Genomic DNA, 576,716 nt, shown 5'->3' on the forward strand with positions numbered 1-576,716 from the left:
CCAAAGTAGTATTACTGGGTCTTGAGGAAGGTTGTTTCCTAATTTTCTGAGAAATCACCACACTGATATCCAAAGGGGCTGTACCAGCTTGCATTCCCATCAGCAATGCAGAAGTGTTCCCTTTTCCCCAAAACCTCTTCAGTATAAGTTGTCATCAGTGTTTTTGATCTTGGCCATTCTTATAGGTGTAAGATGGAATCTCAGAGTTGTTTTGATTTGCATTTCTCTGATGACTAAGGATGTTGAACATTTCCTTAAGTGTCTTTTAGCCATTTTAGAGTTCTCTGTTGAGAGTTCTCTGTTTAGGTCTGTACTCCACTTTTTTTTTATTGGATTATTTGTTCTTTTGATGACCAATTTCTTGAGTTCTTTGTATATTTTGGAGATCAGACCTCTGTCTGATGTGGGGTTAGTGAAGATCTTTTCCCATTCTGTAGCCTGTGGTTTTGTCTTGTTGACCATGTCCTTTGCTTTACATAAGCTTTTCAGTTTCAGGAGGTCCCATTTATTAATTGTTTCTCTCAGTGTCTGTGTTGCTAGGGCTATATTTAGGAAGTGGTTCCCTGTGCCAATGAGTTCAAGTGTACTTCCCACTTTCTCTTCTATAAGGTTCAGTGTTGCTGGCTTTATGTTGAGGTCTCTGATCCATTTGGACTTGAGTTTTGTGCATGGTGATAGATATGGGTCTATTTTCATTTTTTTACATGTTGATATCCAGTTATGCCAGCACCACTTGTTAAATATGCTTTCTTTTTTCATTTGATATTTTTTGCATCTTTGTCAAAAATCAGGTGTTCATAGGTGTGTGAACTGATATCTGAGTCCTCTATTTGTTTCTATTGGTCCTCCTGTCTGTTTTTATACCAATACCAGGATGTTTTCAGTACTGTAGATCTGTAGTAGAGTTTGAAGTCAAGGAATTGTGATGCCTCCAGAAGTTCTTTTATTGTACTGGATTGTTTTGGCTATCCTGGGTTTTTTTGCTTTTTCATATGAAGTTGAGTACCATTCTTTCAAGGTCTGTGAAGAATTTTTCTGGGATTTTGATAGGCATTTCATTGAATCTGTAGATTGGTTTTGGTAATATTGCCATTTTAACTACGTTAGTTCTACCTACTGAAAAGCATGGGAGATCTTTCCACTTTCTGGTGTCTTCTTCAATCTGTTTCTTCAAAGAGTTAAAGTTCTTGTCATACAAGTCTTCAACTTGTTTGGTTAGAATTTCTCCTAGATATTTTATGCTATTTGTGGCTATTGTGAAAGGTGATGTTTCTCTGTTTTCTTTCTCAGCCCATTTATCATCTGAGTACAGGAGGGCTACCAATTTTTTTGAGTTAATCTTGCATTAACTCAAGTATTACATTACTGAAAGTGTTTATGAGTTGTAGAAGTCCCCTGGTAGAATTTTTGGGGTAGTTTATGCAAACTATTATATCATCAGCAAATAGTGAGAGTTTAACTTCTTCTCCTATTTGTATCCCCTTGATCTCCTTTTGGTGTCTTATTGCTCTAGCTAGGACCTCAAGAACTATACTGAATAGATATGGAGAGAGTGGACAACCTTATCTTGTTCCTGATTTCAGTGGGATCGATGTGAGTTTCTCTCCATTTAGTTTGATGTTGGCTGTTGGTTTGCTGTATATTTCCTTTATTATGTTTAGTTATATTCCTTGTATACCTGCTCTCCAAGACCTTTATCATGAAGGGATGTTGTATTTTGTTGAAAGCTTTTTTGGCATCTAATGGTAATATAGTTCATATAGTTTTTATTTTTCAGTTTGTTTATATGGTGGATTACATTGACAGATTTTTATATGTTAAACCATCGCTGCATCTCTGGGATGAAGCCGATTTGATCATGGTGGATGATGGTTCTGATGTGTTCTTGGATTCGATTTTGCCATTTTATTGAATATTTTTGCATCAATGTTCATGAGTGATATTGGTTTGTAATTCTCTTTCTTAGCAATGTCTTTCTGTGGTTTGAGTCTGATGGGGAATCTTTGTCAGTTAATGCTCTTTAAGAGGCAGGACCAGGTAAGGGTGTGACCTTTTGGGAACTCGGAGAAAAACGCTGGATGGTCCAGGGTTTGCTCTCTTTCTGTGGTTCTCAAGCTACATGGCTGAGCTTGGACTTCTCATGCCTGTTTCATGAATTTGCCCCTTATAATAAAAAAGAGTATAATTGGTTTTGTCTTAGTATTAGCCTGGTATTTTTGATCCATGTTAATTCAACAGTTGGCGCCCAATGTAGGGCACCAATTTATTATAGGAGGGTCATTTGTTTGTTCCTGGCTAGAAGAAGGCAGATTCAGGAGAAGTCATATAGCCCCACCACAGACAGACTCTGGAACTTTACCTGGTAAGCCACAGCCTCATGGCAATACACAGATTAAAGGAGATGGGTTAATTTAAGATATGAATTAGTGAGAAATGCGCGTAAGCTATTGGCCAAACAGTATTGCAAATAATATGGTTTCTGTGTGATTATTTGATTCTGGGCTGCAGGGAACAAACAAGCAGCCCTGCTACAACAAATCTCACCTCAGCGTGAGTGATGACTCACAAAAGCTGCATCCTGGGAGCTGCCTGCCCAACCTGTAGGCAGTTCTACTGAAGAGGCTCCTGTCTCCAACAACTGTTTACTTTATATATAGCCCTGGGAATTTGTTGTGGAACTTGCCTTCCTAAGTTTTATTAACCTGTGTATTTAATTTCTTCTGCATATTTATAAACTTTCTCCTTTCTCTAGGAGAGAGTGCTAAAGTTGAGAGAGAACAGCTACACAATAGTTCAACAATAGTTCATCATTTCAATGGATGCATCACTGTGGGTGTGCTGGATGTATTATGTACTTGACTTGTGAGGGGAAATGTCCTGGTGGCTTTGTCAGTTGCTTTTCTGAAGCACTTTGGAGCTTGTGTTAGGTGGGATGCTCTGGGCTACAAGTCAAGTCCAGCTACTGGGGAATCTGGCAGAAACCATCCAGGCTGGATCTGGAATCTTCCTGTTTCTTCTTGGCTACCCTCTATACCCAGATGTATATGACAACAGGTTACCTGACTTAAAGAAGAACAGAAAGAATAGCTAAGGTCCTTTTCTAGGGTTGTCTTGACAAAGCCAACTTGAGATTCAGAATGGGAGCCAGCTGGAGTTAATAATGTCTCCGTGCTGCCATGAGTGCTGATGGCTTTGAGAATGCTTCTCCAGAAGGAGAGCTTGACATAAGGACAAGGGTTCATGTTGCTTATAGGATGGATCCCAGGAAATAGCAGTCAGGGAATGCAGAGCAAAGCCAGGGCAGATGTGACGCTGCTGCTGGTCAGTCTCACAGGCAACCAGGGCTTGGCCCTCTGGAGACTTCTGAGGCCACTGAGTCGTATGAGGGATAAAGAGCTAGCAGGCTATGTGGCAGAGCCTACCAGATCTGATGCCTGTATCTGCTCCCCACACATGTATAGATTGAGCAAATTGGACAGCGCCCTTAAGAGGGCTCTGTGTGTGTGTGTGTGTGTGTGTGTGTGTGTGTGTGTGTGTGAGAGAGACAGTGTTGTGGGCAGAGCCTGACAGCAGCTGCACTTCCTCCAGCTGAGGCAGGTGCTCCTTCACATGAGCATCAGGGCTTTCTCTTGCCATCTTGCACACACCTGTCATGCTACTGAGACAGGTTTATTGTTGTGCGCCACAAGCCCATGTGTTTTGTTATTGTTATTCACTTATTTTGCATTCCAACTGCAGTTTCCCCTCCCTCCTCTCTTTCCAGTCCTGCCCCCTACCTCGCCTCTGTCCCCTAAGTCCACTCCTCCTCCATTTTTATTCAGAAAAGGGCTCCCACGGATATCAACAAAACATAGCACATCGAGTTGCAGTAAGACTAAACACCTCTGCTTGTATGAAGGCAATATGAGGAATAGGGTTCCGAAAGCCAGCAAAAGAGTCTGAGACTGCCCTGCTCTCACTAATAGGAGTTCAGTCTCTGTGAGCTCCTTGTGAGCCCAGATTAGTTGTTTTTGTGGTTTTTCTTGTGGTGTCCTTGATCCCTCTGACTGATAAAATTCTTCCTCCCATTCTTCAGCAAGATTCCCTGAACTCTGCCTAATGTTTGGCTGTGGGTCTGCATCTGTTTTCATCAGTTGCTGGATGAAGCCTCTCTGATGACAATGGCTAGGCACCAACCTGAGTATAGCAGAATGTTGCTAGACTGTATTACATTAACATATGTTTTCTCCAGTTGTGTTTGGTTTTATCCTAGGCCCCTGGGCCATCCAGCCTCTGGGTCCTGGTGCTCCAGCAGTGTCAGTGTCAGGGGTGGCCTACTATAATGGCATGGGTCTCAGGATAGATCAGTCATCAGTGGGCCACTCTGCAGTCTCTACACCACCCTTACCCCAGTACATCCCATAGGCAGGACAGACTGTAGGTCCGTGGTCATGTGGCTGGGTTGGTGTCCTAATCTCTCCACTGGTAGTCTGGTCACAGGAGACGTCCTGTTCAGGCTGCTGACCCTATTGCTAGGAGTCTTAGCTGGAGTCATCCTTGTAGATTCCTGGAAGTTTCCCTTGCGCCAGGTTTCTATCTCACCCTGAAAAGCACCCCCTTTCTAGTTGTCTCTTTCAGTGTTATTCTCCCTCCATTCTCCCAAACTGATCCTCATGTTCCCATCCCCACCTGCCCCCAATCCACCTATGAAATACTTTCTACTTCCCTTCCCAGGGAGATCCGAGCAGCCCCCTCCCCGTTGAACTCTTTCTGTTATCTAGTCTCTCTGTGTCTGTAGATTGTATCATGGCTGTCCTTTACTTTACAGCTAATATCCACTTATGAGTGAGTATAAACCATGTTTGTCTTTCTGGGTCTGAGTTACCTCACTCAGGATGTTTTTTCTAGTTTCATCCATTTGCCTTCAAATATCCTGATGTTATTGTTTTTAACGGCTAAATAATACTTCATTGTGTAAATGTATCACATTTACACAATCTACATTTGAGGGACATCTAAGTTGCTTCCAGGTTCCGACTATTATGAATAAAACGGTTATGATCATAATTGAGCAAGTGTCCTTGTGGTAGGATTGAGCATTCTTTGGGTATATGCCCAAGAGTGGTACTGGTGAGGATTTAGAGCAAGGGGAACACTCCTCCACTGTGGGTGGGAGAGCAAACTTGTACAGCCACTAAGGAAATCAATATGGCAGTTTCTCAGAAATTGGGAATCAATCTACCACAAGACTAAGCCCATGTGTTTTTTTTCTTTACTTTTATTTAGATTCTGCTTCAATTCCCAGGGCCCAAAGCCACAGATTTCCATGGGGAAGAACATATTTGCTTGTTTATACTTGCTTTGTCTGTGTTTCCTCCATGGGGGTGGCATGTATAATGACAAGCCTGTGGGCTTAGGGACTGTGGGAAGGGCTCTGACTCTGGTCTGTGTGACTTTTGTAGCTATTGACACCTTTCTCAGCCTGGGTTTCCTCATGGTAAACTGGAGATTGAATATCCACTGCAGAGGAGCAGAAGGGAGGAGTAAATAAGACTTCAGACATTAGCATCCAACTCACTTCATGGCAGCTCAGAGCAATACTGTGGATGAATGGGTTTGCATAGTGCCTAGTACAACACCTCCTTCATAAATAGTAACTGTAATTCAGAAGTGGCAAGCTATTCCCTCCCTCCCTTCTATCCCTTTTCCTTGCCTTCCTTTCTATCTCTTTCTCTTTCCTTCCCTCCTTCTTTTCCTTGTTCCTTTCTTCCCTGTCTACTTTGTCTTTCTTTTGTGGTATAAGGGACTGAACCAGTAGGCAAGTGCTGTAACATTGAATTATGTCCCAAACCTTTTTTTTAAAAAAAAAAAAACAAATCCCATGATGAATACTCTTCTATAATTTCATATGTGTATATTGAATTTTCTTCATTTTTAGCCACTATTGCTATCTCCCATCTGCTTTCTTTTTCAGGCTGAATTCCTTTTTTTTTTTTTTCTAGCAAGTCTTCCCCTCCTTCCATGTCCTTCTGTATATGACCTATTGAGTTTAATTAACGGTGCCTGCAGGAGCATGGGTGGGGGCTAGTTCCCAGGGCATGGACAATGGTCAGTGGCCACACCATGGGAAAGTGACATCCTTTCCCTAGCCATCATTAACTGCCAATCATTCTTCAGGGAAGGGTGGAGCCTCGTGAGCTCCTCCCTCATTTGTGCTGTTTTATTTTGAGGCAGCATTTTACTAAGGTGCTCAGCTGTGTGGCCCTGGCAGCCAGTGAACTTGGAATCCTACAGGTTTTTAGCCTTTACTGAACTCAAGAGTCTGAGGGGCTCACTAGTACTGTGCTCAGGGACAAGTGTAGGGGCAGAGCCAGTTCAGGGACTAACTTTACCCGACAGAAAAAATACAATAACATGAAAATGTGTCATTAAACAGACCGTGTGAGCTGAAGCAAGGAAATGGAACTCTGCCATGTTTAAGGTGAGCTGGAAATGTGTGCATTGAGTGACACCTTTTTTTTTTTTATATTTTGCCCAACATATGCGAATGATGGCAGAAGGGCTGCGATATTGATCTTGATGTCATAAATAAATTTTAACATGTAGGCAAATTTACAAATATGGGCTCTGTAAACAATGAGGATCAATTGCATTTTCTCAACTGAGATCAGTAAATCAAATACTGAATGAGTATTTGTTATAGAATATGAACATGTAAGGCTTACTTCACGACTTTGCATGGGATAGCTGCCTTTGTTCTTGTAACATGAGGGGGCCTTGGCGCCCATCATGGTTAACTAATGCCGCATAAAACCTGAGAGAGCTTAATTTTAAACACAGAAAACAAAACAAAACAAAACAAAACAGAGTTTAACACAGCTTTTTGCTGTCTGCTGGGGCGTGCTGCAGAGAGATTTCCTAACTCGGCAATAACAGTAGAAATAAAGCTGCGCCATTTTAAAACAAGGCTTCCTGGGCCTGCTGCCGGCACAAACTTCAGCTATGGAGCACTTGTGGGCCCGGATGTTCTGTGCCTACTCGAATCAGAAAGAAAGTACTCTGAGACCATGCTGTGACTCAGCGCTCCCTGCCGGGGCAGGCAGCGGGATCAGGTATACTAGGAGTGCACAAGCAGAAGAACATGGCGGATTTCTGTCGCCATACAGAGATGTTTCCAGGCTGCACAGTGCTCTGTGTGGTAGATTCGGCTGTAACTCAGAAAGAAAGAGTTTATGTACTACACGCTCAGTCTCAGAGTTAAAGAGTTGAGTGTGGCTCCTACCTAGTGGCCCCAGAACTAGCAGAAAAGGTATGTTCACCATTTTGAAATTGGACAGAGGTGGAGCCAACATCCAGAGCAACTCCACCATGCTAGCGGTACAGTGCGCATGGCTCAGAGGCACAAGTGGCTACGCCATGTTGGACTGGGCAGGGCAAGCAGGCAGTACCTGTATTTGACCTGAGATTGTCGCAGCTTAGATTCTTAAGAGCTTAGCATTTTAAAAACTCTTCAAGACAGTAGAGAATTAAAGACAATGCAATAGGACAGATTCAGACATAAAAGACCTCTAAATGGGTCGTAGTGTTAGGTAGACATACATAGGCTTGGGAGAGAGAAGAAAAAAGTATTGAAAAGTCATAAAGTAAAGTTAATGATTTTTAAAAAAAAGAAAGGGTAAAGTCTTTTAAGAGACAGAGTACAGATCATCCTAGATTAAAAGAAGTAAAGAGAAATAAGCAACGTAAAAATGGAAAATTCACCGAGAGTCTGGATTATATGTATTATTGTCTTTTCTTTAATTTTTTTTTTGACTGTGAAGAAGCTAAGCACAGAGAGACATCTCATTATATGGGCTGCCAAGCTAAACCAGAATGGATATTATAAAGGTATTATGACTTCAGAATTTGGGTCTAAGGATATGATGCTTTGGAAAAGAGGGTCTTCTTTTGTTTTCACAGAGGATGAGACCCTGTGGATTGCTTCTATACCAATATGGTATGATAGACCACGGCCTCCTGAAAGGTTGTTGTGAACACCTTCAGAAAATTATTTCACTCAACTGGTGACTGAGATGAACCTAGCACACAGGTTATGCCATGAAAGACCTGATTAACAGCACCCGCATTCAGCATGAAGCAGTTTGGAGAGAAAAAACTGTGCCCATACTCCCAAATATTGTTTATAAATGTTCTTTTACATTTAAAGGGGGAGATGATATAGATATGGATAATTTACATTGGTATAAATTTTGCTTTATTGATATAAACTTAAGGTCAATTTTGTTATATGTATATGTATTTCTAATCTTGATTAAGGTATTTTAATTACATAGTTCATTTAAAAATGTAATGTTTAATTAGGAAATATAGGTTGTTAATGGATAATCATCAATAATAGTCAAGCTTGTAGTCATGTTAGTTAGATTTTCTAGATATATAGAGATATATTTCAGTTAGATAGGCATTCTTCATATCTTTCAAAGACTACAGAATATGGTATTTAAAATGTTTTAATAACTTAGAGCTTTTCATGACAATGAGACATGTCTGCTCCTGACACCACCAATCTACTTCAAGAGGAAGATGGGCATGGAAGAGGACTTCCTTATGGAGTTGGTTAGCCATTTGGGCAAGAAACTGCTCTTTCCTGGACTGTTGCATAAACTGGACATAAAGTACCCACAGACAGAGAACTGCTAAACTTGCCTAAAGGTGAGATGATCCTTCAGGGTTCCTGATTCATGAAAGAGTCTGCAAGACATTCTGCAGGACACAAAAGAAAGTGACTGAAATGTCTTTGGAATTTCCTGCTTCATGGAAATGTCTGCTGGATACTTTGGGTCTAAAGGCTGAAGATGGATGCTCCAACGGTACAAAAGAACTTTGGGTGACTGTCCAGACAGCAAGATGTCTCTGTCATTTCTAGAGTTTTGGAAGTTGCTTACTTCTTGTTTACTTAGGTAATATTATATCCTTCTGGAGTCTTTGATGGAGTTGAAAAATAGATAGATATAGTTTTCCATTGTTATGATAAAAGATAAAATGTATCTAATTATTGTAACTGTAATTCTTGCTTGATAACTGTTTTGTTATATGTAATTTTACTATGTTAAAGTGAAAGCCTTTCTTTTTTGTTTAAACAGAAAAAGGGGAAATGGTGTAGGAGGTTTTTCTTTCTATGTGTTACTTTCATTGGTTTAATAAAGAAAACTACCTTGGCCTTTTGATAGGGCAGCCCTTAGGTGGGCAGACTAGACAGAACAGAATGCTGGGAAGAAGGGAAGGGTGGCAGATGCCATGATTCTCCTGCTTGAGATGGATGGATGCTGGTTAGACTCATGCCGGTAAGCCACAGTCAAGTGGCGATACACATTAATAGAAATGGGTTAATCAAGATGTGAGAGTTAGCCAATAAAAAACTAGAGCTAATGGGCCAGGTAGTGTTTAAATGAATACAGTTTCTGTGTTATTATTTCGGGGGTTAAGCTAGCTGGGTGGCAGTACGCAGCCTGCCACTCCTCACTAAAGTTCTTATCTTATCTTAATGTTTTTTAAATTAACTCTTTAATTGTTCAACTATGAATACACACTGAATAGAAAACATGAAAATGACACAGTTATAAATGATAAAGAGCAAAAAGGATTCTTCACAATTCCTCTACCTTGGATCTGTTTTTCTCTAGAGGAAACCAGACAATAGTTCTTGTGGTTTATTGAGATTTAAACAAAATGTGTTTATGCCTCTAAGAACTATTAAAAAAAAACAACAAATGGGCCATACTAAAACTTATATGCAGAGTTTTATTGTGGCTTTATTCATAGTAGTAAAACATGAAGCAATAAAGTTTGAAGTTTGCATCTTCATTCAGTAGGATAAATGACCACAGTAGGGTAAATGAATTATGATGTCAGCTGCCACTGGAATATTGTAGCAGCAGGCCACTTGTTTGTCCCAGCCACTTAGCTCCAAAATAATCACACAGAAACTGTATGAATTAAATCATTGCTTGGCCCATTAGCTCTAGCTTCTTATTGGTTAGCTCTTACATATTAATTTAACCCATTTCTATGAATCTGTGTATTGCCATGTGGCAATGGCTTACTGGCTAAAGTTCCCTGTGTCTGTCTCCAGTAGGGTTACACGGCTTCTCTCTGACTCTGCCTCTTTTCTCCCAGCATTCAGCCTAGCTTTCCCTGTCTATCTATAGGTCCAAAGCTGTAACATGAGGGCTGGGCTGGTTTCTGTTCTCCCACCAGGCCACAGCTGGTAACCCCAAAGAAATCACACAGAGATTCTGCATTACTTATAAACTGATTGGCCCATTATCTCAGGCTTCTTGCTAATTCTTATAGCTTATATCAACCCATTATTCTTATCTATGTTAGTCACATAACTTGGTACCTTTCTCAGTGGGGCAAGTCACATCTTGCTTCTTCAGTGATCTGGGCAGGAATGGTAAGGGAGCTTCCTACTTCCCAGAAGACTCCAATTCTTATTGTGCCACCTGTCTGGTTTTCCTGCCTATACTTCCTGCCTGGCTATTGGCCAATCAGTGTTTATTTAAAATATGATTGACAGAATATAGACAATTCTCTCGCACCACTTCTCCCTCATTTTTTTTTAACAAAGGAAAATATCCAAAGTTTATTTTCTGGGAATGTGGGCATAGTATTCCAGGCTACTTCTGGCTGGTTGGGGGTGCTGACAATCTTATGGGGACCTAAAGAAAATTTAGAGTTATGATTAAGTCCTGACTGGAGTATCCTGTGAGGCTTGATCATCTCAGGCAGCATCTTGAATCTGTTCTGGATGTAGAACTCAGATATCCGGGCCATCTGTTCCTACTGGTGGTCTTCTTTGATCAAACCTGATTTTTCTTAACTCAGAATGAATCTACAGTCTCTCATTTCCTGTGGAAACAAAAGCAAAATCTCTTTTCCAAAGTAACATACCTTTTGACTTCAATTTTGAAGTCAAGGTATTTTTAAAATACCTTCTTGGATTAGTTCAACAGCATTTATAAGCAAATATCTTTTTAGCAGCTGTTGCTCCTTCCTTAGCATTCAAACAATTCAAAGAGAGCATAATAACATACAGTATCAAGATTTTTTTTGTGTATTTTCCATCTTTATGTGGCTTTATTTTAACCTCTATTTTATTTTTATTTTTAACTTTTGGCTTTTTGAGACAGGTTCTCTGTTATCTTTGTCCTGGAACTCCCTCTGTAGACCAGGCTATCCTTGAACTCACAGAGATCCATCTGTCTGAGCCTCCCCAGTGCTGGGATTAAAGGTGTGTGCTACCACACCTTGAACTCACAGAGATATGGCCGTCTCTGCCTCTCGGTCATTGGGATTACAGGTGTGTGCTACCACACTTTGAAGTCACAGAGCTCAATCTACCTCTGCCTCCCAAGTGTTGGGATTAAAGGTGTGTACAACCACACCCAACTACTCTCTTTCTTTCTTTTTTTACTGTAAGAACTTTAACCTTTAGCCTGCACATATTTTTTTTAAACACAATGTAAACCATTTAGAGGTTTTTTTTGTCTTTGAATCTCTCTTTACTGTATATATATATATATATATATCTTTTTCAGACTATGTGAGTCTTTAATATGCTAAGCAATATGGGTAGGATTAAAGCCGTGGCTTTGATGGCTGAATTCAGCCCATTTCTTAGCTTTCTGAGATATCAGCCTCATGGCAGAGGTACTAGCTGTAGCCATGTTTATTGCCACAACTCTATGGCATTTCAAGCTCCCTGCCAGCAAGCAAGCTTCAACATTCTGCTCACAGACCACATTCAAATGATTTATAGTCGGACTGACTGCCTGAAAGAGTCAGAGTTTTCCCTCACAGGTTGACCCAGAAAGTTGGCATTTTAAAACAGTGCAGTTTTTTTTCCTGCTACGACTAAAAACCGAGAAGCATGTAGTCAGCTTTTCATCAACACCATTTAAGTGTTTTATAGTAAGACCTCTTAAAGAGCTGCAAGGTTTTGAAAAAAGAAAAAGAGAGAGAGAGAGAAATTGTCTGTATTCTGTCAACCATATTTTTATAAATGCTGATTGGCCAATAGCCAGGCAGGAAGTATAGGTGGGTCAACCAGACAGGAAGTAGAGATGGGGTAATGAGAACAGAAGAATTCTAGGAAGGAGGAAACCCATCTCTCACCAGTCCAGCCCAGATCACCAAAGAAGCAGGATGTGACCTGCCCAGCTGAAAAAGATACCGAGCCATGTGGCTAACATAGATAAGAATAATGGGCTATATAAATTATAAGAGCTAATATGAAGCCTGAGCTAATGGGCCAATCAGTTTATAATTTATGGAGACCTCTGTGTGATTTTCTTTGGGGCTTACCAGCTATGGGGTACCAGGCGGGACAGAAACCCCAACAAGCCGGCCCTCATGTTACACAAAGCAATTTCTTTATTCGTTAATGGTAATCAGAGCACACAGAGGGGACTCCCACATCAGAATATTATTCAGCTCTAAAGAGAAATGAGCTAATGAGCAATGAGAAAATGTGGAGGAAGCAATACATGATCAGTGGTGGTCAGGAGTTGGAGCAGGGAGGGTTGGCTAGGTGAAGCACAGAGGGCTATTAGGGTGGTGAGACTATTCTGTATGATATTATACAAGTGGATGAACCCTCATGCAAACTGTGGACTTGGGGTAATTACAATATAATATAGGTGTTAAATAATAATAATAATAATAATAATAATAATAATACAACAGTGGTTGGTCCATGAAAGAGAAGGAAGTTAACACATCATTTTCTTCAGAAAATGAGGTTCATTAGAAGTGGCTTTGGGAGTATGGTTGGACCTTAAGGTGGTAAGAATTGGAAAAAAATTACAATATATTAAAGCAACATAGCAAGGCTTGGAGATGAACAGAGGAGAGAGAGAGAGGGAGAGAGAGAGAGAGAGAGAGAGAGAGAGAGAGAGAGAGAGAGAGAGAGAATAAGACAGGGGTGGGGCTGGAAGGCCAGAGAAACCTCATCAGAGAAAACTTCCAAATCATCTCCAGAATAAAGGAATTATCAGTCTCTTTTACGTTTCAGAGGCTTGGTGGGAAGTTCCACATCACGTGCTTTAATTCAGTGTGGTTAGTGACAAAGAGCACGGAAGAGCACCAGGTACCATAAAGAAAGAGTGCTCAGGTCACAGCACAGATTGCCTCTTGAGTCTGTGCAGGGAGACGCACCTAGGTGTGGCCTACACTCTTCAGGCTGAGATCCAACCTTGTAAGAAGGACCGCTGTTTCAGAGGGTCAATTCATGCCATCGTCACAGCTCTGTGAAGGAAACCTTTGGTTTGAGGAGAATGCTGCTCTTCAAGCCACCCCAGTGGCCTCCACCTACTCTAACACATTCCTTTAACACTTGGCCATGCTCATTTGTCATGCCATCCCTCCCCTTCCACGAAGACTATCTCTCTAGAACCATGAACTAGCACGAGGCCTTCCTCCCTTGAGTTGCCTAAGGTTATGCCATTTTAGCGTGACAACAGAAAAGCGCTTGCTATCTAAGTGGGTTCCAGGAAAGCGAGGTGTTGCTGGGGAGAATGCAAACATGTTGGGTTTTTGGAGACATGTGGAAGACTTTGGAAATTTCCGTCAGGAAAGCAATTGAATGCTGTAAGCAGAGTTTTCTAGTAGGTGCCCGGAGGGCAGAAGTGCTGAGCGTAATGTGGAGGGCAGAAGTCAGAAGTCCTGAGCGTAATGCAGGCTTAGCAACAGAAACCCTACTAAGGTATGTGCGGTATCTGAGCCCTGCTCCTGCTGCCACGCCTTTCACACCAGTGCCGGCTCTTCCCCTGGAACCAGACGCGGTAAGAAACTAGTTTATTTTTGTTTTTGTTTTTTAAAAAACAAAACAAAACAACAAAAACCACAGGATTTTATTTCCATCCCATTGGGCAGGGCTTGACAGGGCAGGGAGCAGGCTCTCATGGAAGGAAGAGGCCTCTACTTTACTTGTCGGCGATGAGCAGGTTCCGTAGCACTATAATGACTGAGTCCCCACGCAGGAACATCTTGGAGATGTAGCGGTCCTTGTTGACAGGCTTGAACTTCTTCTTGCCCTTGCCGCTTTTGGGGACCTCAGTCTACATCTCCTTCACATTCTCCAGCACCGTGTTGCAGTGCAAAGGCCTTCACCCACCCCAGGAGCTTCTTGTTGTTGCGACAGTTAATGAGCACTTGTGTGTTGTCCTTGACTGACTGTGTGAGCACTGAGAGGGGGCCTGTGTTGAATTCCTTCTCCTCCCGCTTCGGCAGCTCCTCTGGGGTCATCTTACTCTTGGGTTCATTGAGGAGACTCGTGGTGGAGGTTTCGCTTGCAGATTGCGCCCGCCGCCGCCGCCGCGTTGCTCAGGTCTCCGGAATACCAAGAAACTAGTTTTAAGTTGCCTTTGGCTGTGACATTTTATCACAGCAGTAGAAGAGGAGCTAATATAAAAGTTTGTGCATATTAATAAGGGAAAACACATGTTGCATCAGGCACATTGTGAGTCTGATTAGGTTGAAGTCAGAGTTAAGAAAGGAATGATGGCGGATGTGCTTCTGGGCATGCCCAGTTCAAGGTCATAAGACCACTTGTTCAAACAGGAAAGATGGCAGAAGTGAACACTACTGGGCACTCGTCACCTGTGAGTCAGAGGAACCCAAGAACCTTGGATGCTTCCTTATAAGTTTCTCCAAAGAATTTGAACCAGAACAAAAAGGAAGAACAATGTTGAAGGTATGTGTATGTGGGACTTGCACCCAATAGGTGCCTGCCTTCCTTAGCACCAACACTGTACCCATTTATGCTTTCAAGAGTCATATACAAGAGTTCTAGATGATTTGCTCTTTTTAAAAATAGTGCAGAATTTTATTATTTTTCATACATGAAAGAATATAAGTTTATATATTATAGAATAGCATGGTATCAGTGTGCAGTGTAATGTAATGTAAAAAATAGCAATATCTAATGTAAAGAAATAGCAATATCTATGAGAACGAATATCCTGCAACAAAATGGGAACAATTGAAATGTATAAAAGAAAAAAGATTTAAAAATGCAGAGTATAAACTAGCTGAAGAAAAATAAATATGCATAACTGTTTAATATACCTTGATGTTATTCTTCTATTGAAGAAATAAAAATAAACAAAGAAATTGAAGTTTCAACATTCTAATAAAGAAAGAAGGAACGTTTCTCAATTGAGAATGTAATTAAAGATTTGTGGGAACAGGCACTCCACAGACAGGGAGCAGGCGAATGCAGAGCTACAGCCTTTTTAGGATGAAACGAAGAACAAAAAAGGGGTTGTTTTATTGCATCTGAAAATATGCAAAGACATAACTCTTCTACCCTAAGATGTTTCTAATTATAAAGAAATATACAACTCTCGAAGACTTCTAAAGACAATAAATGTCAGCTTCAGAGGTGACACGCTAATCTTAGCTCTCAAACAGCGTTTGCGCTCTGTTTACACTGCAAGTGGCTTTCTTCTGACCACCATGTTTGTTATGTGTTAGCACAATGTGGCTACAGTCATGACTAACGTCCTCCGGAGTACGTTCCTCATAGCTTTTGCTTTCTCTCAGGGGCTTTCTCTGCTGTCTAGGGTCACATGGCCTGCCCTCCTGACCTGTCTTATTCACTCATAGTGTTGCTTGTCTCTTAGCCATGGCAAGGTTGAACCTGTCCTCTTCCAAAGAGGAATTCTGAGATCCAGCTTCATTCCAGGTCCTAGGCACATTCAGGGCCTGGGGTGGGCGAGGTGTTGTAGGAAGACTCTGACTACCTGAATGGCTGTGAGAGACAAGGCTTGCAGCATGTGACATAGAGCCTCCGGAGCTCTTGTTTCTTATGCCTCCATGGGAGCAGGGATTGCGTGTCCTGAACCTGCACCTGTGCTGCCTCGTCATGACTTGCCTCAGACACAGCCCACGGAGAGGACAATCAACCTCTACAGAGTGGTGCCAAGGTAAGTCCCTAGCGCCAGTGTCTGGGCTCACGCTGTTCTCCTCCCTGGCGCACAGGGCTCGTCTTTGACAGACACAATGGTTTTCTCAATCCTCTCCCCCTTGATCAGTGTGAGTAGGCTTGTGTGGTTTTTTTTTCTAACTGGATCTGGGTTCATTTCCTGGAGAGTTCCCTCCTCTGTCTTCACTGGTGACTTTTGAACCGTCTCTCAAGGATTTCCCTCAGTTGAGCTGTCCTTGGCTCTTACGTGAAAGCAGCTCTTGCTGGAAGGCGAAGAAACTTTTGTTATTTTTTCCTTTCAATTGCTTCTCCTAATTCGACCTCATTGGCAATAGACCTTGAAATTCAGGCCCCGTGGTAGTGTTTACAGTAACACGAAGAGTTTCTCTCTTCTCTGGCCCACTTATACTGTTGCTTTATTTTGAGTTATTAAAATTGGTTAAGTTGTGGGCTATTAAAAGACGAATTTCTGGTCTAATTCTTTGTTTCAACACACAAGAGCCTGGAAACCTCAACAGGGGACCTCTGGACTCTCGGCCACAGCTCTAACATTGTCACTGGCACCCAGGGAATCACTGGACCACAAAGGTGTGTGTGTGTTGTGGGACCCAGCCATGACAAACTCAATGGAGGCCTGAGTCTCAGGTGATACCTGGTTCCAAGAAAGACCACAAACTGAGACCACGCAGGCACCAACCGGGAATAGACCATCCTAAGAAAATTTCTAATGTTCCAACCATTGTCGATAGGATCACTGGCCAGCACACACCCATCCCCTTTCATCAGGACATCCCTAGACAAATGTCAGCCAATCAGGAGTCTGGAACCTTAGAAATCAGTCACCTCTACCTTTGCTGCTATAAAAACCCAACACTAACTGTGCTTGGGGCTCTCTGACCACTCCAAATACGTTGGATGCACGGGAGAGTCCGAGTTTGCAAACTTGTATAAGAATAAATGCTTTTACAAACAGGACTCGGCCTCCTAGTTGGTTTTGGGGGAACTCCATGATCTGGGTATAACATATTTTATGCTCACTGTGTTCATTGACCCTCATCTGACCTTCAGAACACCCAAATGAATGCTTTTTCGATCTCCGTTCCTAGAAACAGCCATCCAGACTACCAGTCTTCCTATATTCTTGCCCAAACTGCCTCCCATCAGCCAGTTTCATTCTGCTAATTTGATAGGCTCATTTTTATTTACGACTGAAACTCTTAGAGCTCGATTCTGTCATAAAAACGAGTGCCTCTGGACCCCTGAGAAGGCAGTGGGTGGGGGCAGACAGGAGCCAACCATTACTCTACCTCTCTGATTAGCTGCATACACATTTAGGCTCTTGCGAAGATTAACAAGTATCTATCGGGGTAATTCTGAAAAGAAACGAGGGCAGAGATTCTCAAACAGCACTTAATGGTTTCTGAGTGGGGACTTGATGTGATTGGCTACAAGACCCCCTTTGACAGATGCCAGCGAATTAAAGACATTCATCCAGCTGAAAGCAAGTCATTCAGGTGCGTGGGCAACACAGGCAGCCAGAACCCAGTGTGCTTGGCTCAGGTTGGTGAAATAAATAGGACTTAATTCATATTTTAAAGTTTTTTATCTCTCCTTAAGCCCTTGTGCTTCACTGAAATGGAATTTGATGGAGGTAGGAGGCAGAGGAGAATGAGAATTTAATAATGCATAGTGTCGTGTCTCAACTTTGCCTTTTTTTTCTTAAGGTTTATTTGGGGGTTGATATTTCCCTCTACCTCCCCCATGACTCTTGAGTCTTCTCCCTCTTAAGTCATATCACCTCTGCTGGTTTCACCTGAGACTGGAAGACTTGACACCCACTTTGACCAATGAGGGCCTTCTGGGGCAAGCTGGGTCTCCTACCCTTCTCTCCATGAGCAATTGTCTGCCAGTCAGCTGCCATATTGGTGAGATTAGCTGGTAATTAACAGCCCAACCCAGCCAAGCAGAGGAAAGGACTCAATTAGCAAAATGTCACCGCATCTAATTTACTTTGCTTATCAGGGATTTAGTCTCTAATGACGACAGGGAAGAGCGCATGGCACCTTCAGTCCCAGTGATCTGAGGTTTTAAAAGCTTAAATGTGGTCTCACCTCACTGTCTGCTGGTTTGTCTGGCAAGGAGGAGGCCAATGAGGCCAATTTGTGAACTATTGAGTTGATCTGTGAACCTCAAGCCTGAGGGGGGGAAAAGAGCAAATGGTTCTGTTATTTAAATTCCTCACTGCCCGGTTCCATGATGAGATAAGTGTGCTATTATATTTACTTGATGAGAAAGCTCCTCCCACGAACTATTCAAATAAGGAGTTGGCAAACTATTTCTTAAGGGTCACACAGTTTTTAAAAAATGCTGTTTGTTTAGCTTTGGAAATGAGGCAGTGTCTGTTTTAATTGTCCATCTGTGACTCAGGAAAGTAGTTATGTGTGAATAACTAGGTATAACTCTGTTTCAATAAGACTTTATTTACAAAAGCAGTCTGTTACCCAAGGCCAACTAACACCTGCTGTGATCCATCATTGAATCGATGCGTGGTTGCAAAGCAAATCAATTTTAAAGGCCCAAAGTAAACCCAAGTAAAATTAAAAGCGTGTCAGTATATTGCATTTAGCATAGATAATGACGGTTCTGTGTAATTTCAACTTCTCATGTGTGTAATGTACATGCACATAGATATGCCTACATAAGTATGTATGCCACTGCCATGTGTGTGCTGGGTTCGGATATATAGTGTAAATCTTACTGTGAATTATGGTCACAAAACTTTGAGAAAACACTGTTCTTAAACAGCCCCCCAAAAAACCCAAACCCAAAAGCCCAGAAAGCAAGTCCCATTGTTTCTTGCATTTTGCAGGTGCAGGAACAGAGACCTTAAATAATTGTTGAAAAATCACACAACCGGACCCCAAATGCTTCATCTCTCCTCCTTAGGCCCCCAGAGATGGAGGGCAGAATCTAAGACACGTAGCTGAACACGAAGGCATTTTACCCATCACACAGAAAGCCTTTAAGATATGGCTTCTCCCTTGCTCACTGTGCAAATATTAACCCGGGGTGAGATGGTTAAATTCCTTGCAGCAGCAGGAAAATAAAGGCACGCAGGTGACAGGTCTATTGCCCACCCCGAACTGAGTGCCTCTCTGCAGAAGCCAGCAAACGTCTCCTTTTCCCTCTTGGTGCTTTTATTACAATTGTTATTTATCACAGTGTATTTTCCCCCCAACACATTTTCAGAAAGTCAGTTGGAATTGATTTGAGACTCTAAACAGTCTCTTGAATGGAAAACCAAAGCGCAGCCCATTCAAACAGTGCCTCTTCCTTAATCTAGTAACACAGGCGATGCAATTTAAATGATAATGCTAACAAAATTCGGGGATGCAAGGCTGAGGTAGTAGTACCTTTGACTTTTTTTTTTTAAACCCTCACAGAAAGACAAATGGCTGAGACATTTATATCTGCGGCAGTTATTAAGGGGGAAATGCTCAACCCATTAATTCTGGTGCTGCTGTGGTTCTATGAGCAAGAAGGAGTGCTGGATGCTGAGGGCTCCAGCAGTTCACACAAGATGGCGGCCAGGAGAGCCTATGCCGTTGCCACACCCTGAAGCTCCCATGTTTCACCCTTCAGCCTTCACCTGAGCTCTACTGAACTCGTGGCTTTGTGAGCCAGACTCCTCCGAACTTGTTCTTTTAAATTCAGGCTTTGGATCACTTGGTAAATCTGTGTCTTTACATCCACCCCTCAATAAGTTGCTTGTTGATCATTTAAAGACAGGTCTCCTTGGCAACCATATTTTACTCGGTGTGTGGATCGTGCATGCAGAGCGCAGGAGGTGGGGTCACCAGTAATATGATGTGTACCGGCTAAGTTTCAGTGAAAAATAGTAAAAAAAAAAAAAAATCAAAGAAAACATGTTTAAATTACAAACTGCATATCTCAGAACTGTGGAAAGAAAATAGATTGTGTGTGGTCTTGGAATTTGAGTTCTAGGGCAAAAGCCTGGGGACTGTGGCAGACTGAATTCCGGCACCCATCCTGATATGCCAGAGAGGAGTAGTCCTGAAAACCAGAGAGTTAACCAGCAATGTGGTCATGTTGGGAAGAGCAGAACAGGTTCAGCCACCCCAAGTCTGTCTTCAGGATATTCACACAAGCTTTAAGTTTAAACAGAGGAAGTCTCGGGTAAGGTGCAAGAGGCAGGCCTGATGAAGCTGCCCTGGGCAGGTGTGCTATGTTCACCACGTTTCCTGTTTCTGCAGGATGGGGATGGGGATGGCGACAGGGGTGGAGTGAGGGGTCAGAAGAAGTCCTTAGTGCTTGAGAGCAGCTGCTTCTCAGCCTGATGACTTCTGCCCCAGCTAGCCATATCGGCCTCATAGAAATCCACATTCATCCAGGAGGTGATCTGTCCTGTGGGGCTCCGCTACCCGAAAACCCAAGGTAACTGCAACTTTCAGACGGTGGCTGAGACTTGTAGGAACCTTGGGAGGGTCTGGAACAGGACCCCATTAAACAACAGTAGAAGGATGCTTCCGTTATCTTGACCTTTGAGCTTTCAAGCCTCGAAAGGGTGGGCAGACACACCCTGAGTGGTTAGCACCCATGTAGACTTAAGCAGGAATCTGACACGAGGTTAAGGAGATAGACACGGAACGAATGTGGAGATGCCAGGCTGTCATCTGGCTTTCTGTTACCCTGTGGACGCCAGGAAGGAGCCATTGCCTTTTATCTAGAGCAGCTTGTGGCCACCTGCTACAGTCCCGCTACTTAACAAGACCGCTGTCACGATTTTGTTGCTGTTCTTAAAGGAAGCCTCACAGTCCTCCCTGATTAAATCTTAGAAGGGGAAGCAGAAACACAAGATGGAAAATGTACCTGTCAGCCTCTTAGGGCTCTGAAGTCTGGGACTTGTGTTCAACAAACAGCCAGAGATGCTTAGACAAGGCGTCCGAGCTAACTCTACCTTGCCCCTCCTTCACAGCCTGGAGGGCATTGAATTCGTGCCAGAAACGCACTGCACAGGACTTAGGGGTTCCTACATACCAAGGCTTTTAATGTCAAGAGACCTAGGGTGCAGACACTCTTGCCTACGGTATGCAACAAACAATGCCCCAAAGCGCCAGAGCGAAATAACTACTTCTCATTATCCAACTAGAATCATCCCCCAGCAGCACCTCCGCCATCAAACATGGCGCAGGGAAGTTCAATAGTTGCCCATTGATCGGCAGTTTCACAAGCCTACTCTGAAGACGTACATTTCTATCAGGAAGCTACCAGTTTGCCTTCCAGGAGTTGGAAGATCTGGGAGAGCACAAACCTACAGAACTCTTTCTTCCAAGCCAGGAAAATCAGCTCTTCTTGTGTTGTGCAGACATATAGCTTGGTTTTACACACACACACACACACACACACACACACACACACACACACACACACACACACATTCTTTTCCCAAGGAAAAAAGCTCCAATTTTTAAAACTGCAGATACTTTGTGCTCCCCAAGCACACGTGTGTCTGACCCCCCCCCCCCCCATTGTCTGTCCCCTGGGGACATGTAGCTTGCCAGTTAAATGGCTTACCCATGGTCACACACGGATCCATGGCAGGGTCAGATGAGGAGGAAGGGGAAGGGTCTTTGTTTACCTGTGTATTTACTGAACTCTATGGTAGAAGCCCCTAAGCAAATGATCTTCGCTTGCTTGGCATGATCAGGAAGAAGCTAATTTCTTGGGAAGGGAAAGGTTGGGCTTGCCTTCAGAGGCTGTTTGAACAAAGCCACTGTAGTTCAGCTGAGGGAAGATCCGTGTTGGGAAGCAGCACTTCGGAAGCCCATCGTTTCTCAGCCCGGGGCTGACATCTACAGAACGGTTGCCTTTTGTGCAGGTAGCAGATCAGACCATGGAGGGCTGAGTGTGCTTGCTGTGCAGTGGTGACAAGTCTGGAGGACGGGAGTTAGCACTGGATCACTGCTGCTTCCCTTGGTGTGGCCTCTGCTGAGCTTCGCCTCCTCTCTTTGTCCTCTCTAAATACATTAAGTTGGTATTTGTGTCTAAAGAAGGCTGAGCTGTTGGTGCTCATGTACATCTCGCAAAGACCAGAAAGCGCCAGGATGGCCTCGAACCCCACAATTAGAAGGCATTGTTTTAAGGGAACAAGGATCAGGGTTTCCCACTTCAGAGTCAGAGAGGACCTGTGACTGATTTCCTCCAGCCTCTTCCTTATCAGTATGAAAGGCAATCAAAAAAAGTAATCAAGAAAAAATCAAATTGTCTTAAGTGCTTGAAGTAATAATGGGGATAGCAATCAGCAAACAACAGCCAGGGCTGTGTTTTAGTGATGCATTTTAAGCGTGCCCGCGCCAGACTCCGCAAAAGCGCTTTGGGTCTAGGAAACACCGTGAGGGGAGCAGTGATTTCAGCGGAACTGTCTGTAGAGGTTTGCTGAAGGCCAGAGGTCAGTGTCCACTGTTGTTCCTCGGTCACCCTCCACCCTATTTTTTGAGACAGGGTCTCCCGCTGGTCCTGGAGTTCACTAGCTGACCAGCAAGCACATCCCAGAGATTCTCCTGTCTCCTCAAATGCAACAATGACATTCTAAGCACATACTCCTGCACCTGGCTTTCAAGCTTTAACATGAGGCTGAGGATCCAAATTCAGATCCTTATCAGCCCTGTGCAAGAAGCCCAGATTTATGTAGCTGGTGTGGCTACATAAATACCAGGCACACCAGGCATCTTCACAGCAATGCTCTATTGCTTATTTATTTTTATTTTGGATGATTGGTTGACTGATTGATTGATTGATTTTGAGATAGAGTCCTATGTTTCCCAACTTGATCTCAACTCACTAAATAACAGAGATAAACCTGGCTCTACCTTCCCAGTGCTGAGACTACCCTGTTTATAGTGTGCTGGGCTAGGAAGTTTTACAGTTACCACATTATCCATGTCTAGCTTCCAGCACTCGAGCAACTGAGCCCCACCCCTAGGTTGCCCCATCTTCTTCTCTACGTCTTCTTTACTGCCAATTGTCATGTTACATATGAAGCAGGGGTTTAAGCTTTCTCTTCTTGCCATTGGGAAAAGTCATTAGCTTTCTTCTTAACAAAATATGCTAAAATATATGCAGGTTTTTTTTTCTAGACAGGGTTTCTCTGTAGCTTTGGAGCCTCTTGTAGAACAGGCTGGCCTCAAACTCACAGAGATCCTCCTGCCTCTGCCTCCCGAGTACTGGGATTAAAGGCATGTGTCACCACCACCTGACTGCAAAAATTACTATTAATATTTTAACTTTTTAAGATAGGGTCTTGAGGTGTAGCCTAGGCAGGCCTCAGCTCCAGAGGACTCAGGTGAAAGGTGTGACCCACCATGTTCAGTTCAGAATATACGCCATCATGAGTGAGGTGGGACAGCATCAGATGCGTTCATAATGCTGTACAGTTGCCACACCCCCATTGCTGGAGCCTCTTTCCTCCCACACAGAAGCCCTATACCCATTAACATAGCTCTCCTTTATTCTCTTACCCCAGCCTCTGGTAACTTCTTGTGTCCTCCTGGCTTTGTGCATTTGCCTGCTCTAGGGACCTCAAATAAATAGACCCACACTATCTTCATCCTTTTGTGTCTGACTTCTTTCATTTAACACACGACCCCGAGGCTCATTTATCCAAAATTGCATTTATCCAAACCCCAACCTTTAAAAAGATGAACAAAATTCCTTTTTCGATCACATTACATTTTTGTTTACTCTTCAATCTGTGAATGAGATGTTTGGGTTGTTTTTGCCTTTGGATGTCTCTGCCTTCCAACTGTTGACAATAAAGTTTCTATGAACACCGATTTATGAGTGTTGGCCAGAGCCTCTGGATCCATTATCATTATCACCACCATCATCATAGCCAACATCATCACCATCATCATTGTCATAACCATCATCATCATAACCATCATCATGATCATCTGAACCCTGATGTGCAAGTATCTGTCTGGGCCTCTGATTTCATCATCATCATCATCATCATCTTTATCATTTTGTATATGTTTGCAAACAGACTTGATGGAATGTACAGAAGTTCTGTTTAAATTCTGCGGAAGAGCTTACCTGTCTTCCACAGTGGCTCTGTAATTTACAACACTACCAGCAACATACAGATGTTGTCATTTCTCTGTGCTATCCGTCACATATTTTCTTATTTTTATGATAGGCATCCTGATGCCTGTGCAGTAGTATCTCATTGTGATTTTAATTTGCATTTCTAAAATAACTGACGTGTTCAGCATCCTTTTCTACCTGTATTGCTATTCCGTGGATCTTCTGCGAAATGTCTCCTCAGATCGCTTTTCTGCTTACAGCTGGGTTGTTCTGCTTCGGCGGTTGTGTGGTAGCAGTTCTTCACAAAGTCTGCATATTTACCCCTTGCTAAACACATGGTTTGCAATTAAGCTTATCATTCTGGGGGTGTCTTTGATGAAGACCTCTGATGAGGTCTAAGCCCTGTACTTTCCTGTTGTTGCCTGTACTTTTGATGTTAAATGCACATCATTGCCAAAGTCAGTGGTGTAGAGACTCCGGTATTTTCTTTTAAGAGGTTAATAGTTTTTATCTCTTACATTTTTATCTTTTCTTTTGTGGTGCTGGGCACAGAACCCAGGGCCTAACATATGCTTTGGGATCACTCTATACTCAGCCACACCTTCAGTCTTCATTTTCATCCATTTGGTTATATTTATATATGACTTAAATAGGGATCTAACTTTGTGTCTCAGCATGTAGCTATCGGAGTTTCCAGCAGACTCCCAAGAGAACTTCCCTTTACTCTTGGCTGGAGTTGGAACTGTTCGCATTGCTTCTTTCATAACTGTGACCTTACCTGGCAAGGGGCTATTCAGAGGAGAAAGAACTTATTTGCTTCCTGGTTTAAGAAAGAATTCTGTCTATCATGGTAGGGAAGCCTTGGTGGTAGGAGTATGAGGTCATTGGTTACCCTGAATCTATAATCAGGAAGTAGAGAGCAGACAGGAAATGGGGGTAGGCTATGAATCCTTAAATCAAACTTCAGTGACACTTCCCTAGACAAGGCTTCATTTCTTAAAAGTTACACAAAAATCAGTGCCACCAGCTTGGGACATAAACCCATGGGGAACACCTTTCACTCAAACTGCAATGACATCCTCATCAGAAAGCTCTTGGCCTTGGATTGTTCCTGAAGCCTCGGAGCTGTCGTAGTGGCACACACGCCTGACCTAATGACAATGCCATACTGTATTGGCTACTGTATTCTTGTGAATATTATTTTAAGATGTGTGACACTTGTTTATGCTGGGGAACATTTGTTTCAATGGTGCAAAGATGTGTTACTCTCTTCTATGCTGCATTTGTTTAACTCTGTGAAGCTGTGATTCTTTGTCTGTCTAGACATCTGATGGTCTAATTAAGAACTGAATGGCCAATAGCGAGGCAGGAGAAAGGATAGGTGGGACTGGCAGGCAGAGAGGATAAATAGGAGGAGAGCTCAAGGACAAGAAAAGAGGAGGTTAGCCACCCAACCATCCAGCCAACCACAGAAAAAGAGTGAAAGTCAGATTGCAGAAGAAAAGGGAAAATCCCAGAGGCAGAAGGTAGATGGGATAATTTAATTAAGGAAAGCTGGCTAGAAACAAGCCAAGCTAAGACTGGGCATTTATACGAAAGAATGAGACTCTGTGGGTGATTTATTTGGGAGCTGGGTTGTGGCCCCCCTGCCAAAAAAGCCAAAAGACCAAAGAATAAAGAGTAAAAAAACAACAATAACATGTTGGCTTTCCAACGTGGGGCTAGAGGAAAAGAAAATCCGACAACAGTTGGTGTACCAACATGGGCCCATATTTCCATGTAGGGCCTGAGAAAGCTGGGGAAAACAAAGGGAAAGAAAAGAAAAAGGCATGGCTCATTTAAGAGGTGTTACTGTTCAGTCAGCAGGCTAAACAGAAACTAAAAGCATCAAGCTAGGTAAAAACTGCTTGTGGCAAAGCAGGCACTGCATTCCTACAACTAGAAAGGCTGAATGTAGTTCCTGGTCATGCACCTGCAAGCTTTAGGCTTTAGCTTTAGGCTTGGCTCTCATGAACCTAGAAGCAGGCAGAGCTAGCTGAGACCATGCGAAGGATTCAGGGGTAGTTTAACAGTTTAAAGTTTTCTTACACAGTCAAAAAAGACTAGAGAAAAGCAGTAAAGACAGATTCAGATGGGAAAAATATCTCTAAACAGGTTCCAGTGTGTTTTACAATGTATGTAGGCTTAAAAAAAGGAAAAAATGGGTATAGACAGTCATAGAAAGAAATAGTTAAAATTAATAAAGTTTTTAAAAGCGAACATAAAAGTAATCTGAAAGAATAAAGCCATGTAAGGTGTGAAATTCACAGAGACCTAGTGTTACTGTGTTGATTTTGAATTTTTTGAATGTTGATGAGCAAAAAGACAGCTGCTAAGAGAGATGGGATTGAGAGAGTGATTGTTGAAATAAACCAGCCTATGTACTTTAAGAATGCCTTTATTTTTTTAAAAAATCTATTTGTCAAATGGAAGTCAAAAATGCTTCAGAGAAGAGGTTTTGCTTTTGTTTCCATAGGAAACAAGGAATTGTGGATTTTTTTCCAGGTTAATATGGATCAGGTTTGATTAAGAGAGAACTCCTGAAACTTATAGGTGATATCTATCAACAAAGGTTATAGCTTCCTAGGACTTGGCTACTATCTTAAATTTTCTCAGGAATCCTAAAGATGTGTCCACCTACATTTAGCAGGAAGCAGTCTAGGGAACATAATGTCCACATTCCCAAGAGGGGTGTGGGAAGCTTTTGGTTATTTGGTGGGCTATGGATGTTTGTTAACATTTAGGGGAATATAATATGTTGATACAAATTTAAGGTTATTTTTGCTACACTATATATATATATATATATATATATATATATATATATATATATATATGCTTCTATTCTTGTTTAAAGTATTATACCGATGAAGCTCATTTAAAAATATAAGATAAGGTTCTAGTTTTTGAAAGCTACTATTATAAACTATTTAGGATGATCAAGAAACATAGGTTAGTAGTTAGTCATCTATAAATCAAATTTGTAGATATGTTAGGTGTGCTTTCAATGTCATATAGAGATATATTTAGATAGTCTTCAAACATGTCAAAGACCTATAAAATATGGAATTTAAAATGTTTTGTTAATATAAGATTTTTTCATGACAATGAGACACATCAACCCCAATTATATCATAAATTGGCAATACCAATTTACTTCATAAAAGGATGATAGACATTGGAGAAACTCCATAGGAGTTTGCTTTCATTGTGGCAAGTTTAGTCATTTGGGCAAGAAACTGCTTTTACCTTGACTACTTGGCACACAGGACCCACAGGAAAATGACTGTTGCACTTTGCCAGAAAAGGCAGGACAGTCCTTCAGAGTTCCTGCTTCATGGAAGAGTCTGCCAGACATTCTGCTGGACACAAAAGAAAGTGACTGACAAACTTTGCCAGTACAAGGTGGCACAGTCCTTCAAATTTCCAGCTTTACAAAAAAAATGTACCAGATATTCTAGGCCTGTAGGCTAAAAATGGATGCCCCAATATTGCAGAGAAACTTTGGGTGACTGTCCAGGCAGTCAGATGTCTCTTCTATTTCTAAAGTTTTGGAAGCTGCTTGTAATGTACTTCCTGTTCACTCAAGTAATATTATATCCTTCCAGGGTCTTTGGAGTTAAAGACTAGATAGTTATAGTTGCAGTTTTCCTTAGTTGTGATAGAAAATAAATTAAGTGTAAAACTTTGAATTTACTAAGAGAATAAATAATGCATTATTTTCTTTGAATATGCTAGCTACAAGTGGACAGAATGTTATAAATATAATTGTTACTTGATAATTCCTTTTGTTGTGTTTAGTTTTATTATATTAAAGTTAGAATCTTTTTTATATTTAGACAAACGGGAGAATGTGAAATATTATTTTAGGATGTGTTACATTTGTTTACGCTGGGGGAACATTTGTTTTAATGATACAAAGATATGTTGCGTTTTTTTATGTTGAATTTGTTTAACTCTGTGAAGCTGTGATTCTTTGCCTGTCTAAAACACCTGATGGTCTAATAAAGAATTAAATGGCCAAAAGCAAGGAAATAGAAAGGATAGGTGGGGCTGGCAGGCAGAGAGAATAAATAGGAGGAGAGATCAAGAAGCAAGAAAAGGCACTGGGTGGTGGTGGCACACACCTTTAGTCCCAGCAGTTTGGAGGCAGAGACATTTTGAGGCCAGCCTGGTCTACAAGATCTAGTTCCAGGACAGGCTCCAGAGTTACAGTGAAGCTCTATCTTAAAGAAAGAAAGAAAGAAAGAAAGAAAGAAAGAAAGAAAGAAAGAAAGAAAGAGGAGGAGGGGGAGGGGAGGAAGGAAAGAAAGAAGGAAGGAAGGAAGGAAGGAAAGAAGGGACCCAGCCAGCCACAGAGAAAGTGTCAAAGTCAGATTATAGAAGTAAGAAAAGGAAAAAGCCCAGAGGCAAAGGTAGATGGGATAGTTTAAGTTAAGAAAAGTTGGCTAGAAACAAGTCAAGCTAAGACTGGATATTTATAAGAAAGAATAAGACTCCATGTGTGATTTGTTTCAGAGCTGGTTGGAGCCCACTCCCCACCAAATTCAAAAGACCAAAGAGTAAAGATTGAAAAACCAACAACATTTTGACATTCCAATGTGGGGCTAATAAAGAGCTGAATGGCCAATAGTGAGGCAGGAGAAAGGATAGGCGGGGCTGGCAGGCAGAAAGAATAAATAAGAGAGATCTGGGAAGAGAGGAAGGAGCAAGAGAGAATGAGGAGAGGACACCGCTAGGGGCCAGTCACTTCCATGGAGTAAGAATGGAGGTAAGCTATACAGAAGTAAGAAAAGGAGAAAGTCTAGAGGCCAAAGGTATGTGGGATAATTTAAGGAAAGCCGTCTGGAAACAAGCCGAACTAAGGCTGGGCATTTATGATTAAGAATAAGCCTCCGTGTATGGTTTATTTGGAAGCTGGGTGGTGGGCTCCTCAAAGAGCAAAAAGCCAAAAGAATAAAAAGAGTAAAACAACCAAACAGCAACACTGTACCTTGGCAGGGAAGTTTGAAATCAGGAAATGTGAGGAAGGCTCATTCCACTTCACGCAATGAAGATGGAAATGCAGGTAAGACTTAAAGCAGTTGGTGCAGTGGGGGGCAGCAGTAGGTCATTTTGAAAACCAAAGCTTCTGCTGGGTCCATCCATGTTCTAGGCTTCCTTGGGGCTCATGTCCCAGCCCCTGCTTATTTAGTCTCACAAACAGAGGAATGACAGGGATAAAGACTAAAGGCAATGCTGCTTGATCATAATCAACCAGGGCTGCTGCTTTTGGAGGACATTTTGGAATAAGAATCATAGCCATAAGATGCTCCAACCTTTGACCTAGCTCCAGATAGAACATGAATAGACATATGCAAAATTTTTCTTGCAAAGATGTTCCATCCAGCATTATTATGTTACTATAGCAATAAACAGCAAAAAGAATTTGAGTGGCATTGGTTAAATTATAGGGCAGCCATACAAGAGGGTGCCAGGTGGCTATTTGAAATGCGTTGTTGGGGAATATTTGTAGACATGAAAAGATGGTGATGATAAGTATTTAAAAAATTTAAAGCCTGTGATATATACTATACAATTTCATAGTTGTCAGATTTGAGCATCATAAAAGACACATATGAACACACACAAAAAAATATAGGCACCATTATCCACAGCAATTGTGCCATGCTTGACTCTCCAAGTTAAGCCTGAGACCAGAACTGGTGTGAAAATACTTACTTTAGGGAATTAGAAATGATCAAGAAAGCAGGGCAAAAACAGGGCAGGGGAAAAAGCCAAATTGTAATTAGGGCCAGTGTTGAACAGTGCTTGGTCTCAGCCTACCCCCATAGAGAAACTCATGGGTGTAGATTACACCTAAGATTTTTTTCTAATCAAACACAGGGAAGAAAATTGGATCTTCAAAGTCCGTTACCCAGTGGTCACTGGTAAAGGCCATCCCAAAGGAATAAAAACTCCCCCAAACTCTGGATGAAGCTGAGAACAGCCACTGAGGCACAGACATGAGTAGTCAGGGATTCAGAAGCATACTGATGCTAAAGTAAAGGTGGGTGAAAGTGGTGCAAGATGCTAGAGGACTCGGCATAGTGGCTAACACTTACGAGTCCAGCATCCAAGAGGCAGGGCTAGCCTTGGGCTACATAGTGAGTTCAGGCTAGCCTGGTCTGTGAGATACTGTCTCAGAACAAAGTAAAATAAAAAGGATTTCAAGGCATTTAAGATAGAGGGTCCCATTTAGCATTCTACAAATTTTTATAGACAAGGGCTGAGTTAATTTGTAGTAACATGGAATTTAAAATCATATATGGAAACAAATACCTGTCAGGGCCCTCTTCACTCTCATGTCCATTTCACGGAATTGTGCTCATTATTATGTGAGGAAAGAAAGCAATTTCACACCACGCAGTACAGACTGGTCTGGAAATACCTTAATGAAGCTACTCAGCTCTGTAGTGCACATTTCAGATACTGATCTATTAATATAAATATAATAGAAACAACGAAGAAAGCAGCTGTGCTTTGCCATTAATGGTAACCATGGCAGGTGGTGGACTGGCCTGTGACCGAGGGGCAGTGCTCGTGATGCTATTCATAAAACCCTCCCAGCGGTCCTGTGAGTTAGGAACTAGGACTAAGTTCTTTTTCTGGATGGGAAAGCCTAAGTCACTTGCTCCAGTAAAACAGCAAGAAGCACAGCTTTGTCTCTGCCAAGGTCTGCCCAGTACCTTGTTCTCAGGAGTCTGCACTGAGACGATCCCGACCCATGTTTTTCTGGCCAGGATCTCGTCAGTCAAGTATGTCTTTGATTCTCTACATGGTAGCAGGCTCCTGCTTGTTGCTTGCGATCCTAAGAATATCTTCAGCGGCTTTTCCCAGTCTTGTTGAACAAACCATTTCAGCTTCATTCTGTTCACATTCTCTTGAGGGTATTTGCAATTTTATGAGCAAAACCCCATCATTGTTCCCTAAAGAAGACCTGCCCTGGTGCGTGCCGGGGTTGAACATAGAATAATATTCACGCTTCCATCGTTGCCTTCCCCACATGACATCTTTCTGGATTGAAGCTTTGCTTTTGGTCTGTTGCAATATGTGGTAAAAGCGGCCGGAGGCCAGGAGGTGAATGGGAGCTGAGAAAAGCATTTTGGAAGGCAGGTCAATGAGGTGATCGTTTTAGAAATTGCCAAGTGAGATAAGCGGGTGGCTTCTCCTGCTTTGCCGGTCTCTTCCCGTCATGGACTTGACACTAAACTCCTGACAGAACATGACGCAAGCTGGCTGGACCCGTGCTCATGGTTTAACTCAGGTGGAGAGCACACGGTTGACTTTCATGCGTAGACGTTCAATCCAAAGATTAATTTGCTTCCGCCACACTCAGAACTTTCCGGATTTGTTTGCTTACATATGAGGTTGTAGCAGGGGGGATAGAAACTCAGTCGGGCTGAATCTAACAATTAGTAAATTACTTAGACATCCATTATTAAATATCTTCCATTCCTTTTGGATGTGAGGTCGGTTTAGTGTCCTGTGATAGTAACTTTGTGCCCGACTGGCGGCTGCTGATTTTAGTAGCAGTACATGAATGTCTGTCACAAATTGAACAGCCACACAAGCTGCAGAACCCACCACCCCATTCTCAAATGTAGGTTGTTTTGAAATACAGTCTAAAAAGGTTTTATTGTGTTCGGAATGGGAAACCTATCCGTTTTGAGCTTGTTCTGGTTCCATGATGCAAGAGAGAAAAAGCGTAGTCAAGAAAAGGGAGGAAGCTGGAGAGCGCTGAGCATCTCATGCCCCCAAATGGGTGCACAGGACAGACCTAGCATCTGCAGAAGAAGAAAGCTGGCACTTAGAAATGGGGTAGAGGGAAATTACAGCACCCAGAGGCTGTTAAACTGCTCAAGGAAATTGGCTGGGAAACTGACAGTGTCAATCAAGAGATGGTGGCAAGTGAGGGCCTGCGTGGAGCCCCAGCAGACAGACTGGCAGGAAGCCTTAGGGTGCCAAGCCACAATGTCATGCTGGGAAAATGAGCACTTAAAATGTGCTCAGGGCTAAATGGATTTGGGAGTTCTCACCTCTCCTCCTGGGATGCTTGCTCTTGGGGCATCTTGGAGACCAGAGAGCTGTTGGTTCTCTTCCTGTATGTTTTCTTCCCCAGGTAAACAAGCTGAGACTTAGAGTGCATGAAGATTTGGGTGGTAGTTCAATGTCATGTTTATGCAAATATGATCAAATTCTGAATCTGCTCTTTGTCATACTGCTGATTTGAGCAGATTTCAATTTCCTCTAAGGTTCCACCACTTTCATGAAGCAGAATATTGGTGACGTGACTTGCGCTGTCAAGATTAACCGGCATGGTGTGTGTAAAATACAGTTGAGTAAACTCCTCTGAGCACTCACTATACCCCAGGTAACGTCCGAGGTGCTTCACAACCTTGTTTTTTTGCCTCGGGGTGACAGCTGTAGCTATAAGTGACAGTGGCTGGCCTTTACTGAGTATTCTGAGTCAAGTGACTTGACACACATCTTATTTATTTTGGACAACCCAAAGACACAGGTGCATCTTCTACCTCCATCGTGAAGGGGCTAAAGAGAATCTTGAGCAATGTGTCCAAACTCACATATCTGGTAGATGGTGGATCCAGAAGCATTCAATTGTGTTTTTTTCCCCTAAATATTTACTAATCACACACTGTGCTAGAGCCAGGGACCACGAGGAGAAAAGTGGATCACGTCTCCATGCTGATGGAGTGTGCATATTCTGTGCAATGAAAATTGAGTGCTGATGGTGACAAGGAAGAAGGACATGAGTGTCTGACCTGGGTTAGAGAATGACACGTGGGATGTGAATAAGTCCTCAGCCGAAGCCCATTCTCACAGTAGATTTGGCGTTAATGCCTGCCCAACAGTCCATTAACAAACAGAGGGGCTTCGGTCCTTCTAGGCAATCTTCATCCTGCATTTTGCCAGCTTTTCTGAGAGCCCTTGTCCCTGACAGATGTGTTTTCTCTAAAGAAGGCATTTGGCATCATTTCCTCTTTGACCAAAGTTTGTGGTTGTCCCCATAGCCAATTGCAAAAAAAAAAAGGCAGTATGCATGCATGCGTGCATGTGTGTGTGTGTGTGTATGTGTGTGTGCATGCATGTGGGGGGGGAGTGAGGGGTGGGTGCGCGTGCGCAGTGACTGTGAAAGACATCACTTTCAATTACATTTCCCGAGTTACACCCAGTTCTCAATCTTTGTTCTATGGACTGGGATTGGAGTGGGCTGTTCTAAGAGACAAGAAGTGAAGCTGTTGGGTTTCTCTGGAAGAGAAGCATGCTCACCCTCTCCTCCTCTTAACCATAGTCAGAGAAAGCCATTCAAGGTCAGGGATAAGGGCTAACTAAGGGGTTGGGCACATCCGGGAGAATTCACAAGGCCCCTTTTGGGAAAAGGAAGGACAAGGCACATCCTCAGACCCGAAGGACTTTAAATAAACAAAGAGAAGTACAGGAATTCTTTCTTCATTATCCTTCCACTTGGTGCAGTTAATCTTTTTGCGACCCTGGGTTTGAAACTAGAGACACAAAAGAACCTGTTCTGGGCTGGAGAGGGCATGAGCCCTTGCTGTGCAGGTGTGGAGACCTGAACTCAAATCCTCAAGCACTAATGTGAAGGCTGGTATGGCCACAAATGCTTGTAACCCCAGCAGAGAGAGGAGGAGGATTCCTGGGGCTTCCTGGCTGCTGGCTAAAACTATGCACTTCGGGTTCTGTGGAAGACCTTGTCTCAAAAGAAAGAAGGCATAGAGCAATAGAAGAAGATTCCCAATGTTCTCTGATCTCAGGTGTATGTACTCGCACACACATGTGCCTGCACACACACATGCACACCATACACACAGCAATGGCATAAAAATAACAGTTTCAGTAAATCAGAAAACACCCATTCCCCATCTCTTTTCTCACCAGGGCTTTTACTCCAGTGTGAGAAAAACGTTCGTAACTGTAAGGTTGAGTAAATTATTTTGCTAGTCAGTACAGTGTCTACCCTGTGTTAATCAGAGTCCCATAGAGAAGCAGCACAAACCTATCTGTCTGTCTATCTATCTATCTATCTATCTATCTATCTATCTATCTATCTATCTATCTATCTAATCTATCTAATCTACCTACCTATCTATCCATCTATTACATATTGTTCATCTATATATCTATTACATGTCTATCAATCATCTATCTGCCTATTTATGTATCCATCATCAGTTGGTGCATCTATCACTCCATCATTTATCATATATTATTTATCTATCTACATATTCATCATCTATTGCCTATCCATCCCTATTTGTTTATCAATCTATCAGCTAATGTATCCACTTACTTATCTTCTATTGGTCTATTGATCACCTGCCAATGTGTTTATTCAGAAGCAAAAACTCCCGTGATTACAGAAGCTGAGAAGCCCCACAATTGCAGTCTGAAAGTTGAAGAACAGGAAAGAAGGCAGGATAGTTCCAGTCCAACCCCAAAGGCCAGAAACATAGGGGAGCTAATAGTGCTTTCTTAACCCAAATCTTAAGGCCCCCAAACTGGGAGCACTGACGTCTGAAGACAGGAGACATCAGAGGCCCTGGTCAAGCAGTGAGAGCAAATGTCCCCTTTCCTCATCTTTCTACTTTATTCAGGCCCTCCATGGGTCAAGTGACGCCTGCTGCACTGGGGAGGGTAGGTCTTCTTTACTTAGTGCATGGACTCAAAACAATCTCTTCTAGACATGCCCTTGTGGTTTTATTCAGAAGAGATGTTTTTATCAACTGCTATTGGCTCTGCTAATCCAGGTCACGCTGACATTTGCAATTAAACCATAGGTACCTGTGGACTGTTGAGGGCATGCATAAATGAATGAATGACTGGTTGAATTAATGACTAGAGGTGCATGAGAAAGCACAAAACCTGTGTGCTCTTGGTGAAGTGTATTGTTAAGGGCTGCACTGAAAATAGGGGTGTTGATGTATGTAATGTTTTGCTTTTTTATTTTTATTACACTTTATTATATATATATATTTTTTGATAGATGAATAGATAGGCAATAGATAGGGAGAGAGAACTACAGAGACAACTTGGACAGCTTTTTTACTTTATTACATTTTATTATATATATCGTAAACTGGAGTTTACGATATATACAATATATAGCATCTAATATATAAATTTTATATAAATATACTTATATATCTTATGAATTTTTATAAATTAATATTTATTCAAATATTCATCACATTCATATTTACATATAAATGTGTTTGTATATTTACATACAAATATACAAAAATACATAAATAAATACTTAAAGTTAATAAACAAATATTTGCATTATATTTATTAAATATTATTATGTTTATTTAAATATTTATATTATATAATTTTATATAAATTATGTAAATCTATTATATATAAAAATATATAAATATAAAGTATGTAATATATAAACTCCAGTTTACTTATATATAGAGAACTCCAGAAGACAACTTTTATGAGTCAGTTCGCTCTACCATGTGGGTCCTGAGGATCCAACTCAATAATTGGACGTGATGGCAAGTGTCATTACCCTCTGAACCATCTTACCAGATCCCAAATTAGTGTTAACTAGCTCAACTGTTACTGTGATAAAACATTTCTTATAAACAACTTACCAGGAAGAAAGATTTGTTTTGCTTGCTTGTGGTTTCAGAAAGTTCGGTCCAGTGTCGGGGGAGTCTGTGGCAGAGAAGCTCACAGCATGGTGCCTAGGAAGCTGCCTAGGGAGCAGCAACAGAAAAGAGGCCAGGATAAGGATGCGCTCTCTCCAGGGACCTGCTTCCTCTGACCAGGCCCTACCCTCCTTGAGCTCACTATCTATTCAGTCTATTCAAATTTGGACCCATCAACAAATGGAAACATCACGCAGACACCCAGAGGTGGGCTCCACTAATTTATGAGTATCTAAATCCCAGCAAACTGACAATCAGATGAACCCTCACATACTTGATTGGGTTACGTAAATGAAAGACAAAAAGGAGAACTAGGGAGTCATAGCAAACCTGAAGATCTGGATTCAGGGACCTGACCTTAGACTTGACTGTCACTACTTGCTTCAGAAAAGTGTGTAAGATAGGTGTGTGGGTGACATTATGCATCAACACTCAAGTCTGAGCACACATTGTGGTCATCTGGGGCACTTCTCCCAGCCCAGATCTACAGACCCAGCCACACAGCTCCTGACTCACTAGATGCAAGGATTTGGACACCTGACTGTTCTCCATGGGATGCTGATGCCACTAGCCTGGGTACCACACGTGAGGACCACTGCTTAGAACAAGACTCTGGATTGAAGCCACGTGAGTTTTTTAGTTGCTAGATAAAATGTGCTCCAGCTTGAATGCCACATAAAGAGCGTGTATTCATTTATTCATGCATCTTTTGTGTGTGTCTGGTCTTTTCACCTGTTGCATCTGGCAACGTTGTTGGAGTTACCTTTCAGCATTGGCCATTCTGAAGCCCTGCTATTCAAAGCAAGCCACTTAAGTTCTGTTTGGGCTTTCGGAGCCCCAGTACAAATGGGGGCTGTAACAATGCCTCTCATCTCAAGTCATCACACAGATGGAATAACCCATGGAGTACCTAGCCCAGAGTGATGTTAATGGCGGGTACTTGGTAAATGTCAACCATTTTATTCACCATTAGCATCAGGTGAGTAAAGATTCTGGAGAAAAAAAAAACATTATGCAGCGGGTGTTTTGTAAAAAGATTTTATGATTCGGCTTTTAAAATTTAAGCTAGGGAATATTTCTCTCGTTTGGAAAGGTTCTTTTAGCTGCTCCCTTCCTATTTATTTAATAGTTGGTGACGAAAAAAGAAACAGATCGACTGATTGTGTTGAAACTCTCTTTAAACAAGTCTTACCTTGACCCAAAGCAGGATCACACTGTCCTCTCTGTGCTGTGTTTGAGTGTTCCTGTGCTGAGGAACTATCAAAGGTGGTCCCCCAGGAGGAGGGCTGGAACCTGCCTGAGAACGTAGGTCCAGCCCCCTTCCTACTGCTGGCTATTAATAGCAACTGGGAGCTTGACAGGCAATGATGAGCCAGTATAAGCCTTGGAGAAAGGGAGACAGCGAAGAGAAAGAGGCACGGGAGGGAGGAAGCAAGCCTTTGTAATATCTGGGGTTTGCTGCAGTTATCAGAATTAAACTTTTCCTTCATTATTTCAAGCCCACATTCATCTTGATAATGGAGCGTGGTTTCCTGTGCACCATAGACGTATGGGGAGCTGGGGAGGCAGTCAGGGTTAGAGTTCACGAGGAGGCTGCCTGCTGGGAGGAAGTATTGAACTGAAATGTCAGGGCATTTCTTTGCCCTTTGGTAAAACAAAGAAGACTAGATCAGTATTGTTCAACCTGAAGGTTGTGACCTGTAAGCGAGTCATGAAATCAATTTAAAGGGTCATAACCAGGTTGGCTCTCCCCTCCACCCCCAGGAAAGAAATAGAAAATACAACGGCTTGAATGTACAGAGTGTGGTGCCTCACACATAGCAAGGGTGAATGCTGCATTGTTAAGCCCTGGATACATTGTGTGTACATGATAAAGACGAACCATACATGCGTTTACACGTTAGACCAGACTCCTAACTTTGTGATGTGGGGTTGCTGAGACTGAACTTTAGCCATTGGAAAGTCTGCCTCCCAAGGGAGGTTTGGCGATGTCTGGAGACCTGATGGCATCTCATGGGTTGAATCCAGGGTTCTGACTCACCTTTCCGTGCGGTGTGATGAAACACCCTGACCTTAGGAAGGAAGGGCTTACTTCAGCTCAGTTTCCGGTCACAGACCATCACAGTAAAGAAATCCCGGCGCCAGGAGCTTGAGGCAGATGGTCACCTTATACCCAGTCAAGAAGTGAGAGCAACAAATTCGTGTGTTCAGCTCACTTTCTGCTTGTTCAGAATCCCACCCCACGGGGTGGTGCTACCCTCAGTGGGTAGGTCTTCCCCTTAATTAACTTAACTAGAGTAATGCCCACAGGCCCATCTCCTAGGTGACTATAGCTCTCACTACACTGAAAACCAAAGCTAACCATCACCCTAGATGTGTCCAGACATTCTATATAGGACGGTCTGGTCCCTGGTCCCTGATGTCAACAGCATGGACACCGAGAATTGTGTCTGAAGAATACGTGTAGATAGAACTCCAGGCCAGGGTAGCCTTGTTAATCCCAACTAATTACTGAATGCTACCCAAGGAGCAGGAGATAAATCCCATTCTTTTCCTCCTTCTGGTTGAGACATGGGTTGGTCAAGGATACTCCAAGGTCACAGAGGTCGCAGATCTTGGATTCCAATTCAGGAATTCTGGTTCTAGGTCTCTCGAATGAGTAGCTTCTGTTTTCTATTTAGGAAGCATTTTGGGGGCCCCTACCACAACATTCCAGTGAGCACCCACCCACGCTGATGGCCACTGCAATCGCAACACTGTTTTTTAACCACACTAAGCAGAATCTTTCTCTGCACGGCACTCATTCCACATTCTCAGCCCCCGGTGACCTCCAATCTCTTTTCCTGTCTCGATGAATTTGCTTATTTGAGCTGCTTCTGTAATGCAATCCAATCTTATCTGAGCTTTTGTGTCTGGCCGCCTTTACTTAGCAGACTGTTGCCGAGCTTCAAATACGTGGTAGGACGTGTCAGAATTTTATTTCTTTTTATGGTTGATTAATATTCTGCTGTGTGGCTACATCGCACTCTGTTTACCCATGTGTCTCTTGATGGCTGTGAGGGCTGCTTTCCTCTCTGAGCCGTTGTGAGCAATGCTGACAGGAAACCAATGCGTTTGTGTACTGAGAGCGAAGAGGGTTTGTGCCACCAGAAGAGAAGGGAATTAAATTTTGCGCATGGTTCTGGACCTGGCCACCCGTCAGCTCGCCTGTGTTATTCCGCCAGATCTTCACAGCTACACAAAACTCCTCTGCTTTGGGGGTGTCTCCGGCCCAGGGTCACCCAGCTAATGAAGGCACGTCATTCCTCATCGTGGGGAAGAGCCTTGCCGCTGCTTCAGAACCCGGCATAGCAGCTGAGAGCAGATCCGGAGCTGCACTTCTTTCTCATGTGCATGAAGATTTCAGTAGGCAAAGCCCCATACAAAGCATGGCTTCTGGGTGCTATGCTTAGGCCTCTGTGAAGGTGTCTCAAGAGGGAATAAAGAGCAAGTTCATTTTGCAAGAAGAAAACATTTTTTTTCTCCCGAGATTCAACACCTGGACGTCATTCTCTATGGAATGGCATTTCTCTCACAGTTCACTCCCTCAACCCTCACCAGTAGACCAGCTACCATGCCAGGTGATGCTTCGGGCACCAGTATGGTCATGAGAAGAATGGAGCGAGTCCCTGCCCATGTGGAGTGGCCGTTTAACTGGGCTAGTGAGGTGGCAAGTCAGGCAAGTTGGTGAATAAGTGCATGGGCTGTTCAGACAGCAGAGAGAAGCAAAGCTGTACCTTGACTTCTGAATTCCAGGATACTAATGAGATGAAGATTCTGATCAATAGGCAGGAAGGGAAACCCAAGTTCAGACACAGTGCCTTGCTTCCCATGAATTGAGTATGACAACATTGTCCTGTGACCCTTGGTGAGTCCATGTTGAGTGGAAGACTCCTGTCTTCACACTCTGCTTCTCCCACGGGAACATCTCAGAAGGTAGTTGAGACGGCCGCTCAGCACTCCCAGTGCGACTTTGTTTGAAGTCATCATGGAAACATCACTGGGCATGTAGGGAGGGACTTTCCAAAGAGGTGAATCTGAGAGCAAACCCAGCCTGAATGTGGGCGGCCCCATCCCGTGAGCTGGGGTTCTGAGCTGAATAACACAGGAGCGAGGAGACCGGAAAGCAAGTAGCAGCGTCCATCTCTCAGCTTCCAGTGGATGCGGTGAGACCAGCTGTCCCCCACTCCTGTTGCTACAGCTAGAGGCATGCTCCCCACCACACCTTCCTCACCCATAGTGAGCTCCTCAGACTGGGAGTTTGAAAACACCTCCCCTTCCTTGTAAAGGCTTGGCCACAGTAGCTAGACAGCAAGGAGTAGAGTAGCCTCTGAGGAAAACACTCAAAGGGGTCTAGCCTGGTCTCTTCACGGAAACCAGCAGACTTCCTGTACAGAAGCAGATATAATGGCTAAGTTTTTAAATATTTAATTCATTATTTTTTATTTGCAATGCTGTTTGGCCAATAACTTAAGTATATTTCTGGCCAACTCATATCTTAAATTAACCCATTTCTATTAATCTGTGTGTTGACATGAGGCTGTGGTCCACTTAAAAAAGTTCCAGTGTCTGTCTCCGATGAGGCTACATGGCTTCTCACTGACTTCACCTTTTTTCTCCCAGCATTCAGTTTAGTAGCCCCCACCTCCACCCCTACCCCGCCCCCCCCCCCCCCGCCACCTAGCTCTACTCTGCCTTATCAGGCCAAGCCAGTTTCTTTCTTTTTTCTAATTTTTCCATTCAATTATTTACACTTCTTTCCCTCCTCCCAATCCCCTCCCGCTTCCCCATACCCCTTCCTCCCTCTCCCACCCTGCTTGAGAGAGGGCAAGGAACCCTGCCCTGTGAGAAGTCCAAGGCCCTCCCCTCTACATCCAGGGCAGTTTCTTTAATAACCAATGTATTCACAGAATACAGAGGGGAATCTCACATCAAGACTATTTACAGGACTCTTGCAATATTTCATTATTTTTTATGTGTGTGTGTGTGAGCAAATGGGACAATTGGTTGTGAGTCACATGATATGGGCACTGAGGGCCAAACTCTGGTCCTCTGAAAGGACACAGTGCCCCTTCTGCAGCCCAGTAGTTTAGTGTTTGTGTCATTGAGTCTCTGTGCAACACCTTGGCACCATGATCACAATGCCACACTAGCCACAAATAATCCATAAACGTGTTGATGTGGTTGAACCCTAGCAAATCATCATCCATGATCTCTGGCAATAAATTTCATGGAGTTTTTATAACAGAAGACAGTTTTTAATTTTTTAAAAATATTTTAAAATGTAAAAAGTGTGTGTGTGTGTGTGTGTGTGTGTGTGTGAGGGGGTGATGGCTCAGTAGGTAGGGACCCCTGCTTTGCAAGCATGAGGGCCTGAGTTTGAATACCCAGAACCTACTACCACCAGACCAAGCAGTGTGCATCTGTGAATCTGTGAGCCAAGGATTTCTACAGTGAGATGATGGGAGAAACCCCAGAAGCTTGTGGACTGGTCAGTCTGGAGCATGCAGTCATAAGCTGTAAGAGACTTTGTGTCAAACAAGGTGGAAGGTGAGGACTAACACACAAGGTTGCCCTCTGACCTCCACAGAGACACTGTGTAGTACACATGCATCTGCTCATATACATGAGCACACACACACCCTTCTGGGTTAGGGATGTGCCTCAGGGGCAGAGTTCTTACCTAGCACATTCAGGGCCCTGAGTCCCATCCCCAGCATCATAAAACAAAGCAGCATGACATGAACTACACATTAGTTATGGGATTAATATCTAACTTCTGTAGGACCACACCTAGATTGGGCAATGATCAGCAAGTGGCCAATCTTGCTTCATCTCCACTGTCTATTCCTCCCAGCGTAGATTCTGTTTTTACAATTTATGGTGTGTGTGTGTGTGTGCCTCCATGTATGTGAGCACATATCACAGCATACATGTAGAGGTCAGAGAACAACCTTGGGTGTCTATCATTTCTTTTCACCTTGCCTGACACAGGGTCTTGCTTGTTCTCTGCCACATATACTGGCTAGCTGGCCCAGGACTTTTGGAGATTCTTCTGCCTTTACCTCCTATTTCAGTGTTGAAGCAGCGATGACAGTCCCATGCTGATGACCTCAGCTTTTATGTGGGTTCTGGGGTGAACTCAAGTCCTCCTACATAAGTGGTAAGCATTTTAGCCACGGAGCCATCTCCCCAGGCCCAGTGCATTAATCTTTTTCAAAGCATATCTCCAACATCATATCCACTAGCTCATGCTCCGGTACCCGTTTCTGAGAGAGAAAGTCCGAATTTTCTACTATGATTAAAGGATTAACATCCGTCCCTTAATCTCATTAATAACCAGTCACTGTCCAAACTTTCCTTGCTCTCTTTCATAGTTGATTTCTTTAAATCTAGATGGAATAGATTTCATCAACGACCTTAGTATTACTCTTAAGCTTTTTTTTTTAAGTAACAGGCATACTGAAGTATAATTGCCATTCAACAAATTGCACATATTCAAGTGGCAGGTTTTATTGGATGTACATAGCCTTGAAACCTTTGTCACATATGTGCATATTTGTCAGCCTGAAAGTGACTCTGTAGCCCTTGTTAATTTCTTCCCTCCTGATCTCACCCACTAACAACCTTCTGTCATCCTAGATCACCTTGCCTTTTACAGAGTTTACATGAATGAATCATAAATTACAGCAGTACTGATTTTTACCTGGCCTCCTTTCGTATTCATAATTATTTTGAGGTTAATTCTTGTTGGGTGTATAAATAGCTTATTCTTTTAATTGTTGAGTAGATTCCGTTGGGTAGGTATATCACAACTCATTTGTCTATTCATCTATTGATGAATGGTTGGATTGCTCACTGCATCGGGCTGTTATAAATAAGACTATTAAAGAACGAAAATAGTAAGCCATGGACTGGGAGGAAATGTTCTCAAAGCATAGTGCAACCAAAGATAATTCAGAGTATATAAAAAGATGCTCAAATGCCAGTGATAAGAAAACTAACAACCTGATTAAAAACAGGCCAATGCTTTCAGTAGATACTATCTTAATTATTTTTCTCCTTTCTCTGATAAAATATTTTGACAAAGCCAACTTAAGGGAAAAAGGTTTGCTATGGCTGACAGTTCACTGTATGTCATCATGGGAAAGGGGAAGTCATTGTAGAGGGGAAGTCAAGGCAGCAAGTGCTTGAAACAGCTGACTGCCTCGGATCCACAGTCAGGAAGAAAACAATGAATGCTTCTTAGTGTTCAGTTCAGGTTCTCTGTTTTATACACCCCAGGCCCCCCCTCGAGGGAATGATCCCACCCACTGTCAAGAGAGCCTCCCACATCAGTTAACACAATCAGCCCCCACAGGCATGCTGAGAGGCCAATCTCCTGGGTTATTCTAGATTCAAGTTGATGATGAACGCTATCACAACAATGCTACCAAGGGGATACTTAGTTGGCAAACAAGCATAAGAAAAGATACCCAGCACCTTTTCTTAAATACAAGACAGCAGAAATAAGGTCTACTGGGCCCCTGCTGGAAGGGCTGAAGTTGTTAAATCTGACCAAACTTGATATTGGTGAAGACCTGGAATCACACATGTGAGCAGGGACGTAAGACTTCAGAGCATCTTTGGAAAACAGTTAAGTACAATAGTTGTCAGGATAATGTGACTCCCTCAAGATGCCCGCATGCTGGTCCTTGGTTACTTTGCAAAGTGCTACTTACTTTTTTTGTGGCTGTGACTAAATACACTAATGAAGCATCTCAAGGGTGGAAGTGGCTCATGGTCTGAGGTATACAGTCCACTACGGCATAGAAGTCATGTCTATGGGGACATGAAGAAGCTGGTCATATTGCATCCACAGTCAGGAAGCAGAGGGTGATGGTTGCCGCTGCTCAGTCTGGGGCCTCAGCTCATGGGATGGTGCCACCCACATTTAGGGTACATCTTCTCTCTCAGTTAAACCGTTTTGGAAAAACCCTTTAGGGCATGTGCAGAAGTGTGACTTCTAGGTGATTCCTAGGTTCAGTCAAGTTGACAATGAAGGTTGCACAGAGCAAAGAGATTCAGCCAAGGCAGTTTTCTGGACAGGAGATGCTATCTTGGTTCCTTCTTATGGTCATATATAATGACAAGAGTCTTTTAAAGAGGGAGATGGGTTGGTCATGGTGGCCCACATCCTTAAGCCAGCACTTGGGAGATGGAGACAGGTGGATCTCTATGAATCTCATAGTAAATTCTGAGTCAGACAGGGTTAGGTAGCATGAGATGCTGTCTCAAGGAGAAAGACAGAGGCAGAGAAAGACAGAGGGAGGTTAGGGAGACGATATTACACTGTTGGTTTTGAAGAACTTAAGAGTATATGGAAGCTTCCAGATGTTTGAAGAGCATATATCTTCCCAGGAATCTCCACTATGAATATGACTCTCTAATACCTTGATTTTATTTCGATAAAATATATGCTAAACTTCTTACCTCAGAAACAATAGGATAGGAAATCTATATTGTTTTACCTGCTAAGCTTGTATTAATTTGCTACAGCACCGCCATCAAGATAATTCATATGCCCAGAAGCAATTTAAGCGATGAAGGATTTCTAGTGGTTCATATTTTAGGGAGGTATAGTCTGTTGTGGTGGAGAAGGCATGACCGAGTTCATGGTGGCATCTGGGGCTTCTCGCATTTTCATGGGGCAGTAAGCAGAGAGAGCTTCAGACAGATGCAGGGCGGGGTTATAGCCTTCAATGCCCCTCCCCGGGCCTGCTTCATCTAGCTTGTTCCTACTCCTGAAGTTCCATAACCTTGCTACACAGCTGAAGACCAAGTGTTCAAATACGTGTGCATATGAGAAATACTTCAGATTCAGAGGGCCTCATCGCCCCCCCAACACACACACCAGGTTCTGATCAGTAGAAACTGTGAGATGATAGGTGCTGATTTCAGTTATTATAGTTTTGGTGTAGTGTGTTACCCAGCAATAGGTAACTACTACACAGTGTCCATGCGCTGTCATGCTGAGGTTAGTAAAAATTTGCCTCCCTTTTCCAGTGGATGAGTGGGGCAGATACCATTTTATCCATCCCATTTCTAGTTATTTATCCAGAAGAAAAAAAGAACACACACACACACACACACACACACACACACACATATTTGAATTCAAATATCACCAAATCTCTTTTAATCTGCAAGAATTTCTCTTCCTGGATTTCTGCCATTTATAACAAATCTCTATTGATTTTCCACACATCCTGATCCTCCTCTTGGAGATGCGCCGTAACTACGAGTGTTTATTTTGCTTTATGAGATGCACGATTCCATACCCTGGAGTTCCCTCTCTGACTGCTTGATTAAAGAAGCCAGGCTCTTCCAAACAACTTTCACGTGCACATAAGATAATCTTTTAAGGGATGGGTCTAGGATCCTTCAAATTCCTAGGGTAAAGATGCTCCTATTTTAATGTAGGGCACCAATCCCAACTCCCTGCTCGTCTCCTGCATAGGGAGTGGCTGACATTCATTTGATAAATATTATGGATTGAGGCCTTGAGACAGGTAAATCCCTGCCTTTAGGGGGGGTTGCATTATGGTGTGTGGGAAAATGTATTAAGAAGATGAGGCGATGCCACAAAATGATGAAAGTACACAGGGCAACAGGCTTATGGGTACTAGTAGGAGGGCACACTGATGCACTTCGGGGAAAGAGGATGTTTTGAAAGAATTGCATTTAAGTGGACACTGGACTAGAGAATTGATTGCTTTCTCTGCCCTCTTTTGGATAATCTTGGTGGTCTATAGTAAGGTACCAGGTGGTGGAGTTTCTAACTTCCTTCTGTACATTTGCTGAGTTCCCTCTCACTAACCTGGAATGACCCAAAGGGCAGATACCACTGGATCCAGGCAGTGTTCTTAGTTTTACTCAGTAGCTATCTCAGGGACACCTACTATGTCCTTTCACGATTTTTCACATTGGATCATAATTCTAAATTGTGCATCTAGGGGAACATCTCTACTACAAGAATGTGTATCCAAAAGGAAACCTGAATTTGTATGTATGATTTTGTGGGTATGCATGTGAATGTGAGCATGCACATGTGTGAGCTTGTTGGCACACACACACTTATGGTAGACACATATGGTCAGGCCTGGCTTAATACATAGGTGCCAGGGCTCTGAACTTGGGTCTTCATGGTTGCACAGTAAGCACTTTGCCCACTGAGCTGTCAACCTGGCACCTACTGTGACTCTTGACTGTCCTTGGGGACTGGATCTCTCTACAGCTACTCCATTTTTTTTTTTAGTGTCTCTTAACTCTTTGACATGGTGTTTGTTGTCCATGTCTTGCAGTCTAAGTTTGTCAGGCCTCCTATATATATTCTGGATGTCTCTTATTCTTTCTTTTTCTAAGCTTCTCCCAGAAGATTGATCTTTTCTCTTTTGTATCTTAAGACACTGTCTTCACCATGCATGTCTACGTGTGCCTTGTAAGCCAAGCTCCTCTCAGTCAAAGGTTTTGTACAATTATCAGCTTAAAGGATTATGTCACAATAAGTTTCTCTTTAAACGAATAAAATAAAATCTCATCACAAAAAGTTTTAAAGTTCGACATGTGACCTGAGAATCTCCAGGGGTCTCCGTGACTCAGGATTACCACGGAGAGGCATTTCAAGCACAGACTCCTATCACTCGAGCGGCTGAAGCTGAGGCTTCTTTGGCGTAGATAATGTTGCTCTGCTGTGGTTATGTGGTGTACCTGCACAAGGAGGGCTGCATTTCTTTGAAGGAGTGTGAAAATTTCTGCCCCCACCCCAGAGCAGCTTTGTCTGAATTGAGATGCAAAAGAGAAGCCAGGAAAAAAAAAGCACTTCCAATAAAATCTTTTTGACTCATTCTCCCATAATGTCATCCAAGGCTGATGTGGTCTTGATGTATTCAGCACTTTAAAGGGTATGTCAACACAATAAATTTTATGCCCTCCATAAAACTTGTGAGTGAGCTCAGTGAGAAATTCCAAGGTCTGGGAAGGCAATTAACGTTTGAAATATATATTGAGTTGTTTACTGTGACATTTTATGTGGCCATAGAGCTGTACCCTGGTATGTCACTAGGGAAGAATTTCCCTAGAAAATGCAAGGTTTGCTTTTCAAATCACATTGGCATGTTGGATTCCTCCCCTAGAGCAGAGGAACCAAGAAAAAGTCAAGGAGCGTTGCTCTTTACATTGAGGTTACCCTCCTTGGTTTCTGCTGTGACTAGCAGTGTCCTCCTGAGGGAATCTCTTCAGTGTAATTTCTCTGGAGCACCTTTATCAATGTAGATGTAGAGAATTTGACTTGAGTTTCAATCCCCAGCTCTACCTCTGAGTCAATGCAGAGCTTTCCATTTGTCATGTTATCTGGTCTTTGTTTTCATACTGAGAAATTATTGATGTAGCAAACTATTTGATGTTCTCTTCCGTATAGTGTGTTTATAGTTAAAGAAATTATTATTGATCCTCTGTGGGGCACAAGGAATCTCTGAAGCATGTGCTGATGCACAGAATGTGAGCAGGTACTGAAGCATCTGTAACAATGTAATAGTCAGTTATTCTTGTACCAGTGCTGCTTGACAAATAGTACCAACAACTCATTATTTTTACAACAGTGTTTATTAACTGTATTTTACTTCTGCAATATAAATTTACTAATGTGTTTATTTTGGGATAATGGATCTATGAGTTGGATCTGTTTCAGGTCATAGCTGGATTTAGATATTCTGTATTTTAACCTTCTGGGATATAGCATTTCATAGGCGGTGACATCATACTCACTCTACATTTGCCTATACTATGTTGACCAAAACCAGTCACATTGCCAAACTCATGTCCTGGGCCTGGGAAGTATAATTAAGTAGTGGAGATTAATGACAAAAGGAGATTTGGGGAAAGCAATATTCAGGATCAAACACTGTTTATATAAGTAAAAGAAAGCAATAAGTCAAAGGCCACAATATTATATATATTACACACACACACACACACCCCTAAGGAGTGCATGATTTTCTCCATCATCCAAATTAGTCTACCCTCCAAATAAAATGTGAGTTCTTTCTTTTCTTGTATTTGGTGCAACTGTGGATCTGCCCTAGCAGTGGCTCATTTCCTTCTAACAGAGGTGTGTTTAGAGTTCTAGGCATCCAGAAACTCCTGGGCTGACCATGGGATGCCTCTTCATTGAATCACCGTGAGTTGTCAGTGATCAGTCAAGATATCAATAGTGAAAGACCTTAGTGTTTATTCATCTGATCAAATTGAGGAAGACTACGGCGCGGATGCCAGTGGGCTGCAGGAAGAAGTCCAAGGTCCTTCTAGTTTACATCCTGCCTTTCAGTGTGCTTGGGCCAGGAGTGTTCTCTGGGGATAACTTACAGAACAGAGTTGGATGCTCTGGGGGAAGTCAGTTAATAATAGTTATAATTCCCCATCACCTCTCAGTGCGGAAGTCATTGTCTAAATAAGCATTCCCTTCCAGATGCAGCCTAGTGATTTCGTCTACAAGTTGGCAGATGTGACTGGCCTCAGGGTGAAGAACAATTTGCAGAAGATGGTTTCAAATGTAGTCTTTAAAAAAATGAAAACAATTATGCAGTTTCTTTAAAGTTTGCACGTCAATTTCAACGGGTTTTACTCTTTACATATTTGTGTTCCTCATTGTTGATCTGGTAAATTTTCTTCTGAGAAAATAATCAGAGATGAGGAAAAGTTTATGTACGGAATGTTCGCCAGGGCACTCTCAAAAGCATTTAAGATAAACAATTGGACAGAACTTAAATGTCCAATAATAGAGGACTAATTGGGAAAGATACTCTAATTCTCCTTAAAGAATAATCACCCAGATGTTAAAGTAATGTTAATGATCTTACTGATTATGACGACTTGAGAGTGTTTTCATGGTATAATATTTGATGAAATATATCAAACAAGAAAATCATCTGCTTTGTAGTCATCAGTTCTGCAAAAACGATAGACAGGAGTGAACTTGAGAAAATCTGAACGTCTGAGGCTGGTTAATTCAGGACTGTGAATCAGTAGGGTTTTTGTGTTTCTTTCTTCACATGTTTCTCTGTTTCCTGCCTTTGATAACATATTATTACATTTTATTTTATAGTAAAATAGTATACATATTATGAAAAAATAAGATGAAAAAAATCTTTTCCAGCTATGGTGAAGTGGAGCCCAGTAGCCTCTGTTGACGTCTCGCGCTGTGGACTGAACTCCTCGTCTTTTTTAATTCAGCCCTTATTTTGCTGCTCCCTTTCATATGCTCCCAATAACTTAAACACTTACTTTTTTTTTTCTTTTGAAAATTACCTCTTAGCTTTTGATCAGGAAGCGAAGGGTTCACCTCTTTTCATCAACTTGAAGGAACGACTCTCTTAAAATCAGCTTCCCTGGTTTCTCTTCCCATTGTTTACTGTCTCCATCCAGTCTTCCCAGTTGAACGATATCAAAATTCTTGTCTAAGTTACTGATAATATTCCTGTCCTGATGAATGTACATATTGACCATCACGGACCTGTGTTAGGTTTTCCTGCATGCATTTATTTTTCAGTTTCTCTAACATCATGTTCTGGGGGGAGAGAAAGTCATGACTTTGAAAAGTCATGGATAGACAAGTTAGATTCTGTACATGTCCATTTTCTTCAAAAAATGCCTTAATAATTTTCTAAATGTATGGGCATAACCCCAAACATCCTTTAGATTCCAATCTTCCTTCCTTCCTTTTTTCCTTTCTTCCTTCCTCCCTTCCTTCTTTCCTTCCTTCCTTTCTTCCTTTTTTTTTTTAATGTAATATCAACTCCCTGACCACTTTTTCTGGTCAATTCACTTTAAGCTCAATATTGTTCTGAGACTTAACATTACTGATCCGCCGTATTAGATTTCTCAGATCCTGTGTGCTTCTCTTTTTTTCACTCCCTTATTTTTGATGGCATCCACTCATTCTTTCACCTGTCTATCCACACACCCATCCATCCCTTTATCCACTCACTTATCCGCACACCCATCCTTCCATCCACACATCTATCTACCCACCCAATAGCTTCCCAGGAATCATACACGGGAGTAAAATAGTCACACTGTTGTATGCTTTTGAATATCCTGATTTAGATTGCCATTTGAGGGAGGGTTTGATTGAACGTAGACCTGTCCCAAGAAATCTTAAGATTGTCCTGCTCCTAGTACATCTTGTTGCTGCTCATAAGCTATGAGCAACGGGTCCTGACCTATCCATCAGCATACAGGTTAAATATAAGATAAGGAGCTTGAACCATAGTCAGGATAGAAGGAAGATAATGGGGGATGTTGGAGAAACATAAAGGACCATCAGTCACAGGTATCAAATTCCAGCTGATTGTAGGGAGTGCTAAAAAATAGCTCTGCAAAGGAACTTAAGAAATCAGCTCTGGTGGGGCTGGAGAGATGGCTCAGAGGTTAAGAGAACTGACTGCTGTTCCGGAGGTCCTGAGTTCAATTCCCAGCAACCACACGGTGACTCACACCCATCTATAATGAGATCTGGTGCCCAGAATAGTATATACTATATATAAATAAATAAATAAAAAATTAAAAAAAAAAAGAAATCAGCTCTGGTATGCCCCACAGTTTCCGCATGCCGGGTTCCTGGGTGGAAGTAGGGATAACAGGGAACAAGGCAGCTGAGACAGCCCCTCTTCTGAACAGGGGTCTGGGCTAGTTGTCTGCTTTGTGCCAGACACAGGTTTACACTGTGCAGCCTCAGGCCACTCCCAATGGCAGTAAGAGAGGCTTTTGGTGGAGCTGCTGTGCTTCTGCTTGAGCAGAGAGTAGAGACCTGAAGGCAGGTCCAGATCTGGGTGCTGAAAAAACCACTGCATCTCACTCTTACCCTCCAGAGTTAGTTCTACTGGAGAGAGACAAAGCCAAACAAAACCACTGTCTGGAGATCTAAGCTCCTTTCTTTTCTTTGTTGGTGGGTGCATGTGTGCTTGTGTGTGCATATATGTGCATGTGTGGTCACGCACGTGGACGTTGGATGGCAATGTTGGGTGTCATTCCTTAGGCATACATATTTTTTAATTGGCACATTTATTTATTGAATTGGGAAGTGCATATATCATGGCCCACGTACAGGGATCAGAGAACAGCTTTATGGGGTCAGTTGTTTCCTTTTACCACGTAGGTCCCAGGAATCCAGCTTACATCATCATGTTTGGTGGCAAGTGCATTTAACCACTCTCTCCAATCTACCTTCCCATGAGGCAGAGTTTTTCACTGTTTCAGAACTCATCAAGGAGACTAGGCTGGCTAGCCACTGAGCTCCAGGATCTGCCTGTCTCTGCCTCCCCAGTGCTGGGATTTTAAGTATGTTCCACCACAAACCACTGGTTCTCACACGGGATCTAGAGCTTGAATTCATGTCCCTCATGCCTGTGTGACAGTTGCTAGCTCTCCAATCCTGGTCCAGATTTTCTTATACGAATTCTCCACGATTTGCCACTGGGGTGGACTCAGAGAGCTTTGCACCGTTCCCTGGTGGCAAAGGTTATACACACCTTGAAGTCACAATCTCCAATTTCCATGCCTGTGAATCCAGTGGTCTCCCCAGGATCCATAAACCAGCCCAGTGTGCAGTGACACAGGAGAGAACAGGCTTGGGTCTGAGGCCATGTGATTTTCTTCCAGAAAGGGGAGTGATTTGGGTGGACTAGAAACAGCTTCAACTCACCGTTGTCTTCTTGTCTTCAAAGGGCTTCAACAGAGCCTGCAGGAAGTACAAGGCCCCCTTTTCAAACACTGACCTGCTTTCAAATTAGCTTCCCCAGAAGTTTGAACAAGGAATCAATGGGAAAAGAAAATGATTCCGGAGCGCAATTGAAAGGCTAGCGATTCTCCAGTGTTTTATTGTCTTGAAGAGTCGCTACGCTTGGCTGGAGTCCGCAGCTGTCTGCAGCCAGGACCTCAAGTGCGGGAAGTCAGCACTTCTGTCTTACTGGGGCTCGTTCTGTTCCATCACTCATAGCGCCGCCAAGGTCGCGGTCACCATTCGGAGAATGATGAGGGGGTACAGTGCTAAAAGCTCCCCTGTACATAAGCAACCATAGAGGGATTGTTTTTGGTGTACAGCTCAACGAGATAAGCCCAGGCTTCTGAGCATTAGGGTAGGTGCTTTAAGGTCATACACTTTAATTCCCAGTCTCTGGTGTGTACTAATTACCTAGCAGGTCTGTGGTTCCTGCTAGACAATGGTCTTGATAGACAGCAACGGCTTCCTACCCAGTGCATATAGAAGCCAATACTTCCTTTTAAATTTATTATTTGAATTACACATATTTGTTTGTGAGGTAGGGTAGTATGTATGCTATAGCATGTATATGGGCACCAGAAGACAACTTGTGGGAGTCAGTTCTCTCCTCTACTATGTAGGCCCTGTGGACCACACTTGGGTTGTCATGCTTGACAGCCAGAGTCTTTGCCTGGTGAGCCACAGCCCCAGTCCTGGGTTTTACTGTGGACTTAGTTGACAAGGAAACCAGAAGCCACAGGCTCAGATCTGTTCCCAGGATGGGTCTGCAGCAGGAGAATTGACAGTTCTCCTGGATGGGAGAGGGAAGGTGCCTTTTGCCTGGGTGGAAGAAGGCAGGGTATCAGTTTTTGCAGGGTGAACAGTTACTATACTGTTCTTCCTCAATAGTTTCATGTTTCTTTGAGAGAGGAGTCGTCATGTTCCATGCAGGTCATCCGGGGCTTGTGTTATGAGCAGGTCATGCATGAGCTGGCTTCTCCCAAGCACGTCAGTTTTTAAAATGATGCACACGTGTTAGTGGTTGTTACTAATGCGTGTATATACTGAATTACCATACTGTATTCTACATATATATTTATTTGTTGGTTTTAAAAAACAACAGCAGCAATGGAAAGATGGCTTCAAACCATGCTTGCATGCCTTCCGAAGGCTGTTCCTAGAAGACAGCGTGTACTTTGCTATCTAAGGAATTCTGCTCTGCTGTGTCCAGGACGTGTGAGCTGATTTGCAGATCCTAGCAGCTGGCCCGTGATAGTGCAAAGCTAGAAGAAGGTGCTGGGAGGGGTTGCTGGGACTGTCACCACCACTACAGCTGTTACTACTAATCTTTTCCTCCTTGTACTACTGAGCATAGATTATAACAAAGTTGTGTAACTTAGGGCTGGGGTCCAGCTTGGTGGCACAGCTCTTGTTTGGTATGGAGAAACCCTGCTAGTCCTTTCATTTTGCCAGTGAGAAATAGTGCTGACTAAAGGGTGGCAGGGAGCACCACCACTACCCAGCCTTAAATGTAAAGTACCACATGAAAGCTTTGCTGTAAATTAGAGAAAAGGTGAGGGGGAAGCAACCCATTAAGGGAATGCTATCTCCTCCTGGTAAAGTGTGGCCATTTTTATAACTTCATTGTTTTTCTCTCTTGTTTTAATACTTTTAACCTGCTCTGTTATGTGGTAACTGGTCCATAGAATAGGATGCAAGCTGAAGTTCTGGCCGTGGGTGGAGACATGGCGTGCTGAACTGTCCAAAAGATCACAAGATTGCTGTCAAGCAGGAGGCTTTGTAGTAAAGAACAAAGACATTCCATTGTTCTCTCCTGTAAAAGTCAGTCCAATGGGACTGTCAATCACTGGACAGAAAAACGCCTCTCAGGAAGGCTGTCTATTTCACAGACTTTAGAAATAGCATAAAGCCTACCTGAATACATAAGGTGGCACACACACTCTGGCCACCGAGAATGTTCTCCATACTGTCCTTTGGCCCTTACCTTGAGATCACCTTACTTTCTGTCCTTGTACTCAGCCTGTCTTCTATGGTGTGCTCCGTGTCTTCTTTTTATCCTTTTGATGAAGATCACATGGACTGGAGAGCTAATGGGAAATGAGAGCGGGGTCTTGGCAACATCTCTCCCTAATGTTTCCTGTAAGACTGGCTTCTCTCTGCTCATTTTGATTGCCTCTGGGCACTACCCACTGTGAGAACACAATGTCCCTCAATATAAAATCAATCACTGTGGGGAATCTTGGCTCCATTCTTTAGATGAGGACCTTGAGACTGATAGAGATTAAGGGAGCTCATTCAGGATTACCCAGAATGAGCAGCAGACATGGAGTTTGAAGTCAGATTTCATTGACTATATTCTTCAAGAGAAGCCTGGGTTGAGCACACATGCACAAACATGTATACAAATACACAGACACAAACACAAATGTACAGGCACACAAACACACATGGACAGACACAGACTTACCTACACCTACACACACGTACATGCACAGACATACACATGAACACATAGACACACAGAGACTCACCTACATATACACATGTGCATACACACACATACATACATACACACACAAGCACACATGTATACACATAGACACACATGTATATACACACATTCATGTCCACACACAAACACACATATAGACACACAGATACATACATACACATACAGATACACACATGTATACACACAGGCACACACACACAAACACAGACACACATGTACACACGTACAAATCACACACATATACACACATATGCATGTGTATACACACAGACCCCCCCACATATACACACACACATGCACATACACATTCATACACAAATGTACACACATACACAGCAGAAGATCCATCTTCCTAATGATTGTAATTTCCACATGAGAAGACGTGAAGTGCGCACAACTAGCTCCCTCACTGTCTTCCTCCCTCTTTCCTCTCCCTTCCTTTTTCTATCCCCACATCTCTCCTTTTCTGTCTCTCTCTTTCCCTCCCTCATTCTCTCTGTTCTGTTTCCCCTTCCCTCCCCTTCTTCCCTCTTCTTCACCCTTTCCTCTTTTGGTGCCCCCATCACAAACACACACAGAGTACCTTTGATTGAGCACACAGTTCCTCTTACCTGACCCATTTTGTTTTAAAAGGGACACAAGCTCATGCCCTAGATTTGGGGGAAGACAGAGAAGCCCCTATTTGTCTTCCTATGCGTTGTTCTTATTCTAAGCCCCAAACTCAAGCTGACAGTTTTTCTTCTTAATGGCCGTGGCGAAGGAAACCTGCAGGCGTCCATCTGCCTTTCTCCCTCCCCCCTGTCCTCTTAACACTTCACATAATCCATTTACTGCCAAGCAGCGCCCATAAAGAGGATGCCCGTTAATGATTCTGTTTGATAAATATGCCAAATGTGTCTAATAATACCAGCTCAGACTGTGTCGTACGGCAGACTAGACTCTTTGCACTCACAATGCCACCCATCCCTGCAGCTGCCTATAGGACAACATCACTACCATGTGAGAGAAGCCAGACCGTGAAACCTCAGGTTAAGTCACTAATCTGGTGTCATAAGCATTTAAACAACAGAGTTAGGATATGACTGTCTTGTGCAGAAAGACAATGGTGAACATACAGATGAACGAGGCTCAGTGTTTTGCATCAAAGATGCTCAACACCTGGCTGCAGATGGGAACCAAAAATGGGACAGAAGAAGACAAAGGGTCAAGGTTCAGGCAGGAAAGAGAATAGACAGGTAGTCTGGCCTAAGAAGAGACTAGTGCACTCTGGGGCCAGAGGGCTGTCTCTGCTCTGGGGACAGGTAGGTTAGGTAACTGTATGAAGTCTGTAACTCTTGGTCTGGCCCTGGAGGCAGATTCCCTCCACAAGAAGGAAGTGTTTCTTGTTCCTCATAAACAAAGATGTTCCAGGAAAATGGCTCCTTGTCCTTGTCAAAGGGTCTTAACCATGGGAAAAGACAGTCTCTGGGAGCAGATGGTGTCAATCATCTTTCTGTCACTATAATTCAATACGTGAGGTGAGGAACATGAGAGAAAAAAGTTCTTGTAGGAGGTGACACTCGAAGTCTGAGATGCTTTCAACCTCTAGCACGGTGGCACATTATGGAAGAAGCAGGAAGCAGACTGGGATCCCACAATCCTCAAGGGCGTATTCCCAGTGACCCCACTTCTTCCCTTGTGGCCCCACCTCCCAAGTGTCCTGCTCCCTCTCAATAATACCGCCCTGTCAATGAAGCCTTCCACATGAGAACTTTAGGGGGACAAAGGAGACTCAAATACAGACCATGTGAGCCATGTCGTGTGCGCGCGCACACACACACACACACACATCTGACTTTCTTGCTTTATAAGAGCTAACTTAGTCAAGAGAGAGAGTCACGCCTGGTGGATGCATACATAGGAATTGCATCTTTTGTTTCCTCCTCCTATGCCTGCCTGATCTGTGACCCGCTTCTTCACCGTTCTTTGAGGAAACAGGTGCTAATTGCTGCTAACTGTCCAGTCAGGGCAGACGCGTGTTTACTAATTGTGGAGACAGTGACATTAGACGCTCACCCCCAGTCCCTGAAGAAGTTTCTCTTCCCTCGCATTCTCTCCCATGTTTTCGGACCTAAAATCACAACAGGGATTTTCTCACAACTGACTAATTGTGAGAAACAAAGTATGTGAGGAAACTTGCAATCCTGTAGAAAGTGAGGACAATTCTACTTCTGGGGCTGGGTCTAGGTGGAAAGGTGGGGCCCTTAGACCTATGCACTGAGACACAGACGTGTCAGAGCTTTGCCTTGTCAACACTAGGCCTAGGGACAGGCAGCTTGTCTCTCTTTGTTAGATGCTCTATCAGCGTCTAGGGACATTGGCATGACTCTGTCTTCTGTGACTGTAAGGTTTAAACTTTGAGACTAGGTCTCTCACTGGCCTGGAGCTCTTTGAGTAAGCTGGCCAGTGAGCTGTAGGAATCCTCCTGCCTCGGCCTCCCCAGGACTGGGATTTTTAAGAGCATGCCACAATGCTTGACTGTTTTTCAAGGATTCTGGGAATCAAATTCAGGTTCTCACACTTGCATGGCAATCACTTTACCATCTAAGCACTCTCTTCTGCTCCTAGAACTTCTTGAAAGTTTCAGTTTCTAATGGTTGCCGAGTGTTAGGTTTTCTACAATCATTTCTTCACTTGGTGCTGTGTTCTGGTCCCAATGTCTCCAGACTCATCCAGTGGCTGTTTTAAACAGGATTGGAATTTACACATAAGCCCCTGAGCACTAAGCTAATTTCTTATTTCTGACTATGTAGCCCAGGCTGGCATCAGACTTGCAATTCCCCTGCCTCAGTGTTCTGAGTGTTGAGGTGACAGCTAAGCACCACCATGTGCACCTTGTACTGAAATTTGTGCACTCTGCTGGTGACAGATACCAATGTGACTGGGTACCCTGAATTGTGAGAGTCAGAGAGAAAGGCAGGACGCTCCATTTGGGTGGTTCTTGGATGGTCTGTATCTAACAATACATTCTGGGATATTGCTCTCCTCCCGGAGTCTTTGTCCCTTTCAGGATTGTCATCAACGGTTGCCTCCTCTGGGAGACAACACTGAGACCCTTTTCTTCTTCCTCTTCTTCAAAAATTAAATCTGGAAAGACTTCCTACCTGCCCTGGGGATGACACCATCCATTTGAAGGACTCTGCCTTAGGTCCCATCCATACACACACGGAGACACTGTGAGACCTCTGAGGTGAATTTGTTTTGTGCAAGCCAAGTGTGACACGGTGACGGCCGTGAAAAGTGACAGTTCTACAGTCTGGAAAAGGCGGTGTAGTGGAAAGACAGACTGCAGATGCTCAGCCTTTCACGCCCTGCCACTCCTGTCGCAGAGATTTTGCCGCTGGACCTTGGTCGGGACTGACTAAGACTAATGAAAACCCTTCATAGGGCTCTCGTTCCAAGACATGCTGTAGAACATTTTAATGACTAAACAAAATTATGCTGCAATCTCACTTGATTAAAGCCAAAAACCTGTGCAATTTCCAGTATGCCTGTTAAGATAAAGGCTTAGAAACATCTCAAAGAATCCAGAGCCTAGATCCTGCTGGAAGGAGAGAAGCATTGACAATGGGTATGGGGGCAGTGTTCGTGGCATTAATCAGTTTCCTGTCACTGTAATGAAACGCCCAAGATAAAGAACTTCAAAGGAGGCGAGGTGACCTGGCCATGAGCGTGCGCTCAAGAAATCCCAGCATTTGGGAGGATCGGGACTTCAAGGTCACCTTGAGCTCTGAAGTGAGATGGGGAGGCCCTGTCTCAAAGGAGAAGAAAGAATGGTATGTTTAGGCTCACAGGTTCAGAGTGTCATCCCATGGCAGCTTGGCTCATGATTTTAGAACATCATGGCAGAAACATGTGACAGACAGACATATGTGTTCATGTCATAGCAGCCAGAAAGAAAGAAAAAAAAAAGAGGAGAGGGAGTGGAGAGAGCTAGTTATTGCTCCTTCAAGAGCATGCCTCCCTCCCCCTGAGTGACTAACTTCCCTTAACTAGTCCCATCCCTAAATTTCTACTAAATCTCAAGAATAGAATTGACTAAGGACTGGACCTTCAAATGATTAGCTCCACCCAGATAGCTCTATCCCAAAATTTCCACTCATCACAAGAATAGCACTGGCTATGACCCAGAACTTCAACAGAGACCCGGAACTTCAACAGAGAATCCCACTCACAACCTTTGTAGAATTCTTCCTGTGGATCAGGGCTTCCTGTGCGGTTTTGGGGTCTTCAGTCCCCCCTCCATTCCCTGGCTTCATTTAATGCTTTTAATTGTTTCCAGCGTAGAATGGAAGCACCACACACCATACCCGTCGTAGGCAGCACTGCTATAGACACTAGTGCTGTATTTCTAGCTGCTGTCAGGCCTTCCCTATGTACAGACTTGTTATGTTTGTCTGCCGTTTCCTGCCTCGGATTCCACTTAGGGATCCAGGAAAAAGTTCCTCCCAACATCTCAACACAACTCATGGATAAGACCAAAAGGTATGATGGCTTGCCACATGCCTTAGTTCCTTTCCTAGTGCTCTGAGAAAATACCCCACAAAGGCAACTGAAGGGAGAAAGGGTTTACGTGGCTCTCAGTTCTAGCCTGCTGTCCACGTCACACCTCCAGTCAAGAGCAGAGAGCAGTGAGTTAATGAGTGTGTGTTTGCGTTCTGTTTTCTTTCTCTGCTCGGGATCCCCTACCCGCAGAATGGTGCCACCCACAGTGAGCAGAATTTCCCACCCCAGTTCCTGTACTCAAAATAATCCCCCTAAAACATGCGCAAAGGTCAATTTAACGAGAACCATCCCTCACTGAGACTGTCCACAGGTGACTCTAGATGCTATCAAGTTGACGGTTAAAAGAAACTGTAGTGGTCTGAATAAGAATGACTCCCATAGACTCATAGATTTGAATGCTTGGTCACCAGGAGTGGCACTATTAGAAGATGTGACTTTATTGAAGCAGGTATATCCTTGTTGGAGAAAGTGTATCATTGGGAGTGAACTTCGAGGTTACAAATGCTCAAGCCAGGCCCAGTATCTCTTCCTGCTGCCTGCAGATCCCGGTGTAGAGCTCTCAACAACGTCTCCAACACCATGTCTGCCTACATGCTATCATGTTTCCCACCATGACAATAATGGACTAAACTTCTGAATGTGAGCAAGACACAATTAAATTCTTTCTTTTATAAGAGTTGTTAGGGTCATAGCGTCCCTTCACAGTAATAGAACACTGACCAAGGCAGCAATCACCACACTATGTAAAGAACCCCACTTTGTAATAATTCTGTCTTAAAAAGGCAGTTTGATTTAATCAGGATTCTCTAAAGCTGGACATTGATTAGGATTAGATAAGGATCTCAGTGTGATGGTCTAGAACTGGGGACACACCAGTGGGTGGACTTTTGAGGAAAGACATCAAAAGTTGTTTGTTAAACTATGTTTTTTTCAAGGAACAGATGTGTCTTTTGTGAGTTCTGGTAATGAGCATTGCATTAGCTTGTCTGCCCTGCTGAGTATTGGACAAAGACTGCCATGCCAATGGAGAAGGTGGGGTATAACACAAGGTCATGATCACGGCAAAGGGGAGCTTTAGTTCTCAGTGCCCAAGCTGAATGCGGGAAACATGGTTTCCCTTCTTTTCCTGGATATAGCCAGGAGGGTAAACCTTGCAAATCAACTAGATTTTTGCCTCCTATTCTATAGTATTCTCCCTCTCTTTCAGCTTGCATCTTGCAGTCCAGAGCCACTGGCCTGCTTGTTCGTTCCTCAATATCACTCTAGGGCCTTTCCACACACAGTGTTCTCTGCCTGCATTCCCTGTCTGCTGTAAGTTGTCTAGTTGATACTATTTATGAGGCTCAGAGTCTCCCCTTCAGGGAAGCCCTACCCAGTATAAGTGTAATTGCCTTAATCTGCCCTGCGTGTTATCACTTTTCAGTACTCCTTACGTCTTCTTCTGAGTACCGATCACAACAGTAATGAAATAGTTTTGGAATTAGCCATTTTACTGCTTGCCACAAAGCCTAAAAGAGTGACATTTAGGTAGATACTAGAGACTCAGTGTCTACTGAAGGATAAATGTCAGCAAACGTGGCATGTATCACCTTCAGTTTAATAGCAATCTGGTGGCTTTATTAAGATTGCATCTGGACTGAGATGTATCTCAGTTATAGAGTGCTTGCCTAGCTGGGACAGTGTGCTCTCTGGCCCAACTGTTAGGAGTTGAAAAATCTTACATGTGGAAGTCTTAACACTCAACGTGTCAGAGCATGACTGCATTTTGAGACAATCTTTGAAAGGTGATTAAGCTAAAATGAAGTTTTTACAGTTGATGTGAATCCAGTATGGCCAACATCCTTTTTGAGAAGGTACATCAGATGTGTTTACACGCAGACGAGAGGTCGGAGAACACTGCTGGAGAGATGCTATTCCCAAGCCTAGGAGAGAGGCCTCAGAAGAAACTGCTGTCAGCAACACTTCAATTTTGACTTCTTATCTCCGGGACTGAGAGAAGTGAAGTTTTGTTTGCTTGAGTTTGTGCTGCTTTGTCATGAACGTTCCAAAAGATGGATATAACCAGTTTAAACTGGCTAAGGTGCCTCTTCTTGGGGAAATGGGCTGGTGCTGCTCCCAACCTGGGCTGTCTGCATTGTCACGGAACCCCTCCTATCTTAAGGAGAGATGAAACTCCCTCACCTGTGCCTGGGATGTAGGAAGGAGAGAGAGAGAGAGAGAGAGAGAGAGAGAGAGAGAGAGAGAGAGAGAGAGACGGCTGCATGGAAGAATTCAGAAGTCTGACTTGGAGGCTGAGTCAACCCTTGGCAACACTGCTGTACCAGACTGTACCACACATTTGCCCGTTGTTTATACCACACATGACACATGTTGGAGACCTAGATTCTGTATGCAGAGTATATTTAAAAGTCCCCATTCCTCACTGAGCCCATATCATGCTGGAGTTGCAGCGATATAATGCAAGGGAGATGAGCAAGCTTATGCAACAGTCCTGTCTAGCACATGACAGAAGGCTCTGACTTTAGGGGAGAAGTTTAAAGTTGTCTCAAAAACTTGTAAAAATTAAGATAAATACTTTTTAATTGGTGGGGATTGGACCCAGGATTCTAACTTTCTAGGCAAGTACTCTTGCCCAAGCACATTATACCCTTAAATCAAGATAAATAACCCTTTAATACAGCCATAGATAAGTGATAAAAAGAAATAAATGAAAGTAATAGTGGGGCCAGGGTATTTGGAGGAGCTGGGAATAGAGGTTTTAGCTAGAGAAGCCTCAGGAAGGGTCTGTAGGGAAAAACCCAGAGCAAGGGGTGAGAGATCTGTGCAAACATCTGGTGAAAGACTTTCGCCAGAGGTCGTGTCAGTGGAAAGGCCCTGGGGCAGGAGATGCCTGGAGAGAACCTAGTGTAAAGGAGGGACGAGTGAGGAGGAGCAGAGGAGAAGACAGGGCTAGACAAAGATGGACAAGCGGCCAATGGCCAGACGTGGAGATTTTGTCATTCTTCAGCATCGTCTCATTTGCTTATGGCTCAAAACACAAAGACACTGAAGAAGCTTCTCTGACTCTCCTGTGAGCTCAGAATGCTCTTCTCTTGGCTTGAGACCATCACACGTTCTTTCTCCTACTTACTTTCAAAGTATTTGGGATTCATCATATGAAAACTGATATTACTGTTTTCTTCTTTCTGACTCTTTAAACCTGTCTCTAAATTTTTAAATTTTTTTGAAAATTTCACACATGCATAAACCATATATTTTTTTTAATCATAGTCACTCCTTACTCTCCCCCCTAACTCCTTCCAGCACAATTCCCAATCTCCCTACATCCCCTTTAACTTCATGTCCTCCCCTCCCTTTTATTAACCTGGAGTCCATTTCATGCTACCCATATAGTCATGGATATGGGACCATTCACTGGCAGAGCATAGTTGACTTACCAGGGGTCTCTCTTTAAAGAAACTTTCTTCTTCTCTCAGAAACCACCAACTGTCGGTAGCTCCTCAAGTAGGGGCAGATGGTGCTCACGAGCCTCTCCCTGATGGAATATTGATTGACAGACTTGTTCTGTGCAGGCCTTGTACAGGCAACCATGGCTCCAGTTCACTAGTGCAGTGGTCCTTTTATATCAAAGACACTGTTTTGATCTGGTCGTTGTTGATCTCTGACTGTCACCATCTCTCTGCCCCCTCTTCTGCAATGGTCTTCGGACCTTAGTGGTTAGCACTTCACAGATACTTATTCTCTCCACTTGGACCACCTGTGAGTTTTTGCATCAACTATCTGATGTGGGGTTCCTCTCTGTATGCTGTGAATGCCATTGGTTACTAAAGAAGCTGCTTTGGACCTATTGCAGTGCAGAATAGGGCAAGGTGGGAATTCCAAGCAGATAGAGGAGTAGGCGTAGGCGGAAAGAGTAGGCAGAGTCAAAGAGACGCCATGTAGCCGCCACAGGAGACAGACACTGAGTGGAACCTTACTGGTAGGCCACAGTCACGTTGTGACACACAGATGAATAGAAATGGGTTAATTTACAATGTAAGAGCTAGCTAGAAATACGCTTAAGCTATCAGCCAAACAGTATTGTAATTAATAGAGTTTCTGTGTGATTATTTTGGATCTGGGCAGATGAGAAACAAGCAGTCTCTGCCTACAACAGCCATGTGCAAAAAAATCCTTCTCTCGTGAGGCCTGTGAGCTGCCCTAATCTACAGGCAAGAGAGAAACGGATTTACAAGACAGTTTGATACTAAGTCCATTTAACAAAATAATAGTAGTAGGTTCACTTCTGGGCCTGTGAACTCCCTAAATATGGGTTCTAGACCCAATATGCAACACCAGTCAGATCTTTCTATCTGTGGAGCAGGCCTTAAATCCAATCAGAAAGTGGTTAGTTTCCACCATAACACGTATGCTACTTTGTACCCAGAGACGAATCTTGCCATGCTTGTTGTTATTGTAGCTTACAGGGTTCAAAACTGGGTAACACTATTGATAAATTTTCTCATGCAGCATCCTGCATACCACCTTCTGGTACTATGACAGATAGCCAGCAGAGAGGCAGCTTCCTGGGCAGTATATTGGATTTCTCCATATCCTGTGACCAAAGTATATTGTGTTTTCAGCAATAGGGTCTTTTTTTAAAATTGATTTTTATTAAGCTCTACATTTTTCTCTGCTCCCCTCCCTGCCTCTTCCCTCCCCACTTCAACCCTCTCCCAAGGTCCCCATGCTCCCAATTTACTCAGGAGATCTTGTCTTTTTCTACTTCCCATGTAGATTAGATCTATGTAAGTCTCTCTTAGTGTCCTCATTGTTGTCTAAGTTCTCTGGGATTGTGATTTGTGGGCTGGTTTCCTTTGCTTTATGTTTAAAAACAACCTATGAGTGAGTACAAGTGATAATTGTCTTTCTTTGTCTGTGTTACCTCACGCAAAATAATGTTTTCTAGCTCCATTCATTTTTCTGCAAAATTCAATATGTCGTTATTTTTTTCTGCTGTGTAGTACTTCATTGTGTAAATGTACTACATTTTCCTTATCCATTCTTTGGTCAAGGGGCAACTAGGATGTTTCCAGGTTCTGTCTCTGACAAACAAAGCTGCTATGAACATAGTTGAGCACATGTCCTTGTGGCACGATTGAGCATCCTTTGGATATATACCCAAAAGTGGTCTTGAGGAAGGTTGTTTCCCAATTTTCTGAGAAATCACCACACTGACATCCAAAGGGGTTGTATCAGCTTGCATTCCCACCAACAATGCAGAAGTGTTCCCTTTCCCCCACAACCTTCTCCAGTTGTCATCAGTGTTTTTGATCTTGGCCATTCTTACAGGTGTAAGATGGAATCTCAGAGTTGGTTTGATTTGCATTTCTCTGATGACTAAGAATGTTGATCATTTCCTTAAGTGTCTTTCAGCCATTTTAGATTCCTCTGTTGAGAGTTCTCTGTTTGGGTGTGCACCCCAATTTTTTATTTGATTATTTGGTATTCTTGAATATAAATTTCTTGATATTCTTTGTCTATTTTGGAGATCAGACCTCTGTCTGATGTGGGGTTGGAGAAGACCTTTTCCCATTCTGTAGGCTGCCATTTTGTCTTGTTGACCATGTTCTTTGCTTTACAGAGCTTTTCAGTTTCAGGCGGTCCCATTTATTAATTGTTTCTCTCAGTGTCTGTGCTGCTGGAGTTATATTTAGGAAGTGGTCTCCAGTGCCAATGTGTTCAAGTTTATTTCCCACTTTCTCTTCTATAAGGTTCAGTGTGGCTGGCTATATGTTAAGGTCTTTGATCCATTTGGACTCAGCAATATGGTCTTAACATTAACTTTAGTTATTGCAGAGATCAGTAGCAATTGCCTGTATTGTTTAAGGAGGTTTTCAAGACACCCTTGACCAATAACACAAGGGGTAATATCCTATTTCAGACACTGGGCATTTAATTTGGTGACCTATAGATTCCTGAAAAGAAGCATTATCTCCTGGGTACGGTAACAACCATTAAACTAATATCTATATTTATCTGTAAATACATATATCAAATCTTAATATATGTCTTATAACCAGTAGGTAGGTAGATTTCTATATGACTTTTCCAAACTTTCTTAGTGTTATCTCTCCTCCAATCCTCTCCTCGCCTCTCCCCTGTCCTACCATCTCTCCCCACTTAACCCTTCCTCCCCGCGGCTCCACTTTTCTCCTTCATGTCATCTGGGTTCCACTAACCCCCTTTTCCCTTAAGATCTTTCTCCTTCCTCCTCAACAATGGTTTCTTCCTAGTTTCCTGGATTATCCAAGTTAAACACACAAATCTACTGATTTGCTGCTGAGATCCATATACGGGTGAAAATGTGTAACGTTTGTCTTTCCGGATCTGGGTGACCTTACTCAGCTCCATGTTTTCCAGTGGAATTAAATATATAAGCAATATTACTTAATTTTTACAGGTAGTTCACTAATATGAAAAAAATTAAACGCTGCATAGGTTAAAGCCAGTAGTTCACTGCCAGAGGTGAGATTGCTCATTAGAGGACATTGGGAGAGGTACCTCTGTCATCTGATAGATGCCATCTTGTCTAAAGCAAGGACACGACTAGAATCCTGCCATGCCCGGGGCAGATCTACTTCCCAGACCCCACAACATACTCTGATCACAATGCTCATATCATTTACCTAAGAAACATGGTATGCACTGAATATAGTTCTGAATGGAATCTGTTGACGTTGGCAATTACAGAAAAGGAGAAGATGGGCTGGAGGCCCCAGTCTGCCCCCTTTCCTCCATGCCTCTCCAAATGCTACCCATGACTTTTATGCTCCACACAACTGGTTTTCCACCACACACCCTATGCTTTTCCTCAATAGGGAGTCACCACCCATTGCCCCATTTCCATGTGTGTAACCATCCCGCAGCAAAGATGCCCTGGGTCCACAGAGGCAGACGGAGATCTCATTGTAAGGCTATTACTTGAGTGTGGAGTGCCTTCCTCTTCCGCCTGTGAGCTGCACACTAAGGCAGGTGTTCCTTCAGCTTGATAGGTGTCTAGCTTGGCCCGCTGAGCCTTGCCTATGGAGTACCATTTCCCATTCTAAATGGAATAACGCATTGACAGGCACCCATCCGTTCCATAATATACTCATAGTTGATAATAAGAATCACATTTCAACCGCCTCTTCCTCCTTAAAGTGGTTGGAAAAGTAAGTAGATTTGAATTGAATTTTGTTGTTTAGCCTGTGTACTTCCAGAACAACGAACTTTTGGGCCAATGCAATAGAACACCATAAGCTCAAAAAGCCTACAAAGGCTAGCAGACAAGGGGGAGGCAAAGCTAGGTAGTAGGAAGTGCTGGCTACTGTCTAATGGAGAGGACCACGATGTGCCAGGGCACCTGCTAAAGGTGCAGCCAGGACTGAGGCATTCTGGCTGTCAGTGAAGCAAGACCTTTCACACTCAAACTAGAAACCTGGATCCTGAAGTAAATATCTCTCTTTTTCCCTTTGGTGAGTGTGTGTATTTGTGTGTGTGTGTGGGGGGGTGGAGCTCACATAACACCTATGTGCAAATGCAGAGGGAGGTCAACATTGGGTATTGGACATCAGTCTAGCATGTTGCGCAAATGCATACGGAGACTGACCTGGATATGGAGGTCAGTCTTGCGTGTTGTTCTCAGGAGCGATCAGCCCCCTTTTGAGATGGGGTCTCTCCTTGAACCTGGAGTTCGGTAGGTAAGCAAGGCTGACTGCATGGGGAGCTCAGGGATTTGTCTGTCTCCACTCCCTAGTTACTTGGATTATGCATGCATGGCTTCATGTAAATGCTAGGGATTGAACCTTTGTGTTCGCATGACATGCACTTTGCCAATTAAGCCATCTCCCCTGTCCTTAATTGCACCGATTTTAATAGACCACACAGAATTTCTCTAAAGCTAATCCTGTTCCCTAGATGGAGTGTGTGAGTTGTCAACACTGGTCTCTATCCCTTTGATTCATTCAGTGCCCCAAACCAAAAGTGGACCAACAAAGCTCTGGGAAGACCAGTTTTGCCAAAGGAGACTGCTTGGTTCTAGATGCTTAAGGGCACACACCTGTAGTTGTTCCTATTGTGACACTGGCAGAAGCAACTTAAGGGAGAAAAGTTCTCTTTGGGCTTCAGTCCCTCACGGAAGGAAAACTGTGGTCGGTTCCTGGCGGTGGGGATATGTTGTGGAGGCTTTTCACATCGCTGTGGGTCAGGAAGGAGAGAGAGAAGGACTTGGACTCAGGGCTAGGTTATAATGTCTATAGGCCTGAACCCACTGACTCCCTTCTTCCAGAAAAGCCCCACTTCCTACTAGCTCCACAACCTTCCCAAAAAGTACCACCACCAGGGGAACAAGCATTCAAGAGCTTGTGTGGGAAATTTCAGATTCAGATCACAGCAGTACCTGCACCAGCTTAGAAAGAATTTTATGACAGATAACAAGAATATATACAGAGCAGAACAAGAAGTGTGAGAGAGACTAGGGGGCTATGATCCCTTCTAAGAGCACACCTCACTGGGCCCCAACTCGTAAAGCTTCAATCACTTCTTAACCCTGTCACCCTGGGAACCGAACTCCTAACACATGACTTTTGCAGGACAAAAGTCATGCACATGGCAACCAAGTTAAAAAGGAGGGATAGGTTCATGATCTCCCCTATTGAAGTATCTTTATATCCCCAAAGCAAGCGCTCTTCCGGCTCCTCTGTGTCACAGTGGCTATTTATGGGTGAAGTCCTAGCAGGCTTATAAAGAACTTTGTCCTGGGTCATCCTGGGGTTTCTCACAGCATCCCAGAAACCCAGGTCGCAGCGATGATGGGACTGAGCCTCGCCTCTCGAGGATTGGAGATGGGTCACAGACTGAGTTTTCATCATTTTATCTTCAGTAGACCATGGGTATGGTTTGGAGAAATTTATCTTATTAAGCGGATGACTCAAGAAGGCTTTAGGATGATGTTGTTTTAATTTGACAGTGGTATTGTGGAGTTTTGAGCATATTAATTTCGAGGGACTGGAGCAAAGCTGACTGAAAGGCCAGGCAAATGTTCTAGACTCCTGGAAGGCAAGGTGGCAGCAGGAACAAAGTCGACCCATTTGTAATTTTCTTGGGCATCATGCTGAAAGGAGCTGTTGTGTGAGTACCCCAGTTCTCTTACTTCCCTTAGGAGCTTATTCTACACTATCCCAGGACCAGGCCCCTTACCTCCATCCTAGCCTACAATGCACTTTTTCTGGGGTCCCAGTAGGACTGAGTCTCAACTGAAAAAGTAACGACACTGTGTCAGTTCATGGTGGCTCTGACAAAGACACACAGGAAAAAGCATTAAAAGAATAAAGACTTATTTGGTTCATGACTTCAGAGGTTGCAATCCACGATTGTCTGACCCCATTGTTGAGGGCGTCTCCCTGGTGAGGCAGAGAATTCTGACAGGGAACTTGCAGTAGAACACAGCTTCTTCCTTTACAATGATGGTCAGGAACAAAATGGGGAGAGGGAGAAGAGAGAGGAGAAAGAGAGTGAGAGGGAACGGAAACAGGGTCCCAGTATCTTCTTCAAGGGCACACCTCCAGTGACCTAATGTCCTCCAAGTGGGCTCTGCCTCCTAAAGCTTCCACTGCCCGGAGGAGCAGCATCCCAAGAACTACACACTGGACACAGTAGCGTTTGGAGGACGCTTAAGAGCTAAAGCAAACAGTTTGCGCTGGCCTCTTCCCCTCCCACACACTCCCCTCGTCTTATTCATTCTCCTCTCAGCTTTGCAGTCTTGAATCCCTGTTTCAGGCTCTGCTTTTAGGAGAACGGAACCCTAAGGTCTTTGGCTTTTCCCAACTTGGATTATTCTCGATTCCATTTGAACATGGTCCTGTCACCAAACTGAAGACATCTGCATTTTTTTTTCCCAAATAGATTTTATTCTTATTTCTTTCCAGTACTTCTGTGGGTTGAAGCTGGAGTCTTGTCCACGTTGGGTAAGTGCCTGACCACTGAGCTACTTCCCTGGATCTTTCGCGTGTTCATTTGTTTGTTTGAGATACAGTCTCACTCTCCAGACCAGTCTTGCCTTGAATTTGGGGTCCTCCCGCCTCTCGCAACCACTGTGATTATAGGTATGTGCCACCGTGCACAGCGGCCCGCCTCTACCAATTATCCAAACTTCCCCAGGTCATTGCTTAGACAGAGTGTAAGAGACATCTGCAGTAGTTTTAACTCATAATCAGTAAGAGAACTACACAGAACAACTCAGTGCCCCCCCTCCCTCACACACACACAACAAGAGAGGGTAGACATAAAGAAGATCGGTCAAAGAGACGCGGCTCACATCCTGCCGCTTCCTAGGACTGCTCTGCGCGCTGACGCCTGACTGGCGGTGGCCTCACCACACTGACAGAGCACTTTCCTTTCATCTTCTTGCTTAATTTTCTTCCTAATGACTTTAAAGGAAGAAGTCTTGGCCCTGGAAATTACTTCGGTTTGTAACAAGAAAAGATCCAGGACCTTTTCCTTTCCATTTCTTTTAATAGTCATTCAGGGGGACAGAGTATAATTGAATTAAGACACTTCCAGGGGGTGAATTATAGGATAATAATTCAGACCTTCCCATTTAATAGGAGCTGCCCGGTGGCCTTGGGTCCACCCAATCTGAAGGGTGAGTTACTGCTCCATTACTCACTAGCTCCCATTTTTTTAAAAAAAGACCCTGGCTAGAGAGAATTACCATCAACATGCCAAGAAGGAAGAGACAACCTGACAGACATCTGAGAACGAGGGACACTGGGAAGTAGGGAGCACAGGAATGGATGTGGAAGCAGAGATTCTTGCTCCAACGAAGTCACATATCAGAGAAAAATATCTGTCCCAAAGTCAAAGTGCAAGGCCTCTCAGCTCATCAGAGCTCTGGGTGTTTGTCACCCAATCTGTATGTGATGTACATATACAGAAACCTCACCCATTCCACCTGTAAGATCTGATGGGCTAGCTAATCGCTCTGTAGATGTAGACAGGGTACAATCCAGGAATGAGTCAGGATGAGCAATGATATCGGAAGCAGCCAGAGGTCCCCTTTCCTCAATGATTGTCACCATTTGAAGTTCAACCTTGGGTGGACCATTGACCTTCTGTTTCCTCCTTCCTATAGAGGAAGTGGCGCTGCCCATGAGCTAAATGCTGTGGCCCTGAACCCATAGGCAGACATAGGTTCAACTCTAAACTCCCCAGCTGTGCTGTCATGGGGTATTAACCCTCTCTGGGCTTTAGTCTTCTTATCTGTAAAATGGGGATCCTACAAATACCAACTTCTTGGGGCTGCCGCGTAGATTAAAGAGTAATGTTACGGTGTAAACAAGAGCTGTCCCTTACAGGCGTGGGGAATGCTTGGTGCCCAGCTGTTGGTGTCACTTGAGAGATGTGGTCTTCCTGGAGAAAGCAGGTCGCTGAGGGTTGCCTTTCAAGGTTGTACTGGGCTCCAGTTTGTGCCTCTGCAGCTGCCTCCTATCTGCCATGAGGTGAACAGATCTTCAGCTGCCACGATGGTCTGACTGAGTACACGGAGCCAAGCACGCACGGGCAGAACCCGTCTGAAACTTTGAATCAGAAGACATTTCCCTCCCTTAAACTGGGCCGCCAGATATTTTGTCACAGGGATGGGGAAAGTAACTAAAGCTGTGGAATTTAGCCAAGTGCCTACTTCAAGTAAGACACCACTGAAGAATAAACATTAGCACTGACAATACCCAGAGAGCCAGGTGGGCGCCAGGAGCTGCATAGTTGGCCGTGTTTTTCTTTTGGAGTCTAGAATATGAATGTTCAAAAAAAATATAATTAATTCAGTCTGATTCACATATATCTGTTTCTAATACGGCACTAATGGGTAGTTTGCAGCCCCTGAGAGGACCCAGCTTTTGTGGATTCCTGTAAACCTGAGGTCATCTACCTTGACTCTGAACGCACTCATCAAGCGTGGGTCAATACCACTAAGAAGAAAGTTCTCAGTTTTGATTTCTCTCAGACCCCTTGCCCATCCGCTGCCAACCTTCTCCTATCTGTGCCAAACTTTCACCTAAAGATAAAAAGAAAATACTTTTAATTCATTACAGTTCATTAAAATGAAAATAAAATTTATTTTGCATCAAAATGAAAAAAAATACAGCTCATTTATTATTAGCATATAAATGGCATTTTTTAATGTCACTGGGCCTCCAAAATCACTTACATTTTGCAGTGATGAGAGCACACGGAATTAATTTTTGATAGCCTTTTGTGATTTGCTGAAAATTCTTAATTTCGTTTTGTGTTTTAAACAGCAAACTGTATCTCCTGCTATTCGTAGAAAATTTTAGATAATGAAGCAATTAAAAATACATGGATTTGAAGATCTTATCTCATTTTTCCTTTGGCCTATTTCTGCTTCATTATTCATGAAGGGGTATGTTTAATTCAGAGTTCGTAATTGCAGATATAGCCAGTATAAATTGTACCTCACACTCTTTACCCATTTCAATTTATTTTAGCAAATAGATCTCTATTTAGGAAAAAAACGTGGTGGAGAGAGAGGACGATCTGAGAGAATTGCAGCTATCTGTGTGTATTTGTGAGTATTGGATTGGAATACCCAAATAAGATCACAAAAGTGTTAGTAAGTACAATTCCAGGGACTTCTAAGAGCCAGAGATGGAGCTGAGTTCTGTATATGATGTTTCATTTAATACTCAGAGTAACCTCAGAAGGAAGTGACTAGTTATAGGTCCCTGTCTCAGAGAACTTGCAAAAGGGCGATGCCATCCTTTAGAGAAGACATAGATCCATGACTGGAACGTGGCTCTCTGCTCTGGAGCCTGGGCATTGAGTCATTCCTTTCGCGTGTCTGGGTCCCAGGACGAAACATCTTAGTCCCTCAAGCAGATTTGCCAAAGGCTATTAATATCACAGCACTGTTTCACGCCCACCTAAGAGCACTGCTCATGCAGAATGGAGCTGGTCCAGAGATCCTGGGACGTAATCGCTTTGTGTGAATCCTACATAGATTTTAGAAGTATACATCTAAAACAGACAACAGAACGAGAACACAGAGATTCCAAGAGTTCTATGTACCAGTAGAAAACAGCAAAGGAAATAAAAAGGGGGGGGGGATGCAAAAAAAAAGAAAATAAACAAAGCAAAGCAAATAGCCTTTTAAAATGTCCAGCTGCAGGCTGGCGAAATCCTGATGCATTTATTCAGTATTACAATACGGAGGTGTCAAAATGATGGACGAGAATTTCAGTTTACTGATATGTGAAAAATATTTAAAGTAAATTATTTCACAAAATAGCAGGCTTATAAAACAATATGTATAGCCTCCTTCTATTTTAATAACAACAGCAGCAGCATGAATAATAATGTTTGGGAGCAAGAGAAAGTAGACAGAGAAGCTTGACTCAATAGAAATAAAATATAAGTCACACATCATTTAAAATTTCTAATAAATTTTAAAATAAAATTAATTTTAGTAACATATGGCACTTATCACTAAATATTCAAAGATTGTCTTCTCAGCCTGTGACCAATCTAAAAATGATGAAGTTTCCCTGTTCCGTACTGAGGCTTTGGAATCTGGGTGTCTCTTAAACCCTTACAGCAAATCATAGGAGTGGCCATACCTGCCTTATTCAGTGCCCAGCACCAGTGCCCAGTTCCCAACACCCAGCGCCCAACACTCAGCACCTAGCACCCAGTGCCCAGTAAGTAACTACGACAGGCTTGTGAATATGCACCAATGCTCTGACCCCGGGGCCCAGTCTTGGGCTAATGTGATTATGACGCACTCATCCTTCCTTCGGCATATTCTTCCAGGTTTTCCGATGTTTTAACATAGCTGAAACATAAAGTATAAAGCTATTTCCTAATGGGAGACAGAGAGCTCTCTGGAACAGATCAATCACTTATCCAGGTCACACAGCTAGAAATTAGTGTGATGAGAATTTGATTCAAGAATGCCCCATCTTGTCCTCACCTCTCCCACCTCACCTTCTTTATGTCTTTTCACATCATTCCTCTTGTGTGTGCATGCTTGCCTGTGTGTGTGCATGCTTGCCTGTGTGTGTGCATGCTTGCCTGTGTGTGTGCACGTGAAAGCCAGTCCTTGGTGTTGAGCATCTGTCTCCCTCTATCACTCTTCACCTTACTGTTTGAGGCAGGGTCTCTCACTGCACCAGAGAGCCGCCTTCCCCTCCCTCAGCACTGGGATTGCAGGCGTGCTTTTGACACAGAGACTGAACTCACTGACTGAGCCAGCTCCCCAGCCCCAGGAGAATTGCATTTTAATTTGGTTCATTTTCAGTGAATGTTTCCAGTTGCTTACATCTGATTTTCAAACTGTTTGTAAAGCTACACTCCGAGATGATTGTGCCGTGCACAGCACACTCTTCTTCCCAAACGGCCTTTCTCAAGTAGTGAATTTCCTGGTCACACATGACACGGATTGTGAGCTGGAAGAGAGCTTGGCTTACAAACCCTTCCTGAGGCCACATAGATGCAGAATCAAGGGTTGGTGGCTCTGCAGCCCCCCTCCCACATGCTAGTGGCCATTCCTGCAGGTCTGTGTGACTTACACTTCTAAGCTTGCAGACAGCACAGGGCCCAGTAAATAGGTAGGGTTTTCTTTGTCAGTTGTCTACACTGCCAGCAAGCAGTGCCATCTGGATTCTATCCAGTGACCTCCTGCCTTCTCCTTGAGTAGGATCTCCGTTGCCTGAGTAAACATTATGGCACAGTTACAGGGTTCCAGTCCTGTCCGGTCACGGACTCAGTTGAGAAATCTATCATAAAGCCTCAGGTCCCAGTTTCCTCTCCCCGAAAAAGGTAACAATTAGAACGAGGGTAAATAGGACTGGGGTGAGAATCAAGCAAGTGTTTAGCAGAATACCTACACGGTGGTAAATTCTTAATAAAGGTTGGTAAGGGTTCATGAGAACCGTGGGGTGTCGGTAGGCAGCTACCTGTACTTTGTTTTATCTACTCCTTTCACCGCTTTCCTAGAGAAAAAGGACAGGGATCCACTTTCTAAGAAATTGTGCTGTATTCAATGACTTCTTGTCAAGGGCGGCAGTGTTCCATTGCCTACTGTTCGTAAGTATCAAATAGGTTCGTGTCAGACAAGTCATGGCTTTTAATCTCCCTTTATTCGCCGTGTCACCTGTCAGTGACCTTGACTGTCGCTGGCTGCCTCCTGTTCTGCAGTTTCCTGATAAGTGTGTTTACAACTTTTGAAGCCACATCTGCCAAAAAAAAGAAAAAAAGAATCCCACATCTGGTTCACTACGGCCTTAACAGACCCAATGGACCACAAAGCCCTCATTCAGCAGAGCTCACAATCCGGGTCCATTTCCCAGAAGAGCCAGATGGAGGAAGTCAGAGGAGGTGCTTCTCCTACTAGTGATGGTGCTGGGGAGGAGGGGTAAGAACCTGCTGCGACCAGAGCCTTCCCGGAACTGACAGAACACTGGGATCTCAGACTCGGGGTAGCAGAGTGAGCGCGGCTCCGGGACGGCTGCAATGCTATAGCCACATCAAGACCCACGTGTTGATTTCTTAGATGAAGCAACAAGGTTGAAGGTTTGGCTCGGTGGTTGAGTGCTTGCCTAGCATGCACAAAGTCCTTGGTTTGATTTCCAGAATTTCATAAAATTAAGAGTGGTGGCACATGCCTGTAATCCCAGCACTCAGAATGTAAAGGTAGGAGGGTCAAACACCCGAAGTTGTTATAGAAGAGTGTGAGGCCATCCTGAGCTACATAGGACCCTGTATAAAAAAACAAGCAAATACATAGATGATAACAACACTCCCCAGAATCAAGTGTGGTAACAGTCCCCAACTTAGGGGTCTCCAGTAGTAAACACCATGGGAATCCAGATGTCAGAGGAATTTATTACATGAGAGAAGAGACATTTAATACCACCAGTATGAATGGGAACATTGTTGTCTAAGATCAAATAGAACATTGGTCACCGTTTATAAGGATGTATCATATGCTAGGCATTTGCCTCCTGTGTTTTTCTTCCTGGATTTCGTAATTTTTCCCCCAGTGGCTACATATATGGATATTAAAACAACTTGTCTAAAGATGGGCAGTCTTTAGAACTTAGGTTTCTCAAATGTTTTAACAACTATATATATGTGTGTGTGTGTCGTTTGTGTTGGGCACATGTCCTGCCTTCCTGGGCTGCGCATATGTATGCAGTGGTAGAATGTTGCCGATCCATTTCCAAAGCTGTTAGACTGGTGCATCCCAAGGTTTCCAGGCCCAGGAATCTCTTTTCCCTGCTCCCCGTGTTCTTTCTGTGTTGCCTTTCAAAGGTTATTATAGCAAAATGCCGCACACTTGGTGGATTTAAGCAACAGACAGGGATTTGTTTGGGAAACTCTGCCGTGTTTAAAAAAACTTCAATCAGAAGCTGAGAGATGGTTCAGTTGGTAAATTGTGGTGCAAACATGAACAACAGACTTCTGATCCCTAGCACCCATGTAACAAATCCAGGTGCCTGCAACAATTGCCTGTGACCCCAGCACTGGGGAGGTGGAGACTGGCAGATCCCTGGAGCTCACTGGCCTCTCAGCCTAGCTGAATCAAATGAATCAAACCAGTAAGACCTTGTCTCAAAATATAAGGTGGAAAGGGCCAGTAAGATAGCTCAGAAATGGGCCAGTAAGATTGCTCAACATTGGTTGTGCAAACTATAGAACAGGAACAGCCATAGACCCCCATAAAGGTAGGAGAGAACCGGCTCTACAGGGCTGTCGTCCGACTACTGTGCATGCGCTATGGCATGCGAGCACACTACGTGTGCACACTATACCTCTCTCACACCATACACACGCACACACACACACACACATTTGCACACATACTTTCTTGGACTGTGATTATGAGCATATCACACTCACCCTACCCTTGAGAAAGAGAGCAGAATGAAAACGGCTAACCAGAGGGAACTTGAATGTTTCCCGTTATATTTTGCTTAATTAAAGGAATATAAAGTAAACACACTGAAAGCTTCGGTGGGTTTTAAGGCAGAGCCCATTTTCACCACTGATAATAATGTTATTTTTAAATCTCTGATCGTTTAAAATGAGTCCCCACCAAAATCTCTTCAAAAACAAACAAACCAAAAACAAAAAAACATTTTTGCTGTAATTAAGTTAACCACATGGGTGTCCCTGGAAGCTTCTGGCCATCTCTAGGCATCCATAGCTGTGCTGTCCCCCACTCCAGTCCCGCTGGGACATCGTCTTCTCTTTCTCTCCAGGTGTTTCCCGTGTATCCTCTGAACTTCATCTCTGAGTTAATACTGGATGACGAGACATCTGCTATGATTTGAATTAAAAGCATCCACCATAGAACGGTGTTTTAAATGCTTGGTCCTGCTTGGGGACAGAGGTCACTGAGGTGGGTCTTAGAGCCTTGCTGGCTCCATCCCATGCTCTCTGCCCAGTTCTGCTCTCTGTGAAGAGACCAATCACATACCTTCACTACAGCAGTTCCAGCTGCTGCAGGGCTGCCATGCCATCCCCGCAAAGACAGACAAAACTCACTGAAATGTCAGCCACGATAAACCTTTCCTCTCATAAGCTTTTCTGTCAGGCATTTTACGACAACGACGAGGAAGGGGTTAACATGAAATTTATGTAAGTACTTAAACAGGGATGAAATGTAGAATTCGACCTATCAGATTCCAAACACAGAGCCCCAAACATAGCCATTTTCAAAGCTGCTTAAATTACAAAAGTATAAAGCTTGTAAAACTGAAATTTTAAACCTTATTTTTTTCTTCCCTTGTACCCTAGAGGCAAATAATTTGAATAAAGATTTAAATATCTTAAAGTCAAACTACAATGTACCAAAATAAACAACGGGAGAACACATTTAAAAATCCAAAAATAGGGAAAGATTTCCTAAACATAGTTTAAGGCAAGCAAGTATCTATCTATCTGTCTATCTGTCTGTCTGTCTATCTATCTATCTATCTATCTATCTATCTATCTATCTATCATCTATCTATTTATCTTGCTTATTTTATATACTCCCATGGGCATCAACAAAGCCTGGCATATCAAGTTGCAGTGAAACTAAGCACCTCTCTTTGTAGTAAGGCTGGACAAGGCAACCCAGTATGAGGAATAGGTTCCCAGGAGTCAGGCAAAGAATTAGTGACAGCCCTGCTCCCACTGTTAGGAGTCCCACAAGTGGACTAAGTCACACAACTGTAACATAGACATAGAGGGCCTAGGTTAACCCCATGCAGTTTTCCTGTCTGTTGGTTCAGACTCTGTGAGTTCCTATGATCCAAATTAGTTGTTTCTGTGGGTTTTCTTGTAATGTCCTTAACTCCTCTGACTCCTGCAATCCTTCATCCCCCTCTTTAATGGAATACCCTGAGTTTGGGCTAATGTTTGGCTGTGGGTCTCTGCATTTGTTTCGACTACCAGTTACTGGATGAAGACTTTCTGATGACAACTGGGATCATCACCAATCTGATCATAGGAGATGGCCATTTCAGGCTACATATCCACTATTGCGAGGAGTCTTAGCTGGGGTCATCCTTGTAGATTTCTGGGAGTTTTCCTTGCATCAGGTTTCTACCTGACCCTCTCCACCCACCCCAACCCAATCCCTCAAGTTCCCATCCCCACCCACCCCCAATCCACCCAGGAGCTCTCTTCAACTTCCCCTTCCATGGGAGATCCATGTGTTCCCCCTTGGGCCTTCCTTGTTACCTACTCAAGGCAAGCATTTTAAAGCAAAGGGACTGATTTCTTGTGGGAGAAAATGTTTTCATTGGCTGGGGAGATGGTTCAGTGGGTAAAGCGCTTGCTGTACAGGCATGAAGACCTAAGTTCAGTCCCATGTGAAAAGGTCAAATGTGATGGCACATGCTCTGTATCTCAGCACTGGGGAGGCAGAGTCAGGAAGACCCCTGGGTGGTGCTGGCCAGGCAGCCTATCCAAATTGGTGAGCCCCAGGTGCCAGTGAGAAACTCTATCTCAGAAACCAAGGTCGGCTTCTGAGGCGCAGCCCTCAAGGTTGACTTGTGGCACCCACATACATGCACACACGCATATATTCCCCACATGGACATGCACACTCCCCGTGTAGACACAAACATGAATAAACTTTAAAATCCTATGCAGATAAAAGACTAAGAAAATACTTGCAACAAATACAATAAACTAGAATGACTACCCTTAATTTATACAGATATTTCAAAGTAATACAGAAAGAAACGATAATAGAGGCAATTTTGAAAAGCAAAGTAAGTGTACTTGATACAAAGAAATGAATATATATGTATATATATATATATATCAATGGGTAGAAAGTATGAAATAAATTGACATGTTAATTAATGCTGGCAAAGAACATCTGGGGGGAAAATCCGTGTTTTAAATGCCTTTAAACAGATAAATGACTTTTGGTGGAGGGCAGGTTGGAAGAATGTTAGAGATGGTAACATAAACTAAGACGATGAGAAAACCACTGGAAACCTGCTAATTCATAAGCTTATTAAAATACAATTTTCAAAATGACCTGGAATGGAGGTAGCCACATGGGTTGATGAAACTCTTCCTAGAAGCCATAGGTATAAGATGTTGGATACGTCTTTATGAGCCGCTGGTCTGGAAGGCCCTAGAAGCCCCCAAAAGAATACAGTTTATTGTCATCCCTTTTGTTTGCCCCCAGAACTTGAAAGTAAGGCCTTATTGCTAAAAGTGTTGGCACTGTGGGTGGACACTATGGTTGACCATACACTTTGGGAGCAGAATGGAGAGAAGTCAAGCCGGAACTTTCCATGCAGGTCAGTTTTCTCAGTGTTGGACGGTGTTAGGCAAGCTTTAGGGAGAAGGGCCATCGAGTCTTCCCAACCGTGAACCCTGAGAGAGACAGCAGCGCTACTGACCTGTCGGGCCAGATGCGCTCACTGGTGCAATAGTGGCACAGCTGTCATGCAGCACCCAACTGCTTTCTGATTGGATTTGAGGTCTGTTATGCAGGTGGGAAGCCACGGCTGGTACTGTAAACCTGGCCAAGAGCCCTGGCTGGGGAGGCCAGGAGCCTAGAGCAAAACTCTTCATTTGTGTTTTGCTGGGCGCACATGTTAAACTACCCGCAACACTCATTCGTATGTCCATGGATTAATGCTGCTCTCAGCGCTTGTCAGAGAAGCTTCTTGTGGGGTGGTGGCGAATGCAGATCCTAACAACTAGTCCAAGTGCTAACAGCAAGCGATGGCACTCATCTCGCAATAAAACATCCATGCCACTACCCTGAGACTCAGGGAACACTGAGGAAGAGGGGGCAGAAAAAAATTTAAGAGCTGTAGGGTAAGGTAGTCTGCCTCAAAATGATGTCCCTTGGATGTAACATGGCCATTACACTCCTGCGACACCGCAGCTGTGGTTACCTCACAAGACATGCGCACGATTGGACCTGTTAGCCTTTCATCATGGATGGGAGAGGGATTCTTGATGCTAGACCTCTCCCCAGGGAAGGGCTACTGTCACTTAATGTTTGCTAAGGGACGAAAGTATCATTTTGTCAGGGGTCTGGTCACTGAAAAGTCACATCTGGTTCAGTAAGTAATCCCCGGCCTGCACTTTATGCAAACAAACCTTAAATTCAGTAGGGCGTACCCAACACACACAAGGCATGCAAGCTGGAGGGAGGCATTCTAAGAAGGGTTTGGGCAAGAAGTGGGGGGTGAGAAAGGATTATGGAGATGAAAAGTTCGTGTGTGTGTGTGTGTGTGTGTGAAACCATCAAAGAATAAATAAATTATAAAGCAGATATGTGACTTTGATCAATGATTCAACTCCTAGGAATCCATATTGAAAAAATTATGAATACATGCGCATGTGCAAAACACAAGCTATGAACACCTTCATCACAAACTTGTAAATGGTAGCAAATAAAATTATACATAAATGTCTAGAGTCTTCATTAAACGTATCATGGTATATTCATTCAATAGAGTAGTATGCAGATTATTTAAATGATTTAATTTTATAGGAGGATGGTCATAAAATGAACAGTGAAAATGAACAGTTTAAAAACAATGTCTAGGTAGAAGCAGGCAGATTTCTATGAGTAGAATGAAGGTCAGTCTGGTCTACAGAGCCTGTTCTGGAAGCTACTGAGAAACCTTACCTCAAAAAACCAAAGAAAGAACGGAAAAAAGAAAGAAAGAAAGAAAAGAAGAGAAGAGGCTCTCCTGAATCCCGTCCCAGTCTTTATCCAGGTACACCTTCCTCTCATCCCCCCCCTCCCCTCTGGAGACACAAGATATCCCCAGAGCTGCTCCCTTGCACGCTGGGCCTGGACTGTGGGCTCAGTTCGGCAGGGGCAGTTCCGGTGCTTTGAGAGCCTGCCTGAGGACAGGCAAGCCCTGTCTCAGCTCAATCACATTCCTGGCCAGCAAGAGAGAGTGAACTTCTAGCAGACTTCCATTGGAGGAGGGGTGAGTTTTCTCCTGGCCAGAGGGCTTCCACTAGGAGGAATTCAGTCTTTCCCCGCCCCCCTCGACAATCTGGTCACCAGGCAGAGGTGACTCCTCCCTGCGGAGCTCTACCGAATCCCGTCCCAGCCTTTATCCAGGTACACCTTCCTCTCTTCCCCCCTTCCCACTGGGGCCACAAGATCTCCCCAGAGCAACTCCCTTGCTCGCTGGGCCTGGGTTGTGAGTGCAACCCGGTAGTAGGGAGTGCCTGTGTTTCAATAGACTGCCTGAGGAAAGGTAGGCCTTCTGTCAGTGAATTCCCTGCCCAACAAGGGAACCTGACCTGGTACTAGAAGATCCAGTAGAGAGCATTTGAAGGAAGAGATGGACAGACGCCAAGGCAAGAACTCCTCCAACAATCTAAAAAACAACATGAAAACACCAGAACCCAATGACCCTACAATAGAAGGACTTGAACCTCTTAATTCAGAAGAAGCGGGAAAAAATGCCATTATGAAATCAATAGAGTCCCTTAAACAGGATATGAATAACTCCCTTAAAGAACTGGATGAGAAGTATAACAAAAAGATTGAAGAAATGAGTAAAGAAATGGATGAAAAATATAAAAAAAACATCGAAGAAATGAGTAAATCCATGAATGATATACTGGGAAACCAAGAAAAAACAATCAAACAGGTAATGGAAACAGTTCAAGAATTGAAAACTGAAATGGAGGCAATGAAGAAAACACAAAACGAGGACCGGCTGGATATGGAAAATCTAGGTAAACGAACAGAGACTACAGAATCAAGCATAACCAATAGGATACAAGAGATGGAAGAACGAATCTCAGAGTCTGAAGATACCATAGAGAAAATAAATGCTCTGATCAAAGAAAACAGCAAATCGAACTAATTCTCATCACAAAACATTCAAGAAATCTGGGACACAATAAAAAAACCAAATCTAAGAATAATAGGGATTGAAGAAGGAGAAGAACTGCAGATCAAAGGACCAGAAAATATATTCAACAAAATTATAGAAGAAAACTTTCCCAATCTAAAGAATGATATTCCTATGAAGGTTCAAGAAGCATACAGAACACCGAATAGGCTTGATCAAAAAAAAAATCCCCTCGCCATATAATAATCAAAACACAAAACATACAGATTAAAGAAAGAATATTAAGAGCTGCAAAGGAAAAAGGGCAAGTAACTTATAAAGGTAAACCTATCAGACTTACACCGGACTTCTCTATGGAAACCATGAAAGCCAGAAGGTCCTGGATAGAGGTACTGCAGAAACTAAGAGACCATGGATGCAAGCCCAGACTAATATACCCAGCCAAGCTATCATTCACTATCAATGGAGAAAACAAAATATTCCAGGATAAGAACAAATTTAAACAATTCGCATCCACAAACCCAGCCTTACAGAAAGTAATAGAAGGAAAATCGCAACCCAAGGAGTCCAACATTGCCAGCACTGCTTATAATAACTCAGACATCTAGCGACCCTTCACGAGCTTAACTCAAAGAAGGGACACATACAAACTCTATTAATCAAACAAACAAAAAATAATAATAACCGGAGTCAACAACCACTGGTCATTAATATCACTTAATATTAATGGACTCAATTCACCTATAAAAAGGCACAGACTAAGAGACTGGATACGAAAACAGGATCCAACATTCTGCTGTTTACAAGAAACACACCTCAACCACAAAGACAGACATTTACTCAGAGTAAAGGGTTGGGAAAAGGTTTTTCAAGCAAACGAACCTAAGAAACAAGCAGGCGTGGCCATTCTAATCTCCAACAAAATTGACTTCAAACTAAAATCAATCAGAAGAGATGGAGATGGACATTTTATACTCATAACAGGAACAATTCATCAGGAGGAAGTCTCAATCCTGAATATCTACGCCCCTAATATAAAGCCTCCTACTTATGTAAAAGAAACACTTCTAGAACTCAAGGCAGTCATCAAACCACACACACTAATAGTAGGAGACTTCAACACTCCTCTCTCACCAATGGACAGGTCAATCAGACAGAAACCTAACAGAGAATTAAGAGAATTATTGGAGGTATTGAATCAAATGGACTTAACAGACATCTATAGAACATTCCACCCAAATAGGAAAGAATATACCTTCTTCTCTGCAGCTCATGGAACCTTCTTGAAAATTGACCACATACTGGGTAACAAAGCAAACTTCCACAGATACAAAAAAATATTAGTAACCACCTGTGTCTTGTCAGACCACCATGGATTAAAGTTAGAATTCAAGAACAGTGCTACCCCCAGGAAGCCAACAAGTTCATGGAAATTGAACAGTCAACTACTGAATCACCCCTGGGTCAAGGAAGAAATAAAGAAAGAAATTAAAGTCTTCCTTGAATTTAATGAAAATAAAGACACAACATACTCAAACCTATGGGACACTATGAAAGCAGTGCTAAGAGGAAAGTTCATAGCACTAAGTGCCCAATTAAAGAAAACGGAGAAAGCACACATTGGAGACTTAACAGCACACTTGAAAGCTCTCGAAAAAAAAGAAGCTGATTCACCCAGGAGGAGTAGAAGACTGGAAATAATCAAACTGAGGGCTGAAATCAACAAAATAGAAACACAGAAAACAATCCAAAGAATCAATGAATCAAAAAACTGGTTCTTGGAGAAAATCAACAAGATCGACAAACCCCTATCCAAATTAATCAAACGGCAGAGAGAGAACATGCAAATTAATAAGATCAGAAATGAAAAGGGGGACATAACCACAGACACAGAGGAAATTCAGAGAATCATTAGATCTTACTACGAAAATTTATATGCCACAAAGTTGGAAAATGTAAAAGAAATGGACATTTTTTTAGATAAGTACCATATACCAAAGTTGAACCAAGAACAGGTGAACAATCTAAATAGACCTGTCAGTCGTGAAGAATTAGAAGCTGTTATTAAAAATCTCCCTACCAAAAAAAGCCCAGGACCAGATGGTTTCAATGCAGAATTCTACCGGAACTTCCAGGAAGAGCTAATACCTATACTCCTTAATGTATTTCACAATATAGAAACAGAAGAATCACTGCCAAACTCTTTTTATGAAGCTACAGTTACCCTGATACCAAAACCACAGAAAGATACAACCAGGAAAGAGAATTACAGACCAATATCACTCATGAACATTGACGCAAAAATACTCAATAAAATGCTGGCAAACCGAATCCAAGAATACATTAGAAAAATTATCCATTATGATGAAGTGGGCTTCATCCCAGAGATGCAGGGTTGGTTCAACATACGCAAATCTATCAATGTAATCCATCATATAAATAAACTGAAAGATAAAAACCATATGATCATTGCATTGGATGCTGAAAAAGCATTTGACAAAATTCAACACCCATTTATGATAAAGGTGTTGGAGAGACTGGGGATACAAGGATCATACCTAAATATAATAAAAGCAATATACAGCAAGCCGTCAGCTAACATCAAACTGAATGGAGAGAAACTCAAAGCCATTCCACTAAAATCAGGAACACGACAAGGCTGTCCACTCTCTCCATACCTCTTCAATATAGTGCTTGAAGTTCTAGCAATAGCAATAAGATAACATAAGGGGATCAAGGGGATTCGAATTGGAAAAGATGAAGTTAAACTTTAGTTATTTGCAGACGATATGATAGTGTACATCAGCGACCCCAAAAACTCTACCAAAGAACTCCTACAGCTGATAAACACCTTTAGTAACGTGGCAGGATACAAGATCAACTCCAAAAAATCGGTAGCCCTCCTATACACAAAGGATAAAGAAGCAGAGAGGGAAATCAGAGAAACATCACCTTTCATGATAGCCACAAATAGCATAAAATATCTTGGGGTAACTCTAACCAAGAAAGTGAAAGACCTATTTGACAAGAACTTTAAGTCTTTGAAGAAAGAAATTGAGGAGGATACCAGAAAATGGAAAGACCTTCCCTGCTCTTGGATTGGGAGAATCAACATAGTAAAAATGGCAATTCTACCAAAAGCAATCTATAGATTCAATGCAATTCCCATCAAAATCCCATCAAACTTCTTCACAGACCTTGAGAAAACAATAATCAAGTTTATTTGGAAAAACAAAAAACCCAGGATAGCCAAAACAATCTTATACAATAAAGGAACTTCAGGAGGCATTACCATCCCTGACTTCAAACTCTATTACAGAGCTACAGTATTGAAAACAGCTTGGTATTGGCATAAGAACAGAGAAATCGACCTTTGGAATCGAATAGAAGACCCGGATATTAACCCACAAACCTATGAGCACCTAATTTTTGACAAGGGAGCTAAAGGTATACAATGGAAGAAGGAAAGCATCTTTAACAAATGGTGCTGGCATAACTGGATGTCAACCTGTAGAAGGATGAAAGTAGATCCATAACTATCACCATGCACAAAACTCAGGTCCAAATGGATTAAAGACATCAACATTAATCCGTCCACTTTGAACCTGATAGAAGAGAAAGTGGGAAGTAGTCTACAAGATATAGGCACAGGAGGCCTCTTCCTAAGTAGGACCCCAGCAGCACAGACAATAAGAGAAACAATGAATAAATGGGATCTACTGAAACTGAGAAGCTTCTGTAAAGCAAAGGACACTGCCAGTAAGACAAAAAGGCTGCCTTCTGACTGGGAGAAGATCTTCACCAACCCCTCATCAGACAAAGGTCTGATCTCCAAAATATACAAAGAACTCAAGAAACTAGGCACTAAATCTCTAATTAACCCAATTAAAAAATGGGGTACTGAACTGAACAGAGAATTCACAACAGATGAACTTCGAATGGCCAGAAGACACTTAAGGTCATGCTCAACCTCCTTAGCGATCAGGGAAATGCAAATCAAAACCACTTTGAGATACCATCTTACACCTGTCAGAATAGCTAAAGTCAAAAACACCAATGATAGCCTATGCTGGAGAGGATGTGGGGTGAGGGGAACACTCATCCATTGTTGGTGGGAATGCAAACTTGTGCAGCCACTGTGGAAATCAGTGTGGCGGTTTCTCAGGAAACTGGGAGTCAACCTCCCTCAGGACCCAGCAATTCCACTCTTGGGAATATACCCTAGAGATTCCCTAGCATACTACAAAAGCATTTGTTCAACTATGTTCATAGCACCACTATTTGTAATAGCCAGAACCTGGAAACAGCCTAGGTGCCCCTCAATAGAAGAATGGTTAAAAAAGGTGCGGAACATATACACATTAGAGTTTTACTCAGCGGTAAAAAATAATGACATCTTGAATTTTGCATGCAAATGGATGGACATAGAAAACGCTTTACTGAGTGAGGTAAGCCAGACCCAAAAAGAGGAATATGGTATGTATTCACTCATAAGTGGATTCTAACCATAATTTAAAGGTCTTTGAGCCTATTATTCGTGATTCTAGAGAAGCTAAATAAGAAGACGAACCTGATGAAGATTATTTAGCTATCCGCCAGGAGGTAGGAAATAGTCAAGAGTCCCAGGTAACCTTGGGTGCATGGGGGGGTGGGAGGGTTGTTGGAAGGGGAGAGGGTTAGAGAGATGGGAGTAGGGGAGGAATGGAGAAAGCTCGGTTGACCGGGATGGGGGGAAGGGAGGAAGGATGAATATGGGATCAGGGAAGAATATATTTCAACTAAGGGAGTCATTTTAGGGTTTATAGGAAACTTGATTATATATGGGATCCCAGGTCCAAAGAGAGATCCCCAGATTGTTCTCTGGACAGAGGAGAGGGTGCCTGAACCGGCCTTGGCTCATAACCATACTGATGAATATTTTGCTTATCACCATAGATCCTTCATCTGGCGATGGATGGCGATACAGACGGAGATCCACATTGGAGCACCGGACTGAGCCCCCCAAGGTCCAAATGAGGAGCAGAAGGACGAAGAAAATGACGAAGGACTGCGAGGGATGCTATCACCCACTGATACAAGGGGTCGGATCTAATGAGAGTTTACCAAGGGCAGTTGGACTGCGACTGAACGAGCACGTGATCCAACCAGATTCTCTGAATGTGGCCGGATTCTCTGAATGTGGCTGGCCCGGAGTCTTTCTGAGAAGCCATGGACAATGACACTGGGACTAGTTTCCTCTGCATATACTGGATTTTTGGGATCCAGTCTGTTTGGGTACTCACCTTCCTGGACCTGGAGGGAGGGGGGACGAACTTGAACTTCCCACAGGGCTGGAAACCCTGACTGCCCTTAGGGACAAAGAGGGAGGAGGAGGGGGGGGGGAGTGGAGGGTGTTAGGAAGAGGGGCGTAAATGGAAACTTTTATAATTTAAAAAAAATAAAATTAAAAAAAATAAATAAATAAAAACAATGTCTACTCTACGATCTGCCTTTCGGTAGAAGTTAGAGCTACATGTATATCAGTCAGAAGACTGAAAGGCTATAACATGATGTGTGCCTATGTTCTTGTGGATGTGTGCAATTTCTTTCAGAGCCCTCCCCTTTATTTGAACTTTCACTTTTGATAGTTTCAGCCGTCTATGACCGACCATAATCTGAAGATGTTGAAATAGAAAACTCCAGAAACAATCTGTTTTGCATTGTGCTTTTTCTGCACAGTGTGATGAAATCTGTGCTGAACCGCTCCGCTCCCGTTCCCTCCTGTCAGAGATATGAACCATCCCTTTACTCAGCGTTTCCACAGTGTATTCCCGTTAGGCTCTCACCCACCGCTGTGGTTAGCAGGCTGGCTGCTGTGGCATCAGTGTGGGGCTATAATTAGTCTATTCCCGGTTGTTATTATTATCAATTTCTTACTGTGCTTAATCGTCACATTTTAATCCTGGGTCCGTGTCGATAGGATACACATAGAAGATCCACAGTTTCAAGTACATGGTACAGGGTAGGGCTGTTCCCTAGACTCATTTTAAGGTGGATGAAAATGATACTACAGTAGAGGGGTCAAGGTAATTTTCATTTTCTGTTTACTTGTCTATATGTTTACAGTGAGGAAAACGTTAGAACAGGTTTTGTTGGAGCACACTGTCCTCAGGGGAGTCTTCCTGTTTCCAGTTGCTGTGGATGCTCTCCCCACGCTTCTGAGCTATGCTTGTCTTGAGAGATGGGTAGGCTGATCTAAGCCTCATTCCTCTTGTTGGAATGAAAATTCCTTGGGGGAAAAGACAGACCACACTTCCTCCATCTAATCTCTATTTTCACCTCTAAAGATGTTTGTGGCACAGTGCATTAGGAAACCTTATAATCTGGCCTTTTAAATAACAATTTGCCAGCTTCTAGTTACTGAATTAAGACTTTAAAAAAAGTCACAGGAGATCTAAGCTGAGGTGAGTTGTTTCTTCCAACTCTGAATTTGCAGGTAGACGAGCAGAAAAAACGCTGAAGTGAGGACCAGCGTCTCATACCAAGCAGGCTCGGGACAGCCTGGACTCTACCCTGTCTCATTAGTTTCCTTTGAGGGCTTTTGTCACCCTGGATTGCTGCGTGGGCCTCCTGATTGCCCTTTGTTATCCGAAGACATATGACACAGGAGTTTGGAAGGAAGATTGATGTCTCTGTTTAGGGCAGGAATGAGGCATTGAGCAAGAAGGAAATTTGGGTGTCAACGAGAGAGACAAGCTTCAAAGCTAGATTTTCTACTGCTGCGTGTGTGCTTATTGGGAATGAGACACATGCACTTTGGGTGCACAGTGAATTCAACCTTGGAGCACCCACCCTCAGAAGCTGGCCCCGAGTCCACTACTTTCTTTTCTCCTAATGTACCCCCCTGGTCTCCTCCACACCTCCTGGGCTTGCTGGGTCATTGAACCTCTATTTCCACCTGGCTTCATCTGAATACCCACCACACCAGCAAGTGAAGGCAGGCTCCCAGCTGGGGGTGCTCGGAGTTTATTTCTGAAAAAGGACCTGTCTTCACACTTAATCTCCTCTCTGGGTACGCAGCCTCTGAACAAACAGCTGGGAAATGAGTTGAGTCAGCTGAGTGGTTGGTCCCTACAGAGCTTTCTACACCTCATGTATTTTCTTACTTAGCATACAGTCAGCTATAGGAAGTGAGAATGCCTAGTCCCATTTTACAGGTGGAAACACCGATCCTCAGAGCATAAAGGTGATATGTCCAGGGTGACACAGAAGTGTGTGTCTGAGGCTGGCTGGGAAGCTTAGTGGTCTGGCTACCAGGAAGATAAATTTCTCCTCTCCTTGCTGGTCGGCATCGAACAGTGAGATGGTGGAGTTGAATATCCGTGTTTGGTGTGCACAACACTTAGGAGAATGCAATTGAAAATGCTCTTGGCATGTTGGGATGTAGGAGGTGTTTAGAAACAAAGCAAGACCTAGCTTGGAGTTTTCTAAGGATCCCAATATTGATTATGCTTCTTGGGCTGTGTCATCGTGCTGTGGGGGAGAGGACAGTGTGTCTCGTTCTGGTTGACTCAGAGGTTCTTCTCAGGCTGGCTCCTTGGACCACAGACTCCGCCACTCTGATGCTCTTGAGGCCTAGCCTGAGTGTTCACAGTGCTGTTAATTACCACATGGCTTGCCATTCACTGCACAATCCTTGCTCCTAGACTGATAGGTGAGCCCCTGCCCCAGCACTGGTATGTTGTCCTTTGGATTTGAATGTCTCCTCAAGGTTTATGTGTGGAAGACTCAGTCCTTAGCTGGGTCCACATTAAGGAAATTAAGGAATGTGCAAACTTGTAGGTGGGACTTTTTGGGAGGAGGCAAGGGGGAACATGTCTTTGAAGGGTATAAGGAAACCCAGAACCCCTCCCCATGGCTGCTACAAGCTGAGCAGCTTTTCTTCACCACACTCCTACTCCCCACCCTACTCCACTGCCTCACTGCAGACCAGAAATGGAGCTCTGTAACTACAGACACACCCAAACGAGGAGCCAAATCAACCTTCCCTCTGTAGGCATTTTGTCACAGCAGAGGGGAATGATTAACATCACAAGAGCATTAGCTCTCCCTTAGAACTCTAGAATAAAACCTCCGCTACCTGCTGTGTGACAACTTTCCCTGGGGAGACAGCACTCACAGCTACTCACACCACCCAGGGAGCCCACTACAGTCCACATCCACAGACCACTAAAGTCCATTGTAAAGAACCGCGAGTTTGATCGAGGTTACTTAAGGAGCATTGGTAAAGCGTTGCTTACGCGAGCAGAAAGGACTCAAAGACAGTTCCATCACCAAACCCGTGAGAACTTGGATGACAGCTCTCAAAAGCTGGAAACATGGAGCACCCTGCACAGCCAGAAGGCAGCTCTGTTGTCAGGAATGTCCATTCCAAGAGGCTCAGTTGTTTTAAACCTCTCCTGGATAGCTTCTTCGGGGTGACTGTTCTGATCTCAGAATCTTCTTTGCAACTTGGGTTAGCTGAGGTACTCACCTTGGCCTTCCTTTATTTACTCTTTACTGGAGAGGCCTGAAGAATCTGGTCAGTTTCAGGGACTTCCTGAAGCTATTGTGAATCATTTACTTCTCTGTTTAAAGAGCTTTCCCCAGGCTGGAGTGTCTCAGTCTCCACAGAAACAGTTACACAAAGCTTGGAAAACCATCCAAATCTCCAGGATGCCAGAGTAGCCCTGATCACTCTGGACTAGTGGCTAAAATTTGTTTCTCATACTCCTCAAATTTCAAAAATTGTTATCATTGTATATTTGAAGTATAGTTTACATAACATAAAATGCAATTTTTAAAAAATGATATTGTCACTAACCCTCTATGAATTTCTTATAATGTATTTTGATCGTATTTATTCTTCCTCTCTAACCTAACTCCTCCCAAATCCACCACCTGCCTCCTAACTCCCTCCTAACAGTAATTATTAATGACATTAATAACTTTCCATTGCTGTAATAAAATAACTGGGAAAATCAACATAAAGTAAAAACAGGTTTATTTTATTGAGTGGGGGGGGGCCTTTCACAAGTCACTCAGCGATCTAGGACAGGGAGACATCCCCTGACACCAGATGACATGAATGCTGCTGTGGAGGGAAAAGTCAGGTTTTTAGCGGTTTCTTCAACAAATGTACGCTGAACAGTTCTGCAGAAACTACAGAGAAAAGGAAACCAAAGACAGTGTGGCTGCTTCCAGGTGCTCACACTCAATAATCCAACAGCAACAGCCCCAGCAGCAAAGCTTCAGCCCCACGGTCGACCTTACTGCCGCTTTTGGTGTTCCGATCCGTGTTCCAGTCGGTATTCTGCAGAGTCAGTTCACACTCCCCGCATCCCAGCACAGAATGCATTCGGCTGCCGGTTTCTTGTCACCCCTTTCGTGATTTCCTCCTGAAGCTCAAGAGCTCCCACCTGCTTCCCCAACACCATAAGACTCTTAGCAGAATCTGCGAGGCTGCCTGCACCCGTGCAGCTGCCTTCGCCCACACAATCCTCTCAGCCAGTTTTCCTCTGGTCGCCTTGTTACACCAGCAGCTTCCATAGAAGGCATGGGATGAGAAGGTCCTCCTGTCTGGAATCACACCAAATTCTTCAATGGGTCCTTCCTCATGCTGGGCCCTGTTTATTCTGTTCGCATAGGGTCAACCTGCGCAACCCCGGTGTTCTGATCCAAACCAGAACAAAACAGAATCTCTCTGTAAGAACTTGGCCCATTCGTGGTCTAGGTGTGAGTGGAAAATAATCAGTACTGTTGGCAGTATGGGCGGTCACTGTGCAAGCCCAGGAACAACTCTTCAGCAAAGCCCTGAAGCTCGAGCCAGCGTGAATTAGGATTCCATGTCCATGTTCGTCAGGGAGGCTGATCAGTTATTGGCACTGAGAAGACTCACACTTTGATTAGAGCTGCCGATGCTAGGACTAAATTAAGCATGTCTGCGCCTCACCAGTAAGTTTGAATTTCAAGTTCCCTGAAAGTCTAGTGTGACGAAAACGGGAAGTTGTCTCATATGCAGATGGAAAGAGCTAGAACAGTTGGTTGATCTCAAAGTTCCCTTCTAGTCAATGGAGTCTCCTCTTCCACCCCAGGAAGCTAAACAGAATCTTAATTCATCTCTCTATGACTTAATTCTTCTGCATCAAGAGCGAGCAACAGCCCGTTCTTAGTATTTAAGAAATATATGTGTTTATAATTCATCTATAGGCAGTCATATATAATAAATGCGGGTCCAAAGGATACCTTCATTAACAAGCAAGTGAGGATTTATGGGCTTCCTCTTATCCACATTACTGCCATTATTTATCTCCTATTAACGGCCTTTCTGCCCAGCAGACAGCTCTATGCCTATTAGTCTCTGTTTAAACGGCATCTTTAGGGTTTGGGGTGAGTCACTGGCCTCCAAGCACATTTGCATTTTTTCATTGCTTATGAAAGCTTGATTTATGTCAGAGCCAGGATGGCTCATTCGGAGTCATATTTAGATTCCTACTTGTAGCCAATGCATCTGAGGATGTCTTGTGAATTCATCGAGCACCTTTGTGAATGAATTGATTTTCATGATGGAGATAGGATTATACAGAGCCATGAGGATGGTGGTTTGTGAAAGAGTATGGCTGGGCACAGACATTCCATGCCGCCTTACTATTTGTACCAGTTACTTGAACATTTGAGGGCTTGCTTTTGTCTGACTGCAGAATGAGTTGACCTTAGGAATCTTTTGATGGTTCTAAGGGTTTGACATAGTTGTGTGTGTGAAGAGCTGAGCATTCTGTCCTGCCAGAGGAGGTGTTCAACATGTCTTATTTCCAATATAATGGACTATACCATACCTGAACCTTCCAACAAGGAGGACTACAGAGAGAAGAAAAAGGAGTAGTTTTCATGAGAGATTATGTGCGCTGTCGAGGCCGGTTCTGAATTCCCGGAGTTTATGTTTGAAACCAAGAGCCAGGGGAATATGAGTGAGGGCTTGTAACTTCATTTGTCTTTGGACAGAAGACGTTTAGGGGAAGCTGGAGTATGCTGCATTTACTTGACCTTGTGTCCTGGTGTTTCTCACCTCAGTAGAGCCACCAATGGCTAGGAGCTGTCTCTGCACACACTTCTACACAGCTGGCTAACACTCCTGACGACGTCCCATGTGTCAGATGCAGTCCGTGTTTGCACTCAATCCTCACAATCATCCTTCCGTTGTCACTTTATACATGAGGAATTAGAGGCCCAGGAAGGTCATCATTGACCCAATGCATAAGGGGAGACCTGAAACTTGTATACCCAAACATAAGCACCCCATTTCTAACAGGGTCTCACAATCCCCAGAGCTTTTGACTTTCTTTCAGCTAGTTCTGGTCAGTGAATTGACTCCTCTCACAGTGGATGTTTGAGTTTCAACAGTCCAAAGGTTGTGTTGACATAGACCAGGGCACTGCCATAATCCACACACCTGCGTCCAACTGCTGTGCCAGGGGATCGCACTTGTCAGTTCTCCTGCTTCCCTTGTTCACCAGCTCTGAGCATCGTGTGAGTAAGGACTTGGGAGTGATGCTTGCGTGTGTCAGCTGGCTCTCCTTGGTACTCAGGGCAACTTTCCTGCTACCCAGATTTGGCGCCTCATTCTGGTGTCCAGATCAAAGGTGTCAGGCTCTCCGTGCCCAGAGAGAAAGTTTCTGGTGAAGAATGCAGTTCTCCCAGAGCCCAGATGGTGATGGATTACCACAAAAATGCTTTTCCTTCCCCTACATGGGACGGATTCTCCTCTCCTGCCGGAGGGAAGGATGGCAATCTGTGCATGCACTGATGATGTATAATTACGGTTGCTCTAAGCCTCCTGCACATCTGGACTAGTGGCTCCAGGTTCCACGATGATCCTTATATTTTACCCAGTTCTGTACTTGCATGGTCCCATTCTGCCCCTGGCAGTTGTAACAGCTGGCTTCCAGGTAGCTTTAACCATCCTGGCTTGACACAGCTGCTTTATCACGTGTGAAGACGACAGTGATCACCATGGCTGCTTCAGTCACAGCTGTACTCCCGGGGAGATGTTCTCATTCCGGGGTTTCATTAGGTTTTGTTAAAACTTGAGTCCTCTTAAAAAACCCCACATGACAGAAATATTAACTTTAGAAATGTATGAGCAATGGGACCCAAGGTCAGGATGAAGGAAGAGGTAGTCAAATCCTGCCTTGCTTGTCATAGCAGAGCGGAGCTTTGGGAATTGTTAAGCAGGTAACAGGGAAATCAAAGGAGAAAATGCTCTTTCCACTGAGGTAAATGCATTTTGGACTCCATGTGGGGTGATTTTTCTCATTTTCCATGTAAGAGATACAGGTTTAGGTATGAAAGAAATGCCAGTTGTTTTCGGGCCGGGATTGTTGCTCAGTGGTGCAATACTTGCCTAGCTTGCAAGAGATCCTAGGTCACACACACACACATATGCAGATGCATGTGCACCTGTACATACCACACACACACACACACACACACGACAGCCAACAATATCATTCTTTGTATTCCTTATTTCAACTTCAACTTAACCCCAAGTTCCCAAAAAACTAAGTTGTTTTAAGTAATTTTCCACCCTGAGCTGGCGAGGTGGCTCAGCAGGGTGCTTGCCATTGAGCTGACCACCTGAATTGGATGTGTGGAACCCACATGGTGGATGGAGAGAACCAGTTTCTCCAAGCTGTCTCTGCCTCCACATGTGTACTGTGGCGTACTCACGTGTGCGGGCACACGCGCACACACACACACACACACACACACACACACTAAGAAAGGAGGAAAGAATTTAAATATCCATCAATAATGAGAATTTCTTATTCCTACAATAGCTTAACATGTATTAGCTGAATGTCCCAGTGGAAACTTTTATTGTGAAACACGGGGTCTGGGAGTAGGCAAATCTTTCATTCCAAACTGGGAGCCCAAGGCCCTTTGGTGAGGGGGGTGTTCTTTAAGTATGAGCCCTACCCTTCACAGGGTGCCTGTCCTCAGATCTGATGTTCCTGAAGGACCAGGAAAACCAGCGTTTCTAGCTTTTAGAAGATCCACCACCCTCAGGTCCCTAGGCGATTCCTACTTCTTTTCTTTTTCCCCTTCCTGAGCCCAACTGGTAAACACAATCGATATCTCTCTTTGGCTCAGAAGCCTGCTCCAGGCAAAGAAAATCTACAAGATCTCTTTGGGATGAAGAAACCAAACATACAGCTAAGAAAACAGATTAATAATTCAAAAAGTTATCTGCCACAGGTAGAAAAAAAATAAAACCAAACCATTAATTTCCCTCTCTACTTTTTCTCTCAGCAGTGACTCTACGGGGCTTGGGTTCTGTGGTAATTGAAGGCTCTGAGAGCTGACTTCCATTTTTTAATTGGGTCATTAGTGTTCCTTCAACCATCTTATCTCATGGGTTTCCACCCTACTTTTTATAGTTGGGGTGGGTTTTTTTTCTCCCCCTCTTAGATCTTAATTTTGCAAATAAGGATCGAGAAGTGGCATTAAGATCAGCCTCATTATCACACTGCCGTTCGGCACAGTATTCCTCTCTCCGTCTTTATTAGCAGAGCCTCTGATTTTTAAGCTCATTTGCATAATTCCTAGCATCCTGGGTTTATTCAGGGGGCCTTTTGAAGAAGGCAAGAAGGTCTCTTTTCTACCGAAGGGCTCTTCATTAGGAGTGCAGAGAAACAGCAGCCGAGAATGCAGTCTCTGGAGCTGAACGCTGCTTAGCCACCTCCCGACAAGTTGGCCAACTTTGGGGCCTTAGTTTCTCTATATGTAAAACTGAAGGACGGGGCTCCCGCCAGATACCAAGTTAAATCCATTTAGAAAAAACACAGTCTGTATGTATAGTCAGATGCTGTTATCATGCCTCTATTAGGGAAGAATTACAGACGTGCAGAATACAGGAGAGGGCTCAAAGGGCTCAAAGAAGAGTTTGAGGGGTTTGCAGACAGTCGTCTGAGAACCGAACCCGGATCAGCAAACCAAGCCCGAGCAGCGCTCCAAGACCTCGCTTGCCGCCTGTCCTGCCACTCACCTTGTTCCCCGGGGGCTACCCACTCTCCTGGCTTCTAACACTGCAGGTTAATTTTTATCTATTTTTTAACTGTCTATAAATGGAGTCAGACAGGATGCTCTATATTTGTCTTATTTCTTTCGCTTAATGTTTTAGCATAAGGTGCTCTCTATTTCAGTGGCAAGAATTCCTTTCCCTTTGCTACACTGTACAGATCCATTGGAGGATATGCTGCAATTTGTTTTTCTTGTCCACTTTTGGTGGGCATTTGCATTGCTTCTGGCTTCCCACTATGAAGAAGAGCAAAGGTATATGATTCATCCTGAGCCACGATCCTTGGAGACTTTACAGGTGAGCACATTTTATAGGAATGTGTTCTGTAAGGCATTACTGGTCATTCGGAAGCGCTAGAGTAGACACCACCATGGGGTCCTTCCACATGGCTGTAACAAGTGACTCTCTTTCCAGCCATGAACATGAACCCCAGTCACCGGACGGTCTCACTCAGGCTCCTGGTGTACAGTCATATCAATTTGCCCAACGAATACCAGACACTTCATTGTTTTAACTCTTCATTTTGAAGTAGTTTCATACTTAGAGATACAGTCAAGCCTAGTACAAGATTAAAAAATTTTACCCATATTTACCAATTATTTTGTATTTGACTTATACATATACATGTTACTTTCTTAAAATATGAGCATTTCAGATATTATGTCCCATTAAACATTAAACACATCAGCGTGTTTGCCAAGAATTACTTCTTAAATAAGCACAACAGAATAATCAAAATAATAAAATCGATATTTCTGAAATGTAGTTGCATAATCTGCAGTCATTCTTCAGAAGTTCCAAGTATCCCTATAATGTCTCTGAAAGCTTTATTTTCCCAGGTTAGAATTCAGTCCAAGATCACACCTTGCTTGTATTTAACCTTCACAGTATCATTTAATCTAAAACATTCCTTTTACAGTCTTCTTTTTTCTTTCAGGATAATGGCATGTTTTGATGAGGGTAGGAATATGTAACTGACCATGGTGGCAAATGCCTATGATACAGCCTTCAGTGGGTTGAGGCAGGAAGATTGTGAGTCGGAGGTCATTCAAGCTACATAGCAAGTTCCAGATGAGCCAGAATTTCACAGAAAGATTCTCTCACAGCAAATAAACAAGAAACAACAAAAAGCTCATAATTTTGCTTTATACATGTCTCCTGGTGAGACTCCAGTTTCACAGTTTTGCTACAGTATTTCATGGGCGACATTGTAAGCGTCTCCTGGCTTCACTCAGAAGTGTAGGTATTGGTGGGCTGTCTTGCTGTTGATGCTGTCTTTGATGCTTGACTGGAGAGTGGTTTGTACACGATGGTTCTCATTACAAAATGACTTTTTTTTTGGTTTGTAAGTGGTGAGTAATCTTAAGAGATAGATCCAAAGCCATGTGACTATCCGGTATCTCATCAAACTTCTGCCCACTCATTTTAGTGTCTAGAAATGATTCTTGACTCGATTTCTTATTATTCTTTTGTTAAGGATGATTTTCTAGTTCTGTGATTTCTTCATCCATTTGCTGGGATTCATTCTGTAGTGCGTTTCCATCTCTGCAGTAGTTAAATAATCATCACAATGGACAAATAAGGACATTGAAATATCAAGAGATATCAACACTACAATATGCTGGGTAGTGGGCTTAGCATCCCAAAGAGGCAGCATTGGATGATGAAAAGTGAGGTAATCAATAAGGGGCTAGAAAGAGGGAGGTGGTAAGAAAGCTGGGCAGAGGCTGGGTTGAAAGAAAAGTTCAACAGAGTTGGGGAAGCAGGAGATGGTGGGGTGAGTGACTGTGTAAGAATCCTAGGCACCCCAGTTTAAATCTCATTCATAGGGTTTCCCTTCCTGGGAAGATTTTCCCCTGCAGTGTTTCTCCTATCAGATATACCCAGGAACTTCCAAACACAGAGCCTAAAATAACAAATTAGCATCTTCAAGCCTGTGTGGTTAGGCAGGAGGCCAGGTTCAGCAGGATGGTTTTTCTACTCCTTGTGGTATTGACTGACATCTGTCACTCATTCATCTTCTTGTTGGCTGGGATTGGGACCAAAAGTCCAGGAAGAAATGTGGATTTCCAGGAACTTGGCACTAATTTTTTTCCCTTCTTCCTTGAATGTTTCACCATTCAGCATTCAAGCCACACATTTTTTTGGCACAGTAAATGCTTTTGAGAAGAAGGGGGTGACGTCTGGGATTCGCAGAGCTTTGTTCTAGGACTTGCCATTCCCATCGAGTCCTTCTGATAACTAAGGAGATCAGCTGGATCTCGCTGGAAGGAGACATGGGTTTCCTCTGTTGATGGAGAAAGAAACTTCCCTGGCAGTCATATTAAGGGACCTTCAGGTCACTTCCTTCAAGAATTCTGCCTCAATTTCTCTAGGCCCCTTTCCTAGCTACTTGTAACAATTATTGTTTTCTACTGATTTTTTTTCATTTGTGTATAAAATAATGGATTTCATTACAGTAGCTTGTGCATGCCTATAATGTATTTATTAATATCAACTCATTTTATACAGTGCTTTATGTTACAGTTATTTACAAGTGTCAATATTTTAGTTTCCATGGTCATCAAAACTAAGCCCACATTTATTTATGTGGAGTAATTAACTAATAGACAGTTCTGGTAACAGATTGGTTGACACACATTGAAAATGTGGAAAACTTATGAAAGATAATATACAAATCTCTTCTAGTTTTTTTTTTGCTTGGTAAATATATAATTATCTCTTTCTTTTAGAGAAAGAAAACCAACACCCAGAAAAAGAAATGCGAACTGCTTAAAAACGTCTGAGTCACAAACACAGCCTCTTAACATTTGCAGAATTCTAGAAGTTTTCAAGCTCCCTGCATCAAGAATGGCCGTGCAAACTGCTTCTCTTCCATGGTTCCTGGGAATAGTGTAGCACCAAACACATGCAAGTGTCCCTACGGTGTGCTGGCTTAGACTCCGCTGCATACTTGCCAGACCAGGCAGCCGGGCCGTACAGTAAATCTATTATTGATTACTTGGGAAACCTCCACACTGGCTGCGAGAATGACGACACAGTGTCCGTTCCTGCTAGCAGTGAATAAAGGTTCCTCTTTCCTCACATCCTCACTAACCAAGATGACCCTCACCAGATGAACAGATAAAAATAATACAGTGTAGATACACAAAGGAAAGGCAAATGGAATAAGGGCATTTTCGAGGAAATGAGTGGAGCTGGAAATCTTTATGTTAAGTGATGAAGTAAGCCAGACTTGGGAAGAAAGGCACTACACATTTCTCTCCTATGTAGAAGCTTTGTTTTTAAACACACACACACACACACACACACACACACACACACAAATGTATATGTAGGTATGGGTAACAAAACTAGAAAGGGGATCTTGAGAGAGTAAGAAGAGATCTTAAGGGAGAAAGAGTAAAGAAAGGATAATCGAGTCAAAGTGACATGAAAACCAAGGTCGGGGAGGAGAAGGGAAGGGGACACAGGGAGGCTGGGGGTAGAGGGAGGATGAAGACAAGGTGTCACGGTAGCACACATGCGTGAAAAAGACATCATGGTCCCCATCACTTTGCTCACTAAGCTAAAATATTGTCAAAGGGAGAAACAAGATGGCTGCTTATTAACACATGTTACGTGCCAGGCCCTTGGCTTGGTTCTGGATCCAGAAAATGTAGAAGCCTTTATTTTGCCTTCCCTCTGATGTAGACAAATAGGTGTCAACAAATGACATAAGGGTAATACTGAAAGGCATAACATTTTAATCCTACTGTGAAGGTCTGAGAACTCGGGCCAGGCCAGCAACCCTACTAGAGACATGAGGCAGATTTGATCTTGGCAGAGAGAGAGTTGGCCATTGGAAGATTTCCAGCTAAGAAGGAAGAGGGCTGATGGGAGTTGAAGCTGGAGAAGTGGGTTGCAAACGTGAAGGAAAGAAGGAAGGACGCAGCTGAGCTCCTGTGTGCATTCCCACACGCCCTTCCACGCTGTTCTCAGATCACATTCTTATGTAGAGAAAGGAAGGATCAGAGAAGTCAAGTCACATGTTCAAAGAAGGATTTTCAATTCTGGGGAAGTGAATGCTGGCACCACCTTCCAGTGGTAAAAGAGTGACCAGAGGCAGGTGATGTAGATACCAGCTGGGAATTGCTGAGGACCTTTATGGATGGAAGTGTGGGATGAACTTAGTGTAGCGTTGTGAGATACAGGGACCAGGCCTGAAAGATCAGTCACACATGCTGGTAGAGAAGGAAAGAGGGCAGTCAGAAACAATTCAAACATCCTAGTGGGAGTTTCTAATGCAGTTCTGAGGAGCCAAGTAGTCCAGATGTTCAGGAGATGGAGGGTTGGCCTCCTGGGTCTATCATTCACTTATGACTTCACTATCATCTCATGTCCCCGTCGTGGGGTGAGGGGGTAACAGGACTGACTGTCTGTTCAGCTGCATGTGACAAACTGCACAGGGACAATACTCAGCACAGGGACCAGAGTGGGTGGGGAAGGCAATGGAATGGAGGCAGAAGCCGGGGAGCTGGCAGATCACATCTTAATCCACACACAGGAAGCAAGGAGAGAGAACAGGAAGTGGGATGAGGCTAAGGCCCTCAGGGCCTGCCCCCAGAGAAGTACTTCCTCCAGCAAGGCTGCGCCTCTTTAGATAGGGAATCGTTCTCATTGGTAAGTGATTCACCCACATTCTCATCTCAGGGGACCCTTGGCAATGTAGAGACAATTCTGTTGGTCCAATCTTGGAAAGAAGCGCTGAGGGCATCTGGGATGCTGTGGAACATCTCAGAACACATGAGAACACCCCACAAACCCTGCCGTCCAAAGGACATCCTGCTACTGTAACTACAGTGCTGTAGACACTGTAGACAGGAACCAAGAGAATGTCTTGATAAGGAGTCGTTATTTGAGCAAAGATCACAAATACAGGAAGCAACCTGAGAGAAGTTGCCTCAAAAGCATTTCAGCCAGAGGGAAGCTCAGTTGCAATGCTCAGAGGCTGGGGACAACTTCCGGCATGCAAAGATCAGAAAGAGGCTGTGTGTGACTAGGAACCATAGAGGAAGAGTTAGCATGAGCAGGGATTAGAGAAACCAACAGCCAGGTCAGCTCTCGTGTCAAAGGGCTACAGCAGGAGGCTGCTGTGTTTCCCAGGCATCCCCTGAAGCCCCCAAACACGATGGAGCAAGGGGACACCTGCTCAGGTTCACAGTGGTTTAGAAAGCTCATGCTGGCTGCTGTGTGGGTAGGGAGGGACAGTCCAGCCCCAGCAGGCGACAGCAGGAACTCATGTGGAAATGGGGAGGCTAGTAAAGGGGGGTGTTGAGAAATGAACAGATCAGAGAGATAGCATGGACCGAGGGCAGAAAGCACAAAAAGCTGTCGGAGCCTATGCGAGCCGATGATAGAAAATCAAGAAGATTCATTGAGCCAGTATGCACTGGGCCGGAAGACTCAGAACAGTTTGAGAGGCCGGTTTGGGCAGCAGGCATGTGTCCGAGGCTTCCAGGAGGTCAGGACTGGGCACGTGGCTTTCTTACCTCTCTATGATACAGCGTGTCATACAGACCAGCTCCTCCTTGCTGAGGGAGCCAGATGACTGATGTCTCAGGCAGGCATTTCCTTGGAGTTATTGCCAAGCCTTGCACTGTGATATTTTTAAAGCGTCACATCCTCCATGCCCCTTTTGAGTTGCACGTTTTAATTAAGTTTCCTCTGCAGCCTCGGTGGAAGGAGGGGGTGATGCACTGAGGAACTGAGCGCTGCCTGCAAAGCAAGGATTTCAGGAGCCGCCTGGCTCTGCTGCTTCCTTTGTCCCTAGTCTCCTTTTCCTCCTGCCTCTTTCCTCCTACTTCTTCTTCATCGTCTGTTGCCTTCAGCTTCTCCTCTTTCTCTTCCTCCTTCTTCCCCCTTCTCCTCTTGCTGCCCCACCTCTTCCTCTTTTTGCTCTGCTTCCTACTTCTCTTCCTCTTCCTCCTTCATTTCCTCATCCTGTTCCTTCTCTTCCTTTTCCTTCTCTTCACTTTCCTACTTCACGGCTCCCAGGATCATCTTCATTCTCCAGTCCAGTTCAGCCTTCAGAAACTTTGAGGACCTCGTGTGAGAACACACAGAGCAAGCACTGTCCTCAAGAACCCAGAGCTTTGCGGGGCGATGGTGACACATGCCTTTAATCCCGGCATTTAGGAGGCAGAGGCAGGTGGATCTCTGTGAGTTCGAGGCCAGCCTGGTCTACAAGAGCTAGGGCTGTTACACAGAGAAATCCTATCTTGAAAAAAAAACAAAAAACAACAAAGCAAAGCAACAACAAAACCAGAGCTTCTGCTGTCTGATTTCAACGGCAGACATTGCCTGGTTTGTTAGTCAGAGTCACTACTGCTGTGATAAAAACCACGAGCAAATTCAACTTGGGGAGGAAAGGGTTTATTTGGCTTATATTTCCATATCACAGTTCATCATTGAAGGCAGCCAGGGAAGGAGCTCAAGCAAGGAAGGAACCTGCAGGTAGGAGCTGATGCACAGGCCGTGGAGGAATACTGCTTACTGGCTTGCTCCTTAGAACTTGCTCAGCCTGGTGGCCCTACTCACAATGCGCTGGTCCTTCCCCCATCAATCACCAATTAAGAGAATGTCCAACAGGCTTGCCTACAGTTCTGTCTTATGGAGGTATTTTCTCAATTGAGGGTCCCTCTTCTCAGATGATACCAGCTTGTGTCACGCTGATGTTGTAGCACACATGGTTGGGTGCAGACATCCTCAGCTTGGTCTGACACAGGCTCATGGTGTGGCTTCTGGCAGACACACGCTGTTCTTCTTTTAGCGATGGAGTATGATGGTAGCAGCCTCGTGGATGCTGCATGACAGACTCCCTCGTGAATGCTAGATGAGATGGGGGCCTGAGGTGTGGAAAATGCTATGCACACTTGACAGCAGTATCGCTTCCAGCCCCTTTATTCCCTCCCCACCCCACTCTAGCTCCGTTGTGCATGGCTCTGTCATTGTGGTGCCCCACACTACTGGACCCCCAGTGCCCTCGGGCTCTGTTCTCATTCACACCTCCCTCCACATCTCTTTAACACAATCTCAGTGATGCCTCAAAAATATCCCACAGCCGCAACCCATCTTCAAGGCCCCAGAGTCCCCAGTTTGCTCCCATCTTTCTGGCTGAAGAAGCCCTAGTTGTATCAACTGCACAGCCTTCCCAGAGCATTTCAAGCAGTTCCTGCCCCAGGGCCTTTGCACTTCCTGTTTCTGCTGCCGCCGCATGCTTCCTTTCCCCTCTTTGTCAGATCTATGCTCCCCTGTCTGTTTGTCAAGGAAACTGTTCCCAGTCACCGTGACACAGATTGCCACCACCCTCCTGCTGTGGAATATTAGTTAAAGATGGGTTACATTCTTTTATGCTGTGGAGTATTTGTTTAATGATGCAAGGAGATGTTGCCATCTTTTATGTGTCTTTGGTTAACTCTGTGAAGCTGTGTGATTTTGCCTGCCTAAAACCCCTAGTTGGAGTCATAAAATGAACAGCCAACCAAGGCAGGAGAGGGATCGGCAGGGCTGCCAGGCAGAGAGAATAAATAGGAGGAGAAATCTAGGCTCTAAAAGAAGAGGGAGGAGAGAGAGAAAGGAGAAGGAGGGGAAGAAGTCAGGGGCCAGCCACCCAGCAACACAGCCAGACACAGAGTAGGAAGGAAAGAAAGAGATAGAGGATAAAGAAGGTTAAAACCCAGAGGCAAAAAGGAGACCAGATAACTTAAGTTAAGAAAAGCTGGCTACAAACAATCTAAACCAAGGCCAGGCATTCATAAGTAAGAGTAAGTCTTCATGCATTCGTTTGGGAGCTGGGTGGCGGACCCCAAAAGAGAAGAAAAAAAACCAAACAAACAAAAGCCAAAAGACATCCTCCTCACTCTGTCTCTACTATGCTTTAGTTCCTTGTTCAAATGTACATTTTTGTGGGTTTTTAATTTGTTTAAAATTTCATTTCATATCCTGTTTACCCATTATATTTTCTTTTAAATTTTTATTTTATATTTATAGGTGTTTTGTCTACATGTATGCCTATGTTTGTGCCTGGTGCCCAAGGAGACCAGAAAATGGTGGGAGATCCCCAGGACCTGAAGTTAAAGATGTTTGTAAATCACCATGTGGTACCAGGAATCAAACCTGGGTTCTTCGGAAGAGCAGCCAGTGCTGTTAGCCACTGAGCCATCTCTCCAGCTCCATCCATTCTCCCTCTTACTCTCTTCTTATTCCTAACAAGTCCCCTCCCTCTTACATGTATTTTTAAATTTTTATTTGTTCCTTCATACATTAAATTAGGGTTGCCTGCATAAGCGTGGGTTGAGGGTTACTTACTTGAGGAAGGGCAATTGACCAGTGGCTGCACCAATGGGGAACATGACCTCCCTGTCGCCCAGAAGTCAGAAGCTGCCTACAGCTTCTCAGGGAGAGGCAGGGGCTCATGAGACCCTCCCCACTCAGGGATGGAATGTTGATGGGTCTAGCCATGTGTACATCTTGTGCAGGTAGCCCTGCTGTTGTGAGTCCATGGCTGCAATAGCCACATCAAGGCCAAACGTTTCTAACACTCACACACATCCATAAAACTGGCGATTGATGTTTCTGTCCCACCAGGTCCCACAGCTGTTTACTCCCAAATAAACACACAGAGGCCTACATTAATTATAAACTGATTGGCCTATTAGCTCAGGCTTCTTATTAATTTTTATAACTTATATTAGCCCATAATTCTTATCTGTGTTAGTCACATGGCTTGGTACCTTTTTCGACGAGACAGTCTTGCTTGCTCTGTGTCTGGGCGACAACTGCAGACTGACTTGTTCTCTTCCCAGAATTCTCCTGTTCTTGTCACCCCACCTATACTTCCTGCCTGGTTGCCCCGTCTATACTTCCTACCTGGCTACTGGCCAATCAGTGTTTTATTAAAATACAATTGACAAGGTACAGACCTTTGTTCCACAGCATAACACAAACATACACACACATATATACATACATACACCCACCACATACTCACACAAATACAAGCGTACACATATGCAGATATATACACGTACATACACACATACATGCACACATATATGCATGCACATACATACCTCCACATCATAGATATTCAAACAAATGTACACATATCTACATACACAAACACATACATACATGCACACACATCCACATCACATATATACAATACACCAAGACACACAAGTGCACATATATGCACAAATGCACACACATCACACACTCCACATACTCAAATACACACACATGTATCCTACACATGCACATAACAACACACATATATATCCACACATTCGCATTCACATACGACTCATATACACCCCCACACACCACACACATATAATATACATGCACACACATCACACACACACATACACATTTCACATACATACACACATCACACACCTGCATATCACTCACACACACATGCGAACACGAGTCCTGGAAGCTCATTTTATGACAGGCCAGCAACATGTTCTTATTACCTATATTTATCATCGGCAGGAGGACAAGCTAAGGGCAGGGAGGAGGTGTGTTCTGCATCCTGAGATTGAGGGATCCTTACACACTCCATGACCCTGAACTGCCAGGCCAGTCTCCCTGTCTTGCACCCTTCATCACATCCTCAGCAGCCACACTTCATATGCAACCCATCATCCTGATGGCTTCTTTTGTAATAGGTGTTTACACGAAATATCTGACATGCTAGAAAGTTGCAACTTCTTTGCACAGAGATCCTTATTAGTGTTTCATGGGTGAGAACTGTGGCGCTGAGACAGCTTATCTAACTTTCCCAAGGCCACACAGCTTGGACAGAGAAAGGCTACGTTTGGTTCATGGGATCTTCACAGGGGACTAGCAGAGCAGCAGACTGCCAGGGAAGAGGCGCTGCCGCGTCCTCATTTGGTAATCTACTAAGTTATGCACTTAGCAGAAAGCAATGAGGTACTCCAGAAGCCCCCCTTCTCACTGTAAGTCTGACACCCACCTAATTGCTAGGTTAGGATGGCTACAATCCCTGTGTTTGCTCAGATATAATGGCTTCCATTTCTTCCCATACCAGATTCTTTCTCTCTCTCTCTCTCTCTCTCTCTCTCTCTCTCTCTCTCTCTCTGTGTGTGTGTGTGTGTGTGTGTGTGTGTGTGTGATGGCAAGGAACTGTAAAGCTTAAACTATCAGGCTCTTATGGCTTCCACTGTGGGAAGGTGGAGTAGGTGACTCCCGGGTGCCATGGAGGCCTTGTCTCCCCAGCATGGACCAATATGGTCCATCTGAAGTAGAAAACGGGAATTCAAAAATTATAAGCAAAGAATGGCAATTGGTTTAACTAAAGCAGAAAGATGACAGCTTTTTTTTTTTTTTAATGTGTGTTTTAAAACCCAACATTTTGCTAAGTAAATCAGTGCCGGGAGCAATTTTACCAGGAAGTAAAAATAAACTCTAGTTTGTCTGCATTGTGTAATGTGTTGCTGCTCCTCTCCTGTGTGATTATGGCAGGGGCGTGAGTTACACTGGGGAGTGGGAGGGAGCTGTGTCTGGAGGGCTTCACAGGAATGAAAGATGAAGGATGTCGAATCCAATGGTCGTAGCTACACGACTTTGAGCAGATTTTGGCCCTAAGCCTTGGGTTCTGGACTTTTCCACAGGCTTATATTATAATGAGGCTGAAGTTACAAAGACTACAAGTATTCTGCACAGTGCCAGGTGCACAGCAAGCTGTCAGTCACGAGAAGCTGGTCTGATGGCAATTTTGAAAAACACACAAAAACCTCTGTCTGCATTCAAAGATGTATAAATACAGAGAGGGGCTGGGAGGATGGCTCAGCTGGGAGAGTGATTGCCTTGCACACTTGAAGACCTGAATGGGATTCTCAGAATTCAAAGAAAAAGCAGTGTGAAGTGCTTGTTATCTGAGAACTGCAAAGGAGCCACGCGGACCCAGGTGGACCTTAGGGCTCATAGGCCAGTCAGTCAACTCTACAGTTAGAATTCCTGGTCGAGAGTGAGATCTTGTCCAAACAAACAAACAAATAGGCAAGAAGCACGTGAGGAAGGATACCTGAGTGAATCTCTGGCTTCCACACATGTGTGTTCACAACATACCCCCTTTGGCTACACACACAAGTTGCATATACAAAAAAAGGCAGCTAGAGCTTGCCACTTGGATATGGCCTATAATACTGGTAACAAAGTGTAGAACTTATTAACCACAGTGTGGTGGGGGCGGTGTTAAAGATAAGTTTGAACAGGAGGCCATGGAATTGATTAGTTACTTTCCCTAGTGAAAAGTTCTGTCCATGGTCGGAGACTCACTGGGAGTATTATGATTATTACAGTACCTGAGGATGAACTGAGAGTCATACAGGCAAATGTTCTACCGATGAACAGTGTCTCCAGACCTTCAAGGATGGCCTTGAACTCACTCCACTGTACAAGTAAGCTTAGACTCACCATTCTTCTGCCTCATCTACCCAAGTAGCTGAATTGTAGACCTGTGCATCAGGACTCAGGACATGGATTTTGACTTCAGATAAACAAGGCTTTATTTTCACTACACTTACTGATCTTGGTTGCCACCCAATCTCTGTGACACTTAGTTTTCCCAATTGTAAAATGGGTGTAGTAATGGTACCACACTCATGTGGTTCTGTGAGCATTGACTAAGATAACATGAAAATGCATTTTGCTGTTAGTATATACATGCGTGTGGTATGCTTGGGGCTTATTTTTCCAGCTTTGTGAGGAATAATTGATAAAATCAGTTTATATTTATGGTATATAATGTGTATTGATGTGTTCTATGCATTCATTGCTACAATCAAGCTATTTAATACACCTATCACCTCACAAAATTTTTATGAAAACATTTCAAACCTACACTCAGTAATTTTTAATTATACATTAATATTAATGTAGATTCTAGTCTATGTATTAGATAAGAACTGACTTATTCTAATCCGAATTTTATTTATTTATGCAGAAGTTTTATTTGTGGGAGCCAAAGCTTCACATAGTAGCTAAACTTGGTCAGGTGTGGAAGTCTCCAATCTGGTACTGGTCTTGAAGAGGCTCGTGGAGAGAAGCTGAGCTTTGGCAACTTGTAGCAGGGTTTGAGTCCCTCTCCAGATCGGTCAGGAAGTCATTCGTAAAGGTGCAGCTTTGGTTACAGTGGAGGCTCCAGAATTAAAGGGGTCATAGAAAGGAGAAGCAAAGGTCTGACACTCTGTGGCAGGATCTGCGGCCCTGGAGAGGGCAGAAGAGGTTATTGACAGCCTCCAGTCGCTGTGTAGACCCCAGCATATTGAAAAACCAGGACTGTGGGGCGACCACCAAGGACAGGTGTGGAGTGGAGCTAGCTTAAGCTTATGAGACAAGCTATATTGCTATAGATAGCAGAAATAGAGAAATGGAACCATCAAAGCTCTTTGGAGTCTAGAAGATCTGAGTGAGTCCTAGGTGCTGGAAATTGAGTCATAGGGTTTAATTTACATTGCTGGATGTTGATTTTCCTTTGACCTCTGACTGTATCCTGGTTCTTCCTTTTTAAAATAAGGAAATAAATAACTTGTTTTTTATTTCACAGGAAACCAAAGCCTCTTGGCTTTGCAAATAGATTATAGACTTTTAAAGTGCTTTGTATTGTGATAATGTGATCTTGGGGACAAACAAGAAAGGAAAGGTTATAGTTTAGTTATGTTGTATTTGTATGTTAAGTTGACACAGGATCAATTGTGATGATTAGTCTCTATCAGCTTTACACCCTGAGGACTTTAGACACTTAGGAAGAGGCAGTCTTAACTAAACAATTGTTTCCTTCAAATTGACCTGCAGCCATATCTGTAGACATTTTCTGTGTATGAGTATTTTGCCTACATATATGTATGCACCATGTATGTGTCTAGTGCCCTCAGAGGCTAGAAGAAGTAATAAGATCCCATGGAATTGGAGTTATAGATGGTTGAAAGTTGCCACAAATACATTGAGAATTGAACCTGAGTCTTCTGGAAGACCACCTATTGTTCTTAACTCATTTTTTTTTTGTTGTTGTTGATAGACATAAAAAGGCAAAACCCATTGTGGATGACCTTCTTTGTATAAGCAAGTTATGGGGAGCAATCCAGTAAGTAGTGTTCTGTTTTTCCAGAGTCTCTATTTCAGTTCTTGACTCCAGGTTTCTGCCCTGGCTCCCATTAATAATTGGATCATGACCTGAGAGTTGTAACATGTAACTTTTGGCCAGTGTTTTATCGTGCAACAGAGAAGCAAACCAGAACCATTTCTCAAACTACTTAACAGTTCATAGTGAAAACATTCAAAATCCTTTCGGGTGTTTTGACATACATCCCAGAACTTCTTGTTCCTATGTAGCTATAATTTTTATCGTACCTGATCCGTCAGCTATGTCCTTTCATCCTAACACCCTCTTTAGCCTCTGTTGACCACCATTCTGCTGTCATCTTCTATGAGATCATCTTCTTCGGGGTCCACCCAAGTGAGAGAATAGAGTATTCCCTCAGTCTGGCTAACTTCTCTTACAATAATGTCTCACAGATTCAGCCATATCACAATCGTAGAAGGTATTTTATTTTATAAGCTCAATACTATTTTTGTGAATGTATACCTTTGTATCATGTTAAAATGTTTTTTATTACATTTTGATTGATTTGGGAGAGGCATGCTATTGAACATGGATGGAGGTCAGAGACGAATTTATAAGAATTGATTCTTTTCTTCACATGGGGATCAAGTCTTCAGATTTGGTGACAAGTGCCTTTACCCACTAAGCTATTTCACTAGGCTGTATTACACTTTCTTTATCCCTTTATCCATCAATGGGTACATGTAGAGTCAACGTCTTAACTATTGTGACTAATACTGCAATAGGTATGAGAACAGATAATTATTTGCTTTCAGTCCTTTGGACATAACCTACCCAGAAGTGGAACTATGGGACCATATGGTAATTCTATTCTTAATTTTTAATCAAATATCTTCTATTTTTTCTTTGACAATTTCATACGTGCCAACATTGTCTCTTGATCATATCCACCCCAACTCTCCTATTCCACTCTCCCAGGCTGCCCCAGCATGAACTTCTCCTTGATTTTTATTTTAGTGTGTGGGTGTGGGGGGGGGCGTTGTTGACCCACTGAGTCTAGTTGGTGCTGCCAGATGGAATGCTGGTTGATCTGCTCGGCTTTCGCTTGTGTGTGTCTTGTGCAGGTGCCAGAAGCAAAGACCTGTATTTTGAGATCTGCATTTTGTTTACAGCCATCTTAAGCTCACAAGTTAAGAAAAATATTTACCTCTATCCCCTCTGCAGGGTCTAGGAAATGAACTTGAAGTCTTATCTCCTAGCAGAGACCTGCAGGAACCAGGCTCCAAAATCAGTTAGCATTTTTCCTTTGTTAGTCAGCAATCACAGACCTTCAGTATTTACTTAGCAGCTAGGGATGTCCCTGGACCTGAATTCCAGCAGACCTGAGTTTCCTGACACCCTTCCCTTCCCACTTTGCCCATTTGCTATTTAACAGCCTCTGAGAGGGAATAAACGAGACGGCTTGATCAGAAATCCTGTCTTGCCGTCATTTCTCATGTCTCTTGCCCCTTCATTCCTCTCCTCTAGGTTTATCAGGACCACCGTTCATATGTTCACATCCCACTGGCCGGGATAGATGGCGCCCCCACTGGGCAGGATATTCAGGCAATCATAGCTGCGGTGAGCCCGAGATCATAGTACAGCAATTGCCATGTCCAGAAGAGATCATTTCGTAGCACCCCTCCACATCCTCTGGCTCTTACATTCTTCCTTATTTTTCTAAGAGCTTTAGGGGTAAGAAGAGAGGGTTGGTACAGCTGTTCCACTTAGGACTGGGCACTCTCTAGTTTTAATTTTATGAGAAACTCTATAATGCTTTCTGTAATCGATGCAAAAATTTACAACCCCACCAACATGTTACAAAGGGTCTTCCTCTTCCACATTTTCAGCACGTGATCCCTTCTGGTTCTGATAGTAGCCGTTCTAACAGGTGTGAAGTGATGATCTCGTCATGGCTTTGATATGACTTCCTGGATGGTTTCTGATGGTTTCACTTTCACATGAACCTCATTATGTTTATGTAACTCTTTGATTTGGATGAATCCCAGTACAGATTCTTGGCTCATTTTGTTTTCTTCTCATTGTGCTGCTGGAATTCCTTATACACTGTATGCATTGCCTTCTATCAGATGCATAGCTTAGATGCTCTCTGAATGTCTTTTTACCTAGCCGACCGCTTCCTTTGCTGTGCATGTTTGTGAGTTTGACTCAAGCATTTCTGTCTGGTTTTGCTTTTGCTTGTTGTGGCATTGGAGTCACATCCGAGACACCATCAGCCAGACCACTGTGAAGAGGCTGTCCCCTTACTTCCTGCTCGTACCTTTCAGCCTTCGCTCTTGTGTTTTGGTAGATAGCTGTTTATGTAGACAGTGTAAAATGTGTACTCACCTTCATGCTGGGTGTGGATAGCCAAGTTCAGAATGCTGTTTGTTAAAGAGACCATCTTTCCCCATCTTTCCCATCAGGTGTCCCTCAAATCTTCACTGAAGATTGCCTGACCATACACAGTCTCTTTCTTCTCTTCCAGGGGTCTGTTTGCTTTATGCCAGAGTTGCACGGTTTTGATTGTTATGGGTTTGTGGTGTATTTAACCAGGAAATATATGATACCCTTAATACCCCCCCCAATTTCTTGGGATTACATTAGTTATTTGGTATTGTTTATTATTCCTATGAATTTTAAAATTATTTTTCTATTTCTTAGGAAAAATGGCATTAGCATCTTGAGAGCCATTATTTTGAATCTATAGGCCATTTTGAACATGTGCATTTAAGCAATACTAATTCTTATCTATGAACATGGAATATCTTTCCACTTATTTGGCATTTAAGAAAAACAGTGGCTGCTGGGGCCAAGGGGAAAGGAATGGTTAATGCATAAAAAGCTTCGAGTTTTTAAGATTTCATTTTATTTTTAATTACATGTGTACGCATGGGTAGTATGTGCACATGTATCTACTGCTATCTGCAGAGTCCAGAGTTTCAAAGTTTCCAGATCTGGAGTTGCAGGTGGTTGTGAGTTTCCCAGTGTGGGTGCTGGGAACGGAACTCTGGTGCAAGATAAGAAAACTATTCAAAGAGCTTCAGCGTTGTGTGGAAAGAACTGTGGAGGCAGACAGTGGTTAGAGTTAGACATTATAAAATGTGTTTATTAAAACTATTCTCTGTAACTTGAAAATGACAAAATTGTCAATGTGTTGAATTTAATAAGAGTTTATTTTATCAGACTAAGATGTGAAGAAAAGACAGCATTGTCCTTCTAGGACTATGTCACTGCCTGACCTTGTCTAGCAGGAATGTTCTGCAGTGGGTCTGTGGATGCCTGGATGGGCCACATGTAGTAGATTTAGACTTTGTACTAGATTTATTAGCTGTGGCTGTGACAAAATACTGTGGTGAGCAAACTTGTCAGGAGATGTACGTGTTGGCTCACAGTTTCAGAGGCTTCATCCTTGGGCTGCTTGGCCCATCACTTTTGGACTGAGCATTGTGGAAGAGAGAGCAAGGCAGTCATGCTCACCTTGTGGTGTGAGGAGAAGGAGGAGGCCTGTTTCCCCACACACTGGTGAGCCACCTCTCCCACCCTGGCCCTACCCTTCACTCCCAATAGCACCAGGAGCTAGGGGTCAAACCTTCACCCTCTAAGCCATTGGAGGACACTTCAGGTCCAGACCATGGCTTACCCTGAAGATGAGCAAGGCCTCTAAGTGCCTTCCTTTGTCTTCTTAGTCTCAGCTGCCTCCACTTTCCTGGAGTCTTTGGCTGGGACAGGTGCTCAGAAGAAACTGGTTTTGCATGCATTTTCTCATATTAACTCAGTTTTGGCAACGACCTATTCATATTCAAATTATCCCAGGGTTGTTTATCTCCTCTTTCTGGAACTCTCTCCCTCCTCTTCTTGCGGGCTGTGATTAGGCTCATAAAGGGGTTCAAATGTTCCAGGTTGAAGTGGTACCTCCGTCTCCAAGCCTCCTCTTCTTCTAGTGCAGGTGTCTCCTAGTGAACAGCTGGGGGTCTTCCTGGCACTTTCTGGGCATCCTGCTGATGGTTGCCTCTGAATCCAGAGTCCTTTGCCTTTGGTTATGGCCTTGACATCCCTTCACTGCACAATACCCTCATTGAAAGCCAGGCTTCTCCTTCTGGCCTACCCATTTTTGCAGGAACTGCAGGGCGAGGAGGAAGGGCATCTTGGGTACTTCCTACAGAACAGCTGTGCCAAGGCAACACTATCATACTCGACGCCAGGGGCCAGCGAACTGCAGCTCAGATGCCAAGCCTTTTCTGTCACTTCACTTTGCCGATAAGGGGGAGTAGGAGCCATCCCCACGGGGTTACATGTTCTTTGTACCTAGAGCAGCAGAATCGCAGTTGTGACTGTGACTGCATGTCTCTGAAGGTCATATGTTCGCTACCCAGCCCTTTGCAGGAGCGTTTCCTGACCGTGTCTGGCAGGATGGACACAGTCCAGGGCAGTATGACTATATGGGACATTTGGTGCTGCACTGGTCCCCTTTCAGCCATGGCTACCTGAGCTTGGCCATCCTGCAGCAGACTAGGGACACACTGTAAGCAGCTATTTCTTAGGTTTTTAGCTTTCTCTCAACCCATTTGTGCTCTTCTTCAAAGTTGTTTATCCTTTTGTTCAGGTAGACACTCTCTCTGCATCTTCACTGTCTTGCAGCTTGGAGCATGTTTGATGCTCAGACCCCCAGTGCTTGCCTTAGGATTCAGAAGTATGTCTTTCTCTGTCAACCAAGTCTAAATTAGGAGCCCTCCCCACAGCATCTGTCTCCACCCCCCTAGTGGTTCAATAGCCTCCCAAAATAGTGCCACCAGCTGGAGAGCCATGCTCGAAACGCGAGCCTGTGGGTGACATTTCAGGCTCAAACCACAGCAAGCTAATTGGCACTTGTAGGCATGACGTCATCCAGGTGTGGCCAGGCTGCTATGGAATTCCAGGTGGCTCAGGTTATGCCAAAGGCCTCGCCTTTGCTTTAGTTGGCATTCAGATATGCATTTGGCAGCAGCCTCCTTCGCTCACCGCTGCCCCAGCAGCCCCCAACACGCGTCTCCCTTCGAAATCCACCTCTCTTTAGACTCCTCCTTTCCACTCCTGCTTCCCAGGGTAGAGCCAGCAGGCGTTTTCACGTGGTTTCTAGGTTCTGCAGCTGGGACATGCAATGAATGTTGTGAGGCCACTTCTGCTTCCATTGCATCTTCACCTTCTGCTGAGTTCCAGGTGTCACCATGAATGGCCAGGCAGGACATTCCCCTACACGTGTGGACACCTCCCTCCCCACCATCCCTGGGACTGACTGTCAGCAGAGAACAGGTGTGCTCAGATGCCTGGCTGACTGCGGAGGCTCTGCCCAAGCGGGGCTGGGCTCTAGCAGCCCAGACTTAAACCCTGAACGGAACCATCTGAGGCGCCTCCAGAAAACAGGTTGAACAAATCGCTCTTTCCCATCCCTGGCCTCATGAATATTCATAAGTAAAACAACTCCAGGCTGGAGATAATGATTCATGCAGGAAGCACCATTTTGAACATTATTATCTGGGAGTGACAAATGAATTTCTAATTTAACATGTGTACCGCACAAATAGATCACAAGAAGTAGAAAGGCGGAAGTATCTTTGGGAGTCATGAAAGTTCTGTGTAACGTAGCATAAAACGACAGAGCTTGCCTCTGACTGGTGGCCAGGCGCCGGCGTTCCCTTCAAAGCAGAGGAGACAGGAAGAGGGTGACATTTCAATCAGTGCCCAAGTTCACAAAAGATGCCAATAATAATGACCAGGATAAAAAGAACAACCACAAAAACAAAGAGCCAGCGAGGAGCACAGGCGACACCATTGAGTTGAATTATTACTGAAGGATGAACAGAGCCCTCCGTCCCTTCCCTGCTGACAGCAAAAATGGAGTTGGAGGCCAGTCGGGTTCACTGCCTGTTCAATAAGAAGCAGAGGGCAATCACTGCAAGGCGAGATTGAGGAGGGAGCGGTGGAATTGATTTGAGCTGCATTTCAAGTTCCGTTTCATGTGAAAATGTTAATTGATAGCGTAGTAATGTGATAGCTACACTACTTGTCTGTGTACCAAAATTGGCCTCTTCTACTCATCAAAGAAGACAGTCAAAGTGGTTACTGCCCTGGACCTGGGAGCTCCTCGAAAACCAGGACTGATTCGTTTCTCAAAGGTCTATCTTCCTGTCATGGTTGTTCCCACCCCCAGTCCATTTTCCTTCCAAATGCTAGAATAAACTGACCTTTCATTTCCCCTGCTTAATGAGCATGTACTGGCTAGTTTTATATCAACCTGACACAAGCCAGAGTCATCTGAGAGAAGGGAACCTCAGTTGAGAAAATTCCTCTATAAGGTTGGGCTGTAGGCAAGCCTGTAGGGTGTTTTCTTAATTGGTGATTGATACGGGGAAACCCAGCCCATTGTGGTTAGTGCTGGCCCTGCACTGGTGGCCCTGTAAGAGAGCAGGCCCAACAAACTACGAGGAGCAAGTCAGTAAGCAACACTCCTCTATGGCCTCTGCATCTGCTCCTGCCACCAGGTCCCTGCCCAGTTTGAGTTCCTGCCTTGGCTTCCCGCAGTGAACTGTAATTCAGGATATGTAGGCTAAATAATCTTTTTCCTCTCCAAAAGTTGCTTTTGGTCATAGTGCTTCATCACAGCAATAGAAACCCTACCTAGGACAGACCATTCATCCAAAGCCCATCGAGACCGACCATACTGTTACAGAACCTTAGTGCTTTACCTTGGTGCTCCCCTCTCTTCCCACCTGTTATTTCCATTCCTGCTTCCCTCTTATTCCTTGCTCGTTCCCAGCTTTGTTGACTTCAGCTAACACAGACATTCATTCATTCCTCGTGATTGTCAACCTTCACTGATAACTTGACTGAATTTAGACTCACTTAGGAGACTGGTGAAACGTGATTTGGAGTACACCTGTGAGGTCCTTTCCAGAGAGAATCAATTGAGTGGAGAGGGACATGCTGACTGTGGGCGGTACCATACCATACGTCTGGAGTCCAAGAGGAATAAAAGGAAAAAAAGAGATTATGCTACCTCAGCACCCCTGTTCCCTTCTCTCTGCTTCCTGGTACCCATGTAATAAACAGCTTTCCTCCTCCACACATTCCCATGATGTTCATGGGACTAAGCTACTCCTCATTTAAATTGTCTATGCCAGGTAGTTTGGTCACTGTAAGGAAATGCAAATTAACACACTTGCTATTTCTTCCAAGATAACCCTCCGTCTTGAAGGGAGGCTCTTTAAGACACAACATGTTTCAAAGCCAGGTGAAAAATCCAAGCATGCAGGGAAGTTAGATAAACTCAGGAAGTAAACAGCTGAAAAGTTTAAGGAAGTCCCTGAAACTGACCAGACATACTAGGTTCCTTTTGCCCCAAACTTACATAAGCCAGAAAGACAGCTGCTCAGAGATAGTCTCAGACAAACTGAGCTGCCTGGAAGAGGCTCAGACCAATTGGGCAACTTGGAAGGGACACTCTGTAACCCGTGGATCTGCCTGCAGGTGTGCAATGTGTTTCATAGTCCAGCTTTCATGAGCTGTCACCCATGCTGGGCTAGGCTTTGGTGATGCAGCTGTCTCTGAGGCATTTCTGTTCTTGAAAGTGACCCTTCAACCATCCTCCTGTAAGGAACTCCAATAAAGCTCAGTGGCTCACCAAGTTGAACTTTAGTGGTCTCCTTACTGTGATGTGTCCTTAGTTTCCTACCTGGGGTGAGCAGGCATTTGTCTATGTCTTCCTAGGAATAGTCACATTATAGACAACACCCTTTGACTTAGGGTGAGATTATGCTCTGGTAAGTCCACTGTAAACTGGAAATAAGTTATAATTGCAACACATAAAACTGCTCAAACATTCTTGCTTAACAATACACTGCATGGAGGAAGACAGTCATTGCCCTTGTAATTCCTTGGCTGACAGGGAGCTGAGGCTGGATTCCAGTTCTAAAGGGGATTTGAATGTGTATCCATTTTACATTATCAAAAGTTGGAAACTTGTAAATAGAAGCATTGTGGACGGAGGACCATCTGTAATGCATCTGTGCATATTTGCCAGTGAAAGTACAAGGAGCTATGACTACACATATCCCCTATCTTTAAAATGTTCATATTTGATGATATATAAATGTACTTTTTTGTTAGTGTGGTAATATGACTGGCAGAAGCAGCGATAGAGAGGAAGGATTCATTTTGGCTCATGGTTTCAGAAGGTGTAATAAATGATTGCTTGGCTCAATGCACTTGGGCAGAAAATCATGGCAGAAATGTGTAGCAAAGGAGGTTTTCACCCCATGGAAGACAGGCATCAGCGAGAAGAGACCCAGAAACCTTTAAATCCCCACTCTAGGTAGGCCACTTACTTTAGTCATGCCTCACCTTCCTGAATTTCCATGGCATCTCAAGTCAGCATTACCAATGAGGAACCCAACCTTCCAACCCATGGAAGAACATTCCATGTTCAAATCTTACCAAACCACAGACTTGTGACCATTTCTCTGAGGTTAATGTGCTTAGACTATGACTGGCAGAAGAAATGATGGGAACCAGGTCGGTTGGGAAGGGATATCTTTTTAAAGGTGCTTGGCTCAGTCTCACCAAGTACAACTCTGATGAAGGCTCTTCCTTAAAAACAGACCACTGAGTCCCATGACTTCTCCTACACAGTGTTTACAAGACCCAGAGAATGCACTCATATGGGACCTGCATCCTTGTTACTTCATGTTCTGGGAGAACTGGGCTGAAGGGTTCGCAGCCTATCCAGGAAAGTGGCTCTAGGCTGTCAAGAGTCCCTGCTCTGGTAATCTAAAGCAGTCACTGGGGCAGAAGGTGGGGTGGTGCTGTTTCTGGCAAGAGTGAGTCGCAGGGACTCTGCTGTAGATGTAAATGAAGCTATGATGGAATTGGAAACATGATGATGTCTCTTAGGACAGGTTCAGGATGTGAGCAGAAACTAAGGAGAGAGATGTTGATGAGACAAAACTAAGAGATGTCTACTGCCCCAGAGAAGGTTCCCTGTGTCCCCGCTCCGCTGGGTTCCTAGGACAGCAGACACAGAGTAACTTGAGAAGAGGCATAGGATCAAAGCTTAGACGGATGCCAGCTTTCCATTACTGTGACAAAATCCCTGGGAGGGTCATTTCAGAAATCAAAAGATGTATTTTGGCTGATGACTTCCGAGTCTTCTGTCTGTGACTGTCTGGTTCTGTTTGTTTTGAACCTGTGAAGTGGCAGAATAGCATCGCCTTGGTCTGCTCTTCTGTTGTGGAAATAAAGCATTCACCAAAAACAACTTGGGTGAAGAAGGAGATTGTTTTAGCATGTTGTAGGTTATCATCTATCATCAAGGGAAGTTATGGCAGGACTGAAGAAGGACTATGGAGGGACACTGCCTACCCATTTGTCTTCTCTGATTTTCTTATTAGTTCAAGTCCACATGCTCAGAAGTGGCGCTGTCTACAGTGGACTGGGCCTTCCCACACCAATGAGAAACCAATAAAATGCCCTGATAGATGTGCCTGTTGTAAAAGACTGCTTGTTTGTTCCCAGCTGCTCAGCCCCGAAATAATCACACAGAAATTATATAATTTGCAATACTGTTTAGCCTATAGTTTAAGTGTATTTCTGGATAACTCATATCTTAAATTAACTCATCTCCAGTAATCTGTGTATTGCCATGAGACTGTGGCTTACCGGGTAAAGTCTTCTCCAGTGTCTGTTTCTGGCAGGGGCTACATGGTTTCTCCCTCTAAATTCCTTCTTTCTTTCTCGTAGCATTCAGTTTAGTATCAGGCCAAGCCAGTTTCTTTCTTAGCCAATGGTATTCACAGCATACAGAGGGGAATATCACATCACCTCCCCCTTTCTGTTTAAATAAAAACATTCCCAAATTTGTTTGTAAATGTTTCTTTGCATTTAAATAGGATTCGTAAGCAGAGTGCTACAGCTTGCTTAATGACAACATAGATCCTCTGTGTGCCTGAAAATGGGGCAATGTTCATGGCTCTCAGAGGCAGCAAACATGTCTCACCATATTGGACTGGGTGGAGCAAGCAGGCAGGACTTCAGAGTTGGTCTTAGCCATGCCCACTTAGCATTAAAAAAAAAAGTGCCCCTTACAGATACACAATAAAGACAAATTCAGATGGAAAAGACCTCTAAATGGGTCACAGTGTTGGATAAATGTACATAGGTTTGGGAAAGAAAAGAAAAAAAGTATAGAGAGTTGAAAAAGAAGTAAATGGTTTTAAAAAAAATAAAACAAAGTCTTTAAAGAGACAGAGTACAGACAGTCATAGATTAAAAGGAATAAAGAAAAATGAGCCATGTAAAAATGAAAATTCCCAGAGTCTGGATTATGTATATCATTGTGTTTTCTTTAAATTTTTTGACTGTGAAGGAGCTAAGTACAGAGAAACATTTCATTGTATGGGCTGCTAAGCTAAACCAACACATATATGTTTTCAAGGTATCTTGGTTTCAAACTATGGATCTAAGGATATGTTGCTTTGGAAAAGCGGTTCTTTTGTTTCCACAGAGGATGAGAACCTGTGGATTCATTCTAGGCTAATGTGGTTTGATGGACCAAGATCCCTTGAAAGGTTGCCATGAATACCCCCCAAAATTACTTTGATCAACAAAAAGCAGGAAGCAGTTTGGAGAGAACTATGCCTAAATTCCCTAAATGATTGTTTATAAATGTTAATTTACATTTAAAGGGGGATATACTATAGAGATTTGCATTGGTATGGATCTTGGTTTATTGATACAAATTTAAGGTCAATTTTGTTATACTGTGTGTGTATATATATATATTTCTGCTCTTGATTAAGATATTGTGCTTGTATAGTTCATTTAAAAATGTAATGTATAATTAAGAGATATAGGTTAATAGATAATCATCTATAATAGTCAAGTTTATAGTCATGTTAGATTTTCTAGATGTATAGAAATATATTTCAGTTAGATAGGTATTCTTCAGATCTTTCAAAGACTACAGAATGTGGCATTTAAAATGTTTAAAAACTTAAGACTTTTCATGACAATGAGACACATCTTCTCCTGGCAGCAAAAATTACTTCAATACAATGATAGACATTGAAGAGGCTCCTCACAGAGTTTGCTAGCCATTTGGGTAAGAAACTGCCCTTGCCGGGACTTCTTGATGGTATGCTGTATGAACTGGACATGCAGGACCCACAGAGAAATGACTGACAAATTTGCCTAATGGTGAGACTGTTCTTCAGGGTTCCTGCATCATGAAAGAGTCTTCCAGACATTCTTCAGGATACAGAAGAAAGTGACTGACAAACTGCCAATATAAGCAGACCTATCTTTGAAATTTTCTGCTTCATGGAAAAGTCTGCCAAATACTATGGGTCAGTAGGATGAAGATGAATGCCCCAAAGGTACAGAAGAAATTTGGGTGACTGTCCAGGCAACGAGATGTCTCTGTCAATTCTAGAGTTCTGCACTTCCTGTTTTCTTAGGTAATATTATATCCTTCTGGAGTCTTTGATAGAGTTGAAGAATTTATAGTTATAGTTTTTAGTTACGATAAGAGATAAAGTAGATATAAATATTGTAACTATAATTCTTGCTTGATAACTGTTTTGTTATATGTAATTTTACTGTGTTAAAGTTAAAACCTTCCTTTTTATTTAAACAGAAAAGGGAAGGTGATGTGGGATTTCCCTCTGTATGCTATGAATACCACTGGTGAATAAAGAAACTGCTTTGAGCCTATAGCAGAGCAGGGCAGAACAGAGGTAGGTGGGGAAAACTAAACTGAATGCTGGGAAAAGGAAGGTAGAGTTTGGGGAGAAGCCATGGAGTCACCAGAGACAGACACACTGGAACCTTGCCAGTGAGCTATGAGCCTTGTAGTAAAATATAAAATAATGGAAATGAGTTAAATTAAGGTATAAAAGCTAGCTAATAAGAAGTTAGAGCTAATAGGCCAAGCAGTGATTTAATTAATACAGTTTTTGTGTGGTTATTTCAGGAGTCTGGGTGGCCAAGAAACAAACAAGTGGCCTCCTACAACATGTGCCCACAGGGTAGTATAATGGAGGTGATTTCTCATTTGAATTTCTTTCTTCCTGGGTGACTTTGCATCAAGTTGATAAAAGTCAGCCAGCGCAGTCATGGTGATGGGCACATGTGAAGAAAATAGTTCACTCCATGACAGCCAGAAAGGAAAGAGAAGAAGGGTGCCAGGAATAATATGTACCTTCTAAGATTTTAAAGCATTATTTTTAAATTACTTTGTTAATGCATTGTGTCTGTGAGTAGGTGTGTGCACATGAGTGCAGGTGCTCAGGCAAGTCAGAAGAAAGCAGTTGCAGCAGGCAGTTTTTATCTGCCCAAAATAGAGACTGGGAACTGAACTTAGATCCTCTATAAGAGCAGCAAATGCTCTTAACTACTGAACCATCTCCCCAGTCCCAAGTTGGACCTTCTAAAGGCATGCCCCAGGGAGTGACCTACTGACCTAATTTCTCCAATTAGGCTTCTCCTCCTAATAGCCTACTCAGCTATGAACTCATCATTGATTAACCCGCTGATAAAGTTAGTGACTTTATGATGCCGTCACCTTTCAACATTACTAGCAACTGTAGACCAACTCTTTGAAGCAATGTAAACCTTTTCACAGGGAGTAGTGGGATTCATATTTATACCACAAGAGAAGAACTGTTTGCTTGGGAACAGAAATACAGAAATTGGGCAGAATCAAAAAGACTTCCTTTCACACCACATGGCAAGAGACACTAAATGCTTAGCAGTCTGATCACCAGATCCTATAGCATACAGAGCTGTGGACTTCAGTTTATTCCACAGGTTCCTAGGACTCAGGGGTCTCTTCAGGAACCTGCCTAGGCTCCTGGTTGGAGTCCTGGAGCTCATACACTGCTCTGGCTTTTACTAGAATGTCCTCCTGCTTTCTTCTGCAGTCCTTCTTTTGAGTTTTGCTAAGCATTGCTGTACACTGAGACAGTCTTGAGAATAAAGCCCCTTGTTCACCTCCCTCTTCCAGGTCCGTGGAACCACGCCTGACATACAGCAGCTACTTAACAGCTACTGAATTGCCGGGTAGAGCTGAAAACGCTGAATGACCACTGGGAAAAAGACAATAGGCTAAATTACGGTTTACAAAATCTTAAGTCAAGGCCTGGGAACAAGTACAGAAGTGATGACATTGTTCATGATGGAGTGATGGTACACTGTTCTTCAAGCATGATTTGTGTGTGTGTGTGTGTGTGTGTGTGTGTGTGTGTGTGTATTTTCTGTGTGTATTTGAAGGTGCCAAGGAGGCCAAATGAAGGTGTTGGATCACCTGGCGCTAGAGTTACAGATGTTGTGCACCACCCAGTGAAAATGCTGGCAAGTGAACTCAGGTCTTCAGCAGGAACATCAGGTACTCCTAACTGCGGAGCCATCTCTTCAACCCCATGACTAAGTCTTGCATACCTTGTCAGCTGACCATCTCCACTTCCTCCTTAACTGTGACAAAACTCTAAACAAGCTAAGAGTTTGTGATGGGCCACTGGTTAATATCACTCTGAGCATCCATCAAGGGGAGATATGTGTGCATTAGCTCATCTGCCTCTCATAATGGCTCCACAAGGGGGATGCTATAATTACTGGGCTTGTTTCACAGACCAGAAAAAAATCAAGGCACTTTGCCAAGGTCACAGGCCTCTAATAGGACCAATCGAGGATATAAATTCCTCTTGTCTGAGTCCAAGATTCCAGTTCACAAGCACTCTGTGATTTGCTTACCACAGGAGAGTACAGTGGTATTGATTCTGCAAAAACACCTGACAGAGTTCCAGCAACAGGACTAGAGCCGTACAGCATCCGCGATGCCCATGATGAAGATGATGGAGGGCCGAGTAGAGAAGTTTTGTAGGAAATGAGTCTGTTGTCGAGGAGAATGAGGTGCTCCAAGGTACTAGAAGCTCCCCTGGATCTCCGAGTGTCCTTGGTGAAAACAGGGATGAGATTTATTTGATTAAAAAAAAATACTAGAAACATCACGTGTGCTCTAAATTGACAGGTTTCCATGCAATATGAATGACAAACTTTTCGGAACTGTGTTCACTCTTGCTAATGAGTGTGAGCATCACTGGGGGAGCTTGTCAGAACACGTACCCTTGTGGCTTCACCCCTGCAAAGATGTTTGCATCCAGCACATCTGGGGTGTTGTCCACCATTTGCATTTTGGACAAGTTCTGTACTGTGGACCCTGCTGTTCCTTGTTTGGCTCAAACTTGAACAACGGTGTCCTTAGAATAGGGCTTAAGGGATATTTTCCTGGGCCAGGGGAAATGATTCATTGGTTAAAGCACTTGCCACACAAGAACACTGGAGTTTGGATTTCCAGGATATATGCAAATAAATACTGTTTGGTTTTAGTCACCTCTTTGTAATTCCACCCACATAAGCTAAAGACAGGGTTTCCCAAGCAAGCTGGCTGAGAAGACTGTCTGGGTTCGATTGGTAGAGCCTGCTTCAATGAATAAGTCAGAAGGCAAGCAGCTGAGGAACATGTTCAACATTAACCCTGGGCCACCACATGTGCACACAAATGTGCCCACATTGTTCGAGCATGCATACATACCACACACACACACAGAAAGATGTAACTTTTTTCTGCAAAGAACCTGATAGTGACTATTTTAGGCTTTCTTGACTGTGCCATTATAATGCAGAAGTCAGGGATGATAGGTACAAAGTGAAGGGTGTTTCAATACAACTTTACTTACAAATCAGCCCACTCTTCTACTTCAGGTAGAGTTCTTAGCTGCTCTCAACAGACATCACTGGTTGGTTATTCTCATGCTGGTAAGCCACAGTCAAGTGGCAATATACATTAATGGAGATGGGTTAAACTAATATATGAGAGTTAGCCAATAAGGGGCTGGAGATAATGGGCCAGGCAGTGTCTAATTAATACAATTTCCGTGTGGTTATTGGGGGGGTTAAGCTAGCCGGGCGCCAGGAACGCAGCCCATTTCTCACTACTACAGTATTGGTTGCACACACCCACAGGTTCTGCAGAGAACATGGCCTCCAGGACATGGTGCAGAAGTGTTGTGAGGCTATGCTACGGCTTGTGGTCTGGACCCTGGGTGTGGGACACTGAAGCTGGGGGCTCTGTGCCTTTGTGAATTCTGAAAAGTATGCATCCCTTTGGTCCTTCTTTCCCATGGGAGATTCTTCTGTGGCAAGCATCTTCCATTCCATTGATAGGTGAAGCTTAAATCACATACCCATGCCTCTGGCAAAGGCTGCTGGGACAGAGTTTTCAGCCTCTGATATAATGTGGAGGTAAAATTCTCCCAACTAATGATCTCCCCACTCAAGAAGCAAAGACATGAAAATGAATTCCAAATACTCACCGGACCTCTGAAGACAGAGTTTTGAGATCATGTTCAAAACATCTAGAACTCAAACCCAGTATTTCTTCCTTTTCTCCCTTCAGCCTCTGGGTGCTAGAGATCTGAACTCAGGTTCTCACGCTTGTACGGAAAGCACTTTGCCCACTGAGCCATTTCTCCAGCTCCCAATCCGATGTTTCACTTTCTTTTTGTGTCTTCCCAAATATTTAACGTAATTCCATGTTTATACGGAGTTCTTTGCCTTTAACATAGACACTGACCCATTAGTTATTCTCATCCTGGGTCTTCAGAAAGTGCTTAGTTTGCTATTTAAAAGGAGCCTCATTTGTTAGCAGTACAAAATGGGTTCCCCCCTTTCCTAGAGAGGGAGATCCTCTGGTGTCCCAAAAAACTCATGACAAGAAGCAAAAGTTTTAAAACTGAGAAGCATATAACTAGAACAATTCATATAAGACCCTGAGGTTCAGAGTACAAATAGAAAACAAACTGGTTTGAACTTCAGTGAGACAACTTCTTAATTTTTAGGCTTTCGATGGCATAGAATTACCTTACAGGAGGTGCTAAGGGAATTGGCTAGGTCCACCAGGTTGACAACATAGTAATGACATCATTGGGTGTGGGCAAAGAGAAATATATCCAACAGATTGCACATGCCCCTGTTAGCGTTGCCTGAATACTATCAGTGTGCAGTATCAGCTTGTGGGGGAAGACGTGTAAGGCTGAACATTCCAGAACACACAAGCACGCCTGTGACTGATGGAGGAAGTACTGACTCTCAGCTTGTGAACCCATCTGCCTGTTATCCCTAATCTAACCCAAGCAAGTTTAACAATTGTTAGAGGCACTGAAACTGCCCGAGAGAAGTTAGGGGGTACTCGAGTATTTTCTCTGACGCTTACTTCAACATTGACAACTTTTCCGAGCCTATAAACACTATCGGGGTCCAGTCGTTTCTCTTTGTAGTCTGTGAAAATTAACTCAGTCCACGGGGGCTGCAATCACCGCCAAAAAACCTGTGTGGGTTCTTCCTCCACACTGACAAAAATAACAGTTAATTAGGCTGCAACACCCAAAGGAAAGTGAACTCACACCACCAATCATTGAGCGGCATGCAAAGTATTGCCATGGCAACTGGCATTTACAGCGCTTCCATTTTAATGTATCAAGCGCTGAGGATAATTTCCCAGTGAGAATATGGGAGGGTGGGTACCCCCTTTCTTCTTCCTGCCGGTCTGTAACCAGCACAGGACCTCCATTCTATGGCAACAAGTTAAAAGGAAAGAAGAGGAAGGTCTCAAAAGAATCAAGCACCTGGCATGGAGCTCAAGGGATGCTGCAGGCCTTGGGAGGCCCAGGGTGAGCAGTACACATTTTCCTTAGATTTGGCACTGCCAGGTGCACATGAACTGTAAGACATGACCCTGATTGAAGATGAACTTTCCGTTTTCATAGAAATCCTCTTGCCTTCTTGGTTTTTAGTGTACACTCTCTTCTCAGCACGTCATGGTCATCTTCTTACTTATTCTTCATGACCAAGCTGGAAGGCGAATGTTATTCCCCATTTGCAAGTGGGGACAGTGAGGTTAGGAGAAGAGAGATACCTTAGCAATGCAGTCTGTGGCAGAGCCTCGTTTCTCCACGTCAGTTTTCACATCCTTGTACTATCTTTCCAATATCTCAGGCAATACTCTATGTAAATAGAATTATATAGACTTGTTATCATCTACCATGGCTATCAATTAGCTACGGCTGCATAACAAACGGCACCATATCGCAATGGCATACACTTTACACTCTCAGCCAGATCGGAGCTCTAGTGTCCTGTGTTCATTCTCAGGATCTGAAGAAGCACCAGGGAAGCTGGTCTCATGGTGAGGGCTGAGTCATCACAGAAGGGACCAAAGCACAACTGGTGCATTTCAAGCCCTCGTGTGTGGCATCTAATTTCCCACTGGACAGACCAAGTCAAGCGGTCAAGTCCAAATCTAAGAAATAGGGAAGCATACCCCACATTTTGTTGCTAGAATTTCAAACTTTTATGGCAAGAATATGGAAACAAAGATGAAGAACAGCATGAATATGGATGAGCAGGTATCTCAGCGGGCGGGAAGATATAGCGTCCTTGGGTCTGAGCCCAAAAGTGGCGTGCGTACCTCTGTAATATGGTAGATTTATTTTTAGCTTCTTTGTGACTCCTCCGCACTGATGTCCACAGTGGTTGCAGTTGGCACTCCCACCTGCGATGAGTGAGTGTTTCCCTTCCCCCACATCCACGTGAGTATTTATCTTTTGTTTTTTTTTTTTAATATTAGCCATTTTGACTGTTGTAAGATGTAATCTCAAAGTAGTTTTAATTTGACTTTTCCTCATGGCTAAAGTTGGCTTTTTTTTTTTTTTTTTGAGAATGTTCTCTAGACATTTATATTTTACCTGTTGAGAACTTTCTATTTTGTTCTATGCTCCATTTTTTTTAACTGGGTCATTTGATTTCTTGATGTTTAGTTCTTTTGGTTCTTTATATAATCTAGATACTAACCCCCTGCCAGACAGATAGCTGGTAAAGATGTTTCCCGTTTCTTAGTGCCTGTGACTGAAATGATGCAACCCGTGGCCTATTAGAATCTACTATTTCTATCTGCTGAAGAACGTGTGTTAAACCCACGCTTAATGACTTATCATTATACCCATAGATCAACACATCTCTGTTCATCAGAGATACATCTATTTGGAGTAGATACTAATTAACACAGAGATTCACAATTGGTCACGGTGCAAAAAATGAGAGGCTATCGAATGCTCAGAAATAAATGAAGCATCTTTGTCACGTCTCCTCCTCCAAGGGCATGGGGATCGCAGCAGAAGAGGTACAGAAGCAGTGTAAGAGCCAGGGGCAGTAGATGAATACAAGAAAATAGTGTTTTCTTGGACATACTCCGGAAGTTGTACATAGGGACTCACAACAACTGAATGGCATAAGACCTATGTAAGCCCAAGATAGATAAACATCCCAGAGGGGATTTTGTACCAGGGCTATGTCAGTAAAGCAAATACCCACCTTTAACCAGTTCCCTGAGTAATCTAAGGCTCTGTGATAGACACCAGGAAGGGAGAGGGAAATCTGAGCATTCCTGAACCATTTTGCACTTTTCTTACTGGAACCTGTCTCAGAAAGGAGCACGTGTCCCAATTACCTGGGGAAGCTTGTTAAAATGCAGGTACTCAGATGATGAATCATAGACTTTAGCTTATTGGCCTTTGGTAGAGACCAGGAATCTGCCTCTGGGATCAGCTCCTGTGTGCATGTTTCTCAGACAGTCTGATCTTCCCCTTTCACACTGAATCCTTGCTCATACTAGATGAGATACAGGAGAAGAATGTTGTGAGCAGATCCTGATACAGCAGCCCCGCATTTCCAGCCCTCAGGGGGCTGAGGAGGAAGGATCACAGGTCCAAGGCTAGCTTGGGGGGTAGAGAGTGAATTCAAGCCCTGTCTTGGCAACTTAGTAAGAAAGTCTCTCAAAATAAGAAGTAAGAAGAAAGTCAAGGAGAGAGTTCAGAGCTACAGTCTTGGAAAGTCTAAGGCTTTTCGTTCAGTTCCAGCACAGCTGTGTCTTCCCCTACATCATCTGCTTTGGCTCCTTCGGTAATGAACTCTGGCCAGGTCTACAGTGAGCCTCTGCTATTGCCCAGTCTCCAGTTCTAGCTGGGTGGTAAACAATGGGGAACTTGAAGCCACTAGTGATAAAGGCACCATGACCCCTCCACATCCCCCTTGACAGATATAGACAGATGTGGTCCTAGGTTCACTTTCGATTGGGAATTTGGAGCCGGTTTTTACTGACTGAGTCCTCATCGATCGGATCACTGAGTGAACCTCAGAACTGCCATCTCAGTCCCCACGAAAGGGTGACGAATCCTCGTTTTGGCAGTTGAAAACAGAGAGCATAGTTAAACTTCTCATCAAGATTGAAGGGCTACAAAGTGCCTGAGACATAGTCACAGTCTAAATCGTTTTAATTCTTTCATACGTTTTTGCTATGGTTTAACTGCTCCTTAGTCTGGTAGCCCCGAGCTTACTACTTAGCTTTCTGTTTCCTTGCCTATAAGATGAGAAGAGTAGAACCAATAGTTTCTAGCATTACTTATTTGCTGTGTTCCTGGCAGTGCTCAGTGTTTTGCTTTTTTTTTCTTTTTTTAAGCAAACAGCAACAACAACAACAAGCCTGCAGCAGTAGCTTAGAAACACCTGCACTTGTCTTGACTTTGCTATCAGTTAGCAAGAAAGCTTAAATTCTCTTTGGGGTTGCTGGAGACACCTCAAAATAGCACCCATGCTCATCTCTTTTTCAAATCCGTGGTGGCTTTTTATAATTGCCTTCACATCTTGTTATTTAGTAAGTTAATGAAGATGCTCTATTGCAGGAAGGCACGTAGGGTGCCTTCTGGGCTGACCACACAGTTTCAGGTTTTCTATGGATGCACGTTGCAGAGCTGTGTTAGCATTCTCTTCCCTGTGACCATAGCATCCGAGAGAACCCATTAAAGGAAGAAAGGCTTGCCTCATGGTTTCAGGTATTTCATCTCCCAGTCCTCGGCTCAGCCGATGGTGTGCCCATGATGAAGTACGATCTTGGGGGCTGGGGAATATGGCAGGGGAGCTTTGTCATCTCTCAGTGGTCAGGAAGAAGGAGGTTGGGAGAAAGTTACTGAGGGCCAAGATAGAACCTTGAAATCGATATCTCCGGTGTCATGATTCCTCTTGCCAGGCCCCTTCCTAAAGTTTCTGGAATGGTTTCACCAGTTGAAGACCAAGCATTCATTAATGAATGATAAGGCAGAGTTCATGTTCAAATCCCAGTAAGGACCACATCAATTTGCTCAAGCTGTTCGGCTCAGTTTAGAATGATGGCTTCCAAAGTATGTATATTTTACTTCAAAAACTAGTGCAGTTGAGGATGTGTATGCGGTTTTACTGGAGCTAAAGCGGCAGTTTCATGACGGGAGCACGGATTTCATTCACGCGTTCTGATTATTCTGGATGTGTTTGAAATTTTCCAAAATGAAACCTGTTTGGAAAGAGCCTCATGCCTCAGCCCCAGTTAAAAACATTATGACAAGCAGGACACTATGGCTCAGGCCTGTTGTCCCAGCTCTTGGGAAGCTAATGCAAGAGGATCAAGAGTTCGAGACTAGTCTGGGCTACATAATGAGGCCTTATGTCAAAAAAAAATTGTAGTGACTGTAGCTAGATATAGTTAGTTTCTTTTTCACAGCTGTTCATGATTTTATGCATCTATGTAACTGCTACTTAATAAATGTCGTCCACAGGCATAGCAAGATCGCTGGCACTAAATACTGAAGACTCTCCCGTTATTTATACTTCCATTGGCATAAGATGCCAAGCCACTTCTGAATTCTAGCCTGCGTATCTGTAGCGAGCTTTACAGCTTCCGAAGACCCCCTTCTCCCCTGTCACATTTCACCCGCACAGCTGTGAGGACCTGCTGATGGCATCGTCAGGACTGAAGGCGGGGTCCTAATAGCTTGCCTGTGGTAAATGAGACAATTACCAGAAATTGTGATAATTTCTGACTCACTCTTACGGAGCAGGGTTCATGCAGTGAGCGAGGGTGGCAGCTTTACTGCCGCGTGACTCGAAAGGACGGTGTGATACACTTACCGTTGTGCGCAAGCTGAAATGCAACTTCTCTTCCTACATGTGCTCTACGACCTGTGCAAACCTCAAAACATGGAAAACACCCATTTAGAAACAATCCAGGAACAATCTTGAATTATCATTGTGGTGATTTATTTGCATTTTCTCAGAGTCTTTAATATAAACATGCATTGCCATAGCTTCTTTTTTTGGAATTGCCTTTGCTGTATCCCAAAGGTTCTGATAAGTCATTATAATCCCAGGCAGTTTTCAATTTCCTCCCTGATGTCTTTATTAACCCATTCATCACCTAAGAGTGTATCCTTCTGGGCCAGTAAGATGTCTCAGCACGTGAGGGCACTCACCATAAGCCTGATTATCTGAGTTCTGTCCTTGGGTTCTAAAAGATATAAAGAGAAAACTCACTCCCTCAAGTTATGTCCTGACCTCCACAGGTATACAATGACACATGTACCCCCACAGTGAAATAAATAAATGTAATAAAACACCTGCAAAGGGCATATAGTTCACTTATGCTTTCATAATCATTGAGTTAAAGCAGCAGACTAGATGCCCGTCAGCAAATGAATGGATAAAAGATTTGCATAGGCACAGTGGAATCCTATTTAGTATAAGAATTAAGCTACATTGCTTCCAGAAAAATGGGTGAAATATCATGTTAAGTAAACTAAGGCAGTCAGAAAGACGAGCAGCGTGCATTTCCTCTTCTATGTAAGAGCAGGAGTGGGAGTGTGTGGGAGAGCAAGAAGGTGAGAGACGAGGGTAAAGGATGATGCAAGGAACGTACCATGAGTATATTTAAATGACTGAATGAGACCCAATATTTGGGGTATTAGCTTTGAAAATTAACAGCAACTGTTGCACATATACTTGTACCAGGTATTGCATCAAATTCTAGAACTATAGTATCAAACAAAATTCCCTGAACATAAATAGGCAAATTAACATTTCACACATGTATATGTATGCACACATATATGTATGTTTACTTAAAAGACGATGAGACTTGGCAATGAAAGGACATGGGGCTTTTAATGAGATGGAAGAGGTAGAATCTCGGTGGCCCTGGAGTCAGAGCGATGACATCACAGACTTGATTGCACTTTTCTGCTCGCTCTGTGTATATCTGAGCCTTTCTATAACAAAACATTTGGAAAAGAAGCTCACATGCTGACTTAGCTTGTGAAAAGCTGGGCAGGGTGCAGACCTACGTCCTTTCTACTTTGATGTCATGGATTAATCTAGATTCAATATGAAAGAAAACATGAGCCATTTGTATTTTTGTGCTCAATAAACACTGACAGAATGAACGAGCGAGAGAACGAATGTTTGAGAACACTCAGAAGGGCAAATCCCGGTTCCGGGCTCGCTCTGATGGCTGCAGACTGGGAATCTGGGAGTGGCAGGCAGTTCTGCAGACAGAGAAGAGAGCAAGGTGGGCTGACTGGGAATCAACGGGAAAACAACAGATGAAAGGCCACCCTGTTGCGGGGAGGCATTGGCACCATGAGAGTGCTTGTTTTCTCTAATACAATGTGAAAAGTGCTAATGGGATTAGCCTTTTGTGATGAATGCTAATATGATATGAAAACAAATGCTAATATACAATGTGAAATTGCTAACAAAGGAGAAAATTGCCAATAAAATTCAATGGGCCTCAATGATAAAATGCTTCCTACAGCTCCCTGGGCTGGCCAGGGCTGTCTGGCAGCAGGGGAGAAAGAAAACTGAACTTGTGTGTTGTTTGTTCATAGGGATCCAGGCTTCATACAGAATTTACCCCCCCCAACCGTGTGGCTGGCTGTGAGTGGAGGCACACAAGGAACATTTGTGAAAACACACACACACACACTCATGCATGCACGCAAGCAGTCTGTAATTGCTCAGACAGATGTTTAACTAATGTCTCTGCCGCCAACATGAGAGGCAGACAGAGAAAAGCGAGCTAGCTGCCTGTGGGCAGGATTGGAAGCAGAATCCATACTGTGGGTCTCCCCACTCTCCCTTTCCCCTCTCCCTGCATTCCCCCTCTCCCCGTCTCCCTCTTCTCTCTTTTTCACAGGAACCCCCTTTACCCCTGCCCCTTCTGCTTCCTTAAAAACACACATTTTCTTATTTTTTCTCCACTTTCTTTCTCCAAATATTTCCATTCTTATTATTCTTATCCAAGGGTCATTTCCTCCTCCACCAAAAGCTATCCATTGCTATGAAACAGACTTTGGGTCCGTAGTAGTCTGGTTTGGACACAAGTTAGAGTGAAAACCCAGTTTAGTTATTCGCAAATTCTTCATGGATGCCTAATTTTCCAAGCCTTATTTTATGCATCCTCAAAATGGGAACAAGTACTAATGACAACTGTAATTGAAACTGTTCATCATAGGACATATGTGGGGTGGATACTAAAGATAACTTTATTCTGGTGAGTTTTTTTTCTCCTTTGAAATATTTCTTAGTAATACTTTATGGTATTTTTTGTGGCACTCACTCCATGTAGGATGAATACTTTGTTATAACTAATATATTGTGACACCCACTTTACTATTCCTAAGTGAAATTTATAGATTAGGAATTCACATATCTATTTAATTGCATAAGATTTAATACGATGACCTAACAGCATTATAAAGGAGAATAAAAAGAAAGCAATTTATATAAAATTACATGGATTTCAATATGCAACTGCTTGTTTACAGATATAGAAGCCATGATAGAGCAGGCGGAACTTGTACCTACCGGTCTCTAGAGCCACAATGGATAGAGGGAATGCTCTAGAGGCTGCACCCATAGCTCCAGCTCTGAAGGCATGAAGACTAGAGGAGCTCTGGGATTGCTAACCACCTTGTCGTGCTGAATCAGTGTGACCCACATTCAACCAGAGACCCTGTCTCAAAAAAATCAGGGTTCAGAGCAAGTGAGGAAGATGCCAACCTACAGCGCATAGCAGTACACGTGTGTACAGACACATGAACACATACATGCTTAGACACAAAACTCACAAATCATAAAACAGTAAGTCAGAAAAAGGAAGCAGCTGCTTTGGGAGGGTCTATAATGAGCTGCAAAGGTCTGAGCTGGCATGACTCCTCCTCCTTCAGATTAAATGCCAGTAGAATATTGGTACTGATTCCACATAAGAAAATTGAAAGTGAGCCTTTTTAAAAAAATTCTTTAACCAAGCAGTCTGGGGTGCATCTCAACTGTCTTATGTCACCTGCCAGAGTCATCCAACAGTCTAACAGATCCATGTTACTGCTAACAGGATTTGTCTCAGACTAGACACGTAATTGCCTTTTGCTTCCTGAGACCACAGTGGATATTGTCTTCTCCTCCCTGAGGCCAACTTCCTTGTATTTTTGCTAATAAACTAATTACCTGCCAGATGGTTGGGGAGAACAACACTCCCAGAAGAAAAGACAGCACTATCACCAAAGGCCAAGCCGGTCAGGAATGGTTTGGATCAAAGGCAGCCTGAAGCAAGAATGAATGCTTTGCCGCACACGGTCCTGGCTAGGTGTGGCAGGCCGTCCAGGTCACAGGGTCGTTGTCTTCTGCGGGAGGCCCTGGAGGACTTTTCTTGGACCCACAATCAGTCTGCTTCAGAGCCAGGAAGATTTTTACCAGGACTTGGGATTGCAACGGGGAAGAAGTTCACTCATCTTGAAAGTGCATTTTTTCATGTAAAACTTTCTGCCCAGTCTAATAGATGCAGCCTGGAGCCCTCACTGCAGGCTGTTTTTCTGTGTTATATTCATTTCTGAGGTTCTTCTCAGTCTTCAATATTTTGACTTTAGTTCCTCTTCTTTAGTTTGAAAAGAAGGTAAACTTAAAGAGTTGTCCCTGCCCAAACAATCGTCATACACATTCTGTTGTCCTAAACAGTTGTTAGAGTTAACCCCACATTTCAAAGAAAAATTCCTGGGCTGAAGAAAGTAGGGCTGAAACTATCTTTCCTGGCTTCGATGCTCCACTGGGTGCTGCATTTGCCTTTCAGCTTAATCGACTGAGCACAGATCATGTGCTGTATCATCTCTCATCTACATACAAAACAAGACAGAGAGGAAACAAGCTCCACCGGGAGCAGAAGCCAGGAGCAAATCCAGCCCTAGGAGCCAACCCAGTCCTGGGACACTGGCAGACCAGAATTGAGCCAATGATCTGACTCCAAGTCTGCGACCTCCACTGGAGCTGGAGTGGAACTGAACCAGTTACCTAAGACTCAGAGAGAACAAGCTCCACCAGGAGCAGAAGCCGGGAGCACAACCCAGTCCCGGGACACAAGCAGATCATGATTGAAGCAGTGACCCGATCCAGAGTCAGCGATCGCCACCAGAACAGGTCTAACTCCAAGCCAGGGACTCCTGCAAGAGATCTACAAGATTTACAGAAACAGATCAAAGTCAGAAGCCTAGGCCAAAGTAGGCCTGAGACAGCAAACTCCAAGGGAGCAGACCAAAGATCAGGAGCACTGAGCAACCTCCAGGAACAGGAATAACTAACAGGATAACTAGAACTGTGACACTATTGTACCACGAGGAAAATCTTCTTAGCTTTGGATTCACTAGCACCTAGATTATTCAACAAAATCTCAGACAGCCCAAGCCATACCTATTAGAGGAAAAGATGAATAGAAAAGGTAAGATCACATGCTACACCACAAAGAGCAACACAATACCAGTAAAACCTAAAGACCCTACACAAGTAAGACCTGAACAACCAAATATGGATGAACCAGAAGAAAATGATCTAAAAAATAACCACAAGATAATGTTTGAAATTCTTAAAGATGAAATGAGAAATTACCTTAAAGAAATGGAGGAAAAACAAAGAAAAAATTGGAAGATATCAGCAAATCACTTAAAGAAAACCAAGAAAAAGGACTCAAATATATATATATATATATATATATATATATATATATATATATAAACTATTCCAGACTTAAAAACTGAGATAGAAAAATAAAGAAAACACAAGCCAAAGGAATTATAGAAACAGAAATCATGAGAAAAAGAGCAAGAACCACAAATGCAAGTATGAACAACAGAATACAAGAAATAGAAGAGAGAATCTCAAGTGCTGAAGATAAAACAGAGGAAACATACTCATCAGTTAAAGAAAGCATTAAATCTAACAAAAGCTTAACCCAAAATATCCATGAAATATGGGACGATATAAAAAGTCTAACTCTGGGGGCTGGAGAGATGGCTCAGAGGTTAAGAGCATTGCCTGCTCTTCCAAAGGTCCTGAGTTCAATTCCCAGCAACCATATGGTGGCTCACAACCATCTGTAATGGGGTCTGGTGCTCTCTTCTGGCCTGCAGGCATATACACAGACAGAATATTGTATACATAATGAATAAATATTTTTTAAAAAGTCTAACTCATAGAATAATAGGTATATAAGTTCAACTCAAAGGCACAGAAAATTTATTAAACAAAATCATAGAAGAAAACTTTCCCTACCTAAAGAAAGATATGCCTATGAAGATACAAGAAGCTTACAGAACACCAAATAGACTGAATCCAAAAAATAGTCCTCTTGCCACATAATAATCAAAACACTAAACATTCAAAGTAAAGAAAGAATATTAAGAGCTGCCAAGGAAAAAGGCCAAGTATCATATAAAGGTAGACCTATCAGAATTACACCTGACTTCTCATTGGAAGCAATGAAAGCCAGAAGGTCATGGTCAAGCATTATGCAGACATTAAGAGACCATGGATGCCAGCCCAGACTACTATACCCAGCAAAACTGTCCATTACTGTAGAAGGACAAAACAAAATATTCCATGACAAATCTAGATTTCAGCAATACCTAGTCACAAACCCAGCCCTACACAAAATACTAGAAGGAAAACTCCAACCCAAGGAAGATGGCTACATCAACAAAAACACACACAATTGGTGATCTCATTACAGCAAATCCCAAAGAAGAAAAAAATGCACAAATTAACATCATCAATGATGAAAACTAAATTAACAGGAGATAGCAACCACTGGACTCAACTCACCCCTAAAAAGGCACAGGCTAACAGATTAAATATGAAAACAGAATCCATCCCTCTTCTGCATACAAGAAACACATCTCAACCTCAAAGACATACATTGTCTCAGAGCAATAGGTTGGGAAAAAAATATACCAATCAAATGGACCTAAGAAACAAGCGAGTGTAGCTATCCTTATATCCAACAAAATAGACTTCAAGCTAAAATCAGCCAAAAGAGACAAAGAAGGACATTTCATATTAGTCTCAGGAAAAATCCATGAAGAGGAAATTTCAATACTGAACATCTATGCCCCAAATACAAGGGCACCCTCATATGTCAAAGAAACACTTCTTAAGATGAATTCATATGTTAAACCCCACACACTAATAGTGGGAGACTTCAACACTCCCTTCTTACCACTTGATAGGTCAATCAGACAAAAAACGAACAGAGAAATAAGAGAACTAACAGATGTTATGACTCAAATGAACTTAACAGACATCTATAGAATATTCCATCCAAACAGAAAAGAATATACCTTCTTCTCAGCACCTCATGGAACCGTCTCAAAAATTGACAACATACTTGGTAACAAAACAAACCTCAACAAATACAAAAAAATGGAATAACCCAATGTACTTTGTCAGATCACCATGCTTTAAAACTAGAAGTCAACAGCAATACCATTTCCAGAAAACACACAAACACATGGAAATTAAACAATGCTCACCTGAATCATCAATGGGTCAAGGAAGAAATAAAAAGGGAAATTAAAGATTTTCTAAAATTCAATGAAAATGACCACACAACATACCCAAATTTATGGGACACAATGAAAGTAATGTTAAGAAGCAAGTTCATGGCACTAAATGCCTAAATAAATAATCTGGAAAAAATCTCTGACTAGTGAATTAACAGAACATTTGAAAACTTTAGAACAAAAAGAAGCAAACTAACCTAAGAGAACTAGAGGGCAGGAAATAATCAAAGTGAGAGCTGAAATCAACAAAATAGAAACAAAGAAAACAATACAAAGAATCAATGAGACAAAGAGTTGGTTCTTCGAGAAAATCAACAAAATAGACAAATCTTTATCCAAACTAACCAAAAGGCAGAGAGAGAATACCCAAATTAACTAAATCTGAAATGAAAAGGGGGACATAACAACAGACACGGAGAAAGTACAGAGGATCATCAGGTCATATTTTGAAAACCTGTACTCCACAAAATTGGAAAACATAAAGGAAATGGACAACTTTCTGGATAAATATTACTTACCAAAATTAAATCAAGAACAGATAAGCAAATTAAACAGATCTATAAGTGCTGAAGAAATAGAAATAGTCATCAAAAGTCTCCCAACCAAAAAAAGCCCAGGACCAAATGGTTTCAGCTCAGAATTCTACAAAACTTTCAAAGAGGAACTAATACCAATACTCCTCAAATTATTCCACAGAATAAAAACAGAGGGAACATTACCAAACTCTTTTTATGAGGCTACAATTACCCTGATACCCAGAAAGACAATACTAAGAGAATTACAGACCAATCTCACTCATGAACATTGATACAAACATACTAAATAAAATACTAACAAATCGAATCCAAGAACACATCAGAACCATCATCCACCATGAACCAAGTTGGCTTCATCCCACAGATGCAGGGATGATTCAACATATGGAAATAATGACACCTGGACCTTTTGCTTGCTGTTGGGGAAGAAGCGAGATTCAAGGTTCTGCTGCAATGCCTGGCCCTTCACAACCTCTCTATAAATTCACTATTAGTTCCCGATGGAGTCACCTTTAGGGAAAAGTCCTTTATTTAGAAGAAAGACAGTACTCTTTAAAAACACTCTCAATACACCCTCAGCTTTGTCCTTTCTGTTGGTGTCAACTGAAAGTCTTTGGAGAAAATTTAGCCGAATCGATTGAGGACACTGGGTCATTTTTTTGGGGGGGAGGGTAAGCTTGACTCATTGTAATACCCAACTGAGCATCCTCAGAAGTCTAATGTAAGCCATCTTTCCCTTTTGAATATGTGCTCTTAGACTTTGAGCTGAGCACACCCGACGCGTATCAACCATCTTTATTTTTTATTGCTTAATCTAGGACCTCAACTGGCATGCTCATAAATGCACATCTTAAATTGAGCATGCTTAGAGAGGTGCCTGCCTGTACATGCCCTTTCCTGCTAAATCCTGCTGTGATCTTTCTTCAGGCAGAGCTCTGCTTTGCAAATCACTCTGCCTTATCCATCTTTCTCTGGTCCCCTGTGTACTGGCTGTGCTTCTTGGCTTTGCATTCACCGAGAGGAGAGCCCTCTGGCTCAGTGACATCATCACTGGCACCACTGGTTCCCCTGGATCCACTGAGAGAAAGCCCTCTGGTTAGTGACATCACCACTGGTTCCCCTCGGGATCTTCTGGAAACTGGTTTTACTTGATCACGCATTGCATCTTGAAATCCTCTCTCAGCAAAACTAGATTTGTTTTTTCATTTTAACATGAGAGTTATCAGATTTCCTTGTGGTGTTTTCAGATTTGATTGACACCCCCCACCTCTACCCCTTCCCCCCTCATCCTCCACCCTGACTACTCTCTCCTTTATCTCTCTTTCCTTCATCCTGGCTTAACTTTCCAGTTTTCCCACTTACTTTCGTATCACATGTGTTCTATGACCCTCCCCAGTCATCCTCCTTAGAGCCCATTCCCTCCATGGGTAAGAGAGAGACCATTGTTTATTTGGCTTTTGGAGCCTGGGCTACCTCATTGTATATTATTTTCTTTCTTATAGACCCATATTTCTGCATGGTATGACAACCAGAATCCCAAGACATAGTTCACACCTGAGGTGGTCATGTAGACTTCCAAACAGGCTGTTTCTACCCTAACAAAGGGTCAGGATGCTGTTCTGCTCCTTCTTTGTAATTTGGAGGATGCCTGAAAAGAGATGCTAATTCAGCCTACATGACAGAGCTGGTCAGAGCAGAAAGATAGGGAGATGAAACAAAATGGATATAGAAAGGTGTGGTCAAAGGTATGGGCGTGACTAAAGTCCTTCACCTGGTTACCTAGGAAACAGAATGCTAATAAATCCCCCCCCCCCCTCCAGTTTACATTTTGGTATAAAGGCTGTTTGGAGAATAAACGAGAGGAATTTTCAGGATGTGAACTCAGAATTTCATGAGGGACCACTGAGAATCTCCCTCCCGATAAAGCCGTGTGAGTTGTGTCTTTATTCCCGCGCCTCCACGCCACTGATCTAGAAAGAGAGTTTATGTTGGGGCTGGCGTTGGATCCCGACACCTTCTCTCTTCCTCATGCTCTGTACTGCTCTCTTACTGATAAACCCAATGAGCTTTCCTCCAAAACCTACCTGAGTCCATCCACTTTTGTTCCATCTTGATGACCACCATGATTCCATCCTCTTCCTTCTGTGACCTTGGCTATGACAATAACATCTAAGTTATCTATTCTGACTCACGGCCTTTCGAAGTCCATTATCTCTACTGCAGTCAGAGTCATTGGAAAATTGGACCCATGTCACCTCTGTGCTCAAAATCTCCAGTGACTCTTGATGTCTTTAGAATTAGTTATGTTCTATACCCACACATCCATGGCCCCACATGATCAGACCTCATTCATGTCTATAGCCACAGCTCCACGTGATCAGGCCTCATCCATGTCTATAGCCACAGCTCCACGTGATCAGACCTCATCCATGTCTATAGCCACAGCTCCACGTGATCAGGCCTCATGCATATCTATAACCTCATCTCAAACTCTCCCTTCTGATTATCATGCTCTCACCATCCTGTTCTCTCAATAACATGAACTCCTCTTCCTCCCTCCAGGTTTGGTACCTGTGTCACTCAGCTGTTGACAGAGGTTTCTGTCCCGCCTGGACCCACAGCTGTTCAGTGCCAAAGAAACACACAGAGGTCTACATTAATTATAAAGTGGCTGGTCTATTAGCTCAGGCTTCTTATTAACTCTTACATCTTAAATTAACCCATAATTCTTGTCTGTGTTAGCCACGTGGCTTAGTACCTTTTATGAGTGACGCATTCTCATCTTGTGTCCTCTGTGTCTGGGTGATGACTGCAGACTGAACCTTTCCTCTTCCCAGAATTCTCCTGTTCTGGTTGCCCCACCTATACTTCCTGCCTGGCTACTGGCCAATCAGCATTTTATTAAACAAGTACAAGAGACAAATCATTACAGGGTACAAGACCATTGTCCCACAGCACTCAACCTGGAATGACTTTCTTCTGGATTTTTCTTTGATGTCTGTCTGTCTGTCTCTCTGTGTGTAGGCATGTGCATGCCATAGAATGTGTGTGAAGGCCAGAGGACAGCCTCTGGTGTCTCTCCTCCCCTTGTCACCATGTTTGAAATCGGTCTCTGCTGTTGTTTCCCTGTGTCCACCAGGCTAGCTAGTTTGTGAGCTTTTAGGAATTTTTCTTTCTCTGCCTCCCATCTCTCTACTAGAGTGCTAAACACCCAGCTTTTTACCTGGGCTCTGGGTATTTAAACTTGGCTTTTCACGTTTGCAGGGCAAATGTTTTTAATTACTGAGTCATGTCCCTGGCTTCTTTTCATATTTAGCCCTTTCAAAATTATTAGAGACCTTCCCAAAATTACTTCATCTACTATATCCTATCACTCTATTGTATTTATAAGGTGGTCATATGATTCACTGTTCAGTTTGAAACATTCACAGAGTGCAAAGGGGATTCTATAACAAGGTATAACAAGGAAACCAACCAATAGACTAACAGCAGGTTAGTCCTGGTGTGTTATCTTTCTAGACCTTGTTACTAATTGATGCTCATTTACAGATTTCTGATCTCTTGGCTTAGTGAAAACTTCAAGGGAATGGGGTGGCTGCCTCCTTGGTTCAGCATGGCATCCTTGAATAGCATTCAACACACAGTATGCACTCCATCAATATATGTGCAATAAAGCATCTTGAATGGAAGACGCTGAGCACCGCCATGGCTCATGGAAGGGTGCATGAGTTTTCCAGGCTCCACAGTTTTTTGCCATTGTGAACAGAAGAATCACGAATCCGTTTCTTCTGAGCTGATCAGGAATCACGTTCTTTTCCAAACCAGGAGGTTTTGACCAAAGCTGGTTTGGAGATGCACAGAGCTTCCTGCCAGTGACTTACTTCATCTTGGTAGCTCTTGTTTAAACTCTATGTGATGGCACATGTACCAGGCATAAAACGTGCTCACCCATGCTGCTTAGAGGAGGTCAAGCTTGCACAGTATTTGAGGTCACTAAGTTCTCTTCTTGCTTACTGACTGAAAATGACAGTAAGCAACACTGGAAACAACACACCAGGATCACTGAATTAATTAGCGAGGGTGGTGACTGTGTAAAAACAGCCTTTTGTGTGGAGTGGGGATTGCATTGCATGCTAATGAACACTGAAGTCCCTTGGAAGTAGAAAGTGGAACCCAGTGAAGAGCCCTCTTCAGCTCTTCGGTGCCTTCCCAACAGCCCATCCCCCACCAGGCAGGATTTCCCAGGGGCCCAAACAGAAAATCCCCTTATCACATGCAGCACAGGCTGCAGGCAGGGCTTGCACTTGTACGATTTGAATTTCCATAAAGGAAGGGCCTGGTATTATGTAACTGCCTGTGGGTTCCAAGGGTTTCTAATGGGGCTTCCTTTTGTACGGTTTCTTAGCAACCAATTGAAGTTCCTAAGCTGAAACAAAGAGACCCAGAGCCCATCACTCCTTCTGCACATTCCCTAGTCTAGCCTGGCTCTGAGAGAGCTAGCCTGGGGAATTTGCTCCTTCTCTCCCTTGCTAAAGCTTGACAATCCTTATTCCATCATTGTTTGGTCTGGAAAGGCAATGAAGTTGAGAGGTAGGGAGATGAGTTAAAACTAGTTCTCTGTAGAAGGTCAAATGAAGGTGATAGAGGTTTCAAAAAAAATGACCCAAGTACACTCATTCTAACTGGGGGAGGGGGTTCTGTATGAGGGGTCAGAGTGTCAGTAGGGGTCCTTCCTCCTTCATTTACTGTATGTCCTTGAACAGATTGTCTCCTGTTGTTTCTTCTTTCTGTGATTCAAGAGCAAAGATTATGCCTCCTTAGCTTGCTCCAAGCATAAAGACTGATCATCAGTTTAACAAACAGGTAAGAGGGCTTGGGGTTCTCCATATCCTACACAGTCCCTAGTGCTGAATGCAGCCATGCAAATGAGAAGAACAAAAATCCCTGACCATAGATTTAAAGAAGCTGTGGCAGGAAGGCGAGAGCATCATGAAGGATCTCTCTGGGACCGTGGCACTCAGCACAAGCACGCGCTCTAGTCGCAACCTTAACACGTGCCCAATAAGCACGCCTTAGCTTTCTTTCAACCCTTAATTTGCTGATGTCATTTCCCATTCATACATTCTCGCTCACTTGTTTAGTGACTCAGAGACTAACTCAATCACCGACACATCAGTCCAAACATACATCTTCCCATTCTTTCATTTATATTTTCTGAAGTTTGAGGAAAAGAATGACATGACCCTTAATCTAACATGACAAATGCCACTTCAAAGGCGACAGTAGCAGTTTCTTAACCTCAGTTAAATTTAAAGCTATATAATCTGTGTGTTAAGTGTGAATGTGTGTGTGTGTGTGTGTGTGTGTGTGTGTGTCTAAGGGAGAACGGACTACCCTGTGATTGTGTGTTACCAATCAGCACCCAGTACTCCCAGCTTCTATAGTCTAGTCTCCCGAAGCATCCCATCCTGTAATAACCAAATGATTTATTAGACATTGCCAAATGTCCCTTGGAGGACAAAATCGTCCTGGTCAGCACTCTCCAGCCTGTCAGAATCCCTTCCTTAGAGAAACGAATGCACCCCACTTCTTGAAAAATGAGATGGGATCGAACTTTTTTCTGAGCGGCTTTTTCAGACACGTGCATCTCCTTGAGAGATACGGTTTTGTGGCAGGAAGCAGACGGGGCGCGGGAACTTCTCAAACTCTGAAATAAAATCTTGCCTCCAGGAACTCTTTCTACTACATCTGAGAGCTGTGGTTCATTCAGCAAACATCTCCAAGGCTTGCTGGAGTCACAGTTACGACAGAGAAAACCCCACTCACAAGGAATGCAGGCCCAATCTTGGTGGTTCGGAATCCTGCCCTGATTCTCTTGCTGGTGCCACAGTCACAGAATTTACCCATAATCCTTTAGGGGGAATAACAGCAGCAGCTATTTCTCTCTAAAGGATTCTATCAGTGTCCTGAACCTGAGGAGGCCAGAGTGGCCATCTTGTCTAAGACACTGTTCAAGGGAAGGGCAATGTCTTCCAAGGTCTTCTGAATACCAACCAGTGATTCAGCTACCCTGCCTGGTCTCCTGCAAGCATCCATTTCCGTAGACACAGGAGTCGAATACAGATGGTCTGAGATCCTGTAATGTTTCCGTGGCTCTCACATCTTACCATTTCTTTCCATTTGTTTCTCTTATTTCCCTTTCTCCCATCCTGGCTATGGACCCTCCCAACCCTACCTGAGCCATCATAGTTGCTTAGTAACCAACCACCTGATTCCGGTTCTTACTGTTGTCCTGCTGGTCTCTGGAAATCAAAGATCAAAGCTTTCCCATTAAACTTGGGTTGAAGTGCAAACCCCTTGCCTGTTCTTCGGGTCCCCTCAGTGGTACACTTGTTGGATCCTTTCTTTCCTTCCTGTGTTCAGGGCTCCCTCTGGCACAGGTGCTTTCCTCAAATGTCTATGCCTCCCTACAAGTTCTCTTCTGGTCATGCTACTGGTAACGTCACCATAGGATTCAGGATTCGGCATTCTCAGTTCATGAAGACATCTCCGTGAAGACCATCCTCTCAATAGAGGCTCGCACAACACCATCTCCCTTCCTTTGCTGCTTCCTAGCGGTGTTTTTCTGTGCATGTATGCGTTTACTTTAATCACACATGTCTTCTACAATGAACCCTAGACTCCACAAGGAATGAGAAGCTGTCTGCTCGGTTACCATTCTGAACTCAGTAGTTTTGTCTGGTGCCTGACTGGTGCCTGTTCAATTGTGAGACTGCATAAATCGTACTCCGGCCATGCCTGTGCTACGAAGCCCCATAAACGTGAACTCACCTGGAGCAATGACTGCTAATCAATGACGCAGTGATGACGGAGGACTCTGGATGAGGTCCACTAGGATCCTTTCAGCCCAGAAGGACCGAGGCGGGATGAACACCAGAAGATCAACGTGCTCAGCTTTGTCCTACTTGTAGCATCACCCCACAATATCCTCGTAGACAGACCTCTGAGGGGACCCTCTTGTGAAGATTACTTCTATCTACAATCTAGCTCAGATCCTAGATGGAGTAAGTACTCAACAAAGTTCCACTGGCAAATAGCTGCATGTGTTATAGGGGGTAGGATAGATCTCACCATCTAAGCTGCGGACCAGCCAGGAATCATCAGAAAGTAAAAGCAAAGGCCTGGGATGTTGAATTACTGGTGGAAATGGATTTGTATTTATTTATTTATTTAAAAAAAAGCATCATGGGGGACTGTGAGAGGTTTTTCTTTTTAGGTTAATATTTATAGGGCTCATACTTTGAGATGTTTGCCAGTCTCTGTGAGAAAGACTATATGAAACGCCTTGCTTAATGCCAAAAATTTAGTGTCTAGATGTCGCTTAATTTGGAAAGGAGAAAACCAAGGCTTGGAGATATGAACTGGTTCTCGTAAGGTCGGAGAATGGAAGTGACATTAGCATTTAGGCTTCGGTCTGACTTCAAGTTCCTGCAAGGATTCCTTTGCTCACTCCAGGCTTGGAAGTGAGCGGCCAGTGTTGTGTGACTTCAGCTCTCATCACCAGAGGGAAGAGTCCACTTCTACTCCAATCTTAAGTCTGAAGGAACAAGAACATGGGTCAGACATCAGGAGACATATAGCCAGAAGGAGTACCATGGTTCACTCATTGACTTCTAACTCTACGTACATCAGTATGTGTTTGTGTGGGTGGGTGGGGGGTGGGGCGCTATCCCACAAGCACCCATTTCTCAAGCCTTAGAGGGTACCACAGCAGTCTGTGCCCAAGGTGACCTTGAGCTGCTGTTTGATTTCCAACTCCCCCTGGAAGGGGTTTTCATCCTTCAGGAGGTTGGGATGCAGAAAGAAAATTCTCTTTTCCAGGAATTTGTTCTGCTCTGTGAACTTCTGGGTCTGCTTGTCCAATTTCATGAAAATTGAATTAATGACTGTTAATTGGCACTGAGTTAGCTAGTGTAAAGGGGTGAGCACTGAGCGGAGCAGGAGCCCACTCATGTTAGAGCCCAGCTCTTGTGGGAATTAATTTCCCACATGAAACCAATATCATAGGCCACCCGTGGAAGCTGTTTCCGGGACAGGCTGTGGAAGACAGGGTGGTCATGCCCACTGGCCTCCAAATGCAGGAAGAACATTCTGGTAGGGACGGGGAGAGGATCTGATTCAGATGGCTCTGTCCAGAGCTCATCTATTCTCTCATTCTCCACTCACTCATTTCAAACAGGCTGTCTTTGGGCACCAGGGAATCAGCAGTGAACACACTAAGCGAAGGACTGTCCCAAGGAAGGACACGGCAAGCAATAACCAACTGAGATTAATATAAAACATGAAGTATTTTTTTCTGACATTTTTATGTATTATTGATCAAGCATGAGAAAATTCTGGTTTTGGATTGGCTCACAATCCTGCTGAAGGTTGGCTTTGAACTTGGCATCCTCTTGCCTTTACCTCCCAAGTGCTGGATAATAGGTGTAAGTCACCTTTAATTTTTTTCTAACTTTAATATATTTTGACTCATACATAAGAAACAAGGGTATTAAGCTCACCTATGCACAAATTTAAAAGCAGCTGGCACACTTTGTTCGTGGTCCCAGGGTGTCCCGTATGTGCCTTGAACTGGTTCTCCACACGCTGTCGCAGCAGGCTCTCTTCCTCACCTTGAGTTCCTCGGGGATAAGAACTTGATCTGTGCCACACTTCCTTGCACAACGCTGTTTATTTGGTGTGCAACCATCTATTACGGGCACATAAAGAGGGTAGGTCCGTGTTTTCAAACTGTAATGTGCTTGGGTGCAAACTGGCCTCCTGAAAATAAGACTCTGACCTAAAAGGTCTAGGAGGGGCCCTAAAAGCTCCCATACGGATCTGTGTTTCCTGGACCATACTTTGAGGGAGGTGTGTCTGCAGATAGGGTGTCGGGATCTTAGCTGAGCTTCATAACCTAGATGAGGAACTGGTTTCAGTCAGAAAATCATCCCCAGGTCACGAGTTTCAACTGAGCTTTTGGGTACCTGAGACACGCCTAGCCCAGTCCTTCGGCCAGCTCAGACTGGTGAAAGTAGCTCAGCAAGCGACAGGCTAGTCCTCTGCTGCAAGCAACAGTTTTGCTTGCCGATAGCACTCCACACAGGCTAGGCTTTATGAGCGCGCTGGGCTGGAAACAGGCACCCTGCCACCGGCCACGACCACGCAACCCCACTTTTCTTTCAGACTCTCGAAGGCTGTTTGCTCAGTTTCTCTCAGGTGGTTGTTTATGCCACACAAACAAGTGATACACACGTGACTAGTCCTTGACAAGTTCTATATTCTGGAAGGAACTGCCTGGATTCCCTTCTGTACAACACGAACACTTCCTTGGGATTCCTGGTGCATTCCAAGGCTCCCATCTTAAAGGAAGCTGAGTTAATTCAGAACCTCTGAGATGTTTTCTATGAATGCCATAGACTGTCCTTGTTCCTTCTGGTTATGATTTTAGCAACATGAGGTTGTGCTGTAGACACAGAGACCTGTGGCCGCAAGCTGACCATCTCCAACATATTGTGTGAGGAATGGCTAGCACAAACGTGGGGTGCAACCATGGTCTCCCTCATCTGAAGGCAGGCTGCCCCTTCAGTACGCTGTAATGGTTCTTGGCCTTGCCTGCATACTGGGTGCACTTGAAAGCCTCAGAAATGATTGGCGGCTGGGTTCCCTGCTCTGGGACTCTGATCTGATTGGGATAGAGATTACCTTGGGCATTAGGACTTGCATAGCCTCGTTAGGTGATTTTTTTCTGTTGTGTAGGCATTAGGCATCCCGGGAAGCAGCTGCAGGAGAAGAGATGACAGAGGGGTGGAGGTGTGAAGGACAGAAGATGAAAGAGAAGAAGCAGAGGGGGAGCTGTCTGGAAGCTGGAGACTATGAGGACAGGTGGCTGGGGAAAGGCTCTGAAGCAGCTTCTGACAATGCACTTGTCTTGTCTATAGCTCTACCAAGTAGAGCATGCCCAGCCTCAGCTAGAAACAGATGCATCTAGTGTTAAGTCCTAACTTGTGCTACAATATGCTCTCCGTGTGTCTCTAAATTAGTTATTTTAAGGAACAACAGAGTAGGAATACTGTTAGGAGGGCTATACCCTGCAGAGGAGAAAAAATAGGCAAGCTTACAGAATGAGGGGGAGTAAAATGAGCTAATTCAGGGGAAGGGGAGCCCAGGATAGGGCTCGAGAACATTGTTGCCTGTGGTATCTCCAGGGATATTCGAGTCAAGATGATGTCACCTTGCTAAACAGAAATTCAAGTGTCAAGCAGAGAATGGCTATAAGAGACAAGACCGAATGGAATGCCCCTGAGGAAGGGTAACTAGAGTAGCCATGCAGCCTACTCTAGTTCGCTCGTGTATTCATTCATCAAACACAGGAATACAAATCCTGCATCTCATGCTAAGAACATAGACATCATCTCTGCCCTTTGGGAACTTGCCCCTTTGGAATAAGAAGGCAAAGAGAACAGACATTTCTTGTACTCCTTCTGTATACAGTCACTGGGTTATATAGTCCATACTTCTTTTTAAATTTCTCTGAACAGTTGAATATATAATTTTTGTCACAAAAGTACTGACAGGTACACGGGTCCGAAGGCCTCAGAGAAGTTAACTCAAAGCTGATTCAGCTCAGCCCATATAAACTAGTGTCTAGACACAGGGTTCACCGGCCCTAAAATTCCAGGAGGAGTCTCTGTTTTGGTGGGAGACACCGAAATATTGGCAATAAGTGGATTGGGCTTGGAGGGCTCCCTAAAAAGTATCTGTAAGAGTTTGCCTCGGTTTCACTCGGTTTGTCATTGAGCCACTCCCCTCTTGTGCCTTTTACAACAGGAAAAGCCCAGCTTTCTCCTGAGCTTCATTGGTGGAGGTGTTAAGTCAGCAGGTGCCATGAGGTGCCTGCTGAGGGGACCAGGAATTGGAAGGCCCAGCATGGAGCATGGCATTCTGGGATGCTGAAGCTTCTGAACCACGGAGAAATATTGTTTCTTCGGGGCAGGTGCACTTCCCTGCTTTCTGCTGCAAGTTCTGATTGACCTCTGTAATCAAAGGGAGTTCCGTGGGCTTTTGGAAGTAGCCCCCTGTCTAGGTCACAAGGATAAATGGAGAAATTCATCATATCATCCCCTAAGCATGAATACTCAACACCTAATTAAGCGGGGGTGAAATCGCCAGCACTCTCTATGTGATATTTATTGAAAATGATTTGCTTCAGACAGCCCAGATCCTTCTCCTTAGGGACGTGTGGAGAGCTGAGCAAGGCCAACTGGGGCCCTTGAGGTGCAGAAACGAATTGGACTGGCAAGCCGAGAGCCCCGGGGCCTGGAGTTGGCAGTGGCAGTGAATGGACATCTGTTGTTTTTGTCATTCAACGCCATCTTTTCCCTATGGGAACCGCTTCTCTTCTGCTCCAACCCTGCTGTGGGAACCGGCCTGTCAATTATGAGTTCCTATCCAATCCCCAGGCCACCGAGGTGGTCATGTGAGCCAGTCTTACCCAATCGCAGTTCTTGATTGCCTGACCTCAAAACATCTGCGTTTCCTGAGTCACATGCATCTCCTTTTGGCTATAAGAACTATGGATGTTGATGTCCTCTATGGAGGAGTTTGAAGGGTAAGGAAGCAGCAACTTCTGTGATCTTCTTTTTCTACCCCGTCGAAACAGCAGTCTGTCTGAAAGGGACCAATCAGGAGCCAGAGTCAGCAGTCGTTGAGAAAGGGGCCTGAGAGGGCTGAACCAGCCCTGTAACCCTTTCTGAGTCTTTCCATGGCTGCCTTGGCCTTGAACTTCGGAGCATAATCCTGCTATCTTTCATGGGCTTAAGATTCAATCGGTTATTTACGGATTAAACCTCCACGTGGGTCCAGTGATGGCTCAGTAGCTAAAAGCTTGGCCGTGAGTCCTAGTTTGTTTTCTAAGGCTGTGATAAGCACCATGACCAGAAACAACTTGGGAAGGGAAGGGTTTGTTACGGCTAACAGGCCACGGCCCATCGTGGAAGGCAGTGAGGGCAGGAGCTGGTGCAGAGACCGCGGAGGAATTCTGCCCCCTGGCTGGCTCTCTCTGGCCTGCAGAGCTACTTTTCTTATACAATCCAGCCCCTCATGCCTAGAGACGGTACTGCCCACAGAGGGCTGGACCCTCCTACGCCAGCACACAAAATCAAGACAGTGCCCTCACCATGAGCCCATAGGCGAGCTTGGTGGGGGCAATACCTCCGTTGATGGTAACTCTTCTCAGGTTTGTCAAGTTGAGAAATGAAGTTACTTAGGACACTATACGCCTGACTACTGAGTCCGTTCCCTTTGACCGACGTAAAAAAAAAAAAGCCAGATGCATTCACACTTCTGTGAATAATCCCTCATCCGTACGCTGGGAGACCCCCTCATCCATGCCCCTGTAAGCAGACCCTCCCTCAAGATCCCGTCAGCATCCCCGAGTGAACTCACTGATTTACCAAACTGAATTTGGATGAACTCACTCCTTTGGTTTGTTACTGCCTTCTCTGAGGCGAATAGACACAGGCACTGGCACAAGAGATATGGGGTACTCAGGGAAAGTCAGAGCTCTCCAGGATGCAGGGATCCTTCCTCCAGAAGGGTGGGTTTCCAAGCTGGATCACCTGTTTGATGCCTGGGAACACCCAAGAGTTGGCTGGTGGCTTCTGGGCTCACTGCTAAGACAGAACTTTCTGCTCCAATTCCAGCTGGGGCCTTCCTCCAAGTCTTTGATGTTTGGCTCTCTTCCATGCTGGGGCTTTAATGTGCACAAACTTTTATTTAAGAAATGTTTCTAGTAAATAGCTCTCCACGTCTGCTCATGCAAGCAACTGTAATTGAACCGAGCAGGTCCCTGAGAAGGGACATCGGCGTGGGAGGACTAGCTGGGAGAAGAAAGAGGGATCGAGGGAACAATGGGAATGGTGGAAAGGACCAGAGTTCACTGCATACATGTGTGAATAAAAAACACTGCCAAAGAACAAAGCAACCAAAGAAAGAAAAAGAGGCTCGTAGCTATTGGTGTGACGGATTTCAAACAATTTAAAAGCCCCGCTAGTTGCTAAGCTATGGGAGGAACTGGCATATTTACTTGGCATATTTACTGCATTCCTGCATTTCAAGGAACCTTTGCTTAAATAAAGGAGGTAAGAAAAAAATTCCAAGCAGCCTTTCAATGCCGTGTACCAAGAAACCTCATTATTAGAGGTGAAAATGAAGGTTTACTTTCTATTAACCCATGTTTTGACAAGTATCATCAATCAAATGATGAATGTCAACATAGTATTTTGGACAAATGACCTCATGTCTGTAGTATTAATTAAGAAAAATGGGTTCACTTGCTTGTTCATTCATGAAATTGTCACAGAGTGTCCATTTTCTGGACCCCCTGTGCTTACTACCAGAAATAGTAGAATAAAGCAGCGGAGGCACCTGTGACCCCCCTACTCTCATAGAGATGTTGGGACTTTGTTTTTTCTTTGCTACCAAACCTATTTCTGAGGAGTTAGCTCTGGATGAAGGAAGGGGACGCCGGCAGCAGGATCAAGTGAAAGATGCTGGGAAAGGCGCACCGGGTCCACTCATCTTTGCCAGCGTGGAGCTGCCCACCCTCTTTCTAAAGTCCAGCTCGGGGAACTGCCACTTGTGTAGCTCTCTCTGTTTGCCCTCTGCTTGTCTAATGAGAAAATTGCCAGCTTCTTTTGTTCCCGCCGCTAATACTTGGCTCTCGTGCTATTATTTGCCTATAAAGACTATGAAGGCTGAGTCATAGGGATCTTCATAATGCATCCAGCTAGGCACCCCCAGCCGTGGCCATGGCTTTCAGAAACTTCACATGAGCATCATACAAATGGAGGAACTGGTCCCTATGGCTTGCTCTTGGTTCTGGATATGATTATGAGCGGCTTCAGGAATCTTGCTCTCTCTCTCTCTGCAGTTTTGCCTATGGATTAAAGAAGCTATGGACTCAGTTTATTTATTTATTTATTTTTTAATAGGGAACAGCATAATTTCTAGTTCTGGATGGATTTGAGGTAAGGTTAACTGCCACAGTAAATACATTTTCAGTAGCATTAAAATGTTTCTGGGGCATATGGGAGCCAAGATGGATCGATCCCTGGAACTCCTTGGCCAACCATCCAGGCTGAATCAATAGACTCTCGGTTCTATGAGAGATCCTGCCTCAAAAAAATGTGGAAAGCCATTAAGCAAGACACCCGATGTCAATCTCTGGCCTATGCATATCTGGAATGGGACAATTCTGTCCTCAGTCAACACATACCTGTTTGTATACCCACAAGAACATGTACATACACACTCTGCTCCCATCCCTAGAGACTTCTTTTCATGTCACTGCCCAAAAGAATGACTTAGGTCAGGTGAAATTTCATGTCTATCCAGGGTCCTGGGCTCCTCCTGTTCTTTGACTCTGCCCTCCTTAGTGTTGCCATGGTGGCTCCCCAGAAAGAAGTAGAGTAGGGCAAGCCAGTGACTGCACCCCATCAAGCGACTTCAAAACATCTGAGTTGATTAGGGAACAAGGGAGAGAGAAGAGGCTCAAGTGGGAGGCTTGATGAGACAGGGCTAGACCTGTCCTAGGCCCATTTCACCAGCTTCCCATTGACCGCAAGTTGTCCGCATGGTCGCAGGGAAGGGTAAGGCAGTCTGGAGGATGTAGACCAGGTGTGTGCTGACGAGGGCATCAGGTTTGCTCTAAGTCTATCTAGGGCCTAGATTCTAGGTGGATACTAAAACTGCTATTTTACAGGATAGCTTCTTATCCCTCTTCTCTGCAAGGAAGTGTTTAACATTATCTTCTTTTGCTCCAGGCAGAGGAAACACTTCCAGGAGGATGGAGGGTGCTGTAATTATCCACCGGGGAGATGACAGCGGCCTTGAAGGGGAGGTGTGTCCTCATGTCCAAGCTCTTGTCTGTGGTCTCAGCATCCTTCCAGTCGGTGTCAACTTCAAGAGTACCCCAGCTGAGACAGCAAATTATATAATCCCAGCCGCCACGGCGCAGGGCAAGGGAGAGAATGCAAGGTTGTGTGAGGGTGCCGAGACTGCTGAGAAGTAACCATCAGATGAGATTCCATAGAGACATTTTTTTTTTATTTTAAAATTCTGCTTCTGAAAACACAGTATGGCAGAAAGCGTCTATGTACACCTGTGGTGTTTTTGGTATAATACAGTATTTAATAATCCACTGTTTTCTGCAAAAAAAAAATATGTTGCTTTGTTGGACAGAAACAAATTCCCCTAGACAGAAATACAGCTAAGGCACAATTTTGTTGTTGTTGTTTTTGACTAAATGAAAACACAGGAAAGAGGCAGATATGGACGGATAACACGGTTGTGAGGACTGGACTTCACCTTGATGAGAAGTATTCAGATGATTAGAACTTTGATTATTGGTCAACTTCAGATAGTTTAATATTTCTTAAAATACTCCTTTAAATAAATAGCAAAATATCTACATCTTTCAGCGTGTGCCGTGTGAACTCTCTCTTATTTTTTTTAAACTTTTATTTACAGATTCTCTTTTTTTAAAATCAATACATTACAAAATATTTCTGTACAGTTTTATGCATATTATGATCTATAACAAAATAGTTATTTTTAAAAACTATATCACCACGTGTCTCTGAAAACAAAGAAGGAGGCAGTAACAATGATTCTCGAGGCCTCTAAAGCAAACATCTGGACAAATGCTACCAACAATGTAAGAGTCTCGTCTTTTCCTTTAAAAGAAAAAAAAATAAATGGATAAAGATCATTGCGCTCAATACCAGTGAATTTCCTACGAAAACCCTGGGGTTGTCTTTGGCCTCCATCAGCACTGGAGTGATGGAAGGGTTCAGGGTAGAGTCTGAAGGAGGGGGTGGACCATCCCTTCAAGAACGTGACCCATCCACTGGGCATATTTAATGCTGTCACTTTCCAGGTAAGAAGGATGAAAAGATAAACTGAGAAATGTTCCTGATTTATCCTTGAATGAAGTACCTAAAGTCACTGGGTCTCGGGGGAAGGGGAGACCGGAAAGCTGTAGAGAGCATCCTGCTGGTGATGCCAGCCCACTGCCAGGGCAACATGTTGCAGAGAGTGCTTCAGAGCTGCAAGGGCACTCAGGACTCCATTTTACCCACAGGAAAAAGATGGGAGCATTTTTCTTAAAGACGACATTTAAGCTATGCACAGCGCATCTGCAGCTACAGACTGGCAGTCCCTTTGCTCGGGAGGCCGCCACACACACGCAGGCTTCAAGATGCTCTCTCTTCTGTAATGGCGGGGGAAACTAGAGGGGGAGGGTGTCAGCTTTCCAAAAATAATTTTAAGGCCACATTTCAAAAAGGAGAAACCTAAGGCTTTTTGGAGGAGTGGGGATGAAGGTGGGAGGTAGGAGAAAAAATGCAGGAAGGAGAAGATGGCGCTGGGAGGGGTGGGGAGGGGAGATGCCAGGCCTGCTTCCTAGTGATGTCTGCAGGCCTAGGTGGTGAGAACATTCCCAGCCAAGTGAGGGGAGAAGAGAGGCCACTTTCTCCCTGTGTGTGACTTGGCAAGAGCAGAACCAAAGACAACAGGAGGGGCAGACACGCAGGTGATGGGTAAAAGCCCTCCTCAGTCGGAAGAGGGTTCTGTAGAATAGCTTGTGTATACGGTAAACAAACAAACAAACAAACACCCAACCAAAACTTATACAAGAAAGGGGGAGACAGAGAAGGAGGAGGAGACAGACAGGGAGAGGGAGGAAAGGAGAAGGAGGGAGGAGGAAGGAGAGAGAGAGAGAGAGAGAGAGAGAGAGAGAGAGAGAGAGAGAGAGAGAGAGATTTGCATAGATTTTACATTCATCTCCAGCGTAGCTAGCCACCTTCATTCCACCCCACCCCCAGGTAAACTTCTCAGCAGACATTGAGGTAGTGCCTGGGGTTGACCCTCGGGCAAAATAAGGTAACTGAGGCAGAAGCAAAGACTACTTACTACTTGTGAGCCAGCACAGCCCCACGTGATTCCCTAGGAACCTTCCAGCACAGAGGCAGCATGGCACTCAGATGTGGGCTTTGGAGCTGGTCCCGGTGCTCCCCAGCCTCATCTCACAGCTGCCATCCTCACTTGGTTTGACAGAATGCCGGAAGGTGGAGACCTGGGCAGACTAGGGCCTCTCCGTTTCTGAGGTAGCACCCCAGATCCCAGACTGTATACTCCCTTCTTCAGCACAGCTCAGAGGAGCCCCATGAGCCAGTCCTCTTGCAGAAGCCAGGCTTTCTGAGAAGGGGATGACTGAGCAGAGACCCCCATCCCTCCACAGTCCTGGCTCTCTCCCTCCCTCCCACCTGGACTCTCCCTCAGTTCAGACCACTTTTCCAGAAAGAACTTGGCCTGAGCACAACTCTGGAACTTTTCTGCTCGCATCCTTTAAAAAAGCTAAATAATCGGGGACAGACCAGGACGACACAGAGAAACCCTGTCTCAAAAAACCTAAGTAAAAAAAAATAAAACAAGAAAATGAGAGAAAAAGTAACCAATAAAGAAAAACTAGATTTACTATGAAAACAAACAAAAAAGGGTCGAGCAGGAACTCAACTGCTGGTTTCCCTTGCCATCTGGAAGACTCCTCTGCAGAAGGGCACCTATTTCTTAGATAGGCTGGGAACTCAGAGCTGCCCTTCCTACAGGAGGCTCACATGCGCATGCCAGTAAAGTTCCCAGACTCCCTTTTGTCTTTCAGCCATGGTTTTTACCCACCTCTACTTGAGTCCTGGATCTCATTATGCTTTTAGGACCCCTACAGTAGAGCTTCTCTGGCCTGCCAGGCCTTCTCTGCATGCTCAAACTGACTGGGTTGCCCCTCGTTTCCAGTCTATCCTCAATGCCGCCAGCAGCTGCTGATCCGAACCCTCGTGAACTTGGCTGTAAATGGTGTCTTCTTCACGCTCCACACTTGGCGGCTATTGATTGCTCTTCCCTGTTATGGAATGTCTTGGCAGAGAGGTCACAGCTTCCGTCAATATCCTCTTATCTCTCTGAAAACCAGGCAGCCAGAAGGAGGCACGTCCCTCAAACACCCAGGCATACATCCAAAATAGCAACAAACCCCTTTGGAGTGTGTGTGCATGTGCATGCCTGTGTGTGTGTGTGTGTGTGTGTGTGCATGTATTTGTGTGGCTATGCTTATGTCTTCTAAACTCAGTTTCAATTTGTATAGTTAAACCAACATTGAGAGATGTGGCTTCCTGATCTCCATTACAAAGGACCTTGGGCTGTATCACAAGAGCAAGGGGGCATTGGGCATTGCCCCCTTCCTTGTGGGAGACTCTGGTTTCCTGCACAGCCCAGGAAGTAGGCTTTGGGAGGGGTAGTTACAAAATGGCATAGAGAGGTACTTCTCCCCGTAAGGGACGCCCCATTTCCTTCTCAGCTGTCTAGACTGTCCAAGGTCTTGGTTAGCACTTACGCTCAAGGCTTCTTGCTTCTGCAGAATGCAGACTTTAAGGTTCCCAGAGATGATGGTTCTGGGCTCTCAAAACCCTCAGGTAGCCACCTCCCAAGGCTGGTGTTTCACCCACGGCTCCCGACAAACACACTGTTTTCAGCAGAAAAACATCAACAACTAAGGAGTTAAGTCATTTTCCATGGGAAAACATCGTTTCTTTTAAATAATGCTGAACTTGTTTTAAATTCTCCATTTTTTAAAGAAAAAAAAAAACCTAAAGGCAGTATCTGCGAAAATTATTCTCTGGGTATAAAGGAAACAAATACCCCAAATTAGTTGTGGTGAGTGAGGAAGAAGCCCAGGGGATACAAAGTCAACTTTGCCATTTCCAACTAGTTCCAGTCTGGAAAATGTCATTGAGAGTCACTGGGTCAGGACAGACCTTGTCTTGTAGTCTGTGGCACCCAGGGACCTCCCAGAACAGAATGCACAAATCTCTAGCAGAAGAGAGGTGGAGCGGGGAGACTCCCAGAGTTCCACAGTCCCAGGCAAGCTTTGACCAAAGCAGAGACCGGAGGTGAGTGGATGGGGCACCAGGCTTATGGTTCCCATGGGCTTGTAAAACCAGTGTAACTCCTATGGGTTTTAAAGAAAGCTACCTGATGGCTCCAGGACCAGAACAGACAGTAGCTACCTCCTGAGTTCTCTGGTTGGGTCTGACCCTGCCCCTCCTCCTAAGATCAATCACTCTTGGAAGGACTCTGTCTTCCTCCGCTAGTGATAGCTATGCTCATGGTTAAGCTGGTCTTGAGAAGCTTGGCACAGGGTAACTGGGTGGACCTAGAGTTTTACACTCAGCCGACTTCTCCCTCCCCAAGCCATAAGCCCATCACAACTTTGTCCCTGGGTCGGGGGTCAGGATGAGGGGTTACCCAGGCATTCCAACACTTTTGAATTTAGAGGGACAGAGGAGACCAGCATCCTGTGTAAGCAAAAGGGAGGTTCCAGCCATCCACATGAGTCAACTTCCTGACAGTGATGATACTGTTGGAAATGGTGCCACGGTGTCTAATACTCCTGCTTTGTTCTAAGAACCAGAAGGACTGAGGTTGGACACTGAGACAGAAACAGTGAGAATGAAAGGGAAAGGCAGGCAGACCAGGGAAGGCAGGGAAAGGGGAGCCTTTTGTGAACAAAGGCAACTTTAGTTAGTAAGGTAACATAATTGACAAGCTGCAAAAAACAGCACCTACTAATTAGTCATTGACTAAAACATATAAATAATAAATATCAAGGGTCCTTCCTCTATGGCCGCCATGTTGGATGGGGAAAGGGCTGTGCACTAGATGCATCATCAGGGTGGACTTCAGAACCTTCTTATCCTGTTGGGAGAGATACCAGGATGGGCACAACTTTTCCCAGAGCAATGTCTTTTAGGGGACTCAATGAGGAAGTGGGTACTGTTCCTCAATGCCCTCCCCAGAATACACATGGCAAGAAAACCCTTGGGTTTCTGGTAACTCAAGCAATATGAATAACACTATGTTTTGAACCACCTTCCCTATTTTGAAACTCAACTTTCCTTTTATGTGGTGTGGCCAGACTGAGCCTGTTGGCACCTCAGGCAAGGAAGTGTATGAAATTAAAGACCAATCTGAAATGTTTGTTCCCGGGTAAGAGAAGTCTGATCCATGCAGTTTGGTCACAGCCAACAGCACCAAGTGCACAGTTCACGAAGGTTTGGGGTACCTGATCTCAGAATGGAAGGGGTGGTTCTATGCTGCCATCCAGCATAGAAGTTGGGTTCAGGTACCCTGTCCCCCTTTTGAGATTCAGAGACTTGGTTCCCCACTGTCCCCCTTCCAAGTACCAAAGAGGACACAGTAGCTGCCTCCCAGCCCAGGGGCCGGGAGGAGAATTGAAACTCCAGCCCTATATATTTTACCCTGTTCCTGCTACCATTTGTGACAGCCTTGGAAGAGAGGTTGACTTGGACAGATGGCAGTCACATATCTGGTGAACCTTGGCCACTTCACATCAAAAGGCTTTCCTGCACTTCTGGTTTGCAGCAAAAATAGCTCACTGAGCAGCAGCAGGAACCTTGGAATTCTCCCACATCTCCACCTCCCTGGGAAGGCAGAAACGAGGCCTCAACCAGCTTGCTACTTTTAGCATGGGCACAGGGTTTCCCAGCCACAGAAATCAAGAGATAAATGGGAGGGCCGGGGTGGAGATCCCACCCTTGGTCAGGGCAGTGCTTGTCTGTCAAACCGGCTTCAACAAAGCCCTTGGGTTCGGAAGAGGTACCTTGGAGATGCCCTTGGCAAAAGGACCACCTGGTGGGCTGAGCTTCCAGAAGGAACCTCACACAGCTCAGCTTCAGCCAGAGCAGCCTCTGGTCACATCCTGGTCTTGCACTTCCACCTCTGACTGTGCTAAGTAAACAAAGCTCTGCTGCTCAAAATAAAAGCTTAAAACTCACTTGTAGGGGACAAGTGCAGGCCATCGGAGGGAGAGGACAGGAGCCTGCAGGACTGAGAAGCAACCTGAAGAGGGGAGACCACTGTGGCCCTGGGACTGAGTCACCTACCCCAGAGGCCAGTTTGACAAATACAGGCTGTCTCTTCTCTGGCCTCCAAATCCTCTCTTCATCATTCTACAGTCAGCAGAGATCCTTGTACAAAAGGCAACCCCCATACAAGGTAGGAGGCCGGGATTGAGGCTCCCTTGGTCCCATGTCACCACTGCTACCTAAGTCGGCCATCGGGCTTGACTGCACCCAGCTCTGATTTGGGGTCAGGGCTGAAGGAGCTCCAGGCTGTCTGGCTGCAGGTCTGCATGACTGGGCAGGCGGTGGGGCCTGTGGCACAGATGTCCATGGCAGTCCAAGTCCCACCCACCAGAGAGTCCAGCCAGGCTTCTAGCGCTGTCCCAGTGGAGGCTGCGTTCTTCCGGGCCTGCTCCACTTGGGCAGGATTGATGGGCAGGCTGAGAACGGGATTCAGGCTCTGGAAACTCTGCTCCATGTAGGCACTGCGAGGCGGCCCATTGTGCAGCTTCAATGCCTCCTCTGAAAGCCAAAGAGAACGATGATGTATTTAGAAGAGTCGTCAACCAGGGGTCTACTTACTGTGAACCAGTGTGGCAAGGCACACTGGGCATCAGCTCACTGAACTCACTTGACAACCTTGTGTGTGCGGGGCATGGCACATTCGCTTACTGACACACACGGGCCATCTTCAGTGGTGCAGACATTAATTGATTAGACAATACATTCTTTAAAGATTTGTTCCTTTTATTTATGTGTAGTGTATGTGAGTGTGTGTACATGTGCGTGGAGGGCTGCTTCTCCCATGGCAAGTGCCTTTACGCACTGAGTCATCTCAATGGCTCCACACCTTATTATTATGTTTGAGATGACTCTCTTACTCAATTTGTAGCTCATCTGTCCAGTTATGCTGTTTGGTGGTGAGCTCCAGGGGTCTATCTGCCTGCTCAGCACCCCGCACCGAGGTCTGGGGCACATGCCTCCACACCTGGCTTTTTATGTGGGTGCTGAGGATGCAAACTCAGGCTGCCAAGTTTGATGACCAGCATGGCACAGTCTCAGCTACCTTCCCCAGTTCTTCAACTCTTAACTTTCAGCATCTGCTTTGGACTAAACCTCTCTGACATGAAAAGTGATGGGTGACTTATTCCTTAGACACAGATATGCTAAACGTAGTGACCAGCTTCTGTGCTAGATGGTGGGAGGAACCCCGATGACCAGAGAAGTGGGGCTACAGTGGCATCCAGATACACTGGGGTCAGAGTGGAGAGAGCTTCTCAATGATAAAGAGACAAGTGAGGGGTTAATGAAGGCTATTTCAAGCAAATGTCACAAAGGTGATACACAGAGAACTAAGTCCAGCGTATGTGGGCCTGCTGCCAAGTTCAGCTCACCCTCTGTTCTTGTACAGTTCCATCGGAACACATCTCTGCTTGCTCGCTGAGGTAGTCCTCACGGCTGCTCTGCTCTGCTAGCGTATGTGTGTAGGTGAGACAGGCAGCACTTTCTCAGAGAAGCAGAAAACATTCACTGTTTAGCATTATGGAAACATTTGCTATGCTCTGCCTTAGAGAGTGGTCTGGGATGGGCAGGGACGACTTTCCTGGGGAGGTGACAGAGGAATGAAGTGTTGGTTGACATGTGTAAGGCCAGCGGGGGAACAGCAAGTGTTCCAAATCACACAAGTCATGGTTGTTGGGGCCACAATATGAACTCAAGTATGTTGACCTCGAAGCCAAGGCATGGCTGCCATGTGACTGCCATGACCTCTGGAGAAGCTGCAGATTCTTGCTTCCTCATAGTCTGGTTCAAAGTAAAGTGGTCCTTAGAGGCATGCACAGAAGCATGCAGGAAAACATGCACGGAAGCATGCTGTGTGGGCCAGAGTTGGGCAGGGCATCCTCTTAACAGCTCTGACTTGCTCATCACTTCCTTGATGCCAGCCTTCCTGCCTGTGGGCTCCAGTTGGGCTGAATGGCTTCAGTACCCAAAGCCCACATCAATGTGTGTGACTTCTGACTTGTGTCTTAGTTTCCTCATTGATAAGATGGAGGGGGGGGCAGGTGTTTCCCATGTAACTCTGGGGGTAATGCATTGGCTCATAAAGTTCTCCAGAGGTACTGATTTTAAGTTCTGCACTACTATTGTTGCTTTTTATTACTTCATGATCCTCCCACTCAGAAAACAACAGAGCTGGTTTTACCTCATTCATTTTATAGAATGAAGAAACAGACGCCATAGTCAGTTCAATCCGGAATGGTCTGACTCCAAAGCTGTGTTGTCTACCACGAAGCTCTACACAGATTCAACCACAAGCTCGCCGCTAAGGCAGGGTTGCTGCCCTTTCATCCTGGCACCAGTCTTTCGAAAGCTTGTGGTGCCCATATCACAAATATTAGCACTCAACCTGGCACCAGTTAGTTAACCCGTAGGAGGCTTGATAACAAGATCACTGTGTATGCTTTTAAAGCAAGGGGTACACAGGAGGTCTCTTGTGTCTTCTTAGGGATAAAGGGAGGACAAAGGAATTGTAAGAATGTGGGGGTGAAGAAGACAAACAAAAAAATGTTTCTTATTTGAAGAGGTTCTTATTCTTGGTCAAATGAAATTTCAAAAAATTAAGTTTTGGCCATAGCCAGGATACTGGAATACAGAGTAGGTAGCACCAGCAGGATGTGTCAAGAGAACAGGGCTGTCTGTCTTTCCTTCATGTTCTAAACTCTCTGCGAGAGTCTCTCTGTGCTTCTACCCTGCAGAGATGGGAGCAGGTGATCAAGAGATGCCCAGGCTGACAAAAGGCAGGACAATCCAAAGCAAAAGGAACAGCTAACAGACATTTAATATTGGGAGCAAAATACTGTGGTTGATGCAGGGGGAATAAAAACCACTTTATAAGAAATGAGGTTAATGTGGGAAATGGCATTATGGCATCAGCTCGGATGCTTGCCTCCATAATTAAATTTTCCTCAATTCCACCTCATCAGATTTCTTGAGATTACCAGGGATGCGACAATAGCAAATTACTCAAGATGAACCATTTCTCAAATTACATTACTCCCACCTCAGTGTTCCTTGTCTCGTTAACAAATACAATTACTGCCAACAGGGGAATTGCTTCTCTTGGGGTGAAACTGACCCTGGGGTCTTTCTGGGAATGGTGGGAACAGCTCCCAGCTCCTTAGAAATCACAGAAGGAAAAAATGGGGAGGCCAGGAGCATGAGGAGGGTCCTGGGCTCCTGTCTTGGGTAAGTGGACTCAGAGCATCCCTTGCATCGTCCTGCAGCTGGAGGATGTGTGATTCTCACCTCTCTTCTTCACACTTGGCTATTAGATCTTTAAGAATGCAAAGGGTGCCCCATCAAGGGACACTTGAAGACATTAGGTAGGTGGACTCTGCCTTGGCTAATTCAGGAGTGGAGGCCCAGGCTTCAGTCTCAGAGAACTACCAGGTGTCTAGACATTGGCTCGTTCAGCACAAAGACTTAGCAGAAGCTGTCAGAATTCATGCCAAGATTGTATTTTCAGGATTTCAGGCACCCATCCCACATCTCTGTCTTCCCGGTCCTGGTTGCCAGTATATAGCTCTGTTCCTGCCAAGAATGCTTCCCACTTAGCAGGACTGTCATGTGTATCTAGCTCCTGGACTTGTGTTGAGTAACATGCAGGGGGACGGTCCAGATACTGATCCCTCTCTGAATCTTAGGAAGTTCCTGAGGAAAACTGTGTGTGTGCTGGCCATGCCCACATTGCTCCCCTTGTCATCATCCCTTAAGCGACAGGCCACAGTGTTGTGTATAGATTCAGACTGTATCAGGCATTAAGAGGCATCTAAAGATGGTCTACGGTAAGTGGGAGAAAATGCACAGGTTATGCACAAATACTATGCCATTTTCTACAAAGGACTGCTACATCTGTAATTTTTTTTATAATCAAGGAACCAATTCTTTTTTTTTTTTTTTTTGAGGTTGAATATTTATTCAGGGGGTTATGGAGGGGGAAGGGAGAAGGTGGGGGCAGAGAGAGAGAGAGACAGAGACAGAGGGAGGGAGGGAGAAAAGAGGAGAAAGAGACAGAGAAGGGGGGAAGTGGAGAAGTGGGGAGAGAGGCAGAAGCGAAGCTGCCTCTCCAAGAGGAAGATGGAAAAGAGAAGGAACCAATTCTTTATAGACAGTGTTTGTACTGGAAAACTCAGAAATCCTTTTTCTAAGAGTCTTTCCTATGAGTCTGGGCACATATAATTTCACGTTCCAGAATCTTCTTTGTAGCATTTTCTGCAGCAACAATGTCATCATCAGGCAATACAAGTTATATGTCCAGGAAAAAACAGCCTGTGGTTCTTTAACTGTGGAATCCCTGCGGCTGTCAACTTACACACACTGACCGAGGTTTGGTACAGAATATACCATGGCATCCTAACCATGTTTCCTGTGCTTTAGGATACAGGCTTGTGCCTATAATTTAAAACACTGCAAAGATATTAGAAAGACGTGCTCCAACCATCCACAGTGGTCACATCCATGGCAGTCACATCCGGAGGGTAAGAATGTAGCCAAAACAAGCAAACAAACAAAACAAGAAACAAAAGAAAACTTCCAAAGATCTTACTGACAAAATAAAAAGTGGAGGAAAAATAGAAATATAAGTGTAAACCCTTTGCCTTGAATAGACATAAGTGGGCCATTAGGGGGTCAGTGTCCCTTTTTCTGTCCTCCATACACACTGGGAAGCAATGGCCAGAGGCATACATTAGTAATCTCTTTTTTTTTCTGCTTTAGCTTCCTGCTGAGACATGAATCCTGAAAAATTAATGTATCATTTTCTTTCCCGGTTTTGAAGCTTAAGGGGAAGTCATCCCAAGTATGGCTTATTCTGTGATCAGCTCTCCTCGTCCGGCATGCTTTACGGTTGCACGTGGCTAGACTTCGCTGCTGTCTCCACTACATGGGACTCTACTGTGGGAGCAGACTACAACTGTCCTTTTATGTGGGGAACTTGTCTTGTGTTACTGTGAACAGCTCTGCTATGGTTCCTTTGTCTCTGCCTGTGTGATAGGTGTGTGTATATTCAATATGAGGGGCAGGGGTTCACCCATTCCACAAACTTAACCTACACATTCATCTCTCAGGAGTCCTGGATATAAGCTCCCTGCATCTCTGACCTGCCCTAGGGCACTGCCCAACCACCACAGGCACACAGGTATTTCCCACTCTGGAGCTTCTTTTTGCTTATAATTTTCATTATTATCTCTCATTATTAACAAAGGTAAGGATTTTTTAAAGTTATACTTATGTAAGCAATTCATACTTTCTTTTTTTTTTTCTCTCTTTTATAGCTGCCAAGGACAGTCACCATCTTCAGAGGATAAACGACTTTGGCTTTCAAGCCACATAGTCTTCATCTCAACTGTTGGAGTCTGTCACCAAAGCCCTAAGGCAGACATAGGTACCATATTTGACTGGGGCTCATAGTGTGCCAAATTCTTGTTTATGGATTTTGTTTGAGTATATTTTGGGGAGCAAATATCAACCACCAGTGTGTGGTTTCTCCTTTTTACTTAGGGCCTCATATTTTTTTTTTTTATGAGAAGAATTCCAGCAGTAATTATTGTTTTCTAAACAGCTAAGAAGCCATGCTAAAACTCAGTGTGGGCCTAGGATTAGTCCCCATCTTGTCTTAAACATGAGCAAGGCCTTGTGGAAGACCAGAGGGCTCACAGCTGATAAAAACCCACACAGATGGCATTGTCTCTGCGTGCAGGGAGGGAATGAGCCCATACTATAGTGTTAAAAAAGTAAGAAAAAACATCTTCAGTGCGGATGCAAGGCAGCTGCATGCTCCATGTTGGGGACACACTCTCCTCCACAAGGACCCTGAGAGTACTCACCTGGTTTGATGGGCTGCTTGTTGGAGAAGGTCAGAGGTGCGACAAGGAATTTGGTCTCTGCAACCGGCACCCAGTGATGGAGAATTTTTACTGTCCAGACCCCAGGCCTCAGAGGCAGATTCAAAGGGGGTTTGTAGTGTGTGAATTCCGCGGTGGACTCAATCAGGATATCATAGGTGGCTGCAATGACGTTGACAGGGTCCACCCAAATAACAGTCACAGTCACATTGGGCCCCTTCCCCCACTTCTGCATCCCCACGGGCTCATCCATGGGCCCCAAGAGACCGCCGAAGTTCCGGAACAGCCTTTCCTTAGCATCCCAATCAGTGCCAACCTGAAACAGGAGAACACATTCTGAAACCACTGGGTCTCAGGAAGGTCCACGGTTGCATGTACCCATTTCACTGATGAGGAGACTGAAGGCCCAAGTATTTGGGCACTCAAGGTTACACAGCTGACAAGCAGAACTCATAGGACTTCTGCTCAGATTGGGACTCTAAGGTCTACAAATCTCCCTTTAATCTGACATTCTCTGTGCCTAAACCATGCTATGTGCTTTGACTCAAACCTCCAAACCCATGAATTAAATGCACGTTCAAATAAACACTATCTTGCACATCATTCCAAGTAATAGCCTGCCATTCAGCTGGTGAGCCTGGGCTCCTCTTGGACCTCTGATTCTACAAGTGGCACACCTGCATTTGGTGTGCTCCTTATGCATAAGGACGGAGGCCTGGCTTTGGGGTAACCCACCAGAAGCTTGGAAACAGCGTGTAACCTGTATCAACTGCAGGATGGAGACCTGGCTTTGGCTTCTCCAGAGCATTGTTCTCTGGACCCCAGCTGGATGGTTGCAGGGCAAGCCTCTTGGCTTTCCTCCCTCCACTCTGCCACCTTCAAGCTGCTCTGCATTCAGGAAGCAGGGAGCTGTCACGTGTTGCTTCACTACTCAGGTCTGAGCTAACCCCTCACCATGAGCTAACCCCTCACCGTGGTCCCCGGGCATTCCTACCATCCACCACCATCTACCGACTCTGCTCTATATGGCGCTTCTTCCAGCCCTTTTAACTTACCAAGCCTCCCTCTCCCCATCTCTGAATGGAATGTTCTACCGCCTCACACCTGTGCACAGCCCTTATCTGAGAGGTCTTCTTAGGGTCCCCCGAACACTTTAACACATCACTTCTCCCTGCTGTAATGTCAGTCCGTGAGAAGAAAGCCTGCTCTGTGTGGAGCTCAACTCTTCTATTTTTCCCCCAACAGGGCCGAGCACAAGCAATGTTTCCTAATAAGCAAATAAATTGCTTGACAAAAAGTGGATTAGCCACATAGAACCTTGGTACTGAGTTATGTTGATTTTTTATATCAAATTAAATGAGGTGTCTTTTTACTAACCAAAAGGGGATGCTCCCTAAGAGGAGTGACTTTGTGTTTCTGAAGTAACTGCACACAGGCATGTCAGTGGCAGACACTGAACACAATGTAAAACTGTTCTCACTCTCTTGTGTGCATGTGTTCATGTGTGCAGTTTGAGGTGAAGGTGTGGCTACACAAGTCCCCTGGAGAAGTTTCTGTACATGCACAGCAAACAGTACTTGAATTTCTTCCTCCATGCTCTTGCCTGGAATGACCAAGCTCCACTCTTAACTTAGGACTCACAGTTCTACAGTTAACACTGAAGGCTTGCATTGGCCAGGCATGAGGTAAGCATCTGCGTATTCCTGCTCTTGTGATAGTCTCCTCTGTGATAAGGAGAACTTTGTCACTATTCTCATTTTGCAGATGAAACTGAGACGCAGAGACAGTAACTTGCTGTGGGAGTCCAAGAAGTCTATCAGTAATGGATCATCTATTTTTATCTCCATCCATCCGTCTGTCCATCCATCTATCCATTCATCCATCCAACCATCCATACATCTACCCATCCACCCATCCATCTCCTGTCAATATGCATTACCTATTAATTATTTATTTTACATATGGCCCATGGAACAATATCTCATGTATATATTATTCTGTATATCATCAACCAAGAAATCCATCCATCCATCCATCCATCCATTCATCCATCCATCCATCCATCATGTCTAAGTGTCTGTGTACTACTCTGTCATTCACTGGTCATTCTATCTGTCTGCATATCCATATATCCATCCATCCATCCATCCATCCATCCATCCATCCATCCATCCATCCATCCATCCATCCATCTATCCATCCATCCATCCACTTACCTACCTACCTATCTACCTATACCTACCTACCTACCTCAAACTTGAATACATACTTAATGATCAGGGTTGAGCAAGTGGACTTCTCTATAAACCTATACTCAGGGAAGCCACTGTTGTAACACTACTAACAGAATGGAAGAATAGTGCCAAAGCCATGCAAGGTCAAGCAGAATGAATTCATAACTGCTCAGGAAATTCCTTAGAGCACTGCTCTTGCATTTTCTAAAGGAGTAGAGGTGGACAGCTAGCTTGGCATCTGAGTTCTCAAATGGAGTCACTTCAGCTGGAGAGTGTGGAGCAGCTCGCAAAAAAATGGGATCTTGTCTTAAACTGAGAAGCATGAAGAATGTCACACGCCCCTTCCTAAAGTGTGAGGAGAGGGAGTCACCCTGTCATGCAGTCCCGTTTCTGTCGCATCTGTCATGTCTGTTATTTCCTCTTTGCCATAGTGTGGAAGTCTACAATCATTCATTGCAAAATGGGCTCTTGCTTAAGTTTAATAAATGTTCAAGTTCAAGCCTCCCATAGTGCTTCCTAGCTCCTAACCCCTTTATCTTCCTCCATGACCTTGATTACTCTCCATCTCATTCACCATGCTCTGTACACTGGTCTTGCTTATTCTTCAGAATGTCAAACCCCTGCCCAGAATCACAGGACAGCTGCCTGTGCTCTGTTCTCCACTCAGAATGTTCTAGATCTTCCCATGGATGAACTAGCTCTTCCACAAGATTCAGCTTGAACCTGATCTATTTTCCAAAGCCTCCCAGAAGAAACCATCCTATCAGAGATTGCCTCTACCCGCCTCCTGAGCCTGAGCAGCCACGTGAACAGATTTCCTTTAGTTCCGAAATACTTGCCATTAGATGAACTAATTCCTCCTTCACTCACTCACTACTTGCCTGCCTGCCCCAGCAGAATTCAGTGCCATCCATTGTGATGGAACACTTTGTCTGGTTCACTGCTGTCTCTCATGAACCTAGTATATTGTAGGTCCTTGGTGAGCACCCTTTTCTCCGATCAATGGCAAGAACCACTGTGCTAGAGAAATCTATCTAAGTTGACCATCTCCCACTATATAAGATCCTGAGACCATGCTAACATCAATATCAAGGTTGCCCTTACACAGTTTATAAATGGCCCCTTTTAGATCTTCATTCCTTCTTGTTTAACTCTGTACCTTAGCCATTACATAAGCATGACTAGAGAAGTTCTACATATAACGTTAGGGCCTCTGTCTCCTGTGCCTGCACTGTTAATGGTAGAATTGGTGGTCCTCTCACCACGGCTGCAGGATTCATTGTGAAAACACTCACAAATTACTAGCCATGTGATGGCCAACAATCTCTTGTCATTGCCAGAGGTACCCAGTGACCCAACAGTAGTCTGATAAACAGGGAAAGCCCAGCCACCAGGCATTCATCTCTTTAATGGGACATTAATGTCTTCAATGGGATGCTTGGGACCCCAGAACAGAGTCCAACTGGTGCAGCATCTAATTGCCCTGCTGACTCCGGTAATTTATGGAGCTGGTTGCTATAGCATCTCAGAGTCAGTCAATCCCCATGGAACCTTCTTTAAAAACACGAATTTATAAGAAACTCATCCTTGATTGTTTGACAGTGAATCTATTCAGTCATGGAGCAAAGCAAAGAGACAGGCCCACAGTGAGTGGAGAAGGACCAGCAAAGAAACACAAGCAGGTGAGATCTCGCCCCTCATGCTCCCAGTCCCTCAAGTTCCTGCATATCAAAAGCCACTCTTTAACCTGAACCCTGGCACTCAAACTCATTTGTGTGGGTTGTGAAGCTCCATCATACTTCTTCTTCCTTGCAGCATTTCCTAGCCCCAAGGACAGTCACATTCATTCAATAATATTCAGCATTCCAGCTTTCTGGTGTACAATCAAGACACGTTCATAAATCAGCAAGGTAACATTATAACGCAAATTCTAAAAGAGGCAATTAAAAACATAGCTGGTGTATAATGTTGCTATTATGATACAAGGTGGGGGGAGTCAGGGTAGGGGTCTCTGAAGGTGCCTCTTTGGATTTAGAGCAGAATGGCTAAAAAAAATTAAAAGATTAAAAGATACAGGACAACCTGGGATAAAGCACTATAGGTAAAGGGAGCTAACAAGCTCAAGTCAGGAATAGGGACGTCTGGTTTGACAAAGATATAGGAACTATGAGCAAGAACTATGATGCAGTATTGGGCAAGAGTGGAGAGGAAAACAATAGCCAGATCGTGTGAGGCCTTCTGGACCTGGAGGTAGGGATGATCTACCAGGAAGCCATCTCCCAAGCCAAAAACATTCCTAAAAGCTGATGTCATTTGAGTAGAGGGGAGCAACATTTTATGGATCCATACATCTGCAGTTAGCCTACTTATTCATCTCTGGACACTTCTGTTCCCCAATCTATCCATCCACTCATCCATTATCTATCCATTTTTCTATCTAATCTGTCCATCCATCCATCCATCCATCCATCCATCCATCCATCCAACCATCTTGTTGCCTACAAGTACATTCATTTACATGTCTGTCCATTTGTCATCTATCTGTTCCTCTATGCATCTGTCTGTCCATCTGGCCATCTACCCATCACCCATCATCATCCATCCTATTGCCTACACTTCCATCATTTATCTGTCTGTCCATCTATCACCCATCAATCCATCTGTCCATTTATATAGCTGCCTATACTCCCATGCTTCAGTCCTTCATCCATTTGTTTGACAGTCTGCCTAATTACCAATCAGCTTCATCTATCTGTCTGTCTGTCTGTCTATCTATCTATCTATCTATCTATCCATTCACTTACATGGCCACAAGCCCACATACTCCTAAAGTTTAGGAGCTAGCCCCTGTGTTAGGAACAAGGGGAACAATATAAAATGAGGCATGAAATTTGTGGCCAGTGAGATATGGGATCAACTTTGTGATTTTCCCATGTCTTAGCAGTTATTTAGAAAACAGTTGAAAGTCCATAAGCCTCACCCAATCCATAAAATGGTACTAATACCACGACTTCATGAGAAAGCTGCCTTGTTGCTGAATCATTGCTAAAGCAGACTTAGAAGAAATCAATTGATGGGATGTAAAATTTAGAGAAGAAAATCTGCCCTAAAACAATAGACCATGCTTCTTGGCTGATTCAGTTCAAAGACATTGACACGCCATTATACCTCTCTGTTTGCATTGTTTATGATGCCGTTCCAGTATATGCAACTGGGAAATTGTCTCCAGGAACAGAATAAGCTTATCTTTAGGGCTCGACAAACACCCTCTTCCTCCATTTCCAACTCTAAGTGTCAGATGAGGCCCAGAGTCTGACGAGAGAGCTTCAGGAGGCAAGGAAGACTGACACTGGCTTCTTACCTCTGAAAACTGAAGCCTCCCGAAGTCACTGGGGGGACTTGCGATCTTGAAGACTTTCTTCGGCATCATCCACGTCTCCAGTGTCTCCAGTTTGCTCACAGCAAGGTTAGTCACGTGGTGCTTGATCAGGAAGCCCTGGAAACGGTCGGCAAGGAAGTAGAGATGGACGGATGCTGGGTGGCCCATTGGGTAGTACCTGAAAACACAGGACCAGGGTATGAGGTGTGCAGTGTCACCATGCGGTTCCCCACACTTCACAGTGGTCTAGCTTCTAAAATGGGCCCTATTTAGATAACACTTTCCATAGTCTACGTCAGTCTGAAAGCTGCTGTCTATGAATCGAGGGTCTAAGCAGTTGCAAATAACTTCTTTTTTAAACCAAGAGATAAATGTAAAACATGCTGACTGTAGGAAAGTACAATAAAGAAATTGCTGCTTTGATGCCTCTTCCCATAAATAACACCAATTCACAGATATCTATTGAGTGCTGGCTACCTGAATACGTCTGTTGGTGCCTTTTTCTGAAGCCTCATTTTCTATGCAGGTATCTGCAGACATGGTGCCTAGTGGGCTGGCTAATGTGTGTGTCTGACAGTGCAGGTGCATGCATGTGAAGGTTGACTAGAACCACGGGTGTCATTCTTTGGGTGTCTTCCACCTTGTTTTCAGAGGCAGGTTCTATCACTGATCTGTAGTTTGTCAAATGGGCTAGACAAGCTGGCCAGTGAGCCCCTGAGACCTGCCCAGTGCTGGGATGACTAAGCACCGCCACTATGTCTGGCTTTTAAAATGCAGGTTCTGGAAAACTGAACTTTTATGCTCATACTCACAGGGCAAGCACTTTACTGACAGAGCCATCTCCCCAACCCCATGAATATTATATAGCTCGAATCATAACATATATGCTATGCTTTTGCTCTGTTGGACTACCTGGGCACTCTCCTCTCTGCTAATAAGATTGTGTGTGTCTGTGTATATAACATGTGTCATGGAACACGGTATTTTACAGAACTAGTGATCTACTGATGGATAATAATAGATTGTAAAATATTTGTTATTCCTTTGGAATTCGCATTCATTCACTCCCTCACATACACACCTCTAAAACTCTTTTCATCTGGTACCCAAGCTTGTCAGAAACACTGATTTATCTTCTTATTGCCTTCCTTAAGTGGGTGTTGATGAACCCACACTGGTTTTTTTTTCTTTACTAAAAATTACTGCCAATACACACTTGCAAACACCCAGCCTTCCGTAGTAAGATTATTTTAAATTGCATGCCTTTGGTCTGCACAGTTTTGCTGGCTAGATGGGGCTGGAAAGCTTCGCACGGAGGAGGAAGCGGGGAGCAGAAAGCAGAAGGGAAGAGGGAGCCCTGGAGACCAGCAACTCTCCACTTGCAAAATAAAGAGCTGCCACTTCTGCAGCGTGTAAATTGCACAGCGATAAGAGGCCACTGTGGCTCCCTAATAACAGCGTTCCACAAATCACTGTCCCTTCTCTGCTAAGCGCAGACTTCCCTCTACTTCCGATCTGGAGTTTTAAGTCTTTACGTTCAATTAGAACGGCTGGGAAGCCTCCTTCCTATGTTGACGCGTCTCTCGAAATCACTGCCTTGTTACCGGGATGCCTCTGGGGCTCTGCAGAAAGAACTTGCCTCATCTTCAGACTGCTGGGTCTTCACGGATCGTGCCGCCACTTTAGATGTGATCATTGCGGGCGGGACGCTTAGTACACTGTGCTGTGGCAGTGCCTGGCAGTGTCCGGCAGTGCTTTGTCACTGAGATGTTAGGTGCTTGTGCCGCCCAACACAGCAGCCACCAGCAACTGCCAAGCACTTAAAACGTGGGCAGAGTTTTGAATGTTAGTTCATTTATTATATTTTAATTTGTGTGCATGTGTGGTACAGGTATGTGTGTACATGCGTGAATGCACATATGTGTGTGTGTGTGTGTGTGTGTGTGTGTAGGCCAGAGGAGATATAAGCTGTTTTCCTCTATAACTCTCCAACTTATTTTTTTGAGACAGGGTCTCTCCCTGAATCCAGAGTTCACCAATTAGCTAGATTAGCTGGCCAGTGAACCCCAGGGATCTTTCTGTCTGCCTCCTAGAGCTAAGACTAAGGGTTCATGCTGGCTTTTGGCTTGGCTTTTTACATGGGTGCCTAGTTCATGCTGGCATGCCTGGCTTTTTATGTACGTTCTGGGGATTTGAACTCAAGTCTTTATGGTTGACCAGCGAGCATTTCCCCCATCTTCTCAGCCTTATTACTACTATTATTTTTTCTTTTCAGACATCACCTCACGCATCCCAGGTAGGCATCTAACTTAATACATAGCTGAACATGGTCTTGACATCCTGGTTTTCTTTTCTCTACTTCCAAACACTGGGATTACAGATGTGGACCACCATGTCTGGCTTAATTTTAGTAAGTTTTAATGAAAATGATCACATGTAATACTTGCACTCCATGGAAGAGTCTGTGTTTACTTGCATGGGTGTCCTCAAAGCCTCATGGCTCCAATGTCTGAAGCACACTGCAGCTTTGTCTACACTGGCGTGTAAGAGTCCATTTCCCACCTCCTGGCTCATCTTTAGCCAATAGCAAGTGTAGAGATGTCAGGGCTGGTCTGACTTCTTGGGGTCACCATGAGAGCATGTTTGGGCTAGCCTGTGGGAAGATGAGTCATTGGTGACAGATGAGAGCCACCAAAGTTGCCAAGCCCGTCATTGTGGTTCAGTTAACAGTTTCCAGTCAAGAGCTGCAGAACCACCCCCTCTGCTCTGCAGGTGGCTGCAGATGCAAAAGAGAGGCAGGTCCAGACTGGAAGGAAGATGGGCCAGCTGATTCGCGAGTGAGCATGAAGGAAATGATCGCCAGTTCCCAACCCCGCTCTCTTTGTTACAAGGTATTGTCTCAGCAGCCCACAGTTAACACACTGTTGGTGCTTGTTTTGTGAGGTGGGTGTGGCTACAGGCAGAGGAGCGCTCGCTGCCTGGGAGTCAAAGGAGAAAAAGGGAGAAAGCAGTTCAAGAAAGGAGCAGTCAATCATGCTGAGTGTTGCTGAATGTCAAGAACACGAGCGAAGGCCGAGTATTGGAGTAATCTGTTGCTTTATTGCTTGCCTTTCCTTCCTTTTCTCAGCCTCTGCCCCCCCCCTTTGTGTGTGTGTGTGTGTGTATTTGCATGAGTGTGTACATGTGAGGCTGTTGGTGAGTGTGTGTAGAGAATGCCTGCGAGGGCCAGAGGACAGCGTTAGGTATCAGTCCTTGGGCTCCTTCTGCCTTTTGTTTGGGGTGAGGTCCCTTATTGGCCCGGAACTTTGTCACTTAGGCTAGGCTAGTTGGCCTGTGAGGCTCCAGGCTCCATCTGCTCCTACTCCCTTTCATCATTGATGGGATTAGAGACAGGTGTTACAGGGCCTGGTTTTTCATATGGGTGCTGGAGATCCAAACGTCTTCATGCTTGTGAGACAAGTGCTTTCCCCCACTGAGCCATCTCCACCAAGGGTTCCTGTTGTCTGGCTCCAACCCCTACTCTACTGAGCACTGCCAGAGGTTGGCCCAAGTCTTCCTAAGGCCTCCACAGGGGGTGTAGGAATCACTGTCGTCACACCGGCTGCTCTTTATGAGCCACGAGCACTGTGCTTACTGCATGCAGCTGAACTCAAACCTCTAACTTTGAGTGCAAAGCTCTCTCTGTTCGTTTCTGTTCCCCTCTGCCCAAACTGACCACGGGTACTTTACTTTCGGCTCCTGGGTGTGCTGAGCTCATTTGTGCCTCAGGACCTTTGCATAGGACATTCTCTCTGCTGGGGATGCTCCTCTCCTCTTGTGAGTGTATGGTGAGCTGTGCTCTGCCTTAATGCTTAATGAGAACTAGCTCAGAACTCAGCAGAACGTCAGTTCTTACTGATAGTCTTGAACTGTGTGTGTGTGTGTGTGTGTGTGTGTGTGTGTGCTTCTGCATGCACAGGTGCATGAGCACACTTAGGAACTGGGCGTCTTTACATTAGAAGGTGAAGATCATGACCTTGAGGTCAAGCCTGTCTGGGTTAGAGGTGAATGTTCAATGCCTAACAAAGAACCTGGTGCACAGTGGGTGCTCAAGCAATGCTTGCTGAGAGACTGGAAACCTGGGTTTCTCTGTGGCTGTGTGTTTCCTAAGTCCATCTGAGGACCATGCCGCCTGAGATGTAACACAAAGCCCGCGGCATCTTAGGGTCACAGTACTCCATCCCTAGGTGATGGCCACAGCAACTACACTAGGAAAAGGGAAAGCGCCAAGAGGCCGTAGGACAATTTATAGAATGCAGTGGGAACATTTGTCTGGCCCAAGGTCTGTTTCTCTCGCTCCTTATTTACATAAGGTGAGCGTTAGAAAAAACAAATAGAGCAACATACGACATTTGGGTTTCTGAATGCCTTGAAAGAGCTGGTGATTTGGTAGTCAACCTCAAGCTGAGAGTCTGACCAGGTTGGGCTGGAGTTGAACCAAGTTGCAGCAGTGGTCTAGGCTGGTCTGCCCAGCATCTCCTGCAGGGCTTATACTGACTTGCAGGTGCATGGACCTCGGGTGGTCTAGGCTGGTGTGCACTGTGCCCCTTGGAGGGCTCATGTTGACTCACACGTTCATGGAGTTCAGGTCTAGGTTGGTGTGCACAGCACCCCCTGTAGGGCTCATGCTGACTCACAAGCACTAGTATATTTACTGGCATCTGAGTTGAGTTTTTGCAGTAACATATTGGCATCTCAATCCCTGCATGGTGGATCGGAAGTGGCCTCTATTTCCTTGTCCTCGTATGTTTGAATCTGCTCTATCAAACATTTCTGCAGAGCACATGCATTACTTTATAATGAGAAAATGAATCAATAAGCAGTGTTTTCTGAAAGGTTGTAGCACAGCCTGGAAGTGCACAGTGTGCATGAAACGCCCAGATCAGATGAAAGGCACTTGCTATTTCCCTAGATGCCCCACGGGTAGCAATTCATTCTCCTTTGCCTTTTTGGGATAAGGGTCCTTTGTCCTGATTTATTCCCAGCCTCCGATTCATAAATACAAGGCTTTGCCCACGGCAAGGCACAATAGCTCCATCACAATAAAAAATGAAGGAGAAAAGCCAAAGGATTCTGGGCCCGAGGCAACTAGATGGCTTGCTTCATTCCAAAGCAAGTACCAGGAGAAAGTTTCAACAACCCTAAATAAATCGGGAGTGTCTTTTGGAATTTCCTCTAAGATCATTTATCTTATAGGTCCTAGGATGCTCATGATTAAGATGGTCTGGGAGGACAGTTGCCTCCCAGGTTTGGGGTGTAATGCTGTATACTGGGCAGACAATCTGTGGTCCAAGGTTTAGACTCTTCCCACAGTCTGACCAGGAAGAAAAGACACTCACTGACATTGATATGGGGTTGGTGCAGCCACATGAGATGGGCCTGTTGGAGGTGATGTCCCCTTGGCTTGGGGAAGGTTAGGAGTGGGAGTGTCAGTCTCCCTCTGACCCCAGAGAGGGACTGGGAGATAGCTCGGTTGGTAAAAGTGCTTGCCATGCTAGTGTGAAGACCCGAGTTCAGATCCCTAGTGCTCACACAAGAAGGCAGAACTGTGGCATGTGCCTGTACCACCAGCACTGGGGATGTGGTGGGAGGAGGACCCCTGGGGTTTGCTGGCCAGTCTTACCAAATCAGTGAGCGTCAAGTTCAATGAGAAACCCGACACACACACACACACACACACACACACACACACACACACACACACGCACGCACACAGAGTGGACTACAAAGGTGGCTCAGTAGTAAGGGCTTACCATGCTCTTGTAGATGATGCTAACTCAGCTCCCAGCACCCAGAATGGATATCTCAAGACAGGCTATAACTCCAACTCCAGGACACCCAATCACTCAATGCCTTCTTCTATCCCCCATGCCCATCCATACTCGCATGCACATACCCCATACCCACACAGAGGCATATGTGCACATACGTACTTTAAAAAGAAATGTGGAGAAAATGAGGGGAAGAGCGAGAGAAGAGCACACTTGACACGGGTCTCTGGCCTCCACAGTTCCATGAACATGCACGTATGCAGACACCATAACACATACAAGCTTCTGACAGGGCAGGACTGGACGGCCTTAATGACCAGGAAGGGTAAACTATGCAGTGATAGCGGACACAGTAAATAAAGAGCCACAATGAAACAGCAATGATAGGGGCGGCTTGCGGATACCATCTTAACCAGAACACTCACTTCTGGCCATTGTGATGGCTTAATAGGGCCACTAGGGCATCAAAATCACAGGAAAGCTACCGAACACCTCAGCGTGTAAAATGCTATTAAAACCAGGACCGTAAGACACACTCATGAGGTGGCTCCTGAGCGCTTTCTTTTCATTTCACGTAGGAAGAAACTGAGGATCCGAGGGGTTCACACCGTACCTAAGGTCAGATATAATGGTGCACACCTATGATCTCAGATATTGTGGCTGAGGCTGGAGGGTGGCAGTGAGCTTAAGGCCAGCCCAGGTGACACAGTGAGGTATTGTTTGCAAAAGAGAGAAACCAAGGAAGACAGTCTGATGCGAAGGAGAGGAGGAAGGGAAGGAGGGAGAGAGGGAGAATGTGATCAGGGTCGGTATTACTGCTTGTGTCCTGGGAATAAGAGGAGGCTAAGAAGCAGAGCGTTAGCACAGTGTGCAGGGACTCGCGTGGTGAGCAGCGGGAGCAGGCAGCGGAGAAACATGGCATTAGCGCCTTGCTCTGCCAGCGACCCAGCTCAGCACCTGGCTCACCTGCAGCTGTTCTCGCCGTCCGTGTGCAGGGACGACTCGGCCCTTCGCAGCCCCAGGCGGATGAAGGAATGGTACAGCGTGAGTGCCACATCGCTGAGGCTGTGGATGCCGTCCGGCTCGTCATAGACATTCTCCCAGTAGGAGCGGAGGCCCGGGGTGCCCGCAGGATAGTTCCCATACAGGTAAGAGTCCAGCTGCCCAATGATTTCCTGGTTCACTATGGCTTCGAATTTTCGGGCAAAGAAGGTGGGCCGGGCTGTCTGCTGTGCTCAGGAGAGATACAAGACAAGTTTATCATCAAGTAGTGTGTGTGTGTGTGTGTGTGTGTGTGTGTGTGTGTGTGTGTGTGTGTATGTGGAGGGGTGTCATCATCCTACATCCTGCAAGGAGAGGAGGGGGCAGCAGTAAGCCTGCAGGTTCAAACGCCAGCCCTGGGACTCCATGACCTTTCAATATTCTCCTCTATAAAATGGGTCAGAACGAGAGTGGGACCATGTTAAAACCTGCAAGACATCAAAGCATGGTGGGCACTTAGGAATCACCACCCAAATGTCCCTGAAATAAATTGAATTGTGGGTGGTCAGAGCTAGATTGGTTCTTAGTGAAGGTCATAGACGAGCAATTTTAGTTGACTGGGAGAACACCTAACATCAGATTCACTGGCAATATTTACAAAGTGGAAGGTTCACGGGAACAATTCTGGCTTCCTTTCAAACAGCAACTGTTGAGGGAAACCCTGGTCACACTCTGAAGCGGGAATGGTGGGTAAACTGGATTGGCAGCCCATCCCTTTAGATAAGACATGGGCTCTTCTTCCTGCCAGTGTCCCCGCTGTTCTTTAGAGTCCCTTGGCATCTTAGCTGATTGGCAGGCTCACCAGGGACACTTCAGGGATGGCACTCCACATGCTCCAGGATCTGGGGTCATGGCGCTCTGACCGGCTTTTCATGTAACTCCACAGGAAAACCCAGTCACCCATACGGGGGACTCTACACTGTCTATGACCCTTCCTTTCTTTTAATCTAAAATTATCCTTTGTCTCAGTTATCCTTAAATTTCAGGGCCACAGATCTTCTAGATAAACATTTACAATGGAAATAAAAACTTCCTTTCAACCAGCAGCTGCTTTCTTAGCACCAGTGAGACTACATACTATCTGTCTCAGGCTAATGTTTGGCCAGACCGTGGTCTGAGCAAGACTTTCAGCCAGGCAAACCCACAGCCCTTACCTTCTTCTCTACTCTATCAACAAGTCTGGTGACTTTCAGAAATGTAAATCCCCCCAAAACTCCTCATGTATTATAATGCTTCCATGTAAACTGAGAACTTATAGAAATGGGCCCAGAGGGAGAAAAATATTTATTCACAGATGTACAGCAACTCAGTGGATGAAGATCGAGGGTTCAAAGACAATTCGTGCTGACTGGGGGAGATAGCTCAGTTAGTGGAATGTCTGCATGAGGACTTGAGTTGGATTTCTGGACCCATGTTAAAATACTAGTCATGGTGATGTGTGTCTATAATCCCAGGACTGGAGAGCAAGAGATGGGCAAATCTTTGGGCCTTAATCAGGGAATTCTGGGTTCAGTGAGAGACCCTGCTTCATGGACAGTATTGTAAAAATACTTCCTCTTGGGGGACTTAAACATCTACTCCTTCTTCAAAAGACCTCAGTGACAACCAAGAAGTCTATTAGGCTTACTTAAAGATCATGGGTGAAAGGTTATAGGCAGGAGCATGGGGGACCCTAAAGCACCTGGAAGGTCTGCACCCAGCAGAGATGATGGCTTCATACTACACAAATAGATCCTTTCCATATTAAACTTCCTCAGCCTATATTCTCTATCTTCTCCCTGAGAACCTCTGGGGCCATATGCAGTTAGGACAGAACGTCCAGCTAGATACTCAGGTAAGAGTGCCATAATCTGCTGACCCCTCCTATGCAGGAATGGCCACAGTCTACGGACCACCCTCCTCTGCAGGAATGGCCACAGTCTACGGACCACCCTCCCATGTAGGAATGGCCACAGTCTACGGACCACCCTCCTATGCAGGAATGGCCACAGTCTATGAACCACCCTCCCATGTAGGAATGGCCACAGTCCAAGGCCACATCATGATGGACTTTTGCAGTAGACATAACTGGTCCCATAAAGATGGAGGCAGTTTGGTCTTGGAGGAGTGAGTTCTACAACAGTGTCCAGAGGAACAAAGCCTGGAGCTGGTTTCTGCGCGCGCACACACACACACACACGTGTATGGGCTTGGAAGAGGATTTCAAGCCATGAGGGCTCTCTCTCTGCCTTAAGACAGGTGTCCCACTGAATCCGGAGCTTACCATTTTCAGTTAGTCTCATGGACCACCACACCCCATGGACCTTCCTGTCTCCTATTCCCCAGCACTGGGAACAAAGACATTGCCATTCCAGGCTTCTACTGTGGGTGCCGTGGATCCAAACTCAGGTCCTCGTGTTTGTACAGCACTGGGCCATTGCTCTAGCCTGGGATGTGTGACCATGAACAAGGTTTCTGAGAGTTTGCACCCCAGTTCCTTTATCTCTAAGATGGAAGGATCATAATATCAGCAACACACACAAGTCAGGGACATTGGGAGATTAAGGAGTCAATCTGGGGATTATAGTTTAGTCATGTAGCATGGGACAAATGCGTGCTAACTGCTGGTTATAGCCAGGTTGTGCAGTGAGGTTAAGATGTCTCGCAGATCTGACCTTAAAGGCTTGCAGTGGCTTCCTAGGAAGGTGTGGTGGGACAGGTGGGCTCACCTGGAAGCGATGGAAGTCCTGCGGCTTGAAGTCGTTGGGAGAGCAGCCGCACCAGTCCACAATGTGCTTGTACTGGCACTTGCAGCCCAGCTTGCGGTTCCAATTGGTGATGCGCAGATTGTTATCCACCATGGTGTCGCAGTGAGGGCTGTTCTCCAGGACCGTGTGGAAAAAGGACTGCAGAGAAGAAAAGGGCCCAGCCTGAGAACCCAGTACCACATAGCCAAATATGTCAGATTGGCATGTCTTTTCTGTGGACCATCGAGTGCAAAGGTCTCTCCAGGACACCAGGGTCAAGTCTATTTCAGGCACACAACATCAGCTGCCAGGCCTATCCATCTCAGGGTGCAGATGTCTGTTTAGTCTTCACTGGCTAATTCTACCTACAAGTCTATTGTCTTGAACCTTCCTTCCCTAGTGCCTAGAATCTGATATGAAGATGTTTGTCCCTTATCACCCGGGGCATCTGCAGTCTGTTTAACAGATAGGAAGAGCTCCTCAGTATGGATCAACAAATGGGGACCAGAAGCAAACACGGCAGATAGATTTTCAGGAAACTGCAGGCTGTCGGGGCTCCTGTTTGCAAAGAACCAGACTGGAAACCAGTAAGTTTCAGGTCTGAAATAGATGGATAACAATGTCCAGTGAGCTTGGATTTCACCTCTGGATGAGGAAGGCAAGACTCATGGGTCCACCTATATGTACACTGACTACACAGCAGGGAAGGGCAGGGCTGCTCGCTGTCCACGGCAACAAATCAAGGTCCATCACTCATTATCACACACACACACACACACACACACACACACACACACACACACTCACACACACACACACAAAAGTGGCTTGGAGAGATGCTGCTGGTGGCGGTGCTGGACCAGGAACCACTGCACTAAGATAGTGTGGCTAGAACTGGGGGTCAGGTGTGTGTTTGCTGTTCACCGTACTAAATCAGGAGCCACTGAGCTCCCCAAGTCACTAAACTGAGTATTGAAGAACTGTTTTCTGTCTGTGGTGCTGAAGGAGCCCACCCAGTGTGGTCAGAACACAAGTAAATGTGGGCTGCGTGCTTTCTATGGGAATGAACAAGCATCCATAGTTATTTCCTAATTTTAGGACTCTTGGTCAATTCTTTCAAAGATTCTGAGAAAGAGATAACGCTGGAAGGAAAAGAGAGGCAGAGAGGGGACATAATGTTTGGCTAGAGACACTGAGCTACTGAAAGAGAAGGAAAAGAGCAATTTCTATTTCAACACAGTTTTATAACAAGCTCTGCCGACTGGAGAATATGCTTCCTCCTGGACCCTGGTCCCCAGGGGCAGGTGCTGGTGGATATGTGTCTCTGATGGTTGCAGATTTATGGACACAGTCTTTAGATTTCTTCTCAGCCCCGGAGCTGTCTAAGAAAGAACAAGCAGGCAGACACAACACAATGGAGGAAGAGGGTCTGACAGAGACCCCAGGGAAATACTTTAGCGCTGAGGCAGGGGTGGGGAAGTGAGTGCACTCAGAGCTTTGGGGGTACCAATGGTGTTGTTGGCATATTGCCGAGAACAACCGAACTCCCAGAGAATCTCTTCTAAATGGGTGGATGGGCAAAATGAAGCTCCACCTGCCACTCAGCTCCGCTCACTTGTCTACCTGTGGTGCTAACGACATTGGCAGGGGACCTGGATTTAAACTTGACTTGTCTACAAGCCCACAGAGGCACCTCTCTTCCATCAAGCAGTGGGGGAAAGTACCCAATTACCAATTGCCCTGTGTCCTTTATAACGATGCAGAAATTCCCTGCAAGATAATGGATGAGGAGGTTATCAGAATGGAGAGAAAAGGTGATTTCCGCTGAAATAGGATTAAACGCTGATGACTTAACATGTGCACAGAATAGTAAAACCTGGCTCAGAGCGGCTGGGCTGCTCCTCACACTGAGGTGTGTGGACAGCCAGTCCTCCTGGGAGCTGGCCCCTGACCTGATATGATACTACATGGGAATCATCCATGGAGATGCATGGTCTGTTCCAGGCTGTGTGATTAGGACTTGAGGCCCAACGGGGGGTGGGGAGGGGGAGGAGCAGAGAACCACAAGCTCCATGGAAACAGAACAAGCACTGGGGTTTCCCCAAGGTTAGAAGTCAGGATAAAACTAGCTCGAGGTCAGGGAGCTGAAGCCAGAAGCTCCCATCTCAGACAAGGCAGCTTCCAGCACGTGACAGGCAACTTATCAGGATGTGCCTGGCTGTTTTAAAATGGTCTGGAGCCTTATGCAGTGGGGACTGCACCAGGATGCTACAAAAGATTCAGGGACTTTATTCAATATGCTCCACAGGAAGGGCTGAGCCCTGATCATTTGACCAGGATGGCTGACAATGGAGAGCGTCAGTGAAAGAGATCTTACTTGGTTTTTTCAGGGCAATTGTGGATCAAGTGTGTGTGCGTGCATGTGTGTGTGTGTGTGTGTGTGTGTGTGTATGTGTGCAACAGCACTCTCAGAGAGTGACAGGAATGACAGAACTATATTCAAATGAGAAAAGGGATTACTGGTGCTGAAAATGGTTATTACTTTACTGCATGGCTGATGACTGGAGGGTGTGTTAGAAGTTGATGTGGCTGTCCTGGAACTGTTAGCATGCACGGCACAATTCCAAAGAGTGTCATCAACAATCAGAGGGCTTGCAATTTTAACAATTTTTTTTTCTTTTTGACTGCAAAGTAGCAGTAACATCTTTTTTTCTAGAAAAAGTCAGACTATTGGATTGTTTTCTATTACAAATAAGGGCTGAGTGTCTTAGGTAGGGCTGCTTTCTGTACTTGGCAAGCAGAGACCATGCAGGCTGTGGTTGCATCCTTGACACCATACATGCACCACAGGTCTGGCTATGAGGTCAGGTCTGCAGGGACCAGTGTGGTTCTCCAGCACGGTCTGGTGATTTGCAGGAGAGTGGGTGGAGCCAGGACCACAAGGTCAAACATTCACTCTCTGCTAGGGCTACACCTAGCACCTCTCCCCACACCCTACCCTGGGATCTTTCCTGGAACTCACCTCAGCAGGAAGGAGGGTGTAGGAGTAAAACTGTTTCATCTTGGTCACCAGGTCATCTGTGGAGAATGCCACATACTCCACAAACTTCCGGTTAAGCAGGAACCAATCAGAGCCACCGTCCACAGCAATGCCCTCTGGGATACGCCGGTCCCCCAGGCGCCACATGTGCGCATCGCACTCCAGGAAAAGACGGTCCAGGCCCTGTTTCCGAATGAACCTGGGCAAAACAAGCTGACCTTGAGTACCTGGGTAAGAGGGTTCTTCCCAGAGCCCCCAAACACCATCATGGCAGTTGGGTATTTACTGAGCCCTTTCTGGGTGCTCACAGGAGTCTGGATTTCATGTGCAGCCTACTGCTTTTGGCTCCTGAGTGAGGCAGGGCATAGCACCTCTGGGATTGGGGCTACGACTGCCCTGTTGGCTAGAAGAACGACTGGAGCCCAGAAGGCCTAGTGCAGCTACCCAGCAGCTTACACAGATCTGAGCAAATTCAGTCTTACCTCTGCCTTTTTAGAAATTTCTCCCCACAGCCTTTTAGTGGTTTCTGTGACAGTCTGATGAACGCAGCTTGTGGGCCCTCATCTTAGGACAGTGCTATGAAATTCCTTTGTGTGCGCTTGCACACGCACATGCGCACACACACTCTCTCTCTCTCACACACACACTCATTCATACACACATACACTCTATACACACTTACACAATTCACTCATACACACACTCTCTACACACATACACTCACAACTCATACACACATACACTCTACATAGTCACTCATACACACATACACTCTACACACACACTCACACCGACATGGCTCAGTTGGAAGAACGACTGCATAGCATACATGAAGCCCTGGACTCAACCTCCAGTATCACATGAGTAGACCTGGCATGGTGACATCACTCTAGCACTCAGGAGGTAGAGGCAGGAGAAACATAAATTCAAGGTCGTCTTTGGCTACGGGCTATGAGGCCAGCATGGCCTAAGAGACACCTGCATGCATGCACATACATCAGATTCAGACTCCAGGATGGGTGCGTGTTGGGAACCTTCTGGGCTGTAAGCTCCGCATGAATACCTAGCTCATTGGAGTAAGGAACCTTCCTATGATAGGTGTTCAATAAAGGCTGGCTGTGGAGAAACCGAAAGTTCAAGAAGAACGCTTGCTCATAGCTCTGCTATAAAAACCACGACACATTAGTATGAATGTGTACAGTTTTTTTTTTCAGCACTAGGGCTCAAACCCAGGGCCTGAGCATGCTTGGCAGGTACCCCACCATGGAGCTACAGTGCCTATTCAAACTGTTTCTCAAATCACACATTATACATGGATTTATAAAATATTTTGAAAAAATAACAAATTATGATCTTCTGAGTATTTCATTAGCACATTAAATGACAAGATGTGGTGGCATCCTGGCACATCTAATAAGTACTTTTGTGGAAGCAGTGGGCATAAATTATGCTTTGCGGCATCAACACAAACTATAATATGTAATTCCAGTCTGGGCCTAATTCAGTGACCCCTGGTATTGCCGTGGCTTGATACTTACATGATCTCAGGTTGCATTTGGTGGGGAAAAAAGTGAAAGACCCCTCTGAGCTCGTTCCAAGCAGACACACTCCTGGCTTTCATCACAGACAACTCACAACTCATGACTTTCGGGGAGTGGGTTCCATGTTTACTGCCTTTGCAAACAGGATAAGCTGCAAATGTATGCTTTGGTGAAGTATGGGTAAATAAAGATAGCTCATTCCTCAAGGTTAAGAACTCTTTCTCATGCCACAGGAGACACTGAGAACTTTAGTTTTAGAGGATGGTAGCAGCCCAGAGCCTGGGTTTCAACCAGAGGAGCAGAGTCAACTCTTTAATTTTAAAATTTTATTTACTCTGCTCTGTGCATCCACCATAACTTGAAACGTGAAAGGTGAAGTTGGGAGACAAGGTAAGTCTAAAGACACTCTCTTTTCATATGTGTTGGCTCCTGGCTCTCTCCCATGAGGGCTAAGCACTAGATTGCATCTATGGAACTTACGATATACCGAAGGATGTTTTCTCCATCCTCTCAGTTTTATTTCTCATTGCCATGGTTACCTTGGGGCATCTGGGCAACAGGTGGCGCCAAAGCAACACAGGCACTATGAAGAGCCAGGTTCAACAGGACTCCATGAACTCACAATAGGAGTACCAAGAGTTTTCCAAACCACATGCCCCTGCAGGGGCCTTGCAAAGTATTTAGCAAGCACTAGTTACCCAAGCAATGAATGGGGGGTAACCACGGATCAGTTCGACCGTATGGTGACACCCCTCTCCCATCCTTAGCATCCCGAATTCTTTCCATCCATTGTATCTTCTTTCTCATGCAAGGTTCTTATTTAGTTTATCATCTGCTTCTGCTCATGAGCTGTACGTCTCGAGATGGCAGAGATGTTTGCCTCCTGGTTCTCTGCTCTATCCCTAGAACAATGCATTCTGTATACCAGGTACTCAGCAAATATATTTACTCAAGGGATGAATGAACAACAGAAAAAGCAGGAGCCACAACTATTAGACAATCAGGAAGTCACAGAAATGACACCACTAGGTACCCACCCACTTCCTCTAACACATCTGACATGCAGCAGAGGTGTTAGAGGAATGGACTCTCTGAAAGGCTGAGCATTTTCATCCAGGCTTGGTAATCTCAGCACTGGGGAAGTGAGGCAGGAGACTTGCCTTGAATTTTAGGGCATCTTGGGCTTTATAGTGAGTGCCAGGCCCGCTGGAACTACACAGCAAGAACTAGCCTCAAACAAAACAAGGCAGGTTAAGTAACTTCTCCAGAGTCACAGAGCTAGGGGCCTTGAGCTTGCCTCCACTCAGGATTTCTGTCATTCTTTGCTGTTTCCGTTCACCAGGCCCCTCCCAAATGGATAGTAATGAAGGATTTGAGCATTTCCATTGCTTCAAAGAGACAGTGTCTAAGAATAAGAGTCTCATGCTGCTTTGAAAGATTTCCTGGAGGCCCCATGAGGACTTGCACCTTCAGAGTGGCCTTCCTGAATTTCACATGGAAGCACCTGCATTCAGCTTTCTTCCTAGGTTTTGAGAAATGCGTGGCTTGCCTTCCAAAGTTTATTTTTACTTATAATGTAGGCTTCACTGGGACTCAAGGGACTAAATTCTAACAGCTGAGAAGGAATCTAAATCACATGGAAGGTTTTGATTAGGTCAGAGGATCCAACTTTCCCCAGGGGAGAAGAGGTCAGTGAAGAAGGGCTCAATTGTGTATTCGGAAGCCAAAGTGGTTTCTCCATTCTGCTCATTCCCTGGCTGCCATCTTGGCATACCCACCAAGTGTGGTGCTACCCCAGGACTTTCTTGTGAATTCCAAAAGGATGGAGGCTGCCCCCTGGAGTTCTCAGTGTGTTCAAAGAAGCCTTAGCAGTTTACTAAGGTAGCAACAAACAAAGAGGAAAGCAATTAAGATCCAGAGAAGATGAATGACGTCCCAGAGTACATTACTGGACAAACCAATCTGCTCTATGTTCTCCACGGTTGGCACCCTGTCATGGAACCCCCCTTAGAAAAACAAAAACTAGGCATTTTACTTAAAACATAAAACCGAGGGTTGAGCCATGGTTTAGTTGGTAAAATTCTCGTGTAAAAAAAAAAAAATGAGAACCCAAGTTCAATCTCCAGAACCCATGTAAAAAGCCAAGTGTGTTGCTATGTGCATGCACACACACACTGGCGAATCCATACATGTATCTTCACACATACAAATAAGCAAATAAATGAAAATGAAGCCATAGAACAGAGCATGATTGCCCACTGCAATCATCGATTATCTGACATGCTCACACATTACAGCCATATAATGCAGGGGAGCCATGAAGCCAGGCTCCTTGTTCTAAGTTCTACATCTGGAACCAGCCCCACACTTCACGTGCTGCTTCAAAATGCAGATGGAAAAGAGAGACTGAAGCAACGACTTTCTCTAAGAGCCAGCCTGAAGGATTAAGCAAGATAGTGTGGGGGAGGGTTTAATGCCATGTCGGACACACAATCAGCACTCCACAAGACATTTGGGGTGTCGAAGTTTTCCTTCATCAAAATGGGTGTTTTCAATGTTGATTTCTTTTGTCATCATCTGGGATTTAGTAGAAAGGCATGTAGTGTATGTCAAGAGCTGAAAAGATACCCTATGTGAAAAGAATGGTGCTTCAGCACCAAGGACAGTGCCCAGCACCCCCCCCCCCCAGACTCCCAGTTCATGAAGTGAAGTTATTTCATGCTAATGGTTGTGATGATGGAGGTGATAGGTGCCATACCTATCCTTCTAATTGTCCCTAAGGGCTATCAATACAAACCTTTCTTGATGTCAGGAGTTGGCTAGGAGTTAGCACTAGGTTCTAATCTGGGTAGACTCTTAACATCTTACTGATCTCAGACTCGGGTACAGGAAACTAAAGGGCTTGGGACAGCATAATTTTAGCATCCCTAGAGAGCATATATGATATCTTCTAGACTCTGATCTCTGTACTGAGACTAGGATTGAGAACACCATGTCTGTCCTTCTCTCCCAACTAGAGGCAGAGAACAAAGTAGGTACCGACAGGTACCATTTGCTGAGTACACACTCCATTCAAGGCCTGATCCATGCATTCAGTATGTATTCTTATGCCCTCGTTGATAGGAGAGAGACAGAAACAGACAGATTGGGAGAAAGGAAGTGAGCTTACACGTGGCTGGTTAGAGGCAAAGGTGAGAGTCAAACCTTAATTGTCATTCTCTGGATTCCACACCCTAAGCCACAAGATCATAACACCACTTTAATAAATAAGTAGAGGGGAAAATGCAAATCACAAACATGCAATTTTGCTTTATGTATTTGCGGTGTGGGAAAACTCAAGGGCAATGGGAAACAGCTGATAAGGAGTTCTAACTGGTGACGATGGTCAGAGATAGCTACTGCTTATTATACTGTGCAGGGAAAACCAATGTGGGAAGGAAAAAAAGCTGCCCAAGAGGAGATGCAGAACCAGCGGCATGAATTCTGAGACCTACAGAGTCAAGAACTCTGTTTTAGTTCAGACTTTAAGGCCAGGAATCTGCTTGTCCCTCCTAGATGCCAAAGGTCCACTGAAGGCCTTGTCAGCTTTGTCGTCCATGGACTGCTTGGTTGTTTGCCTATGGATGCAAATGTGGTATGTGAATGAGTGTGTGTGCGCGAGCGTGTATGTATGTGCACGCACACGCACATGTATATGTGTATGTAGTACATACTTGATGCCTGGGATCTTCTTTGATCTTATTTTTGAGCACGGTTCTCACTGAACCTGAAGCTCACTGATGCAAAGACTGCTTGGCTAAGGAGCACAAGGACCCTCTTGTCCCCACATGCTCCCCTCCCCAAGGCCTGGCATGACCCTGGATGCTACTTTGTCCAGCTATTTTAAACAAATGCTAGGGATCCAAACTCAGGTCCTCATGCTTCTGTGGCAAATACTTCATAAATGGAAGCCCCTTTCCCACCCCTTCATGTATTTTTAAAAGCAGTGTCTGCTGCTCTCTGTTTTCATTAGCAAAGTGATGCCCACCATTCAAAGACTGTTTTGGACATAGAAAGAAATTCAAAAAAGGAAATAAAATCCTATTCTATTCCTCAGTAATTCTGGGAACGTATTTTTTCCCTTTTTAGGTTATTTTATAACTAATTGCATTGTCTTGAAAGAATAGAAAGGTGCACACAGTAGAGTAATGGGAGGGATGTATGAAATGTCCTATGCATGGGGTTGGGGTGAGGGTGGGCATGATACAAAGTGACAAGGTGACATGGCTGCTAAAACTCATAGGACCCCATGAGTGTGATAAATGACCACACCAGGTGTATGGGAAGGAAAGTAGAAATGCGATCTGCTTTCTCTACTGGAGATGCAATATTAATTATGTGCTTGCATTAAAATGCTGTGTGTTAACCAAGGGAGGGAGCCCATCTCTGCAGAAGCAAGATGGTACCAAAGAACCTTCAGACAGCAGATCTACCAGAAGGTGGCTCCTGGCCAGCCTCCCTGTGGACTTGCCAACTCTAGGTTAATCAGTTGCCTGTTTACACATCTAATGGGATTTGAGTTGGAGAATTAGTTCAGTGTCGGAGAAGGGAAATATCTGATGCTGCTCAGAGTCATCCTGGTACCCCAGGTAGGACTGCTGCCTGCAGCAGGTGGGGCTAGACAGGAGAAGAACGGGGAGCTGCCTGTGCTGCTTCTAATCAGGAGCTGGATCCTCTCCCAGCCTCACACCTGCCTATACTTCTGACACTGGGAAGAGTCTAGAAGCTTTCCTGAGAATTGGAGTCACACGTCTGTCACTTCTAAGATGCCTCTCCAGCATTATCATCGTTTTCTCCCTTTTCAAAGCAACTGTACCAAGAGGCTATATTACTTTGCCTCCTTCTTTGTTTCGGCAGCACTGGGAATGGAATTTAAGGCTTTGCTCATGCTCCCAAGTGCTCTGCCACTGAGCCCTTCACTTTTATTCACTTATGTATTTAAACATCTTTACATGTATGTGTTCATTTCATTTGTGTATGTATGTATGTACATGTGTGTTTACATACCATGGTACACATGTGGGGGTCAGTCAGAAAACCTCTTACAGAAGTTGGTTCTTTCTTTTTATCATGTGGCTACTGGGGATTGGATTCAGGTTGTCAAGCTTGGCAACAAGTATCTTTACCCAATGAGCCATCAGACATTTTTTAAAAACCAATTGATATTATCTCCTCTTTCTCTTGGTTTCTCTGTCACTATCTCTATGTCTGTCTCTCCCCTCTCTATGTGTGTTTGTGTGTGTGTGTGTGTGTGTGTGTGTGTGTGTGAGAGAGAGAGAGAGAGAGAGAGAGAGAGAGAGAGAGAGAAAGAGAGAGAGAGAGAGAGAAAGTTTGTGAGTACAGCTCTGTGGAGTTGGTTCTCTCCCCTTCCTTTACATAGGTTTTGGGGATCAACTCAGACCACCAGGTTTTTATGGCCAGGCACTGTAACTCACTGCGCCATCTCACTGGCCTCATATGGCTCCTTTTAAAACCTCACTTTCAGACAGGTTTCACTAAGTCTCCCAGACTAGCCTTGAACTTGTGATCTCCCTAAATGAGACTTTTATGTAACGTCCCTTCTTCCCAAGGCTCAGGGACAATTGCTGAAGAGGGGACAGAAAGACTGTAAGATCCAGAGGCAGGGGGTGACTAGGAGGAAACAGGGTTTCTGGACACAGCGGGCAGCACACATGAACTCACAGCAGTCATGGATGGCGGCATGCACAAGACCCGTTCAAATGCAAGCCAGACCCATCCCGGCATGGAGACGGGAGGTGGGCATGAAGTCCTAGCCCCAGTTAAGAAGCTACTGATAACTGGCGGAGGGTGGAGAGGGAGAACACAGTCCCTGGTAAGTGGACCATGCTTCAGTGGAAGGCCACAGGGCCAAGTATACATGGGTGCCACAAGTTTGTTTAGATAGTTTTAAATGTTTTCTTTTTAATTAAAGATAAAGAGGGCACAAAGTAGAGTATGTAGAGAAGAGGGTGAGTCTGAGAGGAAAAAGGATGAATATAATCAAACACATTGTGCTGACTGCCTTTTTATGTCAACTTGACCCAGGCTGGAGTCATGGGAAATGAGGAAACCTCAACTGGGAAAATACTTCCATAGATCAGGCTGCGGGCACGCCTGTAGAGCATTTTCTTAATTCATGATTGATCGGGGAGGTGGTACAGTCTCTGGGCTGGTGGCCCTGAGTGCTATAAGAAAGCAGGCTTAGTACACCATGATGAGCAAGGCTGTAAGGATAAGAAGCGCTCCTCCATGGCCTCTGAGTCAGCCCCTACCTCCACATTCCTGCTGTTTAGTTCCTGTCCCAACTACCTCCGATAATGAACAGTGATATGGAAGCAGAAGTCAAGGAAACCCTTTCCTCTCCAGCTACTTTGATGATGGTGTTTCATCACAGCAATAGAAACGCAAGACACACACTCTACAACATTCTCAAGGAACTGACAATTAAAAACAAATCACCTGGTCTACTGGAGCAAAGCAAGGCCAGTACCCAGGGAGGCGACACCCTGTAGGAAGTTTGGATTGACCTCCTTTGGACACACTCAGTAGGGTTTGAGCCCCAGTCTTGCCCTAATTCTGTGACTCCAACATTTCTCCGCATCTCAGCTTCCTTGCTTGTAAGATAAAATCAGTGACTGAGTTTTTAATGGCCGAAGCTGGAAAATCAAGCCAACACTCAAGAAAATGGAACCATCAAGTGATTGGTGCTGAATTTGAGCCGCTCAATTCAGTCACACCTGAAGTCAGTGTAACTGTTCCAGTAAACCCGCAGGTCAGTCTGCAGGGGGCTTATGTCACTCACCGCAAAAGAATTCTTTTCGCCACAGCACTGTGTGTGTGGGGGGTAACCAGACCTAAGTTGGGCACATCCCTGCCCACTGGGTAGAGGCAATGGGAGATGGGCTGTGGGAAGCCGAGTTCACACCAAGGGAAGACTTCACTAACAAAGAGCAGAAAGTTATAGGCAATAGCACACTAATTAATTTCATTCCTAAATTAACACTAAAAAGTATATTGTCCTTAATTCATGTAAATGAGAGAGTCCCAGCTGGGGACTTAAAAGAGTGAACATAGGAACTTGTGAGCAATTTCGAAACTAGGTACTTGGCTTTAGGGTCTGGGAGGCAGCTGCTAGGAACATGTGATGCTGCTCTGAGCCATGTAGGCACTATCTGCCCACCACTGGTGCCCCTGGAACATACTATGTGTGTGTGAGCATCCATGCAGGACAGAGATCTGGGTAACATTCCTGCCAGTAGCATTTTGGCTTTATGCTTACCATGGCAATGATGTCATCATCACCACCACCCTCCTCCTCATCATCATCATCAAAGGACACATCTCATTTAATCCTACCCATATGGGGCTCTGGCTATTTCACTTTACTGGTAAAGGAATGGCCTCAGAGTGGTTAAGCTACACAAATGATGCAACACAGCCTCAGACACAGTAGAATGGCACTTCATCCTAGGGAGTGGGAACTCAAAGCCCATGACTTTAATTGTGCTAAGTTACCAGTGGAAGCCTTGGGAAACAGAGAGCCAAGATTAAAGAGCCGATTAGCCTGAACCAGTACTACTGGGGTGGATGTGATTTTTGTGATGTGTTTTTAAATGGAATGGTTTCTTTGCCTACAATGTAAGTTGTTTGGACAAATCAGATACTATAGGCTATGTGAGGGGAAGAAGGGTTTTATTCTCTACTTATGGGTAAGGATTTCAATATCAGGGTCACTTTTAATAATAAACACTCTCTGGAATTGTCCCCAGCTCTAATTGATGGCATGTCTTTGCTGTCAGAAAGGCCTGGGTTCAAATCCTGACATGCCATCAACTGGCCAACCTTAGGAAAATCCATCTGGGCTCTCAAAGCCTCCCTTTCACTTCCTGAGAATAAAGATATTACTTCTTAATTCTGAACTGGATAAAGCCAGTATCACATGCAATGGGAGAAGAAGTATTAGGGCTTAGCAGGTCATGATCTGTATTTATCCAGGTAGCCTCTTTACCATTGGCAGCCTGAACATGCTAAGTAGCAGGAATTCACAGAGCACTGTAAAGCCTTGGAGTTCCTTTTAAATATAATGGAGGCAGATTAGAATCAAGAAGAGGCCAATATGTGCACGATTGGCTTCTGAAATTAAAGTCAAACCTTAAGAAATAAGGCAACCCAAGAATTCTGGGATAACTCCTTGAAAGCTCAGGGCAGGGAACTTAATGCTTGCTTCTGTCTCTTGCTGGAGATAATAAGGTAAATCGAGTCACAGAATCTACCATCTCCATGAGTCATGGCAGAAATAATCTTGAACAGGGACTGTACATTCAAATTCCAACCATGACCAGATCAGGAACGGAGACAAACAAGAAGTACCGTGACCTAGGAAGGATGGGATTGGACGTGATATCAGCCCCGAGCAAAGTCAGACACTAAGCAAAGACACAAAGTCAGACCAGGCTTGTCGTGGTTAATTGGAAATCTGGATTCTCATGAAGATACGTTCAAATGAGCCAGTTGAGCAACCAACCAACCAACCAAACAAACAAACAACCAGACACAAAATATTAACAGGCTACAATGATTCCAAGAGCTACTATTCTGGAGTGTGTTGTGTTCAACACTGGAACCAGAGGGTGCTCAAGACTGCCTCTTCCACCAGGGTGAGACGCTGTTTGTGTGCGAGTATGTGCTTATGTGTGTGTGTAAATGTGTTGATGCACATGTAAGTAGGAGCAGGTGTGCACATGCATGTGGAGATCACAGGAAAACTTTAGGTGTTGATCCTTAGGTACCTTGCACATTTTGTTTGATGAGGGATTTTCACTGGTCTGAAACTTCATTGTGTAGGCCAGGCTAGCTGGACTGTCTCTTCCTCCCATCCCACTGAGATTACAGGCACATGCTGCCATGCCTGGATTTTTACAGGGTTTCTGGAAATTGAACTCATACTAGTGAAGTGAGTACTTTACAGACTGAGCCATCTCCTCAAGCCAATCTCCTAGTTTTTGATACTGTTTACTCTAAGTGGGAGAGGTGGGGGCTCTGAATCCCGCTTGCCTCTATCCATACCAGCAGTGGGAGGCAGTGAGGAAGACACAGACTGGAAGGCTGAACCTCTGGATTTAACTTCATGCTATCCTGAGTCTTTCAACTGGAAAGTAAATCTTTTGAGAGTCTGAAGATGCTCTTGTTCACTGCTAGAGCAGCCCCTGGCATGTGACTGGCGTGAAGAAAGCAGGTCTTGAGTGGCAGGCAGAAGGACTAAATGATGTGGGGATGTCACTTAAATGCAGTCCTCAGTCTAACGATCAACAATATGAGAATTAGCCACGACTACTCAGCTCCAAGGATCACCACGATAAAAATGAACTTATAAAATTCCCGGGGAAAACAAAGATGTAAAAGTTCTGAGTGGGCTGGGGAGATGTTGCAGCTGACAAACTGTTCACTGCGTGAGCCTGAGGATCTCAGTTCAATCCCCAGAACCCATGTGAGAGATCCTGTCTCAAAAACAAAATGGTGGGTAGGATCTGAGGAATGATACTTGGGGCTATCCTCTGTCTTCCACATGTGCACATGCACCTTCACACACATGTGCACCCCATACATACACATACACAGGGGCACGAGACCCTGTATACATATGTGCACACCATACATATACACACACACACAGGTGCATGAGCCTCTGTATACACATTTGCACCCCATAAATACACACACACACACACACACACACACACACAGAGGTGCATGTGCACCGGCATACACACGTGCATTCTCATAGATACACACACATAGGGGCATGTGCACTGGCATACACATGCACACCCCATACATACACATAGATAGAAGCATGTGAACCAGCATACACATGTGCACCCTAACACTCACACAAACGTACATATACAGGAATAAATTCAAACGATGTCTTGGGCGAAAAGCTGCAAGCCTGTGAGCACCATCTGCTGCTCCCTGTCCTTGGCTAACAAGAGGGATCCTTGAGCTCGCACATAGGAAGCTTCTCTCTGGTTCTGTAGAATCAGCCTGGAAGAAAGACCCCGGTAATAGCTTTCCATTTCTGCGGTGCCTAGTGCATCACCTTGCATTGTCCCGGCCATGAGACTTCAGGAAATTCATATCTCGGTATCGGGAGAGAAAAGCCACCAGCTGGTCATTTGTCCTGTGGGAACAAACAGAAGAGAAAGTCAGGGTCCTCTGTAGACCATGGAGTGTTGGGTCTTGCCTCCCTTCTTAGTCCTCGGAAGCAGATTTCACTCTGTTTTCCTATTCTGACCACACCACACAGCCTGAGATGCACACTCTTGGCGGGTCCTGCCCCCCGCGCCTGCCACATTACGTGAAAAGAGGCTGTACTCTGGTTTCATTTTGACTGCTGTGTTGTAACATCCCAGAAAGGGGCAATTTAGAGAGAGAATGGGTTTATTTTAGCTCACAGTTTCTGGTTATTGTTCATTACCGCACGCAATAGCTTGAGGCAGCTGGACACACCACACCCATAGTCAAGAGCAGACAGAAGTGAATGCATGCATGCTCATTCGCTTTGTAGACTGACTGTCAAGCTCAGCCTGGTTTCTCCACTGTTACACAGGTCAGGACCCCTGCCTAGCGAACGGTGACACACATAGTGGGCTGAATCTTCCCACGACAATTAACTTCACTCCGACTGTGACTATCCCCAGATATGACACAGGCCTGCCCAATATAAGCCATCTTCCACTACAACTGTCTTTCCAGGTGATTCTAGCTAGGATTTGTCAGGTTGAGAATTACAGCTAACCAGCACAGGCAGTTTGCACATCTCTCTCCCACAAACTCCACTGTGTAAGGAACCCTGAGGACAGAGCAGTGTTTGATCTGCTTTGGTATCTATGCTCAGCATTGTACATGGTGGGCAATAGTCGTCAATATACCTGACGTCGTATAAAGATCGGCCTCAGGGTCTTTCCAGTTGCTGTGCCTGTGTCTTTTAATTTCTGGCCTGTTCTTGTCATTTAGATCTTTCAAACGCCTTTTCTTCTTAATTTTTTTAAATTATTTTTTTTTTAAATTTAAATCTGGTCATTCCACCTAAAGTAGCCCCTGTGTCCTCCTCTATCACACCACAATGCTGACTTGACTACTTTTTTACCATTTGAAAGTCGTCTCTTGACTTCCTTACAACATCAGGCCCACAAGGAGAGACTCTAGTCAGATCTGCTCATTCTCGGCACAGAGTCGGACCCACACTCACGTCTGGCGAATGAATGAATGAATGATGACGAAGGAATGCACGCACCCAGACGAGCCCATTTAGAGCCGACTCCTTCAGCGCAGTGTGCAGCGAATGAACCTGAGTGCTCGATAACCACCGAGCTGTGGGTTGAGGGAGCTTTAAAAAATATGAAGCGCCACGCAAACGGATGACATTGTTCCCAGCATTGTTATCCCAAATTTATCACCATCAATCTCGGCGCTCACAGCGCCGTCACAGCTAATCAGCTTGTGCATACAGCTGTGACAGTATTTTAAAAGGCAGCCACACAGGTCTCCATCTGCCAGAGATGCGGTCGCCTCTTCCACGGAATAAACCCAAACAGGTAAATGGTGCTGATGTGACAGCTCCTCTGTCACCAGGCTGCGCGGCTTGGGTGGAGGGCTCCTTAGAGGCCAGGGGCTACCGGCTCTTCTAGACTAGGTGAGGTGGGAAGAAAGACACTGTATGGGAGCCCAGTGAGGCTGGACTCTTTCTTTCGAATTGTGTGGGATGTGTGCGTGGTGCGCAGGGAGGGAGGGGTGTGTTTCTGCACATGCTGTAAATGTTGGCCCAAGCACACATGTGCCTTGGCCTGTGTATGGAGGTCAGAGGACAGCTTTGGGTGTTTATCCCTCACCGTTTACCTTGTATGAGTCAGGGTCTCAAGTTCTCCACCATGCACACCAGTCTAGCTGGCCAGCAAACCTTTCGGGAGCTGCCTGCTTCTGTCTGCCATCTCCCAGTCGGAATGCTGGGGTTACAGATGCCCCTTAAGGCTTCTGCCTTTCTGTGGGAGCTGGAGTTTTAGATCCAGGTCCTCATGCTTGAGTAACGCATGCTTTATCTACGGTGCCATTGCCCTAACCTTAATGTTGGACCGAGGAGAAGCAGGGCAGTATCTTAGAAAGCAACGCCTAAGCTCCGGAAACAAGAATCTGGAAGTGAATTCCAGCTGCACCGCCACAGCCCACCATGTGTGGAAAGAGTAAACAAGCCACCAGACCCTCTAAACAGCGGCCTTCGATAAACTCATTTCCTCCCAGCTGCTCAGACTTAAACACCCCAGCACACAGTAAGTTTACCACGCATTTTTGTCCAGCAGGATGGGCAGATTTAAGGGCACATAGTAGGCACACGTGCAATGCACGTTGCTCTGCTATGTCTCAGTAACCTGGTCTGTTCTACCCTCAGCCCTCAACCCCTCTGGAAAGCAGCCACTCCGAACCCTCATCCACTCATTGGATGGAATATGCTGACTAACCCTAATTCTGGATGGATGGAAAGAATGAAATAGAGAATTAAAAGATTCCCGAGGTGAGAAAAAAATATGATCAATGTCCCAGGCTCTTATTGAAATGAAAACCAAGGAGAAGTCAGCCATACTAGGGTGGCAGATGCCTGAAGACGCTCCTGCATCTGCAGCCTGGGACCATCTGTCCCGCAGAGGACGCAGTGCTCTCCTGAAGTACACAGAGGTGAATCCTCGGGACAGATCCACAGGGCCAACCTTTGTGCCTGGACAGTGATAATCGAGGTGGCCAGGGTTCCGAGGTTCCTGTAGCCTGATGCTCAAAAGGGCTTCCAAGGAGCTGCGGGGGTAGCAGCAATTCAATGTCCTTATAAAGGAAAACCAGGCAGCGTCTTTCCCAGCTCTCCAGAGGCCCGCTACATCTCTTCGCCTCAGCCGCTCTTATTTACCAAACCCCTTGCCACACTGTGTGACAGTTCATTATTGTCGTCCGGATGAATAAAAGGACAAGTTAACCTCTGAATGGGTCTCCAGCAGCAGGAATAATAAACAGGGCCTCTTGGGAAGCTTAGGTGGGAGGACTGAAGGGGCCAAGGCCAAGCTCCGGGAGCCCCCTCTGGGAAGTCTCAGGCCTCCCAGGGTCAGCCTGCCGTGGCTCCATTTGGCAACCCCAGAAAGCTTCTTTCAGGCCTGGAGCTGGGGCCATTTTCGCATTTCCCGCTTCACCGGGTCCCCATCGGATGGGGATGAATAGGCATTTAGCGAATTTACTTAGCGATGCTTCCACATGAAATCATCTCAAAAGACGACATCTTAGGAGGAGGGAGGGTGGTCGGGTAGGGGCTTTCCAGGCTGAAACCTATGCATAAAGCCCCCTTTCAAAGCAAAACCCTACGTGTTTGGTGAGTGAGCTTGCTGGATTGACTGATGGGTGGGGTGAGGGGGACTACTGCTTACTCCTTCTGACCAGGGAACCCTGTGGCTCCTTGCCTGTCCCCTCTTTGTAACATGCCTCCCTCAATGTTAAATTCTGGTCAGTCAATCCCTTCTCTTGCTCAAAAAGGAGATGGGATTTGGCTGGGGACCAATTCTCCCGATTGCTCCTTTTAGGCTCCTGTCAATAATTGCCTACATATTTAGTTCACTCCAGATAATGAACAGCTTATGATCTGCTGACATTTGACCCCATTCCAGTCTTGTTGGTTTGCACATGCATGCTCGCACACGTGCACACACGCGCACACACACACACACACACACACACACACACACACTTTTATAGAATAGTCCTTCTCCATGCAGCTTCCATTGCTCATCCTTGGCACCTGTGGAGCTAATTCTGCCTTCTGCTGATAGACCACAAGTTATCCACGGGTCAGTCTATCTCTTGCTGACTGCTGGTGCCCATTGCTGCAATCACTAGGGCCATGGAAATACCTGCTTCATTATGTAACATGTAACTAAATGCTGAAGTCAGCTTATTGGTGAACACATGGGAATCAGGAGTGAATGCATACATGAGAGAGTCATAAAATAAGGCCTCAGACCGTGACCATCATTGGCCATGCACGATGATCTAGCTTCCAGGCACATGCTTGCTGTGTTGCTACCTCATTTGATATTTGCGAAGATGCCATACAGTGAGTGTCACTCTCATCCGGCAGACTGGGTGACTACACTCAGAGACATTAGGTCATGAAGGAAGTGCAGAACCAGGCTTCAGGCCTGGTTCTGATGTTATGGCTGATGCTCTTGATAAATAACCCACTCTGCAAATGTCACAGAGTGAATGATGGGTGAATCCCATCTCAGGAGTAGAAGAAAAACTACAGGTGCAGGAAGGGGCTACCCTTGCAGATTTGTCTTCAAATCAGAGGCCACTATGAGAAACACTGCACCGGGGGCTGGAGAGATGGCTCAGAGGTTACAAGCACTGGCTGCTCTTGCAGAGGATAGGGTTTGGTTTCCAGCACCTTCATGCTAGCTCACAATCACCTAAAACTCCAGTTCCAAGGAATGTGATCCCTCTCCCCCTTTCTGGCCCCCACAGGCACTGCACACATGTGACGCAAACATATGCAGGCAAAACATTCATACACATAAAATAAAAAAATCTTCAAGAAAGAGAAAGAAACACTGTATTCAGGTCTCACACAAGATCTACTGAGATACACTTGACTTCTTTTTTCTTTTTGAATGTTCGTGTCTCTCTCTCTCTCTCTCTCTCTCTCTCTCTCTCTGTGTGTGTGTATGAGAGAAAGAGAGAGAGAGAGAGAGAGAGAGAGAGAGAGAGCACCGTATGGAGGTCAGAGGTCAGCCTCAGGTATCCCTCCTTAGCACTGTCCGCCTTGCTTTTGTTTTGTGTTTTGGGGACAGGGTCTGTCACTGGACAGGAAGGAGACTGTCTTGGTCATTGAGTCCCAGGGATCTGCTTGCCCTCATTTTCACAGTGCAGTGATTACAAGCATGCACCACCACACCAACTGGGGACTGATCTCAGGTTCACATCCTTGTGCAGCAAGCACTTTACCCACTGACCCATATTCCTGGCTTGGGATCAATTTGACTTCTCATGGTTTCCACGTGATATATACGCCCCTGTCAGTTTGAGAAACTCTGCTCTGCTGAGTATGAAAGGCAGTGGCGGGTCTCTTCTTTCCACTGGTCCCCGAGGGCCCTTCTGGATGCCCATGCTTACAGGGGGTGCCTTTTATCTCTACAAGGCATAAACCTCAGGTGCTGGGAGTATTAAACAGAACCATGCATGTAAGACCTCTGTAATAGCACCTGGCACGGGGTAAGTCTTTGACAAATGTTAGCTGTCATTTAATAGCATCATCGCCATCTCAAACATCAGATACTTAAGACATTTTGATCCAGGGAAAGCAATGAAAGGACCCAACTTGACTCTGACTCAGAGGGAGGGCTTTCTGTGATTAAGACCCATAGAATATTCTGCGGAGCGCAGAGAAGGAAATAACCCTTTGAAGGGATTTGCCCTCATCTCCACCGCTGTAAGAGTTAGGGGATGCCTCCTGGAGAACATGACACCATTTTCACGGCCACAACTCTGAATAGAGAGACATGCATCATAACGGGAACAACTCTGACATTCCCTCAGCAGCCAGAATCCCAGGTTCATGGAAAAAGGTACCCTGTGTCTCCAAAGTCAGAGCCATACAAGGTTGGTGTGCTGACAGTGATTGACAGGTGGGAAGAAGACCGGATCTGCTCAGTCTCTACTGGGATGGAGTCCAGAACAGATCCATCTGCATGTCCTTCCGACCATTGCTCTCATCCCAAACCATTTTCCCAAGGCTGGATGCTGAAAGGGTCTCCAAGAGGCAGCTACTGCATCAGGGTGAGGCTGGTAGACTGAAGTCAAGGTGATACACTCACGGGGCATTTGTGAGAGCTGGAATTCAATGCCATGGCACTGGGTGTGGCTGCAGTGGGCTGGTCATTGTGTGGCAGAAATGTACATGCCAGGTGTAGAAAGGGTGTGTGTGTGAAGAGGGGTGAGCTGGGGATAGAGGAGTTGGAGGCATCTCTATTCTGAGCTCTGAATGGATAAGACCACTTCAACGTCTAGCTCTAGTCTGGTACATCATCCATCATGTCTTTATATGTACATTTAGTATGTGCGTGTTTGCTGCATACAAGGCAAGAACTGTACCACTGAGCTATCTCCCCAGCCTTGCCTGTTTAATTCACACATCATTTTAGTTTCACCCTAAGCAACAATATTCACAGCACTTGACGTGAATGGACACAGCTTTTTTATTGTGTCGAAATAACAAAAAAACACAGACCTTGCCAGCTTCACTATTTGAGGTACACAGCTCAGTTGTAACGAATACAGTTATACTGCAGAATAGCTGTGAGCACTGCCCCCTTCCGCCCTCTTTAAGTCCTGCAAAATCAGCTCCCCTTTCCTCCTTTCTCTGCCCCTTGCAATTATAGTTTTCTTTTGTTTTCGTGGATTTGATAACTCACTATTTCATAGATGTTGAACGATAGAGAGTTTATCTCTGTGCAAACAGCTTGCTGGGCTTCATTTGTGCTGTAGTGTGTGTTGGAATTTCTGTCTTCTTTTAGGTTGAATAATATTCCAATCTGATATACCACATTTGTGATTTTTTTTAAAAGCTATCCACGGACACACAACAACGATCACGCGTCTACATGGTTGCAAACTCAGCACCATAGATGCCAACAGAAGACTCAACTGCTCTGACTAATGGAGTCCTAGGATGTGTTATTCTAATTTGAAGACTGGGTAGCTCTTAGTAAATGAAAATGAATTCTTAGCCCAAACACAAGGCTCCACCAAAGGATGTGCATCTGCTGGAGGAAAAAGGCACACCCTACAGGAGTAAGAAACTGATTCTTTTATGAAAAGCCAAGAATTCAGGAAGCAGTGATGAAGTGCTAACAGTGACCTTTTAATGCTGTGTGCGCATACACACGTATGTGGCTCCCCGTGTCTCTGCATGCATAGAGGCTAGAGGAGGAGGAAGTCAGGAATATTCCCTTACTTCTCTCTGTCTTATTCCTCTGAGGCAGGGTCTCTCACTGAACCCGGAGCTTGATATTTTTCATCTAGACTGGCAGCCAGCAAGCCCAGAGATCCTACTGTCTCTGCCCAGTCAAGCACTGGGAATGCAGGGGTGTTTGTGGCTATGTCCAGCTTTGTACATGGATGCTGAGATCTGAATGTGGATCCTCATGCTTGCACAGCAAGCACACTCACCCACCCCCTAGCCCCCTGCTCCCTCTAAGGTTTTCATTGTGGAAGTTTAGATTGAAGAGAGATGAAGAACTGGCTATCTGCCATGGATGTGGGGACAGAGATACTAACTGTAAAATGGGTGGATAGGGCATCTTAAAGAGACTAACAGGCACTTGACAGTGAGGGTGGTCTGGTCAGGTAGTCTGGCCAGGCTGGTGTTAAGTCTTCCTCCTTTCTCATAGTATCAACAATGAAAGGGACCCTAGAGGACAACATCACCTCACAACAAAGTGTAAATGACCTCTTGTTGGATTGGGGTATGGGGTGGGGACAGAGCTGCCCTCCATGCCTGGGGCCGCTGGTGCCTATCTGTTAGGTAACAACACTGGAGTTTCCCATCTAGATGCGGGGGCAGCACCTTGGACAGTACCTCCTAGGCTCCTGGCTGCAGTCATTTGCTGGCAGAAACTTTGGGTCTAGATCCCTTCAGTTCCTCCAGGACTGGCACATTGTAGGTGCTCACTAACATTCACCGCTATGCTTGCGAAGTGCCCAAGGGGAGTGCCAACATCATGGTTCAGCTCTTGCTGCTGTCCTTGTCACATGTCTACCCCATTGGCATGAGGTCATTTCATACTTGTTTGTCAGAAGGGCAGATGTCCTGAAATCTAAGAGTACCACCCCTCGCTTTTGCATCCCAGCCTTTGTCGGTTCCAGGAAGTCACCTCTGTTTCTGCACAGAGAACCATGGGAGACTTAGAACAATGAATCCCAGGCTCAAGGAGTTTGTGAGAATATGCATCAAAATAACACTTGAAGAACCAACTCCCTTTGCTTTCTTACCACTGCTAAGTGCTCATCTCTCTAAATATCATTACAAGCCCATGCAGCAGGTACTTCTGCTACGGCATGAAGTATGTCCGGAAATGAGGCAGTGGCTCATCTAAAGTCTTAGGGATGGCTGAATGAAACCGAAGACCTCAAACTGACCCTGCAGCAGTCAAACACGCGTCAATTCCACTTTCCCAGATGTGGGTAAGGTTCAGTGATGCAGTTGTTTCTTTAGAAACAGGACAATGGCCACCTTACAAAGTCTCACACTTCATTTCTGGGTGCTGCTTACTGGACACAGCTGACAGCAGAAGTTGATATAGACAGAGTGCAAGGTTTGACTTTCTCCACAGCCCACCTTAAACCTAAAGTCACCATCTCTGTGTCCCCTACTGGACATCATCTGAGTGGATTGAGGCCTCTCTGTTTACATGGTTTATTTGGGATTTATAGGAAGTCGAGACACTTCTGAGCCTCATTGCTTGAGGCTCCTGATATTTTGTGCATATTCATTAATGACATCTTCCTATGAGGAAAACCAGGAAACCCAGGACTCTAGAACAGAAGAGGAAAGTTTGGGGCTGTCTGAAGACCAGCAGAAGTAAAGGAATTAGAAAATAAAGCCAGTTTCACATTAAAGCTAATCAAGCTTTGCACAGAGGATACTGGGGATTGTTGGAGAGTTCTGGGTGCTGGATTTGCTCCTGGAGGCCATAGGTATCATAACAGCACCATGGGCACCCAGGAGGAGTGAACAGGTGGATACATCACTGTGCCTGCAGACTCTGCTCTCCCACTAGGCATTCACTGGATCTTTCTAAACCGTGAGTCTTGTGTGTTATCTCTTCCACCTACTGCCCTTCGGGGACTCTCCAAGATGGGTAAGCCAGCACGCTAACTACTTAGCGAGACGCACAAGCTGCTCACAGTCAACCTCTGCCCATTCCAACTTTGGAACTGCTTGACTTGAAGCTTTCCAACTGTTCTACCCTCCTCCCTAACAGGTCCTTCCTGTGACACACACATGCGACAGGAGTAGGTGACAGCCACTATCATGATACAGCAAGGTCCTTGTGGTATGGGTGAGTCGCAAGCAACCAAAGGAATCATGAGACACATACCCAAAGCATACCAAGGAGTATGTGGGAACCGTCCCTCCCTCCACACAGGCAGCAGTCTGGGGAGCCACCTGGCTAATAAAACCCCATCATTGTTAATTGGATTTACCTTTTCGTTACTTACTAAAATGATGTGGCACTAAAATATGCTCATTGCATTTGAAGGGACCTGCAAATCATTCTGCAAAGCTTCGACATCTTCATAGGGTTTTTCAGAGAAACACATTTCTCATTTAAAACACACATATGCCATCTGAAGAGGCTGTTTATCTGATGTTCCATCAGTGAGAAATCTGAGCACACCAGTCCTCCCTCAAGACGGCTATGATGGAAAGGTGACTGACAGCGATCAGCACCAAGAGGCCCTGTTGGATCCGAGGCTGCTAGAATCACGAACCAATTAAATTTCAGCCTGCTGAGGTAGCATGTGCCTGTGATGCCATCACTCTGGCAGCGGAGGTGGGATGATGGCATGGGGCCAGCCTGGGCTATGTAGTGAGACCTGTCTCCAAACCAATAAAGTATTTAAAGATGCCATTCAGCCTGGCTTGGAGGCATATACACAAAGCACATACATGTGTACATGAAGTCAATTTGTTAATTACATATGACTTCTCTGTGATCTGATTTTCTTCACATGTCTTGAGACACATCAAATAAGCAGAATATTAGAATAGCTGCTTATTTGTCTAGAATAAGCTAGACAAATTCTATCTTCCCATATGTCCTAGTCAGCTTTAACTATCAACTTGACCCAGCCTAGGATCACCTGTGGGAGGAATCTCTGCTGAGGGACTTTCCAGATAACGACAGGCCTGTGGGCAGATCCATATGGGTGATTGTCTTGTCTGTTTACTGATGTAGGTCAGGTGTCCCTGGGTTGGATAAAAAAGCTGATTCCGCACAAATCTGCTACCAGCCTGCAAGAGCATTCCTCCACACACCCTGCTTCTAGTTCTTGCATGAATTCCCGACCTCACTTCCTTCAAAGACGCACTGTGAGCCATAAGCTGAAATAAAGACCTTTCCTCCACAAGTTGCTTTTAATCATACCACAGCAGTCAAAACTCTAAGTTAGGCCTCAAGGTCCTCTTTGGAGCCCATTGCTCAGCACAAATGCTCCCTTCCAGAATGAGATTCATCCCATACTGTCTCCTGTGCAGGGAACGCTCTTTCTTTTGCTTGCCTGACGAACTCTGGATTGTGTGTGTAAGAGCTAGATTAGTGTTCCTATGCTACTTTGACTGAGCAGGGCTAGCCTGAATGGCTACTCAGCAACACTGAACTGTACTGATGAGCTCAGCCTTCTTTCGGGGGTGTAGATGGAAAGGGGTTATTTGTCACCATTCACACTCCTCTGGGCTTGCTCAGTAGTGACCTACTACACTCACTGGTCCACCTCAGTGTCACCACGGAAGCACTTCTGTCTCACCACCACCACACAGTGGGATCTGGAGTGGGCAGTGTGCTACAGAGTGGACGTCATGTTTATACAGAGCTGTGTTTACGGTCCTACCAGTTGGCTGTGCAGCTGTGAGCATGTCATCTTAGCTACTTAATACTTGTTGTCCTCGTGTTGACGACTAGGAGCTGTAATACATCCTGCCTCATGGAACAGATAGAAGAAGAAGGAATCATCCAGTGCTTGCAACTGAGAATCCAAGCTCACAAAAAAGTCGGAACCAGAAGTGGGATAGTGAATGCTAGTCAGCTACAAACCGCAGAGATGTGGTATCGGCTGGGTAGCCTGGCCCACAGAACGCTAGGTGTTATAGTCACCACTACTGCAGTAGAACTGTGTCTGCACTGAGCTAGCTTCCAGAACACCAGGACGGGATCAGTTTGGTTAACAGTCTAGGGTAGGGCTCAGCTAAAGGGGCAGGTGACTCTCCACGGCCTAGCTTGTCCTACTTGGGCAGCCTGTGAAGTCCACCAGCCTGTCTGAACTGGATCAAGGTCGCAGTGTCCCCCAAGGTCGCAGTGCATAAAGGAAGCCATACACACTTTCACAGAAAACAAACCCCATGGCCACCTCTGTAAACTTTGTGTAGATACAGATGTTTGCTCCAGAGAGACTCTGGTGGACCAGAAATGATGCATCCAATACAGTCTCCACCTACAAGCTCTAAAGGAGGCTTGTTTGCCTCAGAACTGAAGAGAAAATTTAAAAGGCCAGAATGTGTGAGTAGGGGATACAGTTCTTGAGCTGGCAATGTGACAGTTCTCAGGAACAGGACATTTTAGAAATTAGAAAAAGAATCCATGAGATCTATCAGTAGTTATCAGACTGTACCTCTGAGTCTCCAACCTTTGCCAGAGAACTGAGGCACCAGGACAGCTGGCTGGGGGCTTCTCTGTAGATTGTACACTTCCAGCCATTTCTATACTGGGGTCATAGGAGGAATTTACAGCAAGTAAAAAAGATTTAGAGGTTTAAACATAAAAGTGCAACAAGCATAAAAGTCTAACTCTTTTCCTTGTGAAGGAGGAAAGAAGGCATGTTTTTCCTTTGAGTAGTATTACTTTCTCCTGAACATGGGGAATCATAGCATAACATGCCAGACAGCACGGTTTGTAAGGTATTCCTTACAAAAGAGATTCCAGGCTACACTGTCTGCATGGGCACCTGGAACACGGAGTGCACTCCATGTATGTTAGTCCTGTTCTTTCTGTGTTTTTTGTTTGTTTGTTTGTTTGTTTGTTTGTTTCCTTCCCCTGCACCCCGGCCTACTCGCTCAATGTCTGGAGTCTCCAGGACGCTTCCTATCAGCTGTGAGCTCTCTGCTCTCTTGGGAAGTGCAATTTCCCAGCCTCTCGACAGGTCAGGCTCTGACCTGAGCACAGGTTAAGTTTACGCTCATTGCCTCCGACTGTGCTTTCTGGCTTCAGAAACAAATTCTGCTTTCTACCACCGAGTTCCTCTTGAGTCGGATGGAGGCATTTTCATGGGAAAATTGAGCCCTGGTTGTTTGATTGACTGTGAACTCACACATCCTGGTTCTTTGGTCAAGGTTAATCATTTACAGGAATATCTATCCCTTCCGAAAGAGTTATTTACTCAGGGTCAATATCTTAGCCTGGCTCCATGGCAACCCACACAATGTTTGCTAACAACAACAAAAAGTTTAATAAATGCCATCAGGTGCCATACCAGAGACCTGAGCTAAGAAAGCCGTGCTTCAAGCACATGGATCATTGATGAGGCATTTTTCATATCTCTGGGTATTTACATGGTTATATTGGGAAACAGGGTCATACAGTAAATTGAAAAGCAGGACCTATGGCAGACGAAGGCATAGCACACACTTGTTTTGTTCTTGCTGCTGCAATCTCATTAATTCCTTCAGCAAACATGAATGTTAGACTTACGATGAGTCGGGAACTGTTGAAGATGCTGAGAGAATAGTCATGAGGGAGACGGAGGCCCTGTGAGAATGAGGTCTGATATGGCAGGCCCTCATCTCTCCCATATCAAGAATGGGACTAGTCACGAGCATCCTTGCAAGAGCCAACTCTGATCATGTTCTCCATAAGAGGGGAGAAGCTGTGGCAGAGGAAGAGCTAGCAGATAGTCTGCACCCAAACTGGACACAGCACATAACAGTTGCTTGATGCACACAGACATGTTTGATAATACTCCTAAGACTGTGCCAGGCTCCTGAGATGGTACTTATGAACTCGATTTGGAATTCTTTTATGCTGAAGAAAATACATGGGTGGGTCTAGTAGAGATGAGGCAGGTGAGAGACAGCTAGGTGAGCCACCGTTGTGCAGGAACACTGCAGTGAGCTGACCTGTGTTTGAAGCCTGCCGCTAAGGCTGTCTTGCAGGTTACTTTTCTAAGCCTCAATTTTCTTGAGGGAGTCAGGCCAAGACTGAATGAGCTCCTGTGTGTGCAAGGCACAACTCAGGGCTTGGCTCTTGGCTATTCCTTGGTTACGATAGCTCATGTGACTTATTTGACTCTGAGAGAGGAAGAAGAATGACTGGCTCCATTCCCCCAGCTCCAGTATACCACACTATGACACATGGACACTAAGGAAATCATGGTCAAGACGTTACTAAGCAAGCTGAGCCCAGGCTCTGTGGTGGGTCCTGAAATAATGACCACACATGGTCTAGCATATGCAAACACATAACATACTCTGTGAATACTCATCCCAGAAACTAGTCCTCTCTCTCTCTCTCTCTCTCTCTCTCTCTCTCTCTCTCTCTCTCTCTCTCTCTCTGTGTGTGTGTGTGTGTGTGTGTGTGTGTGTGTGTTTGGGGGTTGGGTGTTGAAATCGTTCACTTCCTACATTATCTTCTTACTGTTTCTCCCTTTTCCTCTTAGGTAGCCTCGCCACATATACTGAAATATCATCCTTTGCAAAGGAATTAAAACACACACTTGCAAACAAAGCTTCTATGCAAATGTTCACAGCAGCTCGATTCTGATGTGGGAACACCCCAAACACCCATCAATGTGTACAGATGCGGGGGAAAGATTGTAGTATAGCCATTTAATGGGATATTATTCACCTATAAATGGAACGAAATACAAATAATTGGTATAACATGGATTAATCTTGAACGTGTTACATTAAGTGAAAGAAGTTAGACACAGAATGCCACATATGATTTTGATGAACATGAAATATCCAGTAACCAAATCTTGGTGGATCCCAGGGTTTGGGAAAGAGAGATCATGAGAGTGGCTGCTAAACAGGTACCAATGCCGAGAACTTGAGGTGATGCTGGCTGCACAATAAGGAAGGTCCTGTGGGTTTTATGCTGTATGTACTTTGCCACAACAAACAGAGTAGTTGAACAATTCAAAATGGAAAAAAAAAAGGCTATCAGTGCATAGCTGTAGTAGTGACCATGGTGCAGCATACGTAGCTCAAATAAGTCACATACATTATGAGTTGAATATCCACAGCATCTTGGGTGGGCACCAGGAGCCTCTACTACAGTAGGGCAAATGCAGCTTCTCAGTACCAGGGAAACTGTGTCCCACTGAGAGTGATGGCAGTAGCATGTGTAACCGTGGAGCATGCACGCTAACACACTCCCAGCTGTTAACAGGTTCCCTCCTTTACCCTCCCAACAACTTCCTGAGACCAAGGCTGCTGTTTAAACCCATTTTACAGAGGAAGAAGTAAGGAAGGACTTAAGGACATGTACCCTGCTAGACAGACTGCCTGTAAACAGGAATGGAGAGTTGGAGCGGACCACCTGAACTCGGACCCTCTTGAACACAGAGGCTGAGGACTGCTTGGTTTAGTTACGGAAACTGAAGGGAAGTGGGCAGCTGATGTCCTGTCTCTTAGAGGCTGGGGACTGACAAGCACAGGACATCAAGGGATTGCGTGGGATTCAGACTCTGTCTCAGGCTGCATAAAGCCTGCATGTAGCCAGGAAGGCTTGATGCCAGGAGGTTCCTGTGTCTCCCTGGGCTTCTAGGTGCTGCTCAGGTTCCTCTAGATAAGCAGAGAAGGGGCTGAGCCAACTGCAGGATTTATGGGAACCCAGTATGGCTCACTGTTCTTTTGGAATGGACCCTCTGGCTCTTCTGATGACCTCTGTTTTTAGTGGTAAGATGGGAAAGTGCCTCTGACAGGGACAAGTAAGTAAAGACAAACCTGTAAAATTTGTAAAAACAAATCCTCAGGGATGTTTCCACTAACTCTGGTTTAAAAAACGCGCAGCAACGCATGGCGTTGGCATCTCTTCCACTGCTGAGACAGTAGTCACCAAAGTCACTGTGGAGTTGTACGAGACACCCAGGGCGCTCACGCCTGCTCTTATTCCTGTGGCACTCAGAAGGCGTCAGGTGCAGTGGCGGGCACTGAGGGCATCATGATGGATAAACGGATGTGCTCTTTGCCCTTTCGGATCTGCTGACGGAGAAGGGAGGTCGCTCTCCGACTCCATCACTGTCTCCTGCTTGTTGCTCTCTCTGAGCTAAGCAGGGGCCTCACAGCTGCCAGCTGAATCTTCACAGCAAAAGCAGAGGTGGGCGACTAGGCTCACCCCGTTCTTAGGTGAGTGAGCAGAGACAAAGGGTGGTGCAATCTGCCCAAGGATGCACAGCCAGTCAGTGTGACAGGCATCTGAAACTTGAACTTTGACCCTACTGTCTGTGCAAATCCATCTTTGGTTACACTTTTACGATGGCCTGAGCATTTGAGAGGTTCTGCCAGGGAGGAAAGAATTTTTCCTTTCTTTTCTTTTCTTTTTTTTATATTTAATATGCATATAAAGAGGCAGTTATTTATTTTTTCTATCCAAAGTGTGTATATTTTACTTTTTTCTTTTTAACAATTAAATTTCTTACATTTATTTTATATCCCTATCTCAGTTTCCCCTTCCTCCCCTCCTCCTGTTCCTTCCCCCCACCACCCCTCTGCCTCCCACCCCAGCTACTCCTCCTCTGTTTCTGTTCAGAAGGAACAGGCAGGAGGAGATAATTTTTAGGTTCAGCTTAATGTTTTTTTTTTTAAATCTGGGAACAGGGTGTGTAAAATATCAGCTGCTACAGATAACCCCAACACACAGAAGGACAGGGTGTGGAGCATAGCCATACTGGATGCCTACACCAGCACAGCCTTGCTATATGGTACGGATCTACTTGTATAGCCTGGGCTGTACTGTGCACATTCACCCTCATAGCCTGGGTGTACTTATTCACTTGGGATATACTGTACCTGTCCCCTTTCTTAGACTGGGATAAGTCCTACCCGTCTGCACAATCTGATATATACCATTCCTATCCACCTACTAGCCAATGCTAACAGAAAAGAAGAAATGCTTTCCAATTTCTCTTCCTCTAGAACCTGGCAAAGTTTTCTACTTTTTTTCCTACCATTCGCCTTCCCGCCAAACAATGATCAGGACCTGAGTTACTCTCAGTATGGAACTTTGCAATTTAAAAAACAAAAGCAAAAACAAACTCCCAAAGGCTTCTGTTGCTGTCAGAATAAACTCTGGTCTTTAACACAGATCTCAAGGTCCCCTATAGTCTGACCACCTTCCTTAATGGCTGTATTCTGTTGGCTGTCCCCATTGCCACATCCTCACATAAGCCCTCCTTCATTTGCTATGAGCTGTCTTCTCTCCTGCCTTAGGACCTATGGATGTGCAGCCCCCGCTGCCTGCAGCACCCCCCCATTTATCACTCAGTTATTTCCTCTTATTTCAACTCTCAGATCAAAGGTAATTAATTATCCAGGGAAGTTTCTCTGCCCCCTTAGAATAGAGGAGGTTTCATGCTTGCCATTTTACTTAAAATGCATGTGGATTTCTTTTGTAATAATGTCATAAAGGTATAATTCTTTAATGGCCTGATCAGTGTGTCCTTTGAGGGCAAGGGTCTTAGGGTCACGCAAATGTTAGGCTCACTGTAGGTCTCTGCTAAACTAAAGTGATAGTTGACTTGATGGTATGAATAAACAAGTGAATGAGTAGAGAGACTTTAAAACTAACACGACATTAAAATGCATTTGGTTTTAACACACTGGCTAAAAGTTTTTCTTTCTTTCTTTAAAATGACATTGCAAACTGCAGGAGACTCCAGAGATCAATCACAGAAGAGGAGCTTGCACACACTGAGGCAGAGGGACAGTAGGGACCAGAGACACAAGACCTACCAACGCACAGAAAGAAGCCCAGAAGCACAGGTCTGGCTACTCTGGGAAATCTTGGAGCATTCGAAAACACTAAAGCATTAGCCAGAAACATGACTATTTAGCCAAGAAGTGAAGTGAAGAGGTGTGTGTGTGTGTGTGTGTGTGTGTGTGTGTGTGTGTGTGTGTGTCTGTGTGTGTGTGTGTCTGTGTGGTGGGCACAGAGATCTGGGGTAAGAGCTGAAACCAATGAGCGCAATGAGCATTGGCATCAGTGTTGTTAACCTTTTTGATTCTGGCTGAGGATGTTGGCACAGGGTGAACTGTAGGGCCAACGAGTACCAGGTATTAATGATGGGTCTTCATAGAGATGGTTGGCTCTGGCTGACTTTTACAGCAGGGGGCTAGACTGAATTGAAGACATGAACCTGCAAGCCAGCTGCCTTTCCTTTTTTGGTTGGCTCTGGTAGGACAGCCTGATGGAAGGGATGTATTTCACAAGCTGCATCTAAGTTAGAAATGAAGACTGTAGAAAGAGCTCACTGGGATACATCAGTTGCTGCTGTTCAAGGGTGGGGAGAGACCAGAGGGCATTGGGATCCTGACCCCTTGAGGGGACTAAAAGCTGGTACATGTGCTGAAGGAGTCATCCACAATGCCATGCAGAGAAGTGTGTGAGTAGTCAGAAGCTAGACTTGCAAAGGTTGCCATGTGTGTTCTGAACAAGGCCATTATCTGAAATGCAGGAGATGTCTCAGGGTGAGCTAGCAGAGGGGCTGCAGATCACAGCCCGTTGCTATAAATTAAGCTTTATTGGAACACAGTGACATCCATTCACTTACATATTTGCCCGTGGAAGGAAGCTTTGTTGGTGTAACGGGGAGTTTTATCAATACAGAGACCAATGATCAATGCAGTTCACAGGACTGATTATCCTCTCTTCATAAAATCCAGCTCAGGGCCGGTGGGACAGCTCAGTGGGTAAGGCGCTTGCTGTGCGAACATAGCGCTGAGTTTGGATCTCCATGGTGGTATATGCTAGCAATGCCAGCACTGGGAACTAGGACAAGCCAACCACCAGCTTGCCTACCAGCTAGTCAGTCCAGCTAATCAGTAAGTTTCAGATCTAGCAAGAGATACTGTCTCAAAGAATACAGTGGAGAGCAACTAAGGAAGACACCTGGCTTCAATCTCTGTCTCTCTACACACACACACACACACACACACACACACCCCTAATCAATCTCTTATCCAATACATTGTGTTTCTCTATTTGCCTATTCCTCTACCTTCTCTGTGTTTGGCTTCTTCTGATTTGTGAGGTGGGGGGTCTCACATATTCCAGGCTGGCCTTGAGTACTATCTGTAGCTGAGGGGAAAGGGTGGTCTTGAGCTCCTGAACATTCTAGCCTTACCACAGGATCACAGTGTCTTCCTAGATCATGGTAGTTTTCCTCACAAGCATTTCTACTCAGTGTTTTACCCATTTGCTGTCCACGGGCCTCACAGACATGCACCGTCAAAGAGCTACCCAGTCCCAGTACCCAGCAAAGTACCACACACACAGTAGGCACTCAATAGAGATTTTCTGAATGATCCAAGAGCCACTTACTAATTGTGTTGTTGCTTAGTGAACTTTTTCTTATTTAATTAGCTGATTTTTAAAGGGAGAGTTCTAGCTCAGGAATGTTGGGCTGGGTGCATTAATTCTTCCTTACATGTGTTAGCATAGCTAAGTGCCCATGTTTTTATGTGTTAACATAGCTAAGTGTTCATGCTTTTATGTGTTAACATAGCTTAAGTGTCCATGTTTTTATGTGTTAACATAGCTAAGTGTCCATGTTTTTATGTGTTAACAGAGCTAAGTGTCCACGCTTTTAAAACTCACCAGTGTCTCATGTCTTTGCAAACTAGAGCAGCCTGTGGGCCACGCTCAAGAATCAGGGCTTAGTGCCAAGGACATGGGAGGATCTAAGTCTGAGCTGTGGCTTTCAGCAGGTGGACAAGCTCTCAGTCCCTAATCTCATAAAGAGAAACAATGAAGCTCTCTCTTGCTAGATGGCTAAACAGTTAAGAGAGACAGGAGACCTTTAGCACCCTCGGAGATGGAAGCACCGTGTTCAGGACTACCACGGGAAGAACTGATTCCTGCTGTAGCTCAGTTCAAGACAAAGCTATATATCTTGGCCTTGCATCCACTCCTCTCTCCGAAGCCCATCCAGTACATTGCCCCAGCTGCCTAAAGCTTCCAACGTACCTTTGAAAGTGAGCTGAGTTAATGGAACTCTTTAGTTGCAGGTGTCCAGAGAATGCATTGTTTAAAAAGAACTTTCTAGAAACTTCCCCAGGGTAGCAAACTTTTAAACAAAGATTGACTCTGTAATCAAAAACTGTCTGGCCTTAAACCAGAGTCTAGCAGCAGAAGGAGCATAATTGAGAGAGGGGTGGCAGTGTTTGTGCCCCGGGCAGGACTTGCCAAGTAACACTGAGTGATGAACACAATTAAGCAGGGCCAAGGAGAATCCTTCTCTAGAGAAGGCAAGGTAGCAGCTTTTGGGGAAGACTTTTACTCCTGGGTATAGAAACACAACACTTGTGCTGACATTATAGGTCACCTTCCTCCATGGAAAAGCTGGCTGGCATGGTCACGGACCTTCTCCTTCATACCCCCCACTCAGTCACAAGCCAGTATTAAGGGGACCGGGTCAAGTCCAAGTCCCAGTTGCCTAATCTGGACTAGTGGGCTGTTCTACCACAGAGGGGCAGGAGTGCTTCTCACAGCGATAGTGCCTTAGATCCAAGCCATGACCATTTCTCTAAGCTAGGGACCAGACCAGATGTCCAATCCATTTTTGGACACCGCCAAGAGTACTTTGGCAGGATTTCTGGGTAGGTTATTAGGTTTTGAGATAAGGTGCCATTGGTGAGGCTAATGAAGATATCAATGCGTCTGGAGGAAGCTTCTACCTGAAGCTCCAGAAAGACCACATTCATTCAAGAGCAAATGGGGAAGTGAGCATCCCTGAACCAAGGAGAAGAGATGAGAGGAGAGGAGGGGAGGGGAGGGGAGGGGAGGGGAGGAGAGGAGAGGAGACTGTTGGTTTTCAACTACAAAGACATCTGCCTCCTTCACTCCCATGTTTGGGTTTCTTTTGTTTTGTGATGTGGGGTCTCATGTGGGCTGGCCTTGAGTACTATATATAGCTGAGGGAAAGGGTGGCCTTGAACTTCTGATTTCCCTGACTTCACTGGGATTGCAGGCGTGTACCACCAAATCTGTATGGTGGAAGAAGCATTATACAGTTGGGGCAATGGTTTCTGTGGTGCTGGTGATAGAAACCAGGGTTCTACACAAGCTAAGTAAGTATCCAGTCAACTGAGATTACACCTCAAGCCCTGGGCTTCCTTACAGGCATGCGCCATCAGTATTTCTGTTTTAGTATAAGAACAAGAAAATAAATATAAAACATGAGATTAAGGGAGGAAGGAGAGGATAAAGAGGAGATCTCCTAAAAGGTCAGACTATGACTTTGTCAAGAATTAATAGTCACACGGGGCTTTCACTCGTGTCTGCATTGTCCTGAGAAGAGAACAATTTCATCATAAAAACTGTCCAATTCTGTATTAATACCACCTCCATCATTCTAAGAAACCGATTAGGACAGTAAGAGGTCACCAAGCTGCCTCCTATGGTCCTCCTACCATCCCCTCCTTGGCAGGAAGTGACAAGGTCTGAGGCATCACTCAGTGGATGGATGCAGGTAGGACATCCGCCTGGATTCCAGTCTTTTGATTCACTTCTTGCCCCAGGCCTGGGTTGCATCTTTGAGGTTAATACTAGTCTCACTCTTCTGCTTTGGTTCTTCCCATCTCACACTGGTTTTGGTAGGCATGTTAAGCCATGACAAGATAGTGGACTAGGCCTCTCGTCCCCTGCAACATCAGCATTGTTGAGCACTGCCATGTTAAGGCAGTGGGAACAGTGAAAGGGCTTCATTTGTTAGACAGCTGGATAAAGTAACTGCTTGGGTTCCCACTCAGCAACTGCTTCTTGCACAGCCTGCCCCAGACAACAGTGTCGCCCTTCTCTTGTGAGAAAATGAAGAGTTAGAAAGTTGACTTTACTCATCGTGAGAATGCAGCGCTGCTAGGGGGTGAGCACACAGTTAGGGGGTGTGCATTAGCTCAGGCTGGCTTTACTCAGGATGACATAGTGCTGCTAGGGGGTGTGCAATGGTGCAATAGCTCAGGCTGTGCAGACTAGGAAGTCTAAAACACAGAGACACTTTCCCATAGTTCTGAAGCTGGAAGTCCAAGACCAAAAGTGCCAATGAAGTGGATTCCTAGTGAAGGCCCTTTCCCTGGCTTGTAGACATGCCCTCTTTCTTTCTGCCCTTGTAGAGCAGTTGATAGTATAGAAAATGCCAACATTATTATTATTATTATTATTATTATTATTATTATTATTATTATTATTGCACAGGGATGGCTATGCATATCAAAAATGATGGCAACCATTTCTTCTTGATTATGCCTATGTTAGATTTTTGTCTAAATGAATGAGAATTCTATGGAACACCAAAGTTAGGCACGTGGGACAAAGTATGTAGAGTCCAAGCCAAAGCAGGCAGAATTATAGAGGGTCGTGTTGGCTATGACTGCCTGACGCAGGACAACTGGCTCCTAGGTTTATGCTTGGGGCGAACACAGTCACTGAAGTTCCCATTCTCCATCAACATGAATGGAAGTATCCTGTCTGTATAAGGACCCACACTCGCTGTGGAGGCATGAATTGGTGTTCTGAGTGTCAGTCACTTATGCAACCCAGTGGCAGCCCAGGACAGCCATGCAAAGCACCCTCAACTTGGCAGTCCACTGAGCCCATGTTGGAATTCCTGCCTGACTGCTACTTGACTGTTGACCTTGTATAAGTCAACTGAATCTGACTTGATGGATCTCTGCCCATTGGGTGTGGTCACATGGGGTGCAATAAGGACATAGCAGAAAAGGTTGACCAGTTGGCTCTTGTGCTCTGCTCTGTGTACCTTTCTCCTCAGAGCTCATCCAGCAGGGACTTAAATGGGGGAGGAATGGCTGCAGAACTTCAGCTCAAAGCTATGAAATAAGTTTGACAGAACCTGGGGACAGCGAGATGGTTCATCTTGGGAAGGTGCTTGCCAGCAAAACCCGATGACCTGAGTCTGATCTCTACAACCCAAGGTGAAAAGAGAGCAGACTTTCTAAGTTGTTCTCTGGCCTTCTACAAGAACACATTTCACATATACCATGCACACACACACACACACACACACACACACACACACACACACGACTATAATGATGAGAATGATGATGATGATGATGATGATGATGATGATTTTTTAAAGAAGAATAACAGGAGCTGCTTTTTCCCCGGTGATGGAAGCAGCACAGATCTGGATCCTAGTCCGGATGCCTGAGTTTTGAGACCCTGAAAAATTCTCTTACTTTATAGCTCCAGTTTATCTGTACAATGAGATGCTAGAGTGGTATTTACCACCTGAGGCTGTTTCAAGAGTGACTGCGAATCATATATGACACACTTGGCCCAGGATGTCATGACCAATAAGCAGCAAGGAATGATGTCAACTGGGATTGTCTATGGGAGAATGGCAGATCTCAAGAGATTCCGCTGGGCATCTACTTCCAGGGCCTTGGCAGGCTACTCACTATGCAGAGCTGTGGCTGACGATGGCAGCAAGGGAGGAGATGCACATAATAATAAAGATGTAAAAAGCCACATTTTACATTTATTCATTCAAAGCCTGTACTAGAACTCTGCCCGGTGGGCCCTGTACTCATCCACATCCCTTCCATCATCAGCATAAAAAGCAACAAACACAAATCCCTGTTCCACATGACGTTTTAAGAGCCGCTGTCTATTCAGGTTGCCCTTGAAATGAACTTCCACCTATTCACAGGTGCAGGAACAGGCAAGAAGAATAACACACTCTACCATGCTGTTTGCCTGTGTCATGGACTACCCTAGGCTCACATCTGAATTCCCAGCATGCACGTAGAGCATCATTGCATGCACACTATTCCTGCCCATGGCCACAGTGGAAAAGGCAGATGAAAGTAGGCTTTGTTCCTCTAAGAAGTAAGTGTGTCTGCGTACCGGGAAAGGAGACGCCAGGACCGGCTACATCCCATCTACAAGCACATAGAGAGATGCTTCCAAGATGATAGAGACCCACGAGGTCCACAGAGGGAGGAATCAGGATGAAATACCTTTAAAGATTCTCCTCACCACGGACCTGAGATCTGGTGAGACCATCGGCAGGGGATGGTAGAACATTTGTTTTTGAACTGTGTGACACTGCCTCGCTCTTCTCTGGGGATTATAAAAGCAGATAATTAATGCTGTCTAGTGGAATTTTGCTCCATGAAACAAACGTAAGGATTCTGAGGTCTCTGTTAGCCTTTAAGTTGAAATAAAATTTAAAATTTAGTTGCTTTGCACCATGAGGCACATTTCAATTTTAGTGTGGCCTCATACGGTCGACAGCATTGAATGATACGCAGGGATGCATTCCCATCACCCCAGAAAGGGTTATCAGAGGATGCTGGACTAGCACACGGCCTGGATTCTGACAGGCTCCTAGAAAGCACCTTTGTATGATGGAACCGACTGCGCTTCATTGTAGGCCAGAGAGTGAACTTAACGCCACTCAAGAGAAAGCCATCAAAAACCTTCCTCTCCAACACTCTGGGTAGGATCTTCTTTTAAAAAGAGTAGGTGAAACAGAAAGTGCTCAGAACTCTCCCCCGGGGAGCCTGCCCGGTACCGCCTGGCACTGCAAGAACTGGGGAGTCTGGGGGGAAGTGAGTGCAGCGTGCTGGCAGTACTCCCCAGGCACAGCGCCCATTCATTTCCTGTCTGTTGTTCTCCAGTCTTCCCACCGATGCTGTGCACTTTTCTCCATCCTTCCGGAAATCTCCATCCTTATTTACACGGACTAAGATGATGCCCTACACCAAAGTGACCACTTGTGGTTTCCTGAGGGAGCCGAGTGTTTTTCATCTGACTCTCAAGAGAAGTCCAAGAACTCCAGCTGTTCCAGCTGCTCCCCTTTTGTCTAGTAGATAATGGGGGGGGGTCTGCCTTAGCTTCAAGAAGGCCCATGAGCTGTCTGATCGAAAATGCAGCTTGAGCATCAGGAAGGAGGAAAACCAGCCGCTTTTCTGCAAAGGCGCGGGTGTGGGCTGCCGACTGGAAAAATAACAGGGCTGGAGATATGTTTATTTTGCTACTCGATGCAAACAAGGCTGTTAACAGCATAATTACCGGCAGGGCTCACTATCCCGGTCCCTGCATCAGCAGCAGTCTGAGCAGGTGCACCCTTTCAGATCACACATTATCTGGGTGGAGCTTTGGTTGCAGGCTTTTGTCCCTGGGGCTTCAGGGTTTCAGAAATGAGGGTGTGCATCTCAGAGCGCTCAAAGGCAAAAGTGGTTCAGATGCTGACACAGCACAGGTCACCCAATGACCCACATGCTGGGACCCTTAAATAGGACTTTCTAGGAAGTACTGCAGCTCACATACTTTATTGCTTTTGTGTGTGTGCATGTTTATGCGTGTATATGTGAGTGTGTGTGAGAGTGCATGTGTGTGTTTGTGTATTCCATCTCAGGAGTTGTTCCCCTTGTGTTTTGAGACTGGGTCTCTTATGAGCCTGTAATTTACCGGTTGGGCTAGGCTGGCTATCCAGCGAGGCCCAGGCTCTCCCTGTCTCCACCTGCTCAGCATTGAGATTGTACAGCATTCACCGTCACCGTCATTTACACGGGTTCTGGGGATTACACTCAGGGCCTCATGCTTGCCTGGCAAGTGTTTTACCGACTGCGCCATCTCCCCCGCATCCATTCTTTCCATCATAGCAGAGAGTTTGCTATCTGTTTCTGTAATTATGTGATGAATGCCTCTATTCCTACCCCCTGACAGTAGCCTTTAGCCCTCTGTCATGCATTACACCCATATACGGAGATTTAAATGTTCAGAGATTCTTGCTACCCAGAGAGAATGTGTAATCAGTTGGTCCAGAGCAGAGCTAAGAATTACCGAGAATCGCTCAGAACCCAGCTTTCTCTTGTTGAGGGTCAAGTCCCCCTGAGAGAGCAATGTCTCCCTATTGTACTCACGTAGGGCCCAGACCTGGGATGGTACCTGGTAAAAGGTTTGCTGGAAGATCTGGTCTCTCAGGGCCTGGGTTAGCTTATGATTCCCAGTGGGTCTACAGGCCTGAGCTGATGAGGATCTGACCTGGGTGGGGACGGAGGGCATCAGAAGTGGGAATGCAAGTGAGAGTGTTGTGAGGGTTACCATTAGACTATGTGGGTGGGTGCTGGGTGCAGCAGCACCATGAAGGACACATAAGTTTCTATCTGCTCATCATCAGAACAGGGGTCCCACTCAGGAAAACTGGGAAATGTGAAGTTAGCCTGATGTGGGCTGTGGCGTTTTTCTAGAAGGATTCTTTGAGCTCTGTGGAGATGACTCAGTGGTAGAGCACTTGACATGCATGTTAAAGAAGCTGAGTTTGGATCCCTAGAACTCACCTAAAGCCAGACATATAACATATGCCTGTAAGCCCAGCACTCACATGGTGAGAGGAGACGGGCAGATGGGAGAACCCCTGGAAGGTCAGGAGTCAGGTTGCTTGGGGTATGCAATAGTGAAAAGTTGGCCCTGTATCAAACAAAATGGAAGATGAGGACAGACAGGAGGTTGTTCTCTGATTGCCACATACATGCCATGGCATGTGTGCATTCATACTTACACATACCACCACCACCACTAACAAAAACAACAGCAACAGAATGGGTTGTAAGCTCCTCTTAAGAGACAGTTTCCTATCTGGTCTACAAACAGGTATATATCAGCTGTCCAAGGGGGTTCTTGGGTTTTGTTTCAAGGGTTTATGTACCCGAAAAAGACACACACTTTAAACTCCTTAGGATAGTTTTACAAACAAATAAGAACAGCGCTGAAGAGGAAGTACGGAAACCAGAACTCTCACACAGCACTGTGGGAATGCACAATGGTACAGTCATTATGGCCATCATTATGGTTGTTACTCAAAGGACCAAGGCTGAATACAGTACAATTTAGTGATATTTAAACTCACTTAAGAAATAGAGGCAAGGCCCTGAGGAGGTATCTTTACATCCATTCTGATGTCAGCATCATTCAAAACAGTCAAAAGTTAGAATCATTCCATGTGGTCATACAAGTGAACATTACCCAGTTTTAAAGGAAGGCAATTCTGACACACACTTCTATGGCTTAACCTTGAGGACATTATGCTAAGTGAAATAAGACAGCCAAAAACCAATCACTGCATAACTTCACTTACAAGAGGTCCACAGAATTAACAAACTCATAGGGATGGGTCAGTTGTGGCTGCCAAGGACCAGAGGGAGGAGGGAGGAGGAAATTAATTTTACAAGGCCAAGACAGTCCTTGGGGACTGATGGGTATGATGATTATCCAATATGAACACACTCAGTACCACTCATCTGCATCCATAAAAATGACAGAGATGGTAAGTTTCACGTTACACATGTTTTGCCACATTTACAAAACAGACAAGGAAACCAAGAGGAGATGCTTTCATCCAACCTCCTTCCTCCTTAAGTCTGCAGGCTGTGACCTGTCTGGATCACAAGCTTCTCTTCTAACCTGCTGTAACAAACTCTTGTCTCAGGTCACTGGGCTGCTCTGTTCCTTGCTCTATCTCCCACTGAAATGCTGTGAGTCTCCGAAAGCAGGTTGTCTGTTCAGGTTGGGACTCGCAGTCCCCAAACAGAAGGTAGCTGCTTGGCTGTGTGTGACTGTAAGGCTAAATGGCTGTGTGGATTCTGGAAGTTCATATGGCTTCTGGAAGCTTGCTTCTGTGTGGATGTTGAGAGCAATTCTGTAGCCATGGTTCTGGGAGCAGTAGAAGCCATGGTCTCGTCCGTGGTCTCCTCAACTCCATTTGGACCCTTTCATCTCTTCTCCCATTAGTCGCCAACACAGTTTTGCAAAGATGGATCTCAAAGATCAGACCCTTTCTCAAAGGGTCTCTTCTCCAAAAGTTTCCCAGCGTAAATGCCAAGACACTAACAGATCAGTAGGTAGCTCAAAGCACAGACCTGCTGGCTCCTCTGTTTGTCCTGCAGGACCTAGTCTTTGTGATCCACTCACAGAGTCACAAGACGTTGACTGGGTTTTGTCAAGTCTTTGACTTACAGTAGACCTGAAGCCTCTGGGTTTGTCAGAAGAAGCCCATCTCGTGAATTCATTCATGGTTATAGAGGGTTCTGTCCCCTGGTCGCACCAGGCTGGCTCGTACCCTTCCCTCCCCAAGACACCCCTGAATTGCCATCATAAGGGGTTGAGGAGTAAGGTAACAAAAGAATATAAAGTAAGCTCAGATCTCAAGCCCAAGTCTCCAATTCCCACTTGTAACTCCGCATCTGCCCCCAGGTAACCAGAACTTCTGCAGACAGCTGTCCTGTTCTGTAGAGAGTCAGGGGCAAGAACAAACCTCACTGGGTAGATCCCCACCCTGCCCACAGCGTTGGCGGAAGATCAGCACCTGCAAAGCCGTGTGCACCCTTGCACCATGACTGTCTCTTGGTGTCAACTGTAGGGATTCTTTTACCCAACTAGAGCCACCAAACTGATGAAAGGGGTGACGATATAGGAGCAACTGAGCCCAGAATCTGGGTGTCTACACTGATGTCTAGCCCTCAGGCACTTCAGTTCTTCTCTGGGTCTTGTCAAGACTATGACTCACAGTAGGCCTGTGAAGCCCACTGGCTTCTTACATATCTTTCCTTATAGGATGGGAATTCAAACAAACCACGTGTTAAGGTCCTCAGTAGAGGATCTGGCACATAGTAGGTTTGCAGGAGATACTTGAATTGTAAGTCTCATACAAACACTGGTTTGGGGAGACTGTGGAGAGCCTGGCCACCTGTTTCCTGTCTCATCTACTCATATTTTCTAACTTCTTAACTCTGCAGTCCCCAACACTGGTACTCTCCTAAGACACAGGTTTGAGTCTGTGGTTAGCATAACTTATGTGTTTAAACAGTGGGTCTCACGTGTTATGTTTTTATGGCCCTGTGTCCCTAAGAGGAAGAAGGGCAGATCCTGGTTTTAGCTTGAAATATGTGAATTTCAACAGCTAGGCAACAGCTTCTGCCACACACACACGCACACACACACACACACATGCACACGCGCACACCACAGAGAGAGGGGCTGTGGACATATTCAACCCTCCTCGGTTTGCTTCAAAGCAAAGCTCCCAAGGATGGATGTCTCTGTGCAGGCCCAAACAAACCCAAAAGAAATGTTCATGGTTTGATCCGTGTATACACGTGGCCAGTCAAAAGTTACTTCCTTGCTATGCAGGCAACGAAAAATGCAATTAACATGCTTTTTGATGATTCAAGACCTCGAACTTGGAAGCATTTACATCCCACCATGTGCTGGCATTTAACTAGCTTCAACCAGAGTCTACACAGTGCCACACCACATCAAACAGCAGGGCAGGAAGGCATGGAGTCTTCAGGCATACTTAGTTTGCCCATTACCCCCTCAGGATTCTCCTTCACACACAAATTGTGTCCTGTGTTCTCTTGAAACACCGTTCACAGACTCACTCTGCTTTTCACACCTTGAGACGGAATGGGAGTCAAGAAATAGTCACTTGGCTTTTCACTGCACCAGAGGGAAAGGGGAAATATTTTGAAGGGAGGGGGGGGTGTGAAACCTTGCCTGTGACGTGCACATCGCCCCGTTGCTGGGACCAGCCTGTATCTACCCAGCACTTGCTATACATCAGTTTCTGTGTGATGCTTATGATATATCATTTTTCATTTTTGTCTCCCAATAACCCCTTGCAAGAGGTACCACTATTGTGCTCACTTTAAAGTGTAAAACTGAGATGTATAAAATTCAAGTCATATGCCCCAACTCACATGGCTACCTGTGTCTAGGAACTGACATGTCTATGACTCAGTAAGCCAGGGAGTCTTTATTACCAGAAGAGAGTCTTCACTCCCAGTAATGGTGGGTGGGTGTTCAGAGTGGATACCTTGGGTTACTTCTGTCCCCTAAGACTCCCCAAGTCCTTAAAGCCTCTTGGAAAAGTCTGAAGTGGACACTCCCACTGTCCTCTGAGAAAGCTCTTAGCTTTCTTATTCTTCCTGGGATGGAAGGAGTCATTTTAGAAGCTACAGATGGGACAGCAGATGGGAAGTAAAAACCTATCAGAGTTTCCCGGGATGAAACCATTCATCTGCAAAATCCGTATGTTTTTGTGTGGGGCGACTTCGTAGAAACAACAGCAAGAGGAAACAGCAGAGCCCAGGGCATGAGGCGCCTCTGGCCATGAGGCTGACAGGACAGAGAGTGAACGGAAGAGCTAAGGGGTGGGTGTGCACCCTGGCAATGACCTGGGAGGGAGAGGGAGAATAAGCCAGGCACAGAGACAAACAACGTGCTGTAAAGCTAAAGGAACCACAAAGAACACACCTTCAGCACATGCTCTGAGAAACGATAACAGGGACCCTTGCAAAGATAAAAGATGCAACCTCGGCCGTAACTTAGACGCCAGCAGCGGACATGCACTGAGCCCCTTGCAAAGGCCTGGTGCTCTACTGCGGCCTGGCCTGTTATTCCCTCCTGGTATCACACGCACGGACTTATGTTCCCGGGAATCTGCCGCTGCTTCCATGACTGATCGCAGACTCCCATGCTGAGCAGTCTGGTGAGTGTCTAAGCCTGCATACTGTATGACCCCGACCCTTCAGGGTAAGGGGTCATGGTTACAGTTGGGACTGTAATCAATGCAAAACAGCATTTCTAGGGGGGTGGGCAGCAGTGACTGTGCCTACCTGGCTGTTTCCTTTTTGCTTGCAACTCTACAGACAGTCCAGGCTCCTGACTCTTCCAAGAGGTTAATTGCAAGCAGAAAGAACATCTAGTTTGGAACCAGACAGAACCGGTTCTAATACTTGCTTTTTCAAGTCTTTACTGCATGACAGTGGACCTCAGTTTGACCATTCATCTGCTGGGTTCCCTGCAAGGGTTCAAGAAATGACCTCCAACAGTATCTGCTCTACACAGAATTTTCAAGAAATTTCTGAATTCTATCCTTTATTGGAAGATGGCAAGGGGAATGTTCTGACCACCCCTTGTCTAGTGTCTAGAGCCAACTTTCTTCCAGCTATTGTTGACTAAACTTCACCCATTTTCAGATTTCTCAAATGCACAAAGTTCATTTTTGATCAATACTTTTGCCCATTATATTTTCTCTTATAAAGAAAAGATGGCTCTCAACCGCCGGTGACATTGGGGTGACATCTTCAGACACTGTGTAAGAAGGACATAAATGGGCAGAGCATGCTATCGGCAGCTTGTAGGTAGAGACCAAAGACACTGATAAATGCCTGACATTGCAAGGAGAAGCCTCATAGCAACAAATCAGTCAGACCAAATGTCAATAGTGCATGGCTCACAAATCCGGGTCTAGAACGTTCTTCCATGCTCTTCTGTGCTCCATCCCTGCTTGCCAACACATCTTGCTCTAGAGTAAATAAATATTCCAGGGTCTTTCTCACTTATCTGTGACCTCGCCTGGGCTGTTGTAAGCAGCCTCCCTTCTATTAGCTTGCTTTGAGTTCAACATCAAGGTCATATCTGTCCTTTTTCTGCTCAAAACATCCTGTCATCTGACTTGGAGTAACAGATTCTACTCTTTGGCCTCATGTCTTGTTCCTCTATTCCTCACTAACTGTTACAGCTCTTCCAGGCCCAGCTTCCTCTTGCCCACACTAGGGCTGTTTTTTTTTTTTTTTTTTTTTTTTTTTAATTAGGAACACCATGCTTTCCCACTTCTAATCTCTGCTTTCTGAACACAATGTTGGGTGATAACATAGAAAAAACACAATTCATTTCACGAGGCAGGATGCTTCTCCAGACAGGAGGCTGACCGCCCGTGCTTTCTTGTGTCCCCACTGTTGTTACATAAGGAGGGAAGGGAAGCAGGACCCTGGAACTAGCTGCCTGGGAGCTGCTGACGGCCTCACCTGATGGGGTAGTCGGCAGCGCTGAGGTTGATGAAGAAGTCCCAGGGCCAGTCGGTCATCTCCAGGAGATCCCGCATGCTCTGCAGGTAGGTGGACAGGAGGCTGGCCCCGCCCCAGATGGTGGCCATTCTCCAGGAGGTGACTCGGACATTGTCGTACTGCCTGGAGAACTGGAGTACTTGCCGGTGCAAGTAATTGGAACGCTTTCCCCAGGAGAGAAAAAGAAGAGGCAACAGTAAGCAGCCCAGAAAGCATCAGCCCATGGACATCCCGGCCACCCTGCTCCTCCTGTGGTTGGTGTGTCTGATCACACCGGCTGCTGATGATGTCAGCTTGTGGCGTCTTTCTGCATAGACATTCAAGCATTCAACTCACATGAGTTTTTCATCGTCTACTGAGATTCAGATTCTCAGGCCCACTGTTGAGTTAGTCAACCAGCGGCCTTGAGCTTGTGGGGCCCGAAGCGCCACATGATACTGGATGACTCCTGCATGTTATCTGAGGGTACCAAGCTCAAAAACTAAATCTGGTGAGTCAATGCAGGTAGGAGGTAGAGTTTACACATGCTGTTCTTCAGGACAACCCCCTCCCTTACTGTTTCATAGGCTGACAAGAAACACATCTGAGAGGTCAAAATAGCCCTCTTGCCTCTTTAGGTTTATTGAGGGTAGAAGCTATAACTGGACCTTGTACTTAGGCAAGTGTTCTACCACTGTTGAGTGTTCTACAACCTCAACCCGTGGTTTTCTGAGAAGACAGGGTCTCATCTGGGGCTGGACTTGATCTCAGAGCAATTTTCCTGCCTCGGCCTTATGAGTTTCAGGGTTCTAGATCTGCACACGTCTTGTAACATTAACAGATTAACAGAAACTTCTAGGGAAAGATGGCTCCAGGGTCAGCAAGTCAAGTGTGGGTTTTGGCAATTAGATTTTATTGGCACACAACCACGCCCATTTATTGTCTGTGTTCTGCCGCTGCAGTCAGACCAGGGCGGCACAGATTAGCACATGGTCCAAAAGACAATCTCAACTACCTGGACTTTTCTAGAAAAAGTGAGCCCACTCCAGGGATGCTAGTTTTACAGGTCTGTGAAGGCAGGCAGTGGATACCAGGTAGGGAGAGGAAGCGGTGAAAAGCATCACAGTTAGGCTCGGAGAAGAAATTCTCGTGTGTGGTACGTAGGAGGGAGACAAACGCTAACAGTGATGTAGAACATGTCGAAAAAGGTTCATGGGAGGATCCTGAACGATCCGATCACAAAGAAATGAGAAATATTTAAAGCTATGGATATGCTAATTTTCTGAACGAACTGGCTCGCCATGTATACATATACCAACATATCAAATTGTACCCCGTAAATATGTGTAATTATCATGTGTCGAGGAAGAATAAAAAAAGACAAACAACCAGAGAAACAATGTTTATAGGAAAAGCTGAGAGACACAGTTAAACATTCTAAAACTAGCAACACACACACACACACACACACGCACACGGACACACACACACACTTCAGGATCATTTGCTGCTGGTTCCGTCTCTAGACCTCAGCCTGGACTAGTGAGATGGGAGGAAGGATCAGAGATGGATAGACAGGCTGCAGAGGAAGCCCAGCACAGAGCTACAAGCAGCAGCTCCTCACCTTATCCACGTGGATGTAGTAGAAGTGGTCTTTGTGGTAGATGGCCTTGAACATGCGCTGTAGCTGCCGAGAAGCACGGCCATGGACCACCAGGACAAAGGCGATTCTGACCGGGTTGGTGGGCATGTACTCCACAGTGTCCTCGTCCCACTGGACATTCTTGTTGGCTTTGCCTGGGGAAAACCAGAAGACCACAGGCGTGAGCTTGCGGGTGACCTGCCCTTTCCGAAGCTGGGACTGTCTCCTTCGCTGCCCCCGGGGGACAGGAGCACAGCATCCACGCTGAATTCTAGAGCTTGATTCAGCTGAGCCAAGCAAACTTTAGGCCCTTATGGTCCAGATGCAAGGTAGCAGGAGACTGTGGTGCTTATAGTGTTCTCTCTATCCTGTAGGGGTTTGAAAAGGCAGACACATACATTCCACTGTGTGCTGGGCAGTATTCTGTCAACTTGGCACATGCTAAAGTCATCTGAGAGGAGGGAACCTCAATTGAGAAAATGCCTCCATAAGATTGGGCATTAGGCAAGTCCGTAGGGCATTTTCTTAATTAGTTATTAATGGGGGATGGCCCAGAACATTGTGGGTGGTGCCACTCCTAGACTGGTGGTCTTGGGGTTCTATAAGAAAACCGGATGGGCAAGCCATGAGGAGCAAGCCAGTCACAGCACCCATTCACAGCCTCTGGATCAGCTCCTGTTTCCAGGTTCTTTCCCTGTTTGAGTTCCTGCCCTGATTTTCTTTGATGATGAATGGTAACATGGAAGTATAAGCAAAGTAAACCCTTTCTTCCCCAAGTTGCTTTGGTCATGGTGTTTCACCACAGTGACAGCAACCCTAACTAAGATAAGCTACCAAACAAGGTAGGGATGAGGGCCGTCAAAGACAAACTGCAGAGGAAATCTGGGGTGAATATGCCTTTGTCTGTCCAGAAGATTTTTCTTTCTTCCCCAAACAGTAGTCAAAATGTTCAGGTGTGATAAGAGAGTCACTTGAACTTTGACCTTTTGACAAAGTTTCAAGTGTACAAAACAGTATTGGTAATCAGAAGTGTGACTCTGTCTAGCAGCAATCTGGAGCTTACTAATCCTGTGTTACTACAACCATATCTGATACTTGCGTATCTGATACCTGTTCCCCCTTTGTTTCTGTCTCTGTCTGTCTCTGTCTCTGTCTGTCTCTCTCTCTCTCTGTCTCTCTCTCAGTCTGTGCAAGTGTGTGTGTGTGTGTGTGTGTGTGTGTGTGTGCACGTGTACATGTATGTGCATGTGGAGGCCAGAGGTTAATGTTGAGTATCTTTCTTAATTGCTCTTAACCACATCTTTGTAAAAGAAAGTATCTCATTGAACCTGGAGCACTGATTTGGCAGGACCAGCTGGCCAGCAAGCCTCAAGGATCCTCTTACCTCTGCCTCTTTGGCAGTGGGATTGCAGGACTGGTTTCATTACCGAGGTGCTGAGGATCTGATCTTGAGTCTCCAAGTCTGCACTGTAAGTACCTTACTAACAGAGTTCTTTCCTCGGCACTTTAGCCGGCACTCTCTGTGGCTCTTCCTCTTATTCATGCTCAGTCTGCAGAGGCAGGGAGCATCATCAGGATTATCAATGCAAAGGTGGCCTGTAGTTCAGGATTGGCCCGTGAGAATTTGGCACTCCCTTGGTGCAACACTGTTCAGATGGATGTTTGAGTCACACAAGTCATTTGCCAAGAGGACAAAAATACCCTAGTTTTGTTGGAACTATCAGATAAAGACGTACTTGCTACACATCATGCTGGAGGATGGAGAGAAGTTGCTCGAAGAAAACCAACATAAATATGACTGGTATCTAAGTCTTAATGACCCACTTTGAGCTCCAGAATCAGTCAAACTGGAGATCTGTCACTAGCAAAGATTATCATCTGTTACTTAGATAATATCCACCTGGATAAAGGATTCCAGACACCCTTTCCCCAAAATCAGCCCCAGAAACTCCATGTTTCCAGGGCCGAGGCCAGTGAGAAACAGCCTCCTCAATCTGACCCAGTACTGTCTGGCCTTCCCTAGGATGACCACTTCTTCTAATTTTACTGGATTCCTGGCAGGGTCTAGGTTTGTGGACACCCAGGACACTGCTGTGGTTTCAGGTGTCCCCGAGTGACAGCTGGGGTTGCTGAGAATTCAGAATGTTCAACCTCATCAGTAGCTTAGAAGTGAGACTGTGTGGGCTGTGATCAGAAAGTTGAGTGGCAGTCAGATGAAGGCTCTTTCCAGAGGACAAGATTAGTGTGAAGAATGTCCACACCCAGGGTGGTTGGCACACACCTGTAATCTCAGTATTTAGGAGGTTGAGGCAGAAGGATCACAAGTTTTAGGCCAGCCTAGGTTACACAGAGAAACTTATAGATCTTAAATCATTCTTCTCTTCTTATGATTGGCAAAACCATCAAACCAAACCAATCCAAACCCCCTTACCAACAAGAGTAGTGTCCAAACCACACTGTATGGCTTTCACAGCTTGACACAGCAAATTTTCTGACCTCTGTTCTGACTGCCTGCCCAGCCAGCTCGCCCCTCCTTTTCTTACTTTTTACCTGCACAAGCTCCTGGATCTTGGCGCAATTTGACAGTGAATCCTGGTCCCCAGACACCCTCTCCCCAGGGCTTAGCATGGCCACATCCCTTCTTGTCACCAGCACAAGTAAAATGAAAGATTACCTTCACTCTCCATCTCTCCCTTCACCTGTTCCAATTTTCTGCACATCATTTAACACCATCTGAAGTTGTTTATGTGTTTGCTTGTTTATTATCTGAGCATTCTGCTAGAGCATAAGGTCCAAGAGATGAGAGACTTTATCCATCTCATTTACCATCAGACACATGATACTCAGGTAAAACCCAACACACAGCAGGTGCCTTGTGAAGAACAAAAGCTGCAAGCGGGAACATACCAGCTCTGTCCAATAACAATGCTGTTTGGAGCTGTGGCCTGGGCTTGATCTCATTATTTCATTAATCTTCCTGACAACCTGCAAGGTTGTTATTACCGCCATTCTTCAGAGGAAAGCCCACAGCTTAGAGAGGCCAAGGGATTTGTTCAAGGTCACGCAGCATTAATTAGTTAAGCTGAGATGCAAAGACAGGTCGTAAAGACCATGCCCTCAACCACTAACGTAGACTACACAATCACACTGAGACCTTGGAAAGGAGGGTTGACAGTGGCGCTTGTTAATTAAATACCTCGTAAGCTATTGCAGGTAAGAAGGCAGGGAGCTAAAGGCTTTCACAGGTGTTTCGAAAGAATTTCTGCATTTGATGAGAGATTAACTCTAGATGACCAACAAAGATATATATATCTTATATATATATATACATTATTATATATAGATAGATATATACATTATTATATACACACAAATATATCTATATTATATATAGATATAATTTCCATCACCCATCTACTCATCCATCTACTGATTACATCCATCCATCCATCCATCCATCCATCCATCCATCCATCCATTCATCCATCCACCTACCCATTTCACACATACACATATCCATTCCATCTACCCATCTACCTCCTCACCCCACCTACTCCACACATTCATTCAGCTTAGAAAGCTATTCCGCTACCCACCTGACAGCCTATCACACCAAATGCCATTCGTTCCTTCAGCACTCATGTTGGTATCTAGTCAGAGGGTCTCTTGCTAGGGTTGCTGAATGAGTGAATGGATGAACAAGTGAATTCTGTTGAAGAGGGGAAGCTGTGGCGGCTCAGAGGCACTTACGTTTCCAGAGGGCCTGCACATACTAGTACTGAGAGGGGGCTCTGGGTCCTTTGTTATTTGGTCTTGGTTAAGAATGCATTAACGCCCTTTGAGGCTCAGAGTGTTTGGCATGCTTCTCAGGCCACACAGTGAAGACAGAGGTGGGAGTTGAAGCTAAACAGCCAAGTTCAATGCCATCCTGCTGTGTCCATACGCCCAGTGCCAAAGAGTGGCATCAGTCAGGGACCAGGCCTGATACAGTGACCCTGCACTGTTCTTTAAAGGGACTGAGGCTTCGATGCTGAGAAAAACCAAAACCCCAAACCCCAAACAAACAAAACCAAACAAACCAACCAAAAATCCTTTTGTAACTCCTCTTTAGGGTGTTGGAGAGCAAACCGTATTGATAACAGAGACAAGGAGTTGTGGGTGCTTTAGTTCTGGAGGAGGCAAGGGGGTGTCTGGAGAACACCTCAGGCCAGCGAAAGTGCTTATTGTGTCTTAAAGGCATTCTAGGATCAGCCAGTGCACAAGGAAGCTGTAACTCAGGGAGGTCCTTGTGAAGTGGTGGAGCTGTTGGGTGTGGCACACCTATAGTCCTGGCACTCAGGAGATCGAAACAGGAGAGCCACCAGTTTGACACCTGCCTGGAATACATACTAAGGGTGTGTCTCAAAAATCGAGAGTTGGGTTTATAGCTCGATGGTAGACTGCCAGCCTAGCATGCTCAAGGTACTGGGTTCCACACATAGCACAGAAAGGAAGGGAGGGAGGGAGAGAGGAAAGGAGAAGGGAGGAAGAGAGAAAGGAAGAAGGAAGGCAGAGGGGAGGAAGAGAGGAAGGAAGGGAGGGAGGGAGACAGAAAGGGAAGGAACGGAGGGGGAGCGAGCAAGCAAGCTGAGCTAAGGATGGAGCCTGTGATCTAGGAGACCTACCACTGTCACTCTGCTCATCAAACCGTCCCAATCGTATAAAGGGGGCATCTACTCTCAGAATCATGTCAGTTGGCTTCCATTTGTTGGACAGATAGTGCTGTGTGGCTAGAGTCATGTGGGTCTCTTCAGACAGCGGACTCGGAAAGGCGAAAACCCACACTCTGTCCAGCTCCTAAGAAAGAGGCACGGTTTTAACAACGTAATCAGATTCCTGTGGCATAAAATAGAAAATAAGTGGAAAAATCAGAGTGATTAGAGGCAGCCGGAGAGCTGACTCCAGATGAATGCTAAGAGCCACACTGACGGGGAAGAATATCAAGTGTGTGTCTGAGGTGCAGGATGAAGGCTGAGGAGGGGCGCGCCGCTCCTCCATTAACGGGTTGGGCCATGCAAAGCCTCTTACAACTCAGTAGGACTCTATCCTGCGGATTTGACATTTAGTGTCCTCCAGGGTAGTGAGAGAAAGAGGCCCACAGGGGCCAGGTTGTCCTCCATGCCACTTTCTTTAGCTTCCATTATGTTCCCCTCTGTTCAGAAAAGTGGCAGAAGGAAACAACTTAGGAGGTTTAAATAATGACTCCTACAGTGTGTTACGGCGATCACCCTATTCAGTTATCAGTTGTTAGGAATTCATTAGTATGCCTAAACTATAAACCAAATGTTTTCATAGGTGTGTGTATAAGAAAAGAAACAGGAAGCATTGCTCTGTAACTGTGGGATCTGCATTTGTGGAGCCAACCAACTACCAACTGAAAACATTTGTTTTCAACACATCTGTGCAAGATGGGGAGATACTTGCCTTGCACAGGTTAAGTCCTGAGTTCAAGCCCCGAGGTGCTGCACACTTGCAATCCCAGTGCTAGGGAGATGGAGAAAGAAGGATGCCTGAGGCTGTACCTTTGGCCAGCCTAGTCTACCTGGTGAGCTCCAGGCTAATAAGACAGCTTGTCTCAAAAATAAAAAAAAAAGAAAGAAACAACAAACGACTAACAAATGAAGATCAGAAATCCCAAGATGGACAATGCCTAGGAAAAACACTTGATGTGGTCCCCCAGCCCCTAGGCAGGGATATGTGTATATGCCCTGATGCTGGTGATGCTTGGGATTGCAGTGCCTTGTAGGACTTTAATCTGGAAATGGAAGAAAGATGCTAGGGTTATAAAGAGTTTAAGATTTTTAATTATGTGATAGGTGGGTTCTGTGTGTGGGTTTGCAGATGTGAGAGCAGTGCCCATGGAAAGCAGAGAAGGGCAATGGATCACTTAGTGTGGGAGTTGGAAGGTTGTGAGCTACCAACATGGGTACCGGGAACCAAACTCAGGTCCCTTGCGAGAACAGTATGTGCTTTTAACCAATGAGTTCTTTAGACCTCCAAATGCAAGGATTTTAGAGTGTGGTCTCTAGTCATCCTGTGTTTGAGACTTTAGGTGGTCTTACGTGATCTCTACAAGTCTTAGTGTTCTCTGTTGGAAAATGGATATAGCTATAAAAACAGATAGATACGAATTACATACAGTTATAAACATAGGTATAGATGTCTTGGCATTCTCTCATGTGTGTGTGTATGTTCAGTGCTGAGCACAGGGCCAAGCCTGAGGCAAATGCCCAGCAAATCAAAGCATAATTGGATCTTTTCTACTCAGCCCTTGGCCCACAATGGTCAGAATCAAGCAAGTTAAATTTAACCAGTCAGCCCTCCCCTGAGAGGTTCCGGTCTGAGGCTGCCCTGGCTCCTAGCAACATGCTCAGGTCTGAGCAGACCCCCTGCCCACAAGTAAACACCCACAGCTGGAATTTTTCCATCTGGCCCAATCACAAGTAACATGAATGGGAAGGAGCCCCTGGCCTGGACTAGCCTCCACCAGCAAGGCCCTCTGTGGTTTGGTTCTGTTAATATTCTCCAAGTGCCTCTTGGTGTGGGAGAGTGTCATTTTCTGGCTTGCTGGGTTCTTTGGGCTGAAGAGAAGTGGAAATGAGGTTGCATACAAATGGGCTTGGGTCAGAGACTCTGAGCTGGGGCATAGCTAGCTTAACAGAGTGCGGGAGTTGCATGGAACTGGGTGTAGGGTCCAGCTTCTCACAGCAGAGCTTCCGGAAGATACCTAACTTCTCTCATCACCACTGACAAAGTGGGATGGATGTGCAGGCTGTCCCCGATCCTCCTTGTTATCAGAGAAGAGTGGCAATTACATGCCAGCAACAGCATCATGCAGGAAGGGAGAGGTGTATCAGGAGAAGCACTGGACTTGAAGGCTCTTTTTCAGCATCAAGAGAGGGGATGCTTCTTCCTCTTGGGAAAAGTATTTTTCTCCAGTCTCAGGGAGGGAACACTAGGCATTATACACAGGAGGCAAGTGCTCTACCACTGAGTTACATCACCAGCTTCTATACAGTTGTGTGCCTGTGTGTGCGGTATGGGATGTACACTGGTGTGTGAGGTTGTGCACGCATGTGTGGGTGCATGTCATACAATGTCAGGTGTGTTCTTTGATCTCCCTAAACTTTATTTTTTTGTAACAGGATTTCTGTCTGAACCTGGAGCTCAGTGTTTCAGCAAAGCTGACCAACTAGGAAGCCCCAGGGATCCTTCTGTCTCTACCTTCCCAGCACTGTGGGCTCTGGGAATTGAACTCGGATCCTCCTGCTTGAGCAACAAATACTTCATTGACTGAGCCATCTTCCTCAGTCCTCCTCTGGCAATTTACTATTTAACGATCTCAGGACTTATGGAGGCAAGTGTCATAACAGCCCCCTCTTGCTGAGTGAGATTTACCCTCTCTAGTGAGTACCAGACTCTAGAAAAACACTTGGGTCTGCCAGGCTCTAGAACTTTTATTTTATTTTACCAGTGAGGGAAATGAAAGTTCTCAAAATTCATGGAAAATTCAGAATACCTTAGGATTCTAAGGCAATCATGAAATTAACACTGGCTGAATGGAACTCCCCCGAGTATCAGGTTGGCCTTCCTGAGAGCTGTCAGTGAGGCCCTGTGCTTCATTCTTTTGGAGGATGCTGTCCTGGCCTGTGGGCCTGGTACAGAGCTGAGCTTGGTGGAGAACGCTCAGTGGATGTTTTGGGACTGATGAATGAAGGCAGACAGCTTCATCCATGCATGTGCCCCTAGAGGCACAAGTGGGAGTTTGAGCCTGAGCCGCTGCACGTGGCTGGCCCTGCTCACTCAGCAGACTGGCTGGAGGCTGGACTCGTTCTGAGGGGTTTTGGGTGAGGCTGAAGACCTTTGCTCTGGAGCACCAAAGCCTCTCGGAGGAGCCAGCTAAGTGCCCAAAGGAGGTCCCAACACGAGAGCTGCGACTGAGTCTTCTTTAGACCAGTGAGTGCCAGGGAGGCACTCCAGTCTCCGGGGAAATGGGGAGAAATGGTTCTGTTCTGGAAAAACCATCTCGGTCTTTCTGTTTTATTCTTTCCCTTCTTATCATGCCCCCAGTGAGCATCCCCCATTCATTTTTGCATTTAAATTGTGTTAAAAGACATATACCACGGAAATGACCACTCTTTGGGGCTGAAGAAATGGCTCTGAGGTTAAGAGTGCATACTGTTTTGTGCAAATGACCTGAGTTCAGTTCCCAGCATCCATCCTGGGTGACTTATGACTGCCTATAACTTTGACTCTAGGAGAACCTGAAGCTTTCATCTGTCTGGCCTCTAAGTAGCTACCTCTGCCATTTTCGATGCACAGCATAGCAACGAGACATCAGTCCCGTTACCTTGCTGTATATAACCGTCACCCCACCATCCATCTCCAGCACACTTTGCATTTTGCAAAAGTGTGACGTACAGAGATCCCCATTTCTCCTCCTCACTGACTGCCAGTCAACATTCCATTTTCTATTTCTCCGAATTCAGGTACTCTAGGAATTTAATGGGCGAACTCATGTTATATATGTCCTTTCATGACTATCATTATGCAGTGAGTAAAATGGTCTTTGTACACGTTGTAGCAAATATCAGAACTCCCTTCACTTTCAATGCAAAATAATATTTCTTTGCATGAACATACCACTGGGTGCTTATCCATCCATCTATTAATGGAGACACTAGTGGTTTCCATCATTCTGGCTGCCGTGAATGCCTTGGCTATAAGCACGGGTGTGAAATACGTTTGAGTCACTACTTTCAGTTCTTGGGTGCACACACCCAGGTGTGGGTCGGCTGTACTCTATCGTAATTAGTTTTAAATTAAAACTAATTTTCTGGGGAACCTATCCTGTATTCTATATACCATTCTTCACAGGTGTATATCCCAGGTCTGCAGCCTGCCTCTGTTGTTCATCAGCAGGTGAACACACGTTTGTGCCTTAGTTTATTTATTTTTTTTAACCTGCCAAAGAATACTCTTCTACAATTGAGACTGAATGGACTAAAAGGTATAATAGGGACAACTTCAATGCCATCGTCACATGGTATGTAGACTGGACATCAGCAGCACCATACTCTTTTGTCCCCAGCCAGCTCTGCGTGAGGCCACAGTGTGTCTCCAATGGATGATCCCACTTGTTCTTAGCGTTCTGGTACAGGCGTGAGCACTCGGCCATCCTGATCCCCATTCCTTTGTGCGGCCCTACCTCTTCAGCTGAAAGCAAGGGTCCCACGAATGACCATGATGCAAGGTGACTTTCAGAATAAAGTCCAGGGAAGGAAAAATAAAGGTGAACTACTGCAGTGAAAACAAAGCAGGGCAGGGGGGTGGTCGAGAGGCATATGGCGGAGGTGGTCGAGAGGCATGCGGCAGAGGAGGCACAGGGATGAGAAGAACTTGACTCCGCCAGCTTCCTTCCCAGACGGGATGTGCTGAGCGTGTTAAACACAGGAGAGCGGGTGATGCCAGGCAGCCCTGGACGTCCCAGAGGAATTTCAAAGGTCTAGATAATATTTGCTTTTCCTGACTCAGGGAACCCTGCTCATTCCGGGTTTCCTGGGAGTTTCTGAGGTGGGATTTGCTCATGGCCACAGAGCCAACAGATGGACAAGAGGTCAGGATACAGTCTGCCTTGGATTCAAATATGCATCACAGTCAGGCTATGGGGAAGGAGAGTCCAAGTTTGCTCTCGCTGCAGCTGGTGTTAAGCTCACTTGCAGCCCATTCTCCAGCACCTGCAAACCACCTTTTTTTGAGTGAGCCTCTCATGTTTGGCTCTGCTGTTAATTGAGCACAGATAGCTCTTTAATGTGGGGACTGTCTTAGGCATTTCTGGCCTTAACCAGATGCCAGCAGTACCTTCCCAGGATGACCAAACCAAAAAGGGCCCAGCTCATTAACCAGCGTCGATGGATTTACAGAGACAAAATCTTCCCTAGTTGAGAAGTCATAATTCATAACTATTTTTAAAAGGTAGCCTTCGAATAGCAGCAACACCAAAATGGGGGAAAATTTGTGCAAAATGCAAATGCCAGCCCTGGTTCCTGCTCCTGAGTCAGAAACTGAGGGTGTGGAACAAAATTTGAAAACCACTGGTGCAGGCCTGGGATCCTTAGCCCCACCAGCACATCAGATCCACACGGATATCTCCGGCAACAAGCAAATAAGATCCAGAAAACCATGCTTGGATACAGCCAAGGAGCAGGCAGGGCTTTCCTAGCATGTGCAAGACTCTGGGTTCCTTTCTCAGCACCACGGAAAAACAGACCTAAGCAAAAAATACTTCCGCGTGCCACGCCCCAACGATTTCTAAATTCAGTACAGTCACACCGTTGAGCTTGGGTGTAGGATGGGCCATATATAAGACAGAAGTCTGGTAGGACGATACTGTCTGGGGAGGCTGTAGCATCCCAGTTAGTGTAAACACAATAGCTGGGGGCTGCACAGCTATGAAGTCAGCTAGGGCTCAAGCAAAGGACCCTTCATGAAGCCTGAGATGACACTGGGTGCTTGGATCCATCCTTCCTTAGAAGTCCTCAAGTGGCAATACCTGCTCAGACTTCCTGGTACCTACGTTTTCCACCCCACCACACATTTAAGCAACCACATCTTTCCTTCCCAAATGAACCCTAGGTCCTCACAGCCCCCTGCTCTAGATATGGAGTCTAAGGCTGGCTCACCCTTAATTCTTCCCCACTCTTTTTTTTTTTTAAAAAAAAAAGTCTCCCTCTACTCTCTGACCAAGCACTCAGGACATTTTCCTGCTCACTGATTTTCTTTCCCCCTATTCAAGTCTGGAGTTATTAAACCACAGCCCGTGGCTGCGCCGTCTTATTGATTTTATTGTAGAGAGCCCAGGGATATTCTAATGATGTACGGCTCAATAAATGGAAACTGGTGGGATGGATATTGATGGCGTATGGTACATTTCCCTGCAATTCATCGGGTCCCAGTCGCTTGGCCAGCTACACATCATCTGTGAAAAAGCTAGGCTGCAGCCCATGGGTTCTGGTCCACCTTGCTGGTGTGGCCTTTTCCAGGCACCAAGGATGAAAGGGGCATTATAATAAAGATAACGTGATGCTCTGTGCTTGCCTGGCTGTGTGGTTTTACATCCCTTTACCACATTGCACGGTGGAAGGATGGAACTGATTATCCTCCTTTCCTAGATAAGGAAACAGACCCAGAGCAAGTAGCTGACCTGGCCTACTAATCACTGTGGAACTGGGATTCAGATCTCACTGTTAAGCCTAAACCACCCACGCTACACCATGTCAAAAAAATAAAAAAATAAAAAAAACCCAGCCCAAACTGGTTACCTGGTGAATGAGAGGTGATGTGAGACAACCTCTCAAAGGGGGAAAAAAAAAACCTGGGGTCGGGGAAATGGTGCAATTGGTAAGGTATCTGTATTGCAAGCCTGAGAATCTGAGTTCAGATCCCCAGCACCCATACAAAAAGTAGAGTGTGACAGCTTGTGCTTGAGGCGGAGACAGGAGAGTCCTGAAGGTCACTGGCCAGTTTAGTCAAATCAATGAGAGACCCTGTTTCAAAGGGTAAAGGTGGAAAGTGACTGAGACAAAAACATCTCAGGTGAATTGCCAGTTCATACACACACACACACACACAGAGAGAGAGAGAGAGAGAGAGAGAGAGACAGAGAGAGAGACAGAGAGAGAGACAGAGAGAGAGACAGAGAGAGAGACACAGAGAGAGAAGTATGTATGTCACACACCACACTCATACGTTCCAGGAAGCAATAGAAAGAAACTGGTGGTTCCAGGACATGGCAAAGCTTCCTTCCTCCTCGCAATCACTGACTGCTTCCCTGCAAGGGCTACTCACCATGCTTGGGTAGACGGGGCTGCCCATACATCACAGGGCATTCAACACGACTCGTCTCCCAAACAGACTCCTACCACTCATATTTTCCAAGGCTGCCTAGGGGACAAAGGATGCCTAGGCTGGAACAGGTGGATGCTGCCCTGGATGAGGTAGAGGAGTAACGTACATCACAGAAGTCTTTGCTCCTGAGAGGCAAGCTCTCCAGGAAGGAGAGATGATAAACACAGGAACAGCTACAAGATCATCAAGGTAGAATATGCAATGGTGGTCATCATGACTCTTACTATAAATAACCTCCCAAGGGAGAGCATCTCCTCTCTGTCCTGCTCCAACTTTGCCTCCACCACACTCTTTCTGTCCCTCTTTTCAAAGGAGTTCCCAAAGAATTTAGCACCATGAAACCCCTCTTCAGGTTCTCAATGCCCAGGGTGTAGGGTCTTTATCAAAGATGCCATCAACAGGAATCAATGTGTCGCAGTTCAGATGCCGGAATCCACTGTGTCATAAAGCCTGCTATCTCATGATGCTGGAGCTGTGCACTCAGTTAAGGGAGAACTGGTTAAAGGAGGTCACAAGGGTGGAGTCCTGAGTCGCTGGATTAGTGTCCTTACGAAGAGTAGACACCAGAAAGCCTACTCCCTCTAAGACAAGGAAGGCAGCTATTTGCAATTCAAGAAGAGGGTACTTGCCAGAACTTAGACCATGTTGGGATCCTGACCTTGGATTTGTAGTTTCCACATATTGGGACAATGTATTTCTCTCCTTGAAGGCATCCAGCTCATGTTCTCTTGCTAAAGCAGCTCCACTAATCTGACTGCTACTCAAGGAGGTATGGGTATGTCCTTTGCGCAACAGTCTACAGATTGAGAGATGAGGTCACTGAACAAGACTGAAGGAAGAGAGTCTCCATACAGAAGGAACGGTGTGGGCCAACATCACCTAGTGCATCTCCGCATGGTAGATGAGAGGTAGGCCCGTGTGGCTGGTCCACAGAGGCCAACTAGAAGCACTGCATTGTATGGGATGGCCAGACAGGAGGACCAGTATTTGAGGGTTGGGTACCATTCTCAGGACTGTGTTGGGAGAGCTGCTACCACAGGCTCGTTTCCCACAGTGGAGAATGGATTGTGGGCAGGTCCCGTTCTGCCATTCCCAAGTGAATAACATAACGCACAGCTTCACAGCACAAAGTTGGGAGCAGGCATGAAGCAGGGGTCCTCTGCAACCTCCTGCAGCCTAAGGCTCAAGGTGTTGCTAACGCCTGCTCCAAGATGAACTTCTTGTCCTTTGACCCAGAGGTGGAAGCTTCCTTCCAAGTTCTTTCTGGAGTCTTGGGTTGCTTGACATTTTTTTCTTTGTCCCCTCTCCTCTCTAGAAGGGACTCACAGGCTCGATAAATAGGGCCTGCAACCGGCAGTGACTCATCTGTTTTTATTACCTCAGGGCCTTTTGAGGAGCAAACAACTCTTATTTACTTCTCAGGGTAAGGGTTTTGACAACAGGTTTATTTTCTCCAACTCTCCAAGGACTCAGTGAGTAACACTCGAAAGTTAACAGTACATTAATTAATGCCAAATTGGTTGGAATTTTCCTAATAAAAATCCTTATAGTAATCACATTATGGGCCATTAACGCTGCCTCCTGATCATAAACCATGAATATGTGCTGCAGGTGCTCACTTTTCAGCTCTTTAAGAAGGGACGTTTCCCCTCGCTGGCAACCGTTTGTCATGTTAATGCTGTCACAGTGCCCAATTCAGACAGGAGTCTTTAAGTTTTGTCCACTTTGTACTGGTCCTGAGGCCAAGCCTCCCCCACACAGCACCACATGCGAACCCTGCCCAACACTTGCAAGTGAAGCCAGCATGTCTGCTGTATAAAGGGGGAAACTGGGGTACACAGGGAGTGAGCATTTGCTGACCACCAAAGTGATGGATTTTCAGTCCAGGCAGCCTGATTCTAGAACTTTCTCCCACCTGCCTCCCAAGACAAGAGTGCCAAGAGAACCTCAGCATCAGGGTCCTCTATTAGGACTGGATCACTAATGTGTTAGGTTTACTTCAACAGTGAGGAGTGCAGAGGTCAACCCAAATGCAATGGGTATTTTTTCCCCTTTGCTTGTTTTCCCCATCACCGGATCCCCAGGATGTGGGGTTGGCAATGTTGGGGACACCAGGGGCATACGGGATAAATTACTGCTGCAGGAAGGAATGGATATTGAAACATGTACTTGAGAAGGTTCATGGTAGTGGGATATCCTGTCTCTAGCAATATGCTATGCCTTTTCCACATAGATGAATAAAGGTTCCTCTCTCCGCCCACCTGCTTGTTATTCACAGAGCAGGTACTGCAAGCAGCTGCCCTGCGGGGTGCCAGAACGCACCAGCGAGTAAAGTCATACAGACTCGGTGTCTAAGAAGCTTAGAATCCGGTGCTGCTCGGCTGTGGAGGACAGGCTGTTGCGGGAGAAGATAATTGTGCTGGAGAAGTTTCTAGAACTTTCCGAGGGAGCCACAGTGAAGCTAAGACCTGAGACAGGAAGAGTGGGGAGGTAAAGAAGGTAAACTAGACTGGGAAGATGCTTGAACACAAAGACTTGGATCAAAGTCCCAGAACCCAAGGGGTGAAATGATCCTGGTGACAACGGTGTGGTGGGAAGCAGAGAAAAGGCGAATTCCTAGAAGCTTGAGGGTCAGTTGGTCTAGTCTAGTTGGTGAAAGTTCTAGACCAATGAGAGGCGAGGTCTCAAACAAAACGGTGCCCGAAAAATGACATGCCACTCAAGGTTGACCTTTGCCTTCCATAGGCATGTGCATGTGTACACATACATGTATACACAGGTGCACACACAGCCACATGAACATGCACAAACACATGGATGCCTCCATTCTACACCAAAGAAGGCATTGCTGGAAAGAATAAGGTATAGATGGTTTTAGTTTAAAGAAAAATGAGGGAGAGAAGAGAGACATGGGGCAAGGTGTGTATGTTGTGGGGGGACTTTGGCTTGGACTTGGTTTTACTTTGGGAATATCCTGTATTGTAGGCAGTTTTGCAGTAAAAAAATCAAAACATCTCAAGGAAATAATTAATGGCCATTTGGTTCTTTCAGGATTGGCTTCAAAGCCAATAACTACAGTGCATTGGATGTATTTGGAGAGAATGAGATTTGCATACTACTGCTTTCAAATATATCTACTTGAAGATTTCACCAGGGATCCTCATCCTGCCTTCTGAGATCACACCCAGACCACACCCAAGCTTCTGCTGGATGCACAGCTCTCAGATATGTGGGATGTGTTGTGCACCACACTGTGGCCCACCTTGCTCCAAGTGCAGGCCAGGTCTGCACACTCAGCTCACTCACACTTCCTCTGTCTGCACTTAACACCCAGGTTGGAACAATCCTTCCTGGGACTGACGAGGAGGCACCGCCAGGGACGGCCAGAAGGCTTAATACAGATGAAGGTTACTGCGAAAGGTCATCTTAGGAACCTTCAAGCATATGGCAGCAGAAATCCATTCACTTATAATGTCATAAGTTTGCTAAGTCTTTGTTTGGGTTTGATTGACATGTCCCCCACAGACTCATGTGTTTGGTGGTGCAATTTGGAAAGGTTGTGGATCTTTTGTATTATTCAGCCTAACTAGAAGGGGGAAGGCAGGTCTGGGACAGAACTTAAAGATTCTGTCCATTTTGCTTCCTGCCCAGGGCTTTTGCTTGCTGGTTCATATTGATACATGGCATCACTACCTCAAGTCCCACCACTATTTATGGAGGTGCCCAGCTGCTGTGCCTTCCCAACGCAATGAATGGTGTCCTCTAACTGTGAACCCAAATAAATCCTCTCTACCTTATGTCTCTTCTGTCAGGTATTTGGTGCCAGCAACAAGAAAAGCAACTAACACAAATGTGGGGGTGGGGTGCGATCAGGTGGAGGGACAGCGCCGCTTCTTTAAGGAACAATTACCAAGTGCTGTTACCAGATATCAGACCGGAAAGTCAGGCAGTGGAGCAGCCTGCAGGGCCCTCTCCCAGAGAATCTCTTAGTATGCGGTGCATGAGGCCGGGTCTCCTCTTGCAGCCACCAGAGCCTCTTCTGCCAGCCAGCACTTGATCGCATGTTCGAAGCCACGGGCTTGAGAGTTCTTGTTCCATTCTACTAGCCATCCCAGAAGAAGAGCCAAGAGGACCTTTTCACCCTTGGCTTGGAACCTGAACTGAAGCCTTCCACCTTTTTTTCTAAATAAAGAAAAACCCACAAAGGATCTGAAGAGAAAGCACGCTGTAAACAGAGGCAAGGACCACTCGGAGAACACCAAGCCTTGGATCTTCAGACAGGACGGGTTAAGGGAAGACAACCTGCATGCTTCCGCGGTTTCCGAGGCTATCAGCAGCGACAGCAGCTTCAATTAAATTAAATCTAGTCAGCTCCACGAGGAAACACGTGTAATGTTAATTTCATGGGTGTATCAGTGTGTAAACCTAACAGATGATACTTAAATGAGAAAGGCAGAGAGATGACATTTGGTTAAACAATGCATCACTGGGCAGAATTTGTTGAAACTGCCATTTAAAAAAAATGTGAGCACAATAGAAAGTGGAGCAAGCTGTCATCAGGGCCTAGGAGTGTGTGTGTGTGTGTGTGCGTGTGTGTGTGTGTTCTATGTACTTGTTAGTGTGGGTATCTGTAAGGGGTGTGTGCACATATGTGCAAGGGCCCCTATCAGGTATCTTCCTCAACTGCTCTCTGCCTTACCTTTTAAGCTAAGGGCTTCCATTGAGCATCGAGTCCATGGGTTTGGCTAGGCTGGTTGGCAAGAGAGTTTCAGGGATCCTCCTTCCTCCTCTGTCCCAGTGGCGTGGTGTGTGCTACTATGTCAGGTTTTTTTGTGTGGGTGCTGAGGATCTAAACTCAGGTCCTTATGCATGTGTGGCAAGAACTTTACAGCTAGGGCACCTCCCCATGCCATCTGGCATTTTTGACAAGCTGTTGCTATACATGTGCTGTGCTATAAGTCAGACGAGTTGTCGAGTGTGGCTTTGGTTAGCCAGTTGGCTGTATTCTCCTCACTTAATCCCCACTCAGACACAGGACACAAGTGCTGTCCCTATTCGAATTCTACCAAAGAGGGAAGAAAGAGACAGAGAGGCTAAGCATCACTGAAAACGCACAGCTAGTGACAAGGCTGGGTTACAGTCCAGGCTGGGCTCACTCCACAGTGCCTATGCTAGTCTGCCTTCAGTGAGTAAGGGACAGTCAAGGGGCTGCGGGGACCTCAGTCAGTCAAGTGCTGCATGAGGATCTGAGTCTGTTCTCTATAATTCACATCAAAAAGCTAGGTCTGGTGCTAGTGAGATGTCTCAGTAGGGCCACCAAGCCTGACAATATGAGCCCCATGGATACCCTGATCTCACAAGTTGGAGAGAGAGAAAAAAATATCAATGTCTGCAAAAGGTCTGGAGATTCCCACAATGCACCATGACAGGTGCAAGTGTGTACTTTTTTTTTTTAAATTTGTTTGTTTGTTTTGTTTTTGAGACAGGGTTTCTCTATGTAGTCCTGGCTGTCCTGGAACTCACTCTGTAGACAGTGCAATGGCTATTCTTGGTTGTCAGCCTGTGTCTGGAATGAATTCTAATCTAGAAATGGAGGGCACACTTGTGATCCGGACCTTGAGGCAAGAAGACATCTCTAATGTAGACCTTGAGGCTGGAAAGCATACCTGTATCTCAACCACACCTTCTGCTGGAAGCCCATGTAAGGACAACAGGAGAAGGAAGGCACCATTCTTTCCTACTTGTCCTTGCCTTGTCAGCACATCTATTCCAGTTGAGACGTGGGACTAGGCAGCTAGGTGCGTGGACTTCCCGTTCACAACTAGCCATTGTTGGGCTGTAGCCTGCAAGTCATTCTAATAAATCCTCTCTGTGTGCACGCACACACACACACACACACACACACACACACACACACACACACACTAAAAAAAAGTAGCCTGGAAAGCTGTTGAACAGAGAAATGTGACTATTTCTTATGCTTAACTAGGAACACTGCAATCTAGCGTCAGGCACAGCAATGCTAGACTCTGATATGGTGACACACAGCCCCTTGAATCAGAGTGGCCATGCAAGGGTGTGCCTTTTGAAGTGACTTAAGACCCAGCTGGTTTCCATGCCAATTCCATCTTACACACTGGAGTCCCTCTCTGACAGCAATAGAGGGGACAGGGATGGATTGGATGAGCTCAGATCTAGTCAACAGGCATGCTGAGAAGTAGCTGTCACCTCTATCTACGCATGTCCTTGTTGGAGAGACTGAGCCACCGGACCCCATTTGGATGCATGGGACTCTATGACAGAGAGAAGAGAATTCTCTGAGACTGACGTAATGTGCAGGCTGTAAACCAGCATGTCTCATCTAGGGGCAGTTTAGTCCTCGCTATCACAGGGACATTGATGAGGTCTAGAGAAATTCGTAGTTGTCAGAACTGAGGGAATCAGACTAGAGCATACGAGATAAAGTCAGGGGTGCTACTGGGCTGTTGACAGCCAGGATGCCATGCCCCCAACAGCAAGGGCTCAGCTGGTCAGCATATCAAGGGTTGAGACTGAGAACCCAACAGGAAACAGTGTGTCCCTTAATGGAGTCCTTCGGGGAAATAGAAAAACTACAGGCTCCTGTGTTCAAGTCCTGATCGTAATGATAACACTCCCTAGTGACCAAGGTGGCTGCTCTCCTTACACGATCCTGTTGGTGCATATCAAGGGCACCAGGGCCTGGTAGGAATGGCAGACGTTAGGAAAACAAACAACAAAGGGTGGCAAGGATGTGGACACAGGGAACTCTTCTCTACTGCTGGCGGGAATATAAGCTTGTCCAGAGGCCATGGAAATCAGAATGGAACCTCATCGAACCAATAAACACAGATTTACCCTGTGATCCTGCTGGATCACTCCCGTGCGTATACTGGAAGGACCCACAACTTCACGTACTGCACAGAGACTTGTACATTACTGTCTGTGACCACATGCTATTCACTATTGCAAAGTGCCAACTTTGGTGCCCAACAATAGAGGAGTGGATCAGGAAACACACTGAGATTTGTGTCTGCAGAAAAAAATGGACGCCATCGGGGAAAAGCCTGCCAAGCATATGAAGGCATCCTTAGGAGGACAGATAGCACATGCGGGCTGTCGTCTGTGGTTCCTAAATTGATAACAAAGAGATCATGTCCATCTGTCTGTCTGTCTAATGAGAACAGAGAACATAGTCATGGAACTGCGTAGGTGCAAAGGGGAATAGCGGGAGGGCAAGAGAGACAGAGAAGAGAGGAGGAGGCATTGGAGGAATATGCTCAACATACAATATGTATTCGTATGGAAACTGAAAGAAAATGAATACATTAAGGAAAGGCGAACGCCAGAGTGAGTGTGGGATGAGGTGCTGATGGAAGCCTGCAGACAACTCCTCAGCGCGTCAGGGTCAGCATGAGGCAGCTGTGGCAGTTTACAAAAAAGGGCTGACATTTGTTAAGTGCCTCTCGCCGTCTCTCTCTCGAAAGCCTTGAATTGCAGGGAACATATTCTAAGACTAACCTGTCAGCCAGTGACAACTAAATTACTAACCTTGCCTCCCCCTCTGCCCCATATCCCTGTCAGGTACGCAGCCACATTCTCAGAGAAAAGCTTCCTGGAGAAGTGTTCTCAGCACCGGGAAGGTGACCCTTCTGTCAGAACAAAGCCACATGATCAACATGCTTCACGAGGACCCAGGGACTTGGGCTCAGTTGCAAATGTGCATACTGGGAGAGAATGGAGCCTGACCAGAGCGGCCAAGCAGAGTTGCTGGGGCTCTCGCTGAATCCTACTTCTGCCTTTTCCTCGGCATACTTTGTAACCTACTTCCCAGTATGCTTTGCAGTTGTGTCTGGCCAAGAGGCTGTGCTTTTGCAAATAAACAGAAGTGCCAGGGTCTGGCATACCTTCCAGACTTGGATGCAGATGCCTCCTGTGCACACGTCATGATGTTTCCTCCCCAGCAGGATGTGGAGAGAACACAGAGACAGGTACCTCTAAAGGAGTGGGCGCTGGTGTGCTCCAACTCATCTGACTTTCAGGACAGGTGGTGGGCTGGGGATGGCTCCCCTGGCCTTCGCTAGGAGCCCTTGGAATGCAAGAAGCTCAGACTTACAGGTAGAGTGTTAGCTTTCAAGAAGGACCCTCGGATTAGACATTGTGCCCTGCATGACCTCATGTCGTGATCAACGATTCTTACACACACACACACACACACACACACACACACACACACACGAGAGAGAGAGAGAGAGAGAGAGAGAGAGATCATATACACATACAACCATACACATAGCACACAGTTGGCCCTCTCCATATCAAACCAGCCATCGAATACATTTTTTTTTGCCAGTATCCCCTGAACAATACAGTCAAATGATTACTTACAAAGCATATATATTACACTAGATTAAAAATAATCTAGTCATGCTCTGAAGTATATAGGATGTCCATAGGTATAATGCAAATGTGACATCGTTTTATATAAGAAACTTAAGCATCTTTGGTATCTATGGGGGGGTTGGAACCAACCCTCTAGGATAACTGCATACAAATGTACATATACACAGATACATGCATGTAGTATTGCATATTAGCTTGGATGAAGAAATGTATACCTTGTATACCTATATAATATATCCACACATGTATATGTATGTCTGTGTTCCTGAAAGTCTCACTATCTCCTTAAGTATCACTGACTTCTTGCCTCTTATTGCCTCTGTGGGTACATCACTACATCATTCCCAGCCTTGTTCCTCTTTCGCAGGACCAGTTCCATAATCTGTAGGGCCTAGCATGAAAGATGTGGGCGCTTCACTAAAAATGTACTGGGAGCTGCAAGCATGTGCAAGCAGATGCCCGGCCTCACACAGGTTCCTCTATGAGGGAGTTCTGTGGCTGCCAGGGGCACAGAGTCTACAGAGCTCGGCCGCCTGTCTGCAACGCCCTCAGCCAGCCCAAAAAGTTTGCTGACAAACTTGGTGACAAGTCCAGAAGCTTGCAACCTGCGTGCTGCCTGAAGGCTTCCGGGAATGGTTTTTTACACATCACAAGAAGAGGCAGAAGAAAATAAGAAAGCCAATTTTCTTTTAGTATATTACTTGTCAGACAGCGAAATGGGATATAATTACGGTGTGACATTTCCAGCAGCAAATATGTTCCAGTGTAAGCAATTAACACCGGTTCTTTTGGCAGGCTTAAAAAGATTACTCAGAGACTGTGCTAAGTTACAATGCCCCGTGAATAATGAACAATGTGATATCTTGGCTAAGTTGCTCACTATGACCAAAGTTCAAACTTTCTTGATGAAAATGGATTAGGCTCTCTTAACCCTCTGCTGACTTCACCTAGCTTAAGTTGATTCAGATCCTGAGTTCTTGGGGTTTACCTAAATTACTTATTTACCTAGCTCCTAGGAATGGCTGCACAAAACAAACCAATGTGCAGGCATTCATTCCAACTGTTGGATATCTGCATAAGGTCATGGGCTTAGGCGTGAGCTCTCGAGGATGGACAGATCGGGAACACGGCTTGCATTGAGACCAATCATCTGTAAGGTTCGGATTGTTTAATGGTGTGATCCAAGGTTTAGAATCCAGTATAGAAGACTGAGTGTTGCTAGTGTCTTGCCTGGTCTTGCATAAACAGAGACGAAATGTCCTGGTTGTATAGGAATAGTGCGCAATGCTTGGCATCAGGAACCAATGAAAACCCATAGCAAGGAGTCTAAGGGTTCACACGTGCACAAGGATAGTTCAAGGTCATAGTTACTTGCAAAGGCTGGGGTCCAGTCTTTGGTTCCACGGCACTGTGGGTTCTTCACTGGGGATGAAGTGTCCAGTGCTTTGTGAGATGTCTGCCAGGATTTCTGGATTATGTCCCCACAGCACTCTCTTCTCAGTTGTGACTATTGAAAACTGTCTCCAGATTCAGGCATCTTTTTTGAGGGACATTCTTTTAGTCATGTCTGGGTCTATTCTATGTGGCCTGGAGCAGAAGACTTCATTCTCAAAACTTTAATATTTTAGCCTTTAGAATGGAAAGAAGCCATGTCTACCTAGAAGAGCTGTGGGGGGGGGATATAATGGTGCCTGTGGAGAGCGTGGCTTTGATGTTTGGCATAAGGTAAGCAGTCAGCATGACCTGGGTGTCATTTATCCCTTACTTAATACAAATAGTACTTCAGAGTAGAGCTGTGGTAGGCACTGGGCATGCAAAGACATATAATCCTGCCCCTGTTCCCGCAATAGTAGCTTGAGAAACGAGTTGGGAGGCATGAGGACCAACAACTTCCATGCAACAAGACACCGGGTGAAATGTAGACCTAGATGAAGGAAAATGGGGGCTTAGAGGAAAAAGGCCTTCTTGCAACTGCACAGAAAGATAACATCTGAATGAGATAGGGGCTCGCCAGGGGCAAACCTGTGAGCAGAGACAATCCAGGAAGAGAGACCCTCATTCAGGAAGGGATGGACAGTCGTGCCACTCTGGCTTATCTAGGGCTTGGGACGGTGGATGGGAGTTCTCTGACAGGGGCAGGGAGAAGCAAGACAAAAGACATGGGATTCCAGGAGGCTGCACAGCTCTCGTATAGCTTGCCAACCCCAATAACTCAGAAGAGCTCAGCCCAGATCCTGCTCAGCAGAGAACAGTGCAGTGACTGTTTAGCAGTCTCTACCGGACCCAGGCAGGGGTCTGAGGCTCAGGGAACACTGTCCTAGCTGGGCTTACAGTGGAAGAGTTTTCAGTAGGGGGCGCTAACGTGAGTGGAACCATTTTAAGAGCTGCAATGCTTTTCATTTTGAAAAGATTAGAAATGGAGACAGGATAAGTTTGAGAATGGCTATAGCACTGTAAGAGAGAGAAGGAAATGTTCTACAGAGCCACTGGAGTAGAAGCAGAGAGAAAAGAAATCTCAGAGTTGGGCTTGACAGTGGCCTTGTGAATCTGAGGGAGAAGAAACTGCACAAAGGATTTGGGAGATCTGATTTGGGTGTGTTATTCACCAAGGGGAAAAGTTCGAGATAATTTAGAGACATAAAAAATGGTGGGTTCCTTTAAAAATATATTTTAATATTTTTATTTCTATTTTTATATGGATGTGTGTGAGTACATGCGTGCATGCACTTGTGCGTGTGCGCATGCGCACGTATAAGTACTAACGCCCATGGAGGCCAGAGGCACCGAACCCTTGAAGTTATAGTTGGTTGTGAGCCACTCAACAGGAGTGCTGGAATTAAATTTAGCCACTGATCCATCTCTCCAGCCCAAACGGTAGGTTTTTGTGGGACCTCAAGTTGGAAACAGTCAATAACTGTTTAACAGTCGGATAAGGATCCTAAACTGGTGAAGGGGACCAGAGACACGGGAACAGACAAGGTTGCTTTGGCTGTCACCACAGTTCAGCAGATGCACTCCATCTTTCCTGTTCCCCCCAGTCCTCCAAAAGCCCACCTGGAAATGCAAAAGACAGCTCCTTGTATAGCTTCATCTCGAGCTATTCCGGATTAGTGAAGGACAAAGAGGACTGCCATTAATTCCCTGCACCTTTTTATAGTCAACATAGCATTTCTATGATCCTTGTAATCCAATCAGGCAATGTGGGAGGCGGTATCTTAATTCTTGACTTCATTGTGACCTGCCTGGTTGCAGGTAAACCGTGTTAATAAAAAGTCACCTCCCAACACTGGATGGTGCAAACCAAATAAGCTCAGGAGCTCATGGAAGCTGTAGGTAAAGTGGAGGGGGGCTACTGTCATGAGGAAGGCTTCCTATCTTTAATAGCCAATGGGTGACTTACAACTCCAATGTTCTCATAACCGAGACTTCTGAGAGGAAGAGACTTCATCTTCCTTTCTCCTCGTCCAGTTTCCTCCTCATGGTCTGTGAATGCTGTATTCTCCATCTTTCTGGTGACTAAAATTATCTGTCCATACAAAGTCCTATACCTTTTAAGTGGCTGCCTCCCACCTGGCACAGTTAGAAGGACTTCAAATATTGCTATATTTTACTCACCAAATCACCAGGATAAATATATTATATCCTCATTGGAAGACTGAGAACACTGTGACGAACACTGTGACTTAGAGATGACCAACTCATGTTGGTTCTGCCCTAAGCACTTCAGAATTTCTTGCTGCAGGGCCCTGCTCCTTGCCTTGACCACAAGTGTGGGCTATCTAGGTCACGATCACTATTGACTGACCATGGTGAAAATGGTGGTAGTGAAGATGGAACTGGGAATGATACAAGGTGGTGAAAGAAATGGCGGAGTATGGACATGGGGTGATAATGGTTCGTATGGAGGTGTTAGTAGCGGGGGTGGTGGTGCAGGGTTAGTGTGGTAGTAATGAGGGTGATGATGAAGGTTAGGAGGTGATATTGGTGACACCTTTTATTTTGGTGGAAGCGGTGATACCGGTGTGATGTGATGTGGCAGTTGTGATAGTAAAGGAAGCAGTGACGGAAGCTGTCTGGTAGTAGCAATGGTGGTGGAAGCATGGTGATGGGTGGTGATGACGATAGTGGTGGTGATGGTCCTGAAGCTGGGAACAAAGCCATGGCTGTGCTGTGGTCATAGTGGCAGTGATGGAAGCGATGGGGGTCGTGCAATGAATGCGATGGCAGTGGTGAGTGATGCATTGGTGACAATGCTGTCTGGACTGTCCCCATCTTCTCTCTTGAGTTGGTGAAATTAGAGCCACGCCTTCTGAGTTAGCTCGCAGACTTCCCCCGACTGCAGCATCTTCCTCTTTCAAGTTTGCAGCTTGCAGATCCAGTTAATGGCTCTACCATCTGTCACATAAGGATCCCATTTCTACTTGTCTCCTCTGCTCTATAGGAGCCACCCTCCCTTACCTGGCACACACAAAGAGTAGCCCTTTAACAAAGGCATGTTGACACCAAATGGGAACCAGAACTTCCCAACTTGCCTCTCCCCAGCTACAGAGGGAAATGAGAACAGAGGCAACTCAGCGGGGATCTTGTCTGGCTGCCTACTTCTGGACCTCAAAGTAACACACTCCAAAGCCACTGAGAATGGGTTGGAAGGTTTCAACATAAAACTAGGGCCAACTCCCCTTCTGGGAGACACCGAGGAGTCTGTTGAATGAAGTTAGGGAACTTGTGGCAGGGACACCAACTACAGTGATTAGAGTGATCGTCTCTGTAGACACTGAGGGAGGCAAAAACGGAACAGGGCACTCACTGGGCACATACAGCGGCCTACAGACATACCCTTGCTCCAAATAACAACTCTAAGCTGGCTGCTCCAGGCTACCTTGCTTGCAGACAGGCATTTAGACTTCACACTCTTTGGCATACTCTTGTTTTTAATTAATATAGTTGTCAGGTCAATCAAGAGATTGCAGTTCAAAATTCAAATTTGAAAAAATTGCTGTCCCATGCTCACAACAAGACAGCTTGAAACGTTTGATGGGAGCCATTCAGCCAGACCAACTGCAGCTCCCACCAGCCTTGCTCAGGCATCCATGCTCCCCTCCCTTGGCCCCCAGGAGTGTCTTGTGACCCTAGCTTGAAACACCTCTGGCATATGAAATGGGCAGCATCACACAGGTTAAAGGTCTACCCTCAGAGGTATAACAACACACTGCCTTCAAATCCTGACTTTCCTTTGGCTGGCTGGAAGGCCTGAGGCAAGGTGTTTGCTCTGCTTATGGTCTAGTGTTCTCAAGGGCCAGACCAAATTGCTGATGATGGTTATTCCTCTAGACTGGAGGCTGCAAAAAAATTCACATAGAAAGTGCTACTGATCCCTCCCGCCCTCACATGCAATTTTTTTTTCCAGGTTCTGCCTTTGAGAGAAAACACGCGGTGTTTGTTTTTCTGAGTCTGGCTTATTTCACTTAACACGATGATCTCCATTTCATCAAGTTTCAGCACCTAATACAGCTTCATTCTTCTTTACGGGCCAGTAAGGCTATATTGTGTCTACGCTCACACTGTCTTCACCTATCCGTCTGTTGATGGACAGCTGGCTGATTCCCTAACTTAGCTGCTGGGAGCAGTGCTGTAATAAACAGGGATGGATAGGGGTCTCTGAGCACGCTCACTAGGCTTCCTTTGGGTGTATTCCCAAGGCTAGTAGAGTAGAATCATATGGCAGTTCTATCTTTTACTTTCTGAGAAATTTCTGTATTTATTTTTATATTTCATAATATACATCTCCACTAACAATGCATGCTAACTAAAAATAATAAATAAATAAGAAAAAAGGACATGCTCACTGAACTTTTCTTGGGTGTGGATATATACATGTGTGTATGTGTATGTGTGTGGTACAAGCATGTGCAGAGGTATGTGCTGGTACTCTGCAGAAGGCCAATGGAGAACACCAGGCATCCACTTTTCTGTCCCCCTTCACCTTCCCTTCTTGGGACAGGATCTCTCACTGAACTTGGAGCTTGTCTTTTTCCTGGTGAGGCTGGCAGCCAGCGAGTCCCAGCAATACTCCTGTCTCTGTACCTCACACCCAATGCTACACTTATAAACACGTGTGTGACAGTACCAAGCTTTTTAACATGAGTGCTAGAAACCCAAAATCAGGTCCTCATACTTGAGCGGCAAGATGTCTTACCCATGGGGTCATCCTCCCAGTCCCCACCAAATGTTTTCTTCATAAAGCCAACATTGTTCAGGACTTCTGTTGCCTGGTTGTGGCAGTATGATACTCCCAGACATTGAGATAAGCGCTGTCACCGTTGTGGCTTACTAACGAGACTAGGTACTGGGGAGAGTTGACTTGTACAGGAACTCTTTGACCACCAGTGAGAGTCTAGAGCAAGTATAGAGAGCTTGTCACATGCATCCACATTGACTGCCACTGTTAGTTCTAGATATTTAGCCCCCAGAATGAGCTGTGCCTGCCCCACGGCAGAATCATTCCTCCATGTTGCTAGATATGAATCTCTGTACACACCTCTCTCCCCACAGACTAGGACAGTCCACTCATGTCCTTGACTCTCCCACTAGGGCTGCGAGCAACTTAAAGTATCCAAGTAGTAACTTCACTGTGTATATGACTGAGGGAGCACAAGTATGGGGTCCATGTCATGAGTCTTCCTCAATTGCTCTCCACCCATCAACTAATTAATGAGTGAATTAATTAACTTATTTATTCATTTATTTTGAGGCAGGCTCTCACTTTTAGCCTGCAGCTGGTTGATTCAGCTAGGCCAGCTACTCACTGAGTTTCAGGGGTCCTCTCACCTCCTCCCCAGTAGCTACAGAACAGACTGCAGCACCAAGCTCTAGAGGTGGGTGCTGGAATCTGAACTCAGGTCCTCCTGCTTCTGCAGCAAGTCCTTCACCAACCGAGCCATCTATCCAGCCTCTCAGGAACTCCTGCATGACTCCCTTCTGTCTGTCTATGAATAATAATAGGTACTTAATGAATTAATAAGCCTAATGGATAAACAAGCATAAGAGGAATCAGTCAAATCCACTATTGGCTTCAGAGTCAATAGAAACAAACTGTGCTTCCCTGGCTTCTCTCCTGGATCATTCTGCATTGCACAGTGGAATTCAAGCATCTCCATGTGGGGACCCGGAAAGCTGAGCCACGTGACAAAGAACAGAAAAACCGATCATCGTTTCCCCTCAACCCTACAGTGCAATTCCACCCTAGGTGACAGGGACCCAGTGTTTGTCGGTGCAGGTCCACCCTAGATGACGACTTAGCCACAGAGAAGCATCTGTCTGCGTGGCTGTGTTAGTTATTACCCTATCACAATCAAATGGATTGCACTGTAGTAATGAATATGACCATAATGGTGTGCTGGCAGTTTAATCAATATACTTCTCAACTGCAATTGAGCAAAAATAGGTAACAGGGGATCATTTGATCTACATTTTTATTAATTTGGTACCATTTGTCTTCTGGTTATTTTAATGATCTCTCATTATGAGAAAATGGGGGAACTTCCTGGAAGGAAAAAGAGTGAAGTCATCTTGCTCCATTATAGTCACTGCTTTGTTTTTACCGCAGGAAAAACTGTAGCCTATTCCAGATCCTCTTAGAGAGCAGAGTTCCGAAATTCAAAGTAGTTCATGGTTGTAGGAAGAGAAACTCTGTTACCTGGCAGAACGTCATTCAAGGAATGTTCAAGATTAAACAGCCCATGGAGCCGATATACCACCTGATGGAGGGTTCTTTCAGACCAACCGTGTGTTAAGGAGGGTGCTCAGTAGGGCTTTTTGTATGGCTTCTTTCCCAACGCTCTCTCCATCGTTACCTTCTTACAAAGGTTTCTGATGGCTGGGGCAGCTCACTTTGCAAGCACGCGGCCCTAAGTTTGAGCTTTAGAATCCACATTTTAAAACAAAGTAAAACAACAATCCACAAGACTCAGTGTGGTCTTGAAAACCCAGTCTTGAGCCGGGCGGTGGTGGCACATGCCTTTAATCGCAGCACTTGGGAGGCAGAGGCAGACGGATCTCTGCGAGTTTGAGGCCAGCCTGGTCTACAAGAGCTAGTTCCAGGACAGGCATTAAAGCTACACTGAGAAACCCTGTCTCGAAAAATCAAAAAAAAAAAAAAAAAAAGAAAAGAAAAGAAAAAGGAAAACCCAGTTCTAGGGAGGGTTCCAGGGTGGTGAAGGATAGATCCCACGGTTTCTTTGCTGTTCAGGTAGCCTAGCCTATTTGGTAAGTTCTAGGCCAAATGAGAGACACTATTACAAAAGAACAAAGTGGACATTGTCTGAGGAATGACAGTGAGGTTGTTCTCTGGCCTCCACTCATGGGCATGCACATGCATGCATGCATGCGTGCGTGCGCGTGTGCACACACACACACACACGCACACAGAGAACCAGAGAGAGAGAGAGAGAGAGAGAGAGAGAGAGCCAGACACAGAGACAGAGAGATGGTGGGTGACCTACTCAGGTCCACACCCTAAAAGGAGCGATGGGCTCTGGGATGGGCTCCATCCCAGTGCCTCCGCTAAGTCCTTAATGTATCTGACAGCTATTTGTTTTTCAGTCCCTGAGATGTGCTGAGTCAGGGTAGAGATTCCATACTCAAGATGCCATGCAGGAAACCATGACAAATGCTTTCTTCACAGTTCCTTTCAGGTCTGTGTCTCTCTTGATCCTTGTTTCCAGGCTTACAAGAGATTCGCCTTGTGCCTGCAACCATTCATGGAAAACACAACATGTTGGTACATTTGTGCCTTGAGCATCCTCTAAATAACTGCTTTGGTTCCATCCCAGTTTCTGGCCACTACCACCACACATATCATTGGTGATATTTTAAAAAAAGAAATGGGATACGAACTGAAGGGAGATCACAGCTGTGAAGGGTTGGGGAGATTCTAAGGATGCTGGGTACTCTGGCTAATGGAACAGTTTCGTTCTCCCTCCTCTGTGAATTTTGGAATCTTGTTTCCACTTACCCAAAGTATGAAAACGAGTTCCTGACACCCTGTCAGTGGTATTCTGGATTGGAAGTGAAAGGCCCAGGGTGGGGCCGTGAGGGTAAGCTCATTTGCGAGGAAGGCTTTACAGATTGCCATCCTCTTGTCACTGTGAGCATTACCTGACAGGAATGGGTAAGGGGGAAGAATTTACTTTGACTCAGGTTTCAGAAAAATCAATCTGTAGTCACTTGGTCCCATGTACTTGACCTGAACATCATGGTATCCATGTCCTATGTCAGAGGAGACTGTACCCTTCATAACTGACCAGAAAATGGTGCGGAGGGAACACTGACAGACTTTCTCCATTTCCCCTTTTCGTTCTGTCCGAGCTCCTAGTCCTTGGGATGGTGCCGTTCACACTCAAGGGACATCCTCCTCCTTAGTAAACCCTCTCTGAAAATGCCATCACAGGCAGACGCACAGTGTACCCTCCAGTCTCGGGACAACAGTTGTCATCTTGCTGTGGGACCAGAGCCAGTGCTGGAGACTAGGAAGAACCCACATCATGTCCCATCACACATAGATGACTCTTCTGCCATTCATGGCACTATGGACAATACTATCCAGTCTTTCTGTTAAGTTCAACACAAGCCAAAACTCTGAATGCTTTGACAAAGAGCTCCATTTTTCGTTATTATCAACTGATTAAAAAAATGTGAACATCTGGCCTGGGTCTGCCAAGGTGCTGGCTTTAGCCTCAAGGCTAAGTTTGAAGATTAAAGATGGATGGGTCTGCCATGTCCTTTAGGTTCATGAGCACACACAGTGTCTGCAATCGACACACCTGGGCTTGGCTGCTGCTGCCATTAGAGATACCTGTGGGTGTTGCTATCATGAAATATGGTAGAGGTTACAGTAAGAATGCTGAACCTGGCTGATGGGAAACAGCTGGTATGAGTTTGAAACGCCAGTGGATGATGGAGTGGTGACGGTCACTTAATAAATGCCGGGAGTTGCTCCAACAGAGTAATGGGTGCCTGTGATGGCAGAACCCATTTGGATGCTGGCTGAGATCAAGGATGGGGCAGCACAGGTTTCTCCTGAGGGCTGTGAGTATGCAATTGCTCAGGGCATTTCTTCTAGCTGCTGGTGGCTGTTGGCAACCATCATATCCCTTGGCACCTAGAAGTTCGGCCTTGTCTCCTCTCAGGTTTCTTGCTGTGACTACCTGCATGGGTATAAATGTCCCCCTTCGTGGGAACAGTCACCTTACACTAAGGCCCATTTTAATGACTTCATTTGAACCTGGCCAGCTGTAAAAATCATATGTGCAAAGAAGTGCACATGCACACATTGGAGTGTTAGGACATTAACATTAAAAAAAAATCTGTGGTTGGACGGTGGTGGCACATGCCTTTAATCCCAGCACTCAGGAGGCAGGGATAGGTGGATCTCTGTGAGTTTGAGCCCAGCCTGGTATACAGAACTAGTTCCAGGAAGGTTCCAAAGCTACAGAGAAACCTTGTCTCGTAAAAAAAAAAATCTCTGTGTGCTACGTATGTATATATATGTGTGTGTGTGTCTCTGTGTGTGTGTATATGTACATTTTCATGCGTATGAATGCAAGTACATGCATGACTTAGCTCATATGCTGTGGTACACTGTAGCGTGATAACTGTGGGTGTTGGACCTCACTTTCTGCTTTGAGACAGGCTCTCATCATCCTATCAGGTCTGTGAGCCTCCACGGATTCTTCCGTCTCCACCTCCTATCTCACGGCAGCCACAGATTACAGACATGCATGGCCAGGTCTGGCAACGCTCCTTCTCTGACACGCTGAGTTGTGAGGATCTATCCTTGGCATAGTAAGAGCTTCACTCATGGAGCCGTCTCCCCAGTCCATTCACTGTCTTTTCAGGGACAAATGCAACCTGCATTGTCTGAGCAATATAAGATTCTGGAACTCTGGAACTCAGGAAGAAGTGGTGAGAACCCATTTCCATGGGTATTCAGGGGAGAAAACAACACTAACAACAACTTCAGGTTGAATGGCACATAGGACTCAGGGATCCAAAGACTTTCAGTGTGGCTTCTTGGAATCAAGTATAGTATATCTCAAACTGAATGTTCATAAGGTGGGAATAATGGAAACCCCCCCCCCCAAAGGTACCTACTACTCCTATCAGTTAGGAGGGCTCTAGAGTCGATCTGTACTTTCCAGATTTTTCTCCCAAGTCTGGAAAGAAATTCAAAGAAATACTAAGAAATTTATAATTGCTTTTCTTCCAAGTGGACTTTTCTCATAGTCTAGTTGGTCTCAATTGTGGTAGATTCTGCCCACCCTTACGTGTTCCCACAAAGGGGTCATAGGCCTTGATTGAAGAGACCATGGAGTCTGGGGTTGAAGACAAACAGTGAGCCACTTCTCTGTTCATTTCTCTGGTTCCAAAGAAGAGCATATGTAATTAACCAGCCTGCGTCAGATTTCCGATCAGCGGTGAAGTGTGCCCGTGGCAAAGGCCTCTTCTTCCAGAGATGTGTAATCAGAAGCCAGAGACCGCAGACCTCAGCACTTCTTACCAGCCGTTCCAGTGTTCATCGGAACCCAGCTCTGCTCTCTGAGAGACCCCAGGAGTGCCAGGCTGCATGCCCTCCACTGGCCAAGGCCAGGGGCTCTGGGTGCCCCTCCTGTGCTGCTGTGAGTTCAGCGTGTGCTGATATGGTAGTCAATAGCCCAGGATATTGAACTGGAAAGCCTTCCCTCTTATTTTCCAGTCACTTTTAAGAAACTCCAGGGCCAGACGACTTCTCCAGGCCTCTCAAGGTCGCCACTCACTCATTAGTCATTCACTGAACATTTGCGGAACATCTGCTACGTGTCAGGCCACCACACCTTCGCACAGCATCCTTTCAGGGATCATAGGTGCACTGAGACCCTGGCTGGCGCTTTTCTCTTGTACCGTTAAGTTTAGATAAGAGCTTTTCCCTGCAACCTTGAGCAACTCCACACTGTCTCTCAAAGTCAACTGAAATGCTGGAAAGTCAGGATTTGCTGCTCCGAGTCGAATCTGTTCTGAATTCCCACTCATGAATGCCGAACTATTAACAAATCAGTAACATGTTCAAACACACCGGATGTGCCCCCCCCACACGCTCAGCAGAGGTGGGTGTCTCTGTAAAGGGACTGATTGATCACAAGGGCTTTGGGTTCCATATGACCACTGTTGGAAGTAGTCAGTCCTGCCCTTGGGGGTTGGGAAGCAGCCACAGACAGACACCATGGCAACCGACAGGTGAGCTGGATGCAGTGTCGCCAAAGCAGGGCGCCAGTCATCAAACTTAGAGTCCCTCTGTTAAAGAATTCAGATGTGGGCTTTGGGACTCTATCTACCCCATCTCACCGGGGGCGGATTCCAGATTCTCTTTGTAGTGCGCTAGTAATGCTTCTCGTGGCTTTGCAAAGTACCTGACAGGAACTACCTGAAAACGCCATTTGCTAGTGGCTCTAGAGAATTCCAATAGTGGATCTGATTGATTCCTCATATGCTTATTTATCCACTGGATTTATTAATTCATTAGGTACCTATGATCATTCATAGACAGAAGGGAGTCATGCAAGAGTTACTGAGAGGCTGAGTTAGAGATGGCTCGGTTGGTGAAGGACTTGCTGCAGCAGTAGGAGGACCTGAGTTCAGATTCCAGCACCCACCTCTAGAAGTTGGTGCTGCAGCTTGTTCCTGTAGCCCCTGGGGAGGAGGTGAGAGGACCCCTGAAACTCAGTGAGTAGCTGGCCTAGCTGAATCAACCAGCTGCAGGTAAAAGTGAGAGCCTGCCTCAAACTGAATGAATGAATGAATGAATGAATGAGTGGAGAGCAATTGAGGAAGACTCATGACATGGACCCCATACTTGTGCTCCCCCAGTAATATACACAGTGAAGTTACTACTTGGATACTTTAAGTTGCTCACAGCCCTAGTGGGAGAGTCAAGGACATGAGTGGACTGTCCTAGTCTGTGGGGAGAGAGGTGTGTACGGAGATTCATATCTAACAACACGGAAGGATGATTCTGCTGCGGGGCAGGCACAGCTGGTCCTGGGAACTAAACATCTGGTACAGCATGAAGAATCATTTGGGGGAGACAAAGAGTATGATAGAGCAGCCAGATGTGACGGGATGGGTTAGATGGTGCTGTGGCAACCAAAGATGCTGAGTCTCGGCTACAGAGGCTGCTGCAGGATGAGATGTGAGAACTGAGAGCTGACACTTCCAGCTTGCTTAGACGTAAGCCGGGGACAGCCGGCAGCATCACCTGAACTTGCCACAAGGGCATGGCGGCACTAATGATGAAGACTGTGACAGGATGCCTATACCAAATGAGATGCTTACTTATCCCAGCATGCTCTGTATGCACCACTTGCTAGAACCCGCAAGGGAGGAGGCTATTATTACGTCCATCTCACAGATGGCAACAATGAGGCAGAATGAGGCCAAAACAGCACACCTTAGCTGCTGCAGTCAGTCCCTGGTGGAACTGGCATTCAACTTCAGGATCCCAAGGAGAAAGAATGACAAGACTATGTCCTCCAGCCAACGTTCTGCAAGGATCCTGCCCAAAACGTTTGGAGCCAGATAACCCCAGTGCAGACCCCCTCCTCCAAGGAACATGACAAGATCCCAGATTCATAAATAAGCCTGGAGGCTGAGCTCTGCTGAGCTGCTGGAGTCTTTATTACTCTGCAAATGCATTCTTAATCAGTCACTGGGGTCCTTCCCATAGAGCCTTTTAAATTACAGTTAAATTCCTTGATAGCAGTCCATGGACCCAACACTGAATTTCCTGTGCTCACAGCCATAAACAGGGAAGGGAGGGGGCCTGAATAACCAGGTTAATTGTCCTTTGAGGTCTAGACTTTGAAAGCACTGGCAGCGGTGCCTCTAAATTCTCTGGGTCCCCTGCTGCAATGCTAATAAAGTTCAGAAACAAACAGCATAGTCTAGCCAGCATCAGGAGCTGGACCAAGATCTTTGCTGCCTGGCCTGGCTGCTCTGGTTCAGCTGAACCTCCAGGCTAAACCTTGCAGAGACCCTCTGTCCTGGGAGCTTACCTGGAAGTGGAGAAGGAGCAGGGGGAGGCGGCATCTATGCTGGGACCTATTAGGGACCTGAAAGAGTGGCTGCCTCCTGTAGAGGTTTCTCCTAACTTCTAGGCCAGAACAAGCTTGATCGTGGAGGGTGTGATGAGGGTGGGGCAGTAAATACGCCCCTTCTGCAAATTCTCTTCTCAGCCTGCCATAGCCTTAAGAACACAAAGGCACAGTTTGTCTTAAGCAGGAATGGACAGTCCACCCTTGGGCCAAATCCCACTTGTTCTGCAAACAGGTGTCTATTAGGGCATGGCCATACCCAGTCATTTCCGTACACAGCTGAGTAGTGAGGTAGAGATAAGAGGCCCTGCCAAACCTGAAATGTTTATTAGTTGGTCTTTTACAGAAATTCTGTCAACCCCTTTTGTAACTATAAATCTGATTATTCTACTATTCTATTCATTGCCTAACAATGGCCCCCTACTATCCCAAAATAAAGGTGAGACGCACCTCTGGAAAAAGTGACCAGCTCTTACCAGAACATCCCATCCTACTGGTCTAGGAGACAGAAGTGAAATAACGCCTGCCTGCAGAAGGCCTAGCTGCAAGAATCACCCTGTGGCAACATCTACAATGCAAAAGCTACCTTCACAACCATTTTCCAGGCATATAATTTGGGAGTGTCAAGGATATTCAGCACTATATCATCAATTTCTAAAACTTATCCATCTAGTGAACCTGAAATCTATACCCAAGGAAAAAACAAACAAAAAACCAAATATTAACAATGAACCACAACGAACCCCGAGGTTCAGTGGGTAGACCTTGCACTGTGTCCCCTGAGGACACGAGCCAGAATAAATCTCTCTGAGTTGCTTTTGCCAGGTGTCTCGTCACATCAGCATGAAAGTCACTAACACCGGGTCCGAGGGAATCAGACCTCCACATCTGCGCCATCCACAGTAGGCAGCAAAGAGGAGGTACTTTCGTGCCTTTGGAATGACACTAAATGTGTTTCTCTTAGGGAGAAAGGAGAAGACAGACAACTTTCTAAAACTAAGTAAGAACTGGGAGGACGGCTCAGTGGGAGAGAGCAGTGAGCCCGAGGGTCTGATCTCAGAGCTCCAGGACTTCAACCAAAAAGCCAGCCTGGTTGTGTGCAACCCCAGGGTGGCAGGTGGGACAGACAGAGAGAGGAAGATCACTGGAGCTGGCTCTCTAAGCCCGGGTTCAGTGACAGGTCTTATCTAAGAACACAAAGCAGAGAGCAGATACCTTGTGTCCTCTATCCTCTCTGTGTATGTACCCAAACAGACACATGTACACAGGACACAGGCACAGGCACACACACACACAGCATGACACTGGCACATGCAAACGCATGTGCACACACACATATCCCTATGCACACACACACACACACACAAATTACACATTAAATGGACAAGCCAGGTTCTTCCATACCCCCCATTGTCTTCCTGCTTTGGTGCCTGGGCCTGTCCCCTGGGACTGGCTGTTAGCAGCCTCCCATTCGCCCAGGCCTATTTCTAAGTTGACGCACACCACACTGGGAGGCGAGCTATTAATTTGGGCTTTGTGACTCTGCCTCGATCTTGATTTAGGGCAACATAAACTCCCTTTGAAATTGTGAAGAATAAATTAGTTTACTAATTTTGCCATTAAGAGTTGATCAACAGGACACGGTTGCCACCATGCTGTAATCAATCACCATTGCCCGTGTTTATCTCCTATTCAATTTTTACCATAAGGTTCTGTATGCATCAATTTGTCCCGATGCTCTTCCTACATATGTTTTAAATTACTTTATCATTGTATAAATTTCACAGCCATTAAAAAAGCTCTAATACTGGAGTGGCTGACATGGTGTTAAAAATTGGATTAAATTCCACGGGGTAATAAATTGTGACCTAAATCCAATCTCTCATGGGTGACTGAAGGATACAATGAAAAATTATTGCTTTGTCATTTTTACACTAACGCAAATATACTGGGAAACCAGAAAGAGAAATGGGGGCAACCATGTGGCCTGTTACTCATCTAGAGTGACCAGCTAACTTCGAAGACCACTGGGGGTCTCCAGTGGGATTAGTCCCCGCCCCAGCAGCAAGTCAATTACCCGAGAGTGTGCGTTTTTTCCAGTAGCTGGGAGGGGGCACAGGCAGAGCCCTGTACAGCTTCTTTCTTTTGCAGGTGGCGTAGCATATGGTTGAGCCTCTGGCCATTGAACCCCTGACCCACTGAGTCCTGACTGTGCTCCTTGTCAACTGTGTGCTTTTGCTGGGTCTTTTCTTTCTGTGCCTTAATTTCCTGGATAACGGAGTTGCCAGAGGAGTCATTGAGTTAACGTGACTCACTTGCTGAGACTCATCCTTGGCAACTAGTCATCCCTAGTGGGCTGCTAAACGTGACCCAGGTTTTGAGTCCCTTTACCATAAAGCTTGAGACCAGACAGGCTCACATTTCAGATATTTTAAACTTGGAAATTTTCTTCATATACATAATGAGATATCTTGTAACTGGGATTCAAATATAAACATGGTATTTATTTATGATTATTTACATTGCGTGTATAACTGATATAAGCATACATTATACATATACCGGAAGGTAATTTTGTATAGTATTTTAAGAGTGTCTGCATTTGCTGTGTGCCACAACAGGTCATACGCGAAACTTTCCTCTTGAGGGCTAGAGTTGGTTGTGTTCAAAAAAAAAAAAAAAAAAAAAAAGGCAGAACTGGGCATCATGGCTCAAACCAGAAATCTCAGCACTCAGGAGGCTGAGCAGAAGAATCTGTGCTACAAAGTGATGCCCTGTCTCAAGAAAATAACAAAAAAAGTTGGATCTTAGATCGGATTTTGTATTTTCAGATTAGGTCTGTTCAACTTATATCTGTTTGCTTATAAACAGAAATTCATGTAATTCAGCCTGGTTTCAAACTCTTATGTATCCAGGGATGATCACGAACTTGTATCCTTTTATCTCCACCTCTGGAATGCTGGTCTTACAGGCCTGCTCCACTGTACCTAGTTTATGAGGAGTTGGGATGGAGCCCAGAGCTAGGACATGCTAGGTAAAGTACTGAACCCTCTGAGCTACATTCTCAGCCTCCTAGACTCTGTTCTACTTGAATTGCCATCCCAGGCAAAGCATTGCTAAACGCTCTTCTATAGACGCAGACCTGCCAGCCCTCCCCAAAGCTTTCAAAACCATCAACTGCCAATCAAAAGAAGATCTGTTATTGGGCCTGCGGGTGCAAACCTTCTTTCCTAGCTGTACAAAGGCTGGCTCTGCTTATTCATTTCATAACGGTCAGCTTCTTCTAGAACATAAGCTCTATAAAGGCAGCTATCTCCAACTGCTTTGTTTATGGTTCTTATTCCAGCACCGGTGCCTGGCATATGGTAGCCGCTAAATACATATTAGCTGAGTCAATCAACAAACTCAGTACGTTCAAGAGTGTAAGCCATTTCATCGGGAGAGTGTTAACAATCTTAACAAGTGCTTCCAAAAGAGACCAAATTTATATCCAAAGACCATTTCTCCACTTAGCTTCCCAAGACACTCCTGTCAGATTCACAGCCCCTCCCTCTGCCCTGCTTGATGCCAGTCAGGTAGCTAACAGCATCTTTCCTGCCTACCACCCATGCCCACCCTGCAAGGTGAGTGTCATGAGATCAGGTATTGTCTCTCTCATGCACCACGTCACCCATTCAGCACCCTGCTTAGGTGCTTCTCTGGACTGGATATGGAATACTCTTCTAGAAGGCTTGTGCCAAGCTTGGTCTACATCTGGGTATTCAGGGGCTGGGCTTTCCGAAAGCAACTGGCTCAGGAGGGATTTGCCTTAGTCGATCAATCAACCCATGGATGGATATATCTTTTGGTGGTGTTAGGAGGTGAAGAACTAAGAGGTGTGTTAGGTGTTAGGAGTTGTGAGAACTAGAAGATGAAGCCTAGGTGGAAGAAGTAAGGGATACCTGGTCTCTAGTATCCACCTTGAAGGGAATACCTGGTCCCTAGTACCCACCTTGAAGGAGATATCTGGTCCCTAGTATCCACCTTGAAGGGGATACCTGGTCCCTAGTATCCACCTTGAAGGGGGTACCTGGTCCCTAGTATACACCTTGAAGGGGATACCTGGTCCCTAGTATACACCTTGAAGGGGATACCTGGTCCCTAGTCCCTCTCACTCTGCCTTTCCATACTGGCTGCCATGAGTGAGCAGCTCTGCTCTACAACACAATGCCTGTCACACCTGCCCTGATGCTATGCCCTGTCTTGGCCACAGCCCTAAAACAGTGAAGTGACCAAGGACCACAAAGTCTGAAACAGAGCCACAGAGAGCTCTGTTTAGGTTGTGTTGTTCAGGCACATTTGTCTCAACTAAGAGAATGGACAACACTCCTCAGCGCATCCTTTGGCTTAGTGAAACGAGCAATATTGAAGTGTTCCTGTTCAAGATGAATTTCCACGGCATTCTTTGGGTATCCTACCCTTTCCCCAGAGTTGTGAAACTGCCAGAGGATGCGGGGTAGGATTTCATTCATTCCCTTATCTCAAACCACTCAATAGCAACAGATACTTGATGACTATTATGAAGCCTGGTGCCAGGTGCTGGAAGAATGAACAATTTTGTTCAAATTCATGAAAAAAGAAGCTTGCCAACTGTACAACCCAAATTACTAGTCTTCTCAAACTGCCTGTGACATTCCTGGCAACAGGGGCCCAGATGTTAGTGTCTCCATGGTTACTCAAGAGAGGGAGAGTTGCTGTGCTATGGGGTGAGGTAGCCAGGGAAGAGGAGACCGGCACCCATGTGCTCTAGGCCAGTAAAGCACCCCACTTGCCCAGCCTCCCAGCCAAGCGGGAGCTTTATCCTCCAAAATCCCTTTCCAGCCTTGAACAAAAGGGAAGCCGATTAGTCAGGCTCTCTCCAGGCAGAACTGCTCCAAGCTTCGGCTCACAAGAGCAGAGTAAGAAGCCTGTTCTCAATCCCTTGGTCTACAGAGGTCATTGTGAGCGCACGAGAAAGACTCCATCTAGCAATGATCCTCTTGTTAAAAATACACTTGGCTTTGCGAAGTGCTTATTCACACAGGAAGTTTCCAGAAGATGCGCCTGACCACAACCAGGAGAGGCCTCCTGCTCGGTGTGTCGCGGTGGCTTTCCTCTTCCTCTGCAAACTTTTCAGCTGGGTTTTCAGGCTTCATCACTTAGGGACAAACACACTCTAGTGTGTTTGTAAGGGGAGCATCAGCACTCTAGTGAAGCAAACACACTCTAGTGAAGTTTGTAAGGGGAGCATCAGCACCCCAGCAGGGGCAGCAGCCTGACATCTCTGGGGAAAGATGAGGAGGTGGCAGAGGAGGGCGGGAGGAAGAAGGATCACTTTTGATGTCAGCTGTCTAGGAAGCCTTCTGGGTGGCTGCCTTTCTCCTCAGTTCTAACAGCCAAGTGTCTTAGAAAAGTCCTAATAGAGTTGTCCAGGTGTGAGCCCTGGGGGACTCATGGGCGGGGTTTACCTCTGTTGCCAACTAGACTGGACTGAGGAGCCCCTTGGGAGACTGGGGCAGCAGCCCCTGCCTGTGCTTTGGGGGCATTTCCAGATGGAATTAATTGTGTGGGGAAGGCAAACCTCTGACTGTGGGTGGTGCCTACTGTGGACTCAAAGGTTGCAGACCAAGACAGGTTGAAAAGAGAAGGACCGGGCAGTGGTGGTGCATGCCTTTAATACAGCAGAAACAGGCAGGCAGGCAGGCAGGCAGATCTCTGAGTTTGAGGCCAGCCTAGTCTACAAAGTGAGTTCTATAACAGCTAGGGCTAAATAGAGAAACCCTGTCTCCAACAACAACAACAAAAACCAAAAACGTCCGCCCCAGCTCAGACTTTGCTTCTGCTTCCTGGACAATATGTGAGCTGAGGTGCTTTGCCAAGCCCTCCCCACCACAAGGGTCTGAGACTGCAACCCTAGAAGACTGGGGAATGAGGTAAAGGCAGGGCTGTGGCTTCGACCCTAGAAGCCCACAATCTTGTAATCTTGGTTTTAAAAACACTTCCCCCGACCCAGTTCAAGAGACCCTTGACCTTCGCTCTTATGATTATATTCCCTAAGACACAGGGAGGTTCAGTTAGAGTGACTGGGGGGTCCTAGGGTGGTTCTTGAGACCAAAGGATGGACAAGTGTTCTCTCTCTCTCTCTCTCTCTCTCTCTCTCTCTCTCTCTGCCTGTGTGTACCTGTGTGTCTGTGTGTACCTGTGTGCCTGTGTGTACCTGTGTCTGTGTGTATCTGTGTGTCTGTGTGCACCTGTGTGTCTGTGTGTACCTGTGTGTCTGTGTGTACCTGTGTGTCTGTGTGTACCTGTGTGTCTGTGTGTACCTGTGTGTCTGTGTGTACCTGTGTGTCTGTGTGTACCTGTGTGTCTGTGTGTACCTGTGTGTCTTTGTGTTGGCAGCCTGGTGACTGTAGTGAGTACAGGATCTATGGGAGTAAAGTTTGCTGGGGGTCTGGAGACAAGTTCCTCTGAGGTCACACATCAGGGGACAGGTCTTCCCACACAACCCCTCGGACTCTCTCTCTGCATGTTCATTGGTGGACAGTCCACAGGAGTCTTCTCCCCTGTACATGTGCATGTGGTGACAGGTAATCTCACATAGAACGAGGGAAGAGTCTTCTACACACCTCTTTTCAGATTGTTTTCCACAGGAGGCAGAGAAAAAAGGTCAGAAAGGCAAGAACATCCCTGTAGAAAGCAAACCTTCTCCAGAGCTTCCCCGGAGCTGAGTAGGGATGAGGCTGAGGGACGGCAAGGTAGGAGCCGCAAAAATAACCCCTTTAGAAAAGTCAACATGGAAAATCAATTTCCTTTCCTTTGGATCTGCCCAGTGGCCTGAGGAACTGGCCTGCAGTGGCTATGGTCTGGGTGAGGCCCAGTGAATGCCTCTGTGTGGGGAGGAACAGCTATATTCCTACAGTGTCTGATGTCATGTGTTCCACGTGCCCTCCCTCCTTTCTTCATTTTGCAGGATATAAAAGGACCACTAGGCTGAGGCTCCAGTCTCTCCTGAGCTGAGGGAATTCCGGGTGTCATGGTTTCCAGAAGGGGAAGGCAGTCTCCCTGTGGGGTGTAATTACATCCCTGCTTTCCGCAGAAGAATAGTTTATGGCTTAAATGCTATTAATTGTAAGCCATTCTGTTTCACGGGAAGTTGTTCATTGATAACTACCCAATTAGAGTTATTTTGCAATTAGTCTATTCACAGTAAATTTACTGCAAAGGGGAGGCCATGGTGCAGGAAATTAAAGCATCATGGGGCTGGTGTGCCATGTGTCTTAAATGCCAACCCCATTAACCAGTTTGGAGGTCCTGAGAGAGTATGCCACCTTCGCCAAGGCAGAGACAGCCAACCCTGCACGCAGCCCCAGGGAGCACACAGCAGCTTACAGACATCTCAGCATGACAGGAGGAGCATGGGAAACTCTGCCATGTGGTGGTGGATGATTGTGGAGCAAGCTGTAAGGCAAATATCTGTGTAATGTGGAGCACTAGCCAGGTGCATTTGCTCAACTGTGGGGTCTTGAACCCTTTGAGATGAAGACTTATGGAAGGGGACTCAGGCTCGGCAACCTGAATCCCAAGACCAGTTTTGCTGGCTATTCGCCTCTGAGCCTCAGTTTCCTCAACAGATGATTCATGGTGATAAAACACAGCATTGTTTATTGGACCATGGACGGTCCATGGAGTAACGATGAATGGCTTAGGACTTTTCAACTTGACAACGCTGGAACACAAACCACTCCCACCCCACCCTATTTCCCAGCTTCACTGCAGCACTTAATAACTTACACAGGGCAGTCAACACATTAGCTTAGCAGAAGCTTTGCTTTTCGTTGGTTTCATAGGCTGATGGAAACTTTCTGAGCACATTTAAGGTAGACCACACCGAGCTAGGGCATGTCATAGGTCAGATGTGCTATGTACATTTTTTGAGTTCATGACATCCATACCTTAAATTAGATGGCCAAGGTTGCAAGCCTCTCCCTCACAAGCAAGGAAGCAATCCAAATCCCCCGTAAGCCAAACAAGAGCATTGACGTTTGTGTGTTTGCTCCAAGAGCAGACTGCAGTTATTGTGATAGAGACATTGGGCCCAACAGCCACACAGATTTACTACTAGGCCCTTCGTGGAGCAAGCATGCAAGCTCTATACGTGGGAGGCGTCACATGATCTTGGTTTAGACTTCCAAAGCGCCCCCTGCCTGGCACTGACTAAGAACAGCTCTTGGAAACATTGCATTCCACTTAATTATGGCTGCACACTAAGTGCCAAGTGCAATCAGGAACACAGACAGGAACCACCTGGACCACACAGATGATGGGGAAAGGAGGATCTTTCTTTGTAGATCTGTCTGTTGTACAGGGAGCGTTGCATGGATACGCATTTGCTGCCACAAGCTCAAAAAGTCAGGCTGAACTTGACTAAGAGAAAATGTGTGAAGGGCATACGAAGCCTCCCTTTCCAACCTTCCCTTGGGACACTTGAAGTTTGGGGCCACAACCCATCTGATAAACTGTATGAACACTTAGTGCCACGAAGAGGTGTCCCTCAGAAACCATGGCGGGGGTTGGGTATGGGATCCCACAATATGCATACCCAACAGTGAAGTGTTATGGTGTTTGCTTATGGCCTGCACATCCTCTTGTATGTGACAAATACTCTCTGGATAATGTCTATAATGTCAGGGCTGTACAACTATCTGATAGACAGATTATATTATGTAGATAGAATAAAAGCCAAGGTTTAACAGAGACTGACTTTTTTATGATTTCAATAACCTGTGCATTCCAGGATAGCTGGAACACAACACAAAACATCTGTAGACTCCAAGGTCATATCACGGTGTCAAAGTTGGGCAGGTACTACTGCGAAAGGGAACAGGTTAAAATACTAACACATGCACGCAATGCGACTTTGTAAAACTGTCCTTAAAGCAGACGGCAGGAGTTCAGAGTTCCCAGACAAACCAGGTCCTGCGATCAGGGTCTGAGACACAGGGTGGCTGTACTCAGAGGGCTTGAGAGAAGGCAGAGGGATGGGGTCAGAGACAGGAGGAAGTGACTTACCCTCCAGGGGACAGAACCGAGACACCTTCTCTGGCATTAGCAGGCCCAGCTTGTGGCGACAGTAGGTTTCTGCAATCTCCTGGCGGCAGTGCTTGGACTTAGCTCGGGTCAGGGCTGAGATGGCCTCCTTGCCAGAGATGTCACACTTGGGGGGCTGGTCAGACTTGGTTTCAGGGGACCCACCACCACCACCAGTCTTCCTGGCATGGCTGTGTCTCGAGAGATCCTTCCCTTGGCTACTGTCACCTGTGGCTTTTTCCCGAGGAGGCAGCACCTCCTTGGGGCCTTTCCCCAGGACTGACTGTCCCTGTCCTTTGTCCTGAGCATCCAGCTTCCTCTGCAGCCGCTCTTTCTGCCTGCTTGGGGTCTTCTTTGCCAGCTCTGGTGGGTGCTTCTGCTTCTGGGTCCTGGGGGCGAAGTTGCTGTTGTCCACGTTCTCAAAGTCCTTCGGGACTGAGTTCTCATTGTTGCTGTCGGTCCGAACTTTTTCTTTGGGCCGGTGAGAGAAGTAGCCATCCTGCGGAATTAGAGATATGGAAAGCTGTCACTCTGGTAAGCCACTCTAAGCAGGCTGGCCCTGGGAGGGCAGGGTAGCAGGTGTGAAGCCTGAGTCAAGACTGCCATTCTTCTCCCATATCTCAGACAAGGAAAGTTTCCCACTCAGTTTCCCCACAAGACCACGAAGGCCTTTCCATGCTCATGGACACCAGCGATTCTCAGAGATTCCCCTCATCCACTTCACTGTCTGGGGAAGATTTCCCTCGGGGCTCCTGTTCATATCCCAGCAGAAGGTGTTGTGGTGATATATAAAAGAGCCAGAACCATCAGGATCAAATCATAAAGCATGGGCCAAGGTTGGATACAGTGCCTCTAGGATAAGTACAGTTATCTCGTCCACAAGAAAAATTAGGCTTGAACCACGGTCAATCCCATAAGCAAGACAGCATGTTTTGTTTTAAAGTTTTTAAATTTGGTTTAATTTAACTTAATTTTTAACCACAGTGTAGCTGGTGCCAAACGAGCCTGACAATGGGTCTTAGAAAGATACAAACCTGTGATCTCCTATTACCCTCGCTGTACTGGGTTCAAATTCACGGCCTTGCACATCTCAATCTAGGGCTCTGCCATGGAGCTACAGTCTCCGGCCCCTTCTTATTTTATTTATTTTTTTATTCTGAGACAGAGTCTCACCCGGTGGGCCAGGGTGGCTTTGAGTTTTCTCCGCCGCCAGCTCCTCTGGCTAATTGTTGATTTCAGGCACTGGCCAAGGCGACTCATGATTAATTCAACCATTCCTTCAAGAGATGTAGTTACCATGGGACCATGGCCTCCCCCACCTCAGATGCTACTCAGTTACCATGGGACATTTGTTAAAATATTCCAGTAAGAGAGAGAGAGGATTTTGCCTTCTGGAATGAACTGCTTACAGACACTTACTTGACAGCTTCTAGAAAAGTCTGTGTGAGGCGTAGTGACGGAGAATCGGGTACTCACAGGGGACTGAAATCTCCATCACCTTGATTCTGTGCTGTTTTCGATAATAGCCACAGTCACTACAACCACCTTGCCATCCCCGTGTATCCTACCCTTTAAAAATTTTATTTTATTGTTGGGGGACTAAAATTCCAAAAACATTGAAAAAATAATGAGACCTACCTTCTTATTCTTTTTAAAAGATAGGATCACGCTATATAATGTAGTCCTGGCTAGCCCGGAACGTGTTATGTATTGCTGTGTATGTATGTAGTATATGTACACGAATGCCATGCCCCTTGAGGCCGGAAGAGGCTGTCAGATGGCCTGGAGCTGGAGCCACAGGTGGTTATTATTTGTAGCATGGGTCCTGAGATCCGACCTCTGGCTCTCTGCAAGAGCGGCCTGCTCTCTCAGCTGCTGAGCCATCTCCCTGTGCTCTCAACTTTCATCCATGTTGCTGCACACTACGACACCCTTAGGAAACTCAGAATAATATCACTGCATGTGTAAGCCACATCTAGTTTATATGTTTGTCTGCCAGCATATTAAGGAATTGCCTCGCTGACCCCACCCCCGGTTCTTCATCTGAACCCAAAGAGGCAAACGCGCTTCACTTTTTCCTCTCCCTTCCCTGAATACTCATCTCCCAAAAGAAAGAAAAACAATAAGAAAATAAAAAACGTGGTGGTTCATGCCTGTAATTCCAGCACTTGGGCAGAGAAAGGAAAATCACTTAAAATTCAGGTCTACCCGGGCTATATAGTGAGCTCCAGACAAGCCTAGGCTACATTGTGAGACCCTGACTCAAGAATGACAAAAACGGGGCTGGAGAGATGGCTCAGAGGTTAAGGACCCTGACTGTTCTTCCAGCGGTTCTGAGTTCAATTCCCAGCAACCACATGGTGGCTCACAACCATCTACAATGAGATCTGGTGCCTTCTTCTGGCCTGCAGTCATACATGGAGGCAGCACACTGTATTGTATACATAATAAATAAAATCTTAAAAAAAAAAGAATGACAAAAACACCTCTCCCCTTGCTTCTACTGCCTCCAGCTGGCAAGGGAGCTGGCCTCTTTTATCAGCTACAACATTTGGGACAGTGGTCCCTGCCCCTTATCAGGGCAGCACAGAAGAGCTGACCCTGTTGTTGAGGGCACAGGTGAGCCGGCTAGGGAATGTGAGCATGGGGGACCTGGTCCTGCCCCTCAGCCCCTCATCTGACATATGGTCACATGGGTAGAGAAGCGATGATGCCCCCCACCATCAACGCCTGAGGCAGGTCGGAGAGCTGCCCATGCCCGCCCCCAGTTACAGCACTCGGGAGAACAGGCCCTGCACCTCCAGTGGGCAGCACAGGAGAGCCAAATCCATTGGGTGGAGGTGTGGGTGAGCCAGTCTGGAGCTGTGAGCATGGGAGAGCTCTGTTCCTGTTACCCATCAGTCATGTGGTGGCATGGCTGAGTGAGAGGTACCCTCCCTACCCTGCCCATCAATGCCTAAGGTAGATGGTAGAGCTGGCCCCGGGGTCATTAGAGCAGGAGAGATGCCCCTGCCCCGCATCTGCTGCAGCACTCAGAAGAGTGGCCCCTATGCCATGCCTGGGAAACACAGTAGAGCTGAGCCTCAAGGTGTAGCTGCAGGAGCTCTGACCCTGAGGACATTAAGCCAGAAGAACCGGCCCAGTCCCTAGTTCAGTGCTGCAAGGGGTGAACTCGCCAGGACAATGCAGGAGAGCTCACCCTGGAGGTGAGGACAAGGGAGTTGCAGACTGACCAACCCTGCAACTGCCCAGGTCCAGACCTAGGGTTATGAGTTGACCCAACCCAACATCCACTGCATCCGTGATCTGCTAGAGCATGTGAAGGGATAAGTTCTGTAGACCCAAAGCAGCAGGATTTCCACAACACAGAGCAACAGCAGGATAACTGAAAGGAGGGCCAGTGAGGGCCCAGCAGCGATAGTGTAGCAGAAACCAGAGGCCTCAAACCAAGCCAAAGACTCTTTGCAATGAACACTTGCAAGTAAAGACATATGGATAAAAGGGTTTACTGTGTGACTCACTGCCACACTACAGCTTCCATGATGAGACTGATTTTTTCTTCTTCTCTCTCTCTCTTCCTTTTTCTGTTAAATTTTATTTTATTTGATTTTTTTTGGAGGGGAGGGAGGTTGTGAGGGCAGAGGGTAGATGTGAAGGGATGGGGAAAAATGGGATGGAGATGCATGGTGTGAAAGACACAAAGAGAAATGAAAGGAAAAAAAGAAATTAAAAAAATAATGATAAAACAAGCATAAACGTCTGAGTATGGCAGCCCATGCCTGGAATCTCGGAACTCTGAAGGCAGGAGCAGGAGCATTGCTGCTGCAATACCAGGCCAGCCTAGCCTAGAGATTGAGTCCCAGACCAGTTTAGACTAAGTGTAAGACCCTGACACAAAACAACAAAATACAGACAAGAATCCTAAAAATCCTAGCACTGGGAATGGGTCGTGCACCCAAAGTCCCACACCCAACCAATATTTATTTGCAATTGGTACCTGCTAGAAAAAGGGAAAATAGTTTTCCCAGCTGAGTGTCACTGGGAACATCAACCACACTCCAGAGAGGGCCCTACTCCAGCAGGTCTCAACCTGTGGGTCATGACCTCTCTGACAAACCTCCACCTTCAAAAATATCTGCATTAGGATTTATAACAGTAGCAAAATTATACCAATGAAGTAGCACCAAAAGTAATTTTATGGTTGGGGTCACCATAACATGAAGAACTGTCTTCAAGGGTTCCAGTGTTAGGAAGTCTGAGAACCACTGTGATGCCTAGGAGCGCTGACCCATGTAAACATACTTCATGTTCTTTTCTCTGTATATGTGTGTTCTTTTTGTTTTTGCTTATATATATTTTTACTTACTGTTTTTTCTTTTAGTTTAACTGTTTTTATTTTTATTTTATTTTGAGAGAGAGAGAGAAAGAGAAGGGGGAGAGAGAGAGAGAGAGAGAGAGAGAGAGAGAGAGAGAGAGAGAGAGAGAGAGAGAGAATGATCATGAAGTTACATGGGTAGGAAAGTAGTAGGGATCTTGGAGGAGTTGGGAGGGGATAGAATATGATAAGATTTTTATAATCAAAAAAGCTAAGCATGCTTGTAATGGACCATGTCTGTAATCTCAGCACTGAAGTGGCAGTGAAGAGGCAGGAGGATTGCCCCAAATAGGCTAGCCAGAAGTCTGGCCAACACAAGTAGGTACAGATAAGCCTGAATAACATAGAGGGACCGTCTCAACACACACACACACACACACACACACACACACACACACACACACGCACACACACACGGGCAAGCTCCAATCCAATCTCTAGAAGACAGTTATTGAGGGCAGGGCCCCAGATCAGGACCTACCTACTAAAGCTCTGCAGCTTGTCCCGAGAGCTTGGGGACACAGTGAGGCAGGAAGAAGAGAGCCAAGCAAGGAGAAGGGACCAGACACACAGAGGCTAAACAAGGCAATACCATGAATTGACTCAGACTCATTGTGCCTCAGCTCCCTCATCTGGAAACGGATGTGATGATTATATTTACCTTGTGGGTATTTTGGTGACTATGCTGGAAACTTCTGGAAGATCCTTCCTACTCAGTCAAAGTAGGAGGAAGAATGAGCAACACACCCTAACTATGTAACAACTTTACTAATTAATTGTATGCCTGAGGGCTGGAGAGATGGCTCAGCAGTTAAAAGGGCTGTTGAGATGGCTCAGCGGTTAAGAGGGCTGTTGAGAAATTGTAGAGTTCAGATTCCAATGCCCACAGAACAAGGCAGGCATTCTGCATACATCGATAACCCCAGCTCCTAGTAGGAGGAGACAGGAGTATCTCAGAACTTGCTAACTTCCTGCCTAACCAAAAAGAGAATGAGCTCCGGGTTCAGAGAGAGACCCTGCCTCAAAGGAAACAGGCAGAGTGACAGAGAAGGATACTCGACAGCCTTGCCCAGCCTCTCTGTGAAAGTGTAAGTATTGGTACCCTCAGCCACACCTTCACATACCCACACACCCACACACATGCACACATATGCACACATGAATGCACGTGCACACATACTTACAATAAATAAGTCTTCAAAAAATTTTATCTTAGTTTGTTTTATCCTATCTGTCTCCCCTGGTGGACACATACATTATGACTTCTTTACTTTGAAAGATCATGTCCCTTTTATTCTTAGCCAATTCAACACTATCACCTTGGATTATTTATGCAAATACAACCCTCTGACTTGTTTTTATTTTAATGTACTTATTATGATTGCTCATTCAAACATTTGTGTGCATCTCAGAACTTCAATTAGAAGCTCCTGCTTCGCCTGCTCTCAAAGCTGTTGCTAGAATTCATTTTTATTCCAGAAGAATAATTAAGACTAATGCCCTCCACCCCCATTCAACCTTGTGCTTGTTTAAAACCAATTTTGATCAGGAAGAAAGATGCTAAACACAACACAGCTCTCAGAGGCAGGTTATATGATCCTGATTCTGCCTGCCCCTACACACACACACACACACACACACACACACACACACAGAGAGAGAGAGAGAGAGAGAGAGAGAGAGAGAGAGAGAGAGAGAGCAGCCTGGGGGGGGGATGTCTTTTCTTACCTTTCTCTTGCTCTCTAATGATCAGACTTTAGGCCAGTCCCTGTTTCTCAGAGGTGAGGATGGTAGCTGTGACCTCTTTTTTTTAAACACATTTAGAGATTATAGCCTTTGCTTTTGTTGCTTGTGTGGAATGAACACTGGGTAGGGTAAGGAGGGGAGCAGCTGTGTCTTGCTTTAGTGACTGTATAATTTTCTCATCTGCAATACGATGGGTCCCACATGGGTTTTAGTAAACATTGTCGGAGTTTGTTGTTAATCAATATGATTGACTAGTAAAGTTTTTTTTTTCCAGCTCATTGAACAGCAATCTGATAAAGTTTGAGAGACCAGGGATAGATGCTCTGAGGGATACTGATGCCATCCCAAACACAGCCCAGATCACTGCCTCTAACAGGGTGTGAGTGTCAAAGGTCGTGGGTCAGGCAGAAGGGAGTCAATTCCTTCTGCTTCCATCTTCGGCTCTTCAAGCAGACACAGACAACCACATCTCTCTGTATGAACTGAAAAACTATCCTCTGACATCCACACCCAGACGATGGCAGGCACACTGTAACACAAACAGTACAATCCGAGGTCACACATACACACATACACAAAAGTAACTAGATGATGCAATACGGCAGGGCTAATCTAATGTGGTTCTTACAGCATATGCTGGGGTCCAAAGAGCCCCTGAGATCTGTGCAGGGATCGATCATCAAGAACAAACTGTTCCCATCATAATATGAAGATGGTATTTCCTTCTGGTTCATTCTTTCACAAGGGTACAGAGGACTTTTCCAGGAACTTTGTGACAAGTGACATCAGAACATGAAGGAGTCAGAAGTGGGTGTGACCCCCCCCCAGCTGCCTTCTGCCTGTGGTTTTCTGATCTATGTGACCAGCTGTCACATAGCTCAAGCTGCCCTGGAACTCACAATCCCCCTGCTTCAGCTCCCAATGACTGGCATGGCAGGCCTGAGCTACCACATATGAAACAGACGCCCTCTTTTTAGTCCATGACTTTACTGAGTTCCACAAAGGACCAGAAGGCTCTGCCCTTCTTGTTCACATCCTGTGAACAAGCATCTTTCCACTCAGAGTTCATCTCTATATGGGCTTGGGTGTTGTCCTAAGTAAGTCAATCAGCAAGCATTTGGGAACTGGCTGAGTTTAACCATCATCTGTCACCAATAAGTGACAGGTATGAGCCACAGCGAGCTGGAGAACCTCAGGAGAGTGGAAAGGCTTGAGGGGGTCCTGAGGGCTGCTGCGAGCTAGATGACATTTTACAGAGGTGGAACCCTAAATATCTGTTTCTGAATTCAATAAAAATGCGTAATCTCATCACCTCTACTCTCCTTCCTTCTCCTTCTCCCTCCCTTTCTCCCCTTCCCTTTCTCATTGGGGATTGAGCCTAGAACTTCACACATGGTGAGCAAGCGCTCTACCAATGATAGAAACCCAGCACGTGTGAATGTGAGCATGTAACACACACACACACACACACACACACACACACACACACACTCACACTTTTTGAGACATGATCTTGTTAAACTGCTCAGGCCAGCTTTGAACTTTTTTTCCTCCTGCCTCAGCCCCTTGAATTGCTAGGATACAAGCCTGTGCCACTGAGTCTGCTGAGGATTTCCTCACGTTGTAAGGTCCTCTGTGTGCCTGTGAAAAGGGCTGGAAACATAGCTTAGTACAGGAGAGTCTGCCTAGCAGGTACAAGGCACTGGGTTAAATTTCTGGTACTATAGAAAGGAAGTGAGGAAGGGAGGAGGGAGGGAAAAAATAAGCTGTTGATTCTAGCTTTACACATCTGAAAAAAAAACTGGCTGTTAATTCTAGCTAGCAAGTAAAGGCCAGCCCTGTCCCCAGCTGGGAGGACAGGGGCTTAGCTTCCACGAGAACCCAACTAGCAACCCAAGCTGAGTACTAGTCATGGGCCACTGATGTTCCATTTACCTGGTTTTGAAACTTTTTGGTTTCCTGCCTGTCCTGAGCCTTGATCATTTGCTTCTGGCTGTCTTGCTATCCTGCCAAAAGGCCTAGTCACCTCTGGACACATGTGTTGAACTTGTCTTTGTTCCCTAGTGTGACAGTCATCGCTGATAAACTCTGTGATGGCCAGCATCTGGCTCTGCCTGGACTCCAGCCCTGGAGAGCTGTTCCTTGGGGTTGAAAGCCGCAGCACCCAGAGGAGGCTAGCTCAGTCTTTGCATGATCCCTCTTTCCAAGCCCAGCACAGTGCAGGGAACATCTAGCCCCACATTTTTTTAGCTCTTTTCTTGCCACGGATACAGCAACAATGCACACAGAGTCAGATAGGAAAGCAGAGGCAGCACAGAGTGGGAAATCCAAGGGAAGCCAGAGTTCTGGGAAGATGCACACAAGCTGTTCCCTGCTCCTCTGGGAACCCTTCATCCCTTCCCTTCTCCTCCCTCCTCCCTCCTCCTTACTTTTTAAGTAAGACTCCCTTAGAGGACTCTAAGGGAGTCTTACTATCTGCCTCCAACTCACAGTCCTGCCTCACCTCCAGAGCGCTGAGATGACAGGTATGCACCAACATGCCTAGATCCTCGAGCACTTTGTTTAAAAGCTTACATACAAGAGGTTTGAGGAGATGGCTCAGCAGGTAAAATGCTTGCCAAGCAATCAGGATGAGGACGTGGCTCTGATACCTAGTACCTGCCAAAAAAGCCAGGTGTGGTGGCCCCGTCTGTAATACCTGTTGGGGAGGCAGACACAGGCAGATCCCTGGAGCTCACTTGCCAGTCAGTATAGCCAATCAATGAGCTTCAAGTTCACTGAGAAACCACGCCGCAAAATTAAAGCAGGAATAAAGACATGGGCTTTGGCATTCTACACAAGCACACACCCACATGTCAAACATGTAACATGGGCTCCAGGTTGATTAAATCATGTTGCAGTGGGGCTTTTTTGAAACCAATTGAGAATTTTCCTTATCACAAAAGTCACTACGTGAGATGATGGTCATGTCAGACTCTGTGACAAGGACCTAGGTTGTGATCTGTACTCACCTCACCAAATGTTCACAGTAAAATGTATTCCAAAACTAATAGACAAATATATAAATAAATGAAAGAACAAAAAAAAGATAGGTCAGGGGTCGGCAGAAGTCCAGTAACACATCTTTCCATGAAGTTCCCACGGAAAATACTAGAAAGGCACTTCTTCACACCTATTGGTGTTGACTGCAGGGTTTTCATGGCAGTAGGACAAAGCTGGGAACAACAGAGAACACAGGAAACCCCCAAAGCCCTGGCCTGCCCTTCTGCAGACAAAGCAGGTACAATTTCCAATAAGAAGCCAAAGCCAAGATAACAAGGCTCGAGGTCACCAGGAGACCACAGGCAATGTCAGAGTCAGTAAGAATCAGATGTCAGAGGTCAGCAAGGCTTGAGTGTCAGTCTAAAGACAAAGGGAGACATGCCTCCCAGACATGATGATGACCATATGCACTCAAGGAAATTGTACATTTAAAATCTTTATGGTGGCACCTTCCCCCCTGCGGGGTGTGGGAGGGGATGCTGGAGAGTGACCACAGTAGTCTATACTGAAATTGCAGTTCCCGAGTTTCAAACCAGTCACAGAGGTTCAAACAGGGGAAGAGAGCTGGGAGGGTGCGGGTGGCTGAAGAAAGTGTTAGCAAGGAAAGGCTTTCTAGAGGAGAGAGAAGGGGAAACAATGGAGTCACAGAGAGATGAGGAACCTCGCCCTGCACCATACGGCATGGCCACAAGTTCTGCGGCCTGTAGCCATGGCTGCACAAGAGGAGCAGCACTGGAGTGCCTGGTGTATCCAGGGTGGACTCCATTTCTGCTGACGCTCCTGGAGAATGGCAACCTAGTATGTGCCAACCCTTGACATAGAGAGTCATCAATTGATGTCAGCAAGACCACCTGCCTGAAGGCCTCAGATCTGATTTCCTTCTGTCTCCGTTTCCTTTTCCTTCCCTGTCCCCCAGTCAGATTTAATTCTCAACATGCTGTTTATCCCCAGCGACATCTTTCCCTAGGTACCTCCCTCAGAGTCTCTTTCTTCAACACCCTACACGCCTGCTCAGTCCCAGTCCTCACCCTTTTTCACAAACTCCTACCCAGGTCCCCTTGGGACAGGCACTTAAGGAGACAAATGGGTCTCCAGCAGATGAAAGACATCCCTATCCACAACTCATCCTCTGCCTCCTGAGACTCCTCCCCCTCCCCTTGCCACAGTGGGTGATAAATGGCAAGCGGGTGAGCTCATTACCACAGTCTCTGAGGAAATACTCATGAGGCCTGCGGCATCAATGAGGGAAGATACCTGTAAATAAAGAAATATGGAAGCATGCTCACACACACATACACACTCAGACATACATATATATATATACAGAAGCATGCACACACATATACATGCACTATATATGAATACAGACATGCATGCATGCACACACACATACAAACTCAGACATACATGTATACGAACACATATACAGAAGCATGCACACACATATACATACACTATATATGAACACATAGACATGCATGCATGCACACACATACATACACACTCAGAATACATATATATGAACACATATAAAAAGCAGAGACATCAATACATACACATACATATGCATGCATAACACATACAATCATATACACATACACACTATACACACATATACATAGGTATTCATACAAGCATAAACAGGCATGTGCGCGCACACACACACACACACACACACACACACACACACTACAGATTCAATGATGTTAATTCATCTGAAAGTCCAGGCCATTTGGATTAGGGAAAGTAAAAACGAAAAAGAAAGGTCTTCATATTGCCAGCCATGTAATTTCAGACCAAAGCCTTCCAGCAGCTGCCAATAAATTATTTTTACTATGTGGAGGTACAAATGAATACGCCACCCTCATCCTCTAAATCTCCTTTATGAGTCTCTGCTTGCCTTGGCCCACCGACCAGAGTCAGGGGTTTCCAAACATGTTTTCATTGGCTAGATTCCCACAGAAGGCTACGGTCTCTCAGGCTGCTCTGTGCACAATGTAGGCGCCCCATTGACACTTCCTGTTTGCACCTGGGTTTGGGCTGGCAGAGGACAAGTCTGTGTCCACAGTGACAGCCACACTCAAATCCGAGCTTTTGGAAAGCTTCTACACAGAGAGTGAGGGGATCTGACAATTGGACCAGGTGCTGAGAATGAAGGGGATGTGATCGTGGGACTAGGTGTGTCCTTCCTGATAGAACAGATCACCAAGCCCTCTTTTGACTACTGAGTTTCAGGGTGGAGTTTTGAACTTCTCCACAGACCATTCTGTGTGTCACTGCTCCCAAAGAGAGTACAGGTCACTCCCTGGAGAAGCAATGTGGTGGACTGTCTGTTTCCTAAGCGGCCTCAATCAGAAAGAGCTATGCAAAACTACAGAGAAAGTGACACATTTGAGGACCATTGGGCACCAACCAACAAAGTGATTCTAGAGCACACTCCATCTCTTCTCTGTTGAACTGAAATCCATCTTTTACACTTCCCAGCTGTGTGATGTTAGGATAGTTCATTAAATTCTCTGGGCCAGACTTTCTTCCTATGGTCAAGAGGTATACTTACAGTTAAATCCAAAGGCTGACGAGATCGGGTGACGTTATCGGAGTGATGACAGCAAAGACCAGGGTATCAGTAGAGGTGACTGTCAAACACCGTTCCACAGTGACCTCTCCCGAGTTCCCTCACAGGTACTTCCTGGGTGTCAACCATGGGCCAGCTGGCGCCTCAGCTACTGGGGTGTGTGGGGAGTAAAAGAGGCTACCACCATTCCTGGGGCATTTTACCCCGGTGGGTGGGGCACAATCAAACCCCTCTGGGGTTCCGTAGGCACTGTCCTCCTTATCTGCGTGGAAAGTTTGGGAGTCAAGGCCCACTGTAGTTCCCTCAGCATCAAGGACTGTTGCCTGTTGCCCTAGGGTTGGGGCAGAGGCTGGCTGCTTGGCTGTCAGGTGGAAAGATAAGCTATTCCTGCCTCCTCCTGCCTGTCCTGTCCCACAGACTGTTCCCAGAGGAGTGTGCCTTGCAGGATGGGAGGATGGTTCATAGTTGGGAAACTTTGTTGTTCAAAGGGCTTTGCTTGCTTGTGTGTGTGTTATGCATGTGTACTCATCTATGTGTGCATAGATGCCAGGCATTGATAATGGGGAATTCCCCCACTACTCTACTTTCTGAGACAGGCTCTTGATGCCTGCCTCCATTCCCCACTGCTGGATTTACAGTATACATCACCACATCTGGATTTTGTGTGGGTGCTGGGGATGTGAACACAGGTCCTAGGCTTGGGTGGTACGCATTTTATCCTAGGAGACATCTCCCAGTGGGTGACCTTTTCCTCTGGGACCAGCTGTGCCCTGAAGTCTGAAGTCTGACTGGAGTCAGACAGTAGATGCCCTTTTTAGCCTCGTAGGACTTGTGAAATATCCAGTAGAGGTGGCTCTGACATCATGATGGGTCACAGTTGTTCAGGCCACTGGGTGTGCTTCTTGTGAGCCTGAGGAACAGGCTGTCATCTGTCTGCTTCCTTCTATGTTTTATTACAGTTGCAGTCTGTCTTTTTCTCCTCTTAACGTCTGCTCTTTGCACTTATTTGGCTAGGCTTCTGGCCAAGGAGCTCCAGGGACGTTCCTTTCTTAGCATCCCCAACAAAGATTATAATATATATATATATATATATATATATATATATATATATATATATGCACCCAACACCTGGTGCGCATGTGCGTGCGTGCGTGCGTGTGTGTGTATGTGTGTGTGTGTGTGTGTGTGTCTACTGGGGATCTGAACAAGCACTCTTCTCTCTGGGACTCTCCCTTGGCACCTCTCTTAATCATTCTGCCCTTGGATCATGACATAGAGATAACTCACAGCATCTAGTCCCCCGGCTCGCAGTAGTTCCTCCCCACTAGCCTCACTGGGAGCTTACAAACCACTGAGCCTGGAGATGCCAATTTAGTGGGTCTGTGATGCTGTCTGGGGGCTGAGATATGAAGAAACTTCTGGGTGACTTGAGTGGATAGCAAAGTGTGTACACACCCATCTACTCTAACGCAATGCACCCTCAGCTTGGGGAAGGCTGTAAATCAGGTTCCAGGGCACAGACACCAGTACAGAAGGGGTCCAGTCAGAGCTGTCCTGCTGGGCAGGAGAGGATGCAGCTGGCAGAGGAGGAGGCGTAGGGAACATCACGACTGCCTACACCCCAGGCTGTGGATCTGCTTAGCAGTACAGTGCTCTAGACCTGTTTACTATCTACAGACTGAACACGGTGGCCTAGCATGGTATTGCTCTCCATTGTATTTCCCCCTTTTTTTGGCTTTTTCCCCCCTGAATGAAGCAAGGTTATTAATATTCTACTCTACTCTGGGTCTTAAATGTCCCCCAAGACCCATGGATTGAAGGTTTGGTCCCATCCCAAGGAACTATAGGGAGGGGTGAAACCTTTTAGGGTGAAGGGTCTTGTGGAAAGAAGTCATTAGGGGTGTGTTCTTGATGGGGATGCTGGGACCCTGAATTCTTACTCTGTCTCTGCATCCTAACTTCTTTGAGTTGGGCAGGCCTCCTCTGCCCCACACTCTTACTGAGACATCGTGTGCTACATACTCAAGCAACCGTAATCTGATACCTCTGAAATAATGAGACAAGATAAACCTTCTAGGCCAGTTCGACCCTTTCACATTGCCATGTAACACTGTCATCTACAAAGTGCGCCCTCCAGAACCACAAATTAGACTTCAAGAAAAAGTCAGTCACGCATACACACACATATACACACCACCACCACCAGCAGCAACAACAACAAAAATAATAATAAACCCTCAACATTTTCATCCATTCACAACTTTGAGTCTGGCTGCGCTGGTATCAGGAGGGCTATGGGTGGCACACACCATGAAAAGGAGATAATGATCTCAGGTATTTTGACACAACAGTGGAAAACTGAAAACTTGTTAACGGAGTCCCCTCTACTGTCTGTACCATGTTAGATGTCATAGCCAGCCCCACCCTTCTCGTGTGTAAACACAAGAGAAATTAGTCTCGATGCTGTTTGATTCTGCTGCTCTCTGGCTTACACCTGTGTGCGGTGCACCCCCTCTACACGCGCACAAATAAGTAAGTGTAATAGCAATTGGGGATTTAAAAGACGCGGGAGCCACCCGCTGTCCTTCTCGCTCCTGCCTTTCCCCTGTCATTCCATTTCCAGGGGCCAGGGGATGACAGCTGTGTTATGCTAACTGCTTTTAAGATGCAGCTGCGCTGGCGAGCAAGGGACAGGGGAACGACAGGGAAAACATCTTTAGAAATGATTTCTGACAGGCGACCAGATACACTAAAATAACGTTTAGCTTGTCTTGCTAGCTGGAGGCAAAACTTGACTCAGGTGGGACCAGAGTCTGCAGGCTAAACACAGACAAGGCAGGCTTGCCCTGCGCTGGCCCAGTTCTCTGAAGGACATGGGAATGGAATCTCTCAGATTCCACCATTAAATGGTATACTGGCACCTCCGCTCAGAGTCCTGCTGGGAGCATGGAGGATGAGGACTGAATATCTCAGGGTGCAAATAGAAAAAGAAAACCTTTGTGGGGCTGGGTGACCTTGCTCTATACAGAGCCCATGGAGTCATTATAAGGATATGGAATTTAGAGTAGGCAAGCCAGGCAGGTGTGGAAGGCACACCTATGATCCTTACTACTCAGGAGGCTCAGGCAAGAGGATCCCATCGACCTACCTGCAAAGGAAGACATTTTTTCTACTAGGCACTTTCCTACTGCTGGGATAAAAACACCTTGAGGGAGGCAGCTTATAGAAGGGAGGGTTTATTAGACTCACATTTCCAGTGGAATGGAAGTCCATCACCACCATGGTGAGGAAGCACAGCATCAGAAACAGCTCACTCTGAATTCCAAACAGGAAGCAGAAAGCCAACTGGGAAAGCCATGAATGCAACTTCAAGGCCTGCCCATCTCTAGTTAAGTACTTCCTCCAGCAAGGTCACACCTCCTAAGCTGTCCAACTGGAGACCAAGTATTCAAATGCCTGAGACCATAGGGTAGATATCATTCAAATTTCCACACTACTCAGTATAAAATAAAAGGGCTAGGACTATGGCTCAATGGTAGAGTATTTGCCTCGCATGCAAAGGCTCTGGGCTTGATCACTACCAGCCCCCAAAGAAACATGGAAAAAAGAAAGTAGGATTGCATGATTGACCAGGGGACATATATCCTTACAGAAAGCAAGAGCCACTATCTGTGCACGCTCACAAGACGCCATTGTGACAAAGGTGTCTTTTCATCCTCACAAGGATCCCCACGGGCTTCTACCACTGTTACCAAACCCACTTAACAGACAGGAATCGACGGCATGGGATGGTGCCTGTGAGCAAGCAGCAGATTACAGTGTCAATCCCAGGGACTGTGGCCTCCAGACACCCTGCACTGGACATAAGCCCCGCATTTACAGAATACCTGAGAAGCCCCAGGGTCCTGCCTGCCTGGATGGAAACCAAGGCACAGCCTGGCCTTGCTTGGGGGGAGGGAGGGGCCGCTTTGCCAAGGTGCAGACAACTCTAGAGGTGAAGCCTGGCCAGCGGGAACAGATGGAGCCAGGGCAGCAGATGTTAACGCTCTTTGCCGTTTCCATATGCTTTTCTGTTTAGCTATAATAGGTGAATTGTTCTTTAATATCTGTCAGGAGCTCACGTTCTGGTGGCCAGAGGCTGCCGCTGCCACTCACAGAAAGACACTGAGGGAAGCTGACTGGGCCATCTCTTCACATTGAGGGGGAAAGGGCAGAGTGCCAAGGAGGTGGCTACCACAGGGTGACTCAGGTCTGTGTGCACACACGTGCTCATACACACTTGTGAATGTATACATACATGAATGCTTGTGCATGCATGCACTTGCACGCATGTGCATGCACATGTTCATATGCTCACGCAGATGTGTGATGATAAGTTTTAACTGTTAGCTTGACACAGTCTAGAATCACCTGGGAGGACAGTCTCAGTGAGGAATGATCCAGGTCAGGTTGGCCCAGGAATACGGTTGTGAGGGACAGTCTTAACGAAACTAATTGATGTGGAAAGACCTGGCCAACTGTGGATGGCACCATTCCCTAGGTTTGTGTCCTGAGCTATCTGGGTAGGAAAATGAGCTAAGCACTAGCTTGCAGGCATTTATCCTCCCAGCTCTTGACTGTGGATGTGATGCGACTATCTTATTTTTCTGCCACCTTGACCTCCCTGTGAAGGTGAACCGTAACATGGAAATTGTGAGCCAGACAAGACCTTTCTTCCGTAAGTCGCTTTGGTCAGTGTATTTTTATCATAGCAACAGAAATGAAATTAATACAGAATGCATGCACTCACGTGTACACACATGCATGCATACATCCAACACAAGCACGCATACATACACACATATGTATACATATTTACTCATACACATACTTACACATGCAAGCATATACCAGACACACGCATGCACATATACACAGAGACACTGTCCTCACATGCCATGTAATCGGCTTCTCATTTAATATTCTACATTTTTGCATCTTCATCAGCCCTTGGCAGAATCCTTCTTGCTCAGCAATAAGAATTAAGTGGGGTTTCACATTTTCCCTTTGTACCAAAACGGAAAACAGTTCATCTTGAAAAGACAGGCATGGCAAAAATGGCTCTGCTCCTTGGGTGTGGCTGCCCCTTGACCCAGAGCAGTAGCAAAGCTCCGGAGTCCTTCCTCCAGTCTCAGAGAACTTCATGGCCCTTGGGCACCCCGTCCTGTCCTCATCCCCATGCAGGTGGAGCTATTAACGGTGATGGCAGCCTTACCAACTCCATCTTCAATGCAATGAACAAGAAGTGATCCTGTCCACTGCAGCCAGAGGCTTTGCACTCTGACCCAGTGTAGGAGCGCAGTGAGATGGGCCACTTGCCTTTGGAGGGAGGACTGCTCCTCTGATTCTATGCTTACCATGCAGCTTGGTGACACCCTAATTTGAATTCAGCATCACAGTCAATTTTGGGCAAGTACATTCTAACATCACGAAGCCTTGGTTTCCCCATCTTTACAATGGGAGGAAATGCCATCTCCCTTGGGTGATTTCCTGTGTGATTCCTGCCAGAGCCAGTACCTGTAAGCAGCACTCACTTGTAACTGCTGCTGCAAATTCCCACGTCCATCTAGAAACATCCGAGTGCTTTCTAGGCAAACGTAATTCTAGAGGCTGAGCAGCAGACAAAAGACTCAGCCCAAATGGGACCTAAGATCCCGGAACAGGTGATAGCTGGAAGACACGGGGTTATTTGGGGGTCAGTGTTGGGAGGTAAGGTGAAACACAAGGATGGCATTTCAGTCACCTTGGGTCAGAGAAGTCTGATGATGCCATGTGGAAGGTACCAGGTAGAGGACCAATAAAACCTAAGCTCCTTCCGCAGAAGAGAACCAGGGAGAGAGTAAACTGGGATCAGGCCACAGCAGAGTGGGCAGGAGTGGGAAGGAGACACCTGCCCCCACTCTCTGGATGTAGCCTTCATATATCAGATCCCAACACATCCCTCTGCACTTTACACGTGCTTTTTGTTACAAATAAGCTGAGCACACAGGCACACTTCCTTCTCATTTCACAGATAAGGGAAGCAAAGCCCAGAGACTTTTGGGATGTCAGATACCACCCGGACTGGGGCACTGTTTACCCACTGCCGCTTTGTGTGAACTACCAAACCAAACAACGCCAGAAGATAAATGGCGTCTCCTTGCCCTGGGTCTGATGACTAGATTACAGGCTGAATCTCAGAGTCTCCAGATTCTACTGTGCACCAACTGATGTCCTGAATGATGGTCTATAGGCAGGATCCAGGCCAGAAGCTGCAGACTGGGCGTCTTCAGCTGCATTCAGGTCTGACTGGATGTGGTTTTGGGCATCCAGGTGTCTCTCTGTCCACTTAGACATTTACTCATCTCTTTCGCTTTCCCTATTTCTCTGTTTGCTCCAATCGTAGGCTGCTGTACAAATACCCACTCCCATCCACAAGTGGGAGAATCTCGGAAGATGGGTAGATTCATCTTCCAGACCTTCCAGACTAGTCCATCCCCAGCCCCAGGACGCTGAGGCCTCTTCAACAGTCTCAGAGACCCTGTGGCTGCAGAAGGCTGCTCTACGGGGGGAGAGACAACTGTCGAATCCTCGCAACTAGGAGCAGCGATGGTGTGGTCTTTTGCCCACCCTAACCATGCAGCCACTTTCTACAGAAACCTTTGCTGGCCCTCACTAGCAGGCTACAATCTGGTCATCCTGAAGACTCTATTCCAGGCTTCTTCAGCTGGGCACTCTGTCTGGAGCCCTCAGAGACCACAATGGCTAAGCTCACTTTGCATTAAGGGTTCATTCCCACTCTGCCGGCCTCCTGGGTCTTAAAGGCAGGAGTCTATAATGAAGATACCAAAGAAAGAGAAGGAGGATATTGATATAAGATCTCATCTTTGTTCATTATGTCTTGAAAAAGTCCAACACAGAAGGTACATTTGTGTGTGCCAGGCACTCAGTTAAGTGAACATCTTAAGCCAGGACCCTGGTCCCAGCATAAGAATGACAGCAGAGGCATCAAGAAAAATCTATAGCTAGAAAACCCCTGAAGTGACTCCCCTGTTGTGGGCAGAAATCATAGCACACTCACTTTACACATGAGCCCCATCCATTCCACAGCCTGTACTGCGCCCATCCTGGTCAGCGGGCTTTGCAGCCCCTCCTGACCAGATCTACAGTACATTGTGAAACTCTTAGAATATAGGTTGGTTGTAAAGTTCACTTTGTCCAAAGGAGAACGGCAGAAGGGAGCCTGCTCCAGTCCAAAGTGTGGCTTCTCACACACCAAAGGAGCCCTTGTGGCTGCCCTGTCATATGCTCCCTGGAGGATGAGTAGTTGCATGGAGGGGGTCCCAGTGTCCCCAGTGAGATCTCAGACCAGATCACAGCCAGACACAAAAACTATACAAGATCAGCAGAACCATCTAGCCACCCATAGACTCAGGGTCAAAGAGATGACAAAAATCCTTCACAATCTCACCTGTGCATTTGGGCTGATTTGTTAGTGCACCCCAAGGATACAGCAAGCATTTCAGATAAAGAAACTGAGTCATAGAGAAATAGTTGCTGGTCTGAAGCCACAAAGTTAATCAGGGTGGAGGCAGGATTCTGTACCATTGCCATCTTGGAACCACAAAGGTAGATCCATATCCAAGACAACTCATCTACTGTAAAGGACCAGCTAAGAAAGGTTATAGGTTTTATAGATGATATACTCTGCTGTAACTGCTCAACATATCCATCATTGAGCCAAAGCAATTCTGAGTCAGATGTAAACAAACAAATGTGCTTTTTCAATAAAACTTTATTTATACAAGGGGCCAGATAGGATTATGAGCAACAACTTGCTGTACCTTATTTTAAACCAGTACTGTAATTTTTCGACTCAAGACTCTATTTCATTCAAGAAATTTTCAAGTGACCCCCAATATAAGTTATGAAATAGATATATAAATCAAATACTTACAGAGAATAAGTCATAAGGAACTTTATTTTAGAACAGTTCTTTGAAATACACCTAATTTTATCATTAATTAAAAACAAAATCCAAACTTCTTATGTAAAAGATGGTGTGCTTGTTTATTTTTACATTAGGATTAAATCTTGGCTCAATATTGGATGTGTTAGCATTGCAACACCTTTTGGAGTTGGGTAAGATACTGACTTTATAATCACTAAGGCCATTTTGTACAAATACATAGTCCAGTATGACAGAAGACACTTAGGGGCACCTCAGAAATTTCTAGAATTCCTGTTCTCAACATTGATAACTGTTTTCACCCATTTTATAGCTTTATTTTAACTTGTGCTTACTTAACTTGTTAGTTTTTTCTTTTTATTGTTTTGATTGAGCTATATATTTTTCCCACACCTCTCTCCCCTTCTACCCTCCCTCTGCCCTCCATGCTCCCAATTTTCTCAGGAGATTTTGTCTTTTTCTCCTTTCTAAGTGGATTCATGCATGTCTCTCCAAGACTCCTCTTTGTTGTCTAGGTTCACTGGGGTTGTGAGCTGTAGCCTGGTTGTCCTTTGCTTTATGTCTGATCACCACTGACGAGTGAGTACTTACTGTATTTGTCCTTCTGGCTCTGGGTTACCTCACTCTGTATGCCTTTTTCTAGTCCCATCCATTTGTTTGCAAATTTCAAGGCGTCATTTTTTTTTTTTTTACGGCTGAGTAGTATTTCATTGTGTAAATGTACCACATTTTCCTTATTCAGTTTTGAGTTGAGGGGCATCTAGGTTGTTTCCAGGTTCTGAATATTATGACTAATGCTGCTATGAACATAGTTGAGCAAATGCCCTTATGGTATGATTGAACATCCTTTGGGTATACACCCAAAACAAACCACAGGCCCAAACTCACTTAACAATCTTTTACAAAACTGGAGTCAGCAATTTAAACAGTAATTTTGAAATCCAACATGCTAATACCAACATGGTAAGTTTAAAGATACGCTAATTTGATAATACTTTTGCGCAGAGGAATGATGGTAGGAAATATTAATTTTTCATCATTAAACCATTATGTCCCTATAACAGCAGAAAACATTGTATGTATAGTTAAAATATCATACTCCACAGCATACAGTAACCCAGAATCTGGGCAGAGATGTTTCAGACATACTTTGCTGGCTTTGAATGACCTCACATCTGTGTGCCCATGTCCCATGCTCAGAATTGAGGCTGCAGGGAAGTCACACGTGCAGCAGAGGTAAGCATCGCCAGAAATATCTGTGGCTTATTATATACTTATTTGGAATTAATTACTGGCCATTGTATATTCAGAAAACTTTTACCCTCACCACACTTTAAGGACTTCCACATTCCATCACACCACCCCACGTGGGGTTGTGACTCACAGCTTAAGAAGCCCAACTCAGGCTGAGGATGTGATTTAGTTGGTGCTTGCCCAGCATCCATGAGACCCTTGTTTCATCCTCCTCGCTGCATAAGCCAGGGGTGAAATCATGTGGGTGAGCGTGCATGTCTTCTATTCCAGCACTTGGGAGGTGAGGGAAGGAGGATTGGGAGTTCTAGGCAAGCCTGGGATATGACATGGTGCCTCAAAAAGAAGGAGAATGGTGGTGTGGGGAGGATGAAGAAGAGGTGGAGGATAAAAGGGAGGGGAGGAGAGGAAGGGGGGAGAGGGAAGAGAAGGAGGAGGAGAAGGAGGAGGAGGAGAAAGAAGAAGGAGGGGAGGAAGAGGAGGAAGAAGAAGAAGGAGGAGGAGGAGAAGGAAGAAAGAAGAGGAAGAGGAGGAAGAAGAAGGAGGAGGAGGAGAAGGAAGAAGGAGGAGGAGGAGAAGGAAGAAAGAAGAGGAAGAGGAGGAAGAAGAAGGAGGAGGAGGAGAAGGAAGAAGGAGGAGGAGGAGGAGAAGGAGAAGGAGCAACAGCAGCAGCAGCAGCAGAAGCAGCAGAAGCAGTTGCCATGGTCACCAGGGCCTCCATGATGTAAGCCATCTCCCTACCCCACCAGTTCTTCTCTTTCCTTTCTCTCACCCCACTCTCCCCTTTCTCTAGAATATCCATTTAACACCCTTCAATTATCTTTCACTATTTCTACACTCTACAGTGTGACACCTGTGACATGTGACAACAGACTCCAAACTTGGTGGCTTTGTTCTTCCAGTGTGTGTGTGCTGCTTGGTGCCCAAGTCTCACAGACGTGTGTCACTTGCAGAAATCACTTTGACTGATATGTTTCCCCAATGCGAGGCTGATTGCTCTCTGAATTCCCCAGAGATGGGAATTTTAAGAAGTAATGATTGTATTCTATGTGAACAGCCCGGCGTACTCGCTGTGACGGCAGAGTGCAAACCACTCCTTACCCAGAACGTTCTAAATCAACAGTTTGGGTTTCATAGTAACTGAGATTAGACTCACTCTAAAGCAGGTTTGTCGCTCCCCCAATAACATTCCAAAGCGAGGTAGAAGTGAGTGGGAGAGAGCTGGCTCGAACCACATGCCACAACTCTGGGGCAGCATCTCAGCCACAAAGAGGGAAGGAATATCGGTAGGAAGCAAGATTTGGGGCTGCAACAGGTGAAACCCTGGGTATGCTGGTTTGAAGGATGCATATGTCATGCAGTGAGGATGAACTGTGACTGGCATGTGTGTGTGTGTGTGTGTGTGTACGTGTGTGTGTGTATGTGTGCGTGTGTACGTGTGTGTGTGTGTGTATCCATAGAAGGGGTCCTCCTCTTTTGCTCCCTACTTTATTTCTTGACACAGGGTCCCTTACTGAATCTGAAGCTCACCAATTCACCTAGCCTGATTGTCCAGCAAGCTCCAGGGACCCTCTGCACTTCAGTGCTGGGGTTAGAGGTGTGCACCACTGTACCCAGTTTTTATGTGGGTGCTAGAGATGAGAACTAAGGTCTTTCTGTTTTTCCAGCAAGCCCTTTATGCACAGAACATCTGCTAAACTCCAATATCATTTTCTCCGCCTCTTCCTTGCCCTCGCTCTCTTCTTACCTAGAATACCAGACTCTGTTGGCATTTAGTATGGAATCTGAGCTTGGCGGTCTCTCCCTCCTGATTGGAAAATGAAAGTTCATCCATCTATATGCTTAGCAAAGTTGTTCATCCAACCTGGAGGCTGAGAGCTACATCTTGGAACTTTTCCTCCAAGCAAAGTCAAGGTTAGTGTCAAAGTTTCCATAATCTTTAAAGACCTCTAAGTGAAAATAGAGATGTTGGTCTGGACAGACTCTAAATTTTAGAAACCTAAAGCTGGAGAAGTCAGAGGAAACCTGGCTCAGTCCCGATGGCCATTAGGCTCAGTCCTCATTACCATCACGTGAGAGTTCTGGGAAGAAAGGATCTGGCGCTTAGGCTGGTTTCTCCAGAATGATGAGAGCCAGGAAGAAACTGGGTGGAGATGGTTGAGAGAAAGAATCTTTGGCAGCACAGGGCTAAGGAACAGATGTCGTGACTAAGACCTCTCCGTGGTCAGGGCCACTCAGTGGTTGCCCACAGTTGTCATGGTGTGATGTGGCCTCTGCCTTTGGATTTTCTGGCATGCAATGCCAGGAGGGAAAGACTTGCACTGTGTCAGAGGTGGGGGGAGGTCTTCATTTTACAGAAAGCGTTTTCTGGCTTGGTATCATCGACTATGGCTATGGTTCCTACTTATGTGTTTCCTCTGTCCTTGTGTCTGCTGAGCTGAGTGGAAATGACCCACAGAATCTTTAAGACATCCTCCCAAACCAGAGGGGATGGATGGCCACAACCCACACCCTTGGCCAACGTGAGCATCTCCTTACCAAGCATTGTCTGTGCAGACTACTACAGACGAAACTTTTAAAACGACTTTTGTGGGAGCCTATGCTGTCGGGAGAGCAACTGACAACCAGGTAGAAAACCTCTGGCTTGAAGTGGGAGTGAGGAGAGACATTTTGGGGTGCCATTATCCCCATCGTCCTAGGTGGCCGTTCTAAAATGTACAAATGAGAATGTAAGTGGGACCAGGAGATCATCTCTCTAACTTACACTGTACCAAACTGAATGGAGTGGGGACCGGCTCCTCCAGAAGGTTCCCAACCACATACATCAAGGGTCACCATGGGCAGGGTCATAGAGCATGTGCCAAGGACCAAGAGTCTGACACCTGCTGAATGGCTTCCTTCAAAGATAAAATCGTCTACTGAGTAACAATCCCTGCAGATAGGAGGCTTTCCAAGGCCACAGTGAAAATCTCCCAGCATGTGTTTCCAAGTAGCCTGACCCAAGCTCAGTGCTCAGGGGTCATAGGTCAGGAAGTTGCTCCTAACCATGGTCAACTCTGGTCACCTGTGGCCACCTCTACTCAAAGCCAACAATCCTGATTATCCTCCCCCCTTAACTGAACACCCACTTAGCATGCCCCATCCCCACCTCCACCCTGGCTGCCCCCACCCTACCCCGGGCACCTGTGGCAACTGGTAGCTACGTATCTTCCTCCAAACAGGAGACACCAGGGCACTGATTTCAACACTTTAAGTAAAAAAGAGTGTCCCACCTAGTAACCACCAACACATCAACTGTTCACTCTGCAGAAAGGTCACACGTAAAAGCTTTGGGCAAAGATCCTCCAGGCATCTAAGAAGGGCACACCCCAACAGAGAGGACAGGAAGGAGCTGGGTTCCAAGGGAGCCTCCTCCCATGAATGAGTTCAGATCCTCCTTCTATCTAATGCCAACCCCTGTGTGATCATGAAATAGTTACCCAGCCTCCCTGAACCTTATCATATGCATTTATAAAATGAAGTGAGCCAGGGTTTTTAACTTGGTTGGCGGAAGCAGATAATGACATGAAGTGTCAGGGCTGCTTGCTTCCAGAGGGTTCTTCTGCTCAGTCTCTAAATGTGAGTCTTCTTTGCCTGGGAGTTTCTGATCAGGATGGGGGAGAAAGGGAGATGTGTGTGGAGGGAACCCAGTCACTAGGAGCCAAGACCAACTCACTGGTGACAGTGACAGCTGACAGTGCCCGGCTGATGAGAGGGCCCCTCTAAGGAGGCTGATCCTCCTTGAGAGAGTACTGTAATGGACTCCGCTGGCCCACCCCGCACTTCAGAAGATGTGTCACTGCCCAAAAGAACAAAATAAGCAAAGTGCAGCAACTGAACACTATTTTTATCTTCGAGCAGCGGCTGTTCTCGTGCCCCAGGCAGAGCTGCTGCGTCAGGGCCCAAGGCAGGGAGATGTTTCTGCAGAGTGTGGGGCAGCTTGAATACCAATGGGGTTGCTGGAGCTGTGTTGCCAGCCTTCAAGGGCTTCCAGGGGACCTGACCCAGGAGAGGGCACTGAGCAGGGCTGTCCCTGGCTGCCCTAGGGACAGAGACTCAGCCCCACACCCAACTGCTCCAGGGGACAGTCTTGTCTCATCTCTGCCAGGCTCAGGATTTTCCCAGAGCCTCCTTTCCTTAGTCGCGCGTACCCTCCAGCTCCGAGCCAGGATCTATGACATCTGGGCTCCTTCTGTAGTGGCCATTGCTTCACTTATTCAACCAAACGCCAGAATCTTTGTGATGTGGTAGACAGCGGGCATCAATTTTGTTTTGTAAAGGTGTGGTCGGAGGGACCAGGAGACAATCATAAACTGCACAGACGAGCCTCTTTTCCTCGGGGAACTTCAATTGTGTGGGGAGACAGATATGCCAGGCACCATGAATGATAGACATGTGAAGAGAGTGAACAGGGCATAGGGCAGGCAGGAGGATGCTGAGGTTTTTAAAAGTGGTCAAGGCCAAGTCCTTGGATGGGCAGTATGAGGCTTAAGCAAAGACTCACAGGGTTAATGACCTGGCTGTGTGGCTATGGGGGACAAAACACTTTTCAGAGAGAAGGCAGTGTTACGGCCCCAGGATGAGACTGTGTCGGGGAAGTCAATGAGGTGGGGATAGGAGAGATGCATTCATGGATTCAAGGGGAAATGGGGAAATCACATTGGTCCCTTCCAGAACTAGGGCTCTCAGCAGAGGAGGCTTTGTCCCTATGCAGGAGCCATGTCTGGAGTGACTGCCTTTGTCACTGGTAAGCACAGCCAGTGCCCAGAGAACAGAGACTAGAGTGAATGCTTTAACCTGGTTGGTGGCTGCAGGCACAGACACGAGGGTTGGGGCTGTTCTGTTCCCCTGAGCCAGGAGAATGGCCAGCTTCACGGGGCAGTGAGCGTGGGCACGGACCGTGGTGAGAACAGCAGCACTGGGGCGCATGTTGGGATTGTTGGTTGAGCAGACGAACCTGTGTGCTTATACCTGAAGTCAAAGGTGGTGAACCAGAAGGTACCTCAAGTCCTGGGGATCTTGTTCACCGATGAACAGAGTTAAGGGGGGAAGAAAACAGGTTTCTCTTCCCACGAGGAACTCACTGCTCTGAAATGTACTATTTTACGTGCAACCACGAAGCGTGCCAGTTGTCTCTTGGCTGGGTGACAGCAAAAGTCACTTCTTGGAAAGCTGGCTGTGGTTCCATGGAGAAGACTAGGGAGCTTACAGGGGACAGAGCCAAATGGAGGAACAGTGAGTAACAAGGCCCGGGGGTGTGGCACCCTGGGACAGCATACTGTTCTCCCTTATTTTCCCATGTGACAACCGGGGGAGGGATGGGGCCCTGCGTGTGCTTTCCTGGGTGGGGTCACCACTGACCTCCAAACCCTAGAACCCTCCAGCCTTGCCTCAGCTTCCCACGGGTGATGAAGGAGAAGAGGATAGGTTCCCGTCCCTGCCTCTGTGAATGACCAGAGGCTAATTTATTAGCCCCAGCCCCATGGGGATATAAATTAGATGCACCATATACAAGCTACCAATATTACACCTTGAGGTGGGTCCTCATCGCCAGCAGCAGCTGGGATGCCATCAGCCTGAGAAGGGCCCCATGGGTGGCTGTCGCACATCAAAACAGAGCATGCTCTGCTGCGGATGTGGCCTCTTTTCTCCAAGTCAAGAACCAATCCATCATCCCTAGCATTCAGAACGCACAGAGAACTGGGAGATGATCAAGGATGGAGGTCATGCACTGCAGCCTGGAACCAAACCTGGGCATACACCCCATTCCCTTCACGCACTGGCAACATGGAGTAGTCTGGTCTCTACTTCGGTTTCCTTATCAGTAAAACCGGCTCAAACACATGTCCTATACATGTAGTCACGTGACTGAGGTCTCTGACTCAGCATGTAGAGTCAAGCCCTGTGACTCCCAGCAATTCAGCCCTCCCCCCTGCATGATCCCTCACCCCACGTGTGACACCAGCTCCTCCCCATGTGGTTGTCTATGGCTCTAAGTTCATGTCACATGAATCTAGGTTTTTCTTCAGTTGGTGATCCGGTTCCCTGCTGGAGAAGCTTGGCAAGAGGAACATTAAGGGATGTGCCAATCAACCATTTCTTGTGCTAAGGACAGAGAGAGGAGGCAAGGTGAGCCTTGGCCACCCAGGTGGTATCCTGTGTCAGGTGAGTGGTAACAGGTCACCTCCGTGTCCAACCACTCAGCATATTTGAACTAGAAGAGCAGTTGCCAGAGCAGGGTAGAGGACTGAGACAGATCTTCCTCCTCCCCCAGTGACAGCCAAATTCCCACCCAGCCCTGTCCACCCATGACTCTGCTTGTAAGAGTTCACAGAGCAAACCTCCCAACTACGCTGACTTAAACACTGTGGCTGTTTTAGTCACTGCTGCGCTGCAGAGAGGAGCTCAAATCGCCCTCTAGGAATTGCCAGCGTCCCTTCCTCCTTGTGGTTGCCTGATGGATGGAGGTCTCTGTATGGCGAGGCACACTGTGCCGTGGAAACCCCACTGAAGGGGTACAGAGAAAGGGGGTTGGGTTCGTTCCCCACAGGCACTGAATATGGACACGCCCCTCTGCCCCATCCCAGGAGGTACAGAGAAAGAGGTTCCTTCCCCAAGGGCATTGAATATGGACATCCCCCCACCTCCGCCCCACCCCAGGAGGTTTCCCTGGCTGCCATATGACAGGCAGGACTTAGCAGAAGTGGCCAGGAAAGGCCATTGACTGTGACCTAAGATCTTTAAAAAGCTAAAGAAAGACCAGCCACAGGAAAGCCTACCCCCAACCCCCACCAACACACACACACCCATCCTCTCGGATTGACCTTTTCAGCCCCATTTCAAAACTGGTCCCAGGCAGCAGGGATGGAATCTGGATGCCCTGTCTTTCTGTTAATGAGATGAGATTGAAGTTCAAATACACACTGTGGGGAGCCTGGTAGGAAAATACCAGATGACAGGAGGAGAATCCTGGTACCAGCTGATAAGAGGTGGGGGTGGAGGGTGGGGAACCTGTCACTAGAGCTACCTCTACCATGTCAGGAGGAACCTGCAGAAGGGAGGAGACAGCGGCATGGCATTGACCTTGTACTACCAGGCAAGTGTCTTAGCTTTGAGAGGCATTTCCAGTGTTCCCAACAAATGTTCCTTATTGTGCGGATGCCTGGGGGCTGGGCACTTTGCTTCCTGGGCACAAGCACTGAAGCAATAGGTAGGTCTGGGTGGCAGGCTGTTTAACAGAGCTCGTCATGGCACAGGACTGGAGACGCCGCAGTCTCGTGGGTGGCGAGCTGGTTAAATAAAGGAAACCATGCAAATGAGTGTGGGAAACAATGCAGCTGTTAAGAAAAATGAGGTGTTTGGCTGTGTGCAATAACAGGAAGTTCAGAATATAAGCGAGAATTTGCATGGTAAGAGCAAGATGCATTACAGCCAATGTAGCTCCCATTACCAGTAATGAGGACTAGACAGATGTGTAGTCTAGATCTCTCCCAGAATCAAACTAAGATTGCCTCTCACTGGCTGTGTGACTCTGGAGAGTTTAACTAATTACTCTGGGGGTCACCTTCTTCATTTACTTCCTGCCTCTCACACACTGCTTCCTGTCTCTCACAGTTTCCTTCCTCTTGCACACTGTTTCCTGTCTCTCACACACTGCTTCCTGTCTCTCACACACTGCTTCCTGTCTCTTACATGGTTTCCTTCCTCTTGCACACTGTTTCCTGTCTCTCACACACTGCTTCCTGTCTCTCACACACTGCTTCCTGTCTCTCACAGTTTCCTGTCTCTCACACACTGTTTCCTGTCTCTCACACACTGCTTCCTGTCTCTCACACACTGCTTCCTGTCTCTCACAGTTTCCTGTCTCTCACACACTGTTTCCTGTCTCTCACACACTGCTTCCTGTCTCTCACACACTGCTTCCTGTCTCTCACACATTCCTTCCTGCATCTCACACACTGTTTCCTTTTTCTCACACACTGCTTCCTCCCTCTTACACACTGCTTCTTGTTTGTCCACACAGGTACACATTCCTACATTGGGAAACTGCCCAAGTTTCTCAGTGGTCATGGTTCTAATATTCTGAATCCAAGGGCCTAAATAAATCTTTCACAGATTGTGGCTGAAAAGCTCAATCATATCTGATAAAATCTTACCCTTAGTATTTATTTTTTCACTAGGGATAATTTAAATTGAAGTATTTTTCCTGTAGTGGTGCTAATGGAAACTTGGTGAGTAGTGCAGTTTTGAAGCACTCGGGTCAGCAGCAGAGGAGCCAGGGAAGACTGTCACCAACCCAACAGCGGTGGGGCCAGAATGAGATGATGCAACACTGGACCCCACTAGGTCAGAACTGAGCCATGTGTTTAGTTTCTCAGATCCAGAACATCTTAGTCATGTTGTGCTCTGTGTGTGTGTGTGTGTGTGTGTGTGTGTGTGTGTGTGTGTATGTGTGTGTGTGGACCTAGAAGTTCCAGGAAAAAAATAGACAATTATTGCTGCCACTGAAAAAGAAAGTTGGATTGCTCACCCAATTCCCCAGTAGCTGGAAGAGGCTGGGAAGGTGGAACTGGTCTGTGGCCTGGGATGATGGGAAGAGAGAGAGAAAAGACAAAGGGGTAGTGTTCAATACACATTAAGAAAAGGAAGCAGGAAGCAGAGATGGGGACACGGGGCCAGGGGAACTGATGGGGAGAGCAACCATCTGCCATGGTGATCAACACAGGCCAGTAGCTCTTTCCCTCTCTACTTCCTCCTGTCCTCACCTACTTCTTCCTCTTCCTTTCCCTCTTTTTTTCTTCCCCTCCCTGGTCTTTTCTCTCCCATCTCCTCCCAGCTCATACCTACTCTTCTCTCCCCTCCTCTCCCTCCCTTTCTTCTCTTCCTCCCTTCCTTCTCTTCCTCCCTGCTCCACTGAGACCACGGCTGAAGCAAGTTGAGGAATCACTGCACTTCTGTGTCCTCAAAACATAACCAATGGTTCATGGGAAATTTAAAGAGTCACTGGGGCTGCGATCTTGACTCAAATCAACTCTGCAGTCATTCAAGATTTTTGCACTACATGTCTGCATTTACACACCAGTTGTGTCCATGATCTCAGCACTTCTGAGGCCTATCTTACAAACAGAGCACACACAGTGGTTAGGAATTCACATATGTGCAGAGTCAGTTACCTGGCCAGCACCCAGGATGCAGGAACAATAAAGTAGTAATGAGCAAATGTGTGTGTGTGCGTGCGTGCGTGTGTGTGTGTCTACTCACAAGCCACAAATACCTGGGGCTCAGATGCTGGCATGTGTCCCAGAAGGGTTTCTTTTGTTTCAGGCCTCTTCTTTTTACTATCTCTACTTCCTCATTGACAGGAGGTAAGCAGAGTTCCTCCTCTCTTGGGAAATATTATTTTCAGGTGTGTTACTTTTGTTTACACTGCATTTGTTTAACTCTGTGAAGTTGTGATTCTTTGCCTGTCTAAAACATCTGATGGTCTAATAAAGAGCTAAAACCAATAGCGAGGCAGGAGCAAGGATAGGTGGGGCTGACAGGCAGACAGTATAAATAGAAGGAAAAATGAGGAAGAGGAGGAAGACATCAGGGGCCGGCCACCCAGTTACACAGCAAACTACGGAGAAAGAAGTAAAGAAGGTACACAGATGTAAAAAGATAACAGTCCAGAGCAGAAAGTTGGATGGTATAAAATAAGGAAAGCTGGCTAGAAACAAGTCAAATTAAAGCCAGGCATTGAGAACTAAGAATAAGCCTCAGTGTGTGACTTATTTGGGAGCTGGTGGTGGAGACCCCCAAAATTGCAAGAGTAAAACATCACATAATACTCCTCAATGTCCTTCCTCCACAGTGTCCCCACATGAACCTAAAAGCATGGAGGTAGCCAGGTGTGGACTGAGCCTTCGGAATTTGTGAGCCAAGATAAACCCTCCTTCTTTTAAGTTCTTGTCTCTGGGACAAAGGGGGGCTAATGCTCAAGTGCGTGCATATATGGAGCTGCCCCTCAGTCTCTGCAGATTGGCTGCAAGGGCCCTAGATGCAAACTGACTAATGTGCAAATGCATGTGCACACATACACTAACACACATGCATGCATGCATATATGCAGTTGCTCTTCAGTCTCTGCAAAGTGACTGCAAGGGCCCTAGATGCAAACTGACTAATGTGTAAATGAATGTTCACACACATATTAACACACATACATGCATGTATTCATAGATGCAGCTGCTCTTCAGTCTCTATGAACTAGCTGCAAGAGCCCTCATATGCAAACTGACTAATGTGAAAATGCATGTTCACACACACGTGTACACATGCATACACACATGCATACATCCACAGTAGCTCCTCAGTCCCTGAGGACTAGCTACAAGAGCCCTAGATGCAAACTGACTAATGTGCAAATGCATGTTCTCTCTCTCACACACACACGTGTGCACATGCGCGTACACACACTAACACACACGCATACATGCATGCATTACAGTAGCTCCTCAGTTTCTGGGACTGGCCACAAGATCCTGCAGATAGCAAACTCATATGCTCTAGTCCTTTCTATGTGCTGCACATGCACACTGGGCTAGCAATTTTCTATTTCTGGGACAGGGGCTGGTGAGATGGATGGGAGTTAAGAGCGCTTACTGCTCTCTCAGAGGCCACTGGTTCAGGTCCCAGCAACCATGCCGCAGGATCTACAACTGCTTGCCATTCTATCTCCGGGGGATTTGACAAGTCTTCTGGCCTCTGAGAGCCTCTGAACTAATGTGCATATAACACTGACATATAATTAGAATAAAAATAAATCATATCTCTGGGACAAAAGACCTGAAAGAAAAAAACATAGTGGAGGGGAAGCTTGTATTGGCTCACAATTTCAGAGAAACGTCAATCTAATTTATCAGGGAAGGTGTGGTATTACAGCTTCATCTAATCCTGGTGATAGAAACATGGTGCAGGTGTGGAGGCAGAGGGCCTGGGTTCCCAGCAGAAACAGGAAGATCCCTTAGAGACAATTCCTAGTAAACCATTCCTCCCTGCTAGGGCCCACAGCCCCCTAAGATAGGGCCACCTGCTGGGGACAAAAGTCCCAGTACTTGTAGCTAACACCAAAGACTTGAGCATCCCTCACGGTCACCAAATGTAAACACCGTGTAAGTAGCTATCACCATCCCCAACATGATAGGGAATGACCACAGAGAAAGAAGTCTGCAGATACCAACTACCAACACCCCTCCCTCAAATGTTGTCTATGGGCAGCTGTTTCATCTGTGGACTGGAAACTTCAGATACAGGCTGTGTGCCTGCACACACACACACACACACACACACACACACACACACACACACACACCTGCACGTAGATGCATAGCTCACTAGGACGTTTTGGAGCTGGAGTGACAGCTCAGTGGTTAAAAGTTGAGTTCTCTCTCAGTGCTCTCACGTTCGATTCCCAGCACCCATGTCTGGTGGCTCATAACACTCCACACCTCTAGTCTGGGGGACCTGATGTCCTTTTCTGGATTCTGCAAGCATCTGCACTCATGTGTGCAAACCCACACAATAGCGCATAATTAAAAATAAAGTATTTTGAAAATAAGTTTTACTCTTATGATCTCACACTGGAACCAGGGACAAAGGCATTAACCACAGAATCAGAGGTCATTGGCCAACTTCAGGAGTAGTTTCTTGGGTGCTTTCTACCTAGTTTTGGAGACAGGGTCTCTTATTAACCTGCAGCTCACTAAGTGTGCTAGGAAGCCCCAGGGAACTGCCTCTTTCCACTTCCTAGTGCTGGGATTACAAACATATAAACCATGCCTGACTTTTTCCTGTGTGAGCAGAAACACTTGAGAACTTTCTGCTGAGATTTAGATTGGACAGGGAGGAGAGTGTGACGTGACTGGTATATGTTTGTCTCATCTCTGGTTATTTCCACAGGTAGCTGGTGTGTCTCTCTGGCCCTAAACCTGCTGCTTAAAAGTGCCACCTGTCAACAACGTGACACACATACAGGTAAGATCCTCCCCACCCCCGGAGACCATATGGGTTGTGATTCAAGCAACAGAACCAACTCGGGCACAGTCAGATGTTCCCTTGTCCTTGGTAATAAAGCCACACGGGAAGGTAAGTGTTTGTACAGCATATTTTTAAAGCATTCAGGATAGATAAATGCTTGTGGATTTTTTCTTCTTCTTCTTTAAACAAGATCTTGCTCTGACACCTGGGCTACCCTTACACTCAGTGTTCTTTGCCTCCCGGCGCTGGAAAGATAGGCTCACTTTAAGATCGTGAGCGCGTGCTGCACAGTCCACGTGCACACAGGGTAAGGATGCTATGGATGCAGCTGGCAAAATCTTCACTGTGGCCCGTGATATGACCATCACATGTGGAGAGTTTAAACACACTCACGAAAAGCAGGCAGGGTGATAGCTGGAGTCATATTTCACTTGCATTTTAATAAATAAAGCTTGCCTGAAGTTCAGAGAGTAAAAGGGCTGCACTGGTCAGCCTTACAGACCAGGCAGTGGTGACACAAACCTTTAATCCCAGAAGCCACATTAGTTTGTCATAGAAACCGGGCAATTGAGATGCACACCTTTAATCCCAGTACTAGACAGGAGACAGCTCTCATATACAGGCTCATTCGGGGATTCCTGGAGGCAGGACTACCATTTTGAGGTAGAGGTAAGATCCAGTGGCTGGCTCTTTTGCTTTTCTGACCTTCAGGTTGAACCCCAATTTCTGTCTCTGGGTTCTTATCAATCGTGCTACAGACAATTGACTGGTGGGAAAGAATAAGGAAATGACCCAAACAAAGTATGGCTACCTCAGCCTAATGTGTGTGGGGGGGCCTTTGTTTCCCTAATTCCTCCCTATGACTCTCAATATGACTCTCAATAACTTGCTTGTACCAAGGAGGGATACTCATCCCTGTTTCCCACATAAAGAATCCCCTTGGGTGGGCTGAACTTGTCAGTGTAGAAGGTTTAATACTCCCAGACGAGGAGTCAAAGCCATGAGTCATGTGACGACAAATGCACAGCCTCAAGTTTAACTACTGACGATGTCTCTCTGGATGACGACCTGGGCCCACATTCCGCTGCTTAGTGCACAAGATCAGGGATGCTCTAAAGCCAAGAGATTTATTTCGAGTCTTGTCTAGCCTGAGGTCATCAAGCTGTATCTACTGCTAACCTTCTTGCAGGCAGCATTCCGTGGAGACACAGAGCAGCTCAGGGCAGAAGATGGGAGTACATGAGAGACAGCCAAACTGGGTTTTGCAAAAGATTGTCTTGAGACAACTTGTTAACCTATAAGACACTTGGATGGATTTATGCACTCACAAAGGGAGAACCCTAACCAATTCTTCTCGCCTCTTTTATTTTATTTATTGTTTTCTAATACTAGGGTTGAATTCAGATCTTCCATATGCCAGGCAAGGACAGGAAATCCACCACTGAGCTATATGCCCAGCGATTTACTTTTGCCTTTTATTTTGGGACAGAGTTTTAACAAGTTGCCCAAGCAACCTTTAAAGTTTTAGGCACTCCTCCTCCTCGGTCTCCTAAATGACCGGTGGCTACACACCGGCAGCTCAGGCTCACTAGTTCTGTCCAGTGCATTAAATCCAACACCACGGAGGGGACAGACAACACAGCACAACAAAGCACAGCGCTTGCAGTGAACAGCAGACTGGAGTTCTGTGTGTGCAGCGCTTCCAGGGCCACAGAATACCTTCTTCCTCAACAGAGCTATGGGGATGGAGTGCGGCCTCACTGACCGTTCCTAGCAGCCACGTTAAACACAGATCGGACTCCGGTTTCTAGAAAACTTTTCTTTCTGATCACAAGCAACAGGGCATGAGAGCAGAGGGGTAAACATGGTGTGTCCTGGTTCCAATTCCCATTCTGTCCAGGAATCACAGGAGTAAGGTCTACTTCTAAATGGGCTGGGACCAGTTCTCTCTTTCCTCCGGTCCTGAGCAAGGAACACCAAGAGGAGGCCATCTAGTGGGAACATCACAGTGTCCCTTGAGGCACACAGAGGAAGTACATCTTACACAGGAACAAGTTCAACTGCTTTGTCCCCACACCTGCCCGCCCCCCTATACTTCAGGGTTACTTTCAAGATAACTCACTAATGCATCCTACCATTGGGAAAGGAGGGCTGGAGAGGCAGGAACGTAGCAATTCTATGTTCAAATTAGGACAATTTAAACGTGCCTGGGAGCTCGGGTGTGGCTCGGCAGTAGGCAGTTCACTGGGGAGTAGTTACTTTCCTTGCTGTGACAAGATGTCTGACGAGAGCCATGGAAAGAGGGAAAGATATTTTTTTTTCTGGCTCGCAGTTTGAGGGTATGGAGGCAGCATTGAGAGGTACTGATCACATGGTGTCCACACTCAGAAATCAAAGAGGGATAGGCACAACGCTCAACTCCCTTTTTATAAAAATGCTGTGCAGGTCTCCAATCCATAAGACAGTCCTGCCCACATACAGGGTGTGTCCTCTCCTGCCAGATAAATCCCTTCTGAAACACCCTCACAGACACAGAGAATGTTTCCACTCTGATGCCAAGACTAGTCAAGCTGACCATGAAGATTGACTATCATAAATAATATGTACAAGACCTTGGGTTCTCAGTATAGTAAAATGATGAGAGGAAAAAAAGAGGAAGGAAAGGGAGGAGGGGAAACAGAGAAAAGTAGGGAGAAAAGTAGGATAGAGGGAGAAAAAAGGGAAGGGAAAGGTAGAGGAGTGAAGAGGGAGGAGAGAAGGGAAGAAGGTATTGGGGAAGGGGAAAAGGTCAAGGGAAAAAATACAAGAGCAATTGAAGCAGGAATACTGAAATAAAAAAATTCAAGCATAATTTCCACTCCACACATCGACTTCTAAACCTAAAATTTCCAATAACACTCAACTCCTCTGAAGGTTCACATCTCTATATATTTAGTAGATATAGGCCTGAAATCCAGAATAGGAAGAAGTTTTAAAAACACATTTTTTTATAGCCATTCTTAGAAACCCACAAGTTATCTCACTTAAAGACAAAAGCCCTTTGATCAAATGGATAATTGTTTCCAATCCCTGAAAATGCAGCCTTGTGGGAATGTTAGATTTTCACCCCTGTTCTTACATTCATAACACCAGAAAGGTATTAGAGGTCAGAGAGGGAAATGAAATCTCGTCAGACAGCTAAAGTGAATCAGAGCTGAACCTTGACCCTGGGTGCTGGGTCTCTCGGGAGTTAGGTGTCTGTGGTCACTGACTTGCACTGCCTAAAATACATGGCTTGGTGCCAGGAGCCTGCGATCAGCCTTGTAGTTTTAATGCTGCATTCACCAGTAGTCAGAACTGTAACACCGGGGGCTTCTCATTTTCGCTACAGTAGTCATCTCGATTTTATTTATATTTTTCAGTGAAATGATTTAAATCACACGTGCTCAGGTACAGAGATCTGACCCTAGAGAGTCTGTTTCTGCGGCAGAAAGAGAGCTTGCACTCCGTGCCTGCCTTTTTGACGCCAGCAACATCCTGGAACAAGAGGACCCGTCAATACATCTTTCATAAGGGCTCTTCCACACAGTGCAGTGGAAAGTCCTTCCAATGCTTCCAGCCCGCTTTCGACTTTACCCTGAATAAAGGGAGGGATTGATCAGGGCTTGGAAAGCCTCCACATTCAGGAGCCTTATGCACCCTGGGAGGCAGAGCTTCAGATGGAATTCAATGGCGCAATAGATCCTGCAGAAAAGACCTGAGGAAAATGGAACCCACGGCAGAGAAGGACAGGGATGGAGCTGTCTAGACCCAGCCGCCTCTTTGCTCACAACAGTCAGATAGAGATATGTGCCCTTGGGTGCCTGGGTAATGGCAGCAAAGCCCTCTTCCAGGGCGGAATGCAGCCTCAGTGCATCCATTAGCCAATCAGTTGTCATTGCTTAAGTGTTTACAGTGGGCCGGGCAGCACACTAGAGACATAAAATGCTCTGGAACAAGGAAATGAGTATTTGGGGTTCAAAAACATATTCTGATCCTCCAAACACATCTACACCCACAACTCCAGTGTCCTGGACCCAACAGCCCTCGGTCGCCTAGAGGCCACGAAGTCAACAATCAGTTTAAGAGCTGTGACAGATTAATTCTCAATCCTCAGCAGTGACTTCTCATTCAGGGCTTGAACTTGAGGGTTTTCCACTGGAGCAGGGCTGAGGTGGTAGTGTCACTCACCAGGTGACACTGGAAATATCTGCAGACATTGTTGATTGCCACAAAGACCAGAACTGGGGACAGAGAGACGCTCTGGCATCTGGTGGGCAGAAGTCAGAGATGCTGCTAACCACCCACAGCGCAAGTCAATTCTTCTTTCTCCTCACCCCAAAGACTGGTCCAGAGCAGAGCCAGAGTTAACAGCCTGTGCCTTGAAAGTAGCCAGACATAACCAGATGGTGATGAAGGCAAACTCCAGCAGCAGGCACAGGACAAGCTTGGAACAAGGAGTATCCCTTCTTCTTTATAACTGTCCATTCCTCTCACCGTTTAAGGCAGCAGCTCTCAACCCACGGGCTGTGACCCCTGTGGATTTGAACAATCCTTCTTCCACAGGGATTGTGTATCAGATATCCTGCATATCAGATATTTTCATTAGGATTCATAACAGCATCAAAATTACAGTTATGAAGTAGCAACAAAATAATTATATGGTTGGGGGTCAGCACACACGCGGAACGGCATTGGGGTCGCAGCATCAGGAAGGTTGAGAACCACTGCTGTAAAGGATGAAGGGTTCTGGAGAGTTGTAGCTTCTCCTTCCCTCCCTGGAAAAAGGCTGGTGTGCAAATATACAGTTCACCATTAGATCTCTGCCTTCTCATCTTTCCTCTGCCCAAAGACTGCTGCAAGCCCCGGCTTCTGTTGCACTGCCCAGGCTTCTGAACTTGAAGGAGACACTATTTTTCAGGACCCAGTTTCCACCTGGAGACAGGTGGGATCAGAAAACTGAAGCAGACCAGCCATGAGGACAGAAATTAGGACTCCCACTAGGGCCTGGCATACAACTGCTGAATCCATGGGCTTTAGTTATGCCTGTAAGGAAAAGACACCCTTCTGCCTTGCTGTCATTCGCATTGGAAATAAAGGAGAGGCAGTGGCTTCCATCAGTCCAGGTTGATGGAGGTGAAAGGTCATGAGATGAACACTAATGTGAAGGGAAGGATGGAGGAAAGCAAATGTCCAACGGCGTCCTAGTGCACGGACATACTTGTCGAGATGGGGGAGGGAAGCAGGCAGGAAGGTTAGGATCCGCGTGTCTTTCCATTCCTTCTGACCCTGGCCTTGTTTATCGCACTGGGCTGGGACATTGTAAGTTGTGAATTGTGTAATAGTAAGCTCACTAGCAACCCCACCTCTACTTATTTACAGTCACACTCCATCCCCAGAGATGACAACCAAAAATGTCCCTTAACCATGGTCCTACCGTCACAGTAAGGGATAACCACTGCTCTGAAACTCTGCTTCATGTACAAGGGGCCCCACTCAGCAGATCCTTGTTGGGAGAAGGAAGAGACAGGAAGAATGGACTCAGCTTGTGCAGCCCCTCCTGGAAGAGCTGGCTCTCACCTTGCCTTGGTGGATTTCGGAGAAGCTTTCTATGAAAACGCATCAGCTTGGATTCCCTGAAACACGTGCATTCCTAGGGTGTACTGTTCGTGCTGTGCCTTGCTGAGAGAGGGAATTTTCTGAGAACCTATTTTCCAGGGCTTAAGAGTCCTTGTGGAGATTGCAGTAAACATCCTCACTACTAAGCCATCTCTCCTGGTTCTGCCTTCAGGGGCAACCACCAAAAGCACTCAGTGCTCCTATCCTGGGCGAGACATGGCGGCTGAGCATCAGGAGAGATGGAGCAAAGAAATGTGGGCTTGAGGCTCTGAGTTTACCGGTGGAGAAGCCCAGGCCTCTTGCATCTCAATCTTTGAGTGGAAAGCTATGCAGGGACAAAGCAAAATGCACAGGTCACATCCCTAGCTAGGGATGGAGGTCAAAGGGGATCCTAGGTGGCTGGCTTGGGAGGCTGAGATTAGAAACTTATCTTCCCTGTAAAAACGAAAGTAGGGTTCAGAGAGATGCTTTTGGTTAAGAGCACTTCTTGCTCTTATAGAGGACTCAAGTTCACTTCATAGCACCCAATTTGGGCAACTAACAACAGCCTGTAACATCCAGGGGATGAAATGCAATCTTTTGGTATGGGTTTGGGGCATTCATGAATGATTAAAAATAAAACAAAACCTTTTTATAAGATGAAATTAGATGGAAAATTCTAGAACCTTCTATACAGAAATGAAGAACAATGACATTTCTAAAGATTTCTTTAATATTGTCTTCCTCCTCCTATCCCAGCTTTGCCCTCTTGTTGAGTCTGAAGGCTCTCTTGGGTCCACCCAGTTCCCTCCAGTCTGACTTAGACCCTCTTGATTCCTAGCATTCTCTTGGGTGACCATCAGGGCCCCATTACACCCTATTTATGAATGAGTCCTCTTCCTGACTATTCTTTTTCCTTTAGTTTCAATGTCTCTTCCCCAGAGAAGTGACTAGCGTCTGCCAAACCCTATAGCTGTAGTCTCTGAGTCAGGCCAAAGTACTCTTTACACACCTGGATAATGATTGGCGGTCTCCCGTAGATGCCACTTGAGGACATGGACTGCACTTCCACACCCACTAGTGCCTTTCCCCTTTGTAATGGTTAATCTTGTCAACTTGACAGGCTCTAGAATTGGTTAGGATACACACATCTGGACACATCTGCAAGGGAGTTTCTAGGGTAGGCTAATTTGAGTGGGAGACCCATCCTGAATGTGGGCAGCACCATTCCAAGGGCTGGGATCCTGGGCTAAATTAGACGCGGAAAGCAGCTGAGCACCAAAGTGCGCTAATCCCCGCTTCCTGGCAGCAGAAGGGATGCAGCCAGTCGCCTCAGCTCCCGCTGCCATGACTTCCCCACCACACCCGGAAACCATGAGGCAAAATGAACCCTTCCCTTCTTAAGTTGCTTTTATGAAGTACTTTGCCACAGCAACGAGAAAAGTCACTAAAATGCCTCCTACTTACACTTAGCAAACACCCGAGGGACAGGTCAAGGCCAGAGTGGGGAAGGGAAAGAAAGCCTCCTCTGCATTTACACAAAGCCCAACGTGTTCAGAGCCAGGTCACAGGGCTCCATTCCCAGCTTTAATCAGAGGGGCAAGTGGACTGCCTATCTCTACTCCCCAATATGGATCACTCCCAAACATGATGGAGAAAGCCTGCCCTACCAAACTGGAAGCTCCTCCTCTCTCCTGGCTAGTCACTGTGGCAGATCTACCATGGCTCCTCAACAATCCGACATTGTAGAGCACATCTCTGTGGTGGTTTCAACTGAGGAACATGGGACATGGTTCCTAGATATGAAGAGCCCACAGGTCTTGCCTTATCCAGGGCTTGTAGAAATGAGAAGCCCCATGTTCCGGGTCAGCTACTTCAGAATCTACACTTCCTGCCGAAGGCACGACAGATGCTGGGTTGACATCCCTGGTCACTAAAGCTTCTGGAGGGTCTGTCCCATGACAGAAGGAAAAATTCCACTCCATCCCACCCCATCCAGCAGGTCCACAGGCGGCAACAGAACTCATCTCTCTGTAGCTCAGTCACTGTTGCAATTCAAGACTCCAAGGTCTGTGAAGTCCTTTGTGGTCCCAGCAGTAGTCAGAGGGCCCGAGGAAGCTTCCATGAGAGGTCAGGTGGGGCTAGAAGGATGAATTGAGCCTGCAAACACACCAAGTGAAAAGGGTGCACTAGACTGAAGGCACACACAACCAAGCAAATACAACACAGAATAAGGCAGATACTGGGAGGGCACTGGTCAGTGCAGTGTGTCCTGCTGGGTGTGTGAGTGGGGATTAAAGGTGGGGGGAGAACTACTGGGACAGAGAGGCTTGACCTGGAGGTCACAAGATACTGCTTTCTGCCAATGCACAAGATCCCCCGGGGCACTGCTCTGTGAAAACCTGATTCAAGCCCTGTTTTCTCCCTTTCTCTTCCTGTCATGTCACATACAAGGCAATACACACACACCTCTCGTGCTAAGGACTTCATTGTATAAGCATGTTTTCCTTTATTTGTTTTCTTCAATAATGATAGTTTCACAGAAGGTTGCCACAACTGTACAAAGTTCTAGGTCCCTCCAACTTTCCCCAGTGGTAACATCTTATTTATCAAAAGGGGTTGATAGTAACAACAGGCAATTAACATATGCTCAGTAGCACGAGCTAGACCATAGGCTTCTGTGGTTCTCATCAGATTTATATGTACTTGTGTGTGTGCCATTGTGTATAGCATGTATAGCATGTGTGGTCCCTGTGTGCAGGTGGACTTCATGATGTGTATGGTATGTGTAGTGTGTGGGCCCTAATATGCGGCATGTGTGGTGTGTGTGACTTATGTAATATGTGTGACCTGTGTGGTGTGTGTGTGGCATGTAGAGTGAATGTAGTGCATGTGCCCTCATGTGTTGTATGTGTGGTTTATGTGACTGACATAATGTGTGTGGCCTGTGTAGTGTGTGTTTTTTGTGTGTTCTACTTAATCTTCACAAGGAACGAAAGCAGGACAGGGACCAGGCAACAAGCCCAGAGGCTGGGCAGGACAGAAACCCTGTTCCAGCAGTCTGATGGGAGTGACTATGTGGCATTGCTTTTTCTAGAAAAATCTAGTATAGACTCATGGGTCAGGGATGTTGTCTGGAGAACCTTCCCTTCAGAAAGACTACAGGTGCTGCATGTTCCGGCTTAAGTTATCCTCTGGGGACAGTTTCTACTGGCCAAAACTAAACAAGGGAGCTGAGAGGGGGCACGCACCATAAGCGCTATCACGGTTACCCAGCTCTGTCAGCCCCGTGTTCAAAGACAGTCTGTCCATACCCAGTACCTGGTCTTGTGATGTCCTGCAGCCTGGCCTGGGATGCCTGCCAGCATTAAGATTTGACAAATATCTGCTGTTCTGAATCTAGCCCCTGCCTCAGGGCCCTGGCAACCCCACAGAGGTCTGCTTATGAGGCACGAAGCAGGAGGGTGAGCTGCTCTGGCCTGGGCCAAGAGCGAGGCCCCTGACTGCTGGGGCTTCAGGAGACGGGAGGGGGCGAAGACAGAGAGGAGACTGTCACACCACTAAACAAGGCCCCTCTCAAGGGCTGCAGCCCTATCAGACAAGGCTGCCTTTTGCCACGAGCTTTTATGATGTGCCTGGTTCCTTGGAAGAGGACGTCCCTGTTACTTAAAACTGTGCAGAGGGGACCTGGGGAGTTGGCGATGCAAGTGTGAGGATCAGAGTTCAGATCCAAGATACCAAGTAAAGCTGGGCAGGTATGGTGTCTGACTGCTCTCCCAGGCAGAGACGGGACCCCTGGGGCAAGCTGGCTGGCCAGAATAGCTGAGTCTGCCAGCTCTAGGTTAAGGGAGAAACCCTGACTCAATACACAAGGTGGTGAGTGACAGAGAAAGACACCCGATGTCAATTTCCAGCATCCACGCACACAATTGACATATGTAAACAAACATACACATGTACAGATATGCCACAACACACATGTCCACATAAAAAAGAATGAAATGTTATAGAGATACAGCCATGTGCAGGCAGGATAGCTCAGGCCCTGGCAGGCAGGCAGGTTTCCAGCCAACGTGCTGAGACCGGTGAATTCTTTCCTCTGTCAGTGTGGTCTTCCCTCAGTCTTCCCTGACTGCCATGGCATCTATTTGTATGATGCAGGCAACAACAACAACAACAACAACAACAACAACAAAATTGAAACCATGAAAATAACAATCTAAAAGTGCCTAGACTGTGTCTTCACCTTGACAGAGTTAATTGCCATCAGGGTCCTCTGAGCCTCAGTTTCCCCAACTGTAGGGTATGGCTCACACTGCAGGGATCTCCTAACTGTCTACTAGACAGCCGTGTGTAGGGGACAGAGCTTGCAGGGACAGAGGAGGAGGGTCTTCATAGTGTGTGTGTGTGTGTGTGTGTGTGTGTGTTGAGTGTGTTTCTGTGAGCATGTATGTGTGGTTTGTGGTGTGTGTACCTGTGTGTAGTGGTTATGTTTGTATATGTATGTGTGTGTGGTATGCATGGTATTGTGTGGGCATGTGTGATGTATGTGTGATATGTGAGTGTGTGGTATGTTTGTGGGTATGTGTATGAGGGGTCAATGCTTACATGTGTGTACAGGACCATTGTTTCTGTGCTTGTCTGTGGGGAAGGCTGCCCATTGTCCTGCTCTATCACTCTCTACCTTATTCTTTTGAGACAGAATCTCTCACTGAACCTGGAGCGAGGCTGGTGGTCAGCAAGTCCCAGCAGCAGGGCCACAAGTGTATGTGTCCACACTCAACTTTCATTTCTGGGAATTTGTGCATAAGGACTTATGCTTGCACAGTGAGGGCTCTTACCAGCTGAACCATTCACCCAGCACAAAGAGGGTGTTTTGCATTATATTCTGTATGGACACTCTAACTCTGAATTCACTGATTGTGACTGTGAATTTTAAGTCAGTGGCTCCACGGGGAGCTGGGCACTGCTGAGAAAAGATTTGCCCGAAAACCTGTTAAGTCCCACTGACTGTGAGGATGGGGAGAGGGGATTGAGACATCGTCTCTCACTGAACCTGGTAGAACACTTGCTTTCCATGCAGCCTGCACAGAGTCCTGCTTTCCATGTCCAACACTGTAGCATGAGGGCCGGCTTGTTGGGGTTTCTGTCCTGCCCAGTACTCCATAGCCGGCAAGCCCAAAGAAAATCATACACAGGACTCCATAAGATTATAAACTGATTGGCCCATTAGGTCAGGCTTCTTGTTAACTCTTATAATTTATGTTACCCCATTATCCTTATCTACTTTAGCACATGGCTCCGTACCTTTCTCAGCTGTGACAGCTTACATGTTGCCTCTTCAGTGATCTGCGCAGGAGTGGCGAGAGAGCTTCCTGTGTCCCAGAAAACTCCCAGTCTCTTTGCTCCACCCCTACTTCCTGTCTGGCTTTCCCGCCTATACTGCCTGCCTGGCCAATCAGTGTTTTATTAAAATATGATTGACAGAATACAGACAATTCTCCCACACCACAACACCAAACGAACACATATGAAACTCTCCATTACTGCTCAGGACTTCTAGCCAGTATGGCTTTTGCACTCAAATGCCCTCCATTAGGGGAAAGCTGGGAGCAACAGGCCCTGGGTGTACATGGATCTTGTTGATGTAGGTCTTTGCTCTCTGGCAAGCAGCCTGGAGCTTTGGCACTAGGGACCTCCCCAGGACCATCCATCAGCAGCACAAAAGCACCCTTGGGCATGCAGGGGAGGAAAAGGAAAAGTGCTTAGTCAGCCCTCCCTGCGATATGCGCCGACTCAGCATTACCTTTACAGTGAGCTAGAAACCCCGTCCTGTTCCCTATCCCAACTGCTTCTCCAAGAATGGCATCCGTAAGTGTGCTGTTCAGAAAACCTCCATGCCAGCAGGAGGCAAGGAGGCAGAGCCAGGTGGAGCTGGGTGAGAAGCCAAATTAGATGCATGTCCTTCTGTTCCACCCAAGAAAGGCCTATAAAGAAAGACACGGAACTAGACAAGCACTGCCCTAGACATGGCTTGCCTGGTATAGAAAACGGAGACAGACGAAAGCACTGGGGTAGACAGAAAGCCTTCAGACTATACTTAACAGAATGATTCCCATCAACGTTAGCTAAGACTCTGAACTTCCTGCTCGCCAAAGGAAAAAAGAAATACGCTGTGTTATCAAACTTAACATTGGACAGTCGGAAGTTCAGTCCTGGGAAAGAGAAATGGTCACGTCTGGTGTTCAGGGATGAGAAGGTACAAGTGAAAGGGTGGGGGAAGGTGGTCCTGTGGACAAGTGAACCACAGCAGGGTCAAAGAGGGCGTGAGCCCGTGTGTGGGCCTTTGACATAGACTCCAAGAGAAATTGATGGCCATTCCAGAAGACAGAGAGACTTGGAAGTGATGTAAAAGGCTAGAAAACGGTAAGAAACAGAGGTGCTCAGAACAGAAGCCGCTTCCTCCCCAGAGGCAGGGATTCCTGGATGGTTCAGCCCTCTGCTCCTCCCACCCAGATCTCGGCCTCTAACTCTTCCACCTATGCTGCTTTCATTTGAATCTATTTCCTGTCCTTGACAATCTCTGAGCCCCTGGAGGGGGTCACATATGTCATTCCATGACCCTGGGACTCAGTGTCCAAGTGGCAGACTTTGTCCCCTCTCTCCTGTGATGCCTGATATTCCGCAGAGACAGATATCCATTCCCTGTGGCATGTTTTCTCTGGACCACAGCATCAGGCCTCCACACACCAGGTGCTTCAGAAAGCCTGTGAGGTGACAGGGACTCTCTCAGATAAGCTCAGAGGAGCCAGCCAGGGGACTCACTTGCAGTAGACACCACGTTTAACTCTGAGGTTAGGCTCCTGGGACCACATACCCCACTGTACTTGACTCACATAGGGAGATCTTGGCCTCATTACACCTCAGCAAGTTCAAGGTGGTTCTGGCCGTCCATCACCCTGAGGCCTTGTGCTTTGAGAAGAGACTGGGATGTATGTCATGATGATCTTCCATGCTCTAATAGGGTTCCAAAAAGACACGAGGAAACTGATGCCTCATGGACTCAGTCCCAGAAGATGAAGGGACCATGGGGTCTTAGACAGTTCAGCATGTACGAGGCTGGCCACCACGTCATCAGATTTCCTGTGCACGGCAACCAGCCATCCTCCTGAGCTTGGCGCCTTTATCTGATCAGGTTTCCAGACTGTGCAACAGACAGTGGGAATCACAGGAGATTAAGCCTGTTGACTCAGACTTAGGATACCACATGGTGGAGGATTACACACATGTGTGTTACCCAGGCCCTGGGGATGAAGAGCTGTCTATTGCCAGGCTGTATCCATGGAGCTCTGCCTGGCAGTGCAGGTGCAAATTTGGGAGATCTGGGGTCCTGGCATTTGAGACAGTTTTAAGTTTTACCTGAGCTCAGCTGTATTAGATGTAAGGATCTGAGGGTTAAGCTGGTTGTACACATAGCTGGCTTCCTGGGTAGACTGGTTCTAGATCTCATCTGGAATAAATGGGAATGGGTTTTTGGCACAAAGTATGAGGCAAGATGGCATCTAGGCAATGGCCTCTCTCTGTTTCTCCGAAGTTCTCCAAGCTGGAACTTCCCTCTGGGTCATTTACAATCAGGGAGATTCCCCACAGAGGCACTGGAAGCCTGGAGAATGCACACCTGGGGAACACTAAGCAGAGGTACCCAGATCACCAGAGAACATTCATGGTGCCTATGACACATGCCAGGTAAAGTGCCAAACTTTTACATGCAACATCTCCTTAGCCTGGCAGGCCAGTCACTGTGTTCTTGTGTACTGGGGATAAAAGCCAAGCTGCTTAGCAGGGTCTAGGAGGCCCTGAGGGACTGAGCTCCTGCCTGAGGCTATTCCCTCTTCTCCTTATCCACTGATATCTTCCAAATGCCAGGTCAAGCTAATTGGTGCGCCTGGACATTCACACACACTGCTTGGTGCTTCTCTATCTGGAACTTTTTTCTCCACACCTCCAAATGTCTGTCTCATCTCTCCCCGCTTTCTGAAGCGAGGTTGGCACACGGTCTGTGTCGCAACATTCCTCTCTCTCTTTGCAGCGCGGTTGACGCTGCTTGCAGTTCTCTCATCCTGTGTTTGTTTCTGTGCATGTGGTCTCTTTCCTCAGGTATGATCTATGACGCAAAACTTGTGTTTCCAGATTCCTGACATAGCAATGATGTCTCAGGCAACACAGGTGCATGGCAGTGGCAGAGGGGGTGCTCGGGAATGAACGCCAGGCCCCCTGATCTCTCTCTTTACTTGCCAAACCCCACAGTCAAAGCACAACTGGCCCTCCAGTAAGTGTCCCCAGTACAACCACCCTGGCATTTGCTGGAAAGGGTGGTAGCCAATACATAGACAAGATTCTATTTGTTTGGTTTTTGTTGTTGTTGTTTTAGTTTTTTGGGGAGTGGGGTTCGAGACAGGGATTCTCTGGGTAGCTTTTAGACCCTGTCCTAGAACTCACTCTGTAGACCAGGCTGGCCTCAGACTCACAGAGATCCATTTGCCTCTGCCTCCTGAGTGCTGGGATTAAAGGCATGCACCACTACCGGTCTGGTTGGTTTTGCAGATATTTCCTGGTTTTGAAGTATCTTCAAAGTTCCCCTTGAGGATTACCAAAACTAGGGGACATGATTGGGGCTGTGAGAAGTTAATATATGCTCCCCCCATGTAAGGACCAAGCACAGACCTCAGCATAATGCAGGGCTGGCAGTGTGAGACAATGATGTTTATCTTAAGAGTCCTTGGGGTCGGGAAGCTGTGAGGTATCTGAATGGCTCCTATGACTCCGGGGGCAACTATCTGCTCCTCTGGACAGTGCAGAAAGAAACATGGAAGAAGAGGGACAAAGCAGGGGCCATGTCGCCAGAAGGCAGAGGTCCACCCTGGGCTCTCATTTTCCCTTTGTCAGTGAAGTAGACTGAAAAATCATCACTCCTTAGGCCTCAGTTTCCCCATATGTAAGTGAGGACAGTGTTTGTGCATCTGTCATAAAGGGCTTCTGTCACAGTCACAAGAAATGCAGGAGCTGGGAGCTGGAGAACACACCTGTCGAGCTAGTACTGGGGAGGTTGAGGCAGGAGGGGTCCCTGTTCTAGGCTACACTGGGCTATATATAACAAGACTCTGTCTCAAACAAACTAAAACAGGTGGCTACCGTTGTGTCTGGAACGAGCACATTTGTGAGATGCCTCCTAAATCCACTGTGCACTGGGCTCCTTGCATGAGCATTCCCTGCCTGTCTGGTTCTAGGGCACAGCAGGAGGGCTTGCGTCTTAATTATATTTCCAGAGCCCTGGAGCAGAGCAGACAGCTAGTCTAATCAAAGGAGCCCAAGAGTGGAAACTGGAGCTGGGTGTGGTGGGCTCTACCTGAAATCCCAGCCCTCAGGAGTTCAGGTTCATACCAGGCTATACAGCCAGTTCAAGGCCAGCCTGCGGTATATGCAATCATCTCTCAAAGACAACCAAAACAGAATTGAGGTGTAAGGTCTGAAAGTCAGCTGGGACTTCTATGTCTAAGTCACGGGAGTGAATCCTGGCTGTGACACATGTGGGTCGAGGTCCCTGTGCCGTTTCTGGATGGTTTCCTAGACCATCAAATGAAGACAACAGCTTGTGTGAATCTTCCCACCCAACTTCACACCCTACTCTTCCATCCAGGCTCCTCACATCCTTGTCCAGGGGATATCTCCAGGTCTTCCTTCACGCTGGGTCTTAGGGAGTTCACAGCCTCCACTCTGCTTCAGGAATAGCCCTCCTTCAGGCTTTTCTTTGATTGGCACTGCCTTACTCCTGGACTGCCAGCCTTTCCTGGCTGTCTACTTCAGTAGCCCCAGTTCACTCATCCTTGGTGGCCCACAACGGCTGTGGCAGCGTTCACAATCAACAGCTACCTACTGTTGGCTTCCTATCTGTTTCTTCCACAAACTTTGGGACTACCCGCTTGCAGGAGAGTAGCCCAAACTCACTTTGGTCAGCCATGTATTTTCCAGGACCTGGCACCGTACCTGGGACCCAGTAAGAACTCAACAAAGCCTTCATAGAAAATGGCATTTCCTCCAATCTGTTTCTATTGAGGTTCCCCAGCAGCCCAGTTGGAAGAAACTTCAAACATGGCATTCCTAAGAACCACCTCCAGCCTCCTCCTGCCCCATCTGTTGGAGCAATCGGGCATGAATTCTGGGCCAAGCCTACTGAATTTCATTCCTAGGCTCCATTATTAAAATGGGGTTAATCATGGCAGGGCCTAACTGTAGAATTATTTATGACATGGAACAAATTAACACACATGTATCCATGATGTCAAAGACACGTACAAAGCACTTGGCCCTGGCTTTGCCTCATGCCGCCACTACGCTGTTTATGGATGTGACTGTGAGCTGAACCAGGAGGCTTCTCTTTCCCTAGTGTGTTGTCTTCTCCTCCAGGCAATGCTCAGTACCAGGGGCTGGTCAGAAACAACCGGGAGCCACATCCAGACCCACGACTCCATCCTCCAGCTGTGGGTCTTGAGTACCCACTGTGCCCATCTCCCTCCATAAGTTCATCACGGAATCCACACTGAGGCCCACTGTAAACTCTTCTTGCTCCAAGAGCCACAGAGACACTCTCCGTCCACCGTCCACTTTCCCCTGAGGCCTCTTACGACGTTTATTCTCACATCCCCAGTGACTGTCCCTGCTTACCAAGCAGTGGCGTTCCCCTGGGAGCCAGCCGCTTGGTGACATCTGATGATATTCTGGGTTTCGTGGCTTAGGAGGAAGACGTTCCCAGAATCCAGTCAGTAGAGAGCAGAGACACTTCTTAAGCTTCTGCTCAGTGCGGCACACACATAACAGCCTAGAGCTGACAACAGGAGTGTTGAGGCTGAGAGAAGCCCTCCAGAAGAACCATCCTTTCTGGGCACAGGAGGATGGAATCTTGTTAAAATGGGAAGGGGAAAAGTGAAGGGGTGTAGCATCACCGTGACTGACCACCAACCCAGGTTGAACAGGCATTCACATATACCAGCTACCTTTGTTGCTCTTAGACCAGCATGAGGGACACGCTGTCCCGGAGCTAACCCCGAACTTGACATACTGGACAGTTCTAAGTAAGCTGACATTACCCCCAGGAAAGGTACTGCAAGGTCATGTGACTAGGCCAAGGTCAAAAAACTTGGGCATAACAGATTTGGACTTTTCAGCTCGTGTTAGGCTTCAAAGTGAAGGCTGTGCCTGTCACAGGGTGAATGATACCCGCTCGCACTTCCTGAGCCCTGCCCTCTCTCGGGCAGCTCTCTGAAGGCCTTACATCATGGAAACTAAATTAATTCCCAGTCAACCCTTCAAGCCAGATCACACGCTTGTGGTTATCATAATGTCCATTTTACACCCCAGGAACTCTGAGGCAGAGTGGGGGGCAGTCTCCTGAGGAGTTTTGTGCTGTCAGCTGGGGCAGTGGAGACAAGGTTTGAGGACAGGGAGCATACATAGCCTGTTTCGCTCTGACAACACCACTGAGGAGCGGGAAACTCCGCCTGCGTCAGCCTTGCGCAGGGCCCAGTTCTCCTCCTCGCGCTGCTCTCCCCAGACATCTTTCACTCTGGATCTCAGTTCACACTTTACTACCCTGGAACATTCCGGCTAAGCTCACGCATGGTTTTCTTCATTGCATGTCACCATTTATAATGAGCTAATCACATGTGCAAGGGTTTGCCTCTACGCTGTGTGGACAGGGATGCTGTGCAGTGCAGTGCCCCTAGGATTGGGGCATTGTGCCTGGCACTAAGTAAGTGTTCAACAAAAACTTCCCGCTGAGGGCTGGAGAGGCGCCTCAGTAGGTGAAGCATCTGTTGTGTTAGCATGACATGAGTTTAGCCTTTGGAACCCACACAAAAAGCCAGGCATGGGGGGTGTTTGTTTGCAGTCCCAGATTGGGAGGCAGGAAAAGCAGGTCCCTGGGGTCTGTTGGCTGGCCAGGCTAATCTAATTGCTGACTCCATGACCCAGTGAGAGACCCAGTCTCAAAAAAAATAAGATGGATGGTCTCTGAGGAATAACACTGAAGGCTGACCTCTGACCTCCACACGCATGCCCCCACGGCGAGACACAAAGATTGCTGCTCAATGCACGGAGGAGGAGATCTGAGGCCAAAATGACAGCTGCTGCCCATCTGCCCCATCTCCCCATCTCCCCATCTCCAGAGAGGTACCGCTCCGTCAACGGAGCTCCGTCCAAACGCCCCTACATTCTCTGGCACAGGAAGCAATAAACCACCCCCCAGTGCCATCACCCCGACACAGTTGCCCATCTCAATCACTCTCCGTCAGCACCACTTGCGTTCCTGACTTGCTGTGCCATCCCCCTGCAGAAGGGAGAAGGGCTGTGTTTGCTGGGGCAGCCATGGAGGACAGGCCTTTCTTCCTGCTGTATTTAAGCTGCTGCTAATCACGGAGATTAGACTAAAACAATTACAACAGCTAATTAAAGAACAATGCGGGTTTTGGCATCTTCGCGCAGACGGCACCATTGGGAATTCCTAACTCGGGCAAAGCAGGGATAATTAAAACCCCAGCTCGACTCTCCCCACTCCGGCAGCTGGATCACACTGATTAAACTGCAAATAAAACACACGAAACCAACACTTTGTAGTCGATCCAATTTCACTTAAAAGGGCTTTTAACTGATTCATAAACAGAGAAGCCATAAACAGCAAATTATTTAACTGAAGCCAGTTATTTCATCATCACCATTTGCTGATCCCCTGCACTGGACCAGCACAAGTGGCCCAGGGGACCCTGGGCTGGCAGAGCCATAGGAATCACCTCAGAGGTTAGCACCACTCACTTCTACACACCGGTATCAGACCTCACCCCATGCCATTCCTCCCTTGGTTATTTCTGTCCTATTGAAAGAAAGATAGGGGATTGTATACATCTCTGAATGTGCCTGAGTCTACCTAAGGTCAAGTCTTGAAGACCAGTCAAGAGTACATGAATGAAGAAAATTCTAAATTGTAGCTACACTGAAAAAAAATAACATCAAACTGAAAGTATTCAGAGATGGTCAAGTTCAGACTATGCAAAGCAAGCACTGTCTGTTACAGTAAGGAAAATGCATGCTTTCAGGCTATGGAATGGCTGGCTACAACAGCTAGGTATCAAAGGATGCTTGATTTGGACAGAAATGTTGTAATCGCAGCCTAGTCCTGTTCACATGGTTTTTCTGAGTGCACCAACAAGCAAGGCTACCTGGTTGATTACCTCTTCTATCAACCCCTCCCAACCAGGAGATGAAGGGAAGGAAAAAAAATAACAAATGGTCAGGAAAAGAAGAGCAAAACACAGCATGTAGCATTATGTGAACTGAACAGGTTGTATTTCGGAACATATATGTATTACATATAGTAATAATTAGTGGAGAAAATAGGATGTAAATTTGAAGGAGAATGTCTATAAGTATACACACACACTTGTATGCAAGTGCAATTAATGCAAAAGAGCATCCATGAATTTGAAGGAGGGGTACATGGGAAGGTTTGGAGGGAGGAAAGGGAAGCAAGCAATGCTATAATTTAATTAAAGTTTGAAAAAGAATAGTATATCCATATATACTGAGAAGGCCAAACTGCTGTTTAAAAATAAGTGGATTTGACACTCAAAACAAAAAAAGTATGGGGAAAAAAAACAAGCCAAATATGGAGGAATGTGCTAAAAAAAAAAAAAAACCCATAACTCTGAAAGCCAGGACAACGGGTTTGCAATGACTTTTAGGTAAGCCTGGGCTACATAGTGAGACCCTGTCTCAAAACACCAAAGAGACAACAAAACGTTGATGTGTTTCTGAGACTTGCCAGGCTCAGTTCTCCAAAAGCTGCTAGAGGCTCGTCCTCAAACTTCCCAGCTGATCTCAGTGTCTACAAACACTGTGTGATGGGTGTGCTCCACAGATCACACCGGGAAGGGGCTCTTCAATAAGGAACATCTCACAGTCAGGGGAAACAAATGTTACCAGACTCCACACACAGATGGTCCCCCACGCACAATGATTTAAATTTTTGTCATGTTTGTGATGGTGCAGAAGTGATAGAATCCTCATGTGGAGCTTTGCATTTTGAGTGTTTTCAGGGACTGACCGCCTACTGTCTCTGCTCTCTTTCCACACCAGTAGTTACCCTTTCCATAAGCCCAGCTATGGCCAGAATGGTGAGCAAGGGAACTCTGTAACAGGCTGTGTTGCTAAGCTGTCTGGCAAGACCTAAGGCAGATTCAGTGAACTTCAACTTACAATATTTTCAATCTACAAAGGGTATATGCGTGTCTAAATCAAGGAAAAATTCTACTCTGTTTAACATCTATAAACCTGATGCAAAAAATAAAGCCTTCCAAATGCCACTAAAAACCATAAGGAAATACACCTAAAATTCCACTTCAAGATCATAAATTGACTTAGCTATCCTGTTTTCCTCTTTTCAAGCTCTTTTATGGAACATTAATTTTTTAAAAATACTACCTTTATTTAGTTGCATGTAGAGGTAGGTAAACCTACACAGTGCATGACCAAAGGGACGACTTGAAGAGTTGTCTTCTACCACCATGTGAGTCCTGGGGTCTGAACTCAGGTCACCAGGTTGGTGCCAAACACCTCAACTTGCTGAGCTATCGTGATGACCCGAAACAGACTTTTTTTAAAAAAAAAAATATTCATAAAAAAGAAAGTGATCATAAAGAAATATTATTTCTATGAAAGCAAACAAGTTGTTTTTTCATCACAGAATTGAAAGTAATTTATAATGATGCATAAGAGCATTTATTGATAATTGTTTACTATACGGTTTGATTAAAGAGATATAACTGCATGCAGACACAAAATGGAATTTTATTCAAGCAAGAAATATGGTGCTGGGGTTTCTGGGACAGACTTCTGACAGAAGCGCTTGCTGTGTGTCTTGATGACGTGAGTTTGAGCCACCCTGCTAACAGGTCAGGTGAGGTGGCGCACATCCAGCATTCCTAAAGCGAGGTGGGAGGCAGAGACAAGAGGAAACTCATTTATGCAGTATTGCAGCAGAAATAAGAGAGACCCTAAGGGGGTTTTATATTACTGCGAAGAGACACCCCGACAATACCAACTCTTATAAATGAAAACATTTAATTGAGGCTGACCTACAATTTGGAGGTCTAGTCCATTGTAACCGTGGCAGGATCATGGTGGCATGCAGACAGACAAGGTGTTGGAGAAGCAGGTGAGAGTTCTACATCTGGATCAGCAGGCAGCAGGAAGAGCAAGTGAGTCACTGCGCCTGAATTAAAGCTTCTGAATCCGCAAAGCCCACCCACACATACACTTCCTCCAACAAGGCCACACCTCCTAATAGTTCCACTCCCAGTGATCCCTAGTGGGTCATTTTTATTCAAATCACCACGGACCCTATCTCAGCAGGGTGAAAAAGGAGAACCAACTCCCAGAAGTTGTCCTCTGACCTCTACACATAAGGGATGCCACAGGAGTGACATACATTCTCACACACAACATAAAGTAAGTCTTAGAGAAAAAGAACTTGTGAGAGCAAGAGTGAGGGCGAGAGGGGGAGCAAGCAGGGCAGAGGCTTGCCAAGAATGCGATTTCAAGAAATACCTTTGTGGTTTGGTTGATCATCAAATGGCCAATATTTAACCCTGTGTGATAAAAATCACATGGTTTTGGCCAGTATTATTATGAACGGAAGTTCAAAATTTTCCACATGAATAATTTTAGAGTGACTAGGTCAAAACACACATCCATGGAAAAGGGTGGGGAAATATCGATAGCAAACTGGAATGGTCACATATTGTCTTCCTTGGTCACCTCCCAACTTTCCAAACACAAGAATGTACTGTTTTATGAGCAGAAAATGTTCCGTTCAGGTGTTTCATTTGGATAAGTCACTGATTGCTTTTGAGGCCCCTAGCCTCATGCTTATACCACAAATATGGCAAATTCCATCAGTAAGACCATTCTCAAATGTTACAGACAAAAGTAGTTCATTTGTTTGTGGACATCTGTCTTAGAGGGACAAAGGTGAAGGCAACCATAAATTCATAGTTATTAACACTGAATTCAGGTGTCATCAAAGCATGAGTTAGAAGTGGTCAGTTATATCTCAAGCAGGAAGCTTCCCTGTGACCAGGACCGATCTAAACAACCTTTCCTTGTCATCTGAATCTGCCATCCTTGTCATGTTTGTCTTTTTCTTTTCTTTTTCTTTTGTTTTATTTTATTAGAGACAAGATATAGAGCCCAGGCTAGTCTTGAACTCATCAATCCTCTTTCTCTGCCTCCCAAGTGATAAGGTTGTAGGTGCCATTGAGGATTACCTTCATTACAGGACTTTCTTTCGTTTTATGAATGAGAGAGCTTGGCTAAGGTCTCAGAATAAAGGAGTCATAATGGCCAAAGGTAACAGCGGAGAGGGATTGCTCTTCCGGGTTATCTCCCAGCTGTGCAAAATGCAAACACTGTGGATCTCTGTGAGACAACACAGTACCGGAGTTAGCAACACTGCTATGTGTGGAGCCACAATTTTTGTAAAAAGGTAGATCTCCTTTTAAGTGTTTTACAGCCAAAATAAAAAAGGAGAAACAGCAGCAAATACGAGGAGGTGACAGATATTACTCTCACTGTGGTGACATTGCAAAGGTTTGTGAAGGCTTTCAAACCTTCAGATTGCATCCATTAAACACACACAGCTTTTGTATGTCCATTTTACTCTGACAAAGCAGGAAGCAAGTAAATATGGCAGACATGTTGATGCACACTGGTAATCCCTGCACTCAGAAGGTTGGAGCAAGAGTTACATAGTAAGTTCTAGGCTGTGCTGTGCTACAGATAACTGAAAATCAAAGCATAAAATACAACCACCAAAGGGGGGGAGAAAGAAAAGAAAACTAATCCCTGAAACCCAGTTTTTATAGAGTTAACACGTTCTGGTACACATGCATACTGCCAAGACGCATTAATATACTTGATGGGTAACAGTCATTAGACAGTATATAAGCAATCAGGTTGTGCTAGACACCTTTAATATATTCACTTTTTATTTGTGCACCAAATATTTTCATTAAAAAATACCCCAGTGTTTAAGAGACAAGAGTGCACTTTTAACAAGAATTATTCAAAGTAGATGAAACAGCGGTGCACAAACACAGTTCGTTAACTATATACAGCTAGACCAATTTGAAGGGAACAATTGCCTTTTCATACCTGATTATGATCAGATTCTATTTTAACACAAATCTCTGACTATAAAATTGCACTTGGATTTCACAAGCAAGTCTCTCTCTCTCTCTTTTTTCTCTCTCAAGTCTTAAATTCCATCCTGGCGAGCTAGAGGATTCCACTGAGCTGCTCACATCTGAGATCTAGATCAAGGCAGCTGGCTGCCAGCTCTGGCTCTGGTCACATACACCCAGGGCTGAGGTCAGAGGCTGGCAACCTGTGAGACTCTTGCTGCACTCAGAATCTGCTAGACGGACTTGCTTTTCCCTCGGATATCGGTAATCCGAGCTTGGAGGCAACAAGGTGGTGGTGCTGGCGAGATTGTGAAGTTTACACAGGGCAGCTAGCAGAACAAGAGACAGGTTGTTCTGCGAGAGCCCGGGTCCTCTGTATGGTGTTGATGAACGGGGGTGGAGAAGCAGGACTGCGGGTCCACACCATCATCAGTACCATTGAAAAGATCTCAAGATAATGAAGGCAAGAAACAGAAGAAGGGAAAATGGGTCACAAAGCAGACAGGAGGATGAGAATGGACCCTAGGTTCACAGATCAGGGAGGCACAACAGTATGGTGCCATGAGCCATGAGGGATCACGGGTGATCCTAAAGAATCCAACCCCATGCTTAAGAAGGAAGACTGAGGAAGTTTAAACCAAGGAAGGAGCTGGGGAAATGGCTGAACGGGTAAGGTGTTTCCTGACAACTGTGAGGACCTGAGTTTAACACCCCGTAACCAGGTAAAAAGCTCCCAGCACTGGGGAGATGGAGACAGGAAGACTCCAGGAACTCACCAGTCAATCATCCAGGCTTATTCTGGGACTTCAAAGCCAGCGGGAGGATGAGGTTCCTGAGGATGATACCTGGGGTTGTCCTCTGGCCTCCACATGTGAGTATATGAATGAACAGACACACACAAGACACACATAAACACACACACACACACACACACACACACACGGGAAAGAAAAGGAAAGAGAGGGGCATGCAAAAATATGATATAATTTACCATGACTCCTTAGGTATAGGGCTTAACTTTCAAGAAAATGAGGCTTCCAGAGCCTGCAGACAGCTGACATGTACAAGTGTATACTCACATTTCGGCCCTCAGTCCACCTGCTTCAAAACTTCCTTCTCACACCGTTACCCGAGAGTCTAACACAGAGGCTTGCAAAGGCTTTCTAAGTATCAGAGACTCAAAGTTCTCAGCTTCCCGGGCCAGGAGATCCCTGTCTGTGCAGTTCAGCTCTGCACTAGTAGCTCCGAGCCCAAAGCAGTACATAATGAATGAGTGTGGCTGCCTTCCAGCAGAACCTACCCTGCCCCAGCCTGAGCTTTCTTTCTCCTTTGGGACAGCTGGCTGGTTTTGGCTCCTGTTCACACTCCACCAAACCACAGCCTAGAACAAAGAGCACGGTTTCTTGACAGGCTCAGCTCTAGATTCAAATCATAAATCAGCTGCTCTGGCGCTTGTCTCCTTTATTTTATTGTATAGCAAATATAATATCCACTTTAGAGCCAGCAAGATGGCAAAATGGCTCAGTAGGTAAAGACGTTTGTGCTCCAAACCGGGTGACCTGAGTTTGATTCTCAGAACCCAGCGGAACAAGAGAAGCTACTCTATAGAGTTCTGCTCTAGCCTTGACGTTGTTCTCATAGGACACAGCCCCCATCATATACATATACAGAATAATAATAACAACATAAAATAACAAAAAACATTTTACAAAAGATTCCTCGCCATTCACTTTATAACTTTCAGTACACGGACCTGCAAGTGTCATGCCTCCAGGGAAAGCAATTAATCACACAGAGTATCCTCATTTCTGAAATGGCATTGAAAACAATAGCTTCCAGAAGGTTCTACCATATAAGTAATGTTGAAAATGTAATGTAATTCTTCCCTTACACCAATATGTGTGCCATCACATGTGTTGAATGAGCAGATGATGTGGTGTGAGGATTCAATGACACTAACAGCCTCAGCCCCAACCCCCCCCAACACACACAGTGCATGCCTGCACATCTGTTGACTCCATGTGTGTGGAAACCACCCCAGACAAGGCAAGTGCTCATCAAAGAACTGTTTGTCCAATGTTGAACATGAAAACACTCTCCCAAAGAACCAGCTCTCTACAAGAGCTAAGCAGTGGGCTGGGCTCCCCAGCACTTTGTAATCCACTCTCTATCCATTTGTCTCCTAGTAGGAGCAAGGAAGCCTCTTGAACTAGCTCAGGGATTATGAAGTGCTATTAACTGTTTGCCAGACTCCAGTCACCTCAGTCAGAGAAACAGGACTGCAGTTGGGCCTCAAGATGAGCGGGCTGGGGTACTTAGGGTTTGGTTTCCATGGAGAATGGGTCCTCCATGGTGGGATGAGTAAGGGGCAGCAGGCTGTCTGATAAGCTGGGCAGATGGCTCGTTTGCATTGGGTTGGGGGATCAGGAGAACACATCTCATGGGCAGCTCCTCTTGGACAGTTTGGACAAGATTACGTCTTTGGCCAAAGATGGTCAGTATATTTGGGAGCTGTCAGACACTCGGCCACCCTGTATGAAGGCACTGTTTACACTCAGCCATGCCCTAGTTGGTCCTTGGTTAGTGCCAGCCCCCTTGTGTGTCTCATCAGCGAGCCACATCTTTAGCCAAGATGGCAACAGCCCAAGCCAGGAGGAGGGAGCATGACGGCTCCAGAGGCAATAAGCAAAATCCTCTCAGAGTTGCAGTGTGTGGATCAGGTCTCAATGTCACCAGCCTGAGGTGATATTCTTGGTCATGGTGTCAGAACAAGGGTGGAGGCAGGCAACGTTCTCTTAGAACAACATAAATGAACACTCATGTTCCCTGGCTCCAGAACAGATGAGCCAATGTCTGCCTCTAGCCATGCAAACTGGGTCCAAATGGAGTCAGTGGAGATCGGCTGAGGACAGCCAGATGTAGGCTTTGGCTTTAGGGCTTTGGTCTGCTTGGCTGACACATCTGTTTCCCAGCCATGGCTGATTTTGATTTGGTTGTGGTTGTGCTTTTACTTTTTGAAGGAGTAGAGGCTAAAGCTGCCCTCTGAGGTTAAAGAAAGAGCTCTCTATGTGTGCATATAAGTGTTCATGCATGTATGTACCTGTGTGGACATGTTTATGTGTACATATGTATAGATATATGCATCTCTCTCTCTCTCTCTCTCTCTCTCTCTCTCTCTCTCTCTCTCTCTCTGTGTGTGTGTGTGTGTGTGTGTGTGTGTGTGTGTGTGTGCATGTGTGGGTATGCGTGTGTTTATCTAGAGCCACTAATACATACATACATTGACCCACATGGTAGGGGTTACAGTTTTATTGACAGGTATATCTAAGATCCAAGAGGCCAGCTGATAATGCACAATGAGACTGCTCTTTCATTTCTCGACTGCTCAGACCCGAATAATCACATAGTAACTGTATTAATTACATCACTGCTTGGCCTACAGCTTAGGCACATTCCTGGCTAACTCTTATATCTTAAATTAACCCATTTCTATTAGTCTGTGTATCACCACGAGGCTGTGGCCTACTGGTAAGGTTCCTTCAGCAGCAACATGACGTCTCCTTAACTCTGCCTACTTTCTTTCTATATCTCTGTTTGAATTTCCTGCCTGGTTTTCCTCTGCTAAGCCTACAAAGTCCTTCCCTGAGAGGTGTGTGCTGTCTAGCAAGAGTGGAAAAAACGTCTATCTGCTGGCTGCTTGGAATACAGCTATCTGATATATGGGGCAGACATTATTAAGCCTACTTTGGTAGTAAAAAAAACTGACTCAGAAAAAGAAATAAATTTCTTTCTTGATACATTGGGGATTCTGAAAGGAGGAGGGCCAACAAAAAAGAGAACTACCTTTCCCACGTTAAATCACCCCCCTTCTCCTACGCACGGCGTGAGAATTCTTTTATTTTCGCGTGTCTCTTGTCAGCCCATTGGTATTTCTTCTTTGGTGAATTTGTTTTAAAAGGAAACATTACCCGTACGTTGGAAGGAAAACTAGTCTAATTTACCATAAATGGGATGCAACTAGGAAAATACACACGGAGCTCTTAATGTCTTTACAGTTTGCTCCTGCTGTGCGTAAACTCGCCTGTGCGTCACTGGCTTCCACCCAACACTCCGGGAAAGGCTGCAGAGGAGAAGTGAAGTCTTGAGCTTGACCTGGCTGGAGGAGAAAGAGGGAGCCAGGACAAGAAGGAGCATCCAGGATGGGGTGCATGGCTTGTGCAAAGGCATGGAGGTGAGTGGATGGAGAACACAGCTTAAACTGAAGGGCGGAGGGAGGCTATCTACCCAACTCTTTGCCACAGACATTGAGTTTCATGCTGGGACTTATCTTGCTGGGGTGGGGAGTACAGTTATTTTAAAAGCAAGAACAGAAATGGCAGTGTTTGAGTCACCTCCAGAAATCCAGGGGCTCAGACACCAACAGCATACCCCAGAAGTTTCCAGCTCCATTGTCTGACTCCGTTTTTTTTTTTTTTCCAGCAAGAAAAATACAACAATCAAATTTCCTGGAAAATTGTACATTATGAGTGGGTGTCCAGTGTTGAGAGGAGATTAACAGAGAGAAAAAAAGATCGGTGGCCAAAGGCAATCACGTGGTGCTGACACTATAGCCCCATGGCATGATGTGTGCTTGTGTATGTGGTGTGTGTGTGTGTTTGTATACTCAGATATGGAGGCCATCAGACAACCCACACATGCACACAAGTGAACACACACACACACACACACACACATACATCTTCTTGGGTTACCCTAGGATATCAGAAAGATCCAAAGACCTTTTAAAGGGTCAGGGCAACTCTAGTCTCTGTAGATTCTATAGTGAATGCTGACCCAGATTAAGTCGACAGTCACCCACCCCAAGGGGGCTTCTTTTAGCTCTCTGCATTATGGGCAGTGCTGCCTGGATCTGAGACCTTAACCGTATCGGGCCAGCTCAGGAAGCATGTGCATTTGTGTCGACGACAGGCCTTGCAGCTTTCCCTGCAGGAAAAGTGAGTGGCAGATTTGTTAACAATCGCTTCGGGGAGAAAAGGAGTCTATTCTGCATCTGTGTTGTCTAGGAGCAGCCATTATGGAATTTTAGAAGGTCATGTGTAATGTACTGAAGCTGGGATAAAAATTAATATTCAGCCCCACAAGGGCTCACAAACGCCCCTCCCCCCACAAAGAAAAGGGAACGGCAAAGCGGGTTTTCCTTTGCAGAGCCGGTGAGGGCTGTTTGTATCCACAGCCAGGAGAAGACAGTGGCCTGTGAAGACCTGTAACAGGGACTTCCTTGAGCTAACAGGGAGCTATTTTGCTGGAAAGCTGAGGTGCAAGATTCTGCATTGTCAAGCCGAGAGACGCGCCACCCCTGCTTCCAGGGAGGCAGAGAGAAGCCTCCACAGGACCTCTGGTAACACACAGGAGATCATGAGATCCTGGGGTCAAGGTCAACCGAGAGAGAGAGAGAGAGAGAGAGAGAGAGAGAGAGAGAGAGAGAGAGAGGGAGGGAGGGAGGGACAGAAAAAAGAAAGAAAGAAAGAAAGAAAGAAAGAAAAAAGAAAGGAAGGAAGGAAGAAAGGAAGAAAGGAAGGAAGGAAGAAAGGAAGAAAGAAAGAAAGAGGCTAGGCTTGCTTTAGATGCGCATGTTCTTGACAAGCTCACAGCACATGACAAAGACTCATGTTTCCAAGGACTATCCCTTGCTCGCTCCAGACCTGCATGTACACTTCTGACCTAGTTCCTGACTCAGACTTCCCTGCCCTCACATGGCACATGTCGGAGTTCTTACCTATCCTGTCTATCCCAGCTCTCTTTGAGGTAATATCGCCAAGGCTGACCTTGAACTCACTATGTAGATGAGAACAGTTTTGAACTCCTGGTCCTCTTGTCTCAGGCAAGTATCACTCCACGCGGCTTTATGCAGAGCTGGAGCTCAAACCCAGAGCTTCAGGCACAACTGGCAAGCACACTACCTACATTCTGCTTTAGTGCCCCTTGAATATGTCCCTTCCTCTCCTTTATTCAACATCCCTTTCACCCATCATCACAGCTCTTCTCAATGTTCTCTTTAGGTCCCTTCCACCTCCAAACCCACTACAACCCATCCCCACACAGCGGGAGACGGATCTCAAGTTGATCTCCTAGGGTGTGATACTCCTACTCAGACACCTTCAGTGGCTCTGTACCACCACAGGAGGATTTGGGGTTCCTTGATAGGGGTCTTTAGTCCCTGGGCCTTTTCTTCCTGCACTGGCCACCTCACCTGCTAATCCCTGGTCCTTGCCTTGTGCTTCCGAGCTGTCGTTATATCCTGTGGTTTCCTGTTTGTGCTCGCAACCCACCTCTGTTGCTCGGGAACAGCTCTGTCTATATGGAAGGATCTGCTCTGATCCTGGCCTAATTCTCACTCAGCCTTTGGATGATGTTGTGAACAGCTGCTTCCCTAGAGAGCTGGCCCAGGCGTTCTGCTGGGAGCACTAGATACTGTCACAGAAGGGATAACACTCCACAGATAAAAGCATCCACAGGCCCTTCTCATAGGCTGAGTGACAGAGCACTTGCCGAGTCTGCTCAAAGTGGCCAGGTTACTTTCTCCACATGGCAACGCCCACCTATCTACTAAAGATTCAGCTGTAAACAGGCAAGAAAACTTGAGGGCAGTGAGAGGGATCAGTGGGTAAAAGAGCTTGCCACCCCATGACATTAGCCTGAGAACCTGAGTTCAAACCTTGGGATCCACATAAAGGTGGAAGAAGAGAACCAATCTTACTAGATTGTCCTCTGACCTCCAGACATGTGCTCTGGCACCCAGTCCAACACCAATAATAATAATAATAATAATAATAATAATAATAATAATAATAATAATAATAATAATAATAATTTTCAAAAATAAAAAGTGAGTGGCGGAGAAAGCTCAATGCATACAGCCCTGCACACGGTCACTCTCTGGGGACCTCCCTGCCACATCTGCACTAGTATGCCCCCCCCCAGCCCTGGGCTTGTTCAGGAAGCTGAGGTCTTAGGAGTCTATGGGGAGAGAATGCTAGTAGGGTCATTGAACTTGAACTTACAAAGGCAATTATTTTTACTAATTCTGATTAAGATGTATCATGTCCTTTGCTTATGAATGCAACTGTGATGGCATTGACAGGTACTGAGACCTCGGCACTGATACAAGCTGCTGACATGTTCACGTCACACTACCTGGTAGCAGATGTCTCAGGTTACTGCTTACTCCTCTCACTCCTCTGACAGCAGTTAATACATCTGCTGACAAACCTAGTTAGCGAGCATACTAAAACACAAGCAAGCACAGGGGTACCCACAGACTGTTGGTTTTACATGTATTCTGTAGCTGTATTTATTGTAAATGTTTCCTGTGTCTTACTATGTATCCACTTTTATTTTGGAATATTATTCAGAGATGGTATTGCCGATGCCAAATGGATCCTTGATAGAACAGAGGTGCCAATAACCTGCTCTAGACTATAGGCTCCTTGCAGGTCAAGTATGGGCTCATGCATATCTTAATTCTGGTATCTAAAGCACTGGTTGGTGTGTGCTACGGATTTCCAAAGAATGAATTAAGGTAGTCTGGCTGCCTATCAGAGGAAGTAGTCTATCTACATACTTACATATTTATCATCTGTTTGTTATCTATCTATCTATCTATCTATCTATCTATCTATCTATTGTCTGTCATCTAGCATTCCATCACTCAATCAATCACATAAGTATCTATGTATCACTCTGTGATCCTTCCTTCCACACAGTTCTCTATTCATCCATTATTTATAATAACACCTATCCACTCACTACCCACCCACCCATTCATTCATCTACCCATTCATCCATCCATCCATCCATCCATTCATCCATTTATCCACCCACCCATCCAATCATCCACTCATCCATCCATCCATTCACCCATCCATCCAATCATCTACTCATCCATCCATCCATCCATCCATCTATCCATCTACCCACCCACCCAACCAATCATCCATCCAATCATCCACTCATCCATTCATCCACCCACCCATCCATCTAATCATCCATCCATCCATCCATCCACTCATCCATCCATCCATCCAACCATCCATCCATCCATTCATCTATCCATCCAATCATGCACTCATCCATCCATCCACCCACTCATCCATCCATCCATCCATCCATCCACCCATCCATCCATCCATCCATCCACCCATCCACCCATCCATCCATCCATCCACCCACCCACCCATCCACCCATTCATCCACCTATCCATCCATCCATCCACCCATCCATCCATCCATCCATTCATCATTCAACTATCCACCATCTAACATCCAATATCCACATCTCCTACTGTCCATCCACTTACCATTCATTTCTCCACCCATTACTCTATCATCCATTCTGCTTTCCATCCGTCCATGCACTAACCATATACCCTTTGTCTCATCCAATCCACAGCTCTAACTTACACCACCTCTATTGTCAAACTGCTGGCTCAGCTCAGCAGTTCATTTGGGTACTTGGAAAAGGGAAAACGTAACTCAGTGTAGAAATAGGTGGCATTATTCTCTTATGTGGCCTTGGGCATGATTTCCCACATGCCTGTGGCTTTGTTGTCTCCCAGAGTACTAGCATAGAGTTCTGTCTCCAGCTGTCATACCACAGGCTGGGCCATGAGCCCAGGCATAGCCCTGAGCCTGTGCCCAGACCGTTGACTCCCCCAAAGAATCCATTGATTTCTTGCTTTTAAAATAACACAGAGTGGTTGAGTCTCAAAGGATAGTCGTGGCTATTACTAAATCCACCCACTGTGCCATGGTGGCCGAGTTCTGCTGAGAACTGGAGCTTGCTCTCAGTATAACCTTGGGTGACTTACTTAGCTCTCTCCCCTCAGTCTCCTTTTTCTTTACAAGCTGGAGGGCAGCCACACTGTCTCACAGGGGTTTCTGGAACCTTCTTAGAAAAGAGATTGAGTTTATTCTTGTGAAGAACTAAGCATGATGGTCTGCACATAGTTCAGGGTTCAAGCAGTCAGAGCCATTACTTGTTTCCTTTGCTTCAAAAGGGCAGAGAATTGAAGTGGGACTTGGAATCTCGGAAAGGAAACGAGAAACCAGCAAATACCTGTTTTGGCAAATGCTTCAATCCCTTACCCCAGTATTTGTCAAGAACAGCACACATTAACAATTGCCCATGCTTTTGAAATAGAAAACAGGAAATCACTTAAGTGCTCACAGATCTGGAGGAGCCTCATGCAGGACAAGTCAGTTTCCCTTAACATCATTTAAAACACGCGCTCTCTGGGCTGGTGAAATCTGGTCACTTATACTACGGATGTCAGAATGACTAACAGCTGTGTTGAAAACAGGAAAACGAAAAAGAGCCACCTACATATCTAACAACAGGAAATCAACTCACCAGCAAAGGAACAGCTCGTGCATTCAACTGATATTTATCCAGCAGTTTCTATGTACCTGATACCAAGCCAGGTGCTAGAAATGGGACTGGAGAAAATAGAATCCTAATAACCAGGAAGATTAACATGGGCTGATATAAAAGTGAGGATAGAGAAACAGGAAGTACAGTCATTATACAATATGGGTCATTAGATTCTGTTTCATGGAAATAAACAAATGCCCGTCACCAGACACACACACACACACACACACACACACACACACACGTACACGCACACACAAAGGACAGATGATAGTTATGAACAGCAGTTACCTGAAGAATGGAGCAAGGGTCTATGGATTTCACTTGACTTGATAAGCCTTCATATGGTTTCATTTTGCCTTGATTTACCAGGTGCTTGAATTGCTTCAGCACACCATCCAGTGGGTTCTACTCTCAGATCACATGGACAATGCAGCAGTTCTCCGGCTTTCACGGCTAACACTGGCCCAAACCACTGTGGCGTCCCTGTGGCTCTTGCCACAGCCTCCACTTCTAACCACGACAGATCATTTGCAGCCGGGAGCCACCAATTCCAGGGCTTCCCAATGAAATGTGGAAGCAAATTCATTTCGAAATTCAACAGCGGCCCTACTGAGCTGTCTCTCTGCTCCAGCTTCACCACACTCAGAGTGCCCGAACTCAGGACTTTGCACCAACTGCCCCTATTTATGCAGCTGTGAGATGTGCTCATCCGCTTGCTCTCTGTCCAAATGCTGCTGCATGGACTTGTCCTGTCACATTAAAGGGGGACTCTTTCCCTGACTTAGCTAACTTGTCCAGAGTCTTCTGCCTGATGTACTTTCTATTGCACTTACCCTACTGACATAACCACAATTCTCACTTACTGCCCTTCAGTGTGTGAGCTTGGGAGGTCAGGACCTCAGTGATAACTCCACTGCTTTGACTCCAGACTCTGACAACAGTGTTTTGGGCACGCACAGTAGACTCCCAATAAATATTCAGTGCATGAGGAGTGTGATAATGATATAGTCATAGAGTAAAGCTATGATGACTGCGACCATGAAATCCAAATTGAGATAGGACCCACAAGTCCCCAAAGGCAAATTTGCAAAAATAGAAAATAAAAACAAACCACATTTGCAGCCAACCCAACTCCCCTCAGAAAACACTCTGGGAGGAACCCCCAGAGGCTGCCAGAACCTACAGTGGCCTGTTGTCCTAAACTGATGCTCTATACACAGGCTTCTTTCACCGAATCCAGGGACTGATGCCAGTGAGGTCTGAACACGTCATAGTGTCGGGGCCCAAAGCCACAGGCTATTTCTGGCGGTGCCAGGGGGAGCCCACACCCTACTGAGACCGCCTAGCCAAACAGATCTGAAACCCCAGTCAATGTCTTCACTGTAGACATCAGGGATGCAGTGCTACGTTGTGTTTGGGGTTTAGCTTGCTGCCTCCTGGAGAGTAGATACCGGGACTGGGAGGTCCTACTTCCCCAAGCAGAAGCTGGAGCCCTTGGCTGTGGTATAAAGACCTGTGACCATGCCTTGCTATTTTATAAATGTAAAGAACAGTAGAAGCCTTTTGCTCGGCAAATCAGTGCAGTGAGGGAGAGGCTCAGTGACGTGTTTAGCACAAGTTCGTGTGAGGTCATTTAGGAACAAAAACTGAACGCCTGATCAGTGGCTTCACCCTGCGTCACCAGCAGAGAATCGGTGGGGTCATAGGTCATGGATTTTAGCCTTTTCACACACTCCTTGTTTTAGCAGGTAGTCCTCAGCCAGGGATGACTTGTCCCCCAGGACCATGTGGCTAAGTATGAAGACATTCTTAACTGTCAGATTGTAAGGGTGTGTCGCTGGCAGTTCCTGGGTAACCCGGGATTCTGCTGAATGCCCTACAGTGCAGATGGAAGTGAAGAATGAGTCTTTCTACAGTGTCAGGGCACCACAGTTGAGCAGCCATGGATGAGTCAAGGTGTGGGGGGGCGGAGATCAGGGCACACCTGGAGCCCAAGGGCACAGTGCAGCTGCAGGCAGAAGAGCAGAAAAGCAGGGTTAAGATCAGGTCACCTGGTAGAGGAGTGCTTGCCTGTTACGGACGAAGGTCTATGTTCTATCCTTAGTGCTGGCTAAACTCTGGAATGATGGAGTGCATCTAAAACACCAGCATTCAGGAGGTGAAGGCAGGGGGATCGGAAACTCAAGGGCTATCCCTGGCTACTTACTGAGTTCTAGGCCACCCTGAAATACATGGGACCCCCTTGACAAAACTTAATAAATAATTAAAGTAAGTGAAATGGACCATGTTGGTCCAGCCTCCACCTGAGACTTACTGAGCTGCCATCTAATGAAGGTGAGTAGTTGTGACCTCATCCATTGTCTGGCTATGTCTGGGCACACTCAGGAGAGGTGACAGAGGGTGACAGTGGGGACTGTGAGAGGACTGTATGCAAGGGGTTTGCGGGGGCTCATTGTGGTTCATCCATCACTACCAACTCCCCTCCAGATGGCCTAAAGACAGGCGGGACCCATATGCAGCCAGAGAAGGCCTCGAGAATCACTTTGAACAGTGCCCATGAAATGAGAAGGTGTTTCCCGGCCCATCGCTGGTGCCTGTTGGTATTTGATTCAGTACCTGGATACTTCCAGCAAGCATCTCAGAACCATTTAGAGCACTTGAAGCTCTTTCGTCCAGCACTGAGCAGACTCTGGGAAAGCTCCTCAGTGTTACCCATCTGTTACATAGGCTAGCAACTCACTTCCGTTCCTCCTGTTCCAGCCTCCCTGCTCACCCACTAATGGCAAAACAAGAGCTACTAGGTCTCTCAGAAAGCAGAATTGGAATTGCAATTAATAAAATACTCCTTTTCAGAAAGTCTGAAGCCACAGGAAGGGCTACAATGTACCAGAGAAATGTCTGGGACCCTCCCAAGAGCTCTCAAAGCCACAGAGAGCGGTGGCGGCACATTTGTGAAATCAGATTTGAGAGTAAGGGCAGTTAGCGCTTCCTGAGGTGTGACAGAACAGGAAAAGAATGGTTTTCATGGTCTTTGCTGGCTAGAAGAAAACGTCTGGTGTGTCTGTCTGTCTGCTACAGACCCAAAGAAAGAATCTGAAGGCTCAGACCTTTCCCAGACCTGAGAGACCTTTCTCTCAGTCTTCCCTGGAAAAAGAAACACTTGAATTATGAGAGACAGAAGAACGTGAGGCAGTGGCAGGGCTATTGTCCTATGCCCCAGGCTTCACTTCTCATATGTTTGAGTCCTCGGATATTAACCTGTTTGCTGTTTGGCTCAGTTACAGGGGAAGACTGTCACAAGATGACAGCCACTATCCTCTCGACAAAAACATTACACAGCCCAGACTCTTTCCCCAGATCCCTGCCTGCCCTTTCTTCTCTTCAGACATCCTCCCTCCACACAAAGACCCCTTGTTACATCAAAACACAGCCTTAGATGGTGGTGACTCAGCTTGGAGAGCTCCTCGAACAGCGGTACTGGGTCACCAAAGGGGTAGCCCCACCACCACCCCAAAAAAAGGTGACACTGCTTTCCCAGGGTATGATAAGGGACCACAGGAGGAACTTACAGTCAGTTCCAGTTTTACAAAGGAAACTGGCAAGGAGTGTGCTCCAAGGCAGGCTAGACCTGACAGGTGGCACCACTCTGGTGCTGGAGATGGAGGAGGAAAGGCAGAGGAGCTCCGGCTATGTGATGGATGTCCACAGGTGGCAGAGCTCCATAGGGGCACAGCCATGCATGGAAAATGATCACACTGCATTGCCTGCCTGCCTCCTGCCTCCCACTCCTGCTTCTCTTAGCCAGGGCAGTGACAGTCTTTATTGACGACAAGCGCCAAGGTCAGCCTCTTGGGAGACTGGAGGGAGGTGGACAGTAGGTCTAATGAAGATGAGGAGGGGCCACCCATCACATTTCATTTCTCTGCTGTCCAACGTGAAGACAGTCAAGGACACGTGAAGATGCCAGAGTGGAGCTGCCAACCGCCTCCCAGTGTCCACCCTCTGGTTTTAGAACTTGTGGCTCTCACCTGACTGCCCCAAGGCCTCTGGGTAAGTCTGAATTGAGCTGTACTGCTGGGTTGCTGGGACCAGGAGAGTTGTCCAGTCACTCTGGGCCACAGTTTTCTCACTCAAAGTGGGAGCTATGATAAGATTGTCTGAGAGAGAGGCCGACTTGAGGCTGCTCTGCCACTCAAGAGTTCTCATAGGCAGGGACTCAGTGTCTATCCCCACAAAGGACTGTGGGCATGATTAGAAAAGGCTACGCGTGCACAGTGCTTAGCAAAGTCCTAGGCATGTAAACCTTGCAACGACTATCAACAGTAAGCGGCCTCACTCAGGTCCTCTCTGGCCCGCCTAGGAATGTTTATATCTCCATGCACCTGACTGTCCTCCTGCTGTTGATTTATACGAAAGGCATTTTCATGGGTGAATTATCCTGGCAACCAGGACCTACAAACCTAGCTTTAATGTTCTATCTCTGGAACATTCTCTTAAGCTCCCAAATGTGTGCAGCTCTACTTGAAAACCCCATGGAGCTGACAGCCCAAGCCTCACAGACCTTGGCACATGACAGACTTATGCCAGATGTCAGTGGGGCCTCCTGATGCTGTGAGTCAGGGCAAACACAGCAATACATCTTGTCCCTAAGCTGGCAGTAGCCAAGGTTTCCGCCTCAGTGTTCAAAGTCCATGGGGCTCTTTGAGTGCAGACACTGTCTGCTGGCAGAAAATCTCTATTTTTTTTACTAGATATCGACACCAATCTACACTTCTATATACTTGATTTAGTCTATTTCCATAAGAACATATGATCTATACCTTAATGCACAGCCACATCTCTAGCTCACCTACTTCAGACCAGTCAGTATCGACACCGTCTGTATCCCTACCATATGGAAACCACACTGCACTAATTACTACTTCTACAAAATCTGCATCTTTACTTCACTGCAGTATCTTAGCAACATGGCAGTGAGGACAATAGGGCTTCCCCTGTCACTTGGCTGTGGTTCCGGACTTATCACTGGTATAACGTTGGGCTTCAGTTGGTTCATCTGCAGGGTGGGGTTAAAAGTCATACCTGTCTCGCGGATTCTATCTCCAGACAAATTCAAGCTAAACTGCTAAATTCAAATCCTGTTTCGTTTTGGGCAAATAATGGAGACTCCTCATACCTCAGTTTCTCATCTGTGAAAGGGGAGAGACAGCAACACGCTGCACACAGGACAATGATAAAATGTGAGTGATGGAGTCCACGCCAAAAACTTTCTAAGTTTGAGTGAGGGCTTGGTAAATACTAGCTAAAAGTATGAGGTTGCTACGTACACATAATGTACAGGTACCATCTCAAAGGAAACACACTCACTGGTTATTGTTGGCATATAAGGGCTTAATACATGCTCACTGGAAGTACTAGCTGCTAAGTACACACAGGACACATAGTAATCATGTCCACACAGTCGTATTCAGTGGGGGTTGTTGTTATGGTTGGTGCATCTGAAATGGGCTCAACAGGCTTTTATTTTGCCAGTTCGGGTTTCCATCTTGTGTTATTCAGGGAGACTGGAATTTTCAGGAGGAGAGATCCAGCTGACCAAAGTAGGTCACTAAGAGCAGGCGTTTGAACTGCTATGGCCTCCGAACTATGCCTCTGCCTTCTGGTCTACCATGACGTGAACAAGCTCTGCTATGTACAATACTCCTACTGCCATGAGCCCCACATCACCTGCCTTGCCTTTGGAGGCTGAGGCATCGGAAACCATAAGCTTAAAGGAGCTCTTCCTCGCCGAAGCTGCTTCTGTCAGGCACATAGGTCATCGTGACATCAAAGTGATCAATACAACTGCCATTGCCAACAAGAACAATGGCTGTGTGTGTTCTGAATTAAGCAATGAACTCAAGCCCCCGAGTATTGGGGTTAGAGACTGAAGAAGGGTTATGCCAACTCCGTCTATTTCCTTGACTCTGCATGTGGCTGGGCTCTGGAGAGCCGGCCAGCTATTTGCAGAATGGTGGGTGCCTCACAGCAGTCGTGAGTAACGAGGACGAGAAAGCCTGGTCATGGGATCACAGATCTTTCCTGGATGCAACTTCCTGTTTTCTGCCTAGGCAATGGTCCAGTCCCACCAAAGTTAATTAAAGATCCGCAAATCAGAGCCAGCAGAGACAATGACAGTAAAGGGCTCTGCTGTCCCCCAGACCGGTCTGCTCTGCCCCCGAGAGGCCCGGCTCCCCACAAGGAGGCAGAAGATAGGAAAGCAATTTGGTCTCTGCCATTCTCAACAGATGCTGGGCACCATAAGAATTAATGGGCTGGAGACTCAGGTAAGGGCCATTCAGAAGCTCCTGATTACTTCAAAAACCGCTCTCTATGGAGGAAAAGGTTAATCGAAGCCCAGAGCTGGAAGAGAGGCGAACAGACGGCAATTGCTTTAATCCCAGTGGTGGCAGGAAGGCTTCCAGAGAAAGAAGTTTATACAAAAGAGGCTGTGCTCAACCCAGAAAAAGGAACAGAGCCTAGAAACCAGGAGACCTGCTCCAGTAGTCCAAAGCCTTGACCAAGCCCTCTCTGAACCCCAGCCAAGTAGCTGAACTTTTATTATGCTTTTGTTTGATTTTTGTCATGCTGTTGATGGAGCTCAGGGCCTGACACCTGCTAGGCAAGCGTGTTACCACTGAGATACATTCCCAACTGCAATTTCTTAAAAAACAAAACAAAAAACCCCTGAATATGCTCTATATTAATGAGCCATAAATCTTGTAGGAAATCATCTCTCCTGGTGAGTTTTCCTTCCACAGTCATAATTATCCAAACGAGATGTGCCCTTTGTGTGCAGTGAACACACGGTTATGAATATTAGGGGGAAGGGTTTATTGTGCTTATAGTCAAGGTCAATGCCAATGCAGAGGGGATGAATGTGCCATGGCTAACACCTGCCGGCTGGCTAAAATCTTACATTAAGTGGAGTTAGTGACCTTTGAGCATAAACAATAATACCAGAAAAGCCAGCACGGCCAGGCTGAAGTATCTTTGTGAAATACACTGTTGAGAAGCAAACAAACACACACCATGGCTTCTCAACCTTGACACTATTGGTATTTGAAGCTGGGAAACTTTCAGAAGGAGGGGGACTGTTCCATTGCAGAATGGCTGGCAGATCCCTGTGGCTTTGAGTTATGACAGTAGGCACGTCTCTAGTCATAGCCAAATGTCCTCTGCTGGCCAACAGCACCCTGGCTGAGAACTACTGGTTTTATGAAGAAGCTCAGGTCCATTTCCACAGCATCCATAACTTAGCTGATGGCAGCCATCCTCCAGATTCCCAACATCAGTCCCCACAGAAGCACAACACACCGAGGCCTCAAGCTCCCTCCCACTGGACAGTCTTGTGACCAGAGTGACACCGGATGGCTGGGAATTTAGGTCCCTGCTCTTTCCCTATCATTTAACTTCCTTCATTCTGGCTTAATGTGGCAAGTCCTTATCCGTCTTGACATTACGATGGCACAAAGCAACGAAGGAGTTTGAAGCAGCTCACATGGATTAATTGAGCCTAAGGAAAAGTGGCATTGTTGTTATAGGCTCCCAGACAGAATATGCAAAAGTTTTGGAATGTGATTACTGTCATCTCTTAGCAAGGTTAACTCTAGACTGTGCCAGCTCCACGCTCCAAGCGCACCTCCCATGGAGTGTAATTAGCCCAACACTAGAGGGCTGAGGCCAGAGGATTGAGAGTTCAAAGACAACCGGGGTTAAACAGTGAGACTCTCTCCTCTGTATCAGTAAAGACAAAAACAAAACCTTCAGCTCCCGTGAGAGACTTTGCTGAGCAAATGCCTCCTACCCACCTACTCTCTTAGAAGCAAAGCGGCTCATTCCATGCTCTATAGCTACCAATACTAAGGGTATGATCACAGGCTCACACTTTTCTCACTCGAGTCTTGCACCATGATGCTCCAGGTGGAAGTTTTCTGCCTCGCTTGCTGTCACAGCCTTGCTGTCACAAGGCCTGGCCTCTGCTGGCCTCAGAGCTGTTTACTGAATAACGCCAAGATGAATAGATTACACAGTATAATTTTTTAGGCTTCCATTCCCTTTCACATTCCCTGGTTTTGTTTGTAATCCTCCTCCTGGCCTTAGTAACATCTTTAAAGAATGTGACTGTCACTCCCTCCCTCCATGCCCCCACTTAGCTGATCAAAGGCATTCAAGTACCTGGTTAGCTGTGACTTCCTGCCTGTTGCCCCTAATCTCCAGGCCCTGAGAGATCTCCATGTAAATGAAGCTCTGTTTCCCTCCGACTGAGCCAACCTCAGAAATACCCAGACTGACAGATCTTCACAAAAGAGCTCCTTCAGGACAGCTCCCCAGACATCTCTGCATTTGAGCAGAAGCCATTTACTAATCAACGGAGGGGCCCTGGGGGTAGGAGTCAGCATGTGGAGAAGGTAAAATTAAATGACAAGAGGCCATGGCAATTCGAGTAGGTTCAGAAATGATAGTCCCCCTTGAGGATCAATGAAAAAGAATCAAATAAGCATTCAGATTTATCACAACATTATTGATGTTCAGGGAGACAGTCGAGTTTTTGTTGTTCTGAAATGAATTTTTTTTGATTGTGTCTGAAGCCTAAGCCGTTTACCCACAGGCCTTATGGCAACCTATGTGACATGAAAAAAAAAAAAAGCTCTGTGAGCATAGCAGTCGCTTTATCTGTCTGTCTCTGTATCCATCCATCCCAAGCATCTATTTGTCATTGGCTATCTATACAACTGTCTGTCTATATTCGTCCAGCTACACATCATAACTTCTACTTGTATACCTAAGCACAGCTATGGATACTTGTGCAAAGCATTCTCTCCATCTATCCATGTAGTCATCTGTGCATATATCTTGTGTCTATCTGTCTGTCTATCTGTCTTCTTTCTTTCTTTCTTTCTTTCTTTCTTTCTTTCTATCTATCTATCTATCTATCTATCTATCCATCTATCTATCTATCTCCTATCTGTGGCAGTTTGAATAAGAATGGAATCTATAGGCTGGTATGACACATACTGTTTGCTTCTGAATCAAGCAAGAAGTAAGCTCTCAGCTACTGCTCTAGCACCATGCCTGCCTGCCTGCCGCCATGCTCTACTCCATGATGGCTATTTCCTCAGTCTCTGAAACTGTAAGGCTAAAGAAACTCTTTCTTCCATAACAGCATGACTCCCACTATCAGGTAAGTTGGGCTAGACTTGCAATGGTTCTCACCCTGCGGGCTGCGACCCCTTTGCGGGTTGAACAACCCTTTCACAGGGATCATATGTCAGATATCCCACAGACCAGATATTTACACTATGATTCATAATAGTAGCAAAAATACAGTCATGAAATAGCAAGAAAATAATTTTATGATTGGGGGTCACCACAACATGAGGAACTGTTATTATTGGGAAGGTTGAGAGCCACTGTTCTATAAGTTGCATTAGTCACAGTATCTATTTGCAGCATAGAATAATAAGTAAGACACTATCCGTCTGCCTACTATCTATCAGCAATGTGTCTGGCTGTCATCTATGTATCATCTATTCATCCATCCACCCCCAGCTAAGTACATTCACAGACGGTGGTTTATAAACTTCAGAACTGGTACGTCTGGCTTTGTCTAAGCATTAGCAAATCTGTCTACTGATCGCAGCAATTTTATTCTCTAACCTAACAAAACAGAGGCTGCAAGGAAAGATTCTGATGTCATATGACCCTGAGCCTGACACCCATCCACTGCTCCGTCCTTTCTGTGGGACCTTGGCTAAGCTATCTGACTTTTAAGACCTTTAAGTGCCTCATCTGGAAACTGAATCTAATAATAGTGTGACTGGTAATAGGAATGACAATAATGATTCCAGACCATTAACCAAATATAAGGTCCTTTCAAGTGTTTGTATTGTTTGACTTTTTCATTCCAAAGTCATCTGGTTCCCAGGTACTTCTAACCAGAGACCAGATTAGTGGTCATCACTGTCAAGTGGAGCTTACTTGAGACATCCACAGGAGTCGTGTGGTATAGAGTGATCTGACACCAGGGACTTGAGCATTCCTCACCCCTTCATGATAGCAATTTGACCACTAAGCAGAGAATCCTGCTGCTGCCAGCAGATGCTAAGTTCCATCACACTGATGGCAGAGGGCATAAGAGGACCCTCAGTGACCAGCTGACACATCTCCCCCAGTTCCACATAACTGTGTGAAGAAGCTGACACATCTCCCCCAGGCCATAGGTAAGGACTCCTACAATTATTATCAGGCCGAGAGGGGTGCAGGAAACAAGTGGGTATATTAGTGGCCCGAGATCCTGTTCAACCTAAACTGACAGCAAAGCCATACTGCACATGTGTGATATAAGGACATGGCTCACGGTGGTATCCAGTCACACCCGAGCTCCTGGACTCTAAGACACAGCAGGGAATCCCACTGGGAGCAGAAAGAGCATTATCGAAGGAAGAGGGAACCTAGTCAGGCTCAGAATTTATATGAAAGCTGTCTCTGCAGGCGGAGCTCCTCCAGGCCTCCATACCCGCCATCTTCCCCATGGCACATGGGTCACATTTAGGATACTACTTTTTACCAGAAAATCTAACTTAGTCTTCTTGTCTGACTTACTTCCTGGAGGGAAGATGAGCAGAATTCCATTGCATATCTTGTGATGTACAAAGTCTCATAGGCTTTGAGGCAAGTCACAAAAAACATTTGTACTTTGTTTGGGTTCTAATGATGAGTATGTGTGTGTGTGTGTGTGGGGGGGGTATGGGTGTGTGTAGAGGCCAGTGGTCAACCCGAGAGTCTCTCATTGGCCTAGAGTTCATCAAGTCGTGTATGTTGGCTGGCCAATGAGTCTCAGGGACTCACCTGACTCTGCCATCCAAGTTCTGAGATAGAGGAGCACCATGATGTCCAGATTTATTTTCCTAATGGGGGCTCTGGAGCAAGCACTTCACCAACCGATACAGCTCTTCCCACCCGCTACAATGCCTCTCTAACATGCAAAGTCTAAAGTCATAAAGACAATACCCTACAGCTCCTCCCACCACCCCAAAGGCCGTGGACCAGTTGAGACTGGTGGGGGCATTGCTGAAGACTAATGGAACCCTTCCTCCAAAATGTGTTTTGCTCCACCACACTGAGGCTTGGGTCCCTGGAACTCACAGAACCTTAAGAGTGGACACTATGGAGGGGCTCTGCCCCCTCATAACATGCTTTTCAAAACCATGGGCACCCTCCCTTGTTCCCATGGAGGTTCTGAAAAGATGATTGGATGACGTCCAGGGCAAAGGACATGGGATGGTCAAGTGCAAGGGAGAAGAGTGGCCTTCTGGGCTCTGGACATGGACTGCCTGTCCCCAGTATTCCTGAGTAGAACAAGCTGTCTTCTGGGAAGGGTGGAGCAAGAGAGGAGAATTATCACTCCACAAGCCACCTCACAACATACCCTGAGAGTATCTTATGACCCAGGGTAGACAGGGAGGCAGACACTTCCCAAAGTGCAACACATAACATCTGGGAATTCACAGAAATGGTTTTGGAGGATACCAGAAAGAAAGCTTTAATCATATTTTTGTAACATAGAATTTATTCAATACAATGCAAGTGTGTGTGTGTGTGTGTGTATGTATGTGTGTGTAGATACATATTCATATCTGCATATACCCAGGCATAGCTCTTCAAAGTTGTGATTTCACTAATAGGACTGATGATATAATGTCTTTAAACTTTGACCCCACAGGAATCTTGGATGGGATCTTGCCCATTGTGGGAAATAATTATTAGTTGAAGACATGGTTCAACCTCGGATACTGTTCCCTGGGTGCCGTTTTTGTTGTTGCTGTTGTTTGTTTTTTTTTTTTTTAATAACAGAACCTCTCATTGGCCTGAAACTTGTAATATATTGGCTGCTTATATATTAATGACCCTCCACCCCGCCACTAGGTGATAAACTGGTCCCCATGGATGAGACAACTCTAAACGTCTTCACAACCGTCTCAGATATCCTCTGAGCGTTAAAATTAAAACAAAAAGAGTGTGCAAAGAATGAGCAAAAGTAGAAGAGAGGACATGGGATCCTTCTCCTCAGAGACATACTGCCTGTCCTGTTCTGCCATCCCTGGGGTCTGCTCCTCCCTAGGGCAGCTACAGTGGTCTGCACCCCGGGATAAAAAGACAGACAAGCAGAGAGAAACCCCGAAGAAACAGTTCTCTGCTGTGTATGGGCATCTTAACAGTCAGGCCACCTTAAAGCCTGGTGGGTTTGTGACTCTCCTCGCTCTCACTGGAAAGAATCAAGCAGAGATGCTGAGTGGCCAGGACCCAGGGCTGGGGGAAGGCAAGGGAAAGCAGGTGGTATCAGCCAGCATGCCACAGAAGGCCCCAAAGGGCTGTTTCTCATCCATTAAATGTGCAGTGTGTTTTACTGTGTCTGACACCTGGAAAGTGCTCTCTGTGGGGCTCTGAAGGGGGTCCAGTTTGTCCTCCTTTTCTCTTTGCTCTCTAACCCAGGCATGGAGTTAAGGAGACCATCAATTCAGAGACACAACACCTTCGAGGCCAGGAGGAAAGGCTGCAGTGCTGTGGTATAAGAGCTTATGCACACCCAGGTACCTAGATGTTCCGATTATTTCCCGTGACTCTCACCAGGACTCTGCCAGGTGGCATGTTCTAGATGGAGAAGGAATGACTTGGAGTTCAGAGAGTCTCATCAATGCCACAAGACTAGAAGAAACAGAAGTGTGTTCTACCTGGATCTCAGTGATTCTGGGGCAGGTACTCACAAAGAAGACATAAGGACCTGGCCATATCTTCATCTCTGGACCCATAGGTCATCTGCCCCCACACAGAAACACAATTCCTATCTAGATCATTCAGAATATCCCACTATCCAAGCAGACAGAATGTGCAACTTCCTGCTCTGGGATCTGGGTCTTGCTATTACAGTGTCTTTGGAGACCCATGAAGGGAAAGCTGTTGCCTGCCAGCCCAAAGGCTGGAGTCTGTCTCTGAGTGGAGAGGATTAACTCTTAACCCTTAAGAGTTAATCCAGGTGAGATGGCCAGTTACCTGACAAGAGGCCACCGTTCAGAAAGGCGAGTCACCTTAAGTCATGCTAAAGCAAGAGGAGAAATAGCCCTCTAATGAGATAATGGCCTTTTTTCTTCCCAGATTCCCTGCCCATTAGTGCAGTCCCTACAGGCCGCCATGCAGTTCCTTTGGGTCTGCCCACCTCTCTCAGCCAGGACTCAGAATGATGTCGCTTTCCCTCTTTCTTCTCTCCTGTCTCCTTCTTTCAGATGTCACCCAGAGCCCAAGCACCCTCTCTCTGGACCTTTGGATCATTTTTCCACTCTTCATCTAAAGCCCTCTTCCAACTGTGTAGCTGCTTGTCCACCACGTGACTGCCCTCTATGCTGGCTTCCCTCAAAAGGCATGGCCCTTTCCTCTCTCTGTTTCTTTCCTCCGGGCGGCTGCCAAGCATCACGGCTTGTCTACCTGAGAGCTTTCTTTTAAACTCTAACGAGATTGTTTCCACGCTTCGAGTTGAGCCCGTTCTTCAGTTCTTTTTATTGACAACACTAAGGCTGTCAAGAGGAGCCCCAGTTTCCCCGGCAGCGCTGGGTAACTCTAGCAGGACTCCCCACATTTCCGGTGGCATTGGGCAGAGTCTGTCAAATCAGGAGCAGAGGAACAGCACCATCTATGACCAGACATTGCGGCCTCTGCTCTCCCTCTGCAGTCACCTGCTTCGGATCACGAAGGCAGGGGGATGCCTTCATTGACCTGCCTGCACATATGTGTATGTATACAGAATTTCCCACACATATGCACAATCTACCAGTGTGGTTACACCTGGCTGTGCACACCACACACACAAATGAGGCAGGAGGGCATTGTGACATGCCCGTCTATCCCTTCTGAGCCCCCCCCCCCCCCCGGGGCTCAGAGGACACACAGAGACTACCACAAAGCACTGATTACAGAACCTCGGGGTAAAAATAAAAGGCAAAGACCACGAGAGGCACTCACCTGAGTCTCTAGGGTGATCAGTGGACTCGGGTTTGGATCCTGTGGGGAGAACAGAGAAGACACTCATAAATGGTGAGAGGAGGGGAGTCAGCTTCCAACCTGAACATCGCTTTCAACCCAGCTTGCTATCCCAGTCGGGTGGGGCCCGTCAGGTTCTGTCTTCCCCATGCTCTGAGGACTCCAGAAGTTGACCCAGTCTGCCCCCTACTGAATCCCAGCTCTCCTTTCCATTTCTAAGCCATGAAAGAGGCCCCAGATTGTCCATAAGAAGATCTGCTAAACAATGAGGTGCTGAGAAGAAGGGGATGTGTGTGTGAGAGAGCAGGCTCAGTTGGGAAAGTGTTTGCTCCACAAGCGTGAGGACCCGAGTTAGTGCACTGGCATAAAACGCTAGGGCAAGGATATGCACCTATAATCTCAGAGCTGGGCACAGTGGCAGGCAGATCCTGAGGGGCACTGCCAGCCAGCCTAACCTACCAATGAGAGACCCTATCACAGAAAAGTGTAGCTGGCTCCTGATGAAGCTGAGCTTGTCCTCTGACACCCAGACATTTGTACCAGCACACACACATGCACCATACACCCATAAGGTATTCATAAGAACACCACGTACCCACGTGTGTGAGCGCACACACACATACGTATACACACAAGAAAAAGGAAAAGCACCTTTTCCATTCATCTCCAGTGTGTTCAGTGCCCTACCACCCCCCATACGAAAGAGACTTGGGTCCATAATAGAATTAAACATAAATACAAAGTTCTGGTTCATAACAAGATTGTGAGATTATGGCTAATCTTATAAGAATAAAAGACATGAGAAAGAGACAGGAAAGGAGGAGCAGACTTCTGTGTGAGTCGCACATTCCAGCATGCCAGGAAAGATCTTTTCAGGCCAGAGAAACATCCCATTCACTCAGTCTTGACAAAAGCCAATTGACTGGGGATGCTGGGTGGTAAAGTCTGGGGTCACAAAGCATAAATTCTGGGTCGGGGAGGGACAGATAGAGGAGGCACCGACTAATGGGAGGTGATGGCATTCCTTCCCCCAGTGGTTTCCGAGGCAAACAGGAAACCCGGCACATAAAAAGGCTATTTCTGTCTATACCATGTCTGCTCGGAACTTAGACATCATATGTGTTCATGATTCTGGGAAAACCACCTTTGGCCACTTCTACATAGAATGGCCATGCTTTTAAGGCCCTGGGCAGAAACCCAGCTTGAAGCTTGGCTCTGTCAAAACAGATTTTCCAACACAGGCTTCTAGGAAGCCACGCAAACAAGCACCAGGCTCCCTTTCTCAAAGTACCATGAATAAAGGGCAAGGGAAGACAAACTGTTAACAGTCTCAACTCCTGCTAGAGAAGAAAGACCATTTGATTTTTCTGAGAGGGGGGGATTAAACTTAGGGCCTCATGTAGACAAGCACTTCCACCCATCTCTTTGATCTGTATTTTGAGGCAGGGTCTCTGTAAACTGCCTGGGCTGGATTACTGGAACTCACTGTATCGCAAGCTGGCCTTGAACTTATATTTCTCTTGCCTCCGTTTCCTAAATTGCTGGGCTCACAGGATTGCATCATCAAGCCTGATACCATTTGCTTCCTTTAAACATATTTTACATTATTTTATTTATTTTTTTTCTGAGACAATGTCTTTCTGTGTAGACCAAGCTGGCATGATACTTGCTATATTGCACAGGCTCAACTCAAACCCACGGCCATTCTTCTCTTATTGGGACTTCAGGAACACACTACCAGACCATCCATTTCCTTTCTCAATCTCTATGGCAATTATCTTCCTAGTGGCACATTTGAGGCATGCTCTCAGGCACATTTTGACCTCTGGACTTCCCCCAATTCCAGGTGTCGAGTCCAAGTCCCAGCACATCCCTGGCACAGCTCAGGGATGTTGCCAAGGAGACACCTCGCTCACTCTGGTTTTCATACCAGCTGAGCACAGCAGGTCCTTGCACCGAGGAAAACACTGAGGTGAGCTTTCTCTTCACTCTGCCACATTGCAAAGCTGACCCACAAGGAACTGATGACGGGTCCTGGAGAAACAGCTGAGACCTTCCCCGGTTATCTCTCCTGCCCTTTTCCCAGGAGAGGATTCAGCGATGACCCACCAGAAGGCTTACTGAGATACTTAGGGTGAAGGACCCAGCCTCACTATTCTCCCTAACCTTACAGAGACCCCTCTAGCCACATACTTATTGTTTCTATGATCGATGATGTACAATGCTGGAGAGCTGAGCCTGGCTCCCTGTCGAGCAGCCACACAGGGCAGGACCCAGTTTACTCTTGCAGAGACAGATTCAGCCTCCTCCTGTCTGCGGCTGGCAGCAGACCCCGGGAGAAGGAGACCCGGGAGCAGCAGATCCCGGGAGCAGCAGACCCCAGGTGCAGCAGACCTCAGGAGTAGCAGACCCCGGGAGCAGCAGACCCTGGGAGGAGACCCCGGGAGAAGGAGACCCCGGGAACAGCAGACCCTGGGAGCAGCAGACCCTGGGAGAAGGAGACCCTGGGAGAAGGAGACCCCGGGAACAGCAGACCCCGGGAGCAGCAGACCCCACGAGCAGGAGACCCCGGGAGCAGGAGACCCCGGGAGCAGGAGACCCCGGGAGCAGGAGATCCTGTTTGACCCACACTATGAGAGTACATAGCCTGGTCTTCATGTTACCACCGGCCTGAGCGTACTTATCTGTTCTAACTGTCCCTCTGCCCATATTCATTGAGATTTGAGTCAGAACAGAAAAAGCTGTAGCTCACTCTCAAAATTAGCCACCTTCTCCAAAGCCAAATCCTAGCCAGTGCTGCACGGGGCATTGGGTGAATGCCCAGATTAATTAAGTCGTGCTTCACGGCCCATTTGGCTATTGTGTGGGGCTTATGCTTCGTTGCTCAGAATCCCAAGACAGCGAAGAAAGGGGGAATGCCATCCTGAACCCCGTAAGAACGGCTTCACTGGGAAAGACCTTCCTTGGAAAGCCAAGGAAAATCTCTGCCAACTATGAGGATGATATCAAGTGACTGGTCTCTTGACACAGTGCAGTATCTACTCTTTATCTGGAGATCCCAAATCACAGACCCTGTCACACACAGTCAGGACTCCAAGGCTAATTTCAAAAGCTTCTGGGAGAGGGAGCACAAAGGGTCCTTATTTAGGATCTTAATTAACTGGCCAGGAAGTGGATGAAGCACTCACAAGGGGCCTGTGTCGTTAACGTTGGGCTGTTCTCATGCCAACCACACTTCCTTTTCCTCCCTGGGTGCACACTGAAAATGTGAGACTCTCCCTAACCAGCAGGGTCCCGAGGACTCCAGGTATGGCTGCATATCTGTGAGGTCTCACTCACAGTAACAACCTCTTTAATTGGAAAGGCTAACGAAGTGGAACTGGGTCAATGATGCCGTCTGCCTAATCCATCGTGTCTGTCTAAATTGGGACTCTTAGGTTTACAGTAGAGTAAATTCCTGTCTGTCAGAGAGAAGGCTTTAGGAGACCAAAGGGGAATTTGTTGCCCGATCCAGTGGAGTGCTCCTGGAATCGTAATGAGGATGCAGGACCATAGAACCTCCTGTGCAAAGGAAAGCCCTTAAGGCACCTACTGCAATGACAAGCTGGAGAAGGCAAGCAGAGAATGGAGGAGAGCGAATTAGCGACCCTCGTTCCTCGCTGCTCCCTAGAGTCACACTCTGTGGATGTGGGACTTTGAGGTTCATCATGGCACGCTGTCCTACAGCTTCAGCTTGGCCAGGGCCACTTCACTTGATCTGCGGGAAGTTTATGAGGACATGTCATCCACATAAGTGAAAGATACGCTTGAACACGACCCTCTGGTTTTGTCATCTCAAGAAGAATATGACTCGGGTGGCCTGCTGGTGCAAGGAAGTGGAGACCCATGTGGAGAGACATGGAACCAACCTGCAGCTTAGACTAAGCCTAACCTAGACCAGCTGGCCTCTAACCAACATGAAAGCGCAGAGGAAATACATGCCTGCTATTTTCATGCCCTGAGTTCGAGATCATTTGTTACACAGCATGACTGTGGTCATATCTAACCGATATACTTTCTAAACACTGACCTTGAGAGAACTAAAAAGTTTTGTCAGAAACCCCTACAACCTTGCAACTCACTTTTCTTAAGTCTACAAATGCATTCAAAGGAAAACAACCTGAAAAACTATACCGAGTAGCTATCATTCATCAGGGTTGGGCCCTCTGCTAGCTGCACCACGGCGTGAAGCGAGATGCACTTGACCATGAGAACCCTGCATGGCCTCTGAGGTCACCTTCTGCATCCTACAGGATTCTTCAGAAGGAATCACTTGCGGCCAATAAACGCTAAAGGAGATGTCCACTAAGGATTCTCTTTCCCCATGAATATACAACTTCCATTCCTCGACCTTATTAACTTTACTACTTAATCAAGGCTTAGAACAGTTAAACACTGTTATGGGAGCATTCCTTGTTCAAAATGCTTGGAGCCAGAAGTGATGCCAGAATTTTGAGCATCTACAGTAGTTACATGAACAGACCTGATGCCCCCTTTTCTGATTTCAGAGAACTGTAGGTTTGCAGGGAAGGGGATGCTTACAAGCAACAGCAGCTGATATTTGGTGAAATCTTTCCACATCCCAGGCCCTGGGCTTGCCTCCTATACAGTCATCATCTCATTTCCCCTGCAACAGCCCTCAGATGATAAGCTAGAGAATCTGGTGGCCAGAGAAAGTGAGAACAACCTGCCCAAGGTCACACGGGAGAGCACCGAGCCATAGATGGTCCTCTCTCTCATGGAGAATAAAGCCTGAGAGGATAGCCCCACTGGGAAAAAGTCATCTTACACTTTGGCTTGTGTCTACTGGAGACATCCATTCAGCAATAAGCAATACCATGTCAACAAACACCAGAACGCCCCTCACACACATACACTTTAGTATCTGTATACATGTATACATCATAGATACCATTAAGAGAAATGAACACAGATGCCATGACCATCCCGTAGGATCAAGTCTTCTGACACACGAGGTTGATCCCTGCCACAAAGGGACCTTGAGGAGTTAGCCAGATAGGCCACATGTGCTTACTGAGTTCTATGCGAGCAGCTTGCTCTGTGCCTGCCGGTCACCACAGGGAAGTCAAGCATGAGTTGGAAAGACTTGGTGTACACTTGCCTCTGGCTAACTGTTCAATCTGAGGAGAGTCAGATCGCAGTCTTAGAGAAATGAAACTCATCTGTCCACCACAAGTTTTGTTCATAAGAACAGGAAGCTGAACTCAAACACTGTCTAGTCTGTGGAGACCAAAGGCCAGATTCTAACAAGCAATTAAACTCCAGTAAAGAAAGCAGGGAGAAGGAAGGTGTGCCTTAGAACCCCAACCATGCACCAAGCACTTCTGTGTTTTTGGTTTTGCTCTAAGGACACCACAGGCAGTTTGTTATTGGACATTAGGCAATGCCTTGGGGCGGAGGTGACAATGACTCATGCCTTCCACACGAGCCCTATGAAGTCAATGGGCCCTTACAGTACACCCTGTGTCTCAACCATTCCCGTGAGATGTGTCTGAAGACTAGCTTGGCTCTCTCACACTGTGAACCCTGTGATTGTGGGTAGAAACTGGAAAACTTCCACCATGGAGACGTGCTCCAACCAGGGGCAGAGCTCAGCTGGTTCCCTGCTTACCATCCAGCACAAATCCCTGGGTTTACCTGTCGGCACCATATAGCCTAGGTGTGAAGTTACATGCCTGCGATCTTAGCGTGTGGAAGCTAGAGGAAGACTGGAAGTTTGTTCAAGGCCATCCTCGGAGACATACTGAGTTCCAGGCCAGCCTGAGCTACATAGGACCTTGTCTCAAAAATAAACAAAAAAAATATGCCTTTAATTTAGTTATTTAGCACCAGGGACCTGTGCAGATTCTGGAGCTCTTCATGGGAACACAGATAGAGAAGGACTAAAAACATCACCCCTAAGCGCCCCAACACTTCAGAGACACAGGCTTGCCAGAGGCCACCAGTGGAAGCTGAGTCTGGAAACCAAGTCAGAAGCCCTCTGTTTTCCTTTCCTCCCCCAACAGAAGCGATGGAGGGAGGAGGATGGCTCTCGGCTCAGGGTGATCTGTGAGAATACAGGGAAGGCGCGGTGGAGTTCATGAAAGCAGGGTCCGGTGGGTGTCATTCCTTGCATCTTGGTGGACCATAAGATACATTTTTCACTAGAAGCAGGGTAAGAAATAAGCTACACACACACACACACACACACACACACACACACACACACACACACACACACACACCATTAGCAATCCACTTCTTTCAGCTAGGTTCTGCCTCTAGACCCATAGGCCTGTAGGATCAAGTCTTCTGATACATGAGGTTGGGCGAGGGCATTTCACTCCCAAATCAAAATGCCTTCAAAGGACACTTTAGTTATATAGACAGGGGTCAGAGCCTAACCCAGGGTAAGGGTGCTCGGGGGAAGAGAGGGCAGGTCAGAGGTCAGCTCTGAGTTCAAATCATGCTTAACCACTGTATTAGTTTGCTTGACTTGCCATAGCACCACAGAGTGGTCGATGCGAACAACAGACATTCATGTCCTCACTGGTCTAGGGTCTGAAGCCCTAAGTCAAGGTGCTGCAGGCTGCTTTGAAGTAGTCTCTTCTGCTGGCTTACAGAGACCCCTTCTTAATACCCTCTCATGGGACTTTTATTCTAATGGTTCCCTGGTGTCTCTGAAGCCAAACCTCTTCGTGCAATGACAGTGGATCGGATGCCCCACCAAGGTGTTGTATCACTTTTTTAAAGAACCTATCTCCAAGTGCAGTAGCATTTGGAGATACTGGGGGTTAGAGCCTCCATGAGGACGGCTGAATGGACACCATTCAAACTGCACCAAACAGCAGTGACCTCAGGCGAACCCTGCAGAGCAGAAGAGACTAGCTTCCCCCATAGCCGTTGTGAATGTGGAGCATAGAACTTATTGTGTGGGACATATATAGTCATTCCTAATACATTCCTAATATATACCTAATAGGTATAAACCTAGAGCGACCTGGACAGACCTAGAGATACAATGCCCTCATCTTTGAGAGCAGGAAACAGCTGGTATTGTCAGCCCTCCTGAAAATCCCATTAAAACAGATGTTTAAAAGATGTGAATGCTTTTAATCCCAGAATTCACTTGGATCTCTGTGAGTTTAAGGCCAGCTTAGTCTACATAGAGAGTTCTAGGCTAGCTGGGGCTACGCAGTGAGACCCTATCTGGAAAAAAAAATGCTTGTAGGTTCAAAATAATCTTCCTTTCGTTTTTTTTTTTTTTTGTGCCATACTAATGAACATGTTGACTTATCCCTGGATATACAACTCTAATAAGGTATAATTTCTCTGAAATGCAAGGTTCCCGTAGACACCGACTATTCCATCTTAGCAAGGAGGGTAAGAAAGTAAGTCACCAAGCCATTTCATGTATTTTCTGTGTGTCAAGCAGGTACACTAGCTGTAGCCCTGCCTGAGGACGCCTCTGATACTCATGGTGGGGGAAAATTGGTTCACCTTTAACTTCTATTTCCCAAGGTAGGAACTCCCTTAATGGTATTCTAAGCAAAGGTTCAAAGGACCTATATTTTTACTGAGTGCCCTTGGGTTATTCTCACCTAAAGGGACCCTCAGGGCCTCTGCCCTGCATCAGGAAGATATAACCCAGGTGGAGTAACAAAAGGCAGAACTTGCATCTTGATGCAGCTGGCCACTGAGTGTCTTCTGCACACGCAACTCCTCACACTTTTGATGCTGAAGTCATCTGCGTCCTGAGGAATTTTTCTGCAATAGTATAGCTGTTTATTTCTTCCTCTCCTGCCCCATGGTAACTGTCCGCTGCTGGCCTCTTCTCAACGCTTCCTCCCTAAGGGGATATGATTTCTTCTCACCTCTTTCTCGAGCCCTAAACACAGCAATGGATGCCACATAATGGCGGTTTCTCTCCAAGTCTCCTTGGGATTTCCCTGGCGACTTCTTTCACCTATGTGGCCCTGGCAATGAAGGCAAGGCACATGGCTGCCACGAGATACTGAGAGACGAAGAAGGGTTGGCAGGGACACAGAGCTCTCCCTGTCACCTCAGGGAGGCATGTTCTGATTTTGGCTGCAGGTCAGAATCACAGAAAATACACCTTGCTGTAAAGTTATAACCCTGGGTGAAAAACAGAAACCCCACAGAGGGGGAGGGGGCATGGCAGTGCTTTCATTGACACCTGCAGGCCACTGTCACAGGGCACTTCTGCCTTTCTCTTGCTACCTTCCAAATTTAAAACGATTTGAACATGTAGAGGTCTCATTCCTGTTCAACACTCTTTCCATCTATTTTAAATCCAGATCCCTCCAGGGATCTGCAGCGAAGCTCAAGCCAATGGAGCTGGGAGTTCACCCACAGTCTGGGACAGTATGACAGAGAACTCATGGGATCTGAGTCACCATCATAGTGCCTCCACTCCCTAGCCTGTGGACCCTGGACCATGAAAAGTTAAGAAAACCATCTACCACTGGTTATGTAATGTAACATTTTGTTCTTTGTACCTGAAAGTGTCTACTATTCCTTAAGAGGATGTAGACCTGGGAATGGCTGTCAGAGAAGTATTTGCCATCCAAGCACGATCAGTGAGCTCTAGGTTCAACAAGGATCCTGTCTTGAAACAGAAGATGGCAGGCTGGGGTGAGGGCTCCACTGGCAAAATGCTGGCTGGACAAAGCTGAGAATCTCCAGCACCTACCTAAAAACCAGACGTGGCAATGAGCACCTGGAATCCTATCACTGGGGCAGGGAGTCGGGATGGCTGGATCTCAGGTTTGCCTGGCAGTTAGTCAGACTAGTCTGTGAAGTTCAATGTGAGACTCTGCTCCAAAAACCTAAGATGGAGAAATAACTAAGGCTGACACACCTTCTGGCAACCTCCAGACCTGGACACATACCTGGACACAGACCTGGACACATACACATGCATATCCACCACACCACAAAAAATTAATAAAGTCATACGTCTGACCACTATTAACAGTAATTAGACATGAGGGAGCATTAGAACCCTCCTCAGTGTAGGGCCCTGTACTAAGCAGGCCACTGAAATCTCATGTCTGTGAGGTGACATTAACAGCCCATCTAATGGATGGTGAAACTGATGCTTGGGAATTAGTTTGTCCAGCATGGACCATTAGTAGTTATCTCTTAGGGTTTGGCTCTGAAGTGACTCTCCAAAAGGCTCAGACAGTGAAGGGTTGGTCCCTAGCTGGGAATGTGACTTGGAGAATATTTGGAGAAGAAATATTAGGTGATGCCTAATGAAAAGAAGTAGATCATGGATAGAGCAACTCCTTGGAGATAGTTACTGTTCTCTTTCTCTCCCTGTCTCTCTCCTTCCTTCCTTCCTTCCTACCTGCCTCTACGCTCCTATACAACCTCACCATGCTACCCTGCCTCAGCATGATCCCAGAATCACAGCCAGAGAACTATGGATGCAGTCTGTGAAACCATGAGCCAGGACAAACCATCCCCCCATCTGTTGCTCCCAGCTGCGGAAAAGCAACTGATGCAAAGGCAGGGCCAGCACTTGCACCACAGGGCTCAGAGTCATGGATATACTTGTTGACCACTATGTGACAAGTGTCCTCAAGAGTTCACAGCCACATGACCAATGGAATCACCAACCCCATTTCACAGCTTAATGGTCAGTGCCTACTAGGAGCCCACAAGGGTTAGGGGACTAGATCAAATGTTCCTAGTTCCTGCTCTCCCCATTTCCTTGCTGTGGGTCTTTGAGCTAGTGACTATGACAGTGAATTAAATTACAGGGACTTGAGAGTCAGTCAGAAAATATGTTTGCCGCACAAGCATAAAGCCCTGAGTTCATTCCTCAGAGCCACGTTAAAAGCTGGAGAGGTGGGCGCAGGAGGATTCCTGGGGCTCACTGGCCAGCCAGTGTAGCCTACAAAGAGCTCCAGGTCCCTGAGGGAGATCCTGTCCCCCAAACATAGGATCGGTGGGTCCTGAGGGGCAGCACCCGAGGGCTAGCTATGCCTTCCATGTACACACTCACTCATGACAGGACATACACATATGAAAATACATGCCTGCACACTCAAGAATAACAATAATCACGACGACAACACGGATATCTCATCCTTGCTGTGGAAACAGACGGAGATGTTGTCCCCGAGCCTGACTCAGCTTTAGCCCAGAGTGGGGATGTCAGAGTGGCAGTCTTCCTCTGAGGAGAGTTACTGTCACTTCACAGTTCCCTTCGTTTTAAGTTAAAAGTCACTTCAGTCCAAAAAGAGGCCCCACCATGTAGCACACGTAGCATGCTCATCTTCTGCCCAGTGCCACCCAGACAAGAGCTCCCTCCTGGGCTTCTGCATGTGGTCATTCAGTTATGCACAGAAGGACATCCGCCAGGGGCTGGCCACACAAACCATGCCTCCAGCTTAGCTCTGTCATCAACACTTCCTGGGCACCTACCAATTCTGCACTCACTTGCTGGGATGGCCAAGACGGCAGTAGCCATCCTGGAACCGATGTCACTGATGTTATTTATTACCTGGTGTTTCAGTGACACTGTGCTGTGTCCTGTGGCTTTGGGGACTGGTAAGTAAGGGCTTCGTTCCACAGGAACACAGTTTGGATTTGAACCCTAGTCGTGACATTAAGAGCAAAAGAGCAAAAGAAGAGAACTTGGAGATATAGGTGTATAGCTACATCCCTCTGCAGGGCCTATGAGGGTGTGTGTGTGTGTGTGTGTGTGTGTGTGTGTGTGTGTCTGTGTGTGGTGTACATTTATGGTTTTTGAGAGAGCATCTTATGAAGTCCAGGTTGGCCTATGACTTGTTATGTAACCAAAGATGACTGTGAACATCTGAGTCTCCTACCTCCAGCTCCCAAATACTGGCATTACAGGCGGGTGCACAATGCCCGGGTTGTGCACTGCTGGGGATTGAATCTAGGGCTTCACAGGTGGTAGGCAAGCACTCTCCTAAGGGAGCCATATTCCCAGTCCACCATGAAGGTATTGCTCAGCAATGACGTGGCTTCAGATTCTCAATATGGCAAATGAGCAGACAGTATAGACAGACTTCATATTTCCTATGAGATTGACTTAGTGATCGCTGACCTCAGTCTAGCCTCCTGCTTTCTGGTGAGTCATGTGAGAGCCAGGAGAGAAGTGTATTTCCTAAGGGCTACCTCCTGTCTGAATCAAAATTCAGTATGGCTGGGAATGTAGCCAGTGGTAGGTCATTGGCCCAGCATGTGATCCGTAGATTTGATCCCCAACACTGCCAAAATCGGAGCCTGGAATCCAAGTTTCTAGACGTTACTGAGTCCCAGATTCATCCTGCTTTGCCAAAACAAATTTCTCAGCCTTCCCAGGCTCCAATCCTTTTCTTTCTGTTCGTCTTGTACCAGTACATATTTTGTACCATAGACACCACATCCCAGCTCTGGAAGAGTGATTCAGCTCTGCTTCATGGGTGGAACATTTCCAAGAGACCACACACAGAAATGCCAACACAAGCCAGGAGGGAAAAAAAATCAATTTTGAGGGCAGGGAGGAAAGAGCTCTGGGCTCCAGGCCTCAGGGCCACAGCAAGAACCACATGGCTACTGCCTCTTGGAGTCGGACAAGGACTCTGTGCTGTAGAGGCAGTCCAGTCAACCAAACTGTGACTGGGAAGCACCAAATTTCATAACTCTTCAACCTCAGGGTCCAGGCTTTATCTTACATAACCCCACATGACCAAAGAACTTTCCATATCGCCTGCCGACAACTTCTTCAATATGTCTCAAACTCACCTCAGCCCCAGGAATGAATGTCCAGGATACAGTGCTATGACCTCACAGGAGAAACAAGATTCTAATGAGAAACATGACCAATAAATGATAAACCTCCACACTGAGCTTCATTGTATGTTGGTGTGTATGTGTGTGTATTGCTCGTGTATGTGATTCTGTGTGCTCACATCTCTGCGTGCACTTGCATGTGTGAAGGTCAGAGGTTGACATCAAGAGTCTTTCACAATTGCTCTCACCGAACCTGGAGCTCACCCGTCTGGCTAGACTAGCTAGTCAATGGATCCTCTTGTCCCCACCTCAGTGTTGTGCCAACAAATGCCCCTATATGCACTGGGCTCTTCCCAGGACGCTGGGGCTATGAACTCAGACCCTCACATTTGTGCTGCACGCACTTTATCAACAGAACCATCTCCTCTGCCTCACAGTCTTGTCTCACGGGGACTGTGAGTTGGGAGGGAAGAAGGGGCTGTGGGTCAGGAGGGAGGTGGCAGGAGGGAGTAGGCAGAACAGGAAGGAGTGCCTGGTGTTCTCTGTCCGCTGGCTTCCTGCAGCCGCCTCTGCAGCTGCCTGCAGACTGTGGGGCTGTTTTCCTCTGAGCCCTGGAAGGAAGTGCTCTCATCACCCACGACAACAGACTTGGCCCAAGTCGCCAAAAACGTGCGCAGCCCCCAGAGGCAGGAAGACCAAAGAAAGCCCAGTCTGAGACAGCATGCAGCTCTCTGCTCACAAAGCTCCAGCTGGGAGAAAGGGACAGGACAAGGCTAGAGGAAGGGAAGGGGGTACAGGGCACCCCAATGTACAATGAACTCCTTTCTCCAGCGAATAAGTAACTCTCCTCAACTCTGCCTCAATGGCTTTGTTTCTGAACCTACCCATTCTACACCCAGAAAGCCCAACTTGTCAGACCTCCTGCCAAGGTCAAGCAAGAGCCTGAGATCCCCAGGCAAGTTGATAATTGACACCCAGGGGACAACTTCTGTGCTAATTCCTGTTGGGCTGAGCCAAAGCCCACAATGCTTCTCTTTATTTCTATGCCTTTCTGCACTGGGTGGGAGGGGGGCGCTAGCTCACATGCATGCCATGCTTGGCGTTTCTGCAGGCTCCTTCCCAAGACCTTCATTGAGACATCTGCAGGGGAGGGTGAGAAAGAACGAAGGAAACAGACCCTAGTTAAAGTCCGAGTTCTCCAATGACACTCATTCCCTACACAGTGTTGTCCCCAATGCTCCAGAAGCTCTGTGGTGAGGGCACTTGGGGGCTCTGACTACCACAGACTTCACAGAAGTAGCAAATGACCTGGGACCAGCAGACTTCATTCAGCTCAGAAGGGCTTTGATCAGCCTGCACGACGCTGTAAGAATGAAAGAGTGAGATTGAGTGCCAACCTTCACATACAGATGCAAAATTACCAAGTTTCTTGGCACAACTGTAGATCTGATAACACACACCCAACATCTCTGGAGGGCACTGCCTACCTGGGCTGAACAGCAACCTTCCCTCGGGGAAGAAGCCTGGGCCCAGCAGTTTGCCAAGGCATCTGTGCCAACACAATTTTTTTCCACTTGGGATGCTCTTGCATGGTGAGAATGGGGATTTGTGGAAGTGTGAACTGGGGTTGACAATCTCTGGCTTAGTGGGCCTGAGTCATGCCTAGTGGTTTCAGAAGGAGAAACTAGGCTTAGAGAAAAGCTTGGAACAATGGGATATGAGCCTTCCATTAAGAAAACTTGTTTACAAAGCCCAAGGATGATACAGCCTAAGAAAAGTATGTGATGATATACCTACGGATACTTGATTAAAAGTAGTGAATGCAACCAGAGAAGGAGCATGGTTCCATGGCTGCTTTCTCACCCTGATCTACACATCCATACTTCAGAGACACTGTAGGATCAACTCCAAACGGCACCAAGATAGTGATCGCTGAAATAAAGCCAGCCATGCAATTTTTTTGGATGCTTCATGTATATAGAAGCTATATTCACATGATACTACATTAAGTGCGCAATAGCATTTTGTCCAAAAGCAGGCACATAACTTAATAAAAAGAATCAGTTGATGAAAATGCTAATGATTGCCAGAGCTGTTGGTGCTCACGAACTTGCCTACTGGGAGGAGGCCACAGTTCTTCAATGTGAACAATGTACACAGTCCCTGCAGAGTGTAATAACATGTGGTGTGCTAGCACTTGAATAACTTGCCCCATTTCCCCAAGGTTGAGGACTGCCCCTTTGTTTGGATGCTTAATGGAGTCAGCTTGGGATGGGTCCATAGAACACCCTGGGTGAATACTTACTAACTCTAAATCCAATGGATCTCAAACCATGCTAGGTTGTAATCTAATAGGCAGATGGGAAAAAGATGCTCAAAGCCCACCATGAATGGTGGGATATGCGCTGACTGTCAGGTGAGGGACAGCCTCCCCACATAAAAGAGTGTGTGTAGAAATGACAGGGCATCACTGGTCAGTTGATGTCTATGTTAGGAAAGCAGAACGGATATTGTTTATGTGATGCACGGTATAGCTGATGAACTAGGCTCCACTGGATTATATTTTATGTCTGGATGTCATAAATCTAAAGTATGTTCTCAAAGCTGGGGGGTATACGTCAGTGGGAGAGTACATCTTAGCATGCATGAATCCTTGGGTTTAGTGTCCAGCATCACACATAAAAAATTATGCAGGTATGTATACACGGTCACTTCCATTCTAAAAACTAGGAGGAGATCTACATATTATCTGCCTAGTGCCTCAATTTTTCAAATTTCAATTTTTCAAAATTCTCTGAGTCACCCCACTCCTGGTACTAGTATTCCATGTTTTAAGTATGAAGTGGGGAAAAAGCCAGCATCAGGTTCCCCCAAACCAACTTTGATCTCTGAGCCAGAACAGAACCAGGAATGAATAAGAGAAAAATCATTCCAAATTCCACTTCTAGACTTTGCATTTATAATCATGCTTGTAGGAGCATCTTTAAACACCAAAAGGGGGGACTATCAGAGTTCTTCCGATATCACCTGCTAACTGTGTTTACATGCTAACAGTGTTTCTCAGGGACAATTATCTTATTACTAGTTCGCTAATCTTTTCAATCTTTCCAACACAGTTTACAGCTGCAGACTTCAAAAATTAAGGCTAATTACGACCCTGCTTTCTGCAGGTAGAACAAACTGCTTACACATTTTAACAGAGTGGGAGAAAATCAGTTGGGAAGAGAAGGGGAGAAGGGCACAATGTCAAAAGTAGAGAAAAGTTCTGCAGCTTCTACCCATGTGCAGGTTTCAATGCCAGGACAGTGGTCCCTTAGCGTGCTCAGGGGATTCTCCCAGGATTCCCTACAGATCCCAAATCATCAGGGCTCAAGCTCCTTCTGTCAAAAACACAAGTGTCTGCATAAAACATGAAAGTGTGTTCCTGTTTGTGCTAAGGGATCTCTTGCTTAATCGTGATGTCTAATACAGGGTAAACACCGGGTAAACAGTTCTCATACCAGAGAAGAATGTCCTCGAAAGGCTGTGTGTGCGCCTCCACCTCTCCAGGCAATCACTGCCACCAGGCTTTTTCCACAGTCAGGCTAGCTCACCAGCAGCTACATAAAACAAGCAGGCAGGTTAGCCATTGCTATGGGGAAGGATGGGATAGAGATGTAGACCTGTGTAGGTATATATGTATGTGTGTAGGGAGGCCAGAGGTTGACTGTGGGTATCTGTCAAGTGCTGTCTACTTTTTTGTGGTTGCCACTGGTGTGTTAAATAAGATCTTTTTCCACCTTCGAGCTCAATTCTACTAAGCTGGCTGGCCAATGGGCTATAAGAACACATCTCTCTCTACCCCTCCAGTGTTGAAATTAGAAGCACATAGCAGCAGACCCACATTTTAAAAATATAATAAAGATTCTGGAAATCAAATTCAAGTCCTCATGCAAGTACTGCAAGTAATTGAAATGTATCCTGGTCTTGAGTTCATTCATTCATTCATTTAATATGTATCATGGTACACATGTAGAGGTCAGACAACAAATTTTAGGAGTCAGTGAGTTTCAGGGATCAAACTCAGGACAACAGGCATTGCAGCAAGCTCCTTAACTGGCCAAGCCATCCCACCAGCCCAGCCTGCTGTTTTTGAGAACCAGAGTATGAAGCCGGTACTTTGAGAGAGTGAATGGCATGAGTTACATGGGTCCAGGAAGGAACCTGCTCTGGTCCAATCAAGATGAAGCTTTTCTGTGAACTGATACAAATCCTCATTAGATATCATCTTCTTGGGTTCAGGGGATGGCTCAGTGCATAAGAGCACTTGCTTCACAAGCCCGAGGACCTGAGTTCAAATCTCCGACACCCATGTAAAAAACAGGGGCATAGCTTCAAGCACACCTGTAATTCCTGTGCTGTTGGGGGATGAAAGCAGGGTCACCGGGGATTGTTGGCTGCCAGCTTAGCTCAGGTTCAGTGAGAGACCGAGTCTCAAAGGCCTGAGATGGAGAGTGATACAGAAGGACACCCAATGTCCTCTGGCTTCTGAAAATGGGCATGCGTGCATCGATTCAATGTGCTCACTCATGCACACTTGCACATATACATACACATGTGCACACACACACGGAGAGAGAGAGAGAGAGAGAGAGAGAGAGAGAGAGAGAGAGAGAGAAGCTTAGCTATATTCACTAAGTTTTTTGTTGCACAGTCGTAGCTAAGGCCCCTCTGATCAGCCACTCAGCGAGACACCATGCTGGAGATTTCAAGATGAATTTCCAATAATTTCTATTTTCCATCTAGAGGGATCATCACACATCCATACAGTGGGAGCCAAGAGGTTGCTCCCACCCAGCAAGCTTTACAAATTATTCAGTCTTCTGTATTGTTATGGACGATGAGAAAATCAAGAGGGGACATGTGACAGCATATTAAAGTCTGATAAAATATCTTTCTTCTGTCTAAAATGAAAAGACTAAAAAAATAATCAATCTAGGTTAGGTAAAGGTCAATTTGTAGCCCCGAGTCCAAGGGCTTGGGAAAATGACACGGATATTTGCAGACTGTGAGAAATGAAGAGCGGGGCTGAGGCTGCAGGGAGGAAGGGGAGCTCCTGCCTAGCACACTCAGGACTCTGGGTTCTATCTCTGCAGGAGAGGGAAGAAGAGGGTAGAGAGGAGGCGAGAGAAGGGTGGAAAAGAGGAAGCAATGAAAATCCCAACAGGCAAGAGATGGGGCAGTAAGATCAAGGGTTTGAAGCCAGCCTGAGCTCCTTAGGGAGACATTCTCTCAAAAAGCATACCAACTAATAAAATAAATGAATGTCTCTGTCGACACCACCCATCACACACCCCTGACCCACTCTTGGGTGTCTTATATAGAATGGACCCAGGACCCCTCAATTCACTGTCTCATAGATCCTGTCCCAAGGATAATCAGCACACTCAGGAGTCCTCCACACCCAAGCATATCATGTTCAACATGTTTGTCTGAACTGTGATGCACTTGTGAGCTTTGGGTACTTCCTCATCCCACTACACACTGGAGCCATCCAGTTTGGAATGTATATAATCAGAAGACAGTCCTAGATTCTGACTACCGAGCTCTGCTGATGAAAATAATTCTTTTCTTTGCTGAATCTGAGCACACAAGAGCTACAAGGAGCCCAGAGACAAGTGACCCACTACACAGATGAAGAACTGAGGCTCAGCAGGACAGAGAGGGTGCCTGACTTAGTGCTATGCCCTCTCACCTTGGCCTCTTGCTATGGCAAGGGTGTAGTGAGTCCAACACCACATAGGCTCACACACAAATATATGTGTATACACACCCAGACAGTCACACTCATATTAGAAGAACTGAAATTTTTCCTTGGAAGGATGTAAATGATTACAAGCAAAGATCCATGCCCTCTCCCAACACGGGCTCTTACTATATATCTCAGACTGACTTTGAACTTACAATCCTACTCCCTTGGCTTTCCAATTGCTGGGATTATAAGAGTGTGTCACTAAATCCTAAAGCAATAATTGCTTTCCAGAGACCGTGCAAATGTTATCAGAGTAGAGTAAATATCTAGGGAGTATCCATTGGTAAACTGCTTGACCTGCAAGCGTGAGGACCTGAGTTCAATCCTTAGAACCCACATAGGGTGCAGTGGAGCATGTCCATAATGGTAGAGATGGTGAGAAAGGAGGCAAAGACAAGTGGAACACTGGTGCTCCCTGGCTTGCTAGCTTATGAACTAGCTTATAACTAGCTTATGCTAGTTAGTGAAAGACCCCATCTCAAACAAAAGGTGGGTAGCTTCTAGAGGACATCACCCAAAGTCGTCCTCTGTCTTTGGGTGCACACTCCACGTGCACACCCCACACACATGTGTATACACATACGCACACACATGTACAAACAAGAATGATGAAGTAAATTCAGTGTGGTGTTCTCATCCTGAATAAGCTACATGGTACCTGGAGGATTAAAATCAATCGAATTCACAGCAGGGCCATCCACCACAGCCAACAGGGGAATGGCATGTCCACCTTAGGGCATCCTGTGGGTAACGTGTATGGTAGGGACCCTTAACAGTGGACCACTCTGCTTGAAGAAGAAGGATACTCTGACCCACGAGATGAAGATGGCCTTTGACTGAGAGGCAGAAGGGCATGTAGATGATGGTGATCATGACCTGGATTCTGAGGTAGAGCTGTTGTTCCATGAGTTCATGGTTTCATTTTGGGAAGATGAGAACATGCTAGAGAGGAATGCAGTGACAGTTGTTCATCAGTCTGATGGGACTTCATCTTATTGAGAGCCCTACACTTTGGAATACTGAAAAAGCAAAGTTTAAATTACATAGAGTGTATATCATGTATATCACACACACACACACGTGTGCACACACGCATGCGCATACACACACACAGATACACACACACATCAGATAAATAGATAGATCGATAGACAGAGAGATAGAAAGCTAGACAGACAGACAGACAGACAGACAACCAGGAACAGCAGCTCTCATTCTAGTGGACGTGAAAGAGCCAGGTTTCTAGAGGAGAGTACTGAGAAAAAACCAAAAGTCAGGACCAAAGACAGACAGCATCCTCCAAGCTCCATACACCAAGGGTGACCAGGCAGTCAGGCTGTGCACCCGCCTCTCTGCCGCAGGAGGCTATTCTTGTCCAGCCACAGCATCTGAACGCATCCTCAACCCCACTCTGAAATTTTCTCTGAAACCTTTCCTGCCCTCCCTGAGATAAGAGGACCCCTTCCTCCTCGGCTGGCTGGGGTCTTACCACACTAGTGGCCCACTACAATCCACAAGACTGACTCGAGGTAAACCGAAGTCTCTCGTGGGAAATGTCCATGCTGGCACAGAACCTCTGCCGATGATCACCTCTTCTACACACTTCGATCATCTTTAGTTTGCTCTCAATTTCCATGCTGCAGTGAGATACTTACTAGACGGCGCTGCTTGGGGATCGTGACAAGAAAACAGTCTGCATATATCCGGGACAGACACAGCTTTCTCTTACTTTATTCTACTCGAAGTTCTAAAAGTTGTGCTTTTTTAAAAAAAGTTTTATTTATTCCATTTAATGTCTATGAATGTATCTGTGCAACACACATGTGCCTGGTGCCCGCAGATGTCAGGAGCTTGGGTCGGACTTCCTGGGACGGTAGCTATAGATGGTTGTGAGCTACCATGTGGGTGCCAGGAATTGAACCCTGGTCCTCTGCAAGAACAAGTGCTCTTGACCACTGACACTGACCCATCTCTCTGGTCCACACTTAACGTGTGTGTGTGTGCACGTGTGCACGTGCGTGTGCTCACAAATACACATGGATCAGAGGTCAACATCAGGTGTCTTCCTTATCACTTTACACATCGTTTTGGAGACAGGTCTCTCACAAATCTTGGAGTTCCAGGGATTCCCTGTCCCTCCCGCAGCCTGAGATCACAGATGTACATGGCCACTCCCACCTTATAAATGGGCACTAGGTCCCAATGCTTGCTTGGTGAGCACTTTCCCCACAGAGCTATTTCCTCAGCCCCCAAGCACACTTCTTTATTTGTGTATTTGATCTGCAGTAGGCAGTGGCCAGGGATGCCAAACCCTCCTCCTGAGTCTTATTGTAAAGTTTCTGTTCCTGTTCCTCACTGACTGAGACTCAGGGCTCCTGACGAAAGAGCTGGACTGTTTTCCAAGAAGCAAACAGGGTGCTGGGCATATGGTCTCGGCACAATGAATGCTGCCTTTGAACAGCGGTGAGGAGAGGAATCGTTTAAACAAAAGGAATATTTAGATTCTAAGAACTGCGTTAGGAATTGGTTCGTGTCAAAAGGAAAGTGCAATAGCGTTTTGCAATGGCTGAAGCCTGGAGACAGGCTGTGTCTCCAACACCATTAGACGCTAGCCTCCTGACCCCGAAGCAAGGTGCTTCTAGCTACAAGTATAGGGACATTAGAGGGTGCGTCCAGAGATGCAAGCAGCACCTAGACTAATAATGTTAGTGATGTCCTTGGCATGAAGCCTGCGGCCAGAGAGAGGTGGGGAATGTTCCTAATCACCTGCTCAGCCCCTTGCAGATGGTGTAGGGACAGGAGCTGGGAGGTGACACCCAAACTGGGGAATTTTGGGTCTCATTAACAGATCCCAAGAACGTCAGAATGCCTCGATCCTTCTGTCTTTCCTTATCTACTTAGTGCATTTTTATTTAATGTATGTGTGTGCACGTGCAGTCACACTCAAATAGGCATGCCATAGCACACATGGTCTGACAACAACCCACGAGAACGGGTTCCTTCCTCCCACTAGGCTTGGTAACAAGCAACTTGAATACCCTGACCCATCTTATCAGCCCTTATTCGTCCTTTACAGATGGAGAAACTGAAGCAGAAATGATGGATTAGCCAGAACACAAGCACATACCTACAATCCCAACTAAATTCTGAGGCCAGGACAGGAGAACGGAAAGTTGAAGCCCCAACTGGACAACTGAGTTAGACTCTCTGGAAATGAAAAGTCAGCAGGGTCCCAGCTTTTAATTGAATAGGTTGGGCCAGGGGTACACAGATTCCACCCCTCTTTCAGTTCTCAGTCAGTGACTCTCAGTGGGTGAATGACCCTACTTTAGAGAAATAAGACTGGGCACCCTGAGATTTTATACAATGGGAGCAAAGGAGTGGGCCTGGGGGGAGGGCCCAGCTCACATTCCACAGGGGTTAAAAGCAGAGTTGCTTTAAATAGCAGCTTAAGCCTGGTTTGTGGTGCTTTATGGATTAGCAAATACTTGCAGGGAAGGTGGAGGGGCTTGGGAACAGCAAAGCTGGAACCTGTTCAGTATGTATGTGTGTGAGACAGCACACACACACACACACACACACACACACACACACACACCACACACACACGCGTGCACACACACACACACACACACACACACATGAGAGGGATATCAACATGCAAAACATTCCATTTAAAGGCACCTGGCTCTGAGAACCAGTTTAGAACAGTAACCAGCCTGGATGTATTTTAAGCCCCTCCTCTAAGAGCATTGACAATTTTCTAAATGTCATAAGCACTTATCATGAACCAGGTCTTATCCAAGCATGTGACAGACACCACTTCCTTCACACTCCACGGCAGCCCAGGACACAGGAGCTGGGCATTATTTCACTAAGTCTGAGAGAGTGAGGTTCGTGGATGATGGAGATGATATCATGACAAAGGCTAAAACCCAGGTACTGAGTGTGGCAGAGAAGAGTGTAGCTACTACGTGTACACTCATGCACATGCACACGCCCAGCTCACATACACACCAATGGGCAAAGCATGCCTTCCAAACACGGATGCACATACCTTCTCATATGTACAGGGTCATAACTCTCCCAGGACCGTGCGTTTCCTACCCTTCTAGCCCACCTCTTTGCTTGGGAAAGCTCTTCCTTCCCGGCTTCTACCACGAGCCACATATCCCTGATCCAATTTGTTCAGGACACAAAAACCTGAAATCCTAACCAGTGCCTCCAAAGACTCCTGAGTCTGCCTTTAGCAGGAGGGTCTATGTTTGGAGGAGGATGAGGAAGAATAGCCGGGACAGGGAGAGGCAGGTGAGAGACACTGTCAGGAAAACAGAAGAAAACCACAAGGATCCGGTGTGCCCCAAGCTGGTTGTGACATTGACTGAACTGTCAGCATGCCACATGCCAGACTTGGACACCTCTACATTGACTCTTCCATCCTTACAGTACTGGGATGCACATATCCGAACGTCCCCAAGCCCAAGGCAACTGTCCTTGGCCATTCTACCTGGAAAAGGTGGAGGGGGAAAGTCAGGGCGGGAAGTGAGCTTCAGGGCCTCTCCCATATCCAGCACAGCCTTCTGCCGGCCGTGGCTACCTGTGAGCTTCTCATCACCTTGTTTCGCTCCACTGAAAAATGGGAGGTATTAGCTACCCGCATGTCCCTCGGCGGGGAAGCGCCATGATTAATTAGGTAACATCTGCGAAGCACTCCCAGCTTTGGAGAGAAGGGCACCTTGGGAGAGGAGCTACAAAAACAAGAAACTGTCATGAACACGATCATCACTATCATCTCCGTCATGACTCTCCTGCCTGAAGACCATTAGTGTCTCCCACGGCCCAGGACAAGATGCAGCTAGCTGTCTGGCGGGCAAGGCCACCTGAGCTGTTGTGTCCCATCCTCCTCCACCTCATACACCCCTCAGGAGCCTGGGGACCCCAAAGGAGACAGCTACAGGTCCCCACACTCAAGCTTCAAGGAGGACAGCTCAAATCACATCACTTCAGCACCAACCCCCAAATCCCTGCTGAGTGTTCAGCATCTATGGTATCACCGTGTGTGTGTGTGTGTGTGTGTGTGTGTGTGCGCGCGCACGCACACACACACATGTGAGGGGGGTGAAGAGAAGAGAGGGGGAGAGAGGGGGAAAGAGAGAGACCATTGCTTTTTCTTTTCCTGAGCGCTCTGCTAGTCTAGGTACATAAATAGCAGTGTTCTTAAGTCATCTGTGGCGATGCACACCTGCAATCCCAGTCCTTGGGAGGCTGAGTAGGAAAACTCACAAGCTCGAGGCCAACCTGGTCTGCAAACCATACTGAAATCCCGTTACAGTGCTTGTGCATGAGTTTCCCAGAGTTAGTATCCAGGAGCTTTAAACATCTTTCATGGGTGTAACCCTGTCATCTAGACATGCTGTAACCCCCTCCTCTTGTGTATAAAAGACTTGATCCCAGGTTGGTGACTGTGTCAGTTACGACACCTCGGTGATCAAAATACCTGAAAGAAGTGACATCATTACTCTGACTCGTGGTCTCAGCAGGATTTCAGCTTCTTAGAGGAGGGAGGGCAGGTCTATCAGATCATTGCAAACCAAGAAGCAGAAAACATGGGTCAGAACTAGGGCTATGTGTCACCTTCAAAGGCCCACTGCACCAAGATGTGGTGATTAAGTGTCCAGACACAAGCCTGTGAGGACACCCCAAGGTGACTGGCCTGTGACATTAACACCTGATTGACAGTTCTTAGTTGAATGGGATATGAGGGGTGAGGCTGTCAGGAGGAAGATGGACAGTGGGAGTGTGGCCTGAACCCCTCCTTCCTCCTGTCCTTCTTTGCTTTCCATCTGCCATGAATGTAAGAAATACCTGCTATAAATCCTTACCACCATGGTGCCATGCGGACCTCAGGCCCAGAACAATGGAACCAGAGGACTGTGGGCAGAAACCTCTGAAACCAAGAGCCAAAATAAATCTTTTTCTTTCTTTCTTTTGTTTCCTTGACTGTTCTCTTACAGTAATAAAGTCTAGTGCAAGCCATAGCTGAGAATATGTATTTGTGCATGCAAGCACATGTGAACATGTGTGTGTGTGTTCACACATGTGTGTGCATGCATGGGAGCATAGAATGTGGGGGCCAGGTCTAACGTCAGCTATCTAATGCCTTACGTTTTGAGAGAAGGTCCTCTCACTGGACCAGGAGCTCCCTGATTTCTAGGCTGGCTGGCCAGAAAGCCCCAAGGATCTTGTCTCCGCCTCTCTAGTGCTGGGGTTACTGGGGATCGCACTTGCACCTGGTTCTTTATGCGGGTGCTGGAGTCAAACTTATACACTTATATCTTCATGCTTGCGAGACCAGAACTTTTCTGACTGAACCACCTCCCCAGGCTCCAGCATGTGTAACTTTAGGCCTGGACCTAAGAGAACCTACAGTTTGTTAAAGGGACGTAGCGGACATTTTTTTTTTTTTTACTGCTTCATGGCAGGGACTATTGCATCTACTCTGCACAGTGACCTCATGGGGCAGGTGTGCCACTACCAAATGACAGGGAGGGAAACTGAGGCTGTGTGGCTGAGACAAGACAAAGCATAGCCAGGCTGAGTGTCTTCTATTTCCAGCTATGTCATAACCACATAGCTGGAAATGAGATTAGTGAGATTAGTTGAGCACAGCCAGCATCCATTTCTAGAGCCCTGGGAACTAGTGAACCGAGCCCCAAGGCCCAGGCTCTGGATTCTGATGGAGCCAAGTTCTCCATTCTGCCCCAGGCCCCAGCTTCCTCCCTGTCATCACGCAACTCCACAGGATTTATCAACGAAAACCCTCACCAGAGCTGGGCCTAAAGCTTTGTGACAGAGACACCGCTTGGCACAGGCAAAGCCCAGCCCGGGTTCCAACCCAGCACTTCAGAAACCTTAAAAGGAAAAGGAATACAGAAAATGTGAAGCCAGACGGAAGGAGGGGCTGTGTCTGTAGAGACTGTTGAAAAGGGGAGGCCGGGGATATGGGACAAGGAGCTTGAAGGTCAGGCAGATGGGCCAGGTGTGGGGACAGGAACACAGGATGGGGGCAGGGTTATGGGGTTGTAGGTAAGAGCATGCCATTCTGTTTCCTGGGGAGCCTGGGCTGAGACCACAACATGGGACCAAAGTCTGCTGACCAAATAGTTCATTCGGCATGACAGTGGGGACAAGCAGGGTTTGGCTTTTTGTAAGGAAACAAGGGGCACGCAGGGGTGGCAGCACCGAGCACGGAGACACGGAGTCTGTGTAGTAAGCTATAGTTTCCAGAAGACAAAAGAGCACGGGGGGGGGGGGGTCTTTGAGCTCCCTTATTTGTTTTGTTTCATTTTTAGGAAACACAGCCTCACTATGTGGCCCTGGTTGACCTTGAGCTCAAAACCATCCTGCCTCTGACTCCCAAATGCTGGGTCTGCGGATGTGTGCCACCAGGGCTGGTTAAGCTCTGTTCCTTGCCAGGAGCACAGGATTCAAGGAAAAGACAGCACAGCCAACAGTGTGTCTGAGAGTGTAGGATTTCATACTCTGTGCATACTCAAATGCAAAGGCGAGAAGCAACGCTCATGTTCCCAACAGGCCCTAGCTCCTGCCTTTCCTTTCAGTAAAATCATAATTTCCTTCTAAGAAAACAAGACGACGAGGGTTAGAGCGTAAAGACCAAGCAGGACAGCAGCAACTCCACAGCTGCCCTGTGAGTGTATGTGTTCACAGAGGTAAGCCCCGGAGGCTGCGGCCACACACAAACCTCCTCCCTAACTCAGCCCCAGGACGCCTCCACACCCTCTTAGCTCAAGCTTAAAATGCAGGCACCATACTTTCTGGTCGTGGATAACTTAAAAGAGAAATACAAGGGAGCTGGGGACATGGCACAGTGGTTAAGAGCACTGGCTGCTCCTCCAGAGGACCTGGGTTTGATTCCCAGCATCCACATCAGATCATTTCACAACCTTCTGTAACCCCCGTTCCAGGGGAATCCAAGACCTTCTTCTGGCTTTTACAGACACTGCACACACATGACGCACATATATACACATGACGCAGACAGACATTCGTAGACATGAACTAAAACAAAACAGCTTTGAAAGAGAGAGAGAGAGAGGAATACAGTTTAGATGGTTCAGTAAGTGAGGTGCTTGCTGTGAGAACTTGAGTTTAGATGCTCAACACCCCCCAAAAAGCCAGGCAGGCAGCATGCACCTGTATCTATAGGCGGGAGTGGACAGAGACAGCTGGATTCCTGGCATTTTCCTGCCAGGCAGTCTAGCCAAATCAGGGCACTGCTGGTGCCCTGTCTCAAAAACTAAGGTGGAAATCTACTGAGGAAGAAGCCTGAGGTCCACTCCTAGCCTCCATGTGCATTTGTATACATAATCATTTTTAAAGAAAAAAAAGTAGCCTATGTATCCCTCCATCCCACTCCAGCTATAAATTAAAGGTGACGGGATCTGAGACAGGACGGCGAACCAGGAGTTAAAATGCAGTGGGAAACCCCCTATCAACTTTTAATCCTCCTATAATCAGCTGCACGCAAACCTGTTTTCAATTTAGTGACAGCTCTTTAAGCTGCCACAGGCTCTTGAGGTATTTTTAGTCAAGCACAAATTCACCAAGTGCCTTAAGTCAGGAAGTGGCATTGCTCAGGTGTTGCTCTCAGGGGACTCAGGTTCTGGCCCTTTGTCTGTGGAAATCACCATTTCTCATTTGCATACAATCAAATAATCACTCACCTCCTTCCCTTCTTTGGCATCCCAGCCAGGGATGTCAGCTCTGGGTTAGAGAAATCTACTCTTCATCCCAGCATCATCACCAGCAGCAGGAAGTGATCGGCAGGGAGAGGAGTAAGGAGGAAAAGCACCCAGAACCAAGCTAACAAAGGACTAGGTCTGCCCCTAGACCCAACAGGCTCCATCCTATGAGCCTGCAGCTGCTGGACGATCCACCAGCTCCAGGTCAAGAGTGGCTCGCCAAGGAGCAAGGAAGGAAATACAAGTGGAAACCGTGCGAAAGGGTGAACGCCCACAGGGACACCAGCCATCCAGTGCCCATCCCACACCTGCAGAAGGACATTTTGGTTCAGTTTGGCTTGGGAGACAGACTTTCATGTAGCCAAGGCTAGTCTCAGACTAGCATGACTTGGATCTTCTAATCCTTTTGCCTTTACTTCTTGAATGCTGGGGTTATAGGTGGGTATCTGTACCACATGCCTGTTTTCTGTGGTACTGGGGACTAAACCCAGAACTTCATGCGTGCTAGGCAGACACTACCCACTGAGCCACTTCCCCAGGAGTGACTTTTGATATATCTCTTCCTGTCAAATCTCCTAGAGCCAATCCATCTCCAGTTCACTGGAAAATCCAACCGAATCCACATCAAATGCGTCCAAATCTCCATTGGTAGCTAGTTCAGTTTATGACAGTTCCAGAATTAGAACATGTTTTTGCTGGTCATGGGCCCATTTCCACCCACTGCCCAGAGGGACCTTTATAACAGTGTAAACCTAGACACATAAGGGGATAACCATGTATATCCTACCCGTGGCCCCAGACCTCACATGTCCAGGTCCACACAAGCTCATCAATTTGCCCAAAACATTGTGATATGTTTATTTGAAGGGATGGGGGTTTGGCAATAATTTGTAGCTCACTTGCAAAGATCTCCAGTGTGAACATTATTGATGACAATGTCATGTCACAATGTCAAAAGGTCGAGCACCCCTGGAGTCTCGCATCATTGGGGACAATGTCCTGTCACAATGTCAGAAGGCTGAGCACGCCTGGGACCACACACCATTGGGGACAAGGTCCTGTCACAATGTCAGAAGGCTGAGCACCCCTGGAACCACACACACCATTGGGGTGGCTTTGATTTTACTAGAAATAAAATCTGGATTTCTCCTGGGTCATCAGGGACCAGAAGTCCTCGCTGTGTCTGCCTCTCAAGTTCATCTGACGCTATCCTTTTGTCCTCTGTGTTCCAGAACTGGCAGCCTTCTATTTCTAGATTATTCCATTATCTCTGAAGTCCCAAGGCCTTTCCTCTCTGCGCACAAGGTTTTTCCTTGGTGTTTTCTCATGGTTCTCGGGTCGCCAAGCTCTCTAGCCGGATGCCACCCCCCAGGTGGGTTGCTCCTACAGACACTCCTCCTCCCACGCCCACACCCCCTTGCACTGGCTTGTTTTCATTCTGTGACCTACACTCACTACATATATCAATTTTTCAAAAGCTGTTATCTCTTGATAGATTCTCATCTCTAGGCCAGGCAGACTTGGAAGCTGTGATCTTTCTGCGCTGACCTCCGCAAAGCTGGGGTTGGAGGTGTGGTCCCAGCACCTCACTGAGACTTAGCAATTTAACCTCCCCCCCCACCCCGTGATGTGTTCCCTTAAAAAGCTAGTGCTCAAGAATATTTGTTGAATAACTTAATAACTAGTGGAAGATGCCACAGCTGTGGTACATTAAAAATAAATAAACACACCCAAAAAGGACACAGGTTTGTGTGTCTTGTATAATAGCCTGTCTCAGTTTAGATGCTAACTGACTGTCAGAAATAGGGCAAATTAACTACTAACTTCTCAGGTTCACATTGTTCTAAGCGTATTTTAAATATTTTCCAGTAAATTAATTAATTTAAATTAAAACCAATTGAAAGAAAATTTGACTTAAGCATCTCATACAGTAAGAACAGCTCGAGTGTTCTCAGCAGCAAGAGCGAACCCACAGACCCTGTGTCTCATTGGCAAGTGTGGCCCAGACCACTTACTGGGCCAAAAGCAACCATTGCAATGAAGGCAGTGTTTATCGAGCGCTTGCTGCACGCTGGGCCCTATGTTCAGGCACCACCACAGGGCTTATGAAATTGCTTATATTAGCCTCACGAGAATCAAAAAAGTACATATTCTACCTGCTACATCCAACCCACCGCATGGAACGACACAGCTAAAAAAAAAAAAGAGTGCCTTAGTTAATGTGGTGGCTCCTGCCTGCAATCTAAGACTGCAAAGTTGAGGGAAAAACATGAGTTAGAGGTTAACCTGGGTTTCACATCAAGATAGTAACAGGAGAGAAGGGAGAAGGAAGGGAAAAGAAGAGGAATAAATTAGACAGAGATGTGAAGAGGTTTGCCCATGGTGCGGAGACAGGGCTGACACTTCCTTCTCCCATAGAGACAGGTTAACGGTCTCTCCAGTATTATAATCTGAAAATTCACCTTTCAAAGCTCTTTATATCATAAGGGTAGAGCACTTACAAGAATAGACACAACATAGATGACCACCCTCTTGGTCAAAGGAGGACTCAATAAGAAGGCAGCTGTGTAGGTGTCCAGACATGGCCGTCACCACAGGTCAGGCCTGCCGGTGCCATGATCCAATGTCCCAGATTCCAAAAAATTGGGATATATGTGTTCGTGGTTTAATATCACCCAGAAACCTGTGAGTGTATTGTGGAGTTGGGTACTCAGAAGTGGGGGGCGTGGGGACGGAGGGTGGATGCTTTAAGAGGTAAGAGAGCTGTTGGGGGCCTCCGCTGCATGTGACCAAGACGTTGGCAGAAGGGTGACAACATGCTAGAACAGGCAAGCACTGCCATTAAGGGCTTCTAAGGTGACATGGGCAAGAGTTCAAGCAAGTTCCCAGCCTCTGGAGAAATACAAAGACAGGCAGTGATGCTGGCTTATCTAGGGCCAGCAGGGACCTTTCTAACAATTCAGGAACAACCATATGTAACGTGGTCCTGGATGAAGGAGAAGCAACCTGTTCATTTTTCTCTCTGCTGCTATGGTACAATACCCTGACCAAGAAGCAACAGAAGGAAGAAAGGGCTTATTCTAACTCACAATTCCAAGTGACAGCCCGTTACTGAAGAGGCGTCAGGGTGGGAACTCGAGCAGCCAGCCACATCATAGCCACAGCTGAGAGTGCCCCCATGCTTCCTGCTTGCTACTGCAGGCTATGCCTGGCTAGCTTTCCCCACTCTGACACAGTTTGGGGCCCAGCCTTGGAATAGTAATGCCCACTTTGGGCTGGTTCAATTAAAAATCAGGAGAATCACCAATAGATATGTCCACGGACCAACCTCATCTAGACAGTTCCCCAGGTGATGCTCTCCTCTGAGGAGACTCTAGGACAGGACAAGTTGAAATTTACACCTAGTCATCAAAAAGCCCTCTTATTGAAGTGGCAAAGAGCCTGTCCAAATTGCACGAATGAGCTTGTGTTTTGTGGAAGGTAAAGGCTGTAGTGAAGTGGGGGTTTGGCTGAGATTTCTAAGCAAAGCACTGAAGGGGAGGCTTGGTTTCTCTTGGTGGTGGGCATAGAACTCGATGAAGAGATAGAAGCGAACTGATGAACCTGCTGGGTATAATGGAACTTCCACGTGAAGGTTTGGAAAATTCTTAGCTCATTGGTATTGGAAATTATGTATGTAAGTTTGGAAGAGAACATGAAGGGTGTGCCCAGCTAGTTGAACTTCTTAGGTCATTTCTCACGATGAAGAGAGAAAGCCACAGGACTTTGGTCACAAGGCATGGCTCCTGGCCACACTGACTTCTGTGAAATCTTCTTCTCCATGGGAGACAGGGATTGTATTCAAAATGCCCACCGAAGCTGACCCGTTAGCTGTCCCTCTCATGTTCTCAGAGAAGCCAGTATGACTGAGTCATCCCAACAGGGCGACAAAGCCTTGGAGAACTCAAATGCATGTGGCCTTCGGCCTCAGTGACTTCCTGTGACATGAGTCAGTGGGTCTAATACCCCAGAGCCACAATGTCTGGTCCCATAAGGGACCAACGAAACAAGATGGTGCTCACAGCAACAGAGGAAGTAGTCTGGAAAGAACTAGACTGGATTCAGATCCCAGCATGGTTTTCTCTAGACCTGTTTGTCAACAGGTAAAAGGCCAGCACCTAATCCACAGAGAAGGGTTGGGAGTGTCCAATGAGACACTATAGAAAGCAACTATCCCAATCCTTAAATTCATGATTCCCCCTGGGGTACCTCGAACTCTGACAAATACCCAATAAAGCAGGTCCCCAGCCCAGCTGGAGCCAAAGCGATTTTAAAAACTGCACATGTGGATGTGCAGGTGCTTTCAGAGTCCAAAAGAGAATCTGGAATTTCTTGAATCTGGAGATACAAATAGCTGTGAGCTGCTATGGGGGGTAGTAACCCAACTTTGACCCTCTACAAAGAGTAGCCAATCCTCTTAACCATTGAGCCATCTCTCCAGCCCCTGGAGGCAACCTCCTAACCCAGATATATCACCAGGAGATTGGTTACGGCCAGCGAGTTTCCACGGGGACACTGTCATCAAACATAGTGGAATGGATGACCAGTTTTAAAATAAGAAGAATTTATTATATCAACAGAAGATTTTCCAGAGACCCTCCAGGGAGAGGTGCTGCCACCTCCCCTTAGTCCTCTTACATGTCCACTGACAGCAGAGTCCATTAAGGTCCAGCCAGCCAAGCACAGCTGGGATGGTTCACAAGGTGCTGGCTGTAGCGGAGATCAGAAGAGTCATTATAGGGCCTGTCAGAGTGAGGGCTGCTGGGAGAGCCAGCCAGATGTCCCAAAACCAACCCTTGCAAGACCAGAGCAGAGCTTCCCTCCCCAAGTTCTATTCCACCTGGCACCAGACTTCCTGTGGGGAGGGTATGAGAGCCATGGCTAAGCCGAATGCAGTAACTGCATCTGCAGTCGACTCGCCAAGGATGGCAGGGTGGAGGCTTAGGTGAGCTGTAGCACACAGGAAGTGCTCAGGGAACACGTTCATTCTTAGTTGTACTAGTGGGGGGCTGACTTCAGAAGGCCAAGATAATAAAAGAAACAGTTATCTATTTTAAGAAGCCAGCAGCCCTTGGACCAAATTCAACTGGTAGCCTATTTTCATAGAGTTTTATGGCAACATGACCATTACTCTTTGATAAGTGTATTAGTCCTGGCTGCTTGCCCACCTCCAAGGCAGAGGGAGCTCTGCAGAGGAATCCCTAAAATCCCTCTGCTTGTGACAGAGTGATCCTATCTTATCTTCACCTTTGAGCCACATTCTGTCTGTATGTCTGTGCGATGTCCCCTTTGTACAATGACACCAGTTCAATATATTTAGAGATCACTGTTATGACTTGAACATGAAACCTCCTTCACAGGCTCCTGTGTTCGTCTACTCTGTCCCCAACTCAAGATGCTATTTTAGGAGGTGGGGCCTTTCTGAAGGAAAGGGAATGTTAGACCATCCCTGATTCCAGGTCCAGTCTCCCCACTTTCTGGGGACCAGGACATGGGCAAGTCAGCATAGGCTTCTCCCATTATGGATCCAGTGCCATGCTTTCCTTGTCTCGAGAGACTGCATCCCTTCAAACCAGCAAGGGGAGGGGGACTTTCCTTCTCCCCTCAGGTGGCTTCTGGTCAGGTATCCACCACAGTGGTAAGAAACTGATACATCACTCCCTCCAGCGTGAGCCCCTACCACTTATTCACCACACTGCTGCCGCCCTCCTTTCCTTAAACCATTTTTAAGTTCTGACATAGTCAAAGCTGCAATTTCCTTTTGTGATTTTGGGAGCAAGGGCACAATTTTGCCCATAGCAGATTCTTTCATCGTGTTTACAGTGGGCTGAGGATCGTGGCACCTCAGAGTCCCTCCCCACAAAGATTCAAGAACCAGTCTGTCCTCATCTTTCTGGGCATAGCGGAATCCCCAGACTCCAAAGACACTGGATCTTCAAAGTCAGGAGCTGGGGCGACTGCTCAGGCGCCTGGCCTTCAAACTACAGGGGAGCTCTCTCCCTTTGTATTATACCATAGAAAAGAGAAAACCCAACAGAACAAACAGGCTTTAACCTGAAGTGTATTCTTTCAATCTGAGACACTGTCTGGGCATCAACATGCAAGGGCAGTAGTCAGTCCTGTGCCAGCCTTGCTCTCCCGGGGACCTAGATTGGGAAAATAATGGCATTTTCTCAACAAATTATCTCACAGCTGAAGTAATAACTTGTTTATAGGCATGCCAATTCAGATTTTCATCCCCTTAACCTGCTTCTAAAAGTGGTGCTGTCCCCATAGCCAAATGACAGAGATTTAATCACCACCAAGTACACCCCTGTCCCCTATGCCCCCTACCACCCACACCTGTGACTTGATTAATTTTAAGCCACTGACAGTCTCTTTGGAAACCATGTTTGTTTGTTATTTTTCTTTTCATCTCAGATCAATGTCCTCTGTTTCAGATACAATAAAATACACATTGCCGGAGATAAAGCAAACAATTCCTGGGTTAAGGGGGGAAAAAACCTAGAAGCACTTAATGCATGAAGCATTAAGGATCTGGCGACAAACTTCACTAAGATCTGTCACTGAGTCAACTCGTCTGAAGGATAAACAAGGAGACTACCACCTAAGTATTCTCCTGACACTCAGTGTCCTCAGTCCCAGGACATCAGGACAGATGGACAAGTGTGGAAAGTGAAGAGACTATCTGGAACCACCTCAAATATCCAATGAACAAACTGCATAGCTTGGTTCCTGTGTTGTACTCGGTGATAGGGAACCTTGGGGCCTTGTAGAAGGGAGGATGTCAGAAAGGAAAAGGCACAGGGAATCAAAAGGCCACCTCTGCAGACCCCACCATGGAGCCCCAGAGTTGCTGGCGTGTCACAAGGGGCTGGGCTATCTCCATGAAGTAAGAGGGGCTTCCTGCCAGCTCACTGGAACCTACATCTGCAGGAAGCTAGAGGTATGGGTGGTGCTGGTCTCTTAATTGGTGCTAATTTCTTAGCTCCAGCCATCCAGCATCAAGTATTCTAGCAAAGCAAAGTTTTGCTTTCAGAGTTCTCGTATCTTGCTAATCGCAGCTGATTTTTTTTTCAGCCCCAGCTAATCTGAATCACAGGATCTTAATTCAAAACAACACATGGCCCCAATAGAGTCTTTAAACTTTCCTCTAAAATGTCATAAGCCAGGCCTCCATCCTCTGGACTGCTCTCAACATTATCTTCCAAACTCCCACAGAACATCCTACTGAGCTCTCAATACTTAATGGTCCCCCCAGTCCAAAGTTCCAAAGTTCTCCCACGATCCTCCCTCAAAGTGGCCAGGTCCGTCCCATCAATACTGCACTACACTGGTACCAATTTGTCTTAGTTAGGGTTTATATTGCTGCAACGAAACACCATGACCAAAAAGCAAGTTGGGGAGGAAAGGGTTCATTCAGTTTACACTTCCACACAGCTCTTCACCACCAAAGGAAGTCAACGTAGGAGCTAAAACAGGGCAGGAACCTGGAGGCAGGAGCTGATGCAGAGGCCATGCAGGGATGCTGCTTACTGGCTTGCTTCCTCTGCCTTGCTCAGCCTGCCTTCTTACAGAACCAAGGACCACCAGCCCAGGGACGGCACCACCCACCATGGACCGGGCTCTCCCCCCAATCCCATTGATCACTAGCCTTACAACGGGATGCCATGGAGGCCTTCCTCAACTGAGGCTCCTTCTTCTCGGATGACTCTAACTTGAGTCAGATTGACACACAAGACCAGACAGTACAGCTGTCTGTCTGGACAGTAACTCTGAGCTGCCTCCATTAACACCTCTTCCTTACGTTCCCATCCAGGCCCTCAATCACTCTTCACTTCCAGTCCTGCATCTGTAACATGCAACTTGGAATACCTCATCTCCAGGGACTAGAGGAGTAACGATGAGACTCTCCAGCAAGCACTGAGGAAAGATACCACCCGCCTGGTTGGCCCATGAAGGCTTAGCAGCTATGAGAGCTATTGCTGCGGTCCTGGGGGTGTCATTATTACCTCACATGCCTTAAGAAGGCTGAATTCTTTATATCAAGCTTGAAAACACCGAGGCAGCGACACACTGAGAAAATACAATTAAAAGGCCATGTGTTCAAAGATATTTACAGCATTATTTCTTTACTGTAGCAACAGAAATCTTAATGTTCATAATTGAGGAACTGAGATGTTAATTGAGGGACAGAAAGTCAATAAAATAAGCAGCGGTGAAAATGATTCCCATACAGGACAGGCTTGAGGTGTGCAATTTTCTTTTTCTGTGTGGGGTGGGAGTTTGTTCACTGAGAGCAGATTTGTCTTTATATAGTCCAGGGTTGCTTGAACTCTGAATTCCTCTGCCTTTGCCGTTGCCTCCCCAGTTCTGGGATTACAGGCGTGATCCAACACAGGTATGTACAACCCCCAGGTGTGTTTTTGTTTTTAAAGTTTTTACAAAGTGTAAACCTCTTTAAAACAAAGGATATAGATGAGCGCAGGAAGACCACAAAGCTGTGGAAACTGCAGTCGGCTTAGAATGATTGGTCATGGAGGATGTTTTTGTTTTTTTTCCATGATTTGCTGCTAAAATCATCATACAAAACCGTGGGTTTTATTGTGACACTTTACTGGATGATTCAACATGTGGAAATATAAAATCAAAGGGAAGAAAGGGGCTTCTGACTTGAGAGTGTCAGGGGTGTTTCTAGAACATGTCACTCCTCTGTAGAGAGGTGACCAAGTGAAGCTGTGTGGCCCATGGGGTACGATACACACAGTTGGCGCTAGAGAGTGCACAATGCAGCTCAGCCCCAACACCCGAGGGTCTGATGTATGGGATCTGGAGCCAGTCTCCCAGCATGCAGCAGGTGCCTCCTGTGGAAAGACAGAGTAGCCACCACCAGGCTCGAAGTGGGAGATGCTCACAGAGAGAGAACTTAAGGACAGAAGATCTGAAGGTGACAAGCTAGGACAGATGCTGCTCGTGTGCTGAGCACTGCTGGGGATTTTCCAGATAGATAGCCATTTGTCCTCAGATACAATCTGGAGCACCTTATGGTGTGTGTGTGTGTGTGTGCGTGTGTGTGTGTGTGTATGCAAGCTTCATGCATGTTCCTGCATTCGGCGTATGCATGCGAGTGCATGTATCATGTGCACCTATACGTATAGGTATACTGCATGTCTGTGAATGTGCATGCCCTTCTATGTATGCAATGTGTTTGTGTGTATATGTGATTCTGACATGGTACGTAAGTATATGTGTACTTGTATTTATGGGTTTGTGCTTTTGTGTGTGATTATACATGTACTTGTAAATAAGTGTATGTGTTTACGTGTGTGTGCATGTGTGAGAGCAAGTATGTGTTCCTACTTGTGTATGTGTATGCTGGAGGTGGGATGGTGGCTCAGATAGTATGAAAAACATGCATGAAGCAAAAGGGATACAGGGGACTCAGGGAAGGACAAAGACTGTTATCCCACCCCGGAAGTCAGGAGTGGATGAGCTGGGCAGTCCCTTCTTCAGAAACCAAAGGCTTTCAGGCTGTTGCTTTCCTCCCATCAGAGCAAAGCGTGGTGGTGCTCTCCCTCAGAAAGAAAGGAAGAAAGATGTCACGCTTCTTGTCATTAGCTATCAACACGACATGACAGGGAGCTTCTCGTTGGCACACTTCTGGGCTGTGCACACACAGTGCAGCATCAAAGCAGCTGCAGCAACAGAAGGGAATCACTCGCTCACCCAGGACCAGGAACTGCCTTAGGAAAACTCCTGCCCTGTCCTGTGTGTGCTTGCCCACACCACAGGGGAGAAATCAAGGCCAGTTGCCGCCGGGTTGCTCCCTCAAGGTTGCATGGTGACCAACTGAAGAAGTCATGCTTGTCATTTGGGCAGGCTGTCCATCTCAGGAACAACACCCTTAGCAATACCCTGGTATATGGGATCACGCACATAAATAATACCCTGCCCACACAGCCAGGCAAAGGCAGTCTGGAGCTACAAAAGAGCACATCAGTGAGTAGAGCGGCTGCCTATCATGCACGAAGCCATGGGTTCAATCCCCCACACCACAAAGACCTGGCATGATGTAATCCCAGCTTAGAGAGATGAACAGTGCAGGGGGATCAGAAGGTCAGCAAACAGCCAACTTCAGCTACATGAGACGCCTGTCTCGGTAAGGGAGAGAGGTACAAATGCACACAGCCCTGCCTCCGTGCCCACTTTCGGACAAGCCTTACTCCCTCTGCGCACTTCTGTGGGCTCCAATCATGCACAGTACCAAAGGCGCCTCAGTGCTCCCGCCAAGTAGGACTCAGAATGGACAGTCAGTGTGCAGACTCCTCATGGCTGAGAGGACAATTTCACCCCATGGCCCCCCTCTACACGCCACTGACACCTCTCAGATCAATGTTGCCCTGTGCTAAGGATGCCGCCACAGCACGGAGCAAACTCCTGCCAGGCACTGAATGCGGTTCTTGTCAGCTCGGCCTCCTGTGCACAACACCGTGCCCTGTTTCTCCTGGCATCGGGGCCCTGTGTCTGCTCCAGCCCTCGTTTTCACATCTTTCCTCCCAGCAGACACAAGGCTCCCTCAGTTCTGGGGATTCCATGTGGCTGCCAAGGCCCGGTGGCAGAAGGGCTTCAGAAGCCACTTTGTAAAGCGAGCCACGGGGCCTGGGCGGCTGACTTTCCATCCGCCACACACCCCACCCAGAGGCACAGGGCTCTGTCACAGCTAGCCCTTGTTCTCACCCACTGGGAGCCCTGGGGAGATGGAATTCAGGAGGACAGCAGCCAACCTGGCTTTTGGAATCTTCCTCTGAGGGCCTCCGCTGCTGCGGGCAGCCAAGACATCTGATGCAACGTCTCAAAGGCACCCATTCACAGTGGGGCCTATGAGCCAGGAGGTACCCAGGCTAGACCAGAACAAGCCGGCTCCCTGTCATCTACAGTGGCTGAGAACTCGGCGTGAAGCCAATAGAAGCCAGACTTGGAGCCCTAGGGCATAAGGCAAGCCAGAAATAGAGTAATAGAAACTGTTGCCCCACATCCCTGCCTTCATTGTACTATAACCATAGCTGCACACAGGGGCATGGTCACTTGAAGATATCTTCCAATTGTGAATTGGCATGTAGCCACCAAACATTCACTGAGCACCTACTACATGCCGGGGGCATGGTTAGCATCCATGAGCATAAAAACGGACTTCACCCTCTAGCAGCATCCTCAAGGTCCTCCAATTCTCCACAACTCTTGAAGTAATTCATGCTATGTGAGCCAGAGAACATTGCTTATCCTCTCTGTGCCTCTCTAAGGAGTATGCCAGAGTTTCTATGAACTATCGAGGCGTTGCCAAGTTCCCCTGGGGGACCCAAAGAGACACTCGCTGCCCAATCATCACTGGTACCAAAGAAACCTGGGGGGCAGCAGAAAGGAGGAGATGCAGGTTTGTGAAGACAGCCGGGATCTGGAGGGCGTTCTGCTCATTGGGGAAGGCCAAGAGGCAGATACCCAAATGCCTTGCAGCCCATCTGTAGGATAAGGGGGTACCACAAGTCCCTCAGGACAAGAGGGGAGATGACAAACAGCGGGATGGTTTATCCAAATCCAAGTCATCTTTTCGTCTCCATGTCCAACCAATGTCCAACCACTGGATGCACTTCTCTGTGTGCTCAGAAGGTGCTGGACGCTGCCTGGGTGTTGAGATGAAGCAAGGAAGGGAAAGAAGACAACAGAGAGACCATCTGTTCACAGCCTACCCACAAGGACTTTCTTAGGCAGCTTCTAAAATCGCCATCCTTTCTTCTCCCCCGCCTTCCTTCTCCTTCACTCCTCCTCCTTTTCCTCCTCCTTTTCCTCCTCCTCTTCTCCCTCCTCTTCCTCCTCAGCCTCACTTTCCCACTGCCGGTTTGCGGGCCTCAGGTCACCGCAGCGCTGAGTGAGCTTCCGGGAAGTGCATGGAACCCAGGTCTGTTTTTTTCCTGTCGCTTCCTGACCTTGCGTCCTGAGCAGGTGCTTCAGTCTCCTGCTCCCTGAAATGCGGACAGCACAGTTTTCTTTTAAGGCCCCCTGAGATCTTGGTTTTCCTATTACCTCCTGAAGCTGGGGAGAAGGTTCAGTAAGGAAAGGGCTTGCATGCAAGCCTGCGGACCTGGGTTTGACAGCCAGCATTCGTGTGAAAAACGTCACAGAGTGGCCTATGTCGATAATCCTAGGCATAGAGGAGCAGAGATAAGAAGATCCCCCAGGATTCACTGCCCAGACAATCCATCTGAAAGCATGGCCACCAGGCTTAGAGAGAGAGACCCTGTCTCAAAAGATAAGGTGGGGAGCAAGACATCCAATGTCACCCACTGACCCACTCCCCACAATCACAGCCCCCCCCCCACACACACTGTGCCTCCTCACTTCAGTGACACATATGCATACTCAGAAAGCTCTCCTGGATGGAGTACATAAAGACATTCCAGGCTCTCAAGGGATTTTTCAACCCAGAGCCCCAGGAACAATGCAATCTGGATCTCTGGAGTTCTAAGCCCTGGATCATCAGCTTTGTCCTGGTTCAGACACAGTGCTCAGATTTCCTGCTGTGTTCTTAAGAGCTAACCAGTTACTCAGTGCGCGGCTCCCACCTGGAAGACACCCCGAGGCTATTCCAAACCCCTGGCCATGATCGCGGTATCATGTGTGATGTGTTCTTAGCGGCGGGCAGAGGAAGAAGGCTTCCTGTGGCTTTCCTTGGCCTGTTCGGAGTTCAGACGCCCGATTTAGACAGCAGCGAGAACCAAATTGGGCTTCAGAAACCAGGCCAAGGCATCTGCCCACAATGACACCTATCAGAAGTGCAGAAAGCCTTAGTCAGAGAGAAGAGACACAAATTACAAAGACCTTCCTCGCAGCCGCCTTCTAAAAGAGAACAGAAAGAGCCCAGAGCCATCGAAGGGTGCCAAAGTCAACTCCTTCCGGGCTAGAAAGTCATGGGTCAACGTCAACTTGCAATTTAATTCTATTTTAGACTTTACTGGAAAGCAGAAAAGAAGGGGGTTTGAAAGAGGCAAGCAACTAGAAGGCAAGGCTAGAACCAGATTGCACACACGTGACCAAAGAATTGCAAGGCCCAGCACCTTGGGTTTTTGATTCAACTTGGGGGTCCCTCAAGGTCACCCCTACAATAGCACAGCAGTGATGTGTGTGGCATTGACTTTGAACCACAGCCACTTAACAGTTTAGTCTCTTAACAGACAAGATGGAGTGCAGAGCATTTGAGAAGGAATGCCCACCACACTGCCCTGATTCAGCTGGTTTTAACAGTTGCTCCTGAAAGGAGCTGGGGCTAGTGTTGTAGTTCAGCTGGAAGAGCGCTTGCCTGCCATGCACTGAACCCTAGATTCCAGCCCCGACACAGCGCAAATTGGCTACAGTGGTGCAATGTGTTTATAATCCAACAGTTGGGAGGTGTAGGCAAGAGGATCAGAAGGTCAAGGTCATCCTCAATTCCACAGCAAGTATGAGGGCAACATGAGAGACCATGTCTGGGCAACATGAGACTGACTCAAAGAAAAGAAAGGAGAAGCAGCATTTACGCTTTTAATTTTACTACAGAAGCTGAGTCACCCATCAGGAGACCAGCCAACATGGCCGTTGTCACTGTCAATCCTTAGTTCATAGCCCTACACAGAAACAGATCTAAGCGCCAGTGTATGTGAGGTGTGTGTATTGGTAGTGCCCATGCCTGTGCACATGCCTTGTAGCCAAAGGAGGATGTTATGTGACCTGCTCTAGCACTCTCCGCCCTATTCCCTTGAGACAGGGTCTCTCCCTGAACCTGGAGCTAGGCTGATAGTCGGTAAGCCCCAGCGATGCTCCTGTCTCTCGCTAATAACAGCACTTACAGGCAGGTATGAGACTACACTTTTTTTTTATGTGAGTGTTATGATCCCTCACTGAGTCATCTTTCTAGCCACAGAGGTATTTGTTATTGTTTTGTAACAGGACCACACAGTTTATGAGTGTAAACTTCAAAGATATCATCATTTCATACAGTTAAAAGTTTGGTTGTGCCTTTTCCAGAGACTGGATACCAAGCTCTATCAAGGACGGGCAGTGCCTACTCTTCAGTAAAGAGACAAAGCCTGGAGCCCACATACCTGGGTCTAAATCATGCTCTTAGGGAGTGAGGAACCTAAGGTCACCTATTCAACATGGACCTGTAGAAGCCGTGTCATATGTCACAGGCCTATGACCCAGGCATCTTGGGAAGTTCATGCAAGATAGTCATAACCAAGCCTAACATGGACCTACAGCATTCAGTTGGCGTAGAAACACGAGCTGCTGTTACGAGTGCTGGTGAGCGGTTCTGAAAGGGCTGTGCTGTGCTGCTAAGTTCTTGATAGAGTGCCATCAAAATAAAGAGCTACTTAATGCAATTTGCTTCCTAATTAATTACGTTATCTCTAAATTGAATTATATTGTTTTTCTCGCCAAGGAAGGCTGGTGTGATCACCTTGGGCTGTTTGAAATGCCCAGCCATGAAAACCCTGCTTGGATGGCATCCCTGTGGTTTTGCTTGATAAACAGGAAGCAGATGGAAGTTTCTTGACCATGATGATGAAGCCTCTCACAATGCCAAACGATCAAAAGTCACTGTATCTGTATGTACTTGTGGGTGTGTCTGTGTGTGTACATGTGTGGGTCTGTGTGTTTGCAGAGTGTGTGTATGTTTGTGTATAAACTTCTCTCTCTGTGTGTACACATGTGTGTGTTTATGTGTGCTGGCTGTCTAGTTTTATGTCAACGTGACACAGGCTAGAATCATTTTGGAAGAGGGACTTTCTATTGAGAAAATGTCCCCATCAGATGGGCCTGTGGGCAATCGATTGCAAGTTATCTTGGTTAATGATTGACACTGGATGGCCCAGCCCACTGTGGGTAAGGTCACTTCTGGGCATATGGTCCTGAAGTATATTATAAGGAAGCAAGCCGAGCAAGGCAAGAGGAGAAAATCCATAAACACCGAGGCTCCATGACCTCTGCTTCTATTCCAAGCTCCAAGTTCCTACTCTGAGCTCTGCCTGACTTCCATTATGAAGGACTCTGATCAGGATGTGTAAGCTGAAAGAAACCCTTTCATCCCAAGTTGCTTTTGGTCATGGTGTTTATCAAAGCAATAGAAACACAAACTGAAAAACAAAACATATGTGTACATCTGTTTGTATCTGGTTTGTGTGTTTGTATATACATATGTTTGTGTGTGTGCTCATGTAAGTACATATGCGCATATACGTGAATGCATGTGGAAGTCAAAATCAACCTCAACTGTGAACGCGGGCCCTCATGTGTCCTGGGTTTTCTTGTTTGTTGTCATCTTCACACCTTCTAAATTCATCTGAAGAGAGAGAATCATAATTAGGAAGGGGGTCCATTAGAGTGATCTGTGGGTTGGCCTATGGGCAAGCCTGTAGGGCATTTGTTTAGTTGATCATTGACTTGGAAAGTTTCGGTCCATTGTGGGCAGTGCCTCCTCTGGGCTGATGGTGATAGGGTGTAAACTCTTGGAAGCAACATTCCTTCACGGCCTGTTTCAGTTTCTGCCTCCAGGTTCCTGCCCTGTTTGAGTTCAAGCCCTGCCTTAACTCCAGGGTGTTAATAGGGAACTGTAGGCTAAAAAAATCCTTTCCTGCCCAAGTTTCTTTGGATCATAGTGTTTATTGCAGCAATAAAAAACCTAGTTAAGAGAATGACTTGCATGGCTTTACTGACTGAACCATCTTGAAGTCCTGAAATTGACTTCTGGCCAGCAGATGGAAATGCCTCGTGGTCGGCGTTAGTTCTGAGGGCCACGACTTTCCTGGAATTTCCAATCTCTAACCATAGCCAGGTATTACTGAGGTTGACACACTGGGCTCATCACATGAGGGTGATCAAATGCCTACCTGGACTTATAAAGGTAGCTGGAAGCTCAGGTCACAACCTAAGCAGAAGCTCCAGGGCCTTGAAGTCCCCTAACGGAGCAGAGGTGCAACCTGCCGACTGAAGAACACATCTAAGTCAGACACTGGCTCGATCAACCCGCAGCTGACAGGTGGAAGGACACCCCACCCCCACCCCCGTAGCACGTGATATTTAAAAGGTCTGGTCAGACTTCCCGAATGGGCCATGCAGTGGCGAGGGGAAGCTCCCTGCTGCAGCAGGGTGTGCTCTCAATTGGCAGGCGGCCACAGCAAGTCAGCTCCCATCACCTTGACTCTCAGGACACATGTGAAATGGAACCTCAAAACTCCTCAGAGTTGCTCCCCACAGCTGCGGGATTTGAGGGCCTATATCACAGCACAAGAATTTGCCTTCTCAAAAGCCTAAGTCCCAGGACAGCCTTCACATAAGAGAAGGTATGTATATAACACTGGTGAGGTACAGAGGGAGCAGGGTAGAATCTTCAGGTCCTTGTGAGGTGGACCAGGTAAACATATGCATGCTTTACAGATATACACGTATCACACACACATGCTTCACAAATATCCATGTATGCTTTACACACAAAGTCCTCACATGCATACCAAGGATTCCAGAACCCATGGCTTGGTCCTGCCTGGACTCAAACACATTCCCCATTCTATAGGCAGAAACTGGAGAGGAATTCACATAAACAAACTAAGTACCTTGGAGACGAACTGCCAATCGAACATCAAGGACTGGGGTGAGGGTGGGGGATAAAAGCCTCTCTTTGAGACCAGCGTTGTGGAGTGAGGTGAAGAAGAGGAAGCAAAGAGCATTCTAAGAGTTGAAAACATCAGAGTTCATCTGGGACTTTGATAGGAAGTCAGTGGTCACCTCATTGGGTTCTCCCTAGCAGCGGAAGACGGCTCGTTGCAGCAACTCTCTGCCGGAGCCAGGGAGGCTTTCTTTTCCTTGAACAGGCACACCAGCCAGGGACCAGGTGTATCTACAGCAATGACGTTTAGCCATTTTCTAGACGTTTCCCTTTGCATCTATCTTTTGCCTCCACACAGAACTTGGTCTTCCCCAGGGGCCCTCCCTGGTGTGTTGACTTCCCGTTTCTAGGGTAACTGAGAATAACAATCCTCTCTGTGCTGTCACTCAAACCCCGGGATAAATGAAGACTCGGGCACAAGGGCAGACCCATGGCTGGCTCTCGTTATGAACACCTTGTCTTCGCTATCCCCACCCAGATTCGTTCAGTAACCACAGGAAGCCTCAACACACATCCTAAGAAATGACTCATTCTATTTCTAGCCTGTCACATTTGGAAGAGAAGGTGGCTTAGACTGCCTCATCATGACAGGATGGAAGCCTAGTAAGTTTGCAGACGGGACTACACCGTCAAGCAAGCATCTGCTTTGGTATGGGGCAGCCCCACTGTGGTCTGTGTTGTAACTGTGCCAGGGTAAAGGGAAGGTTGTCATAGGTAAGCGGACGGGAAGGGTTCTCCAATAAAACTTTATTAACAAAAACAGACACAGAGCCAGATTCACCCATCCCTGCAGCAAACGTGATACAACGGACTTTAAATTCTGGAGTGACCATGCTAGCTGAGGCACCAATGAAACAGGCAAAGCTTAGGTTGGGAGACTCTCAGTGTCCCGTGCATCACTTTTCCTGTCTGTGGTAGTGTGATCCTAGAGCCCTGCACAGTTAGACATGCAGAATACCACCACGCTACAGCCCAAGACCCCTTTTTACTGTCTATTTTTGAGGCAGGGTCTCACTAAGCGGCCTAAGTTGGTCTCAGACTCACTCTGGAGTTCAGGCAGAGCTTGGAACTTGTGATCAGTCTTGTTGCATCAGCTGCCCAAGACTTACTGGTATGTGTCACCAGGTTTCAGCCACAGCATGCTCCATTTTAAACAGCATCAAATGGTCTGCTTTAGCATGGCTGAAAGGATCCAGTATAACTACTATAAGGCAAAGTTATGGTGAACAAAAATTGAACAAAAAGTGATGCAAGGAAAAAATTTAATTCACTGACTTATTTCTTTGTATTGAAAGTCGAAGTGGGGACTAGCAAAAATGCTAAGTTTGGAAGGATGTTTGCCACCAACCCTGAAGACCCAAGCTCCATCCCCCTGGCCCTGCTGAGAAAAAAAGGAAACTGACTCTCACAAATTGTCTTCTTACCTCTACACAGGCCCTAGCACAGGGACCAGACACCCTCACAAATGAAGAAGTAAGTACATTTTTTAATTCTTTGTATATAAGTGTTCCATTGGCATATATGTCTGTGTATACACATATTCAGTGCCCACCCGCAGATGCCGGGAGAAGACGTCAGATTTCCCAGACCTGGAATTACAGATCGTTGTAAGCTCCCATGTGGGTCCTGGGAATTGAACCTAGATCCACTGAAAGACTAACCAATACTCTTAACCACTGACCATCTCTCCAGCTCCTAAAATGAGTGGAATTTTGAAAATTGAGGGAGAGGAACCTGCTCCCTTGACTAAAGTGTAAAAAAGCTTTGGGCAATTTATGGGAAGAACGCTCCACAGAGATCTAGAGCCACAGAAGCAGTTCACGGAACGGTCCCCACCCAGACTGCTGCACCTGTGATCTGCCAACGTGCGCAGCATCCAGGCCTTAGTACTTGCCCATTCAACAAGAAGGCTCAGTCATGCGCCAAGTTTATTCAAAGCAACAAAATACTGTTTCATGGCTTGCTCTTTTGTCTTTGTAGAATCAAATTTTGAATTTTATACAGTACTGAAGCCAGGTGAACTTAGGCGTACATAAGACACACAAATCCATATTGCAGTCTGTACCCAAGTTCTTGTAATGCCAGCGTCATATGGTTAAAATTTTTACTTTGTGTTTTCAAATAATTACCAGCTCTATACACTTAACTTTTCAAATTAGCTACAGAGGTACAGATAACGTAATTTCATCCTGCCATCCTCTCTTTCTTCCTTTCTCCTTTCCTTCCCTGATTCTGGACAAGCCATCCAGAACTACCACCCCTGAACTACACCCAGGCCTCTAAAGCCAAGTGGTTAGCCATAGAAATGTGCTATGCTTAATATCAGTACTGATAACGGCTCAACACAGAAAATCCTGTTCAACACACAGAGCAATCCAAAATCTAGGCACGTTTTGTCTTTTATACCGCACAGAAATCCAGAATGGGACAGATAAACAGACATGCAAACACAAGGCCATGTGTTCGTGTGCGTGGTCACAGCTTGAATACAGAAGCCATGCTGCCATTCAGGTTATACTATCTGAAAGCCTTACGGAGCATGCAGCACTAACCTTCCATTACCACTAACAAGTCACCTTCTTCTATCACTCTTTGTAAAGTTAGGCACCATCTAGAGAAATGCGCGCAGGTAATTATTCAGGTTTCCTAGCATTCTAGCACAGGGTGGAAATGCCCCGCAGAATCATGCTTGCTATTCGCTGTGCTGGATTCTGAAAGGGCAGCTAAAGCCCAGTTAAGAGCTGTGAACTTGGCAGAGAAGCAAATGTCAACCCCAAAACATCAATTTACTGCATGAATTGGTCTCTACTTCAACAGCTGAATCCTTCTGCGTGTATGCAAAGCTGAGGGTGGGAGGGGAGCTGGCCCTAGTCAGATCCCCCCAGGTCTGGACCCTGTACAAACTTCTGAAACAGAGGGCAGACAGCTGTTCTTGCACCCTGCCCCTCCTCCACACCGTGAGGCCAGTCTCTGCATTACATTGACGTTACATGCCATGACTTCCGGAGAACAGACTTTCCATCCAACACTAGGATCCCAAGAAGAGCACACACGCAGAGCGCGTTGACTTCGGCAGCACACCAGCACCGTGTCTCTCATCACAGCTTCTCGTATTTCATACCTCCTTCTTTTAAATATATATTTCATACAATATAATCTGATCCTGGTTTTCCCTCTCCCAACTCCTCCAAGATCCTCCCTACCTCCTTACCCACCCAAGTCCAGGCCTTCATTCTCTTTCTCTTTCAGCAAACAAACAGGCAAACCAAAACCAACCAACCAACCAAACAAACAAACAAAAAACCCCCACCAAATCAGAAGCCACAATATATAAGCAAAAGATCAATAAGACATAAAATGTGCAAACATAGCAATGTATGACAGAAAGTCTACAGAAACACTACTGAGTTCCATTTGTTGTTGACCATCTATTGTTGGGCATGGGGCCTGCCCGTCAGTGTGATTAACATCCTCAGTAACACTCCATTTGAGAAAGAGAAATTTTCCTTTGTAAGTAGATTGTCAGTTGGAGATAGCTTCTTGTTAGCGATGAGGACTCATGTCCACTATACCCTCATAGTGCTGGGACCCTGCTTGACTTGAATCTGTTAGACTCTGTGCAGGCTACCAGTCTCTTGAGAGTTCATATGTGCATCAGTTCTGTTGTATCTGGAAAATACAGATTCCTTGATGTCACCTCTCCCCTCTGATTCTTACAATCTTTCTGTCTCTGTCTCCTTTTCCATAGAGCATCCTGAGCTCTGGGGGGGGGGGGGGCTTTGATGAAGATATCACATTTATGACTGAGTGTTCCAAAATCTCTTACAGTCTGCACATTATCCAGCTCTGGGGTCTTGGTACTAGTTCCCCTCTACTGCAAGAGGAAGTTTCTCGGATGATGGTTGAGCAAGACACTGACCTATAGGCATAGCAGACTATCATCAGGAGTCATTGATTGCTATATTGCTTTAGCAGAAGAATAATATTTGGTTTTCCCTAGACCCTGTGTTCAGCATGGGGTCCATCTTGTGGTGTGGGCTTTAAATCCAATCAGATAGTGGTTGGTTACTCCTACAACTTCTGTGACACTATTGCACCTATATATCATACAGACAAGTCGCTATTGTAGATCAACTGGTTTGAGCTGGTCTGGTGTTTAGTTTTCTTCTCTGGTAGCAATCAGAGTATTTTTCAGAACCATGAACACTATAGGGCTGAAGGCTCCAGTTAGGCAGCAACCCAGACTTCTCTGTGTTCTATAAGATATGTAAGTGCTGTCTTCAGCAACAGGGCCTTACTGTCAGTTTACAGAGAGCAGCCATTAGCTTTGGCAATAGCCCACACTGTTTACAGGTTTCCCCAGGACCCCTTTGGTCAGTGACTCAAATAGATGTAACCCAGTCATGGAATTTGAGGTTTTACTTGGTGATGAGAGAGAGAGAGATCTAGTTGGGGCACTGTCTCCCCCATTATTTGGTGACTCCATTTGGATCTCTTTCATACATGTATGTACTTTAATAAGATTCTACAGTGGTAGATTCCCATAGGACCCCTCATTGGCCCTCAGGGTTAGCTGTCCCACTCTGACCCCCTCTTACACTCTTTTACCCCCCTCTTACCTCTCTCTTCCTTCTCCATGTTTCACAATTTCAAACACACATACATTTTTATTAAACCCATTCCCCCATTGTCTCCCCTTCTTCAAATTCCTCCTCTATCCTCCCATTACATTTTTTTATGGAACTATTACTCTGTCACAATAATAAACTACCCGAGGCTGAGTAACTTCATGAAGAAAAGGTTTATTTAGCGCACAGCTCTGGGAGCTCAAGGTGCTGAAATCATCTTGTACTTTTATAACAACCTTCACATGAAAACAGACCAGGAGTTTCACAAGAACATCCTCCCTTCCTTCCACCAGCTTCAAGGGTTTCCACTAGCTCTGCTCCTCCCACCTCCTGGCATTAAAACACAGAGAATCGAGCACTTCCTAACACGTGGATCTCTGGAGAACAACACAAAATCCACAGTGGAGAGGCTAGAAACTCAAGATAGAAGAGTCACCACTGCAGATCCTAGGAGAGAAAAACCTCCAGTCAGCATCTGTATCTCCCATCCACCTGTTCTTCTTCAACAGGATCTTACATGTCCATCCTATTCAGAGAATATATTAAGTGGGTATATTTTCCCTACTCTTAGAGTGCAATTTGGCCTTATAACAGATAAATTTTCTAGAAATTTCCACCTTCCAGCCCGTTAGATGATAGCTACCACAAAGAAGCATTACTCCCTGAAGTGACCAAGCTGTGGATACACACGCACACGTGCCTACCTACACACACGAGTAAATAAATAATGTGAAAGAAAGGTTAAGCAAAATACTAGAGCATGTGCCCACAACACTAGCACTAGGGAGGCAGAGAGGGCTTGACCCCTGGACTTGCTGGCCCGCTGGTCTCACTGAATTGGTGAACCTGTAGTTCGGTGCAGCCCCTGTTTCAGAAAATAAAGTGGAAAGTGTTAGGTCTCAAAACTGGGACAAATGACTGAGGGGTCCATTAACATATCAATGTGGACCTGACCACCTGGTTCCCCCATCATCCTTCAGTCCCAACCCTACCCGTTACAGGGTATGGCTGACATATCCAACCCCCTACCCTAAATTTCTCCAGCCCAGGAGTCGGGCTGCCCTTCTGCTAGATGCCTTTCCTTATATAATACAGCCATTTTGGTTACCTGGGCCTTTCGTCTACCCTTTACCCGCCAGATCTCTTGGCCCAGGTCAGTCTCTTGGTCAGCGTGTCCTCTCTCCTTTTCCCCCATTTCTCTCATCACACGGTCCAGCTCTCTGGCCATGTCCACTCCAGATTCTCCCTGATGTCCATACCTCTGGCCATGCTCTCCCTTATATCTATAATAAACTTTCTCCTCTACCACACCCAGGAGCACTCAGGCCCTTTCCTGTGTATTTCTTTTTTTCATTCAAATAGCAATTGAGAAAGACACTTAACGTCAACCTCTGACCTCCAAACCGTACCTTGACTTCTACCTTTCCTCTGCATTACTGCAAACCTAGTACTGGTATGGGAGAATTGTCTGTATTTTTGTCAATCATATTTTAATAAAACGCTGATTGGCCAGGCAGGCAGTATAGGCGGGAAAGCCAGACAGAAAGTAGAGGTGGAGCAAAGAGACTGGGAGTATTCTGGAAAGCAGGAAGCTCCCTCCACAGTTCTGCCCAGACCACCGGAGAGGAAAGATGTAAGCTGCCCAGCTGAGAAAGGTACTGAGCCGTGTGGCTAACGTAGATAAGGATAATGGGGTAACATAAGTTATAAGAACTAATAAGCAGCCTGACCTAATGAACCAATCAGCTTTATAACTTATAGAGATCTCTGTGTGATTGATTTTCTCTGGGACTTGCTGGTTGTGGGGTACTGGGCGGGACAGAAACCCCAACAAGTCAGTCATCCCTCACACTACAAATGGCGCCCAACGTGAATAACTGAATCCCTTTTCTCATGGGTGCTGGGGATCAAACTCAGGCCTTTGTGCTTATGCAGCAAGCACTTCCCTGACTGAGGCAGCTAACTCCCCCACATAACAAATACATTTTTTTTTAAAAAAAAAAGTTCACCTATCTAGCACCTAAAATCATCTCAGACATGTAGCACAAATAATAAAAACCCAGAGACAGATATTGGGGTTAAACCCGAAAACCATAGAAGCAAAGCAGCCAGGCCACTGGAGAAGCCTTGCCTCTCTACCAAGGCTGGGCAACTGTAGACAAATCAGACTAAGCAGCCAGAGCCTCTCTCTCCTCCCATTTTATATTCCCTCTAGTGCAGAAATTAAAAGAGTGACTCCCTAGGATTGGGATCAAAGGTGTGAGCCACCACCACCTGGATTTGTTTCTGCATTGACCTTGTGTAGCCTGGGGTGGCCTTGACCTCACAGAGATCCATCTGCCTCTGTCTCCCAACTCCTGGGATTAAAGGTGTGTGCCACCACTGCCTGACCTCCAGTGGCTTAGCTTTGTCCTTCTGATATTCAGGCAGGCTTTATTTATTAAAACATACATAAAGTATCACTATACAGGTACACGTGGGGAAACAACTGCTCAAGCTTCGAGGATGCCATGGAACCTAGGTTCTTTCCACCCACAGAAGTCATTTTCCACGGGGCACCTAGAGCAGCCTGAGCCACAGAGCACATCCTCTGAAGCCCAACAGGAACCTGACTCTGCTGCTTCCGCGCTGTTTGTTTCCCACCGACATAAACCTCGGAGCCTCAAACAGTCCCGCTGTGAACTGGAGCTGGATATGGAGATGTTGTGAGAATTCAGAGATGGGCAGGACTTGGCCCAGACCCAAGGCACAGCAGATGCTCTCCAAATGACCACAGCACTAATTGCAAACCCGTCATTAACGAGAGTCATAATTATGTTCCTTGCATGTCCTTTGATCTCTCCAAAGGTGCTAAAAGCATCATAGAGGATCTGGGCTTCTGATCCAGCTGCATTCCCCTCTAATCACCTACATAGCCCCCCCACCCCCACCCCTGTTTGCCCAGAGCCTTCAAGGACATCTTGGAAGAATTGGCAGTTTTCTGCTGGTCTCACCAAACTAGGTCTCCCTCTTCCTCCTTTCTCTTTATTTTTTGTTTTAAAGGCCTTCTGATTAACCATCTTCCAGAAGGGAGGAGGGGGAGAGATTACAGCAAATGTTCCTCACACCAGTCCTGCTGCGTGGGGAGGCGTACTCAGACTCAATCAGCTACCTGCAGGGTCACAGGCTTGCAGTTCCTGCCAGCACTGATCCAGGGAGCAGGGCAGCTGCAAAGCTTCCCTGAGTGGCCTGTGGCCTAAAAACCCCAATAGCCCTGGGGGTCGGGGGAACACCAAACCCAAACCCAGACAGGATGAAAGTGTCAGCTGCTGCGGAGAAATTAATGACCTGAAGATGTAAGGTCCGACCATAGTCCTCATCTAGAGGGATTCCAAATTTCTCTCTGAAACCTCCTCCGCCCAAGCAGATTTAAGTCTCTTTCTTTGTTTAAGAAATCATTAAAACAAGAGCTGGGAGAGGGCTCCATGGGTAAAGTTCTTGCAAGCATGAGGAGCTGAGGCTGGATCTCATCAATTGTGTGAAGCCAGATGAACAAACCCCAGCACTCCTAACGTGAAATTGTGAGGCAGGGACCAGGGGATCTAGGAAGCTTGTGGGCCAGCATGCCTGGCATGTGTAGCAGGGAACTTGAGACCTGGTCTCAAACAACATGAAAGGCCTAGACTGACACCAAGATTACCCTCTGACCACAGTAGGAAGGGGGTCACATCACTTGGGTTTCCTTTTTTCTAGAACTGTACTTCAGGGCCAGGTATGCTAAGTTACAGTGCTCCATCCCAAAACTAAAACAGGTGATTTGTGGGGAAGGGTGGGAAGACAGCTCAGTGGCTAGTGTTTGCTGTGTACCCCCACCAGGCACACGTGTGTGCACACCACATATACACATGCACTCACAAAACGGTGGGTGCTGTAAGGGTGAACGCTGTGTGTCCATTTGATAGAGCCATGGTACACCCAGAGTAAACATGATTTCTAGGTGTGTCTGTGATACAAGTCATAATTAAATCCACAGAATGGGTAAAGGGCACGGACTTCTCTTAATGAAGTGAGTTCATTCAATTCCTTGAGTCTAAAATAGAGAAGAAATGAGGGAGAAGTTTGTCCTTTTATTGCCTCACCGATAAAGCTGGAACACCCAGTTTTCTCCAGTCCCAAGATCAGGGCTAACATCATCAACGCTTCTGGTTCTCAAAACTTTGGACTGAGACTCGTGCTCACGACCAAGCCTTCCTGGGTCTCTATAGCCTCTGTAATTATGTAAGCCAATCCTGCTAATACATTTATGTTCGCACATCTGTCCGTATCTCTCCATTACACCCCTTCATCCACATATATGCACACATACGTGTGTGCGTGCATGCACACACACACTCACAGAGGAGAGAGAGAGAGCAAAGGAGAGAGAGGGAGAGAGGAGGAGGAGAGAGAGAGAGAGAGAGAGAGAGAGGTGGGATAGGGTGGGAGAGTGATCTGTCCTCCTCCATTATTATTCACAAAGCATTGATTCTTTACATACATTCTTTACATACAATGGTGCTATATCTGCATACAATGTACAAACATCCTGTCCTGCTCTTGTGATCATCTATAGGTAACTTATTCTACTCAATATCTCATAAATACTGTGAAAACTGCCACTATCCTCTATCATGTAGGAAATGATAATAAAGAAAAGATTTAGCATAACACTATAATAAATAAAACATGGAAAAATTAAGTAAAAAAAATAACAAACTGGGCTGGAGAGATGGCTCAGTGGTTAAGAGCATTGCCTGCTCTTCCAAAGGTCCTGAGTTCAATTCCCAGCAACCACATGGTGGCTCACAACCATCTGTAATGAGGTCTGGTGCTCTCTTCTGGCCTAAGGGCATACACACAGACAGAATACTGTATACATAATAAATAAATAAATATTTAAAAAAATAACAAACTAAAGAATATATGAGTAAATAAAATAGGGTTTACACCAGAGAATCAGTGGGCAGATTTTGATATGAGATCTGGTAAGAAGAACTTGGCTTTGTGCCCGCTGCTCTTTCCGTTGTTGTGGTCAAACCACGGTCAACGGCAACCAACTGAAGATAGGAAGGGTTTACTCTGGCTCACAGCAGGGTGACATGGTCGGGGAGGCGTGGCAGCAGGAGCGTGAGGCAGCTGGTCACACTACACCCACAGTCAGGATATAGAGGGGATGTTGCTACCCAGCTTGCTCTCTCCTTTCGATTCAGTCCAGGACACCAGCCCATGACATGGTGCCAGCCACATGCGGGGTAAATCTTCTCTCATCCATTACCCCAATCTATAAAGTTCCTCCTAGACATGCTCAGAGTATTGTTTCCACGGTGATTATAAATACCATCAAGCTGACAATCAGGATTAACTTTCACAGACTCTGTGGGCCAGAAGGTCCCTGTAAAGACTGCAGTCTGCAGGTACAATGCCATGTAGCCACAGATACAAGCTATTGAATGGGTGTGACTGTGTCCCAATAAAACTTTATTTGAAGCAGAGCGAGCTCTATCTATATCTGGACCTGAGGTCACATTTTGCTGATCCTGGACTTTGTGAACAATACTTACAACATTCTGGAAAGTATGTGGTATCACACAAGGCTTTTATGACCACAGACTTTGGCTGGGCAGGTCTCGGGTGGGGCCTGAGATTCAGCAGTGCTAGTATGTTCTCAGGCTGACACTACAGCTCTTCTTAATGTATTTTGAGTTGCAAAGGAGAACATGCCTCCCTTCCAAAGAAGAGGAGGAGGAGGAGGGAGGAGGAGATCTATTTCATCTAAACCCTACTAAAACCCAAGTTAAGACGCCCTTAGCAGAACTCAATCTAGGAAAGTAATTTATTTTCTCATCACCCAGGAAGAGTTACGCAATTTAGGCTCATCTTCCAAAGAAGATGCCATGTCATTGTTAATCAAGGATGGAACTAACTGTCATTATCAGAAAGCAGAAGGCCCAGCAGTTTTGAAGCTCGGCATCCTCTGGATGCTATTACAGCAGCCTAGAACAAACAATGCAGGTAAGCGAATACATTCAAAGGTAGGCCATGGATAGTAAGCCATCGCCAGACAAATGCTAAATTAGCAAGTGTGGAACTAAGTATCCTCTATGAAAGTGAATCTTCTGGACTGCTGGGGACTACTGCCAGCAATTCCAGCATGGGAGAGGCTGTAGGAATACTGGTCCTGGATCACTCTGGATTTGTATTAGAGAAGTTTCTATGAGACCAGAGCTGAGCTCCTCCCAGTGTGCTGTGAAGACGCTAAGCAGACAGGAAGGTGCCAGTTTTTAGACTTCACACGCAGCAATCCCTGCTTAAGCGCTCTTCCTTTTGGTTCACAATAAAATCAGAAATGAAATTTCCACTCAGGGACCAATGATTGTTGAATAACGAAACCAACTTTGGAAAACAGTTCCAAGTTTGTTTGTTTAAAAAAAAAAAGAAAAAAAGAAATTAAGTGTAAATTTGCCGTATGACCCACAATTTCACTTCCCAGAATCTACTGCAGAGACATGGAAACATAGATGGGGACGTGCAGGTAATTGCTCGCAGCAGAACTACTGGCAACAGGCAAAACATAGCTACAATCCATCAGCCACTGCGGGACGAATCACATAACCCGGGAGAGAAGTATAGCTCTCACAGGTATAGTCAGAGATGAGGCAAGCGGTGCCAACACAGCACAGGCTTCCTGCCTGAGAAAATGCCTAGGCTGGAACTTGATGCCAAAGGCAGCGGGTGACTTGTTGCCTGGACACAATTCGGAGAGGCTTAAGAAATCTTACCAGGCTGGTGAAAATATCCTGAAACTAACTTTCAGGGATGGGCAACTCAGCTCTGCGAATTGACTATTACTGGCTGAGACATAAAATGTACACATCTCACGGTATATAACTCATAAATCAGTATTTTTTTTTAAATAAAAGGCTATGGGTTGGGGTTGTAGCTCGGTGATAGAACACTTGCAGAGCATGCGTGAGATCCTGAGTTCAACCACCACACTGAAATGGAAGGAGGAAAGTAATGGAGGAAGGGAGAAAGGGAGGAGGGAAGGGAGGAGAGAGGGAAGGAGGGAGGGAGGGAGGGAGGGAGGAAAGCAGCCTGGTTAGGTTCTATGGTCCGGTCTCATTCTTTTTCAAATTTCAGTACACTCGCTAGTAACCCTACGAACTTGGCAGTTATCACACAGTGAAAGGCACACTGGCTATTCCACATTGAGCCTGTCTCGGACGAATGCTTTGACCTTTGGATGGCGGACACTGAATTGATCTGTCACCAGAGAACACAATGCTCTGAGGCACAGCACCTCAAACTCCAACCCAAGCCCAGCCTTCCAGCTTGAGAGGCCTGACCCCAGATGGAGTCAGGCATGAGGCTCATGAAGCAGGAGTGAGGCCTGCAGGGCCACTGGCTGCATTGAAGAGAGGAAAAAGAAAACCTCCCACACTAGGGTCATGCTCACCACCACGCCCACCATTAACCTCACATACACCCTAGATGGAACCCCAAAAAAGTGAATCTGTTGTTATGTCAGAAGAAACTCTGGTAGACGCACAAAAAAATGAACCCGTGGAGGATGGAGCTCCAAGTCGGTTCATTACCATTATCTCCCTGTGGAAAAGCACTGGTTTCAGCTGGTGGGAAGAAACCATCAAAACATCCAGATGTAAGGGTAGGAAGTGTGATCTAGAAGGAACCTCACTCTGCTGCTGCTGTGGATCTTCTCTTCACCATCTTCAGACACCACACACACACACACACGGTTGTCTGGGTGCTGGGCCGGAAAACAAGACCACAAGATCGTCAAACAGGGGCTCTTCTGACCGATAGTGTCTCTCTAGCAGCCCCGGAGGTATCTGATGAGGAACACCAGCCTCATGCATAGGCCCACTAATCTCCTTCTTCCTTTTTATTAAAAAAGAAAAATATCCGAGACACTGCAGAGTACCCCACAATCTGAACTCTGTTTCTTGCCTTTTCTCTCTTGCTGGTCTTTCCCACTGGAGCGCTGGATAAGCTTATCATGGGCAAGCAAACTAAGTCTGAGCTTTGATCCCTTCCAAAAATCCATTTGGCGCCTTTAACATTTCATTTGGCAGACTGAATCCTGGACATGAATTTATGGGGCTGGGTTTACCCTTAACTGAGTATTGCATAAATCCCGTTTCTGTGTCTGTGCCACTGTGTTTTGGGTTTCTAAGCTCAGCCTTCATCTGAGTGGACAGCCCCAGGGTGACCCGCTCCGAATCAGAAACCGTGTCCTTTTCCCACCATTGACTTTTGAAGATTGTCCCAAAACCATCCATGTCACCAGTGTCTCGGGACATTACGCTGGGCATGTCCCATACTGAGGCACACCCCAGACTCCAAGAAGACACCACACCACACCCACACCCACACATATGGATCTTTCCAGAAACCACCTCACTCCACATCCATTCCCAAATTCCCCTTCTTCCTGGCTACAGCCAAGGAGGTCTGTACTCAGTAAGGTACTTCACTTTAACCCTTAAGTATGAGACAAAAAAGGGATGGGGGTGCCTCAGAATGTGAAAATGGAAAAGTCATAAAGAAAAGTGGGTAGAGGAAAAATAAGGAAAAAAAGATCTGATCAGAGACAAGCTGGTTCCCTTTATTTTCTTTAACCCAAGAGTCCAGCTTTCCTTAGGAGTGTGTGTGTGTGTGTGTGTGTGTGTGTGTGTATGTGTGTATCCATCAGAGAGCTTCCTGTCACTTTCTTCCCAGCCCTGGGATTACAAGCACATGCTGCCACATCTTACTTTGTTATATGGGTTCTGGAAGTGAACTCGGGTCTTCAAACTCCCTTGTCTTCAATTATTTAACAGACCTCAGCAACCCTGATTATATACTATCGATGTGGCCATTAATGAACATAAAAGGCAGGGATATGAGAAGTCTGTGTTGCACAAAGTCGGTGGTCAGTGGCGCTTGGCTGCACAGCCATGGTACACCTAACCATCTTTGCCGGCCAGTCCCTCTCAGCATGACTCAGAAGGCCAGCAGAGCACAGTCGGCACACGCCAAGCGAACAAGACAAGGTTGTGCCATGTGAAAGCAACAACCAGCTAAGAGAGGGTGCTTCCTCGCCTCCTGGCATCTGTCCCAGCAATGGACGCCCACAAAAACTCTCCAACCACAGACTTCACACAAATTCTTCCAGATAGAGGAGAAATGCAAGAGAAATGGCTAACAGGCCAAGCCCTGCACCCAAGGCAAAGCCAGGGGAGTGCACTCAGTTCCGGAACTTCCCTTATCCAGAGCAAAGCCCTTCTCCAACCCTGTGCTTCAGGGCCTCTTCTCTGCCTCCTACTACACAAGTGAGTTCTTCAGAAGGCAGAGGCAGCTGCTGTAAATCTAGGCGCCTGTGAGACAGGGCTCTCTGAGCTATTTCAGGCTCCGTCCCCGTCTGAAGGCGGCTGTGGTTTTGGTTACATCTAAGTTTGGTCTCAGAGATTGGGGAGGGAAAGGCCTTGGGGGAGGAAAACAAATCTCAGACTCTTTACTGGTACATCCAACCCATCCTTTGGAGCATCTTACAAAGCTCTTACTCCTACTCCGTGCTGAGATCCAGCAGTTGGCAGAAGAAAATTCAGTATACTAAAAGACCAGTAGTAGGCTGGGGCCATGGCTCAGCATGGGGCTCTGAGTTAAATACCCAGGACCCATATGGGGGAAAAGAGCAAGGTATGGTGGTATGTGCTCGAGATGCCAGCAGTGTAGAGGCAAAGAGAGGAGGAGCCCTGGGTCTTGCCAGCCAGCCTGGCTAGTCTATTTGACATTTCCTGATCAGTAAGAGTCACCGGCTTGATAAAACTAGGTGAACAATCCCTGAGGAACGAGAACTGAATTCAGCCTCTGCATGTGCACACACAACCCTGAGCTCGCCTGCCCATACACAGATGCCGAAGCTTCTCCAGAGTTCAGGACTCTGATGTTTCTTCTGTGACTTTCACCCCCATCATCCACCCACGAGCAACTGAGAACAGAGCACAGCTCCCAACTGGTAGGTCACCAAAGGTGGACAACATGCATGGCTTCGTTCGCTTCCTCCTGAAGGCACACGGAGGGCGCACACATCTTCCCCAGCTCAGAGAGCAGGCGCCAGAGCCTCAGAGAGGTGAAGTGACCTGCCCAAAGCCACAGAGGCAGGGATGAGGTATAGGGAACCAAATCTCAAGATGGTTTGCCGTTAGAGCAGAGCTTCCCAACCTCCCTAATGCTGTGACCTTTAAAACGCTTCCTCATACTCTGATGACCTCAACCACAAAATTATTTTCATTGCTACTTCACAACTGTAACTTTGATACTGTTGGGAACCATAATGAACACATCTGATAGGCAACCCTGAAAAAAGGGTCGTTCAAGTTCAAAGGGGTGGCGACCCACAGACTGAGATCCACTGTTCTGGCTCCTTGCGATACCAGCCATCCTGGCCATCCCCAGTTTTCCTGGAGTTCTGATTGACACCGCCCATTGCTGAGCCTCCCAGCACACAGTCAGGATAGTATCAGTGCTCACTGAGATTGGGCTTGAGCATGCTATTTAAAACTACTGTGATTACATACAGCTTCGAAGATGTGAATAAAGAATGAGGTCTGCTATAAAAACGGAAAGCAGAAACGGACCCTGGAGAGGGGGTTCCTGGAATTAGGGACCGGAGTGCAGAAAGCAATGAGGTTCAGACAACCCGAGAGCAAAGACGTGGCCTCGGTGCACCTCCGGTAATGAGACGCACAGAGCACTGGGAAGCAGCTCAGAAACACAATTTCAGTTCAGCAACACCTGAACTATTAAGCGCACAACACAGAAGACAGGGAGTTACACATCTCGGGTTAGAGCAGGAGGAATGATGCTCCATTCCGTTCACCTTGTAAAACATGGAGAACTGTCCAGGAGGCCAAGCAGGCAGAATCTTGACAACTGTGGGAATGGCTGATTTTGCCTACTCCCTGGAGGGGTGCCCATGCTGAATGGTCTCTATGGATCTGCTCACTCAATCCTGAAAGGATTCTTTGGTACAGACAAAATATGAGAGCCATTTTACAGATAGGAAAACTGAGAGGAGGGAAAACTGTGCACTCGGGCCATCTTGCCATGGGTTTCAGTGGTCAGGTTACACTTGTAACATTCTCCACAAAGAACATCAAAGATTATGCCAAGGCAGGAGAAAAACCATGCTTGCCAAAATCCTAACATCTTAGACACAGGCAGAGCTCTGGAGCCATCTGGGCTGGTGTGGGGAGTTAGCAGCCTGCTTCTCACTTGGATGCTATTCCTCTAGGGCGAATCTCCCACATGTGGCCACAGAAGCCGGCTTTCCAAATCCAGAGTCCTTCGCCTACAATCGTACTTGGCTCCACAGAAACCAGAAGGCATCTGGGGACGGGAGATCTTTATCATCCAAATGTTCTTGGAGCTGTGCCAGGAAACTGTCCCATGTGGAGCCAGTGTGCACGATGTCACCTCCATGGACTTGGTCTCTGCTGGTATCCACACTGCAAGGCAGCGCCACATCCCTCTTGGAGCAGTGCCCCAAGACACATCAGCAGCCCAAGCAGGCTCCTGCCTCTTTCTAACGGGGAGAGAGCACGCTTGACACAGAGGATGTTTCAAAGGCCCGTCCCGACATCTACCATTTCTAGAAAGTTATTCTTGGAGGCAGGAGAACCTTTCCGAAACGTGGAAATATAAACCTGCCAAGTCGTGGGAATCCAGCAGAATTCACTCCCCCGATGCCTAGACTTTTAACAGCATTTCCTCAAGGCCAAATCAGCCTTCTAGAATTTGCAGCAAAGGGGCTGAGTAGTGGGAGCCATGGTGAGCTGGCCTGGGGAAGGGGTGCACCCATATTCACTAAGAAGACCCTTGAAGCCAAATTACCAGAGGAAGGTAAATAATCACACAAAGAACCAAAAAAAAAAAAAAACTTCAGAAAAAAATAGATAAAATCAATGCAAGAAATGGAATGTCCTTCAACTGCACAGGAGAAGAGGCTCAGGCTCCAGTCAACGCTCAAAGAAGTCTAATGAGGTTGGGGTGTGGTTCAGTGGCAGAGCAGCTGCCTGGCAGGCAGAGGCCCTGGGCTCCCAGCACTGCAAAATGGGGAAGAGAAAGGAAGATTGAGGAGGAGTAGTGAAAGAGGGAGAGAGGAGGGAGGGAAGGAAGAAGAGAGGGTAGAAGAGAGGGGAAGGGAAGGGAGAGTAAGGAAGAAAGGAAGGAAGGGAGGGAGGGAGAGAGAGAAAGGGGGGAAAGGAGAGGAGGGACAGATAGAGGAAGAGAGGGAGAGAAATAAAGGGGGAAGAAAAGGAGAAAAAGAAAGGAGGTGAAGAGAAAAGGAGTGAGAAATAAGAGATCTGTAAACAGGTCTGTGTTCTAGAGAGGGGAGATGGAGGAGCGAAGAGAAAGGACGCAGGGAGATGTAGAAAAGGAAAAAGAGACGGCTAGCAAGGGAGGAGAGAAAATGATAGGAGGGGAGAAGGATGGAGTGATAGGAAAGGAGAGAGAAAAGGAGAGAAGGAGAGAGAGAAGAGAGAGAAGAGAGAGGAAGAGAGAGAGAGAGAGAGGAGAGAAGAGAAAGATGCTATTCTAGGATATTCCAGAAGTGAAATCCAGGCACTGTGAGAGGGCCCCAAGCCCATCAGTATGGTCCTCTACCAAAAGCTCTCCATAAGGACATCCCTGAACATTTCCATCACCATTTTTTTCATCCACGGTGGTAATCACCATAAAAGATAGGGAGGACAGTCTTCCTTATATTTCACCAGAAGATTCCTTCACATGGGACACCATGCCCCCCACCCCTTGCACAGAACCCTAGAATGACTACGGCCTAGGTCATTGCAACACAGAGGTCAGATTAAGCAGCCCTAGGCATTAGTGCATGGCCACCATATGTACAGTATCTACACAGAACTGAACTCTGGAATTTGGCGACCTTGGGTTAATATCCAAGTTCAAGGCTGGCATGCTGGTTGGTCTTGTGCCAGTCACTCACTCTGCCCATCTCTTTTTCTGCCTACCAAACGGAGATGCTATTGCCCCACATGCAAAGAATCGCCATTGCTCATGGAGGAAGGTGAGCCCTTTGACTCGCCTTCTACCTTCCACTACGGCAGTGTCTGTGTTCTCACCACAGCCTACCCCTTCCCCACAGCCTCATTCTAGGGTACAAACTACTCAGGCGGCCCAGGGAGCAGCATCTGAGAGTGTTTTGTTGTTGTTGCTTTTGTTTTTACTTTGTTTCAGTTCCTTAAAGTTCTGCCTTCATTCAAAAATTCTCTTGGAGTTCTTATTTCTTCTTGTTCGTCTGTATCAAGGGCTCTAAGCAGCAATGGCAAGAATAGATAATGAATGGGATTAAGTCTTCCCTCAGGAAGTCCCTTGCTACAGTAAGTGGCAGATAATAGCTGTGGATAAAGATAGGATCATATCAAAAAGGAAGGATAAAGACCTAGCCTTCTGCGACAGTCCTCTACACATGATCCAAAAATGAACTGTGCAGATTAAATACCCAAAGTTTGGAAGTCCGCTTTTGCCTGCCCACGCTGAGCCATTTAATTCTGTGCTAACTGGGTAACATGTGCCCAGATCTTTGCTTAAACATGATTCTGGGTGTGTTGGTGAGGGTGTTTATGGATAAGATTATCATAAAATCAGTCAATATTTATCCATTTGATTAAGTGAAGTAGCCTGGCATGCCTAAAGGGGTGGGTCTCTCCCAATCAGTGGAAGTCACCATACAGCAGAAAAGCTACCCTAGGTTAGTTGACTCTGGCCACCCAGTTTCCCAAGTGTGGACATGACTCCTTTCCCTGTCTTTGGCCTAGAATTGGCTCGAAGCTGTGGATTCTCAGACTGGAACAAGACATTTGCTCTCCTGAGTCTCCAGATTGCTGAATGAAGTTCAGGGAATGTCTCGGCTTCTCCAACACCTTGGGATCATTTTTATAAAGCATAAATACACTAGGTGCACAAGCACATGTGTGTATACAAACTCACACAAAGACACACACACAGCTATACACAAACTCACATACAGATACTGTGAAATTTTACATTCCATAAACAATCCTAAGTTGAAAATATCTTAGGCAGAAAGTGTGTGGAGTATACCAAACCCACCTAGTAACTGGCATAGGGTACTGCAGAGCGCTGGTTACTGGCTGCTGCCCCTCCTGACCTCTGAGTTGGTTGGCGCTGAGGCTGAGGATTCTGCCACTGCCCAGAGTCCAGATGAAGGACAGACTGTATTTCACCAGTCCAGGTTCAAATGTAAACTTTCAAATGCATTCTACTGAATTATTGAATATGTACAGTTGAGTTGTCTGTATCTACTTTATACTGTTTTACCATTATAATTTTTGCAATACTGGAGATGGAACTTCGGGGTCTTTTGTGGGCTAGGCAAATACTCGACCATAGCTCCAGCTCTGAGTTCTTCACACAATCTTCAATCTCATGGTCTTTAAGCAAGGCCATCATAAGCCAGCCTGGCTGAAGAACACATGTACACACACATACATGCACAGGCTGACATCTCTCAGGAGAACTGAGTGGGATTGCTATGGTCAAACTGTGGTGGCTTGGAGCTGGCATCCACAGAGGGACAGAAAGGACCACTTTAAGGACTCCCTTTGAATACTTAAAACTGGGGTGCCCCACCCTCTGTGGATGGATCCACTGGCACACACACGCTTCTTTACTCCGGGTTCCCGGGGAGCTGATGTGTTCACCTACTAAATGGGAGGAGGAAGGCAGTACTGAGAAAATTGCGGTACCATCCCATGAATCTTTGCAGTCTTTCCTGCTTCTCCAGCCCCTCGTATCCTCTTCATCGTTAGTCCTCCTCAGGAAGCAGAATTTAATTAAATAAGAAAAGTGAAGCCAATGGTAAAACCAGGCACTCCTTATCTTAAAAACAAAACAACAGCAGAACACAAGTATCCTACCATTTCCCTTCTAGTAATAAACATACAGAACTTAACCAATTTTAGCATTCCTTTAAAAAAAAAAAAAGAAGGAGGAGGAGGAGGAAGAGGCATGACTTCATGGAACTTATCTCAGGCTATTGAGGATGACCCTGAACTCTGGATCTTCCTGCTTCCACACCTTGAGTGCTAAGTCACAGACATGGAACACCATGCCCAGTTTATGCAGTGCTGGGCGTTGAACCCAGGGCTTCACACATGCCAGGTGAACACTCTGCTAACAGAGCCACGTCAGCTCTCAGATCCCTCACTGATACTGAAACTTGCTATGGAGGCCACGCTGACCTCAAACCCGGTCCTCCTTCCTATCCCAACCTTCCGAAGGCTAAGTTTATAAACCCGCACCATGGACTTCAGCACTCGGGTCACACTTTCCGACTAGTATGCTCAGATCACCTTATCAACAGACACGTGCCAGAGGGGCCTTGGACTCCTTACAGTCTAGACAGAGCCCATTAAGTGGAGTTGCCTGATGGGTAAGGTGGTATTGTGTAGTTTGGTGAGAACAGAGTGTCTTTTTTTGAACCCTGGCTCTGCCACATCCTCACAAGGCAGCTGTTTCAGTTTCCTAGCCTCTCTGGGCCTTGGTTTCCTTCTAAATAAATGGGCATAGCAATCACCTTTTGTACAGAATGACTCTGGCGGCTCAAGTCTAACAAACATCCAGTACTCAAAGTGACACCCAGCTCAGTTAGTGGTCAATCAGCAGCCGCTCTTATTCTCCTGGCACCCTCTCAGGGGGGAGGCTTGAGTGCACGTGCCTCAGGTAACACAATCAGAGCAAAGGCGGAAGTCAGGACATCTGAGTTGTGATCTCCAAAGCAGCGTGAGCTTTCTATGAGCTCCCAGCTCTGCACCACCTACTGCTTTCTGTAAAGCGGCTGTCTTCCTCTTTCTAGTGGCCACACCCTGTTTCACGCCAGCCCCAGAAACATTCAAATAGCGTGGGTGCTTCTTCAGAACTCCTGAAACAGTGAAGAGCAGGTTTCCCCCACTAAGCACCTTGTACTGCAAACACACCCTCTACACCGTGGCCCTTAAGTGTCCATGTGTATAAACAACACCCGAGAGGCTGGCCTGGGGCTGATGGGGCAGCATGGGAACTGTGGTGGTGCTCCTGGAGGACGCAATGCCGATATGCCACCTAGACCTTCCTCTGAGAAGTGGTACTTCCCAGAGTTCAAAGTACTTGGCCAAGGTCATGGGTGATCAGGTGACAGAGAAAGGTTCAAATCCAGCCTGGACTCCAAATTTAGCATTCCCTGTGTTTGCTGCTGTTCAGTCCAAAGCAGGTGCATTGAGCTGGAACTGAGTTACAAAGTGAGATCTGTGCTTGCAACTGCACGGAGAGGAAGGCTGAGGAACAGAGATCCTTTACAGGAAGGAAGACAAGGCCTAGGATCCTTCCGCGGCTAGAGATAGTGGGATGAGAACTGGGCTCCCTGGCTTCTCCTCAGGCACCAGCTCTTACATTTCTATATAAGAGCTGTACACACTAGTGAGTGCAGTGTGATTGTTTTGGTATGCACATGCCATGTGTAGTAAGCACACCAGGTTATTCACACCTCCCTAATCCCTATGTCACTTATGCCAGGAACCTTTGAACCAGTGTGCTTGCTGTGTGCTGCACACTTGAACTCACTCCTGCTATATAACTCCATGTGGTACCTGTTACCCACCTTCCACACCTCTCATCCTGAGCTCCTTGGTGTGCTTCTGTCAGGGAGCGAGTCACAGGGACACACGGGGTTAATCGACAGACACCTAGCTAGTCTTCACAACAATTTTCCCAAGGAAGGGCCACTGAGAGACCACTATCAAGGCTGAGCTGTGAGGCAGAGAGGGGCAAAGAGACTGATTCAAACCACACGGGGTGGGGGGAGGGGGAGCACCTGAGGTCCAATCATGGTCTTGATTCCTATTGATGAGCCAGTGTTGCCTGTTCAGACACGAGGGGGGCTTAAGAAGCCCAGAATGCCACATTCAGCAGCCACAGTGAATCACAAGCTCTCGAGGGTCAGGCCTGCTTCCAGAATTCTGCGCCCACATCTCCTCCGGCTTCTGCAGCTGCTCAGGCAGGGAAGGAGAGGGCCCAGGAGCTTCTTAAAGTCTTCTTTCTAAAGACTCAGGGTTCCTCACAACTACACAACCTTAGACCCAGCACGGAGACTCACCAACCCTCTGTGGCAACAGCCCAACCTATTCAGCCCAGCTGCCCACACTATTCCCATAGCTGGGCCAATCAAACCACTGTCAAGATCAGGGGCCACAACCTGGCTCCCCAGAGCAGATAAGAAGGGGTTTGGCAACCCCAGACTTAGAGGAGAAGGTAGCCTCATCCCCACCTACTTCGACTGCCTCCTTCCCCCAGAGAACCTGCAGATAGGACTCTCCAAAAATGCTTTTCACAACTCAGTTAGTGGGATCAATTAATTATTCACAGCCTTGCTTCTCTGCAAACTCCTAGACTGTCGCTGTCAGCAAGAGGGTTTCTGGACTCTGCCCAACAGCCCTGCTCAAGCTGCCAGGAGGCCCTGTGTTGCCTTCTTTACAATCTGAAGCCCACCACCCGCTGCCCAGCTCAGCACAGGGTTCAGGGACAAATGGGAAGTCTCTCAAGGGAGAGACATCCTAGGCGTGGTCTGCCCCAGCCTTCATGACTCACTCCAGCTCTGGGGCAATGTCTAACGTTCACACAATCCAAATGGGAAACAGGGCTCAGAATCCCTGCCCCTAAGCCAGGTTGGGGATGGGTCCTGCAGTATGGAACCACACAGGCCGTGAAAACACTGAGTTCTAAGGAAGAGGGGGACTTGGGAAGGCTGCCCAGAGCCACTGTCAGTCCGCCGAATTCGCGGTCGAGATGCTTGGGACTTGGCAGAGACGCCAGTGCTTTCTGTGGGAAAACGCCAGGCTGACTTCAGAAACATTTCCTCATCCCAGGGAGAGAGAAAGGCTAATCCCTGACCCTCAGAAAACACGGCCCGGCTCTGAAGTGGGACCCTTTGGAAGCCTGGGTGCCTGGGGCAGAGACAACAAATCAACAGCAAGCCATGTTTAAAACTGCCCAACACACTCCAAGCCTCGCAGAGATGCTGGGGGCAGGGCTCTCCTGAAGTCAAGGGCCCCATTCCTAATGAGATGCAGCTCAGATTTAATATGGTTCGTGGGCAAAAGAGTAGGGCCTGATGTAAAAGACACGCCCACCTCCTGTAAAACCCACTCTAGAATTTGGAAAAGCTATTCACTAAATACCTTCTCCCCACCCCCGTTATCCCTGGACCATCACGACCAGCAATTACAAGCACTTTACAGTATGTAACACATCTGGCCATGTGCTCAGTGGAATACAGTGTGCACTCCATCTCTCGGCAGAACTCTCTGCAGTAGGTGGGCCCCATGCTCCCATTTTACAGGTGAAGTAGCTGAGGAGCTGTGCATAGCATCTTTCCAGCCACACAGTTGCTAAGTGGCAGAGCCAGGCCTAGAACTTAGGCAGCCCTGTTACCAAGGTCTTGTGCCCACACAACCCACTTATCATGACTTCACCACGCTGTGTGCTCCAACTGAGATGAACAGGGACATTTGTGGCATGGTAGAAATACGCCACTTGTGCTTCCTTTCACACACAGAGAGAAGTGCTTCTGAGCCCAGGCGCAGCCGGCCCTGCACAGACTGTGAGTCCAGGCCCCTCTGACTTTCCATCCCACTACAGCGTCTCCAGGTTCACCTCTATCCAGCGAGTCCCACACCCTACTGAGAGATCTCAGCATCCAGTGATGGGATGGACAGGGCACGCCACCATACCCCTCCTCCACCAGGCTGAGAGGTGGTGCAAACCTGCTCCGAAGCAGCTGTGCCGCTCCGCGGGAGTTACTTCCCCTCTCTGAGCCTCACTTCCTCTATCCACACACTGGAGGACAGCTTGGACGACACTCACGTTTTTACTATGAATACCAATCAGAACTCGTGCAATACACATTCAAAGTGGGCATAGCACATCATGAGGTCCCAGACTGTTCAGAGCCCAAGAGAGCAGTGCTCTCCCCGTCTATTACAGAAACAAGCAGGCAGTGAGCAAAACCAGAGAATCAGAGCAAGATCCAGCTCCAGAGGTCCTGGTTCCTGTACATCCAGTTTACTGTGCCCTACTCCATGGTGGGAAGACAGGGCCCAGCACAGCAAGCTCCCACCCATGTGGGATAGTCAATCCAGGATGATGGTTCAGGCTAGGATGTGCAGAACACCACTATCAAATGCAAATACCCAGGAGAGCTGGGTCCGGTGGCAAAGGCCTACCGTCCATGCTCAGAGGCAGAGGCGGGAAAGGATTGCAAGTCTGAGACCAATCTTGGCTATAAAGTGAGTTCAAAGGCAGCCTGGGTTATATGAGATGGAGAGAGAAAGAGAGAGAGAGAAAAGAGAGAAGAGAGAGGGAAGAAAGAAAGGAGAGAAAGGGAGAAGGGAGAAAGAATGAGGGAGAGAAGGAAAAACAGAAGTAGGAGATGGGACACAGGACCTATTGATGCAAGGATGAGAAGGTGTGTGCTGGTGAGGCCACTCTGCAGGGAAGGTGAGGACCCCAAAGCCACTGCAGGAGGAAGAATGATTTTGCTGGAAGATGGGTGCAGTGGACTCCCAAGAAATTCTGTGAAGATTTCGAGGAGCATGACGGTCTTGTCTAAGTCATCTGTTCCTGTGCTCAGGGTCCTCCTCCTAGTCACCTGACTCTCCAATGTTTTTAATAAGACTGGGACAATGAGCTCGTTTTTAATAAAACGGGAATAGAAACCTCATCAAACAGCTTGCATTCCAGTGGTCTGAGAGATGAGGGACATTCATGAATTGGTGAATACCAAGACCTCGTTCGGATCCTGATTCACCCCCCATTTCTGCCTTTTCTTTGAGGATTGCCCCTTTCCTCATTTATCCTCGATAACCTGTTTTTAAGGTAAATGCTGGCCTCTGGTCTTTGCCACTTTCACGTTCTCTGTTCCATATCTAAAGTTAACCTGCTTTGAAAATGGGCTATGCATTTGCTGGGCACCGAGTTGGCATTGCCTGTTGGACTAGGATGTGAGCTGTTCCCATGGCCGCTGCATTTCATCTGAAGGGGCCATGTGGTTCTTCCTTGATAGGAGTGATATAGACAGGATTCCTTTTGCTGTTTGTTTTTTGAGATAGGGGCCGGTGTAATCCAGGTCTCTGTGGTGTTTTGAGAAAGAATGGCTCCATAGGCTCATATATTTGAAAACTTGTCTCCAGTTGGTGGAACTGTTTGGGAAGGATTAGGAGGTGTGGCCTTGTTGGAAGAGGTGTGTTACTGGGGGCGGAGCTCCTGCCATTGCCAGTGTGCCCTTTCTGCCTCCTACTTGCATAAGCTCTTAGCTGTCCCCATAGCCCCCATAGCTACACCTTAGCCATGCATTTGATCTGCCTTCACGATCCTAACTCTCCAAAAACCATAAACTCAAATTACACATTTTCTAAATTGCCTTGGTCAAAAGAAAATTAACCGAGCTACGCCCTAACTAGTCATGTCCCCAAGGATAAGCTTTAACCTCTGCTCCTCCTGCCTCTTCCAAATGCTAGGATTACACGTGTGTGTGGCCACACACGTGCTATAGTTCAAACCTGGGGACCAATGAGTGTGAGGCAGGCACTGCACCAGCTGGGCCAGACCCTCAGCCCTCAGCCCTAGACACGTCTTATTAGCTTACATGCCTCTGTGACGGCCTTCTCCAAATTTCCAATCGTTTGCTATTCCAAACAAGGTCCGAAGATTCCCTCTTTTGAGATATATCAGTTTTCTTCTGAGATCAAGTCAGCCATCCATTTTAACGAGGACATCTCAAAACATCTAGAGAGTGGTCTCTTTCATTTTGTATTTTGTTTTTAGAGACAAAGTCTTACATAATCCGTGTATGCTACCTTCAAATTCCACACGTAGCAGAGGTTGGCCTTGAACTCTTTATTCTTCTCCCTCCACCACTTAAGTGTTAGCATGACAAATATGCACTTAGAAAGTAGTCTTGATAGAAAAGATGGGGCTGTCGAGATGGCACAGCAGGTAAATGATAAAGAAGAGGTCACAGGGCTAGCGAGATGTCCCAGCAGGTAAAGGCGCTTGACACCAAGCCTGGTAACCCGAGCTCAATTCCCAGAACCCAAGTTAGAACTCTTGCAAGTTCTCTCTCTCTCTCTCTCTGTCTGTCTCTCTCTCTCTCTCTCTCTCTCTCTCTCTCTCACACACACACACACACACACACACACACATACACACGTACGCACCTTCATAAAGAGTTCTAATAAGTATTATGGTTCTAAGATGTAGTAAACAAACCATGAAACTGGGGTCGGGGAGCAAAGCCACCCAAACTGAAAGGCTAAGTATTTCATGACTAGGATTCCACATTCCAGGGTCTTAACTCCATATAAAAAACAACAACTGAAACTGCCCGAGACTGAGTCAGATGTAACAGATTGTGGCTCAAATGGGATTTCATGTCTGCTTCCAGCACAAAAATCCATATTTTACCCCCCACCCCTCAAAACTAACAAGAACATGCGCAAGCCTATACTCTCGTGACACAGGTGAAGCTTGCTCGCTGCACACAGCTGGACCTGGGGCCAGGCTTCTTAACCAGCCAGGATGTTACTCTGGTGCCGAGACCCGGCTGGCCTCTTTAACAAGCCCCAGAAAGAATATGAAGTCATTGTGTTTAGCCAGCGCCAAGCAAACCTGAAAGACGACGGATCGAAGGGAATCCTTGTCCCAACCCTGTCAGCAGCTGTGACTGCAAAGTGGGGCAGGAAATGGAAAGTGACTGGAGCTCAGAAAGCAAGGCAGATCCTGGGCAGCTAAACAATGCTGACACCGCACAGGATGCCAGGCCCTCAGATGGAGGCCAGAGATCTAACGTCCTGCAGCCCACAGCATATGCAGTCCCTGAAGGGACACTCCAGCACAATGTTTCAATGTAAAATGACACGTGTCACTGCAGGCTAGAGATCTTATGGCGGAGGCTGCCCTCATCTGCTTCCCAGCAAGAGTACCAGAACAGCTAGGGATAAATAGAAGTCAATCAAAGCAGAAACTGATGGGGATAGGAGAAAAGGCCTAATTCTGCCAGGCCTGTTTTGCTGAGTAAAGATGATGGCTTTCTGGACCCTATGACTTCAGCATAAGAAATGAAATGATAGCCGTTAACGTCAGGGGTGCTCCCAACAGCCTAAAAGGAGCCAAACAGTAATCATCTAATACATGTATGGATTCCTGTATGGATTCCTGTGGACGTAAGCTGCTTCCTGGAGTTTCAACCTAAGAACCTATCACCGACCTCTACTCCTTGGTGCCAAAATCGGAGCTTCAGCTCTTCTCCAAACCAGACATTTAAAGAAAAAGAAAGAAAGAAAGAAAGAAAGGAAGAAAGAAAGAAAGAAAGAAAGAAAGGAAGAAAAAAGAAAACAAAGCAAAACAGTGAGTAAATTCATTTTGCTCATGGATATTTATTTAATCAAAGCTGTGTATTGTCCAAAGACACACAGGAATGCTCAGGGCAGAGATGGAGTGATGGCTCAGCAGATAAAGGTGCACACCGCCATGCCTGAGACCTGAGTTCCATCCTGGGGATGGTGGAAGGAGGCAACTGGCTCTTGGCAAGTTCTATTCTGAACTCTGTGCATTCTCTCTCTCTCTCTCTCTCTCTCTCTCTCTCTCTCTCTCTCTCTTCTGAACTTTGTGCATTCTCTCCCTCTCTCTCTCTCTCCACCTCTCCACACACACACACACACACACACACACACACACACACACACACACACACACACTGAATAAATTCTAATATAATGGTTTCTTTTATGAAGGAATGCTCACAAAAGCACTGACTATTTCTAAGGGCCACCAACCTAGGGGTCAGCTAAAGGCCCATGAACAGACAACAGGCAGCTCGGGGGTGGCCCCAGGTTCCATGCCCAGCACTGAGAAGGAAAGTAAATAAATTTAGAACCAGAATATACCTTCACACTCAAAGCAGCTGATAATCCAATCGGCAACAGTCAAATTAAATCAGCGAGGAGTCCTTCACCGCGAGCAGGTACGAGCAGACGCCAGTGTCTTTGGGCATTTAATAGTAAAGGACAGGTTCCAATTATATGTCCCCCCCAGCTGGCATTGTGTTTGTGTCTAAAGGGGCACCCGTCCGATAGACGGAAGGACAGGGCCACCATTCAAATTCAGCCTCCCTTGGATGGCACACTACTTGGTCACCAGTGGCTCCTATAGGGCACCTTTGTTATCCATCCCGCTCACATCAACATCAGCTGGCAAGACACGTGGCGGTCAACCTGCAGCCAGATATCCACTGGACACTCTGGGAGGGATAGGGCCAAGCCTGGCTTCCATGCAATTCCCAGAGAATATGTAGTTCATTATTTTTCTCTCTGTAAGCAGCTGGGTCTCTCTGAAATTCGAGCCTGTAATAATTGCTGTAATTATTATTTTAATACAAATCAGCAACTTATCAAAATATTAACACTGTGGATGTTACTTCTCTTCCCCACTGTGGATGGAGGGTCCCTGCCACTCACCCTGCCCAACACAGTCAGGATGGGGGTGTAGGCCTCTCAGCACAGAGGACTGTCAGGTCTGAATGTGTCTGAATCCTCCCTTCAGCAATAAGAAGTCACACTCTGGTTTGGCATCCTGGCTTGATCTCGGAATTGGGTCTCAGGAGTTTCATCCACGAACTGGGCAAACCTGGCCAACTTCCTAGTAGAGTGGGTTTTGCAGAATGTCTCAGAGAGAGTACTTCATTAAAATCATCTACCAGAGACGCCGGTACAGTTCTCCGGGCAAGCATGAGGACAATCACACATTAACCCTGAGTGTGTCCGCGCGCATCTGTAATCCCCGGGCTGGAGAAAGACACAGCCAGATGACTGAACCTGAAAACTCCTGGTTCAAAGAGTGAATGACAAAACACACCCAACACTGACCTATGGCCTCCACCCACACCCAAGCACAAACACACGCGCACACTGCTCCTCACAACCCTATCTATGGAACCCAGAATTTTGACATACAGGTTCCCAGGTCACGCTGCCTGTGTCAAAATCTCAGTGCCACTGTCTTGTAGCGTGGCGGAATACTTCATTCTTTGCAGGCCTCAGTCTCTCGGAAAGAAATAGAGATCAGGGAATAAAGTAAACAGGAGCTGGCCCAGCACCCACTTGATAAGGCTGTTGTAAATGACTGAACGTGAAAATCCCTGAGATTTTGCTTGGCACACACTGACACCTAACAGATCACCACAATTGTTAGCCACAATTTGAGAATTTACTCAAATCCTGTTAAATGGCCCACAAAAGCCCACCCGCTGAAGGTGTGGTCTCAAGATGATAGCTCGGCTGAGGGAATGGAGCCTGTAGGAAGCAGGGCTTCACTGAAGTAAGCTAGGCGACCAGCTAGGTGAGGGGGGCAGCTACTTTACCACACTTTCCTGCCTCATCACAGATGCAGTGCTACAGCTGAGAGCCGGGGACAAAAGCTTTGGAAGCCTTGAGCCCCAGTCCATCTCCCCAGCCTTCAGGGAGTCAATCATAGCATTTCACCACAGCAAAGGGAAGCTGACTCACACAAACCCCAACAGCAGTTTCAAGTGAGAAGGATAAGCAGGGTGGCCCCAGGGCATTTTGGAAGTCCCTGCAGAAAGGAAAGTCACACCTTCCTCCTTCTACAGTCACCTTTCCTGAAACAAAGGCCAGAGTCCAAGAGCGGCAGGCACTGTGGAATACATTTGGGTCTGAAATCAGTAATTTGGGCTACCAATTCAGTGTTTAAAACTGACCTTCTTCCTCCACTTGGATGAGGGGGAAGGTGGAGGGATGGGGAGAGGAGGCCAGTCAGGTGCTGTGTTTCTCTCACCCACAGAGAGCCAGGTTTGCTTCCGGCTTCTGCATTCCCCACTATTTTCCTGTGTCTACTTCTGCTTGGTCATTATCTCCCCCAGTCTCCCCCACCCCCAATAAAGATCTGGCTTCCTTACAGCTGTCTGGCAGTCAGGAACCTTCCAAAAGCCCCAGCTGTCACCAGCTTTCTGACCCGGGGAAGAGTTAGTAGTAACAGAAGCCAGACCCACCTGCAAACCGCTCTGTGTTCACTGAACCCCTTTGTGGAGCAGTCCCCGCCCTCCTCAGACGGCCTTCTCTTTGCCTTCCTCACGAGGAGACATGAGATGCCAGGAGAGAGGGTGCAGCTCCCATCAGACCTGGAGTCACCTGCAAGCCAAAGGGGCTCTCTGTCTGTGACACCAGCTGCCTCTTCCCAGCCAGGGATCAAAGACAGCATGCGTGGGAAGCAATGAATAGGCTTCTATTTCATACTGAACATCTGCAAAGCCTGGTCCCCCATGAGAAAATAAAAAACAAACAAACAAACAGAAAACAGCTAAAAGTCTGGCAAAGGTTAAAAAAAAAAGGTTTCCTATTATACCTCTACTCAGTAAAACCCCATTTCACCAGGAAAGATAAAAATAGAAACCGTAGCTTCTACATCCCCAAAGAAAGGGCACTTAATGGGGCAACCTCCGTATTTCGTGATCCATCTAAGCTGGTTTTAATACTATCCTTAAATAATGTACACAGAGCTCTCCCTTACAAAAGCTTTGGTTTATTTTATAAATGCCGGTGTGGTTGAACGCTGAGTCGCTATGACATGCTCTCACCGTCCTTGGGCTCTGGGCCGTCCCCACTCCCCACCTCCCTCTTCATGAGAAGATTAGGTGCCTTCATTGCTCTTTAGAGTTGCTGCTGACATCTGTGTGGTGCTTCTGTGACCCCGGCTCTGAACGGCAGAGTCTTGGCTCTGGGTTAAGTTAATGCAGTCATTTACCAGTCTGTCTGGGGACCCGTTCATCACAGCTAATTTCATGTACAAGGCAGAGTGGACCGGAGCACACGAACTCAACAGAAGGCACAAATCCCAAAGACTCACGGGAAGGGCGGGGAACTAAGTCACAGAGGACACACCTGGGAGTCCTCCCTGGAAGTCCTCCACAGGAGTCTGGGCATGCGGAAGCAACACAGCCACTAAAGACGTGTCAGAGGGCCTGTGGCCCTCCCGTCCAACAGGCCCAGGGTATAGTTCATCCAAGTGTCTGCCTCGAACCTTTTCCTTTGGGATTTCAGAAGAAAACAACACAGCTACGTATTGATTTATGTGTGTGCATGTTCATATATGCGATGCTGTGTGTGTGTGTACATGTGTGTGCAGGCACACATAAGAGGACAACTCCAGGTGGTGTTCTTCAAGCACTGTGACTTTTGAAACAGTTTCACTGACCTGAGCTCACCTATTAGGCTGCCTGGCCAGTAAATCTCAGGGATTCAACTGTCTCTGCTTCCCCAGCATGGGAATTACAACCACACACTATCACACCGGTTATTTGTTTGTTTGTTTTTTAAGTTGGCTCTGGGGATCAAATTTAGGTCCTTGTGCTTGTGTGACAAACACTTTGAAGACTGTGACACCCCCGCAGTCTCAGCACAGCGACCATCAGAGCAGTCAACAATCTTCAAACAGGTTAACAGGACATTTACAAAAGTCATTCTCCACACCCAGTTGTAATCCAGTTCGGACTGGGGTTGGCACTATGATGTTTATAGTCTGGTAAATCACTTCTTCCTACCTGCTTGCCATGTTGCTCACATGCGAAACCACAAGAGGCTGACATTTAGAGAAACACAAAGCTATTAGCATTTTTAAATGTGCCCCCCCCCAAGAGGTGGGGGAGAGTGCACCGACAATGTCAATGTCACAGGTGCTGTTCCTTGGTCTGGGTGTGGGTGCTCTGGGTGTGCTCAATTAGTGACCATTTATCAAACCACACATAGAGAAAGAGGAGAGAGAGAAAAAAAAGGGGAGAAGAAAGACAAAGAATGAGACCACAGAGCAGTTAAGTGAACATAAAATCAAGAATTGAAAACTTCTATGCAGACATAAATAGTCGCAGCCTTTTGTAGATAGCTATGATAGCCTTATTTGTTTTTTCTTTTTTCTGCACTAGTAAAGAAGTCGGGGCCTTGCACATACTCAACTATGTTCCCAGCCCCCAAAACGTCTGTGTGAGAGCTGGTAACCCTCCTGAAATCACTGGTGAATTGACAGCGGTGTCTGAGGATTATCTGGGATTCCTGCAGCCAGTGTGGAACTCCTCTAGCAAAAAAAGATCCTTCCAAAATATATCCTCAACCCGAAGTAAGCGAAATATACGCCAAAAATAAAATGAGCAGAACGCAACTGCTCCACCCTAAGCTCAGCCCTCTTCCAGACAGGGCATCTTCCTTTCCCTGACACATGGATGGTTGCCTTCACTCTTTAATACCTTAAATTTTATTTCATTATGATCATCCTGTTTGTGCATCCTCCTGTGTCCCAGCCATAGCCAGTAGTGCCTGGCACACAGCAGACCCTCAAATGAGGAATCAATGTGGATGGCTTGGGAATGGATGGATCCTCTAGTGAGTTTCATTCATGCATGCATTCATTCAATCACTCCGTCAATCATCATGGAAGAGTATGGCTTGAAAAGCTCCCCCTTCCTTGCTCTGAGACAGGGGCCCAAGCATCTCTCTCTATGGGGTTTTCTGAGTGACACAACCCTTACTCCTCCGTTTATCAAGTTTAATCTCTGTGGCCCCTGGAGAGAGTAGGGTTTACAGGCATCATCAGAGGAGACTTCAAAAAGACTCACAAGAGGCGAAAGTCAGATATCTTTGATAGAGTTGGAACCCAAGCCAAGGGGATACAGAATGTTCTACCGGTTCACCTGTCTTTTTCTTCAAGAACTCCCCACTTCCCAGTGCCAACCATTGCATGTGTAAGGACATGCGAAGTACAGATGTGGGTGGAGGTAGACAATTCTAGATATCCTGCGGCTCACAAAGTGGAAACCTCACCAAAATGCAGAACGCAGGGTTCTATTTTCATCCGTGAGGTTTGTCTTCTGAACGGTCTGGGGTTTGAGAGAATTTACATACCCTGGGGCTCCACTATCTCTAGCACACAAAGGGTCGGCAAAAGTAGTTGAGGTTACGACTGACAGGTAGGCACTCTCAGCAGTCCAGGATGATCACACACATCTGGCAAACAGGTTGCAAACTCAACAGATCAGCGGAATTGCTCAGTAAAGGAGTTTTTAAAAAGGATCTTGAGAAAGGGCTCTAGGAATTGGGAGGAGGTTCAGGGTATAACCATTTCCATCTTGGTGACACAAGACTGTTATCCCTTGTAACTTTTAAAAGAATTACAAAAGTCCAAACAGACTTATGGTACTTATTATATAGGCAGAGATTTTCAATTCCATGAATGGATGGATGGAAAGACAGATGGGTAGATGGATGGATTGTTCATGTATGGATAGATGAATTGATGATAGATGGACAGAAAAATAAATATACACATTTATGCATGTGTGTGGATGGATGCATAAGTAGATGATAGATGGGTGGGTGGGTGAATGGATGGATGGATGATGCACAGATACATCTATCAATAAGGTTGTATCAAGGCCACAGAGTTTCAGACAAGGAAACTGAGCCCCAAATATGTAAAGACAATGTCAGAGCCTGGCCTCTATCATAAATGGCACAGAGTCTGCCTTTCAGGCTGCATTTGGCTGGCCACAATTACCAACCTGTGTGCTTAAAGTTTCAGCTACAATACGGGGTGCTCAGACTTTACGAGTGGAACAAATCAGGCCTCAGGTCAAGGGGTTCTAAAATAGCAGAAGACTCAGAAGCTTCTGGGGCCAATGATGACACTAATTCCCACTCCCCTTTTCCAGAGAATACCTCTCTCTTGTGCAAGAGGCCATCTCTCATCCAAGCTCAGCAGAGAAGAATTTTCTGCTGATAGGCTGCTTATGATTGTGACTCTAACTCTTGCCTGCTACACTCATCCTCCAGGTGGGTTTGCAGTGATGGGTGGATGAATGGATGGAAGGAGGAAAGGATGGGTGGGTGTATGGATGGATGGATGGATGAGTGGGTGGATGGATGGATGGAAGGAAGGATGGGTGGATGGATGGATGGATGGATGAGTGGGTGGATGGATAGATGGATGGATGATGGATGGGTGGGTGGGTGGATGGATGGATGGATTGATGAATGGATGGGTGGATGGGTAGGTGGATAGATGGATGGGTAGATGAATGGATGGATGGATGGATGGATGATGGATGGGTGGGTAGGTGGGTGGATGGATGCATGCATGCATGCACTGATGCATTCATAAACCCATGGATGATCCGATGGATGGGTGATGGGTTGATGAATGACGAATGGATAGGTGAATAGATATATGTAAGTATCCATGAATAAATGGTAGGGAAGCGGGGCTAAAAACAAGCCATTTACCAACAGTGAGCTGGACAGAGACACAGACACAGTCTTTGTAGTCACCACACTTCAACTCCTAGTTTGGACTCTCCTCACGGATTTAACTTTCACCCAATTAATTGCATAAATTTATTATTTCTAACCAGTAAAAACAGAGATGAGATACCGGCCTTCGCTTCTAGGCTGGTGTAAAGGATTAGGCAGTACAACTGTCTAACCAATCCACAATGTCTGGTACAAGATAAATAGTCAAGGATACAAGTCACCCTCGTTATTAACATTATCTCCTCCGTCATTATCACAGTTCCCATGTGAGCGTATCTGTGGTAGGAAACCGTTACATCAACTTTGGCCTTACATCCAGCAAAGGAGCAAGGGAAAGATCCACAAGCAGACAGAGCTAGGTCTAAGCACACTGCCTCATTAGCATCCCCTGACTCATTAGCCTGGATTAGATGCTCAGATAAGCCAGGGTCACCTGACTGGGGCAAGCCAGATCTCAGGACAAATCCACTTCATTGCCTTCAAGAGGCCTGGGTGGATGGGGAGACATCCTCGAAAGAATTAATTGGCAATGAGAACTCATCTGGTCAGGGACCTGGGCTTCTGACTCTGGGGCTGATTGTTAGCAGCCTTCCCCACCCACTCCAGGCTATGGTAACACCCACCTACCTCCTATCACTTTTTTATAACTTGGTGGCCCAAGGTAGAAGGCTGGGCTAGCCATGGGGCTCACAGCGGCACGGCCAGGGAAGTGTCCACAGGCAAACAAGTCGTGCCTGTTGCAAGAGGAAGGAAGTACCCACATGGACTGCATGTTCACAGAGATAACCCTTGATGCAATGGCCCTGGCCTTCTCCAGAGATAACCACTGAGCGGTTTAACTGAGCATCAAGTGGTAGGAGCAGCAGCGAGGATTCTTTGCTAGAAACCTTACACAACACACCTCCCTGTCCCTAGTCCCTCCTTCCTGAATCCAGGACTCCTTCCCTGGGCAAGACACAGAAGGCCATGGTCAGTTACTCTATGTTTCACTAGAGGTCACACTTCTCGCTTCCTTTTCAGAATCTATAAAATCTTGTCTTCGAATAGAATGCACAACAAAGGGTACAGCACAGCAGAGACCAGGATGAACAAGCCTATGTACCCGAAACGGACTTGGAGGACTGTGTATCAATACAATGTATCATACTTCATAGTTCAAGGAACTCGGGTTGTTAAAGGAGTAGTTTTGAGTGCTCTTGTCACCCAAACAAGGGGTGCCACATGGTATAAGGAATATATATATGCTCATTTATTTGATTATAGAAATTTGTGTGTGTGTGTGTGTGTGTGTGTGTGTGTTTAAAAGCACCACTGAACTCCTTCAATATATGAAACTAAAGTTTAAAACACCAAAAAAAAAAAAACAAACAAAAAAACCTTGCCTTTGGGTTTAAGCAACTTGTTGGAATCAGTGAAGTTCTGGGGTGCCGGGGTCGGGAGATGACATAAAGAATGTGGGGTACACTATCCAGAGTGTGGACTGCCTGGGTTCAAATCTCAGCCCCATCGCGTACCACTGTGCAAGTCACATCGTTCTTCGGTATCTGGCTCTTCTCAAGACCGAACAGTTTTTAGGAGTCTGTTAAAGCGGGGCAAGGGCTTCCAAGGCGCACACGGCTGCGTGAGAGGGTTTTGTAGGGCTACACAGACAAGGAGCTCAGAACTGGGCGGCACGAGGCAAAAAGCAGCCTGGGATGGCTTCCTAGTTTCTTCATCTACATGGGCACAGCAACAGGTGTGTAACAACTGCCTGGGAGGGAGGGGTGCACGGTGATACAGCGAGATGCTGTCCGCAGAGCCCGTTTTTATGCCTGCACTATAACGAGTAATCCTAAGGCCAACAATTCCTAGTTCAGCACACCCAGCTTCAACTTTGTATGAGATGAGCCGCAGAACACAGGACACCTTGCTTCCTGGAGTGGAGGTGTAGACAGTGAATGCGCGCGCACGCACACTCACACACACACACACACACACACACACACTGGGTGGGGATTTGGTGGGAATAAATTTAATAGATGTAAAAGCCTAAAATACCAAGAGAATGCCTGGCATACAGCCAACGCTCAGTAAATGTTACTCTCCTCTCTACCTCATTCTGTCCTGTGCCAAGGTTGGCCCACGCCAAAGGACCCAGAGGCATTCGCTACAGAGTTTTGTTCAACTCTATTGTGTGGGGAAAACTAAGTAACTTTGAAAAAGCAAATGTTTATTGCACACACTCTTGGGCTTCCTTCTGAGAGACCAGCTGGCACTGGAGTGTCAGTCTGTGCCCAGAGCAAGTCAGTTCTCATGAGTCAGGATCTTTCTCTCTCTTCATCCCACGTAGGTGGCTCCAAGTTACCGAGAAGCTGAGAGAGACCTACCCAGACCATGGAGACAAGACAGCACAAAGCTGGGACCTGACCCTCTGTATATCAGAAGGTGTCCTGTTGACTCTTACATTTGTGTGGGGCCTATCACATGTTCCAGGCGTGGCAGAACACATCTCTAATGCCAGCACTGAGGAGGTGGTGAGAGACAGATCCTTGGAGCCCATTGGTAAGCTAGCCTTGTGGAATCAGTGAGCTTCGGGTTCAGTGAGAGACCTTGTTTCAAAAATCGAGCTTCGTAATGATGGAGGCTTCTCAACATTGATCTACACACAAGCACACATAGATACCCATGTACCCAGAAACACATGACTACACACCCACTTGAACATGAATGCATACACGAACATGTAGATACACACACAATCACACAGAGATCGGGGGAGAAGAGAAAGAAAAGGGGAAGATTATAAAGGACAATTTGATGGCTGGAGGACCCCCACCCTGCACAGCTGGTGTATTGGTGGGGCATCTTGGAGTCTCTGCACACAGACTTACAACCTCCTCATTGTAGAAACTTCAGAGCAGACAGGCAGAGTCAGACTACAGAGGCAGGCCTAAGGAGATTTCAAGCACTAAATCACACACACGCCCCCCACACACTGATATCAACTTTCTGCTCTAACTCAAGTCACTGGTTTTCTTTCCTGTTAGGATCACGGGTCAAGCCGGGTGCTGGTGGCACACACCTTTAATCCCAGCATTTGGGAGGCAGAGGCAGGCGGATCTCTGTGAGTTCGAGGCCAGCCCGGTCTACAAGAGTTAATTCCAGTACTGGCTCCAAAGCAACACAGAGAAACCCTGTCTCGAAAGACAAAAAAAAAAAAAAAAAAAAAAGACAAAAAACTAAACACGTATCAAAGTTAAACAATCCCTGGAAAATACAAATTTTAAGCCTCAATTGGTCTCCTGTTTGAAAATTAACAGACATGTTACCACTCAACCTTCTAAATGTTCAAAAAAAATTGAGCTGAAAGACCAGGGAGACTGCTCTCAGTGTGCAAGAGTGGAAGGAAGACAACTACATGCATGCATACACAGCCTGAAATATCCTACCTCTTAAACACGCTGAAACGCAAATTTCCCACGCACAGCCATGACATCGTGAGCAGAAAGTTCTAACCCTGATTCATGACAGGTCACAGCTAAAATACAGGCACAAATAATGTGCAAAATTACCTTTCTGCTACGGGTATAAGCGTACATAGCATACAAATGAAATGTAACAGGCATGCGTGCTTGCATATAGCTGTAATCCCAGAAGGGTCAAGATTTTGTCACCAGCCTAGGCTACACAGCAAGACAAGAAGGAGCAGGAGCGGAAGTAGGAGAGAAGTTGGCGGGGGGGGGGGGGGCAGGGAGAAAGAAGAGAAAGAGAGAAAATGAAAATAATTTTGTTTACTTTTTTGTGTGTTTAATCTTGGGTCCCACCCTTCACCATACCTTGCTATTTACATGCTAATATTTCAAAATATCTTCCAAAATCCAAATTTCGAAACACTCCTTCATACGAAGTGCTTCAGGTAATTGGTACACAGCCTATATTTATTATATTATTATTAAATTATATAACCACTTCCGCTTTTATTTATCTATTTTATTTAACATTCCCAGTGTATGGCTAAGCAGATGGCAATATCTGCAGTAAGGTAAATATTGTTCAAGGATACACACTTCTGTATACAAAGTATAAAGAAAATACTCCGCTCAGAAAAGACGATTCCACTGGAAGTGAAGAGGAAGCAAGTCACCCGCCAGACATTCTTTGTTCTCTTGCATGCAAACATTTGGACAGAAAGAAAAGCTTTGCCTCCAACGCCACTGGAACCACCGTCCAAAGTCCCTGCTGCTGTGCAAGAGTCTGGGGTTATCTGAGTGATGTGAAGAATGAGAAATCCCTGCTGAAAACTCGCATTTCAAAGGGGTCAGACTGCACAAAAACCTTGTTTACTGTAAGTGTGTAGCGGGCAAGGATAATACAAAACCAGACTTCTTAAAGGGAACTTAGTAAGTAACAGTGTACCTCAGGGCACAAGGGACAAATGCTGGGACTATGCAGACTGGCAAGAAAAAAAAAATAAAGGTGTGACATTCACAGGCACAGCTTTCATTTCTTCCCAAATCCATTCAAGACCTTCTGCTGTTGATGTTTTTGACAGTCTCCTCATCCCTCCTATTTTACCTCATCTACGGCTCAGTGCTCTCGGCTTTATATTCAGAGACCACAGAAAAGTCCATGTCTTACTGAGATCCAGAGAAAACTCCCCGCTACAGAACTCAGCTGTAATCCGCTTCGAGCTAATGTATGAGTTCAGAGGGGCTGAGTGGAGAAGGGGATGCTAGCAAACCTTTGCAGGAATGCCCATCTCACTACCATCCTCGCCAGAGGGCACAACGTAACTGTGCCACAGTCTTCCAGAGACTCCCCTCTGTCACATGACTGCAGGGTTCAAGGCAGGGCCTGGGATTCATTCTAGCACCTTCTCTGTGTTGGTCAAATCTTGGAAGCATTGAGGTTGCTCTATGTGGCTCCAATGGGGAGTATTGTAACTCCGTTTGGATTTTCTAAGCAGTCAAGATTTCTCAGATAGTTGAATCTCTTACTGTCTCAGTTTCTCCGTTAGAAGAATGGGATAATAATAGTAACTATCTGGTTATGCTAAAGTAAAAATTAATAAATTAGGATAGTGAGAATCAGATCCTAATCAGATATGTGGCACTCCGACCCTGTCTGCATACAAAGGAAGGGTGCGCCTTCCTTCCTTCTTAAGTGCCCCCAGTTCCCAGCCATCGGAACAAGCTTTGTATACGGGTGCTGATCTAAACAGAAGAGACTCACAGTTCAGAAGCTGGAAGAGGGAAAAGCAGCCAGGGGAAGCCGACAGGTATTAGTTAGGGAATACTTTATCCATAACAACTAGTTGGCACCCTTTGTCACCCACCCACCCACCCTCCCACTCAGGCCATCACTGTCCACTCTACCCTGCCTGCCACAAAGTGGAACACAAAGATGAGCATCATTGTCCAAACATATGCTTCCGCGGGATTTGCAGAAGCCATCTGGAAAAAAAAAATCACAGCACGTGTGTGTGTGTGTGTGTGTGTGTGTGTGTGTGTGTGTGTGTGTGTATGAGCGCGCCCATGTGCCTGCTGACTTGTGCACAAGTCATGTGTGCACAAGTGTGTGTCTCACTCCTGAATGCCCTTCTGGAATCCCTCTGCATCATCATGCAGGCAGAAAGCCCAGGCAGGGTCTAGAAATGAACAGCATGTTGCAAGGGGCCTCCGTGGTTGTTAGCAGTCTGTGGTTCTCTCTGCCTGCATCCCAAGCTCCAGCTCTGGTGGACTTTGGGAACAGCCTGCCCCCTTCTGGTCTCCTTGAGCTCCACGAAAGGGCAGGGGTTGGGGTGGGCACAGCTTTAGGAGGATGGACCCCCAAGCTTTAGCCATCTTATGCACAATGCAGCCCCTGGGGATGAATGTGAGAGAGGGAAAGTGAGCAGAGGGGCAAGCATATGACAGAAAACCCAAGCCCAGGGGCAGCAACAAGACTGGACAGCTGACAACTACCAGGAATGGAAAAGTGAAAGAAAAAAGAACAAAATGCATACATGTCTACATGGGGAGGTAAAGAAACGGAGGCACTGGAGAACACAGGCAGGAAGATACCTGCAAACCTATGGATAAAAGCAAAACTGCAGACAAGCCCAGTAACTCTGTTGCTAGAACTGGGAATGTGAAAACACACTTAAAAGGGGAAGTGGCACCCTGCCACCCACCTTTCCAACTCCAGACCTGATGTGACTGGGCTAGGACAAGAGGGAATAACACGCCTAGCTGAACACACATGGAGAGGTTGTGGATCGCTTCAGAGCATCAGAGAGTTATGAAGAAATTGTCAGCTGGCTTCTTCTCTTCTCATTTATCTCAACAGGTGGTCTGCGTACCCTAAAAGTGCCTCCTGAACCCCATTTGCAGAAGGCACAGTGAGTCCCATGGTTCCCTCCCGAGCCTGTTTCCACACTGGGCCAGCAGTACATGCTCATAGTCTCTCTCAACTCCCAATAGGTCTCTAATTCCAGAAAGAATATTATTTCAGCGGGAACACACAATCAACTCTGGGAGTTCAAAGACAGCGAGTGTCTAGGTCCCCTTGGGTACAAACAAGAAGAACTTGGGGGCATCGAAAATGCTCCAGGTCTCACCCACACGCCTCATTCTGCTCTGCACCACAGGTGAGGGCAAGACTTCTCCCTGGTGGCTACCCAGCAGTCAAATTGCCGTCAGATCCAGTCCTGAGACTGCTTCAGCCCACAGGCAACAAGAGCTATGCTCAGGCAATAAGGGTCTAGACAACCCCAAAGAACTTGAGCACATCAGAAAGCAATTCTGACATACAGTGTCAAGGTGGTCTTCAGCAAGAGCTGTTGGAGTGACAAGCAATAGCAAGGACTGTTCTCTTCCTACAGATCCTAGAAACACTCCCCTGGTGGCTACTGCCCTTCAGCTGCTAGGCAGTTCTCTACAGGGAACTGGGATGATGGACAGACAGTCACATGGCATACTGAGCCAGCTCTCAGACAGACAGTCATTCATTCCCATGCAGAGCAGAGACCCTGTGCCACAGTTAGGGACTCAGTTCCCCTGCCCTCCTGGCTCAGAAAAAGGTGAAACAGATACCCCCAAAGAAGTTGGGGACAGGGGAGGAAGACAAGCTGGCGCCCCACCTAGACAACCAGGTAGCCCTACAAGAACTGTGGGAAACAGTTTCGGAACCCTAACTGTCTACATCCAAGCACACCCAGAGGTGTGGTGATAGTGTAGTCAGACAAAAAGACAGTAAGTGTGACGGGCCACCTATGTCAAGTCAGAGACAGCTAGCTGGGACCAACGGGCAGTGCCCCGAAGCAGCAGATTCCGGAGGAGGTGAAGTAAGAGAGGGCAGGTGATGGCAAGGTTAGGGACTGGGAAAGATGGAGACAGGAGCAGTAGACACCCAGGGAAAACAGGACCCAAAGTCAGATCAGCCACGAGTAGCCCAGCGTTTATTTGGGTACCAGGGACATGGCTTGAGTGAGACACTCATTCTAGGTCCCTTCTCAGCCCAAGGCAAACAGTTCAGACCAGAGAGGCTGCGTGGAGAACCACCCCTGAGCAGCGGCTGAGGATCGGTCACGATCCGATGCACGCACTCGGGTGGGAGTGAGGCTTCAACACCCTCATCTAGAGAGCAAGTAGGGCACCCAGCAAGAGTGACAGGGAACAGGACCCTCTTGAAAGCGCGTCTCCCCTGGAGCTCACTTTCCAGACCCCAAGGGGGCGGTCCTCAGACTCCGCACAGAGCAGCGCAGCTCAGTGCACGACCCTGCAGCTGCCCAGGGCAGCCAGGGCAACCAGAGCGCAGAGTCCCTTCGGATACCCAGACTGGGGTGGCAAGGACTGGTGGGAGACGTGGGTAGGGTCTCCCATCTGCCTCTCTCTGTCCACGCGGCTCCCGATCCCCTTCTGAAAGGGCACCTTACCCTCGCCCGGGCGGCCAGTGCCCCGCGGCTGCCAGGCTGCTGCGCGCGGGCTCCTCCGGGGCCGCCTCCCCGTGCTCCTCCTCCGCCTGCTCGGCCTCCGGGTCCTCCACGAGCTGCGGGCGGATGGGCAGCAAGGTCCCTGCGCTCCCGGCGAGGGGCCGCGGGCTGCTGCTGCTGCTGCTCGGCTGCTCCCGCCGCTGCCCCCGCGCGCCGCCGCTCGCCAGCTCCGGAGTCCAGGCTGCTGAAATTCCACACCACCAGCGTCTGCAGCAGCAGCACCATGAGCGCCGCCAGCAGCGCCGAGTGCGAGCGCCGCGCCAGCCTCCGGGCGCACGGCGCCGCCACCATCTTCCGCGGCGGCCCGGGGCGAGCGGGGTGCCGGGACACCCCGGTGCGCGCTCTATCCCGGGGGCTCCGCGCTCGGGCCCCGCCGCCGTCGCCCGGGCTCGCCGCTGCTCCTCCTCCTGCTCCTCTCCTCCACCACCTCCACCTCCCTTTCCTCTTCTGCCGCCGCCGCCGCCTCCACCGCCGCGGCGCGGAGTTTTCAGACGGGCAGGGACCCGGACGTCACCAGGAGGAGGGGAAGGCGGGAGGCGGGCGCGGGGAGGCCGCGGAGGGGGCGCGGCGCGCGCGCGCGGGGACACGACGAGAGGAGGGAGCTAGCCCTGCGTGATTCCCCTTCTCTCCGGCCAGGGTCCCCACCTCACCCCCAGGGTTCTGAAGCGGGCGTTCGGGTGACCAGGCCTGGGGAAGGGGCCATCAGGGACCCGGGCCTTGAGCAGAGGGCGGGGCCTGGGGGAGGAGCCGAGGGCAGCGTGGGGAGGAGAAGGTGAGGGAGGGGGCGGGAGCGAGAGAAGCAGACAGACACCCCCAAAACAGCGTGGGAACAAGGTGGGGGTGCGAAAAGGTCAGTGCTTTGAGTTGAGACGGGGAGAGTGGGAAACAGACGAGCCAACGGGGCAGCTCGGCTTGCGGAGATCAGGAAAACGGAGGGAGGGGTCCTGAGACCCTGTGCTCCATGTGGCAGAAAACTAGAGGCAGAGTTGTAGGAGGCACGGAGTTTTCCGTCCCGGGATCTTCGGTTACACTGAGAAAACCTTGGCAGGTGGAGATAGAAGGAAACGTGGGAGTGTCACAGGTCCGGGCTTTTGCAGCCCGGGATTCCTGGATCACTGAGTGAAGCGATGGGGAGGAGTTTCTCAATGACTCTCCGAGGTTAATCAGCACAAGCTTTGTGACTTCTGAGTCACCCCCCACCCCAGGGCCAAGCAAAGATGCAGGGCTCGCTGACTCACTTCTCCGGTCCCCAAGGACTCACAGTCCAACATCCAGCAAATCCAGTTGGCAAGTGGATGCTTTGGTGGCTAAAGGAGTTTCCCAGCCCTCCCAGGCCATGAGCGGCCAGTGCCTGCCCAACCACAGAGTCTCCCTCCTTGCCCTGCTTTCCTTCCAGCCGTTCTGGTGTCTGACTCTCTGTGTGTACTAAGTTCAGAGCTGGGAGAGTCCAGCCTTGCTTTGTAAGGAGAAGCACTTTTCTCCAGTTCTGGTTGGTGACCTTGAACCTCCAGGATTGCCCCCCTTGACCTTGTCCTGTGCTCTGTCCTTTATCAATGAGAGTTTGGAAGGAATGATGTCTCTGAACTCAAATTTCTCCCAGCCCTCTCTGATTCAGTCTTATTGCCTTTTCCTTTTGATTCACAGCAAGCAACTATGCATGTCTGCACATGGAGGGGACTGATGTCTCTGCCGCTGAGTTGGGAATTTACAGTGAATTCTTGACTTTTTGCCTCTTGCCTTTTTGGACAGCATCCTGGTTTTTATAGGGAAGAGAGTGGATATGCACAGAATCTATAAGGAAATGAAGCTAACAGTGGCAGGAAATGGACCCTTCGGTCCACTGCACCGATATATCAGAGTATCCACCTATGTCAGATGTGGGGCCAGTTACAAGGATCCCGAGGTGAGTGAGGATGACCCTTACCTACAATAAGTTTGAAGGCCAGAGGAGCCAGATGTAAGTATGGAATCTCAAAAGGAAATGTGGTCAGCATCACTACAGAGACTTTCAAAGGGGCCATGGGTTCATGAGAGCGCTTCTGGAATAGCGTGTGTCCTTGGTCAACCTGCTATCCCGACAGCCTGAAGTCCGTCCAGTGTCCACCTCCAGCTCTGCAGCCAGGCACAAAGGCATTCCCACTGTATGGGAGAGCAACTCCCTAGCTCACCAGTCTCCTCTTAATCTGCTTATCGGCTGGGAATATTTATAGTTCATGAAATAAAACACCTGGTTTAACAATCTAAAAATAAACCTTACTGGATCATATAACTAGATATTTCAGAGGACAGACTCCAGGCATGGCTTGATCCAGCAACCCAGATCTACTCTTGCAGAGATTTCTTTCCCTTCCTCCTTTCTCTGTCTTACACCGGGTCTGTTCACACTGGACCATCACAAGAGGCCTGACTTCTGTGGCTGAGACTAGTTGTAACCTTAGTTCATTTCTAGTCCAGGGTTCTCTCTGAAGATGCAGAGAGATATTTTTTTTTTCTCATGCAGTCATCTCTCTGTCCTAAGCTACCCCTCAGCCAGTCACAGAGCCCAGGAAGTCAGACCATGGGGATGACTGTAACCAGGGTCCCGTGATTCATCGCTGGCCTTGGGGTAATGCATGTTAGCATCTCTTTAACCACTCAGCTGCTCCATAGCTCCGGGTGGATGGGTGCAAGTAAGTGTAGGAGAGCGGCCTCCCTCTTGGCTCCTTTGAGCCTTTTCCATCATGGTTCAGTCATCTCCCCTCCCTGGATTTCAGGTTTCTTTGTTCTAAGTGAGTGGACAGAAGATGTGTAAACACGGCTTCCAAGCCCTACACTGACTGGTGGTGTGGAGTATTCCAGCCCTCAGCCCACCTTTGTTTCAAGATGTCTACTGCATTTGCCTGCAAAGCAGCGGTGACCTGTGCTTCCTCCAGGTGACACAGTTAACTGAAGTCCTCCAGGGCCCAGGCTCTGACTCAACTCCCTCAGGGCCCCAATGCTTCAGCACTGAGGTTATAGATCCTGGGCCTAAATCCCCAGAGAAACACAGTTGTTTATCTTGACTATGACTTAAGAAAGAGGTTCAGTCACCCTGGGAAGGGAAGGTTTGGAGATGCCATAAACCATGGATTTGGTGGGTTTCTGGTGAAAATTTGCCTGAGGTGACATCTGGGATTTTCTTCTTTTCTGGCTCCAAGATAAGGAGCCCTTCAAACACTTTAGAGCAAATGAGGAGGTAGAGGTGGAACAGAAGGCGAACAGCTGAGCGCTGGGGTGAGTTGGGGTATCTAAAATGTCCATCTCAGAATGGCAGACAGCTGGGAGATCCAGAAGGTGGGTACCCTAAGTTTGCTGAACGCCACCAAACAGAAGTAGCTTCTTTGACTGAGATAGACAATTCTTTTTATTTTCCAGTTATTCATACAGAGGCAGGTGGGTCTGGTTGATCCGGCAGAGGCCAGGGTCCTGCTTGAGACTCAGCAGTGGCTCCAGTCACTGTATCCAGAGTCCTCGGGGTTTTCCATTCCAGTTTTTCATTCCACAGAGATGCTTGGGACCCTATTACACGCAGGCCTCCTGCTGGGCTAGCGAAATCTGGGGATGACGAAGATTCCCCAAGGAACCTTTCTTTTTAAATATGGTTCTTACGCTCCCATGCTATGGCTCCCAGGAGCCAGAGCTCTTGAAGAAGTTCGCCTGATTTGTGGAATTCCCACCACCACCCCAACTGCCAAATCTGGTGTCTCCATCAGTTTCCAGGATGGAAGGCTGAATTAGCCAGAGAGTATTCTGAGTTATTGGGTGTGCCTAGGCCTAAGCTATTGATTGCAAAGGGAATGTTTAGGGCAGTCTTTGCTCTCAAGGGACTGTCCCACAGGACCGAGGGACAAGACAAGTGATTGACAGCAATTCCAGTGTTAGAGCACGGAATGAATGCAATGAATGAGAACTAGACCGTTTAATGAGTGCATGTGCACATGTATGTGTATGTTTGTGCATGTGAAGGCCAGAGGCAACCTCAAGGGTGGGTTTAGGGTTTTTTATTTGGTTGTTGTTACTTTTCTTGTTTGGGGTTCTGGAAATTAAAAGGAAAAACGAAGGCTAAACTGCCAGGAATGAACTGTCTCCAGATCCCCAGGGCTTGAATGGCAAACAATTGCTATCACAACCAACTTTTTAATGTGGATCCTGGAGAGTGAGCTCCTTTACTGAGTGAGCTATCTCCCTGCTCCCTCTGCTGTGTTTTGTGTTAAGTATCCATTGCTAGTTTCTATGCCTTGATTTCCTCACCCATAAAATTGGGCTTCACATAACAGGATCTTTGTTGACAATTTCTCATAAGGATTAAATGTGATAACTAACACAAGTAATTTTTTTCATACAGGCTGACACATAAAGCCAACCTTATGGGCACACACACACTTGGAAAATGGAGGCAAGAGAATTACAATTTGAGGCCAGCCTAGAGTACATAGTAAGCCCCTAATGTGCCGATGTTAAATGGCCAAAAGCACCAGAGAGAGGAGAGGTTTGGTCACAGCAGGCTGCCTGGAGTAGGCTGTGTAACCCCAGGGCTTTGAGACTCCAGTTTCTCTAAGGGCAGATTCTGGCATCATTTCTTTACCTCTGCTGTCTCTGCCACTTAACTACAGTGCAAGACCTTGGGTGAAATCTGTATGTGGAGTGAACATCCATCAATTACAGGGTTGGGAACAGGTACAATGAACCAGGGGCATTCTTCCATAACGATGCAGGTTTGCATTTGGAGCCTGGTACAGACCCAGGTTCAAATACCATCTCAGCAATGTTTTCACTTCATGATCTGTAAGCACGTTGCTGAACATCCTTGACCCTCAGTATTGGTAAGTAGAAAAGGTAAAAGAAGACTCATGCCTCCCAGGAGTTTCATGGGAAGTGGCGGCATTAGCCAATGGAGAATGGAAAAGCTATCAGCTCGGTCACAACCTGATCACCAGGTAAAAAAATTTCCTGTCCTTTCCAAATGTTTCTGCCAGGGGTTCCTGTGAACTGGGACTTTGCCTGCCTCCTGAATTTAAATAGACTTCAGACTAACATTCAAATTTACAGAGGTATATGGTTTCCGTTTTAATCTCAATCGCATGTCTGTTTCTTGTTTTTATAGTCATTTTTTTTTTACCCAAATGTTACCAATTGACCCGACTCTGCTCTTCAGAAGAATTTTTTAAACTCCTCCTGAGTTTCACTTCTGCATCAAACCCAGACGTCGGGAAGCAGGTGGTTCACCTGCTCCTGCTTGTTGGTGTGAGACTCCGGCACAGACCGCCTCCAACCTCAGAATCCCTGTTTCCAGCAGAAGCTCACAAGCCCACAAGCCAGCGGGAGGCGGGGGGAGCAGTCTGGGCAGCAGGGTCAGAAAAGTCCCTACAGAGTGTGGGTTGTGGGTAAATGTTCTCCACCCTTGACCCTATCCCACCCAAGGGAAGGAAGTGGCCTCTGCCAGCCCCCACGTGCAGACAGACCAACAGCTGACCTGTAGCTGTGTTTCCAGTGACTCTTTCATCAGCAGAGGGCGCTCTAGTTAGCAAATAACTTTCCAGCGGCCTGTTTTCCTGCAGGCAAGATCTGGAGAAAGTCAGAAACCGGGGTGCTAGATGGAGGTGTACAAAAGGAAAGCTCGTGGGTTTGCAAGCATCCGTGGTTACAGGAAGGTAGCGAGAAGAGAGGGGAAGGAAGAGGCACCAGGTAATGACAGTGAGAAACACTGTTTTTGATTGAGAGATTCCCTGCTTCCTGGAAACCAGTGCTTGACGCTGTGAAGTATCGCAGCCTTAACTACAATCTGGCGACATTCTGGTGGCTGAGAAGGGGAACAAACTGTCCCAGCTCCCCGTCTCAAACTAGATTCACGGGGATGCTTTCCTTTAAAACAAGTTCCATGGTGCCAAATTCGGGTTCCTGGGACTCCAGGTGTGCCGGGGAGTGCATTCTTTTGCTGCTGCTTTGCTGTATCTTTCCCTGAGGTCAGAATCCAGCATCTGGGCCTTCTAATGTGCACTGAAAACCAACAGGTCTCCAGGAATCATTTAGGCCTTCAGTGCCAGGTTGGAACTGCTGAGACATCCAGCCTTGTGTACTGAACAACTCCACGGGCGTCCGGCAGATGTCATTGGACTGCCCTGCCTCTGTGGTGGAAGCCAGTCTAATAAACTCCCTTTGCAATATATGTTCACCCTACCTGTTTTGTTCCTCTGTGATTCCCATCTAATACAGCCGGCAAGGCCAACAATGATGATGGCTGGTAAGGAAAGGTCATCATTACTTAGCATCTAGTAGTGGCTACTTTTTGTATTACACACTTCAGCACATTATATTCTACAGATACTGAATGAGAACATCTTTGATGCTCAGGGTAGGGATCTATGGAAACTCAGTCATGACTAAGGCAACACAGAGGAGTCCCACTGCTGTGGGCCTTGCACACAATGGATCAGGTGCATCAGAACAAGTACGTAAATTTGCAAACAAGCAGGATTGGAGAAGGTTGAGTGCAATAAAGAAATGGAGAATCAAGAGATATGTTAGAGTGAGTAGGGTAGGCCAAGTCCTGACAGGCCACGGGAAAGCCTCCTGAGGCAATGGTTGTGGAATAGTTCATGCCTTATCCTTGAGACGCGGTTCTTGCGGTACTCTGACTCCTATGCCTCCAGAATCCACCATGGACCAAACAAAGACTGTAGATCTATTTGTTTTCTAGTGTAAATAAAACACTCTTGGGATCTGCAAGCGAAGGCTGTTGGTATGTTCATTGGACTTCTGTGGCTGGCATTTTCTCAAACAATGATTAATCAAAATTTAACTCCTTATGGGGATATAACAAGAACTATGACCTGGTTTGGAGGAAATTTACAAGATAAGGAAAAAGATAAAATATACCAACCATTTTAGGCTTGGAAAGATAGCTCAGTCTACAAAATGTTTGCTAGTCAACCAATAGGACCTGAGTTTGATCCCTAGCACCCACATTAAAAAAGTCAAGCAGGGTAGTGTGTGTCTAGAATCTCAGTTAGCACCAGCAAGGCAGAGAGATGCTGATCCATAAGACTTGGTGCCCAATTGGTCTGTCTTAATCAATGCATTCTAAAGCAATGCGAGATCCCCATCTCATAAAAACAAGATGCATGGTAACTGAGGAAGACAACAGAGGTTGTTCTCTGAGCCTGCACATGCACATACTCACATACACACACATGCATATACAGATACACACATATACACAGGTACACACCTGTGCACACACTCATATGTACAGATATACACATTCGCATGCGCGCACACTGTACTATCTTATCAACAAAGGAAAATAAGCACCTGGTGTGTTAGACTTTAGTCTTGATTCATCCAGATACCCATTTTACCCGTCTCACCGATCCCAAATGCTCCAAAGTCCCTTGTGCCACAGATGCTATTGCCCAGTCCCTGGATCTTTCTGTGGTCAAGCACAGCTCTGCTACCCCAAAATTCCCTCCCCACCTGATTTGCAGTCTCAGCTCCACACCCCAAAATTGGCTTGTTCTGCATCTAGTGCTGCTTCCCTTGGAGACTCTGGAATCTTATACCCAAGGACTCCATTCCAAAGGGGCTTCAGAAAACCAGGAAATGTCTGGTAATCTCTTTGGTACAGCAGTACCTACTCTCTACCCATCTATACTTATTCTGCCCTTTCTGTTTGGTGACATGCTCTGATTTTATTTGGAGTGACAGTGTGCCCAAGACAAAAGCAGTGGTTATCAGTGTTATTGTTAGAAGTGATCTGAGAAAGGATAGTTGGTGATAAAAATCCCAAGAAATACTTCCAGATGAAGACATTCAATACACTGGGACTAGCTCTCCTTTGCACCTTCTCATTTCCATTCTTTCTAACTGGAATATAACGTGTATAGGGGAAGTTTTAGCAGTCACTCTGTAACCAAGAAGGCAGAGGTGGTAAACCAGACAGAAAGAAGCACCCTGGGACACTGTACCTTTTAGAGTATGCAGTACCTGTCCCTGACCTCTCTGTCCTAATGAAGTTGCCTCATGCTAACTTCCTCACCATTTTTGAAACACACCAGAGGGATGTTCACCTCATAGCATTGCCCTAATTTGTTCCTTCTGTCTTTGCTCAGATGCCTGTGTCCCTCGAGATTCTGCTCCTGGTCATACTCATGGACTTAGTGGCTGGGACAGAACCCTCAACCACCTTGACTTTGTTTCCATCTTTCCCATAGCATAGATTACCTAGATTACTTTCCCCATGCAAGCAGGCTTCCTCTGTCTTGGGCATTGCTGTACTTGATGCTAGCCACATGGCATACCGTACGTCTCCTGCCAGAGTCCAGAGACAGCTCAACTAAGAGTGAATGCTGTCCTGGCTTGAGTTGTCAGTTGAATAACTGATGAGCCAGATAGAATAAACGACTTGGTTAACAGGAATAACCATCACATCAAAAGAGAGCCTATCTTCAGCATGGTATCAGATGACTATGGACAGGAGGCGTGTACCTGCCATGGGGTGTCAGACATGGCTGTGGTTGAGGATGAGATTAGGGATACAAACCACCCAGCTGCCAATGCCACATTCTCTCACCAACCTCTGAACTGTCCTACCTGCTTTTCTCACTGTTGTAACCAAATACTTAACCAGAAGCAGTTTCCAGGAAGATGGATTTATTCTGGGATCATTCCACCATGATGAGGAAGACATGGAAACAGGCTGATCACATCTCATCCACATCAGGTAGGGAGGGGAGAGAAAACCTCAAAGTCCACCTCAGTGACTCACTTGCTCCGGAAAGGCTCCATTTCTTAAAGCCTCCACAACCTTCCCAAACAGTGCCACTAGACTGAAGCCAAGTGTTCAAAGGTGAGAGTACAGTGGACAGTTCACACTCAAACTACACGCAAGCTGTTTATGTCTATGTCTTCCTGCATGTGAAAAACTGGGAGAACACTAAATCCTTCTCCTAGGATTGTCAGGGGACTGGCTGAATGAATGAATGAATAAATGCTATTTAAAGCCCTAACAGTGATGCCAAACTCCTGCTGATGCCTCACACACAGACTGAAACTATTAGAATAACATTGAGGACTTGGTAAAATCAACACATATATATTTGGAGAAATCGATACACTTGTTTTTCATAGCAAACAGATAAATAGAAATAAAAATGAGGAAGGACATGGAGAAAACACCGAGCGCAACTCAATTTCCCAGATTCACGGAGAAGCAGAGGTCCCTAAACAGAAAGCAAATAGCCAGTTCTTTTAACCATAAAGTCTATTATACACCCAGACACAGAGAAAACCTCAGCAAATGCAATGGTTTTAGAAATTTTCATTTTTTTTAAACAGTGTAAAATCTGAGACCCACAATCTTACCCATTTCATCCTTAATGATACTTAAGGGACTCAGCAGGTTGCAGTGTGTGTGTGTGTGTGTGTGTGTGTGTAAAACAACAATAATTAAAAGGGAATAGGTCATGAATCTGGCAGAGGTGGGGAGGCATGGGAGGTTGGAGAAGGAAAGGAAAAGAACAGTGGAAATATAGTACTCACATATGAAATTCTAAAAAAAATTAAATTAAATTAAAGATCAATTCTCCTATAAATAAATTGACCACTACCCCAATTGTCATTGGAGGGCTTTCGTCTAGTAACTGATGGAAACAGATACAGAGATCTGCAGTCAAGCATGGGGCTGATCCTAGGGAATCCTGTTGAGAGAGGGAGGAATGAGCCAGGGCAGTCGGGTTCATCACAAGGGAACCCACAGAAGCAACTGACCTGCTCATGGGAACTTACAGACTGCAGACCAATGGCTAGGGAACCTGCATGGGACTGGTCTAGACCCTCTGCATATGTGTGAAGGTTGTATTGCTTGGTCTACTTGTGGGACTCCTGGCCGTGGGAGTGAGCCTGTCTCTAAACAGTTTTGGCTGTTTTCACACCTGTTCCTAATGCTGGATTATCTTGCCCAGCCTTAATACAAAGAGAGGTGCTTAATCCTATCTCACCTTAATAGGCCATGCTTTGTTGGCACCCATGGGAGGTCTGCTCCTTTCTGAACAGAGGTGGAGGAGAAGTGGACTGAGGAGGGAGGCCAGAGGGAATGTTGTGAAGGAGAAGCTGCAGTTGGGATGTAAAATAATTTTAAAAATTCAATTAATAAAAAATTAAAGGCCAAAATAAAAGCATATTTATATAAAAATCTATATGACTAAATCTACAGTCTAAGAAAAAATTTTAGACTATAATGCCTTCATTATGCAAATGATTAGGAAAATAACCAGAGACTTACTAAGAAACCAAGCGGCTACAATAAACAAACAACAAACAGCAAAGTCATGGTCGCACCTGCCTTCCTTCCATCCCAGCACTCTGAAGACTGACACAAGAGGATCTTGAGTTGGAGGCCAGCCTGGGCTACCCAGCAAATTCCAGGCCAGGTTGCATTATGCAGCAAGACTGTGCCACACACATGAAACCGAAAAAGACAAAAGTAGAAGTAATTCCAGACAGAAAGCCAACAATGAAAGAAGCACCACCATGTTAGGGTCTCAGAAATTTGGGGTTCGGAAAGGACAGTGAAGTGGAATGCCTTTTAGTGAGAGATTTATCAAGGGCCTTCTTAGCCCTGCCAAAGACAGCATGTGGGGACTCAAGAATACATGGCAAAGCAGGGGCTAATGGCAGACTCACGTCACAAGGTCGGCAAACAGCCCACAGTTCACTCTGCTATCAGGTTCCTGTGGCTCCCGGGAGGCAGGGTAAAAGCCAAGTTTCTGTCCTTTAGGGTTTCATCATAACTGCACCTACTGCCCCCACCCCTATTGCTCAGGGTGCTCGGTGAACTTCCTCTGTAGAAGCGAGAATTACATAATTCAAGGGCAGTGTCTCCACAGGGCACCTGCCGCTCCTTCTAAAGCAGCTGTTGGCATAGAATGGATAAAAGTAACGTAAACAGCTTATCACACAAACCTAACACTAGCAGATGTAAGTCTAAATTATGGCAGAAAAGGGACTGAATTCAAAGCCTTTTCTGAGTGTTTAGTATTTATCTATCGATTGTGATGGGAGAGGGCCTTGCACTTTTGAGGCAGGTGCTACATTCCTCAGCCTTCTGTGAAGCTCGTTTTTTTGAAGTGCGGATTAACTCTCCACAAATCTAAGACAAAAACCACACCGTTATGTCAAAAAGATGGAATGGAAATCTCAGACCTGAAGGGAAATAGGAGAGAAAGGGCTGCCTGGAACTTGATGGCCGGTCTGTCATCTGACCACCTAAATGGCTAATTTCTTCAAAGCAATACAAAAATGACCAAAGGCAAGATAGGAAATTTGAAGAAACAAGTCACTCAAAAGAGAAGTAAGATTCACCCTTGAATAAGCCAAGTTGCATATCACTGTCTATAAACAAAAGGTCCCCACTGCTATTTGAATATTTTCCAAATCCTGCACAGGTCTTTCAGATTTGCCTGTGTGACACATCCATCTGGTGAGGTTTGAAAACTGATGATATTCCAGCTCCGACTCTGTAGCTCCTATGCACTTGGCCTAGGGTGTCAGAGAAGTAGCTTCAGCACAGCTCTCCTGGTGATTCCTGTGGACAAGCCAGGACTCACAACCAACATCGCAGAAAGTGCCGCTGAGATCCTCAATTGAAAGTCCAGTTCTGGGCAAGGAGATGCAGCTCAGTGGTAGAGCACTTGTCTAATAACAGCATCAGTCTGGTGTGTGCAAGAACCGGGCTTCTATTTCTTACACACTCTCTCTCTCTCTCTCTCTCTCACACACACACACACACACACACACACACACACACACACACGCACACACACAGTGAAGAAACCACGAAGAATAGGAAATAAACTTTACTCACGAATAGAAATAAACCTCTCTCTTGAAGGAAAAATGTGTAAGGACCCAGCAGAGGCTACTCCAAGAATGTCAAGAGTTCAGCACTATTTGAATCAGGTAAGGTCTCAGAAAAAGCCATGATGACGTCATGTGTTAAAGAGGAAGCTGAGAAGCTGTGTGACCCGAGACAGCCATGTCTAATAAGACACAGAGTAAAATACTCACAGAAGGAAACCACTTGACTATAATGAAGTCTGTGTAAACCGAACTCTGTTGAAGATGAAAAAATGACAATCTTTAAATAATCACAGAAGTTCTAAATGAGTCAAGGAAGGAAACAAAGCCTCCAGTGTAAGCACTAGGGAAGCCACGCTGCTCTGGGCTCTCTGTGCTGCTGGCTGGCTTGTGCACTAAGACACTCAGTGGACTCTCAGAGCAAGAAAGAAGCAGGGAGAGGGAGAGGAGAGGAGGGAGAGGAGCAGGGAGGAAGAGGTAGGAGTGGCCTGATTAGAATCAGTATTTGCTAGAGCAGCAGAAACAGAATTAGACAGCCACACTACTAGTAACCTTCCTCCCCACCAACAATGGTGCCCTTGAAGTGGATTTGGTGTCAGTAATGGACCCAACACAACACTAGATACAAAGCATGTAACACAGGGAGACAAGTAAGAAGCATCAGGAACAATATTTAAAAAAAAACTTCTAAAAATAAATTTTCAAAGCATCATTGCATGTTGTCCAAATGAAAATAATTCCCGAGTGGGAAGACAGTTAAAAAGTAAAAATATTTTTCAAAAAAAAAAACTTTTAAAATATCTTGAAACTCCAGGATCAATTAAAATATTGATATTTATTTTTAATAATGGAGAGGGGAAGTAGGGTATTAAATTCATCAAATACAAGAGCAAATACCCCAGAATAAACCAAGCTAATAAAGACATGCTTGTCTACATGTGTATATGCAAGGCAGCTATGTGTACATACCTGAATGTAATATGTTATGATTATATTAATATGTATCACAAATTATATTAATAAATATCAGAAATAAATATACTGTAAATTATATTTGTTATGGTTTTTGTCTCTTTAAGAGGCAAGTCACGCCCACTCCTGGCACCGCCCCCCCATCTTAGATCTCTCACTGTCCTCTCTTGGGGGGGTGCGCGTCTCCCGCTTTCTCTCTTCTTTGTCCCTTTCCTCCTCTTCTTCTCTTCTCCTTCTCTCTGCCCCCCTTTCCCTTTCCCCTCTATAACCTCCTGAATAAATATTCAACCTCACTCTACATGTTGGGTCTATCCATATCTCTGTCTCCTGCCCGCCCACCATGCATTTCCCTGCCCAGGACCAGCAACTGCTCAAGGGATCTTGCAGAGACCCGCGGCTGTCTCTGTCTGGGACAGGCTGCTCCCAGAGCTCACTGTCTGGGACGGGCTGCTCCCAGGGCCCTGCCTGCCACCACATGGCCCCTCCGCAAGCCGTTCTCCCGGGACCCGCTGCAGACAAAAATCATAAAAATATTACTATGCTTATACTATATATTATATTAACATGGATCAGAATATATTGTACTATATATTAATACAGAACAGAAAGCATTGTGTTATATATTAATCTGTGTAATGCTACATAATATATTATACATTATATCATATAGTTTGTTAACAGTCCGCAGTCTGAGGTGCAATCCATCTGGTTGGAAAGGCATGGGGACAGGAGTGTGAGGCGGCTCCTCACATTGCGTCTGTGGTCAGCAAACAGAGGGATGAACGCTGGTGCTCAGCTCACTTTCACCTTTTTACTCAGTACAGGACCCCAGCCCAAGGGCCGGTGCCTCCCACCCCCTACGATGGGCCTTCCCTCTTCAGCTCAACCTAGCAGCTCTCTCACAGACATGGGCAGAGGTATGTTCCCATGGTGATTCTAAGCCCCACCAAGTTTCCATCAAGACGAAGCATCACAGACTTGGGACCACACCACCCAGCTCCATGAAGGAATGAGGTTCTGATTTGTGAGAAGGTGTAGATAGGTCTCAAAAATATCAGTATTCTAAAGATAGCCAGTCACAAAAGATCGTGCTCCACATGGCTTTACTTATATGCAATGTCCAGAGTAGGCAGTCTAGTGAGGCTGGCGTGCAGTAATGGTTGGCGATGGTCTAGTGAGGCTGGCGTGCAGTAGTGGTTGGTGATCCTCTAGTGAGGCTGACGTACAGTAGGGGTTGCAGTGGCTGGACAGGGGAAGGAGGACTCGGAGGTGATTGCTGATGGACGTGTAGCTCTTTGGGGGGGAGGGTGATTTCAGAGGTTCTAAAATGAGGCTAGCGATGGTTTATAACTCTGTACTGTAAAGAAACAGGTGAACCTTTATCATATGTAAATTATATCTCAATCAAGTCATTAAAACATGAATAAAATGTCCACCCCACATTTGTTTTGTAACAATCGATATGTAACACACGTGTACCCCTCTTGAAGAGGCAGCTGTCTTTTTGCTGGCAGTGGTGCCTGTCCTTTCACAAAGTTCAATTGTCAGAAATCCAAATGGGACACCAGCAAGCTGCCACTGTCTGAAAGCTCAAGCTGTATTTGCCTACCCTAGCAAAGGCTGGCCTGGTGATCAAACGTGCCATCTCCAAAGCCAGTCGTCATCCTGGGTTAGAAACACAGTCCTCACATGTCCTCTTCGCGTGAAAGCGGCTCAAGTTCCTGTAAGTGTAAAACGAGGAAAAAGTCTTGTAAGAATTGAAGGATGCCTTTGCGTAATTTAGGCAATCTCAGGCACACAGTGGGAACACAGTATCTCAGACACACAGTGGGTACACAATAAATGTGTTGTTGATAATGATGCTAGGGATGAGTAGGTGTCTCTGGAGAAGGCAAGCAGTGTTAAGAGATAAGCATTTTTATTTTTTATCTATCTTATTTACATCTCTATATTTATATTGCATATGGACAATATCCCTGGTGAGTTTTCACTTAGCAAAATAATTATGCAAAGTCCTGTTGTCTCTAAGAAGACAGGAAAGTGCTGATCCCTGGAAAAGGCATTTGTAAACTGAACATGAAGAGTGTCAGGGATAGACAGAGAGGACAAAATGCCTCCTGGAGAGTTGGAATAGTGCTTCCTCCCCAGTTCCTTTCCGGGACAATGGAAATGCCTCCGAGACACTGGCTTTGACATCAAAGTACCATACAGCCCTGCTAAAGAAGACCACCGCCATCCAGTATGGCTAGGGAGTTCTGGCTCAGAACAGAAACTCAGGTGTTTGGGAGCAAAGAAGCAAGTTTGCTTCCCTCTAGGCAGCTTGTGTTTGTTTAAAATTCATTACCTGAAGGGATCGTTGTGGATGTTGAAATTACCCATGCCTTGATCTGGACAAATGTGCATGAAAGTCAGTTAACCTGCACAGAGGGTATGTAAACCTTACACAGCTTCTGCCATAGCATGACTGCGTGTCTTCATATCTACCTCTCTGCATATTTATGTCTATCTATCACCTATATTTATAGCTCCATCTATCATATCGATTGCTGTCTGTCTGTCTAAGAATGTGACCCAATGAAACACTCCCTATTTAGACAGAAAAAGATTACTTACAGACAGTTACCACATCTTTGCAGTGTGAAAACACCAGATGCAGTCCAACTTTGAACACTATGACTTCATGATTAAGTATATGATGACGTATCGATAAATTGGAACATTTTGCAACAACCGAAATTCAATGAGTTTGCAAAACCATGGGCAATGTTATGTTATAGAATGAAAATTTCAGAAAAGCAACCCCTTTCTTGGAGATATAATGTTTGCATATACTTCACAAACAAGATTATACTAAAATATGCATGGAACAACGACAAGAGAATAAGACCCCAGAGTTTAACATCATCTTTAGTTGATGGGGCTCTCTGCATAATTTGTTTGTTCGTTCATCATCCCTTCATTTAGAAGACATGACTTTAACTTTTACTATTGTGTAAACAGCATGAATACTTTGAAGTCAGCAGGCGAGGAAGGCAAACGCTGTAGCCAGACTCAATCTTCCTGTGATTAATAGCGTGGGATGCTTGCGATTGCAGCCTTGGTGTCGGATGCTGGGCTCTCTGCTTTAAGGGCAGTCATCCACACAGCTAAAACCAATTTCCTAAGGAGATCACCATCAGGTTTGGCATTACAGCTCAGTTGCAGATGCTGGACTTACAGTTTTGAGATGTGCCTCCTGGTCAGAAAATAGTTGGTTCTGTCCCATCAATTAAGGATTTCTCCATCGTCGGAGCAAGCTCCTCAGGTAGCTTATGCTTCCAGGAAATCTTGGAGCATCAGGACTAGACAGAAATGCTGCAACCTGGGAGTTTCCATCTCCCAAGAGGAGATTTTCTCAACATGTATAATTCAGAGGAGGCTCTTTGGTACCTAAATTTACAAACAGTCCAGAACTACTAAACAAAGACCTACATCTTGAGGGAGGGGGCTTAGAGGAACAGGAGTTTGCTCTTTGAACAAGATTGCCTAATGAAGATGCCAGTGAACACAGCATTCAATAATCTCATTGCATCTCCCCCTTAGTCATCATTTTATTATTTATTGAGAAGCAGACAGTGCACTAAACTCCGTTGTTCATAAACGTACACAGGAAACTGGCAATAACTTCCATCCTGCATGCAAGGTTGATCAATCTGTAGTGGTGGTTTTGAGTGACCACTGGCGAAGGAGATCGAACTGTATTTAAATGCAAACGAAAAGAGCAGTGATCAGGTGATAATGTCTGCCATGATCATGGGAGGGGAAATGATGCGACACACGCCATGCAATTGCCATGCACCTGTGCTACTTTGGACAGACTAAGGACAGTCATTTCAACCTTGGCAGATGCTCCTCTACTCATTATAGACTGATAGAACCAAATTTCTACCTATCGTGTCATTTCTGGGACGGTACCAATGAAGGAGAGAACAACAGCGAGGGTTTGGTGGCCATCTGCTATAGTTTTCTATTTCCACAGCCCTTTTTGTGCCCACTAAATCACGTACTATTTAGGATATCCTTTTGATGGCACTCTATCCTTCCAAAGATGTCTGTTTCCTTCTCCTTTCCACACTTGAGGGCCTAGGTTTGGAGAGGTTAAATAATTTTTTAGAGTCCCCAAATCAGTCACTCTTCACCCCAGTATGGAACCAAATGAGATGGAACAGTATCCTCTTCCTTCCAGAAGGTCAGACAATCCATTCTACTAAGTTTGGGTAATTATTTTAGTTTAATGGGTTTTTAGGAGACACACTCAACCCAGTTTACTTACACAGACAAAGGGAGGCATGATCTGTTTTCCTTTCTGCTCACTAGATGTGTAGGATAGCTGGTGCCATTTGGCAAGGGCAAGACATGTCACCCAGACAGCAAGAATGGAGTTTTCTCCCCCTGTCCACAAATGGAGACTTTGTAGATAAGCTTCGGCCGACATAACTGACCCTCTCTCTCACTCTCTTCTAAAAAATTTTCAGCCTGGTTCAAATGTTTATAATTATTTTGTAGACTAGACATCATCCCGTGAAATGGTATATAATTACAAATTTTTCTGTATGCCAATGCCTCTGCTAATGGATCCAGCTGCATTGTTGCCTTATGGTTTCACACTATCCATACACAGAGATATCACAGTGAAGCTGAGCAGGCACAGAGGAAAATTCAAGAAGCGCTACGTAGAGCAGTTTGACTCCCAAGGCTATGGCTTCCCATCACCTTGAACTGCTTACCAGCTTTCAGTAGGCTCTCACCGCCGGGCAGCAGAGACTGAAGGGAGAGTCCAGGCAGGGGGTGGGGAAGAAAGGTAGGGAGGAAGAAACCAGTTGCTACAGTAGGTACCAGAGATTAGCAGAGCTCAGGAGAAGTCAGGGTGGCAGTTTCAAGGTGCCCCAGAGCAGGAGAGTAGTGGGAGAATGCTGTCAAAGAAAACAATAGCCTGCTCAATCAAGTCTGTCCCACATGGGGCAGGGTGAAGTCTGGTAAGCCCCTGAGTCCTGGAACAGGAGATGGCAACCAGAGAGCCTGTGGGATGTGTGGACAGAGCCACAATTGCTCCGTGACCACCTCTATTCGATTCCTTTTTAAACCAAACAACTTCACTGAGGCATGAGGCATGAACAATGCATTCATCTACATAAGAGTACAATTTAATGATTGGTAGATTTATTGAGTCATGTGACCATCCAACATAATCTATTTGGGGAACATTTTCATTACCTGCAAACATATTACCTATTTACAGTGAGTCCCCATTTCTACCTCAAACCCTGAGCAATGACTAATAGAAATTCATGCCTCAGTATCCTTAGGGTACTTACTGGTTCTAGGACTGTCTTGGGTTAAAAAAATTTAGAAGACGCTTGAATCTCTTATATAAAATGACATAGTGTTTGCATAGAACCTACATACAGCCTCGGGTATACTTTATTCTCTATAGGGCTGAGGAGGTGGCTCAGTAGATAAAATGCTTACTATGCAAACACAAAGGTCTATGTTTAGATTCTCATGTAGAAATCCTGGGTGCATTGGTGCATATTAGTAAGCCTAGCGCCAGGGCAAAGACAGAGATGAGTGGATCCTGGGGACTCACTGGTTAACTAGTCTAGATGAAAGAGTGAATCCAAGGTTTGGTGAGAAACTGGGCCTCAAAAAAATAAGGTGTAGAGAGACTGGAAGCCGCCTGACATCAGTCTTGGGCCTCCACAGGCACACACATGGGTGAGCTCACCTGCTCAAACACCTGCACACAATCTCTCTAGATTACTAACGCAATGTTAACAGCTGTTATATTGCCATTTCTTGTTTTATTTATTTATTTATTTATTTAAAATAAATTTTAACTAAATTTGGCTGAATCTTGTCAGGTAGGAGAGGAGATTCTAACTCCATGACAGACAGGACGTAGAAAGTGATCAGATATGAGTCATCCTTGAAGACCCTATCTCAAGCGCCCATTTTCTCTAGCCATGCTCTGCCTCTGATGATTTCTGGAAACTTCTAAAATAATGCCACCATCTGGGGGCCAAGTATTCAGCACTTGGATCTGAAGATTGGAAAAAGTGATTTGAATTCTCTGCTTCTGGACATTTTATCTAAATGAAACCATAGAGCATATAGCCTTAAGGATTCTTTCCTATCCGAATGGCTCATGCTGCGGAACTCAGGAAGGAAGATGAGCAAGAGCTAGTGACTAACTTCTTACTAGGAGTTGGGAACCTTCCATGTGACTTGGTCTCATTATGATTGACAAATGATGACTGCACTTGGCCTGGAGTCTCATAGTCAGCTTGCGTTACTTCACCTGTGGTTTGGAGATGTATCCTTTCAGCACAAGGGACTGCCCATGGTCATTTAAGAGTCTTGAAGTTCACCACCTCAGCACTACAACCAATGTGCTTGGCTTAGGAGTCCATATATTTCAACTGATTCAACAGCTTATGATGGCTTTCGGAGCGTCAGAGGTCAGCCTTTGGTAATAAAAGATATTCAGAAAAATCTTAATTTTTAGCTTGACAACTCCTTCGCTATTTTCTTTTTCTTTTTTAAATATTTTATGTGTATTGGTGTTTTACCTGAATGTACGTAGGTGCACCATGTGTGTGATCAGAGAACAGAAGGGGGCATTGGATTCCCTGCCACTAGAGCCATAAGTGATTGTGAATCACTATGCGGGTACTAGGAATTGAACCCAAGTCCTCTGGAAGAGCAACAAGTGTTCACCAAGTGCTTTATAGATACTGGGCCATCTTTTAAACCTCTCATCATTTTATTAGAAGTTAGTAAAATTAAAGGCAACTTGTTGAAAAGCAACAATATCAGAACAACCAGTCAACTGGTAAATCTCAGTTGCATTCTGCAGAATTGCCTTCTTGGAGCATGGAGCCTCTTACCATGCAGACTGTGTGTCTTCTGGACAAACTGGTTACAGCATTCTATATGTAGATGTATATTTTTGTGACTAACTATAGTAGCAATTACTTATAAACATAAATGGTTAGGATGTCAATGTAGAACCCCCATCCTGTCTTTCCCACAGCAGGATATGAGTCGCTGCTGAAGGCCAGTGTCTTATTTCTTCTGTCTCCTTGACTCTGGGATAACCTACCCAGTAGTAGCTTGACTGCCCTTCCTCTTGTCATGTTTTGTCAATTAGACATGATCAATTAGATACATCTAATTTTTCCTTGGTACTATGAATCAGAATAATGGAAAATAGAAAAAAAACTAATAACTGACCAACTTAATTGCTGACGTTCTTGGGTAGGAAACCTATGATTACCTTGTATTGGGACTTACCTGAGTTCAGATTCTGCAGTCCACTGCAGAAAATCTGCAGGTTCATAGTTGCAAGGGAGCCATGCTGGATCTAGGAATGGAGATGGAGAGAGGTAGATGCAACCCTATTCCCTTGAGGCCAACTCTGGTAGCTTTATTTACCTCTAACATAGGCTTTGTGAGTATGAGTTTTCAAGCCCTAAACTATATGCTTTCAATCAAAGCTGTGAAGTGTGGATTATTGACTTGTTTTTATTTTATTTTTTTCATTAGATTTTCATCATTTTTCTTAAATTCTAAAAAACTTTGAGGGTTTTGACAAAATAGAAACCAAGACCCTCCCTGACACAGGTCGATGCCATGTAGAAGAGACTCATTCAGGAAGGTGGAGGTCTCTTGTTCTTGGGGGTCAGTCATAGAAGTAAAAGCAGATGTACAATATGAGGGCCTAGCTCTCTTCCATATTGCCTGTAGCCGTGTTTCAAATTCACCATTTAAAAGATGCTGTGGATCTTCGATGACCAATGAGTCCAGAAATATAGAAACAACCTGGAATGTGTTCTTCACTTAAAACTGCAACCAGTTATTAGAGGATGTCACCCAGGGCCCACCTTGGACACAATATATTGACATACCCCTTCTCTTCACTACACCATACCTTAAAGGAAATGTTGGGATAGACTTCCAATTATATTTTTGGTAGATGGAGGAACTGGCATTGTTGCTGCATGTCACAGCTCCTGCTGCAGCTAGTCGGTCACTTTGGGCAACCCTTGGGTAGAAACAAACCCAGATTAGAGTTTGATTACTTATTTGATTTAGAGATGTGGGTGATAGCACAGTGGAAATGGCCCATGTTGCTACTATTTCTTCTATCTTAATTGTAAACAGGGTTTCTCAACACAGTTTGCCTGTGATTGGGGGTGTTATATGAACCCCCCTCCCCAACCACAGCGACAATACTTAAAGTGGGGGGAATGGAGGCACAAGAAATTTGATGGAAAGACTGTGTTAGAAATAAGGGGTGTGTGGAGAAATGGCTTAATCGGTTAAGCACTGGCTTTGCAAATACAAAGACCTGAGTCTGATCCCCAGAATCCACATACAAATGCAGGGAGTAGGGCTCACACTTGTAATTCCAGTACTGGGGAAATGGAGATAGGATTCCTGGAGCTCACTGATGTAGCCTAACTGGTGAGCTTCAAGTCAATGAGAGAATTTATGTCAAAGGAGGTGGGTGGCCTCCTTGAAGATGATACCTAAGGTTGTCTTTTGGTCTCGACGCACACGCACACACACACACACATACACACACACACACACACACACACACACACACACGAAAACCATAAAGGGATAGAACAAAATCAGAACAGAAATGAAATGAATGTGAGAGGGAAGGAAAAGGTAGAAAGGGAGAAAAAAGGGAGAGAGGGAGGAAGGGAGGGAAAGGAAAAAAGGAAAAAAATTAATAAGAGATCTGGTAAAAGATAAGTTTAGAAAAGGACAGCAAAAAAGAAAGAGAGAGAGGAAAAGGAAAGAGAAGAGGAGAGGAGAGAAGAGGAGGGGAAAGGAGGGGAGGGGAGGGGAGAGAAGAGGAGAGGAGAGGAGGGGGAAGAAGAGGAGGAGGAAGTACAAACATGGATAATCCAGTCTCACATTGTCACAAAGCCTTCTGCGTTTCCTAACCTGGCCAGTGTTGGTACATGTGTGTTGATAACTTGTGTCATTGCTGGACCCCCCAGCACCAGATGATGTTTCAAAGACCCAGGTGGCACCTCCACCCACAGATGTCTCCAATCCAAACATCTTAGAAATTCTTCCCGTGGGCAAGATCACCCTTCATCAGGAACCGCCTAGTGAAAGGGTCCCTGTCCTTCCAAGTCTGCCTGAGTTCAAACTATACACCCAGACAAATGAGGTGCCTGTTGCAGAGAACACTTATGTGTTTTTTCCCCATTGTCCCTGATGGTAATTTAACACATTACTTTTATATTAAAACAAATGTAGATATATTGTAGAGTAGAATCCAAATTTAAAACTGGAAAGAAATTTCATGTCTGAAACAAGGTAATGTTGGCTACACTCCCAGAACCCTTGGAAGATATACATTCACATCTCCCAGCCTTGGAGGAAGCTAATAATAGCTACCAATTATTGAGTTCTGACCAGGGGCCAGGAAGTCTCAGGACAATCACCCATTTGATCCTTATAGTCTGTCATTTTTTGGATGAGCTGACTGAGGCCCAGGGAGGTCCCAAAACTAATTGAAAGACCAGTAGCTGCTCAGTGACAAAGAAATATGTTGGAACCACAGTCTGTTCTTTCTGGGGATGCATCTCAAGGCACTTCTGGAAACATCTGTGGAAAAGTGAGCAAAGAGAGACTGCCAAAGTCAACACCCTACAGCTGGCTGGTGGGACAGCTCATGAAAGAGATGGGCTCTATAGAATATGATAAAGTTAAACTGGGCATGGTGGTAAATTCCTGTAATCCCAGGACTCAGGAGACGGAAGTGGGAGGACTAGAATTTTAGAAACACCTTCAACAACACAAGGATCCCATTCTATAGCACTTGGCTACCATATTCCTAGAAAAACAATTTAGACATTACCCAAAATGGACTTAGATCTCAAGCACCAGGACCTCAAGAACCAGGATTCAAGTCTCACCTCAGTTACTGTCTGTGGATTTTCTCACCTCTCTAAAATGGGATGTCAGGACAATCTACATTATTGATTGCAGAGTGTAAAGTAGCAGGGTCCAGCATGGGAGTCCGCAGAGTTCCCAGTGTGGAATGAGGCTCAAAACAGCAACCCATTGCCTAAAGCACTATCATCCTAGTTTTTCCTGGTCCCTGGTGGATTTAAAAAGCATTTTTGAGGCAGGATCTTGTTATATAAACCCTGCTATCCTGAACTTGATACATATCTTAGGTTAGCCACAAACTTGCAAATTTCCCACATTAGCTTCCCAAATACTGTGATTATGGTTAGCACCACCCTGTCCCATTCATTTTTTTTCATTTCTAATATTATCATTGGGAGATAAGAAGGGCCTGGCAAGATGGCTAAGTGGGCAAAAGGGCTTACCTTGCAAGACTGGCAGTCTGAGTTTGATTCCTGGAACACACTTAATAGTAGGAAAAAACTGACTCCACAGAGTTGTTCTCTGACCTTTGGTGCACATACACCATGGTGCACATACACTAATAACAATGAATAAACAATTTTGAAAGGGTAAGGAATAAGGGTATCAGGGTCTCAGCTCCTCCTGAGGATCTATATGGTTGATAGAGGTGAAGAGAGATTTTCTTCAGTATCTAGTCACTCACTGGCAAGGTGCCCAAGCTCCTCTAAATACTCCCTCACACACGCATCTGTGAGCAACCCTATTGAAACTCACTGGGTCACACAGGAAAAAGACATGGAAGTAGAAAGAGGACCAGTCAGGAAGAGGAAGGGGATCAACGGGAGCGGGAGGGACAAGAGAGGAACATTGGTTGAATGTGGTTAGAATACATTCTAGATGTGTGTGTATGAAAGTGTCATAATAAATCCCATTATTATGCATAATTAATATATTCTAATACATATTTTTAATGGGGCAATGAGCCTAGTTCTAGAAACTAAGGGCCCCATATTTAATACTAACCAACTATGAAGCATATAGGAAAATAAAATCAGGCCCATATTTATCTCTGAAGCTACCTAAGCCTTTTATTTTCCTCCTAGTACTGGTGTGTTGAACTTCTCCCAGCGGTCTTCCAGTATCTCCTTCTGATCATCCACTGCATCCATCCCTGCAGAACGTAAGCACCTCACCTTGGTCCCACCACTTATGAGTTGCAGAGTCTGACTTGTATGACACATGCAACTTCCCACGAGTGACAGAAATTCACAGAACATTCCTTTGCCAGCAATAATAATTAACAATTGAATACAGTTCGTAATCATTCGTTACAGTGGTTATCTGTTCTTGTTAAGTATGATCCAACGTTCTTGCTACCAGGAGGGGTGTTGGAGGCTTCCACTGACTAAACATTTGCCGTGTGTCTGCACTCCATAGGCTTTGTCCCAAGGCATCCTCATCTGCCACCTTCCACAGTGATGATTCTGTGATGTCCATTAGATAGACAGGACATCACAATGTAGGGTCCCTTAGTGTGGGATGGGGAGGAGGGTGGAGATCATAGTGCAGGAAAGAGAGACAGAAGCACTCTTCCGTGGGTCCCTCAGCACAGCTTTCTGGCAGCAGCAGCTCCTGAGACTGAACCAACTCTTCCCATGTAGGTTAGATGGCTGAGAACAAAGTAGCACAGTAGACGGCTTCACCAGGAGTCACTCGCAAAGTCATAGAGGCTGTAGGTCTAAAATGAAGGTGTTGGCCGAGTTTGCCCTGCTGAGGGCTGAGGGGAAGAACCCACTGCTTCTTTCTTTGGCTTATCTAGGGATCACTTAGTCTTTTGGTGATACAGTAATAAGCTATGGTGAGCTAAGTGTCTTATAAACAACAGAAGGTTATTTCTCACAATTCTGCAGGCTGAGAAGCTCAAGGTCAAGATGTCAGCAGATTTGATATCTGATGAGGCTCTTTGTCTTGCAGAGAAAGCCAGCCTCGTGTAATCTTCACTTGGTGGGTCAGAGAGAGAGAGAGAGAGAGAGAGAGAGAGAGAGAGAGAGAGAGAGAGAGAGAGAAGGAGGTGGGAGATAATGAAGGGAGGGGAAGAAGGAGGGAGGAGGGAGAGAGTCCTATCACACTTGAGGCTAATTTTGAGGGCCTGTGGACAGTTAACAAATGATATGCCTAATTTATACTATCTCCACTAACTGTTGTGGGGTATTATAAGAACACTGCTCTACTGAATGAGGAAGCACCCTAATGATCTTATTTTTATTTACTTTTAAAATCAAGGTATGATCTGTAAAGAATGTCCCATCCTGATACCAGGGCATCAATGTGCAGTATATGAACTTGTGGCATGAAACATGTCAGCCACAATCACCAGCCACATGGGTGGGCATCTTAGGTTTAAAGGCTTCTCCTAAGCACCTTGCTTCACCTATCCAGAGCCCTTCTCCAGTAGGAAGGGGTTACCTAGTCTAGCCACTGTGAAGCTTTTATTCTTCAATGTGATCGCAGACTGTTCCTTCCTTTTCCAGCCTTGAGATTCCGACTCTGTGGTGATATATACACCCATCTAGAAGGCTCCAAACCAGGGAACTGAGAGCAGAGATTCAGTGGGATTGTGTTCATGTCATCTTCTCTATTTAAATAATTCTCTTTAGTTCAAAGTAGAAGGCAGGCGTGAGCAAGGGCTGGAAAGGTTCATGGCTGTGGCTGAGAAGTCCGAGAGCTTCAGTTTAAAAATAGGTAGGCTGAAATAAACACTGGGGGATGGCACCAAAATAGAGTGGTAACTGATCTAATGCAACTTCTACCTTGGATAACATCGGTATTTGTGAAATCATGTCAGTGCTACCCCTGCTAAGTCAGCACTTACAGGACGTGCCTTCTAATTTAGGAGTAGGGCTGTTGGAGACTCATCTCTGAAGGCTGAAGACAAAAACTCAGCAGACAAAGGGTAGTCAGGCTTCGAAAGCTCTGACTGGAGGATGGAATTTCGGAGGCTGAAGCACCATGACAAACTGGTTTAAAAAGCCAGGCACAGCGGTACACATCTGTGATCCCAGCACCGAGGAGGGAGAGATGGGAAGGTCCCTAGAGCTGGCCATGAGTCTAGCTGAATCAAAGAGCTCCCAGCTCCTTAGAGACCGAGTTTCAAAAAATAAGGGGAAGAGTGAGTGAGGAAGATACCCAACACTGACCTCTGACCTCCACACAGGTCCCCACATGTGAATGCACAGTCACATGCGCGTGTTCCCACTTACATGAATTCAAACACACCACATGCACATGGGGTGTGGAAGCAGCTGCCTAGCACGTGGCAGAGCAACAGCAGGCAGAGTTCACGACCAATAGGCAGCAGCACCTAGAACTTCATGTCAGCAGCCCGGCTCAGATCTGGAGCATGCATCTGTCCAGAGCACCCAATCAGAAGTGTTCAGAGGTCTCTACCTAGAAAACACCACTGATGTCAGTGTGCCTTTAGAGAGGACATCTCCATTGTCCCTGATTGCTTCTCTTGGTCCAGACAGGGGGCTACAACCTCTTATATAGCTCCTGCACTAGAAACCATTTGTGCTGGAATGCTCTTAGCATCTGCTATCCAGAGGGAGCCCCCAAATGTGGGTCATTGACCCCTGAGTTATAACTAAGAGCCAGTATAAACCTCTATTCCTTATAAAATTACCCAGTCTCAGATGTTTTATTATAATAACAAAACAGACGAATATACCAGGCTATCAACAGTGCCTGCACTATGGTAAGCTGTGTCCCTGCCCTGCCACACACACAAACACAAACATGAACTTAACAGGATATACGAGACAGCAAGGACAGAAGCAGAGGCCGGCTTCAGCTGTGCTGGGACCTAAAGCATGTTGGACCCTAACAGGAAGAAAAGGGGCCAACATCAGTACAATCAGCTCCAACTTCATCCTGCCTTGAACTTACTCCACGCATGGCTCACAGACCTGGGACTGAATCTCTTCTTGACTCCGGCCCTGAGGAGGGAAGAACAACTCGTCTGACATTCTCCTCAAGACGGTGGGTGATAAAGGATGAGAATTTTCTTAGAGAAACTGAATGTGTTATATTAAGAGAATCCATCTTGCTGAAGGCAAGGTCATCAGCTCCCGTGAAAATCTAAGGGAGGAGTGAGCAGTTTTGGGCCTCTGCTGGACCATTGAGCAGCATCCAGTGCATGTTCAGACAGCCAGGTGATCACCAAAGCCCGTCTTTCCTTCTCTCCTTAGGTTTTTCTCCACAGCTGGTGAGCCAAAGAGATCTGGTGTGCCATAGGCCAGAGGAGCATGGGTGCCCGATTAGCAGGCATTTAAAGAACCCCTTATCATCTTTTCAGAGCTTTCTTGCTTTATATTTTTTTAAGCTTTATCCAATTCTCAGCAACTCGGTTTTAAAGGTCATTGTATTAACGGCAAAGATGAATTGAGGGATGAGGTCATTTTTCATCTGGGGAAACTGTTTGGTCTCATAGATGCTGATCTGGACTTTCAAAGACCATTTTATTTCAGCATGGCCTTCTCGAGGTTGGGGAGAGGCCTCTGCTCCTCTTCCTTCTCGCCAGAGGCAGCCTTGCGTCCACATTTGTCTCTCTCTCCTGTCTGAACCACAGGCGCAGCTGTACCGTTCCACAGCAGCTCACAGTGGTGGGTGACTCGATTGTGTTCACCCCGCTGAAATATCTGGAAATGTATAGCAAGAGAGCAGTTCTCTATTGCCGTAATTTATGACAGAAGCCTGGATAAATCCCCAGACATGGATTTTCTATAAAATACTTCCTTGTGAAACTTTGTTACACTGCAAAATGAAAAGGAGACCAGGGAGAGGAGAAAAGAGAAGGGGGCAGCCGGAAGCCTGCAAGGTGACCATAAATCTCGGAGGGTGCCGCTTCCATCCATCATATTTACTGTAAGGACAGGAATTTTATTTGATAGAAAAAGAATGAATCACAGTGGTTTTAGAATCTAATATGAAGCTCGCCGGAAGCGGCTCCTCCCATCTTTCTGCTTCCTCTAGAGCCCCTGTGTTTGGAGGGAAGGAAGATGGAAGAGCACTCTCAGCCATAGACTGTTCTACACTGAGGTGGGTGTCAGAGAAAAGGAGTTTGCGACTTTACTCATCCAGAGGCATAGTTTAATTATTCAGGTTATGCTGTATGGGGTGATTAAGGGAGACAGCAAGAAATGACTGGAGGTGGAAGAATGGGGAAGGAGGTGGAAGTGAGAAACTTCTCAGTCAGGGAGGTGGTTTTGATGGCTTTCTCATTCAGAGCCTGGGAAAGAAGGAGATTGAAGATGCAATTCTGCAAACCCCTCCCCCAGCCCTTTGCCTCTCATATCATGGGTGTATACCTAGGCTGTTGTGCGTGGCTGCTTATATTCACCATGAACCCGTCATCATTTATCTGAGACTTCAAGACCCTGAACACAAGAGTTTAACTGTCTGAGGTCACGCAGAAATGGACTTCTCGCTCCTTCATACATGGGGTTCCTGCAGGGAACTTTCAGGGACATTGTGGCTTTTATTGTCATATGTAAGACCTTACATTCAATCATGAGAGAGAGAGAGAGAGAGAGAGAGAGAGAGAGAGAGAGAGAGAGCGCTACAGAGAGAGATAGTCACACACACAGAGAGAATAAAAATATAAATATCTCTTGGGGTTTTAAGGTTGTTGTCTGCTAGAGTCTTCTTGATGAGCAGACAGGGATGAGGGTTGTGAACAGGTTACAATTTATACATTTGTTATTCACTAAATACCAATAGTGCCTCTCTTTGCCAGGCATCACACTCAAGGCATCTGATGAGAGAAAGCAAAAGGTTTCCCACTGGTTTCTACACAATCACAGCTTTTTGAAATAGGAATACCCAGAAGGACCTTCTCTACCAAGAACAACATCAGGCAACCTTTTTACATCAGGGCTGTTTCATGGTTTCCCCACACTCTTTTGGTTCACCCAAAGTGAAAATTGTTTTGAGTTCCTTGTGGGGAGCAGGAATCTCTAAAAAGGAAATTCCTTTGCATGGTTGAACAGAAGACTTAGTATTGCCTTTGGTCACTAAAGCACAAGTATTTGTGTAGAATTAGGAATTGACCTATGGAGCTGGTTTTCAGATTGTTCAATTGGATATTGGACCATGAGTCAAGTCCCAAAGCTGAAGCAGGCCTCACATAGGTGGCCTGCAGCCTGTGCATTTATGGAGAGGGATGAAGAGTGGGAAGCCATATGTGAGTTCCATGTAACTATGTCACAGAACATTGCAAAAATACCCATGTCCTGGTCTAAGAATCTCTTTCATATAGTTGCAAGAAATGTAAATGGAGAAAAGGATGCATGAGATCTCACATTCATTGGAGTCTGAGGTGTTTGTTGTTCCAGGCATGGCAGGTGTCAGATATACAAGGCTTTTAATAGTGTTCTATTCTGCTTCCCCAGTTCTCGGCTCTGCTTCCCCTGTCATCGGCTCCGCTTCCCCGGTCATCAGCTTTGCTTCTCCGGTCCTCGGCTCTGCTTTCCCAGTCCTGGGCTCTGCTTCCCCGGTCTTGGACCCTGCTTTTCTCTCTGCAGTTTCACTCCTAAGCAGGCCCTTCCGTGTGTATCCACCACCTACCCAGAGGGGGCAGACTAGCATATATCGAAGATAAGTCCAGTGCAAAAGTTGTTCCCATCAGGGCCATGAATGCTCTCTCCCTGGAATTGGGACTGAAGGGTTTTGCCACACCTGCAACAAGTGTTGATGGTCTCATTGACCATGATGAGTCCACCAGGCAGGGTAGAAGCTAGAGTGATGTAGAAGGTATAGACAGAGAGGATTATTAGATGGAGGAACTGAGTGATGGTGGAAATTCAGACTGTTATCATGTCTTTCTATGCTGTTCATCTATCCATCCACTCATTAACCCACCTTCATATACACCCTTCTATCAACCCATCCACTTACCCACTTATCCATCCTCCTATCTTTATGCCCATTCATCTATCATCTATCCATCTATCCATCCACTCATTAACCCACCTTCATATACACCCTTCTATCAACCCATCCACTTACCCACTTATCCATCCTCCTATCTTTATGCCCATTCATCTATCATCTATCCATCCATCCATCATCCATCCATCCATCCATCCATCCATCCTTCTATCCATCCATCCTTTTATCTTCATATTGCCCATCAATCTACCCAACCAGCTACACATCTTCATTTCCATCCATCCATCCATCCATCCATCCATCCATCCATCCACTCACCATCCATCCTCCTATCTTCATATCTATCCACACACCACCCATTCTCATATTTTTATATTTGTCTATCAGTCTACACACCCATCTATCTTTCTCCATGTCCACCCACTTTTCTACCTATCTTTATACCCATCCAGGCACCCATGCATCCAAGCATTAATCCATCCATCTAATCCGTCCATCGTATCTGGCTATCCTTTCATCAATGCAGTTACTAAGATAACTAGCTAGGCAGCAGCTGTTCCCATCTTTATTGTAGAAAGCAATGAAATTTCAATTCATCAAACATTTTAAAGAGTGAGAGAACTATTTTTAATAGAATGAATAAATACATTTCATTCTATTCCCATTGCACATGAAATGAAAAGGTGGATCACACAACAAACCCCAGCAGGCAATTTCAGACATAGAATCTATAACCTGTCTTTTTATTTTCATTTATCTCACAAGACGCTGCTCCATCTGCTAGGCAATGGGGGTTCCCAACAAGCTAGAGCTACTGGAATTACTTACTAAACAAAGTTATATCATATAAAGGTATGTTTATCTTTAGTTTCATTTTTACCGCACGATCATATCTCTCTTTACAAAAAGAAAACGCACCTTTATTATAATGCCAAATCTCAGAAAAATAAAAGCATGTTTAATGTCAGAGCTGGGTGCATTCTTATGGTGCTGAGACCTAATATATACTAAGATATTGGCTAATCTATTGAAATGTGTCCCCACATAGAGGTGTCTCGAAAAGTCTTTAAAAACCATCAGGATATTGATAGGAAGAAGTAGGATACAAGCTACTATGGACCGTTCCTAAAAGAAATGCCTTAGTACAAACCAGTGAGGTCAAAAGAAGTGGGACAGGTTGTTCAAACCTTTCCATGATGATTTAAATAACACACACACACACACACACACGTGTGCACACGTACACACATGCATACATGCATGCGCACACACAAGCACACATGAACATGCATGCTTGCACACAACCACCTCTACCACTGATCTTAAGTGGATATACCGCACACTATGGTGTCTAAAATTCTTCCATTAGATTATACCCCGTCACTATTTCCCACCTGCAGGGTCACAGTCAAAGAGTGCTCAACAGAGGCAACCCCTCCCCCGGGCTGTGACTGAACAATAACAACAGTGCAGATCAGACACCCACCACCCATTGACTTGCTAACATGTCCATCGTCAAAGGGACTGTTTCTTCCACATGGAGCAGCTTTGGTGCAGGCCATGCCTCTGAATCTGAAATGAATTCAATTTAGCCTGGTGTAATTGCTTATTTGATTCTCGACTATGACATGCAGTTAGGAGGGAAATTGACATTCTGTCATTTCTGTTCCAATGAACCGAATTCCGACAAGTTCCCTCCTTACTACTTTGTGGCAGCTGGGCCACCTGCTCTTCTTCTAAAAGGAAATTAGAGAGCGCAGGGAGCTTGGAAAATATAGGCTCCCAGGCCGGTGCCTTTTGAGAGCTCTGAGGCAGATGAAGCAGGTAGCCAGCCAGAGGTATGCCTGAACCTCCTTCTCCCCACACTAACAACAGAACTCCTTTCAGAGGTGCTCTGTGTGGATTTCTGCTTTAGAAATAGAAATTCTCCCATTGTCATCCAAAGGCCATTTATGTTCAAGGTCAAATGTTCCAAAAAATTCTCAAATAATTCAGAAGTTTGGCGATACCCTCAGTACACCATCAAAGACCTAGCAGTTTCAAACACAAGGAAATGTGTTTGCTAGATCATGGTTACCCAATGGCCTCTTCACCCAAGTCTTTATATGACTGTAGGACCCCGAGCGATGTTTGCAAGCTGGCTGACGGGCCAGCTCCAACCTTCAATCTTAGCAATGAAAGAGGAAATCCACAGGAGCTTAAGTAGAGGGCTCAGGTGTCAATAGCCATGGAAACTAGACTTCCTGGGAGATGCGATTTAGATAATAATCCGAAAGCATGGTTTAAATAAAAAAGAATGGGGAAATTCTCAGGGGAGATGACTGTACCTCCCTCCCTACAGATGACAATTGACAACATAAAGACATTCCCTAATGGGAATGGTGTCCATTATGGCATCTAATCAGTGGAGGTCAGGGATGTTGGCGCCCCATCCTAAAACACACAAGATGGCTGCATATAAAACAAAATAACCTGGTCCGAACTCTGTGTATATTTGTGTGTGTGTGTGTGTGTGTGTGTGTGTGTGTGTGTAGGAAAGGAGGGAGAGGGAGGGAGGGAGGAAGAGAGGGAGGGAGGCTAGAGGATAATACTGGCTGTCATTCCTTAGCCATCACCCACCTTGTTTCTTTGAGTCATGGACTTTCACTGGCCTGAAACTTGCCAAGTAAGCTAGGCTAGTTGATCATTAAGCCTTGGGTATCTACCTGTCTCTGGAATTACAAGTGTGTACTGCCACACCTAGATTTGTTTACAAAATGTGGATTCTGGTGATCAAACACAGGTCTTTATGTTTGCAAGATTTTACTGCAAAGCCATCTCTGGAGCCCTTTTCTAAACTCCTGATGGTGCTGTGGTTGAAAAACCTACCATGGTGCAAAGAAGTGTGGCAGGTGGTACCCACACCTAGGAGAAGGATATTCTGGCTTATTAGGAAAGTCAATTCCTGTGCATCGGGGAAACACATGCTCACAGTGGGCTGGCAGGGTCCTCCCCCACCAATTACTCATTAAGAAAATACACTGCAGACTAATCTTGTGAAGGCGTTTTCCTTGGTTGAGACTCTCTTCTCTCTGACGACTCTAGCTTGTGACAAGTTGACATGAAACCATCCAGGACAACAAATAAACCTGCCCAGCACAACCCCCAGACAGCAGTTGATGCCTAGTTTGTCAATACATGCATATATGACAAAAACAAATAAATGAACAAAGGAAAGAAGGTTCCTGTAGGCTCCCTCCTCCTCCATCTTCCATTTGGAGTTGGAAGATTGCTGTCTGTATAGCAGCTCTTGGGATTCTGGTGAGTTTGGAGAAATTTGGCCAATGAATTTATTTTTTTTTTGTCAGAAAATCATTCTTTTGAGCTCCGTGATTCTCTCCAGTGCCCTGCCCCTTGAGATTGGACCAAGGGCAGCCTCGCTCTATACAGGCTGTGCACTCCTCTCATCTTCCTTAGTCAGGTCCTGCACCACTGGGCTTCTCTCAGGACTTTGAGCACCTTGCTGCTGTCTCTGTGACAAGTTCTTGCTGCAGGTTGGTTCCAAGCCCCCTAAATCTCCTGTGTCTGATTGCACATATCCACAGGCATGACTCACACTATCAGTAGTGCCACCTCAGAGGGGACATTATTTCTAGAGAGACGTTCTTGACGTTTTCTTGACCAGGTGTGGTAGTATGAATGAGAATACCCCCTTCCATAAGCTCAGACACTTGAACACTTGGTCTCTATTTGGTTGCACTGTTTAAGGAGGCTTAGGAGGAAGTGCATCACTGGGGAGTGAGCTTTGAGGTTTTAAAACCATGAGCCATTCCCAGTTCATTCTCTGCTTCCTGATTTTTGTTTTAAAATGGGATCTCTCTGCTCTCAGCTGCAAGGTCAACCACGATGCCTACCTGTGATGGTGATGAACTCTTACCTCTCTAGAACCTTAAGCCCCAAATAAACCCTTTCTTCTTTAAGTTGCCTTGGTTATGGTGTTTTATCACAGCAATAGAAAAGTAACAAATGTACAAGACTCAGTTTTCTTTTCTTTTTGTGTGTGTGTTTATATGTGGGTATACCTACACACATGTGTGCATGTATGGGGGAAACCAGAGGATTATAGAAGGTGTCTTTCTCAATCACTCTTTATCGTACTTTTGAAACAGTGTTTCTTATTGGGTCTGGAACTCACTGATTGACTTGTTCTTCCTGATTCTGCCTCCCTAGCAATGGAATCATAACTGTGTACTGCCACAGCTCATGTTTTACAGGGATGTTGTTGTATTTCCAATAATACCTACCCACTCCTGGAATTGTGGGTTGATTGGCATTAGATGACTGGGCTCCAGAATGCTCCATTACTGAGACAGGAAAGCAAAACTTTTCAGAAAGAACAGCCTCCCAGGTTCATGCAGAAGAGTTATCTACTTGTCAGCATACAGCTCACACCAGCAGCCATCGGCCAAGCTGGACTGTCAATGAATCAAGAGGCTGGGTCTCCACTTCCCAGAGACATGCTGGTGTCCACTAGGAATTCAATACATCTTGGGAACCTGTGGCCATTTGTCCCAGGATTCTCAAAACACATGGTGAAAAATACCAATGAATTACTAAATGAGTTTTTCTTCTCTCCTTACACACAGCAAAAATCACTCCTGGTTCTGAGATCTCTGTCTCATTGGGAAATGATGCTATGTTTGGAATCTGAAAAATTTCTCGGGTTCATCTCATGCTTTCACATTTGTTTCCCAGTCAGTGGTGCTCTTTGGGGAGGCTGTGAATCCTTTATGAGACAGAGCCTGGCTGGTGGAAGTGGGTTGCTATGGGTGGCTCATTGAAGGTTAGAATCTGGCTGTGGCTTCAGTCATTCTCTTTATTTCCTGGTCTGCCATGCTGTAAACAGCTTCTGCCATATATTGTCATTACCATGACTTGAGCTACTGCATTATGCCTTCCCCACCATGATGAAACCAAACTCTTGGAAACCATGAGTCAAGATGAATCTTCCTTTCTGCCAGGCATTGTGATCACAGGGGTGTAAAAGTAACTAATACAAATAGTCTCCCAATGACTGTGACTGTCACCAAATACAAGGGTGACAATGAACACAGTGGGGAACACACTGCTAACATGTATGTGTGCTTGCATCCAATCTATATCTGTGCGTGGGTATCAGTATAAGCCTCGTCCCATGACACCTAGCATTAGCAAACTATGAAAATTAGCAGTGAGGACAGCTTGCTCAGCAAGGCTGTTCCATGACTGCACTTACCTGGAGACGCTGAGGAATTCCTCTTACTCTTGGGTCATCAGAGAAGCCAGGAAGTTGACAGGAAATGGCCTCCACCAGCCGACATCCCTCTTTCTTTCTCACTGCCAAAGGAACTTCTTAGAACTGGAAGGTAAACAAATGAGAAAGTAAAGCTAAGCCAGCTTGATCATCAGTTTCAACACCCCGAGCAGTTTATGACTTTGTTAAACATATGGGGAAAAAATGGCCCAGAGGAATGCACAGAACAACAGAAAACCGACAGAAAAGTTCTGGGCAACACAACAGTGTTTCCAGACCTTTTAGTGTGCTTTCACTCTGTACTCTTGGGGAATTCTGGTTCATGTTTAAATTTCACTGCAGAAGCTGGGTACCAGTTTGCTCTGCCTCCCTTGCAGCTAGGCTAGAGCCATGTGACCTCATCTCTATCAGTCTGGTTGTATGATCTAGGCACTATTTTGGAAGCTGGTACTGATAAACATGGTAGTATATTTTTTTGTCCATTAAGGATTAGGACAGTGCTGTGGGTATCCTCCTTGATGTACACTCAGAGACGGCATCAGTTTCTATTGCTGTTGTAACAAGTAGCAGCAACTTCATGACTTGAAGCATCAAACACGGTTCTCTCACTGTTCCGGGTCTTGAGGCTCAAATATCATGGTGTCAGGAAGACTGCTGTCCCTGTGAGGCTCCAAGAGAGAAACTTCTTTGCTTTTTCTAGTTTCTGGTGGCCACCAGCATTCCTTGATTTGTGGTTTCCTTACTCCCATCTCTGCCCCTGTATTCTTATTGTCTTTTATTCTGACTGTGTCAAATAGTCCATCTCTCTCTTCTTTTTGTTTTCTTTGTGATAGGATATCACTACGCAGTGTACACTAATAAAGGCTGACCTCAAACTCAAGGTCACCTGCCTTGTACCCTTTCATTTTTAAATGTTTTAAATCTCTCTGTCTTTCATTTATTATGTTTGTGTGTTTTTTCTCTTTCTCTCTCTCTTTCTTTCTTTCTTTCTTTCTTTCTTTCTTCCTTTTTTCTTTCACCATGTGGTCCTTAGGGCTTGAACTCATGACCTCAGCTTGGTGGCATGCATGTTCACACACTGAGTCATCTGTCTAGCCATGCCTCAGTCTCTTGAGGCTTAGATTTTGAGTATGCACCACCATGTCAGCTTCCATCTCATCTTTACAAGGATGCATGTTTGATTTAGTGCTGGCTTAGAAAGTCCAGGATGGCTTTTCCCACCACACGTCCTTCACTCCACTGTGTCTGTGAGAACCTGGTTTTCTAAATAATGTTAAAAATACCAAAGTTTAGGCATTAAGGTCTGAGCTTCTTTGGAGACACCTTACCCAATTACTCCTCCTTCAGGAGGTCTTGTGGGTTCATGACAGCTCCTTGTTCATTTCTTCCCAGTTGCTACCAGGCAAAATTTGCTTCTGGGTTTTATAACTAAAAGTCTGACAGTAAACATCACCCAGTCTGTTTTCCTTTTCCCTGAATGGAAGCATCCACCTGCAACGCAGCCAGCCCTGTTTGGAGTCCAAACCTTGATGCTGGTTTCCATAGACACAGATGACTCCCACTTCCCGTTGCTCATCTTGACCCCTGCTGCACGTAGAACATTGCCACTCATGTCAGCAGCTGTGTGTGAGACAGCTTCCTGTAGGTCAAAGCATGTCTTCTTGCCCAAAAACGTTGCTACAAGGACCCCACTGCAGAGTCAGGAGGAAGTCCGGCAGGACGGTCAGCCTCAGGACATCAACTATTAATGAATTTGTTAAAAAATAAAAGCCAGTTAAAACTCACCCACAGGAACCTTCAGAAAAAGCACAAGCCCTTAGGATGCCCCTGAGATAACAATGGTGTCCTTTCACTGCCCCCTCCCTCCAGTGCCCCTTGGCACTGTCTTCTCTGTAAGTTCCAGGTTTACTAGAGAGTGGATTCTTTCTAGAGGGAATATCACATTCATGTTTGTATCAGTGGCAATTGCACAATCATGACAATGAGTGAAGTGGTTGCACACTATCTTCAAGATCCAGAGGAGGCAGGAGTGGAGGAATGTCAGTAAAGTGCACACCATTCAAGCACGAGGGCCTGAGTTTGATCCCCAGAAACCACTAAAGTCTAGGCATGGTGGGGCACATTTATCGACCCAGTGCTGGGGAGAAGAAGTCAGGTGGCTCCTTGGGACTTGTTTGGTACTATTGTTGATGAGTTGTATGTTTTTGAAGACTTCACTCACCTCCTTTCAACATTTTCCCATCCCTCAAGGATGCTACTGCCTCCCTGTTTGTCACTGGATGAGGAATGGTTCTTACCCCCATGCTTGTTAATGTGTGACATATTAAGTTCCTTTGCCTCTGCTTTCCCCTTGTCCACAAACAACGCCATCTGGAACTTGGTTGCATTTGGGAGCTTTACCTCTTATACCTTCTAGTTCCCGTAGTGTCTGATGCATGACAGGTATACCCTGAATGTGTGTAAAGTTTCATTCTTTCGACAGTTGTGATCTGTGTTTAATGGACCATAAATGGCTGGCATTTGATAAGCCATCCCAGATATGGCACCAAATGCTTTTTAGCTCTATTTTACTCACGGTGGAAGCAATACTAAGGTTATCTGTACCAACTGCCTAAGGTTTTCAAAGTTCCTCCTTTGAAAAGTTTCACCTGTTCTTATAAAACCTGGCAGCCCTGGCCATCATAAGGTTGCCACTTTCTATCTGCTCCACACTGCCCCCTTTAGGTGAGAATAGCATCAACACCAATGGTTATGAGCAGACAGTGAACAAGTCCCTATAGGAACAGATATGTCTGAACTCACTGGTGATCATTGCTGCACTTGCTGTCCCTAGAATTTTACTGAAAATGGTCCTTAGTTTTGACTTTATCCTTTAGTTGTGACTTTTTAACACTCATCTTTGAATTCCTAGGAGCAAGGTAGTCTAATTGGAATTTCAAGGCCAGTGCTGGGTTCTACATCACTTTTCCTTTACAGTTTAGGGTTCAAGGATGCTGGGGGTTCAGAGTCAAGGCTTTAGTGGGGAGGAGAATGAGGATCAATTTACTAAATTATCTTCAGATGAGTTTAAAAATGACTCCACCACATATCAACTCTGTGTCCCTGCCGAGTCCCCATCTTTTAAAGCCTGAGTTCTATCATCTATAGAATGGGGAGTATATAAATATCTATCTCCTCAGGGTAGTTAAGACTAAATTAAATAATGTGTATAAGGGTAAGTATAAGACAATAGTTTATTTGCTAAGGTATAGGACGTTTCTGGCAGCTCAATCTGCTGATACTGGTTTTGTTTTTGTTTTTGTTTTTTTGTTGTTGTTCTTTTTTAAAATAAATCTGCTATGTCTACCAGGCCCTTAGCTAGGAGGGAATATTCGGGTGCTGCTAAAAGAGTGGGGGAAAGAAGTCTCCTAAGACCTCAGAGGATTTCGATGTGGTTGAGAATATTCGTGGAGACCAGTGAGAGAACAGGAGTGAGGAATGTAAGGAAAACCTGTCGTCATGGGACTGTAGCAATCCTGTCACCTGTGAATTCTACATGGAATGCCTTTGCATGTACACGACATAGAGGGAAAGGGAGACATTGGTGGGAAGGAGAGAATTCCAGGCTAGAAAGACTGGCAGACTGGAGAACCACAGCATTGCCAGGACAGCCAGAGCTAGGTACCAGCGATGCTGTTGATGGTGCTGGTGATTTATAAGGCCGAAGGTGTGCTAATTAATTATCCTGCCCTCAAGTTTCCCCAATTCCTAATTTTCATTGTCAACTTTCACATAGTAGACACAGTATATATTTTCCATAAAAACAACCCCCAATGGGAATGCAGAATAAAGCTACATAAAGAAAATATGGAAATCTTAGTCTTTTGATACTCAATTCTTCCCAGGAGATGATCGCCGGTATTGTCTAGCTTGGAGTCTTTATCTGAACATCTACATGCATAGATATTTTTCTATCATAGACAAATGAAATCAGGGTGTATGCATTCTTATGCAATTTCCTTTTTCTTATTCTAACCCCATGTTTCTCAGCGATCTTTCCATAGCACTCCGTAGAGGTACGTCTCGCTTTTGTAATGGCTTCTACTCCCGCATAGTATGGATGAAGTGTAATCTATTTAACTTTCCCATCATTAATGGACATTTATATCCATCTGAATTTTCCCTCCTCCTGTGATTCATGGGCTCCAGTGGCTCTGCTAATGTCAGGCTTTACAACGCTGCGGTATAAATGACCGCATTCCTCTCTCTCTCTCTCTGAATTTGTAAACGTCTTATCAAAAACGGCATGGGGGTGGACGTGTGAATTTTACAGATGTCATATGCACAGCCTCAGCAGTGCTGGTCCTCTGAGGGTAGAGGCTGCTTGCCCCATGGTTTCTGGGTCCAGAAGAGAAGTTCCCATGTTCATCTCCAAGTCTCCCCTGCCACCTTCCCTCTTCTTCCAGGCATATAAAATGCCTGCTATGTACTTAACAGTGCATCCTGTTATTTGACCCCACAGCCATATCCAGTTACAAATTGAGTCTCTGTTAATTTTACATGAGGTCTGCAATACACTTCAATTGTATTGCATGTTGACTCTGCAATCACTTTGTACTCTGTGTGTGTGTGTGATTTAAAAATAATGAATGGCCCATTTTAATGCCTGGAGTAAATGTCTGTAAGCAAAAATAATTCAGCATTACCCTATCTTTAGGCTGGAAGATGGACAGCATTCTCTCCTTTTGGAAGGAACTGTGAACCATGCCCTGTCACATCTGGAACACCTACCACATGAACTATTCCTTGGGAACTTTAGGGACCTTAGGCTCCAGAGCTGGACTCTGGGTCTAGTGAACCTGAACATCACATCCTCCTGGCTGGAGACATCACCTCAGGGCAGATCGGCCTTTGTAGTTTGGATCTGAAAATGTGGTCCCACTTCTAAGGCTCACATGTTGAAGGCTTGGTCCTCAGTGCAATGCTGAGAAGGTATGAAAATATGACAGGATCATGAGGGCTGTACCTCACCCATCCATCTGCCAGCAACAGAATGAGCTAGGGAGGCGGTGAATCCATGGAAATGGGGGTGGGATTGGAAGCAAGTCGCTGCATGTGAACCTTGAAGAATGAATCTGGTTTGTTTTATTTTGTTTTGTTAAAAAACTTGTTTATTATTTTTTAAATAATTATTTTGTTTGTGAAATGATAGCATAATTACACTATCCTCCCTTGCCTATCCTCCCTTGCCTATCCTCCCTCTAGATCTCCAATGAAACTCCAATAATCTCTTTCAAATCCATCACCTTTTTTTTTTTTGGTTAATTGTACACACACACACACACACACACACACACACACACACACACCCCTAAAGGTATAATACAACCTGCGTAGTCGGTGTAATTGTACTTGTGTGTGTAGTTTCAGTACTCACCATTTGACACTGAATAGCAAGAAGATGCTCTCTTTCCTGGGAAAGGCTATTTCTCCCGCTCTCGACATTCCACAATGACCTGTAGATCAATGTCTAGGGCTGGGTTCTCCTGGACTTCCCCCCATCTATGTTGGCATGTCTATTATCGCTTGACCTGTCCATCTCATGTTTAGGCAATCATGCTGGTGAGACTTCTGGCATTACTAAGAAACAGTCTTCTAGCAAACTCGCTGATCTGACTCTCAGTCCCATCTTCTACAACAATCCTTGAGCCGTAGGTGGAGTTCTTTTGAAGATGTATTAGTTTGGACCGTGTGTCTAGTATGAGCCATTCCTCTTCCCCCTCTGTGACCACCGTTATATGAGGAACCCTGCCTCACTACTCCCCCATGCCACCATAATATTTTGCCTTATCACAGGCTCACAACAATGGAACTGTGGATTGACACCTCTGAAGCCATGAACCAAAGGGACAAACATGTTACCCCGACTGGGCAACTGGGAGTCCTTCTGGGGAATGAAGATTAAGAATGAGATATTCCAACGGGGGGGGGGGGGGGGTTCAGAGCTTGTGGGAGTGGCCAATCAATGACTGGTTTGACTTGAAGAAAGAAAAAAAAAAGGTGTTCTTGGCTGATGAAAAGCAAGTACACTGTGTGTCTACAGCTGGAGGGGATGAAGCCAGGCTAGGATGATGGCATCCATACCTGTGGAGAGGAGATCCCAGTGCCACTGACGAATATTGGAAGCCACCCCCTCATATCTGAGACTCCTATCACACACTCTATACATATTATTTACCCTCTCCTCAAGGTATTAGTGTAACATAACACATCCTGTTAGTTCTTAAAATTGCTGTGTGGCTTTCCCTGGGAAGGTGTGAATCAGTGTCTTACTCCCCCTCTACATGGCACCAACAAGGAACCAATGCAAGCATTGCACCCAAGCCCAGCTTGGGGAAACCGTGAGTCTACTAGGCTTACTAACAGGAACATGGGTGATGACTTCCTGTGGCTGCACAGATGGAGTCCCCCCCTTTAGTGAACCTTCCATGCACCATTTATTCGAGCAGACCCCAAAGTCACATGCATCTCAGACCGAACGGTAGATAGCTGTCAGGAAGGAGCCAGGGTCGTGGCTGGAATCTCAGGTGAGGGTTGGATGACCCTCTGCACCTTCTCCTTCTATGAGGAGGTCTCAGCAGGCTCCATCTTCAGTATGTTCTGCAGATGCACAGCTGCTTTGATGAACTCAGAAATGGCTGCTCTGCTCAGAGTATAGCATCCCACCACGGCTCCGAGGATTCCTGGAGCCGTCACAGTCACAGAGGGATCACCCAGAGTCTGGAGGAATCTTGAAGGAGGTTCTTCAAAAAACACAAAGGACTAAAAGTCATCCAGCTGTTCTTTCAGTACAACCTCTGATTCAACATGGCCAGGCCTGCAACTGCCTCACTAACAAAGTTCGTGGAACATTCTAGAAGTACCCAGGCTGATGCATGCTGGAAAGCAATGGCCAGCCTTCTGAAGGAGTTGTCCCCCTCCCTTCCAGTACCCTGTGCTGTTTGAGAGACCGGGTGACCGAGAAGGAAGGAAAACAACCTAAAATGGAAATAGATACTATGAGCCACAATCTCATTAATGTCTAAAATTAGATTAACATAATTAAAAATTTAAAAGCTAGATTAAAGTGTGTCCGCCCAGGATGGAGCTGCTGAGTAATTCTGGGCTCTCTCTGCCTTTTCCTTAACGGTTTGTGCTAATGGGCATTTCAAAGACTTCTGGCTTACATGTCACCCTTTGTGATTTTTTTAAAAAGTATCGTGAAACACATCCAGTTGGCCCTTTTTGAGAGACAGTTCTGACAGGAAGGCCACCATGACTCTCGAGAATGTCCATGTTTGCTGAGTCATCGGCTCTCTGCTCTACTCACATATAGGTCCTTGGTAATGAAACATTAAGGAGGCTTGCTGGATCCACAGAAGGTAGGTGCTCACATGTGTGTCTTTTCCACGAGCGGCTTATGCTATTGAGATTCCCATTGTATAAGAAAAGAAAACCGAGGTTCAGAGACATAGAAGAATTGTTCTAAAGTCACAAAGTTAATTAACAGGGGGGATGAGGAACTAATTCTGCTCTCTTTGGCCTCCAAACATCTATGAACTTTTTCAAGATGTCCCTGAAGAGTAAACTATCCCTGAATTCCATTTAAAGGTGCTGTGTGCATCATTAAAGGAAACCATAAGAATGGGGGCAACCTGAAGAACAGGAGAAAGTCTGCTATGAGGAAACTGGCATCAATAGCTAAAATTTAAAAAAAAAACTGTAGAAAGTAAAGGCTGAGATCCCCAACCTTCTACTCCGCATTGGTCAATGAAGTGAATAGACAGTTATTGAAAACGGAAATGCAAATGGTCTGTTAATATTTGGGAAAAGTGCCCAACATCCTTAGCTTTCAGGGAGATTGCAGATTAGACCTGAGATTCCAGCTCACCTCAGACAGCAAGGCTATTGTCAAGAAAAGAGATAACAGAAATGCTGGCAAGCCTGTGGAGACATGAGAAGGCTTAATGTTGGTGGAGTGTTAGCTAGGGTGGAGGAAAACAGTGTGGAGGTTCCTCAAACACTGACAACAGAACCATGTGACTCAATTATACAACATCTGGGCATATACCTATAGGACTCTATGTCAGCTTACCAAGAGATACTTGCACATCGTGTTTATTGCTGTTCACAACAGTCAAGGTGGGGAGGCAGCCTAGATTTCTATCAGCAGATGGATGGGTAAAGAAAGCATAGTGTATGTCTTAGTTAGAGTTTCTACTGCTGTAAAGAGATACCATGACCATGGCAACTATTATAAAGAGCATTTAATTGGATAGCTTACTTTTTCAGAGGTTTAGTCCATTATCATGCTGTGACATGGCAGCATGCAGGCAGACATGGTGCTGAAAAAGAAGCTGAGCGTCCTTATATCTTGACTGATAGGCAACAGGAAGTGGTCTGAGATATCCCGTGTGACTTGAGCACATATGAGACCTCAAAGCCTGTTTCCACAGTGATGCACTTCCTCTAACAAGGCCACACCTATTCCAACAAAGCTATTTGTCTCAATATTGTCACTCCCTTTGAGGGCCATTTTCTTTTAAACCACCACGTTCTACTCCCTGAGCCCCAAAGGTTTGTAGCCATATCATAATGCAAAAATACATTCAGTCCAACACCAAAAGTCTCCATAGTTGATAAAAGTCTCAAATGTATTTAAATGCCTAAAGTTCAAAGTCATTTTTGAGATTCACGCAATCTCTTGAAAGTAATCCCCTGTATAATCGAAATCAAAAAACAGATCACCTACTTCCAACATAGAATGGCACAGGATATACAGTAGCATTCCAAAACATGGGGAAGGGAGCATAGTGAAGAAATACTGGACCAAATCAAGAGCAAAACCAGTTGGGCAAACTCCAAACTCTGCATCTCCTTGTCTAATGTCAAAACACTCTTCAGATGTTCAACTCCTTTCATCTTTCCTGACTGTAACACATTTCTTTCTCTTGGGCTGGCTCCACTCTTCTGCTTTTGATGGTTTCCATTACTGCCTAAGCTTGGTTGTCCTGACACTGGATCTGTAGACCAGGCTCCCCTCAAACTCAGGTCTCCCAGCCTCTGTTTTACTCGTGTTGGGATTAAAGGCATGCATCACCACGCCTGACTCTAAGCTTTTCTTCAATTCCTTTTCACAAGTTGGAAATTTAGCTGGGCGGGATCTTGCCCTGAGGTCTCAACTCCCCTTACTCCATTTCTTAATCCAGTTACCTCTTTCAACATAGGACTTGGCTCCATTTCACTTTCTGGTGTTCCTTTTCTCCTCAAATTGTTTTCCTTGCTCAGTTTGCTCCTTTTCATTATAAATCTTCATGAGCATGAGCACAAGACAGAGTCTATACTAGGTTTTTTAGATATTTCCTATACCAATGGAATTCATCCAAATCTCTTAACTTTAGCCTTAGGCAGACTCTTCAGAGAAGGGCAAAAATCCGTCACTTTCTTCACCAAAATGTCACAAGAAAGATCTCTAGGCAACATACTAAAATTCTTCTCCTCTGAAACCTCTTGAGCCATTCCCCCATAGTTCAAATCATTCTTGGCACAATGGTCTTCCATCCTCCTACTAATATGGCCCCTTAAGCAGTGCTTAAAGCATTCCACTGCTTTCCTAACACAAAGTTCCAAAGTCTAATTCCTCCAAACAAGACATTGTCAAGCCTGTCACAACAGTATCTCCATCCCTGGTACCGACTTCTGTCTTAGGGTTTCTATTGCTGTGAGGAGACACCATGACCATGGCATGACATGGTAGCACTAGGGCAGACATGGTTCTGGAGAAGGAGCTGAGAATCCTTACATCTTGATTCATAGGCAACAGGAAGTGGTCGGAGATACTGAGTATGGCTTGAGCATATATGAGACCTCAAAGCTTGCCTCCACAGTGACACACTTCCTCCAGTTAGGCTACACCCACTCTAACACAGCCACGCCTCCCAGTAGTAACACTCACTCTCGTTGTGGGCTATTTTCTTTCAAACCACCTCAGTGTGTGTGTGTGTGTATACACAGGAGTTGTACGCAACAGTAAAGAAAAATGAAATCATGACACTGAAGGACATTGATGCAGGTGAGGGGTCTTGGGAAAGATACTGCCATGGGACTGTAAACTGGCAGCCTGCCCCACCCCAACCAAAATACAGAGGTTCAGTAGCTCCACAGCACGGAACTGGAAATGATTATACCAAGTGAAATAAGCCAAACTTAGAAAGGTAAACAGCACATGTTTTTTCTTACATGTGGCTTCTAGATTTAAACTTGCAAGTATGCATGCTTGTATGTGTACAAGTGTGTGCATTTGTGTGTGTGTGTGTGTGTGTGTGTGTGTGTGTAGACACGCAGAAGCAGAAGGAAGAAGATAACACCAAGAGTAGGGGTGACAGCAGACACATGATTGCAGAGTTTCTGTCCCTTTGATTTTGCTCCTTTCCTTCCCTTGATGTCATTTACTCTATATTAGAGAAGAATTGGGCTGAGGGATGTGTTTCCTCACCAGAGTCATGGGCCCTTATTAACCCAGCTCTAATTCTGGTCCTGGAGCCAGGAAGTCTGTCCTCAGACACCAGGAGATTAGCTTCCCCAGGGTGAATATTATCTGTGACATCCTTGGCTGCCAACACAGCTCTTGTCCTGGACTCAGGGAGGCTGTCCTTGCTCAGGGTGACAAGAAAAAGCTAAGTGAAGTGGGGGCTTCCTGGGGTAAGGCTCTCTCATAGGTGGCTATTCTTTTTGAGGTGGGTGGTGACATCCACAGCCTGGCAAGCTTTTCTCCTGAGTCCTCTGTGACTCACCTACACTGACAAAGCTTTGTTTGAAAGAGCTGGTGGGGGGGCTTCACCTGCCCGGGGTTAACACTGGAAGGACACATCATGGAAGGTGTCTTAGGGAAGATGCCATTACTCCAAAGCACAGGCTGGAATCCACATCCAGATAAAACCTGAAGGCTCCGGCTGCTATGTTTATATCAGAAGTACTGATTGCAGGAACCTAGGAAGCCAGCCCGGGCAGTGAACTGCTTGCTGTCCAAACAGGAGGACCTAATGTGGATCCCAAGCCCAAGGAGCAGAATATGCCTCTCATCCCAGTCCTGGGGTGCAGAAACAGAAAGTTCCAGAAAATTGACTGTTGCTTGCCAGGCTAGATAGATTGGTGAACTCTGAGTTCAGTGAGAAATCCTGTTTCAAAAAAATCAGATGAAGGGTTGGAGAGATGGCTCAATGGTTAAGAGTGGCTTCTACTCTTAAAGAGGACCTGAGTTTGGATCCCGGTGCACATACCTGGTGGCTTCTAACCCGCAACTTCAGCTCAGGGGATCTGACAATCTCTTCTGGCCTCCCTAGACCCTCCCACAGTGGCATACACACACACACACACACACACACACACACACACACACACACACACACAATGAAAACAAACAAATAAAAAAGCGGTTGGAGAAACGGCTCAGTAGTTAACAGCACTTGCTACTCTTGCAGAGGACCCAAATTTGATTCTCAGGACTCACATAGTTGCTCACAGCCATTCATAACTCTAGTTTCAGAAGCTCTAATGTCTTCTTCTGACCTCCACAAGCAACAGACATGCATGTGGTGCACAAATATACATACAAACAATCATTAAATAGTCTCTTAAACATTTTAAAAATAGATAAGGTGGAGAATGATTGAGAAAGACACCCAGCATTGACATCTGGCCTCCATAGGCAGCACACACACACACACACACACACACACACACACACACACACACACACACACACGCTTGCTTGCAAGCACATGTACACACTCAAAGAAGCAGCCATTGAAGACCTGCTATGTGCTAGTCTATCTTCTGGATGCTGGGACTGAAACAGTGAACAGTTAATATTCTGGAAGATGAGATGTTACAAATATGAGTAAATCAAAAAGAATGGAGTAGCGTCTCATTAGTAAGCTATAGAATCACATGACCAACGTGTTGAAAGCAGGTGTTCACAACAGTGGCCACAAGTGATCACAAGCACTGTCCGTGGGGACCCAGGCAATGGAGACAACTCAAATATTCCCTAGCTAACTAAGAGACCATGAATTATTATGTGGCTGGAAAAGGGAGTGATGTTGGAGCAAGCACTACTAAATGGATGAACCCAGAGAATAGTATGCTAAGAAATAAGTGAGTGCAAAAGCCAAAGGTCATGCAGCGCCATTTGCATGAAAATATCCAAAATAAGCAAATCTATGGAGGAGGCCAGAAGCAGACTGGGAGTTTTCAGGGGTGGTTGCAGGATGGATTTGGGTTTGTTGGAGTGTACAGATGCCTTGGAACTGGATAGAAGTGATGGTTGTATAACATCAGGAGTAAAGTAAGGTGTACGAAATGCACACTTGAAATGATTTTGTGCCATATAAATTTCACCTCAACTGTAAAAGACACAAACAAACCCCAAATTAAAAAGCCCAGGCTTGGGGAATAATTGTGCATAAGAAGAACATTAGGATAAGAGAGCTCTGGTCAGAAACTATAAAACAGTCAGGTGACACTGGTGACAGGGCCAGAGTCTCCACAAAGGGGTGACACTAGAAGGCATCATGGACTCAATGGGGAAATGACTGAAAGAACGTCCCAGAGAAAGAATGAGCAAGAATAAAGGCCCCAAGGCAGGAAGGAGCTGGAGGCCAATGTAGTGCTGAGAGTTACACCGGGTGTGGCAAGAAGCTGACAGCAACCAGAACCCCAGGAACTCATTTGGTGGCCTTGTGTCTTGACCTAACTTTAGAGGAAAGAAACAGAAAATGTAATCAGATAGTATACACTGATGTTCAGTTTTGGAAATAGAGATCAAAGCCAGGCATTGGTGGCTTCTGCTTTAATTCCAGCATTTCTGGGACTGAGACAGGAAGATGGTCACGAGTTGGAGGACAGCCTGGGCTATAGTATGAGACCCTGTTTCTTTAAATCTCCCCTAAAAGTAAAACACAGATATGAGACTCACCTAACATAAAATCACCTATTTTGAGGTACACAGCTTGGTACTGTTTAATCACCCACAACTCATGTCTCCCCAATTCCTGAACATTGTCACCATCACAGAATAAACCCTGAACCCAGCACGAAGCTCTCCCTGGTCCCCAACGCTTTATCTGCTTGGCTTCCTTATTTATTTTCTTTCTTCCTTCCTTCCTTTCTTCCTTCCTTCCTTCCTTCCTTCCTTCCTTCCTTCCTTCCTCCCTTCCTTCCTTCCTTCTTTCTTTCCTTCCTTCTCCCTTCCTCCCTTCCTTCTTCCCTCAAACCTTTCCTCCCCACCCCATCACTTTCTGGATTTTCCAGTTTTTAGTGGTTATATATTATATATGAACCATTCTACAATGTCCTTTTAATGTTTTTGTTTGGTTTACCCACAGTGCAGCACCTATTAGTCTATTCCTTCCTATGGCTGAATACTATTCTATTGCATAGATAGGTTACATTCTCTTTATTTATTCATCTGGGGATAAACCTTAGGTCCCTCTTCAGTCTTTGTAACACTAGGGGTGGTTTGTGAGGGTTTCTTTGAACCTATTTCCAATATTTCTGCTATTTACTTGGGATGAAAGTTGCATGTTCCTGAGGTAAATCTATGTTTATATAATGATTATCCATTAGTGCCTGCTCTAGGAGAGACTATTTTTGTATTGAGAGCAGGCTAGGACTGGACTGGGGTGATGGCTCAGCAATAAAAGGTTCTCACTACCTTTCCAGAGGACCCGAGTTCCATTCCCAACAGCCAATGGCTCACAACTACCTGTAACTCCGGCTCCAGGGCATCTGATGCCCTTTGGCCTCCTCAAGAACCTGTATGCACATGTGCACACATCTAAACATACTTATAAACAGAGAAAGAACTGAGATAAGACATGGAAAGAGCAGGAAGCCAGCCCAGTGGCTGCTGCCATTGTCCTGGAGGAGGCAGTGGTGACCGGCACTCCAACATGTCCAGTACGCAATTATCACCCATCAAACCAATCTTCTAGGCTACTCAGATCTGTTTTCTTTGGAAATTGACAATGACATACACTGGAAAATGAACACAAGATCTGCAGTTCTGTCGCTCAGTGCTAAGTCCCTTCCTGATCTGCTGTGTGTCCTTTCTGTCACCGGAAATGATACAGTCGGGGTTTCAATGTGGGTGGGATCATAATTGTCTTGGTTGCTTTCTCGCTTGACAATCCAGAGAGAGTGTCTTAGGTGTTCACGGCCGGGACACAGCTGGAACAAGGCACCACAAGCCAGGTGGACGTAATGGCAGACAGTTTCAGAGGATAAAAGTCACAGTCAAGGCACTGGTAGGCCAGAGTGCCTGGGCCTGGTGCACCACAGCAGCTAATACCGTTTGCTGAGTTGCATGCATGTCATGGGGTTGAAAGCTACACTGTTGGACCCTGTAATCCAGAGAGTGTGTCTCCCCACTGTATCCTACAGACTGTCACCACAACCAAAGTGATTCAGACATGATTAGGTCACCCCAGACTAGAACTCTTACATAGTTCTACACTATCAGAATGAGTGGAACCCTTCTTGGGTCCTTCCCATTGGTTATTGGTGGTTCCATTTCTTGGCTTGTGGCATAGTTACAGTCTCTGTCACTGTCACGTGACCTCCATGCCATGTCTCCTTTTTAGGTCTGCTCCTTCTACAAAGGACTCCTTGGTGACCAAACAAGACATCAACCAAGGGTGTTGGGGATTCTCTCTCTCTCTCTCTCTCTCTCTCTCTCTCTCTCTCTCACACACACACACACACACACACACACACACACGTTTATAGAGTTTATCAAAGACATACAATTTGGCCCATTACAGCCATTACAGCTTTCTTTGTTCTGTTGTATAATAACATTAGTTCTAATTGATGATACAGTGACACAGAGTATTTCACGCTATGGAAGGACAAGTGACACAACTCTCACGCATATGTGTCAGCTCCAGGGGACCTCACAGTAAATAGGTTGTCTGTTCACATATGCCTGGTGGGTGAAGGCCTGGACACTGGGTACAACCTAAGGTCCCCAGAGTGTCCACTCCTAGCCAGCAGCTGTTGATGAAGAAGGCAGGGGACCCAAGTTCAGTCCTAAAAAAAGAAATGAGGCCAGGAGTCACAGGAGAAGCTTTTGGCCTTGTGCTGTTCCTGTTTGTCCAGGTTCGATCACTCTCTGGAATACAACCCATCAGTTACTCAGCTGAAGGCAGCAAAGCTTCTTTTCAAACCACTTCATGAGCTCAGGCAAAAGTTGGCCAAGTTCAGTTTCCCTAAGTTGTTTTTTATCTCAAAGATGCCCATGACTGGCTCAAAGGTTGAGATGTCAGAGCCTTCTTTTCTGAGCTGAGTTAGAAGTTTATTTAGGCTCACACATGAGGCAAAGGGGTTTTCCTACACACACCCTCACTAGGTCATTCATGTCCCTCAAAGGAGGGCAGGGTCCTGCTAATGAGTCCCCTGGGGCTCCCAGCTTATCCAGACCTAGTAAGCTCATAGCCTGTTTACCAAAGCAGGGAGTCTGACTCCAACATACGCCCTACTTAATCACCTTCTAAAGCCCAGGAGGGCATGGTTGTCTTCCATTCTAGAAAGGAACCAATTAGCCCTTAGGAAACATGCTTCTGTCTCAGCCATCTATAACTAGAGATGACCTGGGCTGGAACTCAGGCCACCAGGACCCTGTCCACATTGGAAGCAAAAAGCTGTTGGCATTGTGTGAAGATCCTCCCTGGTTCCAGAATCTATTTCGTGACCTCATTTGACTCCACAATGGGAGCCTGTCTTCACACAAAAAGTGGGCAGGAAGAGTTGGGTGTGGATTTGCACACCTGTAACCCCAGGGTTTGGGAGACTGGGACAAGAGGATCAAGAGTTGCAGGAAAGTCTAGGATACACAGTGAGACCCTGTCTCAGAAAATAAAACAAAGCAAGGGGCTGGCAAGGTAACTCAGCAGTTGACGTGCTTTTCCTGCATGTGTGAAGACCTAGCACAAGTTGGTGTGGCGACTGTCTGTAATTCCAGCCTCAGAAGGTGGAGTCAGATGATCCCCCAGAACAAACTGGCTAGCAAAACTATCCATATCAGTAAGCTCTGGGTTCACCTGGGAGACCTGCGCCACTGAGTAAAATGGATGCAGTTGTGGATGAGTCCTGATATCTATGTTTGCACTCTTCTTTCACACATACCAACTTGTGTGTTCACCCAACCACAAGTGTGCCCACAAGCATACACACACACACACACACACACACACAAAGTGGGGGGCACAAATGACTGGGACATGCACACCCTTAGAATGTTGTTCTTGCACCAGTGCTTAGAGTTAGGGACTTATGTCAAGAGCGGGGACAGTAAGGGTTTCCTGGCCAAAGAATAGACACAAAAGCTCTGGTAGGAGGGCACAGGCGTCTACAGACCCCTGACAATGTTTCCGTTTTTGGAGGAAGACAGAAGTATACAGCATTGTGAGCAAGTAAACTTTCAGGGCGTTAGTTACACCATTCCTCAGGAGAATGTGTAAGGTCTTTGGGACACAGACATAAGCCTAAACCAGAGCACTCAATTACTACCTCTCTCTCTCTCTCTCTCTCTCTCTCTCTCTCTCTCTCTCTCTCTCTCTCTGTTGACATAGAGACTGGGAACAAATTGTGGCATAGTTTCTCAGAATCTGTTCACCTTGTGTTTGAGCAGGTTCTTTCACTGGCTTCAGGTTTCCAATTTGGCTAAGCTTGCTGGCCATTGAGCCTAAGATTCTGCCTGTCTCTTTCTCTGATGACAACTGGGCTAGGCACCAATCTATTCACAGGGGATGGCCAGTTCAGGCTATGTATCCACTATTGCTATGAATCTTAGCTGGGGTCATCCTCGTAGATTCCTGTGAGCTTCCCTTGCACCAGGTTTTTAGCTGACCCTGAAATGCTCCCCCCGTCTACTAGTCTCTTTCAGTACTGTCCCCATCCCATCCCTTCCACCTGATTGCTCGTTTTCCATCCCCGCTAGTCCTCACTCCACTCAACAAATCTCTTTTTTCTCTTCTCAGAGAGATCTGGGCATACCCCCACAAGCCCTCCTTGTTACCTAATCTCTCTGGGTCTGTGGATTATACCATAGTTAGCCTTTATTTAACAGCGAATATTCACTTATTGCATGCCACACTTGTCTTTCTTGGTCTGAGTTACCTCTCTCAGGATAATTTTTTTCTAGTTCCATCCATTTGCATTCAAATTTTCTGATGTCCTTGTTTTTAACAGCTGAGTAATATGTCATTGTACAAATGTACCACATTTTCTTTATCCATTCCTCAGCTGAGGGACTTCTAGGTAGTTTCTAAGTTCTGGCTATTACAAATAAAGCCGCTATGAACATAATTGAGCAAGTGTCCTTGGGGTATAATTTCGCATCTTTTGGATGTATGCCCAAGAGTGATGTAACTAGGTTCTGGGGTAAATTGATTCTAAGTTTTCTGAGAAACCACCACTTCCAAAGTGGCTGAACAAGTTTGCACTCCCACCAGCAATGAAGAAGTGTTCTCCTTACTCCACATCCTCTCCAACATGAGCTGTCCCTTGTGTTTTTGATCTCGGTCATTCTGACAGGTTTGAAATGAGATCTCAGGGTGTTTTTGATTTGCATTTCCCTGGTAGCTAAGGACGTTGAACAGGTCCTCAAGGGTTTCTCAACCATTTGAGATTCTTCTGTCGAGATTCCTTTGTTTGGAGCTATGCCCTATTTTTAAACTGGGTTATTTGGTTTGTTGATATCTAATTTCTTGAGTTCATTATATATTTTGAAAATTGGGGGTGAGGGATGATCTTAATCTGATTAATTGGAATTATGATAAGAGTACCATAAATGTGAGTGACATCAGACCTTAGGCTGGTGTCTTTTAGACTGCACAAAGAGGAGAAAGTGAGCTGATTTCTGACTGTGGGTGCAATGTGACAGGTTGCCTCATACGTGGCTTTTCTGCCATGATGGGTCATGTCCTCACACTGTAAACCAAACTCCTCCCTTAGGTTGCTTTAGTCAGACGTTTTGTCTCAGCGGCAAGAAAATGAGCTGTTTTGTGTTTTTCTTTATTTCCCAGTGACCATGAAAAGACAGTGTACCTTAGATGCCCATGTCTGGCTCACCCATTAGGATGGGAGTGCTCCTCAGAAGCATCTGGACACCTCAGGTCCTGAATGGAGCATTTGTGGAGAAGGAAGGACTATCTCAGTGGGTGGGAATCACCTCTAAGTTGAAGCATACCAGTCTCCCAGCTTGCTCTCAAGAAAACGGGTCCAGCCAGCATCACCTTGCTTCTCACCCCACTTAGTGGTGAACGATGCTGCCTGCTGGTGAGGGTGATGCCAAGAGAGGCTTGTAATTAGTTCTCTGATTATTCAAATTGAAGCCATGATGGCTAACGGATGGTGTTCCCACAAAAACCTGCAGGAGAGCCAGGCCGTTTGGCAGCCACGGTGTTCCCGAGGAAGCAGATCAATTTCCGTTTGATTTGTTTAAAAATAACAAACAAACAATGTAGATCTGCTTACAAGTTCGGTTCCTCCTCAGCTGAAACTTTTGGGGGAAAGGAGGCAATTTGAAATTGCCAGTTAGGACAAGACAGGCAGATCACATTCACGGCTCGATCGGATTCCCCTATAATCACAGCTAATAACTGTATTTTTCTAGTACTAAGCAATTCCGTTATTTTAAAGCTGACCACAAAAGCCAGCTAGGAGATACTTGGGGGTCGGCCCCAGAGGAGGGCCTAGGAAATGCCACTGTGAAGTCTGCTTTTTTCACTTTCTTCTAATTTTATCCCTGCTGATAAAGGACCTGATGACCCCCCCGGAGGGAGGGACTGGGGGGAGTTGGTGGAAATTAAGAAACTCAGAATCATCTTCCCTCTTTACCCCCCTGCGCATTTTCTGTTTAACACAGAAGCACCAAGTGGGGTTTCTCCTAAGATCAGAATACAGAGCGCCTCTCCACCTCGATTCTTTCTTATTCTGGGCTCTGCCTGACCTTTGCTAATCTCAGCTCCTAAAATTCTTTTCTCGGCTAACGCCTCCAGGCACACCCCACTGCCATCACACCATGCTGAACTCACCCGTGTGACTTGCATGGTCCCTTCCATCAGCCCACAGTCCGCTGTCCTCTACTTTCTTCTGTGTCTTATGAAAGATCTAAGGTATGGACTCTGGCTCAAGAATGCCCCATTTGAATGGTAACCCCTCCATGTGTCGGCTATGTGACTTCAGGCCAGCTGTTTAACCTGTCTAGACGACCTTTGCCACATCCAAGGCTTGAGGGCAAGGGAGTATTTGCCCTGTGACAGGTCTGAGATTATCTGTCCAACAGTATCTGCACAGTGCAGGATTGGGTGGCGTCAGCGATGCCAGCACCGGCTTTTGGCATCCTTCTTCTCCATGGCTAGTTTCTCTGAACGCACCGCTTCATTTTGGGAGATCATTCTTTCTGCTCCCTATATCTTATCCCCTTATCTTTTATTTTTAGTTTAGATATCACACTTTCCTAGTATACTTCCAGACATTATATCTTGAGATAGCCCCTTACTTTCCTTGGGTCTTTGGTATTTTTTTTTTTTTTGCTTGTCTGTATTACAAAGAACCACAGAATTTCTCAGCTTCAACACGGTTGACACCTGGGGCCAGATCATGCCCACTTGTTGAGGTCTGACCGGTGTTGCACTGTGGGGTGTTGCATCACACACTCAGCTGCTAACTCAGTGGAGGCTGGTAGTGTCCCTTCCACTCCCCTCAATGGAGATTGCTAGAACATGTCCTTAGACATGCCCCACAGGTAGGAGATCTCTTCATACTGAAACACTGGCTAGACTAGCAGCTTTCAGTGATGGAGGAGGGTTAACTGTCTATGTGTTACTTTCATTGGTTAATAAAGAAACTGCCTTGGCCTTTTTGAGAGGCCAGCCCTTAGGTAGGTGGAGTAGGCAGAACAGAATTGTGGGAGAAAGAAAGCAGAGGCAGTCAGACGCCATAGCTTTCCTCCCCGAGATGGACCCCAGTTAGACTCGTCCCGGTAAGCCACAGTCAAGTGGCAACACACATTAATAGAAATGGGTTGAATCAATATGTAAGAGCTAGCCAATAAGAGGTTATAACTAATTGGCCAGGCAGTGTTTAAATGAATACAGTTTCCGTGTAATTATTTTGGGTAAAGCTAGCCGGGCGAAAATGCAGCCCACAGCTCCTTTTACATTTCAGAGGACAAGAAACACATCTACCTCGCTCCGGGCACTCCTGTTCTCTAAACCAGCCAGATGTCTCAGACTCATCTTGGAACAACATTTCAACAAAGAACTGTACAGTCAGGGGAGGCCCTGAAGACCTTCCCAGAGTTGAAACAGTCCCATTCACAGTGTCAGAGCTGTGGCGGTGTCTCAGTGCAGGACAGGCTCTCATCTTTGAGGTGACATTTGTGTCAACGGAACAGCTATGCAGCCTGGGTGTCAAGTACAGGATGCACACAGTGTACCATATGTCCCTATGTGACACATGATGGCAATGGACACCGGGTAACTTGTTCATGCATTTTGACATTTAAGATGTTCCTGGGGCTGGAGGGATGGATCTTTGGATAAGTGTGCTTGCTGCACAATCATGAGCAGAACAGTCCAGATTCCAGTATCCAGGGAACCATCTGGGTGACCTGCAAACACCATGACTCAGTTCTGAGGGATCTGGTGCCTTCTCCTGGCCTCTGTGCTCATGTACAATCACAGACACAGATACAGACACACAGACAGACAGACAGAGACACACATACACAGAAAGAGTAAATAAATGAATATGTAATAAATGAAACAAATCTAAAAGACACTACAAAGAGCACAATGCCTTTATCTATAGGAAGCTGAGTGTGGAGCTGTTTCATCTGCCATGTTTCTTGCAAGTGTACACATCATGCTGTTTGACCTGAAACTGCGCCCTTCTCTATTTTGATCTCAGACTTCATTTACTCTCATTGAGTTCAGTTTCTCATGGTCCTAGACACAGCAGGTCTTGCCACTTGTATGCACACTATCTATACAGCCTGAGTGAGCAGGTGGCTATCCCATAGCAGTGTCTGCCTTAGTTACTGTTCTGTCGCTATGAGGAGACACCAAGAGGAGACACCATGACCAGGAGAGTCTTATAAAAGAAAGCGTTTAATTGGGGGCTTGCGTACAGTTTTTAGAGGGTTGGCCCAATAATCAAAGAAAAAACATACAGGCATAGTGTTGGAGCAGTAGCTGAGAGCTTTACCTACAGACTCATAGGCATCAGGGAGAGAGAGAGAGAGAGAGAGAGAGAGAGAGAGAGAGAGAGAGAGAATAGGCCTAGTGTGACTTTTGAAACCTCAGAGCCCACATCTAGTGACATGTCTTCTCCAAAAAGCCATACCTATTCCAACAAGGCCACACCCTCTAATCCTTCCCAAACAGTTTACCAACTTGGAACTAAGCATATGAATCACTGGGGGGCCATTCTCATTCAAACAATCACAGTGTCTAAGCATACTTTGTAATGTTTGCACAGTGCCAAAACTGTTCCAGTGGCCCACTTCTTAGAATGGAGTCCTAGGCTAAAGAGATGACTCAGTGGTTAAGAGCACTGAGGACCCAGAGGACCCAGGTTCAATCCCCTGCACAAAGATGGCAGCTCTCAACTGTCTGTAACTCCAGTAACAGGGAATCTGACACCCTCATGCAGACATAGAACCCGCATCCAGAAACAGATGGAAGCATACAGAGATCCACAACTAACCACTGGGCCAAGCTCTCGGAGTACAGCTGAAGAAAGGGAGGAGCGATCATATGAACAAAGGGGTCAAGATCATAATGGGGAAACCCACAAAACCAGCTGACCCAAGCTAGTGGGAGCACACTGACTCCAGACAGGCAGTAGGGAACCTGCATAGTACTGTACTAGGCCCCCTGAATGCAGGTGACAATGGTGTAGCTTGGGCAGTATGTAGAGCCACTGGCAATGGGACCAGGATCTAACACTAAAAAATGAACTGACTTTGTGGAGCACACTCTTTGTGGAGCGATACCTTGCTCAGCCTAGGCATGGAGGAAGGGTGGGGGAAGGGGACTTGGTACTGCCGCAATGAGGTGATGGGACAGTCCTAGTCGACTTCCCAGGGGAGGCCTTACCCTCTCTGAGGAATGGATGGAAAGTGGGGTAGGGGGAACATGGTGGGTGTGAGAGGACAGGAGGGAGGGGAAACGGGTTGGTATGTAAAAAAAAGTATTGTAAATAAAAAAGTATGAATCAATAATAATGATGATGATGATGATGATGATAATGGTGGTGATGATGATGATGGTGATGATAACAGAGTCCACATTGCCACACTTATTTGACCTTTTATGGCCACTTTGTGAATGCAACGAAATTCTGGCCTGAGCAGCCAAGCACATCACAAGCTAACACTGAAGGAGCCGATTTCTCCCGCTTCATATGTAACTGGAGAGCCTGAGCCTGGTTCTGGGGAGACGGGCTACCCAGGAACTTCCTGTGTGGCAGAGACAGACCAGCATCACCTGGAGGGGTGTTGGGAAGCATCACTTTCAAGTTGCTCTCTCGACCCAGGGAATGGGCATCTGGGTGTGGTGGTTCTACGTCTGAACAAGCTCTTGGGCTTCTGACTCACTCTGGAGCTGTTCTCACTCCTGGTTGTTCTTGGAATTCACCAGAAATGTTTCTGAAGGACGGGGCACCTGGAAGATGAGGTTCTCTCTGCCCAGCAGCTTGAGGAACTCTGGTAGGAGGGAGACGGCCTTTGGCATGTGTGAGGGTTTGAAAATAGCATATCCCCAATAGGTTCATCTGTCTGAATTTTTGTAAGGCTGTGGAACCTTCCAGACACAGGAACTAGGTGGAGCAATGTGGTGATATTTTGTCTGTGCTTTAACCAATAAATCTTGCCCAAAGATCAGAGTGTGGAGCTAGCCACACTAGTCAGCCATAGAGGTCAGGCAGTGGTGGCACACACCTTTAATCCCAGCACTCGGGAGACAGAGGCAGACAGATCTCTGTGAGTTCAAGACTACCCTGGGCTACACAAGATTCAATCAGTCTAAAAGAGAAACAGAGCTATGCAGTGGTGGCTCACACCTTTAATACCAACAGTAGGGAGGGGGAGATGGGAAGTGATACAGCTGGGCAGAGAGAGGAATATAAGGCAAGAGGAGACAGGAGCTCAGGATTCAGTCTGAGGTTTCATAAAGACGGCATTCAGTCTGAGGAGTTGTAGAGACAAGATACCCCATTCTGTCAGAGGATTTTGTAAAGGTAAGAACTAGTGACTGGTTGCTTTGCTCCTCTGATCTTTCAGCATTTACCCCATATCTAACTCCAGGTTTTTATTATTAAGACCAATTAGAATTCGTGCTACAGCGTAAGTAGGAAGATGGGGTAGAGATAGAGTGGGGAAGGGAGTGCTCTCCCAGTGTCTCTGTTTCCTGGTCTCCTGAGATATATCAAACTATGCTGCAAACTCTAGCTACATAGACAGAGTCCCAAACACCACGCCTCCCCCACCATGTAACCAAAGTTACCCTCCTGCCCTTAGACTGTTTCTTGCTATGTATTTAGTCCTACAGAGCTGATAGCATAAAAATACAATCATTATTAATATTTTATAAATAAAATGAGAAAAGGGATAGAAGTGTGTGTGTGTGTGTGTGTGTGTGTGAGAGAGAGAGAGAGAGAGAGAGGGAGAGAGAGAGAGAGAGAGAGAGAGCGCATAGGATAGTGACAGGGAACTTACCCTCTGCCTGGGTTCCTCCAGGCACCTGATAAACATCAGTTTAACTTTACACTGACACCAACATAAGCATCATCAGTCTCCAGTTCACACATCCAAAATCTGAGAAACCCCCTCTCTTCCCAATTCCTTTATAACCACCTGAGTATGTGGTGTTTGGAGCTATTACAGCCAACTCATAGTCTAGTAATGACACCAGTTTATAATAATAAAATCAAAATGTATCAACCTCTCACTTTCATCAGGGAGAGAAAGGATAGAGAAACTAGAACGTGTAAAGCACTATGCGGCCATGTGAGCGAATTGGAGGAGACACATCCCCTTCCGTGAGAACCCCTGTGCATAAATATGTACTTGCTAGAGAACTCACCTATACACCACTTGTATTGAGTTTTCAAAAGTGTGTGTAACTACTGTGCATTGCTTAATGGCATGAATACGTCGCAAAAGTGCTCGCGTCGGACATTTAGTTCCAAGGATTCAACTTAAAATAGTAGGTGGAGATGAAGGGATAATACTGTAGGGAGGATGTCTTGGGTTTGTTTCCAGGTTCATGATAAAAATATCCTGGGGTCCAAGGAGAGATCCCCAGATTGTTCTCTGGACAGAGGAGAGGGTGCCTGAACCGGCCTTGGCCCATAACCATACTGATGAATATTTTGCTTATCACCATAGAACCTTCATCTGGCGATGGATGGAGATAGAGACAGAGACCCACATTGGAACACTGGACTTAACTCCCTAGGTCCAAACGAGAAGCAGAAGGAAAGAGAACGTGAGCAAATAAGGCAAGACCAGAGGGAACCTTCATCCGACGATGGATGGAGATAGAGACGGAGACCCACACTGGAGCACTGGACTGAGCCCCCCAAGGTCCAAATGAAGAGCAGAAGGAGGAAGAACATGAAAAAGGAAATCAGGACCACGAGGGGTGCAATCACCCACTGATACAAGGGGACTGATGTAATGAGAGTTTACCAAGGCCAGTTGGACTGGGACTGAACGAGCACGTGATCCAACCAGATTCTCTGAATGTGGCCGGATTCTCTGAACGTGGCTGGCCCGCAGTCTTTTTGAAAAGCCATTGACAATGACACTGGGACTTGTTTCCTCTGCATATACTGAATTTTTGGGATCCAGTCTGTTTGGATACTCACCTTCCTGGACCTGGAGGGAGGGGGGAGGAACTTGAACTTCCCACAGGGCAGGAAACCCTGACTGCTCTTAGGGATGGAGAGGGAGGAGGAGAGGGAGTGGGGGGAGTGGGAGGAGGGGCGGAAATGGAAACTTTTATAATTTAATAAACTTTGAAAAAAAAGTATCCTGGGGTTTCTTTGGCTCACAGTTCCAGGCTCCAGTCCATCATTGCATGGAGATCACAGGCAGGAACAGAAGCAGCTGCTCATGTCACCTCCACAATCAAGAGCAGAGAGCAGTGAGCGAATTTCTGCATGCTGGTGTTCAGCTCCCCCTCCCCTTTTCATTTACCCCAGGTCCCAGGCCACTAACTGCGGCCACTCACATTCAGAATGTATCTTCTTACCTCAGTGAACCCGGTTAAGGCGATCTCTCCCAGGCCACCCTAAAAGTGATAACCCTTGTGTATATTCCCTTCCCATGATCCTCTAGACTGTGTCAAAATGACTAATGCCCTGGCATACTTCCTGACGTCTTCTTTAAAGGTATTTATGCGCTCCAAGCCCCAGAAATAGAACCTTGGTGTGAGAAAGATTAGATATGTACATGATATATCACATTGCATACTTTCTAAAAGAAAGTGCACAGGCAAAAGAGAGACATTGCGAGCATGACATAGACATGTACAGATGCACCAGACGTGGTGGAGGTTCTAGTGTTCTGCCTACCCGGGAGGCTGAGGTAGAGCATGGCTTGAGCACAGGTGCTTAGGGTCAGGTTGGGAAACCATCTCAAGAGTGTTCCTTTAAATTTGCTCCGGAGAATGAATTGTCTGTCGCCACAATGAAGGCTAACCTCAGAAGGCCAGCCCCATCTGTTTGGTGGAGACCTTGCTTGGTTGACTTTCAGGGAGAGATGACTCTTTCAAGTTTGCCTGAAATGACCATGGCCATCTAGTTGTGGCGACAGAGGCATTTGACCCAGGGCTTCTACATTGGTGTGTAACATGTGGGGGCCGGCTTGTTGGGGTTTCCGTCCCGCCTGGTACCCCACAGCCGGCAAGTCCCAGAGAAAATCAATCACACAGAGATCTCTATAAGTTATAAAGCTGATTGGCCCATTAGGTCAGGCTTCTTGTTAATTCTTATAACATATATTACCCCATTATCCTTATCTATGTTAGCCACATGGGCTCAGTATCTTTCTCAGTGTGACAGCTTACATGTTGCCTCTTCGGTGGTCTGCGCAGGAATGGCTGAGGAAGTTTCCTCTTCCCTAGCCTTCTCCTATTCTCATTGCCCCGCCTCCACTTCCTGTCTGGTTGACCCACCTATACTTCCTGCCTGGCCAATCAGCGTTTTATTAAAATACATGATTGACAGAATACAGACAATTCTCCCACACCATTTGTGCCTTCCCCCAGTCCTGGTGCCCCCATATTCCGGGCACCTGTGGGTCTTCTCCAGCTCCAGGAAGGTAGGTACAAAACATATCATTTCCTCCCCTCTTCTCTTTGTCTTCTCCATTGCTGGGACAAAGCAACAAGCTTCAGAGTTGGCCTGGATTTGGAATTTGGGGGCTGGCTATGTAGACCCAATTCTTCCCTTATTGCAGGTTTTCTGCAGACAAGTGGCCACTTTTACTTCTCAATGGGTGTGAAGAATTTCTCATACTTCGGAAAAGACATATGAGGAGACATGCCCCAACATCATTTTCTTTGACACGTCGCAATAATTTACCAAGAGCTGCATGGCCATCTCCTCCCTTCTCCCATTTATTTCTCGTAGAGAAAAGGAGACACAGCTGCTTTTTTTGGTCCCAACCAGTCGCTGGCTCACTGTCCCTGCACGGCTGCTGTCTGAGGAACTGTCTAGCCTGGGATTCTGGAACCTAAGTAGATGCATGAGCCCACCCTTGGCACGTTATCAAAGATAACTTCCTTCAGAGTGAGTAAGACTTTGGCAGCAAAGCTACAGGATGCCCCTGGATACAGTTGGGGTGGTCAGCTGTTCCTATTTGCTGGTACGGTACCAGCTGCAGCACTGAACATCCTATGTTCTGGGAAACCCCTGGTCCAGAATGACAGGCTTCGTAGTTTTCAGAATAAATGTGTGGTCTCCCTGCTTCAAAAGTATGAAGAATTTTAATTAGAGTAAATGAGATGCCTTGCTGAGCTGTGTCACTCACAAGTCCCAGGTGTAGCAAGCCAGCCCTAGTCTGTGTTCACAGGACCCCTGGGGGTCCCATTTCCAATACAGAGATATGCAAAAGGAAAAACCTATTGTTGTCATTATAAGGTTGAGAGTCCCTTACAAACACATGCCCCATGGAGTCAGCAGTCCCTTCAGTCACCTTCCACACATCCCCCCACCTGGCTCTGCTCTCCCTCTCATCCAGGCTAGAGTATACTTAAATGGGAGAACAGCCATGCAAATGCCCCAGTTCCTAGGGCTGACTAAAGTCAGTGAGAACAGCCCATTGCTCAAACGCACAGCAATTCAAAGGAAGCCTAGCAAAGGTGAGTGCTAAGCTAATGACTCTCAGATAATGGGACAGCCAAACTCATGAATTAAAGAGCCCTTTGCAGACTGGCCCTGGATCTGGATGGGCTGGGTTTTTTTTTTCTTTTCAAGTTATCTTTTTTATGTTGATTGATTAATTGTGTTTATTTGTGTGTGTGTGTGTGCGTGCAAGAGAGAGAGAGAGAGAGAGAGAGAGAGAGAGAGACAGAGAGACAGAGAGACAGAGAGAGACAGAGACAGAGAGAGACAGAGAGAGACAGAGAGGGATGGAGAGAGAAGTCAGGGACACCTTGCAGATGCTGGTTCTCTCCTATGATGTGAGTGCTAGGGACTGAATGTAGGTTCACAGGCTTAGCAGCAAGCCTCCTCACCTGCTGAGTCATGTGTCTGGCCCCCAGGTTGAGTGTTTGACACATGATGCTTGCTATTAGAGATGTTTCCTCCTTCTTCCCTGGTTCCAGGATACTGTGTGGTTCTTCCATTATTTTCTTCTTTGACCAAGTCAGATATCTTTGTTCTTAAACCATGCCCAGACATCACTGGTAGCCACTTATGTTCTTCTCCCTGAAGTCCAGTGCAATGAAAGGCATACTGATAGATGTTTGTGGGATCAGGCATATGAATGCAAACACAGGCATCAAAATCCCACTGAGGCACCAAGTTATCAGTGGGTAAACCAAATGACCAAATATACCTTTATTAATTAAAAATCATCACGAAGATAAAAATGTAGCAACAATGATGATGGGAACATGTTGAGTGACTCCTGCATGTCAGGCACTGTTCTAAGTACTCAGCATGTAACAACTTGCTTATCCTTGTTGCTCTATAATGGGCACTATTGTCGTATTACAGATAGTAAAAACTGAGGCTCAGAGGGGCGACAGTCACGCATCACGCAGTCATCCACTCATAATATCTCAAAGAAAAGTCTTCATTGTGCATCTGTGCACCCCTGAAAAGACATCAGGAGTCCTGGGGTGTTCTTAACCACTTGTGAAAGTGACCGGCAGAATGAAGCTACAGCTCTGTGCAAAATGGCTTTCCTCACCTGTCCTGTTCCTCTGCCTTCATCTCCCCACTTCTTTCCCTCCCCAAACCCCTCTGTTGCCAGGCAAACCTGAACTCCACTGGCACCAAGCTGTCTCCTCCTCTCCTCTTCCCCACGTTTTGGTGTTTCCCCTGCCTGGAAGGTGACTTGTTTTCTCAAGGCGATCTACACTGTCAGCCTTCTGAGCGCATCCAGAGGTGTGTCTCTTTGTAAGCCTGGGCAGAGTCCCCTCTGTTCGGAATCCCCAGTGTCAAGGTGCTGCTGTCTTTTCTGAGATCATATTCTCCTCTTATGGCCACTGGCTTGGCTGCTCTGCAGAGCTAAACCAACCAGTCACTTCACCTGTCACTTCTCTCACCGCTGTGACAGAAATACATGACGAAAGTGACTTAAGGAAGGAAGGGTTTGCTTTGGTTCACAGTCCGAGGGTGCAGCCCAACTGATGGGGCAGTCTTGGTGGCAGGAGGTTGAGGCGGCCAGTCACAAGGCATCTGTAGTCAGGAAGAAGATGGAGTTAATCCTGGAGTTCACCAGGAAAATCAGTTCCACTGCTTTGGCTGAATTTAAGCAAGCTTTTATTAAAATTTTAAATACTGACTGGGATGGAATTTAGTCAGGACCACCACCTGGAAACTTTCCAGGTGAGTAACCTAGAGATGCATGTTGGCGTTGGCAGGGCTTATGTGGACAACACCCACAGGCTGCCATGCTTTCCCATGAAACTTTGTTATTGTTTTCCAAGAACTATAACTCCCATAATCTCAGGAAGTTACCTGGTCCGTGGGCAGGTGGGGTTTACTGGTTAATCTAGGGTCTAACAACGGCTATTGTCAAACAGCTCAAATGAGCTGTTTCTTTTTGTTTTGCTTTTACTGTTAGAGCTCCTTGCTGTATCAAAGACACTAGAATATAGGGGTGAAAACTCTACGTGGGCACCAGCTCGGCTTCTCCATATTCAGTGGGTTGCGTGGGACGGCAGTTCATGGGATGGTGACACCTACCTTCTACCTTAATGAGCACAATCTAGAAAACCTCACAGACACGCCCAGTGGTTTGGTTCCTAGGCAATTCTAGACCCTTATAAGCTGGCAACAGTATTAACTATTATACTTCCCTTATATTATAAGTATATATTATAATACTTTCAAAGAAGAGCCCCAGAGCCCAGAGGAACTTGAAATCAGAATCTGTGTTCCAAGAGTGGCTGCTACATATCAGGTGATTAGGTTGTATCAGCTGTGCCTCCAGACTTTTGAGCATCTCATGCAATTTCAAGGGCACAGCAACAGGACACAGCAGGATTGGCTGTCTCTATATTTTACAGACAAAAAGGGAAGCAGAATTCTCCCTATTTTACCAATGGGTGGTGCCTACAAGTGAGTCCATGCAGACTGTATGACTTCAAGGCAAGAGCAGAAACTGAGACCATGAAAAAAAAAACCATGAACAGTTCCATAGGTTAGATTAAAAACCATGGGCAGTCTCATAGGTTAGATAAAACATCAGAAAATATATAGGAGAGAATGGGGAAGTTGAAGCAAGGTGATGGCAGATTACAAGAATGTTCAAAAGTTGTAATTTTGCATGACCAAGCATACACACACACACACACACACACACACACACACACACACACACGAGGAAGTATGATTATTCTCCCTCAAAGACCCACAGTTTCTGCTAGATTTTCATTGTGTATCTGAACTGCATGGAACGAGTTTTCAACAGCATTTGACATCAGGAAGCAATAGCAGGGATGGATTGATGGGTTCAGTGTTCACTATGACTGGAGATCCCTGACCTCTTCTAGGTTGCATCAGCCTTCCAAGCTTTGGGATTGCTGAGGGTGGTCCTGCTAGGGACACCAAAGTATTTCATTGAAAACAAAAATGACATGTGTACAGATTTGCACCCTGAGATAGAGTGAAGGAAATGGATGTGTTGAGGTGGTAAAGGAGAATTTGGGGTAATGACTCTGTGGCCCCTCAAGTCTCATTCCTGAAGCTGGACTAGACCAAACCCAATTTTTTTTTTCTGGGTGCTTTCAAGTCAGACTTCTCTCAAGTAATGGCAGCTCAGATGGATATAGAGCATGTTCACATTCGACATTTGTCATGCCAAAAGCACCTCCAACCCAGGAAATAGCAAGAGCATGGCAGGCAAGTCACAGCTAGAATTAGCCTGTTCCATACCGCGAGGCGTTGTTAACAAGCTGCCTCTCTTTAAGTGGCATTCCTATGGAGGCAGTTGGCAGACTGGGAAGACAAATCCCCTGTGCCAAGTTTCTGTTCCCCACTGCTGGGGGTTACATAGTGACTTCACTTCTTGCATTGATGGCTACTCCAGTAGATGTGGGACTGGAAGGGCAGAAGATGACACATGCAATGTGTGCCTCCGGGCAGAGGAGGGGACCCACCATTGAGAAGCCACACAGGGATGAACCTGGAGTCATGTCAATGAGAAAGAGGTCGCTGAGGCGAAATGCCAGAGTAGACAGACAAAATGAAACAAGACAAAAAGGCAGGAGTCTTTCTCTCCCCACCTCTCCTTTTCTCTCTCCATATAAACAGGAACGCTTGGAGGAAGATGAAGAGGAAACCCAAGAAGAGGAAGCAGGGCTGGAGGAAAAGGGCTGAAACACCCTGGGATTGTGCAAGAGCATCCCGTGGGGTTCCACTTAGTGACTCATCAGCTACACATGGCTTTAGTTTCCTTTGAAATCCAGATGTGTTAGTAAAGAAGACAGAGCGCAAGTCTGGTGAACAAGGATAGCGGGCCTCGTTGTTTCCCTTAGGGCAGAAATTTGGCTATTTGTGGTCATTCCCATGGGTTCTCAGCCTTGCTAGATTCAACTGACAGCAAATGTCAAGTCCACTCTCTGGTGAAAAGGGGTTTGCCTAGTGGAACACAGACCTCAGAGGTTCCAAAGGGAACAGACTTTGTAGCCAACTGGCATTTGGTTTTTAGGGTATCTTAAAGCCAAGTTGCCTGGATCGTGGATTGCAACCCCAGCTCACTGCTGATCTATGCTAGCACTTTGCTCTTCCTTTGTGTGTGAGGTGCAGGCCTGGAAGATGCAGGCTTTGTTTCTCACTTCCCATAGCACCCAATTCTTCCCAGAACTCAGTCCTGTCAGGATTCTGCAAAACTCTTAGGGACCTGCCCATCCCATAGCATGCTTCATTCCTAGCATCCATCAACCCAGGTTTTCTCTACTCAAACCACACTAGCAAACATTTTTCCAGGGTCTTTGAACTTGATCTCTCTGCCTAAAATTCACCTCCTCCAGATATACAAAACTTGCTTCATATATTGCCAGATCTTGCCTTGAACAGCCAATAAATTACTCCCCTTCTTTCCTTTCATATCAATTTTCCTCTTAAGTACCTATTTCTCATTAATAAAGTATAAATTAAAGATAAATTAATAAAATTCAAACTGAATTTAAAAGTAACTAAACTAACACAAGTAATCGCGATTTCTTACTGATTTTGGCTTATGCCTTACCTTCCGGTGCTTTGTCAAAATGTACACTCTATGAAAGCAGAAATGTGGCCTGCCTATCACCACCTGATACTCTGACAGAATCTGGAATGCATTAGTTCCTCAGTAAGCCAGCCCTAGTTAAATTAACAAATAAAGAAGTCACCAAGAATGGGCGCTGTGCTACCAGCCTATGTCCTGCCATAGCAGATCCCGAGAAGTGCCGTAGAGGAGCGAATATTGACGTTGACTCATACTCTCATCCATAGTCAGTTGGTTCTCTGTCTCTAGGCCATGAGGCATTGTGGCAGTAGGGCTTGGCAAAGTTGCACTCCTTATGGGAGACAGAAAACAGAGACAGATGGAGGCTAGGGACATGGTATGTTCCCAGAGACCTACTTCCTCCCACTTCCTACTCTCTGTCACCTCTCAGTCCTGCCATCATATGACGGCTTCATCAAAGGACTAAGTCTTTGATCAGAATAGATTCCCCCAGCATCCAATCACTTCCCCCAAAGCCAAAGTCAACTGGTACCAAGCATTTTAATACGACCTTTCATGTGTTATAGACTTTTTATCTCCCAAATGCCCTAACAAGCTCTAGGGCATTTAAGATGCTGAGGCTGGTTGGGGTCTGAGGTGGGTGGTCAGTGTGAGTTGGTCTAATGTTGGCTCAGTTTCATTCCCAAGTTCAACAGGACGTGGTCACATTGGTTCGTGAGGAGAAGTGAGAGACAGATGTCAGGTGTCAGGACATCTTGGCAGAGGTATACACGAGGATGTCACACCTGTACTCTAATATGCTGTAACTTCCTCGACGCCGCAGATGGCTCCCCTAAGGCTCATTTTGACTTTCAGGCCTGGAGCCTGGCGCCAGTCAACCTTTTTACATCTGTGTCTCCGATAATTTCCCAATGGGTATCCAGTCAGCAAACAAATGACTCCAGTTAAACACACTCCAGGTATGTATCCAACTATTGTATGATCTCTCTGGGTAGACTTGCAGTTCGACTTCCCCACCTTTGCTTTTCTGCATTGGGTATCAAATGGCAGCACAAACTCAGGGTGTAATGATCTTGGTGGTCAACTTGCTATACCTGGAAAATGGGAACCTCAGTTGAGAAACAGAGAAGATCAGATTGAGCTGTGGCCATTTCTGTGAGGCATTTTCTTAATTGCTAACTGATAAAAGAGGGCCAAGCCCAGTGTGCCACTAGGTGGGTCTGGGCTGCATAAGGAGGGTAGCTGAGCAAGCCAGAGGTATGGGAAAGGCATTAAGCAAGGCTCCTCTATGGGCTCTACTTCAAACTTCTGCCTTGAGTTTCTCATGACTTCCCTCCATGATGGACTAAATCTGTAAGCTAAACACCCCTTTCCTTTCCAAGATGTGTTTTATCACAGCAGTAGAGCCAGGAAACAGGGTGATTCTACTTTCCCTCTCTGGATGTCGCTCGGCATCACAGACCCTGGGCTCTACTGAGAACGACTTGAGTTTTCTGTATGGACTCTGTGGAGCATCTTACAGAGAGCAATACTGGAAGTAGGCAGAAGCGATCTCTACCCTGTCATTTAACTCACAGCACATGCTGGCAGATCCACTGTGTAAGCACACTGACAAACACAGAGATGTTAACATACAGGCATGCACTTAGGCACTCATCATGCAAGACATGACGATGCAAACAAAAGTTGTGTAGACGTACGAAGCTGGTGTGTACACAGGGACCAGAATTATTGGTGTAAATCCAACCAAAGTTTCTAGTGTTCTCTGTGATATATCCTGGAGACCATGTGAAAAGACGCTGGTGAAGAGGAAAGGCTTGCTACCCAGTCAGTAGATTTTCTCTTTTTCTGTCCCCGGAGTTTGTTTTCTCAACCAAATCAAACTGTGGCTTCAGTTTGTGTTGAAACATCCGTAGTCTTGCTTTAGACTTCTCTGCCCTCTTCCCTTGTTGAGCCGCATTGTTAGCTGAGAATTATTAATTTTAACCGAAAATAGAACATGATCCAGCCACGTCAGTCCTGGAATTCTGGGTATATTATACCCAAAGGAATCAATGCTCCATGCTAGAGATGGCTGCACGTTGTGTTATTGTAACTCTATCCACAGGAGCCCATGGTGGAATCAGCCTAAGTGCCCATAAAGAAAGAAAGAAAATGTGTATATCTGTTTCTAATTTTACAGTCTCAGAAAAGCTGTCCCTCAAACACTGATCCAAGTTTCAGGGATCAAAGGGTGAAGATGAGTGTAGAACGTTCCCTTGATTTTTTTCTTATACGTAGCTGCATGTTGTCTTAGGGTTTCTGTTGCTGTGAAAAACACCATGATGAGAGCAACTTGGGCAGGAAAGGGTTTGTTCAGCTTATATTTCCACATCACAGTTCATCAAAGGAAGTCGGGACGGGAACAAACAAGGAAGGAACCTGGAGGCAGGAGCTGATGCAGAAACCATGGAGGAATGCTGCTTATTGGCTTGCTCCTTATGACTTGCTCAGCCTGCTCTCTTACAGAATCCAGAACCAGCAGCAGGGATGGCCCCTCTAGTAATAGGCTGGGATCTCCCTTGTTGATCACTAATTAAGCAAATGTCTTTCATCTGGATTTTATGGAGGCATTTTCTCCATTGAGACTCCCTCCTCTCTGATGACTCTAGCATATATCAAGTTGACATAAAACCACACAGTACATCTGTTATTTTTTACATACACTCCTTCCTTCCACAGCAGGTGCACCTTGTGTGTGTACACACACACCCCATGATAGAGGTATAGTCATCCTATTGAGGGAAATGTATGAAACTGGGTAAAATTTGTACTAAGGGAAGAAAGGTAGGGTCAGGAAGACAAAAACTGTGTGTTTTCTCTCATACGGAGAACATGAATTTAATATACATAAAATACAAACAGGAAGGCATATCTGTACATGACAATAGGAGGAAGACTATTGGGAAAGAAGAAAGAGGGAGTGAGGGAGAGGAACGAGGAAGGATGCTGGGAGGGGATTATGATCAGAGTGCATTCTGTACATGCATCAAATGCTATAATAAATGGATGATTTTGTGATATATTGTGAAATAGTGAATCATGAATAAAAGTGATCATTTATTTGAGGGATTGTTCTAAGGGAAATGGCTCACGTTGGTGCAGAGGACTCCATTTTGAGAAATAACAGGTAACCACAGATGAGGAAGAATTAAGACGGGAATATCCTTTGGTCATCTCCAGTCTTTGGTGGCTGAAGCTGGAGTTTGTGTTTGTATGGTAGCTTTTCTGAGTGTGCAAAGTCATCAGCACTGATCTGACAGAGGAAGAGAAATTTGGAGACAATTGCTTCAAGCTGACTGGGGGAGTAACTGTCTTCAGCCATCTTTCTCTTTCTCGGCCTCTCCTGCTGCCTTCTTGCTGGAAACGATTTCAAATGGGCTTCGGCTGTTAGATGTAGGGTTATTTATCTCAGTGTTGTAACTCCAGAAAAATGTATGAAATGTATGAAAATGTATGAAATGTATATGAAATGTATGAAAAATATACATGTCTGCATACCTGTGCACACGATTTAACTTGAAACTATTCGGGAAAAATTCTCCCCCACCCTTTGCTGTCCAGAAACATGGTATCCCTTTAAATCTGTTTTTAAACACCCATCCAGGCATAAAGTGAGACTTTCTCAGGAATAGGGAGGAGTTGTTCTTTAAGACAAAGATTATGTTCTTTCCCATTAGTCATGTAAACCAATGTACTTGATTAGAACTGCGGAATAAAGAAAATGAATTAGTGGGTTGGTACCATTCTTGCCAGGTAGATAGGCCTCCCCTCAACATAAAGTGTTTTTCTTAATACCATTTTATTTGTTTGTTTGGTTTTGGTTTTTCAAGGCAAGTTTCCTTGGTAGCTATGAAGCCAGTTCTGAAACTTGTTCTATAGACCAGGCTGGCCTTGAACTCATAGAGATTCACCTGCCTCTACCTCCTGAATGCTGGGATTAAAGGTGTTCGCTACCACTGTCCAGCTCGATCCCATAATTCAAACAAGGTGATAAACTGAGCTTTCTGAATCAACTTACTGCTGTGTCAAGCAGAATAAAATATCTGCTCTCCTGAAATAAACTACATATTCTGGAAGATTCCCCTAGCCTCACAAGGGGGCGAGAATAGCATGGATGTGGTTCATTGACTCAAGGGAGGTCCGGTGATGCCACTCAAGGCTCTGTGATGAGGATGGGAAAGATACATTCAGCAGCTTCAGCTTAACTTCAACAACTGATTGGGAAAATAAGCAAAGCTCACACAAGGGCTGCCGTGGCTTTCCATCTAGGGTTCTTTCAGACAACCTACATGGAGCCTCAGAGTTTCTCGTAATGGATGTAGTCCATTTCATGTCCTTAAAAACATCACTTTAAGAAGAGATCGGATCTGGGGAGACGGCTGAGCCAGGGAAGTGCCTGTGAAGGGAACACAGAACCTGCATTTAATTCCACAGCCATATGTAAAAAGCCTGGTGCAGTAGTGCATCCTTGATCCCGGCACTGGGTTGGGGTGGTGGAGACTGGAGACTGGACAATGCTTGAGGCTCACAGGCCACCCCAGTCCGTCAATTGGTGCACACCAAGTTCAGTGAGTGACTGAGGAGGAAATCCAGCATCGGCCTCTGGACTCCACCCACACACACCTGCACAACTACATGTGTGGCACATGCGTGCATGTGCATGCCCCCCCACACATTTGACTATGCATGTCTGTGTGCACATGTCTCTCTGTATATCAGAGTGTGCTGTGGAGTAAATGGCTAGATGACAGCATAGGCACTGCTTCTGCCAGTCTCCAACAGTGAGTTGTGGGATTCCCAACTTCAGAGAGGTCTGCGGCACAATAAAGGCCGGATTCCTGAGATCTGGCTGTGGATGAAGGTCACAGTGTTTGAGCAGGTGCAGGCACATGGGCACGCACCTAAAGGAAACTGTCCCTTGGGCTCTGGAGGCCTCTCAATCAGCCAGCAGAGTGCCCAATCTGCTGCTCAGCTGAGCTCTGTCGTTAAGGTCCTCTGTGACTTGCAAGGAAGAAAGAGGAAGCCCCTGACCATTCCCTCAGCTCCCCACATATGATTTATCCACTTACCCAGTTATTTGCTCAGTATTTTTAGCTGTGTTTGAGGATCGAATCCAGGTCTATACATGTGGTGGAAACAGTCCCCCCTGACTGACACCCTCAGACGTTGCTGTATATTTTTAGAAACAAACGACGGCACTGTGAACTCAAAATTCTGACAGCCAGCCTAGGCGGGGTGTTTTCTCTTCCTCAAGTGCTGTTCCAGACCCTTGGCCTGTGCCACCTCAGCTGTGTCTCAAGATGCTCTTTGAAGAACATGCTTGTTCTGGATTCCAATATACACTAGCAACACCAACGACACCATTGCCTGTGATGCCTGCCATATGCAAGCCACTGTCTCAGAGTGCTACACACGACCGCATTCTCTCTCTCCTGGGGCTAGGATCGGTTGCTGCACCCTGTTACTGATGAAGAAATGGAGGCACAGAGAGAAGGAGAAGAATATCCAACATCTCATAGCAAAAGTCATTGGTGGAAAGTTCCAAGTTGGAGCTGGCCTGAAGCACAACTAATAAAACACCAGAGACAGAAATCGGGGTTCAATCTGAAGACCAGAAAAGCAAAGCCAATGGCTCTTACCTCCACCTTAGTCCAAAAATGGTGATCCTGCCTTCAGGAACCTCAGAATGAAACTCTGTCTGTGAGCTGTCTTCTCGCATTTTATATTCCTCTCTAGGACTGAGATTAAAGGTGTGCACCACTACCGCCTAGTTTCTATGGCAAACTAGTGTAGCTACTGGGATTAAAGATGCGTGCCACCACTGCCTAGTCTCTAGTGGCTTAGCTCTGCACTCTGCTCTTCAGGCAATCTTTATTGGTTAAAACACAAACAAAATATCACTTTATTGGTTAAAACACAGCCATCTCATGAGGATGCTGAGAGCTGTAACCCAGCCCTTTGCAAGAGTAGCAAGCATTTTTAACTTCTGGGCTACCTCTCCAGCTCTGATTCCTTCTCTTTCCCTCTCCTTTCCCAGACCCCTCCCTTCCTTCTATCATTCTTTCCTTTCTTCTCTCTCTCCATCTCTTCCTCCTTCCCTTCTTCCCAGGCTAGCCTTGAACTTGGGTCCTTCCTGCTTTGGAAGGCAGCACAGCACCTACTCCATGCTGCCATTTCCTGAATAAAACAGAAAAATCAGGAGGTAGTGTATTGGATGTTCTTCTTCCTGGATGTGATCCAGCCATGACATTAGGCTATAATGCAGACACTTGACCTTATTTTAAATTTCTACAGCCTGTGGTTAAAGGCTACCATTCAGCCAAGCTCTCTTCCGGAGGATGGTCCCATGCCACCTAGCGATTTCAAGAGGAACTTCATGCTCAGCTCAGTTGAGAGACCTTTAGAGTTGGGTGAGGGGCAAAAATCATCAGGGATAAATCAGGGAGCTACAGGCCATTGTGGAAGCCTGGGATATTGTGACCACATCTGTTTGAAACATCAGTGCTTTCAGTATTCGCACATCTGGATAGCTGATGAAACTCTTTTCACCGTACATATGGCTGGATGGTTGTGACTACAGTCACCACTGAATAGTATTATTTTTTTTCTGGAAAAAAAGCTAACTACCCGGGGAAATGCATGGAGTAAGCATGTTTGCAATTTACCAAGCCAAAACAATGCCGATGGCGCTTTGCTTTCTTTAATCTAGGCTTTCTGCCTCGTGTTAGGTGTTGCGTTAAGACTTTTCCATAGGGCATTTCATCCGTTCTTTTCTAGTAGCTATGAGAAAGACTAAATTAGCCATGTGATCAAACCGGAGCTCCGTGAAGCTGAGCTGTTGTCTGTGTTCACACAGCTGGTGTGTGAGGGAAGCAAAAGTTGCAGGCAGCAAAGGGCAGCCCGAGCTACTGTGCAACATCCCTCAGCAGGCACTTTTCTCATTGCGGTGACCACATACCTGACCACACGCAGCTTCATGGAGGGGGTCTCATTCCGGCTCAGAGCATATGCAGGGCTGAAGTCTATGACTGCGGTGGGGGAATGGGGGAGAGAGCGGGGGGGAAGAGAGCACGGGGCAGCTGTTCATATCTGCACGTTCAAAGATGGAAGACAAAACGGGGTACACAATCTGAAGGTCCACACTCCAGTTGCCCATTTCCTTGTCAAGGCTCTACCTCCCAAAGGTTCCAGAACCTTCCAAAACAGGGTCTGGAAGGAGACCTAATGATCAAACGCTAAAGCCTCTGGGCAACATTTTGTGTTCAAACAATAACCCACACATCCATACACACACACACACACACACACACACACACACACACACACACACATATATGTATACACACACATGCATGCACATATGTACACATATATACACAGTTAAAGACATATAAATATTATTTATTCATCTAAAGAAATTTTTTAAACAAGTTTTTTTAAAAAAATATTCTGTTTATATGTGTTTGTACATTCTCCCAGAGATCAAAAACACCAGATACCTCAGGACCTGGAGTTACATACAGGTTGTTGTGAGGTGCCCGATGTGGGTGCTGGGAACCAAACTGACAGCACAGTACATGCTGTATATAGGCAGGAGAGTAGGGGCTGCCTACTGTTGTATATTAACATTAATATTAATATTAATAGAATGGACTCTTGAAAGGGCCAACTTCATGGTTTTATATCAACAAACACTGACAAATTGAATTCCTTGAAATATTTTTTTAAATATTCAATGAAGTATTTTATTCATTATTTGTTATTGCTTGTTTTTTAAGCCTTCTAAATAGTTTACACCATGGTTGCAGACTCCCCCCTCATTCTTCCCTCTCAGTCCCTTCTCCCTACTCCCCCCTTCTGCCCTCCAATCCCCCTCCTCTTCCTTCTCCATCCAGGAAAAGGCAGGTCTTCTATAAGTATAAATAAAACATGGCATATCAAGTTCAGTAAGGCTAAGCACCTCCTCATGTCTTAAGTCTGGACACGGCAACCTAGTATGAGAAGTAGGGTCCCAAAAGCTAGTAAAAGAGTTGCTGACCCCTGTTCTTGCTGTTAGAAATCCCATAAGTGGACCATGCTACAATTCTGTAACATATATGCAGAATGCCTAAGTCATTCCCATGCAGACTCTCTAGCAGTAGATTGAGTTTCTATGTGCCCCTATGAACCCAGTTTAGCTGATTGTGTGAGCCTTCCCATGTCCTTGACCCCTCTGACTCCTTCACTCCTTTTCCTTCCTCCTCCTTTTCTTTTCTTCCTCTACAGGATTTCTGAACTCTGCCTCATGTTTGGTGGTGGGTCTTTGCATCTGCCTCCATCAGTTTCTGGATGACGCCTCTCTGATGATAATTGGTCTAGGCACCAATCTGGGCACACAAGATGACCAGTTCAGACTACTTATCCACTATTGCTAGAAGTCTAAGCTGGGGTCCTCCCCATAGAGTCCTAGGAGATTCCTCTTCTGCCTATAGTCTTCCACCTAGGAAGCCTGCAGGAATTGTTACCCCATGGCAATCCCCTCAGCACTCTCCCCATCAGTGATCCCCACCTGCCCTCAGTCTGCTCACAAAATCTCTTTTTTCTCCCCTTCCCAGGGAGATCTGGGTGAGCCCCTCCCCATAAACTCTCCTTGTTACCTAGTCTCTCTGTGTCTGTGGATTATAGCATAGTTATCCTTTATTTTACAGCTAATGAATCCCTTGACAATATTAAAATGATGATTTATCATGATAATAGGGTGTTATCCCAGGAACTCAAGGGTGGTTCGATCTAAGAAAACCAGTGTACTTGTACTGTCCAGTGAGTACCATGCGCCAACCAACTGCACTACTAGGGCAGCCGGCTTAAGTGAATGACAAGATATCCTCTATCCCACGTCTTAGAAAACACAATATTGATGTTAATTTGCTGAAAGCCAAGCTTGGATTAAATGTAATCACTATTAAAATTTCAATCTCCTCTTTTATAAATAGATAGGTAGATAGGTAGATAGATAGATAGATAGATAGATAGATAGATAGATAGATAGACAGACAGACAGACTGAAATAAATAAATTTCCTTAATTTATATGGAACCATTGGAATCCTGGATACCTTAAATGGTCTTGTAAAAAGAGAAAAAAAAATCCAGAGAATTCATGCTTTTTGTTTCAAAACTTCCTACAATCTATGGGAACCTAACTGTGACACAGGCATGTAGACAGACATGTGGACCTATGGGATGGACAGACGTCTAGAAATACATCTAAGGCCAGGTGATCTTGGACAGAGGAGTCAGAGCCACTCAATGGAGGAAAAGTAGACTCAGCTGGGACGGTTGGACTTACGCATGCAATGACTGTAGTCAAACCCCACCTCCACTGTATAAAATAACCTCGAAATATAATAATGGCCAAAATCAGGGCCCAGGGAGATGGTGAAGTGAGAGAAGCATTTACTGTGAGGATCTGTGTTCAGACCCCAGAACCCACATAAAGCTTGGTGTGCTAGTAGGCACCTGTAATCTCAGCGCTCCTGCCATGAGACGGGAGGCAGAGGCAGGAGTATCTGCAGAAGTCAGCGGGCCCCCTGCATACATCAGTATGCATAAGTGAACAAGAGATTGTGTCTCAGAACAAGGTGGGGGTTACCCTCCTCTCACTCCACACACGTTCTATGGCATGTATATATATATATACATATATATATATATGTATATATATATAAAATCTTCCCTCTTCTCTCTTTCTCTCTCTCCCTCCCTCTCTCCTTCCCTCCCCCCCCACACATACACACACATACAGAGGTGCATGCATGTGCACACACACACACACACACACACACACACAGAGGCACACATTCTACAAATAATACAGCTCTTGGGAGAAACCTAAGGGTAAATTGTCATGAACTTGCATTCGACTTTTGATTATGATTCTTAGGTATGATAGCAAAAGCACCAATCAAAACAAATTAAATAAAAAGGTAAGTGTATGTGTGTGTGTGTGTGTTCATATGCACTCATGAGTGTTCACAATTAAAGGACATAGAACAAGAACCATAGCTTTTGAGAGTCCCCATCACTCAACATCTTGAATTCAAATTAAGTGTTAAATAGCAGGGGAGAGCTAAGAATGGTGTTCAGTGTTTTGCTGTTGCTGTTTTAACAACATAAAGTCCTCCATCCATAAGCCTAAGTTGTTTTCTCATTTGTTTGGGGTACTGGAACACAGAAAGATGGAGGAATTTATTCATAATATGCCCTAGCACATGAGACAAGCCTGGGACTTTGAGTTGAGTTCTTTCTCTCAGGGAGAGCTAGGAGAGCTATTCATTTGTAATTTGTGATCATTCAAACCAGGGCTAGTCTCTAGCTTCCTCTGCTCTGGGGAAAACTTCCTCCTGGATGGTGTGAACAGTATAGAGAAAGGGCTGCAAAGAGAATCCTGAATTGATGAAGATGCGTAATCAAATTGCTTTTAAGCACACTTCAACACTTCAGGAGGATCCATTTATATATTAAGAATGAGTATGCTAATTGCAGCCATTCTTGTATATCCTTGAGGAATCTCTACCAGGCAAACCTCATTTGAATTGCTCTTTTCTTTCAACAAACATCCAGTCCTTGAGATGTTCTGATTTGGCCTAACTCTGAATCATCACTTTTTTTTTTAAAAAGATGAAATTATTAAGGCAGAAGGAGAATGGAGCCATTCGGCACTTGCCAAACCCCTGGAAAGTCCCTGGCAATGGGGTACAATTTTTCAACTCATGGCTCATGTAAAATGTAAATCAACTCATTAGCACATTACCTCCATGAACAAAATACATTGAGCTAGTTGTTGTGGGATATCCTTCTGTATATGTGTTTCTTTTATTGATTAATGAATAAAGCTGCTTTGGCCTATGGTAGAGAGAATATAACCAGGTTGGGAGACATATAGAGAGAGAGTGGTGGGGTCAAAGAGATGCTGTGTAGCTGCCAAAGGAAAAAGATGCCCATGGGAACCTTGTCAGTAGGCCACAACATTGTGGCAATACACAAATTAATAGAAATGGGTTAATTTAAGATATAAGAGCTAGCTAGAAATATGCCTGAGTCATTGACCAAACAATGTTGTAAGTAATATAGTTTTTGTGTGATTATTTGGGTCTGGGCACCTGGGAAATAAAAGAGCAGTCTTTGCCTACAGCTAACTGTCTAATAGGCTGAAAAGAGTAGATATTGTAATGACAACTCACATCAAAAACTTATTTAAATACTCCTCCCCCAAAGTTTCCCTTCTTACCAATTGCTTCAATTCCTCTTTACCACATACCCCACAAATCAAGAGCACCTACTGTCTTTGATAACTTGACAGCTTCTCTGGATTACAAGCACTACACACTGGGGAGAAAAGTCACATTAATTGAACAGAAGCAAACAACTCTTTCTGCGGTATGTTCGGTGTGTGTGACTTCATCTGATGTCACCTGTGGTATTTCCTTTGATCTTTGAAATGGCTCTCAGGATTTCTCTCTCCTGTCATCCTTGCTAGAAGAGAAGGCTGCAGTGTGGAGAGGTCTGGTCCAATGTTGCACAGCTTGTCAGTGGTGAAAATGATGACGGGATGGGTTGGTTACAGTATTCATGATGCAAAAAGTGAGCCCAGAAACGAAACCTGTGGAATTCTTGGTTTCCAGAGTATGGAATAATTGTTGTGCCTATCACACTGGACTTTCTGCAGTTGTTTTTGTAATTGTTGACCAAATATGTATGAGGATTCCCTGAGGTTGAGAGCACATAGTTAACTGACTACCACTGTGGACCAGATCCAGTGGACTGCATAGAAAAAAGTTTTATTGGCACGCAATAGGCCCACTCTTACCATGACTACTTTCACACTTTGGTGATAAAGTTAAATCATTCTGACAGAAATGGGGGATCCTCCAAGCCTAAACTATCTACAGCATGACATTGACCATGATTCCACAATAATATGGCTGTCTAAACAACACCTAAACAGTAACAACACTAGCAGGCACTGAAGGGGGGAATCTCATAGGTACCATCACTAAACAAAAAACTGCAGGCAACTGATGATGACTGACAGAGAGAATTAGTCTTCCTAGGGATGAGTTTCCTCATTGGTTCCTCCTTGAAATCATATACAAACAACACTAAACAGACACAGCAGACTGCATATAGATATGCAACAATAATATACCAAAGAAAAAGAGGTCATGAACTTGAGAGGAAGTAGGGGAGATATGGGAGGGGTGGGAGGGAGAAAAAGAGAGAGGAAAAACGGTGTAATTTTATTTTAATTAAAAAATGTAAAAGTGGGAAAAAGTAAAAAGAGGCATATCAATCCCTCATTTAGAGAGTCAACTGACAAACACTTCAGAAATTGAAAATAGAGAATTAAGTGGCTGGAAAGCAATCACAAAGCATGTAACTTTCAACAGGTAGGATGCTGCTGTGTAAATACAAGCGGCCAGCATCATTCACACTCCTGTGAGGACACTGAGAAGGACTGGGTTGGCCAACAACTGCATTAAGTGCAAGCTCGCTCATCAGTGCGGTAGGTGAACTGTGACCCAAACAGGGTAAAAACATTAAGTGTGGAATGAGGGAGAAAGAGAAAGACACAAATAACTGATACCAATGAGGCACAAGCAGTTTTCAGTGCCCATGTGCCTGGTTGAGGAGGCTCGAGGTGACTGTTCCTGACAGGCTGATCCTGTACCCACGGCCTCAGAAGCAGGCAGATGGGACATCACAATAAACGAGTCGCCTGGTGCCAGGCAGTTGGCCGCCTCGCAGAAGGATGGATTGGGCTGGTGAGCGAGATCCCGACACTTGTGTTGCGTATCCATTAATGTCAGCCACAGGTTAATTCTGAGCAATTTCCAGGTGATCCAATAATTCATTAAACCGACGAAAACAAATCTTTGGAAAATCGAGCCAGTGACAGATAGAACGCCCGTGATTTATTGTCCAGGGAGAAATAAGTGTCTCCTGTTCCATTCTGCAGTCTGTTGAGTGAACCAATGTGCAGGAGAGCAAGGAAGTGGAAACCGGCAGTGAAGGAATCACTGCCCTGAGAACCCACTCTTCCTCAGGGTTGCTTCATCCGTGTGAGGTGGAAGGACATGGTATAAAGCAAGGAGGCGTGAGCACTGGGGTCAGGCAAGACTCAGTCCAGTGCCAGCTCTGTCCACAGTTAACTTACATGTTGTGTGTGTGTGTGTGTGTGTGTGTGTGTGTGTGTGTGTGTAGTTTGTACACCTCTCTGTAGAGGCCAGAGCAGGAAACCAAATGTACTATTTTACATTTTCTGTCTTAATTCTTTGATAAGGTCTCTAATTGAATTTGGAACTGGCTGATGGTCAACAAGTCCTCCTGTCTATGGCCCTACAGGGCTTGGTTTAGAGGCCTGTGTATGATGGTGCCCAGCTCTTTTCAATGTGTTCTAGAATCTCAACTCGGGGCCTCATGCTCACACAGTAAGCCTTCTTACCCTCTCAGTCATCCTTCCAGCCCCAGGACCGCCACTGCACATTCTTCTGTCCCCAGGACTAGCTCCGATAAATGAAAACGGCAAAGCTTAGTGTGGCTTGTTACTGGAGAAGAAGGCCATGGTGTCTTCTTTCAGTGTGCAGACATGATGTGAGCCCTGGGTATACGGCCATTCCTGCTGCTGTTTCAAGAGTGCCAGGGGACCCACGTGGATGCCTAAGAGGAGACACCTGGAGTAGGAAGGCTTTCCAACATGAAGCCATGGGGAGAAAGTGGGCAATCAGAAGAACAAGGAGGGGCATTCTGGTGAACAATCAGGAAAGGGTCATCAGTAGAAGTAGAAGAGATAATGGATGAGTCAGGAACTTCCAGGGAGGCTGCATAGTATGCAGATCAGGAGTGTGCTTAGAAAGCAAGGCCATGATTGGTTGACTTGAAGCTTGCATAAGGCAGATTTTTAGATTTAGCCCTATTAGAGTTCTGAGCATGAACAGAGCCCACAGGGAAGACTGCTTCTCTCTAGCCCTTCTGTTAGCTGCCCCATTCTTTCCATCACCTGTTGCCAGGGGTTCTCTATACTTGAAGAGCCCACCCTGCAGGGTGCCCACTGCCCCCCTTTCTGTATCCTTTCAGCATCCATCGAAGGCACACAGACACAGCAGCCCTAAGTGGGAATTGTGGTTAAAAATGTCTAAAAGTCTCAGAGAACCCTGCAATGACTTGTTCACCATGCGCTACTGCTGTCCAACATGGATCCCTGCTCTGATGAAATGTATTCCAAGGGGGAAATGTACTTCTCTCGCTCATTCATGTCATGTGGCTTGTTTTAATCAATGGTACAGAAGATGATGCAATGCAACTTACATTCAAGCAGAAATTCTAGAGTTCTCTTTCCCTTCTTCCCACCAATACTGAGGTGAGAAGACCCTCTCCACATGCATGGTCTGCTCCTGCCACCATGATGTTTTACTCAAGCAAATGTGTATTGAGCCTTCTGAAACCTGGCCCCAAATCAATCTTCCTTCCTTGCACGGCTTTTCTGCAGTATTCATCGGGGCAATGCGAAAGCCACTCCGGTACCCAAAGACAATCCTACTGCTCTAAGAGCATTAGCTTCATTAGCTTACTCCCATCCACAGAGTCCCAGACACTGGATCTGTGGCTTCAGACTTGGATGTCTTCAGAGCACGGAGGTCATCCATCAGCTCACCACACCTTCTGTCTGTTTCTGAAGGTGAAGCTGGTGTTGAAGCTAACAGATAGAGGAGAGAGGCTCCACCCCGCCCTTTGCCAGAGGTCGTGGTGAGTAACTGTACCACCTTCATGAGACTGAAGCTGTCCTTGCTGATACAGACCTTGCCTGCTGCAAACCAGAGACTATTCCAACGGAAATGAAAATGCCTGCTTTGTAACAGAAATCACTATAATTAATGATGTGTTTTAATTTACCCTCAGTCCCGTTGATAAGAAAACACAGACTTCAAACGTAATAGAAAAGAAACTGTGTAACACTGTGTGGTGAATTGTTTGTTTGTTTTTCATGCTGTTGGGTCATCTCCAGAGGGCTGTTGATGGAGAGTGAGGCAGTGGCGGCACACACCTTTAATCCCATACAGGAGGCAGAAGCAGGTGGATCTCTATGAGTCTGAGGCCAGCCTGGTCTACACGGAAGCCAGTCCCAGGCCAGTCAGGGTGACAGATCTATTGATAGAAATGACCCCTATCCCTACTTTGTAAATGATCGCTGCGATGCACACAGAGCTAAGAGAGCCTAGGACTCCTCAGTTGGCAAGGGTCAAATCCAAGACTTGGAGTCAGACCTTCAGACTCCATCACCTGTGCTTTCGGTCAGCACAGACCTCCTGCTGTCTCATTCTCTCACTAAGTTGCTGTGTGGTTGAGTAAGTCCCTGTCCCTCTTTACAAGGTAATCAAACTAGAAGCAGTGACCAAGGTCGGGTTTCCCAGTCTTAGCATTGCAGATCACTGGAGCTGAATCCCTTGTGCACTGCGGTAACGTCCCTGGCCTCTAGCCGCCCAGTGCCAGCAGGAACCCATTCACACAGCCTGGTTGTGATAAATAAGATATCTCCAGACATAGTTGAAAGAACCCAGTTTCCCATGTTAGGAATATATAGCTAAGTTAACCTGGGACTTGGCAAACTCAACTATTCTGGAATCTTTTTTTTTTTCCCCAATCTTTCCTTAGCTTCAAATTAGGAGATTGATTTGCATGTGAGATGTTCTCCAGGCAGATGAGAGTTCAGAGGCAGAGTGCGAGCTCACCATCAGCACAAACATATGTCAGCAGCAATTAATGAAATACCTCCGTAGCATCCCTAATGGCACAGGCTGAGACAGCATTACCATGCACAGAGCGCCACCACACTTTTCTCAGCTTTGCCTTACATGAGGGAGGAGAGTAAACAGTTTGTTTAGGGGCTTAAACAAAAGCTGTTGCTTTTATCACTTTGAAAGAAAGGAGAAACCTACCAAAATAGAAATGGAGACATCTCATCCTCCATTCCCACTCCCCCCACCCCCTTTTTGTTTCAGTATTGTGCAGGGCAGCGGTTTACACACAGGGGACCTATCCTGCATACCGGCTCTTTAGGTTTCCTCTGTGTGGTCTCCAGATGGTCTGTCTCCCTCCTAATTTTTGTCTTCTGTCATATTGTCACATGGGAGTTCCACAGGACAACACTTCCGTGTGAAACAGAGATGCTATCCCTACCTCTTTTCATTGGTTTCTTTTTCCAAGAAAAGGTTTTAAGAAGCCTAGGCTAGCCTGGAATTCACTGTGTAACAAAGGCTGTCATGACCTCCTGATCCTCCTGCCTCCACTTCTCGAGTGCTGGAACTAAGGACAAGGACCACCACAAAGCTTTAGGCAGAGCTATGGATCAATCCAGGGCTTCCTGCACGCTAAACAAGTACTCTACTCGCTGAGTTGTTTCCTGTGTCTGCCTTTTTGATCTTATTTTGCTTTATCTTTCACTTAAACCGTGTTTGTGGTAGCAACTAAGGTTAGAAAAAGACAGACAAATGTCCTTTCCCGTGTCCCTTCTCTACCCACGAGCTGTGCATTCCGGGGCAAGTCGCTTGATGTCTTTAAGCCTCATTTTGCTCAGATGTAAAGTGGGAAGTAGATGGGCTTCATGATTAGATGAAGCTATATGAAGCTATGCATGTTCAGGTCCACAGACTCACAGGAAGCTTCAGGATTCTCCGAGTTTCTTGCTGTTGCTGTTGGAGAAGAGGGAGGGCTCACTCACATCCATGAAAAGTTTCTAAGACCAGGAATCAGGACAATGGTTGAATCTCTAAACAATGAAGCTCTGACTGCATGTAAGTGAATTGGGAAGCACAGCATCTACTAGCCTGAGCTTATTCAGACTCCTGAATCAGGGAGCTGAGCCTGTAGCTCAGTGGTAGACTGCCTGCATAGCATGCATAAGACCTTGAATCTGGTTGTTGGAATCCCCAGCATAACCAGCAAACAAAGTCCTCCTGAGTCAGAGGGAAGAGCAGGGACAATATTCTATAGGATCGATCTTGAGGAGTTTAACTTTCAAATAAACCTCTACCTATAACACAAATCTGTTCTAGTCGTGTTTAACGACCAGCTCTTTACAGTGGATCCTCTCACTAGCTGTATTAGTTAGTTTCTAGCAGCTTATGCTGTTTAACGAACATCCCCCAAATTTCAGTGGCTTCCAACAGTTCAGTTGTATCTCTTGATCTCATAATGTTGCTGGTCATCTCTCTGCTGCAGTCCTGTTCCCTGCATTTTCTTCTCACTTAAAAATCCAGGTTGAATTCACAGCCCCAATCAATGATATGCCATTCATAAGCCAGAAGGGGAGAGAAAATGAGACAAATAGGATGGGGGGAGCTATTCTAAGGACTTGCTCCCAATGACCTACTTCCTACAGCAAGGCTCCAACTCCTAAAGTTCTAGAATATTCCAAAATAGTCATATCTACTGGGGACAAAATGCAGGGGTCCATGTTATCTAGGTGGTCCCTTATGAGGTACAAAAGTTGAAATTACATGGAACAAGGTTATGGTTTAAGTGTGAACTATCCTTCACAGGCTCACGGATTTAAACATTTGGTGCCAAGCAGGTGGCACTGCCTGGGGAGGTTGTGAAACCTTTGAGATCCTGACCTCTCCAGTGGAAGGTGGTTCCTCTGGGTAAGGCTTGAAGGTGATATGTACTCTGGATTCCAGTCTAACCTCCTTCCTCATCTGCCAAGATGTGAGAAACTGCTGCTTCACACTTAATACAGGTGTGGATGGAGCCTCCACAGCTGCTTCACACTCCAGCAGGTGTGGATGGAACCTCCCCAGCTGCCTCACACGCCAGCAGGTGTGGATGGAATCTTCCCAGCTGCCTCGCACTCCAGCAGGTGTGGATGGAATCTTCCCAGCTGCCTCGCACTCCAGCAGGTGTGGATGGAGCTCCCCAGCATTCTCACACTCCAGCAGGTGTGGATGAAATCTTCCCAGATGCCTCACACTCCAGCAGGTGTGGATGGAATCTTCCCAGATGCCTCACACTCCAACAGGTGTGGATGGAATCTTCCCAGCTACCTCACACGCCAGCAGGTGTGGATGGAGTCTCCCCAGCTTTCTCACACTCCAGCAGGTGTGAATGGAATCTTCCCAGATGCCTCACACCCCAACAGGTGTGGATGAAATCTTCCCAGCTGCCTCACACTCCAGCAGGTGTGAATGGAATCTTCCCAGCTACCTCACACGCCAGCAGGTGTGGATGGAATCTTCCCAGCTGCCTCGCACGCCAGCAGGTGTGGATGGAGCTCCCCAGCATTCTCACACTCCAGCAGGTGTGGATGAAATCTTCCCAGATGCCTCACACTCCAACAGGTGTGGATGGAATCTTCCCAGATGCCTCACACTCCAGCAGATGTGAATGGAACCTCCCCAGCTGCCTCACACTCCAGCAGGTGTGGATGGAGCCTCCTCATCTTTCTCACACTCCAGCAGGTGTGAATGGAATCTTCCCAGAAGCCTCACACTCCAACAGGTGTGGATGAAATCTTCCCAGCTGCCTCACACTCCAGCAGGTGTGAATGGAATCTTCCCAGCTGCCTCACACTCCAGCAGGTGTAGATGGAGCCTCCCCAGTTTCCTCACACTCCAGCAGGTGTGGATGGAATCTCTCCAGCTGCCTCATACTACAGCAGGTGTGGATGAATCTCCCCAGCTGCCTCACATTCCAGGAGGTGTGAATGAAGCCTCCTCAGCTGCCTCTCACTCCTGCAGATGTGGATGGAGCTCCCCAGCTGCCTCACATTTCCACAGGTGTGGATGAAGCTGACCCAGCTGCCTCTCACTCCTCAGGTGTGGGTGGAGCCTCCCCAGCTGCCTCTCACTCCTGCAGGTGTGGATGGAGGCTCTCCATCTGCCTTGCCTTCTCACCATGATGGACTGGAACCCTGATCCTATAAGCCAGAGTAAAAACATTCTCTTAAGTTGCTTTTGCTTGGTGTCACATCACAGAGATAAGAAAGATAATTATTATAAAGGGACATAATTGGTGATGAAATGGAGGGAAGGGGATGTGATTCATAGCCATGTACAAGGGTGGGCAGCCTCAAGCTGTAGATGGGGGAAAAATGCTTTGTCCAGGAGTTTTTCTAAGGAACCAGGCCTGCTGAATATTTGACTTTAGTACCATTGTGATGCTTGTTTTGGACTGTAACCTTACTATGTTTGTAGGTGGTTTGAAGCCAGTAACTTTGTAGCAAATGTAGCAGTCACATAGCTAGCCAACATGGGGAGATTTTGATGGGAGAGAAAGACAATGAGGTGCTGACTTCTTCATTGCTGAGGTTCAAGTTTACAGCATATTTTGATTAACCCAGGTGGCTCCTAGTTCCCCACCATGGAAAGGGAAGACCCCACAAGTGTGGGGTCTGAGCCCAGGCTTAATTGTATTGGGAAGAAGGTTGGTTCTGAGAGAGGATAGGGATCTGACTAAGATCTTTCTAGAACACAATGCCTTGATATTGTGTATGTGAGTGACAAACTGCAGCTTCTGATGTCAAGCTGATGTTACAGGGCATAAATGATATCCTTAAGAGGTGGATCAAAGTGCCAGGCACAGTGCAAAGCAGGGTGGTGTCATGATGACCAGGTGTGAGCAACGATGACAGGAGCCGGGGGTGCACAGGCAAGAGAGTGGGTGCAGCAGATCCCTACCTGAGGCTACGACTCCCTCGAAATGACTTGCTGCCAGTCAGGAGAACCTGAGTTTGGTTCCTAGAACCTATGAAGAAGCTGGGTATGAAGGCATCTGCCTGTGACTGTAGCACTGGGGATGCAGACAGGCAGATCCTGGAATCCTTGTCCAGCTGGTCTAGCCAAAATCACAGGTTCCAAAGCAGTAGGACACTCTGTCTCAAAAAACAAAGCAGCAAACAAACAACAACCAAGGCAGGAAGAGTCTTGGTGTCAACCTACGGACTTCAAACGCAATACATAATGCACCTACACACACACACACACACACACACACACACACACACACACACACACACACGTCATTTTCACAGATTTAACATGTACAGGATTTTCCAGAAATTTAAATACTGCAAAAACCAAAGTTTTATGGTTCATCACTAATGAGTCATTTATATCTTTGGATACCACAGGGTCAAAGGCAGTGTCAGCTGTATTGTTTGAATCCCCCCACAAAACATCCTTTGTCCTGTGTCCGTAATTGTTACTGTCACTGAATCTAAACACAAGCTCATGATACCATAATTTTCTTAAGACTCCTATTTATGGACGTGCCTGAAACTGACATGTTGAAATATATGCTAAAATAGTTTTATTTTGATATTGTATTGTCTTTAGAAAATAGTTTTGAGAATAGGCAGTTCCTATTACCCATGGTTTTCACTTTGAGACACTAAAGAAGATATTATCAGTTTTTGATCATAAAAGAGGTCACTAGCACAGGTAAAATGGCAGTCTTTGGCCTGGAGTCTCAAAGAACTGTCCTCATCACTGTGAAGGAATGGATAGATTCTGCCAACCAGCTAAGGGGAGCAATGAGGAAGCTATCTATGCTCTGTCTAAAGCCTTCAGATGAAAAGGAAGAAAAATGTCACCTGTGATAAAGTCAACTCCCACATCACTGGATGGTCTCCCAGGATGGAGATGCTACAGACTGGGAAATGAACAAGGGTCCTGTGGGTTGAAGCTGAGAAACTATGGCTGGCAAGCTGTTGGGAGAAGAGGGAAGGGCAGGGGGTAAGGAGAGAGAAAGGGAAAGAGAGAGGAGGGGGAAAGGAGAGAGAGAAAAGAGGAGAGGAGGAGGAGAGAAATGGGGAAGATGGAAGAGCAAGAGGAGAAGGCAGAGAGGGAGAGGAGAGGACCCACAGAGCAGGGCTGTCTGCCATTCTGGAGGAGTCTGGGAAGCAGGGAAGTACAACCTCACAGAAGGAAAAATTCCAAAGTCTCAGTGGGGAGGCACAGAAACAAGAGGGTCCTCAGCAGTATTCCTGAGTGGGTGAGAGAAGGCCTGGCCATAAATTCATCTCCCAGCAGCTAGCAGGTTGCTAGCTGGATTCCCTAAACCTCATCTTTATTTAAAAAAGAAACAGTAAATGAACACAAAAAACAGGTATGAGAACCATGTTGATAATGATGAAAAATATAATTCTCAACTGGGTGAGGTTCTCCTTCCCATAATAGTTCACACTTGGCATCATCTGGGGATCTTTTGATGCCACTGTGATGGGGAATGGAGGATGGGGGATAAAGAATGCTTCTGCTGCCCAGAGAGCAAAGACCTGCATCTTACCAGCCATTCTGCAGGATCCTAAGTGAGTCTCCAGGACAAAGTCAGATTTGGAGTTCTAATTTGTACAGGACTGAGTCAAGGTGTGGGATAAGTGCTGAGAGGAGCTTGTGGGGCACTGGGACATGGCAGGATCTCAGGGAACAGTTCTTACTTGTGTCTTGATGTCTATCCCTCCTGCTGTTTCCAGACCCAGGAAGCAAGCAGTACCCCACCATTCTCTGTGGTGGTCACTTCCCACCCTCCTGTGAGGACAGCAGTGCTCGGTCTCTACCGAGGGCTGGGAGCGGGAGGTCACGTGTTCAGTGCTTCCCACACAGTGGCTCAGGAGCCGATGAGGAATACAAGCAGCATCTTTCATGGAAGGAAAGCGAAGCCTATACGTGAATGAGCACACCCAGAGTCCACTGTGAGCACAGCTGTTTTTAAAACCTGGTGGTGCAGGCCTGCAATCCCAGCCCAGTCAGGCTAGAGTAAGTTCAAGTCCAGCCTGTGATCGGTACAGTTCAAAGAATGGTCTAGGGTAATGGTGCTTTTGGTTATGAATTACTGAGTTCACTAAATCTACAGCAAACTAAAATATAAGGATAGATACCCAGCAGTAGATAGACAGAGCAACATATCATCAAAGTGGGGGCTTGCATTCTTGCAGAAATTGTTCTGGAAAGCCCTTCTGAGGCAGCCACTTGGGGTTCGTGATTGAGAATCCCGGGTGGAGAAGAGTGTTCCCTCAGGAGGCTTCCAAGTAAAAGAAGAATTAGCAATATACGGAGATGACATCATCAAATCAGGCACATACAGCATCCAGCAGACCCCAACTAGGGAAGCTGTGGTATCAGTTGAAGGCCCGATTGAGCTTTCTTACCATGCTGATCTCCCACGGATGAACCTGTGGCTTCTTTTCCCTGCTCCAGATACTTTTATGCCACAGGCTAAGCAACCATAACCTCTGTTGGGAACGGTTGACCTCCCAGTCGCTCTCAAGGAGAGGACGCTCTTACTCTTGGGTTGTTTGCTGCTCCTCTCCTTCTCTACACAGAGGTGGGAGCCCATCCCAGAAAAGACGCCATGGAGACTCTTGCTGGGGTCTGAAGTGGAGAAGGGACAACCCTGCTCCCAGAGCTGGTTTCTCAGTGGACTCAAAGAGCACATGATAGTTTACTGATTTAATATACATTACACTTGACCGATGTAATGAGATTCTTTCTCAAAATTCAAAAAGGGCTAGGGATGCAACTCAGTGGTAGGACATTTCTCTAGCATGCATACGGCCCTAAGTTCAATTCCCAGAATAGCAATAAAAATAAGTACATAAACAAACATTCAATTTATTAATTTATCAGCTCTACTGAGGTATGATCAGCAAAATAAGATGGTATAAATCTAGTTTGAGGAATATATATATATGTGTGTGTGTGTGTGTGTGTGTGTGTATACAGATATACCCACAGAGACATAAGATGATTACAATTACCAAATTCACATTTATTAATCTATCTATCTATCTATCTATCTATCTATCTATCTATCTATCTATCGCCTAACTTAAACACAAGGTATTCTTCCCCAGCTCAAAATACAGTGTCATTCGATTGACGGACACCATCCTAGACACCGGGTCCCCAGAACTTATTTATGTTACAACTGAAAGGATGAACAACATATTCCTATACCAAATCCTCAAACTCTTATCCCATTCTACTTTTGGATTCTGTGAGTTTGATTTCTTTCTTTTCTTTTTTTTTTTTAAATTGCACATGTATGTGTATCTGTGAACTACATGCATACAGGGACCTCCAGAGTTCAGAAGAGATATCAGCTCCCTGGACCTGGAGTTAGAGATGATGGTAAGCCTCCATGTAGCTGTTCACAGCCAAACTTGGGCCCGCAGCAAGAACAGCACGTATCCTTAAACGCAGAGCCATCTTTCCAGGCCCAGGTTTGTTTTCTTTAATTCTATATACAAGTGTATAGGATTTCTCATTCCCTGATGTATCTCAGGAGCTTACGAATTTCAAACTTTATCAGTGTTGATTCAAATGGCAAAACGTTCTTCTTTTGCTGGCAGAATTAAATCACTTTTCCCAACCATGTCTGTATTTTTTTACACGTTCTCTATCAACAGACACTTGCTTCCCCACCACAGGTTTTTTTTTTTTTTTGTGTGTGTGTGTGTGTGTTTTTCTTATTTATTTATTTATTTCAAGGTTTTATTTTTTTTAATTGATTTTATTGAGCTCTACATTTTTCTCTGCTCCCCTCCCCTTCAACCCTCTCCCATCCTCCCAATGTACTCAAGAGATCTTGTCTTTTTCTATATCCTGTGTAGATTAGATCTATGTTTGTCTCTCTTAGGGTCCTCATTGTTGTCTAGGTTCTCTCGGATTGTGACTTGTAGGCTGGTTTTCTTTGATTTATGTCTAAAAGCCACTTATGAGTGAGTACACATGATATTTGTCTTTCTGAGTCTGCGTTACCTCACTCAATATGATGCTTCCTAGATCCATCATTTGCCCACAAATTTCAATATGTCATTACTTTTTTCTGCTGTGTAGTACTCCATTGTGTAAATGTACCACAATTTCCTTATCCATTCTTCGGTCAAGGGGCATTTAGGTTATTTCCAGGTTCTAGCTATGACAAACAATGATGCTATGAACATAGCTAACCACATGTCCTTGTGGTACGATTGAGCATTCTTTGAATATATACCCCAAAAGTGGTATTGCTGGGTCTTGAGGAAAGTTGTTTCCTAATTTTCTGAGAAATCTCCACACTGACATCCAAAGGGGGCTGTACCAGCTTGCATTCCCACCAGCAATGCAGGAGTGTTCCATTTACCCGCGACCTCTCCAGCATAAGTTTCCATCAGTGTTTTTGATCTTGTCCATTCTTACAGGTGTAAAATGAAATATCAGCATTGTTTTGATTTGCATTTCTTTGGTGGCTAAGGATATTGAGTATTTCCCTAAGTGTCTTTCAGCTTAGGGAAATACTTTTAGATTCCTCTGTTGAGAGTTCTCTGTTTAGGTCCGTACTCCATTTTTTTTATTGAATTATTTGTTCTTTTAATGGCCATTTTTTTGAGTTTTTGATATATTTTGGAAATCAACCCTCTGTCTGATGCCCACCACATTTTTTGTGACTACAATGAGCATAGGAATTCAGACATCCTTGTGAACAACTGATTTTATTTCAGAACTTGTGTTCCCACTAGCTGGACTGCTGGAGCATACAGAATCTTGTTGTTAATTCTTAAGGGATCCCCATGAGCTGCGCCATGTTGATTATACCACTGCACCTTCCTAGCCATGGTCATGAATGAATCCGACCTTCCATTGGGTTCTTTCAAATCAGTTGATGCAGTATCGTGACAGGAGGACCATCGGAACCCAACTTAAAGTCCCTCTAAAATTGTGCTTTATTGTTGAATATGCCAGTGTTTTATGGAAGTGTTATTAAACCCAGTGGTCACAGACAGTGAGAATACTCAGACACAGAGACATGTACTGGTTTTGTTTTCATTTTGTGTTTCTGGCCACCTTATGACTACTAAACAAGTTGTGATGGTTACTATTACCAACTTGATAGAATGTAGAATCACTCAGTAGGAAAATCTCTGGGTATGCCTGTGAGGTTGTTTCTAGACTGGTCTAATTGAGGCAGGAAGACCCACGCTAACTCTGATTGGCACCAAAGGATAAAACAGAAAGCCCAGCATTCATTGCTCTGTGTTTGTCAAGTGCAGATGTTATGTGACCAATCACCATACACTCCTGCCACCATGCCTTCCCCACAGTATGGACTGTACAATCATAATGTTAGACAAAATAAACCCTCCCTTCCTTATGTTTCTTTTATCAAACACTTTTGTCACAGAAATAAAACAAGTGACAAACACAAAGATGACTACACCAGAGCTGTGAGAGGCTAAGCCATCTGTCACAGCTACACTGACCTAACAATCAAACCCCGCTTGTCACCACTTTCTGCAGGACATAGTCATGTGGGGGCTGAAGTGAGTCCTATAGGACATTCAGAACTAAAGCAGACCTTTCCTATTCCTCCCCCTTTCCAGGAAGAGGCAAACTCTAGAGTGATCAGTTCAGAATACACACCCATGGGATGTTCTAGAATACTGTCTGAACTGAATCTGTAGAGAAGACAAAGCTCAGGCCAGGATGCTGAGAGAAGCAAGCAAAAGTTGAAGCTGTTAGAGAAAATTAATCATAAATCAGGACAATGTCCATATTTTGGCCATTTTGTCGATTTCTCTATTTCATATATCTTTTAAAATACATTAACAGGACTCTTCTGCATTTTTTTTTGAAATTTGAGATTTTAATGCTATTGTTTGTTCCCCAAACTTAATGGGTCTTTTCATGGTCTTTTCCTCCTAATTCATCTCATTTGTAGTCTGATGTTTTTGTTTTTTCTGATGATTGATGCTCAGCATAAATATTCAGACTCTGTTTCCACCCACGTGTTTCCCAGGACCTTGCGGATATCCCATGTCTTCTCAAAAATGACTCAAATTGTTGCCTTCCACTGGGCTTCTGAAGACTCCAGAATCTTCTATGCCTACCGTTCACTCTAGGTTTGCTTTCTTGTTGCTCTCCCTAATCCCTCACTCTGGCAATCCCAGTGCAGATGTGGATTTTAGAGACTTATAAATTGTAAGTTGGATATCCACAAAGCACACATATGAGCAACAGCTGTCATGCTGGAGAGCTGTGGTGGCGGATGGCTTCTGTCTAGCACACAGCTTAAAAACCGAGTCTTAGGGTGCTGAGGAGATGTCTTAGTAGGTAAAAACCTTTCCCCAAAAGCATGGATACCCAAGTTTGGATCCCTGCACAGTCATAGTAGTCTGTGCCTATGATCCCGTCACTTGGGAGACAGAGATAAGAGAATCCCTAAAACTCAGAGGCCAGCCAGTCTATCCAAATAGACAGGTTTGGGGCTCATCGAGAGATCTTCTCCCAAAAAATAGAATAGAGATCAGTTGATGAAGACATTTGGTTGACCTCTGGTCTCCAAATGTGTACACCCACTCATTTGTGCATATAGACAAAAACATAGCCACGTATACCCCCAACACACACACACACACACACACACACACACACACACACACACACACACGAGTTTTAGACATGGGATTTTAATGGTCACTCCCTAGTCCTTCTGAAGGTCCCTTTATATTTTTTTCTTCCTCTCTTGCTTCTTTCACCCCATCCCTGGTTATCTGCCCCTGTCTTATTGAATTTCTACTCGTAATGCTCAACATCCAAATTTTTTTTTCTAAAAATAGACAGAGTGCTCTAAAGAGCAGTTATAAAAAGAACACCTCTCCTTCTTTCTCTGTGGAAGGAAGCTCACTGGGGAGAAGATCAGGGCAGACCCAGCCAGGTTCCAGGAATCAAGCCTGTGGAGGTGCCCAGTGAACAACGGCCTCCACACCTTTGTCTTCGCTTCAGTTAGCCCACTCTGATTGTTCATCTTTGCAGGAAGAATGTCACTGCAGCTTCCAACATTAAATGCTGTCCCTTCTAAAACAAAGATGGCCAAATTCATGTCACAAAGCAGAGATTGCTTAGAAAAGCAATGGAAAATCCGTAGAATCGACCACTTTGGCAGTTTGTTCCCAACACCCAGCTCCCAAGACCAATTACAGTCGAGAATACCAGCTTCCTCCAGCATAGCTCAGATAGAGCTGACCTCCATGTCACAGGGACCACTGGAGGAGTTTCTGTTACTTGAATACGTGGCTTAATTAAGTCTCCACTGGGTGTCAATCAGGCAGAGACAATTTTCATCCCCATTTTACAGATGAGAAATGTAAGACAGAAGAACCACCCAAAGCAATGATAAACCAAAGAAAACTTAGATCCAAGAATTCATGTTCTCAAAAGTGCACGTCTCTGGTTTCATAAGTGCCAATATCAAGACCAGGTGACTCCAAATTCTGCTTGCCCAACTTAGAATTATTATGATACCAAGACCTTGAGCTTAATCTTCTTAGATTCATCCAGTGCCAGCCTAAATACAACCTCATAGACCAGTTTGCTCCACTCCACACAAGGTATACCTACCACCATGTGTTCTCCCTTTCCCGAGTGCTGTTTGCCAGCCTGAACGGGACCCGTTAAGTAATTATTTGTGCAAGGACTTCAAATATGTCTTTTTAACTATGAGTGAAGATTGTTTGACTTGTAGTTTGGCCTAAGCAAATATTTGCTTAGAGCTTGCATGTATGAGAGTAAAGGCAGAAAACCCTAACCATAACTCCTGGTAGAAAATATTTCTCAGACTGGAAGTTGGCAACAACTGGGGCTGGGCAATTCTCTGCTGAGAGTGGGGTTTGTTTTCAGCATTGAGCTAGAAGAGCTACAGTGACGGCTAACGCTGATTTTCACTGATTGACAGGATCTAGAATCACCTAGGAGACAAGTCCAGGCACATCCGTGAGTTTCTAGATCGGGTTAATTGAAGTGAGATAACCAACCCTAAACGAGTATGGCGTGACCCCCTGGGCAGAGTCCGGGATTGGGTATAAAGGGGAAAATGGGTTGGTGGCAGTATTCATTTCTTTCTGCCTTCTGACTACAGATACGATGTGACCAGCTGCCTCATGCCCATGTGGGCTTGCCCCTGCCATGTTGAACAGTGCCCTCACACTGTGAGCCAAAACAATGCTTTCTTAAGTTGCTCCGGTCAGGAAAAAAAGGGGGGGGGGTTGTTTCTGTTTCTTTGCTTTGTTTGTAGCTCAGTCTGGCTTTGAACTCATAATCCTCCTGCCTCAACCTTCCAAGTGCTGGGATTGCAAGTGTGAGCCACCACGCTAACGTAAAAGAGTGCTCTTAAAGCTTTGCTTTTGCAAATGTGTCTCTAGGTGCCCCAGTTCCCATCTGTATTTGTGAGCAGCCATCTGGAAGAGGAACATGGTGGGGGTTCCTGGGAATTCCCCTGCGTGGCGTTTAAAATGAAAGTCTTTCCTGAATGAATGAATCACTGAGAAGGGCTTTCCTCACTCCTGGATTATGACAACACAGTTCCCCGTCTGTTAAAGGGTGTGTTTCTTTCTCACCTAATCCTGCCCACTTGTGAACCAGGCAGTTGAACAAAGCCTTTAGCCTCCAAAGCTGCTGGACTTTCATATCTTCTACACTTGCTTTTGACTCCAAACCACATGTCAAATGTTTGGAACGCTTCTCCCTGCTGCTGGCTTTCATAGTGCTAGACGGTGTGGAGTGGAAACGAAAGCTAGCAGTGGTCTTACCCAGACTGGACTCCACATGCTGGAGCACTTGCTAGGTCTGATGTACCTACTGGTGTTAATCGTGGCAGCATGGCTGTAATGGAGGTGCCAACTGCATTCGGGTCGGATTTGAGACCCACTCCACAGGAAGGAATTCATGCCCGGTACTGTGAACCCAAACAAAAGTCCATGGCTGGGGAGGTTATAGGTTCTCGGGGGAATCCACCTCTATCATTTGGTAAATGGGCATAGCACCTAACTGCCTTCTGAATAATTACATTTACATCACTGTTGCTGCTTTCAGTCTTAGGGAAGATTTTTTAAATAGTGGACAGTGGTTAATGCAGAGATTCATAACTGTTCTAGATTCTAAGAATAAGTGACTGCTGAGTGCCTGGCCCTATGTTTAGGGTCGTCTGTATCACCCTCTCCACCCAGACTCTGGGTACATCTCAGAAGGGGGCAGTGGAAAGAACACATTGATAAGAACTGGAGGATGAGAGAGTGTGTTGTGAAATGCTATCCTCTGGACGTGACATAGCCGTTGCATGTATAAACTCACAGCATCTGTGTCTACCTGAATAAACGTCTGCAAGGTGAGCTTTCTAGCACCTGAGTCACATCTCCGTCCAGGATGATGCTTTCTGAGTCCTGCTTTTCTTTTGGGTCATGGCTGATACTCTAGAACTCTCCATCTATCTGATTATTGCTTCAGGACAAGAGGCATGACCAAAAAGATGTATTTACTATTCGCCATATCCCAGTGCAGTGCTGGGGTGATAGACAGCTCCAGCTTCAGGGCCCCAAATGCAGAGCTGAGACTTCTGTATTTCTATTTCAAGGAGTGCCAAGGAATAATGGTACCCATGGAGATTGAGGGAAGCCCTTGAAAGGACTTATCAAAACAGTTCTTGTTGTGGCTCCTCCTCTGTTCCCTACATGGTCCCCAGCCCTAAGAGGGACTTACATGTGCATGGGGGGAAAAAGCTGGTGTCATCAAAAGAAAAGAAGCTGTTGTCTGAGTGTGGCCTTCAAAGGTGTTGTATGCTCTTTGAGAGACCTGCTCCTTTCTAGTTGGAATTAATACAGGCAAAGAATGCTCTAAAGAGATCAAGCACGCATCTATATGTATGTATGTAAACATATGTATACATATGTGTATTTATGTGTGGGCATGCATGTATGCATCAACATATATGTGTTTATATATACACATGTGTACTCCAGAATACTTGCATGCACTGTATGAATACATACACATATGTAAATGTATGTGTACATGTGCATATGTCTGCATATGTGTACATGCATATTTGTGTGTGTTTTCATGTATATGTATATATTTATTTGTGCATACATAATAATTCTTCTTCTTTTGGGTTTTTTAGAGACAGAGTTTCACTATATAATTCTGGCTGTCCTGGAACTCATAAAGTAGAGCAGGCTAGCATCAAACTCATACAGATCCACCTGCCTCTGCCTCCCAAGTGCTGAGACAAAAGCCATGTGCCACCATACCTGGTCCTGCATAATAACTTCAGTGTAGATGTTGGATGTGAGAGCAAACACACCACATTTGTCTGGACTGTCTCCTGTAATGAATGCTATTTAGGTTCCTTTCTCCTCGGGACACTTTCTGTTTGGTCCAAACCTGCTTATGCCCCAGCTGCAGAGAACTGTGAGGATGGGGGAAGGCCCAGCACCAGGAGCAGCCTTGATTGATCAACCCTTTGGAGAGTTCAGATGGAATCTGTAATGGATGCAGCACCTTTGGGGACACTTGTTTCTTTCCCGGTCTGCGGGTGTCTGGAGGGAGGAGGCTCCAGTTCTCTCACTTTAGAAACCATTTTGGGGAGCGTAGGGCCAGGATATGGGCTGTGCCTCTGGGGATGGACAGCGGAGGGAGGGTGAAGCAGATCTGAGGAATTCCTCTGGGACCTAGCTCCTCTATGCCTCTACTTCCTTATTGTTCCTTCAGCCTTTAAACTAGGGGTTCTAAAATTATTGGTGTGCACCTGTTGACTGTGTGTGTGTCTGTGTGTCCAGGACTTATTTGGCAGGTGTGAATACAGAGTTTATGGATACCTTCTCAATCTAGTGATTTTTATAGAAAGAAATGCATTGCACTTCAAAGACACTGAATGCACTGGAACATATCTATCAAAATATTTAATACTATGTCTGTGTAAGGGAATAGATGACTTTGCTATTAACACATGAAATAAAAAAGACCTAGTGGTGGCTCTAAGGATTTCCTGATTTTGAAATGATGACATGGGTAAGTGATGTTTTGAAACATCTACACTTGCAACATGATAATTATCTGTGACTTCTGCCAGAGACACAGTCATTGTTGAACTGTGTCACTGTTGTGACTTGTTCCTTCATTCCCCATGAAAGACAGATTCCATTTCAGCCAGAAGCTGATGAAAGCAGGTGACAGAAGAGTCCTTCATCATTCTCCTCTGAGTTCACGACTGCCAGGATTCTCTAGAGAAACAGAACTCATAGTGTGTGTGTGTGTGTGTGTGTGTGTGTGTGTGTGTGTGTGTACGTACATATATGTCTATGTGTATGTACACATATATACATCACATGCTTATATGTATGTGCACACACACAAGTACATACACTTACACATATGCACATAAATATAACACATATACATATATACATATATACATACGCACACATATAACTAAAGTGACTTGAAGGCTGTAGTTCAGATAGTCCAACAATGGATTTCTACCAAAGGAAAGTCCAAGAATCGTGCAACAGTTTTTCAGTCCACAGGGCTGGATGTCTCAGCTGGTCTTCAGTATACACTGGAATCCAAAAGAAGAAGGCACTGAGGCTAGTGAAGAAACAAACTTGCCAGCAAGATCAAGGGTAAGTAGGCAAAGAGAGAGAGAGCTAGCTTTCTTCTTCCAAGTCCTTTACACAGGCTGCCACTTCAAATTATTTAATTAAGGAAAAAATACCTCACAGATTTAACCAGCTACTTGGGCTTTAGTTAATTCTAGATGTGGTTAAGTTGACAACCAAGAATAGCCACCACAGTGACATTTCTGAATGTCAATGGTGGGCCAGGTTAGAAACCCAATTTTAATATTGGGAAGGCCAAGGGATGACTTATAAACAAGAAATTTATTTCTCACAGTTCTGGAAGCCAGAAGTAGAAAATTGATGTGTCAACGGACTTTGGGTTTGCTGAGGGCTATTTTCTGGTTCTAGATGGGATCATCTTGCTGTGACTTCAAATGACAAGACCCACTCTGGAGCTTAAAGACACTAACCCCTTTCACTAGTCACTGATTGCGCCTCCCCAAGGGCCTACCTTCTACCTTGGGCACTTGGTTTCCTGGCATATGAACTGGGAAAAGGGTGAGTGAGGTCAGACATCCAATCACAGCAACACTTCATACTCAGTGGGCTCCCACCTTCCCTTACTACCCACGATCAATGGCCACACTTGTCATCTCAGCAAAATGAGGCCCCGACGACAGTCGAGGTCAGAGAACTCAAGGTCACCTTGATTCCCATCCTTTTCACCTATCCTTAATCCATCAACAGGGCCGGTCCCCTTGGTCACTACACAGACTCATACCCTGACTCTGCTTCTCGCCTTGGATGAAGAATGCCTGTTCTTCACCTAGCATTTGTTTGCCCCCCTTCCCTTCCCTTCCTTTTTCTTTATGTTTGTGTCTGAACACGGGAACTCCTACATCCAGATTGACTTCCAACTCATGACATAGCCAAGGATTACCTTTAACTTGTGACTCCTGACTCACCTCCTAAGCACGTTGGAATTTTAGGGTTTTGCCATTCATCCCAGGTAACTAACAGCCAGAAGTCTGACTCCTCAGTGACTCTAGATCCCATGAGGTTGGCCAGCAGCCTTAGCCATTAAACTATCTGTCCTAGGAATCATCTCTGCTTCCTGCCTGCGCTTGCTCTGACACACTCAGCAGCAATAGATGCATGAAACCCGATGGCTTCTCTTTGGAGTCCGCCTTCTTCACGAATGGTAGTGATTACGAGGTACAGTGGATGCCTGAATTGGACAACAAGGATGCAGGCACCTAGTCTGCTTATCGGTGCGTGGGTGGATCATCCAGTGTCTGCCTCTCCAAAGTCAGCCTAGAAGACTCACTCAAAAGGCACTTGAAGGCCTCATGCTGGAGTCATTGGGTCACCTCACAATCATTCATGCAGGAGGCAGTATGCAGACCCTTTCCTGAAACAGCCGAGGAAACAATGGTAATACAGGGCACTCCAGCTGACCCACTTCCCTTCATCCCCAGCATAGCACCCCCTCACCTGAGTAGCTGTCTAAGCAGGTTCCTGGTGGCCAATGATGCCGCCATTTTCCTTTCACTTGCTTGATGACAGGTTCACACAAGTTTAATCAGCTTTCTTCTACCCCAGGAAAATCTGATATTAACCAAATATTTGCACATTTTTTTCTCATACTATGATCATAGACTCAAAGATAGTCAAGTGCTTGTCTACCCATTTGGATGGCCATGCAGTCCTAGAAGGAAAGACTGAGGCATTCAGTGGGGCTGAGTGTACCTGGCAGATAGGAAATGCAGATCAACCATGGATGGTTGGAATTGCTGTCATAAGTTTATCGAGTTGTTCTAGCTTCCTTGTATTAAAATGGGGACTTTATGTGTGAGGATGGAAGGAGCTAGGGAGCAGCAGGGACAGAATCGTGTACATGGAACGTCCGGCAAGTGTAGTTCATTGTCCCTGCTGATGAGGTTGCCATTCAAACTCTTATTCAACACACTGCAGTTTGTCCCTGGAAACAGTTCTGTGAGATGAGCAACCAGCACTGGTCGTAGCAACCTCAACAGCTATTGAGAGACTAATCAAATGACAGGTTTGGAGCTGTCTTAAATATCCATTGTCGACTCTCCACAACAACCAGAAGACACCAAGACAATCTGCAAGTCAGGGAAGCCATGGGAGGAGACTGAGAGAGGTTAAGTGGTCTGACCGAGGTCACCCAGCAAAGAAGTGGAAGAGAACTGAGGCCAAGCCCTTCCACACCATGACTCTTGATGGTTTTATAGTGACAGGTTTCACTCTTTGTTCTAGGAAGAGAAAATACTGAAGTGGGAAGGAAGGTGAGCAGAGTCAGTCACTTGAATCAGAAGTGAGCCTGCAAATGGGTGAGATGTTGGTTAGGGCTGGCACGAGCTTCACAAACACCAAGGAATAACACTGGGGAAAGTCAGGTGCCCTGGTGAGTCTTTGAGTGTGCATTCACTTAGCATACTGAATAAAAGCAGCCATGCCCCTCATTTCCAATGGACGCGAAGCAGCTGCTTACACATCTAAGTGATGCCAGGCTTGGGTCTCTGAGTGATCACAGGAGGTCTTGACTGGATCTAGGGTGGAGTAAACCACAGCTGCTGAGCCCCAAGCTTTAGCAAGAGATAAAGAGTGTTTGCATAGTCCAGGTGCTGCTGGGGCCTGAAGGCATCTTCCAGATCAAAGGCTGAGTGAGAATGGACCCCTGTGCATTTCCTCCCAGCATGAGATTTAATTACTGGGAGAGGCCATACGCACCTATTTTCAGGAACAGGCATGTGGGTGGAAGGAATACAGGATGAATATTCTTTCTTTGAGTTCATGAGTTTCATTGATTTTCCTAGAAGGTAAGGCTGCCCTTTGGCCTTATTCCCACAGGCAGGTTTACTGGAGCCAACTAGGCTGGCAGGTGTTTGCAGAGGATGCTTGACTCCCTTGGGAGGCAGAAGATAACCAGGTGAGAGGATGAAGGTAGAGGGACTGCCCTGCCTGACAGACAGCAAGTCACCTAGCTAGGGTGGAAAAGGCCAAGGAAAAACACCCTGCCCTTGACTAGACCTGGGCTAAGAAAAAAACACAATGACCCTGACTTGCCCCCGGGGCAAGGGCTTGAAATCACACAAATCCCTGAGCTTGCCCCAGACTCAAAGACTGCAGAATCCTACCAATCCCTGAGCACAGAATCCCAACAATCCCTGAAGTCCCTGACCTTGAAATGCCACCAACCCCTCAGTTTGCCCCAGAATCTGACCACAAACATCCACCAATCCCAAGCAACCCCGGAAAGCTCCCCTCCCTCTCCTGAAATCCTAGGTAAGGTTTGTACCCTCTTCAGTTTGCTGCTGTTTCTCACCTGAGCCAGTCACCCTTCTGGATTCTTCTTTCCCAGTAAATGTCTTGACTGAGGTTTGTTGTGCAATGTGGCGTTTTCACCAGAGCCCAGCTGAGTGGAGCAGAGCTGTAGGAGCTTCATTGGGGAAACCTTCCCTGCTGGAGGGTTGCACTTGCATTGGGGAAACCTTCCCCTGGAGCAGAGCTGTAAGCTGCGGGGCATGTGGTGACTTTGTGGTGCTCCTTGGCTCCCAACTGCCATACCTCTCCATCCGAGCTGCAATGCTTACAACCTGCTCATGCCAGCTGCTTTCCAGTGGTCACCAAGAACTTTTCCTGGGTAACTCCTTAGCCTCTCCTTCTCATTGCCTATTTCTCCTAACACTGTGGACATTGTCCCACCCAGGCTGCCATCTTGTCATTGAACAGAGTCTTTAGACTCCTAACTGAGCTCCTCCCTCACTCTTGTTTTATTCTAGCTTCTTATCTGAGCTAATAGAGTGACCTTTGATCAGATCATAATGTGATATACATTATATTGGAAAATTGGGGGACATATGAATAATAGCAATATTAACAAATATCCCTATATATTTTAAAGAGTTCTTTTTGAGGTCTTCTGAGCCCTCGCCCCCAGTTTTGGCCCCTGCCATTCACTTAATTCATTCCTCTCCCTCCTTTCCACTGTGCTACATCACAATGATTTTTCCACAAGCTTTTGGAAACACACAATTTCTCCCATGTTGTTCCCTTGACGATCTCAACAAAAATGTCTTCGGAACTGGCAAGATTATAGATGAGTATTACCACATCTGTCCTGCAGGTAAACATGCTTGCTATGCAAGCCTGAAAACTTGAGTTTGATTCCCAGAATTCTTGTTAAAAGGATGGACGTGGTGGTACACGTCTGTAATCCCAGGATTCCTATGGAGAGATGGAAGAATCACCCAGAAGCTTGTGAGTCAGTTAGCCCGGAATGTATAACCTGAAGAAATAATGAGAATCCTTGTCCCAAATTCAGCAGGAAGGAACGAACTCACTCTTAAAGTTGTCCTCTGACATCCGCATGTACACACACACACACACACACACACACACACACACACTAAAACCAGTATCTTCCTCCAATGCCCTCATCTGCATTCTAAATTAGACTCATGCACAGTGCCCATCCTTTCCATCATTTCTTAACTTTGTAAGCTCATATTTATGAATTTTGTTTGCCAAATCTTCCCAGCTGGAGTGTATGGACCACAAGGGCAGACATCCTTCCGTCTTATTCATCACTTTATCTCCTGTGCTTCGAAGCTTGAACTGATCCCATAAATATTTATGCAGTTCTTCTGAAGCACACGGTCCTATGCTAGGTGCTGGAGATACAAAAAGATAAGACACCATCTGTGGAAGATAGCTGGACAAACAGCCCTCGACTGGACCTTGCATATGCATAATTTAAAGACACAGGACTGGATACACCTTTCAACACCCACTCTCCCCTAAACAAAAATCAAGATGCAGTTAGGTGGGAGCGCTGCATAATAATGACCGCCAAGGGTGGATTTTGGTTGTATTCAAACAATGTCCTCTGCATATGGAAAGTGGCCGTCCTCTCTTGGCTCCGAGGCTGTGGAAACCACTGCTTGCTCCAGCTGTGCCTGCTGCTGCTCACTCATAGCTCATACATTCCCAGTGATTATGCAGAGCAGCCAGGGCGCTCTTGTTTCTCAGAATATTTCCAAGAAATAAGACTGCATTAATAATTTGTTTTTGTGGTATGGGCCATTTGGTTGCAAAACGATATTCCAGTCCTAGCATGCCACTTCCTTCCCTCATTTACATTCACTGCTGGTTTAATTATGCTTTTCAGTCAGAATGCTTATTAATTTTATAGACCTACCTGAAAATTAAATTGGATTAATTCCCTGTGCTTGGTACCTTGAAAATGTGTGTGTGTGTGTGTGTGTGTGTGTGTGTGTGTGTGTGTGTGTGTGTGTTTTCTCAAGTTGTTGCCAGAGACCACTTTGGTCCTGTGCAATTTGGTTCTTCAGCAAATTCATGTGCAAATAACACCATGTTGGTTTAAAGGATGCTCATCAGTTCTGAGCAGGAGGAACAATGGAGAGAGCAGCCCCATTCAGGGGAAATAGGATGATGAGGATGAAAATGGTCAAATATCCCATCTTCTCACTGGGGAGGGAGTCACTGAGTGAGACACACAATTCCCCCGAGGGCCTGGTTAGCTTATACAAAGAACACAGTATGGTGCAGTAAGAATCAATAAGCCAATAAGCTGCTGAGTGCAAAAAAGATTATGGGGGGGGAGCTAGGAGAGGCTCAGAGATTAAAATGCTGACGTGCAAGTATGAGGACCTGAGTTTAGAAGTTGGGTCATAGCCAGGTGGTGGCGGCTCTTGCCTTTAATCTCAGCGTTCAGGGAGGCAGAGCAGACGGATATCTGTGAGTTTGAGGCCAACCTGGTTTACAGAGTGAGTTCTAGGACAGCTAGAGATACACAGAGAAACATTGTCTCGAAAAAAAACAAAGCAAAACAAAAAACAGAAGAATAAGAAAGAAGAAAGAAGGAAGAAGGAAGAAGAAGAAGAAGAAGAAGAAGAAGAAGAAGAAGAAGAAGAAGAAGAAGAAGAAGAAGAAGAAGAAGAAGAGGAAGAAGAAGAGGAAGAAGAAAGTTGAATCATGTGCATCTGTAACTGCAGGGCAGAGACAAAGAGACAGATGGACTCTGAAGGACTTTACTAGTCCTAGTAAATCTGTTCCAGTCTAACCAAATCAGTGGCTCCGTGTTCAGTGACAGACCTCCCCCCCACCCCCCCCACACACATAAAAGCTGGAGATCAATAGAGGAAGACACTTGAGGCTGGCCTCTTGACCTCTACATTCACTTGTAATCCGCTCCACCCTCCATTCGCAGAATTTACAAAGCAGGCTTCTCTGACCACAGCTGATGGACTCAACAGGAAATCATTCATTCATTAGATATTTACCTGCTCTTTCTTTAGCTGAGGTTCGTGGTACTAGAAATACAACAATCATTAAGAACCTGCTCTTAAGCACCCCCATTCTCATAGTAATCACAGCAAACACTGAATAATAAACAAGGTAAGAGGTAAAAATGGAACGGGAATGCCCAAGGGCTCCAAGAGCGAAGCCTGGGAACAGAAGCTCATCCAGGACAGGAAGCATCCTAGGATTCCATACAATCACCGCACTGCCTAGTCCAGTGCCTGGCACATGGATACTCAATAATCAGTTGTTGAGTTGAGCCGATTCAAAAATCAACCAAGCCTAGGGTGACATGCCAACCAGTGACTGCTACCTGCTTGTGACAGATCATTTCAGTTGTCAAGCTAACACACCTAAGAGGGAAGCTCAGCCAAAGAATTATCTTCATCTGACCGGTGTGTGGTAAGTCTTGGGGGTATTTTCTTGGCTCTTAATTGATATAGGGGAACCCAGTCCACCATGGGCAGTACCAGTTCTAGGTGGGTGGACCTGGGCTGCATAAGAAAACTACCTGAAAGGGAAACTGAGAGCAAGCCAGTGGGCAGAAATCCTCCATGGTTTCTGCTTCAAGCTCCTGACTTGCTGGAGTTCCTGGCCTGGCTTTTATCAACAATGAGCTATAACCTATGAAATGGAATCAACCCTTCCCTCCCCCAGCTGTTTTGTGACTGTTTTATCACAGCAACAGGCAGGAAACCAGGACTTTGCTCTAACAAGTAAAGCCTCCCCAATCAGGTGGCTATCGGACAGCAGAAGTGTGTGTTTGCGTATCTCTGTGTGCTTTACTTGTCTTCTCTTTTCATGAAGATATCAGTAATGATGGTAGAAAATATCTGATTCAGTCATTCAATAAACCAAGATCCCCGCATCTTGTGGCTTTATCATTCCTAAGGAACTATTACCTTTTGCTTCTACTTGATAAAACAAAACAAAACAAAAGGTAGGGCATTGGTTTTCTTGGGAAAAGGAGAAAGGGTAGTGGGCCATGTTTCAAAGTGCCACTCAGTGCTGCTACTCATTGACCATGCTTCATGATCGAGCTGTATGACAATAGCTAATGACAAAGGAGTTTGGGAAATGTGGTTAAGCAAGAAACCAAGGAAGAAAGACTGTAGGTCTGGTGATAACATGATTGCATACCGTATTGTTGGAAAATGGATCAGAGAAATATTTTATAATGTGAACAGTAGATAGTCAAATGATAAGAAAGGATTAAAGACCACTGTAAGGAAAGGGGTTGGGGGGGGGCAAAGCAGCATGGGCATGGGATGCAGTGTAGCTCAGTGGTAGAGTACATGCTTGGCATGCATGAGGCCCCAAGCTTGATCCACAGTCCCACTGCCTGGGTTCTCCTACGTGCACGGAGATGAAGCTGCAACAGCAGCAGGGTCTAGTGAAGGAAGACCTATACCTCTGTGCCCAGGTACAGATCTTGTTGTAAGGTCAGTCACAAGTTGCTGAAACTTTTTGACTATAACATGATCAGCTTGTGTCTTAGAAGACTGCTGTGGGTCTGCCGTGGAAATCACACGGGGCCGTGAATCCACACTGAGGTAGGCAGGTGGCAGACTCCAGAAACACTTGCATGTTAAAAATGAGTGCACATCTGCCGAACAGATGACGTGGTGTTTTGAATGAGAGAGCCCTCATTATTTTGGATTTTTGAACACTCGGTCCCCAGCCAGGGGCACTGTTTGATGAGGGTTGGGGAGTGTGAGCTTTCTGGAGGAGGTATGTCGCTGGAGGCAGGCCTAGAGAATTGGAAGACCCTCATCATTTCAAGTTTGCTCTCTCACCTCCTGCTTCCCTAGCTTCTGCTCCTGCTCCCTCTGCTCCACCACCATGGACTCTAACCTTTCAGACCCTTGAGCCCAAGAAACTCTTCCTTCTAAATGTTGTCTTGGTTATGGAGTTTTCTCACAGCCCTGGAAGAATAATCAATATAGATAAGGAACAACCCCTTTGGATTTTATGTAATTTTGTTTTCTGTCTCCTCATTTTAAATCCCTTTGTAAACTTCTCCACCTGAATGCTCAGTCTAAGATAGTGTCTATATCCATTTGGCCCAGGGGCTTTAGGCACCTTACCACATATGAGACATGCCTAATTTCTTTTGATTTCAAACTGAGGAGTTTGTGTGGGAAGGATCAGCATTATATTCCTACATTGTACACGATAACCTAGTATGTCCAACCTTTGTTCATTTTGTAGCCAGCAATATTTAGACAGCTTCATTTTTGGAACAGAAATCCAGAGATAACTAAAGTTTTAGAGGACTGGGATTTAAATTGATTGATAAAGACAGGGGGAGTGTTAGATGGGGTGTGAACAATACAGCTGGGTCAGTAGCTGCCTTCCTGCAGGTCTCCCCGCTGTTAACAGGATTAGATGCAAGACCTCATAAGCAGCCTCAAAGAAGCAGGAAAACAGTGATGTGAGTCTGCATCCCTGTGTGTGGGACAAGCGATGGCTGACCTGCAACAGCAGCAACGTTTAGTGACAGCACGGGTCTAAGTCACGTGACAAATGAAGACGCATGTCAACGAAGAGCCGAGAAACTATGAAGCTGCAGAACTGCTGAAGCACATCATAGTTTAACAACCTCAAAAATTAATATGCAAAGTCAACCAAACATGAAAGAAGTGATACTGAAAGCAACAATTGACTTTAAAAAGGCAAACAGAACACCTAACTAGACAAATGAAGCCAAAGAAGACAGAAACTCCAGAAATGAAAGAGCAATCACTACATATCCTACAGATCTCAGAGACCTTTAGGACAATGGTCACACCCATCAAGGCCAACCACTTGGGCCAACTGGAGAAGCATCAATACTGACATGTGACACAGCAGGGATGCCTTTCCGACTCCCACTGGAGAAACAGTGGGACTGGAACTCTTTCTTTCTTTTTCTGTCTTTTCTTAATTTTTAATTTTTTTTTTTTGCAAGATCTAACCCTCCTTTTGTAGTTCAGGTTGTCCTGAAACTTACATGCCTCCCAAGGGCTGGGAGGAGAACTGTGTGCCAGTGGGCGGTGGTGGCGCACGCCTTTAATCCCAGCACTCAGCAGATAGAGGCAGGCGGATCTCTGTGAGTTTAAGGCCAGCCTGGTCTACTGAGGGGGGTTCCAGCACAGCCAAGGCTACACAGAGAAATGCTGTTTCAAAAAACCAGAAAATAAAAGTGTGTACCATCCATGCCCATCCCTAATTTGATTTTCTAAGAGATCTCGAAAACAAACAAAAGCCCATACAAATCCACCAAACAAAATACCCCAGCCATTTAGTCATTTATTTTACTAATGACTTCTGTAAAATTTCTTTCTTTCTTTTTTGTTTTGCTGCTAGGGTGTAACAGAAGGCCTTGCATAAGGTACGCTAGGCAAGTGCTCTTCCATGGGTGACACCCCAGGATGCTATTAAAAATTTATGAGGAGAATAACAACCATCTAATAGCAATTTGTGAGAAAATAATTGAGGGAAGGAAACTTTCAACTCCCAAGTTTTGTGAAGAGGGAAAACTTCGTAGCAGCACTTGATAAAGATATTTAAAAAGTTACAGTATATTATCCTCGTGGAATGTGTAATTGAACAAAACTATTTAACGATGTCTTAGTACACTCAATCAAAAATTAGAATATATCATTACCAAGAAGTTTATTAGTAACATCAAGAAAAAAATCAGCCAATGTAATTGACTGTGTTAACAGAATAAAAACCATACAACTATTTGAATAGATACAAAGAAAACTTTTGATAAAAGTTAACATACACTCTTGATAAAAACCCACAGCTATTCAGGATTATGAAAAGTATAGTCAGCAAGATGCAAAATGACTCTGGAAGCTTACAGCTAAAGGTCACATGTAAGTGTTGGGAGACAGAACACATTTCCAGTGGAGGAGGTGGGGCGCTCTCCCCAGAGCTTGTCTTCAGCACTGTACTGGCTCCAGGCATTTCAGTAAGTCAAGGAAGGAAAATAAAGTTAACAGTAGAAAATTCAAGGTTAGAAGCTACAGTGCTTCTGCTTGCCAGATGAAATGATTATGTGGAAAACACGAAACACGCGCTAAGACATGGCTACAGTCAGTAAAATGGGTTAGCACAATTTCAAGACACGTGATTCTGACCACAAGCATCATTTGTCGTTTTACATACTGACAATAACGTTAACAAATAAAATTAAAAATTTTACTCAGCATCAAAGTCATGTCATAATTTGGCATTAATTTAAACAAAATAGGCATGAAACATTGAAGTAAGGAACCATGAAATACAACCTCTTACTGTAAAAGGACATCAAATAAATAATGAGACACCACATTCAGTCTACATTTAACATTCAAGCTCATGGTAAAACAGCCATTTATCACCTTTCTGTGATTCACGTGCACACATCTGTCCAAGCTGCACCCTTTCCAGCACAAAGGACAGCTATCCAACCACAGCTGGTGATGTTCGTGACTCAGTGTAGTGTGTAGTATTTATGAAAAAACAATGTCCTGCCTGCGCTGGCTAGTTTTATGTCAATTTGATATAGGTTAGCGTCATCAGTGAGGAGGGAGCCTCAACTGAGAAAATACCTTCCTAAGATCCTATTGTAGGCAAGCCTGTCGGGCATTTTTCCTAGTTAGTGGTTGATGGAGGAGGACTCAGTCCATTATCAGAGATGCCATCCCTAGGCTGGTGGTCCTGGCTTCTATAAGAAAGCAGGTTGACCAAAGCATGATCAACGAGCCAGCAAGCAGCAGTCCTTCATGGCCTCTGCATCAGCTTCTGCCTCCAGGACGTTGACCTTGAGATCCTGTCCTGACTGCCTTTGATGTTGAACTGTGATGTGTAATAAACAAACCCTTTCCCCCTCAAGCTGCCTTGGCCATGATATTTCATCACAGCAATAGAAACCCCAAGGCACTGCTTCTGTGCTGTGAAAGCAGTTGATGGCGCCTGCTAAAGTCTTCTCAACTATGAAGCGAGATTCTTCGTGGTGCAGATGCCATCTCCAGACCCTACTTTGAAGATTTAATGAGCTTTTCATTTTCTCAAACTTAATATCTTCTCTAGTGTTTGCAGTTTCTTATCTCTGAACACTTTCCCACTTTGCTTCTGATTTGTCAAAAGAACCAAAAGTGTCAGCTCAGTCCTATCCTTAGAAATAGACGTGCAGACTTCCTCCAGAAAGTGCCCATGCTCCAAGTCCAAAGTGAAAACTTTTACCTGTATATATTACCACCCCATTCATTTCATAAGGGACTTGCAATGCCCTGGTGCAGGTATTCAACCAAGGCTTATGGAAAACACTGGATCTGGGTCATTTCAGCTTCAAAGTCTAGCAAATAAGAGATCGCTTGAAGTATTCCCAAGAACTGGACAACATATGAGATGCTCTATGGAAAGCAGAGCTTCCAGTCTTTTAAGGAATGTGTCCCATTCCAGTATGGAAACTCCTGAAACCTTGGCAGGGTGCACATTGCCTCCCGAGTCTCCATTCTAGTCATCTACTGTGTCCGCAGAGTCTTGACTGAATTCACAAGAGGCAATGAACAGAGGTGGAGGCCACATTCAGGCTTCTGTAGTAAGATGGGCTCTTGTTGACTCACCCTGTAAAGTCTAGTGGTATGATTCAGGGCGCACTCCTCGGTGGAAGCTAACTGGGACAAGAGTCTTGCCTCTTAGGATCTTCTCCTTCTTTTCTTCTTGCCACCGGTCAGCTGACTATGCTGAGTAAAACCCTAGCCAATACTTGGTCGTCAGCCATCTGAAAGATGGAGAACTGATGGAGACAGCAGGAAACTGGGTCATCTGAGAAGAGCCATGGGGTGAGTTCTGGATGCTAGATTATTTCACGGTCAATTTTCTGATTTAGATCATTGTCAGGGTTCCCAAAAAGAATAGAAATGAATGTGTGTGTGTGTGTGTGTGTGTGTGTGTGTGTGTGTGTACATGCTCTTGAGCACATGCACATGTGTCACAAGGAGTTTTATTACAGAGGCATATATGATATGGTCCAACAATGGCTGTCACACACACAAGAGAGCCTGAGACTCCAGTAGGTTTACAGGCCCCAAGGCCAGAGCTCAGCAGTTCTGATCCTGCAGGTTCCTCTATAGAACTGCTTCTTCAGTCTATATCGGAAGCCTCGGGAAGCTGGTTCTAATATTGGCAAACAGATACAACAGTCACAGGATAGATGAACTCATCAGCAAGAGTAAAGGCAAGTAGACAGAGGCCAAGGTGCCCTCTTCCATATCCTTTAATGGAGTTGCCATCAGCAATTGCTGCCCATATTTAGGGCTACCTCTGTCACTTCCTGTGAACATAAAAACAGTTCAAGTTCATTTTAAGTTGAAGTGAAAAATGTTACCAAAATCCTAATGATGGTTTTCTACTTTTTGAAAACTAGAAAAAAAATCCTCAATAAATTGATACAATCTCAAGGATGCTAAAAGAGCCAAGATGACCTTGCAAAAGAATGCAACAAAGCTGGACACGGAAATGTACACAAGCACTGGGGAAACTGAGGCAGGAGGATCAGGAATTCAAAGCCAGCTTGGGTTATGCGGTAAGATTCTATTTCAAAACAAAACAAAGCAACAGATATTGCCAAAAGGACTTGCATGGTCCAAAGCCAAGATCCTAGTGATCAGAAGAGAGTGGTGTTGATGTAAAGACAGACACTCGGACCAAGACATGCTCAAAGAAAGCCATCACAAATGTGACCAGAAGGTTTCGCTATGTGAGTTTGAATGTGCACACATGTGTTAATGTGCATATGTTTGGATGTAAAATTCAGAGAATCACTTTGTGAGCTGTTTTCCTCCTTTACATGGGTTCCGGGGATCAAACTCAGGTCATCAGACTTGTGAGTCAAGCATCTTTATATCTTGTTGGCCCTGGTGAGAGGATTTTAACAAGGTTGACAAAACCCATTAATAGGAAAATAACAGTCTTTTCAGCAAATAGTAGCTGGAGATTGGATATCCATATTCAAAAGTATTAAGTGCCTAATATCAAATACAAATAAATAACTCGGAGCATCAGAGGCTAAAATGTAAGACCTGAGCCTGGAGAGATGGCTCTGTGGCAAAGAGCAATTTACTGGGGAAGCATGAGTGCCCGAGTTTGAATCCTTAGCATCCATGGGTTTTGTTTCTTGTTTTTGACATCTGCATGTGGTCGCACAAGCACCTATAACCCCAGTGCTATGGGACAAGTGAAGAAGACAAGTGAATTGCTGATGTCTGCTGGCCCCTGTAGCTTCGTGTTCAGGAACAGACCCTGTCTCAAGATGGAGAGCAACAGAACAAGATCCTAATGTTCTCCTGTGTCCTCTGCATGTGTGTGTGTGAGCTCATGTATCCACACAAGTGTGTGCGTACAATATGCACATAGCATATACCACACAGACCCCCCCCCGACACAAAGTAATATATAAGTCAAGGAAATCCTTGAAGGAAAACATACAGCAAAAGCTTCATGACAATTCACTAAGCGACTTTTTTTTTTTTTTTTTGCTACAGCCCTAATACATGAGCATGAAAAGACAAAATAATAGACAATCTGGACTTTATGAAAAAGATCAGAAATTGTGAATAGAAAGACATTATCAACAAAGTCAAAAAATAAAATGGAAGAGGAAGAACATACTGCAAAACACAGATCTGACAAGGAAACGACAGCCAGAACGTGGAGAGAACTGCACAGACCACACCCCACCACACCACACTACACCCCACCACACCCCACCACACCCCACTATACCCCATCACACCAACAACAACAACTTAATTAAGAGCTGGGGAAGAATCAAGCAGACGTTTCTCTAAAGGTAATGAACTAGTGACCCAAAGTGGCTAGATTGTCATGAATCTGTAGGGACGCGCGAACCAAACCTAGGGAGATACCACTTTACGGCTCTCACTGGGACTGCATTAAATCACTGGTGTGAACAGGAAAGTGAGGTGACTCGAATATGCATATTGTACTGTTGTTGGACATGGAAAATAGGAAGGCCAAGGTGGGAAAAGTATGACATTTCCTCAAACATTAAAAATAGAATTACTGGCTAGCCAGGTGAGTTTAGCAGGTAAAGACACTTGCTGCCAAGCACTCTGGCCTGTCCACAGGCACTGGAGCTGTGTGCCTACACACACACACACACACACACACACACACACACACACACACACATACACTTAACTATTAGCCTTAACATAGAAGGCTAAAACCCAGAGACACCAAACTAAGTGAAACAAGTCAATCACAAAAAGACAAATGCTGGTGACCCTACTTACACAAGGTGGCCCACAGCCAGAACCTTAAAGACAGAAAGTAGAGTGGGGCTGATGAGTAGGGAAGCGGGGATCCCTTACTGGGGACGGTTTCAGTTTTTGCGGAAGGGAGCATTCTGGAGACCAGGGTTGGTGACAAGATATTGTGAATGTATGTGATATCATTGTGTGGCTCACAGTAGCCCGAAGGTAGCAACTTCCATGTATATTTTATTACATGAAAAGTCTTATAATGGTGTTGGTGAAGTAGAAACTCTCCATTTGACAAAATAGATGACCAGAAGAAGTACAAAGTACATCCCTGGGCTGATGGGGCTGGACCTCGGCAAGTACAGTGCTTTCCCAGCATGCAAGAAGTCCTGAGTTTCATCCCTGCATTGCCCAAACTGGCTATGGTGGTGTGCGCCTGTAATCCCAGTATCCCAGAGACAGAGACAGGATCAAGAAGTTTAAGGTTACCCTTGGCAATACAGTGAGTTTGAAGCCATCCTGAACTACATGAGACCTTATTTCAAAGTAAATGCCTGATATTTTTAATATATTTGATCACATAATTAAATATGGTGGGCTGCAGTGAACAGAAAACCCATCTTAGGTTATCATCAAGAACCACTGAATTTGCAGCCACCAACCCTGTGTTACCAGTGTTACCACAAGGACCATCTAGGGAGAGACAGCTGGGTGTGAGCAGTGCATGCGTCCTCCTGGAGGCAAGCACGAGGTTCTGTTGCAAGTACCTGATAAGAATCCAGTAGAACGGAGAAGAAAGATGAGAGGGGTCCCTGGCTATGCTCAATATGTCAACAAATTGTTGCCTTGACGTTTGGCCGGTAGGATTTTCCTCTCGTCGACCTTTATTGTCAAACCGTGTAGATCAGAAATACCCGAACCCCTGCTCTACTGGCTAGGGTCTTTGAAGAATGCTTTTAGAATTGAATGAGAAAGGGGTGAGAAGAAATAGGAGAAGTGGGAAGAGGAGTGAATAAGGAGGGAGTGGAAGCGTTCAAGAAGAGGAGAAGGAGGACGTTGAGGGAGGAGGAAGATGAAGCATGCAGGTGGAGGAGGATGTCAGCAAACCCGCAAGGAATACAAGAGTGCTGGGTGTCATTCTGAGCATGGCACAGTTTGTTAATTTCATCTTCAAAACCACCCACTTGAGTTAGGTCTAAAACCCCAGTTTGCAAATAAGCTTAGGAAGGTTCAGAGATGAAAACAGGGACATGGCTGAGGATGCTGAGCTTGCTCTGGTTCTGACCGAGCCTCTTTTCTGTTGCCTGTGTGCGCTAAGGAGGAAGGTGATCTCAAGTACCAGACACCTTGTTTGGGATCTTTCATGGCTGTCTCTGGCTTCTTTGCTTCTCCACAGCTGGTGTGTATTCCCTAAGAAGGATGTCATGGTGTGTAATGGGGAGTAAATGCTATAAATACAATAAAATGTGAATTGATGGCAGACTACATAAAAACACACAAATACTCAGAAATAGGTCTGGGCACAGGGTTGGGGTCTGGGGAAGGGCATGCCCCTCAACCCTGTAGCACCCTCATTATATTCCTTGGCAAAGAAGGCACCCACTATAGTTCTGTGTCCCCATGAAACCCCTGTTGCTTCTGTTAACCCAGGTCTGATTCCACAAACAATATTATTTTTTCTAGAGGAAAATAAAAGTATTTTGAAATTCACTCAAGGAAGGAATTGTTAAAACACTATGTGGAAATTCGTGAAAATCCCACTACGCGCAAGATTGAAGATTTCAATCCTAAATAAGATGTTAAAAGGTAGGGCAGAACCCTGAAGCTTCATCACATGACATTGTGGCGGATGGAGGGAGGGCTGTCCCCTGATATTGACATCTGTTTATAACTCAGGCCTCCAAAGTGTGAATGCAGATGAAGCCTGCCAACAGGGGTGCCTAAGAGACATAAGTGAGAATTACGGCAATTAAGGCAGTCTCAGAGGAAATTAGACTGGCCCATTAATTACAATGCCTTAAAGGGAAAGCCGGCCCCAATGAAAATGCAATAAATTAAAATATCAAAAAGGAAATTAGTGAGAAGATGCAACTTCTATGAAGATGCAAATCTCAAAGGGGCTGGGTGAGATGAGAAAAGGAATTCCAAGCAGGACACAGCAGCCAGCTCAGGCTGCAGCCCACTGCACCCCTGCAGCTCCTCCTTTCTTCCCTGCTTAGAATAGCCTACCTTCCCTCCCTGTCTCCTCCCTTGCCGTTTCCTTCTTCCCCTCTCTCTTTCTCTCTTCCCCTTCCTTCCTTCCCTCTTTCCTTTCTTCCTCCTTCTTTCTTTCCTATTTTCCTGCTCTCTCCTTTTTCTTCCCTCTCCCTTGTCACTCCTTTCTTTCTTTTCTCTACTAGTCTCTTCTCCCTTCGACCCTCCTTTCTGTCTTGGTGAGCTGTCTTCCCCTGCCTCTCCAACAGGGAAGCTGCTTACAAAGCTGCCAAACCCTGGCAGCTCCAGTGGTTCTTAAACATTTACCGAGTCCATGGTGGTTCACTTACTATCACTTTACAAGTATGTCATTATTTTAAATACTTCAGCCTCATGGAAACAAGAGGATTAGTAAAATCAGAGTCTCTGCATACATTTATCCTTTTCCTTTTAATCATTAACAAGGATCCATAACCACACAACTTAACAGGATTGGCTGGCTTTGACTTAAGACTTCCTATTGGGAGGCAGTACTTCCTGTTGAGGGATCCACATCCCAGCCAGGTGTGGGATTCTTTTTCCAAAAGTAGAGTTGGCCTTCTTACCTGCTGTGGGATTCTGGGCAGCCTCAGTTTCTCCACTGCACTTTCTATGTCTAATTTATTTATTTAACTATATATTTGTGAACAGTTGACTTAAGGACCCAATGCGTGCTTTCCCTGTGTCCTGTCTCACTCCATGAGTGTAGACTTGGCCTTACTGCCTGTCCAGCCTCCAAGAAGCTTGAATGACCTGATCCTATCTTCCTTTTGAACACTGGTCAGATCTAGCCGTATGCAACAGTTTGCTTCCATGATGGTGTGAAAGGTCAGGCTATCGGGCCAGCTTTTGAAGCCGACTGCGAGCTCTTTGACAAATAGACAATATTTCATGATTCTTTGCACCAAACACACGGCAGCATATTCTCATAGCACCTCCTGGCCTCTCCATCGATTTCTCAACCCAGCCAGAACCTGGAGCAGTGCCAAGGTGGGCTCTGCTGGGGGTGTGGGAGTGAGCTGGTGTGCAGATTCTGTAGAGCAGCCCTGGCTTTCATGCAGTTCCTCTCACTGGCAGGTCTGTTAGCTCTGCCACCATTTCCCAGCTGTGTTTCCATTTTGCCTGCAAGAGTAGCTTTATTGATCCCATTATTTCTCTTTCCTGTCTTTGGCATTGACAGGTGATACTAACCCCACTTTAATGCTTCTTGTGTTTTGCAAATGATAGGACTATAATGGATGGATTGACAATACAACCCACTTTTGCCGAATCACAGAGAAAGCCATGAACTGTCCTATATTTAAGCGGCCAGGGGTAATGTGCCCTGAGGGTCCATTCGCCAGAGTCTGAGGTTCACGAACACAGATGGCTCATACTCTCTCTGCAGACTTAATTCCACAGGAGCAAAGGGTGCGGGCACTTAAGCATTTGTATTTTGAATTCCTGAAGGCAGCTAGAGGTTTCTTAATGAGGGGATTTTTTTTTTCTTTTACAGCAATTATATCTGATGACCTTTTCTTCTCTTGTTTGAAAATAAGTTTGAGGAGGTCTTAAAAGGCATCCTGTGAGGGAGCCTGTAGCTTGAAGTTTAGAGTTCATTATAAAAATGAAGTCTCTCCTGCCCTGCTGTAAGGACCAGGAAGCATCGCTCTGCTGCATGTTCTTCTAGTTCAATAAGTAATTAAAATCACACCAGCGTAAGAGGGCAGTTTCTCCTGCTCTTATCTGCTCCTTAGAACTTCTGTGTAAGGGAGAGAGACAGAAGACAGGGAGTGGGTTCTGCCTGGCCTGTGGGGGTCCCTGGAGCAGAGTCCTTCTCGCCTTTGCGAATCTTCTCTGACCTGAGTTTCTGCTACCCAGTAGACATCTATTAAATGTTCTGGCACATTTTTATTTTATTATTGAATTGCAGTGATAGACAAAGAGCACACAGCTGCAGCAGACACTTGGATTAACTGTTACAAATTCAAATCGCCTGTAAAGCGAGTCTCGGCCAACGCACAGAAGAAGTACAATAACCCAGATGTCCTCCCATGCCCAGTTACAGCACAACAGCTTAATCTGACTGAGGCAGCAGAACGTAGTGACCACACTCTTGCTTAACTATGTGCCACCAAGAGGCATTCATTGTTTTCAAGTTAAGAGCTAACCTAATGTCTTTCAAGAAGTGTGTGTGTGTGCTGTGCTGTGCAGGGTGTAGCATGTGCACACATGTGTATGTATGTGCTTCTAGAACCCTAGTAGGTTGTTGGATATTGTCTTAGGGTTTTATTGCTATAAAGAGATGCCATGACCATAGAAACTCTTATAAAGGAAAACATTTAATTGGGGCTGGCTTATGGGTTCAGAGACTTAGCTCATTGTCAGCGTGATGGGAAGCATGGCAGCACACAGGCAGACATGGTGCTGAAGAGGCAGCTGAGAGTTCTATATCTGGATCAGCAGGCAGCAGGAAGAGAGAGTGACCATTGGGCCTGGCTTGAACATCAAACCTCAAAGCCCACTCCTAGTGACACACTTCCTCCAACAAGGCCACACCTACTCCAACAAGACCATACCTTCCAATAGTGTCACTCTCTGTGAGGCTATGGGGGTCATTTTTATGCAAACCACCACCACAGATGTCCTGCACTTAGCACATGCTGTCTTGTACACACAAGATAGGGTGTGTGTGTGATTCTGTTTCAGCCTCATTCTTTTAAAATAGAGTCTCTCACTAAATCTGGAGCTGGACTGGTACCACATCCCACAGAGGTGGATTATGTGACTAGTGGTATCCTAAGTTTGGTCCTCATACATGGAGATCAAAAGCTGCCATCCCTGCAGCCCTGACTTAGGTAGTCAATGCCTTGAAGTGAGTCCAGGAGACAGTTTATGGGGGTTTGGGAGATGAATGTTTTCCCGATGACTGTGGCTACAGGAGAAGGAAGGGGATGATGCTTGACTTAGGTAGTCAATGCCTTGAAGTGAGTCTAGGAGACAGTTTATGGGGGTTTGGGAGATGAATGTTTTCCTGATGGTTGTAACTACAGGAGCAGGAAGGGGGTGATGCTTGTAGAACAGGAAGGACAGACTGAGAATACCATGAAGATGAGATGTCAGCTTTCCTCAGTGAAGATTACATTGCTGCCCTTAGCTAAACCTGAGAAGTGGGCTGGCCACTAACAAGATGGAGAGACAAGGAATTACCATCATTCAGGGGTACACAGTCTCAGAGGCGAGAAAGGTCCTGATACCACCCAGACATCATCCACAGAGCCCTCACCTCCAAGTCCTCGGTCTCCAGACACACTGGTTAGGACGCTCCTCAGGGACCACAGTATTAGACATGGCGGCAAGCTGCCACTCAAACCACACGCCTGCTGTAATCTGGGCTGGAGAAACGGCTCAGCTGTTAGGAGAACTGAGTGCTCATCTGGCGGACCTGGGATCAATTCCCAGCACCCATATGGCAAATCACAACTGTCCTAACTCCAGTTCTGGGGTTTCCATGGCACCCGACATGCACATGGTATACATACACAGTCAAGCAGGAAAAATACCCATACGCATATTAAAAAAATACAAACAACCTCACGTGTTTGGCCCTTTAGCAAATAGCACTATTCCAGTCCATTTTTCCACTATACTGACATAGGCTGGGGCCTTGGATCCTCCAAACACAAGAGTCACAAAAGAGTCACGAACAAAATAAACCTCTCTATAAAGTTTCCATACTCAGGTATGTCATAACAATACAGTGTGAACTAGTCCTGGTTCTCTCTCAGTACTGTTTACCTCGACATTTGCCTCACAACACGGAACACATGAAAATACATATATGTGTGTATGTACACACACTCTCACCCCGTACCTATTCATCCACTTGGATTTCAAGTACATACCTTACTTTCTTATCCCTTGGCCTGAAAAAGGGATGAGGGCAGTTTCACACTGGCTGTTCTCTGTGTGAATGTGGATTTATAATCGCCTCCACATTAGAAAATGAAACACAGAGCTCTTGCTCTGAGGCCTTAGATATTTAAGGGGAAGAAGACAAAGACAATATTCCATGATACCCGAGGGGTCCTGAGTGCCCTGACTTCAGGGGCTGGCAGGTGCAAGTGACAGCATACCCAGAATGGATTTTCTTTCCTACAGTCCTGAGCAGCCGCTGGACTGCGGGTGTGTCCTCACAGAGCTACTCAACATCCAACCAAGCCCACATGGCACATATGCCATCCTGGTGTCTAGCCTACAGGTGTGTTCCATGTTAAATCATGTAGGCATTTCCACTGATGGTCAAATGAGTGAGGCAAACACAAACGGGCAGTAGGGGTGTCCTTTTCGTTGCCGGGCATGGTGACATGCAGATTCCTATATCAGCGCTGTGTACTTTCTACCTCTCCTTGTCCTCATCCGGGTCATGCCTGACCTCCAGCGCCCATGCTCCAGGGGCACTTGTCTTGTTGTCTTAATCCTCCTAGACAATTCATCAGAGAACCATGTGATCTGTGTGGATTGCATCTTGTACTTCATCCTCTGAGCGCTTACACACACAGAGACACACACACACCTCTCTTTGTTAATATATCTGCTTAATACTTTCTCAGACCATGGAGATGGGTTCAGTGGGTGAAGTCAAGCCCTGAGTTTAGGTCTCCAGGACCCATGGGGAAGTTGGGAGGGCTGGCTTACAACATCTCTAACTCCAGAATTAGGACAGGGGGAAGAAGAGAGACAAGTGGATCCCAGTGACTCCCTGGCCAGTCAGTGTAGACGACACAGTAAGCTCCAGGTTCAGAGAGAGACCCTGCCTCATACAATAAGGTGGCAAGTGATGAAAGGAGATAATGGATGCTGACTGCCAGTCTCCATACTCACATGCACAAATGAGCACACTCACACCAACATGTTCCACATGTACACTACGTACACATACACACATGTGTGCATGTGCACACACATATGCTAAAACAAAAGAAATGTACATTTTTTCTACTATAGGAGCTGAGATAATGCTTATTCTAGCTTAGCACTTTATACCCATGGTACTGTGCCTGGATCATAGCAGGCACTCAAATGGTTACAGCTTGAGGGAGCTTATAGGAAAAAATTGAATGAGTTAATGAATCTCACCAAAGTATCATCCAAAAGATCAGATGTCCTGAAGTCACCTTCATTTCCTGAAGCATCTTGACCATTTCTGGTGTTATAGATGCCTTGTAAACCTAGAGCAAGGTAAGGTCTTTCCAACAAACTCACGGAGTCCCTAGGCTTTGATGAGCCCAGGCCAGCCTGCCTAGTAAGTATGACTTTAAGTTCGCCCGTTTGATTTCCAACATCACCCATTGCAAGCGGGAGTTGTTGACTTCTTTTAATTAAGGCTGGAAGGGTGGCTTCCTGCGCGGGTAAGACATTTCTGAGTTCAGCATTTCATCTGTGCGACTCACATTTCACTCAGAAATGTGGCAGAGTCATTAAAAGTATGGCCAGACGGCTTCCACTTTGGTTGCTTGTTTGTCTACGTTTAATGAATGAATAAATAACATGTCTATTCATTATCAGCTTCTGAGTGGAAATAATTGTTGTGTTCCCCTCATTTACCAAAATAATGTTCTTGCTCATGGAGTGCCTTCTGCCTCTGTCACCAGAGCAGTCCCCTCCTCCAGAGCTTGCAGACACCTCAGGCTCACCTTTGAGAGCAGCCATTGCTCTCAAAAGTCCTCCAGGGCCTCGTTCTGTGCACATGCGTGGATAATGCTCCTTTGTGGAAAGAGACCCTGGGACCCTCAGTAGCAAATGAGTCTGGTAGCCCCATTAATTTCTGAGTACACACCTGGGGTTCCTGAGGTATTATAGTGTAATTACTACTAAGAAAGTTGAAGTACTTTGCCCAGAAAAAGCATTTTACAGATGAGAAATACTCACCCCATACCCTGTGTGACCATGTGTCTAACCTTGTTCGTGGGAGACAGGAGAACTAACGCTGACTCCTGCTGGATGGTGGAGCTAAGCGACTCTTGAGACTTCATCATTGATCTCTAAACCAATGTTTGCCGAGTACCTATTCTGGACAGGCCTTAAAGATGACTGGGTCCCTCACCTCAATCCTTACTTTGAACAAAAAGGTATTTTCTTGGTTATTTTTCCCATTGTCATGACAAAAGTAATTCAAGGAAGGAAGGGTTTGTTTTGGCTCCGAGTCCGAGGAAATAATTCGTGATGCAGGAAGGCATGGTGTCAGACTGAGGCAGCTGTGGTGTGGGACAATGGTCGGTATCCTGTCAATTATATTTTAACTAAATGCTGATTGGCCAGTAGCCAGGCAGGAAGTATAGGAGGGATATCCAGGCAGGAAATAGAGGTGGGGCAATGAGAACAGGAGAATTCTGGGAAGAGGAATGCTCTCTAGACAGTCCTGACCCAGCCACAGAAGAAGAAAGATGTGACTGCCTCCCTGAAAAAGGTACCGAGCCACATGGCTAAAATAGACAAGAATAATGGGCTAATATAAGGTATAAGAGTTAATAAGAAATCTGAGCTAATGGACCAATCAGTTTATAGTTAATGTAGACCTCTGTGTGATTTCCTTGGGACTTAATGATTGTGGGAATCAGGCAGGAAAGAAAAGCCTCAGTCAACACAGCTGGTCATGCTGCATCTCAGGAAGCAGAGAAGGGCAAAGGCTGCTGCTCAGCTCCATTTCTCTCTGTGGAGCCGTTTACTGCCGCCCACAATTAGTATGAGTCTGTCACCCTCAATTTTCCTAATCAAGCTAATTCCTCACAGGTGCGTCCAGAGGCTTGCCTCCTAGGTGACTCCAGAGTCTGTCCAGTCGACAGTCTTCATTGGCCACCACAGGGGCCTCTCTCACTTTGCTGTAGACTGCATCCCTTCCACGATGACCTGCCAGGAACACCCTTCTTGCAAGTCTTCCCTGTCGAGGACCCTGCTATCTCCCCTCCCTCAGGACTCAGCTCTAAGTCCTTTGCTCAGCTCCATGTCTCTTTTTGGTACTGTCAGGTCCGCCTCCCTCAGGGGACCCTTTGTGTGGTCTGGTCCTTGTCTGCCCTGAAGCTTTGTGTCTCTCTCTTCTCTATCCTACTTTGTAGTCATCTGTCTGACACATGGGACTACAGACAGTTTCCTGAATCTCTCGTGATTTTCATCCTACGCCTACGTCCATACCTACTCCCCCACTGCCCTACCCCACATCCCGGGACTGTATTATACTCTGTAAAACATTAGTTAAAGGGTGTCACAACTTGAGTGGGAAATGTCCCCACACAGGCATGTGTGTTTGAGCACTGCTTCACAGATAGGGGCGCTCTTTGGGGAGGTTGTGGGGCTCAGCTGGTGGGTCATAGCCCAGCTTTGCTTTCAGTTTACCTTTGCTAAGACGTGAACAGGCCGTGTGTCAAAGCTCCTGCCGCCATGATCCTGGCTATTCTAGTTTCCCTGTCTTTCCTATCATGATGGACTGTACCCTCTGAACTGGGAATGAGACCAGATCTCCTGCCGTTTCCTCTTTCCAATATTCTATCACAGAGCTGAAGGCAGTAACTAACATGGTAGGGTACCCTTTCAAATCTCTAGGATGCTATGGCTCTCTCATAGGAGCCACAGTGATGTGGGAGGGACTGGCGGGGAGCGGAGGAAGTTTGAACATGCACGTACTCATCTTTAAAAAGAGTAGCTACCACCCAGGAACACACAGTTTCTCTAGTCACCGGATGCATGTGGCCTCTGTTTCAGGATTGTGGCTCAACTGAGAGCAGAAGGAACCCGAATCATTTCATCCCTGTAAGTTAGCTTTGTACCGAACACACAGTGGAGGCAGAACATGTACATAAACAGATGAAGACAGATTTTTGTTTCCTGTTTGTAAGCTTGTAAAGTCGTATCCACTTCAGAAAAAAGACTGGGGATGTTGCTGTATCTTTTTAATGGTGAGGAAAAGAATGTTTTGGTTTTAGCCAGCCTTCAATTCCGGCGAAAAGAAGAGCTGGCATCCACCCATGAAAGGCAATTTGAGAGAGGACTTTCAACTCCGCTGTCTAAAAATACCCACTCCCTGTTGGGTGGGATGGACACTCCCAACATCAGCACCTTTAATGGGCTGCATCTTACAGTCTTCCCCTCCAGGGGACCCATGACAGCTTGCCCTCTCTGCCAGCTCCTCAAGACAAATACAGAGAAGCAAGGGATTCTCTTCCCACTGACACTAGGGCTTGCTGAATGACTTCAAACAGCTTCCTTCCCTTCTCAGAAGCCAGCTGCCTCAGATGTAGAGAGAGAGTTAGGAGTGGATGGTGACATCTGAGCTCTCCGTCATTGTCTGCTGTGAAACAGAATTAGATACCTGCCTAGTACTGGAGTTGTTCAGACTGGGGGCGTGGCTCTGCTGGTAGGGCGCTTGCCTTCCATTCATGAAGGCCCTGGTCACTCCCCAGCACCATATAAACTCAGTGTGGTGGTACAAACCTGAACTCCCAGTGCTCAGGAGGCAGAGACAGGGGGATCAGACGTTCAAGACCGTCTAGCTACACAACAGCTTTGAAGCCAATAGTGCTACTGAGACCCCCTTCTCAGAACAACAGAAGCCCTCAAACCTGTCCCCTGCCAACCTAGGGCATCTTAGAAACTCAAGAATGCAGGGAAGAAGGAGGCAAGGCAGCCAGGATTCTAGCTAGGTAAGGTATCTGGAAGAGCCTAAGTTCACATCTGTCAGAAGGGGCAATTGTTGGTCAATGCCAGCTAACTGGCACCACGTGGGTGGAAAAGCCCAGAGTTACCACATCAACTAAAATTTTAAAGCTAAGCCAAAAATCCATGATTTTATATAAAAAGCCCCAATGGCTTGAATGTTGGCAGTTAAATCACTTAAGCAAACAAAATCAGTATGGGTAACAGAAAACATTGACCTTGGATGGACTTAATCCATCCCTGACCTAATCCTCCTGAGGTCAGGGATGAAAGTTGATTGGCTAAGACTGCACCATATGCCCACACCCCTGATGATGGTTCCCTGAGTCAAAGTGAGGAAAAATTAAACAAAAGCAACATACGTCTGCACAAGGCACACACCCAAAAGACCAACTCCGTGCAGACCCCTACTGGTTTTGCTTTTGTTATTGTTGTTGGTTTTTAACTCTTAAGCAGACCCATCCATCATTTCTTTTGAAAAGGCTAGAGCTAGAAAGCAGCCCCAGAGCTATTGTAATTGGGCTCCCCCTCACTCTCTCAGATGTCTGCTTTCCCAGGGAGGCTTCTCCTAAAGGAAAATGAGGAAGCATGTGCATCCCACCCCCGGGATCTGCCAAGTGCATCCCACTGCCAAGGTAAGTTGGCAGCGTCTCAGAAACAAAAAAAGTATGGGGTTCTCGAGGGACAACCTAAGGTTGTCCTTCACATGGGCACACGTGTGCATGTATGCATCTGTGTGCAAATGCACACACCCCAAATATTGTTCTTTCTTTGTGTTTCCTTGTGCTTCAACTAAAACCCTTTTGGGAAATTTACAAGAAAGCAGCTAAGGTGATCAGGTTACTGGGACTCATTCCTTTGATGAACGCAAATAAACCTGGTCTACTGCGACAAGAAATGGGTATGCCTAGAGACACTCAGTTCTGCTGCCTTCCCATTGTGACCGTGCTCTGTGTGGTCCATGACTCGGGAGTGAACGCGCCCAGGCCTGGGCCCGCTGCCTCTCTTTTCTGAACTCTTGATCATGACCTCACAGAGCCAGTGGGTCTGCCTGAGGAGACCCTGGTTCACTTCTGGGTAATTCCTGCTTCTCAGACACTGGCCGTTGTTTGTTTTCCTCTCCCCAAATCGTTCATATCTCATCTCAGCCGCTTTTCTACATCAGCAGAATCTACTCGCCAGGACCAGATTCCCCTCACGCCCCAGGCTCCATCCCGATTAACTCTATTTATGTAATTTATTTTGGCTGCCTGTTTCCCATTTGGGAGATCGATACAGATTTAAATGAGAAGCGAGAGGATTTGCAGCCACTTCAAGTGTTGATCAAACCCTGGGTGGCTGCTCCAGGTCTGCGTGGGAGGGGTGTGCTGAGACTGGTGAGTTCTGGAGTGATGGAGGAGGGAAGGGAAGAGAGGAGTGAGACAGAAGGAAAGAATAAGGAGGGAGTGTAGGGAATGAGGGGAAGTGCAGAAGGGATGAAAAAGGGGTAGGAAAGGGAAGGGAAGAGAAAGGAAGAAGAGGAAGGGCAGGAGAGGGCGAGAGGAAGGACTGAGAAAGAAGGGAGGAGGAAATGAAAAGAAGGAGGAGGAAAAGAAGCGACCAAGCCAGTTTTCCACCCCCTACCCCAGCTTGGGTGACAGATACCAGGTGCTTTCAGCCTTGAACTAAACTTTTACACCAACATTTGCATGCTAAGACCTGACCAGAAACAAGCCAAGCCTTAGAGTGGGTCCCACCTACAGCAGAGCCAGCTTGCTGGCTCATTCGTGTGCACACAACTTCCAGCTGTCCCCCCATTCCTCACGGCAAGCAGGAACCTGCTGTCTTGGTCCAGTTCTGCCAGAATGTGGGTGCCCTTTCCCTGGTGGATATTGCAATCTAGGATTCTGTGTTTCAAATACTCTCCTTCACAGACAAACGATCCGGACTCGCAGGACCAGACCCAGCTGCCTGCAGTTAGGGATATGAGGCAGAGAATAATCCCTTTGTTTGCTTCAGGAGCCTCCTTTCCTCAGAGCTTTACGCTGGCCATTGCCTGCTGTCAAATGGTAGGAGGCTGCTGTAGCAACGAGGAGACCACACACACACACACACACACACACACACACACAGACACACCCCACACAGGGCAGCAAGGGTTGGGATTCAGGAGGCAGGAGGCCGCCATCATGGTTTGGTTCTGCCTTACTGAATCGGAAGTGATTATGGTGTCCCAATGTGTGGGGAAAGCTGTGGTTAATTCAGCCTGTAGAACCTGCTGATTCTCCATCTGGTTCCCATGTCAATTACGTGACAAAAAAAAAATCATAACATAAAAAACGTGTGATAGAACAGATACACCTGTGTTTGAAAGAAATAAGAGAATGTGAGAGATTCTGTATAAACCCAGGCTGGAAGAGATCTTACTAACTAGATAGAAAGTCTAGAGGCAGAACAAGCTCAGTCTGTAACATGCAGGCCACACTAGCACAATGACTGGAGTCCAATCTCCCAGAACCTACATTTAAAAAAAAATCATGCATGGTCTTTTTTTTTGCAGTTCCTGAGCCAGGGAGGCTGACACAGACAGATCCCTGGGGCCACCCCTTTGAAGAAAAGAAAAAAAATGGCAGTAAGGGAGGGAAGAAGGGAGACTAGGAAGACCATGAACGGGCTCTTAGTGGATGTTCAAAGGAAACAGAAGGGACCAGGGCTCGAGAAATGCGTGCAAGTGTGGTCCGACAAGGTGCACAAAGACTGTGATCCTCAGGGGAGTGGACAGATCTGTGTACGCTGACACGGAGGAACAGCCGCGATGCAATCATTAAGTTGCCCCGAAGCAATTAAAAATAAGTGCACATAACAGGCTTGGTGTGGCGGTTGTGACCTGAAGAGGAATGTGGACTGCCGGGTGAGTTCTCGGTTAGGGGTGAAGTCTGACAAGTATGGAGAAGGAAGCTGCAGCCCCTTGAAAGACCGTCACTAAGGCTGGGAGATGGCCTCGCGATTTGAGCGCTACAACCCACATAAAAGGCCAGGTGCAGCGGTGAGGTGGGGAATGGAGATCCCTGGAGCTGGCTGGCTAGACCAGCCTGCTTGGCAAAGTCCCTGATCAGTGACGTAGGACTTTTGATCATGACCTCAAACTGAGCATGCTCATTCTAACATATGCTTAATATGCATAGCTCAGGCATGCAGAAGTTGGCAGCGTCTCAGAAACAAAAAAAGTATGGGGTTCTCGAGGGACAACCTAAGGTTGTCCTTCACATGGGCACACGTGTGCATGTATGCATCTGTGTGCAAATGCACACACCCCAAATATTGTTCTTTCTTTGTGTTTCCTTGTGCTTCAACTAAAACCCTTTTGGGAAATTTACAAGAAAGCAGCTAAGGTGATCAGGTTACTGGGACTCATTCCTTTGATGAACGCAAATAAACCTGGTCTACTGCGACAAGAAATGGGTATGCCTAGAGACACTCAGTTCTGCTGCCTTCCCATTGTGACCGTGCTCTGTGTGGTCCATGACTCGGGAGTGAACGCGCCCAGGCCTGGGCCCGCTGCCTCTCTTTTCTGAACTCTTGATCATGACCTCACACTGAGCATGCTCATTTTAACATAGGCGTAATGTGCATAGTTCAGGCATGCAGAAGCTGGCAGTGTCTTCTCTGTCTTAGCTGGGAGACAGCCCAAGCGCCTCTGGGCCGCTCACTTCTGGGCAGGTCTCGGCTTGAAGACATCTGTACGAAATCTTCCTCAAAACTCAATGCACTTAGTGTTTGCCGACCACACTGGGGAGAACTGGAAAACCAGCTTGGTTGTTTCTTTGCTGCATTTTTATTTTTCTGTGTAATTAAAAAGGGGTGGATAAACTGAAACACGGGGTATAGTGCACTTCCTTTTCTCAGAGACCATCGCTTTTTGAGTAACCCTGGTGCTCCCCTAACTTGCTCTAGTACTGTCTCTCCACGCTCTCTCTTCAGCTTTGCCCATTGGCTACACACTAATCAGGGGGAGAGCTGTGCCTTCGGCACCTGAGGGTTCTGATGCCAGGCTGGCTGGATTCCTTATTCCCCTTCAACACTTAGAACTTGCAAACTAATTAACTCCATGGTGCCTCGGTTGCTCAACTGTCAACTGAGAAAATTATCAAGGAAATTAGATGAATTAAGTCTCGAAAATGCTTAGAGCTGGCTTTAGTAACCTTTTCATAATCTTTTCACAGACATTAGCTATTAATCATCATGGCTTGGATTCCATGTTTCCTCACAGAGACAACAAAAGCCTTTACCCAAGGACACAGATTGCCTGGCTTTTGAACAAGAAAATAAAGGTGCGTGTGTATGTAGGTGTTTGCTTGATGTGTATATGTGTGGTTTGTATACATCTCTATTTGCATGTGTGCTGTATATATATATATATCATATGTGTGTATGTATGCATTTGTATGTGTGCATATGTGTATGGTATTTGTGTGCTATGTCATGAATGCGTACATATGTATGTGTATGTTGTATGGTATTTGTGTGCTAATTGTGGAGTATGTGTATAGATATATGTATATTTGCTTTTTGTGTTGTAGGCTAAACTGACAGGTCGGAATTAATAGAGGAGACTCATGGCTTCATCATTACACTTTACAATTGAAAGTTTTCAGCCAATATTGCAGATACTTAGTAATTAGAAACCTTAGAGCTATGGCAGTTATTTGAACGCTGAAAGAGATGATGTTGGTGGATAAAAGTGTTCCCTGTGTTTTGATCGGCCCTAGGGTTTCCTTCCATCCAAGCTTGCCCTGCTCCAACAAGCAAAGGATTAATGTCTTCTCCCCTCCCTGGGGCTTCTTCAGGCCGTCACCGCTTACCCATTGACTGTGCATGCGGAACATACCCACTAACCACTGCGTTACATTATCTGTGCAAGGGTTATTAATTAGTATCATTAATTATTATATAGTTTTAGAAAATCTTTGAGCGGTTACATAGTATACCAGGCAAGGCTACATGCCTTGCTAATCAAAGCCAGTTTGGGCTTCTAGGATTTGCTGCCCTGTTCCTCACCCTGCTACCAAGGACAGTGATATTCAAATTACTCTTTACCTGGATCCGACATGGTAAATAATGGAACCTCTGAACAAATATTAAAGACGTATGGAACTTAACGATCACCCTCTCTTTGCTGCAGCCTACGAGGCGTCTTCCTTTAAGTTCACCGCTCGAAATCTCAGAATAATACCAGGCAATAAATATCCACCTTGTCACGCACTGTAATTTCTAGATCTGTCTCTGGATGGAAGCCAAGCCCAGGTTTGTACAAGTTAGAAAAGAAAAAAGTGTCCTTGGCTTCAAAGAAATAGCAATGCCAATAACAGGCACTAATGTATTGCATCCTTGGGAGGAAAAAGAAGTAGATGCAGGCTTAAAATGTAAACAAAGCACCTCTAAACTGGCTCTTTTAGAGATGGGGCAATGGAATTCCATGAGCAGGTGAGCAAAGGCAAGAACAATAAAAACGAAGGCGTAGCATCTAGACTGACAGTGCACACCCAGATTTCAGAGGTTGCTCTGAGAGAACCCATTCTACAGATGAGAAGATAGGATGGTGATTCTCACATCCTGTTCATTTGCTGTCTCCTGTCTCTCGGGACAGCTTCCCTTGGATCTTTGAAGAAATCTTTGAACAAGAAAGTTAACATACTTACTGATGCTAGGGTCTCTCAATTAGCTACACGGTGGTGATAGCAAACCCTCCTCTGCATGATCCCTAGGATTGTTTAATGGAACACTGCCTGCACTGTCTGTCTATCAGGGCTGGGGCATAGGCAGTAGAGGCTTTTATTCATTGTCACACCACACATAAAATTTGTTTGGTTTCTGCATCCAAGTCTATGAAACAGGAGCTGGAGATGCCACACAAATCTTTTTAACATCTGTGAAAATATGTACTTTCCAGCAACTCATAGCATAGTTGTTAAAGGTGAATATTTGTGTTTTTATGCATTTTGAAATAAAATTCATGAAATTATTTTGAGAACCATCAGTGGAAATCTTTAGAGAGATAGAGGGGGAGAGATAAGTTCAAATAAAACAATTAATTTATTTCTCAAGAGTGAATAAAAAGCTACGATTTGGTTGTCTTTGGGGAGTCCAGAGTCACTTTGGTGCGTATGATAGAGCGCAAGCATGAACATGAATCACAGGATACTTGAGGAGCACACACATGGTAGAAAACACAGTGCACGAAGCTTATGCCTTGGGAAGAAAGGAAGGGAGAAAGGAAGGGAGGGAGGGAAGGAGGGAGGAAGGAAAGGAGGAAGAGAGGAAGGAAAAAAGGAAGGAAGGAAAGAAAGAAGGAAAGAAAGAAGGAAAGAAGAGAGGAAGGAAGAAGGGGATGGAGGAAGGGAGGGAAAGAGGGAGGGAGGGAGGAAGGAAGGGAGAGAAGGAGGGAGGAAGAAAAGAAGGAAGGAAGGCAGGCTGAAGAATAAGTTGGAAATAGGCAGTCAGACAGAAATCAATAAGTATGGACAGATCATGAGATATCATTACAATAACCAGAGCCAACAAGGGGTGAAATCTAGAATATATGAACAACCTCTTAAAAAGCAAATTAAGAAATCCAGTAGAAAGATGAGAAAAAAAATCCTCACAGAGTCAATTCAGATACATAGAAATGCAAATAAGCCCACAATGCATGAGTAGGTATCAACCTCCTTTTTAATTTTTTTATTTTTCTCTTATACGATATATCTTGAACACAGAGTCTCCCCTCTGCTTCTGTCAGTTCCCCCATACCTGCCCACTCCGCAGACCCCTCCATCTCTGCCCAGAAAAGAGCCAGCCTCCCAGGGACACCAACTGAACACAGCACAAGATACTATAAGACCGGGCACAAACCTCACATCGAAGCTGGTGAGGCACCCAGTAGATGGAAAAGGTTCCCAAGAATAGGCAAAAGAGTCTGAGATGCCCCCAGTCGCACTGTAAGGAGTCCCTCCCAAACCCTAAACCGACAACTGTAACACATAACGCACAAGACCTAGCACAGACCCAAGGGGCGCAGGCTCCTTGACTGTTTCTCCAGTCTCTGTGAGCCTCCCTGAGCCCTGCAAAGTTGATTCTGGTGGGGGGAGGGCATGCTCTCCTAGTGTCTTCCACTCCTCTGGCTCCCCTAATTCCTCCTTTCCCTCATCTGTGGGGTTCCCAGACTCCGAGGGGATCTCTAATCTGAGCTCTCTAACTCAACCTCTCCTATAAGCACAAAACCAAACCAAACCAAACCTCAGTCTAGAGGACGAGAGAGTGCTTTGTACCCAGGATGACAAAACAGGAGAAAGGTGACTAACGCCAAGAAGCCTGAACTTGGAAGTCACACTGCCCTCTGATAGGAATGTGAACTGGCAACACCATCCAGGTAATCTCCCTGGTAGGCTTTGGTCAATTTAAACCTCACCTATTAGTTTACTCGGTATTTATCTCATAATGATTTTCACAGGTCCAAAGCTTATGGTATCGGGTTTGTGTGAAGATTTAAGAAGTTGGAGGCTATCTGGATGTACATCGGTGGGCTAAATAAGCAGACTACTATAGTTGTGCATTATCGAAAATCAGCCAGCGTAGGGGTTTGTGAACTGAGTATACAGAAAACAGTATGGATGGAGAAATGACAGTGCTGAGTGAGGAAAGCCCCAGGGGGAGCTTACAATACGATGCTATTCATGTTGACGAAACATTCAAAGTAAAAATGATTGTGTTTTTTCACATTTACCTATAAATAACAAACACATGAGAAAGGGAGGACTTGTGTCGAGCGAGGGAGATGATTTTGGGGGAACAAGATGGATGAGCAACAAAATAAATAGATAGCCAAGTAATATCACTATTGGCCATTGATGACATGCTGTGGATCAGCAAACATGATAACTTCAGCTCTGTGCCCCTGAGAGCCAATAAACAAACAAGCAATCAATTAAAAAGGTAAGGAGAAAGTAGCTCATGCAGAGGAAATAATGTGCAAGTTCTAGATGCAAAACAGGACAGGCTGCCCTGGGATTGCAGAGAGTTCGTAAAGGCTGGGATGAAGGCTCTCATGCGAAGAGGGGGTGGGGTGGAACCAGGTTGCAGAATCCCTCAATGCCATATTAAACAACCGAGAGCTATCCCAAGGGCAATAGAGAGCCAGTGAAGAATGATAAACAGCCTGATTGTGTCTGTAATCTTGGTCTAAACTCCAATCGCAAAGTGAGCCATCGCGCTGACTCAGAGGCTCAGGACGTTCATTTGTATTCGTGAACATGTTTATCAAGTGTTAATGAAATAGGCTGCTGGCATCTTAATGCCCAAATCGTGGAGCTCATCTTTTGGCCCTACTCTTACATCAATTTTGAGACAATCATGGTTTTTTTTTTTTCTCCAGCAGAAAGGCACAGGGGCAAGTATGGAGTCACATGTGCTAACATGTGACCTCTGTCTAGGTCATCTGGACACTGGCAGGGAGACACCTTCTTTCCTTGTTAGACACAACAGTGCAAGCTCTTCCAGTAGCCGGTGATTATGGGACTACAACAGGATTCAACTCTCAAGCTTCATAAGGGTCTTGTAAGAGGTATTGTTTATAATGTAATGGAAGATCATAGTAATACTTCTTTCCGTGTAGGACCACGACAAAGAAGAACTTACCCATGGTTCAGGAGACACAGTTCATCGTGGAGGGGCAGGCTTAGCTGCTGCAGTAGCTCCTGCTGGTGACAGCGGGGACATGAGGCTGTGTGGCTACATCTTGGGGATCATGAAGCAGAGAGCTTAGGCTGCATGTGGGGTTAGCCATAACCCTCAAAGGCTGCCTCCCAGCAACCCCTCCCTTCCCAACTCACTTGTCTTGTTTCCTCTGGCTGCCTAGCGCTAATGCTATAATGTCATGGCCTGTCGTAGGCAAACCATACTCCAATTGCTGAGAAGGTGGGGTGGCCCATTCCTCAGACTCTAGCCCTTAGCCATCTCAGAACTGAATAAAAATGAAGATCTTTCTGGAGACTTATTTCCTGGGTCTCAGCCCTCATTGGCTATTTCCTCTTTGGACTCAATACCTTGTTTTATGAAATTGCCAAGTGACACATGAGCAAATATCATCAAACTGTGAGCTCCAGAGTCATGCCTCTGGAAGCAAAACGTGAGGCTTGGCTCTTCCAATAACTCTCACTCATTCAAATCTAATTACCGAATGATTTTTAATCATTGTAAAATAAATTCACTCTACACGTCTGGAACCGTTAAAGCCCTAATTTAACAGCAACAACCAAAAAAAGAAAAAAAATCTCTCTAATGGATTTTCACTAAGAAACAGAACATAGCCCATGTTGTCAGCTGTTCAATAATTTAACTGCAAATGAAGTGTGCAAAATACAATATTTGTGTCATAAACCACTGGGCTTGTCACAGGATAGATTTCTGGAGTGCCACATTCTGGGCGACGTGCTATGGGGCTGTGGAAGCACTAGGTGAAGGTGGAGGGCTCCACTTGCTGCTGAAGAAAGAGGAGAAGCTGTACTTCAGCCAGCAACAAAAGCATGGAATAGCAGCCATTCTGAATCCCACTGCCATGGAGCAGTGGCTGGAGCCATCCCTCTGACCTCATGGTATAAGTCGCGAGGTTCTTCCTCTACCTCATGGGGTGTGATATAGGGAGCCTCTGCAGGATCAGAAGGCATGGATTATCTCTTTACTGTTCCTAATCTGTTAGGAAGATCAGCACCCTCCCTTATGACGATGGCCCTGTTTGGGGACTGAAGAGATGGCTCAGTGGGTAAAGTGGTTGGCACAAGAGCACGAGGACCCGAGTTTAGATCCCCAGAAGCCACATAAAAAAGCCAGGCACAGTGGTATGCATCTGCGGTCCTGTCACTGGGGAGGTGGAGGCAGGCAGATCCCTAAAGCTCATTAGACAGACAGACTGGTCAAAGCAGTGAGCTCCAAGTTCAGTGAGAGATCCTGTCTCAAAAAGGCAGTTAGAGAGTGGTTGATGAAGACACCTGGCGTTGGCCTCTGCTCTCCAAAGGCTGTGCACACACATATACTCACACACCTACACATTTGAGGGTAGGTACACAAGCACACACACACACACACACACACACACACCACATACACACCCACCCACATCCACATGTGCACACATCCACATGTGCACACATCCACATGAGTACACACTGCACACCTACACATTCGACAGTAGGTGCACATACACAGATACGTGCATGCATGCACACACACACACACCACATTTGAATTCAGGGCCTGTGAACTATGTGAGGTGAGATGACAAAGAGAGAATGGAAGTTATGGAGGAAATTGAACTAACAACTGCCTACTAAAACAGTGAGATTGACATGGACTATCCAGATGCTCATTTGAACTAACAACCACCTAATACTAAAACAGCGAGATTAACCTGGACTATCCAGATGCTCAGTCTCTCTCTTTGTAAATCCTTAAGTGTAGAAGGAGGCAGAAAAGCAGAAGGTCTGGCTGAAACAATATGACCTTCTGTTGCTAGGTGGATATTTGATGAAGGAGGGGGGCATGAGCCAGGGGATGTAGGTAGTACCTAAACTGGTAAAACCCACTGGTTCTCCTTAAAAAACTTCAGAAAGTTCTTCAACTCCAGCCAGACAGAGAAGTAATCAGCATAGGACCAAACTAGACCCTCCGAATGTGGGTGACGTTGTATGGCTGAGGAAGACTACAGGGCCACTGGCAGCGGCATCAGGATTTATTCCTACTGCTTTCATTGGCTTTTGAGGAACCTATTTTCTTTGGATGAATACCTTGCTCAGCATAGATATAGTAGGGAGGGCCTTGGACCTTCCCCAAAGCAATGAGCCTTACCCTCTCTGAGGAGTGAATAGAAGGTAGGGTGGGGGGTGGAAGGTAGGTGGAGAGAATGGGAGGGGGGAGAGAGTGGAAACTGGGATTGATATGCAAAATGAAAAAAGATAGTTTGTTTACTTTAAAAAATAAAATAAAATAAATTATAAAAAACATTTAAAGAAAATTTCTTTATTCTTTTTATTGCAGCCCAATAAAAAATCTAGACTCAACCCTTGTAAGATTCCTGATAGACATGTCTAATTTTGCAGATGATGCATTTGAGTTTTTTTAATCTAGTTATACTGGAGATGACCAAAGCAAAACAGGCAGATAATGCATGGAGACGCAAACCATGTCTACAGGAAAGAGACAGAACTGGCAAGCTGGTTTTTCCTACTCAGAGTTGGTAGAGCAGATACAAATGGAATTACCATATTTCCTCAAATTTGCAATGCTTTTCAACTCAGGACAACAGTTAATAGTGTATCTTCTGCAAACCCTTTGGCCAAATTGAAAGCTGTAATCATCCTAAGTGTGCATTCTTGTAACGTCAAACACCTTCCCCAAAAGATGCTTATTTTAAGAACAGAGAGAATGGAGTTCAGCTCCACAAGTAGTAATGGACTTTCTTGTCAGACCTGAGCATGCCAGGTACCGAAGATGACTGGGTGTCTGGAGACATGAGAGTGCCAGACATCGCAGCAAACTGGGTGTGTAGAGAGAACCAGTCTCCACAGTTTGCTCAGTCTAGTGCCACAACAGCTTATGCCTGTCAAATTAAAACTCAGGCAGATGCCATTGTCATATAGGACCCAGAAAAGGGACACCTTCCTTTGCATGACTGTGCGTTTTCTGTTTTGGTTTTGGTACTTCAGGTCATTTGCCAACTCATGATCCTCAGCCTCCTAAAAACTGGGGCTATAGGTATTTACTACCGAACTCGGCCGTTTGCTAAGTTTCTACTGTGTGGATTGCATTGTCTTCTCATCTGACAGCTGAAACCACTGGTTCGAGAGAGAGCACCTCGTTTTCCTAAACCCATCAAGTCCGCACCAGCTTAGAGATGTGTTTCTTAGCCTCTGCATTGCTGAGGTGGAGCTGGATTACTCTCTGTAGCTGGGTGAGGTGAGGTCTGGGTGGGTAGGGTAGGAGAGAATATGAGTGGGGTCAAGTGTGGAGGTGGGTGGAGGTGGGAGCTCTTGTGTCTCCCTCTCAGATGTTTATGCACAGTCCAGATCTTTGACCTACCAGATGCTAGGAGCACACCCTGGTCTGCTGGTGGCAACCCAAAGCTACTTCCAGGGAGAAGGACAAAGTTGCCCCAGCTTAGGGTCATTGGCCTAGGCATTGGCATTAAATTATGAAGTCTCTTAAAAATGCCTCTTCAAGGCTCTTGAAACTCGGATTTAAAAAGCTGGAGTTAAATTCCTGTTCCACTAAGTATGGGTCTACGTGGTAGGAACTGTGGTCTCCTGCCCACATTCCGTGACGAGCTCAGCCTGGCATCCAATGCTATATAGGACTCTGTGCTGAGAGTAGATGCTCCATCTCTAGTCCTGGCTTCAGATGGCTGATGTCCTCATTCAACCTTTAATGGCCTCCTTATGAGAGACCCTGAGCTGGAATGACCCTTGGATTCCTGGATCGTTGACCTTTGGAAAGGTAGTAAATGCCTGGATTTTTAATCTCCTAAATTAAGGTGATTTGTTATACAACTATACATAACTAAGACAAACTGAGTGACTTGCTTAGGGAAGAATCCAGTTCTATAGACTGGCTGGGTCTTGGAGTGCATGGCACAGAGAGAAGCCAGGGCTATAAAGGTGGGGACCTGGACAGACAGGAAAGGGTCAGTTTAAAAGCATGCTCATTGGCAGTGGCTTGCCAGGCTGGCTGTTACCCCAGTTTGCAGAGTTCATGGCTGAGTAAGACTGACAATTACGTCTTCCAGTAGCATGCATAGGTACTTCCGGCATCGTAAAAGCTAACCAGTAAGGGTGAGGCTTCCAGGTCAGTCCCAGCTTACACAGTGTCCTCCAGAACAGCAGGCTACCTGCATGAGCATTATCTCCTCACAGGAGTTATGCCCCATATAGCTGAAGCCAGATCAAATCCAACATGGTGATAGGAGGTGGGCATGAAGCCCCACGCCTGACCAAAGAGCCTCTGACAGTTGACAGCTACTGGGAGAGGCGCCATCAGTTTTCTTTAAGAGTATGGCACCTGGTAGGTTGGCCATGCACCAGTGGGAGGTCACACATCCATGACTATATGGGTAGACCAAACTGGACTTGATGAATAAAAAAGAAAAAAAGAGGACACAAAGCTGGGAAGGAAGGAAAAGTGAGGGTAGATCTGGGAGTAGGCAGGGGAGAGTGACTATTATCAAAACTCATTGAATGAAGCTCTTGAACAATTAATAGAAAAGAAAGGAAAAAAACATGCTCAGGAGTTTGAGTTTCATTCAAGAGGAACCTAGAATCCAATTTAGAAGGACCCAGGCTGCAAACCATAGGGGCAACAGGACCCATCTCTAATAAGCAAAGTACAAGGACAGCATTCTGCTTCCCAGTGGCCTCCTGTGGCATTAAGCACGGAAGACTGACATCAGAGAAGACTTTCGGTTTTCTCCTGCTGCCCAGGTGCTTCGCCTGATTCCCTATCATTCTCCTTCAGTATTGTTCCGCTCAGGACACCAACATGCATGCATAGACACATACAGAGAGACACAGAGACATACATACACATGCATACATAGGCACACATGCACACACACAGGCACAAAGAGACACAGAGGTAGAGAGACACACATGTACTCAGACCCATATGTGTAAACACACATGCACACACAGAGATTCACATGAACACATCACACCGGCACCTACACACAATATTTTAATTCCAAAGACAGTTATCTAATGTGCTATGTTTTCTTATGTTTTCTATGCTTACTAACTGTTTCCCCTGCTTTGAAGGCTCTCTCTATCAATGCCAGGCTGGACACAGGGATCTCTTATCCATTCCCAGTCTAGTGTGGGTAGCTCATTACCTGAGCACTCAGGAGACTGTTCAGTATTGATCTATTTTTGTAACTGTTTTTCCACATAGAGAATTAAATCCTCAAATTTATTGACTTTACGTGTGTGTGTGTGTGTGTGTGTGTGTGTGTGTGTGTGTGTGTGTGTGTTGGACAAAAGTCATTCTCAAGTGTTTTTACTTAGGTATGCTGTTCATCTGACTTTGAAACAGTGTCTCTCACTATGACTTACATCTTACTGACTCAGCTAGACTGGCTAGCAAGACTCAGGGATCTTCCTGCTTCTGCATCTCGTTTGCAGGGGTCATAGGCATGCATCACCATTCCTGGCCATTTTATAGGCTCTGAGAACCAAACTCAAAGCACAATAGGTCCTTGACAAACTGAGCCATCTCCCCGTCCCAGGATGCATATGAATTTTAATCTCCAAGGATGGGTTATATCTAATAAATGGTATATATTGAACAAACGAATAAATGGAAGATCACGGAATGTTGCTGATGGCCAGGTCTGAAGAAATCCAGACTTCTCTGTAGTTGGTTAGCTGGCTAGTTTGTGGTGGGAGGTTTTTGAAGAAAAATAAGACTGGCATGCAGACGCCTTATCTTACACAATGGATGTATATACCTTGCAGCCTAGCAAGGTCTTGCCCTGCTCCACATATCGCCAGCCCAGTTCCAGAACAGACCAATAGGCACTGCCCTCACTTTGAAACATGATCTGTTTTCACTGACACAGGGGCAGAAACTCTTTTTTCACCAATGTCCCCAATCATTCCTTGTATAACAGGAAAAAAATAGCTGTTCTTAATGCTGGCCATTTCAAACAAGTTTGCACTTGTTAACTCTTTGCAACCCCTTACCTGTTTGGGGGAACTGGGGTAGGCTTAGGTACCCAACAGGCCAAAATGGAGGGTCTGAGCCCTGTGGAAGATAATAGTTTTAAAGAACATAAAAACTACAGAGGGCAGAGGGCAGCAAACCAGACTCCTTTGGCCAAATTCAACCTCGTTCACTTTTAAATCACTGTATTTTAGCTGCTTATGTAAGTGCCTACGCAGTTTCTTCCATTTTGCTCCCTGGATGGCTGCACCTTAAATATCTTCCACATATGGCCCCTCAGGGATAGGTGGTGCTGATTCCCAGTGCAGAAGAGGACAGAGGGACCCCTTGGATGAAGGCTGGAGGAAAGGCATATTGAGTATGAGTGTGGAGTTTTTATTTTGTATTGCACTGAGACAGGATCTCAGGTACGTGAGGCTGGCCTCCAACTCACTGTACAACCTAGGAAGAGCTTACATTCTTGATTCCCCTGCCTCCATCTCCCCAGTTCTGTGGTTACCGGAGGGCTTTGCGCCTGGTTTGCAATAATTCTACCAACTGAGATAATCACAAAGGATGGAATATGCCAGGTAATGTCCCTCCTCTAGCTCCCTCCAGGGAATCTGTGCTAGGTGTGTGCTGACCTCAAAGGCCGAAGCCCTGGTACAACCACTTACAGACAGACTCCCTGAGTTCTGCGTTCAAGGTTTCAGGCTCACTGGTACCCCCTTTCTTACTACTGCCCACCCTGCTGGGTCTCACTGGGGCTGTCGTTTGTAGGGCATGCCAGCCTTCACTTAACCACAAGGTTCCTCTCTCCTCCCAGCAGCCCATCAGCTGGAGTGCACCACTCCTTCTTGCCAAGAGCCCTCTTACCCATCAGGGGAAGATAATGCCTAGCAATCATTTTGGCTTTTCCAGACTTAATGTTCTCTCTCTCTCTCTCTCTCTCTCTCTCTCTCTCTCTCTCTCTGCTCATGTCCTTCCTGCCCCACTGAAAAGTGTGAGGTTGCTATTTTAAGACATCCTTTAGTGCCAAAATATCACTGTGAGACACTCATGTTCTTCCTTCCAATAATTTCTTTTGTTTGAGGCAGAAAGAACGTATCAGGAGGGCTGAGGCATGGCTGCCTATGAAAAGTAAGGCAAGGGACAGCATTGAGGTCCTTCCAGGACGTCAGTGCATCCAATTCCAAGTGCTAAGGAGCCCAGTGCTGCTTGTCTTCCAGTTTCTCCTCGTATTTACCCTAAACTAGGGATGAAGCGCAGGTAGAGCAGGGACCCTGAGCTCTATGGTGGTTGAAATATCAGAGTGAGAAGAACATTCTGAAAATGGTCAAGTATGACTTGGTAGAAAGAGGCTGAATAGTGGGGAGCCAAGAGAAAGGCTGGACAAAGAAGCCTGGTTTTTCCACAGTGGCAAAGTGGGCTTAGTATGTGTCTGAATTTTCCAGGGACACCATACATACGGGTACATCTGAAAGACGTAATTCTGGATAGTGTTCCGGTCACCAGCCCTTCTAATAATGGATAGTTTGTCAAATACACACTGTGTGCTAAGGCAATGTCATTTGCAAGACTCAGTTATGAAAGACAGCTCTACAGCAAACCCTTGCTAAAATCAGAGCAGTTAAGACAGTTGCCTATCATCTCAGAGCTCCTGACTGGTAGAACTCGGGCTCCAACTCAGGCTTGAGCCTAGAATCTGAGCTCATTGTCTTCCTGAAGATTAGCTATGCCTGGGATTTCACATCCAGCATATGGCCTGTGCCAGCAGCTGCCTACGTGGGCTTTGGAGCAGGCAACTCCCACAGACAGCTGTCTAGATGAAGCTGATATTATAAATGGTATTATGAAAAAATAAGGATACGGCTTATAAATCAGGCAGAGGAAACTTATGATTCCTCTGGACACCCCAATCTATCTCCCTATAATTGCCTGTATATGAGATGCCTGTGTGAAGTTATCCGACTATTCCCCGAGTCGCCTGCGTAGGTAAGGTTGCAATTTTTAGCGACCCTTGTTACACAAACCAAAGCAATCTGTTCCACTTTGACGCCCTGACACTCTGGGCTGGCTAAAAGGGTGGAGGCAGGGATACAGAGGCATTGGTACAGAGGCATTGGTGCGACCTTCCTCTTCTAAAGGAAAATGCGAAGGGGTAGCTGGGATGCACCCTTGGTACAGAAGGCCATCCAATCTAACTACACAGTACCCAGCAAGCAAAGGGATACTTAAGAAGAAAACTATGGCTTCTTTCCCTTAAACCGTCTTTAACCTTTAGTTCCAGAAACCATAATTAAAAATCAATCCAGTCTTTTTGTAGTAAATCTGACAGTAATTCTATCTCTAATAACAGGGCCAAGATAAATAGTATGTCAGGTAAACTCAGCAGGAAAATGACATTTTCATTAGCGATGTACTGGTTGTGAAATTTCCACCAAGATACAGTATTCTGGAAAGATCCAGGGAAGCCATCCCCTACCCCCGGCAAAGCAACCTGTTCTGCTAATTAATGGGGGACACCATTGGGATTAAATGACTGCTACTCAAATGATTTCACTGTGCCCAGCAGTGATTTTGTATGCATCTTGCACAGAGAAAATAAGTCTGAGCTCCAAACAATAAACAAGCTGACATAACAAGATGATTGCAGCCCATTGCAGTCCAGAAAAAAAAAATCTAATCTGGTCTTCTAACAGTGTGGCAATCTTTATTGTGACCACGCAGGTCCCAATTCATCAGCCCATTTCAGCAAGCTATCCCAGCCAGTAATCACTCACTTTCAGGGTAGCCTCGGAACAGGTATTGACTGCAAAGAGCAGCAATTCATCCTGGACTCTGTCTCCCTCCATCAGGATTTTTTGGCAGTCTGTGAAGTAGGCGGGGAAAGAAAAATTTGGCTCATGCATACTGTATTCCCAGAGTGACTCAGTGGGAAGGGAGAAATAAGAGGGCAAGAAAGCTCTCAGTGCCCAGTGAGAATTAGACATAGCATCATATCCTTCTCTGCTAAGACCCAGGGGTGCTCCCAGTGGCCCATCCAGCAAGGAAAGGTCATCAAGGATTCCTCCTAAAAGGGCCTTCACAAAAAGTTGTTTTCATTTACTTGAGACTTCCAAATCGTTTCCTTATTTAAGCTTTACATCAAGACCAAGATGCGGGTACCACCATGAGTCCCCTCCTTTGCAGGATGGCAGCACTCAGGATGAGAAGTGACCCCCATGGCTAGCAGATGACTTCTGTGATGACTGTCTAAACTGATAGGTCCCAAAATTTTAGAAATTGAGGAGAAGGCCTTGGAGATGGACCAGCAGTTGAGTGCTTGCACCTCTTGGAGAGTTTCTGGTCCCAGAATCCACATGGAGGCTCATGACTGCCGGTAGCTTTAGCTCTAGCGAGCCCAGCACCTTCTTCTGGCCTCCTCGGGTGCCCACACACATGTGCATGCTCATGCACATGCACATATGAAAGAAATACTTAGAAGCTGAGGTAAAATTTATAACATCAATTCATCTTTTAGAGTGTCGATTCAATAGTATTTAGTTCATCCAAGTGATTCACAACCATTTTCTCTATCATTTTCAAAACTAGTTCTCGACTCCAAAACCTGTACTCTACCGATTAAACAGTCCTTTCCCCTTTGCAACATCTCGAGAACCTGTGAGTCTACTTTGTGTCCTTGTGGATTTTTGGTTTAAAGACGTTGAACCCTATACTAGACTTTTTCTGCTGCTATAACAAAACACGCAAGGTTGAGTACTGCATAAAATAAAGAGGTTT

General features: G+C 45.8%; 1 protein-coding gene, 1 long non-coding RNA gene and 1 pseudogene across 2 annotated transcripts; 1 reads left to right on the top strand and 2 right to left on the bottom strand.

Annotated features, from left to right (window-relative positions):
* Positions 1-13,964: 13,964 nt before the first annotated feature.
* Positions 13,965-14,286, bottom strand: LOC148121493 (small nuclear ribonucleoprotein Sm D2 pseudogene; annotated as a pseudogene).
* Positions 14,287-151,908: 137,622 nt separating this feature from the next.
* Positions 151,909-434,709, bottom strand: Xylt1 (xylosyltransferase 1). Its single transcript, XM_048460178.3, has 12 exons — positions 434,207-434,709; positions 349,109-349,147; positions 269,666-270,182; positions 226,071-226,243; positions 224,429-224,631; positions 193,610-193,690; positions 181,913-182,129; positions 178,873-179,049; positions 176,090-176,352; positions 169,296-169,491; positions 163,683-164,016; positions 151,909-158,319 (listed from the first exon to the last, which is right to left on the bottom strand). The coding sequence occupies exons 1-12, from the start codon at positions 434,552-434,554 to the stop codon at positions 157,997-157,999; spliced, it is 2,871 nt and encodes a 956-aa protein (XP_048316135.3). The 5' UTR covers positions 434,555-434,709; the 3' UTR covers positions 151,909-157,996.
* Positions 398,412-409,064, top strand: LOC146893438 (uncharacterized). Its single transcript, XR_015003046.2, has 3 exons — positions 398,412-398,505; positions 402,721-402,880; positions 408,165-409,064. It is a non-coding gene; the product is annotated as an uncharacterized LOC146893438 (long non-coding RNA).
* Positions 434,710-576,716: the final 142,007 nt, after the last annotated feature.

Source organism: Myodes glareolus, chromosome 7, assembly GCF_982192425.1.
Source record: "Myodes glareolus chromosome 7, mMyoGla1.1, whole genome shotgun sequence".
NCBI classification, from domain to species: Eukaryota; Metazoa; Chordata; class Mammalia; order Rodentia; family Cricetidae; genus Myodes; species Myodes glareolus.

What these genes read in the sequence shown, in the direction of transcription:
- Xylt1 (XM_048460178.3), bottom strand. Translation starts at nt 434,554, where the DNA reads ATGGTGGCGGCGCCGTGCGCCCGGAGGCTGGCGCGGCGCTCGCACTCG. An exon ending in ACACCCTCCTTCCTGCTGAG is followed by an intron (nt 179,050 to 181,912) that starts GTGAGTTCCAGG and finishes TCTTCTCTGCAG; the next exon opens with TCCTTTTTCCACACGGTCCT. An exon ending in GACGGCGAGAACAGCTGCAG is followed by an intron (nt 169,492 to 176,089) that starts GTGAGCCAGGTG and finishes CTGTGTTTTCAG; the next exon opens with GTACTACCCAATGGGCCACC.